At 45.1% G+C, this 534,097-nt stretch overlaps 8 protein-coding genes, 1 long non-coding RNA gene and 2 pseudogenes across 29 annotated transcripts; 6 read left to right on the forward strand and 5 right to left on the reverse strand.

Annotated features, from left to right (window-relative positions):
* The first annotated feature begins 11,366 nt into the window (after positions 1-11,366).
* On the forward strand, positions 11,367-183,716 carry MGA (MAX dimerization protein MGA). Of its 12 annotated transcripts, none has more exons than XM_086710419.1 (24): positions 11,367-11,517; positions 86,781-87,911; positions 109,534-110,482; positions 111,280-111,358; positions 111,476-111,571; positions 123,899-124,030; positions 124,507-124,611; positions 125,529-126,190; positions 127,518-127,866; positions 150,383-150,609; positions 151,707-151,883; positions 152,484-152,556; positions 154,297-154,811; positions 157,250-157,547; positions 158,824-159,453; positions 163,047-163,337; positions 163,524-165,037; positions 168,281-168,411; positions 170,919-170,970; positions 173,480-173,686; positions 175,299-175,410; positions 175,699-175,932; positions 177,045-177,221; positions 178,577-183,716. In XM_086710419.1, exons 2-24 carry the CDS (start codon positions 86,848-86,850, stop codon positions 179,842-179,844), a joined length of 9,342 nt encoding a protein of 3,113 aa, XP_086566545.1. In that variant the 5' UTR covers positions 11,367-11,517; positions 86,781-86,847; the 3' UTR covers positions 179,845-183,716. The 12 variants fall into 12 exon arrangements, with proteins under 12 accessions (XP_086566545.1, XP_086566544.1, XP_086566548.1 ...); XM_086710418.1 differs by lacking the exon at positions 11,367-11,517 and adding an exon at positions 11,636-11,809; XM_086710422.1 differs by lacking the exon at positions 11,367-11,517 and adding an exon at positions 48,878-49,009.
* On the reverse strand, positions 17,669-18,144 carry LOC112855612 (small ribosomal subunit protein uS12 pseudogene; annotated as a pseudogene).
* LOC147580185 (small ribosomal subunit protein uS8 pseudogene) lies at positions 45,168-47,679 on the forward strand (annotated as a pseudogene).
* A 257-nt stretch (positions 183,717-183,973) lies between the features above and the next one.
* Positions 183,974-240,202, forward strand: MAPKBP1 (mitogen-activated protein kinase binding protein 1). 5 transcript variants are annotated; one of them, XM_086710432.1, is made up of 32 exons: positions 183,974-185,992; positions 186,528-186,750; positions 211,445-211,536; positions 222,804-222,866; positions 223,104-223,161; positions 223,914-224,084; positions 224,481-224,618; positions 224,864-225,046; positions 225,281-225,298; positions 225,625-225,785; positions 226,598-226,787; positions 227,367-227,513; positions 227,726-227,901; positions 228,685-228,776; positions 229,047-229,172; positions 229,538-229,608; positions 229,747-229,868; positions 230,164-230,239; positions 230,353-230,464; positions 230,643-230,706; positions 230,966-231,100; positions 231,320-231,456; positions 231,663-231,718; positions 233,625-233,864; positions 234,295-234,461; positions 234,687-234,832; positions 234,936-235,133; positions 235,301-235,385; positions 235,668-235,951; positions 236,174-236,770; positions 237,211-237,296; positions 237,736-240,202. In XM_086710432.1, the coding sequence occupies exons 2-32, from the start codon at positions 186,634-186,636 to the stop codon at positions 237,961-237,963; spliced, it is 4,536 nt and encodes a 1,511-aa protein (XP_086566558.1). In that variant the 5' UTR covers positions 183,974-185,992; positions 186,528-186,633; the 3' UTR covers positions 237,964-240,202. The 5 variants fall into 5 exon arrangements, with proteins under 5 accessions (XP_086566558.1, XP_086566559.1, XP_086566555.1 ...); XM_086710429.1 differs by lacking the exons at positions 183,974-185,992; positions 186,528-186,750 and adding an exon at positions 189,706-190,681; XM_086710431.1 differs by lacking the exons at positions 183,974-185,992; positions 186,528-186,750 and adding an exon at positions 189,706-190,681 and having other exon boundaries at positions 234,981-235,133.
* A 158-nt stretch (positions 240,203-240,360) lies between these two features.
* On the forward strand, positions 240,361-246,743 carry JMJD7 (jumonji domain containing 7). 3 transcript variants are annotated; one of them, XM_086710435.1, is made up of 8 exons: positions 240,361-240,467; positions 240,620-244,197; positions 244,274-244,527; positions 245,137-245,193; positions 245,665-245,760; positions 245,958-246,034; positions 246,259-246,418; positions 246,515-246,743. In XM_086710435.1, exons 2-8 carry the CDS (start codon positions 243,692-243,694, stop codon positions 246,601-246,603), a joined length of 1,239 nt encoding a protein of 412 aa, XP_086566561.1. In that variant the 5' UTR covers positions 240,361-240,467; positions 240,620-243,691; the 3' UTR covers positions 246,604-246,743. The 3 variants fall into 3 exon arrangements, with proteins under 3 accessions (XP_086566561.1, XP_025774363.1, XP_086566562.1); XM_025918578.2 differs by having other exon boundaries at positions 240,362-240,467; positions 244,044-244,197; XM_086710436.1 differs by having other exon boundaries at positions 240,376-240,467; positions 240,751-244,197.
* A 174-nt stretch (positions 246,744-246,917) lies between these two features.
* On the forward strand, positions 246,918-258,149 carry PLA2G4B (phospholipase A2 group IVB). Its single transcript, XM_025918577.2, has 20 exons — positions 246,918-248,072; positions 249,634-249,706; positions 250,007-250,143; positions 250,266-250,397; positions 250,751-250,791; positions 250,981-251,023; positions 251,281-251,335; positions 252,144-252,274; positions 252,520-252,603; positions 252,903-252,940; positions 253,521-253,656; positions 254,305-254,441; positions 254,652-254,874; positions 255,004-255,121; positions 255,417-255,554; positions 255,759-255,863; positions 256,035-256,214; positions 256,564-256,730; positions 257,215-257,401; positions 257,498-258,149. The coding sequence occupies exons 1-20, from the start codon at positions 248,064-248,066 to the stop codon at positions 257,707-257,709; spliced, it is 2,346 nt and encodes a 781-aa protein (XP_025774362.1). The 5' UTR covers positions 246,918-248,063; the 3' UTR covers positions 257,710-258,149.
* Positions 258,150-259,145: 996 nt separating this feature from the next.
* SPTBN5 (spectrin beta, non-erythrocytic 5) lies at positions 259,146-305,473 on the reverse strand. Its single transcript, XM_086710438.1, is given in 67 exon segments — positions 259,146-259,467; positions 259,705-259,798; positions 260,026-260,076; positions 260,851-260,939; positions 261,118-261,356; positions 261,850-261,918; positions 262,096-262,326; positions 262,662-262,766; positions 262,934-263,110; positions 263,331-263,520; positions 263,685-263,902; positions 264,143-264,298; positions 265,372-265,566; positions 265,859-266,063; positions 266,167-266,363; positions 266,848-267,057; positions 267,314-267,500; positions 267,686-267,942; positions 268,022-268,159; positions 269,012-269,158; positions 269,285-269,375; positions 270,377-270,549; positions 271,180-271,257; positions 271,531-271,719; positions 271,938-272,100; positions 272,364-272,485; positions 272,695-272,808; positions 273,604-273,753; positions 273,756-273,923; positions 275,570-275,665; positions 275,891-276,082; positions 276,204-276,353; positions 276,893-277,060; positions 277,458-277,562; positions 277,787-277,936; positions 278,113-278,316; positions 279,028-279,207; positions 279,424-279,534; positions 279,641-279,755; positions 280,533-280,678; positions 280,937-281,072; positions 281,465-281,622; positions 282,735-282,851; positions 283,105-283,305; positions 283,534-283,720; positions 284,111-284,325; positions 284,777-284,941; positions 285,446-285,616; positions 286,364-286,463; positions 286,632-286,771; positions 286,940-287,180; positions 288,174-288,461; positions 288,750-288,989; positions 289,224-289,354; positions 292,653-292,805; positions 293,499-293,699; positions 294,104-294,310; positions 294,388-294,588; positions 294,671-294,824; positions 295,061-295,293; positions 295,394-295,532; positions 296,806-297,443; positions 298,253-298,481; positions 299,016-299,173; positions 301,230-301,346; positions 304,079-304,246; positions 304,486-305,473. Coding segments are annotated over 67 exon segments (11,472 nt in total). The 5' UTR covers positions 304,597-305,473; the 3' UTR covers positions 259,146-259,214.
* A 4,630-nt stretch (positions 305,474-310,103) lies between these two features.
* Positions 310,104-397,651, reverse strand: EHD4 (EH domain containing 4). The gene is made up of 6 exons (XM_025918954.2): positions 397,294-397,651; positions 375,724-375,900; positions 365,734-365,831; positions 331,239-331,651; positions 320,960-321,124; positions 310,104-312,388 (listed from the first exon to the last, which is right to left on the reverse strand). Exons 1-6 carry the CDS (start codon positions 397,527-397,529, stop codon positions 311,852-311,854), a joined length of 1,626 nt encoding a protein of 541 aa, XP_025774739.1. The 5' UTR covers positions 397,530-397,651; the 3' UTR covers positions 310,104-311,851.
* An 8,188-nt stretch (positions 397,652-405,839) lies between these two features.
* PLA2G4E (phospholipase A2 group IVE) lies at positions 405,840-466,577 on the reverse strand. Of its 4 annotated transcripts, none has more exons than XM_086710441.1 (20): positions 466,041-466,577; positions 438,021-438,093; positions 432,576-432,712; positions 430,820-430,951; positions 429,982-430,022; positions 428,097-428,139; positions 427,176-427,239; positions 426,160-426,320; positions 425,973-426,059; positions 425,553-425,590; positions 423,291-423,426; positions 421,907-422,043; positions 419,130-419,352; positions 416,366-416,480; positions 415,709-415,846; positions 415,185-415,292; positions 414,440-414,643; positions 413,401-413,567; positions 411,977-412,160; positions 405,840-406,586 (listed from the first exon to the last, which is right to left on the reverse strand). In XM_086710441.1, exons 1-20 carry the CDS (start codon positions 466,218-466,220, stop codon positions 406,576-406,578), a joined length of 2,379 nt encoding a protein of 792 aa, XP_086566567.1. In that variant the 5' UTR covers positions 466,221-466,577; the 3' UTR covers positions 405,840-406,575. The 4 variants fall into 4 exon arrangements, with proteins under 4 accessions (XP_086566567.1, XP_025775594.1, XP_086566565.1 ...); XM_025919809.2 differs by lacking the exon at positions 405,840-406,586 and adding an exon at positions 409,458-411,517; XM_086710439.1 differs by lacking the exons at positions 405,840-406,586; positions 466,041-466,577 and adding exons at positions 409,458-411,517; positions 444,860-444,991.
* LOC147580186 (uncharacterized) lies at positions 408,690-439,378 on the forward strand. Its single transcript, XR_015252600.1, has 3 exons — positions 408,690-408,837; positions 409,206-409,443; positions 437,961-439,378. It is a non-coding gene; the product is annotated as an uncharacterized LOC147580186 (long non-coding RNA).
* Positions 466,578-475,046: 8,469 nt separating the features above from the next.
* PLA2G4D (phospholipase A2 group IVD) lies at positions 475,047-500,140 on the reverse strand. Its single transcript, XM_025919597.2, has 20 exons — positions 499,994-500,140; positions 495,595-495,667; positions 495,292-495,428; positions 494,573-494,704; positions 493,817-493,857; positions 493,430-493,472; positions 492,038-492,101; positions 491,511-491,638; positions 490,610-490,720; positions 490,445-490,482; positions 490,129-490,264; positions 489,674-489,810; positions 488,265-488,487; positions 481,914-482,031; positions 481,365-481,502; positions 481,016-481,123; positions 480,684-480,875; positions 480,241-480,407; positions 479,182-479,368; positions 475,047-478,080 (listed from the first exon to the last, which is right to left on the reverse strand). Exons 1-20 carry the CDS (start codon positions 500,036-500,038, stop codon positions 477,854-477,856), a joined length of 2,445 nt encoding a protein of 814 aa, XP_025775382.1. The 5' UTR covers positions 500,039-500,140; the 3' UTR covers positions 475,047-477,853.
* Between the last annotated feature and the right edge of the window lie 33,957 nt (positions 500,141-534,097).

Genomic DNA, 534,097 nt, shown 5'->3' on the forward strand with positions numbered 1-534,097 from the left:
CGAGATTGTGACCTGGCTGAAGTCGGACGCTTAACCGACTACGCCACCCAGGCGCCCCTGAAGATATATGTTTTCATTTCTTTTGAGTAAATACCAAGAAGTTGAATTTTGGGTCATAGGATAGGTTTATGTCAAAATTTTTTTATTTTATTTTATTTTATTTTTAAAAAATGTTTATTTTTTATTTTTGAGAGAGAGGGAGTTGGGGAGTGGCAGAGAGAGAGGGATGGATAATCTTAAGAAGCCTCTGCACCGTCAGCACAGAGCCCCACATGGGGCTTGAACTCACAAAGCATGAGATCATGACCTGAGCCGAGATCAAGAGTTGGATGCTTAACCGACTGAGCCACCCAGGCACCTCTTTTTTATTTTATTTTTTAAGTAATCTCTATGTCCAATGTGGGGCTTGATCTGAAGACCTCAAGATCAAGAGTCACTTCATCTACAACTGAGCCAGCCAGGAACCCTAGTATATGTTAAAATTTAAGAAATTGTTGGGGTGGGGGCGCCTGGGTGGCTCAGTCCATTGAGCGTCTGACTTTGGCTCAGGTCATGATCTCGCAGTCTGTGAGTTCAAACCCCAAGTCAGGCTCTGTGCTGACAGCTCAGAGCCTGGAGCCTGCTTCGGATTCTGTGTCTCCCTCTCTCTCTGCCCCTCTCCCGCTTATGCTCTGCCTCTCTCTCTGTCAAAAATAAATAAACATTAAAAAAAATAATAAAAAAAGAAGTTGTCAGGGTGTCTGGATGGCTCTTTCGGTTAAGTGTCTGACTTGGGCTCAGGTCATGATCTCACAGTTCTCGAGTTTGAACCCAGCGTGGGGCTCTATGCTGACAGCTCAGAGCCTGGAGGCTGCTTCATTTTCTGTATCTCCCTCCCTCTCTGCCCTCTGCCCCTCCCCTCTCACACTCTGTCTCTGTCTCTCTCTCAAAAATAAATAAACATTGAAAAAAAGGTTAAAAAAAAGAAATTGTCAAACTACTTTCCAAAGGATTTTACCATTTTATACTCCCAGCAGCAATGTATGAGAGTTCCAGTTGCTGTAAATCTAGCCGACACTAGTTATCAAGTCTTTTTTTTTTTAATTTTTTAAAAGTTCATTTATTTATGTTGAGAGAAACAGAGCACATGAGCAGGGAAGGGACAGGGAGAGAGGGAGAGAGAGAGAATCCCAAGCAGGCTCTGTGCTGTTGGTGCAGAGCTCGAACTCACAAACTGTGAGATCATGACCTGAGCTGAAGTCAGGAGTGGATGCTCAACCAGCTGAGCCACCCAGGCGCCCCCATCAAGTCTTTTAATTTTAGACACTCTAGGAAGTATGAGTGGTATCTCATTGTAGTTTTAATTTGTATTTCCATGACAATAGAATTTTGCATCTTTTTTGTATGCCTATTAGCCATTTGTAGATTTTTTTTGTAAAGTGTCAGTTCAAGGTCCATCTAAAAATATATTATGTTGCTGTCTTATTATTGAGCTATAAGCCTTCTTTATATGTTCCAGATGTTTGTTCTTTGTCAGATGTCTGTATTGTGAACACATATTAATGGATTGGAAGACAATATTATTAAGGTATTTGTTATTCACAATTGATCTATGGAGTCAATGCAGTTCCAATTAAAATACCAGGGGGGTTTTCGGGGCACCTGGGTGGCTCAGTTGGTTGAGTGTCTGAGTTCAGCTCAGGTCATGATTTCAGGGTTTGTGAGTTCGAGCCCAGAATTGGACTCGCTGCTGTCAGTGCAGAGCCCACTTTGGATCCTCTGTCCCCTTCTCTCTCTGTCCCTTCCCTGCTCATGCTCTTTCTCTCAAAAATAAACATTTATGGGGTGCCTGGGTGGCTCAGTCGGTTAAGCAGCCGACTTCGGCTCAGGTCATGATCTCGCGGTCTGTGAGTTCGAGCCCCGTGTCGGGCTCTGTGCTGACAGCTCAGAGCCTGGAGCCTATTTCAGATTCTGTGTCTCCCTCTCTCTGACCCTCCCCTGTTCATGCTCTGTCTCTCCCTGTCTCAAAAATAAATAAAACATTAAAAAAATTTAAAAAAAGAATAGGCAATTAAAAAAAATAAACATTTATAAATAAATAAATAAATAAATAATAAATAAATAAATAAATAAATAAATAAATAAATAAATAAAATATCAGGGGTTTCATAGTAATTGGTAAGCTGGTTGTAAAAATTATGGAAATACAAAGGACCTAGAATAGTCAAAACAGTTTTGAAAGGGGTGCCTGACTGGCTCAGTCAGGAGAGCATCTAACTGTGGATCTTGGGGTTGTGAGTTTGAGCCTTGAGTCAGGTATAGGGATTACTTAAAAGCAAAACAAAACAACACACACACACACACACACACACACACACACACACACAATTTGATCTCAAGACTTACTATAGAGCTACAGAAATCAAGGCAGCATGGCATTAGTATGTGGAAAAATAAACAGGGCAATGAAACAAAATAGAACCTAGAAATAGACCCAAGTGTATGTAGTCAATTGATTTTTTTTAAAGTTTATTTTATTTTGAGAGAAAGAGAGCATGTGCATGGGCAGAAGCAGAGAGGGAGAGAATCCCAGGTAGGCTCTGTACTGTCAGCAGAGCCTGATGACATGGGGCTCAATCTTAGGAACAGTGAGACCATGGCCTGAGCTGAGATGGGGAGTTGTAAGCTTAACAGACTGAGCCACCTACACACCCCTAGTCAATTGCATTTTGAAAAAAAGATGTTGTGGTAGGCAGCCTCTAAGATGGACCCTAATGATTCCTGCCTAACACCCTTATGTGATCTCCCTTTGAGTGTGGGCTGACAGAAGTGATAGGGTGTTACTTCTGGGTTAGCTTTAAAAAAAGACTGGGGCACCTGGGTGGCTCAGTTGGTTAGGCATTTGACTGTGGGCTCAGGTCATGATCTCATGGTTTAGCCTCAAATTGGCCTCTCTGCTGTTAGTGCAGGACCTGCTTGTGATCCTGTGTCCCCTCCTCTCTCTCCCCCTCCCCTGCTCAGGCTCTCTCTCTCTCAAAAATAAACACTTGAAAAAATAATAAAATAAAAATTAAAAAAAAATTAAAAACAGAAAAAAGACTCTGGTTTACATCTTGGGCACACTCTTTCTATCTTGGGTGGCTTGCTATTGGTAAAGAGCTAGCTGACATGTTGTAAGGCAGCCTTGCAGAGAAGCCCATATGGCAAAAAATCAAGGTCTGCCCAGAACCACATGAATGAGCTTGGAAGCAGACTCTGCTCCTTGTGAATCAAATCAAGCCTTTAGATAAGCTGCAGCCCTGGCCAATAGCTTGCCTGCAACCTCATGAGAATCTTTCTTCCAGAGGCACCCAGGTAAACTGTGCCCAGATACCTTAACCATAGGAACACTAAGATAATAAATATTTGCTGTTTTAACCTGCTAATCTTGGGGGTAATTTGTTACACAGCTATAGATAATTAATACAGGGGCCAAAGTAATTCAAAGGGAGAAAAAGTCTTCAATAAATAGTGTTGAATCTGGGGCGCCTGGGTGGCGCAGTCGGTTAAGCGTCCGGCTTCAGCCAGGTCACCATCTCGTGGTCCGTGAGTTCGAGCCCCGCGTCAGGCTCTGGGCTGATGGCTCGGAGCCTGGAGCCTGTTTCCGATTCTGTGTCTCCCTCTCTCTCTGCCCCCCCCCCGCCCCGTTCATGCTCTGTCTCTCTCTGTCCCAAAAATAAATAAAAACGTTGAAAAAAAAATTAAAAAAAAATAGTGTTGAATCAACTTGATATTTTTATGAAAAAAAACAAAAAACAAAGACTCAACCCTACCTCACACCAAACACTAATATTAATTTGAGGTAGATATTAGACCTAAATGTAAGGGGCACCTGGCTGGCTCAGTTGGTAGAACATGTGACTATTTGGGGGTCGTGAGTTCGAGTCCCACAATGAGTGTAGAGATTCCTTAAATATTTTTTAAAACTTCTGCAAAAAACACAGAAAAAAATCTTTACAACTTCGGGTAGGCAAAGATTTCTTAGACAAGATACAAAACTAACCATTAAAGTAAAGGTCAATAAACTGGACTTTATTAATTTTTTTCATAAAGGTTATTTATTTTGAGAGAGAGAGAATGGGGGGGTGGGCAGAGAGAGAGACGGAGAGAATGAATCTAAGTAGGCTCCATGCTCTCAGCACAGAGCTCAGTCAGGGTCTTGAACTCATGACCTGAGCTGAAATCAAGAGTTGCATGCTCAACTGACTGAGCCACCCAGGCACTTTATCAATCATTTATTTATGTATCATTTTTATTTTTATTATTTTCATTATTTTTTAATGTTTATTTGTGAGAGAGAAAGAGCACACACAAGCGGAGAAGGGCGGAGAGAGAGGGAGACACAGAATCTGAAGCAGGATCCAGGCTCCGAGCTGTCAGCACAGGGCCCGATGTGGGGGTTAAACCCAAGAGCTGTTAGATCATAACCTGAGCCAAAGTTGGACGGTTAACCAACTGAACCACCCAGGTGCCCCTTTCAATGGTTTTCAAATTAAGTCATTATACGATGAGATCTGTGCTTCAGAAAAGGAACTTAAATCTGGGAGCAGTGTAGACTGTCTGTCTTTCTGTCTGTCTCTCTCAGACACACAAATGCCCAATACTAGTAATCATTAGAAGTGGTCAAGTCCAGTGAATTAAAATGGTAAATGATTATCAGAAATATCAGTCTTAGCTTATATATTCATTCATTCCTTAATTCTATCAACAAATATCTTCTGACTTTCTTTAAAAAAAAAAAAAAACTGTGGCACCTGGGTGGCGCAGTCGGTTAAGCGTCCGACTTCAGCCAGGTCACGATCTCGCGGTCCGGGAGTTCGAGCCCCGCGTTGGGCTCTGGGCTGATGGCTCAGAGCCTGGAGCCTGTTTCCGATTCTGTGTCTCCCTCTCTCTCTGCCCCTCCCCCGTTCATGCTCTGTCTCTCTCTGTCCCAAAAATAAATAAACGTTGAAAAAAAAAATAAAAAAAAAAAAAAACTGTGTTAAAATATACATAACAAAATTTACCATCCTAACCACTTTTTTTCTATTGTAATAAGCATTTTTAAGTGTACAGTTCAGTAGTGTTAAGTACATTTACATTGCGGTACAACCAGTCTCCATAATTCTTTTCATCTTGGCAAAACTTAAACTCTGAAACCCTTTGTATGAGAACTCCCTGTTAGCCCTTCTCTCCAGCTCCTGGCAACCACCATTCAATTTTCTGTCTCTATGAATTTGACTACGCTAGATACTTTGTTTATTTTTTTTTTATTTTTTTTAAAAATTTTTTTTTTCAACGTTTTTTATTTATTTATGGGACAGACAGAGACAGAGCATGAACGGGGGAGGAGCAGAGACAGAGGGAGACACAGAATCGGAAACAGGCTCCAGGCTCCGAGCCATCAGCCCAGAGCCCGACGCGGGGCTCGAACTCACGGACCGCGAGATCGTGACCTGGCTGAAGTCAGACGCTTAACCGACTGCGCCACCCAGGCGCCCCGATACTTTGTTTAAATGGAAACACTAAGTGTTTGTCTTCTTGTGACTGGTTTATTTCATGAACCACAATATCCTCAAGATTCATCTATGTTATAACATGTGTCAGGTTTCCCCTCCTTTTGAAGGCTGAATAATGTTCAACGGTATGTATATATCACATTTTGCGTATCCATTCATCTGTCCGTGAACATTTAGGTTGTGTCTATCTTTTGGCTATTCTGAAGACTGCTGCTATGAATCTTGGTGTACGAATATCTCTTCAATATCCTTTCAGTTCTTGTAAGTATATATTCAGAAGTGGAATTGCTTGATTGTATGGCAATATATGTTTTTTAATTTTTAAAAATGTTTATTTTTTTTGAGACAGAGCATGAACTGGGGAGGATCAGAGAGAGAGGGAGACACAGAATCTGAAACAGGCTCCAGGCTCTGAGATGTCAGCACAGAGCCTGATGCAGGACTCGAACTCACGGACCGTGAGATCGTGACCTGAGCTGAGGTCCGACGCCCAACAGACTGAGCCACCCAGGCACCCCTGTTTTGCTTTTTAGGAACTGCCATACTGTCTTCCATAGAGGCTGCACTATTTTACACTTCTACCAAAAATGCACAAGGGTTCCAATTTCTCCATATCCTTTTTGTTTTTAATTGGGGTGCCTGGGTGGCTCAGTCCGTTGAGCATGTGACTTCAGCTCAGGTTATGATCTCATGGTTCGTGTGTTTGAGCCCGGCCTTGGGCTCTGTGCTGACGGCTTAGAGCCTGAAGCCTGCTTCAGATTTTGTGCGTGTCTCTCTCTCTGCTCCTCCCCTGCTTGCACTCTGTTTCTCTCTCAAAAATAAGTAAACAATAAAAAAATAAAAGAGACTTTTCTTTAAATTTTTTTTAATAGTAACCATTGTAAGAGGTGTGAAGTGGTATCTCACTGTGTTTTTGATTTGCATAAAAGAACAGTGATTTTGAACATCTTTTCATGTGCGTATTGGCCATTTGTATATCTTCTTTGGAGAGATATCCAAATTCTTTGCCCATTTTATTTATTTATTTAATTTTATTATTTTTAAAAATATGAAATGTATTGTCAAATTGGTTTCCATACAACACCCAGTGCTCATCCCAACAGGTGTCCTCCTTAATGCCCATCACCCACTTTCCCCTCCCTCCCACTCCCCATCAACCCTCAGTTTATTCTCAGTTTTTAAGAGTCTCTTATGGTTTTTGCCCAGTTTTTAATAGTTTTTGTTGCTGAGTTGTAGGAGTTCTTTGTATATTCTGAATATTAAACCTTTATCAGATATATGGTTTGCAGATATTTTCTCACTGGCTATGTTTTATGTACCAGATAATTTTCAAGATGCTGAGAATACACAGGAGGCTTCCATTCTCATGAAGTTTGCATTCTCTTGGGTAGAGATAGAAGGAAAACAATAAAACAAATAGATAAGATACTTTGAGAAAATGAGAAGTACCATAAAGAAAATAAAATGGGGTGAGGCGTGTTTGGCTGGCTCAGTAGGAAGAGCATGCAACTCTTGATCTTGGGGTTGTGAGTTCAAGCCCCACATTGGGTGTAGAGATTATAAATAAACAGACGTTAAAAAAATTAAAAGAAAAAAGAAAAGGGGTGATAAAATAAAGGTGACCAGTGGGTGGAGGCAGTCCACTTTAGATAGGGTAATCAGTTAAGACCTTTCTCTTAGAAAAGATCTCAGTAATATTTTTAAAAGATCACTTTGGCTGGTCTGTGAAGAATGATTATGTGGTGAGGGGAGATGAAAAGCAAGGTTCCAATGACTGTTCTTTCTTCAGGCTCTTCTTATTTATTTATTTATTTATTTATTTATTTATTTATTTATTTGAGAGAGCTCACACATGCATGAGTAGGGGGAGGGGCAGAGAGAGAGGGAGAGAGAATGCCAAGCAGGCTCTGTGCTGTCAGCGCAGAGCCCCGACACAGGACTTGATCTCACAGACTGTGAGATCATGACCTGAGCTGAAATCAAGTCAGATGCTTAACAAACTGAGCCACCCAGGCGCCCACAGGCTCTTCTTTTATACCATAATCAGGCAGTTGTCCCTCCTATTCTCCTGTTTCTAAATTTGTATTACATCGTGGTCATTGGCAATTGCAGTCTAACAAAATGGATTTTGGTCACTTGTAGCAACTCCCTCCATTTCTATGTCATTCAGTGTGTGCTAGATTACATGTGTTAATGGACAATCCCAAATCTCCGTGTCTCAGAACAATACAAGTTATTTCTTGTTCATATTACATGTTCTCTGCTAGCTGGCTGAGGGTATTTGCTCTGTGTCTTCCATTTTATGGGCCCAATGCCGATAGCGTAACCACCAGTTGGAGCATTGCTAGTAGCTGTGGCCAATGGAAAGAGAAAATGGGTAAAGTGCACACTGGTATTTAAAGCTTCTTCATAGAAGTGATACATGTCACTTACACTCACATACAAAAGCAAGCCCTATAGTCACTCTGAACTTCAACAGAGCAAGAAAAAAACAATTATATCATGTTCTAGGAAGTTGGGGGAACCAGAAATATTTGAAAATAATATAATTGTCTATAACACTTCCAAGATCTCTACTAGTACTCCTCAGCACTCAGTAAAATATCTGTCCAAAACTTCCAGACCATATAATTTCCTACAGAATATAATTAGATGTATTTACTCATATTAAAGAAATTTATTTCACTCATTTTTATAAAGAGCATTCACCGTGTAGGACATTGCAAACCTCTTACTGGTCTCTTGTAAAACGGTACAAGTGACACGTTTTGTATTCTGAAATCAACTTTAACTTGCTATTATCATTATAATGAAATATTTATATTTATATTTGTAGCGTCTGATAAAGATAAGGATTGAACTAATATAATGGTGGAAGAAGTGGAAATTAGGGTTTGGACTTAAAAGATGTTTAAGTATTAGAAGTAGAACTTTTTGACCAATTGAATGTGGTAAACAGATGAGAAGGAACAGATAAGGAATTATCCTTATAATTCCATTAGGAGGTTTCCTAGACCGAGAGACTTACTGGAATGGTGGTGTAATTGCCTATGTAAGGGAAGGCAGTAGTAGCTGGTGTGTAAAGTGAAGGGATGGGTAATTAGTTTCACTTAGGAAATATTAAATTTCAGATGTCTGTGGGAAACTCGCTTCAGCTAAACCCTCTTTTTGTTAGAAACGTATGAAGATACTGGAAAAGAAACCATTGGAAGGAGACTGGGAAGGGAACATCTAAAATATTGTGTTATATAAATGAAGAGCAAATTTTGAGGGTGTCTTCACTCTGAGGTATTTAAATGTAAACAATTTTTAACCTACTTGAAACAAAACACTCCTCCACTCTCTAAGTGCCCCCTCCACTCTCTAAGTATCTCTGTATCATCATTATTTTACTTCAGTAATGTCTACAGTTCAGCATTTTAACATTAAGAGAAAAAAAAAACTTGAAACGAAGGCGGGAGATAATGTAACAATATGCACCAACAGATGGGCAACAGTCACCAAAGTCTAAAAAAGATCTGCAGTGTAAGAATTTGTTAGTGTGCCTCTAGCACTGTCTAGGGGAGAAACAGAATAGTGGAGATAAAAGGATTCAAGAGTGTGCTGTTGGACAGAGTACAGGACACTGGTTAGAATACAACCTTTACAATTAACTAGTAGTCACATTTACAGAATGCCTCCAATGCATCAGGGACTGTGACAGGTGTTTTAAAATATTTTTATCTCGGAGTAGCTGGGTGGCTCAGTCAGTTAAGCATCCGATTTCGGCTCAGGTCATGATCTCCGGGTTGTGACTTCGAGCCCCACGTCAGGCTCTGTGCTGACAGCTCAGAGCCAGGAGCCTGCTTCAGATTCTGTCTCCCTCTGTCTCTGCCCCTCCCCTGCTCAAGATTTGTGTGTCTCTCTCAAAAATAAATAAACATTAAAAAATTTAAATATTTCTATCTCAGAATCATCATGACAGTCGAAGAATAGGTGTGATTGCCCCCAACCTGCAGTTAAAGGAACTGAGGCTCAGAAAGTTAAAAAACCTGTTCAAGGTCAACGTACAGTAAAGGAGAGATATGCAGGTTCACCCAGATGGGTCTGACTTCAAGGCCTGGGCTCTTTCAACTATAGCCAACAGACCCCAAACTTGTGCATCAAAATCATTTGGAGAACATATTAAAACACATTTTCCAGTTTCCCACTCAAGATCGTTTCAGGAGATGGTAATATTAGTATAGTACTTTGTTCTCATGGACGTTGTTAGGATTGAATGTAATCAAGTATATTGGAGTGTTTTATAACTTCAAGTTTAACATAGTTTTGCTTATAATTTAATGGTTTTAGGTTTTTAAAGATTTTTTTAAAAAAGTAACCTTGGGGCGCCTGGGTGGCGCAGTCGGTTAAGCATCCGACTTCAGCCAGGTCACGATCTCGCGGTCCGTGAGTTCGAGCCCCGCGTCAGGCTCTGGGCTGATGGCTCAGAGCCTGGAGCCTGTTTCCGATTCTGTGTCTCCCTCTCTCTCTGCCCCTCCCCCGTTCATGCTCTGTCTCTCTCTGTCCCAAAAAATAAATAAACGTTGAAAAAAAAAAAAAAATTAAAAAAGTAACCTTTACACCCAAGGTGGGACTCAAACTTACAACTCCAAGATCAGGAGTCACGTGCTGTATCGACTGAGCCAGGCAGGAGCCCCTTATGGTTTTATTACATGTAATCATCTAATTCCCTTTCTTTTGATTTTATAGTCAGAAAACAATTTTCTTTTCTTTTTTAATGTTTATTTTGAAAGAGGGACAGAGAGTGTGACTAGGGGAGAGACAGAAAGACACACACACACACACACAGGATCCAAAGCAGGCTCCAGGCTCTGAGCCTCTGAGCTGTCAGCATGGAGCCCCACATGGGACTTGAACTCAGGAGCTGCAAGATCATGACCTGAGCCAAAGTCAGACACTTAACTGACTGAGCCACCCAGGTGCCCCAATACTTTTCTGATTAAATAGGATTATTGACTATCTTGTAACAAGAAAAGGGTGCCCCAAACTGTGTTTTGGCTCAGTAACCACATTGTTAATTAATACATTTAATTTCTACTTTGTAAATCAGCACTCTTGTCAGTCTGACCAGTGCTAGTCAAATTCCCCAGGCTTAATCATCCCTTTGTTAACTGAAAAAATAGCTTTGAAATCAGAAGAGCTGAGGACTGGAGTTCATAGCAAAAGAGATATGAATTGTTCTAATTGGGGGCTTTCTGGGAGTAAAATATCAGGGTTTGGCCTGGAGGTCAGCCTGTGAATACTACAAAATTAACTCCTTACGATCTAAGACCACCTTTTTTCAGTATTAGTGGATGGTGTTTTTCTTGGTTCCAATATACCATAGCTAGAACAAGTAGAACCAGAAAATGTAATATGGCCACATCTCTAGCCCCTTTAAAATGCCTCCTGCTCTGTCCACCCCCACTTTCCCCAACAATAGCTGTAAGGTTAGCAAGAAAAGTCTTGTCTTCTATCCTAAGAGAAACTCCAAGCATTATTTCCACTCCTTAGTGGGATTTGCAGTTAAGTTCTACTTAAATTAGCATTACTCTCCACTGACCATAAAAAGCTGGTAGTTTCATTGTAGGCAAGTACTCTCACTGTGTGTTTGTTTTTTGCATTATTCACAAAAGCACTCAGCAGGCACTAAATGCACGCTCCATGAAGAAAGGTTAAGCGGTTTCCCCAAGACCACAGAAAGGGAACAAGTGGGGGAAGGGGACACGGAGAGTGCCTCTTCACATCCAGTCACATTCCCATAATTAACTGAAGTCGCCTCATTCCCAGCCCAAGAACCAGGCTTTCAAGGGGACATGAAAGCAACACCCTGGAGGTGAGAGCCAGGAAATCGGGAGAGGTGCCTTTCCCGGCATGCTCTGCAGCACACTGAGGGGCGCCAGACGTATCCCGGCGTGCATCGGGGAGCGCCCAAGGGCGATGGTTCTCGGCTCCTGGAGAGGCACGCGAAGTTAAACCGGTAGGTGTGAGCTTACTTAGTTTTGAGACCCGGCTTTCTCGTTTCCCCTTTATGAACGTAACTCCAAAGCGGCGAAAAAGGAGGTCCTGTAACTACCCTCCCTTTCCGCGTGCGAATGACTTTCGGCGCCGCTTCGAGCACGGTGCCAGGTGATTAGCGGTTAGGGGTGGGCCTGAGCTAAACACGTGACCAAACCTGGCAGCCAATGACTAGCCGGGTGGTCCGGCAGCGCGAGGATTCCGGGACCCGTGAGCCGAGCGGCGCGTGGGCCCGTTCCGGTCGGCCCTGGCAGGTACGCGCAGGCGCCTTAGTTGCCACGCGCCCCGTTGGTCCCACGCGCCCAGTGGCGTGTACTTGGCGCGAGGTGTTAAGAGTCTGTTTGGGTGTTTTTGTGGGGGGGGTAGGGGAAAATGGGGGGGCAGTGGCGTCACGTGGACGCCACAGCCAATCGCAGGCTGAGGCGCACCCACAGCTTTCCCCGGCGCCCCGGGGTGCGACGTGTTCAATGAGGTTCGGCTCAGTCCTCACGGCGCGAGCGCTCTTTCGAAGCGCGTGTGCAGCCTGTAAAATCTGGCCACGGGTTTTCGTGGCGTCCTGCCCTTCTGTGAGCACGGACGACAAGTTCTCGGCAAAATGGCTGCTGGAAAGAGTCGCCTAGCAGGGGGAGCGTTGGGGCCGCGTGAAGGTCACATGACGAGGTTGGCAGCGCGTGCTGCTGGCGCGGGGAAGGGGGAGGGTGGTAGGGGAGAGGCGTGGCCAGTCACGTGCCTTTGACTGAGCCGACCTGTGGTTTTCTTTAGCGTCTTTGCTGCGGTCTGATCCGTCTGCTTTTGCTCCTCCCACTTCGAAGCGTGGCAAGCGTCGGCGAGAGGCTGTATGGTGTAGTGGAATGAGCTGTGGTCTGGGAATTAGGGGTTCTGGCGTCTAGGCCTTTGGCTTCTTTCGTAATGATCAAGTCCTGTTGCCATTCTCGGCTTCCATTTTCTCATTTGTATTCTGTGTAGGATTTTTTTAAGTCCTCCCTGTGGTATGTGACCTCTGCCTAATCCCACAGTGTTATGCAGATAACAAAAGAATTAACAACGAAATGAGAGGAGCCTGTCTCCCCACAAGAAGAACCCCCCCCCCCACACACACACTATCCCTTCCATTACTGCAGTGATGTAGGAAACCTGGAGGTAATTTCTTGTAATATTTTGGGCATATTTGTCCATGTTTATCAGTTGCATTTATACTCTGTGCCTTCCCACTCAGTCATCTGAAAAGTAGTCTGTCTTTTAGAGGGCTAGTCTCTGTGTTTCCTGGAAAGAAATCAAGAGGTAAGTAGTATTGTTCTTTAACTGTGGAGCTTGGAAACCAGTAGTTAGAAGGGATTTGCTAATGCCCCATAAGACTGACTAGAAGGACCTAGAAGTCGTCTTCTCCACTTGGTTGGCCAATATTTGTAAAATTGTTGAGGCTTCCTTGCCACCAGCCTTTGATGTTTTTCATGGTTTTCGCTCCCAGCTCTTCATTTTACCAAGGGTCAGGGCTTTAATGAAATGAGGCAGACATTAATTATGTATTTTTCATATCACTTCTTATGTTTTGTCCTACCCTTTGATGTATCTTAAAGGGCCTTTGAATTTTGTGGGAGCACAATCTGGAAAACCTTTTTTGAGTAATCTTTATAACAGTAGTTACCATTTTTGAACAATTATGATAATTAACATCTTTTTAGCTTAATACTTTATATATCTTGATTCATTTACTTTTGTTAACAAACCTATATAATGTGGGTACTATTTTCTCCATTTTACCAACAAGGAAAATAGTGACAGAGATTAACTTGAACTAGCTCATATGGCTGGTAATTTCACAGAATTCCAACCGTATTACCTTTTGAAAATTTGACAGAATGATTATAAAGTTCATTTGGAAGAATGAATCTGTAAAGTAAGAATCATTTTGAAAGTAAAGTGTGTGTGTGTGTGGGGGGGGGGGGACTTGTACTAGTGATTATACAAATAAAACTATGATAAAACAGCAGTAGGTCTGGAATAGAGTAGTGAAACAATAATAAATTTAGAAGTATATAAAGCTATTTAGTATTATAAAGATGGCATTTCACATTAGTTGAGAAGGAATTTCAAAATTGTGTTGGAATATTTGGCTGTTTGAAAAGAAAATAAAATGGAATCTTAAAATGTAAATGAAATCCACGAATTAAATATTTAAATATAAAATGTGAAGTCGGGCGTCTGGCTGGCTTTGTTGGTAGAGCATGTGACTCTTGATCTTGTGGTTGTTAAGTTTGAGCCCCATGTTGGGTTTAGAGATTACCTCAAAATAAAACCTTTAATAATTTTTTTTTAAATGTGTGTTTATTTTTGAGAGAGAGCACGCACGCACAAGTGGGAGAGAGGGAGAGAGAGGGAGGCACATAATCTGAAGCAGGCTCCAGGCTCTGAGTTGTCAGCACAGAACCCGAGGTGAAGTTCTAACCCATGAACTGTGAGATCATGACTTGTGAGCCAAGGTCGGACACTTAACCAACTGAGCCACCCAGGCACCCCAAAAATAAAATCTTAAAAAAAAAAAAGTGAAGTCAGAGTATTACTACTTTAAAAAAATGGGTAAACATTTTTCCAATCTTGAAATGGGATGAGCTGTTTTAAGCATGACTGTAAAGGCAGAATCCATAAAATGGTGGATATTGTTTGAATTAACAATCTGTAATTGGTAAAAACATTATGAAGACAAATTTATTCGCTTAGTATTGGTTTAACATATTTATGGAGTGCTTACCATGTGCCAGGCATTTTCTCAGGTGTAGGGGATCCAATGATGAGCAATGCTAGGCAGATGGTGGGGGGGAAATTTTGCATCATGTGTTGGACTTACAAGTATAATCTTAATATATCTAGTAGATGGGCAAAAGACGTGACTAGATCACATACATAGAGAAATGAAAATAATAAAGATAAAAACATTTTTCATATATAAACAAGTAACAGAACAACTTGCTCCACTCTCCCCCACTTAGTCTGGCAGGTTTGCATGTATGTAATAAACTATTAATACTGTATTGGCATAGGAGTGAGGAAATTTGCACACATACGCTACTGTTAGTGCATATTTATCTTTGAATATCCTTTTTGAAGGGCATTTTGGCTATCCCTATTGAAAGCATTAAAAACCTGTGTGCCCTTTGACTCACCAGCTTCTCTTCTTGGTTAATTTGTAAGTTTGTAAAGGTGTTTATTTAAGAGTTGTCTTTGTAGTATTTTTTATAATAGCTAAAATCTGGAAAAACTTAAATAATAGGGGATTGGTTAAGTAAATATGGTACTTTTATAGAGGAAAATACCTTATAGCCAATAGGCATGATCTAATGACTTAAAAGCATATATTTTGTTAAGTAAAAAAAAGTTATGAAATTATATGCAGTATGATCACATTTTTGTAGGATTATGCCTATATGTGTCTACAAGTCTAAAATTTACATAAAAGTCTGAAATGGCATATATCAGGGGTGCCTGAGTGGCTCAGTTGGTTAAGCGTCCGACTTCGGCTCAGGTCATGATCTCACAGTTTGTGAGTTCAAGTCCTGCATCAGGCTCCGTGCTGATAGCTCAGAGCCTGGAGCCTGCTTTGGATTCAGTCTCTTCCTCTCTCTCTGCCCTTACTTAGCTCACACTCTGTCTCTGTCAAAAATAAAAATAATAAACTGGCATACATCAGGGGCGACTGGGTGGCTAAGTCCATTGGTTAAGCATCCGACTTCAGCTCAGGTCATGATCTCACAGTGAGTTTGAGTCCCGCATCAGACTCTGTGCTGACAGCTCAGAGCCTGGAGCCTGCTTCAGATTCTGTTTCCTTCTCTCTTTGCCCCTCTCCTGGTCATGCTCTGTCTGTCTCTCTCAAAAATAAATAAACATTAAAAAAAATTAAAATGGCATACTTCAAATGTAAAGTAATGGTGATTTCATTTGCTTGGTAGGGTTTTTGTATGAATTTAAAAGAATAAACATTTTCTTAGAACAGTTTTAGATTTATAGAAAAACTAAAGACAATGTAGTTTCCATATATCCAACACCCAGTTTTCTATGTTAACGTCTTATGTATGGTATATATGTTATAAAAAATGAACCCCAATGAATATTGATTTATTATTAACTAAAGTTTGCAGTATAAGATGTCATTTTTAAATTTTTTAACGTTCATTTAACTTTAAGAGAGACAGAGTGCAAACTGGGGAGGGGCAGAGAGAGAGAGAGAAAAAAGAGACACAGAATCTGAAGCAGGCTCCATGTGCTGAGCTGTCAGCACAGAGCCTGATATGGGGCTGGAACCTACGAGCTGTGAGATCATGATCTGAGCTAAAGTTGGACACTTAAATGACTGAGCCACGCAGGCGGCACATCTTTAGTTTTTATTTTTTTAAGTTTATTCATTTATTTTGAGAGAGAGTGTGTGTGTGTGCGACCACGGGAGGGGCAGAAGGAAAGTGAGAGAGAAAGAATCCCAAGTTTGATGAACCCAAGTTCAGTGCCGAACTCGAACCCAGAAACTGTTGAGATCATGACCCGAGCTAAAATCAGCTGAGCTCGAACCCAGGAACCATGGAATGGTGACCTGAGCCAAAACCGAGAGTTGGACACTTAACTGACTGAACCACCCAGGTGCCTCAGATTTCTTTAATTTTATCTAATGACGTTTTGTTTTCTTTTGTATTTTTTTAAAGCTTATTTATTTATTTTGAGAGAGACAGAGACAGCATGAGTTGGGGAGGGACAGAGAGAAAGAGACAGAGAATCTCAAGCAGGCTCCATGCTGCCAATGTACAGCTCCATGTGGGGCTGAACTTAAGAAACTGTGAGATCATGACCTGAGCCTAAACCAAGAGTTGGGCTTTTAACTGACTGAGCCACTCAGGTGCCCCTCTAATGTCCTTTTTCTATTCCAGGATACCACACAAAAAAGTTTTTTAATGTACCAATGCTTTTTATTATTTAAATTCCAATTGGTTAACTAACACACAGTGTAATAATAGTTACAATATAATGATTCATCAGTTCCTTACATCACCCCTGTGTTCATCATAATACTTCATCACTTATTTAACTATTCCCATCCCCACCCTCTTCCCTTCTGGTAACCATCAGCTTGTTCTCTGTAGTTTAAGAGTTTATTTCTTGGTTTGCCTGTCTCTTGTTTTTTGTTTTTTCCTTTGCTTATTTGTTCTTGTTTTTTAAATATCTATTTAATTAGTCTCTACATACAGTGTGGAGCTTGAACTCACAACCCCGAGATCAAGAGTTGTATACTCCACTGACTCAGCCAGCCAGATGCCCCTCATTTGTTTTGTTTCTTAAATTCTACATAATGAGTGAAATCATATGGTATTTGTCTTTCTCTGACTGACTTATTTTGCTTAGCATGGTACTCTCTAGCTCCATCCATGTCATCATAAATGGCAAGATTTCATTCTTTTTTTTATGGCCGAGTAATATCCATCATGTGCGTGTGTGTGCGTGTGTGTATGTATGCCACATCTTCTTTTTTTAAATTTTTTTTTTAAGGTTTATTCGTTTTTTAGAGACAGAGACAGAGCATGAGTGGGGGAGGGGTAGAGAGCAAGGGAGACACAGAATCCGAAACAGGCTCCAGGCTCCAAGCTGTCAGCACAGAGCCCTATCTGGGGCTCGAACCCACGAACTGTGAGATCATGACCTGAGCGGAAGTCATACGCTCAACCAACTGAACCACCCCTGTGCCCCTCACATCTTCTTTATCTATTTGTCAATCAGTGGACACTTGGGCAGTTTCCATAATTTGGCTATTGTTGATAATGCTGGTATACTAATTCTTTATTAATGGATGAAATTCCAGGGAAGAAGGTGTGAGAGGGGAAAAGGAAATGAGGTAGGGAAAAAGTGAAAACAAATAAGGAATGTGCTATCAAGATGGCTATAGCTTCACTGCGAACAAAGCTGATTGCTTGATCTTCCAAGGCATCTCCAGAGAGTCCACAGGAAGCTATTGCCTTTTAGCACCATTACACAGCCACAATACTTTGAGTAATTATGTCTCTTTGAGATCCTTTTAGCTATGATAGCTTCTCAGACTGTCTTTTGGCATATGAAAATTTATTGTCATGTTTTTACTATCAAAACTTATCATCTTGATTCTTCCTTCTGCCTTTGTACAAAGCAAAAAGAGAGACGTTGGCCACTTTGACAACCATAACACAAAATCCAGGAATGTCACTGACAGCATGACCTTTGTGACCAAATCCCACAACTGGAACCTCATCATTTTCTTCAATAAAATTCAGACAACCATTGTTGGGTACAGGGCTGTGATTTTTTTTTTTTTTTTTTTTGGTCATTCTTGATCAGCTGGACTCTGACATGCTTCCTGATGGCAGAATTTGGCTGTTTGGCTTCAACCTCTACTTTTTCCAGCACAATTCCCTTTGCATGGGAAGTGCCTCCAAAAGGGTTGGCCTGCAGGGCTGTGCCCAAATGGGCTTGCTTGTACTGTTTACCATGCCACTTCTGATCCCATCTGTGGCTATGGAGCTTCTTGGCAGTATGAAGACCATGACATTTGCCCATTCTGCCAGTGCCATGGGCCTGAGCAAAAGAACTCAGAATTTATTTTTGATAATCTTGACAGTTTTGAGGCATACTGGTCAGTATTTTGTAATGTGTCCCTCATTTGGGGTTTGGTATTTTTCTCATTATTGATTGGGGTTAGAGTACAGACTATCAGCATGACTTATTACTCTTGGTGTTGACCTTCATCACCTGCCTGTGAGTTTTTTTAAAGCATATTTTGAAATACGTTTTTTTAATGTTTATTTTATTTTTGAGAATGAGTGGAGGAGGGGAGAGAGGGAGACAGAGGATCCAAAGCAGGCTCCATCCTGACAGGAGAGAGCTCAATACGGGGCTCAAACTCAGGATCTGTGAGATCATGACTTGAACTGAAGTTGGATACTTAGCTGACTGAGCCACCCAGGCACTCCTGAATTTGTTTTTCAAATGTTTGCTTTTCTGTATTTCTTTTTCTGTACTTTTTCTTAAAAAAAAAACACAAAACAAAACAAAAAACCAACTTGTGTTACTTGCAATGCAAAAAATGTTATAACCTTCTTTATATCTGTCAATATTTATAGCATGTATAATCAGTACATTGAAAATTCTGATAATGTAGAAAGAGGATAATGGAAGTTATAGTCAAAATAACTGAACAAGTTGCTGACAGGGCTAATTATAGAAAGGAATTAAAGGCATTAGTATAGTATGGCTTGTTTGAACAGTCTTTAAACTATTTTATATCTCTGTTCTAGGAAGAAAAGCCTGATAATCGTGAAATAGATCTAAATCCAAAAGTGGGGAAGCAATTAGTTATGCATGACAGGAGAAAAATATAAATAAGATCAGGGGCACCTGGGTGGCTCAGTCGGTAAAGCGCCTCTTTGTTTTAGCTCAGGTTGTGATCTCTTGATTAGTGGGATCAAGTCCTGCATGGAGCTTTGTGCTGATGGTGTGGAGCCTGCTTGGGATTTTCTCTCCCTCTCTCTCTCTCTGCCCCTCCTCTGGTTGCATACTCTTTCTCAGAATAAAAAATAAATTAAAAATCTTAAGATTAGACCAATTAAGTTAATTTGTTCATTCAACAACAAATAATGAGCCCTGTCGTATGCCAATGATTATACTAAGGATTGAACAGTGAATAAGTCCTTTCTCTCATGGAATTTATATTCTAGTTAGACACTAATAAATAATATGATTTCTGATATTATAAAAATGCTGTGAAGAAAATATTATGAGAGAATAGTGAGTGGTGGTGGTGGGTTTGATGGTTCTTTTAGATAGGTTGTCAGGTAATGTTTCTACATTATCTCTGAACGCTTGAGCATAATATGAAGGCTTGAGCATAAAGAGACCTGAATGATAAGGAGTGTGCCATACCACCGTGGATCATTTCAAATGGTGTGAGAGAATACTAATACAGAGACTGAGGTGAGAATCAGTTTGTGATTTTCGAGGAAGTGCGAAAAGGCTAGTGTGCTATAGTTGGGAGATTCTTGCTGGAGTAATAATTGGAAGTGGTGGTGGTGGGATACAGTGGTAGGAAATGATACTGGGTAGTTGGTGGTTTCAAATGGTATAGAGTCTGGTACACCAGAAGGGCTTTGTATTTCATTCTAAGTGTGATGGGATTCATTGGACAGTTTTATAAAGAAAAATGACACAGCCTAATTTATGTTTTAAAAAGGTCACTTTGACTGCTATAGAGATAAGAGGGATAGTAGGAGACCATATAGGAAGTCACTGGAATGGTAAGATGCAGTATGATGGCTTGGATCAGGGAGGCAGTGATGCAGTGAGAAGGGGTCCGATTCAGGGTACATTTTGAAGGTAGAACGAATAGAATTTGCTGATAGGTTAGTTGTGGGAGGTGAGAGAAAGAGGGAGTCAAAGATGATAAATTTTTTAGCTGTAGCAACTGGTGCCATGTACAGAGGTGAAAACTAGAAGGAGTTAGTTTGGGGTTTACTATGAAGAGTTGAATTGGATAGTGTTGAGTTTGAGATATTACTAGATATCTAGTAATAACCACTGAGGAAGCAGTTGACTGTTTAAGTCTGGAGCTTAGAGTTAAAGTCAGGTCTGTGAATATAATATACATTTGGGATGCCATCAGTATATAGTGGGTTTTTTTTTTTTTTAATTTTTTAATGTTTATTTCTTTTTGAGAGAGAGACAGAGACAGAGCATGAGTGGGGAAGGGGCAGAAAGAGAGAGGGAGACATAGAATCCGAAGCAGGCTTCAGGCTCTGAGCTGTCAGCACAGAGCCCGACGCGGGGCTCGAACTCACAAACTGTGAGATCATGACTGAGCTTAAGTCGGACACTTAACCGACTGAGCCACCCAGGTACCCCTGTATATAGTGTTTTAAAAATATGGGTCTCATAAGATCAGGCAGGGAGTAAAGAGGGTCAGTGACTGAGCCCTGAGACTGTTGAAAGCATGGACAGAGGAATAAGTTATACTTAGATTTCTTTTGTATCTTCATCACAATACTCAGCTTTGTCTATATGGTACAGTATTAAATCATGCCTTTAAGATGATTGTAATATGACCTCTTTCTGTTTTATGAACTGATTCTGCAGATTTTTGTCACCTGAAGATTTCCACTTTGTGTCCATTACCTGGGAGCATAAATTCCAACTTGCATAGCTTTCATACCAGACCCATCATTGTCTAACTCTCCCTCTCCCTCCATATCCTGCCATGCCCAGTGTGCTCTGCTTGTGTATAGCCCTGCATTTGCCAGGAGTACTCTTTTCTCCCCTTACTTTTTGCCTCAGACTCCTGCTCAGTCTTCAATGTCCAGCTTAAATTTGGTGGGTAATTTCCGCAGAAGTTGTCTCCTCGCTGCATGGTGCTTCTTCAGCTCTGTCGTTGGTACTTTAATTTATAGCAGATCACAAAATCAGTTGATATTTTGACTGTTTTTTTTTTATTCATTTGTTTTTTTTCAGTGCTTAACCTGTGGTAGATGTTCAATCATAATGCTTTGAAAAAGATTGGAAGTTTTGTTTTGGGAAAAGAGTAAATAATTACAACTAGATCTTATAATGCACAGTAGTATAGATTGTTAGCTGAGATTTTCAGGATTTTTTTTTAATGGTCAGTTTTTGGTTTTAATGATATTGTGATAGAATTTAGCTAGTACAAAGTTTAATGAAATGGTGTCAGAAGTCTTAATTCAGAGACATTTTAGGAATGTTTTAATCTCTAGGGCTGAATAATGCTTATTTCTTTGGAGGCGAGCTTTTATAATAGATTCTTCCTTCACTTGCCTACTTTCCCACCCACCTTCTCAGTAGTCAGGAATTCTATTTTAACATTACACGTGTACTTTGAGCTCTTTGCTAGGAAGAAGCCTAATGTAAAAATCCAGTAGAATCAGCAGCACTCGCCCCAGGAATGTCCATTAAACTGTTGTGTAGAGGGAGGCTTAGTGGTGTAAATTGTAGGTGTGAGGGTTTCAGTCTGTGAGCTCAAAGTAGGGTTAATTATTTTGTCATTCAGTCCTAAGCATGTATTGAACACCTACCATATATGGGCACTGTATGAGGTGTTGTGGGGGACTCACAAAAGAAATAAAAGACATGGTTCTCTGCACATGAATATCTGACAACTTAGTGGAAGAACTGAAACGTAACATTAAAAAATAATCTTAACAAGCGGTGTATCATTAAGTGCAAAGTACTGGGGTATAAATCAAGGAGTTTGCATTTCTTAAGTACATAATTATATTCTCAGGGTTATATGCAGTCGTATCTTGCATCAGTTTTCAACATTTTGATTTTCAAACTCTGCATTTTCTCCTATCCTTTAACATTTTTAGTTTCATTAAGATACTGATTTGGCTCTTTGTTGGATATAACAAAAGCCCTATGTTGAAAGAGATTGTCCTGCCAGTACTTGGATTCAAACATTTTATTTTTTCAAGTCTGCAAAGCAAATATTATACATAATTTGAAAAAGGTAGAATGTCGTTTATCCTTTATAAGTGTGACTGTGGCATACTTTAATAGTTGTTCTATGTGTAGGTTTTCCTAGACGTATTTTTCTATCTAAAGGTGGGGAGAAGATTATAGAACATAGGAAACAAATTTTGTGGGTATGTGAATAGGAGTTTAAAAATACTGATTTTTTGTATTTGGATTACAAAAGCAGTTTTATAATTCAGATTTGAAGAATTAAAAAACCTAGATAAACACAAAGAAAGAAATAAAAAAAGTTTTAAAAATATTTTATTTTTTGCATCCAACGTGGGGCTTCAACTCCCAGCCCTGAGATCAAGAGTTTATGCTCTCCCGACTGAGCCAGCCAGGCACCCCAGGAGATAAAAATTTTTAATATGCTATCACTGTTAACCTTACTGATATGCATCTAGGCTTATTTTGTTTTATGCCTTTTTGTTTTAGTGGAAAGTTTTGTTCTTTTAGTAAATAAAATGAATAACTTAGATACCTTTAAAAGCAAGTGGCTATTGTCTTTCCATAAGGTTTATCTAATCAGATTAGTCTCTACACAAGTTCTTCAGTGACTTCTCAGAATAAACGGAATCAAGTTGAGACAAGTTCAGATTCTTTAGCTTAGTACATGAAGCCTGCTACTGTATAGTTTATGTCATTTGCCATGCTTCTCCCTCATAGCTTTGATTTATCTGTACTACATGTACTACTTTCAGGCCTGTGGACAGGGGTTGGCAAACTTTTTCTCTAAAGGGCAAGATAATATTAAACTTTTTTTTTTTTTTTTAAATTTTTTTTTTCAACGTTTATTTATTTTTGGGACAGAGAGAGACAGAGCATGAACGGGGGAGGAGCAGAGAGAGAGGGAGACACAGAATCGGAAACAGGCTCCAGGCTCTGAGCCATCAGCCCAGAGCCTGACGCGGGGCTCGAACTCACGGACCGCGAGATCATGACCTGGCTGAAGTCGGACGCTTAACCGACTGCGCCACCCAGGCGCCCCAATATTAAACTTTTTTTAATGTTTATTCATTTTTGAGAAAGAGACAGAGACAGAGCATGAGCAGAGGAGGGGCAGAAAAAGAGGGAGACACAGAATCTGAAGCAGGCTCCAGGCTCCAAGCTGTCAGCACAGACAGCTGACGCGGGGCTTGAACTCATGAACTGTGAGATCATGACCTGAGCTGAAGTCAGATGCTCAACCAACTGAGCCACCTGGGTGCCCCTTAAGCTTTGTGGGTCTTATTGTTTCTGTCACAACTATGCAACTCTGCTGTGGTAGCATGAAATCAGCCATAGACAACATGTAAACAAATGATTATGGCTGTGTTCCAGGAAAACTTTATGGGCGCTGAGATTGGAATTTCATTTAATTCTTGCATGTCATAAAATTTTATTTTAACTTTTTTTCAACCATTTAAAATGTAAAAACCATTCTTAGTTTGTGGGCTGTACAAAAACCCATGGGAGAACATGACTTATAGGGCTGCAGTTTGCTGACCCCTGCTCTAGTGTACCAAACTTGCTGTGCCTGTGTCTTACTCAGTACCTCCTACCTTCTGTATTCTAATGTGACTGTTTTGCTCAAAACTACCTTAGATGTCGTAATCTCAGTGAAGTCACAATTTGTTTTAGATCTTTTTCTGGTGATGGAAATATTTTGTTCAAACCTCTGTCATTGTGCTCATATACAGCTGTATTTTTTTTTAAATTGTAGTAAAATATATATAAAATATACCATTGTAACCATTTTTTATTATTTATTTATTTATTTATTTATTTATTTATTTTTTAACGTTTATTTATTTTTGAGACAGAGAGAGACAGAGCATGAACAGGGGAGGGGCAGAGAGAAAGGGAGACACAGAATCTGAAACAGGCTGCAGGTTCTGAGCCATCAGCCCAGAGCCCGATGCGGGGCTCGAACTCACAGACCGTGAGATCATGACCTGAGCCGAAGTCGGACGCTTAACCGACCAAGCCACCCAGGCACCCCAGTAACCATTTTTAAATGTACAGATTTTTTACATTAAGTACATTCACATTGTTGTGCAACCAGTCACCACCATTCGTCTCCAGAATTTTCATCTTTCTAAGCTGAATCTCTGTATTCAGAAAATACTAGCTTACTGTTCTTTCCCTCCAGTCCCTGGAAACCACATTCTACTTCTGTCTCTATGAATTTAACTACTGTAGGTACCTCCCATAAGTGGAATCATGCAAAATATTTGTCCTTTTGGAACTACCTTATTTCGTTTAGCCTAATGTCTTCAGGGTTCATCCGTGTCATAGCATGTGTTAGAATTTCTTTTTAAGGGTGAATAATATTCCACTGTATGTAGATACCACATTTTTTTTGTTTACAGCAGACTCTGAGGCAGGTTCCAGGCTCTGAGCTGTCCACATGGAGCCTGACACGGGGCTCAAACCCACAAGTCGTGAGATCATGACCTGAAGTTGGACACTTAACTGACTGAGCCACCCAGGCCCCCCTCTGTTTTCTTTTTTTTTTTTTTTTTTTTTTTTTTTAATAGGTTATTTTTATTTTAATTTTTTTTTTTTTTCAACGTTTATTTATTTTTGGGACAGAGAGAGACAGAGCATGAACGGGGGAGGGGCAGAGAGAGAGGGAGACACAGAATCGGAAACAGGCTCCAGGCTCTGAGCCATCAGCCCAGAGCCCGACGCGGGGCTCGAACTCACGGACCGCGAGATCGTGACCTGGCTGAAGACGGACGCTTAACCGACTGCGCCACCCAGGCGCCCCTCCCCCTCTGTTTTCAATTGTTATGAGTGTATATCTAGAAGTAGAATTGTTGAATCATATTGCTTAATTTTTTGAGGCACTGCAGTGGTTGAACCATTATTACTGATGTTTTAAAATACTTTTTTGGGAATAATTTTAGATTTATAGAAAGGTTGCCAAGATCATACAGGATTTCTGTATACCCATCACCCAATTTACTCTAATGTTTACATTTTTTTCTTTTAAATGTTTGTTTATTTATTTTGAGAGAGAGAGAGAGAGAAGTGCAAATGGAAAGGAACAGAGAGAGAGATCGAGAGAATCCCAAGCAGGCTTTGTGCTGTAAGTAAAGAGCCTGATATAGGGATCCATTTCATAAACTGCATGATCATGACCTGAGTTGAAATCAAGAGTAGGATGCTCAACAGCTGAGCCGCCCAGGCGCCCCTCCCCTAATGTTAACATCTTACATTACTGTGGTACATTTGTCAAAACCAAGAAACCAATATTGTTATATCACTGTTAGTAAACTCCAGAGTTGACTTGGATTTCATTAGTTTTTCTATTAAAGTCCATATTCTGTTCCAGGATCTAATTGAGGATACTGCATTGCAATTAGTCTGTATGTTGTCTATTATACTTAATGTGGAGAGTGGTACATAACAAAAGGAGAATGTTTCTTGAATAAATTAATCACCTTTTAATTTCTCTCTCTCTCTCTCTCTCTCTCTTTTTTTTTAATGTTTAGTTTTTGAGAGAAAGAGCGCAAGTGGGGCAGGGGCAGAGAGAGGGGACAGAGGATCCAAAGCAGGCTTTTCTCTGACAGCAGCGAGCCCAGTGTTGGGCTGGAACCCACAAATGGCGGGATCATGACCTGACCAAGGTTGGTTGCTCAACTAACTGAGCCACCCATAGGTGCCCCCTCCCTCCCTTTTTTTTTTTTCTTTTTTAAAGTTGATTTATTTTGAGAGAGGGAGTGTGTGTGCAGGGGAGAGGCAGAGAGAGCAGGAGAGAGAGAATCCCTAGCAGGCTCTGCACTGTCAGCACAGAGCCTGATGAGGAGCTCTATCCTACAAAACTGCAAGATCTTGACCTGAGGCAAAACCAAGAGTTGGATGCTTAACTGACTGAGCCCTCCAGGCGTCCTATAATTTTTCTCTCCTTTTTTTGGAATGTTCATTAACCTTCCTTTAGGTTTAGTTAACTGATTTATTTTCCCTTCTTCCTTTCCTCTCCTCTACCACCTGTTTCTAAGGTCCATTCCAATTTTTTTCACTATTTTTGAAGAAAAGTAATCATGGTATATGGGGCAAAGACCATTAACTATGTACTCAAATTTGCTCTCCCTTTTTCGGGGGCACACAGCTAGTCAGAATTCCCCAATCACTATTGTAGTTTGATTAGATCGCATGACTTACTTTCTCTAGTGGAATGTGAATGGTAGTGGGCCTGACCTCCCTCATGTGTTCTTTTGTTTGCCTCCCGTGGCTATATGGGATTTAACATCTGGGACAGCCTCGGAAGCCTTGTATTCAAGATAGAATTGCTGTCAGCCTCAGTCTTGGGATGACTCTGGAAGGGAACTGGCTTAATTAATGATCTGAATATTCACTCACCAGACTGGTAATTGGGGATCTCTTTGTGTAGCCTAGCCTAATAAGTATACTGCGTGCCTACTTTTGATTTGGATTTATATGAACCTTGATTTTTTTTTAAAGTTTATTTATTTTGAGAGAGAGAAAGAGGAGGTGAGAGAGCAGAGAGGGACAGTGAGAGAGGGAAAGAGAATCCCAAGCAGGCTTCATGCTGTCAGTGCAGAGCCAGTCTTGGGGCTCGAGCCCATGAACTGTGAGATCATGACCTGAGCTGAAATCAAGAGTCGAATGCTTAACTGAATGAGCCCCACTAGGGGCCCCTGAACCTTGAGTGTTGATTTAATTAGCATTATATAATTATATTGGGAAGACTAGGGAATGGGAAGTGTGCACGTACATGGAGATGTGAAGAGGAAGGAGCGCTAGATCTCATATGGTGGGAAGTTAATAGTGCCTAAAACTGGAGAAAAGAAGAAAAAAGCATGTAATGATAAGGAGGTGTATACCAAAAGAATCAGCCATGAAAGTTGAAAATTTGACCCTGGGAATTGGGAAATTGTTGTAGTGGAAGATAACTGACTTTTGTAAAAAGCCATTGTATGTATTTACCTCTTTAGTCTCTGTTCATGGATAACTTTGATAAAACGAAACAAACCGAATTGAAGATCCGGGTAAAGAACAAGAACAAAAAACCCCAGTCAGATTCTAAGTCTTCTTTACAAAGCCACAAAAGGCAATCAGTCCCTTTTTGCTAAATATATCTGGTGATAGCTTACCACTTTGTGATGAAACTTGTATTATTATTGTGTGGTTTTAGAGGTCAGGGATTTTTCCTTGTACTGACACGAAATCATCCATCCAGAGACTTCCATTCCAGGACCCTCTAGAGCATATGGAATATTTTATTCCTGCTTCCATGACATCCTTCAAATGACCCTTTTACATTCTCTTCGTAAAAAAAATTATCTTCTCACATCTTAAATTTTCTAGGCAGTGATAATGAAAATCATTTTTGATTTTGAGACCAATTATCATCAAATCCTTGCAAATTCTTGTGGACTGTTCAGTGGCTCATGACTGATTTTTGGGTGTCGATTTGTTGGTTCTGCATAGACTTTCCAGGAATTTGAGGAAGTTCCTCTGGGCTTGGTGGTGCACTCTCACATGCCACAGGATTCTATCCTTACCAATAGCAAGGCAGTGTTCTGAAGAGAGCCCAGGTCTCCTACTCTCACCTCAACACAAATTCTTTTTATACTTGAGGTTTTGCCTGGAGTGATTGGATATGGCTTGTTTCTTTCTTATTTAAGCATGTTAGTCCTAATGTTGTGGGCTGCTACTATCAATTTTTTCATCCTGCTGCAAAACCAACAGCTCATTGCCTATTCTGCCCACATTCCTCTGGAGAAGGAAGTGATGGCCATTCTGGTCCTTTGTTGCACTTACAGCAAAGGCTGGATATAACTAACATGTGTGAAAGAATAGAGGAATAGTTAGTAAGTTGTAGTATTAAAAGTAGAAAAAACAGGGGTGCCCAGGTGGCTCATTTGATAGGGCATCTGACTCTTGATCTCGGGGTTGTGGGTTCAAGCACCACACTGTCTTGAAGCCTCCTTAAAAAAAAAAAAAAAAAGAAAAAGAAAAAATACAAATTAAAAGCTCTGTAGCAACTTGGAAAATATGTTCTCAAATTAATGGTAAATGAAGAGTAGAACCCCAAGTGCCAAGATTATTGCTTTAAATTATGAAAAAATTAAATATATATAAAAAAATATATATGTGCATATGGAAATTCAGAGTTATGGTTAGTGGTAAGATTGTAGGTACCTGAAATTAGTTATTTCTTGTTTTATTTTCTGTGTTCCTCTCTAGAAAGTAAGCTTTAAGAGGGTGAGGGATTTTTGTCCCAGAACAGTTCCTGGCCTATAGTAGTTTTTCAATAAATACTTGTTAATTATTTAATGAATTAATGGCTTTAATGTTTAATGCTCTGGTAATGCTTATTAAAATTAAACAAAAACAAAAAACTAAGAAAATTGTCAATGATTTAAAAAAAAACTTTTTTAATGTTTATTTTTGAGAGACAGAGTGTGAGCAGGGGAGGGGCAGAGAGAGAGGAAGACACAGAACCTGAAGTAGGCTCCAGGCTCTGAGCTGTTAGCACAGACCCTCACCTGTGGCTGGAACTCAGAAACCGTGAGATAGTGACCTGGGTGACCTGAGTGAGTGACCTGATAGTGACCTAAAGTCCCACGTTTAACTGACTGAGCCATTCAAGTGCCCCTCAATGATTTCAGTCTTTGTTTAATACATTGTAGGTTCTGCATATTCTCACCACCTTTACTGACCTCCTTTGGTCCTCTTAAAACATGATGCCCCAAGGGATACCTCAGTGGTTCAGTCAGTTAAGGGTCCAACTTCAGCTCAGGTCATGATCTCACAGTTCGTGGGTTTGAGCCCCGGGTCGCACTGACAGTTCAGATCCTGGAGCCTGCTTCAGATTGTGTCTCCCGCTCTCTCTGCCCCTCCCCCGCTTGTGTGTGTACACACGCACTCGCTCTCTCTCACTCTCAAAAGTAAACATTAAAAGGGGCGCTTGGGTCACTCGGTCGGTTAAGGGTCTGACTTTGGCTCAGGTCATGATCTCATGGTTTGTGGGTTTGAGCCCCACATCGGGCTCTGTGCTGACAGCTCAGAGCCTGGAGCCTGCTTTAGATCCTGTCTCTGTCTTTCTGCCCCTCCTCTGCTCATGCTGTCTCTCTGTCTCTCTCAAATATAAAATAAAACATAAAAAAATAAGATAAACGTTAAAAAAGATGATGCCCCAAACAGTATATTAGTCCAGATTTAGGCAAGCCGGTTTAGCATATAGAGGAATTATTTCCTCTCAGAATCTGGATGCCATACCTCCATTGTAGAGTTTTTTGCAGATGTGTCCCACTGTTGGCTTATATTGAACTTAATTTGTTGGTATTTAAAATTTTAGTTTTGCTAGGAGCATCTGGCTGACTCAGAATATGTGAGTTTTGATCTTGGGACTGTTAGTTTGAACCCCATGTTGAATATAGAGATTACTTGAAAATAAAATCTTTAAGAGAAAAAATTTAGTTTTCCTAATACATTTTATAAGAATTGCTAACTCTTTCCCCAGTGTGTTTACTTGCTGATACACTAGAACTGGCCAGCTTGCCTTTCATGTATTTTTGTCTTCCCTGTTCACTTTCACTAGAAGTGGTAATAAGTAGTAGAACATTTGGAGTGCCTGGCTGGCTCAGTCGGTAGAGCACGTAACTCTTGATCTTGAGGTTGTGAGTTTGAGCCCCATATTGGACATAGAGCTTACTTAAAAAAAAAAAAAAAAAATTCAAAAGATGGGTAGCCAGAGAATAAAAGAAATAAAACCTCTGGAAATTTACACATTTTACAATTATTCTCCAAATAATTTAATGATGACTATATGTTTCCTAGGGGCCTTCTTCAGAATTCCTGAAAAGGCAGGAGGTAAGTACCTGGATAAAAATCAGAAACTGATCTCTTGGGCACTGTCTTCAAGTGACATTGCAAACCTGTTTTTTCCCAGGAAAATGCGAATTATAGTCTTATTCTGATTTCCCAACATTATATTCAAATTCTTGTCAACTCCTATAGGCCCTCCATTTTCCTGGTTGTCATTGATTTTTATATTCATAGACTAGGGGTTGGCAAATTTTTTTTGTAAAGGACCAGATAGTAAATATTTTAGGCGTTATGGGCTAGAGGGTCTTTGCCTCAACATTTCAACTGTTCTCTTGTATCAGAAAAGCACCCATAGGTGATACATAAATGAATGAACATGGCTGTGTTTCAGTAAGACTATTTACAAAAACAAACATTAGACCAACCAACCAACAAACAAACACTAGGCCAAGTAGTTTGATGACCCTGATCATAGACCTTTACCATTCATGAAGATAGAATAATAGAAATCTAGGTTGGAAGTCATTTTCTTTCAGAATTTTTGAAGTTTTTATTTATTAATTTTGAGAGGGGAGGGGCAGAGAGAGAGGGAGAGAGAATCCTTAGCAGGCTCTGTAGACTGTCGTTGCACCCATAGACCTACGAGGGGCTCAATTTCATGACTTTGAGATCATAACCTGAGCCGAAATCAAGAGTTGGATGCTTAATCCACTGAGCCGCCCAGGCTCGCCACCCACCCTGGCCACCCACCCCTTCACTGTGCCCCCCCCCCTCCCCGTCTGAATGCCTCTTAACAGGTTGCTTAAATTCTCATCACTTTCCTTATCAGTACAATAGGGATAATAAAATCTACCTCAGGCCTTTCTGAAGATTAATGAGATTAAGAATGTAAAGTGCTAAAAACAATGCTTGGCATATAGTAAGCACTCACTAAATGGTGATGTAATCATTTTACAAACTGAAATGCCTTTTTTAGTGGTTTTGGCAGGATTCCTATGGTGTAGAGTCTTTTTTTTTTTTTTTTTTTGGTGGAGTTTTGATTTCATAGACAAAGTCCAGGATAGCTTGAAGTGTTTGTTACTAGAAGATTTTAAGGTAAAGGAATGGGAATGGGATAGTCCTATAGCCCTGAGCCCTTTCTCTCTAGGGAAAATAGAGAAAATAAGAGTCTCAAGTTGGTCTCAAGTTGTACTCCCTGAGTTAGAGAGGTCAGAGTACACGTGTACCTTTCTCCCCGCTGGGTGACCTCTTACCAGGATTATTTGTGTTAATGTCAATCATAGTGTTTTCCAAGCTGTTAAGTGTATATACATTTTCAAAATGAAAGCTTTTCAGCACTGGATGTTACTTTTCAGTTGTTTTAAGGTGTTATAACTGCCTTTTTATTTTAAATAGTGCCAGTTCTTGCACCCAGCATTTTATATTGCCTCTGAGAATTTAAGACAATTAGATCAATAGAGGTAACCCATATTGGTGCCATTTGAAATAGCAGATTTTTCCAGATTGAAATATTTTTTATTTTTTTGAACATATTTCATTTATTTACTACTGATAACAATATTTTTAAATAACTCATTTGAGCAGGTTATTTTTCTTGGAGGTAACATTAATGGAATGGAAAACCTCTATGAATTAATATGCATAAAAATTACCAATGCTATGATTAAGTTTGATGTATTTAAAACAATTATGTCAGTGATTAGGTGGCCTAGTCAGAAAGTTATAGCAATATGTAATCCCAAGGAATCTAATAAACTGAGGGAAAACTGAAATACTTCACTGATCAATGATATTAATTTATTGGAGTACTTGGGTGGTTCAGTCGGTTAAGCTGAAATATTTTTATATAGAAGCATACTTTATTTCGTAAAATTCTCCTTAAATTTTTTTTTTTTTTTTATGACATTTGCCTTTAGAGTGGCATGCTGGTAAATGTGGATAAGATCAGACTTCTTCTGCATTGTCTTTATGGGAAATAGGGAATCATAAAAAGCGTCTGTCATTTAAACATTTTTATTCTGGGGGCACCTGGTGGCTCATTTGGTTAAGCATCTGACTCTTGATTTTGGCTTGGGACATCGCCTCATGGTTTGTGAGTTTGAGCCCTGCGTGGGACTCTGTGCTAGTAGCGCGGCGCCTGCTTGGGATTTTGTCTTTGCCTCTCTTGCTAGCTCGTTCGCTCTCTCAAAAAGAAGTAAATAAACTTAAACAAAAGGTTTTAATTTTGATGAGTTTAAGATTATGAGATACATTTGCCTTACACTAAAACGTCAGCAGCTTTAAATTCAGCTGGTTATTTTACTAGTGTTTGGTCCAAAGGTGTGAGAAATTCATCCCCATTCCTGGAAAAATAACCTACTTCTATGCCAGGCATTGTGTTAAGCGCCATTATCTAATTTAATTTCCTAAGTGGTCTCTTCGTCCTGACCTTGGTTTCTTATAGTATAATTTTAAAATAGCAGCTAGACAGCTGCTGTTAAATCAGAGATGACTGTTAAAATGCTGTTAAAGTCAGGTTATGTCCTGCTGAAAACCCTCCAATGGCTTCCTATTTCTAGCAAAATGAAAGCTAAAATCTTTGCAGTGGCCTGTAGGGTTCTATGTTGACCTGGTCCCCTCTTAACTTCTCTGACCTCCATCTTTTACCATTTACCCTCCACTCTGCCCATCTCCTTAGCCTCCTTGTTTTTCCTTGATCATGCCCTTTCATTTCTGATGTCTTCTGTCTGGACCTGCATGGCTTGTTTCCTCAATTCTTCTATGTCTTGATTCAAATCTTGCTTTTTTTCCCTTTTCCTCTTTTCTTTTTGGTTTCTGTAGCATTTATTACTAGATAACATATATATTTATTTTGCTTGTATGATGTTTCCTTTATTAACATTTAAGTACCACAGGGCAGAGATTTTTGTCTGTCTTGTTCACTGCTGTTTCTACATCTCATAGAACAATACTGGCATACAGAGTAAGTGCTCAGGAAATGTTTGCTGAGTGAGTGAATAAATTGCCACAATACTGTGACGTGGGCACTGTTACTGCTTTCTTTCTGCACATGAAGAAACTGACAGCCAGAGAGGTTAAATAATTTGCATAAGGTCACAGCATTCTTACCCTGCCTGCTGAATGGCTTTATCTCCTATTATATCTCACCATGTCTTCCTTACCTAGTCATAGACACTATTTTTGTGTGTGTGATTATCATGTACATATTCAAGCTTCTGTGCCTTTCTTCTTGTTATTTCCTCAGTGGGAATTTTCTTCTTTCTTGCTCCCTACTTAGGTAGAACTTTGCAGAAAAAAATGGTGATTTAGAGAAGAGTCAAGGGTATGAAGTTTGGGGAGGTGGAAGAATGAATGCTGTGAACTAAGGTCATATGGTGGGAAACACATGTAGTGTCAGGGAGCAGTTTGGCTAGAATGAGATTTTGTTTAGGGGTGTGATAGAAGGTACAGTTAGAGAAGGGGAGAGCATTAAGGCACTGTGGGAACTTTGAGCTTCTGACTAAGGAGTGGGTGTTTTTATCTTGTTGCCCTTGGAAGGTTTTTGATCAGAAGAGTGATAATGCGTAACACTGCTTTTATAAAAATCTTTGATTTTGCTGTAGTGATAAGAATGGCTTAGAGTGGGAAGAAGCTAAAATTAGGAAGAAGATTTAGGAGATTATTATAGTGGTATAGTCCTGAAGTGAGGCAGTAAGGGCTGGAATTGAGAAGTGAGAGTGGAGGGGCTCCTGGGTGGCTCATTCGGTTAAGGGTCTGACTCTTGATTTTGGCTCAGGTCATGATCTCATGGTTCGGGAGTTTGAGCCTCAAGTAGGTCTCTTCTCTTACAGTGGGGAACCTTTTGGGATTCTCTGTCTCCCTTTCTCTCTGCTCCTTCCCTGCTCACCATCTCTCTCCTTCTCCTATCTCAAAAATAAATAAACATTAAAAAAAGAACACAAAAACTTAAGATCCACCCCCGCCCCCCAAAGAAGTGAGAGTGGAAATTAAAGCACAGAGATGAGATAGTTAAAATATGGCTTCTAAAATTCAGATTCCTTGTTGTGGTCTACAACATGCTACATGATCTTACCTTTCCCTATCTCTGCAACCTTACCTCCTGCCACCTTTCCTTTCATTCTCTAAGGTGTAGCCACACAAGCTGTTTCTTTTCTTTGAATGGGCTGTTTGTCTTCGCTTCAGTGCCTTTTGGACTTACCTTCTCTTTGCCTTGAGTGTTCTTCTCCAAGTCTGGTTCCTTCCTGTCATTCAGTTCACAATTTAAATCACCTCTCAGGTCTTTCCTGATAACCAGGTTTAAAGCAACCTCCCTTATTGCTTCATTGTTTTTTGCTATCACCATAGTATAAAATCATTACTTGGTTTTAAAGAAAGAGTTTGCCTGGCATATTTTTTTTTTCCTGAGCATATTCTTTTAATTTTTTAAATTATTTTTGGGGTGCCTGGGTAGCTCAGTGCACTGGTTAAGCCTCTGACTTTGGCTCAGGTTGTGATCTCACAGTTCATGAGTTCAAGCTCTGGGTTGGGTCTCTGCTGACAGCTTGGAGCCTGGAGCCTGCTTTAGCTTCTGTGTCTCCCTCTCTCTCTGCCCCTCCCCCTCTCATGCTCTGTCTCTCAAAAATAAATAAACATTAAACAAATCATTAAAAATTTTTAAAATTAGTTTTTCTTAAAAAATTTTTAATGTTTGTTTATTTTGAGAGAGAGAGAGAGAGCACAGAAACGGGAGGGCAGAGAGAGGGGGGACAGAGGATCCGAAGTAGGCTTTGTGCTGACAGCAGAAGGCCTGATAGGGGGCTCAAACTCAAGAACTGTGAGATCATGACCTGAGCCAAAGTCAGACAGTTAACGCAGTGAGCTACCCAGGGCCCAGAGAGACAGAGACAGAGAGAGAGAGAGAGAGAGAGAGAGAGAGAGAGAGAGAAGAGAGAAGAGAGAATCTTAAGCAGGCTCCATGCTGCTGGTGCAGAGCTTGATGCAGGGTTTGAGCTTATTATGAATCTTGAGATCACTGCCTGAGCCGAAATCAAGAGTTGGTTGCTTAACCTACTGAGCAAGATCAGTATAAAGTATGATCGAAGGGGAGTATTTATGGCAGGAAATGATGGGAAATAAAAGATGAAGGGACTTTTTGAGACCACTGTGTGGGTTATCTTGAAAATCAGGATACCTCTCTCACTCAAAATAGATCAACATTATAAAAAAGCATGAGGCAGGGGCGCCTGGGTGGCTCAGCTGCTTGACTGCCTGGCTCTTGATTTCGGCTCGGGTCATGATCTTATGGTTTTTGAGTTTTGGGCTTTGTACTGACAGTGTGGATCCTGCTTGGGATTCTCTCTCTCCCTCTCCTCCTTCTTTCAAAATAAATAAATAAACATATATGTATATATGAAAAGAAAATCAGGACAGTTAATGGACACAGGTTAGATGAAAAGAATTCATTTATTTAACAAACTTTGTATTGAAATAAAATTTCAGAAACATACAGGATCATTCTTTGAGGTGGGTGAGTAAATTTGCAGCAGTATGGTTTATTCATTCTTTACAAAGGTTATTTAACCTTAGCTGATCCTTATACCAGATTCTTTTCAAAGGAGAGGATAAAGTCCTTATCTTCACAATTTTACTAAAATTTTACCTACAGTGCTTCTTTATTTTTGGTGGTAGATAAACATAAAATTTACCAATTTAACCATTTTTAATAGTACATAAAATATTTACATCATTGTGCATCACTACCATCTGTCTCCAGAGCTGTTTTATCTGTCCAAACTGAAACTCTGTGACCATTAAAACCACTAATTTTCCATTCTCTTTTTTTCTAGGTCTTGGCAATTACCATTCTGTTTTCTGTCTCCATGAATTTGACTTTGCTGGGTATCTCATATAAATTGAATCATATAAAATATTTGTCCTTTTTTGCCCAGCTCATTTTACTAAGCATAATGTCTTCAAGATTCATTTCTGTTGTAGCACGTGTTAGAATTTTCTTCCTTTTTAAAGCTGAATATATTCCATTGTATGGATATACCACATTTTGTGTAGGTATTCATCAGTGGACATTTGGGTGGTTTCCACCTTTTGGCTACTGTGAATAATATTGTTATGAACATTGCAGTAGAAGTGTCTGAGTTCCTGCATTCAGTTCTTTTAGGTACATGCTCAGAAATGGAATTGCTGGATAATTTGGTAATTCTTTGTTTAACTTTTTGAGGAATCACCAGTTGTTTTCCACAGTAACTGTACCATCTTATATTCCCATATGCCATGCACAAGGTTCTAGAATTGCTCCACTTCCTTGCCAACACAAGCAAGTTATTTTCTGTTTCTTTGATTATAGTCTTAATGGGTATGAAGTGGTAAATATCTCATTGTGGTTTTGATTACTAGTATTTTGATAGGAATTGCATGAGTCTGTAGATTGCTTTGGATGGTATGGACATTTTAACAGTGTTCTTCCCATCCATGATCATGTGTACTACCACTTTTTTTTTTTAAGTTTATTTATTTTGAGAGGGAGAGAGAGTGCGTGTGAGCTGGGGAAGGGCAGAGAGAGAGGGAAGGAGAGAATCCCAAGCAGGCTCTGTGCTGACAGCAGAGATCCTGATGTGGGGCTCAGACTCGTGATGAACTGTTAGATCATGACCTGAGCCAAAGTCGGACGCTTAACTGACTGAGCTACCCAGGCAACCCTGTACCAGGGTTTTTAAATCTAGTAAATTTTTAAATCTAGTAAATCTAGTAAATCTAGTAAATCTCTCAGTTGTCTTCTGGGTATAAGCAAAGGCTCTTGATAATATATCACTACCACTTAGTTTATCACATGTTGATATAAATAGTGGTAGTAACTACCTTGTTATTAGAAGATTGTCAGTAACTATTAAGATATAATATAGGAAACCACTTAGTTGGGATAATGGGCTCTAATTTTTCATGTAGATTTTTTTTATGATATGATCACCATTATAAATTATCCAAATGTTACATAGTCTCTATCTGGAAGATGAAAATTATCATTGTATTTGTTTTCCTTGTTTTTTTTCCCAGTAGGAGGTATTTTTATTATATTTTCCAGTGTTTTTTTTTTTTTCCAACGTTTATTTATTTTTGGGACAGAGAGAGACAGAGCATGAACGGGGGAGGGGCAGAGAGAGAGGGAGACACAGAATCAGAAACAGGCTCCAGGCTCTGAGCCATCAGCCCAGAGCCCGACGCGGGGCTCGAACTCACGGACGGCGAGATCGTGACCTGGCTGAAGTCGGACGCTTAACCGACTGCGCCACCCAGGCGCCCCTATATTTTCCAGTTTTGACCAGGGGTATGCTTAATAGTGGTCACCTTGCTTTTAACCTCTATTTGCTTTCTCCAGTTCGTTGATGCAGATGGACGTTAATGATACTAATGTAAGCCCTTCACTTGCTCACTTTAGCAGTCCCATAACCTTATGGTCACTCTGAATGGAAATATTTTCTGCTGTGGTTCACCTGATAAAAAGATGAGTCAAGGGGCGCCTGGGTGGCTCAGTCGGTTAAGCATCTGACTTCGGCTCAGGTCATGATCTTATGGTTTGTGGGTTCAAGCCCCGCATCAGGCTCTGTGCTGACAGCTCAGAGCCTGGAGCCTGTTTCAGATTCTGTGTCTCCCTCTCTCTCTGCCCCTTCCCCACTTGCGCTCTGTCTCTCTCTGTCTCAAAAATAAATTAACATTAAAAAAAAAATTAAAAAAAAAGATGAGTGAAGTCAGTTACACTTTTGCATAAGATAGAATATCAAGTTTTAATTTTTCTCTAAAAGAAATACGTCATAGGGGCTCCTTGGTGGCTCAGTCAGTTGAGTATCGTACTCTTGATTTTGAACATTGTACTCTTGATGTTGGCTCCTGTCATGGTCTCGAGGTTTGTGGGATCAGGCCCTATGTTGGGTTCTGCGCTGGCAATGTGGAGCCTGCAAGATTCTCTCTCTCCTCTGTCTCTGCACCTGTCTATCAAATAAATAAATAAACAGAAAAAAAACTCATTCTCTTTAAAAATAGAAAAAGAAATACATGATAAATATCTCTAGAAACATGAAAGCCCAAAGCAGTTAACACTAAAAGCACTGAATAATGTGTTAATAGCTACATTAAAAAAATTGTTTTTAACGTTTATTTATTTTTGAGAGAAACAGAGAGTGGGGAGGGGCAGAGAGAGAGGGAGACACAATTTGAAGCAGGCTCCAGGCTCTGGCTGTCAGCACCAGACCCAATGTGGGGCTTGAACTCAAAGACAGTGAGATCATGATCTGAGCCAAAGTCGGACACTCAACCGACTGAGCCACCCAGGCACCCAATAGTTACATTTTTTAATCTAAGTACGGAGTCATTGTAAGGGTTGCCAAACACATCTGGTTATCTGAGCAATTATAATTGTGTACCTCCAGAGGAAGTGTGCAGTCACATTTGGTATCACTTTTTGGAATTAGCTAGAAAGAGTTGGTGTGCTCAATGCAAAATTTCTTCTGTCTTCCTGACAGTATACATTTAAGTGACAGGCAAAATGTTAGCCTAAGCTTACAAACTTCAGAATGGAAATCTAGATGATGAGGTGAACTCCTTAAAGAACTTTTTCACTTTTTATACTCTATGCATATTACAGAATCTGGCACCTAGTAGGCACTTAGGAAACATTTGTGAAATGAAAGAATGTGAATGGTCAGTTGCTTTCAAACATTTCTTCAATCGGGTAAAATGGCTTGTTCATTTTTGGTACCCCCCTTGCCAGGCATTTAATTTGTCTCTTCCTCTGTTCTGCTAATCACTGGAACATTTTTCTACATTACAAGACTTGTTGACGTCATTTGTTGTGTACTTTAATAATCCTTTGTCTCTTCTTTATCTTTCTTTAGTCTTCATTGTCACCCCCCCCCCCACCTTTTTAAAGTTTATTTATTTTGAGTGAGAGAGAGATAGGGAGAGGGAGAGTGGTAGAGGGAGAGAGAGAATACCAATCTGGCTCTTCATGATCAGTGCAGAGCCCAACACGGGGCTTGAACTCATGTTCAAGATTATGACCTGAGCTGAAACCAATAGTGCATGCCTAACCAGCTGCACCACCCAGGTGCCCCATCTTTTCCCTTTTGAAAATAATTTTGCTGTTGTTTTAGAGGAGATTAGGTGGGCAAAGAGAGAAGCACATCTGACTAGTCCACTGTGTGTTCAGTTTTTATTAACATTCAGTTAACATTTTAAACATTAAAGTTAACTTTTTTAGAGAGAGAGGGGAGGAGCAGATAGAGGGAGAGAGATTCTATCCTAAGCAGGATCTTTGCTGTCATCACAGGGCCCAATGTAGGGCTCAATCCTATGGACCATGAGATCATGACCTGAGCTGAGACCAAGAGTTGGATGCTTAAGTAACTTAGCCACCCAGGTGCCCCTATTCAGTTAACACTTTAATATAAGCATTTTCCAGTTAACCAACATCCTTCTAAATTGAGGAAACATACCTTAAACTTTTACTATTCCCTACTATTGGAAACTTGGGTGTTAATATTACTGTTTTGGTAAACCATAATAAAAATTTTGGTGCCTAGGGGCACCTGGCTGGTTCAGTCAGTAGAGTATGCGACTCTTGATCTTGGGGCTGTGCATTCAAGCCCCACATTGGGTGTGGAGCCTATGTTAAAATAAAGATTAAAAAAAATTAAATTTTTTTTGGTGCGTAAAACTTTAAGTTTCGGGGTGTTTCCTTGGGAGCAGTACTTAGATATAGCTTCTTGGTTGGAGGATATGAACATTTAAAGAACTGTTAAGTAAAACTGTACGTGTTTACTGTTGAACATTTGAAGAATGTAGGAATATTATAAAAAAAATTGAAGTCAGCTTGAATCGCACAATGCTGTAATATAACCACTGCTTTAACATTTTGGTGTATTCCTTTCTAGAGATCTATAGTGTTTATCTTAAACGTTTTTATTTTTGTTAAAGTTTATTTATTTATTTTGAGAGAGAGCTAGCAAGAACACATGAGTGGGGAGGAGAAGAGAGAGAATCCCACGCAGATCCTGAGTCGGGGTTCGATCCCAAGAACCAAACCGTGAAATCATAACCTGAATTGCTACTAAGAGTAGGATGCTTAACCAACTGAGCCATGTAGGTACCCCTTCACATTTTATTTTTTATAAAGATTTTTTTTTTAAGATTATTTATTTATTTTGAGAGAGAGATAGCACAAGTGGAGGAAGGGCAGAGATGAGGGAGACAAAATCCCACACAGGCTCCGCACTGTCAGTACAGAGCCCGACGCGGGGCTTGAACCCACCAACTGTGAGATCATGACCTGAGCTAAGTTGGACACTTAACCAACTGAGCCACCCAGGTGCCCCCAAAAAAATGAAAAAAAAATTTTTTTAATGTTTATTTTTGATAAGGAGAAACAGGGTGTGAGTGGGGAAGGGTCAGAGAGAAAGGGAGAACCAGAATCTGAAGCAGGCTCCAGGCTCTGAGCTGTCAGCACAGAGCCTGACACAGGGCTAGAATTCGTGAGATCATGACCTGAGCTGCAGTTGGATGCTTAACTGACTGAGCCACCCAGGTGTCCCAAGAAATGTGTGTTTAATTAGAGTGAAACTCTTGTGTCTACAGTTAATCTCCTCACATTTTTTCTTAAATTCCGTTAGGCTTTTGTCCCCACTGCTCCTGTAGAGTTCTACTTTGTGACCATTTATCTCTACATTGCTAAATCCATCAGTCATTCCTCATCCACATGGTCTGTTAGCAGCTTTGCCACAGTTAATTACTTTCTTGTTCTTGAACCTAACCATTTTCCCCACTTGCTTTTCCAGGACATCACATTCTCCTAGTTCTACTCTTGTCTCAGGGTCTGTCCTTCTTGCTGTGTGCTAGTTCTTCCTTACCTCCCTCCTTTCAATGTTAGAGTGCTCAGGGCTCACACCTTGATTATCATCTTAAAAAAAAAACAACTTTATTTTGGGGCACCTGGGTGGCTTAGTTGGTTGAATGTCTGACTGTTGGTTTCATCTCAGGTCTTGATCTGAAGTTTGTTATATCGAGCCCTGAGTCAGGTTCTATGCTGACTGCATAGAGCCTGCTTGAGATTCTCTCTCTCCCTCTCTCTCTCTCTGCCCCTTCCCCCTCATGCATGTACGCATGTGTGCTCTCTCTCTGTCTCTAAATAACCTAAAAAGAAATAAATTAAAAAAAAATTATTTATTTCCTACCGAGAATTGATAGGGCATTTGTTATGATGAGCACTGGTATTGTATGTAAGTGATGAATCACTGAATTCTACTCCTGAAACCATTATTGCACGTATGTTAACTAAGTAGAATTTATTTACTTATTATTATTTTTTTATCATTTATTTTTGAGAGAGACAGAGCATGAGCAGGGATGGGGCAGAGAGAGAGGGAGACACAGAATCCAAAGCAGGCCCCAGGCCCTGAGCTGTCAGCACAAAGCTCGATGCGGGGCTTGAACACACAGACCACAAGATCATGACCTGAGCTGAAGTTGGATGCCCAACCGACCGAGCCACCCAGGCATCCCAACTAAGTGGAATTGAAATAAAAATTTGAAAAGAAAAAAAATAAAAAGAGGGGTGCCTGGGTGGCTCAGTCGCTAGTGTCAGACTCAATTTCAGCTCAGGTCACGGTCTCATGGTGAATACATAGAGTCCTGAGTAGGGCTCCACAGGGCTTCCACTGCTTGGAATTCTCTTTCTCTCTCTCTCTCTCTCTCTCTCTCTCTCTCTCTCTCTCCCTCTCCCTCTCCCTCTCCCTCTCCCTCTCCCTCCCTCCTTCCCTCCCTCCCTGTCTCTTTCTCTCTCTCTGCCTACCCTGCTTGTGTGCTTTCTCTCTCTCTAAACAAATAAAAAAAGAAAAGAAAAACTACAGAAAAAATAAATTCAAAATAAGAAAACTTTATTTCCTCAACTTTAGTCTCTTACACAAACGACTTTTGAATTTGTATCTTCAGGTTAGGCCTTTTCTCCTAAATCTGGACTCTTGTATTCAGTTACCTACCCAATATCTCCAGTTGGATGTCTAATAGGATTTTAAATTTGTCCAAAACTGAACTCTGACCTTTTTCTACCTCCAAATCACCCCCTTGGAGCAAGCAGTCACACGGTAGTCAAGCTGTGGTTACCCTGTCTTGACTTAATTTATTAATTGTGTGTGTGAATAGCTTACAGAAATGGCTTAGAATTAGAGGGCAGTTAAGCCTTGTGGTTTAGCATACTCAGAAAATATGTGCAGAGATACTCAGGGCCTATAGTGGACGTTAGGTAATCTGCTTCGTCTTCCCCCCATTACTCCTTTGATCTCACTTTAAAAAATTTTTTTAATTTTTTATTTTTGAAGGAGAGACAGAATGTGAACAGGTGAGGGATAGAAGAGAGGGAGACACAGAATCTATTGCAGGCTGTAGATTCTGAGCCAGCAGCACAGAGCCCTATGAGAGGCTTGAACCCAGGAGCTGTGTGATCTCATTTTCAATTGTTGTTCCTCTCTAACACTGTTCTTTAGCCTTAATGCTTCCTTGTTATCCGTCAAACACTCCGGGAAAGCCTCCATCTGCAGGCCTTTGCCTGGAATATTCTCTGAGATATGGCTTATTCTCTTCTTTATTCAAATGTCACCTTCTCAGTGAGTCCTTAACCACAATGTTTAAACTTATGACCCTTTGCAATGCTGCTAATCTCCTTTTCCTACATCATTTCCATAGCACTTAGTCACCATTTAACATATATATTTTTTATTTAATTTTATTTGTCTCTTCTCCCTATCCCCAGACTGGAATCCTGTATAAACACTGGGCGGGACAGTGACTTTTATCTATTTTGTAGACTCTTGTATCCTCTGGTACCTATAAAAGTGCCTCACATGTGGTAGAGGTGACTCTTGAGTGTTAAGAACATAGCATAATATTATTTAAAAAGTTAATGCAATAATACCTCATGCTCTTCCTTTCTGACGGGGGCTGGCACAATGGCTCCTGCAAGGAATGGTGGTGAGAATAAGAAGGGCCATTCTGCCATCAATGAAGTTGTGACCAGAGAATGCATTATCACCATTAACAAGTGCATTCATGGAGTGGACTTCAAGAAGTATGCCCTTTGGATCTGCAGTGAGCATGGAGTCTGCTTAAGATTCTCTCTGTCCCCCTATCCCTTTCTCCCTTGCTCATGCTCTCTCTAAAAAAAATTAAAAAAAAAAAAATTAAAAAAAAGTGTGCCCTTTGGACCCTGAAAAAGACCCATAAATTTGCCTTGGAAGAGATGGGAACTCCAGATGTGTGCATTGACACCAGGCTCAGCAATGTTTGAGCCAAGGGAATAAGGAATGTTTCTTACCATGAACTGTGTGTGTTTGTCCAGAAAACATAGAATGAAGATTCACCAGACAAGCTCTGTATATTGGTTACCTTTGTTCTTGTGACTACTAAAAAAATCTGCAGATAGTCCATGTAGACGAGATCTATCAGCTTGCTGGTTGTCAAAGTTATAAGACCACACTTGCGTGCGCATGCATGCATATACACAAGCCAAATGCAGTTTTAGAACATGAGTAGAAATGTATCTAGAATAGTACTAATTCTTGATTTGGGGGGTTTCAAAGACAGTTTTAAAATTTTATGAAAGTGGGGCACCTGGGTGGCCCAGTCGGTTGGGCATGGGACTCGATTTTGGCTCAGGTCATGATCTCACAGTTTGTGAGTTTGAGCCCCCATTGGGTTCCGTGCTATCAGCACGATCCTGCTTGGGATTCTCTCTCTTTCCCTCTTTCCTCTGCTCCTCCCCTGCTTGTTCTCTCTCAAATAAACTTAATAAAATTAAAAATAGCTTGCTTGCTTTCTAAACTTCTTTATTTTTCCATTCACTTATAAAGTTATAGATTTATGGATGTATATAATTAGTATATATGTGTATATTTTCTTTATTTTCCATGTTGTTTGTCTTAGTTTACAGAACTTAAAATTTTTAATGCAGTCAAATCTGTATTTTCTTTGTTTCTAAGCTTAGAAAATGGTTCTATCTTTTTCTCCTTCCTGTCCAGAGATTTGATAAATATTCACTTTTGTTTTCTTTTAGCTTTCTCCTCAAAGAATGAAAGGGTGTGTTAAGACCATAGAGTTTAGGAAATCATAGGCTTATAGTTAGAAACTGAGGGCATGGAAGTGGCAGAGATTGTTCAGGGGGAGTTTTTAGCCAAAGAGAAAAGGCTGGGACCATGGGGAGGGCCTCAGAAGAGAACCAACAGGTAGGTACGTAATTTGCAAATGATGTTAAAAAGGAAGTCAGTGGTAGGAAAATGAGAGAGGGACATAGCAAGAGTCCAGGAGTGATGCAAGTTTTAGGAGGGGTAGAGTGATCAGTAGTGTCATTTAGGTTAGGACAAAGATTGAACACCTAAGGATAATAACTGAAAAGCGGTTATTGGATGTGGCCACTAGAAAATCACTGGTGACCTTTAATATTTTAGTGAAGAGATGAAAATGCAGTACAACTCTTAAGGGTTTGGCAGGGAAAGAGATTGGGTCACACCTTACGGGATAGGAAGAGTTGAGGATTTTTTTTTTTTTTTTTAAGGGGAAGAGTTGAACATATGTATAGAATGTGGAGATGTAGTTACAGGATAGGGAGATATTGTGGTTTGGAAAAAGGAGTTCGTTGATCCTGTGAGCAGCTGAGGGTTCTAGGCTTAAGGGTCTGGTAGGGGACTAGTTTTAGAAAGGAGAGATACCTTTTCCTTTCAGATGGATAGGATGGAGATAAGTGGCTGAGGACATAGGACTAGGAGAGAGAAAATTTGGAGGTGATTATGCCTGATTGCCACTTTTTAGCTATGTGATTCATTATAATCAGTGAACAACTTAGTTTTTAGTTTTCTTATTGTAAAAGAATATTAATGCTTGCCTTGACTGTTTTATAGAGAATGTGGGTTAAAAATGAAGAAAATATATGTTAAAATGCTTTAGAAACTTAAAATGCTATACAAAACTATGGCTTATTGTTAGTAAAGTGTTTTGAGAAAGGCATTTGCTTTTTCAAAGTATAGAGTATATAAAGCTTACTAAATCAAAATGTTTGAAATAGCAAGAAGGTGCTGAGGATTCTGGTGTTGTAGGCCCAAAATGTGAGAGTCTTAGGCCTCTCAGTCTTTGTCTTCTATCTGGAAAAGTTTCTTTGCAAGGCAGGAACATGTTTTAATAAGAACTGCTGCTATATTAGCACTTGAAATCATTTAAAATGTTGATGGTGGGAATAATTCGTGGAAAATGTGTGGGAAGAAATCTACCTAGAAACAACACAAAGTGAATTTTTCAATGGTTTAAGTTTGGGATGAAAAGGCAGAAATTCTGAATTTTCATGTGTGTCTTCTGCTTGTTCACTTCTGAAAATGTTTGAAAAAACTTTTGAAAAAACCGGAACTTCAAGTTTTTATGAAGTCTTAAAAGATTTGTTGCCTCAGATTTATTTGTGCTTAGCTTTTTTCCACCATTTTTCTGTGCCACCATAATGATGCACATGAATGTCCTGGCAGATGCTCTTAACAGTGTTAATTAACAATGCTGAAAAGAGAGGCCAACACCAGGTTCTTATTATGTCAGGCTCCAAAGTCATTTGGTTTCTAATGGTGATGCTGAAGCATGGTTACATTAATGAACTTGAAATCATTGATGATCACAGAGCTGGGAAAATTGTTGTGAACCTCACAGGCAGGTTAAACAAGTGTGGAGAGATCAGCCCCAGATTTGATTTACAACTCAAGGATCTAGAAGATGGCAGAATAATCTCCCATTCTGCCAGTTTGGTTTCATTGTACTGACACCCTCAGCTGGCATCATGGACCATGAAGAAGCAAGACAAAAACACACAGGAGGGAAAATCCTGGGATTCTTTTTCTAAATATGTAATACATACGTGCAAATAAAATGCCTCAGTGGGGAAAAAAAACTTTTGAAAAAACTTCAAGTTTTTATGAACTCTTAAGAATCTGGTGCCTTGGGGCGCCTGGGTGGCTCAGTCAGTTAAGCATCCGACTTTGGCTCAGGTTATGATCCCATGGTTGGTGAGTTCGAGCCCCGAGTAGGCCTAGAGCCTAAAACCTGCTTCGGATTCTGTGTCTCCCTCTCTCTCTGCCCCTCCCCTGCTCGCACTCTGTCTCTCTCAAAAATAAATAAACATTAAAAAATTAAAAAAAAAGAATTTGGTGCCTCAGACTGATTTATTCTTAGCTCTTTTCCAGTTTATCTGTGTTCTCATGGCATATAGGTTTGAGAAGTAGGGGAGATGATTCATTTTCAGAAATACCAAATAAAAGCTGTGCTATCTAGTTAACAGTGGGTTTACAACCTATTGGAAATATGTACAAGTCCCGCCCACAATAGAGTCCCAAACCTTAAAACAATTTTTTTAATGTTTACTTATTTTTGAGAGAGAGAGTGAGCACAAGTTGGGGAGGGGAGAGAGAAGGGGACAGAGGATGCAAGGTGGGCTCTGTGCTGACAGCATGATGTGAGGCTCGAATTCACAAACTGTGAGATCATGACCTGAGCTGAAGTCGGATGCTTAACCGACTGAGCCACCCAGGCGCCCCAAGTCCCAAACCTTTAGACACTTCACTTCCTGGTTCTTCTCCCCCTCTCTGTTTCTCAGGCTTATTTTAGTGGGCTTTGCTATGAGCATGCGCCAAAGAACAAATGGAAGAGGGACTGAAAGTCTCTGTGTCACCTCAGGGAATGTACATTTGTTCCAATCAGACTACGTTTTACCTTACATGGGCATAGGTGACGTTTGGGTTAGGCTGTAATCTCTGTAGTACTCAGCCAGTGAGGAACCAGGGGAGGGACTTGCATGCTAGGAAATAAATTGTTGTAACTGCCCTGAGTATGCCTGTCCATCAGACACCAGCTCTTGCAAGAATGTTGATTAAAGCCTCCCTTCACTGTGCTCTGAGTCTTCATGTCCCTCCTTTGATTGGGTCAGTGGGCTTATTTCTAACACAGGTACAGGTATTTTTTTTTTTTTAATGTTTATTTTTGAGAGAGAGCAAGAGTGAGAGAGAGAGGCAGAGAGTAAGGGAGACAGAGAATCTGAAGCAGGCTCCATGCTGTCAGTGCAGAGCATGACGTGGGGCTCAAGCTCATGAACTGAATCATGAGATCATGACCTGAGCTGAAGTCAGACACTTAACCAACTAAGCTGCCCAGGTGCCCCTACAGGTATAGTTTTTATGTGTAGGGAGTCTATCATAAGGTACTTAGTAAAAAAACAATAAAAAACCCAAAAACTTTGCTTTGTGCTTTTCTTAGCAGTCTAAGTTCAGTTACCATTTCCATTCCTTTGCTCTTGCTTATCATCAGTCCTGGGTTTTTGTTTCTGATTTCTGAGTGCTGGGGATGACTGGAGAAAACCATATAATTGAGCTAATTGTTCCATTATTGATAGATGTTGCTTAGTCTGATTTGGCCCTTGATGTTGCAGTTATTTGCCATGAACATTTCATGGGATATTGACTCTTACTCATTCTCTTGACAGAAAAGTTCATGGTATTGTTTCATTTTGTACCCTTATTAATTTATTAAGATATATTTGAGTATGTACCATATGCCAGCCAGTATGCTTATGAGTTGAAAATTTTAAGAGGGAAACAGTAACAGTGCCAAATACAGTACATTGGTATAGAAAAATAGGGGCGCCTTGGTGGCTCAGTTGGTTAAGCATCCAACTTTGGCTCAGGTCATGATCTCTCATGCGTGTGAGTTTGAAACCCGCGTTGGGCTCTATGCTGACAGAGCCTGGAACCTTCAGATTCCGTGTTTTCATCTTTCTCTGCCCCTACCCTGCTCACGCTCGCTCTCTCTTAAAAATAAATAAACATTAAAAACAAATTTAAAAACAAGAGAAAAATAAAGACAGGAAAAATGTTAATTTGACTTGATGATTATGAAGTTGTGGTGACCTGGGGTGCCTGGGTGGCTCAGTTGGTTAAACATCTGACTTCAGCTCAGGTCATGATCTCTCTGTCTGTGAGTTTGAGCCCCTCAGTCAATGAGGAGTTATGACTAAAGGATCAGAAGTTACTAGTGATGAGGAGAGGATATATCTGGAACATGGGGTCCCATGGGGGGACCATAAAGGAGGGGAACATGGGGACCATAAAGGAGGATGATCATGATCTGGAAGCTGCAGTAGAGAGGCAAGTGAGTGCCAATCACTGCTGGCTCTGTGGGGGTATGGACTGCAGTAAAGAGAGAGCTGTGAGAAAATCTTGATGGGAGAGCCAGGTTTAAGTGAAGGTAAATAAGTAGAAGGAACATTGTTCAAAAAGGTTGAGGGAGTCTGGGATTTGGTAACAAGAGAATGATTATTTTCTTGGGCATAATGGAAAAGATTTGGGCAAGTGATATTATGGAAGGAACCAGGGCTGAGGATATTTAGACAAGAAAGATCACGGTGGGGATATTACTGCCTTTGCATGTTGGAAGTTTTTGATTGGGCTCACTTGTCTGAACTTTGACACAAATTATTTTGATACTGAAACTGGTTTAAAATACGTGACTTGATAGCATAGAGGTGATAAAGGCTTTTATAAAGTTAATGGTAAGGGAAACAAAGGCCATATTCTGGGTGAGAGATTTCATATCCTCAACAAAGTTGAAGTCCCTCGTTAGGTAAAGGCTCCCAGGAAGAATGTGGTCAAGGGCTGGTTGTGTCCAAGGATTCCCATGATGCTTGTAGAAGGGTTATAAGCCCATGCTGGGGTGGATGTCATGACAAGTATCATTTTAGAATAGAGTGATTGTCAGTTTAAAATTGAATGGCTTGTGTATGTAAACTGGAAGCAAATGGAAATGCATAACTATGGTTTTAGGATGTTGGGATATGGGTTAATTTTTAAATTTAATTTAGTATATATATTTTTTTTGGTGCTGTGACTTGGATTGATTTAAAAATAATTTTTTTTTTAATGTTTTTGAGAGACAGAGACAGCGTGAGCAGGGGAGGAGCAGAGAGTGAGAGGGAGACACAGAATCTGAAGCAGGCTTCAGCTGTCAGCGTAGAGCCCGACACGGGGCTTGAACTCACAAGCTGTGAGATCATGACCCGAACTGAAGTCAGATGCTTAACCGACTGAGCCACCCAGGTGCCCCTACTTTTTTATTTTAAAATGTGCTAGAATTTTTGAAAAAAATTAAAATTAAAGAGAAATGAATATGGATTTTTGGAGAGTTTTTTAATTAAAAAAATTTTTCAATGTTTATTATTTTTGAGAGGAGAGCACGCGTGTGTGAGTGGGCAAGGGGCAGAGAGAGAGAGGGAGACACAGAATCTGAAGCAGGCTTCAGGTTCTGAGCTGTGAGCACAGAGCCTGACGAGGGGCTTGAACCCACGAACTGTGAGATCATGACCTGAGCCTAAGTCAGATGCTCAACCGACTGAGCCACCCAGGTGCCCCAGGAGAGTTTCTTTATGAATTATGAATCTTGGTTGCAAGTGACCAAAAACCCAAACCAAATTGGCTTAAAAAGAGAATACTTTGTCTTAGGTTACTGAAAAGTCTAGGGAAAGCACTGACTTCAGGTATGGCTTTTGTAGTTTAGATGATGTTGATGTTGTTACCAGGACCTAGTCTCTTTCCTTTTCTGAATTCAGATCTGCTCTCCACTATGTGTTGATTTGATCTTTAGGTTTCATATAGCAGTAGGGTGACTAAAATAGCTCTAGTTGTTGTCTTTCCAGTTCTGGTGTAGTAGAAAGAACTTCTCTTCATCCAATAACTCAAAAGTCCCATGCTTGACTGTCATTGACAAGATGAGCCATGTGTCCATCTTTGATCTAGTTATAGCTAGGGGAATGTGATGCCCTGATTTGCCTGTATCTGGGTGACTAGTATTTGTAGGTTTGGATCAGTATCTCTCCTGCTTTGGACCCCTTTATGTACAGAGGAATAGTCTTCTATGTCTGACTTTTCCTCTAGGTCTAGATTGCTTCTGTTTTAGAATAATCTGGATATCTGAGATTTTGTTAAGTTAGTATTTCTACAACAAATGCAGTCATTACTGAGATTTGTTAAAGACACAGTTGCAGGTACTTTTGGCAGTTCCTTAGATGAATAAACCTAATTTTTGTTTTCAAGAAAGTGACGGGTTATTGGTGTATGTTATGCTTCTTTCCATCACAGGTGACAAAGACATATTTGGATTTCTTTAAGAACTGGATGTTCATTTCACACATCCACATGGTAAAAGGGAGCCTGGAATGCCATAATTAATCCAGGATAAACAGTTTGGATCCACACCTCAGACAGACTGGAATATATGTAGTTAAGGAACTGGAGGAATCCGTTGAAGCTATGGAGAATATATTTTCTTATAGCCTTTTCAGCATGTGAATTTGTCATTTTTCCCCTGCATTAGAGTTTCCTTTCCTCTACTCTCTTCCCTTCCCCTCCCCCTCCTCCCCCTCCCTCTCCTCTCCCCCTTCCTCTCCACTCCTCTCTTCCCTGTCCCCTGTCCCCTCTCCACGCAACATGGGCTTGAACTCAGGACCCTGAGATAGGGAATTGCATGCTCTGCCATCTGAATCAGCCAGGCGCTCCTCTATTGGGTTTTCTTAATGTCTCTTTTGGTCTCTGGTTATACCATTCCTGTTTCATTCATCCCCTGACTTCATCCTTTTCTTTGTATATGCTTTTCCTTACCTTGTGTCATCTCATGTATGCTTTCTGTTAAGTACTTTTCTCTGGAAATGGCTCAGATTCTCTTCTTGATTCCTACCTATGCAAGTCCCTCCTACTGCTTCCCATTCAGTTGAGAGAGAGAGAGAGAGAGAGAGTGCATTTGCATCTAAGAGAATCTGTCTGTCATATCTGTTGGTCTAAGCTCTTAGCAAGCTCTTTCCTCCTAGGCTGATGGCCATTCTGCAGGATTGGTAACCTTTTGGGTCAGGTGCATGCCTGTGTGCCAGGGTTGTGTGGAATTTATATGGAGATTAGGAGATAACAGGAAATAAGAGGCCACAATACAGCTCCTTAACATGCAGGGGGCTGTTGGTGGAGCTTTTACCTTAAGGGGGAGCTGTGATTTTGTTGATCAATCTGGCAAGAACTAGATTATTTAGAAGAAGGCCATTGTTTATGTCAGCAAGGGCATCCAGATAGGCTCCATGAAAACACTAGACTTCTAAGAATGAGAAGATTTCTGTAGGAGGAGATTAGGGAGAATGATGTTGATAGACTATGAAGACAGGGAGAAGATGCTATAGTAGTGGAAATTGTAACTGCAAAACGTTCAGGTATAGGGCATATAAGAAAGAAAGATGAATCCAGAATATTGAGGTCTTGTTTATGTTAAAGCTAAGGGGCGCCTGGGTGGCGCAGTCGGTTAAAGCGTCCGACTTCAGCCAGGTCACGATCTCGCGGTCCGTGAGTTCGAGCCCCGCGTCAGGCTCTGGGCTGATGGCTCAGAGCCTGGAGCCTATTTCCGATTCTGTGTGTCCCTCTCTCTCTGCCCCTCCCCCATTCATGCTCTGTCTCTCTTTGTCCCAAAAATAAATAAATGTTGAAAAAAAAAAATTTAAAGTTAAGGAGTTTAGGTGCAACCTGGAGGTCATTGTTTAATTGTCTTGAAGTTCTCCCTAACCTTAAAATCACTATGAGAATTTACAAATGAATAAAGTTCAGTCTAGAGAAGTGTTGTAATTCATTTCTTGTAGTTAAGATGGTATGACATTTGAATTTGAATTTTGTGACATTAGTATTCTGTTGTTAAATATTTATAAAACTTCTGTGATTTAAAAAAGTTTTGATATAATTCACATACCAAAAAGTTAACCAATTTAAAGTACACAGGCAGTGGTTTTTAAGTGTATTCATAGTTGTGTACCCATTCTCACAGTCAATTTTAGAACATTGTCATAACCTCAAAAAGAAGCCTTATTCCCATTAGCAGTTACTTTCTATTTCCCCCAATGTTCCCAGCCCTGGGCAACTACTATTCTACTTTGTATCTGTATAGGTTCATACAATGTGAGGTCCTTTATGATTGAGTTTCATGTATCATAATGTTTTCATGTTATTACCAAACATATATATGTATGTGTGTGTGTGTATATATATTCAAAATATAACCATATGTATATGTGTATATATATATATATACACACACACATACATATATATATGTTTTGTTTCTATATATATATGTATGTATGTGTGTGTGTGTATATATATATATACACATATACATATGGTTATATTTTGAATTTCATTAATAAAAAATTTGTGGAAATTTGTTTTTTCTCCTGTTATATAAGTACGTACATAATACCCTATTTTGCCTTTTGCTTCACAAAGCCTAAAATATTTATTATCTGGTCCTCTACAGAAGACGTTTGGAGCCCTTGAGTTAAAGCATTATCATTAACTCATAGCTATACAATGTTGGACATCAATGAACTTTTCTAGGTCTTTGTTTCCACATTTATAAAAAAAAGAGGAATTGAAGAAAATCTATATGGTATACCTTCCAAATCTAATATTCCAATATAATAATAGTACCTTCTGTATTCACTTCATATGATAATATTTTGAATGAGAGCTTAGGCCAGTTTATAAAGTATGAAGAAATGTTCTACTACCCAAAATATGAAGAAATACTTTATTAATACTTGATCACAGAAGATGAAGTGATTCTGAGACACCTGGCTATACACATGCAGAGGAATGAAGTTGGACCCCTACCTCATACCATATACAAAAATTAATTTAAAACAGAACAGTGATCTAGGGACACCTGGCTGGCTCAGTCGGTGGAGCATGAGACTCTTGATCTTGGGGTTGTGAGTTTGAGCCCCATGCTGAGTGTAGAGATTACTTAAAATCTTCAAAACATATATAATCTCAGCATAAGCATTAAAATTATAAAACTTTTAGAACAGGGAAAATCTTCATGACCTTCGCTTTTGGACCCTATTAAGATACTGAAAAGACAGCCCACAAAATGGGAGAAGATATCTGCAAGTCATGTATCTCATAGTGGATTAATATCCAGAATATATAAAGAATTCTTACAGCTCAACAACAGCCAAAAAAGCCAATTCAAAAATCGGGAAAGGACTTGAATAGACATTTCACCAAAGCAGATATACAAATGGTCAATAAAAGCAAATGGAAATATGCTCAAAGTCATCAGTGATTAGGGAAGTGCAAATCAAAACCCTAATAAGATACCACTTCACTCACACTAACATGGCCATAACCAAAAAAGACAGCTACTAACAAGTATATATAAGTATTATCATATGGTATTTGTCTATCTGACTGATGAGAGTAATGTGCTGAAGTTTATCCATGTTATTGCAAATAGCAGGATTTCTTTCTTTTTTTTAATGGCTGAATAGTATTCATACACACAAGTATATAGTCTACACACACACACCCAAGTATGTATCACATTTTCTTTATCCATTCATCTGTTGATGAACACTTGGGTTGTTCCCTATCATGTATATTATAAATAATGCTGCAGTGAACATGGGGTGCAGATGCATACCTAGAAATGTATATGTATATGGAAATGGAATTACAGAATCATATGGTAGTTCTGTTTTCAGTTTAAGGAACCTCCATACTGTTATCCCTAGTAGCTGTGTCAATTTGTAGTCCCACTAGTAGTGCACAAGGGTTCCTTTTTCTCCACGTTTTTGGTGGCATTTGTTATCTCTTGTCTTTGTGATGATAATCATTTTAACAGATGTGTGGCATGGGAATGGACATCTTGCATATTATTTTAACTCGACAGCATGGTATATGTATATAGTTTGACATTACTGGTGATTCACATCATGTTAATTTTCATTGAAAGGACTTTGTTGCAGTATAAGTTTTGCAGGTAATCACTTTTGATATTAGGTTGAATTTATTGAGAAACATTATCAAGTCTATAGGAAAAGTTAATTTTTTTAAATGACTTTGAGAAGAGCTGCATTTTTAATTTTTTGTAATGTGTATTTGTTTTTGAAGGAGAGAGAGACAGCATGAGCAGGGGAGGGGTAGAGAGAGGGAGACACAGAATTCAAAACGGGCTCCAGGCTCTGAGCTGTCAGCATAGACCCTGATGCGGGGTTCAAACTCATGAATCATGAGATCATGACCTGAGCCAAAGTTCGATGCTTAACCGATTGAGCCACCCAAGTGCCCCAGGAAAAGTTAATTTTTAAAGCTGTTTTGGTGTTCACTAATAGTAATTAAGGGTAGTTCTCATTCAGAAAAATTTCAGCTAGAAAAAATTGTAGTAAAGCTTTACCACTGCTAAGCCTGCCAACTTCTTAATGGTAAGGCAATTGGGATATTCCTCTTCTACTTCTGACAAAAATTCATGGAATAAAGGACAGTTAAGTCCATGAGAACAAAGTTAACTGTTTTCCTCACCAGCGTTAACTATTGATACTACTGGTTGAGTAACACGTGATAGGTGTTTTCTGCAGACTGTTTTCTGGTGAATATTGCAGTGAATAACTGTAGGGTTTAAACACCCTAAATTTTCATGAGCTTTGTAAATTTGTCCAGTTAAGAATTTTTTCTACCCACATGTATTTTTACCACCATCAGTTGTAATTCATCTTAGCTGATTCTACTTCAGGTTGTACTGAATTAGTGTTGTCCCAGAATCTTTGAAAATATTCTTGCCTCTTGTTCCATGCAGATTTTTCATACAAGCTAATTGTAATTACTTAATTACTTCAATTAGTTACTGTATTAACATCTCAAATAAATGATAATAACTGAGAAGTATTGGTAACTTTTGTTGATTCATCAAGAACCAAGGTAACACTCAAAATCATTTGCCTTGAGATAGTGTGATTACTTATTTATTTATTTATAAATTACTATAAATAAATAATCAATCTCTACACGCAGTGTGGGGCTTGAACTCACAATCCTAAGATCAAGAGTTGGATGCTTTACTGACTGGGTGCCCAGCCAGGTGCCCTGTGTCTTAATCTATAGAATTTTTTTTTACGTTTTTATTTATTTTTGGCAGAGAGTGAGCGAGCGCGAGCTGGGGAGGGGCAGAGAGAGAAGGAGACACAGAATCCGAAGCAGGCTCCAGGCTCCGAGCTGTCAATACAGAGCCCGATGTGGGGCTCAAACCCATGAACCATGAGATCATGACCTGGGCCAAAGTTGGACGCCTCACCGACTGAGCCACCCAGGTGCCCCTAGAGTATATATATATTTTTTTTACTGACACAGCTACCACTGTCTTCAACTCTTAGAGCTATTATTCTTGCCAAAAGGCTTGTAATCTTAAATAAATTTATTTTTATAGATGCATTTCTTTGGCCGCTACAAACATGATTTAATTAACTCACTGTTGATATAAGATGCTTTCCTTGTTTGGCTAACAAATGAGCCACTCAGAAGTTTACTTTGATTGCATCTTCATTTTTATTTTTGTGAAGAAATTCAGCTGTGATGAGATCTACTATTTAAATTTTCTAATTTTTCTGACTGTGTTTTCCTGTGAGTTGGAAATATTGTGCTGAGTGCTTAGTCTGGTAATGTTGATGTAGATAGATTATATTCTCAGCACAGCTGTGGTGGCATTGCATGATAAACATAATGCTTTGCTATCTAATTTGATAATAAAATTATCTGTACTTCATCGTATTATGATATTTGAAGCTCACTTTTTATCTTGTTTTGACATGAAAGGTATGCTCTAGTAATGAAAAAATGGGGGCACCTGGGTGGCTCAGTTGGTTGAGCGTCCTACTCATGATTTCTGCCTGGGTAATGATCTCATGGTTAATGGGTTCAAGCCCAGTGTTGAGCTCTGTGCTGACAGTGTGGAGCCTGCTTGGGATTTCTCTTTCTCCCTCTTTCTCTTTTCCTCCCCCCTGCTCATGCGCATGAGCATGTGCTCTCTCTCTTGAGCGAGCTCTGTCTGTAAATAAACATTAAAAAAAAATGTATGGGGGCGCCTGGGTGCCTCAGTCGGTTGAGCGTCTGACTTCGGCTCAGGTCATGATCTGGGGGTCTGTGAGTTTGAGCCCCGCGTTGGGCTCTCTGCTGACAGCTCAGAGCCTGGAGCCTGCTTCAGATTCTGTGCCTCTCTTTCTCTCTGCCCCTCTCCTGCTCATGCTGTGTGTGTGTGTGTGTGTGTGTGTGTCTCTGTCAAAAATAAATAAACATTAAAAAAAATGTATGGCAGTAAGTATAGTGCTTGGGAAGCTTTCAAGTTATAACTTCACTGTTATTTCTAGTAGTGTTCTGAGCAGCAGCACAAAACCATTAGAATGCCATATATGGTTTTGTAAATACAGAAGTTTGCCCTTGTAAAAGCAGCAAAGACAATATGTAAATAAATAAATGTGGCAATGTTTTAATAAAACTTTATTTATGGGCACTTAAAATTGAATTATGGGGCGCCTAGGTGGGTCAGTTAGTTAAGTGTCTGATTTCTGCTAAGGTCCTGATCTCACAGTTCGTGAGTTCAAACCCCACATTGGGCTCTGTGCTGACAGCTCAGAACCTGGAGCCTGCTTCCGATTATGTGTCTCCCTCTCTCTGCCCCTCCCCTGCTGGACTCTATCTCTCAAAAATAAATAAACATTAAAAATTTTTTTTAAGTAAAAAAAATTGAATTATAACACATTATGAAACATTCTTTTGATTTCTTTACAACCATTTAAAAATGTAAAAACATTCTTAGCTCATAGACTGAACAAAAACAGGCTCTTATTGGCCTGTGGGCTGTAACAGTTTGCCAACTTCTCCCTTAACCCAAAAGAATAAGTTTAATGGGAGGAAAATCATGCTGATGGAGTTAGGTCTCTGAGAGAAATAAATCATTCTTATCTTATTGACAATCCTTAAATCATACCATTTCAACTGGTTTATGTCAGGATTGATATCTCCTTAGAAGAGAAAAAAGAAAAGACAAAAGAGATTAATAAGAGTTTATGTAGTTTAGTTTTTACTTATTTAAGAAAAAACTTGTACAATTTTGTGTTCTTAAATTTTAATTTTTAATTTTATTTTATTATTTTTTTAATGTTTAGTTTTGAGAGAGAGAGAGCGTGCAAGCTGGACAGGGGCAGAGACAGAGGGAGACACAGAATCCAAAGCAGGTTCCAGGCTCTGAGTTGTCAGCAGGGAGCCCAATGCGGGGTTCAAACCCACAAACTGGGAGATCATGACATGAGCCAAAGTCATATACTTAACCCTGTGCCACCCAGGTGCCTCTGTGTTGTTTTTTTTAATGTTTATTAATTTTTTAGAGTGGGGAAGAGAGATAGCAAGTCAGGGAGGGGCAGAGAGAGAGGGAGACAGAGGATCCAAAGCAGGCTCCTCACTGACAGCAGTGAGCCCTATGTGGGGCTGGAACTCACAAACCATGAGATTATGACTTGAACCAAAGTTGGCTTCTTTACTGACTGAGCCACCCCGGGTGCCCCACAATTTTGTGTTTTTTGTTCTCTTCACCTCTTATATTTCTGAGTTTCTAATCGTAGGCTTTTTTATGTGAAAATATTATACAAATAGGAATTTTCTTTCCCCATAAGAAAAATGTTTTAAGATTTTTGACTTACTAGTAAATGTAGAATAAATTTAAAAAATGGGATGTACTTATTTTAGTTTTGTTTGTAATTTTAATTTTGACTGATTTTGCACAAGATAGAAAATGAGTAAGTATTTATATTTGTAACTTTCAGTTTCTACAATTCTTAAATTATGAGGTTGTAGAAACTTCAATAGAGTGGTATGAAATTGTAAGTAGATGGAGTTTATCCCCAGGGACGATTTAGGAAAACTAGGTATACTCTTACAGGTATTCTACAAAATCCTTTATGAGGATTGGGTGAAAACCAAATAATACTTTGTTCCTTCTTATTGTGTACAAGTGTGTGGTAGTGATTGTTCATTCTTTTCAAAAAAATTTTTTTAAATGTTTTTATTTTTGAGAGAGAGAGAGCACGCACGCGCGCTTGAGCATGAGTTGGGGAGGGGCAGAGAGAGAGGGAGACACAGGATTGGAAGCAGGCTCCAGGCACTGAACTGTCAGCACAGAGCCTGATGCAGGGCTCGAACTCCCAAACCATGAGATCATGACCTGAGCTGAAGTCGGACACTCAACCCACTGAACCACCCAGGCACCCTTTTTAAAAAATTCTTTTAATGTTTATTCATTTTTGAGAGACCGAGACAGAGCACGATCAGGGGAGGGGCACAGAGAGAAAGGGAGACACAGGCTCCAGACTCTGAGCTGTCAGCACAGAACGTGATGCAGGGCTCGAACTCAAGAACTGCGAGATCATGACCTGAGCCAAAGCCAGGTGCTTAACCTACTGAGCCACCCAGGTGCCCTGGTTGTTCATTCTTTATTGTTAATTTTTAAAAATGTATTTTTGATAGACTATTACTAGCTTCACTGTTAGAGGTGCGTTAGATTAATCAACGCCTTGGAAAGATAAGAATCAGTACAAATGTGAGTTTACGTTTTGATGAAGTTAGCTGTATAAATGAAAGTGATTTTTGATTATTTTATTGATTTTTTTTGGTAATAAACTTAGCAATTATATGGATTTCCTATTTTCTTGATTTTCTTGAAAGATATTTTATCTAAATTAAAAAACAAATTTTTAATGTTTATTTTTGAGACAGAGAGAGAGCATGAGCTGGGGAGGGGGATAGAGAGGGAGACACAGAATCTGAAGCAGGTTCCAGGCTCTGAGCTGTCAGCACAGAGCCCAATGTGAGGCTCGAACTCATCAACCGCAAAATCATGCCCTGAGCCGAATCGGACCCTCAACTGACTGAGCGACCCAGGTGCCCCTTATCTAAATTTTTAGTATTTTATGTTTTTATTTATTTAGTTCTCTTTATTCATAAAGAATATTTATTGCTGAAAGATGAGGCGCCCTGCTGGTTTGATTGGTGGAGCATATGGCTTGGTCTTGGGGTTGTAAGTTCACACCCTAAATTGGGCATAGAGTTAACTTAAAAAAATAAAATCTTTTTTTTTTTTAAAGAATATTTATTGCTGATAGAACTTTAAGATTATATTTAATTCATGGAAGTTTAGCAACTGAATTATTACAGGGTCCTGGTTTTTCACCAGTTGGAATTACTTTGTAAATAACTATTTCTGAAGAATTTTATATACAGGATGTTTTCTGGATAGTTTATTGTTAATGGCTTTAAACCTTTGTGAATAAAACCTTTTTCCCCCCAATTGTGCCTGTCTATTGTTAATTTTTTTTCATCATGATAAGTGTACTCTGTAATCCCATCTCCTATTTCCCCATACCCCCATCCACCTCCCCTCTGTTTAACCATCCATTTGTTCTCTATAGTTAAGAGTCTCTTTCTTAGTTTGTGTCTCTTTTTTTTTTGCCCTTTGCTTGTTTGCTGTGTTTCTTAAATTTCACATATGAGTGTGTTCATGGGGCATTTGTCTTTCTCTGACTTCTTTTGCTCAGCATTATACTCTCTGTCTCTGTTCATGTTGTTGCCAATGCCAAAGTTTAATTCTATTTTATGGCTGAATAATATTCCATTACTATATATACCACATTTTTATCCACTCCTCCCTTGATAGATGCTTGGGCTCCTTCCATAGTTTGCCCGTTGTAAATAATGCCGCAATAAACATAAGGGTGCCTGTATTCATTTGAATTAGTGTTTGTATATTCTTTGGGTAAATACACCCATTAGTGAGATTACTGGATCATAGGGTAGTTCTCTTTTTAATTTTTTGAGGAAACTCCATATTATTTTCCACAATGGCCACACCAATTTGCATTCCCACCAATAGTGCAATAGTTCCTTTTTCCCCACATTGTCTTCAACACTTGTTGTTTCTTGTGTTTTTTGATTTTAGCCATTCTGACAGGTATGAGGTGATATCTCACTGTAATTTGAATTTGCATTTCCCTGATGATGAGTGATATTGAGCATCTTTTCATGTGTCTGTTAGCAGTCTATATATTAAAAGACTTTTTTGGGGGGAGAGATCAAACCATTTTATTGAGGGGCTTTGGGAAAAGTTTGAAGGAGAGGAGGACAGTGACATTCGATGTCCTCTGCCTGGCTGGCATCTTTCCAGCTATCTATTTAGAGAGTGTGTATAAGTGGAGGAGGGGGAGACAGAGAGAGCGAGAGCAAGAGCGAGAGCGAGCCTGATGCTGGGCTTGATCCCATGACCCTAGGATCATGACCTGAGCCCAAATCAAGAGTCAGACCCAGGAACCCCAAGACATTTTAAGTTTAAGTGGAGAATGGAGAAAACAACTTTAATTTTCAGGATGAATTTAAAAGACTTAAATTTAGGGTTCTGTGACAATTTTTATAAATTGTTATATATAATTGTCTTGGTTATTGTAGAAAAATATTTAAATATACGTACATCATATGATGCAAGTAAAAGACACAGTTGTTGCTCTGTACATCAACTTAGAGTGGTGATTTTTTAAAAAATTTATTTTTTGATAGAATAAGCAGGGGTGGGGCAGAGAGGGGGAGAGAGAATCCCAAGCAGGCTGCACACTGTCAGTACAGAGCCTGATGGGGGGCTCAAACTCAAGAACTGTGAGATCATGACCTGAGCAGAAATCAGGAGTTGGACGCTTAACCTACTGAGCCACCCAGGCTGCCCTGGAGTAGTGAGTTTTGAAGACTCTTAATTTTCTTTTCTTTTTTTTTTAAAATGTTTGTTTATTTTTGAGAGACTACAAGTGGGAAGGGGCAGAGAGAAGGGGACAGAGGATAGGAAGCAGGCTCTGTGCTGACAGTAGCGAGTCCGATGTGGGGCTGGAAGTCACGAACTGTGAGATCATGACCTTAGCCAAAGTCTGATGCTCAACCAACTGAGCCACCCAGGTACCCCTAGAGTGGTGATTTTTGACGAATCTTGACTTTTCGATCTGTTGTGCTAAGTTTTCTAGTGCAAAATCTTTCTTGAGACTAATCCTTTTTTTTTTTTTTTCTATTTATTTTTGTGAGAGTACAATGGGGAGGGGGCAGGGGAGGGGACAGAGGATCTTAAGCCTGCTCTGTGCTGACAGGCTGATAGCAGCGAGACTGATGTGGGGCTTGAACTCACAAACCATGAGATCACCACCTGAGATTCACCCGACTGAGCCATCCAGGTGCCCCTTAGACTGATCTTTTTAAAAGTTTATTTTATGTAGTTGCTTTAAAAATACAGTACGTGACTCGGGGCGCCTGGATGGCTCAGTCGGTTGAGCGTCCGACTTTGGCTCAGGTCACGATCTCGCGGTTCGTGAGTTCGAGCCCCGCGTCGGGCTCTGGGCTGATGGCTCGGAGCCTGGAGCCTGCTTCCGGTTCTGTGTCTCCTTCTCTCTCTGCCCCTACCCCGTTCATGCTCTGTCTCTCTCTGTCCCAAAGGTAAATAAACGTTAAAAAAAATTTTTTTTAAAAATACAGTACGTGACTAATATTTTTAAAGTTATAAGTTAATTTATTAAGAATTAAACAAGGGCACTTGGGTGGCTCAGTCAGTTAAATGTCTGATTTCATTCAGCTCAGGTCATGATCTTGTGGTCTGTGGGTTTGAGCCCCTCATTGGGTTCTGTGCTGACAGCTCGGAGCTTGGAGCCTGCTTCAGATTCTCTCTGACCACCCCCCCCCCCCGACTGTGCTCTGTCTCTCTCAAAAATAAACATTAAAAAAAATTTTGTTTTAAAGAAGTAAACAATGGATGGAGTACCTAGGTGGCACAGTTAAGTGACTGATTCTTGAATTTGGCTTAGGTCATGATCCCAGGATTGTGGGATTGAGCCCATGTGGGGTCCATGCTGAGGGTGCAGCCTGCTTAAGATTCTCTCTCTTAAAAAAAAAAAAAAACAAAAATTAAACAATGGCTAACAGTTATTGGGGACATCTAGCTGGCTTCGTCAGTAGAGTATGCAACTCTTGATTTTGGTTGCCTTGTGTTGGGTATAGAAATTACTAAAAAATAAATAAACTTAAAAAAAGCAACAATGGCTAAGTTATAGAATGAATGTTCTGTGTGGCACAGGTACCTTGCTCTCTGCTTTAAATTGATTTACACTTTATTTAATCCTCTTAATAGGTCTTTGATGTAGGAACTGTTGTGTTATTTCCATTTTAAATATGATAAAACTGGGCACCTGGCTGGCTCAGTGAGAAGAACATGCAACTCTTGATCTCAGGGTTGTAGGTTTGAGCCCCACGTTGGGTATAGAAATTACTTAAAATCCTTAAATAGTTTTTTTTAATGTTTATTTTTTGAGAGAGAGACAGAGACAGAGTGTGAGTGAGGGAGGGGCAGAAAGAGAAGGAGACAGAATCCCAAGCAGGCTCCAGGCTCTGAGCTGTCAGCACAGAGCCTGATGTGGGGCTTGAACTCAAGAACAAGATCATGACCTCAGCTGAAGTTGGATGCCTAACTGACTGAGCCAGCCAGGCACGCCTAAGTAGTTTTTTTTTCAAATGTTTATTTATTTTTGAGAGGATTACTTCCAATCTTTAAAAGAAAATAAAGATGAGAGTTGCGTTGGTGGCTCAATTGGTTGAGTGTCTGATTTTGGCTCAGGTCATGATCACAAGGTTTGTGGGTTCAAACCCCACGTCGGGCTTTGCGCAGACAGCTTCCAGTCTGCTTTGGATTCTGTATCTCCCTCTCTCTGCCCCTCCCCACTTGCACATGCTCCTGCTTTCTCTCTCTCTCTCAAAAATACACATTAAAACAAAAAGATGCAAAACTGAGGCACCAATAAATTAAGGAATTTGCTTAAGTCACACAATCAGGAGTGGTAGAATTGGGATTCACTGGGACTCCAGAATCTTTGTTCTTAACCACTTCATGGAACTGCTTTGGTGTGTCTGCTGTTATCCTTCTTTTTAAAGCTTTAATCCCTTAAAATGTGCATTTCAGAAATCCTACTCAGAGAAATACCGTTACTCTTTGGAGTCTTGGTGTTTCTTCTGTTATTATTGCTCAACCTTATCTGTCTACCCTCCCATCACTTCTCCTCTTTTTCCAGTAGTGAGAATTAGTATAGATCAAGGGTAAATAAAACTAGTGAAATAGGGAAGCCAGGGGTCGTATTAGTTTTGGCTCTTAAGGAAAAAAGTATAAAAAGTTTTACATATATATAATTACTGAAAACATTAACTTAAAGATAAATGTCTAATTATCAGAGACACTTCCAAACAACTAATAAGCAGAAACAAAAGGCCAGGACCCTTAAATAACCTACCTTATATAAACACCAATCTTTTCTCCCCTGTTGTTAGGTGGTGAACATTTTAGCAAGTTAGTGTCATATTGTGTCATTCCAGGTTACTGGAAAATTACTTCAGTAATCTGTGTGTGTACATTGGTTAGGGTTGTATTTTTCACGTTGAATCACAAAAAAGTTTGAGAAATACATATATAGTGTATATAATACCAAATTTATTTTTTAATTTTCAGAGTTCCTTGCAGACTCTCTTCCTGTACACTTTAGTTCTTTAGGTTTGTTAATCTCATTTGATGAGCTTCAGGTAAAAATATGTTGATGTTTTCCAGATTTACTTTTTTGCTAGCCCCTCTTCTCTTTCAGCTCTGGTGGTTCTTAACCGTTTTTGGGGGGAGGTCATACACTCCTTTGAAAATCTTAAAATCTTAATGGACTCGCTCTAGAAGATTGTTACCATACATACATTACACAAAATTCTCACAATTTTGGGAGTTTTTTAAGACATCCTCCCCTAAGATCATTTATGGATTGATTAGAGTGCCACCTCCAGATGAGCTCTCTGAACAATTTAATTTAATATAGTTCTTCCAAAATACATCAATGATTTCCTAGTCTATATCTTCATATGTGTCTCTCCAGAGCACTAGACCCTGATATCCATTTACTTACTGGTAATCTGGATGTCCTCTTGCATACTCTAATTTGTTCATGGGCTATTTTTATTTACTTATTTTTTACTGAAGTTTAGTTGATACACAATGTTACATTAGTTTCAGGTGTACAACTAGTGACTGGACAAGTTTATACATTATGCTCTGCTCACCACAAGTGAGCACCAACTGTAGTCATAGAATTCTATTATAATACCATTGAGCATGTACTGTATGCCATACCTTTTATTCTGGTGACTGATTCCATAACAGTAAGGAACAGTTATTCCATAACTGCAAACCTGTCTTTCTCACTCTGCACTATTCTAGTTTATTTATTTTTATTTGAGAGAGAACATGAGCAGGAGAGAGAAAGAGAAAAATCGTAAGCAGTCTCCAATGGAGGGTTCATTGCCATGAACCTGGGATCATGACTTGAGCCCAAATCAAGAGTCAGACACTCAACTGATTGAGCGACCCAGGCCCCCACTACTTTTTATTTTAATCCACGAAACACTGTGTAGTTCCCTTGAACACATTCTTATTCTTTGAGACATTCTTTCCTCCCTAGCTTCTGTGAGGCTACTCTCACCTATTTTTTTCTTATTTCTGTAACATCTTCTCTTCCTCCTCCCTTGATTCTACTTAAAAAAAATTTTTTTTGTTGTTAATGTTGGGAGCGCCTGGGTGGCTCAGTTGGTTAAGTGTTGGACTTCAGCTCAGGTCGTGATCTCACGGTTTGTGAGTTTGAGCCCCGTGTCGGGCTCTTTGCTGACAGTTCAGAGCCTAGAGCCTGCTTCGGATTCTGTGTCTCCCTGTCTCTGCCCCTGCCCCGCTTGCTTGCTCTCTCTCTCTCTCTCTCTCTCAAAAATAAACATTAAACATAAACATTAAAAGAAAATGTTTATTTATTTTTTATTTATTTATTTTTTAAAATTTTTTTTTTTCAACGTTTATTTGTTTTTGGGACAGAGAGAGACAGAGCATGAACGGGGGAGGGGCAGAGAGGGAGGGAGACACAGAATCGGAAACAGGCTCCAGGCTCTGAGCCATCAGCCCAGAGCCCGATGCGGGGCTCGAACTCACGGACCGCGAGATCGTGACCTGGCTGAAGTCGGACGCTCAACCGACTGCGCCACCCAGGCGCCCCGAAAATGTTTATTTTTGAGAGAGAGAGTGAGCGAGCAGGGGAGGGATAGAGAGAGAGAGTCCAAAGCAGGCTCCATGTCTTGAGCTGTCTGCACAGAGCGGATGCGGGGCTCGAACTCACAAACCTTGAGATCATGACCTGAGCCAAAGTCAGATGGGTAACCGATTAAGCCACCCAGGTGCCCCCTCTTTGATTCTGCTTATACTGCTTATCCTCTAAATGTTTATTTTCCCAGGAATCTAACCTTAACCCTTTGAGCTTTTTTCACTATATACATTTTGGACGAACTTTTCCAAATCCCTGGCTTCACATACTCCCTAAAACTTTGTATATAACTAAAGTTCACACCTTTGCTATCAAATACCTATTAGACATTTCCACTCAGATCAGTGGTTCCTAAGTACTTGGGGGATTACATATCTCTTTAAGAATTGGATTAAAGAGGGGCTTCTGGGTGGCTCATTCAGTTAAGCATCCAACTTCGGCTCAGATCTTGATCTCTCTGTTCCCCAGTCAAGCCCCACGTCAGGCTCTGTGCTGACAGCTCAGAGTTTGGAGCCTGTTTCAGATTCTGTGTCTCCCTCTCTCTCTGCCCCTCCTGACTTATACTCGGTCTCTCTCTCTCTCTCTCTCTAAAATAAATAAACATTAAAAAAAAATTAAAAAGAATTAAAGATAGATCTTTCTCCCCAGAGAAGTACACACGTACCCCAAATTTTGCATACCAGTTTGGTATGTTCATATCCCTCGCCAGAGCTCCTCCTTGGACTCTGTAGATATCTGTGGTCTCCTAATTAATTTTTAGAAATGTTTGTTTATTTTTGAGAGAAAGATGAAGTGCGAGCAGGGGAGGAGCAGAGAGAGGGAGATACAGAATTCAAAACAGGCTTCAAGCTCTGAGTTGTCAGTACAGAGTCGGATGTGGGGCTGGAAATCATGAGCCAGGAGATCATGACCTGAGCTGAAGTTGGGCGCATAACAGACTGAGCCATTCAGGTGCTCCTGTGGTCTTCTAATTAAGTTGTGACCTAAGATGGTCCTAAGCTGCCTTAAATTCAGCATGTCCAACATTGACACAATCATCATTGCCTCTAACTCATTTTATTCTTATCCCTCTCACATATGCCTCTAAATATAATCATTTGGCTTTTAATTATGTACTAATTTATTCATTCTGCAAATATGTGAATGCTTTATATCTAACACAGGGTCTAAGTATATAGTGTTTTTTATTTTTTAATTTTATTTTTTATTTTTAAAAATTCACATCCAAATTAGCATATAGTGCAACAATGATTTCAGGAGTAGATTCCTTAATGCCCTTTACCCATTTAGCCCATTACCCCCCCACAACCCCTCCAGTAACCCTCAGTTTCTTCTCCATATTTATGAGTGTCTTCTGTTTTGTCCCCCTCCCTGTTTTTATATTATTTTTGTTTCCCATCTCTTATGTTCATCTGTTTTGTCTCTTAAAGTCCTCATATGAGTGAAGTCATATGATATTTGTCCTTCTCTGACTGACTCATTTTGCTTAGCATAATACCCTCCAGTTCCATCCACGTAGTTGCAAATGGCAAGATTTCATTCTTTTTGATTGCCGAGTAATACTCCATTGTATATATATACCACATCTTCTTATCCATTCATCCATCAATGGACATTTGGGCTCTTTCCATACTTTGGCTATTGTTGATAGTGCTGCTATCAACATGGGGGTGCATGTGTCCCTTCAAAACAGCACACCTGTATCCCATGGATAAATGCCTAGTAGTACAATTGCTGGGTCATAGGGTAGTTATATTTTTAGTTTTTTTGAGGAACCTCCATACTGTTTTCCAGAGTGGATGCACCAGCTTATGTTCCCCTGAGTATATCGTGTTGAACAAAACAGACATAATCTGTTTTCTCAAAGCTTACTCTATAGCCTAGTGGTTAAAAGCATGAACTTTCGGGGATGCCTGGATGGCTCAGTCGGTTGGGCATACGACTCTTGATTTTGGCTTGGGTTACGATCCCAGGGTCATGGGATCAAGCCCTGAGTTTGGCTCTGTGCTGAGCATGGAACCTGCTTGAGATTCTTTCTCTCTTTCCCTCTGTCCCTCTCCCTTGCCCATATGTTCTTTCTAAATTAAAAAAAATAAAAGCGTGAACTTTGGGTTCAAACTATGACTCCTTAGTGCTTTATGACTAACAGTAAATTATTTAATCTGTCTATACCTCAGTTTTATCTCTGAAATTAGGATAATAGTAGTGCCTGCTTCATTGGTTGTTAGTATTAAATGATTTAATATGTGTAAAATGCACAGTAAATGTTAGCTTTTATTATTTGTGGAGGAGATAGACATTAAATGATCCTAAATATATATATTGATGAAGGTCCTGAAGTAACAGAACAGGGTACTGTGAGAGAGAATTTAGATTTGGGGGTAGGGATACCATTGCTACAAAAGTTGGATTTAGACAGACCTGAAAGATAAATTGATGTTAACTAGGTAAAGATTTGTGGAGATTAGAAGCATTTCAGGTAAAAGAAAAGGTGGTGCGAAGGCCCGAGGTAGTAAAGTGTTTGGAGTATTTGATAAATAGAAGGTTATTGTACGTGAAGTAAGGTAAATTAGGGGGAGAAAGATGTGAATACAGAGATCTGTAGTCCATATTATAGAGTTTGGATTTTACTCTGAATGAAATGAGAAGCTAGTGGAAGCTTATGAATGGCAGAGACAGCACGAACTGATTTATCTTCAGAAAAGGTCACTTGATGCTGTGTGGAGAATGGATTAGAGAAGAGCTAGAATGAATGCCTAGAGATCAAGTTAAGAGTCCATTGGGTGGGGGAAAGAGTCTGTTGCAGTAGTCCAGGTAAAAGCTGTTGACATTTAGGACTAGGGTGGCAGCAATGGAGGTGGAGTGAAACATTTGGATTAGAAAAAATTTTTAAAAAATTTTTCTGTTAAGTTTGTTTATTTATTTAGACATGAGCAGGGGAGGGGCAGAGAGAGGGAGAGAGAGAAAATCCCAAGCAGGCTCTGCACCATCAGCACGGAGCCCAGTGTGGGGTTCGAACCCTGAAACCGTGAGAACATTACCTGAGCTGAAATCAAGAGTTGATTGCTTAACTGACTGAGCCACTCAGGTGCCTTGGTCTACATCATCTTAAGCAGTGGCCACAGGTAATTTTATTAAAACAGATGAGTTTGAGTATGTCCTATATCTTCTTATAATCCTTTGGATGACTCTTTTTTTTTTCCTATAAAATGAAGTTCCCAACTCTTGATTGCTAGGTGTACTGTATAAATAGGCTTCCCTTTGCCTTTTCTAGTCCTTATAGCTTTGCTTCTCTACAGATCATGGGCATTTTTAATTGTAGCCATATTACAGTAATTGTGCTTCCTGAATGTGTTTCCTCTCTAGTTCCTCTGTCTTCACCTAGGCTGCTTTCTGTCTCAAATGCTTTTCTTCTGTACCTACCTTGCGTGTCCTCTTTCATGCCTTACTAATTTCTACTCATTTTTACTTTCTTAGAATTCTTCTCTAACTTCCTCACTCTAATTTAGCTGCCCTGTTTTTGTGTTTTCATCGTACCCTGGGCAGAGAGCCATATTTACTAATAGGATTCTTTGTTTTGCTTTAGTTTTTGTTTATTGATGATTGGTTATAGGAGTATTGGGTTTCTGATAATTAATTGCAAGCTCTTGAGAGTAGGAAAGTCTGTCTTTGTGTTCTAAGATCTATACATGATGAATGCTCAATAAATGTTTGACTTGAGGAATTAGTGAATATTCTGGTCTTTTATATAGCGTGCCTTTGTACAAATTGTTCTCTGTTTAGAATGCCTTTTCCTTTGCTTTGTCACCTTCTGCACATCCTTTAACACTAAGCCTTACTTGATACGTCGGTGACAGTTCCTCCTTCCACCATGCTTCTATTCTATAGTTTTTCTTTTCAGTACCCTGATAAATATTTGACAGGACAGAATAAAGATCAAATGTCCATTGATAGATGAATGAATAAAGAAGATGTGGTGTATGTATGTGTACACACACACACAAACATACACATGGAATATTACTCAGCTATAAAAAGAATCAAATCTTGTCATTTACAATAACATGTCTGGACCTAGAGGTTTAATGCTGAGTAAAGTAAGTCACTTAGAGAAAGACGAATAGAATATGATTTCACTCATATTTGGAATGTAAGAAACAAAACAAATGAGCAAACAGGAAAAAAAAAAGAGCCAAAACCTAGACTTTTTATTAAAAAAAAAAAAAAACACACAGCTTTTGTTTTTGAGAGAGTTCAGGAGGGGTAGAGAGAGAGGAGAGAGACAGAATCCCAAGCAGGGTCTGCATTGCCAGCCTCGAGCCTGAAGTGGGGCTCGAATTCATGAACTGTGAGATTATGACCTGAGCCAAAAATCAAGAGTCAGACATTCAACCGACTGAGCCACCCAGGTGCACCAAAACAGACTCTTTAAAAAAAAAAAAATTTTTTTTTTAATGTTTATTCTTGAGACAGAGACAGAGTGTGAACAGGGGAGGGGCAGAGAGAGAGGGAGACACAGAATCTGAAACAGGCTCCAGGCTCTGAGCTGTCAGCACAGAGCCCGACACGGGGCTCGAACCCACAAACTGTGAGATCATGACCGGAGCCGAAGTCGGATGCTTAACCAACTGAGCCACCCAGGTTCCCCCAAAACAGACTCTTCATACAGAGAACAACCTGGTGGTTGCCAGAGGGAGGTGTGTGGGAGGATGAGTGAAAGAGATAAAGGAGATTAATAGTACATTTATCTTGATGAGCACTGAGAAATGTATATAGAATTGTTGAATCATTATTATTGTTTGCCTGACACTAATATAGCATTACACGTTGATTATACTTGAATAAAAAAAAATGTTTGAGTGAATGTATGTATATCACGAGCATCATGTAGTTGTAGATTGAATAAATATTTCCTAAGTGTCCGATTGCATTTCACAGTGTAGGTTACTGCAACATGGTACTAATCTTACCTGTTGCATTGACTTGTACTTCGGTGTTTTATACAGGCAGTCCTATCTCCAAATTCTGGATAATTTTTACAGTTCTTTATTTGCTGACTGTGTAGATGTTACCTGCCATGCTTCCTTTTCTCTCTCATTAACTTTATTTTTACTTTATGACCCGCCTCAAAAGTCCACTCTTCTTTGTAACCTTCCTAGATTCCCTAGGTTGTGTGTGTTCCTACAGTATTTCTAGAAGGCTTTTTCCAAACTGCTAACAACAGTATTGCAATGTGATCATAGTGTGTCTTTATCTAGAACTTGAGCTTCTTGAAGGGACTTATTTTTATTCATTCCTTTAATCCTTGTTCAGTGCCCAGTTGGTGCTTAACAAATATTTATTAAGCTGATTGTATCCTTATTTATTTTATTTGTGCTTAGATAACCCAGAGAATGTTGGGTAGGACTAAGTCTTGGGAAGAAAAATCTTGTCTCTGTGTAATTTCTATGATTCATGGTCTATATGCAGTAAAACCTTGGTTTGTGACATAATTCATTCTGGAAACGTGCTTGTAATCTAAAGCACTTGTGTATCAAAGTGAATTTCCCCATAAGAAATAACAAAAACTCAGATGATTTGTTTCAGAACCCAAAAATAGTCCTATAAAAATGATTTCGATACTGAAAATACAAAATATAAAGAAAAATAAATTAACCTGCACATACCTTTGAAAACCCTCATGGCTGCTGTGAGGGAGACAAGAGAGAGGAGGGTTACTGTGGAGCATGACTTTAACTATCACTGCTATCTATTGGCTCAATGGAGTCTTTTTTTTTCTTGCAGCTTAAACAAGGAACCTGTCCAGTGACACTTGCTTTTGCCTCATTTTGAGGATTTCATGGAAATGTGACATTGCATTGTCATTAAACAGACACATTGCTTGCACTGCTACAGTCTTACTCAGGTGGTGCTTTTTTATTCAGGTGGTGCTTTTCTACAAAATTTTGTACCATTTCTCACATTTTACACATCTACCTAATCTCATTTGAAGTGAGGGTTTCCTCCGCCTTTTTCTCCTCCTCCTCTGCAGATGAGATTCAGACATAGACTTCTTAAAATCTTGCAATTTCGGCTACTCTCATAATACCTTATTCCTACTTCTTGATGATTTCTTCCTTAAGCTCCATTGTAATCAACTCCTTACCGCCTTTTCAACCTGTTTCTGGCTGGGGGCTATTGTATACGCTTGCACAGATGTTGATTACAGTACAGTGTTAATAAACTCTTGTCATATACTGTATTTAATGTAACTGGCAATAAGACAGCAGAGGAAAGGGTCTCTGTCTGCAGGCAGCCTGACCTAGACTGAAGCAAAGCATTCCCAAGCTTACTCTTGTATGGAAAAGCAAAGGACTGTCCATAGGTGCTTTGAAGCGACAAAAAATACACTAGTGGCATTTGTGAGCACCCCTTCTAATGTCCCGAAAAATCTGAATTCTGTCAAACACTGTGGCGTGAGACTGAGCATCCGAGCATGGGAGATGATCACCCGCAACCCCTCAGAGAGAGAGAGAGAGAGAGAGAGAGAGAGAGAAAGAGAGAACCATTGGTTCAGTTGTGATCATATGACACTTGGTATTGTGTACTACTCGTATTGCAAGTCACTGCTCATTTTTCAAGTTAAAATTTATTAGAAATGTTTGCTCATCTTTCAGAACACTTGCAGAACCAGTTACTTCCAATCCAAGATTTTACTGTATAAGTAATTTGGATAATGTATTCAAGGTGCTTGAATAATCTTTATATTCTCTATTTCAATACAGCTTTCTCCTCTTCTTTAACAGGTGTTCCCTGCCCTCCAGTGGTTATATCATGGTTAACATTTTTTAATAAACATAAAGGTTATAAAATCCTTTTATGGTGTTTATTTTTAAGTCATATTGAAAATCCCATTAGGTTTAATTTTCAGGTAAAACAATGCAACCCCCCCCCCCGCCGTTTTCCCATATTCTGATATGCCTAAAGCCCAACTTAAACTAAGTATAGCTTAACCTGCTTATTCTTTTGCCACGATGAGCCACTATGTGTCTCACAGTTTATTTTTTTATTTTTGAGAGAGCATGGAGAGGAGAGACAGAGAGAGAGGGAGATGCAGAATCCAAAGCAGGCTCCAGGCTTCACACTGTCAGTGCAGAGCCCAACTCCGAGCTTGAACTTACGAACTCCAACATCATGACCTGAGCCGAAGTCGGACATTTAACTGACTGAGCCACCCAGGTGCCCTGGTGTCCCACAGTTTTGAAGTATGTAGTGATTAGTTGGGAAGTTCACTCAGTCTGACCTTGGTTCTTGGTTTCACTACATTGTTCTCGTGTAGCTATGACAATGTTCTAGCATCTTGCTCCCATGCAGAAACTATCATCTTGTTTTCAGAAACAATGTCCCTCCCCCCCCCCCCCCACCGCCTCCCCAGCACACACTCACAGTAGATTGCTAATCGTGTGGCTATTCTTTAGTGTGGATTGCTGTATCTCCTGGCTAACATCCTTTTCTTTTCTGTTACTGATGAGGAGAGGCTGACTCTTAATTTATTGGTCAGGTGACTTATACCCCATCCTATGCCTTTTGTAGGTTATTTTTTCTCAGAAGACCAAATCTTAGCTATCTAGGGACCCTGATGGCCAGCAGTTATTTCTAAATACTTGCTGCATAGTTTTCAATAGTATATCATGAAATAAAGGCAATGTAGTAAATTTTTCATGTATCTAAATTATTAAAAACAAAAGATTTATTATGAGCTGTACTTCCTAGATTTTTGGTCTTAAAATACCCATTATTTTAAGAAAGAATGGTAATAGTAGGTAGGATACTTTGTAGCATAAAAATTTCGGTCACCTTTGATGGTCAACTAAACATTTTTTTTTTAAGTTTATTTATTTTGAGAGAGCACCATGTGTACCTGCACACGTGCTCATGACCGGGGGAGGGGGAGAGACAGGGTAGTGTGGAGCCCCATGGACTGACAGTAGAGAGCCTGATGTGGGGCTCCATATTATGAACTGTGACCTGAGCCAAAACTAAGAGTCTGAAACTTAACTGACTGAGCCACCCAGGCTCCGCAACTAAATCTTTTTTGAGGGGAAATTTACTGATCTGTAATGTCCCAGGAGTCTAGGAACTGCTGTGTTGACCATAGATCACTTCTCTGAAGCATTATGGTCTTTCATGTAAAGTAAGTATGGCTTCTTTTACATGCATTTGCAGACAGTTTTTCAGTGATTTTTTCTGTCATAGTCTTCTTTATTTTTGCCTGATTCCAGCTGTGAAATTTACTTGCTGTCTCTCAGTCCTCTTTGGCCAGTAGTTCTACTTTCTGTTTTTGTAAGTTCTCATGTGTGTTTTAAATCTCCATGCAGCTCTAAGCTTAGGTAAATTTCTTCCTGTTTTTCCTTTTATGCTTTCCTAGATAAGATGTTTCTTTTAAGGGCTTAGTAGTACGTAGACATCTTTTATTGTTTATATTTCTTTTAGATCCATTCTTTTTTATTTTGTAATTCATCTGAAACTAGCTTCTTTTTTTAAAGTTTATTTTGAGAGAGAGAGCATGTGTGTATGCATGTGGGAGTGGGGGAGGGACAGAGAAAGAGAGGGGGAGAGAGAATCTTAAGTAAGCTCTGCACTGTTAGTGCAGGGCCCAGCTCGGAGCTAGAACCCATGGACCCTGAGATCATGATCTGAGCCGAAATCAAAAGTAGAGGCTTAGCTGACTGAGCCATTCAGATGCCCCTGAAACTAGCTTCTTAAACTTCATTTATGTTACCGATTTCTGACATTTTTCTTTTAGGTCTTAGTTAAACAAATTCACTTCTACTAAGGTATCCTTAAAATTTTTTTTTAATGTTTCTTTTTGAGAGAGAGAAAGAGAGCACAAGTAGGGGAGGGGCAGAGAGAGAGAGAGGGAGAGAGGATCTGAAGTGGCCACTGTGCTGATGGCAGAGCCTGATGGGGGGGCCAAACTGCAAGATCTTGGAGGTTAAGACAAGTTTTCTGAGGTGACCTAGCTTAGGCATGAAGGGTGGGTAAATAGCGGTTAGGTTTGAGGCATCTGGGAAGATCTTAGCAGAGGGTGAAGAACATGATTATATGGGCTTAAGATATGAGGCAGCAAGGGGCAATGGCATTTCTTAATGAAACTGAGCTGAAGTCCGACACTTAACTGAATGAGCTACCCAGGTGCCTCACCAAGGTATTCTTTATTTTATTTATTTAATCAAAAAAATTTTTAACATTGTTGAGAGAGAAGAGAGAGAGAGAGAGAGAGAGAGAGAGAGAGAGAGACAGAATATGAGCATGGGAGGGGCAGAGAGAGGGGGAGAAGACAGAGAATCTGAAACAGGTTCCAGGCTCTGAGCTGTCAGCACACAGCCTGATGTGGGGGTCGAACTCACAAACGAGATCATGACCTGAGCTGAAGTCGGATGCTTTAACTGACTGAGCCACCCAGGTGCCCCTCCAAGGTATTCTTTATTTCTGAAGATATTTACTGTTTTTTTCTTTTCTTGTAGATGAGTATATACAGATGGCAGTCTTTGTTACAACTTGTTGCTTTTATTATCAGATGGTAAATTATAGAATCAAAATATTTCTTCCATTGCAAAGAATTTGCCTTTGTTGGTTTTCTGAGTAATAGTCATTTGAACACCGTTCGGGCAAAAAACAGTCAATAAGTAATTAGACTTTCCTAGGAAAATATTCTTATCTCCAAGTATCTGTCAAAAATATCCATTTCTCTAAGGAGAAATAATTTGTGGTGAGAGTCAGTGATACTAGTTTTGTTGTTATTATTTTGGTACTAGTTTTTTCTAATTACAACTGTACCCCTTTGGAAAACATTGGTCAAAGCAGAATGCTTGTTTTCATATATAACATGAGTATGGTTAAATGATATATTATGATCCTGTTTTCCAGACCCTAAATTGTTGGACATTCAGTCAGTATTTGATACTTGCACGGAAAACTGGGACCTGTGGTTTCATATTCATTTATTCAACAGATAATATCTTTTTGCTGTTTCAGGCATTGTTAGGTACTGGAATAGAGTTGATCTAACAGTCTAGTGGGCAAGACATTAATTAATACATAGTTTTAAAAATAGTTAGATTTGTGGTAGGTGCTAAAAGAAATATAAGGTACTGTGAAAGCATGTTACAGGGAGACCACCTCTGATCTTGGAGGTTAAGAAAAGTTTTCTGAGGAGGTGACCTAGCTTAGGCATGAAGGGTGGGTAAATAGCAGTTAGGGTTGAAGCATCTGGGAAGATCTTAGCAGAGGGTGAAGAACATGATTATGTGGGCTTAAGGTATGAGGCAGCAAGGGGAAATGGCATTTCTTAATGAACGCTGATAACATTCTATCACATTTCTATCCTCTTTTACATCCTTTTTTTTTTTTTTTAAACATTTTTATTTTGAGGGACAGAGAGAGACAGAGTGCGAGCAGGGGAGGGGCAGAGAGAGAGAGGGAGACACGCAATCTGAAGCATTGGAGAGCAAGGGAGACTCGAACCCACCAACTGTGAGATCATGACCTGAGGCGAAGTCGGATGGTCAACCAACCGAGCCACCCCGGCGCCCCTATCCTCTTCTACATCCTTAACGTCTCTCATCATTTTTTAAAACGTGCTTTTCATCACATTACTATGCTGGTTAAGAAAGTTTTAAAGCTTTTTATTTAGTACATTGTTAGCTCCTTGAAGGCAGGATTTTTGCCACTTTAAAACAAAATTTTTGTTTTAATGTTTATTTTTGAGAGAGAGAGAGTGAGTGAGTGAGTGGGAGAGGAGCAGAGAGAGAGGGAGACACAGAATCCAAAGCAGGCTCCAGGCTCAGCGCAGGGCTCATACTCATGAACAGTGAGATCATGGCCTGAGCTGAAGTCGGGATGTTTACCCGTTTGAGCCACCTAGGCGCCCCACTTTTTGCCACTTTTAATTCCTTAGTCCAGGTTTCAGATATTGGAGCTAATCATATTTTGCCCCTAGATAGGAGTTGGTTTTAGTTGCAGTGCTAAATGGTAGGCAAGGATGGGGTTGTGTGTAAGCTAGTATGATTCTCTTTTTTTTTCCCTTGTGCCTACTACACAAGTTTATTGCTAGTGAAGGAATTTTTTTGTAAAAAGCCATTTTTGTAAACTAGTCTGTATGTAGCTGGTTTTTATTGTGTTAAGATACTGTAAATAAGACTACAACCCAGGGATTTTGGGGTATGTGTGGGTGATGGTTTGGTCTAAAGATTTAAGATGCTCAAGACTGAAGATTTTAGTCATTTTGAGAGAAGTATGTCACTAGTAGATACTGGAACTGAGTAAGTTGGATCTGAATAGATTGGATAAGGAATATAGTTTGTTATTTTTTAAAGTGGATCCTGTTAAGTTGTGCCGACTCTTCAGAGTTCTGGTTTACACATCTGAACAGTGCATGAAATGCTAGTCTTTCCTCTATCCTCAGCATATACAAGGCATTCAAATACTTGAATAGGAAAAATGTACATGTAAGTGGAATAGGGCCTTTGTGTTTATAGAGCAATCTCGGATCAAATTTGTGTTTATATTCCATGCATTCTCTGTCCCTACCTCCCTTAATATTTAGTAAAATATCTTTGAAAGCTCAACCAAGGGAAACCAAGGGAAAGATTTTTATATTAGGCTGGATGAACAAGGGTGAGCTATGATAACTGAAATGAGAGAATTTCTTTTTTTTAATTAAAAAAAATTATTTTAGGGGTGCCTGGGTGGCTCAGTCGGTTGAGTGTCCCGACTTCGGCTCAGGTCATGATCTCACAGTTTGTGAGTTTGAGCCCACGTCGGGCTCTCTGCTGACAGCTCTGAGCCTGGAGCCTGCTTTGGATTCTGTGTCTCCTCTCTCTGCCCCTCCCCAACTTGTGCTCTCGCTATGTCTCTCAAAAAATAAATAAATTTAAAAAATTAAAAATTAAAAAAAATTATTTTAGAGGGAAAGCACCAGAGCAGGGCGGGGGTGGGGTTGGGGGTGGGGAGTGGGGAGAGAGAGAATCTCAAACAAGCTCCACACTGTAAATGAATAGGCTGACTGGAGGCTGGATCTAATGAACCATGAGATCATGACCTGAACTGAGTTGGATGCTTAACCAAGTGAGCCACCCAGGTGCCTGAAATGAGAGAATTTTCATAGCAAGGTGAAACTCTGGAGTGTCAGCTTTAGCAGTTACTTAGCTTGGCACTCTAAACACTTGGGTTATATAAAAATGCCCTTTAAAGGAAGAAGTTCTTTTTGTTGTTGTTGTTGTATTTTGAGAGACATTGCTCATGTGAGGGAGGGGCAGAGAAAGCAGGAAAGAGTGAATCTCAAGCAGGGTCTTCACTGCCAGTACAGAGCCTGATGTGGGGGCTCATTACCATGAACCATGAGATCATGTGCTGAGCCGAAATCAAGAATTGGACACTTAACCAACTGAGCTGCCCAAGCACCCCAAAAGAAGTTCTTATATATATCTATCTATCCAAAGAATACAACCAAGGACCCAAGTTTGAGAAACACTGCCTTAAAAGTTGAGTTTAGCCGTTTTAAGAAGGTACTTGAAAAAGCAAACCAAGAAGTGGTTACTTGGTACTAGCATGTTAAACCAAAAATGGGCCACTGAAATGGTGTGCAGTATCATTTTTAGACTAAATGAAAACAACATAAGTTCTCAGATTTTTTTTTAATGTTTATTCATCTATTGAGTGAAAAAGTGCATGTGCTCATGAGCAGGGAAGGGGCAGAGAGAGAGGGAGGGGGAGAGAGAATCCCAAGTAGGCTCTTTGCTAAAAGTGAGATCATGACCTGAGCCAAAATCAAGAGTCAGATGGTTAACCGACTGAGCTACTCAGGCACCTGCTCCCGTTTTTTTTTTTTTTTTTTTTTAAGTTTGAGAGAGAGTGTGTGAGCATAAACATGTGCACATGAGCAGGGGAGGGCAGTGAGAGGAAAGAGAAAACTCCAGGCAGGTTCCATGCTCAGTGCAGACCCTGATGTGGGGCTCAATCCTACAACCTTGTGATCATGACCTGCACTGAGGTCAGGAGTCGGTTGCTTAATCAACTGAGCCACCCAGGCACCCCTCAGATTCTTGGTGGTACATCTCTAGACCTTTACAGGTTAGGCAGACCCTACTTTGAAAAAACTATGGGTAGTTTTATCTTTTCCACTAGGAGATCCAGTGCTGAATCTTCAAAATATGCTGGTGGTTTGAAAAGATCTGGCATTTCATAATGTTTGCTTGTTGTAGGGAGGAAGAAAATCTCCACTTTCCCTGTCTCCCAAGATGTTCCTGAGATTCTCCAATGAGTGATACCACTTATGTTAACTTGTCTCTTTTGGGATGTAACTACCACTGCATATAGTTGTTAACCAGTAATCAGTCATTTACATCTTAGAATCAGATGCTTTAATGCTAAGTCAACATATTTTATTTCTGACTTTAATTTTGTATGAGGAAACCTTAGACCCTTGAGAGGAAGGTATTCTTGGAAGAAGTGGGAGATTCTGACAAGGCAGGAAAAGAGGTTTTTGGGGTCAGGGAAGAGGAGTAAGGTGTCAAAGAAACTGGCACTTTTCACTTTTGCCTAGGATCTTGCATATTATTCTTTTGTTGTGCTCATGATGCTGTTGACAATGCCTGAATGGGGATTTCAGAGGATCTTCAGAAGCCTGTAATCTTTAGCCTACACATTTTCCAGTCCATACTAATTCCAGAAGTTTCTTCCTATGGTGCAGCAGAGGGAGTGCCCAATGAAGAGAAAAAAGACCCTTCTTCCTAATATGCCTGGAGTCCAGCTCTGATCAGTCCTGTTGGGATAAGCCTCTTCCTCTTGGCTCCTTTCTTTCAAATCCCTCATTCTTCTTCATAGTGTTTTGTTTTAAGTCATCTAGCAATTAATATGTTCCCAATTCTTGCTAATCTTCTAAGAGTGAAAGAATAGTTTGGAAATACGGACCACAATTTCTACTCTTAACTACGGACTTCTATTTTGCCTCTTCTAAGTTTAAACAACTCTCCCTTTTTACTTGAGTGTTAGCAGCTCAGAAGAAAGAGTGGCTGATAAGGGGTAGGGAAGAAAAAATAATTTTTGAAGTTTGGGAGAAATACTGTTCCTTAATTATTAGTTCAGCAGTGGCCTGGCATAATATTCAGCAGTGTTCCCTTTGCACTTCATAGCTTAAATATCTTGAACAAACAAAAACTGAAAACACAGGATCAAGGCATGAAAGCTTAATCTGTGTTGCAAAATTCTTGTTTCCACCTTTTACTGTTTTATTAGGACAGCTTTCATCTTTAGATCAGGCAAGTTAGTGGCAACTCTTCTTCCTTTCCCATTTGGTAACGGAGTTTTCGGTCTCCTTCCTACTTTCCTAGTGTTCTTCGGTCGTGGATATTGCAGACTCAACCACCCCCGTCTCGGTCTTTTCTTCAAGGTTTCCCGACGGTCTGGCGCTATCCAAACCTACAGCACATTGGGGAGGACGATCACGGATTCTTTTGATGAGCTCGGGAAGCCCCCCGGGGCTGTGGAGTCAGATGTGGGTGGGGCTGGGTGCGGCAGGGGCGGGGCCGCCGAGGAGCCCGAGGGAAACGGTGGAGGGCACTTTTTTGAGAAAGCCCGCGGGCGCAGGTTTCACGGTTTTCACGAAGTCTTCGTGTGTGAGGCTGAGGGAATTGGGGTGCCTTCTTCCTCCCTCGCCTTTCTTGATTCTGGAAGCTTCATTAGGCTTTTATCGGTTTCTGGGACCCGGAAAACCAGCGGCTTCAGCTCCAGGGGCGGGTCCCAAGGGTCTTGTCGCTGCTCCGGGGCCGTTTGGCCTCCTGGTGTTGGGGGAGGGGCGAGGGAGGTGCTGCTCGCGCCTCCTTTTGCGCTTGCGCGGTGGGCTCTTAGTGGGTAGGAGCGCGTGCGCGGTGACGTGGACGTCCGGTGCGCGCGCAGGCTCTTCAGCTGGAGCGGACACACGGTGTGCGAACCGAACAGAATAACCCGCCCCCAGCGGGATGTGAAGGACTACGGGTGAGGCCGGCCACGCCCCGCACGGTAACTCTCGGGCCTGGGTGGAGGGCGTCCTTTTACTACTGGCCCGATTGGAGTTTTTCGAGAGTTTGAAGCGCTTGTGGATTTGAACAGCGTGAGAAGCGTTCCTTGTGCGATCTTCGCACGCCCCAGCCAGGCCCGGCCTTGCGCGGGGCGCCGTTGGCGCGCGCCTGTGGCCCCCTGAGCGAGGCTGCGCATGTCACCTCGCGCGCGTCCCCGGCCTCACTTCCGCGTCGCGCAGCAAACTCACTGGTAACATCGACGCCAGAGAGAGCGGCCACGAGGCGGGCGGGGTGAGAAGCGCCCTTGGCGCGGCCCTGCCCTCGCGTGCGTGGGGTGCCGCACCGCATGGTACGCTCCGCATGGTACGCTCCGCATGATGACTTTCAGCGCGGCGCGGGGCTTTAGGTCGAGAGCTCTGCTTGTGCGCTTTGCATTTTAGAGCTCAGGTCTCGGGGTTCAAAAAACTCTGAGGGAAACGGTGCTGACGTCGCTTTTTAAGGAGCTGTGTGCAGCTTTTTGACACCTGTGTAAACGTCTCTTTAGCTTGTAATTTCCGGGCAAGTTGTTTGAGGCAGGACCGCGCGTGAGTTTAGTAAGGAAGGCGAGGAAGTGAGCCGTACGGGAGTGGGAACTCGGTAAACAAAGACCGGTGGCTAGTAAGTGCAGAAATGAGGGCGGGGAAAACAGGTGGGAAGAGCAGGTGTTATTTTCCTTTTTCCTCCGTGGGCAGCCTTTGGTTAGTTCTCTGTTTATGAGGTTTCCCGTGTTTGTTAAATTGTCAAGTAGGTGTCTGCTCTCAGTGGTAGGTGGGTCTGGGATATAACTAAGTTTATTTGAGCGCTAGTAACCAAAGTTGAGGGACGTGTGTGCGAAGAGTATGGAGAAGTTAGAGATCATTTCATACTGGATTAAGAGTGGAAAATGGTAATGTCTTTGAAGATTTTTGCTTTGCTTTGGGAACCCCGGGGATGCCTCCTTCTGGGGAGGGTGCAAGAAGGGGGGATGAGGGAGGTCTCAAAGGAGGGGGTGACTGATGGCAGAATGCGAGTGACCAAAGTACACCTTCTTCTGAGGGAAGACCACACTCCCAGGGTTCGCCTCGCCGAAGCAGACACGTGGATGAAGAGAACTCTCGCGCCCACCCGCGCGCCACCAGTGGGTGTTGTAAAGCTTCTCAGGCTTCTGCGGTGTAATCCCTGGCAAATACTGCCTGTTCTGCCTCTTCTTTTTGGGCACGACGCCGCGGCTAGGCTGCAGGGAAAGTGCCTGGAGGCGGCGTGACGACTGCTGGGAAGGGGGCTGGCCCGAGAGGGCCGGGTGGCTGGTTCTGTAGTCTCCACGGTAACAGAATGCGACTGGATCCCGCGGAGCGTTCGGCAGGTTCCGGCCGGCGGCACGTGATCTGTCGGGACTCTTCTCCGGAAGAGCTTTCCTTGCGGCATTTTTTCACGTGGTTGTCGGCCAGCTGGCCTCTGCAGTTAAAAAGCGGTGATTGTGGGCCCTTGATAGTCGACGGCGACTGCTCTTCCTGGGGACTGGCAGGAGCCTTTTTCACTTACAAGGGTATGGGGTCAGTGTTGGTGTTTCTTCCAAATGTGGTTATGTTTCCAGCGGTTATGTGGGTAGAGTGGGTTGAGTTCAGCTAACAGAAAACACATGTTTAAGACGAGTAAATTCAGTGCCCTGGGTACTCAAAACAGGGTGGCTGTTTGATACTATCCGTTTCTGCCATAAAAGTTCTTCAAATTCTGCTTATGTAACTGCTGGGACCTGAGAACTTGCTAACCCTTTGTTGTTAAAGGACCATTCTTAGGAATAGAAAATGTTCCTGTAGTTAGTATTAACTAATGGGGAGAGAAGGAAGGGGGCATACTCTTAGGCAAATACAGTTCTTGCCTTAACACCAAAGCATTTCAGGTAGTATTTGCGATTTCCTTTACAGGGCTGTGGTAATGATAAAATGCCCAGGATGTTGTTTGGTCTGGAGTAAGTTCTTACTAATGAGATAACTATTAAAATCAACCTAATGGTGAAGAATTGGTGGTTGGCTATTTTACTGTTTTTGCCACCATTTGCTGTCATTTTTTTTAAAGTAATGGTATTTTGATTGGGTGTTATTTGGGTGGGGGGAGTGGGGTGGGGCAGGGAGCAGTACATGAATCATTGAATTGGGTAACTACCTAATGAACTGTTGTATTTTGTAAGTTGCAGGAGGGTCATGGCTCTTGTAGTTAAACATTTCCCCAAGAGGTCACTGGTGAAAAGACGTTTAGGGTAGGGACTCTGAAATTGTAACAGTTTGTTTATGGCACTTGCCACATTACTTACCTGAAAACAACATTCTCTCTGAAAGCTTGTGTGTGTGTGTGTGTTCTGATGGGACTTATTCAGAATGTGAGTATTTGCCATCCACAACTAAACTTACTTCCTGGGCTCGTTATTATAATTTTATTACGTAGATAAATGCTTGATATTGAAAAGTTGAACTGAGGTTTTGTTTTGTTTTTTTGTAATTGTCTTCCTTAAAGCGTTTAGAGAGCCAGATATAAGGTATTTTAAAAATCTTGCTGGGAATAGATTTATTTCTGCATGAGTAACCTGATCCTTCCTAAAGTACATTTGATTTTTGTAGTTGGTTAAAGCCTTAAAGTGTTATATATATGTCTGAAATAGCTGAATATATTGAATTGACTATCCTTTGATTATAAGATCCTATATAGTATCCCAGAAGAATAGGCATGCTTATATTGGGAGTCTGGTATGGAGGGGCACTTGGGTGGCCCAGCTAGTTAGGTGTCCAGGCTCTTGGTCTGATCTCAGATCTTGATCTTAGGGTCTTGAGTTCAGGCCCCTCATTGGACTCATCCCTGGGCATGAAGCCTACCTAGAAAACAAACAAAAAAAAAAGATTGGTATGGAGTAAGAACTCAATTCCTTTCTCCCATATCAGTAGCAGTGTATAGCAAAATAAATAAATAAATAAATAAATAAATAAATAAATAAATAAATAAATAAACAAATAAACAAACAAACGGAGATTGTTTTGGTCATAAAGTAGGTCTTTGGTTTTTTAATGCATTTTAACTAACTCATGGAATACTTTGATTGGAAGGTTTTTTTCAAAAAACAACTTGGACAAATCACTAAGTCTGAAAATTATTTTTCCTGTTTTCATACACATTTTTACATTAAAAAAATTATATTATCTGTGCACAGAGTTGAAATAGGGCGGGCTGACTTTTCTGTACTTAATTTTTTTTTTTTGTTTAGGCAAAAGGAAAAATCTGAAATGTGTTTATGTGAAGTTAGCATAAAATTTACTTCAATGCATTCTGTAACACTAAATGGGATTTCTGTCAGTTGAATATTTGACATGTCATAGATTTTTAAGAGTGCTTTTTTAAAGCACTAGTTAAAACTTCTTTGCCCTAGTTTTACCTGTAATCTGAAAACCAAGATTTTAATTTTAGTATTATAGACGGGAATGTTTAAGAAATTCTAAACCCTTTTTAATATTCATAGGTTTGGAATATCTACAAAGATGTTTAGGTAGTTCTTTGCCACTAAGTTCTTAGTTGTATTAAGTAAATGTACTTAAGAATGTTTTACATAATTGCTCACAAAAATGGTGGTTTGTAAAAAAAAACAAACTTTGAACATTATCAACTAAGTATAGGAATTTGCAGTTTGCATTATATGCTTTTGTAGAGGTATTAGTTTTTGTGAATTTTCTAAGCCTTATTTTTTAACGTTTATTTTAAGAGTGCATGGGGGGGTTGGGCACAGAGAGATGGAGAGGGAGAGGGGTACGGGGTGGGGGGGGAGGGGGGAGGGGGAGGGAGGGAGGGAGAGAATCGTAAGCAAGCTCCACATTGTCAGCGCCTGGAGTCTGATGTGAGGCTCGAACTCATGAACCGTGAGATCATGACCTGAGCTGAAATAAAGTTGGATGCTTAACCTACTAGGCCACCTAGGCGCCCCTAAGCTTTATTAATTTTATAGTCCCCTTATTTTTTACTTGTAGGTCTGTTTTAATTTTGCTTTATCAATCTCTGATGCTGCCTAAACTTACTAGTTTTAGGAAACCAGTGAACTTAATTGCCTTAAGCCTGAGGCAGCTTTTGAAAAGAATCACCCTAAATTTTCTCTCTTAAAAAAATAAGCTCTAAATGAGAGAAGAAATTGTTTTTTCATCTTTCCTGGGTATTAGTGCTTTAGTGTAAGGAAGTGGGATTCTATTTTTATATTTAGCCATAATAGGAAACGGTAGCCAACCTTTTTGAAGTCTTGACTTTTAAAATATCTATTATCCTTAGGCTAATTGTGAATATTTTAAGTTTTTTGGTCATGTGGCCAGTTCTCTAAAAAGAGGTAAAGTTCAGATCATATGATTTTGCTGCTTGTCAGTAGCTCTGATGAAAGATAAAATTAGACTTTTTAATTAAAGTGAGTAGCATCAATAAAAGGCTGATTTGATTAATTAAAATTACTGACCCACTTACGCAGGAGTAGTGATGTAGCATCTTTTTTGTGTAAATGCTAATTAGAGATAACTTTATATCTTGTAGAATATTTAGGTAATTGAACACATCAGTTGAATTTAACAACCTGACATTTCTGTATAACTTTTTATTGAGATATAAATCATGTAACATAAAATTCACCATTTTAAAGGGTACACTTCACAGATTTTTAGTTCCTGAACATTTCTGTCACCCCCATAGAAACCCCATACCCATTAGCAGTTGTCCCAGTTATCCCTCTCTCCTTCCCCTGGCAACCACTAATCTACTTTTCATCTCTGCAGATTTGCTTGCTTTAGACATTACATATAAATGAAATCATATGTGTGGGATTTTATTTTATTTCATTTCATTTTTTTAATGTTTCTTTGTTTATTCATTTATTTAATAATAATAACAGACAATATGAAGCAGGCTCCCCGCTCTGAACTGTCAGCACAGAGCCTGATACGGGACCCGAACCCACGAACTGTGAGATCATGAACTGACGTCAGATATTTAACTGACTGAGCCACCCAGATGCCCCCTTATATGTGGGATTTTAGTTAAATAAGGATTAATTTTAATTATTTTTCAAATATATTGTATGTTCACAAGGTAAAAAATTTACAGTGTTACAGTATGTTTTTTCCCACCCACCCAGTTTTCCCTTGATATAGCCAACACTAGTTCTTTTCCTATCTGTATAAATTGTATGTATGAAGCAAATACATACTCTATTCTTTCTTTAGCTTTTTGTTTTTAATTTTATCAAGAAGTGTAACATAACCTATAATTCTTTGGAACATTTTGCTCTTAATATATCTTGTAGAGTATGAGTCCATAAAACTTATACATTGTTTATTTTATGTTTATTTGTTTATTTAATGTTTATTTATTTTTGAGAGAGACGGAGGCAGAATGTGAGTGGGTTGGGGCAGAGAGAGAGGGAGACACAGAATCCGAAGCAGGCTCCAGGCTCTGAGCTGTCAGCACAGAGGTCGACATGGGGCTCGAACTCACGAGCTGTGAGATCATGACCTGAGCTGAAGTTGGACGCTCAACTGACTGAGTCACCCAGGCACCCCTGTAGTTTTGATATTTTCATGTTGCCCTGTATCATAGAGATTATGTTGTCTTACAGTCTCAGCATCTGGTTAGATGAGAATGCTGGTTGATTTACACCCTTTCCAACACCTCTACCAAATTGTGACTTTTGCTGGTGTGATGGGGTAAAAAAAAGTGTCAGGGGGCGCCTGGGTGGCGCAGTCGGTTAAGCGTCTGACTTCAGCCAGGTCACGATCTCGCGGTCCGTGAGTTCGAGCCCCGCGTCAGGCTCTGGGCTGATGGCTCGGAGCCTGGAGCCTGTTTCCGATTCTGTGTCTCCCTCTCTCTCTGCCCCTCCCCCGTTCATGCTCTGTCTCTCTCTGTCCCAAAAATAAAAAAAAACAAAAAAAACAAAAAACGTTGAAAAAAAATTAAAAAAAAAAAAAGTGTCAGGATGGTTTTAATTATGTATGTCTCTTATTCTGACATTACGTTTTCACAGGTATTTTCTTTTGTACACTTTTTGATATAATACAGTACTGCAAATATCTTTTCTATCTTTTATGATTAGTTTTTCTCTAGTTTTACTGTAAGAATGCAGTATATAATACATATACAAAATATATTAATCAATTGTTTATATTATGGTAAGCCTTCTGTCAACCATGGTTTATTAGTGATTGAGTTTTTGAGGAGTCAGAAGTTACACACAGGTTTTCTTTTATTATTTTTTTTAACGTTTTTAATTTATTTTTTAGAGAGAGAGAGAGAGAGAGAGAGAGAGAGAGAGAGAGAGAGAGCAAGCGGGGGAGGGGCAAAGTAAGAGGGGGATATAGGATCCGAAGCAGGCTCCACACTGACAGCAGAGAGCCTGATGTGGGGCTTGAACCCACGAACTGTGAAATCATGACCTGAGCCAAAGTTGGATGCTTAACTGACTGAGCCACCTAGGCACCCCCATATAGATTTTCACCTGTGCATGCAGGAACGGGAGGTCGGTGGTCCTAATCCCTGAGTTGTTCCAGGGTCAACTGTAATTACATTAAAATGAATTTTAAAAAGATAATTCAATAATCCAAAGTGAATGTCAGTACATTGATAGAAAGGCAGAACCAAAGTCTTGAAAGAGTTTAGGAATATGTTTTGGGGATAGCATAATTATTCTTGTATTTTTAACTAAATAAACGTTTACTTGATTAAAGTGCTTTTGTTTTGTTTTTTTGTTTTTTTGTTTTGCTTGTTTTGTAGGCTGGGAAGTCTGCTGTGACTATGTGGTGACTACAATTATCTTACTACTGAGTTTCCCACTGGAATCATGGAGGAGAAACAGCAGATTCTATTGGCTAATCAAGATGGTGGTACAGTGGCAGGAGCAGCACCTACCTTCTTTGTCATCCTAAAACAACCAGGAAATGGCAAAACTGATCAAGGAATTTTGGTTACTAATCGGGATGCCTGTGCTTTGGCTAGCAGTGTGTCATCACCAGGAAAGTCTAAAGGGAAGATTTGCCTTCCAGCTGATTGTACTGTGGGAGGAATCACTGTCACCTTGGATAACAATAGTATGTGGAATGAATTCTATCATCGAAGCACAGAGATGATTCTGACCAAGCAGGGAAGACGCATGTTTCCATACTGTCGTTACTGGATAACAGGTTTAGATTCAAATATGAAGTATATTCTTGTCATGGATATATCTCCTGTGGATAATCATCGTTATAAGTGGAATGGTCGCTGGTGGGAACCAAGTGGGAAGGCTGAGCCCCATGTTTTGGGGAGGGTTTTTATTCACCCAGAATCTCCCTCCACAGGTCATTATTGGATGCATCAACCAGTATCTTTCTATAAACTTAAACTTACCAACAACACACTGGACCAAGAAGGGCATATCATCTTGCACTCTATGCATCGCTACCTGCCAAGACTTCATTTGGTGCCTGCAGAAAAGGCTACTGAAGTGATACAATTAAATGGCCCTGGTGTCCATACTTTTACCTTCCCACAGACTGAATTCTTTGCAGTAACAGCTTATCAGAACATTCAGATTACCCAGCTGAAAATAGATTACAATCCATTTGCTAAAGGGTTCCGGGATGATGGGCTGAATAGTAAGCCCCAGAGAGATGGAAAACAAAAGAACAGCTCTGACCAGGAAGGTAATAGTGTTCCCAGTTCTCCTGGTCAGCGGGTCCGTCTTATAGAAGGTGAGGGGTCAGAGGTACAGCTAACAGATTCAGATCCTTTATCAAGGGGTCATGAAACATCAGGCAAGGGTTTGGAGAAGGCTTCTCTTAATATAAAACGGGACTTTCTTGGCTTCATGGATATTGATTCAGCATTGGGTGAAGTTCCTCAATTGAAACAAGAGGTTACTGAAAGGTAGGTTAACAGCTTTTCTATTCTTAGAGATAAAAAGGAATATTTTGGATTAAACATTGGTTGTGTGGACTGCTGACTTGAGATATTGATAAATGCAAGCTACTATAAAATATACCATAGTGTTTACATTTTGTGAAGTGACAGCTTATTTTTTTGTAATGAGTATCAGTTGGTTTCAGGATTTAGAATTATAGGCAAATTAGATGGGATTTCACAACGGGAACATTTTGCTCATTTAGATTTAGAGTTTGAGAATTTTTAGGCTTAGGATTTTTTTTTTAATTTTTTATATTTTATTTTTAATTTATTATTTTTAACATTTACTTTTGAGAGAGAGAGAGAGAAAGCGTGAGCGCGCGAGCAGGGGAGGGGCAGAGAGAGAGGGAGACAAAGAATCCAAAGGAGACTCCAGGCTCTGAGCTGTCAGCACAGAGGCCAATGTGGGGCTTGAACTCACAGACTGCAGGATCATGACCTCAGCTGAAGTCTGACACTCAACCGACTGAGCCACCCAAGCACCCCTGTTTTATGTTTTTTTTAAAAATATTTTATTTTTTAGTAATCTCTACACCCAACATGAGGCCCAGGCGTCCCTAGATTTTGGCAATCCTAATAGGTGTATAGTAGTATCTCATTATCTTAATTTGTAATTCTCTGATGACCTACAGTGTATGTCTTTTTATACACGTAACTTGCCATCTGTATGTCTTCTTTAGTGAGGTGTATGTTAAGGTCTATAGCCCATTTTAACCTTTTTTTTTTTTTTTTTTTTTAAGCATTTGTTCATTTTTTGAGAGACAGAGACAGAGTGTGAACAGGGGAGGGGCAGAGAGAGGGAGACAAAGAATCCAAAGCAGTGTCCAGGCTCTGAGCTGTCAGCACAGAGCCCAATGTGGAGCTTGAACCCATGAACTGTGAGCTCATGACCAGAGCCAAAGTTGGACGCTTAACCGACTGAGCCACCCAGGCGCACTTGTAGTCCATTTTAAAATTAGACATTTTCTTAAGTTTTAGGAGTTTTTTGTATATTTTGGAAAAGCAGTCCTTTATCAAATGTGAGTTTTGCAAATATATTCTCCCATTCTGTGGCTTGTTTTTTTTTTCATTCTCTTGATAATTGTCTTTCACAGAGTAGTTTTTTTATTTTTTAGGAGTTTTCTTATTTTATGAAATTCAGCCTATCAATTATTTCTTTCACTGATCTTGCCTTTGGTGTTGTGTTTAAAATGTCATTATCATACCCAAGGTCCTGTAGGCTTCCTCCAATGATATCTTTCAGAAATCTTACAGTTTTGTGTTTTATATTTCAGTTTATGATCCATTTTAACTTATTTTTTTGTGAATGGTGGAAGGTCTGTGTCTAGATTCAGTTTTTTGCATGTGGATGTCCTGCCATTCCTGTACCATTTGTTGAGAAGGTGATCTTTGCTCTTTTGTGTTGTTTTTTGCTCCTTTACCAAAGATTGGGGACCACACTTATGGGGGTCTATTCTGTTTTATTTATGAAAAAGTTTATTTTCATTTATTTATTGAAGTTTATTTTGAAAGTGAGAGCGTGAGTGAGTGGTGGAGGGGCAGAGAGAAAGAGAGAGGGAGAGAGAGAGTGTGTGAGTGAATCCCAAGCAGGCCCTGTGCTGTCAGTGCTGAGTCCCACATGGGGCCCAGTCCCAGTACCCTGGGATCATGACCTGAACTGAAACCAAGAGTTGGACACTTAACTGACTGAGCCACCCAGGCACCCCAAATTCTTTTTAAGTTCAAATCCACATGTTCATTGCTGGTATATAGGAGAGTGCTCTTTTGTATATTAACCTTGTATTCTGCAACCTTGCTATAATAGCTTAGTAATCCCAGAAGTTTTTTGTTAATCTTTCAGATTTCCTACCTAGATGATCATGTTATTTGTGAACAAAGGTAGTTTTCTTTATTAAAAAAAATTTTTTTTTAATATTTATTTATTTTTGAGAAAGAGAGAGAGAGAGACAGAGTGTGAGCCAGGGAGGGGCAGAGAAAGAGGGAGACAGAATCTGAAGCCAGATCCAGGCTCTGAGTTGTCAGCACAGAGCCCAATGTGGGGTTCAAACCCACAAACTGTGAGATCATGACCTGAGTCGAACTCGGACACTTAACCGATTGAGCCACCCAGGCACACCAAGGCAGTTTTCTTTCTTTCTCCCCAGCCAGTCTATATTACTTTCATTTTCATTTCTTGTTTTATTGTACTAGGTAGGATTTCCAGTATGATGTTGAAGTGTGAGGGGAGATATCCTTGAACTTGGGAAAGGTTCTAGTTTCTCATATTTCATATGATGTTAGCTTTAATTGTTTAATGGATATTCTTAACCAAGTTGAGAAAATTTCCTTCTAATTTTAGTTTACTCAGTTTTTAATCATAAATGGGTGGTGGATTTTGTCAGATGCTTGTTTTCAATTTTACTGATACGGTCATCTGAATTTTCTTTTTAAGTCTGTTGTGATGGATTACATTAATTGATTTTCAAATGTTGAATCAGGCTTGTGTACCTGGGATACATCCCATTTGCTTATGATGTATAATTCTTATATGTTGTTGGATTCATTTTGCTATTTTGTTAAAGATTTTTGCGTCTGTTCATGAGAGATGACAATCTGTCATTTTCTTAGAATGTCTTTGTCTGGTTTTGGTATTAGGGTAATGTTGGCCTCAGAGAACGAGTTAGAATTATTCCCTCTATATATCATCTGGAAGAGCCTTTAGAGAATTGATTTAATTGCTTCCGTAATTGGGAAAATTCACAAGTGAACCCATCTGGGCCTGGTGCTTTCTGTTTTGGAAGGTTATTATTGATTCAGTTTCTTTAATAGAGGCCTATTCCAATTGCCTATTTCTTGTGTGAGTTTTGGCAGATTGTTTTTTTTCAAGGAATTGGTCCATTTTCATCTAGTTTGTCCAATTTGTGGTCAGAGTATCCTTTATTATTTTCTTGATGTCCATGGTATCTGTAGTGATATACTCTTATTATCACATTGTATATTTCTGATTGTAGTAATTTGTTTTCTCTTTTTATTTTTTCTTATTAGTCTGGCTAAGGGCTTACTGATTTTTTTGATCTTTTTAAAGTAGCAGTTTTTGGGTGTTTCTCTTCTCCCAGGTCAGTTAAGCTCTAATAAAAACTTAGTAGGTTAGGCTCTGGTTAACTAGTTTCTCTAGAGGTCAGGCCTCATTGTTAGGAACAGAGTGCTTCCCCCTGCACTGCTGGGTTTTCTTTTCTTCATGAGAGGATATTTACTGTGAGCACCTGGTCTAGCTCCTGGAGGTAAAACTCATAAAAGTGTGAGGGCCCTTCTGTGACTGAGTTCCCCTGGGGTTTTTAACTTTCATATTTGTTCACACTGAGCCTCTAGCAATTTGTTGGTTATAATTCAGGTTTTTCTACTCCAGTGCTGGTTCCCAAAATGGTTTTTACTTGTCAGTCTGTGTTCTAAAGCCCTGACCCCCTGTATTCACCTATCTCAGTAGTTTGCCACTGTGTCTTCACCTCTCTTATGGGTCCAAAAAGAGTTGATTTATTCAGTCTGTTTAGCATTTTACTTGTTTAGGACATAGTGGCAACTTTCAAGCTTCCTAACATGTGGAACTAAAACCCAGAAACTTGCCTGATTTGGAATGTTGGAGCACAATTTTGGCAGAAATAAATCCCAGCTCAGTATTTTTCCTTTACCTTCCCTTTCTCACTGAATACAAATCCTATTAACAATTACTATTCTTTGAGTTTGGAATCCCCATGTTCATGAGTTTCCCTTGACTTGTTTATGGACAAGTCAGTGCTTTGTGTTTTCTAAGAATTGTTGTTGGAGTGAATGCTACTCAATTTACAGTTTTGTTTTTTCTTTTTTAAAAAAAGGTTTTTAAAATGTTCATTCTTGAGAGAGAAAGAGAGCATGAGTGGGGGAGAGGCAGAGAGAGAGAGGGAGACAGAATCTGAAGCAGGCTCCAGGCTCTGAGCTGTCAGCACAGAGCCTGACATGGGGCTTGAACTCACGAATCATGAGATCATGACCTGAGCCAAAATAGGATGCTTAACTGACTGTGCCACCCAGGTGCCCCAGGTCTTGTTTTTTTCTATCAAGGGAAAGTTCTTTTCAGTTTTTGCTTATCACTGTGGTATTTTTATAGTTGTAACTAGTGAATGCTGTCTATAATAACTGATTTTCCAACCATAGTCTAATCATAATCACCCAACACAATTAAAAATGAATTTGAACTTTTGCCCTCAGTTCACCTTTTTTTATTTAAGTAAAAAATTTTTAAAGTTCATTTTTATTTAGTTTGAGAGAGGAGAGAGAGAATCTTAAGTAGTTTCCACTCTCAGCACAGAAACCAGTGTGGGGTTTGATCTCATGAACTGTGAGATCATGACTTCAGCTGAAATCCAGAGTCAAGAGTTGGATGCTTAACCAGCTGAGCCTCCCAGGTGCCCCTGATTATTGTAATTTTTGTGGTATGCTTTGAAATAGAGAGGCATGTTTCCCAACTTGGTTCTTTTTTTTCAAGCTTGTTTTTTTGGCTATTTGAGATCCCTGGAAATGCTGTATGAAATTCAGCTTCTACAAAAAGACCATTGTGTTTTTGATAATTGTTACACTATATCTGTATGTTGCTTTGGGTAGTGTTGTTACCTTAAAAGTGCTATGTTTTCCAGTCCATGGACATGGGATATCTTTCCATTCAGGTTACTTTTAATTTTTTTAATGTTTATTTTTGAGAGGCAGAGGAAGGGCAGAGAGAGAGGGAGACGCAGAATCCAAAGAAGGCTCCAGGCTCTAAGCTGTCAGCGCAGGCCCGAAGTGGGGCTCGAACCCATGAGCCATGAGATCAAGACCTGAGCAGAAAAAGTCTTAGGCTTAACTGACTGAGACACCCAGGCACCCCTCTGTTTAGGTCTTTAATTTCTTTCAGCAATACTGTATACTTTTTTTTTTTAATTTTTTTTAATGTTTTTATTTATTTTTGAGACAGAGAGAGACAGAGCATGAGCGGGGGAGGGGCAGAGAGAGAGGGAGACACAGAATCAGAAGCAGGCTCCAGGCTCTGAGCTGTCAGCACAGAGCCTGACGTGGGGCTCGAACTCACGGACTGTGAGATCATGACCCGAGCTGAAGTGAGATGCCCAACCGACTGAGCCACCCAGGTGCCCCTACTCTATACTTTTTAATGTAAAAAAGTCTTTGCTTCCTTGGTTAAATCTATTCCTACATATTTTACTCTTGCTTTTTTTTTTTTTTAAATGTTTATTTAGTTTTGAGAGAAGAGCACAGGGGATGGGCATAGAGAGAGGGCAACAGAGGATCTGAAGCGCGCTCTGTGCTGACAGCAGAGAGCTCGATGCTGGGCTTGAACTCATGGAACCATGAGATCCTGACCTGGGTCAAAGTTAGAAGCTTAGCCAACTCAGCCACACAGGTGCCCCTGTATTTTATCCTTTTTGATTGTATTGCGAATAGAATGGTTTTCTTAATTTCCTTTTTGAAAAGGAAATTGCTGTGTTTTATATTGTGTATTGCTCAGTATAAAAACGTATTCATTCTTACATGTTGATTTTTGTATTCTTTGCTTTGCTGAATTTATTGATTTTCTTGCTATGTGTGTATTTTTTAGAGTTTTCTATATATAAGATCATGTTATCTATGAATTGACATAGCTTTATTTCTTTTCCAAATTGAATGTATATTATTTCTCTTTCTTGCCTAATTGCTGTAGCTAGAACTTCTAGTACTATATTTAGAAGTGGTGAAAGCTGGAGCATTGGGGTTTTAAATTGCATTTTGCTAAGTTGGTAAAGTTGATCATCTTTTTATATACTTACCAGCCATTGGGATTCCTCAGGTGATCATAGATATGAGAGTTTTTTCTTGGACACCATTTTTCCCCTTTGATTAGTTTGTTTACCCTTTGGCAAAACCCATGTTGTTTTAATTAATATAGCTTCGTAATGGTAGTTGCCTGACTTTTAGATTCCATCTAGGGTCCTACTCTACTCCACCTTTTAAAAAAATTAGTCATTGTTCTTACCTGCTTTGATGTGTTTATTATTTTGTTTCTATTGCAGACATTATTCTTATAAATGTTGGAATGCCTTTCCCTCCAGTTTTGCCCTTATTTGTCAGACTTTTAATTTTTTTTTTTTAATTTTTTTTTTCAACGTTTATTTATTTTTGGGACAGACAGAGACAGAGCATGAACGGGGGAGGGGCAGAGAGAGAGGGAGACACAGAATCAGAAGCAGGCTCCAGGCTCTGAGCCATCAGCCCAGAGCCCGACGCGGGGCTCGAACTCACGGACCGCGAGATCGTGACCTGGCTGAAGTCGGACGCTTAACCGACTGCGCCACCCAGGCGCCCCTGACTTTTAATTTTTTAAAAGTAATTGGATACTGTTACTTCTCAGTTTAACTCTTCAGAGTCTACTGATTGCCTTAAAAGAAAATATTAAGTAAAAATAGTATTATTTTGTTTCAACCCCAACTATTACAGTCTGCAGTTTAGTTCTGACATTAACAACTGAGCTGGTGTTAGTTTCCACAAGTTTGAAGACATGGTCCCCTAGAAGACTGCCCCCTACTTCAGATAGCTGCCTTAAGTGGTGTCTCCAAGTTACTTGGACTTCTTAACATTTGGCTGCAAATTCAGAGGTTCTCATGAACACCCTGGGGCTTACTAATTCCCTAGAATAACTCCATAGAACTCAGGAAAGGACTGTATTTATGATAGCAGTTTATTATAAAGGATGCAGATTAGAATCATTCATATGAAGAGATAGAGAGTGAGGTCAGGAGGGTCTCAAATGTAGAGCCTCCATGCTCTCTCCCCAGGAGACCTGTAGGGTGTGTCACCCTCCTGGCATATGGATGTGTTCACCAACTAGGAAACACCTTTGAGTTTTGGTGTCTGCTTTTGTTAAGGTTTCAAGTAGGTGTGGACTAACTAAGTCACTGGCCAGGTGATTGAACTTAATCTCTCCAGCGCCCTTCCCCTCCCTGCAGGTCAGGTTGCTTTGTAGCCCCAATCCTCTAATCACAGGGTGGGTCCTTCTAGTGACCAGTCCCCATCGTGAAGCTTTATAGGACCTCACTGTTGAGTTACCTCATTAGCGTAGTCTTAAGTGTGATCCAGTGGGCTCATGAATAATACAGACACTTTTATTTATTTATTTTTTTAAGAGAAAGAATAGAGTGCCCACACCCATGCATGGGGAGGGGCAGAGGGAGAGAGGGAGGGAGAAAGAATCTTAAAAAGGCTCCATGCCCAGAGCATCTGATGTGGGATGTGGGCCTCCATCCCTGGACTGTGTGATCATGACCCGAGTGGAAATCAAGTTGAATGCTCGACTGACTGAGCCACATAGGCTCCCCTAGCAAAGACACTTCTATCACTTAGGAATTTCCAAGGGTTTTATAGAAACTCTGTGTTAGGAACACTGGATGAAGACCAGACAAGTTCATTATATGATAAGTATATACACATAATTTAAAAAGCTTAAATAAAACCACATGGTGAAAAAGACACTCTCTTGCTTCATTCCTCTTCACCCCCTACAGTTCTTCCTAAAGGAAATTTGATTTTTCACTTACAGTCATTTCTAGTGATATCTGTCTCTGTCTAAATCATATGCAATGCCAACTAATTATATTTACATGTTATCCAAGTCGTTCGGTTTTTCTTCCCTTGTCAGTACAGTCGTCACAAAAATATCCATTTTTAATGCTGTGATATAAATTTTCTATACTGTTTAGCCAAATAGTATATCATAATCACATTTTCTTGTATAATTTTGTTTTTTAGTAATTGTTACCATATTTTTTCTTTCCCTTAGTTTTCTATATACCTAGTGGTAATTCTTTTCAAATTCTTTTTAAAATTTATTTTTTATTTTTCTAATGTTTTTATTTATTTTTGAGGTAGAGAGAGACAGAGCATGAGCAGGGGAGGGGCTGAGAGAGAGGGAGACACAGAATCCGAAGCAGGCTCCAGGCTCTGAGCTGTCAGCACAGAACCCGATGCGGCCTCGAACTCACGAACCGTGAGATCATGACCTGAGCTGAAGTCGGACGCTCAACCAGCTGAGCCACCCAGGCGCCCCAATTCTTTTCAGATTCTTAAGTTAAACTTGAAGTTTCTCAGTTTACTTAGACACGCACACACTTTTCATCTAATTAACGTAAAATTTTTTTTGTCTCCTGAATACTATCTTGAGTTGCTCTTGTCTGCCTTTGTCAATCTGAACTAGTTGTTCTCTGAGACTGTAAAGGTTTGGGATTTCACTTTGCTGTCATCCTGCTGACTCTGCATTTAACATTGTTTTATATAGGTCCTCCTATTTCCTGTATCTTCAGTTGTCTCTATTGCTTTGTGTTCTCTTTTTTTTGGTCAAGTACATCTTTTTGTTCCCTCAGAAAGAATGTATGGTACGTAGAATTTTGGAATATTTAAATAAAATCACTTCTGATGGAAATAGTAGTGTCCTTTCAACTTGCTTTGCCCTTTTCAACCCTTAGTTTTCTTCTTGCATGGTGAAAAGTAACTTTGTTATATCCTCCTGCTTTATATGTTTGGTTGGGTATAGAGTTCTTTGCTTGAAAACGTGTCCTTGTGTTCCAGTTACCTGTTGAGAATGTTTTTTTTTTTTAATTTTATCTTTTACTTTTTAAAATTTACATCCAAATTAGTTAGCATATAGTGCAACAATGATTTCAGGAGTAGATTCCTTAATGCCCCTTACCCGTTTAGCCCATCCCCCCTCCCACAACCCCTCCAGCAATTCCTCCAGTAACCCTCAGTTTGTTCTCCATATTTATGAGTCTCTTCTGTTGTGTCCCCCTCCCTGTTTTTATATTATTTTTGTTTCCCTTCTCTTATGTTCGTTTTGTCTCTTAAAGTCCTCATATGAGTGAAGTCATATGATTTTTGTCTTTGCCTGACTGACTGATTTCACTTAGCATAATACCCTCCAGTTCCATCCACGTAGTTGCAAATGGCAAGATTTATTTCTTTTTGATTGCCGAGTAATACTCCATTGTATATATATATACACCACATCTTTATCCATTCATCCATCGATGGACATTTGGGCTCTTTCCATACTTTGGCTATTGTTGATAGTGCTGCTGTCAACATGGGGGTGCATGTGTCCCTTCGAAACAGCACACCTGTATCCCGTGGATAAATGCCTAGTAGTACAATTGCTGGGTCATAGGGTAGTTCTATTTTTAGTTTTTTGAGGAACCTCCATACTGTTTTCCAGAGCGGCTGCACCAGCTTGCATTCCCAGAGGTTTTTTTTAGTAAGCTCTGTGCCCAGTGTAGGGCTTGAACTAACAACCCCAAGATCAAAAGTCTCATGCTCTAGGGACTGAGCCTGCCAGTCCCCCCCAACCCCCGCCTTGAGAAGTTTGATGTCCTTTTGATTCCTGGTCCTTTGATGCTCTTAACATCTTTTGTTGATCTCTCATATTATGAAATTTCACATTGATAAGCTTTGGTGTGGTTCTCATTGTTGTGTGCTGTGTTTTTTCAATCAAATTCATGTTCTTTAGTTGTAGGAACATATTTAGTATTATTATTCTGGTAAATTTTCCACTTAAGGTTTTCGGTTGGATGTTCAATCTCCTGGATTACTTTATATGGTCTTTTTTTTTTTTTCCCTGTCATTATCTTTTTGCTCTACTTTACATGAGGTTTTCTTGATTTAATATCTAACTTATTGAAGGCTTTTTTTTTTTTTTACATTTTATTTATTTTTGAGAGAGAGAGAGAGACAGAGAACAAGTAGGGGAGAGGCAGAGAGAGAGGGAGATACAGAATTCGAAGCAGGCTCCACGCTCTCAGCTGTCAGCACAGAGCCCGATGCGGGGCTCCAGCTCACAACTGTGAGATCGTGACCTGATCCGAAGTCCAACGCTTAACCGACTGAGCCACTCAGGGGCCCCACTTACTGAAGTTTTTATTACAGTCATGATTACAACCATGTTATGGTTTCTTCAGTCGGTTGAGCGTCCGACTTCAGCTCAAGTCATGATCTCAACGGTTTGTGAGTTTGAGCCCCATGTCAAGCTCTGTGCTGACAGCTTGGAGCCTGGAGCCTGCTTCAGATTCTGTGCCTCCCTCTCTGTCTGCCCCAACCCACTCACATTCTGTCTCTGTCTATCTCAAAAATAAATAAACATTAAAAAAAAACCAGATTTCTATTATTTTTAAAAATTTTATTATTTAAAAACAATTTTTCTTAAAGTTTATTTTTGAGAAAGAGAGAGAGCATGAGTGGGGGTCGGGGGGAGAGGCACAGAATCCAAAGCAGGCTCCAGACTCTGAGCTGTTAGCACAGAGCTGGACTTGGGGCTCGAACTCATGAACCTTGATATCATGACCTGTGCCAAAGTTGAACGCTTAACTGATTGAGCCACCCAGGAGCCCCTGATTTTTCTTTTTTTAAGCTTATTTATTTATTTTGAGAGAGAGAAAAAATCTCAAGAAGGCTCCCCAGTGTCAGCACCGTGCCTGATGCGGGCTCCAGCTCAAGAACTGTAAGATCATGACCTGAACCGAAATCGAGTCAATTGCTTAATGAGCCACAAGCACCCTAGATTTCAATTTCTTAATTTCTTTCCTTTTTCCTTTCCTTTTCCTTTCCCTTTTCCTTTCCCTTTCCCTTTCCTCAGAAACAGTGTGAGTGGGGGAGAGGCAGAGGAGGAAGGGGGTAGAGAGAGAATCCCAAGCATGCTCTTCACTGCCAGCACAGAGCCTGATGTGGGGCTTGAACCCATTAGATCATGACCTAAGCCAAAACCAAGAGCTGGACGTTTAACCAACTGAGCCACCCAGGCACCCTAACCCAGATTTCAGTTTCTAGGAGCTCTTTGTTTTCTTCTGCATTTTACATTTCCATTTTCCAGTGGATTTCTTTTTTCTGTTAATCTAATAACCAGTTTCATGGAACGCATTATGTTATAGTTTCTTCTAAGGTGCATCAGTAGTTACCTGTACATATGTTTATAATAGCATCTATTAAGTAACATGTTGTCTTCTTGTATGTCTCCTGTACTGGTGTGTAAATTCCTTGAATGTAGTGACTGTGCTTTATTTGTTTTGGCAATAATCCCTGTGCCCAAGAAAATATAATGGCATGTTTTAGGTGCTCAGTAAATGTTGACTGAGTTTTATCTATAGCACTTACAGCTTTTTAAATGTGTTTCAGAGTGATGGCACATATCCTGTTTATTTGTTGCATTGATTATTATCAAAAAAGTAATCCTTTTTTTTAAATTGTACAAATTGTTGGTTTTGCTTATGTTCTTGCTTAAATAATCTTTCACCTAATTTATTTGGATAGAGGCTTCTTAGAAGTATGAAATTTCAGGGTTCTTTGCAAAATCCTCCCGCCAAGACAAATTTTCATGCATTATGCATAAAGTTTTTATTGGAAGATAAGGAGAGATCCTTTCTGAGAACCTTTCTAACTGAACAAGTTTAATTTCCCAGGAAAATGTGAAAGCAATTACTGCAGTAACAGCCAACATCTAGCTTCATGAAGTTCTCTGCTACTGAAAACAAAATTCAGGTGCTGTGACTAAGGGAAAAGAAAATACAGATTTTTTTCTACATCGTGGAAGTTATTATCTTGAAATTGAAGATAATTAGAGAACTTTCATTAAATGTTAATCCTCAATTAATTGATAGAGAATGACATTTTTATATGAATTTATTTAAAAATTGACATAACAGGGAAAGGAAAAAGAGGGCTTGTTTTGCTTATTAGCCTTTTAAAAAAAGATGAAGGAAACTGGATTGCAAAATTATAAATTTGTTAAAAAGCCTTGAGTTGTCACTTAAAACGGGTGGATTTTATTTCTTGTGCTTTTGATTTTAGCCGTTCTGATAGGTGTGAGGTGATAAGTTTATGGCTTTGATATGCATTTCCCTGATGATTTGTGATGTTGAACATTTTTCTTGTGTTGGCCATCTGTAGGTTTTCTTTGGAAAAATGTCAGTTCCTGTTCTCTGCCCACTTTTAATTGGATTATTACTATTTTTTTAGTGTTGACTTGTAAAAGTTCTGTATATATTTTGAGTATTAACCCCTAATTGGGTATATTGTTTGCAAATATCCTCTCCCCTTCTGTAGGTTGTCTTTTTATTTTGTTGATGATTTCCTTTGTTGTGCAAAAGCTCTTTATCTTGGTGTAGTCCCAGTAGTTTAATTTTGCTTTTGTTTCCCTTACCAATGGAGATGTATCTAGAAAAATGTTTCTGAGATGATGTCAAAGAGATAACTGCTTGTGTTTGTTTTCCTCTAGCAATTTTATGGTTTCAGGTCTCACATTTAGGTCTTTGTTTTGAGTTTATTTTTGTGTATGGTGTAAGAAAGTGTTTCAAGAAATTAGTGTTGGTGAGGATACACAGACAAAGGATCCCTTGTGCACTGTTGACGGGAATGTATGCTGGTGCAGCCACTCTGGAACACAGTATGGAGTTTGTAAAAAAAAATTTTTTTAATAGGATTATCACATGATCCCTTAATCCTTTTATTGGAGGATTACCCCCCAAAATTGGATTACCCCTCCAAAAATGAAAATACTAATTTCAACAGATATGTGCTACCCCTATGTTTATTGCAGCATTACTTAACAATAGCTAAGATATGGAAAGAACTCAAGTGTCCATTCAAAGACGAATGGATAAAGATGTAAATACATACAATGGAATATTATTCAGCCATAAAAAGGATGAGATTGTGCCATTTGCAATAACAAGGATGGATCTAGAGTATATAAAGCTAAGTGAAATAAATCAGGGAAAGAAAATATATGATTTCACTGAAAATTTAAGAAAGAGAATTTCAGAAAAGAATGTAGAAGGAAAAAAACCCAAAAAACCAGACTCTTAAATATAGAGAACAAACTGGTGGTTGCCAAGGAGAGGTTAGTGGGGGGATGGGTAAAATAGATGAAGGAAATTTGAAAAAAGGTGTGGATTTTATGTTACATAATTTATAAATAAAGCTGTTAAACAGGTAAAGAAAAAGCCATTTTTCACCACTTAAGTGAAATTTTTGCAAGGGAGAAGTTCAGACAACTTCAGACTTCAGACAGATGTTCAGACAGAGCTTGGCTTGGGATTCTCTCTCTCTCTCTCTCTCTCTCTCTCTCTCTCTCTCTCTCTCTCTGCCCCTCCCCCACCTGCACTGTTTCTGTGTCTCTCAAAAATAAATCTATAAGCTTAAAAAATAAATTGTAAACTGTTGTATTCTCCCAGGTTTGTGCAAGATTATTCATTATGTGTTAGATTTCATCAGGGAATCCATGGAGTTTTCTTTTTTGGCAGGTTTCAAATCACAAATTCAGTTTCTCTTTTCTGTTTCATTGACCCCCCCCCCACTTTTATTTCCTTCTTTTTACTTGCTTTTGGTTTAATTTGCCTGTGTTACGTTAGAATGGGGGTTAGCTAAGACCTCGAGAACCATACCTAGCCTGCCATTTGTTTTATATGGCCTGCAAACTAAGATTTTTATATTTTTAAATAGGGAAAAAGTAAAAGAAGAGTAATATTTTGTCACCTGTGAAAACGAAATAGAATTCAAATTTTGGTGTCTATGATTTGGAATCCAGTTGTGCTTACTTGTTTACATATTGTCTGTGTTTCTTTTATGTTACAGTAGCAGAGTTGAATAGTTGTAACAGATTGTATGGACCTCAAAGCCTAACATTTTTACTATCTAGCACTTCACAAAAAAGTTTATCAACCCCTGACTATTATAATTGATTTAGACCTTTTATTTAAACGTATAAAATTTTCTCTGAGCATTGGTTTAGGTACCTTCTGCAAATTTTGATACGTTGTATTGATACTTAGTATCGATTTATAGCTTGAGTCTCTTGTTAGAGAACATGTAACTTAAAACCTTTGAAATACAAATTTATCATATCTTTGCTTTATTGTCTAGCATATGATTAGTTTTGGTTAATACTAAGTGCACTCTTGGGGCCCCTTGGGTGGCTAAGTTGGTTAAGTGACTTTGGCTGAGGTCATGGTTTTGTGGTTCATGAGTTCTAGTCCCACGTCAGGCTCTGCTGACAGCTCAGAGCCTGGAGCCTGCTTCAGATTCTGTGTCTCCCTCTTCCTGCCACTCCCCTGCTTGCTTGCTCTCTTTCTCCCTCTCTTTCAAAAATAAAACATTAAAAAAATACTAAGTGCACGCTTGAAAATTTATGTATTCTGTAATGTTTGGTAGTTTTCTCAGGTAAGTATGACAGTATTGTTCATTTCTTCTTTCTCCTTAATTGTCTGTTTGTCTGTATGTCCTATCGGTTACTGAGAAAGGTGTGTTAAAATCTCTCACCAAAGTCATGTACTTGTCTGTTTTTCTTTTTAGTACTAAAATTTTTTTGCTTCAAGTATCTTGAAGCTATATGATAAGGTATGTATACTTTAGGATTCTTGTCTTTTGGATGAGTTGAATCCATACAACTTTTACAAGGTTCCTCTTTATCTTTGATGATAATTATTTTTAAAGTCTACTTTGATGTTATTTTTTTTTTTTAACATTTATTTATTTTTGAGACAGAGAGAGACAGAGCATGAACGGGGGGAGGGCCAGAGAGAGAGGGAGACACAGAATCTGAAGCAGGTTCCAGGCTCTGAGCTGTCAGCACAGAGCCTGATGCGGGGCTCGAACTCACGGACTGTGAGATCGTGACCTGAGCGAAGTCGGACGCTCAACCGACTGAGCCACCCAGGCGCCCCTACTTTGATGTTTTTGAGCCACATTGGCTTTCTCATTTTGTTGACGTGACTTATCTTTTCCCTTCTTTCACTTTGAATCTGTCTCTGTCTGTCCTTATATTCAAATTGTGTGTGTGTGTGTTTAAACAGCTTATAGTGGGAACTTTTTGTTCACTGTTAAAATCTTTTGACTTTTATTTAGGATATTTTGTTCATTTACATTTATTTTTATCACTAATATGGCTAGTTTTTAAGTATTACATCTTGACAATTCCATTTTTAGAAGTGGTTTTATTAGTCTGCTCAGGTTGACATAACAAAATAGCATCAACTGTGGCTTAAACAGTGAAAATTAGTTTTCCAGCAGTTCTGGAGAATGGTTTGGAACCAAGAGAATGGTTTGGCAGGGTTCTATTTCTTTTGAAAGCTCTCATCCTGGCTTGTACACCGCTGCCTTCCAGCTTTGTCCTAATGTAGTGTGGGGAGAGAGCTTTCCCTATCTTTATGACATTATTTAACTTTAATTACATCTTAAAGACTATGTACAATCATATTGGGAGTTAGGACTTTAACATAAGAATTTGAGAGGGACACAGTTCAGTGCATTGCAGTGTTTGTAAAGATTATAGTGTGTGTCCTTATTTTATTTTTTTTTAACGTTTATTTATTTTTTTTGGGACAGAGAGAGACAGAGCATGAATGGGGGAGGGGCAGAGAGAGAGGGAGACACAGAATCGGAAACAGGCTCCAGGCTCTGAGCTATCAGCCCAGAGCCTGATGCGGGGCTCGAACTCCCGGACCGCGAGATCGTGACCTGGCTGAAGTCGGACGCTTAACCGACTGCGCCACCCAGGCGCCCCTGTGTGTCCTTATTTTAAAAGTGGAATTCAATTATAACAGGACTTGAAGAGCTAATTATAAGCATAGTTGTTATAATTTGTGTCTTTGTATGTATGTTATAAATTCCTCAAACACTTACTTTATTTGCTTTAAACAGTCAGTAGTCATTTAAATAACAAATGTTTTATATTTACTCACATCTATTTTACATTCATTCTTGGATGCATTTTCACATTGGTTCATTTCCTGTCCATTCAAAGAACTTCCTTTAGTGTATATTTTTAACTTCCTAAAAATTGAGATTAACTCACTGCCATAAAATTCACTCTTATATTTATTTATTTTTTTAATTAAAGAGGGAACTTGAGCTGGGGAGAGGGGCAGGGTGGGGGGGGGAAGAGAGTGAGAGAGAGCATGCGCACGTGTGTGCGAATATTTCAAACAGGCACAGCGTGGAACCTGACGTGGGGCTTGATCATGACTGTCAAAATCAAGAGTTGAACTTGGATGCTTAACCTTACAAGCCACCTGGGTGCCCCAAAATTCACCCTTTTAAAGTGTACAGTTTAGTGGTTTTAGTATACTCAGTAGAATTGTACAGCCATGACCAGATATTTTGGGACATTTTCATCACCCCAAAAAGAAAACTCCTTGCCCTCTGTTAGTCATCACACCCCATTTTTTTTTTTTTTTTTTTTTTTTTTTTGCATCCCCTCCTCAACCCCACCCCATCCACACACAACTGTCCCCATTTTGTCTATATGGATTTGTCTGTTTTGGACATTCATATAAGTAGAATTATATAATATGTGTGGTCTTTTATTTAGCATAACATTTTGAAGGTTCATCCATGTTGGTGTGTGTCTATGCTTCATTTCTTTTATCTCTGAATGATAATCTTGTATGGGTATGGCACATTTTACTTAATTCACTGATCAGTTCATAGACATTAAGGCTATTTCCACTTTTTACTTTATTTTTATTTTTTAGTTTTAAAAATTTTTTATTTTTATTAAAAAATTTTAAGTTTATTTCAAGAGATATGGTGGGGGAGGGGCAGTGAGAGAGGGAGAGAAAATCCCAAGGAGAGGCTCTGTGCTATCCTTGTAGAGCTAAACATGGGACTTGAACTCCCGAACAGTGAGATCATTACTATGAGATCAAGAGTCACATGCTTAACTGAGCCACCCAGGTGCCCCGTACTTTTTAGCTACTATGAATAACATAAGCCCATTCTTTACCCACTGAATTGTTTTGGCACCTTCGGCAGTTGAAAATCACTTAATATAAATGTGCAGTTCATTACTAGACTCTGAATTAAGTTCATTTGAGCTCTGTGTTTAGTCTTATGCCAGTATCGTCACACTGTTATGTTTATTATAGCTTTGATAGTGAGTTTTGAAATTGGGAAATACAAGTTTTAGAGAACTTCATTCATATTTGTCAAGATTTTGGGGGTTATTTTGAGATCCTTGCATTTTCATATCAAATGTAAGATCAGCTTTTGGATTTTTATACAAGTTCCAGGTAGGATTTTGATAGGAATTGTGTTGAATCTGTGGATCGCCTTTTAGGGAGTACTGCTGTTGTACCAATATTAGGTCTTATAGTGCATAAACACAGGGTATTTTTTTTTTTTTATTAAAGTTGTCTTTAATTTTTTCCAAAAGTATTTTTTTAGTTTTCTTTGTACAGGTTTTATACTTTTTGGTTCAGTTTATTTCTAAGTAATTTAACCTTGCTGCTTCTATTGTAAATGTAAATGGAATTTTTTTCTCTTGCATTTGTGATATTTCTCATTTGTAGAAATAATGTCTGTCTGTGTATTAGTTTTGGATCTTGTAGTTTTACTGAACTCATTTATTAGTTCCAGTAGTGTTTTAGCGGTTTTCTTAGTATTTTCTACATACAAGATAATGTCATCTGTGAATAGAGAATTTCACTTTTTCCTTTTCAGTCTGGATATTTTTTATTTCTGTTTCTTTTCTGATCACCCTGGTAGAGGCCTTTAGCACAATTGAGTCTAAGTTGCGAGAGCTAACTAACATCCTTATCTTGTTTCTGACCTTAGGAGGCAGTAGTTCTTGTACAGTCTGACTTGTTTCAGCTGTTAGAAAATGTCTTTATCTTTGAAGTCTTCTTTTGTTGGATACAGAACATTAGGTTGATTCTTTCATTACTTTATGATGGGTATCAGTCTGTTGTTTTCTGACAAATTGTTTTTGGTAAATAGCTCATCTTACTGTTGTTTCTCTACCATAACGTGTCATTTTTCCTCTGATGTTTGTAAGGTTTTTCTCTTGATCTTTAATTTTTGGCAGCCTCTTCTTTATGTGCCTAGGTATGGCTTGCTGAAAGCCATTGTATTTATTCTTCTTGGCATTGGCTGAGCTTCTTGGATCTGTGGGTTAAAACTTTCACTTTTGGAATATTTTTTTTTTATTTAAAATAAATTTTTTTTTTAACGTTTATTTATTTATTTTTTTTAAATTTTTTTTTTCAACGTTTTTATTTATTTTTTTTGGGACAGAGAGAGACAGAGTATGAACAGGGGAGGGGCAGAGAGAGAGGGAGACACAGAATCGGAAACAGGCTCCAGGCTCCGAGCCATCAGCCCAGAGCCCGATGCGGGGCTCGAACTCACGGACCGCGAGATCGTGACCTGGCTGAAGTCGGACGCTTAACCGACTGCGCCACCCAGGCGCCCCATAACGTTTATTTATTTTTGAGACAGAGAGAGACAGAGCATGAACAGGGGAGGAGCAGAGAGAGAGGGAGACACAGAATCTGAAACAGGCTCCAGCTGTCAGCACAGAGCCCGACGCGGGGCTCGAACTCACAGACCGTGAGATCATGACCTGAGCCAAAGTCGACCGTTTAACCAACCAAGCCACCCAGGCGCCCCAACTTTTGGAATATTTTTGTTCTTTTTTCTCTCCAAATGCTTTACTTTCTTAATGCCTGTTAAAAAGTGCAATTACTAGTATGTTAGGTCATTTGATGTTGTCCCTCAGATTTTTGACCCCCCCCTTTTTTGTTATCCTTCTTTTTTTTTTTTTTAATATTTATTTATTTTTGAGACAGCACGAGTGGAGGAGGGCTAGTGAGAGTGAGGGAGACACAGAATCTGGAGCAGGCTCCAGGCCCTGAGCTGTCAGCGCAGAGCCCGATGTGGGGGCTCAAACCCACAAACCACAAGATCATGACCTGAGTCAAAATCAAGAGTCAGATGCTTAGCCCACTGTACCATCCAGGCCCCCTTAGGTGATTTGCTTAATAAATTTCAGCTCATTCATGGATTCAGATGTGTTAAGGAAAGGATTGTGCTCCTCTGTGATAGGAACTTGGAATCTAAGTGCTGGGAGACTGTAGGTTCTCAGTTTTCAGGCCAGCTTCTGCATCACCACTTGTTATTCTGGGGGCGAGGCGGGGTGGGGGGGTGGTAATTGGTAGGAATAAGGACTAGTTTTCTGTTTGGGTTTCTCTAGATTCTAGTCTGCCCATTCTCAGGCATTGAAAGTTTGACTAGTTCCTCTGTGTCAGACTAAAGATCCTTTGTGTATGACTGCTTTTTTTCTCCTTCACTTTTGCTTCAGGCAGTGTAAATGGTACTCAGGGTTGAAAGCAGTAGTAATCTGCGGGTCTCCTAGAGAAGGCTGGTCCCTGTCTAGAATTCAGTTTATTTGCATTTGTGACTGTAGGTCTTCATTGCCTTTGAAGAAGAAGAAAAAGATTTTTTTAAAAAATTTATCTGTTGTTTTCTAATTGTTAAGACACAAGTGATTATCTTTGTAATCTTCTGCATTCTCACTGGAAGTGGAAGTCTTCCACTGAAGGATTTTTGAGTAAGGTCAAACAAGATCTTAGGTTGTGCAAGAAATGAATAACTGTACATTGTTGTTATGGTTGCTTTTGTGTATTTGAGATTAATGAAAAATTTTACCAAGATAAGTGACTCTAATTGGATTAGTGAGTTAGTATTAACATGTCCTCAAGATACATTGGTACAATTTATATGCTTTAATTGCATATAGGAGGGGGAAAGTAAAAAGATGATTTTTTTTTTTTTTGTGATGAATTATAAACACTGAATTTACCTGGGTCGTATGTACTTGACTTCAGCTATGCTAACCTTTTATTTAGGAAGAGTTAATGGTTGATTCATTACATTGAAAGTGAGTTTTTCCGTTTCAAAGTTGAAAATAACCTGGCAACAACCTTGTGAATATACTAAAAAATACTGCTGGCTTGTACATTATTAAATGGTTAAAATATTATGTTTTGTTTTGTCTTTTTAAATTTTAAACATTTATTTATTTTTGACAGAGAGAGAAAGAGAGACAGAGGATGAGCCAGGGAGGGGCAGAGAGAGAGAGGGAGACACAGAATCCGAAGCAGGCTCAAGGTTCTGAGCTGTTAGCACAGAGCCCGACGCAGGACTCGAACCAAGATCATGACCTGAGCCGAAGTCGGATGCTCAACTGACTGAGCCACCCAGGCGCCCCTGTTTTATGTTTTTTTTAAATATTTTATTTTTTAGTAATCTCTACACCCAACATGAGGCTTGAGCTTACAACCCCAAGATGAAGAGTCACATGCTCTACCAGCTGAGCCACCCATGCTCCCTGTTATGTTTTATGTTTTATGAATTTTATCCCAAAACAAATCAAGCAGTTTGAAAGTACTTCCCTGTTGTTTATTGCAATTCTTTTTTTTTTTTTCCTTTTAAGAGAGACAGTGCCAGTGGAGGGGTAGGGGGGAACAGAGGGAGAGGGAGAGAGTGAGGGAATCTTAAGCAGGCTGCACACCCAGCATGGAGCCTGATGTGGGACTTGATCTAACATCCCTGAGATGATGACATGAGCTGAAATCAGGAGTTGGACGATCAAGGGACTGAGCCACCCAGTTGCCCCCATGTCGCAATTCCTTTTTTTTTTTTTTTTTTTTTTTTAAAGTTTATTTATTTTGAGAGGGAGAGCGTGTGCATGGGCACAAGTAGGGTCAGGGCAGAGAGAGGGGAGAGAATCTCAGGCAGGCTCCTCACTGTCAGCACAGAGCCTGATGCTAGGCTTGAACTCAGGAACCATGAGATTGTGACCTTTGCTGAAGTCAGATTCTTAAAGTGACTGAACCACCCCAGGTGCCCCCTATATTGCGATTCTTTTTTTATTTTTAATTTTATTTTTAGTTTTGAGAGAGAGAGAGACTGAGCATGAGTGGGGGAGGGGCAGAGACAGAGGGAGACGCAGAGTCCAAAGCAGGCTCTAGGTTCTGAGGTGTCAGTGCAGATCCCAGTGTGAGGCTTGAACCCACAAAATGTGAGATCGTGACGTGAGCCTAAGTTGGATGCTTAACCAACTGAGCCATCCAGCTGCCCCACATTTCTTTCTTTTTTTTTTTTCAGTGTTTGTATAATTTTGAGAGGGTACCCGTGAACGGGGGAGGGGCAGAGAGAGGTGGGGAGACAGAGGATCCAGAGTGGCCTCTGTGCTGAGAGCACAGGGCCCATCCAGTTGGTGGCTCAAACTCATGATAATGGGGCTTGAAATCACGAACTGTGAAATAATGACCTGAGCCGAAACCAAGAGTTGGACGTTTAACGGACTGAGCCACCCAGGCACCCCCCCCCCCCCATATTGCAGTTCTTAATTGTAGTGGACACTGGTTTGCTCTTTATTGTCAGTGGTTAATTGATGTGTCGATTAGTTCTAGAATTTAATTTTGGGTCAGTGCCAGCTGACTTTCAAAATTGAGTGTATTTGAAAAATAAGTGTTATATCTGAGTTTTGATTTAGTGATACTGTACTCATTTTTATATATTTTTTATGAGAAATTGATGAAAATTGTAAAAGTGTGATGGTGGTAAACTGCTTTTGAGAATCTTGTTAAGTTACACTTTTTTTTTTTTTTTTTTGAAGAATGGCTCATAAAATCTTATGTGTTGCTTGGTTTCCAGTAGTCTTTCTTTTTTACTCCTGAGTCTTACTGATAATTTTGCCCTTTTTAACCTCCCTCCCCTGTCTCTTCAGTCTTGTTGCCAACAATTTTGAAGACGGCTCCCATGTAACATCACCATTAGACCCAGATGGAAACTTCAATGTTGTTATTAAAGAAGAACCTGTAGATGATTATGAGTATGAGCTTGCTGAGTGCCCAGAAGGGGTAACTGTAAAACAAGAAGAGACAGATGAAGAAACAGATGTATACTCAAACAGTGATGATGATCCTATATTAGAGAAACAGCTAAAGAGACACAATAAAGTTGATAACCTAGAAGCTGACCATCCGTCTTCTAATTGGCTACCCAATAGCCCATCAGGTGTTGCTCAAGCTAAAATGTTCAAGTTAGACGCTGGAAAGATGCCGGTAGTCTATCTGGAGCCCTGTGCTGTCACTAAAAGCACAGTGAAGATTTCTGAGCTCCCTGATAACATACTTTCCACATCTCGAAAAGATAAATCTTCTATACTGACAGAATTAGACTATTTGCCTACATACGTTGAAAATTCCAATGAGACTGACTTCTGCTTAGGCAAGGAATCAGAAAATGATCTTAGAAAACATTCACCAGAACTTGGGGTGGTACAGAAGTATCCCTTACTTAAAGAGCCTCAATGGAAATATCCTGAGATATCGGACAGCACTACCACAGAAAGAATACCTGACAGTTTAAAGAATTCTGCTGGAGACTCATTTTTCGGAAAAGAGGACTTGGGCAGAAGGAGAACAACTATGCTTAAGATTTCAACAGTCACCAAGGTTGTGAGTGCTAATCAGAATACCCCTTCAAATGTCTCTGGAAAAAGAGGAAGGCCACGAAAATTGAAACTTTCTAAGGCAGGGAGACCACCTAAAAACGCAGGAAAGTCTTTACCTTCTACAAAGACCACTCCTATAGGTCCTGGGATTACCTTTCCAGATGTGAAGCCTGATCTGGAAGATGTGGATGGTGTTCTCTTTGTTTCCTTTGAATCAAAGGTAAGATCATTTTCAGCTTTCCTTCTAGGGTCAAATAGTGATTCTTGAATTATATACTAGTTGATAAATAACTCAATCTAGTTCTTTCAAATGCAGCTATTAATGTGAGGGTATATGTGTGCGGAGAGGAGTATCTGCAAAATGTTCAGTTTTATTACAAGGCACCACTTAAGATATTTTGTTTGAATGGACTTAAATAATTATGTATACTTAGATCTCAGTTTTTAATTTTTATACTGTGTTTAGCTGGAGTTTAAAAAATCATTGGATCCTTGTGGCATTTACATTATCATGGACTTTAAAAAGCATAAATACATGAAAAGTTGACTAAATGTTTTGGGATACCCCATCCTCTGATACTCATCAATAACAGAGTACCCCCGGAGAACTAAATGTGGTCTTATAAATACTGTTGTCTCACACATGGATAGTTTCTTTATTTTACTCCCAACTCTTCAACTAGATTATTTTTCTTTTAGGTCTTTTTAGGAGACTGGTATTTCAAAACTGGCTTACAGAGATGTTGAATTCTCTTTAGCTGGTCTTTTCCTCTTTCCTTGTTAATTGCTGAGTATGCAATATATATAAACTGTAGGAAATCAGTATGTAAATTGGCATAAACGTCATTTTATGTCAGCTGAGCATATTCAGAGTTTTTGACTTCTTTTTTTCCTTCTGATCATTTAAGTACTGTTAGTATAGAACATTTAGAAAATACCAGAAGTATCAAAAAACATTCCTGGTTTACTTTTAAACTTTTAGAAATGATATGAACTTTTTTCTTATTTTAAATATAGGAAGCTCTTGATATTCATGCAGTTGATGGCACAACTGAAGAACCCTGTAGTCTTCAGGCATCAACCACAAATGATCCAGGTATATATAATAGTATAAAAGGAGAGATACTTCCGATTTGGCTCTAGAAATGAAAGATAAAATGTTAGTTTTTCTTTAATACATAGTAGCTTATGTCATTGTTTGTTTTCTGAGTAGGTTGCAGAGCAAGAATTTCCCAGTTGGAAAAGGAATTGATAGAAGATTTGAAGGCCTTGCGGCACAAGCAGGTGATACATCCTGGTCTTCAAGAAGGTAATATTGTCTAAAAAAATATACAAGCCAATTTTCAATTTTGTTCTCTCCTTTCTCTCTCTTTCCCTTTTCTCCTTCCCCCTTTTCCCTGTTTTTACTCCTCTCCCCCCATCCTTAATTTCATTTCTTTTAGTGCCTCTCTCAGCTTGTGTTTTTCTCTGATTCTTACTCTTAAGAACATGTCAATATGCTTTTTATCCTAACAAAAATCTTTCCAACTCTGAAGATACTGTCTGTGAAGCATATAATATCTTAGGCATGTAAAAAATGTATCATAGTAAGAAAGTGTTTTCTTTTCTCTGTCTTATAACTCCATATTTTCTTCCCTCATTCTCATTTGTAAATTTTAGTTGTTTTTGCTTATGTGTGTTTTCTTTTGAGGGCATGGTTCTACTTATATACTTAGTAATATGTTTAAGTGTGTAAATAGAATACTTTCTCATTGTGTGGCTGTAAACATATTTTGTGTATTTTATGTACTGCTTGGGACTTTAAAATTTTTACTGTTATATTTTATTGTAATAAATTGTCTTTGGCTTTTATTATGTTGCTTAGTCCTGTATTAAAAAAATTTTTTTTTTAATGTTTATTTATTTTTGAGAGAGGGAGAGACAGAGTGCAAGCTGGGGAGGGGCAGAGAGAGAGAGGGAGACACAGAATCCGAAGCAGGCTCCAGGCTCCGAGCTGTCCACACAGAGCCCGACGCGGGGCTCGAACTCATGAACCATTAGATCATGACCTGAGCCGAAGTCAGATGCTCAACCAACTGAGCCACCCAGGCGCCTTTTAATCCTGTATTTTAAGAATGAAATCTACTACAGTAATCCCTCTCGCCCCTCGTATGTGCAGTCTCTCTTTCCATGGTTTCACTTATTAGAAGCAGATGATCCTCCTTCTGATGTATCGTCAGAAGGTCATTAGTAACCTAATGTGGTACAGCACCTACCTTATTCACCTCACTTCATCACAATTTATCATCAAACATCATCACAAGAAGAATGTTGAGCACAGTGTATTTTGAGAAAGACCACATTCACATAACTTTTATTCGAGTTTATTGTTATAATTGTTCTATTTTATTGTTGTTTTCTCTTACTGTCCCTAATTTATAAATTAAACTTTATCATAGATATGTATGTATAGGAAAAAACATTGTGTATGTATGTGTGGGTAGGGTTTAGTACTATCCGTGGTTTCAGGCATCCACTGGGGGTCTTTGAATGCATCTCCTGTGGATTAGGAGGGACTACTGTGTATTTATTACCATCATAGTAACTCTGACTTTCCATTTACCCTGTAAATGAAAGATTGTAAGCCATGCCTCAATTTTTTAGCTTGTTGTGTATCTGATTTTAGGTGTGCTTCTTGGAGTAGTTTATTCAGTTTTTGACTATTAGTTTTTCTTTCAAAGGAGCGTCTAGTTGATTTACATTATATGGCACATCATTTATATGAGAGTCTAAGCATTATATGGTAACAAAATGATTTATGAAATGATCATTCAATTTGTAAATTAGCTTATAATACTTGAAAAACTTCTGCTTTAATATGAGACTCCTTGTGACAGTGTGATCTTAAGGTGTGCAAATCTCAATCCAAGTGATAAGGACTAGGTACAATGGATTTTTAATCGACAGTTACAGTCAAATCATAGTCTTACTGGTAAATAACATTTATTATAATTTATTGTCAGCTTTCATATATTCTTTTATTTTTAAAAAATTTTTTTTTTTTTCAACGTTTATTTATTTTTGGGACAGAGAGAGACAGAGCATGAACGGGGGAGGGGCAGAGAGAGAGGGAGACACAGAATCGGAAACAGGCTCCAGGCTCTGAGCCATCAGCCCAGAGCCTGACGCGGGGCTCGAACTCACGGACCGCGAGATCGTGACCTGGCTGAAGTCGGACGCCTAACCGACTGCGCCACCCAGGCGCCCCTCATATATTCTTTTAAAGTTTATTTACTGATTTTGAGAGAGGCAGAGAATGCAAGCAGGGGAGGGGCAAAGAGAGAGAGGGGGACAGAGGATCTGAAGTGGGGTATATGCTGACAGCAGAGTTGCAGGGCTCAAACCCATGAACTGTGAGATCATGACCTGAGCCAAAGTCTGCTTAACTAACTAAGCTACCCAGGCCATCCCTGTTGTCAGTTTTCATTTCTGCTATTATATTTAATATTCTTAATCTCTGTCAGTTAATTTATCTTGTATCTTTTTTCTTCCTTCTACTTGGATTTTTTTTTTTTATTGTTGTTAGTTATGTACTCTGACAATGTATAAATACCTGTCAACCTTACCTTTGTTTTAGTCTTAGTGCTAGAGGTAAGTATATTCAGTGCTACCTGCTGGTCTTTTTGCTTTGGTTTGTTTGCCTATTAATTCCTGGCTGGTTAAGATTTGAGTTTGTTTTTTTCCTTCCCTAACATGCATTGTAGTCAAATCTAACGTTTTCTTCTTGGTGTTGGGGGTTCAGAGTCCAATGCTCCTCGAAACTAAGCAGGTTACCCAAATGAAAGAAGCCTCATTTTGTGGATGAGGTTGGACTGTGGCAGTCTAGAGCACAGGTGCCTCTTCTATTTTTTTTTTTTAATAATTTTTTAATATTTATTTGTGAGAGAGAGACAGAGTGTGAGCCGGGGGGGGGTTGGTGGTGGTGCGGGGTCGGCCAGAGAGAGGGAGACACAGACTCTGAAGCAGGCTCCAGGCTCTCAGCTGTCAGCACAGCCCAACACGGGGCTCGAACTCACGAACTGTGAGATCATGACCTGAGCGGAAGTCAGATGCTTTAACCGACTGAGTCACCCAGATGCCCCACAGGTGCCTCTTCTAAAGGGGCAGTCCCATCTGTAGATTGTTGTCACATGGGAAGGTTGACCCATTGTTTTCAGAAATTGTCATTGTTCAGTAGACTGAAATCAGCATATTTGTATAGTGATGCTCAATTTCTAAATGATAGAAGCTGATATTAGATTTTTTTTTTTTTTTACTAGTTAAAAACATTTTTAAAGTTTATTTGAGAAAGAGCGCAAGTGCGAGAGAGAGAGAGTGGGGAAGGGGCAGACAGGGAGAGAGGACATCCCAAGTAGTCTCTGCACTGTCCCCACAGAGCCTGATTTGGGCCTCCATCCCACAGACTGTGAAATCATGACTTGAGTTGAAATCAAGGGTGGGACATGTAACCGACTGAGCCACCCAGGCACCCCTCAAGTGTATTCTTAGTTTTATTTTTTTTTAAACCATTAAATCTGTAGTCTATGTGGTACAATTCATAAGGTGTGAGATAGAGCTCTATTTTGGATTTTTTTTCTCGATTTTATTTTGGCAGATATCCCTGATTCCTCATCCTTTGCTTCTTAAGACTTAGAATTTCAGAATAACTTCCGTTGGTTAAGTATTTGTAGTAACTGAGTGATGATGCCAACTCCAGGTCCTTTTAAGGTCCCTTTCTAAAAATTGATGATTCAAATAATTTAAGTTTCAATTAAATAATGTCATATTTCTTTGCTTTTCTAATAACTGTGGAGTTTCATTATTTAAGAATTTATTTATTTTTTGAGAGAAAATGTGCGTATGAACAGAGGAGAGGGAGAGGGAGAAAGAATCTTAAGCAGGCTTCATGCTGAGCATGCAGCCTGATGCCGGCTTGATCTCAGGGCCCTGAGAGCATGACCTGAGCCAAAATCAAGAGTGGATGCTCAACCAACTGATCCATCCAGGGGCCCTTCATTACTTGTTATAACAAAAGGACTTAAAAAATCTTTCTGAGCTGAAAACTTGAAAAACGTGAAAAGACTTTTGAGCTTGCTTTGAAGTTGTGGAAGACATATTAAGCCTGAGAAGGTGTTACCGTTTTTGGTGTTCGTTTTGTTGCTGAAATAAGAGTTTTAATTTTGTTTTCCACAGAACTGTATTTTTTGTCTCTCCTATACTATCTTCACTACATCCAAATTGATTTAATTTTTGTCAAACTGAAATTATCATCAGTTTTTGACCTTTAAAAGTACTTTTTGTAGAAGCATTTCTCATTCATTCTGCTAAGTCAGTTTTATGTCAATTTAATATTTTTAAAATTTTAGGTAAGTTTTATATTTGTAGAAGAATTAGGAACGTAGAAGTTTCCATATACTGTTCATTCAGTTTTCCTTATTATTAACATTTAACATTAGTACAGTGCATTTGTTACAGTTAGTGAAATGGTATTGATATATTAGTATTAACCGAGGTCCATACTTCATATGGATTTCCTTACATTTTTGGTCCAGGATTCCATCTAGGAAATCTCTTTTAGTCCTCATGTCATCTCAGAATCTTGGCTGGGACATTATTCAGATTTTCTTTGTTTTTAATGTCCTTGACAATTTTGAGGAGTACTGGTCAAATATTTTGGAGCATGTCCTTCCATTGAGATTCATCTGAATTTTTTTCATGGTTAGACTGAAGTTATATGTTCATAAGAGGAAGATCACAGAGGTGAAGTGCCATTCTCATCCCATCATATCAAGGGTACATTTTATCAGCATGATTTATCATTGACTTTTCCATTGACCGACCTTTGGAAGGAAGTCACTGGGAAGCCCATATTTAATGAGTGGGGAATGATGTTCCACTTCCTTTTTTTTTTTTTTTAAAGTTTATTTATTTTGAGAGAGCTAGAGAAAGAAGGCAAGTAGGGGGAGGGGCAGAGCATTCCAAGCAGGCTCCATTCTTTCAGTGCAGGGGCAGATGCTGGGTTCAAGCTCAGGAACCATGAGATCATAACCTGAGCTGAAATCAAGAATTGGATGCTTAATCTCTCCTGAGCCACCCAGGCGCCCCATATTCTGCTTTTTGAGGGTGGAGTATGTGGATAAATTATGTGGAATTCCTCTGCCCCAGAGATTTATCTTTTTTCTCCAATTTAAAAAAAGTTATTTCCAATTAACATCCTTTGTTATATTAGTTTCAAGTGTACAACTTTTATTTATTTATTTAAACTTTTTTTTTTTAATTTTTTTTTTCAACGTTTTTTATTTATTTTTGGGACAGAGAGAGAGACAGAGCATGAACGGGGGAGGGGCAGAGAGAGAGGGAGACACAGAATCGGAAACAGGCTCCAGGCTCCGAGCCATCAGCCCAGAGCCCGACGCGGGGCTCGAACTCACAGACCGCGAGATCGTGACCTGGCTCAAGTCGGACGCTTAACCGACTGCACCACCCAGGCGCCCCTATTTAAACTTTTTTAAAGTTTGTTTATTTTGAGAGAGAGAGAGAGCACAAGCTGGAGAGAGAGGGGAGAGAGGATCCCAAGCCAACTCTGTGCTATCAGTGTCAAGTCCGACATGGAGCTTGAACCCACGAACTGTTAGGTAATGACCTGAACCAAATTCAAAATCAGACACTTAACTGACTGAGCCACCCAGGTGCCCCCAAGTGTCCAATTTAGTGATTCTGCAATGCCATACATCATCCAATGCATTGTACAAGTACACACCTTTTTTTTAAAATTTTTTTTTTTTCCAACGTTTTTATTTATTTTTGGGACAGAGAGAGACAGAGCATGAACAGGGGAGGGGCAGAGAGAGAGGGAGACACAGAATCGGAAACAGGCTCCAGGCTCTGAGCCATCAGCCCAGAGCCTGACGCGGGGCTCGAACTCACGGTCCGCGAGATCGTGACCTGGCTGAAGCCGGACGCTTAACCGACTGCGCCACCCAGGCGCCCCGTACAAGTACACACCTTAATCGCTATCACCTATTTAATTCACCCCCTCCTCTCTGGTGACCAGTTCTTTATACTTAAGAGTCTGCTTAAATTCTCTTTCTCTCTCTCTTTTTCCCTTTGCTCAATTGTTTTGTTTCTTAAATTCCACATACGAGTGAAAATATATGGTATTTGTTATTCTCTGACTGACTGACTTTGCTTAGCATTATACTCTAGCTCCATCCATGTTGTTGCAACCTGTTTATCATATCAATATTAATTTTTGCCAGTTACAATGTTAAATTCCTTTATGGCAGTCTTTCTAGAGCTCTATGACTTTCGATTTTAGTTAAAAATACATTCTTAGTGTAGTGTTAATTAATGGTTAATTGGAGTTTTTCTTTTATATATATCTGCCTTTTTTAAAGTTTAGTTTTGAGAGAGACAGAGAGAGGAAGTGTGGGGCAGGGGAGGACAGAGAGAGAGGGAGAGAGCAAATCGCAAGCAGCTGATGGTTTGGAGCCTGATGTGGAACTCAGGAACCATGAGATCATGACTTCAGCTGAAATCAAGAGCTGAATGGTTAACCAACTGAGCTCCCCAGGCTCCCGTATATATCTGCTTTTCTTTTCTGTGTTGTTTAGTTATGTAGGAGTTAATTCCTCTTGAGTGTGTTTTTGTGGGTACTTTATATTTTAGTCGGTTTAGCTGGAGCAGGCTTTTTTTTTTCTTTTTAAACTACAGTTTACCCTAGGTGACTGCCTTTGAACCTAAAGTGTAGCTTGCTTTTTTTCAATTCTGTCTTTATGAGTCTTTTTTTGTAATGGTGTGATAATACCATTTTTAAGAAGTAGCTCCTAATCTGGTGAAAAAGCAAAAACATTTAGGAGTATAATTTAGTTTAAAATGTCATATGTGGAAAGAGTTTTATGCTTTTTTTGAGATATGCTTTCTGTGAATTATTTAGTTATGTTATGCAATGTAATCTTATAGGAAACCAACTAAGTCTATAGGTCTTATGTATGTGTTAATTGGGGAAGGATTTTCTTGCAGGACAAACATTTCAGGATAGTATAGATAAGCTAAATTGGGAATTACTTTGAACATTGTCTCTGTGCCATTGACTTCTACTTTTATGACTAAAAATCGATACGTTTATTATTTATTTATTTATTTTTAATGTTTATTTTTGAGAGAGACAAAGCACGAGTGGGGAAGGGGCAGAGGGAGTGGGAGACACAGAATCCAAAGCAGGCTCCAGGCTCTAGGCTCTGGGCTCGAACTCAGAAACCATGAGATCTTGACCTGAGCTGAAGTTGGACACTTCACCGACTGAGCCACCCAGGTGCCCCTGATACGCATATTTAAAATAGGTGTGCACTTTTTGTGGTTTTTAGGTCTTGCTGTCTCTTTTGGGGGTAGGTGGAAGTTTAAGATACAAGTAAACACAGACAAGAAAAGAGGAAAAACAGTTTCTAAATTTGATTGTGTGGGTCTAGATTTTGCATGTCTACCTACTTGGTTGTGTGGGTACATTTTTTATCAACTTAATTCCTTTCTTTTTACCATCAATGTAGGCAGCTGTTCTGGCTTTTTTTTTTTTTTTTTTTTTTTGCAATAATGAGTATTTTTCTCAAAGCACTGGGGTATCTCATTTCATCCTTTTTTAGGATTCAGTTCTCATTTGAATTTCTGGCAGTATCTTGCTCTTTGGTTCCACTCTGCTGTCCCTTCCCACCTTTCCTAGTTAATTCTACTTATTCTAACCTAAGTGTTAAACCTTGTGTAAAATTTCACTGTATTCCCTTGGGCTTTTCAAATGTCATTTCATTTTACTTACCTCTCTTAGGACTTACTTACCCTATTTTAACTACTAATGAGTCCATTGGGAGAATGACACTTAAAGCTCTTTGAATTTTGGGAAATGTCTTTTATCTCTATTACCATTTGTATTACAGAGTATTTCATAGAAAAGGTGCAGTAAATACTTAAAAGATAAAACCCAGTGTGGTGAATTGATATTTCACTGATGAGGAAGCAAAAGCTAGGAGAAATTTAGCCCAAACACAAGATTAGAAACCAGTTGTTTTGACTCCTATTCTTATTTCTCCCTGATTTGTTAGAAACATGAGGAAAGAATATTTTATTTTTTAATTTTTATTTCTTTTATTTTTTTTTAGAGAGAGAGAGCACTCGAGAGTGAAAGAGAGAAAGAGTGAGAGAGAGGGAGAGAAAGAGATAATCTTAAGGAAGCTCCATGCTCATTGGAGAGCCAGATGTGGGGCATGATTCCCTGACCCCAGGATAATGACCTGAGCTGAAATCGAGAGTTGGATGCTCAACCAACTGATCCACCCAGGGTGCCCCTATTTTAAGTTTTTTTGTTCTTTTTCTTTTTTTAATGTTTGTTTATTTTTGAGAGAGTGCGAGTGAGGGAGGGGCAGAGAGAGAGAGAGAGAGAGAGGGACACACAGAATCCAAAGTAGGCTTTAGGCTCTGAGCTGTCAGCACAGAGCCCGATATGGGACTCAAACCCACTAACTGTGAGATCATGACCTGAACTGAAGTCAGACACTTAACTAATTGAGCCACCCGTGTGCCCCTAAAGATTGTATTTTTAAACATTCTCCCTACCCAGTGGGACTCGAACTCATAAACCTGAGATCAGGTGTTGCACAGTCCACCAACTGAGCCAATCAGGTGCCTCTGGAAAGAATATCTTATTAAAAAAATTTTTTTTAATATTTATTTTAGAGAGAGAGAGGGGGGCAGACAGAGTGCGAGCAGGGGAGGAGCAGAAAAAAAAGAGGGAGACACAGAATCTGAAGCAGGCTCCAGGCTCTGAGCTGTCAGCACAGATGTGGGGCTTGAACTCACTAACCATGAGATCATGACCTGAGCTAAAGTCAGACACTTAACCGACTTGAGCCCCCCAGGGACCCTGGAAAGCATATTTTATTGATGTTAATGTTATCATGTCATGTGATTAACTAAAACAACAACTATTAATTTTAAAGAACTGGACTTAAACTAAAACAGAATCGCGATCTAGCAATCTTCTGTTCAGATAAGTTCTGTGTGGAGGATACCCAAGTTGCCATAAGAATTTGTGGCTCATAACCTATCTAATGCCTTCACCTTTTAGGGGACCAGTAATATGTAAGCCTTTTGGAAACCTGTACCTGTGATTTAAAAAAAATTTTTTAGGGATGCCTGGGTGGCTCAGTCAGCTAAGTGACTGACTTCGGCTCAGATCATGATCTCGGAGTTCGTGAATGTGAGTCCCACATTGGGCTCTGTGCTGACAGCTCAGAGCCTGGAGCTTGCTGAGATTCTGTGTCTCCCTCTCTCTCCTCCTCCCCCACTCACACTGTGTGTCTCTCTCTCAAAAATGAATAAATATTAAAAAAAAAATAAAATTTTTTAAAATTCTGTTTATTTTGAGAGAGAGAGAAAACACTCATGTGTGAGAGGGGAAGGCACACATAGAAAGGGAGAGAGAGAATCCCAAGCAGGTCCTGTGCTGTCAGCGTAGAGCCCAACATAGAGCTTGATCTTAGGAACTGTGATATTGTTCATGATGTGAGTCAAAATCAAGAGTCCGATGCTTAACCTGAGCCACACAGGTGCCCCTGTACCATCATTTTTTTAATGGCTATTACTACAATACAATACTATAATACTTAATACTTTGAACTACTTCAGTTTTGTTAACATTTAAGGTAAACACTTTTCTGCACAATAATATGAAGCCAATAATTCACAAATGAGGAAATCCAAATTAGAAGATTGTCACTAGTAACAGAATACATATTTAAGAATAATAGGATATAGGGGTGCCTGGGTGGCTCAGTTGGTTAAGCGTCCGACTTCACCCGGGTCACGATCTCGCTGTCCGTGAGTTCGAGTCCCGCGTCAGGCTCTGGGCTGATGGCTCAGAGCCTGGAGCCTGCTTCCGATTCTGTGTCTCCCTCTTTCCCTGCCCTTCCACCATTCATGCTCTGTCTCTCTCTGTCTCAAAAATAAATAAACGTTAAAAAAAAATTAAAAAAAAAAAAAGAATAATAGGATATAAATTTAAAGTAAAAGATTGGAACAAGTTTTTTTAAGTCCACTGATATCAAATGTTGTAGAGAAACGATCAGCAAGAGTTCTCATGCACTACTTACTGGAAGGCGTGTAAATTGAAAGTAATTTGGCATTATCTAGTACACAAGTTCCTAACCTAGTGCATTTTGGCACAAGGTTATCTATGATTTATGACAGATAATATGTTCTTGAAATAGTGATCTCAGAATGGCCAGGCATGACCAAGGGTAATTAATAACTATAGAGCTAGTTGCCTCCAGCTACAAGCATCCCAAGGTTTATCCCAGTTTGTATAATTAATCATTTTCTTATGTGCCATTACACCAGAAGGATTCAGAAGAAGTGTATCATTAAACTTCTTAGCAGTAAATATCAGACTCCACTCTACAGATGAAATAGATGAATTTATTAAGAAGTGTCAGATGATTTACAGAATCTTCTGAAAGGCCAGAGAAACAGACCCTAGGACTGTGCAGTCAGGAAAAATGCTCACAGTACATTTGCAGACTGCTCATATAGGCAGACCCACAACAATGGACAATCACCACCATTTCAGTATAGACATGGAACACAGTATACTTATAACTAGGACCTTGGTTACTTTTACCTCTAAAAAATCCTTGGCCAGAGGCACCTGGGTGGCACATTTGGTTAGGCGTCTGACTCTTGATCTCAGCTTGGGTCATGATCTGAAGGTTTGTGAGTTCGAGCCCTGCATCGGGCTCTGCACTGAGGGTGCAGAGCCTGCTTAGGATTCTGTCTCTCTCTCTCTGCTCCTTCCTTTTGGTGCTCTCTCTCTCTCTCTCTCTCTCTTTCAAAAAACAAACTTAAAAATTCTTGGGCAAACACTGTTGCCCTCATTTACACAATTCTGCAGAGTATCTCTTCATGGTGTTCTCTCCTAAATTGAGGTCTTTCGTGGGAACACCTGATTGGCAAAACCTGGGTTACATGACTGCATGCAAACTGCAAGGGAAGTTGTAAAGTGAGTTTTTAAAATACCTGCCTTGAAGAGGTTGGAGTTAATGGGTAAAACTATCTGCTAGAGGAAGGGTATTCAAAATATTTTGGGAAGCCACAAATATGTTGAGCACTCACAACATTCAATACAATTGATAGATAAACAGACCCCATTATATAGCAATTCCATTCCTGGGCACATGCCACAAGGAAAAGCTAAATGCATTAGGGAAGGTCTCACACATGTTCACTTGTACACAATGTATAATTACATTGTAAAGCATTGTTTGTAATTTTTTTTGTTTTTGAGAGAGGGAGAGAGGGTACAAGTGAGGGAGAGTCCGAGAGAGAGGGAGAGAGAGAGAAGCGGGGCCCACCTGTAGTGGGGCCTGAGCTCACCCGATGCCAGACTTGAGCTCATGAATTGTGAGATCATGTACAAAGTCAAGTCAGATGGTTAACTGACTGAGCCATCCAGGTGCCCAGTAATATAATTGTTAGAAGTAGGAAATGAATAGACGAAGGGGTGTGTGAGATACAGGCTTCCAGTTATGGAATGTGTAAGTTATGGGGATGAAAAGTACAGCATAAGAAATACAGTTAGTGGTATTGTAACATTGTCAACTATACTCTAATAAAAAAATAGGAAACAACCTAATTCTCATCTCCAGTAGAGTGATGAATAAATTAGGAGTACTATATATTCATAATTTGGAGTAGTGTACAGCTCTGAAAATAAATGATCTAGAGATAAATCTGTCAACATGGACAAATCTCAGATCTAATATGTTAAGCAGATAAACCCCACAAAATTATAAAAGGATATGCTAAATAAATACTTTCCCAAAAGATTGCCTCTTAAGTAACCACAAATAAGCCATAATATTTATAGGCTCAGTTAACCATTAGTATCATTGATAATAATTAGGGGATTTGCAGCCATAATTCAGGCCAGAAGCTTAGTATGTGGCCAATTTGTGTTAAAGGCCCTAGAAAGTCTCTGGATCACAAAGGGTTAAAGCACAAATGATCTTAATTTTACTATGTTTATGTATTAGTTATCTATTGTTGCTTAACACATTGCCATAAAGTTAGCACACATACTGTCTCAGTTTCTTTGGGTTAGGAGTTTGGCAAGGCTTCACTGGGCCCTTTGCTTTCTGTCTCACAAGGCTTTAATTGAGATGTTAGGTCTGGTTTCTCATCAGAGGCTTGACTGGGGATGGATCTCCTTTGATTTTCTGTCAGGTTGTTGGCAGAATTTATATCATTGCAGTTTTAGTAACATGCACTCATATTATCACATACACCCTATTCACACACATCCTATCCTTTTGGCCACATTGCGCCTATTAGAAATAAACCCCAGGCCCTACCCACACTCAAGGGAAGAGAGGAGAGGATTACACAAATGTGTAATACCAGGAGGTGAGGATCATGGGTCACCTTAAAGCCTGTCTGCCACTTTTTGATTTTATTTCATTTCTGCTCTTCCCTCTCTCCCTTTGTCTCTAGTAATATCCCCTCTCTCCACCCCAAAAGTTAAAAAGAAACAAAACCAAAACCAACCAGTGTGATTTGTGGTTCTTTTTTCTTGTAGTGGGCTTAAAATTGAATTCAGTGGATCCAACAATGAGCATTGATCTTAAATACTTGGGAGTACAGCTACCTTTGGCTCCAGCCACTAGCTTTCCTTTCTGGAACCTTACAGGAACCAACCCTGCTTCTCCTGGTGAGTGTGTAACATTTGTAAAGTCAACATTTGATATAAATAAAAAACTACCTTTGTTTAGAGACATGTAAGATGAAATTCTTTATTATTATTATTATTATTAATGTTTGTTTATTTTGAGAGAGAGAGTGTGTGCACCTCTAGGATGATATTCTAAATCTTTTACCTAGTGGCGTAGTCTTAATGGTTTATACATTTCAGATTAAGTCTTAGTGAATAATTTGGGGCACCTGGGTGGCTCAGTTGGTTAAGCATCCAACTCGATTTCAGCTCAAGTGATATCACTGTTCGTGAGTTCAAGACCCACACTGTGCAGAGCCTGCTTGAGATTCTCTCTCTCCTCTGTCTCTGCCTCTACTGCACTTACACTTTCTCTCTCAAAATAAATTTAAAAATAGCCTTAGTAACTAATTAGATATTAAATATTGGTTGGTTTGAATTTTGGTCATTTTTTTTTTTTACTTTTTCTTTTATAGATGCTGGATTTCCCTTTGTTTCTAGGACAGGGAAGACCAATGACTTCACCAAAATCAAGGGATGGAGAGGAAAGTTCCATAGTGCTTCTGCATCTAGGAATGAAGGTAATCAGCTTTTTAAAGAAATTGCAAATATGTTCTGAAACATGTGGCCAAAGCATTGTGTTAAAAGTTAAGTCATGGTTGTTTTTCGTCCTCTCTTCTTTACATGCTTCAGATAAACTGAAAATAATTGTCTTGCTGATTTCTGTTCCTTCCCATGTTCCATATCCCTAACCATGTCAGGCTTAAATAATCCCTGTACCCTTTTTAAATTGCATTTCCTTTCTGTAACTCCTGCAGTTCTGGTAAGTATCATTCTCAAATATTACTTCATAACTGTGTACTTAAGAGCTGTAGAGTGATTCCTTAAAACATTACATTTCCAAGTAAACTTCTAATCCAAACATTTTGACTATATGCGTATTGATCTTTTTTAGTGCTTTTCCCACTGCTCTTATTTGCAGTTTACATTCTAACCAGATAAATTTACCCTGTGTCCAAAATAGTTTTCTCATCTTTGAATTCTTGTACATTGTTAAAATAATATAATGCTTGTCTGTCTACTACACTTGCAGGTACTACAATCTGTTAATCTGTTAATCTCTTGGTGTTCTCTTGAGGTTTGATTTACATACATTTTTTGCTCTTATGTTTTTACTTAAGTGTGGTTTCTCTCAAGGTTATAAGTTGTCAAAGGTTGTAGACTCTTATCTTTCAGTTAATTATTACTATTGTTAGCACTTCACAAAAATTAATGATAAATATATGTAATGAGGTAATTTTGGGTAACAGATTTTAATGTAATTAATGTATGATTCAATCTCTTCACTTGGTTTTATATTTTTTTCTTCCTTCTAAGGAGGGATAGTTTGGAAGATTCAGTGGCTTGTAACTTAATGCTCTCAGCCTTTTTAAGTGTATTTTCCTAGAGATCTAAAGATTGGCCCTATTTTAAAGTATCTGCATCTCTTTATTTCTAGGTGGAAATTCAGAGGGTCCCCTGAAAAACCGTTCTGCTTTCTGCAGTGATAAGCTTGATGAGTACTTGGAAAATGAAGGCAAGCTGATGGAAACAAGCATGGGTTTCTCTTCTAATGCTCCCACATCTCCTGTGGTATACCAGCTTCCCACCAAGAGTACCAGCTATGTACGAACACTTGACAGTGTACTAAAGAAGCAATCTACCGTTTCCCCTTCTACCTCCTATTCTTTGAAGCCTCATTCTTTGCCCCCTGCCTCTCGAAAGACAAAGTCTCAAAACAAACAGGCAACTTTCAGTGGCCGAACTAAATCATCTTATAAATCCATTTTACCATACCCTGTTTCACCAAAGCAGAAACATGCTCATATGATTCCAGGAGATAAGACTGCCAAGAATTCTTCAAGTACTATCTCAGAAAATCAGGTGAATAACTTTGTTGTGCCAACTTTAGATGAAAATACATTTCCAAAGCAGATTAGTTTGCGGCAGGCACATCAGCAGCAGCAGCAGCAGCAACAGGGAACTCGCCCTGCAGGCTTGTCTAAATCTCAAGTGAAGCTAATGGACCTGGAAGACTGTGCACTTTGGGAAGGAAAACCAAGGACCTATATCACTGAAGAGCGAGCAGATGTATCCTTAACAACTCTACTTACTGCTCAAGTAAGTATCTGTTGTTTCCCAGAAGCGTATTAGTTTATGGTTGGAAAAATTAGGTTAGTGTGGGGCACTGGGGCTGGGCTTTATGGCAGGAGGATCAGCATTTAGTTACCTTAGTGATAAATAAGGAGATTCTGTTGTCTTCCATATTTGTTAATCTTTCTAACTAGACACCCCAGTGTAGATCCCCTCCTGCCAGTAGAGGGAGACAGTACATTTGTGGTTTTGGATGATGTGTCTCTCCTATATAAAGTCATCTGGCCATTCTGAAAGTCTCTAATTTCATATTCTAGCATGTGGGCAAGTACAGTTGCTTATCGTGTTAAAACAGCTTTGAAAGTTCTCCTTAAAACATACTACATTTCAGAAAATTAAAAAATATTATAAACCTATGGAGAAAAAGCTTTTATAAAAGTTTTATAAAATTTTATATTAAGACTTTTTCACTTATTATTGATTCACTTATTTTAGAAGTCTCTGGTGCATGTGAAATGGTACAGTAGCAAGTGACTATTTTTTTTGTCATGAAATTTGTGTACCTTACCTTTCATTTTTAAATTCTGTGACTAAATTCCTGACCTGAAGATCATCAGATGTTGGGATTGAACACACAATGTGCCCTTTATTATTAATCATTTTTAAAGACAGTTGTGCACATACTATTCTATCCATTTTTGATTAGTTACTAAAAAGCACATGTCAGCAAACTATTTCCTTAAAGGGCCAGGGAGTAAATATTTTAGGTTTTGTAGGCCATACACACTCTTTTGCAGTTACTTGACTCTGTGCTGCTGTTATGCTGTAAACATTATGTATTTCAGTGAAACTTTATTTATGAAACAGGCCAGATTTGCCTGTGGGTCTTGTCAACCTCTGCCTTAGAATATTATGTGTAGTTTCTATTGAGAATAAATTCATCATTGTTGATATTTTGGCTCATAATTAATTAAAATATTCTCTTGTCTCTGCTATGCATTAAAATGGGAGATTGTACGCAGTCCGTGAGTTTGAGCCCTGCGTCGGGCTCTGTGCTGACAGCTCAGAGCCTGGAGCCTGTTTCGGATTCTGTGTCTCCCTCTGCCCCTCCCCGTTCATGCTCTATCTGTCTCTGTCTCAAAAATAAATAAACGTTAAAAAAAAATTTTTTTTTAAATGAGAGATTGTTCAGAGTCCTGGTTACATTCATGTTTTGTCCTTTAAATCTGCTAATCTTGTGCCATTAATACTGAGTATTCAGAGTCTGAAAAGACAGACCAATATATGACTTGTAAGCTGTTGGTGGTATGGGAGCATGATTTAATCAGTTTACAATTTTCTGTTTTAACTTTAGGCATCTCTCAAAACTAAACCCATCCACACAATCATAAGGAAACGAGCCCCTCCATGCAACAATGACTTCTGTCGATTGGGTTGCGTGTGTTCCAGTCTAGCTTTGGAGAAGCGCCAGCCTGCTCACTGCCGCCGACCAGACTGCATGTTCGGATGCACTTGTTTGAAAAGAAAAGTTGTACTTGTTAAAGGAGGATCCAAATCTAAACATTTCCAGAGGAAGGCTGCTCATCGTGATCCAGTATTTTATGATGCTTTGGGAGAGGAGCAAAGAGAAGAAAGAGAAGAGGGAGTCAGGGAGGAGGAAGAACAATTAAAAGAGAAAAAGAGGAGAAAGAAGCTGGAATACAGTGAGTATTAATTGAGAATTAAAACACTATAGTTTCATTTTTTAGAAAAGGTTGGTTATTTCAAATGATACTGTTACTTTAACCCTTTAATCTGTGATCTAGTAAGAATTTTGAGAAATTCTCATCCTTAAATGTTCTTTCTTTGTGGCTTATATGATAACATAAACACACATGGACACAGACACACACCTTTCTTAAATATAATTTCTTAAATACAATTTTTCTTTTGTGGATAGGTTTTTTGTGCTAAATTTGAATCATTCTCTCATTTGGACTTCAGAATGCCTTTAAGTTTCACCCATTATTGTGTTTCCCTTCTCTTCCCATGTTCTTTCAATATACAGGTGATCAGTATAATACATAATTTTCTCTCCATTCCCCCCCCACCCCAGCTTTTATTGAGGTATAATTGACAAGTACAATTGCATGTACTTAAAGTGTACAACATGAAAGTTTGCACATGTATACTTTGTGAGATGATTACCACAATGAAGTCAACTAACACATCTCATTATTTTCTAAAAGAAGAAATTTGCAAGAAGGCTCTGGTCCTTGTTGGAGCTATTCACCATGTGATAGGAGTTTTGGGGATAGGAGAAGGGCATAATTGAGTTCTAAGCGTTACATACTGTTTTGAAATGCTGATTTTTCCTTTTTCATAAAATATGTAGACCCACCAAGTTACATATTATACCATCCTTGATTTTTTTTCCTTTCTCCTGTATTTTTTTGTCCAAATATATTGACTATAAGTTTGCCATGTAATCGAAGATTTTTTTGCTTGCTTGCTTGTTTGTTTATTTATTTATTGGAGAGCATGAGTCGGGGAGGGGCAGAGAGGGGGTCAGAGGATCCGAAGTGGGCTCTGTGCTGAAAGGCTGACCCCAGTGAGCCTACTGTGAGGCTTGAACTCTTGAACCACTAGATCATGAGCCAAAGTCAGATGCTCAACCGACTGAGCCACCCAGGTGCCCCAAAGATTTTTTTTGCTTCTTAGATTATTAGGGCACTGACACTCCCCTTTTTGGCAGTGTATATTTACATTTGCTATTGCTTGTCATACCAGTGTAAACGTCAGTCACAGTGGATGTTTAATACTTGAGTGTATGTTCCTCCAGGATTTTCTATTAATACACTTGTGTGCATACATAGGGTCCTATAGAAATGAAACTACTGTGTATGTGGTATTATAACCTTTATAAATTTGCTATCATAAAGTTATGTTCTATTTTCTGTATCAACAAGTATAGATCTATATTAGAATTTTAGCTTTAATAACTTCATATTATAGTCCTTTTGTTTGGGCATTTAGCCTTTTTGTATTTTATTGTAAACAGTACAGTGTTGAACATTCGTGTTCATGGTAGGCTATTGAAAGTGGAATTCCTGGGGCGCCTGGGTGGCTCAGTCGGTTAAGCGTCTGACTTCAGCTCAGGTCACGATCTCGCGGTCCGTGAGTTCGAGCCCCACGTCGGGCTCTGGGCTGATGGCCCAGAGCCTGGAGCCTGCTTCCGATTCTGTGTCTCCCTCTCTCTCTGCCCCCCCCCCCCCGCCCCCCCCCATTCATGCTCTGTCTCTCTCTCAAAAATAAATAAACATTAAAAAAGTTAAAAAAAAAAAAAAGTGGAATTTCTGTGACAGAGAACTTTAAAGATTTATAGATCGTTCTAGGGTTGTACCAAGAACACATTTACCATTAGTTGGATAGTGCCAATTTTTCCATACTCAACACTGGATTTTTCTCTAATGTTTATTTATTTTTTTGAGAGAAAGAGTGCCAGCAAGGGAGGGGCACACAGGGAGAAAAAGAATCCTAAGCAGGCTAGGCTCTGTGCTTGTCATCACAGAACCTGGTGTGGGGCTCGATCTCACGAAACGCGAGATGGGCCTGAACTGATATCAAGAGTGAGACACTTGACTGACTGAGCCACCCAGGTGCCCCTAAGATTGATTTTCTTTTTCTTTTGTTTTAAATGTTTATTTGTTTTAGAGAGAGAGCGCAAGCATGAGCAGGGGAGGGACGGGGCGGTGGGGGGGAGATACAGAATCCAAAGCAGGCACCAGGCTGTCCACACAGAGCCCAGCGTGGGGCTCGAACTCACAAACTGTGATATCATGACCTGAACTGAAGTTGGACGCTTAACTGACTGAGCCACCCAGGCATCCCCCTCAAATTGATTTTAAATCCTTCCTAGGCAAAGTGGTTTCCCTTTAAAAGGGTTCAGGATATCTTCTTTAATCTTTAAAAAGAAAAATTCTTCTTAATGTTTATTTTTGAGAGACAGAGAAAGAGTGTGAGCAGGCAAGGGACAGAGAGAGAGGGAGACAAAGAAATCTGAAGCAAGCTCCAGGCTCTGAACTGTCAGTGCAGAGCCCAACGTGGGGCTCGAACTCAAGAACGGCAAGATCATGACCCTAGCTGAAGTTAGACATTTTAACTTACTGAGCCACCCAGGCACCCCTTCTTTATTCTTTTTTTTTTTTTTTTTTTTAACGTTTATTTATTTTTGAGACAGAGAGAGACAGGGCATGAACGGGGAGGGTCAGAGAGAGGGAGACACAGAATCCGAAACAGGCTCCAGGCTCTGAGCTGTCAGCACAGAGCCCTTCGCGGGGCTGGAACTCACGGACCACGAGATCATCACCCGAGCCGAAGTCGGCCGCCTAACCGACTGAGCCACCCAGGCGCCCCTCACCCCTTCTTTATTCTTAATGGTACAAATGTCAGAAGGATGCGTTTAGATAAAATCTTCTTAAAGTTATTACTGCCTGCTATTCAGTGGAATCTTTTAATCTGAAATTTCATGTCCTTTCGAGATACTTTTTTCCATCATTTGTTTGAGTCTTTGCTTTCTCATTTTCTTCCTCTACAATTCCTCTAAATCATCCGTAGTTTTTTTTTTTTTTTCCTTACCTGTCTTTTTTTCAAAACAGACTGAAAGATTTCTTTGTCTGCTAGTTGTCCTGTATAATTTTGTTTGGCTTTGGTCTCAGTAACATTTCACCTCTAAGAACTCTTCCTTATTTCTATTCCTTTTTCATAACAGTCGTAACAAAAATACCTTCTCTCCTTTCCTCATCTTCCCTAACAGTACAAGAAAACTGATGGCTCCTAGAGCATAGTAAGTCATGTTTCTTAATAATGTTCTATACCAATGGGAAAAACAAAAAATACTATGATAATTGGCTGGCTTTTGGAGTTTAATTAAGGTTAAGGATAAGACACAGGGCAAATGCATTAACCAAGAAATCAAACTAATAAATCCTACAGATAACACAGTTTTCATATTTATGTGGCTTCTGTAACTTACTCGTTATTTTGAAATGGAAAAGGGTTGCCGTAAGTGCAAAATGGGAGAAAACTCATTAAGGAGATACAGATAGAACTAAACTAATAATTCTATATTGTATTTCATTCTAAACCTTTTGAATCTTATTTTTATAAAGATCATTTAGGTATATGGAGGCAGTATCTTATTTAAACACTGAAATAGCAGTTAGAATAGCCTGGCACTGTTTATAAAATAGGCAGCAGAGACTAGAAGAAGACCCAAATGTAAATATTTTTCAGTTTACTAAATTATAGGTGACATTTTAAGCCAGTAGGAAAGGATTTATTGTCAGTAGGTAGTGGTACAACTGGCTAGCCATATGGGGGAGAAACAATTCCCTAGTATAAATCTCCCATCAAATAATTGCAGATCATATTACCTATTTTTAAGTCCATTTATTAATGTATTAGTATTTTTTTAATCTTGAAGATAAAGACATTCTAGCAACACTCTATATGAATGAGATCATATGGTATGTTTTTCTCTGACTTCTTTTGCTTAGCATTATACTCTCTAGCTCCATCTAGGAAATGCCAAGATTTCATTTTTTCTTATGGCTGAATAATATTCCATTGTGTATATATATAGATACCACATCTTTACTCATCAGGAGTAAAGGTATATATAGATACCACATCTTTACTTGAGCTGCTTCCATAATTTGGCTGTTGTAAATAATGTTGCTGTAAATATAGGGGTGCATATGTCCCTTTGTATAGTATTTTTGTATTTTTTGGGTAAATACCAGTAGTATGATTTCTGGATAATAGGGTAGTTCTATTTTTAACTTTTTGAGGAATCTCCATACTATTTTCCAGAGTGGCTGCACTAGTTTGCATCACCAACAGTGCAAGAAGGTTCCTTTTTTCCCCCCACATCATCTTCAATCCTTGTTTCTTGTGTTTTTGACTTTAGCCATTCTGACAGGTGTGAGGTGATATCTCATTGTAGTTTTGATAGCATTTCCCTCATGATGAGTGATGTTGAGCATCTTTTCATGGTCTGTGGGCCATGGTCTGTATGTCTTCTCTGGAGAAATGTCTATTCATGTCTTCTGCCCATTCTTTAATTGGATTATTGGTTTTTGGGTGTTGAGTTGTATCAGTTTTTGGGTGTTGAGTTGTATCAGTTCTTTATATATTTTGGATACTAACCCCTTTATTGGATAGGTCATCTGCAGTTATCTTCTCCCATTCAGTAAATTGCCTTTCAGTTTGCAGTGCAGAAATTTTTTATTGTACTTTTATTTTTACATTTGAAAATTTTTTTTTAATGTTTATTTATTTTTGAGACAGAGACAGAGCATGAACGGGGGAGGGTCAGGGAGAGAGGGAGACACAGAATCTGAAGCAGGCTCCAGGCTCTGAGCTGTCAGCACAGATCCCAACGCGAGGCTCAAACTCAGGGACTGCGAGATCATGACCTGAGCCGAAGTTGGATGCCCAACCGACTGAGTCACCCAGGTGCCCCACTGTATTTTTATTTTTAAAAAATATTTATTTTGAGAGAAAGAGAACGTGAGCAAGAGAGGGGCAGAGAGAGGGAGAGCGAGAATCCCATGCAGGCTCCACACTTAGCAGAGAGATTGCCGTGGGGCTCTATCTTCACGACCACAAGATTATGACCTGAGCCAAAATCATAAGTTGGTTGCTCAACGAACTGAGCCACCCAGATGCCTGCAGAAACTTTTTATTTTGATGTAGTCCCAGTAGTTTACTTTGTGTTATTTCCCTTGCCTCAAGAGACATATATAGAAAAGTTTTGCGACAGCTGATAATTACTGCTTTTATTGTCTTCAAGGATTTTTATGGTTTTAGGTCTTAACATTTAGGTCTTTAATCCATTTTGAGTTTACTTTTGTTTGTGGTGTAGTTAAGGAAAGCGGTCCAGTTTCATTCTTTGACATGTAGCTGTCTATGTGTTTTTATGTCAGCACCATACTGTGTTAATTACTACTGCTTTGTAGTATAACTTGAAATCTGGAATTATGATACATCTAGTTTGTTTTTTTTCTCTTTTTTTTTTAATTAAAATTTTTTTCTTTTCTTTTTTATTTTTTAAAATTTACATCCAAATTAGCATATAGTGCAACAATGATTTCAGGAGTAGATTCCTTAATGCCACTTACCCGTTTAGCCCATCCCCCCTCCCACAACCCCTCCAGTAACCCTCAGTTTGTTCTCCACGTTTATGAGTCTCTTCTGTTTTGTCTCCCTCCCTGTTTTTATATTATTTTTGTTTCCCTTCCCTATGTTCATCTGTTTTGTTTCTTAAAGACCTCATATGAGTGAAGTCATATGATTTTTATCTTTCTCTAATTTCACTTAGCATAATACTCTCCAGTTCCATCCACATAGTTGCAAATGGCAAGATTTCATTCTTTTTGATTGCCGAGTAATACTCCATTGTATATGTATATACCACATCTTCTTTATCTGTTCATCCATCGATGGACATTTGGGCTCTTTCCATACTTTGGCTATTGTTGATAGTGCTGCTGTCAACATGGGGGTGCATGTGTCCCTTTGAAACAGCACACCTGTGTCCTGTGGATAAATGCCTAGTAGTGTAATTGCTGAGTCATAGGGTAGTTCTATTTTTAGTTTTTTGAGGAACCTCCATACTGTTTTCCAGAGTGGCTGCACCAGCTTGCATTCCCACTTAATTAAAAAAATTTTAATGTTTATTTATTTATTTTGAGAGAGTGTGTGGGAACTGGGGGCAGGGGCAGAGAGAGAGAGAGAGAGAGAGAATGAATGAATGAATTCCAAGCAGGCTCTGTGTGCCATTGTAGAGGCCAATGTGGGGCTCTAAGTCAGGAACTGTGAGATCCATGACCTGAGCTGAAATCAAGAGTTAGATGCTTTCACCTCTTTGGTTAAGTTTATTCCTAGATATTGCATTGTTTTTGGTGCAAATGGAAGTGGATTTGTTGTCTTTTTTTTAAAAAATGTTTTATTTATTTCTGAGAGAGCCCAAGTAGGGGAGGGGCTGAGAGAGAGACAGGGACAGAGGATCTGAAGCAGGTTCTGTGCTGACAGCATCGAGCCTGATATGGGGCTCAAACTCACAAACCACGAGATCATGACCTGAGCCAAAATCAGACTTTCAACTGACTGAGCCACCCGGGTGCCCCTGGATTCCTCTTCTTAATTTCACTTTCTGCTGCTTCATTAGTATTATATAGGAATGCAACAGTTTTCTCTACATTGGTTTTGTATTTTGTGACTTGACTAAAATCACTTATTAGTTCTAGTAATTTTTTGATGAAGTCCTTTGGTTTTTTATATATAGTATCATGTCATCTGCATATAGTGAAACTTTTATTTTTTTACCAATTTGACTGCCCTTCCTTCCTTCCTTCCTTCGTTCCTTCGTTCCTTCCTTCCTTCCTTTTTTTAAATTTTTTCTTTATTCTTGAGAGAGAGAGAGGGTGTGAGCAGGGGAGGAGCATAGAGAGAGGGAGACACAGAATTGGAAGCAGTTTCCAGGCTCTGAGCTGTCAGCACAGAGCCTGATGTGGGGCTCAAACTTACAAACTGCGAGATCATGACGTGAGCCGAAGTCGGACACTCAACCGACTGAGCCACCCAGGCGCCCAGACTGCCTTTTCTTTCTTTCTTTCTTTTTTTTTTTTCAACGTTTATTTATTTTTGGGACAGAGAGAGACAGAGCATGAACGGGGGAGGGGCAGAGAGAGAGGGAGACACAGAATCGGAAACAGGCTCCAGGCTCTGAGCCATCAGCCCAGAGCCCAACGCGGGGCTCGAACTCACGGACCGCGAGATCGTGACCTGGCTGAAGTCGGACGCTTAACCGACTGCGCCACCCAGGCGCCCCATTTCTAAAAAAAATTTTTTAATGTTTATTTTTGAGAGAGAGAGAGACCAAGTGTGAGTGGGGAAGAGGCAGAGAGAGAGAGGGAGACACAGAATCTAAGCAGGCTTCATTCAGTATTTGAGCTGTCAGCTCAGAGCCTGATGCAGGGCTTGAACCCATGAACCTGAGATCATGACCCGAGCCAAAGTTGAACGCTTAACCAACTGAGCCACCCAGGTGCCCCAGCGGCCTTTTGTTTCTTTATTTTACTTAATTGCTGTGGCTAAGACTAGGACTTCTAGCACCAAGTTGAATAAAAGTGGTGAGAGTGGACCTCCTTGTCTTGTTCATCACCTAGGGGGAAAAGCTTTCAATTTTCCACCAATGAGTATGATATTGGCTATGGGTTTTTCATATAAGGCCTTTATTATGAGATATGTTCCCCCTAGATGTACTTTGCTGTGAGTTTTTGTCATGAATAGATGTTGTACTTTGTGAAATATTCTTTCTGCATCTTTTGAAATGATCATAATGGTTTTCATCCTTTGTCTTACTGATGTGATGTATCATGTTGATTGGTTTGCAAATATTGAGCCACCTTTACATCCTGGGAATAAATTCCCACGTGACCATGGTTTATGTTTGTTTTCAATATATCATCTGATTCTGTTTGTTAATACTTTGTTGAGGACTTTTGCAACTGTATTCATGAGACAGATTGGCCTGTAGTTCTTTTTTCTGTGGTATCTTTATCTGGTTTTAGTATCAGGGTGGTAATTGACTTCATAGAATGAATTTGGAAGTTTTCCTTTCTCTTATATTTTTTGGAATAGTTTGAAAAGAATTAGCATTAAGTCTTTAAACATTTGGTAGAATTAGCCAGTGAAGCTATCTGGTCCTGAATTTTAGTTTTTTGGGAGTATTTTGATTACTGATTGACTTTCATTGCAGTTAACTGGGCTTTTAAAATTTTCTGTTTCTTTCTGCTTTAGTTTTGGTAGGTTACACGTTTCTAGGAATTTATCCATTTCTTATAAGTTGTCCCATTTGTTGTCAAGTAAGTTTTCATAATATTCTGATACAGTTGTTTGTATTTTTGTGGTGTTGATTGTTATTTATCCCCTTTAATCAGTTTTGCTTATTTGGGTCATTTTTTAATTTTTTTATTTTTTAAATGAGTCTTGCTAGAGGTTTATGAGTTTTGTTGATCTTTTCAAAGAATCAGGTCTTGGCTTCATTGGTCTGTTCTTTTTTTTTTTTTTGAGTTTCTTTGTCATTTATTTTCTGCTCTATTCTTTCTTATTTCCTTCCTTTTGCTAGGTTGGGTTTTATATGTTGTTCTTTTTCTAGCTCCTCTAGGTGTAAAAGTTAGATTGTTTGAGATTTTTCTTCTTGAGGTAGACCCGTGTTCCTATAAACTTCCCTCTTAGAACTGCTTTTGGTATACATTCCAGATTTTGGACCACGCTGTTATACTGGATATTTGAATTATTTTGAAAACCTGATTCGGGTGGGGATCAGGTGAATGTTCAACTTAGAGCTCTCAGCCAACAAAATTATAAGTCAAGTCTGTGCTTAAAGATATTTTATGGGGCGCCTGGGTGGCTCAGTTGGTTGAGTGTCCAACTTTGGCTCAGGTCATGATCTCACCGGTTTGCGAATTCGAGCCCCGCATCGGGCTCTGTGCTGATAGCTCAGAGCCTGGAGCTTGCTTCAGATTCTGTGTCTCCCTTTCTCTTTCTCTGCCCCTCCCCTGCTCGTGCTCTGTCTCTAAGAAGTAATAAATAATGTTAAAAAATAAAAAAAGATATATTAAAACATACAATGATGCGTGAGGTTGGCTTCTTAGAAACTTCTTGGAATTTCTTGAAGTTGTGCTCTGGAAAATGAAAAAGAAATTCAAGAAGCAGGAGATGACCTTTAGTGAAGAATGGACCCCGTCTAAGATGGGAAAAATGATCTTAGGATGACAACTACATAGGAAGACAAGGAAGCAACTAGTCTGATATAAAGTGGAAAATAATAAGATGCTGAGAAAACTATCTTTAAGGAGGTAATTGATTATTTTAAGAAATAACATGGTTAAGGCATGCCTGGGTGTTTCCATTGGTTAACTGTCCAACTCTTGATGTTGGCTCAGGTCAAGATCTCATGATTCAGGAGATTGAGCCCGAAGTTGGGCTCTGTGCTGACAGCATGGAGCCTGATTGGGATTCTCTTTCTCTTTCTCTGTCTCTCTGCCCTGCCCCTGCTTGCACTTCTCTCAAAATAAGAAATAACTTGGATAATTCATTGTTAGGTGAAGGTCATGCAAATGACTTAACATTTGAAAATAAACAGTATAGTTCATCATTACCATAACATACTTAAAAAAAAAAGATATATTATCATTTCAGTAGATATTTTAAGGAAACGCAATTAACACTGGAAGTTAAAGTTTGTATAGGAAAATTATGGTTCCACTATAAATCAGTAATTTTTTTTCTTTTTAAGTTTATTTCTTTTTGAGAGAATGAGAGCATCTGCACACCAGTGGAGAACCATAAGCAGGCTGCACACTCACAGGGCTCTATCTCACAAACCATGAGATCATCACCTAAGTTGAAACCAAGAGTCAGGGGCGCCTGGGTGGCGCAGTCGGTTAAGCGTCCGACTTCAGCCAGGTCACGATCTCACGGTCCGTGAGTTCGAGCCCCGCGTCAGGCTCTGGGCTGATGGCTCGGAGCCTGGAGCCTGTTTCCGATTCTGTGTCTCCCTCTCTCTCTGCCCCTCCCCCATTCATGCTCTGTCTCTGTCCCAAAAAATAAATAAACGTTGAAAAAAAAAAAAAAAAAAAAAAAGAAACCAAGAGTCAGTCACTTAATGGACTGAGCCACTCAGACTCCCCTAAATCAGTATATTTTTTGGTAGAATTTTGAGCAGTCTGGAAGGATAGAGGAAAACGGAATCTGTTCATCTGGATCAGGTGAGCAAATTTAGTAATATAGAAGTACATTTCCTCCGCTAAGGGATCAGTCACATTAGTTGACTCTGCAAGGATGAATCACATAGGTATACTTTTGTAAGCTAATTGATTTTTTTTGTTTGTTTTTAGAATTGATATAAATGAATATCTAAAAGTCTAAATACAGTTTTAGAACAGAAATTAGCAATATAAAGTAAAAGTGTAGCAGACACAAGTTGAGAGTTTTAGGAAGCTAATTTCCTTATCTTTCATCACACTGAGTCTTTAGCTACTGCTAAATCATGAAGTTGAGGACAAAATGTTTAATTTAGGATTACTGAAATAACCACCAAAACGGAACACAAATGTAAAAGTAATCACTTGTAGGGATGTGACACTGGGTATGGTGTAAGACTTGTTTTTCGTTTCCTTTTGTACAGTTTGAGATTTTTCATGTTTATGTATTCATTCTGTAGCTAATGTATAAGTGAAAAGTTAATATTTACAATGCATGAAATTGTGGCATTTAATAATACATTTTTTCCCCTTGTAGTAGACTTAAAGATTTTCTGCTAATATTGGTCCATTAATCCATTGGTGTGAACAGAGGGAAATTACCATTATTAAACAGTCTTTATGCAGAGCACTTGATAGGGTTTATATCTTTTAAATCTTGCAACCTTTTATAAGAAGGTTTTTTCCATTTTACAGATACACTAATTGAGTGCTTAGGGAGTTTATGTAACTCCTTCCCCAAGATCACCTTGGTTTTAAGGGAGTGGTAGAGATTTGAACCCAAGTTTATCTGGCTTAAAAGTCTTCATGTTTTTTTCCTACTGTATGCAGTATGATTTTTGAAATTTGGCCTTCACTTGATTATCATATATTTATGCTTTTGTTTGGTCAAAAAATGCTGATGATGTGAAGGTACTGTGCTTATTAGTTAGCTACTGTGGGTGGTACCAAGAGAAAGGATAAACATGGCATTCCTGCTTTCTTAGCCCACCCAGAGTTTTGTTGGAGATGTGTATCTACAAGTTACCTATGTAAAGGGAAGATCAATAAAATTGCTATCTGTAGCCAGACTGATTAGGAAAAAAGAACACACAAATTACCAGTATCAGAAATGATAAATGATATTACTTACAGACATTCAAAGTTTAATAAAGGAACAATTTTGTGACAGTAAATTAGATGAAATGGACAAGTTTTTTGAATGACACAAAGCTACCATACTCACTTAAGAAATAAGTAACTGCCTGCCCCCATACTTGTGAACTTGTAGGGAAAAAGTCTACAGTAATGACTCTAGGTCCAGATCCGTTCACTGATGAATTGTCAAAACATTCAGGAAGAAGTAATGCCCATCTTATACAAATGCTTTCATAAAATTATCTCATTCCATGAGACCAGCATTACCCTGAAACTAAAACCAGCAAAAGACATTACAAGGAAATGGCAGAGTAATATCTCTCATGAACATATGTAAAGATTATAAATTCAGTTTTAGCACATACAATCCAGGAATGTATTTAAAGGACCGTATATCCTGATCAAGTGGGATTTACCCCAGGCTTGCAAGGTTGATGATCCATTTGAAAATAATCAGTGTTGTTCACCATTACCGTAATAGACTTAAAAAGTGTGTGTGTGGGGGGGGCGGGGGGGGGGCATATTAACATTTCAATAGATATTTTCACAACTTGACATACTCAGTTGACAAATTTCTGGTAAAAATTCTTAAGCACATTAGGAATAGAAGGAAACTTTCATAGTCTGATAAAGAGCAGCTATGAAAACCTGTACAAGCAACATATTAATCATGAAAGAGTGCTTTTTTCCAATGATTAGAAATGATGAAGAATGTCTTCTTTTGTCTTGTCTATTTAATATCATATTGGAGGTCTCAGCCAGTGGTGTAAGGCATGAAATAGAAAATGTATCCAGATTGGAAAGGGAAAAGTAAAATTGGCTTTATTCATAGACAGGAAAATCCTAAGGAATCTACAAAAAACCTATTAGAACTGTGTTAGTTTAGCGAGTTTGTGGCATACAGTAATATCAGTAGACTGTATATTTATATATATGGTAGTAACAACTGGAAATTGAAATAAAAAGTACCATTTAGAATAGCATCCAAACAACTCAAACATTTAAATATGAAGCTGACAAAAGTTGCCTAAGACTTTTTTACTAAAAACTGGAAAACCTTGTTGAGAGCACTTTTAAAAGACCTAAATAAATGGAGGGGTAGACTGTTGTTATACATCCAAAAACTCTTTTGGTAAGATAGACTTTTCCACAAATTAATATTTAAATTTGATGCTATTCCAGTCAAAATCCCAGCAGGCTTTTCTTGTTAGAAATTTGCAACTTGTTTATAAAATTTATATGGAAAAGTAAAGTATTTAGAATAGTCATTTGATAAACAATTTTGATAAAGGCAGACATAGTTGGTAGACTTAGACTATCTGATTTTAAGACTTACTGTAAAGCTGAAAAGTAATTTGGGTAAAAAAAGACATAAGGATCAGTGGAACAGAAGAGAGAATTCAAAAGTTGTTACACAAAAATACAAGACCAGTGAGTTTTTGACACAATTCCGAGTCCTTTTAATGAGGAAATAATGATCTTCCCAACAGGTGGATCTGGAGCAATTAATTGGATAGCTAGAAACAGCCCTTCCCTGCCTCCAAAAATAAAAAGAGAACCTCAATCATAACTTTACATTATAGATAAAAATTAGCTCAAGATCTAAAAGTTAATGTCTTAAATATAAGTGCTTTAAGCTATACAATGTCTAAAAGAAAATAAAGGGAAAAAATCCTTTGTGACCTGTGGCTCATAAAGATGTTTAGAATAGGACATCAAAACCAAAATTGTAAATGTCAAAAAGTGTAATGAAATTGAAAAAACTTGCTCTTCAGAAGGTCTCTTCAATAAAAGAGAAGCCATAAACTAAGAGAAATACTATAAAAAACATGCAGCCAACATAGGACATGTATCTATAATAAAGAATTCTTAAAAAACTCAGTAAGAAGGCAGTCAGCAGAATTTAAAAAATAGAAAATTGAAACACTTAACAGCAGATATATAGACACTAGATCAAGCACGTGAAAAGATGGTTGTCATCAGTCATCATTAGGAAAATGCTTATTAAAACCATAAGGTAGCCCTCCTCCCTGATCAACAGATAGCTACATCTTCTGGTGTTGTGACAGCTGTGTCCCCAAGACAGGATGGGAAAAGTCAGTGTAAACAGGTATCAGAGGGCCTCCTTTCAAGGGCAACCTGGGCTATACTGAGGACCAGATTGTTTTCTGCAACTTTAACCCTCACACCCACTCTTCCACCTTTGATGCTACGCGTAACATTGCCATGATTGACCGCTTTGCCAGACTCATTTCCTGTTACGAGAATAAATTTGGCTACGGTAACTGAGTGGTAGACGTTATGGTCTGCATGGCTTCTAAGGAGTAAGAGCCTCCTGGACCAATAGCTCCAGCAAGATCTAGAAAAGAGAGTTGGAGAATCCTTGCCCCAACTCATCCCCCAAGATGCTGAGAATCTCCCGATGTCTGTACAATTTCCACCTCTGATCCCCCAAAGAAGAGGAGGGGCTTAGGGAATCCCTACCATGTTATATACTGTGTTATATATATTTTTTTTTTTTTAATTTTTTTTTTTTCAACGTTTATTTATTTTTGGGACAGAGAGAGACAAAGCATGAACGGGCGAGGGGCAGAGAGAGAGGGAGACACAGAATCGGAAACAGGCTCCAGGCTCTGAGCCGTCAGCCCAGAGCCTGACGCGGGGCTCGAACTCACGGACCGTGAGATCGTGACCTGGTTGAAGTCGGACGCTTAACCGACTGCGCCACCCAGGCGCCCCATATATATTAAAGCCTATTGTACCCAGCCAGAAAAAAAACCTACAAGGAGATCCTACCATATACCACTAACTGGCTAATGTTACAAAGAGTGACCATCCCAAATGTTGATGAAAACATAAGCCTTTGGAACTCTTGTGCATAACTGGTGGGAATGTAAAATGGTACAGTCACTTTGGAAAACAGTTTGCTAGTTTCTTAGAATGTTAAAAAAAGGTCTGTCAAACAATGGAGTCATTTCATTTGTATGTATTTACTCAACAGAAGTGAAAGTGTATGTCACATGAAGTCTTGTACATAGGTATTCATAACTGCTTTATCTGTAATAGCAAGAACATTGAAAACAACCTAGGTGTTCATCAACAGGTTAATGGATAAAGACATTGGTATAGATAGAAACAATGGAATCTTACTCAGCAATAAGATGAAAAACTATTGATACACACTCAGGAACAAGATCAATCTTAGAATAATTACACTGAATGATAAGCACTTGGCTTCAATCTCACCCCCTAAAGTTAACATTTTTATTCCATCTGTGTAAAAAAGAAATAGAAACTAATACATAGATTAGTGGTTGCCTGGACAATGGTTAGGATGGATGTTGGACTCAGAGGGAAAGATGGAGGGATTACAAAGACGTTACCCAATTACAGTTACAAGGAATTCTTGGAGGTGTGATGGTTGCCTTCACTATCTTCATTGTAGTGATGGTTTCACAGGAGTATATGTATGTCACAGTTCATCATGTTGTATATGTGGTACTAAATTTATCAATAAAACTGTAAAAAAAAATAGGTTTACTTATATAGGAGTATTGAAGGCTGTTGAATACTGAAAAATTGAATTTATTGTACAATCTATGTTAAAGTTTTATATACCTTTACGAATGTACCGTGTTATTTAAAATGATGTAGAATATTTCAAAACACATTAACAACATGAAAGAAATTTTATATCAGGAAATGCTGTAAAGCTGATGAAAATTCAACATCCATTAAAAAAATATATATATTTTTTAAAGTTTATTTATTTTGGGGCACCTGGGTGGCGCAGTCGGTTAAGCGGCCGACTTCAGCCAGGTCACGATCACGCGGTCCGTGGGTTCGAGCCCCGCGTCGGGCTCTGGGCTGATGGCTCAGAGCCTGGAGCCTGTTTCCGATTCTGTGTCTCCCTCTCTCTCTGCCCCTCCCCAGTTCGTGCTCTGTCTCTCTCTGTCCCAAAAATAAACGTTGGAAAAAAAAAAAATTAAAGTTTGTTTATTTTGAGAGAGCGTGCACACATGCAAACAGGGGACAGGCAGATAGAGTGTGGAAGAGAGAGAGAATCCCAAGCAGGCTCCATACTGTCTGTGCAGAGCCTGTCATGGGGCTCCCATCTCACAAACCGTGAGATCATGACTTGAGCCGAGATCAAGAGTTGGACACTCAACTGACTGAGCCACCCAGGCACACCTCTGTTTTTATTTATTTTTATGGTGATAGAATGCACTCAACATAAACTTTACCATCTTAACCAGTTTTATTTATTTATTTATTTTTTTAATTAATTTTTTTTTTTCCAACGTTTATTTATTTTTGGGACAGAGAGAGACAGAGCATGAACGGGGGAGGAGCAGAGAGAGAGGGAGACACAGAATCGGAAACAGGCTCCAGGCTCTGAGCCATCAGCCCAGAGCCTGATGCGGGGCTCGAACCCACGGACCGCGAGATCGTGACCTGGCTGAAGTCGGACGCTTAACCGACTGCGCCACCCAGGCGCCCCTTAACCAGTTTTAAATGCACAGTTCAGTGGTACTACATATGCTCACACTGTTGTGTAACAAGCATTATCACTGTAACTTTACTTATGTTTTGAAGCTGAAACTGAACCCTTTAAAAGAATAATTCCCCATTTCCCTCTTCCCCCAACCCCTGGCAAACACCATTTTACTTTTTGTCTTTATGATATTTGGCTACTTTTAGTACTTAATCTAAGTGTAATCATTCAATATTTGTCTTTTTGTGACTGGAACACTGGACATTTGAATCTAATAATGTGGTAACTCTGGAATCAGATTCTCCTCCTTTCCCAGGGTTTGTTTATTTTGTTACTGCTTTTGTTTTGATTGTTGTAGGTAGTCTGTGCTAATGATCATCTTGAAGTATATGTAAACTTGTGTTTTCAGATCTTCTCTGAGCCTTTTTGTTGGCATGCATAGTCACTATCTAAGTTTTCTTGTATTTGCAGTTGATTTTGAATGTCCTTGTCTTTAATATCTGGCTCTTCAAAGGGGAAAAAGTGAAAATTGATGGGGGTGAAGGGTGCTGGTTCCTTGGAAGTCACTTAAGACAGAAGAGGAAGGGCTTGCAGTATTGCGGGGAGGTGCAACAATAGTGGCTGCCTACCTACCTCTTTGCACCTCTGATCAGAAGCAATCAGTGGTCAGAGCATAGACCCCTGATGGAGGATAGGACTCTCTTTGCCCACTCTGGCTCCCTCGAGCTTTGTGCAGGCTACTTCAGGAACACACGTGCCGCTGCCTGCTAAGTGACTAGACATGAATGAAGAGAGAATGAAGATGGGGAATGGGCAGTTGCTACTGTGCTAAGAACTGAAATTGACCACAGTTAAGGACCATTTACTGTCCTAAGTCTTGCCTCGGAAGTTGCAAGCCTCCAATAGACTCTAGGATTCCAGAATAGTTACATTAGGCAGATTTTGCCTGTGCAGTTGTTTATAAATGGGCAGATTTCCTGGTGCTACCTGTTCTTTCATCTTCCCAGAATCCTCTCAACATCCATTCTTTATTTTATTTTTTTTAATGTTTATTTTTGAGAGAGAGTGAGCGAGATTGTGAGCGGAGGAGGGGCAGAGAGAGAGAGACAGAGACAGAATCTGAAGCAGGCTCCAGGCTCTGAGGTGTTAGCACAGAGCCCAAAGCGGGTCTCGAACTCAGGAAACGTGAGATCATGACATGAGCCAAAGTTGGACGCTTAACCAACTGAGCCACCCAGGCACCCCTTAACATCCATTCTTGATTTTCAGGGGTGGGTAGCAAGTGAAACAATATTATAAAGATGTCACTTCTCATTTTTATTTGTAATTTCATTACAATCTAATCAAAATCTTGACAGAGTTTTTTATGTGAAACTTGAAAAGCCAGTTCTAAAATTTATATGGAAATGCAAAGGACCTAGAGATAGCCAGGGTAAAGCCAGGGTAATCTTGAACAATGACAAGGTGGCAAAGTTTGCTGTATTGGATATCAAAACTTATAAAATGACCACATGTAGTACAGGGTGATGCTGGCTTGAGTATAAAGTAAATAGGTCAGTAGAACAGAATGGAGAGGATACAGTGGATTCAGATATATATATGGACACTTAATTTGGAGGAAATGGCAGAGGAATATGGAAAGGATGATCTTTTAAAACTGTAGTAGCCTCATTGAATATCCACATGGGAAAAAGCCAAAACTTCATTTATTTACTCATTATACATAGAAATAATGTCTGTGAGATTATAGACCTAATTGTGAAAAGCTAAATAATCCAACTCTTGTAATATACAAGAATATATGTATGATCTCACATTAGGAAAAGATTTCAGTATAATAGAAGAAAATAATCATTAAAGATTAATACACTTTATTAGTTAAAAATGAGAAATTCATGTCTTTAGGACGTTAAGCAAGTGAAAATGTATGGTACAGTGAGAGAACAGATATTTGCAATATCTGACTAAGGACCTATGTCCAGAAAATGTAGAGATGTCTGTATATTAAGGAGAGTTAAACAGTCCCATAAAAAATAGTCAAGGGGTGCCTGGGTGGCTCAGTTGGTTGAGCGTCCAACTTCGGCTCAGGTCATGATCTCTCAGCTCGTGAGTTCGAGCCCTGCATTGGGCTCTGTGCTAACAGCTCAGAGCCTGGAGCCTGCTTTGGATTCTGTGTGTCGCTCTCTTTCTGCTCCTAATGTCTCTCTCAAAAATAGACATTAAAAAAACTTTTTTTTTTTTTAAGTAGTCAAGAGTTTTAGAGGTACTTCATAAAAAAGGATGTTGAACATCTCATTCTTGGTCAGAGAAATACAAAACAAATCCACAGCAAGATTCCATGGCATGCCTGCCAGAATAGTTAAAATTAAAATTTTATGATGGAAATGTTAATTGGTATAACCACTTGGGAAAATAGTTTGGCAGTATTTTCTAAAGTTGATGATTCACATGCCCTAGATTTAATTGTTTGCAAAGTAATCAGCAGAAGTACTTTTTTTAGGATTGTTTGTGGTACCATGATTCATAGAAGCTAAAACATGAAAACAACCCCAGATATTTTAATAACATTAGAATGGATAATAGTATGAATAATCAGAGTAGTACATGACAGTAAAAATAATTACATAGGTAGCTGGAACAGCATGGTTGCATTTTACAAATAATATGTTGGGCGAAGAGGAAGTGTAGGCAGAGTAATACATCTCTGTGGTCACATTTATATAACTTTCAAAATCGGGCAAAATGAAGCTGTGATATTTAGGGGTGTGTTATTTGGCTTGAGAAAGGAAAGTGGAGAGGAGGCTATCATGTAAGTGATTCTCTTATGGAAAGGAATTGTGACTGAGAAAGGTCATGCAAGAGCTCCTGGGGTTGTTGGCAGTATTTCATTTCTTGACCTGTATAGTGTTAACACAGGTATATATTTGTTAATATGTTTTAAGTTGTATATACCTTGTTTTTGCACTTAATTGGGTATTACATTTCACAATAAAAAGGTTTAAAACACATACAAAAATGGAGGGAGAGGAATATAGTATGCTGATTACTAGCATAGCAGTTTTCTAGGACTTCTGTATCTAAAACTGTTCATTTATGGCGCAACTGCTATGGTCCCTGCTAAGAGTGACAGGAGGTAAGATACAATTAAAATGAAGTCCCATGTCTAAGAAGTTACTGTCAGTTTGACAAAACAGGTATGTGGTAAATATATAGATATGTATTTACTGTAATTTTAAGTGCCACAGTAACAATTGTGCCATAATGTTTTAAGTGTCATGAAGAAAGGCTTATTGAGAACCTGGAAGACAGTGATAATGCTCGGAGACCTTGGTGAGGTAACATTAGGAGGTATTTGAATAGAAATTAGGGGATACGATACCACTTTTCTTGATAACGGGTTTCTGTTCTTGGCTCTGGATATATGCCATTCTGGTTCTCCCCTTAATTCTGCCTTTGGTAGCTCCTTTTCTCCTGAGTTTCAGGTGAAGGGTAGGAGGATCACTAGTATATTGTGAAGGGGAGCGGAGAAGTACTGTTATCTTGAATTCCAAGCTGTGTAAAGGAAGCAAGTGGACAGTGGGCTGATGAAGTATGAGGAATTGATTTGTTCTCTGTCCATTTTCATGACGTCAGATGTAGTCTCTGCCATTGACAGTTCTGATTTTTTAAAGTTTTTATTTATTCATGTAAGGAATCTCTACACCCAATGTGAGGCACAAACTCACTACCCAGAGATCAAACTCACATGCTCTTGGGACTGAGCCAACCAGGTACCCCAGCATTTCTGATTTTTATTGTGTGCCCTATTTGATGATGTTGCTCGCACTTCAGTCTTTCATGTCCTGAACAGAACTGAACTTTACCCTTCCCAATCAGCTCCTTTTATGAATTCTCTTGTTTATAATAAGCACACCCTTTTCCCCTTTGTCTGCACTTCAAATTTTAGAGTTGTCTTTGATTTCCATGAGGAATTAAGATATCTTAAAATATTTTAAGAAGTTTCTTCTGAACTACTGTGCTACCTATTTTGTAAATGGAACCTTTACTTAGTATAATCCTTACTTACAGAGGCTTTAAAAATCCTTAAAGAGATTGAAAGCTGTCAAAGTCTATAGTGTTTGCTCTGAAGGCACTTTTATTTTTATAATAGAATTAATATGTGTATGAAATAATTAGCAACACTAAACAATAAAGTTGTTATCAAATTAGTGGTATAGCCTTTGTAAATACCCATTTCCATTGTGAAGGCATCCCTGGTTACCCTTTTGAAAAGTGCAGCACTCCTCCCTCAAAATACATAGTCCTACAATAATAATCACTATACATTACCACTTATTTCCTGTCTGCTTTCCCCCCCCCCCCATAAGCACTTACCACAACCCAGCATATTTTCCTTATTAATCTTGTTTATTGCCTGTCTCGCTGTCTTCCCCCAACTTAAATGTAAGCTCCATGAAGCCCAGGATTTTTGTCATTGTTGTTCATTATCGTACCTGCAAAGTCTGATACATAGTAGACATTGAAATACATGAATACTTGGGTGTTAGAAGCCTTTGTGAATTATGTGATAAATGAATGAGGTTATAATAGTTGGATAATAGATGTTACCTGAAACTGGGTTTGCCTCTTGTTGGTTGTCCACCCAAAAGACACAACCAGGCCAAAGAACAGGGAAAGAAAAGGTTTTACTTGTAACAGGTAAGGAGAACAGCAAGAGTATGTTTCCTAAAGTAGTGTCCACTCAAACAACAAAATTGGGTAAGTTTTAAGCTAAGGGCACATGCATATTTGTGGATGGGGCTTGACAAAGGAGAGTTCTGTATAGAATTGGGGTAAAAGTCATCCTTCATGGACAGAATCCAGGTCCTAGTTGATTTAAGCCATGAGGGTCAGCAAGGGTTGGCATCATCAATTCTCTGCTCCAGTTAGTCCGCTTTCAGAGTGCTCAAAGGGGTTTAAATCCTGCAAAAACAACTCAAGAATGTGCGATAGGTCAATGTTTACTTTTGAAACAGCACTGAGAATTTTACCATTGATACAGTTCAGCTGTTTCCTGGTCTGGTAGAGACCAGCTTTTGCATTCACTTTGTTCCCTTAAAATCCTTAACTATGATAGGTTTTTGCGTTTCTTTGTAATTCCAACCCCTAGGAAATTCTGCAAGAAGTGTGCATGGACAAGTAATGCTGATATGGCATAGATCACAAAAATGGGTGGGGCCCTTAACATAATGACTTATGTTAAGAAAGCCATGTCTGTTCTTTTTTCCTCCGGGATCCCTAACCTTATCTACCTACACAGAAACAGCTATAACTAGCTAAATAATTGGGTCAATCACTTTCTAGCTCTGAAGATTTTATTCTGTTTTAATCTCTACATACTCAACATTTTGTGGTTATGCTCTGAATGATGTTAGCCTTAGGAACCCTTTAGATAGTTGTTTTTTAGGGGAGTCTTAATATTCACAACAAATATACTTTATGAAATCAGGTTGCAATTTCGATTTCTGCTTTATTATGAAAGATAAATTGAGCTAAATACTTGATTTAAATTTTTTTTTAATGTTTATTTATTTTTGAGGGGGAGAGGGGCAGAGAGAGAGGAAGACAAAATCTGAAGCATGCTCCAGGCTCTGAGCTGTCAGCACTCAGCCTGATATGGGGCTTGAACTCATAAAACATGAGATCATAACCTGAGCCAAAGTCGGACGTTTAACTGTTGAACCGACTAAGGCACCCAGCCGCCCTGAGCTAAGTATTTGAATTAAATGTGAATGCTACTCAGTCACGTTTTATGTTACTGCAGGCAAAGATTTTGGATTTTAGGTTTGGAACCAGCTACATTCTCTCTGAGGACCGACCATTAAAATGCAAAATACAATTTTGGTTTCTCTACTATCTTTGGGAATGGGAAGTTTGCTTAGAGAATAAAAGCTGGTTGCCTCTTAACCTAGATCCTCCATTTAATTTGAGTAAGTAATGATACATGTTTTACTTTGTGTAGACCTTCTTGACAGTATGATTTCATCTCTGGTTCCATTGCTTTTCCATTGGTCTATTTTTGCTTCTTTGCTGAGATCAGGCTGTCTTTTGAATACGTGTTGTTACCAGAGGGCACAGTAACAAGCTGTGTCTCTGGAGCCAGATTGACTGGGTTTGATCCTGGTTCTGCCCCTTGTTGTTGGACTCCTGAACCTCAGCTTTGGCAAAATGGGAATAATAATGTCTCTGGGGCTATTGTGACAATTAAGTGAGCTAAAACATAATTAAGTGTTTAGAATAGGTGCGGAGTAAGGTTTAATAAATATTTGTTTTATTTATAAAATTAAAGAGTGTAGTATAGAATGATTTTTCCAGGATAACAGAAGGCCTTTTCTGATCATGCTAAATCTAATAGCATCTGTTAACTCTTCATTCCTTACCCTGCTATATTTTTTGGTGTGGTGCTTACCATTACTTGATATTAAATGTTAAATTTGTTTTCTCCTACTGGATTGCACACTCTGTGAGGGCAAGAACTTTGTTTTCCTCATAGCTACCTATGTTCACTCTAGTGCCTAAAACAGTATCTGACTTAAAATAGGTATTCAACAAATATTTGGTTAATAGATGAATAAATTAAGGTGTATAATGGCAACTAAAGATTTTTTTAGGGGGCATCTGTTAGGTTGTTTTCATGAGTTACTGCTTTCTGTGAGGTAGCACATTTTGTTTTGGTGGTGCCTGTGAACTTCTGTTGCCAAAGGCACCTGAAATCTCATTATTCTTTTTGTTAAGCTATATGTGAAACAGAGCCTGAACAGCCTGTTCGACATTACCCGTTATGGGTGAAAGTAGAAGGTGAAGTAGATCCAGAGCCAGTTTATATCCCAACGCCTTCTGTCATTGAGCCGATGAAGCCGTTGTTGTTGCCTCAGCCAGAAGTTTTACCTACTACTGTGAAGGGCAAACTGCTCACTGGAATTAAACCTGCACGGGCATATACTCCCAAACCCAATCCTGTGGTAAGCCCAGAGTTTCATCTTTTATTGCAAGCTACAAAAATTGTTTGTAAAGATAATGGATTTCAACCATATTTTTGGTTTATATTCTGTGAATCATTTTGCTTTCAAGTAATATGTCTGTAAGCCATCGGTCTTTCTGATTTAATCAGCCTAATTGCTGGCACAGAGATGTCATAAAAGTAGAGTGAATGGTAGTAATTCTTAAGGATAGCCAAATCTCTCTTCAAGAAGATCATAAAAAGTTGTGGGTTTTTTGTTTATTTTGTTTTGTTTTTAAACATGACCAGCAAATTTTTAAGGGAGAGGGAGAAAAAAAGCCTTCTGAAGAAACTTCTTATTCCAATAGTGTAGAATAATTAATTCAGATATACTATATATTGTTAGTGGGAAAGCATTAAGAAAAGTTTTAAGAAATAACTCATCTTTTTAAGGCTATTTTTTTAATATACAGGTAACAGTAAAGTTCAAGATTTAAAATAATTGTTGGCATAGGACTATGAAGATTGATAGGTCAAAGAGCTGATGGTTCTGTTAAGAGCTTAAGCATTTGTGATTATTAAATCCATTTGAGTCTTCCCAGTCCATTAAATTGACGAAAGATGCTTTAGTACAATGCTATTCAGTGTGGTCTCTGTGCTGGTCTCAGTGCTGATCCAAAACTATTTGTTATGAGTGTGATGAAATATGTCTAGAAAATGAGAGTAAATATTTAGAAACTTAACAGCAACTTGATAGAGTAATTTTATGTGTATTAAATCTAATACTAAACAACTTGGGCTTGTATTTTGCGTATCTTTTGTTTTTCTAGAAACTTATTTTACAAAAGGATCAGTCTGTGTTGGACTGGTAATTAAGAAATAATCCTTCATTGCAGATAATTGGAGAAGTGCTACTCTAATGGAATGTCACATTTCTTGATAAAGAATCAAATCCTTTCTGACTTTCCAAGATACAGCCCATAATAACTGTACTTCTTAAAATTTGCATTTAAAAATTTCAAATGTTGTAACAGAAAGTTTAAAACATCCTTTTCCTTTTGGAGTCTAGCATTTTTTTTCCTCCAACATATGGAATGTTTTGTTGTATGGAATTTACAGATTCGGGAAGAGGACAAGGATCCAGTCTACTTGTACTTTGAAAGTATGATGACTTGTGCTCGTGTTCGAGTATACGAACGGAAAAAAGAGGAACAGAGACAACCGTCACCATCACCATCCCCATCATTGCAGCAACAGGGCTCATGTCAGTCTAGTCCCGAGAACTGTAGTGTAAAGGTGAATTACTTACTGCATAATTTGTCTTTTTAAGTTCCGTTACCCTGTTGCTGGTATTAGAATTTACCTTGCTATCAGAATAATTTAGAGTAATTCTTGGAGGGCAGAGAAGTCTTACATGATGTGCTTATCAATTTGTTTCTCTGTGTATCTGTTCTAGAGAATAGTCCCTTAAAGTTATTTAAAGTACTAGTCTTTCTGATGCTGAAGTAATTTTTAAAAGTTCAAACATTTGTTTTTTTATTAAATTATTTATCTGTAATTACCTGGATTTATATCTTTCTGCATTAGTGAATTTTCTAAATAACTGAAACTTGTTCCATTAAACATTAAATAGTTTTCCTTCTTTACTGCAATACACTATAAAGTGTGGTGTAAATTTGATGACTCAGTCACTGTCACAGGACATTAGAGAGCAATACTTGTTTTTACTGAGGGTTGTATAATATTGATAGTAATGCAGCTGTACATATAGATGTGAAGCTGTTGCCACTTAAAATCTTTCGCTGTTTCAGGCTTCTTTGAGAAATTTAATGTTTATGTTCTTGTCTCTATTGATAAAATTATGTGTTGAAGTGTTTGTGTTATTCCTTTCTTTAGGAGCCTGATTCTGAACAGCAGCCCTTGAAACCAATCACCTGTGACCTAGAGGATGATTCTGATAAATCGCAAGGTCTGTATGAAAATTAAGTCTCATTTTAGAGTAATTGTGGGTAGGGGGGGACATATACCAGAAGTACCAATCCAGAATATTTTTACCTACCCCTTTTTTTCTATTAAAAATAGATAAGTGTTTTCCTATTGTTTGGTCTGTTTATCACTCCTAAGAAAATTCATTCATGTTGATATGGTGGGTTGTTGCAAGAGACATTTAAGATGAGGTTTTTTAAACCTCTTTCCAAGCCTCAGCAACATTGGCATCATTATTGAAAATTTCCCTCAGGCTCTCAGTAGCTGCTACAGTGGGAGAAAGGAGGGAATATTACTGATTTATCTACCAAAGGCTAGAATTACTGTAATGGGAGGTAGTGGCTATGGCATTACCTACTTGTTTTTAGTTTTGCTTCTTAACACTTCAGACACTAGCAGCAGTACTTCCCAACGATTTTTTTTAAATGGCTTGATATACAAAATGATAATGTTTTTATGCCACATTGAGATATGTGGAAAAGACTGCTGGGGTGGAGAGAACCTGCTTGAGAACACAACCACCTTGAAGTCTGAGGGGATCTATATCCTGACATACTTGTAATGAGCACATTGGTTGGGATGCTCTGCTGTAGAAATCTAGATGTCTAGTAAAACAGACATCCAGTTAACATGTTGCTACGAATATAAGTACCTGAATGATCTGCATACAATGTAGAAATGGTGCAATCATATCTAAGAGGCACAGAAGTAATTCAGAAGTATTTGCAGTAGAAACTATAGGTAGACCACACTTGTTTTTTTTTTTTAAACTACAATATTCTCTCTTATGCTGTTCTTTAAGGTTGACTCTACCCATCACGTGTTATAAAACATCTTGCAAGTATCTTTGCTTTGCTATATGGATAGCAGAACAGTAAACTATAAATATTCTTAACCTTGGTTATGGGTCATGCTTTGTTTGCAAGGTAACACTTTCTTACATAATAGTCATGGCATTTTGAGCACCTGGGAGGCTCAGTTGGTTAAGCTTCTGACTCTTGGTTTTGTCTCAGGTCATGATCTCACAGTTTTAGGAGTTGAACCCTGTGTCAGGGTCTGCGCAGTGAGTTTGAACTCTGTGTTTGTCAGTGCAGAGCCTGCTTGGGATTCTCCCTCTCTCTCTCTGCCCCTTTCCCTGCTTATGCTCCGTTTCTCTCAAAATAAAGACATAAACTTAAAAAAAAAAAAAGTCACAGCTTTCAGAACAGCCTCAATGTGGGACTCCCTTTTTTTTTTTTTTTTTTTTGGAGACCGCAGGGGTCCCTGGGTGGCTCACTTGGTTAAGTGTCTGACTTCAGCTCAGGTCATGGTCTCACGGTTTGTGGGTTCAAGCCCTGCATAGGGCTCTGCACTGGTGGTGCGGAACCTGCTTGGGATTCTCTCTCCCTCTCTCTGTCTGCCCCTTGCCCGCTTGGGCATGCGTGCACTCACTCTTTCTTGCTCGCTCTCTCTCTCAAAGTAAACTTAAAAAAAAATTGTTGGAGACCCCAGACAGCAGAGTATCTTATCATAGTCTGATTCTCTAAAATACTTCTTCTTCTTGGAAAAGTCCCAAATTTGTGAGTGTTAAATTACCACTGAAAGTACGTGGGATTCAGACACTGGGCAACTTGTTCAATTTCTATGCCCTTGGCACTTTTCTGAGAACTCAGGGAAAATAAGAATTTTTCGAAGTTCAGTACAAAATTCTGTGATGCAGAAGTATCTTTCAATTCTTTATCAGAAAGAAGCTGGAAGTCTTCCTGCAATGAAGGAGAGTCCTCTACCTCCTATGTGCATCAGAGGTCACCAGGTGGTCCCACTAAACTGATAGAAATCATCTCAGACTGCAACTGGGAGGAGGATCGGAACAAGATTTTGAGCATCTTATCCCAGCACATCAATAGCAACATGCCACAATCACTTAAGGTGGGCAGCTTCATCATTGAGTTGGCTTCTCAGCGAAAGAGCCGGGGTGAGAAGAACCCTCCTGTTTATTCTTCTCGTGTGAAAATCTCTATGCCATCATGTCAAGACCAAGATGATGTGGCTGAGAAATCTGGATCAGAGACTCCTGATGGTCCATTATCCCCTGGGAAAATGGATGATATCTCTCCTGTGCAGACAGATGCCCTGGATTCAGTAAGGGAGAGATTACATGGAGGCAAAGGTCTGCCTTTTTATGCAGGGCTCTCTCCTGCAGGGAAGCTTGTGGCCTATAAGCGTAAACCCAGTTCAAGCACATCTGGGCTTATCCAGGTGAGAATTATCTTTAATCTGGATGTAGCACATTTTTTTTACTTAGGTAACATCTTGATTTTTCAGAGCCCTTAGTGGGCTTTATATCATTTATCTTTACATTTCCTGGGAACTGGGTGACAAAATCTTCTCTTTTTGTAATAGGCCTAGTTTAGATGCATACCTAGAGTGAATTTTTGGCACATTTACAAATAGAAATGTAGAGCCCTGTTTTAGCTTGTGATTTTAGGTCTAGTCTTAGAAAGTTCCTACTCTTACAACTTTATTCCTTGGGATCTAGTGATACTTTGACAACTAAGCAAGGATAGTAAGGGGTTCAGTCTAGTTTTTTGTTATTATTATTAGCACATAGCTTTCAAAACAAGGTGAAATTGGTATTTAGTAACAGTATATGTTCAGAAACTTGGAAAAGATTTTAATTTTGTAGAGTGTCACTCAAATGTATAAAATTTAAAAAAAAATGAGCCACAGTTTACTTTTTTTCCCTTTATTTGGTCCATAGGATTTTTGCTAATCACTGTGTAATATAAATAGGTCCTTGCTGTTTAGTAATTCAGGCAGGTTATGTTAGTAAAAGTACACTGGCATCTAGAAAATCTTTGCAAAGAGAGGTTTTGAATTAAAATGTAATTATAGTAAAAAGGTTTTCTCCTTGGTCAGTAACATTAAATGCACTTTTATATCAGAGTAGCAAATGTATATGACATTCTTGCTGATAAGGTTACTTGACTTTACTAGCTTGACCACTTCCCTGGGCTAAGGACTATTTCGTTAATAATATGACTGATAGACTTAATTAAAAACCTTTTATTGCAGTTTATTCTTGATGGTGCTACATAACTGCTTCTGTTGGTCTTTCTTAAACTCCTAATAATAAGAACAGTGTTTTCTTCTTCGTTTATTTATTCATTGATAATTTTGAGAACAGAGACTTCCCTGAGCTCATTTCTAGTGAGACTTGACCCACTGAAATAAAGGTATAGAAATTTGTGTTCTCCTCTCCTGTCTAGGACTCAGACAGCCATCATAAAATGTGAACTTTCATAAGCAGTCAGGTCACTGTAATGGAGACTTTGGGAAAGCTGTTGAATAGTCTTCAGAGCAAGTCCCAAAGGAGCAAATAGGGGTATCTGCCCTAGACCTCTAGAAACCCTGAAAAATGATAGTAAAGTTTCCTTTAGTCTGGAAAGATCACCTTCTTTCTGTCAGACTCAAGGCAGAGGTGTTCCTAATCTGTATGGGAATAATCACAGTTCACGTACATAGTGAAGAAACTATTTTGTGTCTTTGAGGAGAGAGTGGCTTGTTTTAGCTATTCGCTGTGCTGATTTCCTATTAATTTAGAGACTAGGAGTTTCTCCACCACACTTCACCCTCTCTCCCTTTTAAATGATGGGAAGGAAGGACAGAAGAGGATGTCTTCTCTAGTCTAGGACTTTGAGAACATGGGTAAGAAACTTGGGAAGTTTATGTTCTTTATTTTTTAAAACAATCTTCCTGCCCCAGATGGGCAGTATCAACTCAGGCAGTAGAGAAAAATCTTTTTTTCTTTTAATTTTTTAAATGTTTGTTTATATTTTGAAGAGAGAAAAAGACAGAGAGAGAGAGAGCGAGCGAGACACAGAATCCAAAGCAGGCTCCAGGCTCTGAGCTGTCAGCACAGAGCCCGACACGGGGCTCGAACTCATGAACTGTGAGATCATGACCTGAGCTGAAGTCAGATTCTTAACTGACTGAGCCACCCAGTTGCTCCATGGAAATGAAAAATCTTTGTTTCAGTTATTGATAACTTTCTTCTGATGGTTCAGTGATTGTTTTTAAAGTTATAAGTGAGTTTCTCCTAGCATGTATCTTGAGCTCAAGTTTTGTTCAAGAGATGACAATATCTTCAAAGTTGAGTTTGAAAACTAAGGGGACCTTGTGGCTTAGGTATTATAACGATGGTTTTCTTATAACTTAAAAGTAGAGTCACTGTTTATTTTGCAAATATGAAGGATGCTTGAAAGGACCCTTGTGAGAGGGCTTCATTATGCCTCCCTGGTTTTTTCAGAGAGATTCTGTGAAACACAGTTACTTAATTTTTGCTGATTGTTAATAATTTAGCCAGAATTGCTTATTTAAGTAAAACAGTTGGATGATTCATTAGATTTAATTGTATCTCTCGCATATGTAAGAGCAGATATGATGAGTTTTTAAGATTCTGTTTCCAAACTACCCAAAATGAAGATGAGATTAGTTCAGAATATCAGATGGCAGCTTTTTTTTTCCACCTTCTAATAACTCAGATTATATGACAAGTGGAAAAAGTCCATTTCTTTTTCCTTTTACATCTGAATAATAGACTTTTAAAACCTTGTAAAAATGAAACCCCTGTCAAGGGAGATAAGTTAGCAAGAGAATTTTATCTTTACAGAATTTCTCTTTGCCACTTGTTTCAGGTTAATGGTAAGAGTTACCCGCAGGCTAAGTTGCTATTGGGACAGATGGGGGCATTGCATCCAGCCAATAGGCTAGCTGCTTATATCACAGGCAGGTTGCGACCCTCAGTCCTGGACCTCTCAACCCTCAGTACTGTCATCTCCAAGGTAGCATCCAATGCCAAGGTGGCTGCATCCAGGAAACCACGTACCCTGTTGCCTTCAACATCCAATTGCAAAACGGCATCCTCCTCCGGCGCTACAACAAATCGCCCTGGGAAGAATCTGAAGGCATTTGTCCCGGCAAAAAGACCAATTGGTAAGTTGGACTGTATGTATGTTTTAGAAAGGCTTGTGACTTGGTGCTTGACCAGTGGATACAGGTATGGAGTTTGTGAAAATGAGAGAAAGGTAGAATTTGGCATTATTCTTATTCTTGATGTCTGTCTTGCCTGAATTTTTTTTCTTTTTGGTAACTTCCCTGGTGACCTATGATACTAGATAAATTGAATTGTGGTTAAAATTATTTCCCAAGTTTTAGACTGGTTGTATAAATATAGAAAAGACTTAGATTTTTAATTTTGTTTTTAAAAAAGCAAAACATATTCTTAACTACTTAACTCAGTGTTTCTTTTATGGGCACTGGTACTTTTGTAACCAATCATATGTATGTTCCTTGAACTTACGAAACCAGGGGGCTAGCAAATCAAAGTGGGTTGAGTTAGTGGTATAGGCTTAGAATAAAAGGTTCTTGTAAAACAGAAGCTTGGAAGTGTTGCTTTAATGTATTCATCCCTGTTCAATGAATGAAAACCTCTTTCGTTCAACATTTCAGTGCTAGAATCTGTTAATAAATTACCTTCTTGAAAGCATTTGTGTTTTCAGTATTTAGAGTATATATAGTCAGTTTATTGAATTCTTCTTTTTGTTGTTTCAATTCTATTTAGGATTATTAAGTAAAAGCTTCCGTTCTGTATTCTTATTCCTCTGACGGGAAATTGAAATCTCTGGCTGAATGCTGGAGTTGTGTGAAGATGGAGGACAAGCATTGTATGCCTTAAAAAGAACCCATTTTATCTTTAAAAAAAAATAGCTTTTACTGGTGATTTTCAGTCCTATCTTGCCCTCTTTTGAAACTGTCTTTATACATTTTAGAAATGTGTAAACTGTAACTGTCTAATAAGAGGATAGCAATAATAAAGAGGTGGAGGTGCTAGGACAGGAGGAAGTGGTGGAAACCTGTTTTAAAATTAGAGTTAGGGCAAAAAATCTTAACTTTCTTCACTGTTTTAGATGGTGAAGTTGTGAGCTGTACATTATCTTTTTAGTGTTCTGGCAATTCGGCTTTATTGCATAGCCAAAAGAATTTTAGCAGGAACACACAATTTTAATCCCTTTCTTAGTATTATAAAGATTTGGTTTGGGTTGAGGGAAGTGTATGATTTTTGTGGGTGGAAATTGGCACGTATATTGCAGTTAGGTAATACCTGTAAGAAATTGACCCAGTGGTGCACAATAAATGTTGATAAACACAATCACTAAGAGGATAAAGTATGAGAACTGAAGATTTTTGACCTGCAAATTTTTATTTGCAGCGGCTCGACCCTCTCCTGGTGGTGTGTTCACACAGTTTGTGATGAGTAAAGTTGGAGCCCTGCAGCAGAAGATACCTGGAGTTAGCACACCCCAACCCCTAACAGGGCCACAGAAGTTCAGTATCAGACCTTCTCCAGTAATGGTCGTCACACCTGTGGTTTCTTCTGAGCCAGTTCAGGTGTGCAGCCCTGTGACTGCTGCTGTCACTACTACCACCCCTCAAGTATTTTTAGAGAATGTTACTGCTGTGACACCTATGACTGCTATTTCTGACGTGGGAACTAAAGAAACTACTTATTCTTCTGGTGCCACCACTGCAGGTGTTGTTGAGGTTTCTGAAACTAATGCCAGCACCCCTGTAACACCTACCCAGTCTACAGCCACTGTGAACCTTATCAAAACGACTGGGATAACTACTACCCCTGTGGCTTCAGTTGCTTTTCCTAAGTCTTTGGTAGCATCTCCTCCAACTATAACTCTTCCTGTTGCTTCCACTGCCTCCACCTCCATAGTCGTGGTGACCACAGCTGCATCTTCCTCCATGGTGACCACACCAACTTCATCTCTGGGCTCTGTTCCCATTATACTCTCGGGAATTGATGGGAGTCCACCAGTGAGCCAGAGACCAGGTAAGGCCTAGATGTTACTAGCTGGTTTACCATACAGCTTTGTATTTAACTTTATGTTTGTTTTTTTTTTTTTTTAAATGTTTGTTTGTTTGTTTGTTTATTTATTTTGAGGTGGGGGAGATAAGAGCTGGGGAGGGGCAGGGAGAGAGAATCCCAAGCATCCTCCATGCTGTCTACACAGAGCCTGACATGGGACTCCATGTCACAAACAGTGAGATCATGACCTGAGCTGAAATCCAGAGTCTGACTCTTAACTGACTGAGCCACCCAGGCACCCCAACTTTATTTTGGAGATAAATTGAACAGCCTTGACATGTGGTTTACTGGGGTTGGAGATTTTCCCAGGAGAATAAAAATACTAAAAAATATTGTAATGGAAATGTTGGCTGAAGGATACTGAAATAATGTATGTGGAAGTTGAGCTCTGAGCCAGTAGAGCAGCCATCAGGTTGGGCACAGGAGGAGGTGCACTGCTGTGTGTTGAGAGCTAGGAGTGCACATCTTTTGAGTAACCCTAATGTAGGTGTTCCTTTTTCGGGGGGTGGTGCTTCTTTGTAATTAAAAAAGCGAGATCAGAGAGCTTCTCCCATGCTTCAGCCAAGCTAAGGGCTTTTTCTCCTTGATTAAGATTAAAATTCTAGGTCCTTTTGCTTAGTAAAAGTCATTTGTGAATCATTCCAACTCTCATATACTACTGATATTATTCTACTACTTATTATTATATATGAACCGATTGAGATTGAAATAAGGCATATTTATTTGTTTAGGAATCTAGATGTTTATCAACTTTTCATTTAAAATTTTTCTTACGTTGGCTTAGGTTAAGTAAATTTGAAATAGGACTATCCTACACTTTCGTAATTATTTCCTAATTGAATCCTAATTCAACCAGCTAAAATAAATGATTCTCTTAGTGGACTCAAAGAGAATTACTATGTAAAAAGAGTGAGAGACTTTATAAGATTTAAGGGGAAATAAATAGCCAGCAGTAAATCTGTCTTGGTTATTGATATTTTTCTTATTAAATACTGCCTTTATTGACATGGTCCAAATTTCTGTTGATAGTTCAGAAATGAAGTGACTTTGGAATTAGTTTATAGAAAGGAGGTCTTTTCAAAGTTTAATTGAATCACAGTATTAGATTTGTTGTCTTCTGCCTTCTCCCCACATGTAAACATATAAAAACTGGTTAGCTTAATAGGTAATTTCGGAAGTGAGATTGTTGTTGATTGAGTTGTTTTAATTTCCTGCTGAATCTCAAGGTTTATATCTTGTCATTTTATCATATTTTCTAAACAGTATGGGTTCTGATCTTTCTTTTTAATTCTGTCATGAAACTATAGTTTAGCTTTTTGTAGTTCATTCTCAGATTTCAGTCACTCAGAATATACATTCATGTATTTTGCTCTGATTTTCATTTGTACTATTACTATTTTTATTTAAATTAACTCCTTTGTTTACTTAAATGTATTTTTAAAAGCAATTTTTCTGTAATTGGAGACTAACATTACTTGTGGTAACATAGGGTTAACTCTATAAATACCCTGGAAACAATAATAATAAAAAGAATTACATTCTAGCTGGCTACCATTTGTTAACATGTGGCTTGCACTCTCTCTGTTAGTGAAGAAAGCTAGAAAATGCTGATGTGATATCAAAGACTGGTGTTTGCTTCTGTATGTTATCAGATTAAAATTGAAAAATTACTTTCTCACAATGTGATATGGTGTTATTCTATATTCATATACCACCTAAAAATACCTTCTCTACTACCAGTTGAGGAAATAATTAATTTTAACAAATTTTCTTATCTGCTCTTTTTTTAAATGGAGTGGACTCAGATAACTGCTACTTCTAAGTGTGTGTAATTTTGTTCTGGGCTCATAAAAAGGATCCCAACTCAGACACTTAGACATCTGTGACTTTTTCATTTAACTTCCCTTCTTTTTCTCTTTTCCCTTCTCACCCTCACCTGCATTTGAATAAACAATCACATACTTAGTGTGTGTATTTTAAAGGCTGCTTTCAGTCTCTGGGCTGGAGTACTTTGGATTTGAATCACTTTCTAAAATGTACCTTGAATAGAAATGGTCAGGAAATTAAGAATGCTTTAACATTCTTCTTACTTCACATGAGATAGATGTTTTTTGTTTAAAAATTTTTTTTTTTTTCAACGTTTATTTATTTTTTTGGGGACAGAGAGAGACAGAGCATGAACGGGGGAGGGGCAGAGAGAGAGGGAGACACAGAATCGGAAACAGGCTCCAGGCTCTGAGCCATCAGTCCAGAGCCTGACGCGGGGCTCGAACTCACGGACCGCGAGATCGTGACCTGGCTGAAGTCGGACGCTTAACCGACTGCGCCACCCAGGCGCCCCTAGATGTTTTTTGTTTAAATTGCACACTTTTTCCGCCATGAACAGTTTGGTCTTTGCATTTTATTTCATTTTCACGAGTAGTTCTGGATCTTCTGTATAATTTGTCCTGTAAATGTTTGGAGCGTAACTTTCTTTTAGAAGTTTGATATGTTTTGTGGGCAGAGCGCCTATCTGATAGAATATCACATGTTAAGGTGATTTGTTTGGTTTGTTGATTTTTCTCATTAGTGATGAACTGAGGAAAATATTTATTAATGTTAAATAAGTTAAACTAATTTCATTGGTGATGTAAAATTGGTTTTATTTATGCTTACTATTACTGTTATTCCTACCTTTTTATCCCCATAGCCAAAAATCTGTCTGTAGATTATCCCTACTATTTTTTTCCATGTCTTAAGTATTTCTAAATAATCTCTTCTAAACATTAAAGTGCATCTTTTGATACTATCAATGGTTTGAACATTTTTTAAGTTCACATCTTCTGCATTAAATTTTTGCTTTTTCTGTTTGTTTTAAAACTATTCCTTTGCCTCTGGAAAAAAAAAATTAAAAAAAAAAAACTATTCCTTTGCCTCTTCCTAACCAGGCTCTATATCCCTGCTTTTTTGACGTCTCTCTTAATTTCATTCCATTTTGGGGGGGTATGTATTTTTTTTTTCCTTTTGAAAAATAATTTACACATATCTTTACACTTTGGTTATTTGTCAGAATTTTAAAAACCAAGGAGTTTTTTTTATACCTCATGACTTTTAGTCCTTGACTTTATCTTACTTGAGTATGACCTAGGAAATGAAGTCATAAGTCCAGTAAGTGTGTTAACAGCCTGAATTTTAAGGTTAAAGAAGAGAATTTTATCTGAATGATCTGTTTAACTTTAATGGGAATCCAGATTTAGAGGCCTGCTGTGCTTTTCGTTAGGCCAGAGACATTATCTCTGTAAATGCACTTCATGACAATTGATGCTTGCTTTTTTTTTTTTTTTTTTTTTTTTAACCATTTTGAATATAAGGCCCTATAATGTCTGGTTGATAATTAGATTTTAAGATGAATTGTTCTCAGCCATGAGATTATTTAATATATGATAGAGGTACAAGATTTCACAACTATATAATTCATATTAGAATTTATTTGTAGGGTGGTCAGATCCCATGTCATAATAATTTTTTGCTACATGTATTAAAGGAAAATTCTGATGTTTTCATTTCTTGTTTTTCAGAAAATGCCCCTCAGATTCCAGTGGCTACTCCCCAGGTCTCTCCTAACACAGTGAAACGTACTGGACCTCGATTATTGCTGATTCCAGTGCAGCAAGGTTCTCCTACTCTTAGACCTGCCCCAAACACACAACTTCAGGGGCATCGGATGGTCTTGCAACCTGTGAGGAGCCCAAGTGGAATGAATCTATTCAGGCATCCTAATGGGCAGATTGTTCAGCTCCTCCCTTTGCATCAACTTCGAGGCTCTAATACTCAACCCAACTTACAGCCTGTCATGTTTCGGAACCCAGGTATAAATTTGGAGATCTTTCTAATGAATTTTTCTTTGGTGGAATCATTTAGCCATATGACTTGTTAATACACTAAGATTTTTTAGTCTCAGAGTTAACCTGTCTGGAAAGAAAAGCACTTGTAAGTCTTGATGTGGGCAGTGGTAATTAAAAAAAAGTTTTTTTTTTTTCTTCCCCTTTTACCAGGCTCCGTGATGGGAATCCGGTTACCCACTCCTTCCAAACCTTCAGAGACTCCACCATCTTCTGCTTCGTCCTCTGCTTTCTCTGTTATGAATCCTGTAATTCAGGCTGTTGGGTCTTCTCCAGCAGTGAATGTTATCACTCAGGCACCATCATTGCTTTCTTCTGGACCTAGTTTTGTGTCTCAGTCTGGTACATTGACCCTGAGGATTTCCCCTCCTGAACCACAGAGCTTTGCAAGTAAAACAGGCTCTGAAACCAAAATAACCTATAGCTCAGGAGGGCAGCCTGTTGGTACAGCCAGTCTTATTCCTCTCCAGTCTGGTAGTTTTGCTTTGTTACAGCTCCCTGGACAAAAGCCTGTTCCCAGTTCCATTCTTCAACATGTTGCTTCTCTTCAGATGAAGAAAGAGTCCCAGAGTGCAGACCAGAAAGATGAAACAAGCTTTTTAAAAAGAGAGCAGGAAACTAAGAAGGCCCTGCAGTCAGAAGGAGAAACTACAGATTCTGAAGCTAATATAATAAAGCAAAACTCAGGAGCTGCTGCCTCAGTAGAAATCCTGAGTGATTCTTTAGGAGATGGGGGTGATAATTTGGATGAAGAACCCCTTACAGAAGAAGGTCCTGTAACTGTTAAACCTTCTGAGCACTCCTATATCACTGGGTCACACATAGGTGAAGACTATAAAGATGGAGATGAAGAGCTTGGGATTCGAAATCATAAGAGTTCCAAAGAAAAACGGACTGTTCTAGAAGTTAAGACCATTTCCAAAAAAGCCAGCAATGTGACAGTCCAAAGTGCAAGTAATGTACAGCTTAAAAAGCTTGGTGATGTGAAAGTGGAACAGCAGAAAGGGTTAGAAAATCCAGAGGAAAACTCAAATGAATTTCCAGTCATCTCTAAGGAAGAAAGTAAGCTCGAATTATCAGGGAGCAAAGTTGGGGAGCAGCAGTCTTTTCCACAGCCAGAGGCCAAGGAGAAGGGATGTGGAGACTCTCTGGAGAAGGACAGTATTAGGGAGAGGTGGAGAAAACACCTGAAGGGCCCTTTGACTCAGAAATGTGTTGGAACTAAGCAAGAATGCAAGAAAGAGGCAGATGAGCAGTTAATTAAAGAAATAAAGACTTGTCAGGAAAATTCAGATGTGTTTCAACAAGAACAAAGCATCTCTGATTTACTTGGAAAAAGTGGAACTACTGAAAATGTCAGAGTTTTAAAAACTGAATGTGATTCTTGGAGTAGGATTTCTAGTCCTACAGCCTTCTCCATTGTTCCAAGGAGAGCTACAAAAGGGAGCAGAGGGGAAGGACGTTTTCAGGGTCACTTACTGCTGTCAGGAGAACAGATAGAACCAAAGCAAGAGAAGAATGGTGGACGAAGCAGTGCCGACTTGACTGTTTTGGATTTGGAAGAGGAGGACGAGGAAGAGGAGAATGAGAAAACCGATGATTCTATTGATGAGATTGTGGATGTTGTTTCTGACTACCAGAGTGAGGAGGTTGATGATGTAGAAAAGGTGGTGAGCCCATTTTTGTTGTGACTGAAACCTCAAGAATTTAAATGATTTATTAGAGACAGTAGCTTTCCCAGAAGATCACTAAGACCTGATACATTGAAATGGATGCCTAGGTTTAGATTATGATTAAATGACTTTATAGTTTTTAGGCTGTGTCAGTCAGGTAACATTTATTGAGCTTATATTGTTCTTTGAGACTTGTCTACTAGTATGGGAAGGCTGGCTTATTCCTTTGGGGGATAGATGCTTGAGAGTCCCTTTCAAGTTAGGTTTTAAAAAAAAGAAATTCTAAAACTACTACTCTCATTTCTTCTCGGTTTTTTTCTACATTTTCCATGTGAAGTGACTATAGCCTATCCGGTAGACATATAAAAAACTGAATGGGTGACCTTAGAACTTACCTACCTGCATTTAGAGAGATGTTTTTCTTTTTGGAGAAAAATGAAAAATACCATGCAATATTTTAATATAACCCTGCCTTCAGTTTTTTAATTATCTCCTAAAATTAGTTTCTAGAATTTATATTCTGAATTTGCATCATCTTCCTTTGTAATATGACCTTTATAATTTCACAAAATTTTTCTGAAGCCATTTTTGTAGGCTTCCTATTTAAGGTTGTAATCCTACCTAAGTGAGAAGCAGTATGATACAGGGCAGGAGTTGGACAAACTTTTTCTGTAAAGGGCTGGATTGTTAACATTTTAGACTTTGCGGGCTGGATGGCTTGCTGTTGGAATTGCTCAGTTGCTGTTATAGCACGAAAGCAGCCATACACAATACTAAGTGAAACAGTGTGGCTGTATTCCAATGAAACTTTCATTTACAAAAAGAGGTGGCAAGCTTTGATTTGCTGATGCCTGACAGTGCGGTTTGATGTAAAACATAAGGATATTATAGCCAGCTGCCTATAGGGTGCCCTCAAATCTAAACTGTGTCCCTCTCTTTAGGAGCAGATAATATGGCCCTCTGTGGTGATTTTCATGCAGTTGGTTGTTTTAGAATCTCACTTCCATGAGATTCAGCCTCTGTATTATCTGGTCTTTCTCTGTTAATGCCTAACTGCCTTAATGCAGATAAAATATAACAAAAAGACTCCTATTTTAAAACTCTAAAATGTTTAACTATTCTAATGTTCCTATGTTGGTTTTTTCTGTACCTCAGTCGTCTCATTTGTAAAATGAGGATCTAGCTCTACAATTAGATGATTGTATATACATTTGCCTTATCTATCTGTAGCCTCATCTTTTTTGAGGACAGGTACCTGTAGGTAGCTGAAGAATCTGAATTCATTGAGTTTAAGAATTATAATTCTGCTTTTTGCAGACTCTCCCGTTGTAAGTCAGCCTGGGTAAGCATCAGACCAAAGACAGTCCAACTTTAAAACCAGTGAAAACTATTGCTATCAGTAAAACTGACTTATAATAGAACTTTTATTGTGTTTTAATCAAGGGTGGCATTGCTTGGATTTCCTAATAGGGAATCTGACATACAAGGTACAGTGACCTTTTTCAAAGTAAGGGCATTATATTAAATGATCTCTAAAATCGAAATTCTACATTGTATTTTTGCACTTGTGTGGCACGTTATGATATCTTTGTGCATGTGATTATTATATTGGAATAGTGTAAGGAAAGTAGTGAGTAGTCTATTTAATTTCAGTCTTCCATTGTGAAGTTTATTGGATATTATTTACAAAGCCTGCAGTTAAAGTCATGCAGTAGGCAGACATTCTTCAGTTTAAACATAAGGCATTTACCTACATTATTATTCAAACTCTTTAGATTCTGTCAGGACACTGTTGATTTAGCTTCCTCAAGTTTTATTTGCATTGTTTAAATTCAGTATACATTGTTGAAATTGTGCTTAAATTGGGAAACATAAATGATGACTTGCATTTAGTGTCTATCAGCTTATGGAACCTATAATTCATGGGGGTAAGTAATTTTCCATCAACTGTAAACAGAATTAATGAGGTTATTGGGATGCTTCGTTTTGAGTTGTGTCTCTCAGGTATACTACAATTGTAGATAACATATTCCTGCTTTAGTTTCTGGCATAGTAAACACTACTTTTAAAGGTGGACTTAAAAATATCTGTAGATCCCAAAATCCGTATGTTCTACTGTTTACATAAAATACACAATAAGCTTCCATGATAGGTGCTCAATAAATGCTTACTGATTGACTCTTTTTTTTTTATTATCAAGTATGACAAGCTTGGGGTTTTTCAGTACCTGAAATTCTTCAAAAGCTATCCTTGTGCGGGATTGAGAGGCTTAGAAGACTGGGCTACATTCTCTATTCATATCTGCATTGAGTCTGTCTTTGTGGGTGATACGGGGTTAGCCATGAGGCACTCTTCTTTTTTATGTTTATTTTTGAGAGAGTGAGAACGAGCGTGAGCAGAGGAGGGGCATAGAGAAGAGGGAGAGACAGAATCTGAAGCAGGCTCCAGGCTCTGAGCTGTCAGCACAGAGTCTGATGTGGGCTTGAACTCATGAACCGTGAGATCGTGATCTGAGCTGAAGTTGGATGCTTAAATGACTGAGCCATCCAGGCACCCCAGTCCTGAAGCACTCTTTTTTTTTTTTTTTTTTTTTTCTGAAGCACTCTTAAAATAGAACCTGAATTTTTCTCGTTTCTCCTTTTCCATTCACCAGATTTTACTTTATTGCTCATTAATCTTAAGATTTATGAAGCTTTAATATTTCTGTAAAATTTCTGAATTTTTCCGCTAGAAATAACACTGAAGCATCAATATAGTCTAATAATGTCTGTCTAGTATGTATCTATGATTTTTTTTTTTTAATTTTTTTTTTCAACGTTTATTTATTTTTGGGACAGAGAGAGACAGAGCATGAACGGGGGAGGGGCAGAGAGAGAGGGAGACACAGAATCGGAAACAGGCTCCAGGCTCCGAGCCATGAGCCCAGAGCCCGACGCGGGGCTCGAACTCACGGACCACGAGATCGTGACCTGGCTGAAGTCGGACGCTTAACCGACTGCGCCACCCAGGCGCCCCTGTATCTATGATTTTTAATGCAGTGCTTGGTTGTTAGTTTTAACATATGTTGTCTTCATAACTTAATTCCTTCTTACGATTAACAAGTTTAGGATCACCTGTATTCATGGTATAAAGTCAATGTTGGGCCCTGGTTGATTTTATAAGGGGAGCATTCAGTTGAAAAGTTTAGGTGTGCTTACTTCCCAATATTTTATTGACTTTTGGAATGCTTTATTTCAGAATAACTGTGTAGAGTACATTGAGGATGATGAGGAGCAGGTGGACATAGAGACTGTGGAAGAGCTCTCTGAGGATATTAATGTTGCTCACATGAAGACCACAGCTGCCCAAACGCAGACTTTTAAACAGCCGTAAGTCTTAATTTCTCTTTGGATTTTTGTTTTTTGTTACTGTTTTTGTGACCGTAAACAAAACTAAATGTTCCGTTTAGGAACTCTGGGTAACTGACCTGGTTCCTTTGTTCCTGTAGCTTTTTTCTGACTAGTAGATGAGGAGGGAGCTGGAATTCAGAGGTAATTAACTTGCCTTGGTTATTGCTACAAGACCATGTGTGAATATGAATAACCTGTGTTTTTGGAGCCTGACACGTTGGTATTAAAATACTAGTTTTGTATGTAGCTATTTAAGCTTGGGCAAGTCGTTAATCTGAATCAGAGTTTTTACTGATTAAATGAGGAAAATGCTCCCAATTTGAAGTGTTCTATAAGAATAATATATGCAGCTGGAGTAACTGACACTAGTGGACTACTCAACAGAGGTTAGTTCCTTTATCTTTTAAGAATAGGAATTAAATTCTAAATTTGGTTACTTTACTAGTTGAACAGGTAAGATACAGTTAGGAAAATTTTTACCTGTTCACATGATGAGACCAAAATACAGTATGATGACTTGCTCAGGAAAGTTTATTCCATTAGTAAGCCTTGTATTGGGGATTGTGGGGTGTGAGAGAATGATGGAAAAGAAGATAGGAGTTCTTATTGTGTGCCAGACATTGTGCTTTTTTCCTGTTATCTCATTCATGATGTAAACTAGCCCTGAGTTGAGAAAGAGTAATTCTTTGTCTCTGGTGATGCTGAGAAGGTGTAAGGATAGAGAAATAGGCCTAGTAATTTTCTTCATTCCAGAGCTATTTGGAGGCTACTTCATTTGCCTACTGGTTAAGATCGAAATAGTTTAAGTCTTGTAAAAATTTAATTAGATTTAAAGTTAGCAGTATTGCTGGAGAGAAGTTCATTATACTAAAATTGATTTTCTGAACATGAGCAACAAACAAATGTTATCCAAAAGATGCCATTTATAATAGCAACAGAAAACCTGTTAGGGAGTATTAACAAAACCTTTGTAAAACTTCTATAAAATGTTACTGCAAGACATTGAAGATGAATTCAATAAATGGAGAGAAAGAATAGTACACAAAGAGCACACACTGTAAAAGAGCGGATTGGTAAACATCTAATTTTCTCTCTGTCGGCACACCATGAAAACAGTGAAAAGACAAATTCAGACTAAGGAAAATATTTGCAGTACATGTTTGACAAAGGATTAGTTATCAAGGACATGCAATAATTATTTAAGTCCTTAAGAAAAAGTTGATGGAGTAGATAAGTACATAATGGATATTACAGGCAGTTCACAGAAGAGGAAACCCGGATAGCCAATAAACACATACAAATTTGTTCAAACTCACAAGTAATTAGAGATATACATGTTAAATCACAGCGGCTTCATTAATTCAGATCCATAAGATTAGCAAGTAATTGCGATTTCTGATAGTACTGTTGTGTCTACTTGTCGAGCAATGGGAACATACTGCAGGTGGAAATGTAAATTGGTGCACTTTGGAGAGTAGTGTGACATGACTAAAGTTGACTTCCACACACTTGTTCCACTCAGCAATTCCACTCCTTGGTATGTATACCCTGGAAAAGTTCACACGTATGTACAAAGGGACATGCATGGGACTGTACATTGCAGTATTGTTTGCCATTGAGTAAATTTGGAAATAACCTAAATAACTATTAGAATTCTGAAAAAGAAATTTCACACTTTGAAAATTCACACTTTGGAATACTGTATAGCAGTTAAAATGATTGAACTAGAACTGTGTGTATCAATATCTTAGATGTAATGTTGAGTGAAATCAAATGAAGAAAGATTCACTATATTGGGGGTGGGGGTGCCTTAGTGGCTCAGTTGGTTAAGCATCTGACTCTTGATTTTGGCTCAGGTCATCATCTCTTGGTTTGTGAGTTTGAGCCCTACATCAGGCTCTGTGTTGACAGGGCAGAGCCTGCTTAGGATTCTCTCTTTCCCTTTCTCTCTGCCCCTCTCCCCTGCATCCCCCCCCCCCACCCCAAATAAAAAAGAAAGATACACTATAGTGTATAATGTTTAAAGTGCTACATAATATTTTTTATTTAGGTATACATTACTAGTAAAACTGCAAAACTATGCATGGTAAAAACTCTTTTTGGGAGTGTTCACCTATGAGAAAGAAGAGAGGAAGGAATGTGATTGGGTGGGCTGCACATAAGATCTCCTGTATTTTTGAGATGCTTTATTCCTCAGGCTGGGTGGTAGTTACCTGGTTGTTCATTATGTATTTTGTTGATATAGTTTTGTATGTATGAAATATTTTATGTTTGAAAAAGTAATTAGCAATTGTAGGGACTGTTTGGCACAGAGAGAAAAAAGCATACTGTTGAATTAAATTATATTGCCACATATATATAGGGCCTTGGCAAAAAGAAGCTGGTTACACTTTAAACAATTTGGGATGGTTTTGTTTAGTGTAGCTGTGAAATAGGTCTTGGGTTACTATTTCAGTAAGACATTGGAAAATATTGTCTTTACCTAGGTGCCGTACCCATATCTCTGCAGATGAAAAAGCTGCTGAAAGGAGTCGAAAGGTATTTACAGTATGTTTAATGACAATTATCTAATAAAATTGATAACATTTGTCATTAGGGTTTAAAATAACATTAGTTATATTAGCTATGACTTTTTTCATGGCAATTTTTTACCAGTGAGTTAATAGAATCTGCTCCTTTTTCTTAATGAAATTATAGTATTAAAATGCTTCCCTCCCCTTTTAATTTTCTACTACTCCCAGATGATAGAATATTCTAGAACAATTAAAATGATTATGGAGTTGATGAAAATTGACGTGCTTACTTGAAAATGAATCCTATACTCTTAATTCTCTGTGTGATGTGAAAAAAAACCTGGCGGTTTTTCTTGTTGAGATTCATGATTTTCAGTATCCTAAAAAATTATTCTCTGAAATGATGGGTAGCAATTCATGGAGCCATTAAATTCGGAACCTCCTTTGATTTTCTTAGACGTCATTATACCATAATTAATCAAGGGTTTTTTTTCTTTATCCGTACTAACATTATGAATGAAACAGAGTTTGATTATTTAAACCATTTTCCAGTTGTTACTCTGCCTTTTTGATTTAAGTGGTAAAAACAATTCTGGAGATTGGGGTTGAGGTGGAAAGTGGTATTTAAGTCTTTTCAGAAACCACTGGGTGATTAGTCTGGGTTTGGGGGGGGGATACATAAATTACATTATTGTAATAATTTTGCATGTATTACTATATTGTATTTTTTCATTCATCCTAAAATATTTTCAGGTGTAAGAATTTTCATTATAGCTTGTATTCACAAGCCATTGTTTATACCCTAATTATTATTACATGTAAATCATTTGTAGTGTTTTGCTATATTTAGACTTGATATTAATTTTCTATCTTGTATCTTTTTATTTTCCCATACTATATAATGCACAAGGAGTTTGACTTTAGAGAGACCATGATTTTATATAAGAGTTTTGGGGTACTATCTGGATTGTGATAAAGGCCAACGGTGTCAAAAAAAAAGGGTAATTAGAGACATCAGAAGGGGAAAAACAAAACCAAGAAACTGTAGAAGACAGGAAATGTCATTATTACTCGCTTTGAGTAGTAGTCACATTGTCTTAATATGGTAGCCACTGTTAATAATTTTTTTCAAACTTCTATAATCTGTGAATAAAGTATGGAAGACTTGCAGTTTTGAAAAAATGTGTAAGTAGAAATGACAAATTGGAAGGTGAAAGAGAGAAGAGAAATAGAGGGAAGAAGACATGGAAGGATATGAGTGCTTGATATCCTTGTTTTACAAAGAGACACTGTTGATGAGAAGTTGAGATAGAATTATACTCAAGTTACAAAGGGATCAAGAGAAGAATTAGAATTAATGATACATCTATATTAGGAAGATGGGATTGTAAGAGGTGGGACAGTGGTGTGAGCTAAATCTTGTGCATAGCAGAGAGTAGATAGATAGCATTGAAAATTAGAAAGTATAAGCTTGGGGCACCTGGGTGGCTCAGTTGGTTAAGCGTCCAACTTTGGCTCAGGTCATGATCTCATGGCTCATGAGTTTGAGCCTCACATCAGGCTCTGTGCTGACAGCTTGGGGCCTGGAGCCTGCTTCAGATTCTGTGTCTGTGTCTCTCTGCTCCTCCCCACTAATGCTCTGTCTCTTTCTCTCTCTCTCTCAAAAATAAATAAACATTAAAAAAAAAAGAATAACCTTATCTTGTTTCTTACATAGAGTATAGATTTAGGAACTAGAAAAAGCCTAAAAGAAACAGAAAGTTGTTGTTTTTAAGGATCCAGATACATGTATAGGGCACAGTTGGTTTTCATTATAAGCTCTTCAGATATTTATATTTAAAACCCTATATGCGTCTGTTCTTTTCAGTGATAAGTAACTTGTAAAAGTGAAGTAGAATAAATAAGAGAAAGAAGTCTAAGGCATACTGAGGGTCAAGAAAGACTTTGCTGAAAAATGTAAAGTTTGACTTTTAAATGTTAAGTTTTGGAGGATAGGGTGGGAGGAATGGGTGCAAGCTACCATCTGTCTGTAATGGCAAAGTGGTGTGAGATTGCATAGTGTGTTTTGGAAACTTCTCGCACTTTGGAATGGTTGGAGAGAAAGGTGATTTAAGAAGAATGATAGTTGATCCGTCACCAAATTGTAAACGATCTTAAAGCTTTTAAGAAAAATATTTTAAACCTGTTTTCCATCAGTTAAGATTCTGTTGAAATCTTTATGTAATTTGTGTCTTGAAAAAAAGTTTTAATAATAAATTACTAAAACATTGCATAAGCTATGTTTTAGATTCCCTCGCCTCACTTTCTTCCTCACTTGAGAACAATTGAAATTTGAGCTGAAAAGTGATTTACACTGTTGAAGTTAGATTTGCAGCAGGATAGACTTATAGTAAGATGACCAGTATTGAAAGGTTGTTAACAATAGTCCAGACAGAAGATGGTGGGTATCTGGTATGGAACAGAGCCATTTAGGATGGAAGAAGAGGGCAGGTACAAATGAAAGATAATCAGGTGGCTATCTTTTGTTTGCATAGGCTCCACCAATTCCTCTAAAACTGAAGCCTGATTACTGGAGTGAAAAACTACAGAAAGAAGCAGAAGCTTTTGCTTATTATCGCCGGACACACACTGCCAATGAGCGTCGCCGGCGTGGTGAAATGAGGGATCTCTTTGAGAAATTGAAGATTACATTGGGATTGCTTCATTCTTCTAAGGTTTCCAAAAGTCTCATTCTCACTAGGGTAAGTGTTCTCTATAAATGACTGACAAATGAGAATTTGACTAAGAGAATCTTCTAGAGCTACTATGAGAAAGAGAATCATCACCCTAAGAGGGAGATTGAAGTAGAGTTTGTATTTAACATTTGAATGTGGACTAGTGAACTCCCAGCAAATCCTGTAAGGGGAAGAACCCTTAAGCTGCTGAGTCAAAGTAGTTTTTTATTGGAAGTCAAGTTCTTAATCGGCAGAACTATCTTTACTTCAGATTAAGTCAGAAACTCTAGTTGACTCTAGAGTTGAATCTCTTTTGGTGTTCTCCATAGTACTAGAACAGTTTACTACAGTGAAGAGCACAATGTAAGTGATATTTTAACATAGTTTTTAACAATTGCCAGCCATTTTAAAAGGAAATCTGAAATATCTAAGGTAATTAAATTGCCTTTGAGTAAAAGTTGGAGGAGTATAAGGCAAACATTCATATTCCTGTAGAACAGTTATTTCAGCCAGACTTTACTTAGACTAGGAGGTGATTTTATTTTTATTTTTTAAGATTTTTGACGTTTGTTTATTTTTGAGAGAGTGAGAGAGAGAGGCAGACTGCAAGCAGGGGAGGGGCAGAGAGAGAGGGAAAGACAGAATCAGAAGCAAGCTACAGGCTCTGAAATGTCAGCACAGAGCCCGATGCGAGGCTTGAACATGAGATCATGACCTGAGCCAAAGTTAGACGCTTAATCGACTGAGCCACCCAGGCACCCATTAAGGTTTTTTTTTTAAAGTTTGTTTTGAGAGAGAGGGAACAGGAGCGGGGTAGGGGGGACAGAGGGAGGGAGGGAGAGAGAGAGAAAAAGAAAGAGAGAGAGAGAGAAAGAAAGAAAAGAAAAGAAAAAAGAAAATCCCAAGCAGGCTCTGCACTGTGCTCCAATGTGGGGCTTGAACTCACGAACCTCAAGATCATGACCTAAGCTGAAATCAAGAGTCAGATGCTTACCTGACTGAGCCACCATGCACATGCCCTGTAGGAGGTGATTTTAAAGTTGATTATTACGGGCGCCTGGGTGCCTCATTTGAGCATCCCACTTTGGCTCAGGTCATGATCTCCTGGTTTGTGGGTTCGAGCCCTGCGTTGGGCTCCTGGAGTCTGCTTTAGATTCTGTGTCTCCCTCTCTCTGCTCCTCCCCTGCTTGATATCTCTCCCTCCCTCCCTCCCTCCCTCCCTCTCTCCCTCCCTCCCCCCCTCCCTTTCTCCCTCCCTCCCCCCTCCTCTCTCTCTCTCTCTCTCTCTCTCTCTCTCTCTCTCTCTGTCTCTCTCGTCTCTCAAAAATAAAATCTTAAAAGGAAAGTAAAGTTGATTAAAATCAAAGCAGTAAAATGTTTTATATCTCCTTGTAGTAGTAGAAATACCTGTGAACCACTCAGTGATGCTCTTTGGAAATAATCATGTTTCTTAGAAGAATAAGCCAGAAAACCTCTTGCAGTTTGATAAGTTTCCGAAGCATCAAGAATTGTTTCAAATGACATTATAAAGTTTTCTAAAATACTCGTCAAACTTTTTTCATTAAAGAAATTGAGTAGGCCTTACCTGTTCTTAGGAAAGAGCGAATCAATTTACATGACATTAATTTCTTGTTTGTAGGCATTCAGCGAAATTCAGGGACTAACAGATCAGGCAGACAAATTGATAGGACAGAAAAATCTCCTGACTCGAAAACGGAATATTTTGATACGGAAAGTATCATCTCTTTCAGGTGAGATATGTGAATGATCTCTGGTAAAGAATATAATATAACGTCTTTAGTGAGGAGTAATCCTTAGTAAACTTTTCAGATATTGCTTAGTTTATGGCTTGGTTCCCAGAGTTAACAGTAGAGTTACCTTTTGATTGGGTGAGGTGTTTCTTCTGGAATATAATCATTCTTGCTTTCCATAATTTTGGGGAATATAGTTAAATCAACTGGATTTCACTTGACCCTATTTCCTATTATGTGGGGTCATATAATGAGCCGTGTGATGGTTTATTCCTTATCAACCTATAGGTAAGACAGAAGAAGTGGTCCTGAAGAAGTTAGAGTATATTTATGCAAAACAACAAGCACTAGAGGCACAAAAAAGAAAAAAGAAGATGGGATCAGATGAGTTTGATGTGTCTGCCAGAACTAGCAAACAGCAGGAAGGATCTTCTGCATCATCTGTAGATGTTGGACAGATGTTTATAAATAACAGGAAGGGGAAACCTTTGATTCTTTCCAGAAAAAGAGACCAGGCCACAGGTAGGAGGGACATGTTTTGCTTTTCTTAATGTAGGTGAACATCAGTTTAATTCAGTGGACTGAGTCTTTTTTTGGCCATAATTTTAGATTTAATTAAATGAATTAAAGATGGGTTGTATAAAAAACATTAACCACATTAGATTTTAGTTTCTAACTTTATACATTCAAGTAAATCCTAAGAAGTTACCAGTTATGGTAACCTGTAAAACCTACTTTTGATAGCAGTCAGGTTATTCTAATGTTTCAGTGAGTATTTTTTTAAGTTGTCATCTTTTCAGACTTTAATACGTAAACTCTTGATTTCCCCGTAATTCTGTTCACAAGTTGAGGAAGTTTGGGTCTTTATTTGTCGTGCTGAAACTAATAAATTGGAATTAAAAAAAAAATCAATTTTGTTGAGTCAGGCTCCATTTTCATCAGATTGCCTATCAATCAGTTGCTGTTAAGGAGCAAAAGTAAATTGGTTTTAAGTTCTTGTTCTCTCCTATCTTGATTTTGGAAATGAGGCTATATTGATTTTATATTACTTGTTTATATTCTTAGAGAATAGTGTATCCTTTTTTACTCTTTGGGTGGCCCATTTTATCAACCAGGATATCTAAGAGAAAAGTAGTGATGGATACTAAAATATGAGTTAGTTTTAACATTGCAGATTCAAATGATGTGATTGCTACGAAAAGATTTTAATGATCATTTTGTCTAGTCCACCTCATTTCATAGATGGAAAAGCTAGAGGTTTGAGAGCTAGAAACTTAAAGTACTTTGTTAGAGGTGTATAAGGAAAGCAAGCCTGGGGATAGGATTTTTGCATGCCTTTATCCTGATTCACTGTCAAGACTATTGGGACCATTCTGTTGAAAAAGTGGTTCCTTAGCTCTTTTCCTCAACATAAGTTCTGTCCCTTAGGAGAATCCGTGGACAGATAACCCATTACACAGTGAAAAGTGGTCAAAAAATAAATTCCCAGTTGAGGCACCCTAACTAAATTTGAAATTTTACCCTTTGCCTTTTAAGTCAATGTGTGGTTTTAGGGATATTGCCTCGGCTTCTAGGCTATATTAGCATTAATTGCAGACCTTTCATCCTTAACAAATTTCTCATTTTCCTTACAGAAAATACCTCACCCTCTAACACTCCACACACCTCTGCCAACATCGTGATGACTCCGCAAGGGCAATTGCTCACCTTAAAAGGTCCTTTATTCTCAGGACCAGTGGTAACTGTTTCTCCTGCTCTCTTAGAAACTGATCTGAAGCCTCAAGCTGCCACCAGTGCTGTGGCTCAATCAGGTATGTTGTAAGTATTGTCCTCTATGGGTAGTAAAAAAGTTATCCCTGATATCTCACTGTGAGAGAGAAAGCCTTTGAATGTGTTCTGTAACGATAAGATCTCTTATGTTTGCATTTGCCTTGGAAAGAGATGACCCTCTTTTTAAATTTTTTTTTTTTTTAGCGTTTATTTATTATTGAGGGACAGAGACAGAGCATGAGCAGGGGAAGGGCAGAGAGAGGAGGAGACACAGAATCCGAAGCAGGCTCCAGGCTCCGAGCTGTCAGCCTAGAGCCCGACGTGGGGCTTGAACCCACAAACTGCTAGATCATGACCTGATCTGAAGTCGGACGCTTAATTGACTGAGCCACCCAGGCGCCCCTGACCCTCTTTTTAGAACATGTTTGGCTCTATTGATTTTTTTTTTTTTTTAAACATGGGATTGGGAACTCCTTTGTGATTTTTAGTTAATTCTGAGTAGGAAAAACACTGAAAATATTTGAAAGTAAAAGGAAGATGAGGAGTCATTGTTTAGTTTTTGGCTTTGACAAATACTTATCAATCTTATGTGGTATTCTGAGATGGTGCACTCCTAGGTTACCAGCCGGATTCAGTTTGAGCATGACTCCCTTTTGGGGATAAGGAGTAGAGTTGGAAAGGAAGTCTCACTTTGATGATTTAGGTTTCAGGCACCTAAATTTCTGTTAAGGCAGAAGGGTATCTTTATCAGTACTAATATTGTTAAACTCATTCTGGAGTGGTCATCTTTTCTTTTACAGTGCTGCCTCTAAGGCTTCGTTTTTCCCTCAGAGTAGCAGTTAATTGGGTGAACAGAATCAAGATGCATGTCTGCCGCAGTATAAAGAATTAACCGGGGAGCTTTCCTATAAAATATTAAATAAAACTTTTAATATCAAAGAATATTAAGCAGTCCTTTGGTTAGTCCTTTTACCTATTTTCTTAGGTTGTTTTTTTTTTCTCCTTTTTTTCCTAATGTTTATTTTTGTGAGTGAGAGAGAGCATGAGTCGGGGAGGGGCAGGGAGAGAAAGAGGGAGACACAGAATCCGAAGGACGCTCCAGGCTCTGAGCTGTCAGCACAGAGCCCGACGCGGGGCTTGAACTCATGAACCACGAGATCATGACCTGAGCCGACGTCAGACGCTTAACCAACTGAGCCACCATGCGCCCCTACCTATTTTCTTGTTAAGCTAGGTCTCCGTAATTTGAAGAACTAATAGTTCCTTTCATCTTTTTGATAAAAGTAAACTGGTGAATTTTGACTACCAACTTTCTGAGAGATCTCAGGTCATTGGGTATGAATGAGAGAGGAATGCTTACTGCTGTAGAACTAAATGAATTTTTTTCCCCCCCCAGAAAATGACGACTTATTTATGATGCCAAGAATTGTTAATGTGACATCATTGGCCACAGAGGGAGGTTTGGTAGATATGGGTGGCAGCAAATATCCTCATGAAGTTTCTGATGGCAAGCCACCTGACCACCTGAAAAGTACTGTCAGGAATGAAGATAACTCCTTTGAAGATTCGGGTAGAATCTCTTCCAGAGGCAGCCATAGAGATGGCAGAGTGGCACTGGGTCCAACACCAGTTTTTCTGGCAAATAAAGATTCTGGTTTTCCACAAATAGTTGATGTTTCCAGTATGCAAGAAGCACAAGAGTTCTTACCCAAAAAGATTGCTGGTGAAATGAGAGGTATTCAATATAAATGGAAAGAGTGTGAATCTAGACGGGAGAAACTGAAGCCAAAGGAGTCCACATTTCATAAATTGAAGATGAAAGATCTCAAAGACTCCAGTATAGAGATGGAACTGAGAAAGGTAGCATCAGCTATAGAGGAAGCAGCGCTGGATCCTGGCGAACTGCTAACTAATATGGAAGATGAGGATGATACTGATGAGACACTGACTTCTCTGCTCAATGAGATTGCCTTTCTTAATCAGCAACTAAACGATGACTCTGTTAGCCTGGCTGAACTGCCCAGCTCTATGGATACGGAGTTCCCAGGGGATGCTCGACGGGCTTTTATCAGTAAACTTCCTCCTGGGAACCGAGCGACTTTCCAGGTTGGCCACTTGGGAACTGGTTTGAAAGAGTTGCCTGATGTACAAGGGGAGAGTGACTCTGTCAGTCCTCTCCTCTTGCACTTGGAAGATGATGACTTTTCTGAGAATGAAAAACAACTTGCAGAACCAGCGTCTGAGCCAGATGTCCTTAAGATTGTTATCGACTCTGAGATAAAGGATTCCCTCCTTTCTCACAGGAAAGCCAGTGATGGAGGGAAGAGTACTTCTGGTGTCCCTGCAGAGCTTGAAAATGTGTCCTCACCTCCCATCCTACACATGAAGGCTGGCCTAGAGAACAACAGCACAGATACTTTGTGGAGGCCTATGCCAAAGTTAGCACCTCTAGGTTTAAAAGTAGCTAATCCTTCTAGTGATACAGATGGTCAGGGTCTCAAGGTGATGCCTTGTTTGGCACCTATAGCTGCCAAAGTTGGACACAAAATGAACTTAACAGGGAATGACCAGGAATGCCGGGAGAGCAAGGTGATGCCTACATTGGCACCTGTTGTGGCCAAATTGGGCAACTCTGGGGCCTCACCAAGTTCTGCAGGGAAATGAACTTTCCTGTCCTCAGGCAGAAGCCAGGCTATGAGGGAAACCCTTTCTCTGTAGGCATCTGTTTATTTGTGTCATGGAACTGTGATCCTTGACTTTGATGCAGTGGATGATGGTAGAGAAAGGGGGGTAGGGTGCTGACCTCGGTATAAGAAATTACTACTATGAAATTCTGATCATGTTAAAATGTGTTACCTCACTTGTGGTGCTGGGTCTCCTCATCCTCTCTAAGAAGATGTGATCCATTACTGAACACGAGGTGCCCCTCTTACCCAAGGAATTCATAACAAGACTCTAGGTCCATAGTGGTTCCTAGTTCTTCCCTCCCAGAGAAAAAGCTGCTTGAGACTTTGCAGTTGTTATGGGCTGAGTTGTAGTGGATAGCTATTGTTTATGTGGCTTAAGTCTGAAATCCAAGGAATGTGATGCACTCGGGCAAAGGGATCCAGAAGAGAGTTTTTAGTTGGTGGTTCGAGTAGGGTGAGAGAGGATGGGTACCATGGAATACCAAAGTGAAATGCTTTGTGTCATTCAGCAAAATATTCTCTTCTGTCATATCCCAAGTAGCTTCCATTTCCTTATCTTTCAATCAGAATTACAAATCCAAGCCTTCTGGTAAAGTAGGAATGCTTTTAACTTTTATTACTGAGGTGATTATTTTCAGATGTTAAAATACTAGCTCTCCCTTACTGTCTGAGTGTTGAAAAGACATTTCACGGTACCAGGGGTTTCTACCTGGAATACATATTTTGGAAGTAGGCATGGAGGGAGCCCTCCCCTTTTCACATATCACATCACTCAAGAGACAGCTAGAATGAAAAGCATTCCCTGCCCAGACCAGAGACCGTGGCCAAAACAAAAAAAATTGTGGGGCTGGATATTTCCCAAATCAAACCAGCCTCCTGGTGCTTGAAGGTTTCATTCACTTTTACCTGCACAGGATGTAAAGGAAAGAAAAGTCACAGTAGGCACTCTTTACCAGGGAAATGAGGCAGTATTTGAATCACAAGATATATTTTTTATTACCTGCTACCATGGATTCAATGATCTGTAGAGCTTTTTCACTCGTAAGCTGTCAGGGTATGAAGGACTGACAGCCTGTAAAGATAAAGATATTTATATTTTTGTATAGTTGTTTTCATAGATTTCTCAAAGGCTGAAGTTTTCAACCTAGAAGATGAGATTTGTATTGAGTATAGAAATGATGTTTCCTATCTAGTTTGTAAATAATCATGGTGCACTTGAGGGGTCTCTTAGAAACTCCTGGGGGCAAGAATCACTATTCTGAAAATGTATAGATTGGGATTTAGCTGCTGCATTTTGCCTTTCTTAAATAATTATATTTTGGAATGTAACCCCTGTTCTGTCTTCATTGACAGGATTTGCTTGTGTTGTGAAACACTAACACAAGAGCTTCCAGTGCCTGGGCTGTGCCTAGGTGATGCTATTTCTTCTACATCCCCCTTGCCTTCTTTATGCCAAATCCCACTCAGCAGATCTTCAGATGTAGGTTGTTGAGGCCAGCTTTGGAATAGTTCTAGCCAGTGAATTAGTACTTCCATGGTTGGTTCCCTTTCTAGTAACTCTGGTAATTAGATTGAAAAGGGTGGAAAAATTTCCTCTGCAATTGCAGTGGGAGCAAATTCTTTGTTGTTATTGTGCTACTTGCCTTTCTAGACCTGCTCATCAGCATTCAACCTTCCCTCCTCTAAAAGTTACTGAAGAAGCTTGAAGTAGGTAATGAGTGCCCCTTAGCTTCTCATTATCCCTCCCACTATTTACCCAGCAGAGTTCATTCAATGCCTTAGCCAAGGAGTCCAGCACCTGTCTCCCCTGCTAATAATTGACCTTGGAGATCCTAGTATTTTAATCCAGGTATAGCAGTTTCCCATTATTAACTTGCTTGTCTCATCCTCACATTTCCTCCTGACTTCCCAAGGCTCTTGTTAATGGCTTTTGAGGGTCAGCCAAGGAGAAGGCAAGTGAGTGAATAATCCTCAGGAAAAGAAGGACCATTCTGCTTCTGAACACTTTTCCCTTTTTAGAAGAAAGTAAAGAGGTAATAATCAGTTCTTCATGCAAAGATATTTGACTCTGTTCATGAGAGATGTACAAAGATGGAAATGAGAGATGATTCCAGGTCTGCAAGAAGGCTGCAGATGTCATTACAAACTCCCAGGATAATGGTGTTTTCAAGACCTCTTAGAACGAGTAAGTTGTGAAGGCTAATTTGAAGGAGGGCTCTATCTTCAGAACAGTCCGGCAGTCTTGACAGAAATCTCAAATCTCCAAAAACTCCTACCCTTTAACCTTACCCCAAGAGAAACTGATCTATGAAAATGACATGTGTGATTGTGAAAGATGTAGTTGAGTGAGAGGAGTTGAGGAACTGGGAGGATAGTGAGCTCTCACCCTAACACTATAAGAAGCATGATCTCAGTAGACCAATAATTCGCCTTTTTATACATCTGTAAATAAATGGAATGTTTTTAAGAATATAATTATGTCAGATTTAGCCTTTTCTTTTATATATTAAATATATATCTTTCCTTTTCTGCTTTTGAAAAATGACTATTTTTTTAGAAACGTAAGAACAGAAGTTTGGTGAGTGGAAGGCAGAATGTATAAACTTGAAATAAATAAATCAGTTATAATAATGAAAGGAGGACTTGGTGTTGGGAGGTTTGTGCTGAGTTGGAGTAGAGAAATCTAATACCCGGAGTCATTTGAGAGAGGTACCACTGAAGTAATTTTATCATAGGAATTCCTTACTGTTTTCAAAGTTTCTGACCTGCCATTTGGAGAGATTTTTGCTAATCCTTGTTAGCGTGTTTTACATGGAGACTTCAAAAATTTCCACAAATTGACAGCAAATGTTCGTCTCAAGAAGTTGTTCAACAGTGAGGAAAGACTAGCCTCCTAATACCAATGTGTGCAAGGTAATATATCTGTTACCTTAGAGAATAACAGGACATAAACACAATCTCAGGGGCTAAGGACAGATGTTTTTAAAGCAAGATACATGTTAACTAGTATCACGATTTATGAAAGATTTTATTTATTAAAGGGGTCCTTTAGACGTTGCACTACTCTAAGATCACATGGTACAGTGTTTTGTGGTTTTTTTTTTTCCTCTTCTAATTCTAATGGTTTTAGATATTAAGAAGGAATGGGATCAGGTGAATTGAGAGGTAAATGCACTTTGCAGACGGGTCTGAAAAATGGTGATAACCCTTGTTCCTCATGCCCACATTAAAAAACAATGCATAGAGTAGGCTGCACATTTTCAGGTACTTCTGTAGAGAATGATGGATAACAAGAATCTGAGTACATTTCTTGCACAAAATGGTTGATTTTGAAGAAAGTGGTTGTAAGGGCATCAGTACTTCATGTTACTGTTGTATTACCTCTAATGAAATTTTACATAAATATGAATGGCTGGAAACAGAGGAGATTAAAGCTGAGGTATACAAGACTCACTGCCATTTGGAGAAAAAAAAGATCAGTCAAAAATGCATTTTTGAAACTAAGAGGGAAATAATTTGATATATACAACTTTTAAGCTGAGGCATAACTGACTGAACTGCTCTGCAGAGATATACAACCATTGAGTAATAGTGTAATGGAGGCGTGTGTGGAGGGTGAGAAGGCTAAACCACAAAATGATTTGGGAATTTTGAGACAAATCTAAGCTCTACTAAATTCTTCTATCAATACAAACTCTGCTATTAGAAGAGATTTTGTTAAATAAGAAAGCAGTCTTGGAAGCATTGTTTTGAGATCCATTCTGTTTCCAACTGCAAGCATCAATCACAGCTGTCCGACAGTGCCTTGCATGTAAAGGTGCTCAATAAATAATTGAATTGATGAGCAAATGTTTACTCCAGCCTGTTAGTTTTCCAGGGTCTTATAATTGCACCTTTTTGCATGTTAAGCCTAGGGTGAATTTTAAAATCTGATCTAATGAGCATAGTGCAAAACAGACAATTGTATACATCCATTCCCAGACAGAATTTTAAAATCTGACAACCATGTATGTTTAGGACATACACAAGCAGAATAAAAAGTGAAATAGTGTATGGATGGTGAAATACTTAATATAAGGGTCAACTGCATTTGGAGGGTGGGTTGGGAATTATTTGGAGAAAAGGGAAGAATGGTTTTATTCACACTGGACTTGGGACTGCTATTTTCTGAGGAATTAAGCATGGGAACAGTCTAGATCCTATTCCCATATTGACTATTCAGAAGCTGCAGGGTACCTAGACAAATGTACTAAATGGTGAAGAATTGATAATATGTGGTTTTGGCCTTGGACCGGGAGTACCCAGATTCTAGACTTAGAATATCTCATTACACTGTTCTCAGTTTTATCACCTCGATCATTTTAGACAACGAAATTAGCTTGGATTTGCCTCTACAACTTGAGCTTCAGATGAGAGTAATTTGGGGAACATTTTCTCTAAGGGGGTAAACCAGGGTACCTTTGGACAGGAAATGACCAATGACACTTTGTAAGCCCATTCACCTGGCCACAAGTGGTAAGTGAGAAAACCAATAGTGGACACAAAAATCTGGAGAGAATTAGGGAGACTCTTGAGTGTGGAGGCAGCAGTTGGTTGGGCATGTAGCACACAAGTAAGGACAGCAGGTGGCACTATTTATTAGTGTTACATTGGCTGCTACCCCCTTGGAGGTAAAAGTAGCAAGGAATTTAAAGAACCAACTCCCATTTAATACTCTTGGTGGCTGACCCTTGCTTCTTCAGATTTGAGAAGTAAATGTGAAAATCCCATTTTGTGTGTAGTGGAAGGGTAGGAAACCTCATGCCATCTAGGTGCCTTTCCTGATTTTTGTTTCAACTTGTGAGCTTTGCAGATCTCATTTTTAAGTACATGGCTACCATACACACAAGCACATACTTCTGCCAAATGGCTATACAAGGAATGGGTTTAGGGGTCCTAATCCTTTTGCTGACATGTCATCTCCCCCAGGGGTTCCAAAGGTTTGGATAGGGTGAGACATATCCGTGTACGGTTTCTCTGGGGCCCAAGTCTTTTGGCTCACATTAACCTTTCCATAGGTAATTTCTTGAAGTAGCAATGAGGCCAAAAGGCTTCTAGGAAATAAACTCAGGTTGAGACACCTATGGAATAATATGAGTGTTTCTGTGCGCGCGCCACTCTGCACCCCCAGGATGAGCTCGAAAAAATATTATCACTAAATATAGTGCCAACAAGCTTGACCGTGACCTCGCCAAAGCAACAGTACTAGGGAAAAGGAGCAAATCTTGACATGAACAAATAAAAGATCTGGAGCAAGAAAGTCTGTTAACTACAGGTGAGAGAGCGTGGTGAGACATTGGAGCCTAAAGGAAACATGTTATTTCACAGGCACATTCACTTGTCTCTCCCTTCCCTCGCACACCTGAAGCTCAGTTCATGGCTGTCATCTCCCGCCCCCTTTTCGATCATGGCCAATCAGGTTGCCCAGTTCAAAACATTTCTTAGCGATCTTAAGAGCTATTCAGGAGTCATTTGCACGCAGGTCTACACGCCGGGAAGGCCGTGAGCAGAAACGATTCTAACCGCTTTAAATCCCAGCACTTGGGGTCGATGGGAGCAGACCCTTAAAGCTGTACCTCAATCTTGTAATTTTGAGCAAGGAGTTGGTTTTGGCTAAGGTCTCTCGGGCCTCTCAAATGCCAACCGCAGCACCATGGGGGCGTGGTTAATGTCTTGTTGGGACTCAGGGAAGTGCAGTTCTCTGGAGGACGAGGCCTGATAATACCATAAAAGGCTGGTTGTCTCACTTCTGAAGGCACGTTCGTTGACCTTCCTTTAGGAGCGATACCCGCGATTGCCCTGTGCGGAACCCTTAGTTCTCGAGTCTTGTCTCTGCTTCCTAGCTTCATTGGCTCCGCCTCCATAAGCCTTACTGGTCCACTCTCAGAACGCCCTCCTGGATACAGACCGCACCCCCTCGCCTCGACTCCGCCTCACCAGCCCGTAGCTTGGCCCAGGCGGTAGTTCGCGTTTTGAGCCGTTCGTGCCACCATAGCTGCTGCTGCTGCTGCCGCCGCGGAGCTGAAATCGCAGAGCGCGATGCCTGAGGGCGCTGTGAGCGGGGTGGCCCCCGCGCCCTGGGGCTGGTGAGGCTGGGCCCGAGCGGGGGCGCTGGCGAGTAGCTGGGGCTGCTGAGGGAAGTGAAAGAGAAGGGTCCAGTCTCCTGCGGAGGGCCAAGGGTCGGGGTGGGGGAGGGAGGCTCCCGTGGCAGAACCGGTTGCCGGGCCACAGCGAGCCCCGCCGCGCCGAGTGTCCCCACGGCCGCCAGCTCAGGTGTCCAAAGCCCCCGGCGGGACTCCTCAGTGGCCTAGGCGGCCTCCTTTTTTAGACACCGCAGTTGCCATGGGAACAGTTGGGCATTAACGGGGACCAGACCAACCACTAGCCCTGCTAGGGCCAATCCCATCCCTCCGGCTAAACGCCTTTGGCAGGCGTGGGCCTGGCATTTCTTTGCAGCTCAGGCTTCCCCCCCGCCCCCCTTTTTTCATGGGTTTGTCCTTCAGATGTAACAAACAGCGCGGTGCTAGAAGGCAGGTATGAGAAAGAGGGAGAGGGTAATACCTAGAGATAATAGCTGCAGACACGACTAGGCAGAAGGTAAGGTGGCCTCTGCCATCTCAGGTCAGTGGGAGGGCATACTGGAAGGACCTGTGGAGTGGGAAGGCAGTGCTGCTTTTGAGACAAGTCCCAAGATTGGGCCAGGAACTGTCCCCTGGGGCTCCTCATCATGATGGCTGTGGAAGGGTCAACCATTACCAGCCGGATCAAGAACCTACTTCGATCCCCATCCATCAAATTACGCAGGAGTAAGGCAGGAAACCGGCGAGAAGACCTCAGCTCCAAGGTGAGTCCTGGTATTGGGAGGCACCCCTTTCCAAGCCTCCCCTCCTCTGCTCCGTGTTCCTCTTTTGCCTTCCTCTTTCTTAGGAAAGAGGAGAACTAGAAGCTCCTGTTGGCTCTAAAGGAGCAAGTGTGCCCATTTCTGCCCCTTAAGAAAACAATGATTGGGTTTTAGGTTAAAGGAAGCAGCAGTGGGCATGGTGAGATTTCTCCATGAAGACGAATAGGAGGAAGGCAAGCTGGATTCAGTTGTGGCCTCACTACAAACCAAGTCTGTGCTTGGGGAAGCCAGTTCATAATTGATGACTCCGTTTCCCTTCTTGGAAGAGGGTAGTGGGACCACATATCCTGTGAAGGGCTGAGTTGTGACTAATGTAGCTGCAGGTGTTAGTGTCACAGCTGAGGTTATGCAAGACAGGAGTAGCAGAATGAACACCTAGTTTGAGGAATTGATTTGGCAAATGTGTTTGCCTGGGGTCAAAACAAATTTATTTGCCTTTTCTAGAAACCTAAATTAATTTAACTGGAGCCTCTTGGCTTCTTAGGAATGATAACATGCAAGGAGCCTGGTATCTACCAGTAAAACAGACCTCCTGGTTTGTCCTTGAACATTGCCTATCTCATTCGCTCTCTGCCAAGAGCCACATCCCACCCTGCCACAGAAGTTCCTCAGAGGCCTAGTCCCTTTCCATCCCCTCACTTGTCTGAGTATTGGCTTTATGCTTTCTTCAACTTTGTTGAGCCTCCACAATTTTGGGAATACAAAAGTAGACTAAATTCATTTAATCCCTAAAAGAATCTGGGACTTTGTTCCCACAGGATCAGATTAGACTTTTGTGTCATATTAGCAGCCTATAAACACAGTAGCCTTGTGTGGTGCAGGATTGCTACAGGGAGAGGCATTTGAGACAGCAGCATTTTACTGCCTTGCCTGTATCTCTTCAGAGATGAATAAAGCCAGTGAGGAATGATTTAGAGTGCTAATGTACAACATGGCAGGATTGTGGGAGGACTTAGTTCAGATCTCTATCCTTTAGCAGAACCTTACTTGGATTTGGTCAGAGGGAGAACAGCTTTCCTGTATGTTTCAGCAGGATGTTTCAATTCAGTTGAAATTGGCTATAAGGTTCCATGGCAGTGGAGATAGTGACCTATATTAGGAGTCTAATAGGAGTTCATTGTTCGTATTCTGCAGAGGTAGGAGTATGTGCCTGGAACTTAGACACTGTCTTAGATTTGACAGTGTTCTCTCACTTACTATGTTGGATCATTCTTAGTGCTGCAAGCGCTCTTATTCTTGGCTGATAACTTGACAGTGACTACCACTATTAGAGCAATCTTCTCATATCTTTTGACCTCTTTTTCTGGCCAAGAGTGGTATAGGTAGTAGAAATGTATGATGGGAGTTTATTCTTCAGTGTTAATACTTACTATAATTTTGGTCTGGAATCCAGAAGGTACTGTCACCATTCTTTAAAACTTCCCGTATCACTCATCACTAATGCATTCAACAAATGCTTATTGTGTGCCTGTTATGTGTGGAATCAGTGATGAGTAAAATATCCTGGCCATCCAAGAGCTTGTGGCTAAGGGCACCTGCGTGGCTCAGTACCTTAAGGGACCCTTGGTCTCAGCTTAGGTCTTGATCTCAGGGTTGTGAGTTCAAGCCTTGTGTTGGGCTCTGCCCTGGGCGGGAAGCCTACTTAAAAAAATAATAATTCTAAGAGCTTGTGGCTAGTCAGACAAACAAATAATTACAACATGGTATGTTGAGTGCTTGTCTTAGAAGTAAGCCTAGAGGTGTTAAGGGCAGCACAGGGGAGGGATCAGCTTAGGGCAATTAGGAAAGACTTCAGAGAGCTTGGGATGCTTGAACTGTGAGTCCTGGAGGCAAGAGAGGAGGAGAAACTCTCTAGGAAGACAGTGAAAAAGAGAATCCTTGTGGCATCACCATTAAACATCCCTGTTTCAAATAGGAATTCAGTGGTTCCGACTGCTTTAAATGGCTTTGTTTGTCCTAGAGCTGTGAATGAGGGGAATACTTAGCTGAAGTTGAATGACTCTTGAATAGTCTGACAGCAAGAGGGCTTATGTCTCTTTTTTAGCACCCAAAAGTATTTGCTGTCTTTGTGTGCCTAGGACCCTACAGATGCCTGACCACCCCCCACTCCTTATTGAAGACTCTACCTAAGATGACTCTAAAAGCCTGCCCTGTAGCAGTCCATCTAGGATCTGATGTATAAAGCTTAGTGAGCTGCTCTAATGTGCGTTGGCTGTGGGTAATCATGGTAGCAGTCAGAAAGCTTGTGATTCACAGATAACTAACTCTGAAATAAAATTTGAAGACCAGAAGACATAGGCCTTTGAGGATGGTTGTAGGGGGCAAAGAAGGTGGTGACAGAGGGCCTTTGTGGAGCTCTTACCTCAGATAGCCTGCTGCTTTGAGTCATATTGTTCCTCCTGTCTAAAGTAGCCTTTTCACCAAATTCTCCACTTACTTTTAGATCCAACTCTATATTTGCTGGAGCCATAGAGCCTTCTCTGAGTAGCCCCGTACCTTGGGACCAATCTCTAATTGTTCTTTTATGTATGTCTTCATTTCTTTCTTTCTTTCTTTCTTTCTTTCTTTCTTTCTTTCTTTCTTTCTTGTGAAATTTTAAAATATTTATTTATTTTTGAGAGAGAGAGAGAAACAGAGCACAAGTGGGGGAGGGGCAGAGGAAGGGAGACACAGAATCTGAAGCAGGCTTCAGACTCTGAGCTGTCAGCACAGAGACCCAAGGCAGGGCTTGAACCCATGAACCATGAGATCAGGACCTGAGCTGAAGTTGGAGGCTTAACCAACTAAGCCACCCAGGCACCCCTGTATGTCTTTCTTTTTACTTTTTACTTTTTTTAATCTTTATTTATTTTTGAGAGAGAGAAAGACAGAGTGTGAGTGCGGGAAGAACAGAGAGAGAGGGAGACACAGAATCCCAAGCAGCCTCCAGACTCTGAACTGTCATCACAGAGCCTGACAGCAGGCCTCAAACTCATGAACTGCGAGCTCATGACGTGAGCCAAAGTCAGATACTTAACCAACTGAGCCACCCAGGTGCCCCTGTGTGTCTTTATTTCTTATGGTCAAGGGCCTTGCTTTTTATTTCTTTCACATCACAATATAGTGTAAGGTATGCAGTAAATACTAAATGAATAAATGAATGAAAAGAATAAATGAATGATGTCAAATATAGTGGGGATAAACGTGGAATTCCAGAAGAATAGGAAATAATTAGGAGCAGATTTGTGACCTCTTTAAAGAGAAATTGAAATTAGGAATAATGTTGAAAAAGAAGTAGAGATGTAGCCTATTTAGGAGTGAAGAGCCCAAGTGAGAAGCGGAAGTACATATATGCAGAAGGTAGTGCTCATGAAAGACTTTTTAATTCAGGAGAGACCTAGTTGAAAATATGGCTTAAATATGGTTAGAAGCTTGAAATGAAAGCCAGTAGAAATGGGGGTTGAGAGTATTGATTGAGAAATGGGTAATTGAGAGCTGGGATTTGTATTAAACTTTGTCTAAGGGAAGGAAGTCTCTGCACTGAGATAGAATTGGAGAAGAGTAATTTGAGGTTTTATGCCAGATCTGCTGAGTCTCGATGAAGTGTAACTCAAAGTTATCAGTTGTAAACACCTTTCAGCTTCAAATCCTGTACAGTTGTCAGTTCTGCCTTTCATCTCAGCTGAGGCTGTGTTTTCCTTCAGCATGTGTGTGCTCCGGGGAGCTAGCCCTCCCCCTCTTTTCTTCAAGCTTCCGGAAGATTTTTATGTGGAAGGAGCTGGGTCATTTTTCTGTTTTAACAAAGGACAGAAATGGAATGAAGCCGAGCAGGCATGATTTCATTGAGGGATACAAAAGGATTGCCTGTGCTGGAGAGCCGTTAGATTTTGAAAAAGTAAGTGAAGAGGTTTTGAAATCCTCCTCCTCCTTAATAGCCATTTATCCAGTCTGGGGTATGTATTATTCCTTTGAAAACAATGGGCAAGATGACTTGGAGCTTTCTTCTAGTTCTCCGTTTTTATGGATACAGCTCTAATGTTTTCTCTGTCTCATTTTTCCCCACAATTTGCTCATGTCCCATTGTATGGTGGAGTCTTTTCATATGTGGCTCTAAGAAGAGTTTGTGTAGGGGATTTTCATGGAAGAGAAAAAACTGGCAATAATCTAATTTTCGCTTTTGCTTAGTGTTTGAGTCCAGGTATTAGTACTGGAACTTTTTTTATTATTAAGTTTATTTATTTATTTTGAGAGAGATAGAGTGTAAGCGTGAGCGCAAGCATAAACGGGGGAGGGGCAGAGAGACAGGGAGGGAGAGAATCCCAAGCAGGCCCTATGCTGTCCATGCAGAGCCCAACGTGGGGCTTGATCTCATGATCCTGAAATCATGACCTGAACCGAAATCAAAAGTCAGACACTTAACTGACTGAGCCACCCAGGTGCCCCAGTCCTGAGACTCTTTAATCTGCCTCCTTGGTGGTGGGGAAGCATATTCATTTTCAAAGCATTCATGGATCAATGGTTCAAGCTTGATGGCTCTCGACTTAGGAGAGGAGTCAGGACAGCAGTGAGATAGGATATTTGTGCAGCATTTCAAAAATGCATATTCCTGGGCCCCATCCTAGCTATATGGAATCAGAAGCTCTGGGAATAGAGTTTAGTGGTTGTGGATATATTAAGCTCCACCAGAAGTTCACTGCTGGGTTACGAACCCCTGGCTTAAGTGTTAGGACCCTGAAGTCTTTTGGCTTCATACCCAAGTCCTCATTGAGGCTTCTTGAGGGTATAGAAAGCTAGTCCATTAAGTATACTCTTTTCCTTGAATAGTTATCTCCACTGTGTCTTTTAGACGGATTGCTCTGTAAACTATTATGTCAGAGATAGATCTGAGAGAACTGCCCTGTTGTAGGGTCAGATATGAGGAACTGATAATTGCCTTACTAAGACAGATGAGCAGGAATTTCCTCTGTGGGCAGGAATAGGAAACTTTATGATAATATCCCTGAGTCCTGGCCAGTTTTTTATGTCACCATTCCACTACCCACTTCCCTTGACACTCATAGGAACCCAGAGTTTTTAGTGTTTAATACACACTCTCTGGGTTCCCCACCTACAATTAGATGACAAAGGATAGAGGGCCCCTGTGGGCAGGAGCCCTGCCGCTCACCAGCCTTTGTGAATGACCTTGGGCAACTTCTTGCTGAGTCTTCTGTCACTGATATATTCCTCAAGTAAGGCTTGTAAAGTGTCTTGAGATCCTCAAAACAGGTGGCGTGCAATGAAAAGTGTGAGGTGTTCTCCTGGTTTTGTTCCTTTGATCTCTGCTTCATTTCTCCTTCCGGTGCCTGCAGCTGCCCTCAGCCTTCAAAGTGATTCTCACTGGAGAGAGAGAGGATTCTTCTCTCACCAGCCCAACTCTTCCTTTGCTGTCTAAAATAGCCCAGGCTGTAAGTTGTCTTGCAAAGCCTTCCCTCATCTACTTGGTCTCACTCATTTCAGAGTCTGACGGCACTGCTGCTTTCCAAGTTTCTTTTCCCCCCTCACTTGTAATTTAAGGCAGGTGTCCCCTGTTGGATCAGTTTGAGTCACTGTCTTATTTCCTGCCCATATTTTGAATGTCTTTGGGGCCATTGGGATTTCTCTGCCTTCACTTCTGTCTTCTCTTTGTCACCTGTGTGTTTTCATTTCTTGACTCGTGAGAAAATGTTGGTAGAAATGAGCCATCAGCCTGACTTCTGTGACCTCTCTGTCAACCCACTGAATCTAAAGTTGGGCTTGTGGCTGTTATCACTGCCCCTTTGTTTGGAAGACAGTCCAGGGCTTGAAATTTGGGACTTTGTTTATTCAAACTAAGCCTCTCTGGGAACGTGGTCTGTTGCATTGTTGTTCTCAGAGTATCTGTTGGTTTTACTCTATGGCTGACTGCAATGTTGGTAAGAAAACAAGCTACAGTGTTTTCAGTAGGATTTGTTGTATTATACATCACATTCCCACTGCTACAAGTTAAGTCTCTCCTCTGGGCTCCGTTGTTTAATGCCGGACAAGGCCAGGTTTTCTGTCAGCTTCCTTTTACAGCCCTTGTCAGTAGAGTTGTGCAGTGAGAACCCACCTGCTTGGATGTTTGCTGAATCAAGTCCACATTGTAGGTTTTACCTTAACTTCTGTTACCTCTTAAAATTAAAAGAAAGCTCCAGTAGGGGAGGGCCAGAAATAAAGTGAGTATGACAGACACATTGGGCACTGTGGATCTTTAGGGTTGGTATTTTTGAGTGTTCACATTTCCCACACCTTGGTTTCCTTCTTCCCAACAGTTATATCAGCAGGTCTACAATGCTTCTTAATTGGCTATATCATTTCCTCTTGTTTTGAAGGCCACTTACAGAAGACTGAGTTCACATCACAGGATGGGTATCTCCTCTTAGACTTCTAGGGAGTAAATTCCACCCCCTCTCATTTTATCACACAGAATGTTTGTAATGCTTTTTGTCTTCTCTGGTCTATAAAACAGTGTTTTTTTTTTTAGACTAGATTTCTAAGTTTATATACTTTAATCTCTTCCTAAAACTGGAATGAAGCTGAAGATGGTTTCCCTTCCCTGCCCCTGCTTTCATAGCTGAGATTTAAATTTACTTAAGATCTTGGAACACTTAGTGAAACCACATGGCTGATTTTTTTTTTTTTTTTCCACTGTGTCACATTCTCTTTTGGAGGAATCCTGAGAAGGGAGTTTCTTAGGTTCTCCTGGATTTGAACATTGCTTCTCATTCATGCTGAGCGCCCTACAATTTCTAACTTCCCATATGTCTCATCAGGCTTTGAGTTTGATATTCCTTTAGTGGTGCCTCTGCTCATTTCCCCATACACTCAGCTGACCCTGTTAAAGGTGCTGGCACTTCAAAAACAAAACACACTTTAAAAAATTATGAAGGGGGCGCCTGGGTGGCTCAGTCAGTTAAGTGTCCGACTTCAGCTCAGGTCATGATCTCACGGTCCGTGAGTTCAAGCCCCGCGTTGGGCTCTGTGCTGACAGCTCAGAGCCCGGAGCCTGTTTCGGATTCTGTATCTCCCTCTCTCTATTCATGCTCTGTCTCTCCCTGTCTCAAAATAAACAAACGTTAAAAAAAAATTTAAAAAAAATTATGAAGTATAGCAGATACAGGAAAGTTTGTGAAGTATTATAATATAATATTGTATGTAATTCTAATATAGTCCCCCACGTAATCACCACCCAGAGTCAAGAAATGGAGCACTACCAAGGTGTTGGCAGTTTCTGAGGATGTGATGCTAACAGTGTCATCAAGGTAGGTAAGGGTGGAGATGAGGTTTATGTGTTATGTGGTTAATATGTTTTTTTTTTTAATTTTTTTAACGTTTATTTTTGAGACAGAGAGAGACAGAGCATGAATGGGGGGGAGGGTCAGAGAGAGAGGGAGACACAGAATCCAAAGCAGGCTCCAGGTTCTGAGCTGTCAGTACAGAGCCTGACACAGGGCTCGAACTCACGGACTGCGAGATCGCGACCTGAGCCAAAGTCAGACGCTTAACCGACTGAGCCACCCAGGCGCCCCTAATATGGTTTTTTAACTTAAATCCCAAGGTCTTGATCTTGACTATGTTTTTGCTTTTCAAGTTTCTTTTTTTTCCCCATCCATTATGAATTTGTGCTATTCAACATTCTCAGTCAGTGTGCTTACTGGAACCACTTTTTCCAACTTCTGTTGTCAGTGCTTCCTTTCCTTATCTTACTCTCCTAAAATCATACTAGAAATAATAATACTTGTAGTGGTAATAATAACTAACATTTATTGGCTTTTGCTATGTATGTACTGTGCTAAGCATTCTACATATATTATCTCATTCATGTTTTACATCACCCTACAATAAACACTGTCACTGTCACCATTTTGTAGGTGAGGAAACTGATGCTGAGAGGTTAGGTGGGTAGCTGGTGGTTACATAGCCAGTAGGTGGCGGGACTAGGATTCAGACCTCGGCTATCTTAACTACAAAGCCTACCTTAATCTTTTTTTTTTTTTTTTTCTAAATTTCTTTCTTTATATATATTTTTTATGTTTTATTATTTTGAGAGAGAGAGAGCACATGTGCATGAGCGGGGGTGGGGTGGAGAGAGAGAGAGAGAGAGAGAGAGAGAGAGAGAGAGAGAGAGAGTCCAAAGCAGACTCCACTCTGCCAGCACCAACCTCGATGTGGGGCTTGATCCTATAACTGTGAGACCATGACCTGAGCCAAAAATCAAGAGTCGGATGCTCAACTGACCAAGCCACCCAGATGCCCAGCCCACACTTAATCTTGATTCTGTGCCTCTCCCAGGGAGTCTTCGTGTGCACAGTGTGACACTGAGCATATAAGTATGCCTAGTATTGCTATAGCCAAGAGTTGCACCCTGCGTTCAGCTTGGAAAAGGGCAGTACCTGAAAAAATACACCTTTCCCCCAACTTTCCCCATAAAAGTTGATATAATGAATTTCTCAGACTGTTGTGGAGTCATCACTTGGTAACCCTCCTTTATATCTCTACATCCTTGCTTTTCTTCTCACCCCAACTCCCGATTTCCACTTCTTGCCTTGTGGTACCATTAGGAACAGTTCAACTTGTGGTTCTGTGGGTACGTGAATGTCAAGTTGACAGGGTGCAGTTTAGTGGCATTAGATGACCTTAAGCTGAAAGTAGTTGCTGCTTCTCTCTGGGGTTGGAGCGAGGTGGGGGAGTGCAGTGGAGACCAACAGATGCCTTGCTTGTTTGGGTGTGTGGGGTTCATGGCCCTTGAACCTGTCTTATCCTTAGTTGGCAGTTGATTGTGTAGCTCACACTCCTGATTACTTGCTAGTTCTGCCTACCCCAGACCTCTCCTTCTTTTTCTCTGTACTCCACCTATTTGTTATTCCTGTGCCTGTCCCTACTCACAACTGACTGTATCTTTGAAGCTGTGGAGAATCGCTGAGTTGAAATGCCTATGTTCTATGGGGAAACAACTGGATCTAAAAATGCCACGTGCCAGAGCCAACCTGGATGATGCCAAATGGAGTTCAGTGAACATGAAAAAGAGCAAAAATGAGGTCATTTGCCCACCTGACTCTGGTTGAAAGGCTCCAAGGTTGCTTAGTTCCTTGAGCAAGTATCTTGCCTCACCTCATCTCAAATTTGTATTATTTTGATTTCTTTTCTCAAATAGGCAGTGATGATAACATCATGGGTAAAAAAGCACGGGATCTTAATACATGCTTTCCTGCAGCTGCCCCAGTTAGTCTGAGGAGAGGAAGCCCCAAGCCAGGTGGATTGGGTGGAGGGCAGCCCACAGGCAGTTTGTGATCATGGGGGAGGAGCTCAGAGCATGCTCAGAAACTCTGACCCTTGCCACCTCTCAACTGCTGCGTTGGAGAAAAGCAAGCAGCTGCTTGTCAGAACTAAGTATGCAACAGGCAGGCTGTGGGCCTCCCTCTGTTAGTTACCCTGATGCTCATTGGTCAGGTTCTGTTTGGGAAAGCACACAACATCTAAGATTGTTTTCATATGACATATAACCTGTTGCGGACTTTTTTAAACACGTCCTTTCTCCTCATGATGTCCTTCCTTCCCCAGGCTTTTTGCAAAGCCCCCACAGCAGCTGTCTTAGACGCTTTCCCTCATAGCAAACCCAGAACTGGCTAGCGAACATGGTTTCTAAGAGTTAATGTGCAGACAGAGGAGTGGGTAGGGGCAAGAGGCAGTGGTCTTGTTAAAATGCAGATTCAGATTCAGGCCTACCCCGGAACTCTGCAATTTTACCAAGCTCCCAAGTGATGCCCGTGCTGCATTTCCTTGAGCCAGCCATATATTGAGTAGTCAGGCGTGTGTGTGCATGTGTGGGGGAGGGAGCTGGCTTCTCTCTCATTTGTAAAATTAGAATACTGATGGCTTCCTCCTTGGGCTGTTGTGAGGATTAAAGGAGATTTAATGAATGTGAAAGCACATTGTAAGGTCTAAATAAGTTTATAGCTGTTAAGGGGTTGCTAATATTATCAGGGTCCATGGATTTCTAGAATATTAAGGAATTTTTTTCTAATTTTCTGGCAAGATTTTATTCCTTCAAGTTTCCGTTTGTGAGAAGTTCTTTTTTGCAGGTTCAGCCTCTTCTGTTCCAGCATTGAATCATCCTCCCTGTGTAGCTTTTTATTGTGACCTATCCTCAGTACCTTTTTCTTGCCAATATTCTAACTTGTATTAACAATCCTGACCAAAAGGAAGGCTTTGCAAATATTTTTTTTTATACAAACGGCTGTGTAATTTATTATTTCAGGGCTATGAATATGAGTTTTGGGAACTAAAAAAGTCAAACCAGTAAACCACGGGTGGATGGGGATGAAAGTCCTAATTTACCTAATTTACTATGTCTGATGAGAAACCACTGGAGTGATGAGCATATTTTTTAAGAGCAATAGCTTCTCTAAAGATAACTTTTTTCTTCTTTGGGAGCCAATTCATTTGTATTGAGAAATAATTCAGGAAATGAATTAGTCCTAGAGCTTCCTTTCAGACTAAGAATTCAAAGGCAGAGTGAAAATGTGTTAATTTTATAACCCATTGTTTTAAGTGTCTAATGTAATAAGAGTGAAATATTCTCTTTAATGTTTACTTAAAGAAGATATCCACAAAGATGTGGGGAAACAAGTGCATTCGTACCCTTACACAGTTGGTGAGAGCGTACACTGATCCAGCCTTCCTAGAGGGAAGTTTGGTAATATCCATTAAGAGAAGAGTTAATAGATTCATATCTTTTGATCTAGCAGTTACAATTCTGGGATCTGTTCTAGGGATCTGTTCTATGCAAACATTCATACCACACAAACGTGTATATAACTGCTTTTTTTTTTTTTTGGTGTTATTTACAATAGTGTAATATTTGAAATAATTCAAGTAACCATCAGTAGGGCATTGGGATACATCATAAAATGAAATACCTTCACCTTCCTGAAAAGAGGTCAGTCTATATGTACTGATGTTACTGATGTGAAAGGGTATTCAAGATATATTAAGTGACAAAAAGCAAATTGTATAACTGTCTTTTATGTTAATGACTATTTATATTTTTGTTAAAACATGTATGTTAGTATATGCATAGAAAAATAAGTGAGGCTATAAATACCAAACTGTTGTTAATATTGGTTACCTCAGGGAGGGTTAGTAGATTATGGTGGACATTCACTGTCTGCATTTCTATATTTCTGTAATGTTGGAAATTTTTACAGTGAGTCTGTATTATTTTTGTAAGTAGAAAAAAAAACCCAATAAAGATAAAATCCTCTAATTGAAACATGTGTATTTCATATTTAAATCTAAAAATTTAAATTTAAAAATCTATGCTCATTCAAGCACAAAATTATGCACAAATGTGAAAAATATATGTGAAATAATAATAAACTCGGGTTTTTTTAAGTAATAACAGGACATAAAAATGTTTTCTCACAAATTCATCATTAACTTGTTGAATTTGAAATAATCCATTGTTTGTATCTTCCAGAAATATTTCCTTGGTTAGCTTTGGTAAACAAAATATTTTTTAATACTTTCTGAAGTGCATGTGCTTTCTGAGAAGATTTTTTACACAAGAAGTATAGAGAAACATAAGGAAGAAAACAAATTCATGATTTCAACATCCAGAACAACTGCTTATAGCTACATCCATTTCTGAGTATAAAGGACAGGTAAAACTCTTTTAAAATAATATTATCACTTTTATTAAAAAGTTATCTCTGATGTTTTTAGACTTAGTCTTTAATTATAATTTAAGTCAGATTTGTGAAGAGCCATGCCGTGCGTGTATTTACTGAAGTCAAGGACAAAACAGTTTTGTTTGTAATCATTTAAAGCACATGGATTATTCCATTCAGTCCTTCCCCAGTCTTTCTGGAAAGGTATCAAAATCTTGCTTCCTGCTCCACCTTCTAGGGCTGGCTGTGAGAGATGGGGAATTCTCTAGGAGTTTAAAGAACTTACGGGGTAAGATGAATCGAAGACTTTTCACAAATATTTTTGAAGTATTAAAAATAGACTCAACAAATACATAGTAAACACTGTGCGCTGTGCTATAAGCATGGAGTTGTAGATACAGCCTCTGCCTCCCAGGAGACTAGTAGGAGAGAGATGACAGATCCATAAAGAACTTCTGTACAAGGTACTAAGTAGCACATACCATCTGAGTGATGCAAATTAAGTGCTTCTGTAAGAGTACCAATGAAGGAGGAATCATCCTGGCCAGGGTGATCATGCAAAGAGTCACAGGGGATGTGATATTTGAGCTGGTCCTTGAAAGGAAGGGTAGGATTTCAGTAGGGGGTGGTGGAAGGGAAGGGCATTCCTGGTAGAATAAGAATGTAAACTAAAGCCCCAAAGCACCTTTCCAGAATAGTGAATAATCCAGATTGACAAATGCACATGATTTATATAGATGAGTAGTAGGAAATAGAAGAAAGGTAGGATCAGTTGACAGAGAGCTGTGGATGCTAGGCTAAGACATTTATAATTTATTTAGTTGGCAGTAGGAGCCATTGAAAGTTTTTGAGCAGGGGAGGGACATGATCGAAGCTCTGCTATAGAAAGATTATTCTGACAGGTTGAGGGAAGGGAGGACAGGGTCTCCAGTAAGGAAATTGATTAGAAAGCCATTGCTATATATAGGAATGTGGTGCTGAAGGCCTAATCCAGGGTGTTGGCGTTTGGATTGGAAAGGAAGTGAGCGTTTTATAGAGAATAACGTGTTGAAGAAACCTTCTTTCTTCCCAGGGGAGTCTCATGGCACAAGTTGGCATGATTACCGGGGTACCAAGAGTTCTCCCCATTCTCCTTTTTGACCCAGATTACGCATTCACTTCACACATTTAGTCCAGATAAGGAACAGTTAGTATTTTCCCTGGTTACAAAGTTTGGAAACCATGAGATTAAGAAAACTCAGGCGTGTAGAGTTGGTGAATGAGGAGGGATCAGACCCTTCTTCAGATGGTCAGATTTTTAGTTCACAAAGCGTTGTTTGTGGTTCTGGTCTTGCTGTAGAGAGGACTGACTCTAGAGAGGAAAAAAACTTTTTTCCCTTGTTCTCGTTGCTTAAATTGAGGTACCTTCTATCCTTGCCTTGCTGATAACTGGAAGAGAGAGAGAAGTGCCTGCTCTGTACCAGGCACTGTGTTGTTAAAGCTGCTCTTTGAACTTGGGTGGATGCTGATGGTTTTATTATAATTGAGTGCTTTAGCTAGAGGCCCTGGTTTCCAGAACTCAGATTTGAGGTCTGATGCTGCCCTCACCTTGTCCGCCATTTGCATACGAAATTGGATTCTCCTGCTTCTGATGTTGTAATGTCCGTTGCCTGGGAAGTGAGTGTCAGTTGTCCATGTTGACTGTAGGTTCTAGTGCTGGCTGGACATGAGCAAGCTGTGACCAGGTGGGATACTCTGACATTGGAAGACCTCTATTTCTTTTTCTCTGCCACCATTCAGTGAGGAGAGGTCATAACCCATTTTTTAGATCAATTTTGGCTACTGATAAAACACGCTAGTTAAAAAAATTTTTTTGATGTTTATTTATTTTTGAGACAGAGCTCAAGCAGGGGAGGGGCAGAGAGAGGGAAACACAGAATCCAAAGTAGGCTCCAGGCTCCTAGCTGTCAGCACAGAGTCTGACACAGGGTTCAAACTCATGAACCATGAGATCATGACCTGAGCTGAAGTCAGACGCTTAACCGACTGAGCCACCAGGCACCCCAAGACCTGCTAATTTATAGGGATGCCTGGCTGACTTAGTCAGTAAAGCATGCAACTCTCAATCTCGGGTTGTGAATTCAAGCCCCACGTTGGGCATGGAGTCTACTTAAAAAAAAAAAAAAAAAAAAAGACTGGCTAGTGTTTTAAAATATGTTAAAGGTAGCAGGAGGCGACCTTATTGCCCTCTGCATCCTGTGCCCTCTGCCTTCTTCCTTGGTTCTCAGACCTGTCCCTGATGCTGCCACAAAGGCATGGTGACTTCTCATTTACTCTTTCACAGATTGCACCATTTTGGTGGTTTTGGAGAAACTGAACTTCCTCCTCAGATCACCAAAGTTTCTGGAACCAGGCAGACAGACCTAGATCTAAATCCTGGTTCTTGCACTCACTACTTAACCTGATTCCTTCATCTATAAAATGGAGATAATACTAGTCCTTTATAAAGTTGTCAAGGGTATGGGGTGGCTGGCTGAAGCATGCAACTCTTGATCTTGGAGTCATGAGTTCAAGCCCCATGTTGGGCATAGAGCTTACTTAAAAGAAAAACAAACAAACAAACAAAAACTTGTCAAGGGTATTCAATGAAATAATCTTGTAAAGTACTTAGCACAGTTCTTCTGCAGAGTACACATTCAGTGAAGGATAGCTCTTACAGCTGTAGATCCTGTCTCTGCATAAGACCATTCACACCCCATGGGTCTGGATATTCTTTTATTTTTATGTTTATTTGTTTACTTTGAGAGGGAGTACATGCGTGTGAGCACAAGTGAACACCAGTGGGGGATGGGCAGAGAGGGAGGGAGAGAGAATCCCAAGCAGCCTCTGTGCTGACAGCGGATTGATCTCACAAACCCGTGAGATCATGTCCTGAGCTGAAATCAAGAGTCAGACACTTAATTGATTGAGCCACCCAAGTGCCTCGAGTCTGGCTATTCTTGTGAAAATACTTGGAACGTTGTTTCCTTCTTAGTCCCAGGAGGGACTGAAATTTGGAAATAAGAAGGCAAAATGCTTTAATTTAAGAGTTCCCTACCTGATTATTAGAGCCCCTTGGAGAACTTGAATATGCAGATTCTCAAACCCAAGTCTATATCTATTGATTGAGAATCTTGTGGAGGCAAGGGATGGAGATAGGGCAGGATTGATATCTGAAAAAAAAACAAACAAACAAAAAACCTGTTAAACCCTATGAGTAATTCTTTTGGTAGGCCAGGGTTGAGAACCTTTGTTCTCTAGTGTTCAGGGGTTTATGGCTAGAGGTCACCTCCTCCCAAGCGGTGGCAGATTTACCTTCCTAGAAGCTGAGGCTATTTTAATCCCAGCACCAGAGAATTGGCTCAGCTCCAACGAATGCTGAACTCTAAGCTTGGGAGCCTGGTTTTTCTGTCATATTGGAAGTTATTTGTTTCTGGGAGCCTTTGTGGTACAGACATTGGAACTACAAATCAGCCAGACAGGATAGAGACCAGGAGCAGAGTGAAGAGGCAAGATCTGTTCTACAGTCTTGGAGTGGCCATCGTGTCCCTTCCTGCCTCTGACCAGATGGCACTTTGGACTCTGAAGGAGCAGAAGTGAGTGAGCTTGGGCATGATACCCGCCTCCCTGCCCCCCCTTCCAGGCTAGTCACTGGGTCTCCGTCCAGCTGGCTAAGTCTCTGCACAAAGCCTGTCGGCCTTGGGCTTCCTCTGTGGCTTTTACATAAGCAGCAATTCTCAGAATCTGGTTGAGAATCTGCTTTGTGAGATTAGAGTGTAGTGTGTGGGCAAGAGACAAGCATAGTTATTCTTAACCTGCGGGAAGGGAGGGAAAGGCGGAGAGTGCTCTGCCATGGACAGGTCTGTGACATGCTTGTTTATAGAAACAGCAAGCCCATGGTTTGGCTGGAATGACTTCTAACTCAGGTATTTATAACTTGTATTAGTGGGATTGAGAAGTGGAGAAAGAGAGAAGGAGGAAAAAAGAAATCGGTGGCAACAAAACATGGCAACAAACACAGAGATCGACTTCCTCCCAGTTGTTGGAGTTTCTTTACCAATTTGAGATCAGCTAAATCCTAGATGACCCTGGTCTTTTGTGGCTCTGGCCTCTTAGTTCTCTTTCTTAAGGGAGCAGCTGCTGACTTGCCATCGAAGGCTCCCTGTAGTGGCCTCTCACACTAAGAAAAGAAGAGCAAATCCAAACCAGTCATTAGTTCATGGGCTCAAACAAGAAGCCCTTCTCTAGCAGTGCCATTGTCTCGGCTCCACAGACTGGATCTTCCATTGACTAGTGCCTCTACTCTAGCTCTTGTGGACTGATCGGATCTAGGGATGAGAGAGAAAGAGAGAGAGCGAGTAGAAAAGCTTAGACGGCCCTGCCCAGGGTTCCTGGGATCATGTGTTTAGAGATTTGGGCCTCTTGGGACTTTGTGCTGTGTGCCACCCGTGTGGCAGATGGCTCTAGAGTCTGGAGAGTCCTTTTTGTGCCTCTTCCTCTTCTTTTTGGCACTTCTATCAACTACCCCTCTTTTCTGGGAGCTCTCCCCTTCCCTGGCTTCCTGGGTCTCCTCCTTTCTCTCTAATTGCCTAGCATCCCTACTCTTAAAGATAGGTGTTCTCCATGGCTCTGTCCTTAGCCTCTCTCTCCCTTCCCATCTTGTCTTGTACTTTCAGTGATGGTTTTCACCTCCATGTGAGTATTTCTGAGATGCCCATTTCTAGCCCTGATCTCTTTCCCAAGCATTTAATTCCATGTTTATGTTGCTAAAGTGAATGTTTGTGATTCCTGCTAAATATCCCTCAAGTGTCTTAGATTTAGCACGTCTAAAATAGACATCCTTGGCTCCCATCCTTCCTCCTTTGTCCAGACCCAGGTCTGCTTTCTGATCCTGGCACCATTTCTTTTCATGTTCCCTATCTCTGAGATTCAGAATTTGAGTCTTCTGTCTTCTTCCTTCACAGTTGTGTGGTGGCCATGCTTGCCAATTCTATTTGCTTTATTACTTTTGAATCCATCATGTCTTTTCTGCTCTCACTATCTTCATGCTAGTCTAGATCCTCATTACTTCTCATCTGAGCTTTGTAACAGCCTTCTAATTGGGCTCCCTGCCTGTATTGTCTCATATACATCATCACCAAAACATAGCTTTGATTGTGTCTCCAGCTTGATACCCTTCAGTGGCTTCCCAGAGCCTACAGATAACCCCACTTAGTTTGGCATTCAAGGCCTTTCCTGGTCTGGTTACAGTCTACCTCTCCTGACTTACTCTCCTAACACAATCTGCTTTCATCATTGCTCACCTGCTCTGTTATTTCCTTCTGCCAAACTTTCGTTCATGCAGCTTCTTCTACTGAGAATTCCTTCTCTCTGTATTTCCACCTGTCAAGATCCTACCCTCACAGCAAGCAAGGCCATGGTCAAATACCATCTCACCCTCCAAGAAAGCTTCCTTGTTTCCCTTCCCTGATCCTGTTCAGAAATCATTTCTTTTCCTCCTGTTTGAGCACTTTATATAAATCTTTCTTATGACCCTTATCACATACCAGATTGTTTTATATTTTCCCTAATGGATTTTGAGAGTAGAGGGTAGAAGCTATGTATTCTTCGTCTTAGGATCTCCCATAACATCCTCGTGATTTTCAAACTTTTTTGAGAATGACCCACATTAAGAAATACTCTTTTTTTTTTCAACTTTTTTTTTTATTTATTTTTTGGGACAGAGAGAGACAGAGCATGAATGGGGGAGGGGCAGAGAGAGGGAGACACAGAATCGGAAACAGGCTTCAGGCTCTGAGCCATCAGCCCAGAGCCTGACGCGGGGCTCGAACTCATGGACCGCGAGATCGTGACCTGGCTGAAGTCGGACGCTTAACCGACTGCGCCACCCAGGCGCCCCTACATTTTTTTTTTAAAGAGAGAGAGAGCGTGTGCACAAGCAGGGGAGAGAAACAGAGGGGAGAGAGAGAATGTTAAGCAGGCTCCATGCTCAACATGGAGGCCGACGGTCATGACCTGGCCAAAATCATGAGTCTGACGCTCAACCGACTGAACTACCCAGGTGCCCCAAGAAATACATTTTATATTGTGACCCAGAACACACACATCCCTAAACAAAAGTTTCATGATCAATACTTGCCCTTACTACATGCCATGGGATCTATTTTGTGTTCTCTTCTGTTTATTCATTACACACTAAATCAGTCAATTTCGAGTCTCATTAACAAGCTGCAATCTGCACATTGGAAAATTTTATTCTATCTAGTATGAGTGACTGCCCTATTGCCTTTGAGCCACCTGTTTTTTCCATCTACTTTAATGAGAGCCAGAAGAGCACTTAAACAGTTGGCTTTAGGCTTTCCTTCTCTCTTGGGAATAGGCTATTATGAAGTTATCCCTTTATCTCATTAAGTTGAGGGATAATTTTGCTTTCCTCTTTTCTCTCAGGAGGATACAATACTGCCCTGCCTAGTACATGCTGGGAGTGGTGGGCATTCAAGCCCTCCTTTGCAGTATATCTCTAGTAATTCTGCCTTCCTGCACCCTCACTTCTGGGGACAGATGACACCCTGTCTCAGGTTGGTGTAGGCTTTCCTCCATCTCAACACTCTCTACCTGCTAAAGCAGAGGCTGGGTCGCATCTTGAGTATTTTCCCTGCTTCTAGGCTATGTTTTGCATGTGGAGGAGATCACTGTAGATTATCACGTGGGTGCTCTCTTCTGAGTTTTTACTTGTGCATGAAGCAATATTCCTAGAACTGTGTGGCTGTGTCAGGGTACCAGCTGCCTGGAGCAGTCGTATCCCAAGTCACTGGACATAATCAGTTACCTGGACTGGTGTGTCTTTTGGGCTGTGTTTCACTGGCATTTGGGCTGTGAGGGTTTATAGCTGAATTTTCTGTTAGAACTTTAGGCCTCACCCCAGACTTTGAGGATAGCTGTTTTCTCATAGGACCTCTTCCTTGCCTCTGTTTCTGAAGTGATGCTGAGGCTGCAACTCTCACACCAGTGAGCTTGCTTCCTTACGTGGAAGAATGCTATAGTGTTCACGAGGGACTAGGTCACTGGTTCTTAAAGTATGGTCTGAGAATCCCTGGCGTCCCCTTTTAGGGGATCTATGGGATTCCCCCCCTTTTCCAGTTACATATTCAAATGAGGCCAGATTTTCTTCATCTTCACCTAGAATAGCATATCACAACAGATTGAATGCAGATGTAGATAGGAGAATCCAGCTGTTTACTATTAAACCAGACATTAAAGAGATTTGCAAAAATGTTAAATAGTGCCACTCTTCTCACTGAATTTTTTTCTTGTTTTGGAAAACTGTTTTTTATTTTTTTTTAACATTCGTTTTTGAGACACAGAGAGAGACAGAGCACAAGTGGGGAAGGGGCAGAGAGAGGGAGACACAGAATCAGAAGCAGGCTCCAGGCTGTGAGCTGTCAGCACAGAGCCCGATGTGGGGCTCAAGCTCATGAACTGTGAGATCGTGATCTGAGCCGAAGTTGGATGCTTAACCAACTGAGCCACCCAGGCGCCCTGAAAATAGTGTTATTTTTTTTTTTTAACGTTTATTAATTTTTGAGACAGAGAGAAACAGAGCATGAACGGGGAAGGGGCAGAGAGAGAGGGAGACATAGAATCGGAAGCAGGCTCCAGGCTCTGAGCCATCTACCCAGAGCCCGATGTGGGGCTCGAACTCACGGACCGCGAGATCGTGACCTGAGCTGAAGTCGGACGCCCAACCGACTGAGCCACCCAGGCGCCCCAATAGTGTTATTTTTAATAAGAATATTAACATGTATGGATTTATTATTTTAAAATGAGTTAACAAATATTTTAAAATATTTTCATTATAATTTCTAATATACTGATACAAACAAAAGCTCTTTGGGGTCCTTGATAATTTCTAAGAGTATAAAGAAACCAAAGAGTGTATGAGACCAAAAAGTATGAAAATTGCCAGGCTATGTCATGCTGTGGTAACAAAATCACCTCAAAAATCTCCCTGACTTAACAGATAGCTCATTTCTTGCTCATGCTCGTATTCAGTGTGTATCAGCACAGGGGCTTTGTTCATTAAAGTTACTCAGGGCCCTAGGCTGAGGGGGCCCTAGCCTATCACCTGCTGCCATGCTTAGCAGTCAGGAGAAGGGATACACACAGTGGTTCTTGAAAGCTTCCCCTGGAAGCGGCATGTCAGAGCATTGTAAAAGTGTGCAGTCTTGGAAGCACTTAAGTGAGAAACCTAAATCAAACAAAAACTCGTATTCTTGAGTTCTTTGTACCCTCTCCCCCAACATTGTTGGGTAAGTGTCAAAACACCATTGCTTAAGGATAAGGAGAAAAGTCAAGGGTGTGAATTATAGAATGATGTTGCTCGTGAGGTACTGAACCCCATGCCACATCCTAGACCCTATCTTTTCTCTCTTTTTAACATTTACTATGTGGGGCACCTGGGTGGCTCAGTTGGCTGAGCGTCCAACTTCGGCTCAGATCATGATCTCGTGGTTCGTAGGTTTCAGCCCTGCGTCAAGCTCTGTGCTGACAGCTCAGAGCCTGGGGTCTGCTTCAGATTCTGTGTCTCCCTCTCTCTCTGCCATGCCCCCCTTCACATTCTAGCTCTCTCTCTCTCTCTCTCTCTCTCTCTTTCTCTCAAACAAACAAACAAAAAAATGAATAAACATAAAAAAAGACTCCTTAAAAAAATTTACTATGCAATATTTAAGACATATAATAAAGACATATGGAATCATAGAATGAACGTGTGTCCACCATCAGCTTAAGAAATGAAATACCTGTACCATTAAGCTCCCTTTGTGCTCACCCTCATCTGCATAGTAAGACAGACGGTAAGTATGTGGACAGAAATATAATCAGTGTTGGGTCTGTACCTGAATCTAAGTGCTATGAAGAAGATAAAACAGGGTAAGTTAGGTATAGAGTGATAACAGTAAAGCTAGTTTGGAAAGTCTTTTCCTACGAGGAGACCTTTGAGCAAAGACCTGCGTGAATTAGCTGTGTGAATAGCCAAGCAAGGGAAGAGCATTTTAATTGAGGGAATAGCATATGCAGAACCTGAAGCTAGAATCTGCTTGAGGTGCTTCAGGCAGCCAGGGTGGCTGAGGTGGAGGAAGAGGGGGAGGGTGAAGGAAACGAAGTCAGACAGGGAGCCAGAGGCCAGATGATTCAGGGTCTTATAAACAGGGTAAAAGTATTTGAATTTGAACTTAAGGATGAGAAGCCCATGGGCTTTGAGCTGAGTAATGACGTGATCTCATATATTTTAAAAGAATCACTGTGGCCTGCCATATTGAGAAAAAGACTCTGGGAGGCAAGGCCTGAAGCGGAGAAAATAAGTGGGAATTATAGCCGTAGCCCAAGTGAGAGATAACAGTGACCTGAACTTCGTGGTGTCTTGTTGAATGTTTATAGCCTCTCTGAGGGGACAAAAAAGAGCCCTGGTTTGTAAATTTGCTGATTTTCATGGTGTAAGTACTCCCGCTGTGTTGATTTCAAGCTGTCAACGTGCTGTCACTGAAAGAGGAGGTGGGAGGGCGCCTGGGTGGCGCAGTCGGTTAAGCGTCCGACTTCAGCCAGGTCACCATCTCGCGGTCCGCGAGTTCGAGCCCCGCGTCGGGCTCTGGGCTGATGGCTCGGAGCCTGGAACCTGTTTCCGATTCTGTGTCTCCCTCTCTCTCTCTGCCCCTCCCCCGTTCATGCTCTGTCTCTCTCTGTCCCAAAAATAAATAAAAAACGTTGAAAAAAAAATTTAAAAAAATCTGCCCCTCCCCCGTTCATGCTCTGTCTCTCTCTGTCCCAAAAATAAATAAAAAACGTTGAAAAAAAAATTTTTAAATAAAAAATAAAAAAATGAAAGAGGAGGTGGGAAAGGAAGTGCACCGTCAGCTGTCGTGAGCCAGTGGAAGCTGGCTTGAACTTGGGTGTGGTTAGCTGGTGGTGTGTTTGCAGGGGGCGCTCAGGTCTGTCTTCATTTGTTATGGTAGAAGGGAGCTGTGCCACCTTTTTGGAAGGAGAGGATATGGAGGTTATGACAGGTAGACAGTCCATTTATAATTTCCGTTGTGCTGGGCCTTTTAAAATAAGCCTAGATGTTGGAGGCCCTGCAGGAGCCTTGGACTCTCTGAAATCCTTTGAAAGTGGAGTTCAGCCCAAAACCTCCCTGCAAACAGGAAGCTGGTTTGAGTTAGAACATAAAATAAAAACCAGCTGATGCCCCTGAATGTTTTTCCCCTGCTCCTCCCACTCCACAGAGCCAAAGGAAACTGCCTTTTTGTTTTTGGATAGTTGTTCAGAAAGTCAGAAAAAGCCAAAAACCATAAATCCTTTGAAAACAAGCCAACTTTTGAGCCCAGGCAAACTCCTGCGCATGGGGTTTCCTAGCCCGGATGTCTATCCCACTGCCAGGAGTCCTAGGAGGAAAGTGCATGAGGAACACAAAGTTGCCAGAGATCAGAGCCTGGAGCCCAGGCCCAGTGGGAAAAGATGGTCTGTAGCAGGTTTCTCCAACTGGAGCTTCCAGCCCACTTGTAGGTCATGAAATCAATAAAGTGGGCCATGACCAGAATAATTTTGTAATGAAATAGAGTGTAATAGAAAATAAAGTATATCACATGCAATAAGAGTAAGTGTTATTTTGTGAAACTTTGATTTCATTTTTATGCACATGCACACATGTACGTGTATCTATATACTGGGCCATAACATAAACTGTCTTTCTTACTGTGGCTTGTGGCCAAAAAATATTTGACCAACACTGGTCTTAAAGGTGTGAGTAACTTACATCTCCTTCCTGCTTTAGCTTGCTGTTGAAAAGTCCAAGCTAGTTTCAGAATGAATCTTCTGTGGAGCTGGATCATCTGCCCACAAAACACCTACCCAAATTCCTGTCAGAGGGAAGGAAAGCTGAGAATCAACAGACTGGTCTGATTCTTTGGGACCAAAGCTGAGGCATAAAGGAGGGATTGATGCAAATTTGGATCCAAAGGACTTGCCTAAAATGATTCACTGGAAGAGAATAGAAGTTGAGCAGCCTTTTAGCTCACTGCGCTTGATTCTGCTGACCTTTTCCATTTTTGTGGGTAATGCTAGCCTTGGGTTCCTCTCTCTCTTCTCTTCTCTCTCTCTTGTAGGCAGTTGGTACAGCAGGGATGTTTCTGAGAACCCCTCCTTCTGGGTTAGCTGGAGGCACAGTGCCAGGATGGGGAGTGGTGCCCTGAACTGAGTGTCCCCTGGACTTCCCCAGGGGTATTTGTGCTCTCCAGTCAGTCTGCCTGCTGCTCAGGCCGTTCAGAAAGGTGACTGGGTGCCAGGGCATCATGAAGCTGAGAAAAAGTGAGGAAGGAGGCATAAGGTAGGGCGAATGACCAAGAACACAGAGAGTAGGGGACAGTTAATTTATCCCACACTAGGTTTAGTGCTTCAGGTAGGCCCATGGTAACTGACAAGTCTGGTGCTTGGCAGGTGGCTGTGGGTTGGTATAGTGCCCTGGGAATAAACTGCCTCTTTCGGTGAGTAGACATGTATTGGAATTGCTGGTCCACATCCCCAGGAAGCACAGAAGACTCTTGGGGACCTTCCTGGGGAATAGGCTTTAACTATAATGTCCTAGGAGATTTATTTTGGTCTTTGGCCACCATAGGGGATTTCTTTCCAACTAATTCAAACTAAAATGGTCCCTGGAGATAAGTACCATCCCTCTAGAAGGATTTTGAATTCTCCAGCTGAGACGATAAGAGAGGAGGAGAGATCCTAAAGCCACCTAATTGATTCTGGGTTTCCCCTCTCTAGAAACTGCCCTGGACTAGGAGTAGACCACCCTGCTACAGACATAAACACCTCTGATGTGTTTCTGGTTCACACCACCTAAGGCCTCCGAGACTCGTAGCAGAGCACAGTCTAGCCTGTTTACATGACCTTTCTGCATTCAGATGCCTATCTCTTTGAGTCAATGGAGAGACCAAGGACATGTCTGGGGAGGGCCAGTGCAGCGAGTCCAGACTGTACTAGAGGGTACTGGACCTGGAGTGACAAGCAAGATGTTCTGTAGCAGAGAGTGAGGTGGGGTGAGAAGAGGCTCCAGGGCAGCCTGAATCTCCCATGGGATCATCTAGCAGAAAGGCCAGTGAACTAATTGAGGTTAGTCCAGTGTGTGCCCCGGGGCTGTAGCCAGTGTAGGGTAACAGTATGGATGGTGAGAGTGATTGTGAATGTCCCATGTGGCCATGTCCTATCAGAATCTCTGAGCACTTTACACATATATCCCTTGCATCTCTGTGGGAGTTGTGGCTTAATAATAATAATTAGAGCACTCTGAACATCTGTGCTTTGTAAAACACAGCATTAAGCCATGTTTCTGTCTCTCAGGCGCATAGTCTGAATGAACTGGCAGATGTTGGTGGGGGGAGGTGCAGTTCTCTGATGGAGGGGAAGAACATGATGGGATGCAAAGATCAGGGATCTTATGAGTCACCTAATTGCTACCTAACATTCCTCTGACTCTTGGTGGATCAGAGTAGCCTTTCTTTCATGCCTGCCAAGGCACAAAGATTAGTAACCTCCTCTGAATCTCATAGACAGAAGAGGCCAGTGTGGGGACCCAAGGCTTTATCTTGTAAATGGAGCCTTCATGGATTGGGGGAGTGCTTGTTCCTCTGTGGCCATGAGCTGAGCTTTTGCACTTCATTTTATTTCCCATGGTCCCCACAGAGTGAGCCCTCTTAAAAGCCTTCAGTACACACTGGCTGTTCCCCATGTGATCAAGGGGCCTGTGCCAGACCAGAACCTGGAGAAGTCAGTGGTCCCATTCTCTTGAAGAAAGCAGTCGGCATTTGCTAGATGGTCGTGGGTACCTTCAGTACCTCCTTCCCAACTTGGCTCTGTCCATGTGTCACTTCTCTGTCTTGCTCTAACAGGTGACCTTGGAGAAGGTGCTTGGAATAACAGTGTCTGGAGGCAGAGGACTTGCCTGCGATCCCCGATCCGGTTTAGTTGCCTACCCAGCTGGGTAAGTAAGTACATTGGAAGAAGTCTTATTGCATGGGAGTTTAAAGCCTTGCTAGTAAACCTGTGAGGGTGGGCAGGGGTTTTTGGTATCTTTTGGGAGACGTGTCCTGGTTACTGTTTTGGTACCACTTTTGTAAAGGAGTTACAGGGCCAGGTAAAGTCTCTCTGTTGAATGTTGTCCTTGTTGCCATCCTGTCGTGCTTTTTGGCCATCCACCCACACATACAGAGTCACACTTTATCTTACACGCAGTTCCCAACACCATTTTTAATATCTACCTTCTGGCCACCTTCGAAAACAGCTTTATTGAGTTGTAATGTACCACACAATTTGCTCATTTAAAGCGTAAAATTCAGTGGTTTTTTTGTTTTGTTTTGTTTTGTTTTTTTTAGCATATCTCCAGAGTTGTGCAACCATCACCACAGTCAATTTTAGAATATTTTCATCACCCCAAAAAGACTACATACTCATTAACAGTCACTTTCCATTTACCCCCAAGACCTGCAGTCCTAAACAACCTCTAATCTACTTTGAGTCTGTATAGATTTACCTGTTCTGGATATTTCATATAAGTGGAATCATTCCATATAAGTAGAATATTTGGCTTTGTGTGACTTTTTTAACTTAGCATAATGTTTTTAATGTTCATACATGTCATGGTAGGTATCAGTACTTTGTCTTTTTATGGCCGAATAACATTCCATTGAATGGATGTCCCACATTTTTTCTGTTCATCAGTTGATGGGCGCTTGGGTTGTTTTGACTTTCTGGCTATTTTATGAAAAGTACTGCTTTGAACATTTGCCCATTCTCATCACTTGGAGAGATGTCAGTGCCATGGGAGAGCTGTAGGGTTTGGCCTCCTGGGTGACTCATTTGGTTAAGCATCCAACTTTGGCTCAGGTCATGATTTCACGGCTCATGAGTTCGAGCCCCACATCGGGCTCTGTGCCTGCTTCAGATCCTCTGCCCCCCTCCTCTCTCTCTCTCTGCCCCTCCCCTGCTTGCACTCTCTCTCAAAAAGAAATAAACATTAAAAAAAAAAAAAAAAAGGAAGAAATAAAGGTGGAGTTTTGGGGCTGGTGTTCTTTCCCTTGCCACCTTTTTACTCCTCTGCTCCTGCAGATGGGAACCCCCAGCCATAGTTTCTTTAGGCTTTTGCAGAAGTGTTTCTTTTGGAGGCTTGGCAACTTTGCTGCTTCTGGGTCTCTCTGTCAACCCCTGTTCCTTCCAGCAAGGCGTGGGAGCACAAAAATGGGAAGGCCACACTGGTCTCCCTTTCTTCTCCCACTGTCAGCTTGGGAGTGCCAAGTTTCCCAGTGTGATTTCCACAGCAACTCTTGTAGTTTTTGTACCAGTATGTGATTTTCTTAGTTTTATCATCTCATCCAAAATCTACTTTTATCAAGAACTTATTCTGGGGGTGCCTGGGGGGCTCAGCCAGTTAAGTGTCCAACTTTGGCTCAGGTCATGATCTCGTGGTTTGTGAGTTCGAGCCTTGTGTCAGGCTCTGCGCTGACAGCACAGAGCCTGGAGGCTGCTTCGGATTCTGTGTCTCCCTTTCTCTCTGCCCCTCTCTAGCTCACACTCTGTCTCTGTCTCTCTCTCATAAATAAATAAACAGTAAAAAAAAAAAAAAAAAAAAAAAAAAAAAAGGAAAAAAATAAAATTTATTCTGTGCCAGGCACTTTGTTAAGCACTTTGCAAGGAATGATTTTATTTAATACTTAGAGCAACCCTGTAAAGTTGATACTGTTATCCCATTTAGAGAAGGAAACTAAGATACAGAGATGTTAAGCGGTTTGCTCAAGGTCACACAGCTAGTGAGTGTCTGGTTGGGATTTCAACCCAAGTAGTCTGACTACAGAGCTCTTAATCTTAAAATGGCATGGGGTGGGGGAAGATCTGACTTTCTGCTTATTTTTAAAGGTTGCTTTTCGTGTAGCCGTCTGCCTGCCATACGAATGAGAAGAGCCCAATTTATGGGCATCTCAATCTGTGCCAGGGAAACTTCTGTCCCTGAGTCCTCGGGCCAGTGTCTCTCCTGAGTGGCCCTTTGGCATTTGATGTATGCAGTGGGGGTGCTGTGGGAGCTACACTGGCTTTACTCTGTAGAGGCTGAGCTGGCCTCCTTCTCCCCGACCAGAAGCAAGTTGATGAATGACCTCTGTTGCTGCCTACCCAGTGCAGCCTGCCTCAGGGGGATTCCACCCATGCCTGCCCCTGCCTGGGAAAGCTGGGCTCCTTCTTGTTGGAGATGGGGTTGGGGCTGGATGTGAGGTAGGCAGGAAAGACCTGGGCTGCTGCTTGGTACGTGCTGAGCCTCGCGTGCCTGCCCTAGGGATTGTGGACGCCTGCTCCCCACCTCTTTCCCCCATGCCCCTGTCTCCAGGCCTGGTGCCTTTAAGGATGTGTGCTTCTGTTTGTGGGCAGGTCCCAGCCTGGCATGTGTGCCTGGCAGTCATTAGCCTTCCAGGTGGTATATGGAAGCTTCCCTTCTGTGACATCTAGTAGGTTCCCTCAGTGTGCTTGGCTTGGGCCAGCCCTGGGCAGTGAGTGCCATGATCTACTCCCTGACCTTCTACATTCCTAGAACTTCAAGTTCTCCTTTTGTAAATGGCGTCTTTTTGAATGTTTTCATTTTGCTGTGGGCTAGAGCTCCCTGTTGCTGCTCTGGGGTGTCTGGGGACCACCAAAGTGTATGTGAGCCGAGCAGTCTCTTTCCCTTCTTCTTTTCCTAGCTGGCGAGCCTAACCCCACCCCCACTTTCTGGTTCCTACTGTGCTTGTTGCTCTAGGAGCTGCTCAGGTATCCTAGAAACAAGAAGAAAAACAAAGCTCAGAAAAGTCTCCCAGAGGCCTAGAGGCAAATATCAAACCAAAACAAAGTTTTCTGAAAGGAAATGAAACAGCTCCAAGAGGGTGGGGTGGAGGGGGATGTGTGTCAGGCAGAGGTGGGTGAAGTCTCTGGGCAGAGACCCCTCAGTTTTAGTGGCTCCTGCATCTCTTCTCCAGAGTCCTCCTCCCTTTGCTGTTCTCTCCACAGAAAGCCTACCCTTCACCTGTCACACTTCGAGCCCCCCTGCTGCAGGAGGCCAAGTGGTCCCTAGATAGCCTCTTTGAGGGATTCAGTTTAGTTGAACATCCGTAGTTGACTTGGGCCCCTTCTGGCCTAGTGGAGGATTTAGGGGCTGTAGAGCCCAGCATAGTCCCCATTGCCACGGTGGGAGCCAGTCAGTTCTGAGAATGGCTTTCCCTTGACTGCCAATGCCAAAGTTCAGGGTCTGGCCTGGGTGACTCTCTGGGCAGGGCAGCTACTGAAGTGGGGGTGTCCTGGAAAGATAACCTGCTCTATCCAGTAGCCCAGAGGAGGACTCTTGGTCGCTTTAACTGGGGAGGAGGAGGGGAAACCTATATTTCCTGAGAAGACCCTCCATTCCCTCAGCCCATATTGGAAGTTATGCTGAGGTCCCCAGCTCCAAAGCATTGGACCAGGTATGAAACCACAAAAATCTCTCCCTGAACTGTGTTCTAGTGGCATATCAGCTGAAGGAGCACAGAAGTACCTTTGTACTGTCTGTGGCAAGCCCTGAATGGGGGTTTGCCAGGGAGTGTGTGGGACTATGGAGAGACCAGGTGGCCACGAGAGAAGATGCTTGGACTTTGTGCCCTGGTGGATGGGAGTCTTGTGTGTGAGGGGCACTCACAAGCATCAGTCTCCTCATTGCCAGTCTTCTGGTTGTTCTGTAAGTCTCACACCTGAAACCGAGGCCCCTTACTTCTTCCTCAAATGGTTTGGTCATAGATACCTTCATTCATTTGTTCAGCACATATTTGTTGAAAACCTGCTCTGGGCCAGGTGGTATTCCAGGTACAAGGTATATAGCCATGAGTAGAACAGGAAGGGTGACTGTTTTGTGGGGTTTAGGTTCAAGAGGGACAGGCAGACAGTATGCATGTAAACAAATAAATGAGCAAGATAATCACAGAGATGGTGTGTTCTGAAGAAAGTAAAGCTGAGTGATGGAAGAGAGTAAGTGAGTGATTAGTGGTTTGTGTGGCAGGGGATGGGGCCGGACAAGGGGCTACTTTAAGACTGGGTGCAGGGGCGCCTGGGTGGCGCAGTCGGTTAAGCGTCCGACTTCAGCCAGGTCACGATCTCGCGCTCCGTGAGTTCGAGCCCCGCGTCGGGCTCTGGGCTGATGGCTCAGAGCCTGGAGCCTGTTTCCGATTCTGTGTCTCCCTCTCTCTCTGCCCCTCCCCCGTTCATGCTCTGTCTCTCTCTGTCCCAAAAATAAATAAACGTTGAAAAAAAAAAAAACTGATTAAGACTGGGTGGATAAAACTCAGTGGGAGGTAAAATGCAGCTGCTGTCTGAATGACAAAGAGGAATGAACACATGAGGATCTGACACCAATGTGGACCAGGTGGAGGAAATCTCTAGTGCAGAGGTTCCAGGGAAAGGAGGAATCGACTCACTTGTTTGAGGAGCTGAGCAGTGGCAGTGGTGGCTAGATCGTAACGAGTGAGGGAAAGGTGGTCAGACACTGCATTTTGACCTGGCTTGTAAGTCTTGCAGCCCACGGAGATTTACCTTTTGTTCCAGAAGGGGATATGTTTAGAGTCCTCTGGGTAGAGAGAAATGCACTGGTAGCTCTACACAGGTAACCATGTTATTCACTGGGTTATTACCATCAAGCCTTTCTCGTGTTTTTGAGGACGGACTTGTAAAATGTCCCAGAAACAGAAATGTCAATGGATCTCATGACCTGGCCTAAGAGGATTACTTATTTGGAAGGTATTGGATTGCAAGTACCTAAAGAGGACCATAACTGAGGATGCCTTCGGAAACACCCTCATTCATTATCTCTTAGAGTAATTAAAGCTATACAATTTTCCACAGGGACAGTTTATAATTCCATTCCTGGCTGAGGACCCTAATGAATCACTAGTGCCCAGCAGGTCGTGTATGGGATGCCATAATTGGGGTTCCTGTTGTAAGTGCTGACCCCCTGGATAGTGCTTTCCTTGTTAGTGGTGTACCAGAGTACCCTTCCAGAAGACGGACAGCAGCACCATGCTGGTAACTCTGTCCGTTGTCTTCTTCAGTTTCCACAGCAATTCCGTGAGGTAGATATTATTCTTTCTGTTTTACAGATGAAACTGAAGGAAACTGAAGTTCAGAGAAGTTAAGGAATATGCCCAGGATCACACAGTATGCTAGTAGATGGGTCTGCCTGACCTCAGTTTTCTTGTTGTTTCCACCATCATACTGCTGCCCTCAAGTGTCAACCCTAAAAGCTTAGGGTAGGGGAGAACCATGCACCTGCCCCAGGTCCCTAGTTCTCAGTTCTGCTAATCAGGAGGTTCCTTGGCTTTGAAATCTGATAGCTACTGACTTAAAGATATATTCACTCTTTCACAAATATTTATTGAGTGCCTATCTTCTAGGCCCTGGGGATGTAAACAAAACAGACAAAAATACCTCCTTCACTGAGCTGGCAATCTAGTGATGCAGATAGATCTCTTCCCTCCCAAAAAGTTAACTTTACAGAATATTACAGGTTGATGTGTGCTTTGGAAAAAGTGTAAGCAGTGAAAGGGAATAGGGAATGGGGGTAGGGTATGAGGTTGTGATGTTCAATAAGGCTAGAGAGTGACATTTGAGTTAGTCTTGAAGAACCTCTTGTCCCTCTGATTTTACCTGGTCTGAAAGAACTTCAAGGCACAGGGTCACTGCTTGAATCTACTGTGTCCTGCTCCCTGTATGTGCTGCTGTGTTCGTTGCTCATCCCACGGTTGTTTCATTTCTGCCTTCTGGAGGATGGTTGGTAGGAGGTGGATCCTGTGGGAATGCCTGGCTTTTCATGATGGCAGCAGGCTTGAACCTGTCCAGAGAAGGGGTGTGTTGAGGGCTTGGCCCTTTCTGGTTCAGAGGAGCTCCTGGGCAGTGGGCCCAGCACCTGGTACTGGTGCTCCACCACGTGACTCCTGGGCTGAGGCCCCAGGGGACTGAGGCCTCACTGTCTCCTTGCACCTGCACCCTGGGGTTCTGCATTACAGGACTCAGGCAGGCGGTTGGGCCAGCCCAACCCTTGTCATGGATTCTAGCCAACAGTGCTGCAAGGGCACACATGAAAATGACTGCCTGTTGTGCTGGGTGAGGTCAAGGGCCCAGGAGGCCGGAGGCAGAGGGCCAAAGACTGATGCAAACTGCACCCCACCCTCTTCTTCCCTGCAGATGGGGAGCTTGCTCAAGGTCAGAGAAGACTGAGGTGGCTCCCACATCAGTGTTGTTGGGAGGCCCTCAGCCAGTGGGGCTAGTGGGAACCTTGGATGTCTTTGCCAAGTTCTGCCGTCATTTCAGCACCTGCGTTATTGTCCCCACAAGTGGAGCTGTGACCATGGGGTTGGTCTCTTTCTTCCTCTATGTTGGGAGGTTTCCATATTTGAATAATTAAAATTTTCAGTTTAGAGGTCTATCTCTTGTCTATCTCTTGCATGTTTCTCTCCTTTGCTTAGCTCCTCAATGACGTACCTGAGATTTTTCTAGGCTAATGGGGTGTGTGTGTGTGTTTGTGTGTGTGTGTGTATGGCAGGGGTAGGGGGTGTTAGAGAAGGGAAGGGTTGCCTCACAGTCAGTAATCTTTCTCTCTACATTGTGTTTTTACACACACATGCTGCTCTCTTTCCTTCCCCCACCACGGAGCTGAACTTGCCAGGAGGAGGAAACAAGATGTCGTGGTCAAGCAAGACTCAGAATTTGTGTTTGGTGACTTGGAAAGCATTTTAAGCAGTCCAATGCACTGCCCTTGGAAAGTCACGATGCAGCTTTAGGATGATGGGTTTAAGGGAAAACTCAAAAGCATATCATAGAGCCCTCATCACCTACCTTTTCTGGATTTGGAGTGTGGTCAGCTGGAATATGTGTCGGGTCAGGTTGAGTCAGATCAGCCCTCAGCTGAAGCCCTTTGCCATGGTTTATGTATAGCTATCAGAAAGCTAGGTAACCTGTAACCAGTCAGACTAGAAGTCCCTGCTAGAGAGATGAGCCTCCAGAGACAGGCCTCCTCAGTAGGTCGGCACAGATAATAAGAAAGTTAGAAAACATCGGTTGGGTGGAAAACTTGCTAGGCTTTTCATGATGGTGGCAGGCCAGGGTGTACATATGAGTGAGTGTGTGTGTGTGTGTGTGTGTGTGTGTGTGTGTGTGTGAATTTTTGCACACTGAATAAAGTATTAAAATCCAAATATCTAAATCTATGAACTCGGAACTATAGTGCTATAGTTTTCATCTGGCCTGTTCTGATTTTAAAAAAATTCTGTAGCCCAAATCCTTTTTCCCCTCAAAGTGCCCCACTCTTCTTTCCCTTTTCTCACAGGCTCCTGTCCAAGCACCGTGCATGTTAGGTCAATGTGTTTCCCCTTCTCTCACCTTCAACTTCACGTTCCTCTTCTTTCCTCCACTCACTTGCAGTCTGCACTCCTTAGAGCACTGCTTCTGGAGTCCTGACTCTCTTCAGCTTTAGCTGAGTGGCCTTGAGCCAGTTACCTCACTGTTCTGATCTCGGTTCTCCATCTGTATAGTGGGGATAATTGTACCAGCATCACAAGGTTGCTGTAAGGATTAGCTAAAACCAGACATCTAGGCTGCTTGGCAGAGTGCCTGCTACTTAGAAAGTGCTTGATAAATGGTAACTCTTATTACTGAGCCCTGCTGCGTGGAGAGCAGAGGACCGGCTACTAAAGGAGTTCATGTTTAAAGTTTATGTTCAGAGTTCACTGAAACTCTTGTGTGGTGCATCTTAACTTAGCCAGGAGATGTCACTTCCATTTTCTTTCCATGCTTCTGTGCTGCTGTCCTAGACACTTGAGGTGATTTCTCTCCATGTTTCCCCCATCCTTTCCTTGCTGCCTTCTAAGCTTGTTATCCCTTAAATGAATGAAGATGCAGATATTTTCTTTCCCCAAGCTTAATCCTGCTCTCCTTTCTTGGCTGCCTTCCCAGAACAAAAAATAAAGCTTTCTTTGAAGTTTTTACCATTACTGAGGTCCTAACAGGACTTACCTCCATTCTTCCAAAGGAAAAACCTGACATAGTCTCTTAGCACCTCTCCCCCCACTGCCAGGAGCCCCCTTTCAGCTTCCTTTCCATGCTTAAGGAATAGTAATATTAGCATTTGCCATTTGCTTGGCTCCTACTCTGTGTCAGAAAAAATCATTTAATCTTCACAGAAGTCTGATAAGCTAGATCTGAGTGTCTCCTTGATTATGGATAAGTAAACAGGAGTGTGCCTTACCCAGGGTCCCAGGGCTGTACATGCCAGAACAAGGGGTAGAACCCTGGTATCTACCTTCAGAGCCCACAGTGCCCCTCTGGCCCCACACTGCCTCTGAGGATCCAGATGTCCTCAGTCCCTCCCTCCATAGAAGACAGGTGGGGTGTGGAGTAGGGAGAGCTGGGCCTACGGATGCCCCAGAAGACCAAGCTAGTGGACCAGGGGAGGCATTCTTCCATTTAATAAGTGGTTTTTGAACAACTGCAATAGGGCAGCCTCTGCTAGGCACAGGAGACAAAGCTGTGAGCAGAACCAGACCCAGTTCTCATTCTCACGAAAAGCACAATCTGGTGGGAGGGTCGTTAAAATAAGTGTAAAGTTGCAGCGGTGATAAATGTTACAAAAGATGGATACACTCTACTTGCTACAAGAGCACTTGCTACTGAGGCCATTTGACCTGAGATCTGAAAGAGGACTAAAGATTAACTAGTTGGAAAAGGGAGAGAAGAATGTTCTAGATAATGGAAACAGTTCTTGCAAAGGAGCACAGCAAGTTAAAGAGAGTGAAGGAGGGGCGCCTGGGTGGCGCAGTCGGTTAGGCGTCCGACTTCAGCCAGGTCACGATCTCGCGGTCCGTGAGTTCGAGCCCCGCGTCGGGCTCTGGGCTGATGGCTCGGAGCCTGGAGCCTGTTTCCGATTCTGTGTCTCCCTCTCTCTCTCTGCCCCTCCCCCGTTCATGCTCTGTCTCTCTCTGTCCCAAAAATAAATAAACGTTGAAAAAAAAAATTAAAAAAAAAAAAAAAAAGAGAGTGAAGGAATGTGGTTGGAACATGGTTCATGGTGAAGCTGAAGGGTGGGCAGGGGTCATACCACCCAGGGCCTTCATGGGCACTTTAAGGAGTTTGGTTTTGGAAGCCCCCCAGGGATGATCGTCCGGGAGTGACATGATCAGATCAGACACTCACGTGTGTTTGATGTAAAGAGCATTGAGAGTCAGGAGACCTGGGAGTCCTGGATCTGCTCTCTATAGGAGTTTTCTGAGCCTAGGTTTCCTCATCTCAAAATCCTGGAGGGTTGGACTCAGTGATGTTTAAAGTCACCTAGCACAGTGCATTTAATTTAAAAAAAAAAAAATTCATGTTTATTTATTTTTGAGAGAGAGAGAGAGAGAGAGAGATAGAGTGTGAGCAGGGTAGGGGCAGAGAGAGACGGAGACACAGAATCTGAAGAAGGCTCCAGGCCCTGGGCTGTTAGCACAGAGCCCAATGTGGGGCTCAAGCTCATGAGCCATGAGATCATGACCTGAGCCAAAGTTGGATGCTTAACTGACTGAGCCACCCAGGTGCTCTGCACAGTGCATTTAATTCCTTCCATCCTTCCTTCCAGCTCTAAGGTTCTATGAGTCTGTTTTGCAGGAATTAGGTTCCCTGTATCCTGGACTGCCCGTAACAGAAGCTAGGCAAGTGTGCATGGATGTGTGTGTGTGTGTGTGTGTGTGTGTGTGTGTGTGTGTGTGTTTGGGAACAGGGGAGAAAGAGTGATGCGGCACAGAGTTTCCAAGGGCCTTTGACTTTTGTCATATATTTCAATCCCTATGATGACATGGCATTGCACAAGGGAAGCAGGAGACTAGAGATTGGTATAAAGAGAGAAAGGAGAAAGGAATGAAGAAAAGGGAACAAGGTAAGATGAGGAGATGGGGAGAGAAGGAGAAAGCAAACAGCGAGGATTGATTTGGGGAAGGGGTCAGAAGAGAAGATGATGTGACTCAGGAATTCCAAGGCTTCGTTGCTCAGCCTGGCAGTTCTGGGCATATCTAGTACCTCAGAGATTCTGGTGACCCCAGAGATTACTTGTAGAATTTGCATATTGAAGTGGTTTATGGAGCCTAACGTGCCAAGCACTCACTAGCAGCCTGTACTTGCCTTTGCTTCAAGTTTTAGCAGGCATTGGAGTTCCTATTAAACAAGGTTGGGTCTGGGGGATGTCACCCTCTGCTCAGTGTCTCCCCGTGTAGCAGGCTTCAGGCTTGCTCCTGTCAGCTACTTACAGTACTCATGAAGTACTAAGGTGGAAGGGGCAGCGGGCCCAGGCTTGCTGACAGTCAAGGAGCCTAAGAGAGAGCACTGCCTGCCTATGGCTTCGGGCTTCCTGCTTTGACTCCTGTCACCTGGCCTCCTCTCTGGAACTGCCTCTGGAAAGTCAGTCTGAACCTGATCCCGTCCAACCTTGCTGCCTGGTCAGAGAGGGTACTCCCACCCTTCTCTGCACAGCAGGCAGGCGGGCGGAGTTCCAGATTGTCTTCTGGCAGTCTGGAGTGCCCTTCTCAGGCTCTTTGCCACAGGGGATTCTCAGGGCTGGGCACAGGAGTTCCGAGGCACTGAACAGGCCTCCCCAGGCCTTCTTGGGCTCTCTCTGCCCCTCCTTCTAGTCTTACTGAGCCTTCCAGCAGCTCTGGCCTCCTGCCTCCCACCTCCTTCCTCATCTGGCACGTAGAGAGTATGGGGCCAGCTCCTGCCGGGTACACATGTGGGCTCACACATGAGAGGCCTTACCCCTCCTTGGAGCACAAACTCTTGTCATACATGTGGCTCTAAGCCTGTAAACTGGCTGCTGCTGTGCTCAAATCGCGTGTACTCTTCCCCCCTGCACCCCTTCCTGGGCTCTGTGTAAGGGTTGTGGGAAGGCCTGTGTCCTTGCTGCCCTTTGTGGGTATGGCCAGAGATGTTACTGGTATTTAGGGACCTGGTGGGATAGGCTTCCAGGGAGCCTTCCCCCTCATGGGGCTGCAGAGATAGGCCCTTGTGAGTGGGGAAGGGAAGCAAGAAGAGGTTGCCAGAAAGCAGTTGCCCTCAGTAGCAAGCAGAGCCCCTCTCAACTTGCACTCCACAGCTCCCTGTGCTGAGTGATGGGAATTCCCAGGTGGCCTGGGTGCCTCCTAGGGGAGCTGTGGCTTGGAGCTAAGCCTGTTGTCTCCCTTATCTCCTCAGGTGTGTGGTCGTGCTGTTCAATCCCCGGAAACACAAACAGCACCACATCCTCAACAGTTCCAGGTAAATGGGGCTGGGCCCTCAAGGAGCACCTCCATTTCCTGGGAGTTGTGAAAAGGGCACTGTCTGGGGTCTTTGAGGGTCTGAGGACTGGGACCTGGTTGGGCCCAGGATCAGATAGCAAAATGCCACTATGTGTGCCATTAGTGTCTGCTCACCTTGCCTCTTGAGGGGACTCTGTGGGAGCCAGGTTTAGGCTAGGCTGTCAGTGCCCCTCTGAGCCTGCCTCATATCCTGCAGGAAAACCATCACTGCCCTGGCCTTCTCTCCTGATGGCAAGTACCTGGTCACTGGAGAGGTGAGTGAGGAACGGGGGCTGTAGTCCTCTGAGGTGGGTGGGTGGCCTGGCCTCAGCAGAGAGCTACAATCCTAGGCCTCGTTAGGGCTGCTGGCACTTTGGCTTCCTGAACAGATGCTAAATCCTAGTCTTTGCTCTGCCTGAAAACAGTGGTTCTTAAACCTTAGTGAGAATCACCTGGTTTGCTTGGTGAAGTACACATTGTCAGGCCTGCCCCCAGGGTTTCTGACTTTATAGGTCTGAGATGGGACCCCAAAATTTACATTTCTAACGAGTTGCCTAGTGCAGATTCTGCTGGTTTGGGAAGCAGGCTTTGAAAAACCACTGCCTTAAAATATTCCTTATCTCCAGAGGCCCCCTGCTGGGCACATGAGGGATGCCTCTGTGTTCTCAGGCTTACAGGGAGGCAGATGAGGCAGAAATAGGCATGAGTGGTAGTGGTTCTCAACCCTGGAGACCCATCAAGAATCACTCAAGGAGTTTTGAACAAATACAGAGGTGCACACCCTGACACAGATATTGAACAAAATCTGGGCTGTTTTCTTCCTGATGATCATTGTCCTGAGATATTTATCATGTTTTTTAAAATACCTTTGCCCCATAATAGCGCTCTCCTCTTGCCTCTTGGCCAGGGGTCATTAGAGAGATTTTATTGAGTAGCTGGGGGGGCGGGGGATGAGAACCCCCACCCTGAAAGGCTTGGGGCGTCTGTATGCCTCTGGCCCTCACTTCCAGTTCTTGCCTCCCTGCAGAGTGGGCACATGCCTGCCGTCCGGGTTTGGGACGTGGCTGAGCATAGCCAGGTGGCGGAGCTGCAGGAGCATAAATATGGCGTGGCTTGTGTGGCCTTCTCCCCTAGCGCCAAGTACATTGTCTCCGTGGGCTACCAGCATGACATGATTGTCAATGTCTGGGCCTGGAAGGTGAGTAGACTGGGTGGGCTGGCCTGACAGCCTCATGGGAGTTCATGGACCAGTCAGGGAGCCAGGAAGCTGCTGATCTGAACCCCTTCACTCCACTCTGCTAATCTCAGTCTCATTCTAGAAAATAGCCTGAAGCAGAAAAGAAAAACTGTGTAGCCAGGTGTGTTGGTAGAAAGGGGCTAGCTTTATGCCTTTGAGGATCTACAGAGGAAATGAATCTCTTCAGCTCCTCTAGAAAGAAATTCTTCTCTCTCCCTTCTTTTTCTGACCAAAAAATCTTGGAAAGGAGCCCTTTTTAAGTACAAATCCTATCTAACCCCTCCTCCTTCCTCTAAACCTCTTTCTTCTTAGCCCCAAGAGGCAGAATTTTGATTCTTCCTTTGGCTTTCCCTCCAGAAAAACATTGTGGTGGCCTCCAATAAGGTGTCTAGTCGGGTGACAGCAGTGTCCTTCTCTGAAGATTGCAGCTACTTTGTCACTGCAGGCAACCGGCACATCAAATTCTGGTACCTCGATGACAGTAAGACCTCAAAGGTGAGCTGCTGAGGCTGGAAGTAGCCCAGAGCCAGGGCCTGCTCAGCCCACCCCAGGAGACCCTGTTCACTTGGTCCCCTCTCTGCTTACCGAGTGGCCATACAGAAGTTCTGGGTGAGCCAGGTGCTGTCCGGGCCAAGGAGTAGTCTCAAAGAATGAGGGGGCCTTGCTGCTTCTCCCCAGGGTCTAGTTTGCAGGGGCAGGCTCTGGGGTGGACAGGTGGCAACTGTGGTGTGTCTCCACAGGTGAACGCCACTGTGCCCCTGCTGGGCCGCTCAGGGCTGCTGGGGGAGCTGCGAAACAACCTGTTCACTGATGTGGCCTGTGGCCGAGGGAAGAAGGCCGACAGCACCTTTTGCATCACGTCCTCAGGGCTGCTGTGCGAGTTCAGCGATCGGAGGCTTTTGGATAAGTGGGTGGAGCTGAGAGTAAGCACCTCTGTCCCAATGGGTAGGGGCTGCCCGTGTGTAAGCTCAGGGGAGATCTGATGCCTCTGGCTCCATACCAGGGTCTAGGCCCTCACGCATGCAGGAGGGGACCCCAGGAGAGAGAAGCTTGTGGGAGCCAGAGCTTGGCCTAGTTCCAGCCCTTGGAGATCTCTATAACTGCCTCCTCTCTGCTTTCTCTTTCCATCTTTCTTTCCTCTGCTTCCCTCTTCTCAGAATACAGACAGCTTCACAGTAAGTGGTACCTAGACCCTCCTGTCTTTCTCATGCTGTTTCTTTCTCTCTGCTGGGCTTTTCCTTCTTTGTCCTCTTTGCCAAAACTTCTCGTGCCTTAGAAGGGTCCCTGACTCCCATCCCCCAACTGCACGTGGCTGTAGGCCCTCTGGCCACCTGCTGCTGGAGGGAGGGGTATCTCTAGATGACAGCTGAGGGGCTCAGGCCAGAGCTGCTGGGGAGCTTTTTCCTCGCCTCTGCCTTGGCTGGTCCTTCCTCTTGGCAGGTGACTCTTGAGGAGGGGTTGGGCAGGTGACCCTTGCTGACCTGAGCCCTTCTGCCTGCAGACTACTGTGGCCCACTGCATCTCTGTGAGCCAAGACTACATCTTCTGTGGCTGTGCTGATGGCACCGTGCGCCTCTTCAACCCCTCTAACCTGCACTTTCTCAGCACGCTGCCCCGGCCCCACGCCCTGGGGACAGACATTGCCAGCGTCACTGAGGCCAGGTGAGCTGTGTGGGCCCCCTGCCTCCATTCAGAGCCTCACCTTGGGCCCAGCCTTCCCTGGCTGTGCTTCAGGAGTCAAACTGAGGAGTGTATCAGTGCCCCCATGATTGCCAGCACCACCTCTGTAGACCAACAGCTTTGGGCTTATTGATACTAGTTGCAACCAAGGAGGCTGCACACCGTGGGAAACCGGCTAGTGTCTTAGGAAGGGGGGAGGGTAGGTAGGGCTTATCGTAAGATTTGGGCTTGTATTAGATCATTTTAGGAATGGTTCAAGGTGTTGAAGTTTTGCTCTGGTTAGATGCTGTCAGGAAGTACAGGCAATTCTACAATTGGACTTCTTAATCATTTTTATCTAAAAGGTGGAAGGGAAGATACGGGGCTAAAGCTGTAACTGGTAAAGAAGTAGCATTCAATCATGATAGATGGGAATGGAAATGTACGGTCATTTTTGTGGTTTATACAGTGACGTGTGTTTATCCGTCCTCAGACACAATTATAGAGGGGTCTTGTTTTTGTTCTGTTCCATCAGGGCCGCAGAGGTACCTTGTCTGACTTTCGTGTTCTCTGACACTGTGTTCATCACGAGAACACCGAGGTCCAACAACTAGTGCCAGGTCAAGGGTCAGCTCCTGGCTGACAGCTGTCAGAGACCTTTTTCTTTCTCAGGCAGCTGCCCCCTGCAGGTGTGGAGAGGGCTCCTCATGCTCCCTCTGCTCCTTCCTTTGTTCTTTGGCTTCTGTTTTCATTCTTTTTAGTCCTCCATTTCATCAGCTCCTCACTCACTGTTTGCCCTGTCCTCTTCCCCACAGTCGCCTCTTCTCTGGAGTGGCCAATGCCAGGTATCCAGACACCATTGCCTTGACTTTTGATCCTACTAATCAGTGGCTGTCTTGTGTATACAACGACCACAGCATTTATGTTTGGGATGTGAGGGACCCCAAGAAAGTGGGCAAGGTGTACTCAGCTCTGTATCATTCCTCCTGCGTCTGGAGTGTGGAGGTATGTGGGCTGGGCTGGCTTGGGACTGACCAGGTTTGCTGGGGTACCATTGTGGGGCAGGAGGTGGGGATCCCTGAAGATGCCTTCATATTCCTGCTGCCTCCTTGTTTCTCCAGCAACATCCCTGTGTATCCGCATATCTTCATGGGTCCTGAGGATTGAGCTTGAATTTTACTGCTTATGTATCTCAGGCTTCTTCCATTGTATCCCTGTCTATCCCTAGCTTTGCCTCATCCTGGGCTGGGTGATCTTGGACAAGTTACTGAAATTGACTGAACCTCAGTTTCCTCAACTGTAAACTGGTGTACCTGATTACTCCAGTTGTCCTAAGGATTAAATGAAATGATATAAGCGGGAGATGTAGAAGAGTGCCTGGAACATAGCGGGAGCTTTGTTAAGGTTTTTGCCCTTAGTGATAACACAGAGTATCTAATAGTTATGGCTTGCTTACTCTGTGACAAACACTGGGCTAAGTCTTGGCCAGCATCCTCTCTTTAATCGCATTCCCTTCCATCTCCTTGGGCAGGTAAAGGACTGCCCCCTACATGGAGATCTGACTTTGTTCCCTCTGCCCCTCAGGTCTACCCTGAAGTGAAGGACAGTAACCAGGCCTGCCTGCCCCCAAGTTCCTTTATCACCTGTTCCTCAGACAATACCATCCGCCTGTGGAACACAGAGAGCTCCGGGGTACACGGCTCCACCCTGCACCGAAACATCCTCAGCAATGTGAGCCCTGAGGCCTTAGGGCATCTATTCCCTACTTAATGCCCCCATCCCCTCAGCCTTCACACCCCCTTCTCAGGAACTGGGTCCCTTCCAGCTCTGGTTTGGCTGGGCTCTTTGAGCCAGGGGTTTATCTTGTCCAGCATTCTTCTCCTTTGCAGCTGTACTGGGTCAGGCCTGCCTAATTCACCTGCTATTCTGACATGCTCCCCTAGGACCTCATTAAGATCATCTATGTGGATGGGAACACTCAGGCCCTGCTGGACACCGAGCTGCCCGGAGGAGACAAAGCTGATGGGTCCCTGATGGATCCCCGTGTGGGCATCCGCTCTGTGTGTATCAGCCCCAACGGACAGCATCTAGCTTCTGGGGACCGTGTAGGCACGCTCAGGTAATGCCAGGCCTGGAGTGGTACTGACTGCCTCCCACGGCACAGGCCGAGGGAGTTAGGTCCTGAAGGACAGAGCTTTAGAAAAATTGGCTCTGAAGGATTGGGGAACAAGATGTCTATATACATGAAAAGATAGTAACTTTACAATGAAGAAACCCAGCAGAAACCATCCTAACCAAGTGAGTGAACTTAACATCCTCACGTCAACCTCATGAAGCCCATAATATGTGCTAAGATGGACATAGCATGGTTTCTGTGGTATTCTTGCCCCAAATGCGTAAACTCAGTTCAATCATGGGAAAACATCAAGCAGACTAAAACTGAGGTATGTAGGACAGAGTAGTCAATACTTTTCTAAAGAGTGTTGAAGAGTGATCAATACTCCTCAAAAGCATCAAGATCATGAATGATAAGGAAAGACTGAAGAACTGTCACCAACTACAGGTGATAAGGAGAAACAACAATTAAATGCAATTTGGACTCTTGATAGGATCTTGGATCCAGAAAAAAGGCTTTGTGGAAAAACTGATGAAATTCAAATAAAATCCTTAATTAATTAATTAATACTACTGTACCAATGTAAATTTCCTGCTTCTGGTATTTGAACTGCCGTTAATATGAAAATTCTCTATGCTCATTGCAATTTTTCTCTAAACCTAAAAGTTCAAAAATAAATAAAAATACAATTTTAAAAACAGGTTAGAGGGAAGGTATAGCAGAGAATGGAGGGTGAGCCTCTCCTCTGGTAGCCTGTCAACACCCTCTTCCCTCTCATCTTTGCAGAGTGCACGAGCTGCAGTCTCTGAGTGAGATGCTAAAGGTGGAGGCCCATGACTCAGAAATTCTATGCCTGGAGTACTCTAAGCCAGACACAGGTAAGAAGGATGCCTGGGAGCTAGCCCAGAATGGCACAGGGCCCCTCCAGTCCTGCTAGTGCCACTTACGTCCATCCTGGCTCTTGGATGCGGGACTGAGCGTCGTTTGAATCACTTGGTATTGCAGGTTTAGAGGAGGACAGCTCCATGCCTGCTGCATGGTTCACTTGGCTCAGAGTTAAGGGGCTCAGTTCCTGTGGTCCTTCTGCCGGGCCCACATAGGAGTTTGCTCTGGGCACTCACGGGCTGATAGAGTTGTTTCAACCCCAGGTCTGAAGCTGTTGGCGTCAGCGAGCCGGGATCGGCTCATCCATGTGCTAGATGCTGGCCGTGAATATAGCCTGCAGCAGACGTTGGACGAGCACTCATCCTCCATCACTGCTGTCAAGTTTGCAGGTGGGGGCAGGGCAGTTGAGACACATCTTGCCACCTACCACCAGTATCCTCCACCCCTACCTCCTGCCTCCATGAGAAGGGTGTGCCAGTCGCAAGGATGTGTGGGACAGCAATTGGGAGGCCTGGAGCTGGATGGGAGGACAGGTGGAATGTCGACTATCAGTCTAGGTGACTGTGAGCCAACCAGGTTGGCTGAGGACAGAGAGAACAAAAAGCTTAGGTTTGGAGGAAGTGTCCTGATTTAATTGGTTGTCCTGGTCATGTGGAATAGTTCAGCAGTGGGGCAGTATGGAGGGAAGGCAGAGGAAGGGCTGGCCCCCTTGTGGTGAGAGCTGTGGTAATAGCTAGGCCCCCCTCCTCCATAGCCAGCGATGGGCAAGTCCGCATGATCAGCTGTGGAGCAGACAAGAGCATCTACTTCCGAACTGCACAGAAGGTGAGGGTATGGGGCTTCCCTGAATAGGGCAGTGGTTGGGGAATCTCAGTCGTTCCCTGAGCTGAGATTGTAAGAGGTGAAGGGAGGCGAAAGCCGGGCTCTCTGGGCCTAGTGAGCCCACATGTTCTACCCCTTCAGTCCGGAGATGGAGTACAGTTTACACGGACGCACCACGTGGTACGGAAGACGACCCTCTATGATATGGATGTGGAGCCCAGCTGGAAGTACACGGCCATCGGCTGCCAGGACCGAAATATTCGGTGGGCGTCCCCTTCTCAAACCATCTAACCACCTTCCTTTGTGACCTCCACCCATGTGACCTGAGGGGTCAGCTTTAAGCAGCTGTCTCCCCATTTCTGTCTTTTTGTCTAGGACTTTGCACCCCTTGAGCCTGTAGAAAGAGCACTTTGCCTTACCCAAGAGGTGGTAGCCTCTTTGGTGTTGGGGAGTGGCTCTCAGAGAGAACAGGGCTGGGACTGAATGCTGGGGTCTCTGTCATCCAGGTGTGCTTGATTGTGGCCTCTTCTTCATGTGAACAAGAGTGTTTCTTTACAGGATCTTCAACATCAGCAGTGGGAAGCAGAAGAAGCTGTTTAAAGGATCACAGGGTGAGGACGGCACTCTCATTAAGGTAAGGGCCCAGCAGGATGGGCTCTGGACCAGAGAAAGGAAGGACAGGGATAGTGGGTGGAAAGGGACTGGTGCTTCCCTTGTCCTCTGCCAGCTGTGTGTCCCACTCCTCAGGTGCAGACAGACCCCTCAGGGATCTATATCGCCACCAGCTGTTCTGACAAGAACCTCTCCATTTTTGACTTCTCCTCAGGCGAGTGTGTGGCCACCATGTTTGGCCACTCAGGTAAGTGTTTCCCCAATAATCTACGGCTGCAACTTTACTCTTTCCTCCTTTAGTTTCTGGGGACCTAGCAGAGCTACTCGCCCCACCCCTCCCACCAACCATTGACCTCTACTGTTGGGACAGAAGCTTGGCGGGGACTTTAGAGTGGCTCATAGGCCGTATTCTTTGTTCCTCACAGAGATTGTCACTGGCATGAAGTTTAGTAATGACTGCAAACATCTCATCTCTGTGTCAGGGGACAGGTGAGCAGAAGCCAGCTTCCCTGAGACACAGATTTTTCCTCTGTGCCACACATATACCCAGCTCCCTCCCCTCTTTTCACATCAGTGATGTCTCTGGGAAGTAGGGCTGAGCAGGGGTCTTTCTTGGCTGGGCCTGATGTGGTGCTAGAGGGTGGCCCTGGTCTTCTTGACAGCCCATGAGGAAGGGGAACTAGTGGTGTGCTACCTACCCCAGGTCCTACCCTACCCCTCCCTCACCCAACTCTGTGGCTCTATCCAGCTGTATATTTGTGTGGCGCTTGAGCTCTGAGATGACCATCAGCATGAGGCAGCGTCTGGCTGAGCTGCGCCAGCGCCAGCGAGGGGGCAAGCCACAAGGACCATCTTCTCCCCAAAGGGCTGCGGGTCCCAACCGGTGAGAACAGAGTATGGTTATGGGCGAGTGGTGGGTGGGCATGTAGACTGCTTGCTGTGATCTCCGTGCTACTCCTTTCTGCTCTGGACTTGACATTCACCTGTACCTCCCAACTCCTGTACCCCCCCAACACACATTTCTTACCTGAAGACCCATAAAGGTTGGCCTCTACCTGCAATGAGTCTCCTCTCTCCATGACCTTCCTTGTCTTGGACTTAGGCATGAGGCCCCATCGATGCTGTCTCCTGGACCAGCTCTGTCATCAGACAGTGACAAGGAGGGAGAAGATGAAGGCACTGAAGAAGAAGAACTGCCAGCTCTGCCTATCCTCGCCAAGGGTACCAAGAAAGAGCCGGGTGTGTGAAAGTCTCATGTAGGGCCAGAGAGGCACCAGTTTGGCACAGTGGCCAGATATGCCCTTTCTTGTACTGTGGGGGTGAGATCAGGGTGAGCTGAGGAAGTCAGAGCATCACTGTGGCCACACAGGTATGGGCTGATGTGGAGCCAGGGCTCTGGGTGGGTGGGCTGGAGATACTCTCTCTGACTGCCTGTCTCTGTCTAGCCTCAGTGCCTGGCCCAGTCCTGCCCCGAAGCCTGTCCCACTGGGAGATGAGTCGGGTGAGTCACCATCGTTATAATGCCCTTCCAAGGTTATAAGAGGCAGAGGAAGGTGAAAGTGGGCTCTCTAGGCCTGCCCACATGCTGCACCCCTTGAGTTTAAGACAGAGCCTTGTGGGAGAGTCTGAGCAGCTTGACTGGTCCCAGGTTACAGATGATGAAGCCTAGGGGTCTCCTTCCTGCAGTCTGGGTGGGGTGGCCTGCAGGGGTGAGTCGCCACTAGAAGAAGTGCTCCACTTGTTCAGCTGTCTGTAGGCCTAGGAGTAAACATGAACAAAGAACAGGTTGAGGTGGGGAGTAGAAAAGGGGTGTCCGAGCCAAACTGTTAGAACTGCAAGAGGGGCTTCTGGGTGGCTCAGTTGGTTAAGCGTCCAACTCTTGATTTCGGCTCAGGTCACGATCTCATGGTTCATGGGTTCGAGCCCTGTGTCGGGCTCTCTGCTGTCACTGTGGATCCTGGTTCGGATCCTTTATCTATCTTTCTTTCTGCCCCCCACCCTCTCAAAAATAAATGAACATTAAAAAAAAAAAAAAGAACTGAAATTCAAGAAAATCAAAGCTGCAAAGAATAGAAATCTGGAGAAACTAGTTTTTTTTAATATACATATATAATTTATTGTCAAATTAGTTTCCATACAACACCCAGTGCTCATCCCAACAAGTGCTTTCGTCAGTGCCCATCACCCGCTTTTCCCTCTTCCCCAGCCCCTATCAACCCTCAGTTTGTTCTCAGTATTTAAGAATATTTTATGGTTTGCCTCCCTCCCTCTCAGTAACTTTCCCCCCCCGCCGCTTCCCCTCTCCATGGTCTTCGGTTAAGTTTCTCAAGATCCACATATGAGTGAAAATATATGGTATCTGTCTTTCTCTGACCACTTTTTTCACTTAGTATGATACTCTCCAGTTGCATCCACATTGCTGCAAATGGCCAGATTTCATTCTTTATTATTGCCAAATAGTATTCCATTGTATATATAAACCACATCTTCCTTATCCATTCATCAGTTGACGGACATTTAGGCTCTTTCCATAATTTGGCTATTGTTGAAAGTGCTGCTATAAACACTGGGGTACATGTGCCCCTATGCATCAGCACTCCTGTATCGCTTGGGTAAATTCCTAGCAGTGCTATTTCTGGGTCATAGGGTAGTTCTGTTTTTCATTTTTTGAGGAACCTCCTCCACACACTGTTTTCCAGAGCATGGAGGAACTAGTTTTAAAGACCCCACGTTAGGAGGTAAGCTCAGAACTTCCAGAGTAGTTATTTGGAGGGAAAGGGCTGCGAGAGGACTGGGCAGCTACTACAGGGCAGCCAGAGGCGGATACAGACTTTCTGGGCAAACCCCACAGCAGCCCAGCCCTCACTTGGGCCACATCAAGACTTCAAGGGGCAGCGCCTTCATTGTTAGCAGGAGCTCCATGGAATAATAGTGGCACGGTGCCTCTGGTGCCTTCTGACCAGGCCAGGGGCTCAAGGCTGGACTATTGGTTTGTCCTTGGTGCTGTGAATGGACTTAGAACTGTCTTCTGAGTAAGGGATTTTGTAGAGATTCCCAGCTCCAAGGTGTCCATGACACTGGGCGAAGGCTGAGACTAGAACATCTAAGACAGGACGTAGAGTAAAGCTAAGAACATGAATTCTGGACCCAGACTACCTGAGCTGTAACCTGCAGGCAGGCCCTTACTGTCTGTGGGACTATACAGGTTACCTAAGTCCCCTGTGTTTCAGTTTTCCCATCTGTAAAAATGCGGAGAATAATACTACTGACTTCATAAGGTGGTTGTGGGGATTAAGTGAGCGAACACATGTAAATAAAATGCCTGGCACACAGTAAGTGATATATGAGTGTTCACTGATACTATTGTATGGTGGTTGTTAACTTCCCCCTCCTCTGCCCCACACCAGGCACAGGAGACGGTGGAGTTCCTGGCCCCAGCTCCTGTGGCCAATCAAGGACCCAGAAGAAGGAGCCGCTGGGCTCAGCCAGGCGTCGAGCTGAGTGTCCGCTCCATGCTGGACCTGCGGCAGCTGGAGACACTGGCCCCAAGCCCTCGAGACCCTAGCCAAGACTTGCTGGCCATGACCCCGTCTTGCCCTGGGAAACATGGTCAGCAGGTCCCTCCTGAGACCTCACATGCTAGCCAGGTGAGCCAGCTTTCTCCCAGCAACCTAGAGATCTCCAAGCAGCCTTAGGCAGCCTTATGCCAACAGCTGGGGCCTGAGCACTGGGCCATCTATGCTTGCTCTGCTCCTGTGGCACGTTGGTAGCCTGGACTGCAAAGGTTCAGGCTGGCTAGGCTGTGTGGTGTGGTGATTGGAGTGGTACCCTTTGCCCTGGGCCAGGTTTCTTCAAGGGCTCATGATATTAAGTGGTGGCTGAAGGTTGACAGCCTGGAGTGTGACAGAATATTGTTATTTCAGAAGCTCAAGAACAGTAGCTGGAGCTATCCTCAGAGTTGGAATATTCAGCTTCCCCCAGAACTTATACACACCAAATCCTTGCCCACCTCCACCTCTTTTCTCAGACCTTTTCTCATGTCAGCATCCTCAGTAATGCCCCTTTGTGTGTTCCCAGAACGAAAAGCCCCCTCGGCATCAGGCTTCCCAACCCTGTTCCTGCCCCCACATTATTCGATTGTTGTCCCAAGAGGAAGGGGTCTTTGCCCAAGATCTGGAGCCTGCACCCATCGAAGATGGTATTGTCTACCCGGAGCCGAGTGACAGTCCCACCCTGGATACCAGGCAAGGGTCCTTCCCTCATCAGACTTCAGAGGCTACGCAGTCTTCCCTTCCTGTGCATTCTTTATATGGGAGGGCTGGCCCAGGATACTCAGGGCTTCCCTGCCACTTTGCCCCTGCCTCATCCCCAGTCCCACTCACAGGTCGGGGAGAAGGAAGCCAGATGTCTGGTGGGGCTGCTCACCCCTGCTAACTTCCTCTTCTTTCCCCTGCTGGCCCTCCTGAAAGTGAGTTCCAGGTGCAGGCTCCAGCCCGAGGGACCCTGGGAAGAGTGTATCCAGGCAGCAGGGCTTCCGAGAAGCACAGCCCTGACAGTGCCTGCTCTGTGGATTATAGTAGCAGCCGCCTTTCCAGCCCTGAGCACCCCAACGAAGGTGAGGCTGCAGCTTTGAGGGAGGTCAGTGGACTGAGGTGGGAGTGGAGGCTCTGGCGACAGGTTGGTGCAGCATGATGCTTCTGTCCCTTCCCCACATCCAGACTCTGAGAGCACGGAGCCCCTGAGTGTGGATGGCATTTCCTCAGACCTTGAAGAGCCAGCCGAGGGTGATGAGGAAGAGGAGGAAGAAGAGGGAGGCACTGGCTCCTATGGGCTACAGGAAGGCAGTCCCCATACTCCAGACCAGGAGCAGTTTCTAAAACAGCACTTTGAGACTCTGGCCAATGGGGCTGCTCCAGGTGTGGTCAGAGGGCCAGTATGTGGTCACTGTAGTCTTCTCTCCTTCCCTCCTTGCCTGGATGAGAGGGAGGGTACAAGGGTAGGCCATGCCCTGGGTTACCTTCTAGGGGAGGCAGAATCTGGCACCAGGGCTTGCTTCACTTCATAATTTCTGTCACCCTGGCAGGGGGCCCAGTCCGGGTACCAGAGAGGACAGAGTCTCGGAGCATCTCTTCACGATTCCTGTTGCAAGTGCAGACCCCCCCACACAGGTACCTCTCCCCACAGCAGCTCTTACTCTCCTACAAGGAGCTCTGGCTCACTTGACCCCCCGGCCCTCCCCAGAGGGCCAGTCCTGGCTCTGGGGCAGCATGCCACCCTCCTCTCTCCAAGGCTGCTATCTTCCCATGCTCAACAGTATTTTGCACTCCCAAGTTTGGGACGACTGGCCTGCTGGCTTTGTGCCGTTCCTTGTCTCCCAGTGCTTCTCCTCATGTTGGCAAAGGGGACTCCTAAGCCTCCTCTGGGCCTTCTTCCACATTTCCTCCCTGTAGGGAACTGTCTCCATCTTCCTCAAGCCTGGCGCTGCCATCGAGACCAGTCCAGATGCTGCAGGCTTCGGGTGAGCAGCTGAGAGGCAGTGGTGCCAGTCCTCCAGGAGCACCCCCAGAGGCAGAGCCCTCCCCTGGAAATGGTGGCCCCCAGCAAGCAGTTCCTGTGCTTTTGCCACGACGCCGTCTCAACCCGGATAGCAGCTGGTCTCCCAAGAGAGTGACTGCAGCCAGCCCCTTGGGTGGACTCCAGAAAGCCCAGTCTGTGCAGAGCCTGGTGCCACAAGGTGAGGAGCCTGGTGGGCTCAACTCCAGGGTGTGGGGAGTGTGGATCGCATGAGCATGCTAGAGGAAGGAGGGCCTGATTTAGCTCTGATGTGTCACTGTGCTTGCCACTGGGTGTCCCTTAGTGGGTATGTGTGGGGCATAGCAACTGTTAGGGAGCTGAGTCTTTGCACCTGGGATGTCTTCCTCACCACCTGACCTGTATATCTCTGTCTTCTCTGCAGATGAGGCCCCTCCACCAGGTCCATTGCTCTTACGGGAGATGGAAGCCCACGCGGGCCTGCGCTCCCTGCCACAGGCTGATGGCCGTCTTTCTCAGCCTCACTCCTACCAGAACCCCACCACCAGTTCCATGGCCAAGATCTCCCGCAGCATCTCTGTTGGGGAGAACTTGGGGCTGGCAGCCGAACCTCAAGCTCCTGCTCCCATTAGAGTCTCACCGCTCAGCAAGCTAGCCCTGCCCAGCCGGGCTCACCTGGTCCTGGACATTCCAAAGCCACTGCCTGATCGTCCTACCCTGGCCACATTCTCACCTGTTACCAAGGGCCGGGCCCCTGGTGAGGTGGACTGGCCTGGCTCCCCAGCAGGCCTGGGAAAGGCTCACAGTACATCTGAGAGGCGGGCCTGTTTGGGGGAGGGTGCCCCTCCCAAGCCTAGGACAGAGTGCCAGGCTCAGCCTGGGCCCAACAGCCCCTGTGGCCAGCAACTGCCGGTCAGCCCCCTCTTCCGAGGCCCTGAGAACTTGCAGTCCCCAACCCCTGAGAAGACTCCCAGCCCCATGGAATGCACCCGGCCGGGGGCAGCCCTGAGCCAGGACTCAGGTGTGCACAGCTCTCCAGCTCTCATCTCCTGCCCCATCCTCTTTCTCCTGTCTCTGCTGTCTCCTCTCTGGCTCCATCCCATTTCTGTACATCCAGCCTCTGGTGTTTTTGTCCTGTCTGCCCCTGTCTCAGTCCATAAGTCACACCCCTGATGGTGAGACATTCCTGCCAGTCTTCACGATCTCCTTGTGACCCATTTGCCCCTTCAATGCTTCTGGCCCCTGGGGCTGGGGCTGGCCCTCCTCTCTGGACCTCGCTTTCTGTGTGGTATTTGGGGGAGGGGTGTTGTTGGGGAGGAAGGAGGCAAGAAAAGGGACAGTGGGCAAGTGGAGGTGGTGTGATCCTACAGGTAGGCCTCTCCTGCAAACAGTGACCTCTGGGTGGGAGGCCTGAAAGGGCAGCTTTGCTGGGCCTTACTGAGTTGTATCTGTCCCTCCCAGAACCAGCAGTGAGCCTGGAGCAGTGTGAACAACTTGTGGCAGAGCTCCAGGGCAATGTACGCCAGGCTGTGCGGCTCTACCACTTGGTACGTGTTGGGCACCTACCGTGGGGGGAGACAGAGTGCTAGCTGTGTATCCAGAACAACCATGCTAAGGCTCTTCCACTGACAGATGGGTGGAGCAATCAAGAACATTCTGGGCAGAGTAGCTGAGGGAGGTAGAGGCCATTAGGCCGGGGCTCTTGAATCGCGGACCTATTGGCCCTAAGAGCCGGAGACTTTCTCAGACTGGGGGGGGGGGTAAGGGTGGAGAGACCATCTGTCCTAGTTTGCTCGGGACCATCCCAGTTTATGTCTGTTGTCCCAGTATAATTATTCATTGTATCCCTTGTCATATGTCAAAAAGACATAGGGGCAGTCCAGCAGGGCCTTCTTTGGAGGCAGGCTAGACCCAGATGGGGCCCCTCCCCTTTATACATCCATTGACAGGATGTTCCTCCAACTCACTTCCTGGGTCCTCCTGCAGGTGGCTGGCTGCAAGACGCCCTCAGCAGAGCAAAGTCGCATCACCCAGCTCCTCAGAAACACCTTCTCTTCAGTGAGGCAGGAGCTAGAGGCCCTGGCTGGCGCAGTGCTGTGCAGCCCGGGTGGGAGCCCTGGGGCTGTGGGGGCTGAGCAAACACAGGCCCTGCTAGAGCAATACTCAGAGCTGCTGCTTCGGGCTGTGGAGCGGCGCATGGAACGCAGACTCTAGTTCCAGAATCCTATTCCAAGTGAATGCTTCCCTTATTCCAAACTGTAGCCCCTGCTCCACTCTCCAAAACCTGTGGGGATGCTTGGAGTGGATCGCAGGGATCAGTGCTCAGAGGGAAAGCAGTTTTCCCAGCTACTCCTCATGGGGCCCCTGTATTTATTAATTTATTTCCCTGACTGTCGCCTCACTTTCTTGGAACCCCTGCCTCCACAGCCCCTTCAGTGGCTCATGCAGGGTAGGTCTTAGATCTTTGTCATCTTGGTGCTGTGAGGAGTAGGAGGGCAGCCTGCCCCATCTGGGGGAAATCGGGAAGGGCTGGCCCTCTCTTCTTAGAAGCCATTTGAAATTACTGCAGGGATCAGCTCCCTGGGGTGGAGCACACACAGGGTATTTGGTGGGGTGGAAGTGAGAGGCCACGTGGCATTCAGTGCCCTTCAGCCAACAGCGGAGCTTCACCTCTACCTCCACTTCCCTTCCCACACCAGCTGTACTCCCCTGGCTGCCAAAGCAGGGGGTTATGTTTTCCCCACTTCCTGGCAGTTGTGTAGGGCAGAGCCCTCTAGTCCTCCAGGGCGTTCCTAGCCATCAGGAGGCTTGAGTTGGTGTCAAGGCCTGAGCCCCCACATTCCACTCCCATCCCCCCTCTAAGAGAGCCCTACCATTATCTCTCTCCCTGTGCCCCCTTTCTCTCCTGGCCAGAACTTGTGGAGACAGCTGTGGGATGTTGCTGCAGGACAGTAAAGCCCTCTGCTGGGCAAACTATAAAGCCCTGGCCTCCTCTTCTTAGCTCCTTGGTCTTCTCTATCCTCCCAACCCTTGTCCCCAGCAGGCTCCTAGACCCAGAGGCCACCTTCTCCTTGCATCCTGAGTGATGCCCAGTCAGAAGCCTGTGTTAGAACTTCTCTCATGGTTTACAGGGCACCAGCCCACCTTCTAAGGACCTTAGCCACAGAACTGTACACACACACACACACACACACACACACACACACACACACACACAAGTTGAGTGTTTATCGCTAAAGTACTTGGCTGGCTGATGTGTGCCTGGTTTCCCTTCATGTACTACTCCTGCTTCACCACCTTGGCTCATATGGAACTATCAAGGAGCACAAGAAGGACTGGAATGTAGTAACCTGAATTCTGGATTCTTGGTGTCCACAACCTAGCTGATGTGAGATGGCTTGTTGGTTCCTGGTTCAGGTGGAAGGAGCCTCCTCAAAGGCAGTGCTGGGCACCCAAGATGCTCTGGATGCTGGAAGTTGAGGGGAGGGGGAGGCACATGGGAGTGCAGAAGGGGCCAAGAGACACATTGGAAAGGTGGTAGGTGGGACAGGTATGTAGTAGAGGGCAGGGGGTAGATTAGAATTAGAAGGGCAGTTGTTAGGGGTGAGGGGAAGGAGATAGGGTACAGTGGGCTAAGGTAGAGTAGGACCAAGTAGTGAAGCAGTGGTTGAGGAATAGGTTGAAGAACACGTGTCTCTGGGCCCTGCTGCTTCCCTCTGCCTCAGGTAAGTCAGTGTAGCTTTCCTGAAGCTCCAGGCCACAACAACCTATTCTCCCATGGACAGGCCCTGGGGCCCTGCTGGTTCAATAGGCAGCAACTTAGAAAGTTGGTTTTTGTAAAGTGCCCTGCTCTTGTTTGCATCAGCCAGAGTGCACCAGAACAGATGAACCTAGTTCACCACCCCCACCCGCCTTCTGTACTACTACCACCTGCATGGCCACACGGCAAAGAAGTCCTGGCCCCAAGAACCCCTGCAGCTGAGGGTGGACCCTGGCAGGGCTGCAGCTGCCCTTGTGAGGGTTAGAAGTCTACTACCACTCCCCCAACCGGCACAACAGCCACAGATCAGCCCCAGGCCTGGCCCTCTGGTCTGGGCTCTTGGAGATCCTCAGCCAACCAGTCCTTCAGAGGAGGGAGCTAACACTATCGCTAAGGTTTGTGAGAAGGTGGCCGCCCTTTCCCTACCTCAGCTGAGCGCTTAGGTGGGAGAGGGGGGTCTTGTGGCCACCGGCGCCCGTCCCCTTCTGCATGTCTGAGGCCACCGGCAACTGCCCCCCCCCCAACAGATTTGCCCTGACCCAGTTTTGAAAACCTCCTTATTTATAACTTTTATACTTTGTTCAGGCCATGGGCGCTTCCCTCCTCCCGAGGTCTCACGGGGCAGGGGCCGTTTTTAACTCGTCCATTTGTATTGATGTATGAACTCATCAATAAACACAATCATTTGTTAAATCTGGGATGCCAGCGAGTGCGGCAGGCTGGAGACGGCACAGCTCCTCTCCCGCCGCTTGGTTAGCAGAATCCGGGTGCGCTGGGGGCGGGGCAGAGGATGGCGCTCCGAGGCCGCGAGGCTCCGCGGCGGGGGGCGGGGCGGGGCGCGGCGGGGCGGGGTCTCAAGGGGAGAGCGCGTGGCCGCAGAGCGGCGGCGGCGTCATGGCGGAGGCGGCTTTGGACGCGGTGCGGAGGGAGTTACGAGAATTCCCGGCTGCCGCCAGGGGTGAGTGGGTTCGCGCAGAGACTGCGACCGTCTTGCGTCCACCGCCGGGCTGCCTCAGGACGTGGGCGGGACCTTGGGCATGTGAGGAAGCAGAGTCCGGAGTCGGGTGCGCCCTGGCCCTCCTGGGCCGCCGACACCACATTTCCCTCTAGTTCGTGTTTTCAAGGAGCGCAGACGCTCGTGCACCTAACTCGTTGCTGGCCCCACTCAGATCACTCGTCTGCCCCAACCTCGCTCCTACCCCCGTGCTGGGGCCTCAGCTCCCCTGTTCCGGTGTTCGCAGGTCCTCGTGGCTTCCTGGTGTGTCTTGATTCTACTCCCAAGGTTTGGGCCAGTCTTCACCCTGGTGTATTTCCCACGGTCAACCCGCCCGGAATAATGGGGCAGCCTTCTGTTGCCTGTTGTGACGTCTTGAGGTGGTCAGGTGTTCCATTTCAGAACCCCAGCTGGAACGCTTTATTCAGGAACAGACTTCTCCAAGGTGGTGCAGAGCTTTGGGAAAATTGTAGGCAGCTGTACAAGTAATCACTGGCTCTTCCCCTGGTTGGTTTTTATTTTGCTCTTTCCCTCTCTTCCGTTTTTTTGTTTTTTTGTTTTTTTGCTTTTTGTTTTGCCATTAATTAACAACACGGGCACAAGGTTTAAAAAGCAACGGATTTATAATGTGAAGTAAGCACCCCTCCCATTCGGGGCCCCAGTTTGAATCCTTCCAGAAATAATGTTTATATCTACACATACACACACGCAGCACTATTTATATTACCCTTCTGTTTACAACTGTTAGTCTGCTAAACACTTTTTTGCACCATTATGTATCTTGAAGACCACCCTATATCCTTCTTCCGCAATCTTTTTCACCTTGTGTACTTGTGGTAATTTACTGAATCAGCCTATTACTGATAGACATTTAGGTCATTTACAGTCTGTCTTTTTGCTAGTGTTGGAACAAATACTAGGAGCACCTCAATACTAAGCACCTCAATGTGTGAGGCTCTGATCAATGTGTTTAGGATACATCAGTGAATAAAATTTCTGCCCTCCCATACCTTACATTCCAAGTGAGGAGACAGATCATTAACCCTAGTCACACTAAATGAGTAATGAGTAAATTATATAGTAGAAGAAATGGTTTAGAAGATAAATGTTGTGGGGGAAAAAAAGCAGAATAAGAGGTCTCAGGCCAGGGGTTGAGTGGAGGATACAGGTTGAAATAAGATGGTCAGGGTAGGTAGGCTGCCTTGATAAAGCCACATTCAAGCACAGGCTTGTAGAAAGGGAGTGAGCTGTACAGACATCTGAGAGAAGAGCATTGCAGGTTGAGGGCACTGGGGCAAATGCCCTGAGGTAGGAGTGTGCCTGGTGTGTTCATGGAACAGTGAACCTGGAACATGCCAGTGTGCCTGGAGCAGTCATTCTGCGCATGTGTGAATATTTTTGATGGTTAAATTTCTAGCAGAAGAATTGTTGGGCCAAAGGAATTGTTTGAATCCCTTTTGAAATTCTCTCACATCAAAGCCTCAGAAGGGAGCAGTAGTCATTATCTGCAGGAAGTCTTTTAATTGGTGAGGCAGTAAAAATTCAGTAAGCAGGAAATACAAACGGTGAAAAGAAAGGCAGTTTCCACGCATTTTAAAAATTCCAGTGGGAAAAAAAAAGAATTCCAGTGAGAATAATAGATTTACTGAGCCCCAAATCACCCTCCCAAGATGACTGCTTTGATGGACTGGCATGACTGGGAAGGCCCTTTGCCAGTTTGCTCTCCCTTGCTCCCTTATCTGCTTGGCAGGTACCATCTTACCTCTCTGGCCAGTGAAGCAAGCACATGTTCCAGCTCTTCCCTTTTCCGTTTTCTTGGGCCTACCAGGGTCTTCCCACCCAGTTCTAATTTTTGAGCTGAAGACATTTACTTTTCAACTGAATGCAAAGCAAAGATGACTGGCATGGAGACCTCAGAGGTGAAAATTAGTGCAGTGGCTGCCCACTGGGGCCAAGACATTCAGGCTAGATCTCAAGGATGAAACAAACAAAGCAAAGCCCTGTGTACCCTTTATAGATGCCAGGAGAAAGGCATTCCCGTTTGTGGGAGAAGTAGGAACAAAGTTTGGCACCACCTGAGTAGAGAGTGTGGTAAGGGGCAGGCACCAGACAGGAGGAAACCAGACTGGAAAAGTAGGTTGGGCCTGATCATGTATCACCTTGAATGCATGCCAAGGCACATTATAATTTGTAAGGAGTAGTGGTAAGCCATCAAAGGATTTTTTTTTTTTTTTTTTTTAACTAGGGGTATGACAAGATGAGATTGTATTTTAGGAAGATGATGGGGGCCAGGGTGAGGGATGCTTTGAGAGGGAGTGGAATGAAACCCCAAGGAAACGAGTTAGTTCACTGCAGCAATCAGCCAGTCAGGAGATGTTGGAGACTTTCTCTCAACCATTAAGCCAGTATTTGTTGAGCACCTGCTGTGTGTTAGGGACTATTCTAGGTCCTGGGGGGTATACCAATGAACAAGATTTGCATCCTTACCCTCATAGAGCTTACATTCTATTCTAGCAAGAGAGATCAATAAACAATTTGGATAAGTGAGATATATAGTATGTTAGGTGGTGATGAATGAAAGAAGGAAAAAAGGAAGAAGTGTAGGATTGTTGGGGACAGGTTACAGTTTAAAAGGATGGCCAGGGAAGGAAACCTCACTGAAGTGACATTTGAGGGCCCAAAGGAGGTTATTTGAATATGGATACCAGCAGAGGAAAGAAGGAGGGGGTGGTTGGTAGAATCAATAGGACTTAGAGACAATCCATAGGGGTGGACAGAAGTGAGGGAGAAGGAAGAGCCAAAAAGAATAGATTTGTGAGAAGTGATACAGGGCCACTATAGACATCTGTGCAGATGGCACACTGCACAACTATAAATGTACATGGTAGCCTTGGATCTCCTGAGGATGGTAATGCTGTTCAGGAAGATCAAAAACACAGTTCAGCCCTTACTTTTCCTCCTATGGTTTCCTGTAGCATCTTGTTTTCACAGTTAGGTTGTAATCTTCTTGAGATGACATTAGGATCATCCCTTGATACTCTGCATTGGCTAAACCAAGTACTGAGTACATTCTAGAGCTTGGTAAGTATCACTGTTGGAGGGTGCTTTCCAGAGCCTGACTCACCCACACCAGCCTGTGGCCTTGGGGCCTCAGCACCACTTATTCTGGAGTTCCATGTACTGCCTCCATGTTTCCCTTTCCTAATGGATGCCATGAGGTTGGACACTGCAGAGTGGGAAAGCTGTGGGGTTCACTGTATAGGGCTGGACATGGTCCCAAGGAGGGTGTGGGTTGTGGGCTGAGCACCATCCCCTGGTCCATCCTGGTGTGTTTGTGGGTGCTTCATGCTTTCTGCCTTAAATGCTCTCCTCAATTTTCAGTTCCTGGTTGTCCAGGGTCCCTTGGTCATCAGTGGGCATTATCCAGGGATAGTAGTGTGTCTTGCCCAGGGAGGGCATCTTCTACACAGGCATTGGGGCAGCAACTGGGTGCTGTTGGGTTCATAACCCCACCCTACCCCCACCCCTTCTTTCTCTCAGAGCTCAGTGTGCCTCTTGCTGTGCCTTACCTGGATGAGCCCCCCACTCCACTCCACTTCTATCGGGACTGGGTCTGCCCCAATAGGCCTTGCATCATCCGCAACGCCCTGCAGCACTGGCCAGCTTTGCAGAAGTGGTCCTTCCCATATCTCAGGTGGGGGCTGCCCCTGGGGGGATGTTGGGTGATACTTTGTGGTATTTGGACATGGGCTGAAAGTCCTTTCCTCCAGAGCCACAGTGGGCTCCATAGAGGTGAGTGTGGCTGTGACCCCTGATGGTTATGCGGATGCTGTACGAGGGGATCGCTTTATGATGCCTGCTGAGTGTCGCCTGCCCCTGAGCTATGTGCTGGATGTGCTAGAGGGCCAGACCCAGCACCCAGGAGTCCTCTACGTGCAGAAGCAGTGCTCCAACCTGCTCACCGAGCTGCCCCAGCTACTGCCTGATCTAGAGTCCCACGTGCCCTGGGCCTCCGAGGCACTGGGTGAGTGGAGGCAGGGGCTGGGCAGGGAAGAAATGGGAAGGACAAGCAGGAGTCAGCCCTGCTTGCTGCTTCTTCCTTTGGTGATGACTTGGCCCATACTCTTGGCCCCTCAGGTTCAGGTGCTATGCACTAAATGCTCAAGTCTCCAGGCCACAACTTTGTTTTTGTTTTTAATTTATTTATTTGTTTTGAGAGAGAGAGAGAGAGACAGCATGAGTGGGGGAGGGGCAGAGAGAGAGAGGAAGAGAGTGAGAATCCCAAGCAGGATCCACAGCCAGTGCAGAGGCCCACACGCGGCTTGAACTCATGAAACTCCAAGATCATGGCCTGAGCCGAAACCAAGAATTGGATACTTAACTGACAGCCACGCAGGCGCACCTCCAGGCCATGACTTTGCATTGAACTACTGGACATTGTCACCCTTCTTCTCCCACAGGGCAGGAGGCTCCTTCTGGAGCTGGCCCTCCTCTGCCCCTTCTCTCTGTTCTCTCCCTGTGAGCTCCCTGGTTCCCCCAAGGTTCTGGTCCAGCATCACTGTATGGTGGTTATTCCCAGCCTGGCCTTCGAGGATGGTCCCTTTTGACTTGATCTCTTACCTCTGACCTGCAGGGAAGATGCCTGATGCTGTAAACTTCTGGCTGGGGGATGTGGCTGCAGTGACATCCTGTAGGTATCAGGGGAATACAGAGGTGGGGGAGGAGGGAAGAGGAGGTCAAGAGTGGAAGGTTGGGTCTGGACGGAAGTTTGACTGTTTTCTAAGATTTATTCTGGGGTTCTGGGGTTTGGGTGTAACAGAGCGCCTCCTGATAGCTCAGATTGGGGAGGGTCCCCCTGGCAGTGGGGCGTGGAGGAGACTGTTTCTTCTAGGTCTCCAGAAAGCTCTCCTGAAGGGCAGCTAGGTCGGGGTGAACTCAGGAAAACTGTTTGCTTGGATTCCCCCCTTGGTAGAGATGAATGTCAAGCAAATGTCAAGTCCCTGATGGAATTCTGCCTGACTCCTTGGCATCCCCTCGAGCCGGCTTTGACTTTGTGTGATCTTCTGTTACACCACCTGTCACATCTGTCTTGTGGTCATTTGTCCCCTCCTGTGTCCTGCCCCTCATAACCTTGCCCACTGGGCCTTCTTTGTATTGGCAGTACATAAGGACCACTATGAGAACCTCTACTGCGTGGTCTCTGGAGAGAAACACTTCCTGCTACATCCACCCAGTGACCGGCCCTTCATCCCCTATGGTAGGGGACTCAGCCCTCAGGGGCTGGGGGACAGGTGGCCCAAAGTAGAGGGAGGGCAGCAAGGGCCCTGGGCAGGCTGGTGTGCCAGGCCGGAGGTGTGGGCACAGTGTTTCCACTGCACTCAGGGAACAAAGGGGAGGAACTGGCAAGCTGCAGGCCACTTGAGTGTCCCTGTACCTTTCTCCTTCTGGTTTCAGAGCTATACACACCAGCAACCTACCACCTCACTGAAGAGGGCTCCTTTAATGTGGTGGATGAAGAGGCCATGGAGAAGGTATCTGCCTTGTTCCTGGGACCTGGGGAGGGAGAAGGGTAGGAACCGTGTCTCTGAGAAGGCACAAAAGAGCTGGAGAGGTGGCACCTTAGTCTGAAAAATCCCTAAGTCTGGGCCTTCCCAGTGCTGAACAGGGCAGAGCTCATGGTGTTTACCTTTGGAAGGGACAGAGCTGGAGGGCTGGGGGCTTTGGGACTGTTCCCTGGCATCCATTGTATCCCCAGGTACCCTGGATCCCACTGGACCCATTGGCTCCAGATCTGGCCCGGTACCCCGGTTACGGTCAGGCCCGGGCCCTTTGCTGCACCGTACAGGCCGGTGAGATGCTCTATCTGCCGGCCCTGTGGTTCCACCACGTCCAGCAGTCCCATGGCTGCATTGCTGGTGAGGAGCTGCCCAGTAGAGCTGCTGGGGGATGGGTTTGGGAGGCAGTAGGTTTGGAGGGGGACCTTCATGCTGAGGTCTCCATTCTCCCCACAGTGAACTACTGGTATGACATGGAGTATGACCTTAAGTACAGTTACTTCCAGCTGCTTGACTCCCTCACTAAGGCCTCAGGCCTCGACTGATGGAACCCTGGTGAACGTTGCCAACGACAAGTGGTGGAAAAGGTCGTGTCCCTCCCAGGCCAAGTCACTTCCAGAGGCAAACTGGAGTCAGAGTCTGCTGACTCCTGGCCCAGCTCAGCTTGGAATCTGCATTGGAGGATTTGGGGAGGTGATCTGGAGGTCCAGGAGGTGCCAGGCAGGTCTGGGTGTGAGCTCCCAGGAAGTTACCACACAGGTGAGGCAGCTGCCTGTACTGGAGGAGGAGTGGGACTTCTGGTGCAGCCTCTTACCAGCACCATGGGCGACTTACCACCTTGGAGCATTGGTGTCCTGTCTGTAAAACAGAGACAATGATGGGTCCTACCCCTTGGGGTGTTGTGAGGCTTGGAGAGAGATCTTTAAGGACCATAAGGGGTTGGCACAGAAGAAGTGTTCAATAAAAGGTGGCTTTGATTCATGTGTGCTGAGACTCCCTCTTGAAGTTGCCTTCTGTGGTCTGGTGAGGGCTGGAAGGTTCAGGTAAACATTTCAAGGTGACCCTGATTGGGGGTGAGGCCTGGGTCCAGGCTTGGGACTGAGGACCTCTGCTGCCAACTCCCATGATAGCCACTGCAGCCCCTCTCAGGGCAAGCGGGTCTCATTTTAACTCTGGTGCAGACCTCCCTGTCTCGGCCTCTAAAGCTGTGCCTAGCTTTGCTCTGGCCTTGTTTGCTCTCCTCCACCTCCAGGGAAGCTGGTGGGGTCTGGTGCCGAGGGTCACCCCTGTTTCTTCCACAACAAGCATAGGTAGGAGGGGACAGAAACCCCTGCCCATCCCCGCCTCAGGGTCTCCACACACTCAGACTCCCTCCCTCCCTGCACCAACTCAGACCTGGAAGAGCCCCTTTCCCGGAGAGCCACTCAGAGGCCTCATCATCCTAGCCACCCAGCGCCGAAGGTGGAGGCAGCCAGGCACGGGGCTTGGGAGGGCTCTTTCGTGAAACAAACCTCGCCCCTGCCGGGCGGTGATGGACCTGGGGCACCCGCTTCACATTAGCCAAGTGCTTCAGTCAGGGCTGGGCATTCCTGTCCTACAGGCACCGGAGGTTGTGAAAGACCCTGTGACAGGGGACAAGGCTTATCCACTTGGTGCTGCCCTGGGTCCACTCCCTGCTTTCCAGATGTCAGTGGCCCTTCTAGGTCCAGGCACAAGAGCAGGGTTGGGTGGGGTAGGTGCTGGTGGTAACGCCTAGAGGGAATGGGTCTTCATGGGTGGTAGGCCCCCATTACAGGGGCCATGTAGGTTTAAGGTTCCTCATTTCCTTGACAGGTGGCTTGTCCTGGAGTGAGTGTGAGGCTTGGGTGGAGCGGAGGCGGTTGGGAGGGACCAGGGAGGAGCTTGGGGCCAACTGGCACATTGTTGGCTCTGCGTTAAAAAGCCGACAGTCTTCGGTCCTGCGCCCACTGCCTGTCATTTGTGGCTCTTGAGGACTGTCTGTCTCATGGCTCTGGTAAGACCTGCTGGGGCCCTGGGCCCCCAGGCTGACCTTTGTTCCCTCTGGGGTCTGGTTAATGCTGATTCTTAAGAGGAGCTGTGGGTTTCCACAGGTGTAGAGAGGGGAGTTTGCCAGACTTGGTCCAGGGTGGTGAGCAGAAGCCAGGGAACGGGCCGGGTCTTGGGATAAGGGTCATCCTGAGTTCTTCCTGCCCTAGAGATGGGCTCCAGGCAGAGTTCTCAGGGCCATGGATTTGGGCTACTGTCCTGGGGTCCCAGAAGGAAGTGGCTGCTCGGGTGCTCTTGACTCAGTTGCTTGGAGGGTGGGGGCCCCAGGGCAGACACTGACAGATGAGCTTCCCCGGCTCTGCCCTTCAACTCCATCCATCAAGACCCTTCTGAGGCAGGGCTGAAGGCCAGGATTAGTTGGCACAGGCTTTCCTGGCACACTTGCCATGGTTTATATCCCTAGACTCATGATTGTGGGTTTGGATGGACCTGCTTGGGGGTCCTCTTTAGCCTGACCTGTAGCACCTGGAGGACTTGAAAACCTGTGTGTGGTCTGAGTTGCTAACTGCTGTTCATAGTCAAGCAGAGAGCCCATTTCCAGAATTGAGTCCTGGCCAGGGGTGGAGAGGCTGAAAACCAACTCTGTGTTCCTCACTTCTACCTCTCCAGATACAGGGTTTGCTTAACCAGAACATGCCTCCGTTTAAGCTGCTCAACCAGGGGAGCAGCCCTACCAAGGGGCCCATGGCCAGGCTGGGTCCTGACATGCCTCTTCCCCTCCCTCTGTAGCCTTATATTCTGCTGTTTCCCCCTCCCCCTTGCCCGCCCCATCATGGGCCTCCTGCCAACTAAGACTGCCTCAAGGCAGCTTAGCAAGGGGTAGCTGGAAATGTGGGGTGGAAAGATTTATCAACGTTTATTTATTTTTGGGACAGAGAGAGACAAAGCATGAACGGGGGAGGGGCAGAGAGAGAGGGAGACACAGAATCGGAAACAGGCTCCAGGCTCTGAGCCATCAGCCCAGAGCCTGACGCGGGGCTCGAACTCACGGACCGCGAGATCGTGACCTGGCTGAAGTCGGACGCTTAACCGACTGCGCCACCCAGGCGCCCCATGATTTAAAAGACACTAAACCGCAGCTAGAAGCAAGCAAGCTGTGGGGTAGAGAGCATGAGTCGAGCCGTCCTGGTGCAGTCTTGGCCCTGGACCTCAGGCCAGTGACTATGTAGGCTTTCTGTCTTTCTGTGCTTCAGTTTCCTTGTGGGATTGGTCATAATTAGTCCCTACACACAGCATAGTTGTGTGATGAAAGAAGTTAATGTACATAAAGCCCTTGGGCCAGCGCCGGCCCAGAGTGTTGTGTAAGTGTTGGCAGGCATCATCAGTAGATACCATAGCCTCCTTTCCATTTAGAGCTCTGATGGGTGGAGGGCAGCCATGTGGCTGGGAAGGGCTGATCCCTTTGGTTCAGAATTAGTCCTGGAGGGGGTACTCTGGCCTCTTCTTTGGCCCTTGTTGGCTTTGGGCCCAGCATCCTGCAGCAAGCCTGACCTGTCCCTCCTCTGCAGGCAAAGGTGCCTGGGACCTGCCTGCTCACCATTCGTGTCTTGCAGGCCTGTGGCCTGCCCTCGAAGGACCTAGGTGAGTGCTGGGCCCAGGGAGGACAGTGGTTCTGGAACTGGATTCAGACTGGGACAGAGTGGGAAGAGATACAAGTAGGGCTGGGCGTGCAAGGGTCCTGGAGAGGGTGCCGAGAGGAGGTGCTGGGTGGAATGTGGGATTGTGCCTCAGCTTCTTGCTCTTCCTGCCTCCCGACTCAGTCCCATTCTGAGGGTCTCCAGGCCTCCCAGGGCTGCCTATAATGGAAGGTCATGGACCCTGGGAAGCTGGGCTGGGTAAGGCTCTTGGCTGTCAGCAGGCACTTGTCCCTTCTTCCTGCAGTAACCCCCTCTGACTGCTATGTGAGTCTGTGGCTGCCCACGGCCTCTAGCCATAGGCTGCAGACACGCACGGTCAAGAACAGCAGAAACCCCATCTGGAATCAGAGCTTTCGCTTTCGAATCCACAGCCAGCTCAAGGTGGGCCAGGTGTCAGCCCCTGCCCTGCCCGTTGTCCCTGCCAGCCCCCTTTCTGCCATGGCCCCACTCACCTTCCTATCCCACTCCTCCTTCCTGCAGCCCCTTACTCTGTTCCCTTCCAGAATGTGGTGCAGCTGCAAGTCTTTGACCAGGACCTTCTGACCAATGATGACCCCGTGTTGTCGGTGCTATTTGACGTGGGGACTTTGCGAGCTGGGGAGTTCCGCAGAGAGAGCTTCTCACTGAGCGCTCAGGCAAGGCTGTGCCCAGGGCAGTGGAAAGCCTCAGCCCAGGGAGGGGAGATCCTTTGCAGGGGAGCTGCGTACATGGCCCTCTTTTCCAGTGAGTGGCCCAGGCTTCCGTGGCATCCAGAGGTTACTGTCAGCCAGGAGTTGCTGTCCACAGGAATAATCCCATCCTTGACCCTCTTTCTTGGCCCCTCAACCAAGGGCAGCTTTTGGGAGCTACCCAGAGAAAGTGGACAGAGCAGGGTGGAGTTGGACATTGGCTCTCACCACCTCTCAGGCCCCAGCAGCCCCACTTGGCATGTGTGTTGAAATCTACACTCACAGTCCTCAACCTCTCTTTGTTTTTTTCCTCTCTCCAGGGTGAGGAGCGGCTAGAAGTTGAATTTCGGCTACAGAGACTGTGAGTCAGGGGCCACTGGGCACTTCTTGGGTGGGAGTGCTTCTTTTGGGGAAGGGCAGAGTCCAGTGCACCCAGAGCGTGCCCAGAACTGACACCCTTCCCTCTGAGACATCCAGTGGTGGTAGAGGAATGCCGTGGCCCTTTGAGGGAGCCTAGACTTGCACTGAGGGTCACTGGTGTCCTTTTCAGGACAGACTGTGCTGAGCAGCTTGTCACCAATGGCATTCTGGTGGTAAGTCGAAGCTCCTCCCTCATGCCATCTGCTATCCCCCTCCCTGAAGCTTGGGCCTCCCTTGGAGATTCATGGGTAGAACTGAGTTGGGGGGGTCCCTGGGATTTTGGTTCCTTAAGAGGATACAACCTCAGGCAAATGGTTGGTGACTCAGGGCCAAGGTAATGAAGTGCTGAGGACCAAAACTAGGGTGCTGGGAGGTGGGGGCCTCTAACAGGGCAGGGGTTCAAGTCTGAGGGGCTTTTTTAATGACTCAGGCCCGGGAGCTCTCTTGCTTGCATGTTCGACTGGAGGAGGCAGGGGACCGGAAGGGTAAGTCTCCCACCTACCAAGATAACCCCCAGCCCTCTGCCCTTGTCTTCCTCTTTCTTTTTTTTCTTTTTAATTTTTTTTTTTAATTTTTTTTTTTCCAACGTTTATTTATTTTTGGGACAGAGAGAGACAGAGCATGAACAGGGGAGGGGCAGAAAGAGAGGGAGACACAGAATCGGAAACAGGCTCCAGGCTCTGAGCCATCAGCCCAGAGCCTGACGCGGGGCTCGAACTCCCGGACCGCAAGATCGTGACCTGGCTGAAGTCGGACGCTTAACCGACTGCGCCACCCAGGCGCCCCTCTTTTTAATTTTTTAATGTTTATTTATATTTGAGAAAGAGACAGTGTGCCAGTGGGGGAGGGGCAGAGGGAGACGGAAACAGAATCTGAAGCAGGCTCCAGGCTCAGAGCTGTTCTCAGAGAGTCTGACTTGGGGCTTGAACTCATGAACTGTGAGATCATGACTGGAGCCGGAGTCGGATGCTTAACCAACTGAGCCACCCAGGTGCCCCTTGTCTTCCTCTCTCTATGGGGATCTTAGAAGGGACCTTACATTAGCTGCCCTAGACTTTCATAGGCAGTGGTAGAGATTAGGGGCAAATCCATGCTGGGGCTCCCCAGGACCTGTGTCCCCTTAGTCCTTGGAGAGGCTGTAATGGGGGCTCCATCTCTGAGCCTTGGCCTGTGCCAGTCCTCCTCCTCGGGGTGGGGGGGAAGTACCCTTCAGGCCCCTTATGCAAGACATTCTTGGGCCTTTGTGGGCCAGGATCTTATTCCCAGCCCCTCTGCTCTGGTTCCTATTTCCAGAGTCCGGGGGAAGAGTTCAGCTCATGGTTCCTGGGTCCTGTGAGGGTCCGCAGGAGGCCGCTGTGGGTGCTGGCTCCTTCTGCTTCCATTGCCCGGCCTGCTGGGAGCAGGAGCTGGATATTCATCTGCAGGTAGTGTGCTGTTGAGGTGGGGCCTGCAGAGTCTTTCTCCCTCTTTCTTCTAGCCGGTCCTTCTGCTCATGCTGAGCCCCTCACCCCCTCACTCCCTGGCAGAATCAGGCACACTGGGAAGAGTATGGGGTCGAGGTTGGCCTCTTGTCCCTCTTCCTGCTGCTGCTTGTCACTCCCTGGGGCAATGGGTGAGATCGCTGCTGGAACAGAAGTGATTCTTAGGTTTTCTTTCATCCTTCCTACAGGATACCCCCCAAGAGCACCTGAAGGTGCCCCTGAGGGCCTTGCCCTCTGGGCAGGTGGTGAGGCTTGTCTTCCCTACGTCCCAGGTACTTGATCACCCGGAGGAAGAATGCCAGAAGCATAGGCAGGGCTGGGCCCCATGCCTTATAGGGGGCCTGCGGTGGTAGGAGCTTCAGTCTTAGAGTCATGCCCTGCACAAGTGCTGAGCCAGGTTCTGAGGAGAGAGGGGTCCTCTGAACAGAGCTGCCTTGAAGCCTCAGACCTTGTCCCTGTGGAGATGGCCGGAGGCCGGAGGGAGCATGGGAGCATCATAGGGTGTGGCTCAGGCCAGGATGAGAGGAACATGGTGGCCAACTTTTGTGACTGAAGTGTTCATGGTTTTTAGGAACCCCTGATGAGGGTGGAGCTGAGAAAAGAAGACGGGTGAGAGCTGGCTAGTCCCGGGGAGAGGGCGTGGGGGAGAGCAGGCAGGCACCTGCACTTGAACTTGAGGCACAGAGAGGGCCAGGAAGCCACAAGAGAGAAATCATGCTCCCTTTGGGTGGTGGCGATTGTGGGTGGACCGTAGCTAATAATCTTCATGAGACAAGAGAAGTCACCTACCCTGGCCCTTCTTCACATGCCTGGAAGACTAGCCACGAAGAGGTGGGAACACTGTTTCTTGTCTCCGCTGGAGTCATTTTTGGGTGGGTAATGGAGAGAAGCTGAGAGGTGGAAGTAGATCTGTGGTGGTGGGTCCCACCCGGGGGCCTTTTTAGGCACCAGCATTTATAGTTGTGGGAATCCATTTTCTTGCATTCCCCAAGTGTCCCCATCTGGGTCTAGGTGCACCTTCTCTCCATCATACCCACACATGTCACGCTTCTGTCCAGACATGGGCAGGAGTGTGGTTTGGGGAGAGGAGAGAGAGATTGAGAAGTGGGCTTCTCAGGTGAGGCAGACCCGGCTTCCTTTTCTGTAATGAGGCCGGGAGCTGCCTGATGGTTCCTTCCTTCCCACCCAGACCCAGGGAGCTGGCTGTGCGGCTAGGCTGCGGGCCCTGTGCCGAGGAGCAGGCCTTTCTGAGCAAGAGGAAGCAGGTGGTGGCCAAGGCCCTGAAGCAGGTCCTGCAACTGGATGAAGACTTACAGGAAGATGAGGTCTGTGGGCTGGGCTGCCTTGGATGGGCATCCTCAGTCTTCCTCGAGCCCAGAGCTGACTGTTTCCTAACCAGACTGGAGCTTGGCCCTGCCTCTTACTTACCTGCCCTGCTGTGCCTCCCTCTCACTTGATGTTCTTGGCAGCCTGATGCCATCAAATGCAGAGCATTGCATGAGGCACCTGGAGCTTATAAGCTGCCCCATTGGGCTAAGTTTCCTTCTCGCTTTTTTTTTTAAGTTTATTCATCCATTTTGAAATGGAGACAGTGTGAGTGGGGGAGGGGCAGAGAGCAAGAATCCCCAGCAGGCTCTGTGTTGTCCTCACAGAGCCCAACAAGGGGCTTGAACCCATGAAACGTGAAATCGTGACTTGAGCTGAAACCAAAAGTCAGACTCTCAACTGACTGAGCCAGCCAGGCACCCCCTTTCTCATTGTTTCTTGATTTTTGGTCTGGTCCAGGTTTTGGGACTTGGGTCCCATCTGACTCATCAGTGAGCCATGTAGCCTGAGGGCAGCCTGCTGGGGTCAGATCAGCTTGGGACAACTTCTAGGGAAATGACTTCTCCTAATAAGATGGAAAGGGGTGGATGTTTGGGAGACTACAGCCCTGATCAGACCTTGACTGACCTGGCTATCCTCTCTTCCAGATCCCCGTGGTAGCTGTTATGGCCACTGGTGGTGGGATCCGGGCGATGGTTTCCCTGTATGGGCATCTGGCTGGCCTGAAGGAGCTGGGTCTCTTGGATTGCATCTCCTACATCACAGGGGCCTCTGGCTCTACCTGGTGAGCTGGCAGCACGTTGAGTGCAGGAGTTTGGGGGTGGCAGTCGTAAGGCTGTTGTGGACCCCATAGGCACCTCCGACCTAACTGGGAGAAAGGATGTGCCAGAGAGGAACGTGCTTGGGGGGACCATTGGAAGGTACCTGCTAGTCTGTTGTTCTAGGATAGAGAGTCCGAGGTATGCGATGACCTCCTGGGCTTTGGCTTTCCCAGGGCTTTGGCCAACCTCTACGAGGACCCAGAATGGTCTCAGAAGGACCTGGCAGGGCCCACCGAGTCACTGAAAACACAGGTGACCAAGAGCAAGTTGGGCGTGCTTGCTCCCAGCCAGCTGCAGCAGTACCGGCAGGAGCTGGCCGAGCGTGCCCGCCTGGGCCACCCGCCCTGCTTCACCAACCTGTGGGCCCTCATTAGTGAGGCCCTGCTGCACGATGAGGTACAGCGGGGGCGGGTGTGTGGCCAGGGCATGGTTCAAAGATGGGGAACCGCCCTGGGCAGCAGAGATGGGAAAGGCCCCACGCACCAGAAAGCACAACTTTAGGTTCAAATCCTCTCCTTCTACCAGCCCCATGACCATACTCTCTCAGACCAGAGAGAGGCCCTGAGTCAAGGCCAGAACCCTCTGCCCATTTACTGTGCCCTTAACACCAAGGAGAAGAACCTGACCACCTTTGAATTTGCTGGTGAGTAGCCCCGAGTGGAGACATGTGATCTCGCAGCTGGCAGGGTGCCTGTGTGTAGGAGATGGGTGTTACACCCTCCCCTTCTGGGCCAGGTCCCATGCCTTCCAGAGATTATTAATCATCCCACCAGAGTCACTCAGGCTTTGGGATTGGGGTGGGCCTTTAGGTCCATGCTCAGGGTGCCTGTAACCAGCCTGAGCCTCTAGGTCCCCAGGCTTCCCTGGTGTGAAGCCTGTGGTGGTTGAGGGTCCTGGAGTTCTGAGCCCCGCAGTGAAGCTGTGTGGTCTCCTCGCAGAGTGGTGTGAGTTCTCCCCCTATGAGGTTGGCTTTCCCAAGTACGGTGCCTTCATCCCCTCCGAGCTCTTTGGCTCTGAGTTCTTCATGGGGTGCCTGACCAAGCGGCTTCCTGAGTCCCGAATCTGCTTCCTGAAAGGTGAGAGGCCTGGGAAGCGGAGATAGAGGGGAGAACGGGCCTGGCGAAGATGGCAGCCCCCCCCCCCGCCCAAACCCACCCTCAGCTCAGTCATGGGGATGCTTCCCAGTCTAGGATGGGCCGTGGGCAAGAGTCAGATTGTGATTGGGTGGGGGCTCTCTCCCCCTCATGTCCTTTCTGTTCCTCTTGTGTCCCCTTTCTCAGGTATCTGGAGCAATCTGTATGCAGCCAGCCTCCAGGACAGCTTATACTGGGCCTCAGAGCCCAGCCAGTTCTGGGACCGCTGGGCACAGGATCAGGCCAATTTGGGTGGGTGCCTGGGCTCCTTGTGAGCAAGTGGAGAGGCCCCCACAGGGGCTGGATCTGGAGGATGGTGGGGGTGGCTCTCAGGCCTTTGGGAGTCTACAGAAGCTGGGGTAAAAGTTTAGGGGTCCCCATTTCCTAAAAGATGCCCTACTTTCCCCCTTCTTAATTGAGCAGACAAGGAGCAGGTTCCTCTCCTGAAGATAGAAGAGCCTCCCACGGGGACCGGCAAGATTGTTGAGTTTTTTACTGACCTTCTGACACGGCGCCCACTGGCCCAGGCCACACATAATTTCCTGCGTGGTCTTCAGTTCCACAAAGACTATTTCCAACAGCCTTACTTCTCCACCTGGAAAGGTATCTCTTCTCTCTCTGGTCCCAGCTTTCTATGGGCTGCCCATGACCACCTGAGCTTTGGGTCCCTGGTCCAGACATCCACAGTCTCCAACCCTTGGGCCCCAAGCTCCTTTGAGCTTAGTTCACTGGGCTGCTTGGATCAGCTACCCTTTTTCCTCTCATTTGTGGATCAGGGCCCATCTGTGGCATCTTGGGAAGTGACAGGCCTACTTTTGGTGGGAGAGAAGAGGGACCAGAGGGCAGAGTCGGATTCTGCCAGTAGCAAGGAACTAGCATTAGGCCAGAGGGATCTGGTGGCCTCAGCACCAATGATAGCTGCTTTTCTACCCCATTCCCTCAACTTTTCCAGCCACCAAACTGGATGGGCACCCCAACCAGCTGACACCTGCAGAGCCCCATCTTTGCCTGCTGGATGTTGGCTACCTTATCAACACCAGTTTCCCACCCCTTCTGCGGCCCACACGGGATGTGGACCTCATCCTGTCACTGGATTACAACCTCCAAGGAGCCTTTCAGGTGAGCCGGGGGCAGACGTGGAAGACCGTGCTGCCTTAGGCCTGGCCTGACATCCTGGCTCCTGCCTCTGGGGATGTCTGCCTTGGAGTCTAGTATGTGGTCCAGCTTCCCTGAGGGGCTGTGACACTCTGTGAACAGTGTCCTATGAACTGTGGATCCTGTGAATTTACCACCAGGGGGACTTATTCTGCTCAGGAAGCCAGATGGAGAAGGAGCTGGTGATGCCCCTTTGTGGCACCTGCCACCTCCTTTCAGTCTAGACCTCTGGATCCCTCTGCTCTGAGTTTTTGTGTTGGTCCGGTGAAGGTTTTTGCAGAACCTGGGAGCAGTTAGCCTCGTGCAGCTGAGGGGTTGGAGCCCCTTCCTCAGTCCGGCCCGGTGCCAGGGGATCTGAGTTGGTGTCCAGGTCCCACGCATCCCAGCTGACCCCCACTGGCCCAGTGTTGGGGCCCAGCCATCTGACACCACTTCTGCTGCCCTGCAGCAACTGCAGCTCCTGGGCCGGCTCTGTCAGGAGCAGGGCATCCCTTTCCCGCCCATCTCCCCCAGCCCAGAGGAGCAGCGCCAGCCTCCGGAGTGCTGCTTGTTTTCTGATCCAGACCGCCCTGATGCCCCAGCGGTGCTGCACTTCCCTCTGGTGGATGCCTCCTTCCGGGAGTACTCGGCCCCTGGTGAGCCCCTCCATCCTGTCTCTCCACAGTGCACCCCCCCCCCCCCACCTCCCCTGTGCATGTCCTGTCCCTGCCCTGCTACCCTGTCTCCACTAGGCATCCAACGGACACCTGAGGAGAAGGGGGCCGGAGAGGTGAACCTGTCTTCATCCAACTCTCCCTACCACTACTCGAAATTGACCTACAGCCCAGAGGACATGGACAAGCTGCTCCACCTGACACATTACAACATCTGCAACAACCAGGAGCAGCTGCTGGAGGCCCTGCGTGGAGCTGTGCAACGGAAGCGCCGGCAGCACCGGCCGTAGTGATGGCGCTGCCCGGCCGGGACTCCCTGCTCCCCTCCCGACACTTTGTCAGACTCACTCCCTGTCCACCTGAGTGAGTCGGGCAGAGACCGTCATGACCAACAGTTCCAGAGCCTCGGCAGCCTGGATGGCCCTGGCCCCCTCGCGCTCTGAGGGGCTTCGCAAAGATATGTGCCTGGCCCTACCCAGATAGGGCCCTGCAGCCACCATCACCCTCTTCACCTACTTGCAGGTAGGTTGAGGGTTTTAAAAGGGCTGAGAGCCCTGTCTCCTCAGGCTGGAGGTGGTTTCCTCTTCAAGGAGAACATTCAGAGGTGGCCAGAGGTAGACCTGGGGGCCGTTACTGACCATATTTGCAAAAGTGTTCAAAGCTATGTGACCCTTTCCCTTGCTACTTTGAATAGTTGTACAGAGTGAAATAGAGCGGTTTATGTATCACAGAGGATCATATAATGTGAGATGTTAATGGGTTATCTGTCATTGCTGCCAAGAAGAGACAGGTCATGCCATGCTCCTGGTTGCACATAGCAAGGACTGGTTTGAACATCTCCCCAGGGGTACCTCACCGAGCTAGACAGCAGGTCGGTCCAAACCTCCCCTGAAGAGAAGGCCATGTCTGCCCTGCTGGAGCCACGCTCTCCAAGCAGGGAGGCGGCCAGTTTGGCCTGGGCAGGGGTGGGGTGGTGGAGGGAGTCTCTGCTACTGGAGCCCTGGCAGTGACACAGCACCCCTGTCCCACGGTGGGGATGGCCACCCCCAGGATCTGAGGAGCCAGAGGCAAGTCCTAATGGCATAACCTCAGCAAGTTGTGACCTTGGTGAAGGCTGCCTCTTAACAAGGAACCGTCTATTCCAGAATTTGGTCCTGAAGGGCCTGGCAGCAGCGTCTCATTCTGTTCCCCTAGAGGCTGTCCTTGTTTGTAACCTCGAGGTTTGGTGCCATCTCAGGGTTTGCTTCAGGGCCCAGACCTGTTGGGAGAACAAAGAAGCAGAGTGAAATTAGGGCCTAGCCTCCCCAGAATCTTTGTCGAGCACTGGTATGCAAGGGCTCTGGCCTCCCTTGGAACTAATGTTGACGTGGATCCTGGAAGCTGACAGGCAGCTGCAGGAGATATGGGAGAGGACTGGGTCTTGTGGCCGAGCTCCCTGTGTCTGCTCTCACCCAGTGATTCTCAGGCCCTGTCCTGAGCATGGGGCTAGAGTCACAGGAGAAGAAATGATTGCCCTGGTAGCCTTAGAAGCCACCATCCAGGATGAAGCCTATTCCTTCAGCAACATGTGCTCTGAAGCCTAAAGTGGACCCCGAGGGCCCTGCGGGACGGGCTTGCAGAACTGCCAGAGACCATACCCGCGGCTGCCCTCCACTGTGCTGTGAGTGCCCCTCAAGCCCAACAGGGTGGGGTCTGTCTCTGCCCACTCTAGGACAGTAAGGCTTTCCTTTCGCATTCGAGCAGGGAAGGGCAGGCAGAGAGCAGGGTACGGCTGTCCTGCAACATGGCTTCTGTCTTAGGAAGAGGAGACCAAGGGGTGAGAGAGGTGGGAGCCCTGGAGGACAGAGCCAGGCAGGCTTTCTAGCATGTGCAAAGGGACCCCTGAGGGGCCTGTACCTTGGGCTTGGCCTGGGCAGGAAAGGCGGTGGGAGCCTTGGACAGGTTCCTGGGCAAGGCCAGCAGCCTGCAGCAACTCCATGGGCTGCAGCTGACCGTCAGCACTCACATGCGGCTCCCTCACTGAGGTGGTCAGGGGCCAGCCTTGGAAGCTGTGGGGAAGAGGAGCCTCAGGGCCTGGACTCTGTTGCCATTACTGAGTAAGCAGAGGTTTACACCAGGTGAGGCGGGTGCTAGGGTTTTCTATTGCTGAGGGTCTCAAATATGGGCGTTACCCCTCACCCTAGCAGTGCAGGTCTAAGTCTCTGGCTCTTGGGCTTGAGAGGGCAGCATCTGTGCCAGTGATGGGGCTCAGGACTCGAATCTGCCCGTATACCCAGCTGTCCTACCTGAGCCAGGCGGCTGTCTTGGGCGCCCTCTCAGCAGTGGGCTCAACAGTGAAGCCCAGAGGTCTGGCTCGGTGCTCCAGGCTCAGACAGTGGGCTGCAGAGCACAGAGAGAACAATGGTGAGCCTGGCCCAGATGCTAGGCCCTCTGCAGACAGCACACTTCCCTGCATGTTTGCATCTCTGTTGAAATCCGAACCCCCAGGTGATGGTATTGGGAGGTGAGTAGGTCATGAGGGTGGAGACCTGACCAAAGAGTAACCTTGCCCCTTCAACCAAGTGAGGACACAGCAAGAACTAGGATACCCACAAGACAACTCTTACCAGACATGCAGTCGGCTGGTGCCTTGCTGTTGGACTTCCCAGCTTCCAGAACTGTGAGAAATAAACGGTTCTTGTCTGTAACCTGCTCAGTCTGGTATTTTTGTGAAAAGCAGCCCACAGACTAAGCTACAACTGCTGCAGGAGGCTCTGTACACACCAGGAGGGGTAGTGCAGGCCCCCCAGTGCACCCCATCTCCTAGAAGGCTGAGCACAGGTGGGCTAAGAAAGGCTCAGCCTGGAGGAGATCCAAGATCCCTTTGGGATTCTGGAAGGACAGGCTCAGAAAGATCCCAGGGGGCCAGAGACTGGGAAGAACAGGAAGGGACTCCCACCTGGGCAGTGACATGACCGGAATACACTGTCCAGGTGGAGCCTGTCAAACCACATGGACCAAGAGATTCCCAGTGCAGGGGTGCTTTCCAGGCATCCCTTGTGATAGAAGTGGGTTAAGATACCCCAAGGGCAGAACATTCAGAGCTATTTGAGGACTGAAAGGTTCGAGAAGGTCCCAGGGTCGCACAACAAGCCTAGGAACACTTGGGTGTCAGAGAGGCACACTCCACAAGGTGGGTGGGAAAGGACCAGGAGGCAGCCAACAGGTCAAACATGGCCCTACTTCTACTACAAATTAGCTGTGTGATCTTGGGCAAGTTGTTTACCCTTTCTGGGCCTTAAATTCCTAGTATCTTTTCTCAAAGTCCCACTTACCTCTCTGGCTGTAGAGAGGATGGTACCTCTATAGCCTGAGAGGATGTAGGAAACCACAGCCTGGGGTCCAGGGAATCCGTGCCCCAAGTCCCACCCCAGGCTTGCCCTGGTGCCTACCTGCCGTGCCACTCAGGGCTCGATGCCAGCTCCAGGCATGCTGTTCTGATGGTGCTGCATATGGGATCTCCACCCCACTGCTCAGCCTGCTGGGCAGAGAGCCATGGCTCAAAACTCTGCCTCCCTTGGGGGGGACCCCCTACCTCGAGCCTCTTGGCTGCTCTTGTGAGGCTGTGCCTGCTGGGTCAGGATGTCTTGGGGCCATTGTCTGTCTCTCCATGTGGCCCTCACCTTATGGAGAAAGCATATTTCCTGCCACTCCAGTACCTCAGCCTCTCACACTGGGCTCCTGTGAGATCAAGGGTGTCCACGGGGGCCACGTTCTGAGAAGAGAGGCGAGAGGGGTCACAATGGCCATGTCCACTCTTCTCCATGGGCCTCTCTGTGTTCTGCCTTGCCTGTATTCCACTGCCCAGTACTTCTGCTGCAGTCTTCTTATCCCAGAAGAGGCTCAGGGAACTGCCCCCCAGGGTCCCACAGCAGCAATCCCAGGGGCTTGAGCTGGGCTGTGGAGAGAAGGGGGTGAGGTGACATCAGCCGAGCGTGGAGGGGAGGCTGCAGCCTGGCCTTATCAAAGCCTGACCGTCTGTCTCCAGAGGCTCCCAAGCAAAGTCCTGGACTGGTCCAAGGTGTCCATGGGGAAGAGGGAGCCAGGGAATGACATGTAGGGAAACCAGGAAGAGGAGGAAGAGGGACTTGCTCCCCACCCGGGGCGGGGGGGGGGGGGTGCCGAAGCTATGAGGTGTGTTAAGAATGAAACTATCTTGGGGCATCTGGCTGGCTCAGTGGGTACAGCATGTGACTCTTGATCTTGGGGTTGTGAGTTCAAGCCCCACATTGGGTGTACAAATTGCTCAATAAAATATATAAAGGAAAAAGAATGAAACGATCTTAAGACTCAGGGGTGTGGGGCCAGGGTGCCAGGCCTTGATGGCCCCTCGAAGCCCAAGTGGTTCTGTGGAGGAAAGCTGCCTGGAGAAGGAATCTCCTGGTACTGACCTGCCTCTCTGCAGGCCATTGCTGCTTGAGCTCCAAAAACCCTTCCATGGTGGGGGCACCCTTTGCATCCTGAAAGTGCAAGAAGGGGCCCAGGAAACATCCAGCAACAGAGGACAGGACCCCTCTGGAAGGTGGGCTAGGAATCTAACCCTTTTTGACCACTTCATTCCTGGGGAATCTCAGTTCCTCTGCCCTGTGTCCCCAGCCCCCAGGGCCTCAGTGCTGGCTGTGGGGTGTGGGCCTTACCCCTACAGCCCCAGCCCCACTGGGCTCCTGCTGCCTGGCTGCACGTTCCAGGAAGAGAGTGGTGGCCAAGGGTGTGTGTGACCCAATGGGGACACCTGGCTGCAGGTCCCTTGTCTCAGCCAGCTGTACTGGCCCCCAGCTTCCGAGAGGCCTATGCTGGAGGGAGGTAAACTGGTGGCCAGCACTCCTGGGTTTCAGCCCTGTCCCCTGCTGCAGCAGCTTCTGTTCCACCTTGGAAAGGGGAGTAAGGTGAGCCAGATCAGCCTCTGCCGCCCCGGATCCCTCCCACCTGGAGAGTCCCTATCTCCTCATTGGGCTTCTCTTCCTGCGTCAGCTCAGGAGACTTCCCTGTCATCCTGGTCCATGGTGGGGCTCTAACCTACCAGGACATGGAGGTGACAGGGCCCTGCAGCTGGCTGGGCAAAGAACAGGTTTTCCTGGGGGGTCAGATATATGGGGTCCGTTCATTGGGGAGGTCCCAACTCTCAGGCTGAGACCAGGATGCTCCCACCCCCAGTCCTCAGGTCCCTAGATCCCAGTGTACGCTCACCCCAGCCTCCACTCACCCCTGTCTCCCTCTGCAGTTGGGCAAACTTCTCTTGCTGGGCTGCCAGTGACTTTTCTAAGTCATGGTGTCCATGGAGCAGCAGCTCCACGTCGGCCACCGAGTGCTGGGGAGAAGTAGGTCAGGGTGAGGCCCGGCTCCAAGGGGCACCAAGAGCCGCACCCTCCCCGTCCACAGCCTGGCGTGGCTGTTCAGGGAGCAGAGGAGGACTAGGACCTGTCCTTGGCCACAGCTGCCATCGCGCAGCCTGTCAACGGTGGGGCCTTGGCTCACCCCGCAGTTGGGGTCCAGCAGCAGGCCCTCTCGGGAGGCCAGCCAGGCCTCGGCCTGGTCCAGCTCTTGCCGCAGCTTCTGCAGGCCCCAGTTCTCCTCGCAGCGCTCCTGGCGTAGGGCGCAGGCCTCCGCCAGTGCCTGCAGCTGCCCTTCCAGCTCCCGCAGACACCCTGTCACCTGGTGGGAAGTGGCGCTGTGGGCCAGACGCTGGAGCAGAAGCCCCGAGGCACGGCGGGGCTGGTGCCCAGCAGACAGGTCCAGGAAAGGCCCAGACCCTCCCCCTCTCTGCCTCCCTTGCCTGCCTTCTCCTCCTGAGGGTTTCCATTCCTGCTAGGGGTTCCTTGGGTTGTTGGGCTCCCTCCCCAGCTCAACCCCTGGCCCACCTTTGTGCTCATACCTCGGGGGACATGAAGTGGCCACTGTCCACCAGCTGCTGTCCTTCCTGCCGTACGTCCTGGGCCCGAAGGCAATATTCCTTGATTTCTTGCCCCAGCTCTTCCTGCTGCACCAAATGCTGCTCGGCCCCCACCAGGTCCCCAGCCAGCTCCTGTGATGAAGCCAGAACCTGCTTCTCCTGAGCCCATGCTCTGGGGGCAGGGAGACAAAGCTGCTGTCAGGGCTGGGAGGGAAGCCTCAGGAAGCAGGGCAGGAGCTGGGCACAGGACAGGGGAGTCCAGCTCCCTGAAGAGCTGGGGTGACCCCCACCCTGCAGGGCAGAGCTGAGCCAACAGCAGGGCGGGGTGCCACTTACAGCAGTTCCCTACAGCGGCCGAGGAAGGCATGGCCCCGGGCGGCCTGCTCCAGCTGCTGACCCTGCTCCTGGGCCTTCACGTCCAGGGTGGCCCAGGCATCTTCCATCTTGGCCAGCTGCTCAGACAGGCCCACCCGAACCACAGGGTGTAGCTGGCCCAGTCTGCAGGCCTCCATCCGCATCCGGGCCACCTCCTTCTCCACAGCTGCCAGTTCCCTCTGCCACCAGAACACATGATCAGGCCTCACCCTGGCAGCCCGATGGATGCTCTTCATTTGGTCCTCTCTGAGGAGTCCTGATCCGCTTCCCGGATTCTCACAGGCCAACTCCACTCTGTTCCACCACCTGGGCAAGCACCTCCCGGCTGGGAGGGCCTTCTCTTCCCCCCTCTGGGGGCTCCCTACCCACCACCTGCAGGGAAGGGCTCTGAGGGGCAGACAACGGGCACGGGCCCTCACCTCCAGGCACCTGTGCTGTTGCTGTAAGGTCTGCACCGATGACAGACTGTGGCCACAGATGTCTCTCGCCATCAGGGTGACCTTCTCCTGCATCCAGCCCTGGAGCTGGGCCACTTCCTGCTCAAAGCCAAGAACTTCACAGGCTGTGGCCAGGCTCTGTGAGAGGAAAGAGGGCTTGCTCTGAGTTGAGCTCATTCCTAGGACCTTTTCTCACTGGAGACATGGCCTTGTGGGCCACGTCCTTTTAAATAAGAAGGATCAGGGCGCCAGGGTCGTTCAGTTGGTTCAGTGTCCAACTCTTGGTTTTGGCTCAGGTCATGATCTCATGGTTCACGGGTTTGAGCCCCATGTTGGGCTCCGTGCTGACATTGCAGAGCCTGCTTGGGACACCATCTCCTTGCTCTCTGCTCCTCTCCTGCTCACACTCGCCCTGTCTCTCTCAAAATAAGTAAATAAATACATGACTAACAAGGACCGTGGGCTTGGTGATTCACTCATGACCACCAGGTACAGAAAACGTCCTCAATGTGGCAGGTGCTCAATGAACGTATGATATTACTGATGACGTGGCAGGGCCTCAGGGGGCATTCTGTGACAAGAGGGTCTTCGGTGTACAAATCACCAGAAAGGCAGAAATGGGGCCTCTGAAGCGGGGGGGGGGGGGGGGGGGGGGGAGGGGATGGGTCCATCCACGGGGGAGGAGGGAGGAGTTTGGTTTTCAGGGAGTGGCTGGCTAGGAGGAGAGGGTCAGCTCAGGAGGCTGCCGAGGCTGTCGGGAGCTTGGGGGGCAGGCTGCTTTCACAGAAGCAGCTGTGGCTGACCCTGGTTGTGGAAACAACAGTGAAGCCATCACACGGGACACGTAGGTTAGGAGAGCGAGGGAGTGTGCGGAAGGAGCCAGCTAAGTGCCAGTGGTTAAGGAGAGATCAACGTGGGATGTATCTTAAAGCCTGAAGCCTGTGTTTAGGGAGGCTTTGAGGGGATCTGAAGCCGGCCACACCCGCGTTCTGTTTCTCCCTGGAGGTATGAACTGCACCAGCAGGAAACCAAACTGGTGGAGAGGGCTGGGGTGCCGTGGAGGTGCAAGATTTTGAGACTTCCCGTCTGCTTAGTGTTGGGATTAGAGGCAACTACCTCCCTCTACACACACACACACACCCCTGGGCGGGTCTGCTTGTCCCTGGCTCAGGCAAAAGGGACAGGAATATCTGTGAACTCGGTGCACTCACCTGTGTGCGGGCTTTCATTGCCCTGTCCAGCCTTTCCCAAGTCGCCTCGATGCGACTCCTCTGGGCTTGAATCTGGGGCTTGTGCCTGCGTGCTGTCCGCTCCAGGGAGCCTGCCAGCTCCCTCAGGGCCTGCACCTTGGCCTGGCCCAGGCTCTGAACTTCCTTTCTGAAAGCATCAAACTTCTCTTCCAGCACCTGTGAGAATACAATGCCAGGGAGGGTCACTCTGGAGGTGGTGTCCAGGAGCACTTGAACCTCATGAAGGGCTGGGCGGTACCTGCCAGGTCCCTCATCAGTACCGACTGAGGCAGTGGCTCAAGTCCCCGGGCTCTGACTCTAGTTCCCTAGGGATCCTCCCAGAGCCCGGAGACTCCCTACTTCCCCTCAGCTTACCCCATCGCCTCCCTCTCACCCAAGTGCACACTTCCTTTGCCCTTGCTCAGCAGTCTCAATCCGCTCTTCCTAGGTTTGCTCATGAGTGACTCGCCTTGGCAGCCTCCAGGTCCTGCCCGTGGTCCTGGGACTCAGCGGTGGCCACCTTGCTGGCCAGCCAGGCGTCGAGGAGCAGGGCCTCCCGTTCCAGCTGGTGGAGCTGTAGCTGCTCCTGCAGACCCTGCCGCCTGCCTTCTGCCCTCTGCAGCAGCCCCGAGTGGGCCTCCCTCGCCGCCCGCATCCGGGCCAGCACCCTGGGGCTGTGGCAACAAGGACAACCCAGCTGGAGCCCTTCTTCCCTCATGTCCCTCTGTAGGGAGCACCCTCCCTGCACCGCCCTAGGTGGGCCTGGCTCCCACCCACCTTTCTGGGTTCTGTCTGCTCTCAAGGAGAGCGGCTGTCTGCTGTAGCCTCTCAATTCGCATGCTGAACCCCTCTAGGTCCCTCGTGGTGGCCTCCAGCTGCCGCAGAAAGGCGCGCGTGGCCTCGGCACTCTGGCCCACATCCTCGATGTCCAGGACACGGCCCTGCTCTTCCAGCCAGGATTCTGCCTCCTGGAGCTGGCGTGGCACAGAGGAGGTGTTCCCTGGGTGCTGGCCTCCAGGGCTCCCAGCGTGGAGCTCATAGCCTCGACATTCAGAGCAGGGGTTCTCACCCTGGCTGCACCCTGGAATTACCTGAGAGCTTTTACACTCTCTGTGCCTGGCTCTCAACCCTAAAGATTTCTGGTTTGGTCTGGAATGGAACCTGAGTATCAACCCGCATTTCTTACAGATTCCAGGTCACTCTGATACAGAGCAATGGCTGAGAGTCATTGGTTTAGAAGAAATGGCACATGCGCTAAAACCGAACCCAGGGAGGGGCCTGTGTTCTGGATAACATGCAGCATCGACAGCTTGGGGGCAGGGGACCACTTAGGGCAGGTAAGTGAAGATGCACAGAGAGCCTGGAGCCCCACGTGGGGGTTACCTTCCAGGCCTGTGTACGCTCTGGGTGTCCTCATGCCCAGGCCCTGCCCTTTTGCATCTCGCATCGGCCCCTCACCTCTGTCAGGAATTGCTGGGCCTCCTGAGCCTGCTGTAGCAGCAGCCGCCTCTGCGTCACCTGTGCCCGTAGGGAGCCCATGGCATTCTCCAGCTGCTGTACCCGGACAGCCACGTCACAGGCCGAGTGCCCAGCCCGCACTAGCTTGTGTCCTGCGTCCACCACGGCCTGAGTCAGGGCCTCGTGGCTGCTGATCTCACTCTCCAGGTTCTGTGGAGGCGGAGGAAAACATGACCAGGATGCTACTGGACGCTCCTCAGGGGGCCCCAGAGTTGTGCTAGAAGCCTCACAGTCCCCCACAGACTCGCCCCCAAAGCGTTCCCTGTCCATATGGCCAACAAAGAACCTAGGGTACCCCCAAAGCCCCGCCAGAGGCACAGAGCTCCAAGCACCACTGGCTGACTGAGTCGTGTGCTCAGTCTGAGGGCAGCCCCTCCCTGCTCTGGGGGGGGGATGGTTCCCATACCTGGTGCTTCTCTTGCAGGTGCCGCACGGCGCTCAGACTCTGCCCGCAGTCCTGGGTGGCGGCCAGAGGCAGCCTCTCCTGCACCCATGCCATCTCTTCTTCAGCATCTCTGAAGAACTGTGAGAGGCGGCTCCGAGCCTCCAGGGCCTCTCTGCGCTCCCGCAGGGGCTCCTGAAGGCTCTCAAACCTGCAGCAGTGAAGGCGGGGCCAGGGCAGGTAGGGGCCACGGTCATCAGTGTCAGTACCAGACTGTGGCCCAGAGCTCACCCACTCCGTGCCCCTCAGTGTGGGGTTGGGGGGAAGCCCGGAGGAGAGCAGCTGGAGGGCAGGGAGGAAGGGAGGGGGGAGGAGGATGCATGTGCCCGGACCTACCTCTGCAGCAGCTTCTGGGCCCGGTCTTCCAGATCTGGGGCGAGGCAGTGGCCTTCCCGCGTCAAGACCTGAGCCTGGCCCAGCAGTAGCTGCACCTGCCCGGCCTGCCTGTCTACTGCCGCCTCCAGCCCGCCCTGAGCCCCCAAGAGCTCGTCCAACCCGGGCTGGTCCCGGCCCGGGATGGGGGCTCTCAGCGTGACCTCCACAGGCTCCAGCCAGCTCTCTAGTTCTTCCACACTCCGCCGGAGACGCAGGGCCTGGGGCAGAGTGCGAGGTGGGCACAAGAGGGAGAGGCCTAGCGCCTCCCCCACGCACACCATGGTTCGCAGGGCCCACCTCGCAAGCTTCCTGAAGTGTGGCCGCCTTCCTCCGGCTGTTGGCCTGCAGCCTGTCCCAGAGCTCTCCCAGCTCCTGCAGCCGTTCCCGGATGGTCTCTGAGGCTGGGTGGCCCTCCTGCAGCAGCCTCTGCCCCTCCTACAGCAACACAGGGCACACCTCATGGACCCAGCACTGCCGGTGCCCTGGGACTTGTGCTGGCTTCCACCGCTACGGGCTGCACGCTAGCTGTGCGATCTTGGGCAAGTTCTGTAACCTCTCTGAGCTCATGGTCCTTATCCATATGATGGGGATGACACTGGTTGTTCTGTTTAAATGTTTTGTTTAAAATATTAAAAATTCTTTTAAAAAAAATTTTTTTTTTCAACGTTTATTTATTTTTGGGACAGAGAGAGACAGAGCATGAACGGGGGGAGGGGCAGAGAGAGAGGGAGACACAGAATCGGAAACAGGCTCCAGGCTCCGAGCCATCAGCCCAGAGCCTGACGGGGGGCTCGAACTCACGGACCGCGAGATCGTGACCTGGCTGAAGTCGGACGCTCAACCGACTGCGCCACCCAGGCGCCCCTAAAATATTAAAAATTCTTAACAGGACGCTTAACATGACAGGGAGCCAGCCTGGGGTCAGGATCTGCTCTCTCTAGGTGGGAGACGGTAAATGGAAAAGGTGCTACACTTTGACTCGTTTACCCACAGGACTGCTAGCTGTGCCTTTCTCTGTCCCCTGATGTCTTTCCCAGAGAGCTTTAAAAACTATCCCATCAAAACGTCATCTTTAAAAATCTTGAAAAGGCACTATTTTTGGAGAGGGTGCCCCAGGAAAGCTTCTGCTTCTCGCTACATTTTGGTGCTTAGCATGGTGGTTGTATACAGACTGCACTCAGTGAAGGTCAGCCATCCATTACTATGGTTCAGAGCCACTGCCGGGGCTCTGTGGGGTCGCCCCGTGCTCTGGCCTGCAAGACCGTCCCATGACCCCCAGGGCCTCACCACCTGCAGCCTTTGTTGGTGGTGGACACTTGCGTCTAGCTCGGCCTGGAGACTCTTCTGCTTCCACAGCTGTGTCTGCAGCAGAGCTGGGTTCCTCCAGCCCTCGTCCAGGGCCACCGAGTCCTTCTCCCTCAGCCACGTGGCCACCTGGACACATAAGGAGGACCAGGCTCGGCTGCCTCAGGCTCTCCCCTTGGCCCAACCCTCTGGGCTTGCCCTCTCCCGGGGGCGGCTCCATCCCCCCCACAACCCACACCCCAACCCCAGGCCAACCTCCAAGGAGTCCTGCAGGAAAGTCTGCAGCTGCCCGAGCTCCTCCAGCTGGCGGCGACGGCTCGCGGCTCGCTCTATGAGTGCCTCTTTCCTGCCAGGAGGAGGGTCTCGTGGGTCCTCAGGTCCCCTCATTGGGGCTGGGGTGTGTGCGTGCCTTTCCAGCCTGTGACAGCCCTTCTTATGTATCAATACACCCTGAGGCCGGGGTCTCCTTTGAAATGGAGAGCCATTCTACTTCCGTATTCACTAGTGTCCGTTAGGGGCTGAACCGCGTCTCCCACATTCTTATGTTCAAGTCCCAATTCCCGGTACTTCACAAACTGACTGCATTTGAAGACAGGGTTTTAAAGAATTAAGTTAAAATGAGATCATTGGCTTTGGGCCAATCTCTCTTGATCTAAAAGTCTGAGAAGCTGGATGAGGTAGAGGAACCAGATGGGCTTTTACGAGGAAAAAAAGGCAGAGCCTGTGTCTCAAACTGTGCCAGCTTCACTTTTTTTTTTTTTTTTTTGAGAGAGAGAGAGACACACACAGAGACAGAGTGTGAGTGGGGGAGGGACAGAGAGAGAGGACAACACCGAATTCGAAGCAGGCTCCAGGCTCTGAGCTGTCCGCACACAGTCTGACATGGGGCTCAAACTCACCAACTGTGAGATCGTGACCGGAGCCGAAGTCGGACGTTTAACCGACTGAGCCACGAGATGTCCTGCCTGCCGCCCAGCTTCATTTAAATGAACACCAGAAATCTGCCAACCTGCCTGAGTGGCAGGTGCTGTGCTCAGGTATCAGGGGTACCTTCTCAGTCCTCACCACAACCCTCAGAGGCAGGTACTGTTACCCCCTCCTTGTAGACCCGGGACTCAGTGAGGAATCTGCCCCAGTCCCACCATGAGTGGGCAACACACAGGAGCTTGGGACTACCCGGCCCTGCAGGGCCAATGCCTAACCACTGTGCTCGGGTCCTGCCATTTCATGTGGCAATTCTCCGGTTTCCCAGTTCACCCTTCTTTGTACAACTCCCTTTTATCTCCCCTGGGTGACCCCATGCTGTGCTGGGGGCTTATCCCACCCACAGCCCGGAGCCAGAGGTACCTCAGGAGCAGGGCCTGGCACTGGCCCAGGGCCCTCTGCGCCTCTGGGTGCCCACCCCGCTGCAGGCTGTGGGCTGCCGCCTCCAGGGCACTGATCTTTTCAGCCTGTGCCTCCAGACCCCGCTCAAGCACCTTGTGCTTCCACAGGAGGGTCTCCACGTTGGCCGAAGGGTCCTGGCGGGGACAGGGAAGTGGATTCTGTCCACAGGGCTGCGCCTCCCATCCCAAGCTCTCTGCTTTCCCACCTACACCAAACACTCACCCACACGGTGAGCACTCTGCCCCGACACACCCCTCCAACTCCCCAAGGCCGGATGTGGCTTTAGGACAGGGATTCTCAGCCAGGGAAGGAACTAGGGATGAGGGCCGCTGTCACAATTTGCCAGGCAGGTGGAGCTTTCTCATGTAACAGGAATGCTCCCTCCTCTGCACTCCCGGTAGGATTGGGTCAGCGCAGGACAAGCTAGCCCCCAGGTTTTCTGAGGTCTCCCCTGAGTCAGGTTCGCCTGCCACAGGGATTGGGAAAGAGGTTGGAAGAGCAAACCCCGGTACAAGGGAGTGAGGAGGGCAGAGGTGAGAAGTGCGGGAAGGAGGCAAGGATGGGTCTAAGGCCAGAGGCTCACCCTCTAAGCTCCCATGACATCCCCGTGGGGCCTAGCCCCAGGCACACAAGAACTGCAAACATGCATGGGGAACAGACTTTTCAGTGACCCCCTCCTTGGCCTGAGGAGCTTAGACAGCACTGGTTGACGTGACCCCTAACGCTGCTTTTGTAAAGCCCCCCTCACTCCTGCCGGCACCTACCCCCGGACCCTCACTAGCTGGGCAGTCCTCCCGGCTGCAGAGCCAACTTTCCACCTGCTCCAGAGAACTCAGAATCAGCTGTTAAGAAAGGAAAAGGCAAAAGGAAGTGAGCAGAGGGTCCGATCACTGCAGGTGGACCTGTTTGTGCCCAGAGGAGACAGACCAGGGACCAAGAACCTGGTTCAACAGAATGAGTCCACGGCAGGCAAGAGCTGCCTGTGCAAGCTGAGCGGTGGCTGCTAGGTGGTGGGAAAAGGCCCCGGTATGGCAGCCTTTCTGGGTTTGGCTTTGACCAGGGGCAATGGGGGTAGCGCCCAGCCCGGGGGTGGGGGCAGGATGGAGGCTGCTTACCTGGAGCTCCAAGGCCTGCTGCAGCTGGTGCTGGTGCCCCTGCCAGGCCCTCTCCAGGGTGTTCAGCTCCTGGTCTAAACCAGCCAGGGCCTGGAGGATGTCGGGGGTGGATGGGTGCCCATCTGCAAGCAGTCGCTGCCCAGTGCTTCGGGCCAGGCTGATGCTGTCTCTCTGGGAGTCCAGCTCGGCCTGTAACAAGACTAGGTTCAGATCCGGGAGGCTGAGGCTCCATGAGTGGGAGGGAGGAGGCCCAGTGGGGAGGGGAGAGGCGGGAAGACAGCAGACTGGGTGGGATGGAAGAGGAGAAAGGCAGAGGCAGGTGAGGGAGAAAGAACCCAAGGGAAAGTTGGGATGAGTATACGGGAAAGGGCGGGGAGGAGGCAAGGTCCCAGGATCCTGACCCTCACCTTGAGCTCCCAGTGCCCCGCTATCATGCGCCGGGCCTCTGCAGGGCTGCGGGGGGGGCTCTGGGCATCCATCTCAGCCCGCAGCCTCCGGGCCCAGACCAGCAAGTGCCGTAGCACAGCTTGCAGTTTCTGGGCTTGGTGCAAGGCATCCAGTGACTCCTTCCTGCCCACAGGGTTCATCCGCTAGTCCTGGGGCCTTGGAGCCCCTCTCCCCCCCACCCCCACATGTGCTTTCCATCCCTGAATCCCCTTAGCCAGAGAAGGGCCCACGGGCTGGGAATGAAAAGAGTGACAATACCAGCGGTTATACGAAATGGATGGAGGAAGGCGCTCAGGGGAAACCAGGGTCGGGGAGAGTAGAGACTGAGATGTTGCAGGGGCTGAGTCTGTGAGGGCAGTGAGACAAAGAGGCCTGGGGGTTTGTACCGCTTCTGGGCCCTGCTCCGGAGCTGCCACCAACTGTCCGTCATCTCCCTCTGCTTGTGGCTGAGGCTACGGGCTGCCCCAGGGCTTCTCTGGCAGAGGCGGCCCACCTCACACTCTAGGGACTGTGGAGGAAGTCAGACTCAGGGGCTGGGGCAGGGAGGCAGGTCACACTCAGGGGAGCCCCGGCTGCAGGAGGGCCCCAGCCAACAGGGGGTGTACCCACTCTGCTGGCTTTCAGGTACCGAAGCCCTCCTGCCCTCTATATGCCCACCCACGGTCCCACAGAGGAGGCACCCCGGGCCTGGGCCCACCTCCATACCCAGATGCACACCTCCACCTGGGCCTGGATGAGGCCCATTTCCTGCTCCAACTCCTTGTGTTTCCGTATCAGCCTCTGCACGCTCTCCGGATCTTTCCCACAGTCCAGGGCCTGGACCAGGGCGGCCTGGGAAGGAAAGCAGCATTATTGGCTTCGCCTTTGCCCCCGCTCCTCCCTCACTGCAGTGGGTCACCGGGGCCGTGGGGTTTCTGTGTGAAAAGCAAGTACCCAGCCTGATTCCCTTCCCAGTGCCCTCAACTGACCAGAGGCCCCTTCCTTCTGTGAAGGAGGAAGATTCCCAGGAGAGACTAGGGGATGGAGTTTCTTCTGATCCAGTAATCTCTGTTTGTGGGGGGAGCCTCCTGTGACTCATATTCCTCTGGGGAGAGCTAGGCATGGGCAGACAGCATGGACAGACAGGACAGGCCTGGTTGGCTAGGGCAGGAACTGCAGGAGTAAGGACAGCAAGGCAAGAGCCCTTTGCAGGCCCAGAACAGGGCACCATCTGTGTCACACGGGACTTCCTGGGAGGCACACAACCTCACTTTCACCTCTGGCAGCATCTAGCCCACGTTTCTCCGTGGTTGCTGACGGGCTCCAGGGCAAACCTCCTGCATGCTTTGCATTTGCTCAGGGACAACAGAAGGAAGGGGGCGTTGGGGGTGGTGGCGCTCTGGCCTCTTGACTCACAACATTTCTGGAAGCCAGGTGGGCCAGCCTCCAAGCCCGCAATGGGGGCTTCTGGGGCCCAAAGTTGACATCCTGAGAGCCCCTGGCACAGCCCCACCCCCACCGTGATGGACCCCTAGCAGTATCTCCCTCCAGTAGCCCAAGCTGAAGAGAGAGAGACCAAAGGCGAGACACATGTAGATTCCCGGTGAGCGTGCCCCCAGGCGGCTGCTGTGGTCTTTCACTACTTACCTTTTCCCCAATCCGCTCAGTGAGGTCATCCATCTTTCCCGACAATGTGTGTGTCTCCAGGGCCCCTTCAAGCTGCTGCTGGTACCGGAGTAGGTTGTCATGGAAACTCTTCCACCTGGCAAGGAGGGTGTAAGGCTGAGTCAGGTGGCCCTCCAGCCCCTGCCTCCCTCTCCTAGCCCCACCGCCTCCCGCTCCAGGACTGGCCTGTTGTTCAGCTGGTGTCGCCGCTGGCAGACGGTCTTGACTTGCTCAGGGCACAGGTTCTGGAGCTTCCGGGACAAGTCATTGATGCTCCTGATGTGGGTGTCCTCCACTGTGTCCTGTGGGGTGAAGGCACTGGCAGCACCCATCCCGAGCCCTGCCTTGGCAATGCAGTCAGCACGTGGAGGGGCTGCCTGGGCCCGAGAGAGGGCGAGGAGCAACATGTCTGGGGAGCGGAGACAGCTGCACCCCATGCCAGGTGCCGTGAGCAAGATGCACTTGGGGCCTGCAGCCCCGGTGTCATCTCTAAGGCTAGAAAATATGTTCCTGGGTCAGAACTGGGCAGGGCGGGTGGGCAGGCACGCGGTGACTAACAGAAGCTTTAAAGTTAAAACACAGCTTCTCAGGATGAGAAAAGCAAAGCAAGGGGTGGAATGAAATGGTGAGCGTGGGCCTCCTGGTGTTGGAGTGTCTCCACCCCTAGGAGTCACCAGGCTGAGGCTGCCACTGCTCCGACACTGAGAGGGGCTTACAGGTCCAGGGGGAGAGGTCCCTGGCAGGGAGAGGGTTGCAGGTGTCCTGCCCCTAGGAAAAGCAGCTTGTAGAGCTTAAATTTCCAAAGCACTTCCCTAGGAAGTGTCTCATGCGAGCTGGGCAGGGAAGGGGGTTCCTCTCCTACAGATGCCAGAGCAGAGCTTAGAGGCTAACGTGGCTCATCTGTGTGGCAGAGCCAGGATTTGAGCCCAGCTCCTTGAGTCTCTCTGGCCCTCTTTCTACCCCAGCGTCTGTCAAGGTGGCTGTGAATTCCACCACCAGAGAAGGGCAGCATGGGTTGGGGCACTGCAGCCTGTCAAATGTCATACACACTTACCTCAAGAGGGAGGAGGTTAGCATGTTTGGTCTCTAACACCTGAGTAGGACTACATTTGCCTAAGTTCTTTCATCTATTCCACATAAGAGAAATAGATTTTTGGGGTGTGTGTGGGGGGGTGCGGTGAGGAGAAGGTGAGGGGCTGAATGAGGGGTCCCAGCAGCTGCAGTTGAAGGATTACCCACTACATGCAGGCACACGCGCATTTTTTTTTTTGAAGTAATTACAGATGCACAGGAAATTGCAAAAGTAGAATGGAAAAGTCCCACGTACTCTTCCCCCATCTACCCCCAAGGGGAACATTTTATATAACTGTGGCATAACATGAAAACCAGGAAATGGACATTATAACTTTTTTTTTTTTTAAGTTTGAGAGAAACAGAGACAGTGCGAGTGGGAGAGGGGCAGAGAGAAAGGGATAGAGAGAGAATCCCAAGCAGGCTCCGTGCTGCCAACCTGGGGCTCGAACCCACAAAACTGCGAGATCATGACCTGAGCAGAAACCAAGAGTTGGACGCTTAACTGACTGAGCCACCCAGGTGTCCCTAGACGTTACAACTATTAACCAGACTACAGGATTTATTCAGAGTTTGTCAGTTTCCACATGCATGTATCTGTGTGTGGAGGGGGGAGGGAGGAACAGTTCTCTGCAGTTTTATCACATGTGTAGATTCGGGTAACCACCACCACACATACATGCTCCCTTTAGGAGGCAGGTGTTATCCCCATTTTAAAGATGAAGAAACTAAGGCTTGGTGAGATAGGGGGCCTGGCTAAGCACATGCAGATAGTAAGCACCGAGCTGGGTAAGACCCACGCGGGGTCACTACTCTGAGCCTTTAAGTGGCCGTTGGGGATGAGTTGGCTGACCTCTGCCCTGCAGGGCCCCCATACCTGGGCCCAGACTCCTCGGAGCTTGCGGAGTTGCTTGCGGAGCTGCAGACAGTGCTCAAGGTCCCGGCCCAGGTCGCCCATGTCCACCATCGCCTCCTGCCGAGGCCAAGGGGTGAGGGTCTGTGGGAGGCGCTCTGAGTCCCAGCCCCACGTGTGCCCAGCCCCTGGGGCAGTATTGGGGCAGGTGGAGATTTGGGGAACTTCCTGCTGGGGCTCCCGCCTGTCGGCAAGCCAGGGAGCTGCAGGCCTGGGGCTCCTCACCCCCACCTCTCAGCCCCTCAGCCCCACCTCCAGCTCTGTCCCTGCCTAGCTGCATCTCACCGTCTCCTGGATCCAGGCATCTGCAAGGTCTGCTTTCTGCAGAAACTCCAGGAAGTTCCGTTTGTTCTCCAGGTCCTGGCCCCGAAGAGCCACTGCCTGCCTTAGCTTCTGCCAGTGTTCCTGCAGGACCCGCAGCCTCTGGGAGACTTCTCCTACCTGAGGGTGGCTCTGTGCCACGAGAGCCTCGCCATCCTGGAAGACAGGACACCCGGAGAGCTTGCCTGTTGCCCCTCCCCATGCTTAAGACCTTTCCCTTGGGCGATCGAGAGTCCACACTTTGGGGTAGGACTGGGGCCACGGGCCTGGCTGTTACCTTGGTAACAGAGATTATCACCTCCTCGTGGGCCTGGACTTCAGCCTCAAAGGCCTGGTGTTTCCGCAGATGTCTCAAGTTATCTTTCAGGTCCCCGGGACGGATTGGCTCTTTCAGCTGCTGGACTCGCTCCTGGATCCAGACCTGAGCCTGGTGGGGGTGGGGACGTGTCCCATAATGCTGATACTGCTTCAGTCCACAGAGATGTCCCACATACCTACTCTCAGCTGTGCCCAGGTAGTTGACTGCTGGCCCCAAGAGCTGAGCTAGGCAGTGCCTGGGAAATGAGATCCAGTGCTTCTAGCCCAGGAAGACACGTACCAGGCCCGGCTGGTCCCCCTCCCCAGGGAAGGGGTGGGCAGGGCCCTTGGGTGGGAACTCATTTTGGATGCGAGGCTGGCTTTTTCTTAGGCCCTAGATACTCGGTTCCCTGCCCCTTCCTCCTTTCTTCTCTTTGCCCTAGCCTTCATGAGCTCAGGAAGCAGTGGGGTCTCTGCTCATAGTGTCTCTTAATCAAATGTCCTGGGTCCCAGCAAGGCCTCTGGGAAAGCCATTTGACCTTCCAAACTTCAGTGTCCTTATCAAAGGTGTGCGGTGAGGCCCGAATGAACCTATGAAGGTGAATGTCATCTGTACGCTGTAAAATGTGGCCCGAGCAAAAGGCACTGGGTTGGAGGTGGCCCTCTGACCTGGGTCACGGCCGTGGTGAAGCCAGTCAGCAGCAGAGAGGTGTGCAAGGCACGTCCCCGGCTCTCCGCCAGGTCCTTCACTCGAGCCCGATGCTCTAGCACTGTGCGGAGCCCATCCTGCACCTTGGGATCCCCAAGGGTCTTCGCCTGCTCACACAGAGCTGCCTCCTGCGGGGCAGGATCGGAGACACAGTCCACTGCTTTCTCACACTGGGAGGCTGAAGCAGGGGCTGGCTCACAGGGAAGCCTTTCCCTCAGCCCGACATGGCCCAGGGCTGGCTGGTCCTCCCAGAAAGCCAGAACCAAGTCCCACAGCTACACAGTGACCAAGTCATGTGGAGCCAGGTATCCCTGCTGTGTGGCCCTCATCCAACTCTGCTCAGTCAGTTCCAACCAGGCACCCCTACTCCTACAGGCTGCCCCCATACATCAACATTACCTGTGGGTATGCACCAATCACTCCGTGTCCCCCATTTACAACTCTTCAAAGTTCCCGGACTCTGCCTCCTTTCCCTCCAGTCACCCCCAATTTCTGACCATGCCAAGTTCTCTTTGAATCTATTACCTGCTCATCTTGGGCAGTCAGAACTTTCTGGAAGGTCTTGTGTTTGCGCACCAACTGCTCTGCCTCTTCCACTGAGCTCCCCAGGGCACTGGTTTTCAGGGAGACCTGGATCAGCCCATGGAAAAGTCAAAGAGGCCCTCAGGGACTGTCCACGCAGCTGGGGCTCCCCACCCCCATTTGCAGCCATCTGTGCTAAGGCAGCATACAGCCTCTGGGCCTCCTATCAGGGAAAAAGCCAGGGTCCCGGGAAGCAAGGAAGCCAGTGGAAGGGAGAGGAAGCAGGAAGGAGGGAGCATGGGGATGTGTGCTACAGGGTGAGGGGGACCTGCCTCTTGGGCTGTGAGGATCTGATCTAGGAGGTTACACTTCCTGAGGAAGATCTGCTCCTGGTACATGGCTTGTAGTTTCTTTTCCTTCTGTTCCCAGGCCTGGAACATCTGTTCCCGCTCATCCTGCAGGCCTTGCAGCATTTCCTGGACCTGGGGATGTGCATGTGGGGAGCCTGCGTTGGGGAGAGCCGCATGGACAAGATCGAAGCAGGTCCTGAGGGAAGGCGCCGAAGGGAGGCTGGTGTGGCACAGTGGGGCAGGGTGTGAGGTGATCAGGCTCAGACTAGGTCAGGGCAAGCTGGGGGGCATCAGAAAAAGGGGCCCACCTCCTTGATGGGTGTCCCTGCAGCCAGAAGCACCTGCTGGCCCAGCTCGGAGGCCCTCTGGTGCAGTTCGTCCCGGGCTTCCAGCTCTGCCCGAAGCTGTTGGTGGGTGACGAGTTTTAGAAGGCCACTGCTGGGCTCCCTGGAGCTCTCCTCTCCCTGCAGCTCCTGCCACACTCTGGCCGCCCAGGAGGTGCATTCCTGCACCTGGGTCCCCAAGAGATGGAGGGGGAGAGTGGGGTGAGATCTGGGCTGGGTGGCAGAGAACCGGGCTCTGAGGCCCAACTACAGTCTGCCCAGATGCACTCATACATCAGAGTAACTGAGCTGTCCCAGGTCAGAGCCTCAGGTGAGGCTCATGGGGCCTTTTGTCACCAGGTTCCTCTGCTGTCGTCCAACCTAATCCTTCCAGGTCCACTAAACATCTACATTTGCCAGACTCATCACCCTTTGCTTTTGGTGCCCCTCCTGCTTAGAAACTCCTTCTCCTCCCTTCTCTTCCAAGCCTCACCTGCTCTTCGAGGGCCAAGGCCTTGTTTGTCTCACGAAGCCTTCCCTGGCACCACGACCTCTTGCCACTCACCTTGTCCTCCGGATTTCTCATTGAATACTTATAAACTGCCTTCTGTTGATGCGTGTACACATCACACAGAGCTAGAGGGGCCTTGGATCTTTGTCCAAACATCTCATTGCGTGGATGAAGAAGGGTCAGTGACACAAAGTACAGAAGTTTTGCAAACTCCAGGTACTCACAAATAGGTATGTTGATGCTCTTCTAACTCATGTCCATACTGGGTTTCCCTCTAGAGCTGGAGGACCTCGTTTATGATGCACATGCACCATTATACATGCGTGCGCGCGCGCGCGCACACACACACACACACACACACACCCCGACCAAGAGTAAGGAGCCCTCACTGATCTGTGGAAACGGGCCAGGAGGCACGCCCGCTCCAGCTGAGTCCGGCGCTGCTCCGTGTGTAGCTTCAGGGCCTCCCAGGCCTTCACCAGAGCCTGCTGCCTCTGCTGCACCGCATGGGCCTGGGGTCCCCGACCCAGCTTCTGTACCCTGCTCGCAGTCTCCAGCAGTTCCTGCAGCTGGGGTCAGGGTGGAGCATACGGAGGGAAGGGTCATGTCCTCCTAGAGGCTGAAGGGCCAGCCGGGCCCGCAGACTCCTCCTTGGGCCATGCCTGGACATGCACGGTAGGCCCAAGTGGAGGCCCCGTGGGAGTGGAGAAAACCCAGGGGAAGAGACGGGCAGGCCTGAGCGGCCTGTAAGGGCCTGAGTGGGAGAGGCCGTCAGGGTGGCTCACCTGCCGCCCAGTGCCCAGGAGCTCATGCTCCAGCTCCTCGTGTCTCCTCAGCTGGGCCTCCAGCCCACGCAGGTCTGAGGCCACATCATTGGGGAGGCTTGTGGTCTTCTCCTGAGGAGAGGAGATGGCCAAGGTCATCAGGAACAGAGGGTGGGGCACCGAGGCTGGGGCAGATCCACTTCTAGAAAGAATTCCCTTCCTCCCTTCAGGCTCATACCTGGACCTGCCTGAGGGCTTCCGACAGATCTCTGTGAACTCTGAGGGTGACCTCGGCATCTTGGAGCCGGTGGCCCTGGGCCTGGGTCAGCTCCCGCAGCTCTGACCAGGAAGCCCTGTCCCCAGGCATGTGGAACAGGAGTAGGAGGTCACCCATTGGCCCGGCATCTCATTCCACCATTAGCTAGTCTGCTCAGCCCTCCTCTTCTCTGGGCTGCACCCAGGACTGGCCCAAAGCTCCCCTTTATAACACCCTTCCCTGCCACGGGGCCTGCCTGCAAACCTGCCTCCCGGAGCCCTTCTAGCTTTACCACGAATTCAGCCCTTCACCGCTGCCATGCTTACTACTTGATTTCTATGCTTTGTGGTACTTCTTCCACCTCGTATATTCCAGTCTCAGTATGTCATTCAAATTATAAATATTTGAGGGCAGAGGCTGCATCTTCTCTCCCTTTTTCATTTACTCAGCCCACTCTCAATGAGCTCTTAAGGCTTCCACCATGGCCAGCGTCCATGTTGGGGGTCATGGACAAATCATGGCGTTGCCTCAAAGCCACAGGCTGCGGGGGGTGGGGCACACGAGCCAGGTGGCAGGTAGGCAGACTGCACAGCCCCTACCCCGAGTCCTGGGAGTCAGTGGTTTGGAAAAGTGTCCCTGGGGGTCTGGGCAGGACTCCCTGACCTGCACACCCAGCCTTGCCTCCCTCCACAGGCCGTGGTCACCCGGGGTTCACTCGGCCTCCCTGGGACCGGCCCCCTCTCCAGATTCCTTGGGGGCAGGCAGAGCCAACATGGCCCCAGAGCATCTTACCCGCTCTTTGCATTCCAGAAACTGCCCACACTGCTCGCTCCCCCCAAACCCGCACCCCTGGCCTAGCCCACTGGCCACTCACTGCAGGTCCTGCTGCCTCTGGTGGGCGTCGGGGGCAGCGCGGTGCCCCAGCTCCAGCAGGCTCTCTACCAGCTGCTGGCAGGTTGCCACCCGCTGGCCACCCAACTCTACTTGGCGCTGAAACTTTGCAAACTTGGTGTGGAGGTGCTGAGGACAAGAAGGGAGTGGGTGACAGAGTGGCCCCCTGCTGGGGAGGCAGCAAGCAGCCCAGGAAGCAGGTGCCTCATGACCGTCGGGCAATGAGGGGTTGGAGAGCCACCGTGCCCGCACACTCTCCTCAGAAGGCCTGTCCTCAGCCAGGGCTCATGACCCCCGTGGCCCCCTTCTCCGCAGCCCCGCCAGGCTGTCCCGTTGCCCTCAGTCTCCCGCCACAGGCTATCCACCGAGCCCTGGCCTTCCTCTCACCAGGACGTGCTCATGGTCTTCTCCGAGGCTCTCCCCTTCCCTGGCCACCTGCTTCTGGCTAGCCAGCCAGCTCCACAGCTCCTCGGCCTCTCCCATGAACTCATGCAGCTTCAGAGTCCCCTCCAGCTCCCGGCCCCTGTAGGGACAGCCGTAGTTCCCACAAGTCAGTTGCATAATTCCCCCGGGGCAGCTGGCCGGGCTGAAGGAGGGAATCTGTAGGAGTTTATTCGTGGTCTCTGCCCAAGCCTGTGGCTCTGGATTCAGGAAGTATCCAGCCTAAGAAGGACAGTGCAGGGCAGCGGAAGGCACACATGTGGGGAAGAACAGAGCGTAGGGAGCTAGGGGCTGAGTTCCACTGGGCCTCACTGAGGACTTGATGGAAGGAGGTGAGTAACACACAACAAGGACTCATCTGAAGCGTCTCCGTGGGCCAGGGGCCATGGGTTCCTTCCAACTCAGGGTCACAGTACAGGAACAGTCAACTGGGGCTAGACTCCCCGTACCCAGAGTGGGTACGGTGCCCCTTACCGTGTGATTGCCAACGCCTGCAGCGCCTGCAGCTGCTCCCGAAGCCTCTCCCGCACCACTTCCAGCTGCTCAGGGGCCCCGGGGCCAGTGAGGGTGTGGGCCCGCTGGTCAAGCTTCTCCATGGAGCTCCAATAAAGAACCAGCTCCTGCTGTAGGGCCTGCCGGTACACATGGACCCGTGCCAGGCTCAGGGTGGCTCTGGGTGGCTCACTCATCTATACATCCATCTACCTACCCATCTGTTCCCCCACTGATCCTCATGCCCAGCCATCTACCCATCTACCCACCCGATGATCTACCCATCCATTCATCCCCAACCCATCTGTCCAGCCATGCGTCCACCATCTACCTACCCGATACTGATGGAGCTCTTACTGTTCCATCAAAGTGAAGACATGATGGTGCCCTCAGAGGGCTCACTATTTAGCAAGGAAGGGTAAATGCTGGGTAATTGGAGGGAAAGGGTAAAATGCTGGCTAAAAGGAAGGGAGGGCACAGGCACAGGAGGCTCTGTACTAGACCCCAACAATACAGTCTACACAAATGGAAAGAGATGAGTGAGCTGCCCAGGATGCCTGGGACACCAAAGCTCCACGAGGTCACAGCTCCAGGCACACCCCATAGGAATGGCTGAGAGTCCTCAGTCACAGGACACGGAAACACTGACCATGAGGGCTATACAGAAAACAATGCCCAGATAAGAGGACGTTTCAGTGCCATCCCGAGCCAGCACTGCTGCAGGGTCTAATGCTGTGTGACCCTGAGAGTCCGATTCCAGGAAGGAGGAGGGTGGTCCAGGCCTCTCTCCCTTTAACTAGACAATGCTTGTGGGGGAAGGTAGGTTTCGGGAGGGCATTTAGTTAACTCAAAGAATGACATTCCAAGTGTGGGAGGGAGAATTCTGCGGAAAACATGGAGAGGGTTAGAACAGGTGACCCCAAGCGAGGACAAAGTACTGGGGCAAGAGAGGAAGAAGAGAAGGCAGAGAAATCCTGAGGCTACAGGGGTATAAACTGGTCAGGGGACTACAGAAGGGGGGCAGGGGTTCTTCAAAGTGTTGCCTCTGAAGAAAGGGAGCACTGGGGAGGAGCAAGGGTCTTGCATGATTTGGGGTTGGGCAGGAAAGGAACTGGCCGTGTTGTCAGGAAGCAAGAGCAGGGCTCTGTGCCTCTTAGTAGTAGATGTGCCTTTTGGGAATGTGACAACCCTCTCCTCGTGGCTCATCGACACCCTAGTGCAGACTGTGTGGAGGATGCCTGGAACATGGTACCTGGTGCTTCCCAATGAGCCTGGCAGTGGCCGCCTTGTCTCCACCATAGTCCTGACTGCTCACCAGTGGCCATTTCTCCTTCACCCAGTCCTCCAGCTCTGATGCAGCCAGAAAATACTGCCAAGAATTAAGCCACTTCACCTTGACGATCTCACATAGGACCCTCCACCACCCCTTGTGGACATGATGCCAGGCTCTCCAGCAGCCAGCACAAAGAGGGTTCTGTGCCTACATGGGGACCACCCAACCTCCTGGGCCAAGGTTCTCACCACTGACCCAGTGCCCCAAGAGTCCCAGTCCTGCACACCTCACTCAGAGTTTGCCTCCCTTCTGCCACTTCCCCTGATCCTGTGAGCTCTCTGCATCTTACCTGCTGGACAGCAACAGCCTGCTGTAGGCACCGGGCCTGCACCTCACATGTCCGTTCCAGCTCTGCCCAGAGGCCTTCCAGCTTCTGGCACTGCTCCATGACGCGCTGGGCTTGGGGGTGCCCCGAGGCTGCGAGGCTCCGTCCGGAACCCAGCACCCATTGCACCTGTCCCTGGTGGGCTTTCACCTCTGCCTGGAGCACCTGCCACAGAACAGCATGAGGAGCTGCCGCCTCTGGGGTTCCCTTTGTCACGGGGTGCCTGGAACGGAGCCGTGGATGCGGCTCCGGGCCCCACCGAGACAACACTCCTGGGCAGGGGATAACTGAGGGCAGAGACTTGGAAATCAGGACACCCTGAGCAGTGACAGAGGGTTTCTAAGGTCTAGGAATGGGATGTCAGGGATCCCGGGAGAAGATGGGGGGCGCTACCTCATGCTTGTGGCAAAGTCTCTGAGCACCATTCAAGCATCCGGTGGAGCTGGTGGAGCTGGCTCTGGGCATGTGCTCAGCCACCCAAGTGAGCTCCAGGTCGCTCAGCTGGTAGAACCGGTATAGCTCAAGTGAGGCCTGCAGCTGTACGTGCCGAGTGGCCAGATGTTCCTGCAGGGACTCGAATCTGGGTGGACACAGAAGAGATGGCGGATGCTGGGAACAGATGGGGACAAGATCCTCGGTGCTTTGTGTAGCCCAGCCAGGGACTCACGAGGAACAAAGTAGGGATGGGGCAAAGCCTCAACTGGTGAGGGGAAAGCGGCTGGAGAGGGCTCAAGGCCCAAGCTTTCACCCAGATGACCTGTATGACTTCCGATTTGGGGTGCTGGGCATGCCTAGCTGGGGTCTCCGGTCTTCCTATCCCAGAAACGACCCCTCTCGTAAGGGACAGAGATTTGGGGAACCTCAGATCCTGCAGATGCCACCGCAGGGCTCCCTGGGTGGAATCAATCCTCACGTTCACATGGTGGGGGTGGCACACAGCGGGATGAAGATGGAACAAGCAGGTGGGTACCTCTGCAGGTACTTCTGGGTCTCTTCCGTGACGGTCTGGGAGGTGAGTCCCCGCTCTGCCTGGGCGATGAGGGCAGCCATCTTGCTGGCCAGCGCCTGGCTCTCGCTTTCCAGTTGGCAGTGCTGTTTCTGTCGCCGCCGGCTTGAGCCCAGGTCCTGCCCTGGTTCTGCACTCTGCAGAGCCCCCTCCAGCTGCTCCATCTTCTCCTTGGCATCCTGAGGAAGGTGCAAGGTGCTGCACTAGCTCTGGAGTACAGGCATGCAAGTTCTTGGACTCTGACACCACACTGCTTGCAGCTTAACAGATTCACCGGGGACTTGCTGACTCTACCGTTGTCCACCTCCCGCCTTCCCCCTGAGCCTCATGACCACTCCTGTCCCCTCATGCTTCTTCCTCCACGGGGATGCAAGTTGCGCTCACCACACACATGGGGTACACAGGAGACGATTCTATATTGGCCTACAGGAGGGCAAAGCCAGGCTCAACTTGCCATAGGCTAGAGGCCTCTTAAGACTGCAGGACTTCCCAGGGCTAATCCAGAGTTAGTAGAATACCCCAGACTTCTGCTCCGCAGCACCCCCCCCCCCTTCCTGTCCTGCCTGCTCCCACCCTGCCTGGCTCAGTGCAGGCTTAGTCTCCTTCCCGTGCCCTGTCCCTCCAGCTGACCTGCAGCAGCCGCAGAAGCTGGGCCTGCTGCCTAGCTTTTTGGAGCTTGTCTCCACGCTCTGCCATCTTGTGCTTCAACTCTTCCCACTTGTTACTCAGGCCCTGGAGGCTGCCCTGCACATCTTCCTGGGCATGGAGCCTACTGCTCAACAGCTGTCTCCCAACCTGGGGTGGATGCAAAGACCAAGGGAGTTTCGTTGAGTTGCTGGTACCATGAGCGGCCACAGCAGGCTGGACCCAGGTGGCAGAGGTGGGGGAAGGGGTAGCTGGCTACAGGCTGCATTCCACAGGCTTCCAGGGCTCAAGAATTTCATGTGGCCCCAGGTCTGGACAGAGGTCAGAGGGCTTTCCTCTGATACCACCAAGTAGAGCAGAGGGAGTGGGGGGAGCAGGCATCAGACTATGGTAGAGAAGGCTTTGTTCAGGTAGACGTAGCAGGCATTGGAGCTGCCCTAGGAGCTGGGGGTGGGCTGAGCTGAGGTTGGTGGGGAAGAGATGATGGATACTTTCTGGGCTGGTTTGGGTGCCAAGACAAAGAGGTACCCAGCCGAGCGGAGGAGGAATCTGGGGGATCCTAAGTCCGAGGTAGCAGTAAAGAATCTGAAGGGGAATTCTGGGCTGGGAGTCTGAGGAGGAGGAGGCCCTGTGCCCTGTGTCCACTGCCCCCACCTGCTGCAGGGCCTCCATGTGCCCGTAGGTGGCCAGCAGCGCTCGCTCAGCTGCTCTGTGCAGCTTGAGTTGCTGCAGAATGTTGCTGGGCTCTTGGGAAGGCCCATGTGCTGCCATCAGCCCCTTCTCCTCTATCCACAGCATCAGCTCTGCCACATCCTGTTTCCATTTCTGCCCAAGAACCAGGAGAAAATAGGTCTTACAACCAGGGATGAGGGGGAGAGGTCTCACAGACTCCCAATGGCCCAGATCCAATCCTAGTGTGCGGGGGGGGGGGAGGGGGGGGGCGCTGGGGTTATTGCTCCCATGTGGAGACAGGGAAGCTGAGATCAGGACGGAAATGTTTCTCCCTCACATTACTCCCTCAGAGTAGGAAGATGCCCGGGGACTGATGGCCTGGGCCCCATGGTGTCCTGTGCCCAGATAAGAGGAGCACTTGAGCAGTCCCTGCTCCCCCAGCTCACATCAAATGATGTGTGATCATTTCTCTCCTAATAGGCTTATGGTAGAGGAGGCCTGTGGACTGGTGCAGCTCTGAGCCCCTATGGGGGCTGAGCAAGTATCCGGCAGAGCCTAGGTCTGCAGCTGGTGCCCGTGGCCCATGCATGAGCCTAGAGTGTGGCCAGAAATGATGGGGAAGGGGCACAGCCAGATGAGGGATGGCAAGGAGGTCTATCAAGACTTCAGGTCCAGTCTTGACTCTGAACAGTGTGGCCTCAGCTTGTTTTCTTCATCAGGAAAAATCCGATCCATAATGCCTGTCTCACAAGAAGCGCTATGAGAGTCAACGACCTAACATGTGGGAAAACGCTTTGGAAACTATCAAGGGCTCTGCAGAGCCCACAACTGTTAGTGCAGTGATAGACTCCTAGGCACTCCTCTTGGGGAGGCCTCGTGCACCTGGGCTGGCCCCCTCACCTGGAGCTGGAGGGAGGCCAGCAGCTGCCTCTTCCTCTGCTCACTCCTCTCCTGGACCCCGGTCCACCGTCCCTGGATGCTCTGCAGCTGCTCTCTGACCCTGGAGGCCGGGTGGAATGGGGGAGGGTCTAGGGAGGGCTCCACTCTAAGGCCCACCGGGGTGCACCCTGCCGCTCCTCCACTCCCCACACTGTCCCCCGGCCTCAGGGCGACAGGCTTTGTAGTCTGAGAAAGGGTGGTAGGCGCTGCCCAGACAGGCCTTGCTCACTTGCGCGCAGCAGGGTGTCGGCTCTGGGCCAGCTTCTCGCCACGTGCCCGCAGAGCCTCTACTCGAGGCCCAAGGATCCCCAGCAGGTGTCCAAACTCTTGGTGCTGCTGCAGCAGGCTCTGGGCTTCCCCCACATCCTCCTGGGGGTGCAGAGACCTGGGGTCATGCTTGGGATGACAGGGGTCAGCACCCTATCGCCCACTGCCATCCCAGGGCCACCAGCACCCCTCCACCCCTGCCTACTGACTTCAAAGCTCCCTCCAATGATGGGGAAGCATCACCGCAGCCCTGTATTCCAGACTTCCTACCCCAAGGTGGCCCTGCCGCAGGAAGGCCTCGTGGCTGGCACAAGTGGCAGTGAAGTCATCTACATCTCTGCCGAATCTATGCAGCTCCAGCCCCTCCTGCAGCTGTTGCCGTCTCTGCTCCCAGGCGGCCTGCAGTCCCCAGCCTCGCTGGCTCAGGAGCCTCAGAACACGGGCCACCTCTTGGGAGTCCGGAGAGTCCGAGGCTGCAATGGGCTGGCCCTGGGCCTCCAGCTGCTGCAGCCTATCCAGGACGACAGGCAGAAGGTCAAACCCCATCTCCTTCTCACCCCCCTTCCTCCCCTCTCACTGGGTCATTCATTTTGGAGCTCTGATAGAAGGGTAGCTGGCAGGAGGTCTGAGGCCGGTTAGACCCCTGGTTCACTTGTTCCATGGGGCAGCTGTGCCCTGGCCCACTAGTGATGCACAGAACATAACAGGCCTAGCACACTGAGGTCTCAATACTTTCCCTGCTCCCGGTTTGTTACACCCTTGCTCCGGGGGACCATCCCAATGCCGATGCAAAGTCAAGTAGAAAAATCACTCAAACCGCATACATGCCTGACTGCAAGGCCACTGCCAGCCCATGAGTATTTAGAAAGGGCCCACAGGCACCCAGCTTGAAGGCTCCACTTCCTCTGAGCTGATGCTGCCCTGAACCATTCGTAGAGTCTTGAGCACAAAGGACGGGATGGATTCAATGACCACTTGGCTACCTATCAGGGTCTCTCGTGCAGGGCACAGCCTGTAGACTGTACCGGGTGACCCTGCCTGTCTGAAGACCTGTAGCATCATCCCCGCAGGAGGAGAGGCCTTGCCATGCTGAGGAGTTGGGTGTCTTAGTCCCATGGGGGGAGGGGGGGGGGAGGGGAGGGGGTCCTGAGCCATCTGACTCCAGGGGTTCCCATTCTGGTTACCCAGAATTGCTTGGGAGACTAGGCTGTCCTGATTTCAAACAATCCATCAAGTTCACCTGGATGGGGTATGGCCAGGCCTACACCTGACAGAACCTTCCAGGAAGTTCAGATTCTGCCCTGCGTCCCTCCCTGAAGCATTCAGGATGCCGGACCAGTTGGTTATGTACCCCTCTTTCAAGCCTGCCCCAAGCACCTGTTGGACACCAGCCTGGACTACAACCCTGAGTGATGCCCTGCTTCCTGCCTCTCCCTCTCTGATGTCCTGTCCCCACAGGCCTTAGCCAGCCTGAGGCACATCCTATCCCGCCTCCCGTCCAGACCTCTCCTGCTGCAGCCGTATCTCCTCCAGAAGGTCTCCGTGCTCCATCAGCAGCCTCTGGGCCGAGGCCACATCCACCGCCTTCTCCTCGCTGTGCAGCCGAGCCCAGACGCCCTCCGCCCACAGCAGCAGTTGCTGGCTGTCCTGTAGGAAGCTCTGCCGTGTCCGTGCCTCGGCCTGGGCCCTGGCCTGTCGGGCCACGTGCTGCTGTACCTGCTCCAGCAGCCCCTGCAGCGTCTCCACCTGTCCTCTCAGGCACTGATTCTCTGTGGGGCCTGCCTCTTCAGCTCTGGGAGATGGGGCCCAAGGCCCAGTCAGTGCCCTGCCCTGGTGTCCGGGCTCGGAGTCCCCAGGCAAAGTGGTGTTGACTCTGCACTCCTGCCTCCCCCTCACCGTGGGACAGCAAGCCTGTGTGGCCTGCCCTTTCCCCATGAGCATTTTCTCACGCCGTGTCCCCACCTGTGCCCCTGCCCTTCAGACAGCACATCCAGCCTGTGCTCCAATTTCTGTCCCATTCCTCATGCCACAACCCTGCTCAGTCCTCCCCTGCCTCCCAGGGCCCGAACCCAGGCTGTACTTGATGGTGATCCTCTGCAAGTGGTACACGCTTCTCTCCAGTGCCGGCATCTTCTGCTGGGCCAGCTGCAGGACGCGGTGGCTGTCCTCTGACTGCCCCAGCTCCAGGGTTTCCAGCCGGAGTATCAGGTCTCGCAGTTGGACCTGTGTGGATCTGCACTTGTGCAGAAAACTGCACACGTCCGTGGTGCGTGCCAGCTGCATTTCCTTCTCTTTCTTCAGGGCTTCCAGCTGCCCCCACCTGAGCAGAGTGAACAGGGATGTCTCTGTCACAGGGACATCTCCACAGCCATACTGGGGCCGTGGCTGGGGGTTCACACAATAGCTGCTGCTGGGCTGCCTGTCCCCATGCCCTCTCCTGTCCCTGACATGTCCGGTGTTTCCTCCTGGCATCTCCAGAGGCACATCAGCAGGCGTGCAGGTCCGGGCAAAGCATCCAGCCTGTCCCCACTGCTCTGTGCTCCCTCCGTCTTACCTCTGGCTCAGTTCCTCCTGCTGTTGCTGAATTCTGGGGGCATCTTCAGGACATCTCTGCTTCAGCTGCTCAGCAGAGCTGCTGACCTCAGTCAAGCAGCCCCTTCCCACAGCCAGGGCAGTGAGGAAGTTCTGGGGAAAAGAAGACCCAGGCCCTGAGTGAGTTTCTTCTCTTCCCACACCGCACTCAATACTACAAATGACTTGATATGCTCTGCTGTGCAGGTGTCTGAGCAGCATCCCTCTGGAAGGACTGGAGTCTCTGTCCTTAAAGGGCTGGGAGGGCCCTTTAAAAATTCAAGGCTAGGTATCCAAATTATAAAGCAAGAAGTAAAACTGTTAATATTTGCAGATGACGTGGTATTATATATAGAAAACCCTAAAGATTCCACCAACGAAGTGTTAGAATAAATGAATTCAGTAAAGTTTCAAGGTACAAAATCAATATAAAGGAATATTTTGCATTTCTATACACTAATAATGAATGAATCACCAGAAAGAGAAATTAAGAAAACAATCTCATTTACAATTGCATTAAAAAAAAAAAAAAAAACCTACGAATAAGTAACCGAAGAGATAAAAGACCTGTACACTGAAAACATCGATGAAAGAAGTTGGGAAACACCCCCCCCCCCCACAAATGGAAATATATTCTGTGCACATGGATTAGAAGAATTAACATTGTTGAAATGTCTAAACCACTCAAAGCAATCTATACATTTACTATAATCCTGATAAAAATTCTAATAGCATTTTTCACAGATATAGAACAATCCTAAAATTTGTACGGAAATGCAAAATCCTAAAATTTGTGTGGAATAGCCAAAACAATCTTGAGAAAAAAAAAAAGTCTTTCTCAAGACATCAGTTAAGGCATCACGCTCCCTGATTTCAAACTGTATAGTTTACTATAGTAAACTGTAGTAATTATTTATAATGATCAAAATAGTGTGGTATTGACATAAAAACAAATAGATCAGTGGAACAGAATAGAGAGCCCAGAAATAAACCCGTGCACATACAGTTGATTAATTTATGACAAAGGAGCCAAGAATGGGGAAGAGATAGTCTCTTCAATAAATGGTGTTGGGAAAACTGGACAGCCATGTGCAAAATATGAAACTGGATCCCTACCTTACACCGTACACAACAATAAATGCAACACCCAAAACAAATAATCTGCTTGCAAAACAGGCAGAGGACCTGAAGAGACATTTCTCCAAAGATGACATACAGGTGGCCAACAGACACAGGAAAAGATGCTCAGCATCACCCTTTATCAGGGAAACAGATCAAAATGACAACAAGATGTCACCTCACACCAGTCAGGATGGCTGTTTTCAAAAAGACTATAAATAGGGGCACCTGGGTGGCTCAGCTGGTTAAGCATCTAGCTTCGGTTCAGGTATGATCTCATGGTTCATGAGTTTGAGCCCCATGTTGGGGTCTCTGCTGTCAGTGTGGAGCCTGCTTCAGAACTTCTCTCTTTCTCTCTGTCCCTCCCCAGCTTGTGCATACTCTCTCTCAAAAATAAATAAAAAATTAAAAAAAAAAGGGTTAGAGGGGCTCCTGGGTGGCTCAGTCGGTTAACCGTCAGACTTCAGTTCAGGTCATAATCCACAGTTTGTGGGCTTGAGCCCTGCATCGGGCTCTGTGCTGACAGCTCAGAGCCTGGAGCCTGCTTCAGATTCTGTGTCTCCCTCTCTCTCTACCCCTCCCCGGCTCACACTCTGTCTCTGTCTCTCTCTCAAAAATAAATGAACGTTAAACAAATTTTTCTTAAAGGTTAAAAAATGGCTAGAATTAAGTGTTGGCAAGAAGGTGGAAAAAAGGAAGCCATTGTGTTGGTAGGAATATAAACTGGTGCAGCAACTATGGAAAATAATACAGAGGTTCCTCAAAAACTGAAAAATAGATCCAGCCTATGATTCAGCAATTTCACGTCTGGGTATTTAATCCAAAGAAAATGAAGACACTAATTCGAAAAGATAGCTACACCCCCATAGTCATAGAGGCATTATTTACAATAGCCAACATATGGAAGCAACCTAGCGTCCAGTGATGGATGGACAAAGAAAATGTGGCAAAGGGGTGCCTGGGCGGCTCAGTTGGTTAAGCTTCCAATTCTTGATTTCAGCTCAGGTCACAATCTCACTGTTTGGTCTGTGAGATTGAGCCCCCAGTCTGGCTGTGTGCTGATATCAGGGAGCCTGCTTGGGATTCTTGCTTTCTCCCTCCCTCTCTGCTCCTACCCTGATTGAGAGCTGGTGGGTGTACACATGCTTTCTTTCAAAATAAATAATAAACCTTAAAAAAAAAAAAAAAAAAGAGGGGCGCCTGGGTGGCTTAGTTGGTTGAGCGTCTGACTTTGTCTCAGGTCATGATCTCATGGTTCGTGAGTTAGAGCCCCACACCAGGCTCACCAGCCCACTTTGGATCCTCTGTCCTCCTCTCTCTCTGCCCCTCCCCTACTCATGCTCTCTCTCTCTCTCTCAAAAGTGAATAAATATTTATTAAAAAACAAAATCAAAACCAAATGTGATATACATATATACCACTGTACTAAAGATGGACCGTGAGGGCATTATGCTAAGTAAGTCAGAGATAGATAAATACTGTATGATCTTACTTGTATGTGGGATCTAAAAAGCGCAAAACAGGGGCGCCTGGGTGGCGCAGTCGGTTAAGCGTCCGACTTCAGCCAGGTCACGATCTCGCGGTCCGTGAGTTTGAGCCCCGCGTCGGGCTCTGGGCTGATGGCTCAGAGCCTGGAGCCTGTTTCCGATTCTGTGTCTCCCTCTCTCTCTGCCCCTCCCCCGTTCATGCTGTCTCTGTCCCAAAAAATAAATAAACGTTGAAAAAAAAAAAATTTAAAAAGCGCAAAACAAGATAGATACAGAGGACATATTGGTGGCTGTCACAAGTGGAGAGGTGGGCGGTGGGTGAAATGGGTAAAGGGGGTCAAAAAGTGCCAATTTCTAGCTATAATGTAAATAAGTCATGGGGATGGAATATATAGTTTGGAGACTATAGTTAATAATCCTGTGTTGCATTTTTGAAAGTTGCTAATAGAGTCCATCTCAAAAGTTCTCATTACAAGAAGACAATTCTGTAACTATGTGTGGGGATGGATGCTAACTAGACTTACTGGGGGGTACATTTCACAATACACACAGACATACCATTATGTTGCATACCTCCAACTACTATCAGGTTGTGTATCAATTATACCTCAATAAAAACAAAATAATTCAAGGCCAGATCCCTTGCTTCTTCTTCCCAGACAGGACTACAGTTAACATGGAGAAGTAGGACACAGGAGTGAATAACGGAGAGGCAGGAGCAGGCGGGGAGGGAGAAGGACAGGAATACGGAAAGGCCGCAGGGCCAAGCAGCCAAGACGCCCACCTTGGCTCCACAGGGGCAGTACCTTATACTTGAGCCGAGTGGCTTCCAAGTCATCCGCCTGGGGCTGCAGCATTTGGAGCAGTGCGGTCTGGTTCTCCAGCCATGACTGCAGCTCTCCACATGAGTCATAGAAGCCAAATAGGGCCACTGCCTCCTCCAACTGAGCTCTGCGGTGCTGAGGAGAGGCCAGCCCAGAGGTTGGGGCAAGGGCCAGTTTCCCCCTAGGGCACTCAGAGCAGGTCCCCATACCCTTCCCCCCAGGGCTAGAGAAGGCCCCTGCCCCACTGCTGGGCCCTGCGCCCTCTGTTGGAGGTCCAGGGGAAGGAGCGGACAAGAGCTTCATATCAGGTCAAGGGCCCTGGTAGAGTGTGCTCTTTTGATCTAGCCCTTGGCTCTTAGGGACAAGCCACACTTCTGTGGGACCTGGCTCTGCCTAGCCCCACCCTTCTCCCCTCCAGGCTCTCCTCCAGCCATCTGCCACTCCCAGCTTCACTTTCAGGCTCCAGGCACTCTGGTCTTTACTCCTCCGGGACCTCCTGCCTGCCTGGCGATAGGTACTGCCCAGGGGATGGTCGCCCCCATCTCTCCTGCCCTCCCCCTGTCTTTGCCTGCTCTCAACCTCTCCTTGTTCCAGTCACAGCCTAAATGGCCTCCCCTCAGAGATGCCCTCCCTGACTCCCAGCCTGACCTGGGCTTCCATCACACCCACCGCCATCTAATGACCTGTTTCTCCTCTTCTCTGCCTGTGTAAACTCCTTGGGGGCAGCGAGCACGTCCAGTCAACTGCTCTGTCTCTGGACTCCCAGTTCAGGGTCCAGTGCAGAGTAGGTGTTCCATGAACATTTCTTGAACAAGAAGTGTTAGTTACCTTTGCCAGGGCCCCCAGGCCCTCATAGTCCTGGTTCAAGCAGTCCTGTATCTGGAGTATGGTGTTAGGGTCAAAGTCAGGGTCAAGCTCAGCGGAGAGGACCATCTTCTGAGTGCTTGGGGGCCCAGAGTGGCAGGAAACCTCACTCCAGGTCCGGAGGTTCCTCGGGCCTTCCTTTGGAGAGCTCAGGGCAGATACCACCTGTGCTGAGAGGACACAGGGCATTGTGTCCAGAGGGGACTCCCCTAAACACGAGGCTTGGCAGGGTGGGGCCAATGGTTGTACCTGGGGTGGTTCCAGGAGGAACCGGATTAGTGCATGGAAACTGGTGGGCAACATGAGCAAAACCAAACTATCCTCGGATGAGTTCTACAAGCATGCAGACAAGATTCCACTAATCGGACTGGGGCAGCCAATAAGAAGTTGCTGAGGAGGGGTGGGGCACCCCCAAGCCTGAAGCTAAGATTCCCAGGTCAGGGGCCACAAAAGCCCTCCCATTTCCACCCTGTGTGTGTGGTCACGGGAGACGGGGCATAGTGCTCAGACCACATGTGCATTTGGTGCTGGAGGCCTGTAGTTCTGGGTCCCTGCCATCCCACACGTACGGTAAGCGACACTTGGGTTGCGGCCGCCCGTGCCTGCTCGTCCAGTCGCCGTAGCTCCGTCCCGAAGGCATGCAGGCTACGCTCCAGTCGCTGGTGGCGCAGCAGCAGGGCCTCTGCGGCCGTCTGGTCCCGCCCGCGGGACGCGCTCTCCAGAGCCGACTGCTGCTCCCGCAGCCACGAGGCCGCGTCAGCCGCATCACTGAAGTACTGCAGGCAGGAGGGCAGGCTGGGCACGGGCCGACCCCACACGCCTGCCCGGCCCCCCGCATCCGCAGCCTAACTACCTCCTGGACGAGCATAGCCGCCTGCAGCCGAGCGCCCCGCCTGGCTGTGGAGGCCCGGAGCCGCTGCCACACGCCCTGCAGTGCCTGGGCCCGCTCCCTGGGGTCTGGCCGCGTGGGGTGCCCGCGGGCTCCCAGGTCGCATCCCCTCCGCACGAGATCAGTGCACATGGCCTGGTGGTGGCGGAGCTCGGCTTCCAGGGCCTGGCAGGGTGCAGAGCTGGGTGAAGGGAAGGAAAGGGAAGGGCCAGGTGGGGACTGGGGCAGGGCCCAGGGTCACACGGACCTTGTGTTTCTGCAGGGCTGCTCTGATCTGGCTAAGGTCCCAGCCCAGGGCTTCATCCTCCACCAGCTGTTCGTGCTCCCTCAACCAGGTTTCCTCCTCCTCGCAGTTGTGCAGGAACTCTGCCTGCTGCAGGGTCTGCTCCAGCAAGGTGCGCCTGAGGGGTGGCAAGGGGCACCAAAGGGACTGGGGAGGGGGCTCCCCACAAGGCTCAGACACTCCCCCTTAGATAGGAGTTTTCTTTTTCCTGATAACTCAACAGGGGAACAGAAGACAGAGGTGAAGGTCAATGTGGAGGAAGTTGCCAAGTCAGCAGTGTTTTAACTAGGGCAGGAGGTAAATTGGGTTCCAGAAAAGTTCTAGAGAAGGTAGGAGAGCTGGGTGAGCTCTTACCGGGCCCTTAGAAGAGATACCAGGCTCCCGTGAAGCTGGGCCAGTGCCTGGGCCTTGGCCTGCAGCACCTCCACAGTAGTACCCAGGGAGGACTCCAGCTGCGAGGTCTGGAGGCCAAGATGGCGCACATGGGCCCCGTGGGCTGAGACCTGGGCCTCCAGCAGGTCATGCTTCTGCAGCAGCTCCACTGTCTCAGCCAGCTGCTGCCCACAGGCTGTGGAGCTGGCCAGCACCTGGCCAGGGATGGACAAGTGATCACTGCTGTCCCAGAGTGCTGGGTCATCACGAGTGTTGGTGCTATGTCACCCAGGGGCCTGCTGGTCCAGGGCCCACCTGTAGCTCCTTGAGCTGGTTGGAGGCAGTCTCCACCTCCTGCAGCAGGCTCAGCACAGCTTGCAGACCTGCCATCTGCTTCTTCTGCCCTTGGAGACGCTGAAGGAGTTGCTCCCAGCGCCCAGTGATCTCCAGTTGCCTGGAGGATGTGAAAATAAGGGGTGGGGTGGGGTCTTCACTGGGCTGGGATAGGGAAGCCACCTTGGGGTCTACACCTGGTGGGGGTGGTTGGCTGTCATGGAGGAGCCTGAGCCCAGTGACTGGGGGCTTGGAGCATCCTAGCCTATGGCTTTCGGGGCACTGTGTTCCTGCTTCTTAAACACAGGCAGAGAAGCTAGATGGAGGGTCTGTGTGGCTCAGGCCAACAGGGCCCCCAAACCTTTTCCAGTCTCCATCTCTGATGATAGCAACTCCATCCTTCTAGGTGCCTGGGCTAAAGGGCTTGATAACTGAATTTCTCACACCCCGCATCTGATCTGTCTGTAAATCCTCTTGGATTCAAAATATATGCAAAATCCCACCATTTCTCATCACCTGCATTGCTTCTCTGGCCTAGATTATTGCAATAGCCGCATAAGTGGTCTCTGCTTCTGTCCTTTCAGTCTGTGCCTGACATGGCATCCAGAACGATCGTTGTCGAACAGGAGTCAGATTGTGCCACTCCTTCATTCCAGCCCTCCCGTGTTGAATTCCCCATCCTTCTGTGAGTAAATCCCATCTTTACTGTGTCCTACAGATCCCAGCATGATCTCTACCCCCACCCTTTGCCCCTGTACCTCCTTGACCTCAACCACTACTTGTTCACTTTGACCAACAGTGGCCTCCATGCTATTTTCCAAACATGGCAGGCATGCGCCTTCCCTATGCCTGGTATAGTGTGTCCCCGTATCTCTACAGCTGGGCCCCTCTTCTGGTCTCTGCTTCTTCCTGGTCTTTGCTCAAAAGTCAGTCTCCTCTGGCCACCTGATCTAACCCCCGCCCCCCATGTTGGCACCTCATAATCCCCTATCTTGTTACCATTTTTTTAAAATCACTATTGCACGTACTATTTATCGATTTTAATTCGTCTGTTTTCCTTAGTAGTGTGTAAGCTCTGTGAGGGGAGGCATTATGGTTTCTCCTCCTCACTACTAAATCTCCAGTGCCTAGAACTGTGCTTGGGACTTGGTAGACAACAAATACTTGTTCAGTGAAGGAGTTGATAAGAAGTATCTAGAAAGGGCAGTGCTTTACTAAAAATGGGGAATTGAGGGCGCTGGAACTTCAGGCATCAGTGGGAGTTAGATCTTTTAAAGAGAACCCTGAACCTATAGATCAGACCTCTATGGCCAGGAATGGGCACAGGTAAACATAAGGATATGATAGGAAGGCCTTAGCCTGTTTTGAGGATGATTTCCGCACTCCAGGCTCACCTGCGGGCCACATCTGCCCAGCCATGGTGCTGCTCCTGCTGAAGGATGTCTGCGATCTCGGCCAGGGCCTGGAAGCGCCCCTCCTGGGGCAGGATGCTGGCCTCCAGCATGCCCAGTCTCTGGGCAGCTGCGTCCACTGTGGCCAGGCTGGCTGGTGGAGTGGCAGCTGTGGCCTGGTCCAACATTTGCTCTGTGTCTGTCAGAAAGTTCTCCCTGAGGGCTGCCTTGCGCTGGAAGCGCCGGGCCAGGGTTTCCAGCCGCTCTAGCTGTAGGATCCTCTGCAGCAGGGCCTGGCTTCTTGAGGCCTCTGCCCGCTCCAGGACTGCCCAGCGCTGGGACAGCTCTGCGGGGCCCAGGCCCTCGTGAGGCAGGAAGAGCCTGCGATTCTGGGCTCGGAGTGCCGTCTGCAGCCGGAAGAGCAGGGCCTCTGTGGCCCCTCGCTGCTGCAGCCGTGGTGGCTTCTCCTGGGTGCGGAAGAAGGCAAAGGCCACCAGTAGCTGGCGCATGGCAGGCAGGGAGTCTGGGAAATCCCGTGCCTCCAGCTGCACCTGCTTCTCCGCAATCCAGCGCAGCAGGTCGGCCACCAGCTGCTCGTACTGGGTCTGCAGCTCCTCTGTCTCCTGGAGCTGAAGCAGGATCTGGGGGAGGCACGGGAAGGCCTCGGGCAGCACCTCGGGGCAGGCCCTGGAATGGAGGTGCTCCCCTTTTGGATGCTCGGTGACTGCCAAGGTTGCCCAGGTGAGTGGAGGCTCTTTCCCCTAGCTGAGGTTGCACTAAAGTGGGGTCCTCCCAGCCCCCAGAGAATCAGGTTTGCCTGCATTGCACACTTAGACCCAGGAGTGTGGGGCATCCGCCCTGTTTTCCTCCATCTTATTTTACCCCATTTGGCCTCACTTCTGGGGAGTACTATTCTTTTTCTGAGCCACCTTTCCCTTTCCTGAGGCCCCCACATCCCTAAAACAGCTCAGAGCCCTTGGCCTGGATCTTCTCCCCCATGCCCAACCGAGACACCAACCCTGAGAACAGCCTCCCCAGGCTTCCGTGCCTGCCGCCGTGCCCAGAGAGTAGGAGAGCCCCGAAAACATGGGCTGCGCCCAGCACAGCTGCTTCTGTGCTTGTCCTTGCAGAGTCTGGCTCTCTGAGCCTTTCAATCTCATTAGGGGCTTAACAGCCTACGAGCAGGGGGAGAGGGGAGGGACTGGAGAGGATGATGCTCACCTGGCTTTCCCTGTTTGCCAGGCACTGTGCTCACACTCCCAAGCACTCATAGCAGCCTTCTGTCACCCCAAGCATTATGGGCTCCAATGGACAGAGGACCCACGGTAAAGTTAGGGGACATGGCCAAGGCCACACAACTAGGAAGTGGCAGACGCAGTCTTTAAACCTAGGTCTGACTCCAGAGCCCATGCTCATCTCTCCTTGAGGCCACCTCTGCTCTTTCACCAACCTTAGCGAGTCTCCTCTGGACAGTCTGCTCGTGGTGCAGGCGGGAGAAATGGTGGTAGTAGACGGAGACGTAGGTCATGATGGAGCGTTCATCGGGCTGGAGAGCAGCCACGTCCTCGGGGTCCAGCAGCTGAGCAATGCCCAGCTCCTGCTCAGCTACGCGGAAAGCCAAGTCGAGGTTGTGTAGTGGGCGCTCGGGACGCAGGGAGCAGTAGTCAAGCAGGTCTGGCCTGGACAGAAAGCAGGCAAAGCTCTTCACCAGAGAAATTTACTGCTTGGGTTTAAGTGGACTTGTTACAAAGGCAAGCAAGCTCCTATTGGCCACCCAGGTATTGGTTTCCCCTGCCGGTAACCTGAGACCCTAATGAAGGAATAGGGCACCTGTAGAGAGAGGAGGGCTAATTTCGCTCAGGGGCCTGGCTTGTGGGTAGGGGGAGAAGCTCAAAAGGGCAGGTACTTGCGAGGGAAAGGACTGAGAATAGAGTCAGCGATGACACAGACATTGGAGAAAGGCAGGGGTCAAGGCAAACCTGGCCAATTCCATGAGATTTCCTAGGAAAGGGCGAGGGCCTTGGCCATCAGCCATCTCTACTCCCAGGCCCAGGGTTCAGGGCCCAGAGGGATGTGGGAGATGAGCAGGTTGAGGACCCAAGCCCATTCTCGGTAGTTGGCTTGGTGGTGAAGGCCTCCAGGAGGGAGGCTGAAGCCAGCCTCAGGCCCGGTCGGGCTGGGAGGGTGCTGGGTCTGCTCTCCCTCACGCGCACCTGTGTGCATGGATAAGGGCACTGAAGCCGAGGCCGTCACTCCAGCTGCGGGAGAAGTCAGTGATGTTGACATTGGCATAGCAGGCCGTCTTCCGCTGGCACCAGACCAACAGAGCTTCCTTGGCAGACAGCAGGGCTGCGCTGGCCCCAAACTCCTCCTGGAAGGGCAGGCAGGATGGTGGGTCAGCATGCGACAGCTGAGAAGGCAGCGGAGCCGGCAGGCCGCGGAGAGGCGGGTCAGGCCTGGTTGTGATCCTTCTCCCCCACTCACCCCCCACCCCACCCCCCGCCCCGCCCCGCCCCGCCCCGCCGCCTGGAGGCAGGTGCAGACTGCCCTCTATTCGGAACACCTGATTTTACTTGATTTCATTTGTGGTGGGCAGGGACTGGGGCTGAGAGAGAAAGCTTGTTCTTCCAAAGAAGTGTGTTTCTCGGCCCTTCTGATGGGTGGGGCATTGTGCTAACTGACCCTGGGTCCCAGGGAACTGAGGCTGGGGTTTGTTAGTCTGGCTCCAGGTCCCCTTGGGCTGCCTTCCAGCCAGGCCCTGGGCCCATGCACAGGGCTCTCCACCACTCGCACGCAGCCCTAGGAAGCCGGCACTATTTCCACTCTAGGGATGACATGAGGAGGTGCAGAGGAGTATTTAGGAAGCTCCCCAGCATCCCTCCACCGACAGGACAGGGACTGGCCTGACCAGGAAAGGCTGGCAGCTCACCCGTCTACCGCCTCGATGCCTCACACGGCTGCTGAGGGCAGAGTCTGTGTTGCTTCTTCACGCTGGGCAAGGACATCTTCGCCGGGTTTCAATCCCCTCCCACCCTTCTTGTTCCTCCTCCTAAGAATTTCCTTTGTTCTGTACTCTCGGGTCCACCTGCCCCCACCCCTGCCCCACCCTCTCTCTTCTCAGTGCTTCTTTCCCACCTCCTTTCTCCCTTCTACTCCCCCCCCAGCCTCCATTCCTGCCTCAGTGGTACTCTCCTCCCCCCACTCCCTCCCTCACACCCCAAAGTTCCTTCCCTTCCCCTCCTCCCCCAACTCATGCTTCCTTTCATTTGCTCCACTTCTCCACCAATTCCTATTTATAAACTCAAAATATCAAAGCAGGGCAGGCTGCATCTCCTCTCTTGCCCTTAGGGCCCCGGAGCTTGGGTGGGCAGCAGTGTAGGGTGAAGTGTCCAGGTCTAGAGCAGATGCCCTAAGCATCTGGACTAGGCTGGCAGACACAAACTAGGAGAGGTTCTAGGGATGGGCATGGGAGGGAACAGAGTCAGCATGGTCCAATTATGTCTGTTTTTCAGGGAGCAGAGCCTGAGTGGTCAGGGAGCAGGGTGACCGGTCAGGAGATGATGCACCTGCTGCCCCCCCAGGGAAAGGGCAGCTGGGGCACCTGGAGCTGGCTTGGGGGACCGAGGAGGAGACGGTAGCTACGTGAAAGGGCTTGAGGCCAGCTAGAAATTCGTCCATCCATTCAGTCATCACATAGGCCCTAGGCTCTGGAGACACAGCCAGACAAATCTCCTGTTCTCCCGGGGCTCACAGTCAGATCATGGGCTTCAGGGGTCCTCCGGGATTTGAGCCAGATCTGTGGCTTTTTTTCATTCGGATTTTATCCTCTAGGTTGGCTTTTCTAACGCATTGGAATTGAGTCTTAGGTGGGGTTTTGGAAACCCCAATTGGAAAAGTTATGAAAATTGATAAATATAAGGACTTTATGTTTTTCCTCTTTCCAATTCAGTCCTGAGAAAACAAAAGGTAGAACAGAGGAGGATAGGGGATGGTGTCTTTGGTCTTCAGGTGACTGGGGATTTGGAAACTTCTGGGATTGGGATGCCCTCCACATGTTTAATTTCTCCCAACAGCATATTAGAGGTGTAATGGAAGTTACAGGGTTTCGGTGCCAAGTAGGGAACAACCAGTCAGGAACTGGCACTGTTGTCACCAGGAAAGGCAGGCACTGGCAGTCACCTCAACCCCCTACTTGTGAATGGCTTGTCCCAGACTGAAGTTTGTGAACCTAGTTGTCACTTCAACATATTACAGTCTCTCTGACATTCTCAATCCTTTGCCCATGGTTGAAGAGTGGGTATTAATTGTGTGAATGCCAGGGTCTGCTGTGGGGACCCTAACAGTCAGGTGGAAAAGCTCTGTCCCCAGGGACCTGAGGGGAGGCTGGGGCTGGGCTGGGTGGCGGGGTGTTGGGGGCTGGGACGTACCCTGTCCAGGCAGATTTGGGAAATCTGGAAACGCAGAATGATGACCCAGATGAGTCCCAGGATGAGTGTCTGGTCTCCATCCACGATGTTCTCTGGCCCAATGAGGGGTATTGGCACCTGTGGGCACAGTTGGCTGGGCTCAGCTGTGAAGCCCGTGTGCCAGAGGAGTCTCAGAGTAACCTAAAGTCCAGGGCACCTGTTGCCAGATGGAAGGGTCCTGGAATCTGTCCTGCCCCAGGACGTCCCCAAGCGAGAAATAGGCAGGGCACAGGTGAGGCAGGTGAAGCTTTTCTAAATGGTTGCAGCTTTGGACTCAAGTCCTCCTGGGAAAGACCCCAGCCTGGTGAACTGGGCTGGACCATTGGGGTGGGGAACTCCCTGTGTGTGGTCTACAGGTAAACACGAGCCAAGATCGGTGGTTCAGCCATGGGGGCTGGAAATGAGGAGTCATAAATAGTCAATAAATGAACTCAATAGACCACAGCAGCTGTCTGCCTCCACCTCCTAGGGCATCTTGGAATCTCCAGGGGGTGCTTGGGTCCTTGGTTCTCACTTCAATCTCAGCCCTCTTCATTAGTGTTCCATCTCCTGTTAAAACGGCAGATTCCCAGGCCCCACCGATTACTCTCTTGGGCCAGGGCCCAGGATTCTGCATTTGGACAAACACCTCGGGTTCTTCCCACGCACTAAAGTTGAAAACCTGCTGCCCTAGATCTTGCCACATGGACAGGGAGGAGGAGCAAATGAGGGGAGAAAGGAACAGAATAAACATCAAAGCTGCACGGGACCTGGGCCCCTTCACCTTCTGGATCCATCTTCCTCTCCTGGATCCCAGGGCTCCGAGGACTGTAGGATTCTTGCAGTTCTTGGGATTGTTAGCACAGGCCTTGGGGCCTTTGTACGGGCTGCCCCTGCTGTCTGAAAATATTCCCCCCAGTAGCCACATGGCTACTTCCCTCTCTTCTTCTAAGTCTTTATCAAACAGCACTTTTTCAATGGTACTTTCAATGGCCACCTTATTAAAAATCACAACCCAAGGACTAATTCCTCCCGCTCAAACACACATGCTTGGCCCCCTCACCCCGATTGGGTGGGGATCTTGGTTTTGTTCCCTGGTGTCTCCCTAGCAGAGCGTCTGGCATATAGTGGGTAACGGATAAGTATGCATTAAATGGAGAAAGAAGAGGAGAGACTCCCATAAGACCTGGCGGGAAGCTGGCTTCGGCCAACCACCTGCCTGGTGGCTGAGGCTGCATCCCTGGGTACTCCCGTGGGTACACTTTGTTGTGTCTGTCTGGTCTCTGAAGGGTCCACCCCATGCTCAGCCTTCTCCTGGCACACCTGAGCCCTTCTGCGCTCACCTCAGCTTGGAGTTGGAGTTGGAGCATCTGGTCAGTGGGGTGCTGGAGTCTGCTCATACCAGCTTGTGAAGGCTGATCTTCCCGCTTGGTGTTTGCTGATACCCGCCGGTAGCTTGGAATCAGCCGTGGTGGGGGTATCAGTGCCACAGAAACCAGCAGGTGCTACAAACGAGGGCTTTTATTCCCTCTGCCCCGAGAGCTGATTGTTAAACATTTACCGGCGCCCGGTGACCTGGGTTAAAATCAGTTGTCTTCCCTGAAACTGCAGACCCCTTGCAGTCGGGTCTGGGCTTTGCTGATTGTGGTCCCCAGAGCCTGGCATGGAGTGTCCAGCAAATGACAAGGTCTCCAGAAATGAGTGCACCCCACATCCTGCTACTCATCAACCCTGTGTTGGGGTAACAGTATGTACAGTGGAGGCAAGCTGTCACCTTCACAGACTATGCATCAGTGACATGCTATGTATCAGAGCTCGGGGGGAGCTGCAGAGCCTCTGATGAGGGCCATGGGGCTCCTACTCTTCCCACGTACCTGGAGGGGAGGGGGCTGGTTTACAGGCTATTGTCCCTGGGGCCAAAAAGAGCATGGCATTCTGTGACTGTCAGCTGTCTGCTCCTCCCTGTGCTTGGGGACCGCAGTGCCCCTGTTATTTTCTTTGGTTTCTTACCTCCCTGGCCTCTCTCCAGCATGCCAGGCTCCCAGGGGCTATGACTTCCAACCAAGGACTTAAGTGACACTCAGGTTCAGCCCAGCCAGTTCGAGCTCAGTGGCTTGCAGCCTCCAGGAACAGCCACCTCATGGGTTCAGTCCCCGAGGCCAGGAGCCCTATGGGCTTCCCAACCTGGTTTTCAGTATAAATGACCCTTGTCCAGCCCCCTGACACTGGCCATGAGGGTCCTTCCATGTCCCTGGAGCTTTTGCCTCCTTTTAGTGACTATTTCTTTGGGCTCTTTCTTTCAGGAGACTCTGCCTCCCTCCTGTTTGCTGTGGTCCCTCGCTGCTAAGTGATCCAGCTTCTCTAAGGAAGACCTGCCCCCTCTGCTGCCTGGCTCAGTTTCCAGGGTTCTTCTCCTGTGTTCTACCCTCAGCCTGCCTCCCCCAACCCCGCATCCAGGATCTGCTGGCCCACTTACCATGGCTCTTGCCTGGTAAATTTCCTTATTTAGGAAAGGAGAAGTTAAAAGTACACGGAATCTGCTTGCTGAGAATTCTCTGATACCCTCGTTTCAGTCAACAGCATATTTCAGTCCCGCCCACGGGGATGAAGGCTGTTTCTGCTCCCACCGGTTTGGGGCCCTCTAAGCTGGGAGTACTGTTCAAGGAAGGGCTTTGCTTTCTGCATCTCTGTATCCTAGCTGCTATTCCCGGATTCAGGCTCCAGATCTTCTGCTCTGCCCTGGCCAGCCCAGGAAAGAAGATCTGGTAGTCCAGCCTGTCCCTGCTGCCCACCCCAGCACCTGGCCCAGAAGCCCTCTCCCCGGTGCCCACCTTGGCCCTGAGGAAAGCCAGAGCTCGGCTGCTGTTCTCCAGGAAGTGTACTCGCATGCGGCCCCGGCTGGGGGGTGGCAGGGCCTCCCCCGAGATGAGCTCCAGCAGCCGCAGTAGGTGGGTGCCATCGGCCAGCTCTGTGTACAGGTTCTGGATCTTGATGCCCACCTGGGAGGGGTGGGGAAGAGGCACAGGGTCAGCCCCCCTCACCTGTCTGGCCTATCCCAGGACCTGGGAGGTACAGCCCAGAGGGTCTTCCTTAAGGAAGGAGCACCGGACTCATCTGTGTTTTGGGGTCTGCGAGACATCTCAGCCAGATGATCTCACAGTGGGCCCCCAGAGGCCACTGACCAGGGAGCTGGGGGGACAGCAGAGGACGGCTGTGGGACACACCCAGCTACACTCACCTGGCTGTGCTGGAAGATGTTGTTGATCCAGTTGGTGAAAGTCTTCTCCTGCATCCGCATGTGCTGTGCCTGGAGCTTTCGAATGTGGCTCATCTCATATGCAGAGTCCATGGTGGGACAGGGCTGGGAGCACTACCGTGGGGCTCTGTGGCTGGTCCCCTGCTTCAGGCACCCTGTAGCCCCAAGGAGCTGCTGGGGACTGTGGGGCTGACCAGCCCTGGGGCCTGCAGCCTTATGGGGACTAGAGGCCACTGGATATTTCTCTGAGCTGGAGATGGTGAGGGGCATGGAGGTTAGAGGAGGAGCGTGAACTGTCCCCACATCTGATGGTGGGGGGGTTGCAGCTTGGGGCCCAGCCAGGTAAGGTTCTGGGGCTCCCAGCTGGTGCCCTGCACTTGAGTGCCTCTGAGCCCTTTGCCCCACCCCACTTTCCAGATTCTTGGGACCACAGGGATGGGCTGCTGCCCCTTGGAATGAAAAGCACAGGTAGAAAGGAAACAGGAAACCGCTCACCTTGGTGCTGTCTGTGCCTGGAAGGAAATCCTACTGGACGGATGGAAATGGAAGATAGCAGGGGCTGTGTGGGGAGGGAGAGAACCACAGGAGAGGCCAAGGCTGGAGCTGGGGCCACGCCATGGCCCTCCTCTTGAGCGAGTGGGGCAGGGGTGACGGCACACAGCCGGCATTGTCCTCCCACCTGCCAGAGGGCATGGCCCAGACTGGGAGGGGGTGGCTCAGGAATGCTCCAGACTGTTGCTCCAGGATCTCCTCCTTCATCCTCCTCCCACCTCAGATGCCCCCAATGTCAGGTGGGGGTCCTGGCTGTCAAGATGCAGAGGCCCATGGGATGGGCCTCAAGTTGGCTCTGGGTGGGAGTGCCGTGGGGGTGTTACAGTCCAGGTAAAAGGCATCCAAATGGCAGAGCCTCTGGTCAGAAGCTTCTGCACCCACAGTCTGGGACTGCCCTTCTGCATCCTTGCAGGGCCTCTTTGTGAGCACCCACAGGGGTGGGATGGGAGGGATGCTGGGCCATAGCCCTCCCATCCTGTCCAGGGGAATGCCACCATAGATGGAGGAGAGTCCTTGGACTCTGGGCTTGGCTTTCCAAGCCCTGACCTGGCCCAGGGCCGAATGGTGGGTGCTCCCTCATGCCCAGGGGCCACTTTCTGAAGTGAGCTCTCCTCTTGGGAAGGAATAACTTGGAGCTGCAAAGGCTGTGGAAATAACAGTCTTCTCCAAAGCCAGAGACACAGTGTTCACTCTTTGGAGCTTCACGGTGAGGCCCCCAGCACCTGTGCTTCCACAGAACTGGCTAAGTCTCATGGCTCATGGCTCAGGGCACGAGCTGTGGAGGCGGGGGGAGCCTGTAGGCAACTCTCTTTCCTTCCCTGAGCAATCTTGAACTGCATGCCAGAGAGTTCTAATTTGAGTGGCTTCACAGAATGTCTGGCTAAACTTGGGGTAATAGTCACTGGTCTGGGGTGGGTGTCTGTAGGTTCATCCAGCAGCCCAGGAGACTCTGAGAAGAGGCTCAGGCCACTGTCCCTGACAGCCAAGGACAATGAGAGGAGCAGCATGGCAGCCTGCCCTTGACAGTTGAGCAGGACAAAGCACCCTGGAACCTCAGGCCCATGGCTGGGAGTGAGAGACATGGTGCTCTTGGGGGGCCCTCCTCTACTGCCCTCCCCCTGTGAGGTCCCTCCTGCCACTGGCTGGCATCCTGATGTTGGCATGAGCCCGGGCTTCTTCCTCGCTCATAGCCCCAGATCCATTCAGTCCTCTGTGGGGGTGCACCATGCTCCCCAAGAGCTCCAGGGTCTACCCTCCTGCCCCGTCCTGCACTGCCCCATCACCGTCCCCTGACTCATCATTCTGCCTGCACATCAGCCTATGCACCGCCCTCCCCCGCCTCCCCCCCCCCCCCACCCCCGTTTACCTCCCAGAACTCAGCCTTGCTCATACCCATGAAGACTCCCCATTGCCCGAACAGGACCAAAGCTTGCCTGCCCACATCTGGGCTTCAGCTGCTCTTTCAGCTTAGAAAGTCCCTTCTGTTTTCATTGTCCACATTCTCCTGTCCTATCAGCCCCAGTTAAAATCCTGTTTCTTCTAGCAGGTTCTCTGCCACCTGCCCCCTCCTTCGCAGCTTGTTTCTCCTTCTATGGAGACCCTTGGCCTGGGGCATCTTGTATGATGTGACCACCAGAGGGCAGGCTGGAGCGCATGATGCTTTGCACACAGAGCTCAATAGAGGTGGTTGTATTCGGTTGTTGAGTGGCGCTGGGGAACTGCGTTTCTTCCTCCTGAGCTCGAATGCGGCTAAGCCACTGTGCGTGCAGCAAGCACTGGCTCCTCTTTTGCTGTAACTGATTGCAGCCCCTGCTGAAATGAGAATCCCTTGTTAGTACATAGTTTTGCATTATTCATGTTGCAAATAACTAAAATCTCAAGTCAAATGTAAACAGTATAAAAGGAATGTATTGGCCTTTTAGGTCTGAAATGTTGACAGGAGGAGGACTTTAGGTGAGGAGTTTATTTTTTATTTTCTTACATTCATTTATTTTGAGAGAGAGAGAGAGAGAGAGTGCAAGAGAGTGCAGGGAGGAGCTGAGAGAAAGGGAGAGAGAGAGAATCCCAAGCAGTTTCCGTGCTGATAGCTCAGGGCCCAGCTCGGGACTCTATCTCATGAACTATGAGATCATGACCTGAGCTGAAATTAACTCTGACACTTAACTGACTAGGACTAGGCACTCTGTCGCCCCAGGTGAGGTTTGATCCCCAGTTCAAATGAGGCCACCACAGGCCTGGACTCCCTCTGCCTTTTTCAAGGCTTCCTTCACCTTCTTGATCCAGAGGGTGGTTGCTGCGAGCCTAACCTCACTCCCCTGTCCCCAGTCTCTGGGAACCCCTCTCAATGCCATTTATATTGTTGTACCAATAGGCTTGCTTCTTTACACTGCCTGGTTCAAAGAGAGAACACCCCCTCAAGAGCTGGAAGGGAAGTCTGAGGGGCTTGGCTCTCATGGGCTTGAATTGAGCCACATGTCCATTCCTGAATTTGTGACCAGAGGATGAAATACTCTAATTGGCTCAAGACAGTCAGGACCCACCTGGAGAGGGGTCTATCTCACCCAAAGCTTGTGGCTCAGACTGAGTGGGGGAGTGCTCTGAGAAGGAAATTCCAGGTCTGGGTCACCACAAGGGTAGATGGGTGACAGTAGGAAAAACCCAGGTGTCTGCTCTGGGGATGTGTATCTGCACCTGTGAGGTGACAAGAGGCAGGAACAGTGCCAGCCAGGGGGCTCCAACCCTAGCACTACTGCAGCTTCAGGAGCAGGGACTTGCCTCCAAACTGGAGAGGACGTCGTGGCAGGTGCTCTCTCCTTTGAGAATGCTCAGTGATGCCCTCCCTAGCCTCGGAAGGGTCTCTCTCCGTGGTTCCTCCAGTCCAGCTTTCCAGTCATCCTCACTTGGGGCTTGGTCCTGGACCTGACCTCTGCTGGGGAGCAGATGGAGTTGCTTTCCGGCTAAAGATGGCCCATTTGGGGAATGTCCTGGCTTAGAGGACACGGGAAGAGTTGGGGGTCACAGGGATGGTGCGCAGCAGGAATGCACCCTCCCCCTAATGCCTTGGATCCCTGCTTTACTGCTGAGACAACTGCCACACAGTCACGGGAAAGCCAGAACCAATGGAGGAAAGCTAGCGTATTTTTCACAAGTTTATTGATCAACAGATTGTGTCTTTTTTATTTGACACCTGGAAACAGGATTACAAAAAAAAAAAAAAAAAAATAGAAGCATTGTGTATTAACTGCATTGGCTAATTGACATGTAACCTGATATACTCTTAAATTAGGCCCACATTCACCTGGATAAACTCAGTGGTTATCTGTCCTAAGAAGGTTATTTCTCTGCTACATTCCACGGAGGAAATACACAGTGCCGCTGTTAAATGCTTCCCTTTTCTTCAAGACAACTCGTCTGGGGTACTGCTCTGGGAGTACCGAAGGCGTGTAATGGTGCAAAGTGGGGAGGTCCCAGTGTTGGCAGTCGGGCCATGACTGGTGGTGAAACCCCACGCTGGACAACGGACTGCGGTACGAGACCTTCCTGGTGTGGTGGAAAGGCGGCTCCCGGGGGGAACCGGCGGAACATGAAAAAGGGCTGTGCTCAGCGGCAGTGGGGCCACGGTTCTGCTGAGGCTTCTCCAGTGGGCCAGAAATGAGCAGGGGTCGAGAGGAGGGCGGGAGGCATTGGCTTCTCCTCATGTGCTCTCTGACCCACCTGGAAACCCAGTCCTGGACACACAAGAATTCAGCTCCTCAAAGGCCTGCCATCCTGCAGGAGGAGTCACGCCTCCAAATCCAAAGATGTGATTGCTGCATAATGACAAGGGCTCCAAGGGGAACCCAGTCCAGCCCTGGAGGGATGGGGGCCAGCTAAATGAACGGCCCTCCCCACTGAAGAGCGACCAGTCCTGGGCCCTGCATAGCGCAGTAAGGAAGGTATCGGTGTACAATGCTGGGCTGGAGCCTGAGGCTGGAGCAGGTTGGGCGTCCCCACGTCGCCACGAAACTGAAGGTTTTTGATAGGTCTTGGTGCAATGTTTCTTTGCAGATAGGTTCAGGAGGGCCTCATTAGTAGGCTTACGACTTGGAAGCTGTCTTCGGGAGGATCAGCCTGAACTTGCTTTTTCTCTTGAACTCAAGGCTGCAGAGGTTTGTGTTATGCAGCATCTTGTGAAAGCAGAGTTTCTGCCTTGGAATTGTGGAGAGCGTGGGGGAGTGTCACAGCGCTAGAGTTTACCTGCCTCCACTACCCCGCCTAGCTGCAGACACTCTGGGGAGGGGGTGCTTTGAAAACTGGGTGGTGTGGGGAGCGCCACGTGCTGGGTCAGTGTGAACAGATTCGGGAGAGCTCTGCCGTCCCCCAGCCCTGCTGCACGAGGAGGGGTTCTGGACACAGACTCCGGGAACTTTGTGCGGGTCCTAGGAAGATACGGGTCCTCAGCCTTAGCAGCCATCCCTAATGTCCTCCAGGGACATTGCTCTTTCCAATCAACTCTTCGTGATGACTGACTTCATGTTGTAAGAGATGTTAAGAAAAGTGGGCATGTGACTTCTTTTTTCTTTCTCAGCAGGGAAAGCATGCAGCTGCCTGATGTTGTCCCACCTGAGCGTATGGGGTAGGGATCCCAACACCACCAAGAGAAGTTTCCTTTCCTATAGAAAGCAGACACCTCAGTCTGCTGTCCTCTAATATAGTTTTCCCGTATGTCTCTGCATAGACGACACTTGGCCATATCTGCATATATGCATGTTGACAAGTGTCAAGAACACATACTCATGTGGTGTATGTGTATGTGTTTATATATGACAACTGAGAAGATTAAAGGAGCAGGATAGTTCTGAGTGGAAAATCAGCTAACCTTGGCACCTCTAAACCTTCGGACCGATGAATTCTCTCTTTTCTGTTTTGCCCTTTGGTGGGCTCCCTTGTGGGTACACCCAGGGGCAGTCCTCACGCGTTCACCAACCCATCTGCTAAAATGAGAGTAGTGACATTATAAACCTCTATAGGTTTCTAATGAGTTTAAAAGTGCTCATTAAGACTAAAAATCATATTATGAATTTATTTCTCTTAAAATGACATTATTTAAAAAGTGAACTAGGGAGTGCGAGGGCTGGCATCTGGATAAATACTTCCCCAAAATAAAAAAAAAAAACTGACTCTTAATTCTGTACTTCTGACCCTGATATCACCGGTAACATCAGGAAAAAAAAAATGTGGTTTTTGGAAGGCTCAGGCGGGACTGTTCTGACTTCATTTCACTTCGGTGCTGGTGGGGCCCCATGCCGTGCAGCCATCACCATTTTGCGCCTCTCTTTTTTTAATTGCGTAAATAATGATGAAATGAATACCCAAACTGCAGCCCACGAAGGAGGGAAGGTGGTAGTGAGCATTAACCACTTCCATCTGACAGGCAGTGGAGTGTGTGGACCAGAGAGGTTTATACCAGGACTCAGACAGAACACTCAGGAACCCACGTGCGGGATGTGCCCCAATCCTGCCTTGTGAGGGGCATGCATGGTTTGAACCTCACAGCCTTTTAAAGAAAAAGGTTTCATATGAAAGATGCCATCCTATTTGTATAAAGGCTTTTCCTGTAAGAAAGAAAAACTGGACATAATAAAGATGCCTATTTCTTTTCTTTCTTTCTTTCTTTCTTTCTTTCTTTCTTTCTTTCTTTCTTTCTTTCTTTCTTTCTTTCTTTCTTCTTTCTTTCTTTTTATAAAAATAGCGTCTAAAGCTAGAGAATGACCTTTTCTACCTGACACCCTGGGGCAAGCTCACCTCTCGTTCCCTTGTGTCCCCAGACCGAGCACGCTGCAGGCACCAAGACATGGTTTTGCTGAATTTAAATCCTGCCATCGTCCAAGGGGCCTTGGGGACCTGTCACCACACTGATGACTACAGAGAACCACCTCATTTCTTTACTATAGTTTGAATATGATAAATAGACTTTGCTACAAATTACTGGACAGACCAGTAAGAAAAACCAACCTTCAGACTCCAGCATGATTTGAATACTAGAAATCTTGCCAAGGGCTAATAAAGGTTCTGATTTCCAAATTCCTAACCAAATGCAATTTTGCTGGGAAGGGCCCAGGTTGGGGGAGCTCTGGGTGGGCTAGTCAGGGGGGTGTCGGGTGTCACAAATGCTCTCTGGGGGCCTGGTTGCCTGTGCTGCTAGAGCCTGCAGGAGGGACGGGGGTGCACACAGGCAAAGGGGACTCTCCTTTCACACCCAGGGGAAGCAGTCTTCTCTTTGGTAGGCGGTCTGGAGAGAGCAGAAACGCTCTGTGCTCTGCTGTTTTCCACTCTCAATACAACAGGAAATGAAATAAATTAAGATCAACTTTGCTCCTTCTGGGTGCCCTCTAAGGGACAGACAGGGGCCATGGCAGGTGCACAATGATGTGGTCCAGTGCAGAAGGCTCCCCCTGCTCCAGAAAAGCCCCCGGCTCACTCCCTGTGGCTGTCTGGCTGTGCACAGCCCGCTTCCACGTCTAGGTCTCTCCAGGCCTCAGAGTACTCTTTGGTCAATTTCTCTTTTTTCTTAACCCTTCAATCTCCTTATCCACACCCTCCTCCCAATATTTTAATAGAAACTCGGGGAATTTTAAAGGTGAAAGAACCTCATCTAGTGTCCAGTGTGTGCCCTCCTCATTCCATAGGTGGGGAAACTGAGGCACAGAGAGGGCAGTGCCTTGGCTAGGGTCAGTGAGTCAGCAGTGGCACGGGCCTCAGGCACAGGTCCCTGATGCCTACCCCCCCGCTGCCTGCCCTGTGAGCGGCCCACCCCTCAGTCGGCCTTCGGCAGGGACTTCCTGTGGGAGGGGGGCACAAGGTGGGGGGGCAGGCTGTTGGGCAGCTCGTAGCCGTCGAGCTTGATCTTGATGAGGTGCTTGGCCAGTGCGAACTCCTCCTCGTCCAGCATGCCGTCACAGTCACAGTCCGCCAGCTTCCAGATCTTGCCTAGGACGCTGTTGGGCAGCTTGGATGTCACCATCTCCTTCTTGGCGTTGACGCCCGATATCTTGCCATTGACAGGCGAAAGGGTATAGAAGAGCTCGTCGTAGACGGGCTTGTCTTTGGCCACCACCCATTCCTCTTCATCGGCGCCCTCCTTGGCACCCTCCCCGTAGCCCTGGTTGAAGGGGCCCTCAGTGGTGCCATCGAAGGCGCCGCCCTGCACGAGCTGCGTGGGCATGCTCATCTCCTCCTGGCTGATGAGGTGCATCAGGGACGAGATCTTGCTGCTCAACATGTTGTCCACTGCCTCGATCAGCTTGGGCTTCAGCGAGTGGAATTTGGTGAAGTCGTAGTTCTCGAGCTGTTCCTGCAAAAGGAAAAACCACAACTTGGTCACATGCCCTTTCTTCAGGAAGCAGATAGGGTCGGCTGTTGTCATGGGGGACGCCAAAACGCCGGGGCAGTCGGGGGGAGTCCCCGCAGACCAAAGAGTTCAGCCAGCTACGGGTCGAGGAGGCTGACGCAGTCATCCGAGCAAATGCCACCAACAAAATAACAGTCGTAGCTGAGCAAATCCAACATTTATAAGAACAAGCCAGGAAGGTACTGGAAGATGCTCGCAGAGATGCTGACTTGCACCATGTAGCTTGTAATATAGTAAAAAAACCTGGCAACATTTATTACCTTTATAAACGGGAGAGTGGTCAGCAGTATTTTTCTATTATTTCTCCAAAGGAGACAAGTTGTCCATATGACCTCCTTGGCACCTGCAAGCTACAGCATGACTTGTCCTGGACTCCGTATGAGGATATTGAGAAGCATGATGCTAAAATCAGCATATTGGCCAGCCAGTGGCCCTGCCTCCAAGCACTGAACCCGCCTTCCAGGGACTGACTGACTGAGAGAGGTCTCTGACAAACAGCTCTCACAGCAAGGACTTATCACTATCACCTCCTTGTTGCCCTGATTTTCTGCCTTGATGGGAGGGGGCATGAGAATTGAGGTCTTGTGGGGGAATCATAAACTTGAAAGGAGACACTGTGTGTACATAAGGGCTGTCGTAATCACTTTCATTTCCGATGGTAATGAATCATATCAGTCTCTTTTGGTATCCTCTGGGTTACTGGTACCCAACCAGTCACTTTCAGAGTATTGGCCAGTAGACTTTCCTTCTCCTTTAACTCCATCTGTTCTCCCGTAAGTCAGAGCATTGGAGACAGAGGGGTGTCTTCTACCCACATAAAGGTTGGCAAGGCTTTTTCCAGAGAGGACTGTTTTTAGTCTTTTTTAGTAAATGGAGGTGTCTGAGATTGGGTTGAGGTTGAACATGGCAGGGGGAGGGGGAAAGAGAGGGAGAGAGGCAAACCATAAAACAGACTTTAACAGTAGAGAACAAACTGAGAGCTGATGGAGGGAGGTGGGTTGGGGATGGGCTAGATGGATAATGGGGATTAAGGAGGGCTCTGGTGATGAGCACTGGGTGTTCTATGTAAGTGATGAATCACTAAATTCTACTCCTGAAACCTATATTACATTATACGTTAACTAGAATTTAAATAAAAACTTGAAACTTAAAAAAAAAAAAGGAAGCAGATAGGGAGTGGGATAGCGGGAGTCAGAATTCTCCTCTAAGTAGACATCCCATTCCTGGGCTGTTCCAGAGCTTTCTCTTTGGTGGGGACCCCACATCTGAATTCACCAGATATAGGAGTGGTTTTCAGAATAAGAAACAAGATGCATGGAATGCAACTTTTTTTTTTTTTTTTTTAATAGTAGCTAATCTTTGGCTAGTGGCCACACAAGTGATAATCCTAGGGCTTTTAGGTAAACTTCCTTCAACCTTGCCTTTTTTTTAATTAAAAAAATTTTTTTTAATGTTTACTTATTTTTGAGGGAGAGACAGAGTATGAGCCCAAGAGTGGCAGACAGAGAAAGGGAGACACAGAATCCAAAGCAGGCTCCAGGCTCTGAACTGTCAGCACGGAGCCCAACATGGGGCTTGAAGCCATGAACTGTGAGATCGTGACCTGAGCCAAAACGAAGAGTTGGATGCTTAACTGACTGAGCCACTCAGGCACCCCTCCTTTTTTTTTTTTTTTAAGTTTTTATTTATTTACTTTTGAGAGAGAGAGAGAGAGACAGAGAGAGGGGGGCAAGAGAGAGGATCTGAAGCAGGCTCTGAGAGGACAGCATAGAGCCCAATGTGGGGCTTGAACCCATGAATCGTGAGATCATGACCTGAGTGGAAGGCAGATTCCAAACTGACTGAGCCCCGCAGGGGCACCTTGCCTTTTTTTTTTTTTTTTTTTAAGTGCTCTAGAGATTTAGCATTTTATCTTTTAAGGTGATCTTATGATACACTTCTGTTGATCTTTACAACAATGCTGGGAGTAAGGAAAGGCAACTTTGAATAACTCTGTTTTACGGACAGCACACAGGGTGGACTAGACCCTATGGCTCCTGCCTCTTGACTAATGCTCTTTGTACTGTAACATAGAGCTTGTCAGAGGGACTGATTTAGGTAAAACAATTACTTAAGGATTTTGTTTTTGGATCAGTTAAAAAAATGTAGTTTAAGGTACAAATAAGTAAAAGTTGAAACTGCTAAGTAGGAGAAGAGTAGAGATGGGGAGGGCAAATGGAAATCCAGCCAATAGAGCTGAGTATCACCAGCCAGCTCAGGGCAGGTCCAGGCTCCACAACCCAGGAGAACAGGCCCATCAGCAGACAGATGTGCAGAAACATGTGCACTGGGGAGGGTCCTAGGACAACAACTGCCTGATTTGGAGGAGAGCTGACTGTAGATGCCACACAAGCCCTGTGGATAGCTCTGTACAAATAGTCCCTCCTACTCTGGTTCTCCTTGGTTACCCACCCATCCATCCATCCATCCATCCATCCATCCATCCATCCACCCATCCATCCATCCTTTCTCCATTGACCCATCCAACATTTACTGGGCATTTGTTATTGCCAGGCCCTGTTTTGGAGCCTGGGGATAATATAACCATGAAGAGCCATAATCTCTGCCCTCAGGGAGCTTATGCTATAAAAGAGGGAGAACGTTCTAGTTTTTTAGTTTTTTTTAGATCCTTCTTTCAAGAAGGACTTGGCTTAGCTTACAGTGAAAATATGGTAACATGAAATAGAAGAAAGTCGTTAGAAATGGAAAAGCTAAGGGACACCTGGGTGGCTCAGTTGGTGAAGCACTGGATGCTTGTTCTTGGTTCTTGAGTTCTGTGTCAGGCTCTGTGCTGACAACAAAGAGCCTACCTGGGATTTTCTCTCTCCCCTTCTCTCTCTCTGCCCTTTCCCAGCTTATGTGCTTTCTCTTTTAAAATAAATAATCTCAAAAAAAAAAAAAAAAGAAATGGAAAAGCTAAGTAATTAAGACAGAGAGGAAAGGGACCATTACATCAGACATCTAAGGTGAGAAAAGTTATTCTCCTCAGCTGCCAGGTTGCTGGGGGGCACACTCCCTCATTGTCTGAGGGAACAAACCACCTGTTTGTTGCAAGAAAACAAACTTTGTCTGAATTGTGAAAGTTACCTGTGGCTTTTTATGATCTTTGAAAAATGTCTTCAACAGCAGTTTTGCCAAATAAATGCAGAAAATTCCAGATATGCAAGTTTTTATATGGACTTTATGTAAAGTATTTCTGTTAGGAAAATTCTAGAAGGCCAGCAAGGGGCCATCCAGGTGTACAATTTTCTGGAGATGAGGCAGGGAGACTCTTGAGTAAAAGGGGTTTCATATACCCCTCAGACCTGACTATTCTGGGGAGAAGTAATGTGATAGGCAGGGAGGGGGAAAAAAAGCAAAACTTTGTGCAATCATAAATATCACACTTTTTTGTTGTAAAAATTTGGGGAAAAACTGATAGACCAAAAATGTAAATCACTTATAACTCTATCACCCAGCAATAACTTCTTAAAAAATTTTTTTTTAATGTTTATTTTTTGAGACAGAGATAGAGACAGAGAGCGAGCGGGAGAGGGGCAGAAAGAGAGGGGGACACAGAATGTGAAGCAGGCTTCAGGCCCTGAGATGTCAGCACAGAGGCTGATGCAGGGCTCGAACCAACGAACCGCGAGATCATAACCTGAGCCAAAGTTGGATGCTTAATTGACTGAGCTACCCAGATGGTCCCCAGCAATAACTTCTGCTAATGTTTTTTGAGCACACATTTCTAGCCATTTTTATAAATATACACATGCACATAAACACACACACACACACACACACACACTTTAACTGAACAAAGACCACACTGCTCGACAACTTGGATTTTTAAGAAAAAATGTATCTCATCTTTCTGTGATAATAACTTTTATACAATCTTATTCTTCATCTTAATAGCTATCTAACATTGAACTGTACAGCTGGGCCATTTTGCCTTTACCCTGTCCCATGTGGTTGGACATTTAGGTTGTTTCCAATGGAGAGTCAAAATTGTGGTCTCTAGAGTATACCAGCAGGGCAGACATCCTGTGCTGTTGTTTAGAAGCAGAGCCTTGAGCTTCACATGGAGGGACAGAGCTGAAAGCCAAACGGCTTGACAGACCTCTAGAGAGGTGCCTCCAACACTCTTCTCAACAAACTCTGGGGCCGTCAGGTCTCAGTGCGGTGTGGGCTTGGTTTCTAGACACATTCTGATTTGTGTGTCGCTATTCTCACTGACAGACCGTGGTCACCTGCAATTCACTCCAAAACCAGCTCTAAACAATGTTACCAACACTTTGGGCTCTTATGGCCAGTATCTCAGTCAGCTGGGGGAACTGGGAAGAGAAAGCCCAGGAGGAGAGAGCAGGCAGCCTACACAAAAATCTGAGTGCTGCTGGGGTAAACAAGTCTGGATTCCCCTGGGTGCACGGACACCTACCCTATTTCCTCATGAATGAGCCTGAGCTCTGAGCGCACACAAAGCTCCTGTGTCTGGCCAAGCAGACGAATGAGGGCGGTGTCTGCCTGAACTTTCCACCCGCCTGCAGGGTTCGCGGATCCAGACTATAAACCTCTGGAAAGCTGGCAAGAAGAAACGGCCACATGTTTGCAGGGGTGGACAGGAAGTAACAGCAAGCAGCCACCCTTGCCCGGAGGGCACATAGGAAATCAACCCTAAACTCTCATCCCTGGGGTACCCCTCACCCCCAAGGCCTGACCAGGGAGTGTGGGGTACAAGTTAAACCACTGCCATCTCTGCCCCTCCACCAAGTTCTCTCCAAAACAGAAATCTTTTTATTGGGATGAATACACACTGGGGAATTTAAAGATTTACCTTTCAACAGTTGTATCCATCAAAGCCACTGAGCCCTGGATCCTGGAACTTCTCCCTCCCAAGCTACAAAGGTCAGTTCCCAGCCCAGTTGTCGCTGGGCTATCTCTTGCCCACTTCCTCCCAGAATTCACTAGAAGCAGTTCTCCAATTTACAGGTGGGCTGAGCAGGTGGGGGACGGCTCTGCTGCCCTCTGCTGTTGAAACGCTGCCACCTCATCAGCTGAGGGGGCCAAATTCTCCGAGGACAAGTGAGTCTGCAATAAAAGTGGCTTTGCTAGCATTCTCCAGTCTGGACCTATCAGTGTGGTAAATCACATTCCCTCGCAAAAGGATGCAGGGCAGACACAGGCTGCTTCACCAGCAGGTCGTGGGCCTCTCCCAGCACTGGGCAAAAGCCTTCATGATACACTCAAGTTTATCGCTACAGCTAAGAGTCACCCCAGCCAGCCTGGTCTGTGAGAGCACAGGGAGAAGAGAGACTTAAAGCTGGCATCGGCGAGCTCTCTGAGTGACCCTGAGATGTGGAAAGATCATCAAAAAGTGATCTCCACACTTAGGTCCCCAGTGTTGTCCCAGATGTAGTCGATGTGAGCTTAAACACCTGTGTTGAAGGGGATGTCAGATGCTCAACAGACTCAGAGATGACAGAGGCCCTGACCCACACCATCAAGCCCCCAAAGCTTCCTGGGTGACAGCAAACTAGCTGGAAGTATCAGGCGATGGTAAGCATGCCCTATGGGCTCCAGGCCTGCCTTGTTCCTTGGGGAGTCCCTGAAGGGACTGGGGTGGTGTGACCAGGGCCTGGCCACTCTCCCATGAAGGAATCCCTTCCAGATTCCAGGGGCTTGCTCTGAAAACTGCTGGTCTATTCATAGGCCCTGTGGCTTTCTGGGTTAGGTCAGGGTCTGAGAAATTCACTACCCTACTGCCTGCTATGATATAAACACACACTAACTTCTCAGTGAGCTCATCTAACACCTGTTCGTTGGGCACCTGCTACATCCCAGGTGCTGGGGGTATGGCAGTGAACGAGACATGGATCATTGAATGCCTCATGGAGCTACAGCCTTATGAGGGAGACGGCCACTGTATAAATAAATCAACTGCTTGGAAGCGCAACAGTGTTAGTGTCGTAACAAAGAGCACATGTCCTAACAGGAGGCTTTGCTGCCAAAACTCCATTGCCAGCCACAGTCATAGTGGCAAATACTGTAATCCAGGGCAGGGATTTTTGTTATTTGTTCACTGATTTATTCCAGGGACCTAGAACAGTGCCTGGCCATGGTAGACTTAATATTTCTTGGTGACTGAGTGAATGAACACAGGTGAATGAGGATACCTGTCAGGTGGCACTCCTTGCATCAAGTCCTAAGGCACTCAGGTGTCTAATGAAGGGGCTAAGGTCTCTCCTGAGATGCTAGAAGAGGGGCACATGGCTTCCTTGTTTTCTTCCTCAGGGACTGCCCTTCTGCTCCAGCTGAGAGGCCTGGGCTTCCTCTGACATGGCCAGGCCCAGGCTAACATGGTCATGAGAAGCTCTCGTAGCAGTTTGCTACCTGCTTTATAGGAGTTCCTCTGGGGACAGGTTGCAGGTCCTGAAAGGAGGCTTACGGTGCCTTCCTGCTGGGCTCAGTGGTGCCTCAGGTCTTTGGAGCAACATGTTCCTGTGGGTGGCAGGCTAGTGAGCCACAGAAGCCCCATTAGGCCAGAGTACACATGATGTATTTATTCATAGCTTTCATTTCAGTCAAGGAACCAATTTCCTTTAAACATATCTGAAGGATGTGGGGCTTAGTTGGTTAAGTGTCCAACTTCGGCTCAGGTCATAATCACACGGCTCATGAGTTTGAGCCCTGTATCAGGCTCTGTGCTGACAGCTCAGAACCTGGAGCCTGCTTCGGATTCTGTGTGTGTCTGTCTCTCTGTCCCTCACCTGCTCATGCTCTCTCTCTCTCTCAAAAATGAATAAACATTAAAAAATTAAAAAAAAAATATCTTAAGGATGCAAGGAAACATGTCCCCTCAGTTTGGTCATGTGGTGTAGGGCATAACCCAAGGGTGTGAAGGTGAACCTGCTCGGGAAGACTGCTCCAGAGGCCCCAGGAGCCCAGCCATCTTGTGATTGGAAAAAAAAAAACCCAATTCTTCCTCTGAGTACAGGGATACCTATTTCATTTCAGGAAGACAAAAAGATATTCTGGATTTATTCTGAAGCAAGCTAAGTCATATCTGACGAGAGCATATATTCCACATGCACTTAGCACCCTGAACCCTGCCATCACAAAAGGATGACCCACTCCTATGTTAACGTGTCCTTTACAGAAAGTTTACATTAAAAAACTCCTCAAGGTCAAAGCTTCCCCTCCTGATGCCTGTTGATCTTTGCCTCCACTCCGTGATCTCTCCTTCTCTTACGCCCTCCTGAGGCAGCCAGGCAGCTCACAGGCCCACCTTCCAGCTGTATATCTCCAACGACTCTTCTCTCAGCCCCGTCTTCCTCTGTGGCTCAAGGCAAAAGATGAGAACTAGAGATCTCCAGGGTATAGCCAGCATTGCAGGGATGCTCTGTTTGGCCTATGGAGTACTTTTTGAAAGTTTGAGCTAAAATTTGAAAACCAGGGGACTTTACGCACAAATCTAGATCTGCAACTTCTCGTGAACCATCCAGGCCTATGTTCCCACAAGGCAGTGGCCATCGGGGCAGGTCAGGCCTTCTCCACCCACTGAAGCAGGGCACAGACATCCCAACCGGCCCCCGTGGTGGGTTCCCATAAGTTCTCATTGTACTTGCAGACTCGTCTTCCTCCTGCGAGAGTCATATTTCTCAGAATCCACATCTCCATCAAATGTGGGAAAATGAGAGGGTCAAAGAGGGCAACGTGGGTTTTCTTTCCCTGGTCTGCTTTCCAGAGAGGACTGTGGTCTCTAGTGCAGACAGGTCCTTGCAGTGGAAAAAAGCTGGTCAGTCTGGCTCTGTGAGGAGCCAGGTGGGTGGCCTCACTTGGGAAGATATGGTCAGCATCGATGTGTATATCTAATACCACGGCAGGGCGCCCTGGTCAGGCCAGGCTGAATGCAGCACCCATTCAGGCTCATCTGGGGCTGCCCAGGCACAACTCAGGGAGACCCTAAAATCAGGCCCAAAGTTGCCCAACGCTGACTCGTAAGCACAATCTTTAGTGAGCACAACTTGCTGTGCCCAGGGAAGGCCAGCCATGCCCCAGGAGCCCTCGGAACTCTGATTAGGGCTCTGAGCCTGCAGAAGCACTGTTGCCTGAGCATGTATTAATTACCACAGTGCCTCACAGCGCAGGCTTGAGGAGGCTGCCCGGGGTGACCTCTGAGGTTAATGGCAGCTCTCGTTACCTTAAGGTTCTGGGATTCCCCAAAACAGGTGTCACTTAATGCCAACACATGGCCTGAGAGGGATGCTCATCTGATTTTTTCATGTGACCTAAATTTACTTCTTGAAATGTGTCCCTTTTTGGTTACTTTTGGGGGCCAGGCAATCTCTGCTTTACTCTCAGAAGCCTGTTCTCATGGATCACCATTAGGAAGATGCATTCATGGCGTTCTCTATCCTAAACCAGGAAACCCTAATGTGGACCCAGCAACCAGCCAGACAAGGTCACATTGATGTTGCAATAGGCTCCCAGTACCTGCATTGCCTTGACCTCTGGGAAGTCCCCGGCAGAAATCTGGTATTCTCGCTGCAGCTGAAGGTAGATTTCTGGCAATCTGCTGATAAGCTCTCTCTTCTTGTTTTCCTTTCCGAATACACTTGGCATTTCCTTCTTCAGGTGGCTGATGATGTAGGCATGTACCTGAAGGGGTATATGTCAGTAAGGATGTGTTACTTAGAACTGTACCAGAAAGACAAACAAGATGGCATCATAATACATAACAGGCTCCCATATTCAGGGCCACAGCCCTCAGGACAGGAGGGTAAGGATCTGGGTGCGGGGGGTGGGGGTGGTGGATGTGGTGAGACACAAAGGACACATTACAAGTCTGTTTTTGGGCATGTAGAATGTGAGGTACATGAGGGACCCCCAGATGGTGCTGTCTAAGAGTGCCTGGAAAGAGGGCCCCAAGCTCCAGATAGAGCTGGTCTGGGTGCTGGATTTGAGAGCTGGAGCAGAGGTGGTGACCAGAGCCACAGGAATGGTTGTGACCACTGAGGGAAAGTGAGCCAAGAACCCCCCCCCCCCCCCCGCCGCCCCAGAAGGACCGGGATAGGGAGGAGCCAGAAAAAGACCTCAGGAAGTGGAATGTGACAGATAAGGGCTGTGGGAGGGGAGAGTCAGGAAGAGATGACACCTAAATTGGGTCCTGAAGACAGGTAGGAGGGCTGTGGCTATCCAGGAGAGGGAGAGCATGGATGGCAGTGTGGCAGTAACACAATAGGGGCCGTATTTGGGGCAGTGCCGTGTATATGGCTGCTACACATCTCAGAGGCGGGGAAGTAGACCACTGCGCATGCCAGGAGCTGTGTAGGATTAGAATGAGCACTGGCTAACCTAACGTGGTGCTGTTGGGCTGATGACGTTTCTGGGAGACCAGAGAGGCCAGAATAATGCCATGAGTGCCCTGCTTCCTAAGTGGGCTGGTGGTGCTTGCCTGGGGATAGGATGGGGCGACAGGCTTGGGGAAGGTCTCTGGCACAGTTCAGTTGTGCCTGAGGGGCTATTCCGTGTCTGCGTCTGTGCAGAGAGTGAGCGGGGTGGGTGGCGCCTGGGCTGAAAGACTGGTGATTAACCACAAGACCTAAAAGAAAGTTTCAGCAGGGCTGGTGCCCAGGAGCACCAGGAAACGAAACTGAAGACTGATGTAAATGTCTGATCTGACGTAAATAGTTAATCTGCATGGAAATCTGTATCCAGTGGACAGTGAGATGAGAGAATTCCTGTAACCTCCCCATGGAGGGTGTGAACTCCGGGATCTGTACAGGTGGCACTGAAGGAGCCTAGCTGGCTCAGCCGGAGGAGCATGCAACTCTTGATCTTGGGGTTGTGAGTTCGAGTCCCATGTTGGGTATAGAGAATACTTAAAAATAAAATCTTAAAAAAAAAAAAAAAAAAGATGGCACTGAACTCTTTTCTGCACAGGACTAGCTGCATAGGACCACCTTCCTCTAGGAGAGGAACCCCTGGGGAAATGAGGCGGAGGCTCCATAAACCCTGATCACCTGGCACTAGCAGGCCCAGGACTGCACCCGAGGGGTGGTGAACCCAGCTTGGATGGCTCTGCTTGGCTGTGTCACCCCCTTCCTGAACATTTCCACTCTTTTTAAATTTTTTTTTCTTTTTTTTAAAGTTTATTTATTTATTTTGAGAGAAGGAGAGATTGCATGAGCGGGGGAGGGATGGAGAGAGGGAATCCCAAGCAGACTTCGTGCTATCAGCATACAGCCCGATGCAGGGCTCCAACTCACAAACCGTGAATCATGACCCGAGCCAAAATCAAGAGTCAGACGCTTAACTGACTGAGCCACCCCGGTGTCCCTTTTTAATTTTTTTTTTTTTTTCAACGTTTATTTATTTTTGGGACAGAGAGAGACAGAGCATGAACGGGGGAGGGGCAGAGAGAGAGAGGGAGACACAGAATCGGAAACAGGCTCCAGGCTCTGAGCCATCAGCCCAGAGCCCGACGCGGGGCTCGAACTCACGGACCGCGAGATCGTGACCTGGCTGAAGTCGGACGCTTAACCGACTGCGCCACCCAGGCGCCCCCCGGTGTCCCTTTTTAAAAAAAGTTTTTTAGATGCTTATTTAATTTTGAGAGAGAGAGAGAGTGCAAGCAGGGGAGGGGCACACAGAATCCGCAGCAGACTCCAGGCTCTGAGCTGTCAGCACAGAGCCCAATGAGGGTCTTGAACTCACGAACTGTGAGATCATGCCCCAAGTGGAAGTTGGGTGCTTAACCGACTGAGCCACCCAGGTCCTCCGAACATTTCCACTCTTCTGCTGATTTCCAACTTTAGGACGTGAAGAAATGTTCATTACAAAACCTCTGTTTGTGTATCAGAATTCTACAGAGTAATTTAGAAGTCAAGAAAATAACTAAAAATAGGAACGGATGAAAAGCAGAACAGTGATTACCAAAAGAAAATGACTATGCAGCTAGGGAAAATCCTATTAAAGAAAACAGACTTCTGTAATCTTGTGGAAGAATGGAAATTGAATAAAGGGGATAAGCAGAGACATCCTCTAGCTCAGCTGAGAGCCTCTGTGTATGGACACACACTGGGCACAGCCAAAAACATTCTGCTACTTAAAATAAGTATGTAATGTAAACGCTGACATGCTCAGACCAGACAATGCTAACTTTCCCATCTATATAAAGGTCATTTAACAGAAACACACAGTGTCCTGCCTGGCTACTGATCACAAGTACAGATGAGAAGAGATGTGTCTGAACCTTTCTGTTACTAGTAAACTTATTTACTTATTTTTTCACATTAAAACAGCTTAAAATTTTTACATGATTCTTTGGGATAGAGAAACCCCAAATTTGGGAATCCTTTATTTAGAGTGTTGGACTTTAGCTGCATTCCTGAGGGTATGATGAATAAGTGGTAAGACTAGTAATTTCCCTGCCTTGGACAATGAATGTCTGGCTCGGTTTGGTGGGGTTGGGGTAAGGCCGTGGCTAACATTGAAGGATTTGGAGGGTCTGCCACACTCCAGTGGAGAACCAGCTGCTCACCAGCCATCCTTGTGTCATTTCCTTGGCCTCGGTCCTACTGGAACCTCTGGACTGGGCCTATGGATACCTCTCTCTTCCATGCGCAGGCCTGCCCCACTCTGGAACCAGCCCCAGCTGAAGCAGGAGGTCCCAAGCGGCATAGTCTACTATCTACCAGGGCTTTTTACTGAACCCCACCCCAGATCCCAGCCCAGGGGCTGTGCCAGACCCCTGCAGGGCTCCCCAAGCTTCCCTCACTACCTCCTAAGGTGAGCCTTTTGAGTTGCCAGGCCTCTGCTCAGGGAAGGCTGACTCCCCACGCAGCCCCCAGCTCCAGTAGGATTGGCACCAGTTTCTAACACTGCTTCACTTGGCCTGACTCTGGGTGATGTGCACCTGCCACAGTTCTCCACCCACAGCCTGGCACCTGCTCTCTCACCTCAGCCCTCATGGTGTTCATTGGCTGATGACCAAGGCTCCCGGATGATGGGCTGCCATTGGACACCAGGCCTCCGGTGCCCTGACAGGAACTGGCCGGTTCTTGCACCAGGCCCCCATTCTTTCCTCCTTCCACTTTGTCTGGCACTGAGTCAGGACCATCAGGTACCTTGTTCATGCTTGCAGTCTGCTCTCAGCCTCAACCTCCACTTCCAGAATGTTCTACTGGCATATTTTGTGAGAGTCTCCTGTTGTGCTGCCTCTGCATGGCCAACCCCTCCTGCCCTTCCATGGACATCCTAAGACAATAACACAGGGTCAGATACTATTGTACGGGCCCTGCCTGTAAGAAGCTTATCAAGTCATAAGGTAAATTATAATCCTTAGAGTCATGGAACATTAAATCTGGAAGGGACCCCCTGTACCTAACTGAACTCCTGGTTCCAGGAAATTCATATGACTTACTCAAGGTCACAGAGCCAGTTAGGAGGTGCAAAGCCGGCACTGGCATTCAACTGTCTCATTCCTGTCCTTACAGACTTAATTGCTTTCTGTGGGTATGAATTAAAAAATGTTACTAAAGGTGTTGGAAATCTGGAATTGAAAATGAACTGTGTCCTATGGGACAACAGTGTGGGAAACTGCGACTTGAGGCTTTTGTTTTGGCTTAAGCTAAAAACTTTGGCTTCTGATTGTCCCTAACTCCCAGGGACACCATGGGAAGGGCATTTAGTCTCCCTCCCCACACGCACACAAATGCATATATTATGGCACACAACACTATGAACACCACATAGGATGTGGGTGAAGACGGCAGTCTTCTGGCAGGATGGCACCTTGTAATTTTCTGAAGACTTTTGGTAAACAGAGGGGACAGCCTGGAGGCTCATTCCTGCCCTTCTGTGTCAAAGAAGTCTTTCCACACAAACACAGGACTGAGGGCCAGACCAGGCGACGGTCCTGGGGAAGGAGGTGGAAACAGTCTGAGATCTTTTCCTCTTTATAATGACAGAAAACTAACTGAGAAGAAGGGGGACAGGAAAGACAAGAGGGAAGAGAAAGAGGAGAAGGAGAGGCATGATGAGACCTGGGGCTGGAAGGCCAGGTTCACGCCCTGCCACCCCTGCCTCTTGTTGAGCAATGCCAGGTGACTCTCGCCCTCCACCTCAGCTTACTCATGCACAGACTGGAAGTTTTAACTCCTACCTCACAGGTTGTTGGTATGAGAATCTAAAGAGATCATGGATTTGGATACAGCAGAAAGAGGAGTAAAAATGTTGCTTGTTATTGCCTAATGGCCAAAGACCAACAGCTGGAGGGTTCGTAATGCAGAGAAGGCTTGTGGTTGTTTAGTTCTTACTGAATAATGAATAAACTCTTACTGAGTTATTAATAGTTACTGAAAAGTTAATAAGTTCTATGCATTTGAATAGTAATAGGATGAATCTGGGTCCCAAGAGCTTCATTCACAAGTCAGTGACATTGAACCCTGGTTGGCTTTTGAACATTCTTATGTATAAAACTGGGAAAGCCCCACTTCATCCAATGGTGATGACTGAGGATAGATCAAGTGGATCACAATGTCAGTTTCTTTATGGGCTATAACTCAACGAGCAAAAAGAGATGTCCTTCCCTTTATTATTTAAAAAAATTTTTTTAAAAAATTTATTCATTTTTGAGGGACAGAGCGAGAAAGTGCATGAATGGGGGAGGAGCAGAGAGAGAGAGGGAGACACAGAACCTGAAGCAGGCTCTGAGCTGTCAATACAGAGCTCCAAGCAGGGCTCGAACTCACAGACCGCGAGATCATGACCTGAGCTGAAGTCAGACGCTTAACCGAATGAGCCACGCAGGTGCCCCGAGATGTCCTTCCCTTTAAATATACATGGATTTATATCTAGTTCACATATATACTCTGCTACAATTGCATTAACTGTGTCCAGTGACAAGTGTTCATATATATCCAAGGTGGAGAAGCATGTACTCAGAGTGATATTGGATATATCCATCCTGGGTGTGGAGGGCAACCCCAGGCAGCGAGTGCTGGAAGCTTCCAGTGCTTATGGTCAGTAGGAGTGGAAATCCTCATGGAATTTGGGGAGCAGTTTGGAGGGGAGGATTCAGGCTGGGAGAACATGGTTCCACACTATGTGTAGGTCATACTATGTGACCTCATCTGTTAGCTAACACAACCTGTTGGAGACCTGCATCTTTGTAGGCCCAGCTTAAAACTTGCATAGAGCATTTAACATCAGGGGATCAGCGTATTTTAAAATTGGGTTTATGGGGATATAGGAAAAAATCAGTTAATGCAGTAGAGACCCAAAAGGTGGACCCATGGGGTAGTAAGACTGTGAGACTGTAAGAGGCAGAAAAAGGCAGCTCTTGGTTCCCATGGAGCAGGGGGTTTGTTAGTCTGTTGCAATCAAAGCTGGCACCCATAGCACCTGATTCTGAACAGCTTAAAGGGGACTCAAGGGGGCCCACCCACTCACTCATTTGAGGTCAGCCTTCAAAGAGACAGGCTTCCCTACATGGACACAAATACTGACACACATACCCACAGCTGACGGAGCTATTTTTAAAAGTCCCTTGGTAGGCTAAGCATTAGTGGGTCGCCATCGGCCACCGTAGAAGGATTTTCACACCTTAGCCTGGGTCCATTTGGCGAATTTCAAAACATCTAACTTCTCTACAGAAGGAATTGGCAGTGTAGACAGATTGGAAAGCTGGGCCCTGGGTTTTACACGTGACTGGAGAACACGCTTTGAAGACAAAACTAAGTGCCACAGAGCTAGGGTGAACCCTGAAAATCACTGACCTCTCCTTTTCTTTCTCACTTTTAGCTGTTCCTTCCTTAAATGTTTTTTTTTTTTGTTGTTGGGTGAAGATCTGTAAAGGGGTGGGAACTTTTCCTACTCTTGGGCAATGTTTATAAAGGGTGGAGTCCTCACTTTTTATTTTTGTTCGTTTATTCCATAAGCATTATTATTTGGGATTTGTTTGCAAGAGTCTAATTTCCCTACTTTGGCTATTTTAATTATAGCTGAATAAAACTGAATTATATTTTTTAAATACTTTTTTGGGCTTTCCCAAAATAGCCCAAAGAATCATGAAATGAGCTTTGATTAGCATTTTAGATTGTAAACAGTCTTCAAAAAAGGATGCATATTGATATCATGAAGATGTGATCTTTGAGGTTAACCAAAAAACCCACTCTAAGGTTTTCTCATTCCTTAAAATAGAGAGTTGTGAAAAAAATATATATATATTAAGAAGAAGCAGGGAAACCATTACATTTCAAAAGATCTTTGGTAAGAGTGCCATTTTTCAATTATTAAAGTGTCCTTTTTAGGACACCTTGAGTTTGATCACTGTGGAACCCAGCAGGACATTAGTGATAACACTTCTTTACTTCTGGATGGGATGTGACTTCTGTTGAATTAAGGTGTTCTATAAATAGATACAGGGCACACCCCAACCCAGATCTGACATCTCTTAGGTGACATCTGAAAACTTATCCTTCGCATGTTTTCAAATTGTCAGCTTGATGAACCTCTAAACTTTGCAGGGTTCCTGTGGATAAACAATTTTATAGAATACACAGAATGGCAGACTAATGCAGAAAGTAAGGACACGATGAGAAATTATAGATGTTGTACACTCTGCATTTCAGGTAAATGGTTTCCAGACCAAGGAGTCAAACTAACTACGGCTTGAATTTATATTTTACAACTTATGGGCTGTAAGGCCTTGGGCAAGTTACTTCACCTTTCTGAGCTACAGTTCCCTTGCATGAGAAACAAAGATAATGCCCAGCTTTGTGCAGTTATTGGAGGGATCAGATGAAATAACACATGCAATACAAATTGTAGAGCTTCTGGAATACTGCAGACCCTCAGTAAGGTTGGCTTACAAAACCGGATCAAGAGAAGTAAAGATCAATATACCAAAATCAAAGAGCGTTTTCCTGAAATACAAACACTGAGAAAAGAAAAACTCAGGCGACTGACTCCTTGTCCATTTAGGCAACAAGTTTACAAATGGCCATAAAATCGCAGATGGTGTAAAGCAGATGACGTTGGTTAGTGGCTAAGGCCACTGTGTTGAGTTCTGCTTCTTATCTGCCTGAGACTGTTTCCTGTCCCCCTTCGCAGGATGGTACCGCCCAGCACACTGGCACTGAGAGGCTCAGCCTGGAAACATCCATACTTCACACATTTTCCTTTATGAAAAGGAACAAGCCAGATACTATTCTTAGGAAGAAAAAAAGACAAGCTTTTTTCCTAGAAGTAAGATCAGCAAGTTGACCGCCCCTGCCCCCCACCCCCTGCATCTACACAAGGCTCTCATTATTCCCAGTGTCAGTACAGAGCAGCATTCTGTGGCCACGCTGATCCATTCAGAGGGCCTGATGCTCAAGGAGGGCAGAGAAGTCCCAAGGCACTTGGCACGCCCAGTGAGCTCTTTGCTCTTTATTTATTTATGTGACCGAATACAGCTGCGTCTTGAGTCACTAGGCCTTCAGCAGTGACTGGTAAAATACAAATGTCCATGGGCATTTATAAATAGTTAAAAAAAAATCTTCAAATCTCCAAAGCTATCACATGATATCTCTGCTTTGGTTATAAAATAATGTTGGGTATTGTGTATCCTGAAGGGTAAGTTCAGCCGTATCAGCTGAAGAAGAGAAGTATCACATGCTAAGGGGTTACCAAATGGGGAAAAAACAGACTTCCTGCCACTAAGCATTAGGCCCAGGACTAGCACACAAGAGAAACCAGCAAAGCTGCAAATAAGTGGATTTACAAACTGGTTAGCACCACTGCCTTGCAGAACTGGAACAAAGTGGCTGGAGCTCCAGAAAGGAAGCAGCCTGGAAGAAAGGATAAAAAATGGTGGCTCGCAGGTACACGGTGACTGGGGATCAGCTGGGTGATCCAGGAGTCTGTGTGAGCATGCACCGGGAGTGATGGCAAGCAGAGAGAAAAAGAGCAGATGGAGGTCCTACATGTGGAGCTGCAGCAACCGGGGAGGCATCTCTTTGGCTATAGAGAGATGCTGCTGGGTGAGCATCCTGGCACGAAGATAGAGGCTGCTGGGCAATGATGAGGAGGCGTTAGAAGGCCGATCGCCTGCCCGCCTGTCACCCTCAGCGAAGGCCTCTTGCCTTTCCAGGCCAAACCCCCTCCTCAGAGCATGGTGTCCACACCTCAATCAGCACACAGCTCACCACTCTGTAATGGGGGGTTTGGGGCCTCCTCTTCTACCAGCCAGGCTCCCCAGTCCCAGCCCAGGGGTGCTGAGCAATACTGACTGAATGAGGCAAGGGGCAGTGGATTCTAGAAGGCTGGCCTGCTGGACCCCAAGGCCAGACCAGAAGTCACTCTCTGTGCAGCAAGAGGATAAGGGAGGGGACATGGTTTCTTTGCCACCAGAAGACAAAGGGGAAGTAAGCTGGAAGTACCCTGACCAGAGTATGAGTGGATTTGGAGAGGCAGGCCTGTGGACTGGTTTCAGCGGACACGACAAAGGCACAGGGCGAGGCTGAGAGCAGGAGGGCTGTCTTTTGGTTCTAGTGTTGTTACTCATGGATTAGGTGACTCTGGAGAAATCGTTTATTCTACCTCATCCTTCTAAACTGCAGGAATGGATAGACCTCTGGCTTCGAAATGTGGCTGATTATCAGAATCACCTGGGGAGCTTTACACACACACACACACACACACGCACACGCACACGCACACGCACACGCACATGCACACACTCACATATACACACACAGACATGCACAGACACACTTGAATCAGAAGCTCCTGGGCAGGGCCTGGGAATTTACATTGCTTAAAGCTCCAGAGTGCTTCTGATGATCATTGAGACTAGACAAACTCTGGGGGCACTTCCAGCAGTAGAGGAACAGGATTTTTTTTTTAAAGCCCCAACATGGGGCTAGAACTCACAGCCATGAGATCAAGACATGAACTGAGATTAAGAGTCGTACACTTAACCAACTGAGCCACTGAGGCATCCCAAAGGAATATGATTTTATGAAATGTGCACACAACTTTTAAAGAACCATCTTTTTTTTCCATACTTTTTCTTAGAGGAGTCATGTGCTGTTCTCTCTTCAGAGACGTGACAGAATCAATGACAGTACTCGAGGGTGGTTACCAGATGACCACTTACCCTGTTGTGTACCCACCCCTGGGGCTGCTGAAAGGTTCAGCTACGAGGCAGAAGAGCCCAGAGGCCTGGCGGGCATGCTTACAGGCTCCCAGCCAGAATGGGGATGGGGTGCCACCCCCAAAGCAGCACACTCCGTGGGCCAGGCTGAATCTGGCTTCCTCCCTGGCTCCAGGCAGTAACATCGGGTTCTGCGCCTTAGACCCAGGGTGACTAATGCTGGCATCTCAGCACCATACTGGTCCCACCAATGCCACCCCTCTGGTTCAGCTGGCTACATTCCCATTGGGCTAAGAAAATAGCAGCTTCCAGGTGGTAAGTGCATGATCCCTCCTGTGTGCTCTGCAAGCCAGGTCACCCTGAATCCTCACAAGCACCCTATGATGTGCTTTTACTGGGTCCATTTTACAGATGAGAAAACAGGTTTGGAAAGGTTGACTCATTTGCCTAAGACCACAGAGTAGGAGCCAGAACCTACACAGACGTACTGATCTTGAGGCTCCCTTCTTAACCTCTTCTGTGCTCCATTCCTGAGGTCCCCTAGAATGGAACCTCTCCCATCCCCACCTTCCCTTAGAGAGGAGAGAATGGGAAGCATCCCCTGCTGCCCACCGTGTCTCCTTGGCTCACCTTGGCCAGCCTCGCTCGCTTGATGAGGTCGTTGAGTTTGCGCACAGCCGCCTTCTGCGGAAGGCTCTGGATGTCTCTGAAGAGGTCCTGGGCCTCGGCCTCGAAGAGCCGGCGGTTATCAGTGTTCTGTAGGGGCTGTGCCCAGAAAGAGCCGATGTAGACTCGAAGGACCTCGGGTGTGTTGATGACCTTGCCCAGGGACCACATGAGGGCCCCGTAGACGCGCATCAGCTGCTGCGTGTCCACTTGGTCGGCCTTGTTCAGTACCACGCGGATCTTGTCATCTTGGCCGCGGAAGGCCTTGATGGCCTCCGAGAACTCGTCTGAGATGTCCAGTTTGTGAGCATCGAACAGCAGGATGATCCTGTCGACTCGCTCTGCAAACCACTGTAGGACCTGGCAGAAGTCATAGCCTAGGTGGAGAGAAGGGCACGTCAGTGTGGCCGACTGCTCAGAAGACGCATTTACTAGCAGAGCTGGGGACTCACTGGTTCTCTGGCAGCTGCCAAGGACAGAGCACTTCTTTCCAAGAAGGCAGTGGAGGCTCCATGGACTGAAAATCACTTCAAATGAGTCCCCTGGGGCTGGATGCATTCAGGAGATAATGCTGAGGACCCTAGGAACCCTTCCCTGGGAAGAAACAGGAACTGAAAAGGTGCTCAAGGGCACTTTGATTGGGCATCGCTTACTTCCTTATCTGTCATTTCACTTAGTCCCCACGAGTCTCTCATTTCACCTGGTACAGTCCTGGGGATGAATGGCAAATTTGATCAATGGCTCTGTAAAACCACAGGCCCTGGGTCAAAAGTTCTCCCTTCTACCAAAGTCTCACTTTTCTGAAAGAAGCAGAAATGGTGAAGGAAGAAAACCCGGGGGGCCACTTGAGGTCTCATGGGGGGTCTAGTAAGCACAACAAAAGAAGAATTATCTTCTCTTATCCTAAGTTTTTAAGAGTGTTAAGGAGGCCAAAGGTTGGCCTGCCCAAAACTTTGACCAGTATTTATCATTTGGACTATTTATATCTTAAGTAAGTTGTAAATATTAAAAAAAAAAAAAAAATCATGTCTCACAGCCATTGTGTGAAATGTCTTTTGCCAATTTCTTTTTAAAAATGGCTAGGCCCACAACAGACTCTGTTTAGTTCGGTTTGGCCATGTGCCAGTATACTCCAAATCGTGCAGCTACATAAACACTCCTCACAGGCCATGGTCAAGGCCTGTTTTGGGCATCTCCCTGGGGAGGCAGAGGCCCATGAAAAGCAAATAAGAGGAGACTAGTGCCACCAGGTTTATTTATTTATTTAAAAAAATTTTTTTTTAATTTAACATTTATTTATTTTTGAGAGACAGAGAGAGACAGAGCATGAGCAAGAGAGGGTCAGAGAGAGAGGGAGACACAAACTCCGAAGCAGTCTCCAGGCTCGGAGCTGTCAGCACAGAGCCTGACACGGGACTTGAACCCACGAACCGGGAGATCATGACCTGAGCCGAAGTCAGACGCTGAACTGACTGAGCCACCCAGGCGTCCCGACCAGGTTTATTTTTAATCTCAGTCTGATTAGCTGTGGACTCAGTCTCAGTGCAGCCCAGTTAAAGCCCAGATGGCAACTTTCCTGACTCCTATTTGGTGCTATCACCCCTTTTAATAGATTTTGAGAACTCCCAAACACACATAAAAGTCTCGAAAACAATATGATGAATGCTGATATACTCAACCCATAACTTTAATAAATTTTGACATTTGGCCTTGTTTGCTTCAGATACTTTAAGGAATTTAAGTCTACTTTATTTGTATTACAAAATACTCATACAGCAGTGAGGATGAATTGGATTTTCACTTGTCAACACAGGCCAATCTCCAAAAGACTGGTGAGTAAAAAATCAGGTTTCAAAAGAATGTGTACAGTAGGATAACATTCACTTAAAATGTTAAAAAAACAAAGCAATACTCAAGAGCCAATGGATACATACTATACAAACATACAAAAATATTAATACCAAATTTGGGATACTGACTGACCCTGAGGGATCTGAGGTAGATAAGAATGTGTCTAGGGAATGATCTATTTTCAAAAATAAAGGGGGCCGATTGACTAAAGTTTCCATAAATTTGAAGAACAGGTGTAAGGGGAGTAGTTGAAGAAAGAAAGGATTCAGACACAATTTTAATAAGGAAAACAAAACATTCAGAAATGCTGAAGCCCCCCGTAGACCCCTCCCCAAGCACATCCCCCAGAGGAAAGCACCGCCCTATATATGGTGTTTATCATCATTACATGTTTGTATATTTCCCGTTTGTGCTTTTCACTTCTCTATTCTGTCTTTCATGGTGGCACTCCCTGATTCCCTGGGGACAAGGAAGGCAAAGGTAATTGTCAGAATGTGGGTCAGAGTTTATTTTGATCACTATCAGTAGTCAGGTTAGAACAGAGGAAGATCAAAGACCTACTGAACGGGGTCACACTGTAGTATGTAAGGAGTCAGAGTCAAGATTTCACTCTGAGCTCTGTCCCTGCAGGGCCAGAACATAAGGCCTCCCAAAGTGGTTCTGTCATTTGAGACAGACTTGGGTGCCAGAGAGCCCCAAACCCCAGGTAGGAGACCCTCAGCAGGTGAGTGATGATGCTATGCCCTGGTAGTCAGGTAAGATGTTTTGGAAGTGACCACTAGAAGGAGCTGCGTGTGGACACTGGAGTGGATGCAAGTTGAGTTTTGCTGAACACCCTTCCTATTGGGAGGGGTGGGGTCCCCCGGCAGACAGTCCCTTGCCCCACTCGTTGGCAGTCTGCGGTACAGGCAGGTGATCTAGAACCAGAGAGTCATCTCCTTCCAGCAGAGGGGCGTGTTAAATCTTGACAGAAGGACGCAAAGCCACAGGGAAAATGAGAATTTATTCATGGCAGAGAAGCTGAGTTGACAGTCCAGTGGTGGTGGTTTCCTAAGCTAGTTTTCGAGACTAGCTCTCCAACGTACCCATTAACTCGGTGAACAACCTGATTTTCTGCAAATTTCCTTTTCTGCCTCAGGTAGCCAGAATTAGCTTCTTTGATTTGCTACCAAAAACCATGGCTGGTGCATAATTTTCTCCACATGTGAGTATTTCTGTTCAGAAATACTCTTACAATCAGTGCCAAGAGAGACTTGCCGCTCCCCTCACTGTCACCACTGGCACATGTGCGAATTCAGCCATGGAGACACGCATCTCTTCCTCCAAGGACCACCCGGATTGAGTGGCTGGCCTTGACATTACCATGGATTTAAACTTCCACTTAAATTTGGGCTCCTATAGTTATTTTAAATGTCTTTTTAAAAGACATCACTCCATGAAATAAGTCAGTCAGAGAAGGACAGATATTATATGTTTTCACTCATATATATGTGGATCTTGAGAAACTGAACAGAAGACCATGGGGGAGGGGCGGGGTGGGGGGGAGTTACAGAGAGGGAGGGAGGCAAACCATAAGAGACTCTTAAATACAAACTGAGAACAAACTGAGGGCTGATGTGGGGAGTGGGGTAGAGGGGAAAGTGGGTGATGAGCAATGAGGAGGGCACTTGTTGGGATGAGCACTGGGTGTTGTATGTAAGCGATGAACCATGGGAATCTACCCCCAAAACCAAGAGCACACTTTACATACTGTATATTAGCCAATTTGGCAATAAATTATATTAAAAAAATATAAAGATAATCTTCATTTCGAAAAAAAGAAGAAGGCAAAAATCACACACACAAAATAAATAAGTCAAAGACATCATTCCAATACTTCATTGAAATAAAAAGTTAGTGGGAATAGAGCTGCCAGGTGTAAGTTTACTGTAAGTGAAGCCATTACTCATCTTTGGAGGAATGGCTGCATGGCCACATTTTCTTGTTTTAAAGTAACAAGGAGAGAGGTGCCTGAGTGGCTCAGTCGGTTAAGTGTCCGACTTCAGCTCAGGTCATGATCTCATGGTTGGTGGGTTCAAGCCCCGCGTCGGGCTCTGTGCTGACATCTCAGAGCCTGGAGCTTGCTTCGGATTCTGTGTCTCCCTGTCCCTCTGCCCCTAGCTTGCTTGCACTCTCTCTCTCAAAAATAAATAAACATTAAAAAAATTAAAGTAATGAGGAAAACTTAAGGTACAGGTAGATAGAAGTGTATTCTATTCGTCATCATGCAGGTGTAAAAGGATTATTTGTTACATATTAGGGAGTATAATCAAAGATGAAGAAATCACTAAGTGTCTCAGGCACTAAGTGTCACTAAGCAAAGAATTACCACAGCTGGGAGAGGTTGGTCAGCTCATTTTTCTTCCATGCACACTTGTTGTTATTATTATTTTACCATTGTAACCATTTTTAAGTGTACAATTTATTGGCATTAAGCACATTCACATTGCTGTGCAATCCCCGTCTCCAGAAGTCTTCATCTTCCCCAAATGAAACTAAGTACCCATTAAACATTAACTTCCCTTTCCTCCCTCCCCCCAGCCCTGGCAGCCACCATTCTATCTTGCTTGTCTTTATGAATTTGACTACTCTAGGTACCTCATATACCTGGAATCGTACGACATTTGTCTTTTTGTGACTGGCTTATTTCATTTAGCACAATGTCCTCAAGGTCCAACCATGTTGTAGAATTTGTCAGAATTTCTCTCCTTTTTAAGGCTGAATAGTTCTTGCTCAATTATTCTTTGTGATTTAAGATAGGCACCAAGTACCTATCTACCAAAAAGTTCCAGCTGATTTTATTTTACTTTTTAAAAGTTTTCTATTATTTATTTTTACACTTATTTATTTTTGAGAGACAGAGAGACAGAGTGTGAGTGGGGGAGGGGCAGAGAGAGAGGGAGACACAAAATCCGAAGCAGACTCCAGGCTCTGAGCTGTCTGCACTGAGCCCGACGCAGGGATCAAATCCATAAACAGTGAGATCATGACCTGAGCCTAAGTCAGATGCTTAACTGACTGAGCCACCCAAAAGCCCCATTCCAGTTGATTTTAAAGAAATGACTTAAAATTAATGATGTCATTTAATCTGCCCGCTGAAGGAAAAGTGACTCAGAAGGATCTATAGATCATTGATTCTCAAGATGTGCTCTTGTATTAGATTCATATAAGGCGCTTGCCAAAGTTTAGACTTGTAGACCCCTCCCTAAAAGCACAGAATCGGAATCCCTGAGACTGGACTTGGTGATGTACGTTGTGCAAACCCTCCAGATGATTGCCATGTTTGGCGGTTTCAGGACTGAGTACCAAGGCATGGGATGGTACAGCTATGTCTACATTATTGTTGGTCAGCAAAACACATTTAAAGTAGTTTCTTTTTCTTCTAAAAAGGTACCAATAGATGGTTAGATGGTGCATCACAGAATTGAGGAAACATGGAATTTAAATCTGCTTATTTGAAGATGGATTTTTAAATTAAAAAAAAAATTTTTTTAAATGTTTTTATTTATTTTTGAGAGACAGAGTGTGAGCGGGGGAGGAGCAGAGAGAAAGACACAGAATCTGAAGAGGCTCCAGGCTCTGAGCCGTCAGCACAGAGCCCGACGTGGGGCTCAAACTCACAAGCCGTGAGATCACGACCTGAGCTGAAGTCAGACACTCAACTGACTGAGCCACCCAGGCGCCCCTAACATGGATTTTTAGATTTAGGAAAGTTATCCTGTCTTTGCTCACACTGGACCTTAGTCCCGGTGAGCCCTTCCCCTCTGGCTTAGGATCTAGAAATCTAGCCTAAATCCTTATCATCCTTCAAATACACCTGGCCAAACCTTGATTCAGTTCCATGTTACTTAACTTCCTTAAGCTCCAATTCTCTCATCTGTAAAATCGAGCTGCTGAGTAATTATATGAGAAAATGCTCTTAATATGCTCAGTATGATGTTGGGACTTTTGTAAACTCTCAGTAAATATAAGCTTTTATTATTGTTTCTGTGCCCTCCCCCCAATCCCAACCCCTGCTTTAGGTGAACTCAATTGCTTCCTCATCTGAGCTCCCTGAACCTCTTGCTTACACTTTATAATCAGATGGATGTATGGGTCTCTCTCATAGCATCATAAATTCTTTAGCTGCAAGGGCCATGTCTTCCTCATGGTCGCACAAGACATGGTTAAGAGTATGGGCTGTGTACTGGCCTTACTCTTTTTCAAAACTTAAAAAAATTGAGATATAATTGACATATAACATCATCTTATATTAGTTTCAGGTGTCCTAAGAAATCTCCTGACAAAGTGCTTCCAATTAAAAACAGTAACAACAACAATAAATCCTGAGTCAAAAGCAGTTCATAGGAAACAAAGGGAAGGCAGTGGTCAGATTTTTTCTTTTACTGTCGTTCACTTAGGATAAAAGATTTTTGAGGCCCTCCTTCCTAACCTGTTCTTATCTTCCAGTGGGGGAAAGATCTAGGCACCAGCAAAGAATACGGAAAGAACCATACAAACAACTGCAGTGAAATTTCCTGATGATAGTATATATATGGATTTCCTCATTCTATAATTTCTAAGAGAATATTATGTGCTTATACGCATGATTTTGTATTACCAAATCATTACTCAGAAACTTAAAAAAATAACCTAGTGCTTTTGTTGACTGAACTTGTGAGAGTACTTTACAAGTTATTTAAGATAGACAAGTCAATACATCATTAATGATAGGAAACTCTATGATCAATTTGTAAAGAGGGCCATGCATATTTCTGCTTTAACCGGAAGTATAAGAGTGATCACAGTTGGAAAGTTATAGACAATAATAATAATAATGGGTAGTGCTAATAATATGCTTACTAAGGCACTGTTCTCATCAGTATACATATATTCATTTACTTAATCTTCACATAAGTCTAGGGTAGGCACTATGACTATATTCATCAAGATTACTGTTTTTGCAAATACATATTTCTATACTATGTAAAGTTAATGCAAATTAAACACAGTTAGAAACAAGGTGGTAACTAGGTGATGGATGTGTTAATTAGCTTAGTTGTAGTAATCGTTTCACTATATATGTACATTAAACCATCATATTGTACATCTTAAATATATACAGTTTTTATTTGTCAATTATGCCTCAACGAAGCTGGAAAAAAAGAAAAAAGTACAGGCTTTGGACTCAGCTGCCTGGGGTCTAATCCTGGCTCCATCACTTACTAGTTTTGTGAGCTTGGGCAAGTTACTTAACCTCTCTGTGCTTCATTTCCTCATCTGTAAAAATGGGGCTAATAATGGCATCCACATACCTCATGGGGCTTTGGAGTTAACATATGAGAGACATTTAGAATCATTCTGACATCTAGAAAGCTCTCCAAAAGCTTTCAAGTTATCTACTGGTTATTTTTTTTTTTAACGTTTATTTACTTTTGAGACAGAGAGGACAGAGCATGAATGGGGGAGGGTCAGAGAGAGAGAGGGAGACACAGAATCCGAAACAGGCTCCAGGTTCTGAGCTGTCAGCACAGAGCCTGATGCGGGGCTCGAACTCACGAACCGTGAGATCATGACCTGAGCCGAAGTCGGACGCTTAACCGACTAAGCCACCCAGGTGCCCCTCTACTGGTTATTTAAAAGACCTTTGTAACAGGTGCATGGTGGGAGCATAATAAATGTTGAAGGATGCCTGGTTGGGACAAAGCATAGTCTTCAGCCATGGAGAAAACGCAATTAATTAGGGGAAAGGTGACAGGGCAATGATGCTTGAGCCAAGTGAAAGAATCAGTGTTCAGAAGACAGCTAATGAAAGACACAACTGAGCACAGAACTGCCCACATTTTGTAGAGCTGCTGGACCCTCAAAGATGCAGAGGCCTTTCTTTTCTTGTTTGTGAAACAGATGGAGTTCTACCAGTTGGTCTTAAAGGCCCTGAGTTGCTCCTAAAATAAAGCTATGATTCTAATCACAGACACTCCCTGGCTTACAAAAGTCCTGTGCATAGCCAGACTGGCCGGGATAACCAGAGCATACACTGGACCCAGTGGGGGGAGAGTAATGAATTTTCGCGAAGATTCTGTTACAGAGGGTGGTCAGGTCGCTATCATCACTAGAGTTCAGCCACACTATGCTAAGGGGGTCTGGGAAAGAGCTACCACTTAAAACAAAGTTGAAAACCAGTGGCCTTGAGACTGAACAAAGCCCTCGGCTCTATTTTGTTTGGCCTACATAGTGTCTTTACTTTTGGAGTTGACTGTTTTTGGTCCAGACACGCACTGTTAGTTTTTACAGATAGCCCATTCCACCTGGCACCCACTTCTGAGTGGAAATACCACAGCTCTGACTCAGACCAACCTTTGCCTCTGAAAAGCCACCCCAGCTCCTGGGCTCCTGAGAGGGTCTTGTAGCTCTCCAGAGAACTGTACCATCTGAGGTCACAGGTGTTTCCCCCACTGGGCTGTGATCACCCAAGGGTCAGGGCCCTTTTACCCTGCTCTCTACAGTACCAAGACAGTGCTCACCAAGACCAGCCCTCAGCAAATGCTTCCTGAAGGACAGTTTTCTGTGGAAAACTGTTCCAAATTCCCCAAACTGGCTTTAAACAACCTTTTGGGACACCGCTCTCTCTGGAACTTAGAAGTGCAATAAACATTTTGAAACTTAACAATACATTTTAAATGAAAAGTCAAAAGTGGATGAACTAATAATGATCAAGTGCCCAGGATGTGCTTGGAATGGTTGCTGAGGGACATATGTCTGTAGAACAAAGGCTGCTAGCTTTATCCATAATAGCCCCAAACTGGAAACAATCCAAATGTCCCTCAGCAGGTGAACGGATAAACTGTACAGTGGAATACCGCCCAGCAATAAAAGGAATGAGCTACTGCCACACAGCCGCTCGGGTGAATCTCAGAAACACCATGCTGAGTGAGAGAAGCCAGACGCTAAAGAATACACACTGATAGGAAATTCTAGAACAGGCAGAGCCAAGCTGCAGTGACTGGGAGCACATCAGTGGTTGCCTCTGGCTGAGGGCAGCTGGGACTGACTGCAAAGCGGCACGGACAAAGAAGAACTTCTGAGGGGGATGGAAAGTTTCTATTCCTTGATGATGGCAGTGGTTACACGGGTGTGCATTGGTCAAAACTCACCAAGCTGTACAATCAAAATGAGTGCATTATTATGTTATACTTCAATCAAACTGACATAAATAAATGCATAAGAAAGGAAGGGAAGGAAGAGAGAACAAATTCAAGGCTGCTAAACTTATTTAAAGATACACATCTCCACAAACTGCTGAATGGACAAGGAAGTTGAAATCTGTTCATCAAGGGGACTGCACAGAGCATCTTGCTGAGCATAGAGTTGAATTTAACTAAAGCAGGAGCCCTATGCTTTGGTTGAAATCAGTCTTCACCAAAGAGGTTATTGTAAAATTTGGCTCATCCACTGGAACTTTGAGAATTGTGTAATTTCACAAGTGTCCTACCTTCTGGCCAAGGTGATAAGAAAGTTTCTCACGGTGACGGGTCAGGGATGAGAATGCTCTGAGTTTATGAGAATCCGTTCCAGCTAGGTAGAATGCAGCAGACCCTGGGATACATTCAAACGTGTGTGTGTGTGTGTGTGTGTGTGTGTGTGTGTGTGTGTGTGTGTGCGCGCGCGCACGCACATGTGGGGGTAGTGCATGTATGTGTGTATTAATGAGTATGTATGGAGGGCACGGGAATCAATATCATAACAGACTTGTCCCATGGTGCTCAATGTATTTTTAACATTTATTCATTCAATTATAGACATTTCAATTCTATAAGACTTTTTTTTTTTAATGTTTATTTATTTTTGAGAGCAAGTGTGGGAGGGGCAGAGAAAGCAGGAGACAGAGTATCTGCAGCAGGCTCCGTGCTGTCAGCACAGAACCCAATGTTTGAGCACAGCTCAAACTCATGAACTGTGAGATCATGACCTGAGTTGAAATCAAGAGTTGGACGCTTAACCAACCGAGCCACCCAGGCGCCCCATCAATTCTATAAGACCTTCTAATGGAACTTTTATTCATCTAGAACAAAACAAGAGATGTCATCAATCCAACTGGTTAAAAATGTAGTTTCTATTTGCAAAGGGACCCACAAGCTATATAGCTAAGAAAGAGAATTTGTCCTGTGGAAGATCCCAGCTTGGCATCCTGGCTCCACGTTCTGGGAACAAAAGGAGGGGGCAGGAAGGAAGGGGCCACTTCTATCCAATCAGGGGCTTCCATCACAGCCCCCATGGAAACCATGGTCTCCATCTGAAGGCACCCACCAGGAAATGACACCTGAGATTAGAACAGTTGCCCCCTGGCTCAGGTAAATATAGGGCGGGGGCCCTGAAAAAACAAATTTGGCAGTCTGTTTTTAATAGAACAGGAAAAAAAAATGCTTAAGTTCCTTCCCAGAGCCAAGTTGCTAATTACATGAGTTTTAAACAAGATGTGTGTCAATAAAAGGACGCAAGATAATGCAGGACAGCCAGAACTGAGGCCAGGTTCCTCCTGCCCATGCCCCTGGCCCCATCCTTGGGGTGGGCAAGGCCACTTGCCCAGTTGGACATGGCCCAAGACTCTGCTCAGACCTCTCCTCTTTGGCGGGGCACTGGCCTGCCCCTTGTAGAACTAGCAGCTCCTGTCAAATGCCAGGTCCCTCATATCCCTACTGCAGCTGTTACTGGGCTGATTTGTTTGTGTAACACTAGCCTCTCTCCCAGAAGTCCCTTAGGTGTCATATCCATCTTTGTGTCCCTCCAGCACTTAGTCGATTGTCCAGCACAGACTGTCCACACAGCCATTGTCAATGTGCCGGTGGTGCCTCTTAACTGTAGTTCTTGTCCCCGGGATCCTTCCTTTCCAATCTCGTCCTCACATGATTCCCACCCCTTCTCAGAACTCAGAGACAATCTCCAAAACTTTGGGTGCCCTGATTCCTTCTAGAGCAAATGTTTACAAATTCTCCATGACTAGTCACCACATTACCCCTCCAGCCTTTTCTCAGAGGCTCTTGCTAAACCTCACCCTCCTCTCCCCATAAACCACACTGGGCTCTTTATTGTTCTCCAAAAGCATTCTGTAGCCCCCTGCCTTTGCACCTTTGCCCAGACTTTCTTTAGCTCCAAATGCCCTGCCCCTTTTCCATCTCCAGCTACCCATCCCTCTGGGTCACTTCCCTCTGGGACACCTCTCACCTGAGTAGAATGGATCCTCTCTCCCCATTTCTTCCTGAGAAGATATGTGTTCTGCCACAGCCCATCCACTACACTAAATTATAAGCATCCTGAGAGCAGGGGCCAAGTCTTAATCATGCTTGGAACCCAAAAGCCCACCACAGGATACTTTGTACTATCTAAATCAGGTTCCCCGCGACGTATTCTTATAGCACCAATGATTTTTCTTTCATAACCCTTATACTTTCCAATGATATATTTATTTGGTGATTATAAGACAGAAAGTCTATGAGGGCAGAGACTCTCTCATTCCATTCACCACTGTATACCCAGTACTCAGTACCTACTATTGAATGTAGTAGGTATTCAAGAAATTTGGTTTATTCCTCAAAAAATGAAAAGCAGAACTACCATATGATCTAGCAATCCCACTTCTGGGGATTCAGAAGAATTAAATTCAAAAGAATTTAAATCAAGATCTCAAAGAGATATTAGCATTCCCATGTTTATTGTGGTACTATTCATAATAGCCAAGATATGGAAACAACCTTAATGTCCTTTGGCAGACGAATAGATAACAAAAATGCGGTTTATACATACAACAGAATATTATGCGGCTTTAAAAAGGGAGATTCTGCAACATGGATGGAGCTGTAAGACATTACACTAAGTGAGATAAGTCACTCACAGAAGGACAGATACTGCATGATTTTGTTTACATCAGGAATCTAAAATAACCAAACTTGGGGCGCCTGGGTGCCTCAACTGGGTAAATGTCCAACCTTGGCTCAGGTCACAACCGCATAGTTTCTGAGTTTGAACCCTGCATTGGGCTCTGTGCTCACAGCTCAGAGCCTAGAGCCTGCTTCAGATTCTGTGTTTCCCTCCCTCGCTCCCTGCTCCTCCACTGCTCGCTCGCTCTCTTTCAAAAATAAATAATAATAATAAAAACATTTAAAATAACCAAACTTGGGGCACCTGGGTGGCTCAGTCGGTTGAGCGTCCAACTTCAGTTCAGGTCATGATCTCACAGTTTGTGAGTTTGAGCCCTGCATTGGTCTCTGGGCTGACAGCTCAGAGCCTGGAGCCTGCTTTGGGTTCTGTGTCTCCCTCTCACTCTGCCCTTCCCCTGCTCATGCTCTGTCTCTCTCTCTCTCTCTCAAAAATAAACACTGAAAAAAATTTTTTTAAATAACCAAACTCATATAATCATAGAGTGGAATGGTGGTTGCCAGGGGCACGGTGCAGGGGAGGGGGAATGGGACGTTCTTAATCAAGGGGCACAAAGTTTCAGTTAAGTAAGAGGAGTAAGTTCAAGAGATCTGCTGTATAAGATGTGCCCAGAGTAGGGGCGCCTGGGTGGCGCAGTCGGTTAAGCGTCCGACTTCAGCCAGGTCATGATCTCGCGGTCCGTGAGTTCGAGCCCCGCGTCAGGCTCTGGGCTGATGGCTCGGAGCTTGGAGCCTGTTTCCGGTTCTGTGTCTCCCTCTCTCTCTGCCCCTCCCCCGTTCATGCTCTGTCTCTCTCTGCCCCGAAAATAAGAAAAAAAAAAAGATGTGCCCAGAGTTAACAATACTGTACTGAACGCTCAAAATTTAAGAGGGTGGATTGCATTTTAACATTATACGTATACACACATACATACATACATAAATAAATAAAATATGAAACAGTAAAATAAATCTGATTAACAAAGTGAATTAACTTGAATGAGAAGTGTAACTGATTTTTAGCACATTAGAGGGTTTAGTTGCTTAAATAGTTCTGTGGGTTTCTAAAAAAAGAGCTGTTACTAATTGTAGGAAGTACAAATCATCTCAAAATAAACATCAGATATCTGGGATTGCTCAGGTATTAAATATATTTTTTCAAAAATAGTCACTGTTAACAATAGCAGCCACTTCAATTAAACATGTGCAAGGAGTCCTTGTATCATTTCCAGGCTGAGTTTACTCTGCAACTGGAAAAGGCTGTTTCTGAAAATGTGATTGGGGGTAGGTACAGAATGATAGCAAAAAATTAAAGACGGCAGTCAATATGACTGAGTTCTCTCAATATTCCTGCACTGCCCCGAGAGCTTTCTATTAGCACACTCTCCATAATCCTCACAATAACCCCATGAAACAGGTGCTATTATTGTCCCCCTTTTACAGGTGAGGATACAGAGAATCAGAGAGGTTAAATAACTTACCCAGAGTCACACAGCTATTTCCTAAGAGCCATGTTTCAAACCCAGGCACTTGCATCCCACAGCCTGTGCTTTTATCCATGAGCCCAACGTGGGGCTCAAACTCATGAACTGCAGGATGGTGATCTGAGCCGAAGTCAGATGCTTCACTGACTGAACCAGTGAGGTTCCCCCTTTGTGATATTTTTATTATTTATTTATTTATTTATTTATTATTATTTTTTTAACATTTTATTTATTTTTGAGACAGGGAGAGACAGAGCATGAACAGGGGAGGGTCAGAGAGAGGGAGACACAGAATCCGAAACAGGCTCCAGGCTCCGAGCCGTCAGCACAGAGCCCGATATGGGGCTCGAACTCACGGACTGCGAGATCATGACCTGAGCCGAAGTTGGCCGCTCAACCGACTGAGCCACCCAGGCGCCCCTTTGTGATATTTTTAAAAGTAGTTTTATAAGTGTTCTACAATAAATATATATTATTTTTATATATTATAATAATATATAATATATATTATATATTATTATATATATTATTATAATATATAATATATATAATATTTATAATATATAATTATATATTATATATTATTTTTATATATTATATCTTATATATATATAAGAATAGGCATACTGTAAAAATTATTCATCCATATGTGACTCGGATAACAATATTACTAAGGAAGGTTTTCCTTTTCTTCTATAATGGCGTTTCTACCTAGGGTCTGGATTTCTAGCCTTTTCCAGCCTATCACCATCTCAAGAAGGCCTGTGGGTGAAGTAGTACCTTTGCCACTACCCATAACCTCCGGGGGAAGAGGCAGTCCTCCATCAGCTGTACTTGCCTGAGCCATGGAAACAAGCTGGTAAGGAGAGGAGTCACAGACACTTTGCTCTTGCTGGCCTCTCTACTTCCTTTCACCCCTAGCCAGCTCTCCCCACAAAGCTGATCAGATGTGCAAGTGGTTTGGGGGTAAATAGGGGTGGGGAAGGGGTCGGCAGTGAGTGGGGGTCCAGGCTCCCGCTGGGGGTGGGGAGGGGCTGATACTAAACCCTGTCCTGGAGAACCAACAAGATAGCCAGAGAAGAGAAACAGACAAACTCCGTGGCCTCCATATCTGCACACACAAGAAGATCCCTGTGGTTACAGAGCTCCCTGTTTCCCTGTGCCTGGCCTGAGGGGGTTTGGCCACTGAACATTCCACAGTTTAAATAAAACCAAGGACCAAATCTGTCCTTGGATGGGCTTGGTGTTGTTTATTTTCTATTTCCTCCCCCAACTCCTTCTTCCTTTGGAATTTAGTCCAAAACTCTGTGAACTAACTTATCAGGGTCTGTTTCCTCCTAAAATAAACAAGCTAACCTCATAGCCTGTCTCTTTTTCCTCTGGGGATGTTGTAAAGATAACGATGGGACAGATGGGGGCCATGTGACCCTGAAGCTCCTTACATCAAGGATCACACCATAGGGCAGACAGGTGGGGAATGGAGGAAGGTTCCATTTGAGTATTGGGCCTGATGAATGCTGTGGCATCTGGTCATGTGACCAAGTCAAAGGGAAAATTGGGTTTCATGTCTTGTTTTCCTTATCAGGCTAAAAGTTACGTTAAGAAGCAGGTCCATTTAAAGAGGAATGAGCCCTGGAAAAAGACAGCAACATTATGAGGCATTTTAGGCTCTCTGCTGCAGAGAGAATTTGCTGAAAATTGACCAAAAAAATCCTACAAGTTCTGGAGCCTGGTTCAGCCATTTCACTTTGCTGGGCCTCAGTTTCTACATATATCAGATGGGTTAGTTGATCAGTAAGAATTCTTTCCAGATCTTAAGTTAACTATACTAGGTATCAGCTAGTTACATTACCAGCATAAGAATGTAAAACCACTCATGTGGCTATAGGAATACTCAGTGACTACATCTAATGATAAAATTATCATTAATTATCAAAATAATCATTAATTAAAAACTTGTTACTTGTTAATTTGGCACCCAACTGCAAACAACTCTAGGCTGGAAGAAATTACCAGAGGAAAAGTCACAGAATTGGAGGCGTTCAAGAATGCTTAAGAGATCATCGGATCCAACCTTCTAATAATACAAGTAAGAGAATCCAGGAATCAAGTGTCACACCCATGGAGACTGCCCATTCCTCATTTTCCAATGGAGGCAAAATGCCAGTAAGACACAGTCTCCACCCACGCGTGATGAGGCTAAATATTTACAAACACAGGTCCTACCTCGACAATACATCTTGTCATTTCGTGGTTCAGAAGGGCAAAAAGACAATATTTCTCCAAGCTACCATTTTCTAAAGAGAAATGTTAAACCAAGAATATGACAACTGGTGGGGTCAACAAACAGTTGCAAGCCACTTCTGACCCTCGAGACCCTGCCCTGCCCTTTTCCTCCTTTTAAACAATTCCAGTGTTGCGTGAGTGTTCTGTGAGCATTTGGACAACAGCCAGTCATGAAGGCCAGTGCCAGCAGCTACGTTATCAGCTAACCTGCTCCTAAAGACAAACTACCCAGAGGTAGTTATTTCTGGGTTTATGTCACAGATAGAAAGACAGATCAAGTCAGTGGGGACCATATTAATCCACACTGGGTTCTTTACTTAAAAAATGGCTCAATTATTTTATTAAATAAAAGTACACGTAGTTACCCATGCTGTTTCAAAATGGTCAAATACCTCCAGAAAGGAAATACCTTGAAAATATTTGTAAATATGCAAAGGTGCTCAACCACACTGATAATAAGAATGAAAATTAGAATTATAATGAGATACCATTTACCTATTAGATAATGCAAAGATAAAGGGAAGATAAGGGGGGGGAATCAGTAATGCCCTGAGTTGGGGAGGGTGTGTGGTGTAAACAGGCACTTTTGTATCATTGGTGGGAATGTGAAGAGGTACATCTTCTAGACAAGGCATTTTGTCAGCAGCTAACACAGTAAAAAGACCACAGTTCCTTTTGACTCAGCAATTTCACTACTAGAAGTGCATCTATTTTTTTTTTCAATTGAAGTATAATTGACATGACATTGAAGTAGAATTGACATTATGTTAGTTTCAGGTATACAACATAGCGATTTGACAATTCCATACAGTACTTTTAACCTCTGTGACTTATTTTATTATTAAAGGTTTATTTATTTTTGAGAGAGAGAGAACATATGTGTATGTGCAGAGGAGGGGCAGAGAGAGAGGGACAGAGGATCTGAAGCGGGCTCTTCGCTGACAGCAGAGAGCCCGATGTGGGACTTAGACTCAAGAACCATGAGATCTTGACCTGAGCCAAAGTCAGATGCTCAAAGGACTGAGCCACCCAGGCGCCCAGTTTTTAGAACTGGAAGTGTGTACCTCTTAATTCCCTTTATCAAGTTCACCCATATCCCACCCACATTCCCTCTGGCAACCAGTTTATTCTCTGTACTTAAGAGTCTGTTTGTTTTTTGTTTGTTTTGTATCATATAGTTCCATTTGCACCCTACTGTGCAAGCTATATATTTGCACTGTGTGAAAAACTATATTCTACAGCACTGTTAGTAACAAACTGCCAATGATCAGAAATGGCCTGGATGCCATCCGTCAAGAGGATACCAGCTGTTAATTTGGGCACATCTACACGATGGACAAAAGAAGCAGCTCTAAGGTCCTGACACAGACGCGCTCCAAGATTTACTGCTAAGTGGAAAATTCTTGGTGCAGAGCAGCGTGCAGGACTCTCCTGCTCTGGGAGGAACCCTGAGACACTGCTGGCAGAGTTTGCTCTGGAAGAGGAACTGGGGGTGTGGCTGGGACACTCTTCACCATCTAACTTCCTGAAACTTGAATTTTTCATCTCAAATATGTACACACACTTGTGCAACATGGCGCTATACTGAAGAAGACTACAGAAAGGTGAAATGCTGAATGATGGTCTGATTTGCACTTTACTTTGTGATTTGGATTTAAGCAGGAGGTGGTTTTGTGAAAGAGGCTAAAATAATCCTGGCGAAGTGGAGGTTTCTAGAGGAAACTATGTCATGGAGCATGTGAGAAATATCCCCAGATACCAGAAAGAAGATTATGAAGAAAAGAATTGGAAAAGTGACAAGAGCCGGGGCCCTTGGCCACAAAAGGACACCTCGTCCAGGTCACTGTCTTCAGCAGGTTTTCCCAGCTCCCTTCCTGGGCTGCCTTCCCCTGGCATTCTTTCCACAGGCCTATTGTCAAGTTCACATATTTCCTTTATCGTTCCCTCTCCGTTTTGGGTTTCCTGGAAAAGCAAGGTCCTTGCCGGACTGAGTCCCAGTACCTGCCACTATCAGCTCTCCCTGGGAAAACGCCGGAGCATGTGGCCGAGCTAACTTGCACGCTCCATCCATCTATTCTGGGACCGCCCAATTAATTCCATGAAGCGAACAAAGCTAAACCACTGCCGAATGGTTAATAGTTGTTATGTCACTTTATCCTCAAACAGCCCTGGGAGGGAGAATTTGGTCCCTTTATAAAAGCATGAACTGAGGATCCCACAGTCAAGTGGGGGTGCCAGGATTTGAACTGAGGTCAGCCTCCGCCAGGGCCCACAGAGAGCTTGCCTGCATCACACCGCCTCCCTCTCTGCTTCCCTGGGAAACAAAAATGCCCCTATTTTCAGCATGCGTCTACATCCACTGGCTCAACAGGCCTAGCCGCCTAGCACCAGTGTGTGAGACCTGACTTCCTGCCACACTCTGGGGCCTCTCGCACAATGCATGCTTCATTACTAAAGTCTGTGGAACACTTAGGTATTTACACCAATTATTCAGACCCTCACAAGATCTAACTCTGTGAAGAAAGTATGTTTCTTCCCATTTTACAGAGGAGGAGACTGAGGCTCACAGAGGTGGAATAACCTGCCCAGGTCACCCAGCTGGTAAGTGGAAGTGCCAAGGGAAGTGGAAAAACGTCACAGGCCAGTGTTGCTCCTCACTATGCAGCTCCACCTTCACCTATAATCCTGCATTTTCTCATTTAAAAATTTTTAAAAAAATATTTATTTTTGAGAGAGAGAGAGAGGGAGAGAGACAGACAGTGTGTGAGCAGAGGAGAGGCAGAGAGAGAGGGAGACACAGAATCCGAGGCAGGCTCCAGGCTCTGAGCACCCCCCGATGCAGGGCTCGAACTCACAAACCATGAGATCATGACTTGAGCCAAAGTCAGATGCTTAACTGACTGAGCCACCCAGGTGCCCCTATTCCTTCATTTTCAATCTATCACTCCCACCCTCCAGTCTGGGGGTCTCCTTTGGTGCACAGTGACTGTGGGGAGAGGGCTTTTCCCACACATAACAATCAGGATGGAGGTTACATAACAAGAATGTCTTCACTGGGCACCTGGGTGGCTCAGTCAGTTAAGCATCCAACTTCAGCTCAGGTCATGGTCTTGTGGTTCATGAGTTCAAGTCCCCATCAGGCTCTGTGTTAACAGCTCAGAGCCTGGAGCCTGCTTTGGATTCTGTGTCTCTGTCTGTCTCTGCCCCTACCCTGCTCATGCTCTGTCTCTCGAAAGTAAATAAACATTAAAAAAATAAAAATAAAAAAAAAGAATGTCCTTATTATAGCAGTAACTTTTGAACATCTGAAAATGTAAATGAGAAATCTCTTCTTTATTTTTCTTTAGAGGTTCCTAAAACTCCTAACTTTCAAAGAAGTCTAGAGATGTTGGGGGTGCTCCTACATGGAGTGAAGGCACTGGCAGAGGACAGCAGTGTCAGGCCAGGACTCCCTGTCAGATGCCCAAGAGGCTAATGCAACAGCAGTCACCGGGTCGCCCAGGGACCACGGTGGGGTGGGCAGTTACTTCCGCTTCCTTTCAAAGCCCTCGCCTGGGAGGATGTTGGTTAGTTACAGAGCCCAGCTGAGTGCTGAGCTGCCCCCACCCCATCCAAGGACCCCACCCCCACCCCATCCTCCATCCTGGCCTCCGAGAGGGCAGCGTTCACACTGAAACACAAATGTGGGGCACAACTCAAGTCCATTTTGGTAGGTTTCCCAACTTTGTAATCATCTCTTCTTTCACTTGGCCTGGGGGCGGCAGAGCACACAGGAAAGGGCAGACTCAGCACCACCGCGGATTCCTAAAGTGGGGATCTGCCTGCAGCAGAACTCCTGGACAGGCTGCTTTCCAAGCTCCACTGCACACTCCCCCATGTTGTTTGTGCTGAGGCCAGAAGTAGCCTGTTAACAAGTTCCCTGGAGCCTGAGTATCCCAGCAGGAGGGCTTCATTGCATCATTCGGACTCATCAGCTCCAGGGCAGAAGGGGGATGGAGAGATAGCAACCTAAGGACGGGTCCCACCGAAGAAGAAATGACCATGACAACCAGGGAAGAGAAAACCAAGCAACCAAACAAACCCAAAGGAGGGGAGTGGCAGACCCAGGGCTGGTTCTGTTACTGCTCAGTACAAGAACTCCCGGACGCTCAGAGCAATAATTCTAGGTAATCAAGAAAAGGTTAAAAAAGTTAATCCCTCAATGGCTTCTGATTTCTTTCAGAATAAAATTCATGTGCTTCCCTCAGGCCAACAGCTCACACCAGTGCCCCCCCCCCCCCCCCTCAATGCCCACCACTTCCTGGCTACTTAACGAGCCTCTAGCCTTCCCTGGACCTGTCAGGTCTTACCTACCCTTGGCCTTTGCCTACAATGCCCTTCCTCCAACTCCCTGCCAGGCTAGTCTTTTTACTCTTTAGGTCTTAGCCTGAATGCCACCTCCTCAGAGACACCTCCCCTGACTCCCCATCTAAAGTAGGATCACCCCTGCTGTGGGACTCAGCAATTACTTTCTTCAAGTCTTTGTTTGAGCTTGCATTTGTTTTGTATTTCTGCTCATCCATCGCCCTCCCTGGTGTAGACTGCAGGAAGGTGTGACAGGGTCTATCTTGTTCTATTAAAAGTGCCTGATACCTGACACATAGTATGTGCTTAAGAAATGGACCAGGAGATGGGGTGGCTCAGTTGGTTGAGCATCCGACTTCAGCTCAGGTCATGATCCCATGACTCGTGAGCTCGAGCCTCGCGTCGGGTTCTGTGCAGACAGCTCGGAGCCTGGAGCCCGGTTTGGATTCTGTGTCTCCCTTTCTCTCTGCCACCTCCCCTGATCATGCTCTGTCTCTCTCTCCTTCAAAAATATACAAATATTAAAAAAAAAAAAAAGAAAAAGGAGAAATGGACCAGGAGGAACCCAGCAGAGTTTGGTGCGTGGCAGACATTCAATATAAGGAAACCTCTTTCCCTTTCTGCTATCCTTTGAATGAGAATGCAGGGCAGTGTGTATGGGGTCTCCCAAAGACTACCATCAAAAATCGCTGAAGGTAAAAAACCTAGGAGGTTTGGTGTTTGTAGGGGGAGTGCATCAATGACAAAAACATGCTCCATCTGGTATCCTTCCCCAGTGCTACCTTCTTGTGCGTGTGTTTGTGTGTATGTGTGAGAGAGAGACAGAGAGAGATTGAGAGAGATGTTCTCCTGGTTTGTATCCTTGTCTCCTGTGGTTAAAAGCACACAGTCTGGAACGAGGCTGTCTGGTTTGAATCCCACTCAGCCACTTACTAGCTGTTTTGATTATTAGTCACCTTAAAACTAAGTGGCGTAGGGGTTGCCTGGGTGGCTCGGTCAGTTAAGCATCTGACTCTTGGTTTCAGCTCAGGTAGTGATCTCACAGTTTCATGAGTTCAGGCCCCGCATCTGGCTCTGTGCTGGCAGTGCAGAGCCTGGTTCGGATTCTCTCTCTCACTTGTGCTGTCTCTATGTCTCTCAAAATAAACTAACTTAAAAAAAACTTAGTGGCTTAAACAACAACTTATTACTTTCTCAGGTCTGAAGGTTGACTGGGCTCAGCTGGGTGGTTCTAGATTGAGGAGTGTCATGAGGTGATAGTCAGATGGTAGTTGGGGCTGGAACCATCTGAAGGCTCACCTGAGCTAGTTGTCCTTGATGGCTTCTTCCCTCACACCTCAGCTAGGCTAGAGGCGGCCTGAGCCTCCTGGCCTCTCCATGTGACTAGTCTGGGCTTCCCTCACAGTATGGTGGTTTTGGGGTGGTTAGACTTTTTAGATGTCAGTTGGCTGCACATAGATCCAGCTGGAACTTTCAGGACTTCTGAGTTAGATGTGGGGTCATGAAGCATCACTTGCTGAATTCCCCTCAAAGAGTGAGTCCAAAGGCCATCTTAGATTCAAGGGGAGGAGACTACATGAGGGCATGAATACGTGGAGGTACAGTTCACGGTGGTGGGGGTGGTGGGAGGATGAGGCTTCTTTTGAGAAAAGCTACCACCCTTCTGGAAAGCCGTTTACCTCTTTGTGCTTCAGTCTTCTCTCCTATGAAATATGATAACAGTTCCTACCTCATAGAGCTTTCGTGAGGAGCAAATGAGTTAATATTATATGGAAAGCAATTTACAATGCACTGTGTAAGTATTAGCTATTATTATTATTATTACTTAAAAGAGTAAGGAGCAAACCTTTTCTCTGATTAACCTCTGTATCCCAATGTCTATGAAAGGTTTGATGATCATGAGTTGCTCTCTACAGGATAGTAAGATAAGTGCCCTTCTCTCCACCAAAAAAAGTTGTTTTTCATTTCAAAGGCTAGGTAGGTTTAAAGTTTTGGTAGAAGCAGTCATTCCTCACGATCCAGTGTGCATTTAAAATATTCATAGGGGCGCCTGGGTGGTGTAGTCGGTTAAGCGTCCGACTTCAGCCAGGTCACGATCTCGCGGTCTGTGAGTTCGAGCCCCGCGTCAGGCTCTGGGCTGATGGCTCGGAGCCTGGAGCCTGTTTCCGATTCTGTGTCTCCCTCTCTCTCTGCCCCTCCCCCGTTCATGCTCTGTCTCTCTCTGTCCCAAAAATAAATAAAAAACGTTGAAAAAAAAATTAAAAAAAAATAAATAAATAAAATATTCATAAAAACTAAAAATAGTTACCAGGGCTTGGTAAATGCCATTCTGAGTCACAGTGATGACGGGCTCCCATTAGGGACAGAAGCAGCAACACTTGTGGTGTGGAATTTCCTGTGGCAGCGGCGGAAAAGGAGCCATGAATGCGTTTGTCAGCAAACTTCCCCGAAACAAAAAGGAACCAGGATTTCCTGTTGGAGGCCCAAGAAACGAGTGATGTCCAAGACCTCACACCCCAACTGGCCTTAGCACTGGCCAGAAAACAGGATCTGCCAACAAATCATCGGTGGTCAGCCCCATTCCCTGGGGATGGACACTTTTTTTTGCTGCCAAATTCAAACAAAGCTCTGAAACAAGTCATTGAGCTCAAGCTCTAAATATAAAAATGGCTTCATGAGGACATAGGTTCTCTTCTACGGAATTCTTTAACATATCACCCCTTTACCTCACACTCCTCAGTGTTTCATGCAGCCTTCAGGACAAAACCCAGTCTCCTGTCACACGTGCCCACTCACCACACGCCCATGTTCCAGCCACATGCACAACTCATGTTCAACCAAAGGACCCTGGCTCACACATCTTCCCCTGTTCTTGCACACACCCTTTCTGCTGCGTGGGAGAGGGTAACAATAGTAAGGAAGGGCAGCCACAGTTACCTTTCTCTTGACTATGAACCAGACAGGTGCTGTGGTAAAAGCTTCACTCCATCATCTCATTGTGTCCATACCCTATCTCATAAGGCCCTGAACTTGCTGGCTGATGAACTCACTGACTTACCTGGAAGCTCTGATCAAGAAGTGCTGTCTCATAAGGTGAGATACATATAGATCAATGAAATAGAATTGAGAGAGCAGAAATAAACCATAGGTCTAGCCAACTGATTTGTCTTTTTTTTTTTTTTTTTAAGAGAGAGAGAGAGTGAGCATGAGCACTAGAGAGAGAAAGAGAATCTGAAGTAAGTTCCATGCCCAGTATAGAACATGACGTGGGGCTCAATCTCATGAGATCATGACCTGAGCCTAAATCAAGAGTCAGATGCTTAACTGACTGAGCCACCCAGGTGCCTTACAACCAACTGATTTTCAACGCGGGTGCCACGACAATTCAATGGGGGAAAGTATTGTCTTTTTAACAAATGGTGCTGGGACAACTGGATACACACATGCAAAATAATCAAGGTGGACCCCAACCTCACACCATAAATAAAAATTAACTTAATATGGACCAATGACCTAATTGTAAGTGCTAGCACTATGAATCTCTTAGAAAAAATATAGGATTAAATTTTCATGAGCTTGGGTTAGGCAAAGTGACAAAAATCAAAACAGATAAATTAGCTTTCATTAAAATGAAAAAATTTTGTGCTTCAGATGATACCATAAAGACAGTGAAAAGACAACCCAGGACATGAGACAAAATATTCTCAAATCAATATCTGACTAGTAGAGAGGATACATAAAGAATATTAAAACTCAACAATAAAAAGACAAACAATCCAATCAAAAATGAGCAAAGAATCTATATACACATTTCTTCAAAGAAGATCTACAAATGGCTAACAAAGCACATGAGAAGATGTTCAACATCATTAGCCATCAGAGAAATGCGAATTGAAACCACAATGAAATACCACTTCATACCTACTGGGATGCTTCTAATCAAAACAACAGTGTTGATGAGGATGGAGAGAAACTGGAATGCTTATATTGTGCTGGTGGGAATGTAAAATGATGCAGCCTTTTTGGAAAACTGAGCCATTCCTCAAAACATTGAGTCACCATATGACCCCAAAATTCTGCTCTTAGGTATATACCCGAGAGAATTGAAAATGTATGTTTTCACAAGAACTCGTACATGAATAATCATAGCTGCATTATTCAAAATGGCCAGAAAAGTGGAAACAACCCAAATGTCCATCAATTGATAAATTCATAAAATGTCACAGAGCCATACAAGGAAATACTACTCGACCATAAAAAAGGAATGAAATACTGATACCCATTACAACATGGATGAACCCTGAACACACTGTGCTAAGTGAAAAAAGCCAGATACAAAGGCTACATATTGTTTGATTCCATTTATATGACATGCCCAGAATAGGCAAATCCATAGAGACAGGAAGTAGATTAGTGGTTGCCAGGGTCTAGGGGGTGGGGGAGAATTGATGGTGATTGCTAATGAGTACAATGAGTTCTTTTTGAGGTGATGGAAACATTCTAAAATTGGTTGTGGGGATGGTTGCACAACTTTTTAAATATATAAAAAAACTATAAAAATATACATAAAAACATATATAAGAAATATTTAAAAATATTTAAATATATAAAAAAACCACTACTTGTTAAAAAAGAGAGAGAAAATGCAAAAGAAAAAAAAACAAAGGAAGAGGGAGAAGAAGTATCCTTTCTCTTAGCAGCTTCACTGACTACCTACCGTCCACTACCCACTGGGGGGGTGGTGGGGTCCCCTACTCATTGAACTTCTTTACCAGAACTCCTGTAACACACAGGATCAGAGTGGTTTCTTTGCAGGTCCATCCACCCCAAATGAGTATGAGCATCCGGGCCAAGGCCTGTGTCTAACTCATTTTGAATCCTGGCATCCAGGACAGTGTTTAGCACCTCGTGTATAATCTGTATAAATGTGTGTTAAATGAATATCTCTAGCATGCCCCTAACATTACCCATCACTTTTTATACCATCACTTCTTCTAAAATAAAAAAAATATCAAAAAGATCACACACACACACACACACACACACACACACACACACACACAAACGTCTGTTATTTTAAAATTTTCTTTCATCAGAGGTGCTTGAGTGGCTCAGTCAGTTAAACATGCAACTCTTGATTTCAACTCCGTTCCTGATCTCACAGTTGGTGAGACTGAGCCCCATGTTGGGCTCCATGCTGACAGCATGGAGCCTGTTTGGGATTCTCTCTCTCTCCCTCTCTCTCTCTCTCTCTCTCTCTGCCTTTTCCCACTCACACATGCGGTCTATCACTCTCTCCAAATAAATAAATAGACTTTAAAAAAATAAAAAAATTCTCTTTCATCTAATATTTTTTAAACTGGATGATCAATTAGAGTGCTATCCCTCTATGGCTAGAGGGACATATGGTTTCAAAATTTAAAAGTTAACCATCAATAAAATAACCAAGGTATGTGGGGAAAAAGGTAGGAACACTTATCTAAAAATAGAATATTCAGTCCCCAAACAGCAAACTCTACATTTCAGATAACTTGACAAAAATTTGTCCTACTCTATGAGACAGAAGACTTCAAGAGGTGAGAAACCAATACAAACCAATATAAAGGCTGATTAAACTCAGCCTTTGAAAACTCCTTGGCCTTCAACAGTAACAACAACAATAATGTAATAATATGATGCAAGTAATAACAGCTAACATGTATTGAGCACTTACTGTGTGCTAGGTGGGGCATCGTTTTCTGCTTTCTATGTATTAACTCAATTACAACAACATGATGCATGAAGTACTGTTACCCTCCTTTTACAGAGAGACTCACAACTTCCCCGAGGCCATGCAAGTGGTGTACATGGCTGAGCCGAACTAGACCCAGGGAGTCCGTTTCGATTGTCCATGCTTCCCGCTATACTACATTCAGGACTTCAGTCCCTTGACTGGACCCAGGAAAGTGATTTGTTTGATTCTGGGTTTACAGACTGGTTGATGTAGGCAACAGAAGAGACCTCAGGGAAAAAAATAAAATAAAATAAAATAAAACAAAACATGAATATTCAGGAACTGAAATCCATGTGTAAATATCTGACAGTTGAATATCTATTATATTATATATTCCTCATATATCAGGTTGGACATATCTGAATAGACAATGTGGTCAGTCCAAACTTGTAAAACCTTGCCCCACCCCACTCGGAAGACTGGTTTCCTCTGAGATTTCAGCCACAGTCAGCTTGGAGAGTAGGGCAGCTCTACCTCAGCCCCTATTGTTGAACTTAGTGTCTCATCTGTTTCCTTCCTGTACCTCATGACTATTCACAATGATTTATTCATTCACCTACCTGCTGATCTTATCAGACCCTCCCATCAGAATTTAAATTCCATAAGGGCAGTGACCATGTCCATTTTTTGTCCTGCTGTTGGTTGAATGGGTAGTAAGTGTATTGAGGTGACAATCTGGTGCATCAGTGACTGGCTGGCTGACCACACTAGGCAGCAGCCACTCCAGGCAGGGGCGTACCTTGTTCACCTTTATGCTCTCAGTTCCTAGCTTGGTTCACGGCACATAAGAGCTTAATACATCTCAGAGGAACTTGTTCCTTAATGAACTGCTGTCAATCTAGTGGGCAGTCTCTATTGGTGTGCCTCAAAGCTTGCTCTTTCTTGAGCCTCTCTGCCCAACTTCTAGATCCAAGGGTGAAGGTCCAAGGACATGCTGATGAAGCCTGGGAATGCCCTGAAGCTGGGAGGAGCCACAATGGACAAGGAGAGGACCTAAGAGAGCATGAACTGTGGTTAGACCCAAACCCCAAGAAACAAAACAAAAAATCAAGAAGCCCTACATCAATCATGGGGTGGGGAGTTGGGGACAGGAATAACACCTATGAGGGCCACATGTCCAGTGAGCTCATGTCACCGCAGTCTCTGGTGTTGCAGAAAAGCTGGGATGCTCCTGAGCTATATCTCATTCTTTTAGGGAAAAGACTCCTTCCTCTTGTGTATGTGTCTGTTGTCCCCCTGGGCCCTGTGGGTCCCTAAGCCTGAGAGGAAGTCATTTTTATCAGGCAGCCCTAAATATTCTCTCTCCTTTCTTGGGCCACCTTCAAAATCTGGCTTTTTGTCTTCCAACTTCCAAAGGCCTGTTAAATAGGAGTGTCTGTACGCTCTTGATTACAGTTTGTTTGCTATTTTTCCTGCACTTTTATTAATTCCAGGTTGGATTTGCACATCCCCTTTCCCTGGGTCTGTTGGTTCTTTTGTGATATTATGTTTTGGGAGCTTTTGCTGAGTTGTCAGACCCTTGAAACTGCTTATTCACATATCCTGTCATATGTCTTCAGATGCCTTTTTTAATCTTGAGGGCCTTCCTTTATGTTGCTAAAATCAAGAGGACGTAAGGGTGTCTGTATGTAAATACTAAAACATCAATCAATGATTTTTGAAGCTAATGTGATTGTTCTGTTATTTGAAGCACAGTTCGATTCCTTCTGTTGAATGTACTACCATAATTTATTGTTTACTAGCAGGACACTTTCTGCCCTTTTATTTTTTCCTATCTACTCAGTTGTATTTGTTGACTTATAATGAGAAAGGCTTATACAGTGAAGGACTTAGACATCAGAAGAAGATACTCTCAGATTTTTCATTGACAGGGTGCTGTTCCTGGAGGACCAAATAGATTTGTTGGAAAATTAAGACCAAGAGTTTTTGTTTTTGTTTTTTTAAAAATTTTTTTTTAACGTTTATTTATTTTTGAGACAGAGAAAGATAGAGCATGAACGGGGGAGGGTCAGAGAGAGAGGGAGACACAGAATCTGAAATAGGCTCCAGGCTCCGAGCTGTCAGCACAGAGCTCGACGCGGGGCTCGAACTCACGGACCGCGAGATCATGACCTGAGCCGAAGTCGGCCGCTTAACCGACTGAGCCACCCAGGCGCCCCAAGAGTTTTTTCTTTAAGAGTTATTTAGATTTTTTTAAAATTTATTTATTTATTTATTTATTTATTTATTTATTTATTTATTTATTTATTCATTCATTCATTCATTCATTCATTCATTTTTGAGAGAGAGAGAGAGGCAGAAAGAGCAGGGGAGGGGCAGAGAGAAAGGGACAGAAAGAATCCCAATCAGGCTCCACACTGTCAGCACAGAACCCGATTCGGGGCTCAAACTCATGGACCATGAGATTATGACCTAAGCTGAAACCAAGAGTCAACGCTTAACCGACTGAGCCACCCTAGGGTCCTCCAGGCACCCCTAGAGTCATGTAAATTGTTAAAAGAGGACAATTGTGTTACTTTTGTTTACCAAAGTGAAGTCTGTTGAAGGCATCACAAAACCTCATGCTTTCAGGAAATCACAGGGGTAATTATTCACTGCCAAAACAGAGCCTCCACATGCTTACATGCTAAATAGATGGGCAAGTACACCAGGTGCTCCATTAGGTTTCTTTCACAGTGTTCTCCTTGTCAGACCGGGACATTATGATGAGAACCAGAACCCAGAGGTTTGTACCAGGAGTTGGGAAAACACTTGTGTTCATGCCACGTCTAGAAATAAGTCCTAGATGATGTTTAGGTTCAGCATGAATAAACAGTATTTTGGAAAGTAAACAGGCCAGGAGCCAGAATAATAAGAGTAGGAATGAAAATAAGGATGTGTGGGTAAGTGTGCTCTCTTTTCTCATCACATAAAGTAAAAAACCTGGATGTTGTCATGAGGGGCAAAAGATGTTTCCTAAAAGTGACCCGACTCACATTTTACTCATACCTTTCAAGCAAATAATTTAGAAAATCTTGAGAATCCAAACATTCTTTTATTGGCTACAAGAAAAGAATCAGGAAAAGCTTGTAGGACTTTTAGGTAGCTATTACTTGATTACCATAAAATTATTATAAATATATCAGAACATTTTTTTCCATGCATGATGGATATTCTTTATGTCAGCCAAGAAAGCTACAGTTTAGTCACGGAACTCAATCCTTTGTTCCTAAAGATTTTCTGCTAACTATAATTAAACCAAGGAACATCTGAAGGATAATGGGTTTCCATATGGAGTATACTAAACATTGTTTCAAAATCAATTATCCTGGTGGGTTTTATTTACAGAGCTTCCAAACAGATTTAGGTAACACTCCCCCCAAATGTTGACTGTGCATTCTTGTTTTACTGTGAAAACCCAGCAGGGAGGCAAGGGGTCCAGTGATCTGATTTCTAGGGCCGGCGTTAAGATTCTGATGAGGACAAGGATGGGCTGAGGCACATTCTAGTTGGTAAAGGTCACCTCTTCCTTCCTTCCTTCCTTCCTTCCTTCCTTCCTTCCTTCCTTCCTTCCCTCCCTTCCTTCCTCTCTTTCTCTCTTTCCCTCCCTTCCTTCCTTTTCTTCCTTCCTTTCTTCCTCCCTTCTTTCCTTCCTTCCTTCCTTCTGTCTTCCCTTCCTCCCTCCCTCTTCCTTTCTCTCTTTCTTTCAATCTTCATTGCCTATTTCACCCGTCCCCCCATTTGGGAACCATTGGTTTGTTCTCTATAATTAAGAATCTATTTTTTGGTTTCTCTCTCTCTCTCTCTTTTTTCTTTTACTCATTTGTTTCTTAAATTCCACATATAAGATATGGTATTTGTCTTTCTCTGACTTATTTCATTTAGCATTATACTCTGTAGCTCTATCCATGTTGTTGTAAATGGCAAAATTTCATACTTTTTTATGGCTGAATAATATTCCATGGTTTATATACACACCACATCTTCTTTACCCATTCATCTATTGATGGGCACTTGGGCCGCTTCCATAGTCTAGCTATTGAAGATAATGCTGCAATAAACATAGGGATGCATGTGTCGCTTTGAATTAGTGTTTTTGTGTTTTTTGTTTTGTGTTTTTTGGGTAAATACCCAGTAATGTGATTACTGGATTGTAGGGTAGTTCTATTTTTATTTTTATTTATTTATTTTTTTTTTTTTAATTTTTTTTTTTTCAACGTTTATTTATTTTTGGGACAGAGAGAGACAGAGCATGAACGGGGGAGGGGCAGAGAGAGAGGGAGACACAGAATCGGAAACAGGCTCCAGGCTCTGAGCCATCAGCCCAGAGCCCGACGCGGGGCTCGAACTCACGGACCGCGAGATCGTGACCTGGCTGAAGTCGGACGCTTAACCGACTGCGCCACCCAGGCGCCCCTCTATTTTTAATTTTTTGAGGAATCTCCAAATTGTTTTCCACAGTGGGTATGCCAGTTTGCCTTCCCACCAATAGCGCACGATGGTTCCTTTTTCCCCACATCCTCGCCAACACTTGTTGTTTGGTAAAAGTTACTTCTGACATAAGAGTGGATCTGCCATGTTTTGCCTCAAACCTGAGACCACGAAATATGAACTGTCATGTAGAAATGTCGAGTGTTTCTTCCCGTCACCTACGACTTTGGCTTAGAGAGGAGCCATGAATGAACACTATGTCCTCCTTCTGATCACAATTCTCCCTCTACTCAGCACCAGATACAAGGGAACCAGAGTTATGTCAGGAGACAGGAATGAGCCAGGAAGAATGGAGCTGCGGGTGAGGTGAGATTATATTACTGAACCCTGTGTTGAGAGTCCCCATTTTTGCTATCACCACTAACACATCAGGATTCCTTCCTAGAGCTGCACCCTCACTGACCATCTGGCCCCTAGAGCTCTGGACGCCTGGGCAACACCGTGGGGGTTCCTGGAGGATGCCAATGATGATGTGGGGCCAGCTTGTCAGTTCTAGTCCCGCCTTCCCATTTGACTCCCAGTAAGGTAGCACAATGCTTCACCACTCCATCTGCCCTCGGCCTTTTCCTATGCTGATGGGGAGATCTCTGGGTGTGGTACAGTCAGCACGTCTTCCTGGGGGTGCTCAGCAGCCACCGGCCCCTCACCGCCTCCCCCGCAGCCGCACCGCCCACCCAGCGTGCTCTCACTCTCAGCCAGGGCTGCAGAGCCCTGCAGCTAGAGGGTGGACCCACAACATCTTCAGCTTTTGGCGACTGCCTGAAGCACCCATCCTCTGAGCCTATTCTCCAGAAGTAGCACCCTGTCAACAATGTTTACTGTTCACTCCCCAGATGTCAAGCTCAGTCACCCACCTGCCTAGCAGCTGGGGAAAGAGTTCTCGTGATCGTTGGAAGGCTCTGCTTTCCCAGGGGAGTGAGGGCACGTGCGGTTTACTTGGCCAGGGCCGAGCTTCTGTCAGTGTGTGAGTATGAGCAGGTTTAACGTAGACAGCAAATCCCCCAGGATTAGCCTGGTGCAGACATACAGCTCAGCACACGGTGGCTGTTCTCGCACTGCTATTACGGATACGCACCTAAAGAGACTTTTTTTTTTCTTTTTAATTTCAGAGAGAGAAAGAGTGCGCGTGAGTGAGGGAGAGGAGTGGAGGGAGAGAAAGAGAATCCCAAGCAGGCTCCATGCTTAGCACAGAGCCTGATGCAGGGCTCGATCATGACCTGACCCGAAATCAAGAGTCAGAGGGTAAGATGACTGAGCCCCTAAAGTGGGACCTGCTTGTTGAGGGTTAACATCAACTGCACCAAGGGACAAGGAGAAGGCACAGCAGCTGCTACCTTTCCTCTTTTGCAGACAAAACACCCGTAAGGAAGTCAAAGCCCTGCTAATAAAGTCAATAGCAGATGTTCCAAATGTCCTGCGGGGTCACAATTTGTATCTGCCACCTCATCCAATGTTGACATAAGCGACCAGTGAAGGTGGTGGTGTGATTTATGAAGCTGGACGGATGGAGGCAGGAGGAGTCTGAATCAGAATGTAGCACTGTCTGCAAAAGTGTCAGCTAAAGCAGCTCTAAAGCAGTATAGACTCTTTGGAGTTAATGTGCTGAAACTGACTCCAGCCACCAACTGTCCCAAACACAGTCTGGTACTCAAGCTTGGGAACTTCAGCCACAGTGCAGAACGCTGTCATTGTTTGCAGCTCTCGGTCCTTCCCCACCAGCTGCTGTATCTGTCAGGGTGGCAGGGTCCGCCTGAACACTGCCCGCTTGGAACCGTATGTGCTATTTCTGTGCACAGGATGTGAGGAAGTACTGGGCCAGGATATGAATCAGATTCCTATAAAGTGTTAAAAAGAACTGGTCTTCAAAGCATCCTGAAAGCATCACCCCACGCTACACTACTATAAAGAATCTGTAGTTTGAAAGACACTTGTAATTGCTCAGCAAAGAAGAAACCCTGAAGAATGTGGGTGATCAGAATTGGCCAAGTGGTAGATGCAGTAAAACATGGATGGCTCAGAAAAGCTGCGGGACACGGGTTTGCTTTATTTTCATTTTAAAACAAAACATTTCATCTGCAGAGCAACTTTTATGGTGCCAAAGGAGTGGTCCTAAAGTGGCTCTTAAAAAAAAATCTATTGGCATTGAGGCACAAAGGTACAAAAATGATGTCTATCTGTGGCACTATTTATAACAGTGAAAGATTATTAGCCATCACAAGATCCACAAATTGGTTAAATACACCATGTTATGTCCCTTTGATGGAAACGAAACAGCTGTTAAGAGGAATAAAGTAATTTGGACATACTGGCATGGAATGATGTTTGTGAAAGACCATTACAGCAAAAAATCAAGTGGTAGAAAATGTGCTTGGAAATCGCATTTCTGTTAAAAATAATATGTTCGTATATGCACAGGAAAAAGTCTCTAAGGAGCTGGAGAACACCAGTAACAATGGTCAATTGTGACAGATTTTGTATGTCCCTATTCATTGCTTGAATCCTTTATAACAAACATTACCTTTATGACAGAAAATATAACTAACAGACATTTATGAGAAAAGAATAGTATTATGCTGGGTTTTTCTATAAGCAAGGTACTTGGAGGCCTCAGGGAGGCCTAATTGCCCACGGAGTCCCTGACCGAATGGGTGAAGGCCCAGCAAAGCGGTCCCGAGCTCTCTGAGAGTCCGTGGAGGCTGCAAAGTCAGCATTCCTGAAATGCCATGAGAAAGGAGGGCTTGCAGACGTTGGGAGCCTTTCTTTACCCATCTTGGGACCTTGCTTTCTAGCTCCTGGGAGTGTCCCCGCAGCCTACGTAGCTGTACTTCTGCTTCATGAGGGCGGGGGGAGTCCACTGCCTGGCCAGAACCCAGGGCCATGACCCCAGACAGGTCACCGCTCAACCCTGGCACTTCTAAACACAGTTTTACTGACTTGCTATTCAAGGAGTTGTGAAGACTTATCAGGGACAAGTGGAAGCAGCAATTCATCTGCTCTGTCTTTTCCCTCCTAGCAAAGCCTTGAAGGACTAGACTTTGTTTCAAGGGCCAGGGGCACCTGACCTGCCTCTGTGACTGCGGGAATCCAACCTAGCACTCTCCCGGCCAGGCATCTCCTCACTGTGAGCAAGCTATGTCCTCGGGGTCGCCCCTGATGGCCCCTTCTCCAGGAGGGCGGGGGAGAGAGCAGGCCCATCTGTTTAACCACAGTGCACAGGGCTAGACAAGGTTAGGGCTCAGCCTTGTTTTCAGGTGGCTGAAGAAGCCCAAATTCACCATCCTTCACAAGCATTTTCTACTCTCTCTTCATCTCTGAACACCTTCTAGTCTCTCCTTCCCCACTGCAGGCCTCCCTTAGGTAGTTCCTACTCACCCTCCAGGTCTTGGCTCAAATGTCGCTTCCATGGGGCATCTTTCCCAACACCCCAAGGCCAGGACAGGTCCCCTTCCACCCTCAACACAAGGCCCTCATCTCAGAGCACTTATCCCAGTTCTCTCTCTCTCTCTCTTTCTTTTTTTTTTTTTTAAGTTTATTTATTTATTTTGAGATAGAGAGAGAGAGTACAAGCAGAGGAGGGGCAAAGAGAGAGGGGGACAAAGGATCTGAAAGGGGATCTACACTAACAGCAGTGAGCCCGGTGAGGGGCTCGAACTCACGAACTGAGAGACCACGACCTGAGCCGAAGTCAGACACTTAACTGACTGAGCCACCCTGGCACCCCTCAGGTCTCATTTTCTGTTTCCCTATGACGACTCGATTTACATCTGTCTTCCTCATTAGAACATTAGCTCCTTGAGGGCAGAAACTAACCGTACCTGTTTTTGCTGCATCCCCAGCACGCAGCACAGTGTCTGGCTCCACAGATACCAATAAGGGCTGACTCATCACAGGGGTGCCACAGAGGCCACGGGCCATGTGCCAACAGGGAAGGGAGGACGAGCAGGGGAAGGGCTTCTCTCCCTGGCCGTGACTACCTACCTCCTTTATTCCCATGTCTAAGGGAATGGTTAGTAGTGATATGCATGTCCCCTCTGAGAAGATTTACACGAGGTAGGCACTAGTGGCAAATGGCAGTGTTTAAAGGAACGAAGAGATTACCAGAAAGTTTTTCAGTTGAAATGAGAACCTTTGATGCCATGCATCCTGGTGGCTTCTCGGAGCCCTACAGCTCTGGACACCTGGGCTTCCCAGGGCTGCTGGAGGCATCCCGGTTGGGCGGGTGGGGTGGGGTGGACAGAATCCGACAGAAACAGAAACCCCCCCCGGCATGATAGCGAGCCTCAGCAGCAGCAGAGGAGGGTTGGGACGGGGTGGGCACTGACCTCGGCTGATGCGCTGCTTCTCCCCAGAAAGGATGCCGGGACTGTCGATGATGCTGATGCTCTTCAGGACCTGATTGGGCAGCTGGGAGCACATGAATCTGGAAGAAAGGGACCAAAGGTGGGATCAGGAACTACATATCTCTGAGCTCTGAAGAGTTCCTTGGCCTCTCAAGGTTACCGACATGGTCTGTACAGCGGGAACTTGCAGGGCATTGACAGCACCTCCCCTGGGGCCATGGGGACGGGATGCCGGACCCTTGGGCAGGTGTAGGAAGGTGCCTTGGTACCTGCTGCCACCAGCCACCAGATCCTTAACTGTTAATTTTGATTTGAGCTGACATTTGCTGAACACTTAGATGTTTACAAACATCGTCTCATTTGTTGCTCACAGGAACCCCTTGAGGAAGAAATTCCTGTTAACATCAGAGAAGGTAAGTAACTTACTCAGCATCACTCAGGGCTGGGCCTTAAGCCTAGGTTAGCTTGACCCAAGCCCGTCAGCCTCGCCTGCCCCTTCTCCAGGCTGCTCCTTGGCCAAACATCCCGGGCTTCTCCTCCCCGGGGAATCTCATGACTCCTCCAGGGTCACTGACCACTGTCCAAGCTCCCTGCCTGGCTGCTGCTCACTCCCTACTGGGACAGTAGAAGTACCAGTGGCCTGGGGGCTCAGCATCCAGGCCGGTGCCCATATGGCTTCAGGCCCAGCACAGGGCAAGCACCTGTGGGCAATACCCCAAATCCTCCAGGTGCTTTGGAAACCAAAGGATACCCTAAGAGTGGACAGAGTGGAAGGGGCGGGGAAGAGTCCTGGCCAAGCGTCTCAAGCCTCTTTCCTTGGCCCTCACTTGCCTGTCACCGTCTCTTCCTTCTCATCCCGATCCTCCTGCTGTCAGCTGCCCTGGTTTCGGCCTCACGGAAGCAGAGGGGAGTGGAAGAAAAATATGGCCTGTGGGTCAGCAGACTGGGTGCAGGCTCAGCTCAGGCTTTGTCAGAAATTTGCTGTGGGATCCTGGACAAGGGCTTCCCAGCTCTGGGCCTGTGTCCTTATGTATAAATGGAGACACTTGGAAGGGACTGGTGAGGTCCTTTTTAGCTGTAATACTGAGTAACTCTAGAGTAGCGGAAGGAAACACTTTGATACTTTTTCACCCAGGCAGCAGGGCTCAAGGTGGCTCTCTGGTAGGCACTGTGTCTGTTCTAAGGCAGACACTGCAGATAGAGTGCCTCCCCTTTTCCTGTATTGTAAATGGCTAACTTCTGGATCTGTGTGGGCAGAAAGCTGGAAAATCCTCTGTGAAAGCTCAATTCTTCCATTCAGGGGAACTGGTGGGATCACTCAGAAAGTAAATATGCTGGGAATGCAGGACAGGGATGCCATGCTGGCCTTCACAGTGCACACGTGGCCGGCACAGCCCCACGGGGAGGGTGGGGGCGCAGCCGCATGGCGAGGGGTGGGCAGTCCTGAGCAAGAGGTACAATTACTGACATTTCAAATCAGCTTGTTTTGAAGGTGCTCAGGACAAGTTTCCTACACATTCTTTCCTACCTTTTCAAGTCAGCCCAGGAAAATGTAGGAAAAGATACTATCATCATTTTGCAGCTGGAAAAGTTGAAGCACAAAGGAGTTATGACATCTTGAGGTCATATCGTTAATGCATGGCTGGCTGGAGACCACAGACTAATATTTCTGATGTCAGCTGAGTAGAACTGAATCCATAAAGTTAAAAAGCTCACAACGTTAAAAATAAAGGGCCAAGTTAATTTAAGAAAAGCCCCTCATTTCTGATTTTCTCCTGCCCATCGCGCATCCTCCAGACCTGTAAGTAAACCCCACTGCCCAACACTGGGAGAGCAGACCCATGAGAATAAAGTACACAGAGATCACAAAGCATTCATTCTTTGTAAGTTCACAAAGAAAAAAAAAAGAAAACCACCGCATGTAATGCTCTAGAATCGAGGTAGGAACAGAGTTCTGAGCACATCCGCGGTAGACCGCGTTTCTTGTCAGTAATGATTCAGTATCTTACCACAGTCCCATCCTTTTTATTAGATGGCTTGAGGTATTTGACAGTGCCGAAGAATCGCACATATGCGAAACTATTTTACGTAAAGTATTCCTGTGAGAGGCTGACCTTTCTCCAAAACCACAAGCTCACACTCAATATCAATTTTTCCAAAACACAAAACCCCTAGATTCTAGTGTGAAGTTAACAGAGGGATTCAAAATTTATAAACTGTCCACTCCCTCTCTGCAAAGTGACAAACTTTCGACAACTCCCCTCCCTCCTGACTCAACAGCAGAGACAAAATCTGTGAGCCACAAACCAAGATGTGGTCAGATGTGGTGACATTACCACACAATAAACAAGACAGCAGGCTGAGTGGCCCACAGGGGTAATTGCAGAAAAAGGGAGGAGGGGGAAGAGGAGGGAGGAAGGAGAGGGGCAGGGGAGAGGGGGGAGAAGATGGGGGGGGAGAGGAGCAGGGAGCTCTCCAGGAGCATCCTGAGAGGGCATGGTTGGGTTATATGTGTAAAAGCAGACTACACTCCATGAAAGAAAGCAAGGAAGCCTCGTGGGGGTGGGGGAGGGGGAGGGGGAAGGACTGGGGTGATGGTGGTGGGGGTGGGGGGCAGGGGTGGGGAGGTAGCGGGGAGCACAGAGCAGAAGTCAGCTTTCAGACCCCCATGTGGGGGCAGGCCTCATACACTGGGGTTGGAACCACACATATTTTCTTAAATAATTGTATTGTAACCAGAAAAAACCCTAATGGAACACTGTTACAACAATCCTGTCTAACTTTTAAGCTTTAAGAAAGCAAGGTAAAAGACAAGGTTATTTACTGGGTGTCTTCTCGTCAGCCCTCGGTCAGGCCTTTCTTGCTTATGTTTGTGTGCTGAAATGTTCCCAATCACAGATTTGCTATCCCAAGACGGATTTCCTACCCTTGCCAGAGTGACTAACATAAATGTACCTGTGCCTTGCTTTCTACATTTCACACAAAAGACGCAGACATGTGCTGGCTAAGCCCAGGAGCCTCACAGAAGCCGTTACGGAGTGTTTCCTCATTCAGGGCTGACCTGATACATCTTGTTCTGATAAGAGGAGGGGAGGATGAGCCCAAACCCTGTGCTTGACCCCCATTCCCTGCCACTCCCACACCCCAAAGGCTCAGGGGTAGCAGAAAGGGGGCTGGATAAAGGAATAGTCTGGGCAGGTCTTGCTACCTAGTAAGACAAGGAAGTGAGAGGATCAGAGATTTTTTAAGGCTAGCATTCCAATTCGATGATCAATATTTTTTTTTTTTTAATTTTTTTTTTCAACGTTTATTTATTTATTTATTTCTGGGACAGAGAGAGACAGAGCATGAACGGGGGAGGGGCAGAGAGAGAGGGAGACACAGAATCGGAAACAGGCTCCAGGCTCTGAGCCATCAGCCCAGAGCCTGACGCGGGGCTCGAACTCACGGACCGCGAGATCGTGACCTGGCTGAAGTCGGACGCTTAACCGACTGCGCCACCCAGGCGCCCCTCGATGATCAATATTTAAAAAGAACCGGGCAGTGCCCTAATGCTGCTTTTGGTTTCCAAGCAATATAGTGATATCTAGCAGTCACAGTAATAATAAAAAGGCACAAACATTTACTGCCCACTCACTATGTATCAGGCAATGCTCTAGATACTTTCTGTAGACATTAACTCACTTAATCCTTGCCACAACCTGAGACGTAGGGGCTGTGCACTGCCATTTACGCAGGAGGAGACTGGGGCACATGCCAAGTCACATGGCTGTAAGGGATGGAACTGGTATCTAACCCACTAGTTTGGACTCAGGCCCAGGTTTTTGACTACTAGGCTGCTACCAGCATTTCATGCATTTGAGCCACTGCTCTGTGCCTTATCATAGAGGGCGACATTCCAAAACAAGGGAGTGATGTGCTGTAGCCCTGGAACTCCCCACCCAAGGCTCCCTTGTGACTTGCTCTGGGCCCACTGCTGGAGGGCCTGGAAGCAGAAGCCCTTGCTTACTCATGTTGTAAGCTCTAGGTGTCTGAGCAATTCTACCAGCCTGACAACTCCCAGGTTGTCATCAGGTTCAAATAAATGGATGCTGACAATGGAGAGAGTATTGTGCAGTTTCAAAGCATCTTCTTCAACCGCAGCTCACTCACTGATTAGAGTAAGGCATAGTAAACAGCACACCAGACACGAAAAGACTTTGACAACCAACCCATGATAATTGTTACATTAAAATATCATAGTTCTTGTTACAAGGTCCTATCACAAACAGCTGATCTAACCTTCCACTGCCCAGGAAGAATTTCACATCCAGACTATAAAAAGCCCACAGTTACCTCTTAGATTGAATCTTACAGAATTACCACTGTTACAGAATTACTTACATCTTTTACAAGTAAAAGATGGTGGAATATTGGCAATTTCATGTGGTCCAATCTAAGGATGGAAACTTTTTTAAACCAAGCCTCTCTTTCCTGACTCCCACAGCAGGGAATGCCAGGTGCAATGCATCAGTGCTGGGAAAGTCTGCCTGAGTCCAGGGACAAAGACTGGTTTTCTGGAATGTCAGGACCAGGCCGTACAGGCAGCTGCCAATGAAGAACTACGGTTAATGACCTGGCAGCTACCACAAATCTTGAGGTTAAAGATTAATGGGAAGTGCTTCAGGGGGATTATTATGGATAAGCATGCCATAAAACAAAGAAGTAAACAAACAAAGCCAGTTAATCACTCAGATTTAAAAAGAAACAACAACAAATTTGCTGGTGATTCTTGGCAAAAGTCTATTTTCCTTAATCTCTGAGGCTAAATTAGCTGACAGAGCCAGCTTGTATCTGGACTGATGCTGTATACTTGAACTACATCTGTTAAAAAAAACTCCCAATGGGACTAAGTGACTATGTAACATTCATATATTTAAAAAACAAAACAAAACAAAACCAAAACCTCCACTGCTAAAGTCTCATTTAATTACAGAGAGGCAAAAAATACAATATAAGTCCAAAATTACACATAAGTATTCTATTATGGCTAAATCATCATGCAAATGTGAGATAGTGGGGTTTTTGTTTTTATCACCACCGTCATCAGGACTGGCTAAATGGATGGGTGCACAGAAGTACCCTTCAGATTCCTTTAGCTCAAAATCCCTAGGGCCACTGATAAAAGTTACTTTTCAAAAGGAAACAGAGGCAATGAGGAAGTAAATGAGATTAAGAATTTCTTCTGTGGATAACTACAATTATTTTTTTAAGTTTATTTATTTTGAGAAAGAGAGAGCATGAGCAGGGAAAAAGCAGAGAGAGAGAGAGAGAGAGACACACACAGAGAGACTTCGAAGCAGGCTCTGTGCTATCAGCACAGAGCCCTATGTGGGGCTTGATCTGGGATCATGACCTGAGCCGAAACCAACAACTGGACACTTAAACTACTGAGCCACCCAGGCGGCCTGTGGATGATTACAATTTATTTAAAAAAAAATTCTTTTTTTCAACGTTTATTTATTTTTGGGACAGAGAGAGACAGAGCATGAACGGGGGAGGGGCAGAGAGAGAGGGAGACACAGAATCGGAAGCAGGCTCCAGGCTCCGAGCCATCAGCCCAGAGCCTGACGCGGGGCTCGAACTCACGGACCGCGAGATCGTGACCTGGCTGAAGTCGGACGCTTAACCGACTGCGCCACCCAGGCGCCCCTGGATGATTACAATTTAAAATTAACACTAAACTAGATCCTAAACGAAAAACAATGTCTGCAGCTATCTGGACTAAAAACAAACAAACAAACAAACAACAAAACAAAAAAAAAACCCAAACCACCCTGTTTAGAAAAGTAGATTAACGGAAAAACATAACATCCAATTCAAAAGCAGACTGGTTGGGGGGAAATGTCAGATGCCAAATGTGACACTTCTAGAACTGACCAAAATACCCTGGAGCCTCCCAGGACTCGTGCCCTCGGGTGGGGCTGGTTGTCCATCTGCTCCTGTGTGAGCTGGAACTGCCTCCTGATAACAGGCTGTGGAGCCATTCCCATGGAGCAGCTCCACGACAGGCCTGACTGTGGAATCCCTCTCGAAAAAGTAAGGTAGCATGGCGGAGTTTCAGAATGTTGCATTGAAGTTGTTTTCAGGGGCGCCTTGGGTGGCTCAGTCGGTTGAACGTCCGACTTGGGCTCAGGTCATGATCTCACAATTCGTGAGTTCGAGCCCCACATCGGGCTCTGTGCTGACAGCTTGGAGCCTGGAGCCTGCTTCGGATACTGTGTCTCCCCTTCTCTCTGCCCCTCCCCTGTTCATGCTCTGTCTCTTTTTTTTTTTTAAGTTGTTTCCATAGAACTCTTGTTGTTCTAGACTCAACTCCTTTTACTGTTTGAGTATGGAATTTCTATAATTTGAAGCTGCCTTCTGGGAATTTGTCTTCTTTTCTCAAAAGTGTACGTAGCCCCTCTGTTGCTTTCTTAGAAACCAGCCTTACATGTTGAAACGCAGGCTGCACTGGCTTGCTCAATGCTTTGAGGCTGGTGTCACCTTGTGAAGTGCTAACTAACCTCTTTTAAAGATGCCCTTGGGGGCAGATCCTCAAGCCAATGCCCCGTAATGAGACCTATCCCGTGGGTGATGGTGGTTGCTTGGTGGGTCCAGGGAAAAAATTCTCCTCTGTGGACAACCAATTCCCATTCCTACTAAGTACAGTTATTTTGACCTCGTTCCCAGAAAGTATGCTGTGTAAAAAAGAAGTTTGCCTGCCTTTACAGCTAGCTTTGCTGGTGTTCCCATAGGGATGCTGTAATTACATACATACATTTGAGCGCCCTGTGCTAATTGATTTTAAAAAATGTTTATTTAGTTTGAGGGAGGGAGGGGGAGGAAGAGAGAGAGAGAGAGAGAGAGAGAGAGAGAGAGAGAGAGAATCCCAAGCAGGCTCTGTGCTAGCAGCACAGAGCCCAGTGTGGGGCTCAATCTCATAAACCCAGAGATCATGACCTGAGTCAAAATCAAGAGTTGGAGGCTTAACAGATTGAGCCACCCAGGTGCCCCAAATTGATTTTGTCTTACATAAGCCTGGGGGAAACAACAGCACTATTGTGTGGCTATGTGTTAGTCATACTGTTTACTCTTAAGTGCGATGAGGTACATCCCTTACATGTGAGCCTCACATATGCCTGGCCACCAGCATGGCTAGAACAGAAACTTCTTTGCCAGGGCTTCATGAGGTGGAGGGTGGTAGGAGCGAAGAGGAAACTGAATTCTAATCTTGCCTCTGCCTTTTCTTGGGTAAGTCATTTTACTTCTTTGCTTTCAGTTTTCTCATTTGTAAAACAGCCATGGTAGCACTGTTTTATTAACGCAGGAAAAGTAGTGTATACGAAATCCATTATCTCTAATTTGGGACATAGTCATCACCTTTATCATTATGGTTAGTGGGTTATATTAGGGACAGCCTTAAAAGTTAGGGAGCAGCAGGCAGTGATTCTCAGTCCAAATGTCATGCCATTCGGCAGTTCGGTGGTCACTAGTTGGGACTCTGGGCCATATGGCCTGAGCTCCAATCCCAGCACTGCTGCATATCAGCTGAGTGACCCCGTGGAAGTTAGATGAACTTCTAGGCATCAATTCTCCCTGTCTACATTGGGGATAACAGCAGCATGCATGTCACAGAGTTATGGTGACGATTTACAGCTAATATACAAGTAAAGTACCATATCTGATACCCAGTAAATGCCATATATTATTTGCTAGTAGTTTTCTATGTATTCTCAATTTAATTAACACTTGATTATATAAGGCATGGATTATTTTCAGCAAGTTTTAAATCTCAGATAATGGACCTTGCCATTCAAAATTTTCTTTAAAAAAAAAAAAAGTTTATTTATTTTGAGAGAGAGAGAGCACAAGTTGGCTGGGGGCAAGAGAAAGGGAGAGAGAGAATCCCAAGGAGGCTCCACACTGTCAGCACAGAGCCTGATGTAGGGCTTGATCTCATGATCCATGAGATCATGACCTGAGCCAAAATCAAAAGTCAGACCCTTAAATGACTGAGCCATCCAGTTATCCCCCCAAATTTTCTTAAGTGCTTCTTTTCCATACTCAGATATCTGCTGTAGGTTTAGGACTTGAAAAAAGATAAATTTGTTGGGAAAGTAAATCATCTGCCAAAAGAAAACAAGCCAACAGCCATTCTTCCAGGGTTTTCCTTTGTGAATATGGACTCCATAAAATAGTAATTTGAAAAAAGTGGCAGCTTATTTCTTTTTTAAGCCTTTGTTGGGCAAAAAGAGAGTAAGACTAAAGGCAGTGGGAATGAAACCACAGGATCCCAGGCAATCTTCCATGGAGAAGGACCTTGTGCCCTGCACTTTCCAGGCCTCTGGAAGCATCTGGGGCCAGTCTTGAGACAGGAGGCCTGGCTGTAGCCTGCTCTCTGACCAGGATGCCCCGGGAGGCCCTGATTGGGGAGCTTCTTGCCCCACCTCCCCTCAATTGTCTCAGGAGACCCTCTGGTGTTCTCCCACCTGGGTTCTAACCCCTACTTCTCCCCCAGGAGAGGCTCTGATGGCAACCAAGGCTGTTCTGGAGATGAGGAGGAAGTCCCTCCCAGAGCATCCTGCAGGTGGAAAAAATCATCTGGACAGTATTCTGTAAACCACTGTCAGCAGTAAGATGGAATTTCTCTGTGAGCCCATCTACATCATCTGTGCATTTCTATTTATCCCACTGCCATGCTCCCTGGCTGCCATTTGGATGCCTCCTTTAATTTGTGATAAGAGCATAAGAAAGCCAGTAGAGCCCAGTTTTTCCCAGAGGCACCTGGGCTGCCCCTGGCAGAGCCACCTGGGCTCTTTGTGCCTGGGCACAAATTTATCCCCTCGTCCTTGTGAATGGTGCCTCCTGGAGCTGGGTGATGGGTGCCTCAGCCTCTGGGAGGATAGCAGTTGGCTAGAAGCCTTTGTTCTTATTTTCTAAACCATCTAAAAAGAAGTATAGTTCAGGACTTTTGTCTGTCAGCTCTTCCTAAAGGGGTTGAGATGACCCCTCCCTGGCTTGGCACCCCCACAAGCCCACTCCCCCAGAGTAACCGGTCTAAGGCAGGAGACTCATAAAAGAGGGGAAGGGAGAGGTGAGGGGTATGGCAGGAGAGAAGAAAGGGAAAAGGTTTAAAAAAAAAAGCTAGGAGTGACAAAGAGAAGGAAGGAGAGGGAGAGAAGAGCAGGTCATGTCCAAGAGCGCACAGCTGCTTCCAGGACACCTGCTTGCCTCCACATCCCTCTGTATCACTGGGAGATTTGGAGAAGGGTACAGGGTGGTATAAATAAAGCTCATCTCCAGTTAAGACAGAATCTGAGGTGTCCCATGACTTCACATCTGTAATATCATGAGCAAGTAACAAAATGAACTTTTCATGTGGTTTTGCCTCTATTTCCCCTGCCCTTGCCTTAACGAGTAAGGAAGCAGCTCAGAGTGAGGGAGTGAGAAGCCTAAGGGGCAGCCAGGCAGTCAAGGTGACCTGTCCTGGAATAATCAACAGGCTGAATGTGGGGGTCAGGCGAAACCCAGGGGTCATCTGGGTTAGGTTCTCTGTGCAGGACGCCCCAGCATACCATGCCTGAGAGGTGGCCATGCAGCAACCGCTTAACATTGTCAGTGATGGGGAGATCACTTCCTCACAAGGCAATTGGATCCATTTCTGTGCAGCTGAAACTATTAGAAATTTATTCCTTATACTGTGCAGCCTTATAATGTCTAATCCTGGGGATTAGCTCTGTCCTCTGAAGCTACCCAGAATGGGTAACAAATGATCATTTTCTATGATAATCTTTCAAATATTTGAATACAATAAGCATATTCTCTATAGCTTCTCTGTTCTAGAACAGACATGCTCCATTCTGTTTTTGAACCTTTATATGTAATCGACAAGAATTCAAAGAAAAGGTTTAAACAAAGGTTGACCAAAGATAGCAGTTTGCTGGTCCTTACCGATTCAGGAAAGCATTTCCAAAGCGACTAAGCTTTCGGAAGGGCTTTTTGGGGTCCACGACTAAAGCGTTGCCTGGGGTGCTGCCCTCAGTCTCCCCATACATCACAGCGATGAAGGAATCGGTGGTGGGCTCTGGGCCAATCCTCATGCCTGGGAAATCTTGCTCCAGTAAGTATCTGGGAGGGAAAAAGAAAAGAAACTTGGCATGTTGTCACAAAGCAAGAGGCCAGGAAGCTTCCTGGGGCTACCAATTTTTAACATAATCATTTAAAGCCCTAGGAATACAGACCCCAAGAAAAGGAGAAGGACTGGCATTTTACTCTTTTACTAATGACAAATTTTCAAAGCTTAAAATCTACAACCTAAGTCTCCCCCCACCCCTATAAGAGGCTTTGTAACAGGTCAGACATCTTGTAGACTTCCAGGAGCTTCTGAAAATGCACCTTTCCTTAGCACAATTCCCGTTTCAGGTTCCATGGGCACCATAGGCACCAGCCCAGGGAAGTGTACCCAGCCAGCTCCCGTTGCATCCTGCTAGAGTCTGCTCAGGACCAACTCCGTTTGGGAAGTGTTCCTGTCCTTCCAGTGTGTTGGGCACACCTCTGTGGGCCCAGGGCACCCTGTGCCTGCAGCCATCATAGTGTTTACCAGGGGCACTGGACTTCACTGTTTGTGGGCCCTTGCAGGCTGGCCCGTGTCTATGGCTAGATGCCTATTCCCAGCGCCCAGCACTGCACCTGCCCACAGAGGGCACTCAGTGTAGTGAATGAAATAATGAACCCTCTCCCTCTTTGTCACTAGCAATCAATGTAGCCGTCACATCCCCCCTTGTGCATTTTACAGCTCCCTTGGGTTCCTGGAGGTCATGGCCATGGAAGATGATCTCCAAAGAATTCAGCAGCAACAGAGGCTGCTATGGGCGATGGGGTTGAAGGAGGCAGGGGGCAGGGGTTCAGATTAAATACTGCCAGGGCCATTACTAGCCTTATGTGCGAATTGGAAAAAGATGCTCCTTCCTCCAGGTAGACCCAGCCCTGCACTAGGATTTACAGCTTGGCAAGCTAGCTGGATTCCACCCCCGCCCCCACATGCCCCTCGGCCCAAGTGCCTTCACATGGCTTAACCTGTACAACTGCACACAGCGGGCCTAGCAAATATCATTGAGGGCTCTTATTTTAGGGGGCTGAGAAGACCAACCCATGTGATACAGGCCAAAGACTGGCTCAGCGATTTGGCTGGGGTTGTGGCAAGGTAGCCAGAAGTAGAGTGGTGGGGACAGTCTGCTTTCTGTGGGAAATGCTTGAGCCCTAACACAGCTCCCCTCCACCACCAGCACTTCATTCAGCTGAAGGCACTCAGAGCCCCTCCCTGCCTCCCTCGCGACCAAGATTTCCTTTCCACGAGGAAGGAACACACTAAAGAGTAGTTAAGGCAGGGAGGTGAGCAAACACTACTTCCTCCTTCCTTTGCAACCAAGAGGAACATGAAGAAAAGAGTATTTTGGAATACACTTCCCTCATTCCCAAGCAACAGGTGGAAATGCAACAGCTTCAGAGAACACTCCACAGTGACTGTCAAAAATTCTGGGGCGGTGGGGGAGTGGTGGAGAAGAATCCCTGTTTGAGGTGCTTAGGGCAGAGCCATGTCCCGGCCCCTCCAGGGAGATGATCCGTCACCCTGCACAACTTTCTCCAGCTCCCCAATCCTGCAGCCAACAATCTATTTGGTCCTAGCCTAGAGTGCCTAGGCATTTAGGCCCCTAGTCCTAGGGGTGCCTGGGTGGCTTAGTCGGTTAACCATCTGACTCTTGGTTTCAGCTCAGGTCACGATCTTATTGTTCATGGGTTTCGAGCCCCTTGTTGGGCTCTGCGCTGACAATGCGAAGCCTGCTTAGGATTCTCTCTCTCTCAGCCCCTCTTCTGCTCATGCTTTCTCTCTGTCTCAAAATAAACAAATGAACTTTAAAAAGTAAAATTAAGAATAAATGTCCTGACTGATCAAATTTTGGCCCAGAACCTGTGATTTTATTTCCAGGGATAGAAGGAACTGCATTACCAACTGTCCAACACAATTTTGCCATCTTTCTAAGAATAAGAAATTAGGCCACCCCTGAGACTTACGTTTTTTTTTTTTTTTTTTTTTTAATTTTTTTTTTTCAACGTTTATTTATTTTTGGGACAGAGAGAGACAGAGCATGAACGGGGGAGGGGCAGAGAGAGAGGGAGACACAGAATCGGAAACAGGCTCCAGGCTCTGAGCCATCAGCCCAGAGCCTGACGCGGGGCTCAAACTCACGGACCGCGAGATCGTGACCTGGCTGAAGTTGGACGCTTAACCGACTGCGCCACCCAGGCGCCCCGAGACTTACGTTTTTTATGTCAACAAAATTGAAATTGCTTAGCGATCTTAGCAAGCTATATTCTAAACATCTAATTGATCTCATTGCTAGTTTCAATGTCATCCAAAGTTTCTATCTTTCTGTGAAGTTGTGGAGCACCAGAATAGATAACATTTAAATATGTCCCCTACATTTTGAGGAAATGTGAAAAAACAATCGGATAATAGCACAGCATTTACCAAATACTCACTATTTATGTAGAGTACAAAGGCCCTCCACACGCACAGTTGTTCAGTTGTTCTGAGTGTTGTGATCCCCATAACACTCTGAGGTGGGCACATTTTACAGTTGGGAAAACTGGGACATCAGAAAGGCTAAGCAACTTGCCTAAAGTCACACAAGTAAGTGTTTCAGTGGAAATGGAATGCAGGCAGGTGGACCCCAGGTCTTGTGCTGTCTCCAGATAATGTTTAATTAAAAAAAAAATTTTTTTTTAACATTTATTTGTTATTGAGAGACAGAGAGACACAGAGCATGAGCAGGGGAGGGGCAGAGAGAGAGGGAGACACAGAATCTGGAGCAGGCTCCAGGCTCTGAGCTGTCAGCACAGAGCCTGATGTGGGGCTCGAACCCACAAATCACAAGATCATGACCTGAGCCGAAGTCAGATACTTAATCAACTGAGCCACCCAGGCGCCTCTTGTTTAAATTTTTTTTAATGTTTGTTTATTTCTGAGAGAGAGAGAAACACAGCATGAGCGGGGGAGGGACAGAGAGAGGGAGAACACAGAATCTGAAGCAGGCTCCAGGCTCTGAGCTGTCAGCACAGAGCCTGATGTGGGGCTCGAACTCAAGAACTGCGAGATCACGACCTGAGCCAAAGTCAGACGCTTAACCGACTGAGCCACCCAGACGCCCCATCTCCAGATAATGTTTAAACCTGGGTTTGAGCTGGTGGTTTGCTCAGAGATGAGGAGCACAAGGGGGGTTCAGGGCCCTCATGCACAGGGTGGCACTGGCCACAGGCAGCACCATCTTGTATCTCCTCAAAAGTGAGAGATAAGAGCTCTCCCAGCTGTCTTCCGGCATGGTCCTGGGGCTGCCCTAACAATGAGGGGCCAGCTCTCCCCATTCTCCCTAGAAAAAAGCTGCACAGAGAAGGAGCTACTTTTCAGAACATGTTCAAATTTAATTTTTAAAAATAATTTCAGAACTTTTTCAGGCACCTAGTAGACTAATAAATAAAAACGCTTAGGAACAGAAATGTTCATGTGTACAAATTCTTGTGAAATTCCTCACAAATCTTAGAAATACTGGTGGAAGTCACCAACAGCATCTCACGTTCTGTGAAACTCCAGCACTTGTACAGTGTACGTAGAGTGTGTGGATTTCACATACACACATGAATGTGGAATTTAGGTTTTACAGCTCCTCTGGGATCTCAAGTCTGAAGTCATTCATCAGCAGAGCTAGAATTCAAGTCCAGAGCACACCCCTCCCAAGTCCACTTAGACTTCAACGTCCCACAGCCTGGATGAAGCTATATGCCAGGAGATCTGAGATCTGTGGGACAGAGGAAGGAGGATGACCAAGGAGAGGGGCCAGGGCTTAGAAGAACAGCAGCCAGTGTCACCAGGCTCCCTGCAGCACACACGGTTCTCACAAAAGGGTTATGTTCAAGTATTGGTTTGAAACTTGACAGGCACTTTCCCATAGAATCAACGTTAACAGCAATGGCTGGCTTGCAAGATAGGCTGCAAAGTTCACACACACCAATAAAATAGACAAAGCAGTCAAGAACTGTAGCACTACCTTTTGGGGGAAAACCCGATGTTGAGTTCCACGTTGGGGGGCTTTCTGCAATCTTGCCCCTTCTCACAGCCTTCCTAGGCATGGGCAGGGGGAGGGCCCTCCAGCTCCAGGACCAGGGAGGAAAGGATGGGGCTCAGGCAGGGGTGGAGGGGCCAAGGGATGCTGTAGTTCAGCTATGGGTCCTCAGTGGGGCAGTAACTCACATGTAAAGGTGTATAAGTCAGGCCATCATCGCCAAGGAGAGTCTTAAACACTTCCTGATGTTTTGTTTATATAGAAGCACAGGAATCCCCACTAACTTTGGAATAACAGGGGTTTCAGTGAAAACCCTAAAGTATGAAACTGTTTAAAGAAAAGTGGGTGTAAAAAAAAAAAGAAAAGCAGGTGTTTCTTTTTTTTTTTTTTAAGTTTATTTATTCTGAGAGAGACAGAGACAGCAGCACAAGTTGGAGAGAGAGAGAGAGAGAGAATCCCAAGCAGATTCTCTGTGCTGGCAGTGCAGAGCCCAATGCAGGGCTCAAACTTGCAAAAACTGTGAGATCATAACCTGAGCTGGAACCAAGAGTCAGAAGCTTAATCTACTGAGCCACCCAGGCGCCCCCTTACTTTCAAGTCATGATGTGATCGGAGCTAGAACTTCCTAAGTAGCAACCCTACCAGACGGAACTTTAATACATTATTTTTCAAGTATACTTAAATATACTTTGGTATATATTTGACAAAGAAATATTTGCCTTCTACAGCAGAGAAGCAGAACTAGGAAGAGGTATTGTATAGCTTGCTTACATTGTTAATTCGCTTAGTGATACTTTCTCCCACAGATAATCAACAGCCAAAATTCAGTGTTTAATTTCATTATGAAAGCAATAGCAATTAAAGACATAATGTATTAACACTGAAAGAGCTCATAATACTCAACACTAGTGAAATAGTGTAGTAAAATAAACACCTTTGTATATAATCAGGTGGTGTAACCTCACTGAAAAGAAATTTGATACTTTGTGTTAAAAGCCTTTAAAATGGGGATAGTTCTACTTTTTGAAATCTATCCTTAGGAAAAATCCTAGATACATGAAAAAGATTTTTGTGTGAAGATATCCACTGCAGCATTATCTGTAATAGCAAAAAAACTTAGAAAAAAAATTGTGTTCTCTTTCCATGGCTCTCCCATAATATAAAGTTCACTTATTGTATTTAAGACTTCATATTCCCTGTGTCCACCTGGTAGAGTTATGCTGCGGGAAAGCAGGGCTTTTAGTCTCTGTTGTTCACTAATGCTTCGCACTTGCTTGGAACAATTTCTGGCACACGGATGAGGTAATGAATGCTTGAGTGTCTGATTCCACTGGCCTTTATACCACCTTTTCAATAGGCCAATGGTATTCCCACCTCAGGATGGCTTGGAGGGCCCTCCCGCAGATATCTGCATGTCACATGGCACTTCCCTACCCTGACAGAGTAGCCTCTCCAGTCTGGTCCCCCTTCCACCTCCCCATTACCTACTCAGAGCACTTATCAGTAGCTGACATTCTGTCGTGTTCTTGTTGGCATGTCACTGTCCCAGGACGTTAGACGGGCCCTCGTTCGTCTGGGTCACCACCATATCCTAGCATTTAACATGGTGCCTGGCACATAGTAGGTGCAGAACCAGTGTCTGGGGACCGACCAGCTTTCTCCTCGCCCTCATCCAGGTGGCCATCTGGCTCTGGCCTCCATCCCTCACTTTTCTGCCTCCTCATCACACCTCGTGTGGACTCTGGCCACTTAGTTCTGCCCAGCTGCCTCCCAGCCTCCCTCTCCCCCATCTGTCCTGCAAGATCAGATTCCTTTTCTAAAGCACCACTTTAAGCCGACAGCCTTCACCAACAACCCAGTCCTTCCTGGATGACTTCCATTCCCCCCACAAGCCACCCCCTTCTGCCTTGCCCTCTGGGTTCTTGCTCCTCAACTACTACAGGCTCTGTTCCCTCCTTGATTAGTCTCTTCCAGGGAAATTTCTGCCCCTCACTTCCCTTATTTCATTCCCTCTGTTTGGCAGGGAATCATGTCTCAGGGTCTCTACTCTCTATCCTACTTACTCTGTCAAGTCACTTTGCAAAACATCTCCTCCTGTGGGCAGTCCTCCCTCCCTGAGCACTCCAGGACCTTTTTTTTTCTGGCCACTCCCCAACTTCCCTTCTCTTGGGAGCACCTGGGATTGGTGTTATTTGTGGGCCTATCTCTTCTTTCCTGATAGGCTGACATTTCCTTCAGGGCGCACGATCCACATACTCAGAACTCTGGAGCCCCAAACTCTCTTAGGAATCATTTGGCTCAACCCTGGGTCTTTATAGATGAAGAACCTGTGGATTAGAGCAGGCAATGACTTGCTGGTCAGACTCGCTCTGTGCAGGGCTTGGAACCTGGGGCTCCTCCCGCCTGGCCTGAGGCTCTTTTGCTTTTACACCAGGCTCAGCCCCATTGCTCTGGGCTTCCACACAGCCCCCATACAACCCTAGGTAGGACCTGTCAGATACATGAGTTAATATATGACACTCTAAGCTGACTTCCCACAGGAATTTTACATTGGAGGGTGGTGACACTCAGATACACTTATGTCACACTGCCGGGCAGGCAGGCACAATCCTATGCAGTGAGGGAACTAAGAACAACCAGAACACAGAATATCTGACACGAACAACGTGAGAAGAAAGCGATGAAGTACAAAACCAGCAACCTTGAAGAGTCTGAGTGGATCCCGAGGTACGATGTACAAAAACAGGTCACCCACAGGCACAAGGCTGACCAACTGTGTTAAACTTTGACATATCAGAGGCTTTCTCAGAGCTATAAGCTCCGGGGACTTGGTGGTGTTATCTGCAAAAACAAGAATTCAAAGGAACAAGAGGCCACAGGAAGACTCTAGAAGAGCATCACCTCACTGTAGTTCAGAGCCAACAAGCCCACTGCACAGGCATCCTGTGCATCAGATGGATTTTTTGTCCCAGGCTCCACCTTGTTCTCCTTTTCCTGTGTTCTCAGAAAGGGCTGCCACTTCCAGTGGTGATTACTCCAGGAGTCTCGAGCCAAGCCGTCAACGTGGAAAAAGACAGACAACTGGGATTCCAAGTAGCTGGGGGGAGGGGTTGGTGGGGAGGATGGGAGATCTGCCATCTCCTCGTCCCTGTTTGTGGAAGATCATGGCATGGCCTCGTCCCAGTGGCTCCTGGGCACACTGGCCCAGCCTAGGTTCAAGGAGCTGATCTCATGCAAGAGCATATGTGGGCAGAGTCTTTTTCCTTCTATTGCTTACGTTAGAAAAAAAAAAAAGATTTTTAATGTCATAGGAAAAAAAATGTCACTTGTGACAAGGGGAAAATAAATCTTCAGGACAATGAAAGTCCCTCAAAGTACTCTTCTCAAAGACGGGCTTAAAAATGGGGTGCCTGGCTGGCTCAGTCAGTAGAGCGCAAAACTCTTAATCTTGGGGTTGTGAGTTAAGGCCAATGTTTGGTATAGAGATTACTTTAAAAAAATAAAACCTTTTGGGGCACCTGGGTGGCTCAGTCGGTTAAGTGCCCAACTTCGGCTCAGGTCGTAATCTCACGGTTTGCGAGTTCGAGCCCCGCGTCGGGCTCTGTGCTGACAGCTCAGAGCCTGGAGCCTGCTTTGGATTCTGTGTCTCCTCCCCTCTCTGCCCCTCCCATGCTCATGCTCTGTCTCTCTCTATCTCTTAATAAGAAATAAACGTTTAAAAAAATTAAAAAAAATAAAACCTTTAAATCTTTTTTTTAAGAACGACTGAAAACAAAGGTGCATTATTCAATGATAGACTTCCAAAACTGTAGCTGCCAATTTTGTCTTCCCTGGGTATTCATCCAGGCATTCTGTCTAGGTTCTGACTTATCCTTAAGATAATAGAAAAGGCATTAATTATTTTAGTAAGACAGTAGTCTCCCCTTACAGAAGGAATACATTCCAAGCCCTTCAGTGCATGTCTGAACCCTATATGCACAATGTTTTTTCCTATTACACACACCTATGATAAAGTTTAATTTATAAATTAGGAACAGTAAGAGATTAACAAAAATACCAAATGATAAAAGAGATCAGTTATAACATTAAACTGTAATAAAATTATGTGACTGTGGTCTTTCTCTTTCCCTCAAAATATCTTACTGTACTATTCTCACCCTTCTTGTGATGACATGAGACGATAAAATGCCCATGTGAGAGGAGGTGAGGTGACCGAACGCAAGCATTGTGACACAGCATTAGTACCATACGTCAAAAGGAGGATCATCTGTTTCTGGACTGCGGTTAAGTGAAACCACAGAAAGTGAAAGAGTGGATAAGGGGTTGGGGGGGGGGCACTCTATACCTAACTTTCGAGGACTTGTTATGTGAAGTCTTTATCTGAAAAGACTATTTTATCCCAAGCACTTTATGGGGTAGGTTCTACTTTTATCTCCATTTGTACAAGGAAAAAATTAAGGCTTGCGTAGGTTAAGTGGCTTTGTAGAACCTAGATTTCTTACTAGTCCTGCAAAAGCACTACCTGCGCGAAATCAGAACTTGAGAGGCTGAGTGAGCCTGCAACAGGTTACAGGAACGAGCTCTGTGAATCATAGCAGATATACAAGTCTAAGACTTTTTAGTAAGTATTCAGTAACCAAGTAAGCATTCTAAAAAGTAATATGCCACATCTATTTGGGGTGTTTAACGAGCATTATTTTTAAATTCTCAAACCAAAATCTAGAGAAATGGCTTGTGTCATGATGAGATTTTTAGGAATGTTTATGCATACATTGGCATCTGTAGATAGTTTAAGAGTTCAGTTCATTGATAAGGACTGGGACTTTTTTTTTTTTAATTTTTGTTTATTTTTGAGAGAGAGAGAAACTGCGAGCAGGGGAGGGGCAGAGAGAGGGAGACAGAGAATCCGAAGCAGGCTCTGTGCTGTCAGTGCAAAGGCTTCAAACCCAGGAAGTGTGAGATCATGACCTGAGCCAAAGTCGGATGTCCAACTGACTGAGTCACCCAGGTGCCTTGGACTGGGACATTTTTAAAAAGAGCATTCAACTAACTGCAACAGTCATTTTTTTCTTTCTTTTGAGTATTAGTTACTAAGGCTTTCAGCCAAATAGGTGTGAAAGAAATATATAAAGCACAGCTTTTCAGTTCAGTGGAGAAGCAGTTGTATTTTCTTATTTTAAAATCCAAGCCTGTGAGCTTAAATACATTTCAGTTTAGAGTAAGTGTTGGAAAGCTTTACATAATGTGTTCTTTATTGATAGTACTCCATCCACCATTTCACTAGGAGAGTAACCGAAAAGAAAGGGTTAGTCCTTCAAGTTTGATTTGTGTTGAATCTAGAAATGATGTTTCTAAAGCAGTTTCCTTTGTTTATCTTCATGCTCAATACCAAGAAATGGAAGAGAGAGAAGAATCAAACGTGTTAGCACAAAAGTCTTATAAAATGGTCAAGAATATATAATGGTTTCCTAGTAAGTTACCACCACCACCACCACTTCTGGACGCCACCAAACAACAGATTATTATGAAACCACACTGTACAGTTTGTTTATAAGGCATTTCACACGTGTTTTATCTCTTCAGCCTCACTGTGGTTGGAGCAGGTGTTTTAGCCCTGCTTAGGACAAGGTAAGCAGCTTGCATGAGACTGCATTAGCACAAGATGATGACTACTTTCAACATTTTGATATATTTCCATCCAGTCATTTTTCTGTGAATGTAATTTTTGTTTATAAAATTGGGATCAAAATGTTTAAATACTTTTGCATCTAGATTTTTCACCATTAGTTTTGCCTTGTGCCATCAGAAATTACTTGAAAACAGGGGCACCTGGGTGGCTCAGTCGGCTAAGCGTCTGACTTCGCCTCAGGTCATGATCTCGTGGTTTGTGGGTTTGAGCCCTATGTCGAGCTCTGTGCTGACAGCTCAGAGCCTGGAGCCTGCTTCAGAGTCTGTGTCTCCCATCTTTCGGCCCCTCTCATGCTCATGTTCTGTTTCTCTGTGTCTCTCAATAATAAATAAACGTTAAAAAATTAAAAAAAAAAGAAATTACTTGAAAACAATTTTTTAATGGCTGCATACTATTCTCAGATGAATTTCCTATATCCTTACTCTTGGGCATTGATATAGCTTCCCATTTCTTGCTATTATAAATCATGCTGAGATAAATATCACAAACATCTCATGTCGTTCAAAATTTTAATCTTTTTGAGTTACTGAAAAACTAAGCCAGGCCAAGCCTCGTTTCCATTTTAAAACTCTATGTCTTCCTTAAGTGTAAAACCTAACTTTTATTTTCATTTTTGTTTTTCCCTTAGTTAAATCATGGACATCTTACGGCCAGGGCTGCTTGTTCAGATGACATCATCTTTGAAACTGCTGTGCCTACGAAGGAATCTACATTAGCCTGTGGGATCAAGAAACTGGAATTTGCTGGATAAAGCTGTTTCACAGTTCTATTTTTCCAGCTATGAATGCTATTTAAACCACGCAGGGCTGAGATGTGCTTAAGGCACACTGCTAACATGTGCCTGTACCCGGAGCTACTCAGGTCTGCCTTCCATGCTATTCTGGAAGGAGGGCAGGAGAAAGAGAAGGAAAGAAAGGGAAGGAGATGAAAGGGAGTGGAGGTTCACTGGAATAAAAGGCAACATGCTTCTCCATTTTTTATAGTCCTCTTAATATTTCCAGTCATTCATTTGCTCACACATGAAGATCTATTAAGTGTCTTCTATGTTTGGTGTTGTAATTTATGAATGTGATGACAGACTTTGTTTAGGTTGATCTGGGAGCACTGGAAAACTACATGAGGAGGCTATAGAACACAGCACTTCCCAAAGTTACTTAACCATAGAACCCTTTTTGAACACCTATTAACAATCTCCCATAATTGCCTTTCATAGAACACAGGGTTAAAGGTAAAAGGAAAAAGCTCAACATCTGTTCTAGTTTTTTCTTTTCAAGTGAAATTCTTTTCAAATTAGTAATAGAAAGATAATTTCTTAATGTGATTAATTTATAAAATATTAAACCAATAACTAACATCCTATCTTAGGGTGAAATAACAAAAGCACTATCATCACAATTAGAAGCTTGATATGGATGTGGCTTCCTAGTACAATAAAAGATGAAACAGAAGAGGAAAAAAAGTAATCATGAATATAATCGATACAGCTGTCTATCTAGAAAACCCAAGAGAATCTACTGAAATTGTCAGAAAAACTGCAATCAAATGAACAGATACAAAACAAAAATGTGTAAAAATCAGTAGCTATCTTGCATACTTGCAGTACCCTTCTAGAAAATACAAAGGAAAAAAATCTGATTCATTAAGAGTGAAGGAATATAAAACACCTAAGAATGCATTAATAAGAGTATACAGAACCTATATGAGTAAATCAAACACCTTTCTGAGAGGTATAAAAGGTCTGAGTAAAAGCCATGCTGAGTTCCTGCTTGGGAAGAGCAAATACCAAGATAAATGCAGTCCCAATACAAATGGATCCCAATGGGATTTTCTGGGAAGAATCTAATAAAGTAGTTTTAAAGTTCTTCTGAAAGAATAACAGGAAATGATGATTTGACAGTATTTAGAAAATAGAGAGAAATGAGATCAGAAGGGTCTGTGTTACCATTTAATTAAAGAATGTTTTAAAATGACAATCCTTAAGACAGTATGGTCTGGGCATAAGAATCTACCAACAGAACAACACAACAGGAGAGAAAGGTTCCAAGAGATCCCAATATAACTCATTGTGTTTCCAAGTGGATTAAAGAGTTAACTATTGGAAAGATTTTTTTAAATTTAAGGATTCTGTAATATTTAAGGATTTTCCAGGGACATCAAAGACATCATCAAAGAGGAAAAAAGTGTTTGAGTTGACCACAAATATTAAATATATCTCCATGTCAAAAATGATCATAAAAAATTAAAAAGGCAAAGCTCAAACCGGAAAAACATAATTATGACAAAAGACTAAGAACCATTATTGAGAAAAACATTTAAATATCTACAAGATAAAGTGTAGTTGGGGTGCCTGGGTGGCTCAGTTGGTTGGGGGTCCAACTTTGGCTCAGGTCATGATCTTGCGGTTTGTGAGTTCGAACCCGGCATCAGGCTCTGTGTGGACAGCTCAGAGCTTGGAGCCTGCTTCGGATTCTGCACCTCCCTCTCTCTCTGCCCCTTCTCTCTCTCTCTCCAAAATAAATAAACATTAAAAAACATTAAAAAAAGATAAAGTCTAGCACTCCAAAGGAAAATTGGACAAAGTTCACAAATAACTCTCAAAGAAATAGAGATGATGGCTACACATTTTAGAAGTTCAACTTCACAGTAAAAAAAAAAAAAAAAGGCAAATTAAGAAAAATTTTTTCCTATCACGTTTATTTGTTTTTAATAATAATGCCTAGTTTTACTGACAGTTTGGTGAAATAATAATCTTCATATTAGACTCTGTGGTGGGAGTCTAATTTGGAATAACTTTTCTGAAAAAGGAACATATGTATATAGACATAGTCAGAATAAAACATGCAATGTTCTATTTCATGTGCAACCTTGGATGGCAAGTAACTTGTTCTGCGAGTGTTCTGCAAGATGAGCAAAGATTTCTAATAATTTTAACTTGATAAACGAGCGATGTCTTGCAACACAAGTAGTATGTGATGCCGAATATGACATGATCACAACTGAACCAATGGTTTTTGAAATTTGCTTTGATATATAAGTGCTTTGGATTACGAGCATGTTTCTGGAAGGAGTTATGCTCGCAAACCAAGGTTTTAGTGTAAAATATGTATTATTTATATGTTATATATATGCATGTGTGTATGTGTGTGTATATATATATATGTATAAAATCAGGAATATATATAAACCTGAAAAATATTTATACCTTTTGTTTTTTTTTTAAATTTTTTTTTTCAACGTTTATTTATTTTTGGGACAGAGAGAGACAGAGCATGAACGGGGGAGGGGCAGAGAGAGAGGGAGACACAGAATCGGAAACAGGCTCCAGGCTCCGAGCCATCAGCCCAGAGCCTGACGCGGGGCTCGAACTCACGGACCGCGAGATCGTGACCTGGCTGAAGTCGGACGCTCAACCGACTGCGCCACCCAGGCGCCCCAATATTTATACCTTTTGATGTAGTAATTCATACTCAGCAGAATAGGCTTTTTTCTAACAGGAAAAAAAAAAAAAAAAAACGAGATACACAAAGATTTACAAGCCAAGAATGTCCACCGCAATATTATAGATAATAGCAGAAAATTAGAAACAATGTTCCAAGCTGTATGATAGACTAGGGTGCAGTCATGAAAGCTATTTCTGAAGATTACTTAAGAAAAAGTTTATCATATCATATTAAGCGAAAAGGGCTGTTTATTAAATTGCATTTTTTGCATAATTACCAGTTTTGTAAGCATGACTTCCATGTCTTCACCTAGGTCATTTGTTAAAAATGTGAACAGATGGAGCTTGGACCACTTGCCATAGAAGGGCCATCAAAGTGAGACTCTCTTCTGGGTTGAGACTGATCTACTTCTCAAGCTTAAATGGTTCAACTATCATGATTCCATTAGTTGAACCTTTGTCTTTCAGTGGTTCCCAAATATTTCCTGCAGGAAACTACCTAAGAATTACTCTGAGAGGTGGTTTATAAAAACCAAAAGCAAACCAAAACAAAAATAGGTTTTTGACCCTCTCCCACAGAGATTCCAATTCAGGGGGTCTGGATTAAGGCCCTAGAATCTGTTTTTGGTCTCCCAGTGATTCTGTCCAGCAGCCAGATCCAGGAACTGTAGCATTCTAGTTCATAATTTTCCAAGGTTTTGAAAAATACTGAATGTCTCCTAGAAGTAAGCTTCTAAATGTGAGTTAAGGAAGAGAATTTCATAATTAAAAAACAAAAACAAAAACAAAATACATTTCCCCTTACATTTCTCCTAATCCTGTGGCATGGCTGCCACTTGTCAGGTAGATGATGTAACAAGTGAACAAGAGGTTAACCTGCAGTGTCTCCCAGATGTGATTACTGCCACCGATACCACATTCACCCTGTCCTGGCACCCCCACTCCCCTGCTCTGAGTCCTGCCCCTTCTTAGGTTTCTGAAATACCAGCTACTCCCTTTCTATAGGCCCCTTCCATCTACTTATAATAGGCTTTCACTGGAATGCCCCAGACCAGGGCACGGCTCCTCCCCTCCAGTACCCAGTTGCTGAGAGTTTTCTATATTTGACACTTTGCCTCCCACTCATTCCTCAACCCACCGCCACCTGGCTTCCATCACCACCACTTACTGGCATGGCTCTTGCCAAGGTCACCCTGGCTCCTGATGGCTAATCCACTAGATCCATTTCAACCCTTTTCCCAGAAGCATCTGACCCTGTTGACCATGCCCCCTCTTTCTGTGGCATTTGTGAGGGCTGCCTGACGTCTCATCTGTTGAGCAAATGCTTTTCTTTTTTGTAGCAGCACCCTGAGGAGCCACCTTTCCCCCCTCTTAGTCCACATGGTTTGGGGGCTGACCACCCCACTGCAGGCATGGGTATTTCATTCCCCTGGCTTGAGGAATTGGTTCATGGATGGATACCAGGGCTAATCAATGAGACTCAAACCTAAGACTGTTGCAGAAACCGTTGGGAAAAAGGTTCCTTTTTTCCCCTTGGGGTTGCTGAGCTGGCAGAACGTGAGTCTGGATTTGGAGATGGCCAAATGCCCACCCCAAACTGCCATGAGAAGGAAGCCAACATGAAGAAGGCAGCAGAGCTGAGAGACAGAGACCAGATGGCGCCACTCAGAGTCCTAGGCCAGGCCTGAAACCAGCACACCCCGGTCTCATCGGTTTCATGAGACAACATACCTTTTTACTCAAGCCTTTTTCAGTTGAGCTTCTGTTAATCACAAGGAAAAGAGCCCTACAATGGCTCCAAATTCCCATCTTTCCCTGGCAGTGACTCCACCTCTCTGGTGCCTTGTCCCCGTGTCTCCACAGTAACTCTTCCTTTTACTCCCAGATCCGTATGTCCAACCCCTCGTGGACTCTACACCTGCGTGTCCGCTTCAACATGGGTTTAAATGTAAACTCAAATGATGCCCCCACTCATCCTCTCCCTGTGTCCACATCTCAGTGAATAGCTCCACTGCCCACCCGATTATCCAAGAAACCTGGGCCTCATCGTTGACAGTTCTTGACCTCATTTCCTGGTCTCGTTTGGGCAGCTAATTCTGGCTCACTCCTCAGCGCTCAGCTGTTAGGCTGTGTCAGCAGGGAGGCCTTTTCCAACCTCCAAGCCTGAATGAAGGGTCCTTCCTATGCCCCCATCCCAGCCTGCACTTCTAGTGTCATAGCTCTTGTCACTCAGAGCCCTAATAGCTTGTGGATTCTTATCCATATTCCCCATGAAACTAAGTTCTGGGATAGCCAGGCCCTTCCTGGAAACCAATAGTATTTGAATAAATGGACACTAGGATATACACGTATGATCTTATATATTATAGATAGTTCATTCTTCTGTAAAAATCAAATATGTCGGCATTTCAGAAAGATCCACAAAGGGCATGGTGTTTGGCAGAGAAGACTATCGCTTCCAGGGGCCCCAGTGCCTAGCTGACAGTAAAACCACTAAACTGGGCTCACGGTGTTTCCTTAACAGGATTTTCTTGGTAAAACTAGGCTGACTCCTAGGGAGTGCCTTCACTTCTCTTTGCTTTAATAACTGAGTCTAGAGCTTATCAAAGGGATGAAGTAGAGCTTTGTTCTTTAATAGAATCTATGCTCCCCTTTTTCTGAAAATGGGGCCATTTGCCTGCTTCAAGTTTTCTGATACTCCTCATATTCTTCATAACTTCTTAAAAAGTACCAAATACAGTTCTTTGAGCACAACTACACGTTCTTCCTAAATGGTCCTGCCATCTGTTCCCCGACCTGGGTATTTACTGGGCCGTGCCTGTGCAGCCCCTGGAGGGTTCCTCGTCCCCTGGGCTTGAATCCCCTCAAACACCACAGGGCTCCCTTTCCTGTCTCTGGATCATTTGTTTTTGAGAGAAAAGGAGAAAAAAGACGAGTTCTGCTTTCTGTGAAAGTTATAGCAAGAGTCCCAAGAAGTGGGTCTATCACTTCCTGATTCTTTTTCTTGTTCTAATCCTACCAAAAAAGGCCTTTTATTGCCCAAGACATTTTTGCCTTCCCAGCCACCAGCTTCTTAATGCTTCAAACTGTCCATAAACTTTGTTTTCACACTTGCATATGCAACTCATGCCCTCTTTCCCCTCTAGGAACACTATATTTAAGTGATATTTAAAGTTTTAAAACACAATTACTTTATCAAGCGTTTTATAGGAAAATATTATACTTTGATTTTACTAACTTGAGTGTTAGGAAGAATGAACATGTTTATACACTGACAAGAATATACAGGGGAAAGAACATATTGTGGGGATCGTGTGATAGCTATTTGTACTCTCAATTCCTTCATGTCTACTTCTCAGTTCCTTTCCTTCGTGTGTTCTTTTTTTTTTTTTTTTAAGTTTATTTCTTTATCTTGGTGAGAGGAGTGGGGTGAGGAGCAGGGAGGGAGAGAGAATCCAAAGCAGGTTCCATGCTGTCAGCACAGAGACCAGCTTGGGCCACAAACCACGAGATTATGACCTGAGCCAAAACCAAGGGTCGACACTTAACCAACAGAGCTACCCAGGCGTCCCAGTTCATGTGTTCTTTTAGCTTATTCCCACTTTTTTTGGCTTGCCTTCTTTCTGGCAACCATTTTTATTTTAAATTATTGTATACAGATGCAGAAATTACCTGACTGGAACTAACTGCAGAATTATGGAAATTAAAGAAATCACAGGATGCTGAACTGTTGGAAGACTGAATTGTTTGCTACTTTTAATGGAGCAAAAGCTTTATATACTACCGTAAAGCTTACCCTTTCATAGTGTACAATTCTGTGGCTTTTAGTATCTTCACAAAGTTGTGCACCTAGTACCACTATCTAATTTCAGAACATTTTCATCACCCCAAGAAGAAACCCTGTTCCCATCAGCCATCACTCTCTATGCCTTTTGCAAAGTGATATCCAATTGTCCACCATCAATCATTTGTTGAAAAGAATGTTCTTTCTCCCATTGAATTGTCTTGGAACCCTTGGAAAAACAAATTTACCAGACATACGGGTTTATTTCTGGACTTTTGATTCTATTCGGTCATTCTATGTCTATCCATATGCTACTATCATACTGTCTTGTTTATTGTAGCTTTGTAGCAAGCTTCTATTTTTTTTATTTATTTATTTTTTATTTATATATGAAATTTATTGTCAAATTGGTTTCCATACAACACCCAGTGCTCATCCCAAAAGGTGCCCTCCTCAATACCCATCACCCACCCTCTCCTCCCTCCCACCCCCCACCAACCCTTAGTTTGTTCTCAGTTCTCAACAGTCTCTTATGCTTTGGCTCTGTCCCCCTCTAACCTCTTTTTTTTTTTTTTCCTTCCCCTCCCCCATGGGTTCCTGTTAAGTTTCTCAGGATCCACATAAGAGTGAAACCATATGGTATCTGTCTTTCTCTGCAGCAAGCTTTTAAATGAGAAAGTAGGAGAACTCCAATTTTGTTCTCTTTCAAGACTGTCTTGTCTATTCTGGATCTCTCATGTTTCCAAATGAATCTTAGAATCAGCTTGTCAATTTCTGTAAAGAAGGCAGTTGGGATTTTGGTAGGGAATGCACGGAGTCATAGATCACTTTGAGCAGTACTGCTCTTCTAAAAATATTAAGTCTTCCAATCCATGAACCTGGATGTCTTTCCTGTGTTTTGTTGTTGTTGTTTTAGGTTTTCTTTAATTTTTTTCAACAAAGTTTTGTAGTTTCCAGTGCATAAGTTTTACACTACTTTTGTTAAATTTATTTCTAAATATTTTATTCTTTTAGATATTATAAATGGGAATTATTTTCTTAATTTCAGATTGTTCATTGCTAGTTCATAGAAATATTACTGATGCTGTATATTGATCTTATATCCTAACACTTTGCTGAATTTCCTTATTTTAAAAGGTTTTTTTTTTTTTTTAGGATTTCCTTAATCCTTAAGATTTTTTATACATATGATCATATCCTCTGTGGAAAGAGATGGTTTTACTTCTTTCCAATCTACATTTCTTCTATTTCTTTCTCTTGTCTAATTGCTTTGGGCTTTACCCTTTTAAGGCATATACAGTTTCTTGAGTGACTTCCCTCTTTTTTCCTCATTAGAATAAATTTTTTTGGGAGGGACAGGATATAGGAGGAAGAGAGAAAATGGAGCTCTTTGAAACCAAAATATGCAACCATGGCTTGATTTCCAGTGAGCCTCACATCTTCTCAGTGGAAATGTCTTCCTTCACAGCAGCTGGGCCCAGGAATTTTCTAGGGGAACCTGTGAAATCTGTTTTCTTCAGATTTTGGATGCAAGTCTGACTGAGCCCAATATCCACCCTTCCTTGGCTGTTATGTAGTCTAAGACAACATGGCCACTTCCCCCCATGCCAGTCTCTTCTCCTTTTTTGGCCAACTCTTTCTTGCTGGTTAGAGGTAGAGTGAGCACCCATGGCTTCTCTCATAGCATTCTCTGTCTTCTGAGAAATAAAATTGTCAGTAGGACAATAGGTTTATCAGCTGCTCTGCTTCTATCCAAGGAGACATTGACAAATAGCTCCATTACATCTGAAGTCTCCTTCTGGGCCAGTTTTGTGACCCATGTTAGGAGGGTCTACCAACTCTCCCTCCATACACATCCAAAAATAAGTGTAGTTTTTAGCACTCAGGCTCTTCATCCACCCCATCTAGAAGAAATTTTTCTTAGAACAAGGCACACATTTAGTTTCCTCACTCCAGACGAAGTTCTGGCTTACCACATTTTAGAGGAGCTCTTACTTCTTCCCAGTCATGGGACAAAAGGAAGGAAGAGCACAGTTTTATTAAAGGTATGTAATGCAAACCAAAAGCCTTGCTGAATGGCTTTAGAATGAGAGAAGTTTCCTTCCTATCAGTGCAGGCTGTGTGTTACCAGTGACCTCTTGGGATATACAGGAAGCCAAGTGGATGAGAATCTTTTACTATGTGGATAAGTTCACCCCACAGCCAAGTATGAACTTCTAGTGTTCAATGGCTAGTAGCAAACAATCCAGCCACTGAGCAGTTTCAGAGAAAAGACAGCCATGGATGCAAGCAGGATCCAGGATGGTCAGCACCCTGGGCCAACCCCTCTGTTTCCCAGTGCCAGGGAAGGCTCTAGAGAGGAGCTGCCCTTTCATTTGGGGATTTCCTCCCAGGAGTTAAATCTCTTCCTCCTAGCTCCACCATGAAACCAAACTCAGGTCTCTGGTGCCTCACCAAGCTTCCTGTCCACCTTGATTTCCTTCTAACCTCACAGGTCCAGTTTATGCCCACTGCCTAAGGACAAAGTCACTTAGGTAAAGGAAGGTCTCAAAAGCAAGTGACTTCTTGGTAAGGTGACTCCTCCTTCACCCTGAGGTTGCACATGGCTCCAGTGCCTGAGAAGTGGTCCATTTGGATGATGTTGCCAGGAGTCAAATCTCAAAATCCTTCTTAAAACTATGCTTAGCTATTCCACAAAGCTCCCTTCAAATGATGAAAAAGAAGAGTGATGCTATGAGAGCAGAGAGATGGCCACATCACATCCAGGTGGGTACAGCACCAACAGGGCTCCCTGATCACACACAGCATAATAAAGCCTCATGGCAGAGACAGACAGGAGGAGCTGCCCAGGGTGCTGTGCATATGTCACTGCTAATGTCTGCAATTATTGTAATTACAATGCTAGCTCCTTATCTTTGACCTGTATATTTCAAAAGGCCCACCTCCCACTCTTGTCAGTCACAATACTTCATTTTCCCATATACTTAAAAACTGGTTATATTACTAAGACCTTAAAGGTATTGTTTGTCATCTTTTAGGGTACCAGTGACTATAACAATTCTATGGTTTGAGTGTCTAGGGTGATATACTGAATATTATTTTCACTTTATTAATAAGCACCAAATAAATCAACTTAAAAATTATTTCCCTCAGTCTTCCTTTACATTCACTTTACTATCTAGAACGATATTTCCATAGAGTATATTTGCTTTGCTCATTTCATTCATAGTGTATCTGTAGGTCTGGATTGAGCATATTTCCTGTAGTGACAAGTACTCTATTTGTAGGAACTATTTAGGTCACTGGAGTGGAGAAAAAGAGGCCGCTATTTAATAGAAATGGCATATATCCAAATATAGATGCAGTTTTCTGAACATCTATTGAACATCAATAATGATGAGATTGTTACAGTTTCCCAAACCCTAGACCCAAACCTTAAATGATTAGTCACTTTGTTTTAACTGACACAGGGTTTAACCCAGGAAAACAAGTTTCCTAACCAAAGAAAGTAAGTCTTAAAAGTATCTTACTTCTGCTTTAGAAGTAACACAGTCTCTTCAAAAGGCAAGTTGTTTCAATGTAAATTATTTCCCAACAAAAATCGCTTCGGAGGAAGCTATATGATTTGAACCCTAGCGCATGCACAGTAACTGCTTTTAGAGACAGAGCGAGCATGACAAATATTTTCAGTTGTCAAGGGAGGAAGGAATGACCCACCTAAGAAATGGAAACTAACGAATAGTAATATGACACTCCCCCTTGGTTCCACTGGGCGCTAGCTGGGGCTTCTACACACAGCTAACTTCCTTTGGTCGGATAAAGGCGAGGCTGTGCAAGAGCTGAATAAAAGCGGCCTCTCTACCCACTGGCCCCAACAATGTGTTGGGGGATGGCAAGCAAGGACCTCAAAAGAAAGGGGCACTGGAAATACACTCTACTGTTGCCATTCATTCATTCGTCATGCGCTGGGGGCTTAATTCTCCAACTATGACTCAAGAGCCCATTCTGATACCCCACACCTCTGTCCCCATTTCTAGCCCTAGGCCTCACTCGCTCATCAAGAAGATGCTTATTATAGCTTCGCTCTTCTCCCTCCCTTCCCCGGGTCCCCAGGCCACGGTGACAGGATAAAGCCAGCCAGAGGAGTGCTTTAACAAGAGCAAGGAAAGAAGTCTCAGAGTACGCAGTGAAGGGGTTCCAGGGACCTTCCTGCCAGCGTGGGGTAGAGCCAGCCCCTTCTGGGGCGGCCGCGCCCCGGGGCGAGGCTGCGGGCACCTGGGCACCGCGCTAGGGGCGGGAACCTGAGGTCACGCCGGAGCTGGAGGGGGAAACAGCAGCGAGGGGATTCCGCACAGGGGAAGTGGGCGCTGCAGGATGTCCGAGGGCGGCGGGACGCTGGTAACAACACGCGCACACGTGCTGAGGACCGCTAGCACCTAGGTGGTGGGAGCAGGGGTCCCGGCGGCATTGAGGAGCCGGCGGGGCGGGTTACCTGATGAAGGTGGTCTTGCCCGTGCTGTACTGGCCCACCAGCAGGATCATGGGCTTGTTATCGAAGTCGGCGTCCTCCAGCGCTGGCGAGTGGAACTCGTGGAAGCGGTACGCCTCCTCCAGCGGCAGCACCTTGCGCAGGTAGAGCGAGCGCAGGCCCCCAGTCACCGTCTGCACTGCGTCCGCGCCGCCCGCGCGCTCGCGCCCGCCAGCCTGCCGCCCCATCCAGCTGAACATCCTGATGCAGCCGGTCCGCCCGTCGCCGGTTCGTTCCCCTCGCCCACCCTCTCACACCCCGCGCTCAGTCCCCGCTCAGGGCTCGACCCACCCCGGCTGGCACTGAGCTGCTCCGGCCCCTCTCGCCGCCGCCCGAGCTGGCCCCGCCTCGCGCAGTCGCAGCCAATCGCTGGCCTCTGCGTCACGACAGCTCGTTTACTATTCAGAAGGCTCTCTCAAGTCCTTCCTCATTGGGCCGCTGCCAGCGCGTCTCAGCCAATGGAGAGGAGGTTCTTAATGAATTATTGATGACGGAGTCAGTCGGCGGACTGGCGGGGGAGAGGGTGTCTCCACAGCCCCGGGGCTCAGACTGGTCTCGGAAGCGCCCCCTTAGGTCGCCGGGGCCCCACCTCTGGCCAGGTGGCGTCGGCTTCCGGGCAAATCTGAGCTGGCAAAAATGAGCCTCCGGAGGCTGCTGAGTCTCCTAGGAAGTTTACTCTTCCCAGGCTTATGATACTGGGGACAAAAGTTCGGAAAGTTGACAGACAGGTTCTTTCTACTCTTTGGAAGGTTATTATTTACATATTTTGTTAGTGAAGAGATCTTGACTCAAGGACATACTGACAATATTTGACTAAGGGGAAGAAGACTCCAATCTGCTTGGGTAGATGTTTCTCCTACTTCACACTGCCTCCACTAAGTTCTGGATGAATTGAAGGCCTCTTGCCCTTAGTTTTCTTTATTTGATTTTCTGTAACATTAAAGATTTAATCATCATCCTCATTATTACCACCTAATTACCACATGTTGACATGTAAAAGAGTTACTGTTACCTCTTAGTTGTCTCTGTTTCCAGATTAAAAGGACGTATCAACATTGAGACTGGGAGAAGCAATCAGCCATCACTTTTGGCGTTCTAGGCAACAGCTTGAGAATATTTCTCAGTTGTTTTAGAGCATTTCTCAAATGTCACCCACGGAGCCACCTGCATATAAGAATAACCTGGGATACTTGTTAAAATGCAGATTTCAGGTCATCACCCCCAGACCCACTGAGTTAAAATATTGAGGAGGGATGGAGCTCAACAAGTGCTCCCAGGTGATTCTGACGTACCCTAAATTTGGGGGAATATGATGCACAATAGTACTTCTCTAACTTGATAGAAATGCAGATGCTGATTCCGGGGTGTGGGGCATGGGTTGAGACACCAGACTGCATTTCTAATAAGCTCCCAGGTGCTTCCAATGCTGCTTGTCCATGGGCTATACTTTGAATGCGAGGGCTGTGGTGAAGAGAGAACAGGACTTGGCATCAAAAGACCTGGGTCTGAATCCTGATTACATATATTAATGGCTATGTGGCTTTAAATGCAACGAGCTACCTCTCTGCCTCAGTTTCCTTGTTTGTAAAAGTGGGAACTCCTTTGGAGTTGCTGTGTGGGTTAAATATTTAGAGGAAGCTGTATGTAACTAGGGAAGTGAAAAGAAAGCCAAAGGAAAATGAACTTAGATATTGTCTCATGTCAAAATAAAACAAAGATTGAAATGTGAAAATAAAGGAAAACCATTGAACTACTAGAAGAAGGTATTTGTGAAGATTTATAAAATTTTGAAAGGGAAAGCTTTTCTGATCAAAACCAAATACAGAAATTATGAAAATAAAGGTTGACAGGTTTGTCAACAAAAAAGTAAAAGCTTTAGTGTATTAAAAAAACAAACAAACAAACCCATATAAACGTACTCTTTACCATATGATCCAGAAATTGCACCCCTTTGTATTTATCCAAATAAGTTGAAAACATGTCTGCACAAAAATTGCACATGGATGTTTATAACCCTTTATTCACAATTGCTAAAACTTAGAAGCAACCAAAATATCCTGTACTAGGTATACTTCACTATGGTACAACCAGATGATGGAATATTATTCAGTGCTAAAAAGAAACACTCTATCAAGCCATGGAAAGACATGGAGAAACCTTAAATCCACATTACTAAGCAAAAGAAGACAATCTGAAAAGGCTACATGTAACAATGTGACATTCTGGAAAAGGCAAAAATATGAGGACAGTAAAAAGATCTGTGATTGCCAGGGGTTCAGAAAGAGGGAAGGGTGAATAGGAAGAACAAGAAGATTTATAGGGTAGTGAAATAATTCTGTACGATAATGTAAAGGTGGACACATGTCATTATACATTTGTCCAAACCCACTGAACATATAACACCAAAAGTGAACCCTAAAGTAAACTATGGATTTTGGGCGATAATGATGTGTCAGTGTAGACTAGGTTCATTGATTATAATGAACTGTGGTGTGGGATATTAGTAGTGGGAGGCTATGTACTGAGGAGGCAGGAGGTGCATGGAAACTCTCTGTACTTTATGGTCAATTTTGCTATGATTCTAAGACTGCTCTAAAAACTTCTATTAAAAATAGTATATATAAAAAATAAATTCATAAACAAAGGTAAAAGGCAAAAGACAAATTGGGAAAAATATTGCCAGACATATATAAGAAATATATTTAATGAAGGATATTAGACCTTTAAAAAGCTACCATAAAATTATTAAGAAAGAAATGAATACTCCATTATAAAATGAGCAGAGGACATTGACAACTAACAAAACAAACATTAAATAATCCTAACCTCCATTAATGATCAAAGAAACATAAATTAAAAATAAATAGGTAACATTAAGAATGGTAGACTTTTGGGGCACCTGGGTGGTTCGGTTGGTTAAGTGTCAGACTCTTGATTTTGGCTCAGGTCATGGTCTCATGATTCGTGAGATCGAGCCCTGAGTCAGGCTCCACACTGACAGCACAGAATCTGCTTGGGATTCTGTCTCTCTGCCCCTCCCCTGCTTGCACTCTCTCTCTCTCTCTCAAAATAAATAAACTTAAAAAAGAAAAAGAATGGCAGACTTTTATTTTTTTTTTTTTTGAATTTTTTTTTTTGAATTTTTTTTTTTTAATGTTTATTTATTTTTGAGACAGAGAGAGACAGAGCATGAACGGGGGAGGGGCAGAGAGAGAGGGAGACACAGAATCGGAAACAGGCTCCAGGCTCTGAGCCATCAGCCCAGAGCCTGACGCGGGGCTCGAACTCACGGACCGCAAGATCGTGACCTGGCTGAAGTCGGACGCTTAACCGACTGCGCCACCCAGGCGCCCCAGACTTTTATTTTTTTTTAAGACAATGCCTAATGTTGCCAAGAGTGTAGAAAAAGGTACCATCTCAGACATTGCTGGATATGATGCAAACTGGCACTTTTCTGGAGTCCATACTTATCAAAAATCTTGAAAATGCACATTCAAGTCTTCTGCAACATCATACTTAATGGTGAAATAACTGAATGTTTTCTAAGATTAGGAACAAAGTAAAGATGTCTACTCTTATTACTCTGATTTAATGTTATACTAGAGGTTCTAACCAGTATCCAGAAAAGCAAAGCGTATTCCAGGTTAAATAAGAAGAGGTAAAATTGTCTTTATTTGCAGAAGATATGACTATTTATGTAGAGAATTCTATGGAACCTACAAAAAAAAAAAAAAGCTACTAGGACTAATAAGTGGGTTTAGGAAGGGTACTGGATAGAAGATACATATACAAAAATCAGCTATGTTTTTGTATACTGGGAGTGAATTGGACAGTGAAATAAAAAAATCAATGTCATTTGTAATAGATTCAAAAATATGAAATACTTAGAGATAAATCAGATAAAAACTGTACAAGGTGTATACACTAAGAACCACAAAGCATTTCTGAGAGAAATAAAAAAGGCCTAAATAAATAGAGATATATACCATATATCATGCCTATGGATCAGAAGATTCAATATTGTTAAAATGTCAATTTTCTCCAAACTAATATATAGATGTAGTGCAATCCCAGTAGGCTTTTATTTTTGTAAGAACCGACAGGCTGATTCTAAAATTTATATGTAAATGCAAAAGACCTAAAGTAGCCAAAATAACTTTGAAAAAATTAACAAAGTTGGAGGACTTACGCTACTTAATTTCAAGACTTATAAAGCTATGTAAATTAAGACAGGTGGTATTGGTAAAATGATAACAAATAGAGTTCATAAATAGACCCACACATATATAGTCATTTGATTTTTGACAAAGCGCAAAAGCAATTCAATGGATAAAGGAAAGTCTTGTAATCCATAATGCTAGAACAACTGGATATCCCATGCAAAACTATAAACTTTGATCCATGCCTTGCACTATATATAAAAATTAACCCCAAATGACTATAGACATAAAGGTAAAACTTAAAATTATGAAACTTCTAGAAGAAAACATAGTAGAAAATCTTTATGACATTATGCAGGGAAAGGTTTCTTTGGTGATACCAAAAGCATGATCCATAAAAGAAAAAAATTAATAAACTGGACTTCATCAAAATTAAATACTTCTGACCTTTGAAGGATACTGTTACCAGAATAAAAAGGCAAGGCAAAGAGTAGGAAAATATATTTTCAAGTCACATATATAGTAAAGGGCTTGTATCTAGAATATAAAAAGACCTTCTTAATTCAACAGTAAGAAAACAATCCAATTTAATGGAAAAAATATTTGAACAGGTACTTCACCAAAGAAGATGTATGGGCAAATAAGCACATAAAAAGATGTTAAACATCACTAGTCATTAGGAAAATGCAAATTAAAACTACAACAAGATACTACTACCTACCTATTAGAATGCCCAAATTAGAAGATTGATCGTATCAATTGTTGGTGACAACGTGGAGCAACTAGAATCGTCACACGCTGATAACGAAGTGTAAAATTATACAATTCCTTTGGAAAACAGTTTGACAATTTTAAAAAGTTGTTTTTAAGTTTATTTATTTTTGAGAGAGAGAGAGAGAGAGAGAGAGAGCGAGCACACATGCATGCACAAGCTGGGAGGGGCAGAGAGAGAGGGAGACACAGAATCTGGAGCAGGCTCCAGGCTCTGAGCTGTCAGCGCAGAGCCCCACGCAGGGCTCAAACTCACAAGCTGTGAGATCATGACCTGAGCCAAAGTCGGATGCTTAACTGACTTAGGTGGGGTGCCACCTAGGCACCCCAGTTTGGCGATTTCTTAAAAAGTAAAGCGTATACCTACCACATGACCCAGGAGCAGAGGAACATAGGGAAGAATTACAAAGGGCATAAGAAAAGTTTTGAGGGTGAAGGATTTGTTCATTACCTTGATTGTGGTGATGATTGACAGTTGTATACACCTGGCCACATTAATCAAATTGTGTTCTTTAAATATGTATGATTTATTGTGTATCAATTATACCTTTATTAGTTGTTAGAAATACTCATACTTCTAGACTCAGGAATTTTATCCTCAGGCAATAATCAATGTAAAGCTTTATCTAAAGAATGCTTATCAGGGGCGCCTGGGTGGCTCAGTCGGTTAAGCGGCCGACTTCGTCTCAGGTCATGATCTCACGGTCCGTGAGTTCGAGCCCTGCGTCCGGCTCTGTGCTGACAGCTCAGAGCCTGGAGCCCGTTTCAGATTCTGTGTCTCCCTCTCTCTCTGACCCTCCCCTGCTCATGCTCTGTCTCTGTCTGTCTCAAAAATAAATAAACGTTAAAAAAAATAAAAAAAAATAAAATAAAGAATGCTTATCAGCATAACACTTGTAAGAGTGAAAAGCTATAATTAGATGTTCCCCCATGGAGGATTAATTAGATAGGTAATGGGTTCCTATGCAGTCTCTGAAAGCTGTGTCAAATAAAAAGAATATTAATAACCTGGGAAAATACTCAGAATATATTTTTAAGTGTAAACAAGGCAGATTACAGAAGTGAATACATTCAATTACTATGGAAAACAATATGGCGATCCCTTGAAAAATTAAAAATAGAACTATATGATCCAGTAATCCTACTTCTAGGTATATATCCGTATATATCCAAACAATTTAAAAGTAGGATCTCCAAGAGATACTTGCACATCCATGTTCATAGAGGCAGTATTCACAATAGCCAGGAGGTGGAAGCAACCTGTTTCCATTGATGGATGAATGGATAAACAAAATGTGCCATATATATAATGAAATATTATTTAGTCCCCAAAAGGAAGGAAATCCTGTCATATGCCACAATCTAGATGAACTTTGAGGACATGATCCTAGGTGAAATAAGCTAGTTACAAAAAGACCAATAGTATATGATTCCACTTATCTGATGTATCTAAAATAGGCAAATTCACAGAAACAAAGTAGAATGGTGGTTACCAGGGGCTGGAGGGAGGAAGAAATGGGGACTTGTTCCTTGGTATAGAGCTGCAGTGTTGCAAAATGAAAAAATTCAGGTGGTCACAACAATGTGGTCATAGTTAACACTACTGGACTGTGCACTTAAAAATGGTTAAGGTGGCAAATTTTACATTATGTATATTTTACCAACAATTAAAAAAATGAATGTATAGCATTTTGTACTATTATAAAAAAATTAAGGCATCTAAGGAAAATTTGGGAAGGATAAACCCCAAAATAATAATGATCTCTGGGTTTTGGAATGATAAATGATCTGAGTTTTCTTCTTGATACACTTCAGCATTTTTATTTTCAGATTTTACACAAGAATCATGTTCTTGTTTTATTTATTTTTAAATGTTTATTTATTTATTTTTAAGGGAGAGAAAGGGGGGGGGGCAGAGAAAAAGGGGAGACAGAATCCCAAGCAGGCTCCATGCTGTCAGCGCAGAGCCCGGATCACCATGAGATCGTGATCTGAGCCGAGGTCAAGAGTCAGACACTTAACTGACTGAGCCACCCAGGCATCCCTCATGTTCTAGTTTTATAATCAGCAATAAATTTGAAGGAAGAAAAAATTATTGCCTTTAATCTTTAAAAACAATAAAAGTTCTGAAAGAGCCTGGCCCAGAGGACACATCATAATGTCTTACTCTTCTTCCTTCTCTGCCTTCATAAAGCTGCAGCCCTGGTTTTTGTGTTCTTGATCTGTCCTCAGTGGTGTGGGAGAGAGACTGGTGCTTCCCAGAATAGTCATTTTGCGTCCATTTGCAAGTTGTGATTCTCTTTCTAGTTATTATATATATATAATATATAGATATTTTAATTTTTTTTAACATTTATTCATTATTGAAAGATAGAGAGAGACAGAGCATGAGCAGGGGAGGGGCAGAGAGAGGGGGAGACACAGAATCCAAAGCAGGCTCCAGGCTCTGAGCTGTCAGCACTGAGCCCAATGAGATCATGACCTGAGATCATGACCTGAGCCGAAGTCGGATGCCCAACCGACTGAGCCACCCAGGCGCCCCTTTATATATTTTTAAGTTTGTTTATTTTGAGAGAGAGAGAGCAGATATGAAGGTAGAGGAGGGGCAGAGAGAGAGGGAGAGAGACAATCCTACTACCAGGCTTGATCTCAAGGGCTGTGATATGACCAGAGCTGAAACCAAGAGTCGGATGCTTAACTGACTGAGCCACCCATGTGCCCCTGGTTTTCTTTCTTCAGACTAAAACAATCCCAATTTCAGTCAACTTTTCAAATGAATCCAATTGTGGTTTTTTTCAGGTTAAATCTTATTTCAGGTAGTTTTACAGGGAGTGACATTAGTTACCTGGGTTTTTGTTGTATTAAATAATTCTTGGGTGCCTGGGCGGCTCAGTTGGATAAGCATCTGACTTTGGCTCAGGTCATGATTCTGTGTCTCCCTCTCTCTCCCTCTGCCCCTCTCCTGCTCATACTGTCTCTCTCTCTCTCTCTCTCTCTGTCTCAAAAATACACATTAAAAAATTAAATAATTCTTAAAATAAATATTTTGATAAGACTCAACAACTCTCTTTGATATATGGAAACTTTATTTCTTTATTTTTATTTAAAAAATTTTAAGGTTTATTTTTATTTTTTTTTTAATTTTTTTTAACGTTTATTTATTTTTGAGACAGAGAGAGACAGAGCATGAACGGGGGAGGGGCAGAGAGAGAGGGAGACACAGAATCGGAAGCAGGCTCCAGGCTCTGTGCCATCAGCCCAGAGCCCGACGCGGGGCTCGAACTCGCGGACCGCGAGATCATGACCTGAGCTGAAGTCAGACGCTTAACCGACTGAGCCACCCAGGTGCCCCTAAGGTTTATTTTTGAGAGAGAGAGATAGCATGAGCAGGGGAGGGGCACAGAGAGAAGGGGGGACAGAGGTAATGAAGCAGGCTCTGTGCTGACAGCAGTGAGCCTATGTGGGACTTGAACCCACAAACTGTGAGATCATGAGCTAAGCCAAAGTCGTACACTTAACCGACTGAGCCACCCAGGGGCCCCATTATATTGAAATTTTAATTGTAATTCTTGTGGAAGCTTTTTTTTTTCCCCTTCGTCTTGTTTTTGGTAATTTGATGTTCACGAGGTTTGCTCTAGATTGTGTTCAGTGATTGGCTCTAAATGCCTACCAAGTCCAGTGTCTTATTCTGATACTTTAAATTCCAGAGTGGTTCAAGGCCTGAGAGACACATGCTGGAGAGATTAGAGGAGGTACTGTGGCCTGGGAAGATTCCTCTTCATTCCCAGACACATCTCTCCTTTCTCTGTGGCCACTTAGCCAGGTCACTGCTGCCACTTGGAGATATAGCTTATAGGACATGCAGGTAGAGATGTCCTGTAGGTACTTGCAGTAAGACTGCCAGCTGCCTCTAAATTGTCCTTCTGTTCAGAAACAGAACTCTCATTTTCAGCGGGACCCATTGCTGCCCAGGTAAGAACAAAATTTTCCAGTCTCTCTGCAATTCGGTATGATCATAAGACCAAGTTCTGGGGGCTGCTATGTTACCTGAAGGATGGGTGGGACTCGCAAGAGGTCTCCTTTAGAAAGAAAAGTGTTCAATCTTGCTCTCCCCTTCTCTCTTGTAGCCTGGGATATAGTTATGATGGCTGGAGCTGCAGAGCTCATCTTGGACCATGAGACCAAGGACTATGTACGGGATGGTAAGTCAGAGCTAGAAGGAGCAGAATCTGGGATGAATCATGGAAGCACCGTGCCAGCCGTGGACTGCCTCCCTTGGGCTTCTTTTACAGACATGTGTTTAAGCCACTATTTGTCAGGTCTCTCCTAATCAGAGATGAAAGTAGTTCCTAATTAACATTGAATTTGTTACTGGAAATGGAGTCTGCAGTAATAGAACCCAAAATGTGACATTCATTTAGTGAAAGAGAGGGAAAGTCAACATTAAGGATTCAATTATTGCAGGCTGGGATTTCAAATATAGCCACATATATTTTTTGACATGCCTCCTATCAAGAGATGGGATGGATCTTTGTCCCCTCCCCTTAAATCTAGGCTGGCTTGTGAAAGCTTCTGCCAATAGAGTTACTGTGAAAGTGAGGGTATGGGACTTCTGACACCAGGTCATAATATGCCATGCACCTGCCACCGTGTGACATCACTCTTGGAGCCCTGAGCTGCCATTTAAGAAGGCTGATTATCTTGAAACCACCATACTAGGGAGGTCACATGAAGGTGCACTACAATCAAATGGAAACTGTCCTTCATCCCTCTCCACCCTCCCCCCTCAGGCACCAGACCTGTGAATGAAGGTACTGTCTCAGAGGCGGATCCTTCAGCTCCAGCTATTCCAGATTTCAGCCATCTGAGTCCTCCCCAGGCAGTCCAAGTCATTTGTGCTGAGGCCCCACACATGTATAAGCGTTGTCCTTGCTGTGCCCTTTCTGAATTCCTGACCCACAGAATCTGTGGGTGTCATAAAATGGTGGTTATTTTAGGCCATGATATTATGGGTTTTTGTTTGCTTTGTTTTTGTTTGTTTGCTAAGCAACAGATAATTGGAACAACTGGTAATTCTCATTATCTTGTTAAGATAAAAGTTTAACTTTCTGTCACAGGAAAGAAATTCAGAGCTAGGCAGACCAGGGCTAGTTTGGTGTGTTCATTGTGGATGGCTGGAGCTCCAGCAGCCATATTGGACCAGAAGGCAAGCTTGAGGATGGCAGAAGAGCTGAAAGGAGCCTGGGTCTCCAATAAGAAAGAGAGGAATAAATTTCTTCTATCTTCTTTAAGTCACTCTAACTTTTGATCTTTTGATTATATAATAAAAAGTAGGGGCACCTGGGTGGTTCAGTGGGTTAAGCATCTGACCCTTGATTTTATTTTTTTTTATTTTTTATTTTTTTAATTTTTTTTAACGTTTTATTTATTTTTGAGACAGGGAGAGACAGAGCATGAACAGGGGAGGGTCAGCGAGAGGGAGACACAGAATCTGAAACAGGCTCCAGGCTCTGAGCTGTCAGCACAGAGCCCAACGCGGGGCTCGAACTCACGGACCGCGAGATCATGACCTGAGCCGAAGTCGGCCGCTTAACCGACTGAGCCACCCAGGCGCCCCTGACCCTTGATTTTAGCTCAGGTCACGATCTCACAGTTCCTGAGATGGGGCCCTGTGTCAGGCTCTGTGATGACAGCGTGGAACCCACATGGGATTCTCTCTCTCTCTCTCTCTGCCCCTCCCCTGCTCATACACACACTTTTTCTCAAAATAAATAATTTAAAAAAAAGTAATGCTAACTGGTATGGAATTTGAATACATGAATCAAGAACTTAGGAAACTGGTTTGGCTAGAGCTAAAGGTTTGAGAATTTTCAAGATGGAAGTGGTAATTGAAGTCCTGGGTGTTGACGCATTTGCCTAAGGAGAGTATGGAGCGAACAGAGAGGAGAGCTGAGGAGAGCACCCCAGGGGATACCAGCAGTTAATGGAGAGCAGGGGAGGTGAGACCAGAGGAAGGGCTGAAACGTGGGAAGAAATCCAAGATGGATGGGTGTCCAGCAAATCTGGCCCTTTCCACCTAGGGGGAGCCTGGCTGGCAACCCTTAATGCGTGCCCCGTGTGTATGCAGCTAATATGGACCTTTCCCTCTGTTTTGCAAAGCGTTGTTTTTATGAAGCCCTCCTACGTGGGACCAGAAGGAAGCTCCTTGAGGTGTGGGGTCAATTGTTAATCGTTTTTATTGTCCCAGGGCCTACAACAGTGACCGGCATGTAGGCATGTAGCGAGAGGGTGATAAATATTTGCAGGCAGGTCTGAATGGAACGGTTGTTGGCAAGGAAGCCGTGGGAAGGGAGGGTTTCAGGAAGGAGGAGTGGTCTGTGATGGCAAATATTGAGAACAATCAAGTAAGATAAGGCCTGTAAAGGGCCGGTGCCATTTGGCTCAGTGTATCTGGTAATTAGGGCATTGGCGACCTTGGGGAGAAGTGTTTTTGTGGGGAAATAGGGACAGAAAACATCCGCCGTGGGCCAGGTTGAGCTGCGTGGCAGTATGGCATCCTGGCCACTCTCATGGGAAGGTAAAGGGGAGACAAGCAGGGACGGACACTGGGGGAGAGAGGACTTTTATTTGATTTTTTTCTATTTAAGTGTATGATGGACAGAGAGCAGAGGGTCTGAGGAGGGAGCCTCCCTGGCCTCCCCACCACTGTACCCTTGCCTCTGTCAGGGTCGATGACGCTTTGTCCTTACCCCTTGTGCGGTCCTGGCTCTTCTCCTGCTCTGTGACGTTGCCGGCATTGTTTCAGAAGTGAAGTCACTATTTAATTTCTCAAATTCATATAAAAATCTTGTCATGTCCCCCCCCCCCGCCCCATCCTGCCCTGCCCCAATTCAAATCTAAGTTCCTGGAAAGCAGAGGCTGTTTAGTGACCGCTGTGCTCCGTAGGTGCTCAGCTGGGGCCGGCTGCCTGTCCTTCTGCTCGCAGTGCTTCCTGAAACCATCCGAACCTCAAAGGGCACCAGGCGGCAAGAGCCGGTGTCCCATTGGTTGCCGACATGGCTTCCTAAAAACAGAAGAAACGGCGGCCTTCTCACGCCGCGGGCTGGCCTTGGTGTGTGAGAAGCCCAGGCGGGGACAAGGGCAGGAGTTAGGCATGTTTTGCGGCACCAGATAATGAATGAAGGTGAGTCAACGGCGTTTACTCACATGGCCATTTTATTCTGTGCTCAAATAATACAATGGTTTTATAAGCCTCACACTTTGATGAATCTAAGGCAGGGCTGCCTTCATCTTATAACACACAGGTCTTGTGGCCTGACCTACTCTGCTAATTTAAGGAGAGCCCGTTTGCTGCAGATGGAAAGAAAAGATGTCAAAGTGGAGGCTGTTGGCTGTTCTGGTGGAGGAGACGGGTGGCGTCCCAGGTCGGCATTATCTGGGTGGGGACCGGTTTTGCAGGTTTGGAAGCCTTGTTTACCAGTGGTTCAGGTGAGCTGATTAATTCCTGCTTTCCCAGCTTATAGGAGAGTATGGCGCGAGTCCACGCCGCTCAAATTTAATATGTGTAGCCATTATGGGGATGAGGGTCTGGGGGAAGGGCAGCAGAGAGGAGGTGAGAATCTCCTTAAAATGCAGACTCTGATTCAGCAGAGCTGGGGTGGGGCCTGAGGTTCTGCATTTCTAACCAGTGGCCCACCAAGGATGTATTTTGGAAGTTGCTTTTTCTAAACTTTCGTTACTTATCGTCACCCATCTCCTAACAACCAAAGGACTGCCTATGGGAGCATAGAGGCCAAGAAAGAGGGCCCTATGTTCCATGTTTGCTGGGACCACGTGCCTTTCTGGGCACACCTTCCATTGGCCTGGACATCTCAATGGCTCAGGTTATACAGTTCTTTAGTCAAGTTCCCAGCCTGATGGGAGACCTGGATACTTTGACTGGGCTTCTGTGTCCTGGGCCTTTCCCCAGTGATTTATCTGCAAACCATCTACAAGGATGGGCTTCTTCCTCAGGGCTAACCGAGTCTTTTAAAGGTTGATCCTTCCTAATTTCATTCTTTTGGGGGTGACTCTCCAAGAGGTGGGACGTGCTGGCCATTGTGTTTACATGATAAATAAGAGGAATCCCATTTAGAAATAAATAATCCCATCTGGAAACCAGAGAGGAAGGTGATAAGAGAATTCAGCGGTGCTCCTGGAGCAGGTTGGTCAGCGAGTGCCAGCCTGATGCCTGAATCCATTTACCTACTCAAACGTCCCTCAGCTGCATCCCAGATCCTTGTTCCGTGAACCTGAGCTGTAGACTGGGGCTTTGCCTGGCATTTCATTGGAGCTGGGGGCCCAGATGGGGCTGCGTGGTTGGGATCTCAGGAATCACCAGTCCTGGGGCTCTGATTGGCTGCAGGGGGGGCTGCTGAAACCCATCAGTCACCTGTTTGGCTTTGTTGTTGAAGAGACCAGGATATCTAGCACTCTGTCTAGATCTTCTAGCATCACGCCATCTATTAATACCCTGATTCATAAAAATGAAAACCACAAAATATCATAGCCTATAAAAATCACAAGAACATAATTGCCTTAAATTTAAAAAGTTGTTTTTCCAGAGAACACAGAGTGTTCCTCAGGTCCTCTTGTGCACTCCTGGAGGCCCTCCGTGCCAGGAGGCAGAGAGCAGTAGAGTCGAGAGGGCTTTGAGCTCCACTGTGCAGGCCGAGTTTCTTAGGAACTAGCCTCTTCTTCAGGCCACTTTGGACATGTGTGGGAGCCTGTGGCTATTGGGCCCTTTTCCCTGCAGGGAAAGGTTTAAAAAAATGCCTTGGGTATAAAATCCCAACACATGTCTGTGTTATCTTCCTTTGTCTCCTTTTCTCTCTCTCTCAACTTTTAAAAATGTTTATTTCTTTGATAGAAAGCCAGGGACAGCCTGCCTGCACCCCTCACCAGAGAGCAGAGCCGGTGTGTGGGCCAGTCAGCCCTGATGGGCTCCGTGCCTCTGACCATGGGAGCAGACACAGGATCGGTGAGGCTCCCTAGGACTTAGGAGGGACACTGGCTCTTCAGGCGTTTCTTCTTCTCCACCGCCAGTCTCAAGGCCTGAAAGAGCTTGTCTTTGTTATTCAGGATGTTGTACTCAGAGAGCTTCACCAGCTTGTCAAAGGCGGCCTCTGTGTATGTCAGCTCCTTGGTAGCATATGGAGTTTTGGGGCCATAAATGTCAACGTGGCCCTGCTCCAGCTCCTCGGGGCTCCTCTCCACACCTGGAGGTGGCAGAAGCACTTGCTATACATGGAAGGTTGTAATGACTTGTTTCTGCATCTCTCCCTATGGCCTGTCTCAGCCCACACGGGCGCACACACCTGCATGAAAACGTGCACACACATGCACACACACGCACACGCACACGCACACGCACACCTCCAAGCTCCTCAGGGGCAGGGATGTGACTTGCACATCTTAGGGCCGCCCAGGCATGACACAGTGCCAGGCACACAGTTGGATGTCAATAAATGCTGAATGACTGAAAGAGTAGAAGACGGCACTGCTGGCTCATGGAGGGGTGGGGGGGCCTTTCTTTCTTCCTAAAGCCACAGTTGACTCAGATTAGAGCTAAGCCAGGCTTTCCTGTTAGTAAAGTCAAAAGACTGCACAAGTCTAAAGATAGGAGCTCCTGGCCCAAGGCTAGCAGGTGGTGGGAGCCAAGCTCAGAGGTGGCTTACCTGGGGCCTTGTACTTCTGGAAGGTGTCATTGATGAGTGGGAAGAAAATCACAATGGGAGCATCAGGTTCTTGGGAGTTCTCTATCAGGTAGCACTCCTTGAGATTTTCGTCCCCCTCTTGCACTTCGTATTTGGGGAAGGGGATATTCTGCACAGAGCAGTACTCACAGGTTTGTTTCATGGGCTGGAATAACACAAGAGGACATGTTTGAGTATTAGGAGTGGTGGGGGTGGGTAAGAAACATGAACTTCTTAGACCCAGCTTCCTGATTTCCCCTGCTAACAACTCAGGTCTCCAACTACTCTGCCTGTTTGTGCTATTTTTAGAACAAAGAGCCTGAGGCAGTAGGTTGGTCTGTGTCCAAGTGAAAGCTCCTTCTGAAGGTGGATGGAGCTCTTTCAATGATGCTTCACCCAAACACAACCTGGGTAGATGGGGGTGGCAGCCTGAGGGTGACTGGAGCCACACCAGGGATAGCCATGTCTGGTCAGGCTCCTGTGCGATGTGCATGGCCCTGGGAACTGACAAAGGGCCGACTCTGAAAAAGCATCTTTATAAACATGATGTCACAGAAAGAGCAAGTGGGCTGAGAGAATCAGAATCCCCTTCATTCTGCCCCCTGTTCTAAGCTCACTAGCTGTGTGATAATAAGCAAGCCACTTCTACTGTCTGTGCCTCAGTTTCCTAAACCTGTAACATGGGAATAATAGCAGTTTTTTCATTGTCTCAAAGAGCTGGTATAAAGATAAGGTGAGAGCGTGTGTAGGAAAGTACATTGTCGCTCATTGACAAACTGAAGTCATCGTCATTGGTGTCATGCTTTATCATTGGTCTATACTTCCCTTTCCTGGGCTTCAGAATAGGACTGTACGAAAGTAGACCAAAAAACAATTTCTTTCCCTTAAAAGGCCAGAACTTTTCAAAGGTAAATAGAGAAAAATAAATAAAAAACCTCTGGTCCTGTTCCTAATATAATTACATGGAGGGTCATATTTTCTAGGGAAAGGGGCAATGTGATTATTTTGAAAATAGGACATCATAAGCTCTCAAAATGGTACAAAACTTTAGAATTGACCGGACTCTATTAAGGTTATTTTTAATTTTTTTTTTTTTTGCAGCTTAAGAATTGCCAAATACAGCAAATGCTCAGATAATAAAATTGCTCAGAAATAAAATTAGAACTCGCTCCGCGAATCTACTTAAACCTCACACTGCATGTGGAGGTCAGCTGGCTGCCCTCCCCTGAGGTTTGGACAGCCAACCTCATATCAGGCATAGAAGCTTGAGTTTCTCCGATGCTAAGTCTTTGGGCCTGTGGGGAATGCGTGTTCTCCCATTTCCCAGCTTCATGGGGCTCGTTCAGTGGCCTGCCTCAGAAGGGGCACAGCGCTCTGCTCATGCAGACTTTCTCTGTTACACTTGCCTTTGTCTGGGACCCAGCACAGTAATTGAGGTGGATGATGAGGTCAACTTTTCTCTCAGGCCTAAGGAGGGGCGGGTAGCTGGAATTGACAAAGAATGCAGTGTCCAACAGGCACAAATGGTTCACGGACCCCGTCAGCTGGTTCGGGAAAGTATCTAGCACCGTGTCTGAAAGCCAAGATATCCAGTTACCATCATGCACTGGCACCATGATCTCAGGATGGTCACAGGCACCTGGTAGGGACCTAATACCCTGCCTGGAGCTCCTTCACCTGGGACTGGCCCTTCCACTCTCCCGCTTGCAGCCAGGATGCCTGGTGAGTCACAGTGCCCTGTTGGGGTGGACTGATGAAGAACGGCATTATCTTGGGGCTGTTGCAAATCTTTTATGGGATACACATAGAAAACCTACTCTGACTCAGCCACGTTGCTTGTGGGGTTGCAGGGGTTTATAGGGTTTACAGGGTTTACACCCTATAAATCAGTACAGACCCTGGGCTCAGAGCTGTCCTTTCTGCCCCAGACAGTGAGAATGAGGATCATCAGGCCAGACCAAATCAGCCATTTGCAGGCTGCAGACAAGTAAAATACAAATGATGGTGGCAAGTCAATCTTTGAGCCTCAGAGGCGCTGGGAGACGCACTGAGTTGAAATTGCACGACCACAGTTTAAGACCTGGCTCTGCTGCTCGCCATGTGGGGGATTCTTGAGCTGGGCCATCCCTGCCCACCTCTAAGGCACCATTCACACTAAAAGGTGCCCCCAGAGCACAACTGAAGAAACTCAGGGCCCACATTTCCCCACCAGGGTCCCAGCTTCTACGTGCTGAAATTGTTGTACAGAGTCAACTAATTAAATAGGAGCACCGCTCCACCTACCGTTCACAGCCTCACCAAACATGGAATACACCATGGGGATAGACTGCCACCCAACCCGATGAGCGTGGTCAGGGGGATTTTGTCATCCTTTCTCCAGGGCAGCCTCAACATGCACTTCCCCTTTATCCAAGCAGAGGCAGGCAAGCAGCCAGGACGGGTTACCTCTCCACATGGAGAACTGGCTGTTCTGGAGGTAGTCGGTGTGCAGCTGCAGCCCCAACAGGAAGTTGTGGAACTCAGACACGAAGGACCTATGGGTGAGGATGCTGCGGAACGTATTGGACAACCAGGACCCTGGGATCACCACCGCGGTGTCCAAGATGTTGGCATCACATTTGGGGATTTCAGGCAGGAGTGGCTCATCTTCTGCAGGGGAGAGGGAGGAGAGAAGGCAGGTCACAAGACCTGGGGTCCCCAGATGGCCCAGGTGAAGCCATGCATTGTTACCTGGCACCCAGAGGTCAGCCACTGTAAGTGCAGCTCATACCTTTCTTGCCTAAGTTTTAAGGCCTTGGCCAGGAGGACCCAGGCGAGAGAACAGGGGAAGCATAATGGAGATGAGGGGTGATGACAGGCAAGGGGGGCGGGGTCCCAGAGAGGATAGGGAATCTGGAAGAGCCACCTTTAACTTTGCTCATAGATCCCTAACCCCTTAGTTCTCCTGGGCCCCGTGCCACTCTGCCAGCCCTTCCCCCACCCCCCATCAGGCCACAGCTGGCCCCTGAAGCTTGTGAATAGGCCTTGATGGCTCTCCCCTCTGGGCAGGGAAGACCTATCCCTAGCTGCCTTCTCATCTCTGCAAACCAGAGGTGATGCTAAAACACATGGCAGGTGGACTGGTCCTCAGTTTGTGATCCTTCCCTCCCCCCATCGCCCAAGCAACAGGGGAAGCCACTTGGTCACCCACCGATGTCGTGCACTTTATCCCTCGTCCACCTGTGGAAAAACTCCTCTGAGGTATGGGACAGATTCCAGGCATCGAGCAAGTTCAGGGAGAAGATGCTGCTCCACAAACCTAGGGACCAAGGCCAGCCGTGAGCAGTTCTATCCCAGAGCCCCCACCCAGACACTGACTGTTTCTACCTTGGCCTTGATGTTCCCTTCCAGTCAGGCTGCTCAGGAGGTGGGATAGACTTTGATTTCCCTCTCCCCCCAGTGCAGCTGGACACACGGGACTGATGAGGGCTTGCTGGCAAATGCAGGAGGGTCACATGCTCAAGGATAACCCAAATCGGCAGCAGCACCCAGGACAAGATCCTGGGGGAACAGAGCAGGCTTCCCTGTCACTCCTCTAATTCAAAGGCGGGGCCTGCCCAGCATGGGGCCTGCGCGGGGGCGGGGGGGGGGGGGGGGGGGGGGGGGGGGGTTTGCCCAGCATGGGGAGGGCGGTGGGAGAGGGCCTGCCCCTGGGCCTTGGATGCCAGGAGTCACCTAGCATGTAGCACATCCTTGACTCTGGGATCCTTTTCATCAGCCGCCCCATGAAGAACTCGGATCCGAAGAGCTCAGTGGGGATGAAGGCGCCGTACTTCTGCAGGCCCACTTCATAGGGGGAGAACTCGCACCACTCTGCACACGAAGCCACAGGGCAGGGTGTCAGTCTCAGGCTTGGACAGCCCCGTCCCCCCTCCTCACCGCTTCTACGGGGTCCTGGACCTCGTGGGGCCTGGGGCAGGGAGGCTGCAGTTCCCTCGCAGGGCACATGTGGGCGCCCGCGACCAGCCTCTGCCGGCAGGGCACGCCTCTACTTTGTAGCCCGCAATGGCTCATTTGCTCCACCAAATTGGATAAAAGGAGACCACAACTGACTTCGAAACAGGGCAGGTCTCTAGAGTCCCTCCTTCTGGTCAGCTTAAGAAATATGTAGAACCTCTTCCCTATCCATCAAACCTCTGCTCCTAGAAAAGCCACAAGACCCCACCAGACTGATCCATCTACACAGAAGGGGTAGTAAAGTCAGTTTCTTCAGTTGTCAGTGCAGTCTTTTGATGTAGAGGTTGGCAAAACTATGGTGGCGGGGTATGTGTGCTGGGTACCTTTGCTTGCTGAGAAGGGACCCCCTTATAAATTTCTAGCCACCAGTGTTACCTCTGAAATCCTGGTTGCTTACATCATCCTTGACATTGATGGTGAGGTAGATGGGCAGGGGGTTCTGGCCCTGGGATAAAGCAGCACGCTGATCTGACAGTTTGCATTCATTTCTCTGTGGGGGGTGGGGGGGGAAGGGGATGAAATGGTTAAGGAGAAGAAGCAAAGCCACCTGGAGGCATTTTAGAATTAAGGGGACAGTTTGGACCTCCAGCAGACCATTTCCTGGCTCCTGAGCCCACCAGACCTCTGTCCAGGTCCCAGCTACACCGGTCAAAGCTGCTCTTAAAATGCACCCGTAGAATGTTCACCCACGCTTGGGCTATTCACCATCCCAGACATATGGACAGGAGTGGGACTGAATCTGCTGTTTAGGGCTGTCCCTGGGAGTCCCAGGGTTCTCCTTGTGTCTCAAGGACCAGAGAATAAAAAGGTAGGGGTGGAAAAGGCCACCATTGTCCCTCTTCATTCCCATAATTTCCACCCCACTTTAACTTGAGCAAGTCCATTTTTCTTATCTACTTGGCATGCCTCTCATAAAATTTGTTTGGGAGGGGAAAAAGAGCTGCTTTAAAAAAAATTAAATGAAAGGCTTGGAAAACTGTGCACTAGATGGGCCACAGTCCCACTTAGTCCCCAGAGATCTGTGTTGCAAAATCAGAGTGGGAACCTGCAGATCAGCCAGGGCCACAGGCCACTTCTCGAATGAATCAGCCAGTATAGACAAGGCCAGTTGAGGTCTTACAGGCCCAGGCTCTGACCCTAGACCCTAAGCAGCTGCCTGCTAGGTGGCCATCCATGGTTACTCAAGTGTGTGAAGGCCATTGAACCTGCGTGAGATGGTAAACATATGTGTGGGACAAATAACACTTGGGCCTCCCTTGAAAGGCAAGCAGGGTGCCCATCATAGTGGCCCAGAGATCTGGGCACGGCAGAGCTGACTGTCCTGGAAGTACAGAAAACTATAGCCTCAGAGAAGAACCCAGTCCCAAAGGAAAGAGCCTCCTGCCTTGGCCAGAGTGGAGGAGCACAGATCTCCCAACATCAACCCTAGACTTGCTTTCCGGGGAAACTGGGCTCCTCCCACACCAAATGCCAGGCAACACTCATACTTCTGTTGTCAAAAGACTTGGTGCTTTTCCTCCTCAGCACATGGGGCACTAAGTAGAGTTAGAATTATTAACTACCACTTGTTGAGATAATTCCCATTTAAGGAACAGCACAGAGCAGGACCAGAATTTAAACCCCATCCTGCCTGAATCCAAAAGCCAGTACCCTCAGCTTCTGCCTGCCTCATAAGGACAGATTAGATGGTGGGTAATCAAGAGGGGGACGGTGAATGGGATCCATCAAAAGCTTTGAGCGCTGGGCACCTGGGTGGCTCAGTTGGTTAAGCATCCAACTCTCCATTTCAGCTCAGGTCATGACCCTAGGCTCATGGATCCTAGGCTGATGGATCCCAACCCGTGTTGGGCTCTGAGCTGAGTGTGGAGCCTGCTTGAGATTCTCTCTCCTCCCTCTGCCCCTCTCCAACTGGCACCTGTGCTCTCTCTCTCTCTCAAAATAAATAAACATTTTTTAAAAAGCTATTGAGTGCCTCAACTCTGAACCCCCTGACATGCAGGAGGCACTTAATTTTGTTGACAGAAAAAAACGAAGGAATGAATGCATTCTGAAGATGAGGTTCAGGTAATCCTTGGTTTCTCAAATTGTTTGGGTTTTCTGGAAGAGGGAGCCTCCTAGAAAATAATTTGCCGTCCTTCTGTCTCCTGGCAAGTTCTATTTTGAATTCAGAACTCCTCAGATACCTTTGGGAGTGGGGCAGAGAACCACAGGTCTGGATAGAAATTAGGTGGAAAGTTCTGCTTTAGGGCCAAGCAGCAGCCAAAGTTGGCTCCTCCCTGGGGCCTGTGCAGCTGGAAGGGTCCGGGTGTTAGCTGAGCTCACCCTGATGTCCAGGAACACAGCACCCCTGGGGATGCCACTGCTCTACCACCACCCACATGGCTCTCACAGCAGGTGAGAGCCCTGACACAGACTGCTTCCCTTCTTGGGCATGTAGTGCTCTGATTGTTAGATCTCAGGGCAGAAGGAACCTCCTTGGGCCCATCTTCCATGTGGTAGCCATGAGAAGGAGCATTGCATATCTTCAACTAAGGACCTCAGCTGCTATGCTCTGAAATCCATGACTGAGTTTGTGCTGGGGTCACACTTCCCACTGGGCTGCTCCCAGCCCCTGACTGACATCAGGGATACTGAGGCAGGCCCATGCATGCCCATGGAGGGCACAAAACTCCTCTGACAGATGACTTGTCCAGAAGACTCTCCAAGAGCCTTGCTGAACCTTCTGGACCAGCAGTCTAGGATGCTTCCACCCAGCTCTTCTTCCCTCTTTCCTCCACTTGGGGTCAGACTTGTATCACAGTCTGATGACTCGCCAGCCTCCTCCAGGTCCCTCCCCATTTTCTCTCCTGGTGTCTTTCGCATGGCTCTCAGAAGACACGCTCTTCTCTGCAGGACTGTACCTACACCATCCCCACCATGAGGGTCTCAGTCATACTCTCACAGGGTATGTGTAAACAATCCCACCGTCTTCTTCCATTGTGCACTTGGGCACCTCATGCTTCCTACGGTCCAAAGATGAATCTACAAGTCTAACCTAACTTCCTTCTGCTGAAATGGAAGTACAGACTCCCCCTCATGAAGAAAGAGAGCTGGACATCAGCCAGGGCAGGTCGGACCCCAGAAGAAGCTGAGTACCTACCTCATCCCCCAGACAGGCCTCAATCAGAAGGCCCCAGAAATCTGTAAAGGTGACCTTGTAGCCTTCCTGACTGCGCTGCCGAAGCTCCTCCTGGAATTTGCAGAGCTGGTCTGGGAATAGGGCAGGCATCTTGTCCTTGACCACATGCCTCCGTGCCTCAAATATGGCCGGCTCCAGGTTTTTGGAGGACCAGTCAGGATCACGGTACAAGGTAGCCATGGTCCTGGAGACAGATAGGCATGGGGAGAGAACTGAGCCAGCTCTGGACCAATCAACACCAGACCCTGGCCAGAGAGAAGGTGGACAGGTCACGGGAGACCCTGACCAACCAGGTCAGAAGCCTGGAGGAAAGGGGTGAACATTATTATTCATAGTCACAATGGCCACCCTTTCCTCACTGCCTACCACATGCCAGGTAGAGCATGCTGCTTAAGAAAGAAGACTCTGGGGACACTTGAGTGGCTCACTTGGCTAAGTATCTGATTCTTGATTTCAGCTCAGATAATGATCTCATGGTCCATGGGATCAAGCCCTGCATTGGGCTCTGCACTGACAGCATGGAGCCTGCTCGGGACTCTCTCTCTCCCTCTCCCTCTGCCTCTCCCCCATGCACTCTCTTTTTTCTCTTTCTCCCTCTCTCAAAATAAAGAAAATAAACATTAAAAAAAAAGCGAGGACTCTGGAACCAGGTCTTCCTGGTTCAAACCCAGACTCTGTCACTCACTAGCTGTGTCATCTTGGGCAAGTTATCTAACTGCACCTCACATTAGTTTCCTCATCTGTGGAATGGAGAGAATTATGATAATTGTACCTAACCTCACAGAGTTAATGTGAAGATTATACAAGTTCATGCAATTTAAAGTGGTTAGAACAGTAGCTGGCACAAAGTAAGGGCTGGGTCGTGGAGTGGTGAGGCCAACATTTGAACCCAGGCGTGGCTGATTCCAAACCCTGGACTCTTTCCACTCTGCCACATTAATTCCCATAATTATGATGCCGGCTAAAGATTTATTTCCCCTTCTTCTTAACTTATATGTGGGCAGTGGTAAAAGAGTGAAACAAACACAGGGATCCCCCCAGCCCTGGGTTTTTGCCTTTTCATGGCCTGGACCCAACCTTTCTGTCTATGTTAGGACAGCACCCAGAAACCCCATATCCTACGGGGGACCTTGTCTGTGGCTTCACTGTTGTCTGAGCAGTGGCCTCTTCCTTCACAGGGCTTGTTTCTGGTCTGGGAAGGTGGGGGTTAGTCAAGAGATTTCAACAACAAAAAGAACCCTACGCTCCATAAGATTCATTCTTACTTTTACGTGTTTAAAAAGCTTTCAAAACCATTATAAATGATTGATTTAAAAATTAAAAATTTTTTTTAATTTTTTGAGAGACAGAGAGAGACAGAGCATGAGCGAGAGAGGGGGGCAGAGAGAGAGACACACACACATAGAATCCTTAGCAGGCTCCAGATTCTGTCTGAGCTGTCAGCACAGAGCCCGACGCAGGGTTTGAACTCATGAACTACAAGGTCATGACCTGAGTTGAAGTTGGACCCTTAACCGACTGAGCCACCCAGGTGCCCCTAACTGTTTTTTAAAAAAAATTTATTTGATTGATTTTAAAGAATACTTTCCAGCGCTTCCTCAGGCCAGGAGACCCTCCCCCCTTCCCCCCTTCCCCTTAAGTTCCTCCTAGTCTTCTGCTTGGCCCAGCAGGGCCAGGAGGATACAGCTTCCCCTCCACCCTGATGGAAGCAGGATTTATCTCTTAATGTACCACCCATGGGCAATGCCAATAAATGTCAGCTATCCTTCTGTCCCATCTGGGCTGAAGCCTCGGAGTTTCTGATGCACCAGCAGCCCTTGGTTTTCCTAGGGCAAGTTCATATCCACTGCTCAAATGAAAGTTACCTAGAGCTCCTCCATGATGAGGGGCCCAGCTTGGGACAATGAGAGCTCAGATGCCCATTAGTCCCTGACAGAAAATGCAGTTGTGGTCACGGGGCCCCTGCTGCCCTGGGCCAGGGCTGTGTTATGGCATCAGTGAGCCTCTTCCACCATAAAGACATTAAAAATTATGTTTTATGACTGCTGTATAAAAACAAATATAATAATGTTATTTATTAAAACATTTCCTTCATCCTAGAAGTTCTTTTTTTTTTTTTCCTGATCTTAAAAGAAAGTAAAACATTTTTGTGGGCTTCTACAAGCATTGTGGGCCCTAGGAACTGTGACTTCCACAGAGAAGTGGATGTCACGCTGGCCTCACCTTGGGGGGCTCGCTCTCCTTGCTCATCAGCAGAGAGCAAGGAGGTAGGAGCCTGAGGAAGCCGCCAGGGCAGAGGGAGGGGCGAGGATGGGGGGTGGGCCGAAGTGTGCGCAGCCAGAGCTGGGCCAGCTCCACCCAGCCTGGGATACTTGGCATGGCTGGAGAGGGCACTGCATCTTCCCGGCAGGATGGGGTCAGTGGCAGCAGTGGTTCACTCACAGCTTGCCACCGTGCTCCAGGGTCCCTGCCACAGCCTCAAGATACCTGGTACTGGGAGAGGCTCTCACAACTACCCCATGGGGTCAGTGCCATTGTCATCCCTACTTTACAGATACAAAAACTGAGACTCAGAGAAGTCGAGCCTCTGCCCAAGGTCACACAGCTCTAAGTGGTAGAGCTGCCCAGTCTTTGTGAGTCCCTCTACCTTGGGGTGGGGAGAGCTTCACCAGAGACCCCAGGCCAGCCCATTTACTGCTTTCTCTGGGCCCCACCAGACAGTGGCACCCGCTTCTTACCAGGTAGCCCCTGACAGGCCAGTGATGTAGCTGGCACAGTTCAGGATGTTCAGCTTCTGCAGCCCCAGCAGGTGGCCGTACATGGCAGTCATGGATCTTGTTCCACCCCCAGTGGCCATGATGGCTATCAATGGTACCTGGGAGCATAGAGAGGCAGACTGCTGAGGCAATGCTGGGTGGGAGATGACATGGAGTGACAGACAAATGCTTAGAAAGAACGATGGAGGAAGCAGAGCTGGCTACGGACAGCCAGAGTGAGGCTTTGGGTGGCCTGAAAACGGCCTTTCAGAGTGATGGGCCACCCGGTAGGTCTAGGATTAGATCTTTGCTCCAAAACCAACAGTTGGTGAGGGTCTGAAGCCTCACACAGTTTGGTCAATCAGAACATCATGGCCAGAAGAGTTCTTAATGCTGTTAGTCTAGTCCTCAGTTAACAGCCGCGGACACTGGGGTCCAGAGGGCCGAGTAACTTGCTTCAGAACCCAGCTAGTGTGCGATTCCCTAATGGTTTCCTCTGGAGAAGCATATGATATTAGGACACCAGGCCCAGACCCGGCACACAATATGTGCTCAGTATATACTATAACTGATAACAGCAGAAATCAATGAATTGTTGATGTGGGAAGGAGCAGGGGTGTCACCTCTGGGTTTATATAGGATTAAGATGCCTTGCAGTTTTTCCCTAAAGATGGGAGGGCAGGGAGGAGGATATTTGCCAAGATGTACTTTGTCTTTGAGTGGGGATTTTAAGATCCTCTGTCGCCTCAAGGCTCATCACAGCCCTCCGCAGGCATGAGGTCTTCATCCTCTCGCCCAGGGTCAGCGTCAGGAGTCCGCACTTGCAGGGTGACCTGCTGCCCAGGGGGATGTGGGCCTTGGTCCATACCAGCAAGGTGACAAAGGCTCTAACAAAGGCACACTGTCTGCCCCATGGGAAGAAGCTGGCCCAGTGAGGGGAAGCTGCTTCTCTGGGGCTTCTGACTGCTGTTCTTTCTGGAGGTCCTGTATCTGTGCATGTTTGCAGGGAGGGAGAATTGAAGAACAAAGCCCAGAGCCTTTTGGGGGGAGGTGTTAGAGCTTCAGATGTTTCCTGGCTGCGAGGGGCCATTTTGTCCCTGTGTAAGGACCTCAGGACCTGTTAGTGCATGGGGAGGGGCCACTGGGGCTCCTTCCTTTCTGTCTCCGCTTTGCCCTCCCTTCCCTTTGCAAACACACAACTGAATAACCTCCAGCACAGCCCTCAGCTGGGCACCCGGGAAAGGCAGTGCCAAGGCCACCCTGGGGCAAAGGAGGGCTTGGGGGGTGGCTGGCAAGGAGCAGTGTTGGAGGACCAGCTCAGTTCAGAGGGGGACTGAGCCGGGCCGGCAGACCTCTGCTTACCCACCTCGTCCGTATGCAGGTCCTCCTCCAGCTGCAACACCTGTTTCAGTGCCTCGGCCACCACCACCTTCCGCTTCTGCAGAAACTCCAGCTCTGCCTGGCATAGGCTGAAGCCCAGCCGCACGTCAAGCGTCTGGGGGCTACGGGGACAGAGGGCCTCGGCTAAGTGGTCCTATAGATTTCACTGCTATGGAGAAGACATGGCTTTGGGGTCAGTTGAACATAGGCTTGAAGCCTGGTTCTGCCCTATACCACCTCTGTGACCTTGGGCCTCTGCCTTCTCATCTGTAAAATGGGGTAACCATGCTTAACTCCCATTCTGTCTTCAGCACTTAGTGAGACTGACAAACGAGCAGCCCCTAAAGCCTTACGTGATGCACTCTCAACAGGTCCTCGACAAAATCAGGGACTCGATGAAACCCTGCCTCCTCAGCACGATTTGGAAACTCTAGAAAGGCTTCCCCGCGGTATCTTGAGGGATACCACCAGGTTACTTGAGGTTACCCCCAGGTAACCTGAGGCCAGATGTGGGTAACAAGGAGCCCTGAGATCCTTGTGGCCAATCCCTGTGGTCCAGGCTCTACAGTAAGGGATTTCCTGTGGAGCTCTCATTCTTCGGTAAGTTCTTCCTGCTCCTGGAGTTAATACTCTTTCTGTGTGTTTGTGAAACTGACAAAAGCCCTTTATAGTCCTGATGTTACCCTATCACCCCTACAGGCCCACAAGGCAGGTGGGGCAGGAGCTGCTTCCACATGTCCAACAGTTGCCTTATTTTTCACATCCCTGCCCTGGACAAGTTCAGGCTCCTGGCCTGGCAGTCAAGACCCTACCTGGTCTGTCCAACCTCACCTTTTACTACTACTTAGAAGAGGTCTATTGACTCTCAGAGCCCAGAAGTAGTCCCAGTTCTGAGCCTTTGTGCAGCCCTTGCCTTCACCAGAAGCTTCTTCCATCTGCCTACTTATATCTCTTGTGTTCTCAGGTTCAGCTCCCCAGGGGCTCTGGGTGAAGGGACCTTGACAATTTCTGACCTGAATCTTACTTAGCAGCCTGACTCACTAACCAGATCACATGTCCTGGAAGGCAGAGCCTGGGAGCTCTGCCGTTGTGTTTCCTCCATGTCAAGCATAGTCCTAGAGACACAACTGTGAGGAAATAACTCCTTCCTTGGCCTCGACAAAAACTAAATAACAAAACAACAGCAGTTGATATTTGCTGAGTGTCCCCCTTGTCAGACAGATCACTGAGTACTTCACATGTGTTCTCTGGACACGTGTTCACTGGATCCTCAGAGCAAGGCAAGAGTGGACAGTATTCTTGGTTTTGCTCCAGTTTACAGATGAGAAAAACTGAGACCTAGAGACGTTAAATAACTTGTCCAAGGGCTAATCAAATTGTAAATGGTCACTTGATATTTGACAAGGGTGCCAAGACAATTTAAAGGGGGAAAGAATAGTCTTCTCAACAAATGGGAGAGGGACAACTGGACATCCACATGCAAAAGGATGAAGCCAGATCCCTATTTCCTGCTGAATGTATACAATAACTCAAAATCGGTCATAGACCTAAGTGTGAGAACTAACAGTATACAACCCCTAGAAGAAAACATGGGAGTAAATCTTCATGACCTTGGATTAGGTAATGGTTTCTGAAATCTGACACCCAAAGCACGGGTGACAAAAGAAAAAATGTAGATACACTGTGGACTTCACAAAGTTAAAAACGTCTTTGCTTCCAAGGACATTATCAAGAATGTAAAAAGACAGGGGTGCCTGGGCGACTCAGTTGGTTAAGCATTCAACTCCTGATTTCAGCTCAGGTCATGATCTCATGGTTGTGAGATCGAGCCCCATTTTGGGCTCTGCACTGGGCATGGAACCTGCTTAAGATTCTGCACATGCATGCTCGCTCTCGCTCACTTGCTCTCTGTCTCTCTCTCTCTCTCTCTCTCCAGATAAACAGGAAGAATGTAAAAAGACAACCTCCAGAATAGGAGAAAATATTTGCACATCATATATCTGATAAGGGACTTATATCCAGAATATAAAAAGAACTCTTACAACTTAACAATAAAAGGTAAATAACCAATTTTTAAAAATGGACAAAGTATTTGGAGAAGAGACATTTCTCCAAAAAAGATATAAAAATGGCCAAAAAGCCCATGAAAAGATGCTCAACCTCCTTAGCCATCATGGACATGCAATTCAAAACCACATTTTACCCCCTAAGATGAATAAGAGGGGCAGACAGAAAGAGGGTACTTTACCAGGGTGTAGACTTCACGTGTAACTCACAGTTCTCACCCTGGGAAGTGAAAGATGAACAGCTTTGCAGAGACAACTTAGAGCCAAGTGGTCCTAACTGACAAAGTGGAGTCTCACCATACTGTCCATCCTGACTTGACTCAGCACAAACATGTGCACACAGATAGGTACATACACACATACATGCACGCACAAGCTCCCCTCATTCCCTCTTCTGGATTCCCTCTGCGATCCTTCTTTCAGCCTCTACACATTCTCTTTGGTTCCCTGCTGCAGCTTACAGCCTCCTACTCCTCCAAAACTCCTCTGTCCCACCTGAGAGACCCCCACGCATCACCGCCCCCCAGGCTCCCCCCATCTGTCTGCCGCAGGAGCTTCGGGCTAAGCTGCTCAGGGGCCCCTTCTCACACCCGGGCCCTTACCACCGGCAGGGTCACCGCCTGGCCGTCAGGAAGGCAATCGAGAGGCTGGCAGACAGGGCTGTTCTTGCGCGCACAGCAGCAGCAGGGCTGGAAGGATAGGCGGGTTCTGTGAGGGGGGTGAGGGGCTCCTCTGGCAGCCCCACCCGCACCGGTGCCCTACGCCACCCCCACTGCCACTGGTCTGTACCCCACAGCTCCACTGGCTCTTGGGCACTTCCACGTGCATCTGGGGCTGGAAGTACTTGGGGTAGTGGAAACAGGCCAGGTTCGGGCAGCAGGGCTCCTGGCAGTGCGAGACGCGCTGGGTGTGCTCGAAGGACTCCTTTACTGTCACCAGGAGGTCCTTCACTGGAAGAGAGGACAACGGGCCTGAGCCCCTAGAAGCCCCTTCCCCCACCCCCAGCCTGGATCAGGAAAATGCCGAGCTGGAGGAACCCAGGACGGGGGTTTTCAAGCATCCAGGGCCCTGGTTAAAATGCCTCAGAGTCTTACTCTGTAGGGCCACGCAGATCCCAGGAATCTGCAATTAACAAGGCTGTGTGTGGTGCTGACAAATGAGGTTCCCAGAAAGCCCTGAGATACTGAGTCCTCTGGACTGGTCCCCCTCCTACTACATTGGAAGCAGGACCTCACCGCACTGCCCATTCGGGCGTGTGGGTCCTTCTCCCCCACCCTTCCCCATGTCTGTGTGCCCAGGCTGCTCTCCTCTCTTGGGACAGGACTGGAAGACTTGAATGGGTGAGATGGGGTGGTGCGGTGAACTGAAGAGTCTTGTAATTGTGGATCTCTTTGGTTCCTGCCAGCCATAAAATTCTAGGACCCTCCATGAATTATAATCTGACCAGAGGAAGGGGTGCAGCTAGAGGGGCCCTAGGTGTTGCCAGTGCCTGCCTGACCCAGGAACCCCTGGTCTGGCAGGAGTGCATTGCAGACCGGTGTGGGCACAGTGGGCAGGGATGTGCCTCTGACGTCAGCCCAGGGCGCTCATCAGGCCTGAGAGGTTCTGAGGGTCATGTGGGCACTTGGAAGAGCATGCTCCTTCCAGAGCAGGGGAGGGGGCGGGGTTCATGGCCCCTGAGGGTGGTGTGATCCCGAGGAGTCCCAGCCAGGCTCAGTCCTGACTGAGCCTAGGGCAGCGGTGGGAAGAAAGACTACCTGTTCCCCCCTCCACCCCGCTGCAGCAGCGGGGGTCAAAGGACTCACTTTTCCTGCTCTTCTTCTGCCTCCTGCATTCTGCATGAACCTCTAGGCAGGAGACTTGTCGAGACTGAAACAAAGGAAGGGAGAGTCCATCTGGTCACAAGCTGCGTCCTCCCTCTGCCAGGCCAAAGGGAGGAGATGAAGGATGAGGGGATAAATTCAGCGCTGGGCTGATTTGGGGCTGACTCCAGGGAACAATGGTGCTGACCACATTTTCTGAACCCAGTCAAGGTTTCTCATCTCCTTAAGAGATGGAGTGTTTGAAAATGAAGCTGTCCTGAAAAATCTAGGAGGTAGGGTCACCGTTTACTAGGGGCCATGTTCTCAGCTACAGGTCAGGGATGGAACCTGAGGGATTTGGTCCAAAATAAAAAGAGGGAACATTCCACTGTGAGCTTTGGAAGTGAGAACTTCCAACAAAACATTCTTCTAAAAGTCAAATTCCTTTACCACGAACTCCCAAAGGCTGATTTGGCGGTGGGGTGGGGGGGGGGGGGGAGATCTTCCTGAATCCTAAGTCTTTAGATGCATTTAACTGAGATGTCTGTACCAAGAGCTGAATTATGAAAATCTTCTAAATACTGAGCTTGTGCTTATAGAGGGATCGGAGCTGGGGGGAAATGGGACAGAGATGGATTCTGGGAGGAGGCTGCTTCCAAGTGGGTGCTTTTACTGGGGAACCTCCCAAGGGGAGGGGTCATCCTTGTGGGACACAGGATGCTGGGCCAGGGTATGGATGCCCCAGCTCCCTCCTCCCCAGAAGCAGGGGCCCAGTCCCTGCCCCACCCATCCAAGCCCCCCATTGGCCTGCTTTAGTTAGTCTGACTCCTGGCGGCCTCCGGGACAGGGGCTCAGCTTCTGTTCCCCTGGGAGCAGCAGCCACATGAGGCCTCTGGAGCTACAGGCACCTGGAAGGACAATTACCACCAGCACGCCGTTGGTGACGAGGGTCTCAGGTGGAAAGGGACTGGAAAACAAAATGGGAACTCCCTGTCAGTTATAGCGTTCTTGCCTGGTTTCTCACAAAGGTGTTGAAAAACCTAAATAGGGTCAATAATGAAAATTTATGAAAAATAGCAGCTTAAGAAACATTCGCTCTGCGGGTTGTCAAGGAAAAAAGTGGCAAACATTTAAAATAGAATAGGAGGGGCGCCTGGGTGGCGCAGTCGGTTGAGCGTCCGACTTCAGCCAGGTCACGATCTCACGGTCTGTGAGTTCGAGCCCCGCGTCAGGCTCTGGGCTGATGGCTCGGAGCCTGGAGCCTGTTTCCGATTCTGTGTCTCCCTCTCTCTCTGCCCCTCCCCCGTTCATGCTCTGTCTCTCTCTGTCCCAAAAAGAAATAAACGTTGAAAAAAAAAATTTTAAAATAGAATAGGAAAAAAATAAATGTATAGGATGGAAGGAAAAGAGTTCCTCTTTTCTTTCTTTCTTCCTTTCTTTCTTTATTTCCTTTCTTTTTTTTTCTTCAGGGATAACGCTTCTTTATGCCCAGCTGTAGGGAACTATGAGGGTAAATTGGTAGCAGCAGGGAGGGGCCTGAGCTCACCAGCTGCAACAGATGCAGTAAATAGTTCTGGTGGCAAAAATGACCCATTCTCCAGTCTGCGCTTTATTTAATTAATGCATTTAACAAACACTTATGACCCAGCTAGAGAGGGGGCTGGTGAATATGAAATGTCTTCATGTTATAAAGTCAGGAACCTAAGCCTCCAAGGTTACAATTAGTCTAGGGGAGTCCACAGCCTCCCTTGCCAAAATTAGGCCCAAGATGACTGTGTCTCCAGATCAACTCTTATTACCAATTGTGACATGTTTCATTTCGCAAGCTGTAAGGAATTTTCCCCCCTAAAAGTCTTGTTAAATCAAGAACTGGAGGAGAGAGCCCAGATTTTCTTCAACGGGAAACAGAGTTGATTTTGATTTGTCAATCAGCTGTTGATGGGAAATGAGGCACCCCAAAGAGTTCCAAGAGCCCCTAGGCAGAGGACTGTTGGAGTGGAGTTTGATAAGCCTTCTTGTTACCCTCCCCCTGCTCCTCTGCAGATCCTAAGATGGCAGGGGTGGCAGTGGGGTGGGGAGGGTGCGGTGCTCAGCTCTACCAAGGCTATGGAGAGGAGTCAGCTGCCCAGTTTGCCCAATCACAAGGCACACTACCATCCTGAGCAGACTTCTCCCCTCCCCTTCCCTTTCCCTTCCCCCCTCCTCTCTTTGTCCTCTTCTCTTTCCTATCTTCCAGCTCTGGGGCCTAATTCTACTTGAGTTCCCAGCATAGTCGTATCTCCGAGACCTGGGTCATTTTCCTAATTGAAAATGTTGGGAAATAACCCCACATGTTGGGCCTGAGCATCCTCTTGATGTGATTCTAGAGTTGGGTGCAGAGGGGGAGAGGCTGCTTCAGGCCAGGGTTTGGGGGAGCTTATTCTAATAATTTGGGGTTGAGGATGAGACACCCTGGTCCTGACCTCTTTCTCAGCCTGGCATCTACGAGGCCCCATCACCATGTGGCAGGAATCCTTCCCAGAGGCCACTCTCAGGAATGCAAGGGAGCTGAGGCAGGCAATTTGGCCAGAATTCTTAATCTTTGAAGCCATATTGATGTCAGTAGAATAGGGTGAGTAGGGGTGGGGCCCGGGCACCTATAGTATTTAGAAGTCCTCAAGCGATTCTGATGCACCCTGTGGGGTGTCAGGGGTAAGCGTGGAAGAGGGGAGGGCAGCAAAAAGGCAGACTAGGCTCTGAAATGCTTGTGCCTGGAGCCACTGAGGAGTGAGGACTTCAGTGGGGTCTTACGGGGCTGGGACCTACTCACCTCTCCTCCAGCAGGAACTCTACCTCCAGCTCTTCCATGCCCTGGCAGAGGGATAAAAGGAAGGCAGCTGTGAGCTGGGGCTGTACCTGTCTTCCCCAGAACATGCCCCTTTAGCTTCTACTCCCCGCTTCCCATTGCTCTCCTGACTTCCCAAGGGGCTCAGCACCTTGGGCAAAAGAGAGCTGAACTATTGTCACCTGTAAGCTCAACTCTGAAGGATAGGGACTCCTTCCTTCATCTATTCCTTCCCACCTCTTGTATAATTTCAGGAAGTTGTGACTTCATTGGACCTTAATTTCCCTGCCAGGATGTAATTCAGGCAAGAGCAAGGATACTCATTCTCTGCTGTGTTCCCAGTGCCTGGAACATAGTAGGAAATAAAGTTCTGTTGAATGACTGAATGGGTAATATCCTGGTCTTTTCCAGCTCTTTCTCTGATTTTCAGCTTTACTCTTCTTTTCCCTCATCTGTCCCCTGTTCCCTGGGCCATCCCAACAGCAGGACTCGGAGGGAAGAAAGGGAACCAATACTTATTACACCTCCATTTTGTACCGGGAACAGTGCTAGGTGCCTTAAACATGTTTTCCCGTTTCAGTGTCACGACGACCCTAAGTGGTAGGTATCATCATTGCCATTGGATAGATGAGGAAACAGAATACAGAGGAATTAAATAAATTCTGCAAGGTTACACAACTAGTAAGAATAGCACTGGGATTGACCCAGCAGTACTATCTTTTCCTCACTTGGTGACAGAGAGAAGCCCATAGAGTGGCATCATAGAAATAACCAGCTGCTCCTCATGAGGCAGGAGGCTGAGGGACTGGACAACTGCACCCACCTCTGGGTTGAGTGGGAACTTCATATGGGTTTTCTTTCGGAAGCAGAGCTTGGTGAGGTCATAGAGGACTGTCAACAGGTGGTCATTTGGTGTCACTGTGTCTTCATCACAGATGCTCAGCTCCAGCACGTTCTAGGGGAAAAGGGAGGGTGCAAGTCTGGTTACTGTGTTTTCATGGACCCATTCCCTAGCAAGGAGGTGGGTTTGAGGTCTGGGGAACAGCATGCAGATCCCTGCCCAGGTATGAGAGACTTTTGTAGGAAAATAAACTCGGCTGGTGGGGGATAGTGTCTATACCCTCCTTTCCAACTCTCCGAAGACTTCCTGACTCTCTGCTCTGATTCTCCTGGATAATTTTGCTCTTTTGCAAGGTTGGGAAGGGCCTGTGAAGTGTGAGGGATGTCATTTCACCTTGGGGAATGATGGAAGTGCAGAACAAGCAAAACCATTCCCAAGTCATAGACTGAGTTCAGCACTGGGACCCCAGTTGCTAAGACAGCCCATTAATTACTAGAAAACCCAGTTCAGGGAAACTAACACTTTAACACTCCAGGGGAGTGATGTGACAGGTTACAGTGATTCTCACACTTGATGGCCTTGGGGTGAGGTATTTGAACTCTATACTTTGGTTTATCAGATCCTAATAAGGTCTTATGAGTGGTCCCAAAGCTATGTTAAGAGTTGAACAGCTGCCCTGTCATCTGGCTGAACACTGAGGTCAGTGGTTTTGGGTGACATGGATTAGCCTCTGAGGTCTCTGGTTCCAAGGATCCTGGGAGATGTGGGTTGGGGCTGGGTTTTCCTCTTTGGTCCCTACAAAGTGGACATAAGGTAGTCTGGAGGTTCCCTACTGAATGAGATTTTCTAGAAACACAGACATGCCCCACAACCAACCCCACATATTCATATGAACAGCTCCATAGCTCTTTAGACAAAGGAAGTTCAAATTCTGCTTTCAAGATGGCAAACTGAGCCCATGCCAAAAACCATATATATGATATGGTTATCAAAACCATATATATGATAGAAGAGATATTTTTATAGTAACAGTATAAAGTCCTTCTTGAAAGTTAAAAGGACTCATCATGAACCAGAAATAAAGAATCATCCTAAAATGTGGAAGCAGTAAGCTGGAGATGTCAAGCCTCAAGTATCCCAAGACTGGGGTCAATACCTCCATGATGAAGCCAAGTTTGTTTTAAGAGCACTCTGCTTGGGATGCTCAAGGGAGAATTCTCCCATAGGAGATGCGAACGCAACTTAGAATCACCATATATCTGAGGAAGGCCAACACCATGAAACAACTCAACAAAGGAAAGAACAGACACTCAAGGAATTAGAAATAATAAAGCCTTCTAAAAAGGATTTAAGATAGGGCAAACCCTCCAGCTGGAATTAGACTGGCCTTAGACCTAGTGAATAGAATGGCCCTTCCCCTCCATTAGTTTCCTACTTGGAGCATGTTCTGGAAGCACACTCAGTTTTGTGGCAGGGAGCACCAAGTTCCAGCAACGATCAGGTAGAAGGACAAGAGAGAAAGGAAAGAAGGTAGAAAGATAAGTAGACTCAGAGGGAAAAACACGAGGCAGGCCTAATAAAGGAGTGGGTGAGCAGAAAGATGGATTGCTAAGAGGAGGAGAAGTAGGTGGGAGGAAAATAGACATAAGAAGGACACATAAGCAACAGAAGGACAAGCAGTCATGGAGGGGAGCAGAAATGTAGGCAGGGCTGACAGGTGTTGTCCTCCAAGTCTCACCTTCACTTGGCTCTGGATCTGGAAGCTGAAGGTTTCATTCCACTCTGGGTTTGGGCAGTTGGAGATGGTCCTAGTCCTCAGCCTTTCACGAGAAGCGGTGGGCAGCCAAAGGCTCACAAAGCAGTCTGTCTGGCTCACTGTCCAAGGAAGACAAGGGTTGGGGGGGAAACTGGGGAATCAACCCGGGGCCAGAGAGGAGAGTGTAGAATCAGAAGGAAACTTCAGGCAAGTCACTTCCAGAGCAAGCCCTTGTCTCAGCTTTAGCCTTTGTCTACCCTCCTGACTCATGGGTCTGGATCTCCAGAGACCTTTGTCCCAGAGGTCTCGAGAAGGCCACAGCCTGCAGGCTAGAAAATTCACAGAGGGGGATTCAGGTCCCACTGGATTCTTCTCATGGACACTGAAGGCTTCTGGCTCTTTTCAGAAGCACCCTAGCTTTTTGAGCAAATGCTTGCTAGATTGGGACAAGGTATGGCCACACAATTTTTCCTCTGCCAAGGGAAGAGCTGAAGAACCAGCCCCATAAGATCCAGTTTAACCCTTGTTTAGCCAAGGTACCAGGGAAACCAAAGTAGGGCTCTACTCTTCCTCTGGGCTGGTGACAAGCAAGGATTAGAAGGAGCACAGTCTGGGGCACCTGGGTGGCTCAGGTGTCAAGCTTTTGACTTTGGCTCAGGTCATGATCTCATGGTTCGTGAGTTTGAGCCCCGAGTCAGACTCTGCACTGACCGTGCCGAGTCTGCTTCAGATTCTGTCTCCCTCTCAGGAGAATCTAGAAGCAAGGACCACAATTTAAATATGACTTAATGTCTCAACTGCAGCTACCAGGCTCTTCATACCTACACGAGTCTCCCAGCATGAGGAAGGTGACCCAAGAAGCCATATCTGAGGCCGTATCCTTTTTTTTTCTTCTTTTTTCTCATTTGAAATGAACAACCCAAGGGTGATATTACTGTATGTGCTCTGGAGAAGGGACAAAGGCTTTATTCTTAAAAGTCTCTCCTAAAGTAGAGGAATGCTTCTCAGGTCTTCTAGTTGGAACAGCAGAAGGCATAGGGCAAAAAAAATAGCAGCCTAGCCTGGTTCCCTCCCTCCATTCTACCTGGGAGGAGGGAGGAAGAGGTGCCATGACTGCCTTGTCACTCTCCCGGCAATCTGCTGGAGAAGTTCCCAGGGCACACACCAGATTTTTAGGAAATGATAAAAGTCAATACAATCTCCAGTGTCAGAGAGTCCTCTACTTGGTGAAGCTAGTATGAAGATAAGAGTTTTGTTCTGATAGGACTGATCCAAACTAGTTCGTAATTATTATTAGTAATGTCCTCCTGGACTGACTGGTCTCATGCTGTCACTACACTGAGAACATTATCAGAGGTAAGAACCACAGTTTATATCATAAGCATCCCTAGCTTCTGATTTCATCTCCAATGTCTGATTAATCTTTGAGGGCTGGCCATTCAGTGAATTGGAATTCATGGCTCTCCTCCTACCCAATAAAGGTAAGATGACACTGCTTTTAGAGGCCATAATCAGATAATCCAGAGGCAAAGAATGACCAAAACCCAGAGGGATGCAGAGAAAATGATGACCCCTCTGTGCCCAGCCTACTCCTCCTCATGTCAACTCAGGTGTCTGGCCCAGACACCAAGTGTTGTCCTTGGCTCTCACATGGCATCAGTTTAACTCATCTGATCTCACCAGACCACCCACTTCTTACTTGTACTGCCACTGCCTTGGTGCAGGCCACCATCACCTCTGCTGCCATTTCCCACCCTTCTGCTGGCTAGCCTCTTCAGATTTCAGGAAGAGCCTCTTCTGGAAGCCTTCTCTGAGCCCCCACCTCTGGGCCAGGTACTCCTCCTAGCTTAGAGCCTCTTCTCCTCTCCTGGCAGGGCTCTGGTTACACCACACTACAATGCAGGTCAGAACATCTGTCTCCACTGCACCTTGAACACCAAGAAGGCCTGGAGTCTGTGTTTTGGCACTTGCCAGACATTTGCTGAATAAATGAATTGAATGGAAAAGCCCAACTTCCTGCTTTAGAGCACAGTACCAAATTCTGGACTGAGGCACCACAGATATAGGCATGTAAGCTGATGTCCAGTTGTCTATAGGGAGACTCCCCAGGATCTCCTGGGACCTCTCTGTTGGCTTTTCCTGGACACTCGTCATTCCTCCTCAGCCTGAAACATTCTCCTCAGGTTTGCCTCCCGTACAGTAGGAACCTGCAGGCAGGGACCCCACCAACTCTATACCTATCTGCTTAGCATGATTTGATTGACCCTGTAAAGGCCCCTTTGCCTCCAAAATCCCTTTCCTATTATCAGTCTATGCTTTTCCAATTAAGCCCATGAAATAAAATCTCAGTATTTTTGGCCTAAGGTTTAAATCTCTAGTTAAGATACAAATACTGGAAGAGACAGGATTGATCAGACACCCACACTTCAAGCACTGATTTGTTTTTCAGTTATTTCCACAAGAATGGGAAGGAGAGTGAAATCCTGGGGAGGGAGAGATGATTTGGTGGAGCAAGGCTGCCAGGGGCCTGGATGATAATCTGGAGCAGGCATCATTATCTGACTATAAGGAGAGTGACCAGCATGTTGGCAATAAAGAATAGTTAAGCAACACTGACCCAATTCTGAGTATTTCAGGTACTGCAGGGGATTTCCTAGGCATTGATAGGTTTTGATCCTTGTTCCTCTTAGAGTGACAGAGGGCTTGGTCATTTGAATGACATGCTTCCTTTCCTGGAATGTGGGTGGCAAAGATGACTCAGTGAGATCTACAGATGTTGAGAACACTGTCTTCCTAATACCTCTGGAGATACCTGCCTCACATCCCTTGGGGCACTGGTTTGAGTTTTAATTTTCTTTTCCCAAGAGGAATAACACCTCTTGGGAGCTAGGAGGTTTCTAGGTCCACTCTATCCAGTCCTGGCTCAGGGCTGGCCAGAGCGCACCTTGACAAGGGAGTCATCACTGAATCTCATCCCTTTCAGGCTCCTTGAAGTCTTAGGAAACTCAGACAGACACTAGAGGGCTGGACCAGAGTGGAGCTCAGTTTTGATCTAAGCTAGAAGGGAAAAGTTTGGGGCAGGAGTAATCTAGGACCCAGAAGATATCAGGATAGTTGCAAACCTCATTAGGCAAGGTGGCAGAAGAGCCCAGCCTAGGTCAACTGTGGAGTCTACAGGAACGTGCCCCAGGCTGGAGCCCCCAGACACCATGTATGCCTCCCACCCTGTTCCTCAGGAGAAATGAGAGAAACATAAACAACAAGGGTTTCCCAAAAGGGGCCTGGAAACCCCCAAAGGCAGCTGTGTGCCAGAGGGGTGTGTGGGGAAGGGGAAGAGGAGGGTGGTGGAGCCAGACCTCAGCCCTCTTGTCCGGCTGCCTGCTCTCCCATCTCCCCACCTCTGGGATATGCAGGGGATGGGTTTGGCAGGAGAAGACAGAAGAAAGGGGCTTGGACAAAGGGAAGGTCTGCACACACAGGTGCAGGCATGCCATGAGAGCGTGCAACCTGTGTGACCCGCAGGGTTGGGACACACACACCCTAGGAGTGGAGGCAGGTGAGTGCAGCTGTGGGCATGTGCAAGCTGTGGGTATCCCGGGGTGGGGCGAGTGGGTGAACTCTGCCCAGGGGTGGGTGAAGTGTCAGTGACCCATGGTGGCATTGGCAAGAAAGGCAAAAGAGGTGGCCAGGCCCCGGACCCAGGAAACCCTTCTCTTCAGATCACTCTCTGGTGGCCTGGGAGGTCCCAAGGAGCCTGACGAGAAGTCTCTGGGCCTCCTGCCAGCCTCTTGGCAGAGCCAGGCCCGACTGGACACTGGCTGCAATTGCCCCCGTTGGCATGGGTTCTGGACACCATGCCCTCCAGGGGGTCCAGCTGGAGTCCTTCGTGACCTCTTAGCTTTCCCTGAGCCCCAGGGCCCTCCCTCCTTTGTTGTACACACAAATGCCTGCATTGCTACAACAGTTTCCCAGCAAATTAGTCAGCCTCTCCCCACCTATGCTTCAGTACAATCTGCATATGACCTCAGGAAATCATGCAATCCCTTCCTCAAGAACTCAGGTGCCCTATCACTTGGATCCCCATCCCTTCTCTGCCTGGCTCTAGCCTCCTTCCCCTGCTCCTCCTCCCTCTACCCCCCAGAGTCCAGACCTGGAATCAAACACTGCTTCCACCATAGGCAATCATTAGACCTCATATGCAGAGTGGGCCTCAGCACTACCCTCAGGTTGTGGGAGAAGCACATCTTGTTTTGAGGCCTGCCCTTCTCCCTCCCCACCCCCACTGGCCACAGGTGTCCTGTGGCTCCTCTACCTCCCTCAGGATTGCCCCTCCTGCAGATGGGGCTCCCAGGACCTCTGGATGCCCACGCCCTGCCCCTCTCAGACCCCAGGCCCTCAGAGCAGCCTTCCTTAGCTACTCCTGGCTTTCAATGTCCTCCTCCAGGTCTAAATTCTACCGTGACAAGGTTAGAATGCCATTTCCTGCTACTAGTCTATAATCACTTTGGGTGTAAAAGTCTTCCCTTGTTAAAATGTATACTTGGTGTCATGGCTGTCGGCATTCTTTGCCCCCCTGAGGCTCTTGAGTCTAGCTGAATCCCAGGGTGAGGGCAGTAGGAGCAAAATGGAGCTTTGGGGAAGCCTGGTGGCTCTTGTGAGTGCAGACACCCCCACAGCCAGGGGGCCTTGACACAGAGCTCTCTCCTCCTTAAGGGCTAAGCCTCTCTCTGGATGGGGTAAGTTGAGGGGAGCACAGGAAGGGGATCTGGGCTCTCCTGCTTTCTTGAAAAGACAAGCATGAGGGGAGCATCTAGCCCACCCAGATGTCTTGATTTCCTATTGAAGCCAGACACTTCCCAGGGCCCCCATAACCTGGAATGCAGGAGGGGCTGGGATGAGGGTGAAGTCAAGGCTGTAAGAAAACACTGCACAAACAGTGCTGGTGAGTCAAACCACATCCATGGGGCTACACTGCAGAGCTGGTGCCATGTGGCCTCCACCATGAACCCCAGAACCCAGTTTGGGATCCATGTGCTGAGCAGGGGCACGGAGACTAGGCTGGCAGAAGGGACTCTCCTTCTTCTTCACCCCTAATAGCTTGTAAACTCATGCAGAAGCAAGAAGTGCCCGGTGTGGGAGAAGCTGCTGGTCCCACAAATGGGTGTTAGGGAGTGGGGAGTGGGGAGGAGAGAGTGAGGCAAACAGTTTTCTCAGACCCAGGAACCCTACAGGGGCTGGTAGTGCCAAGGTTACAGCTAGGAGGGGGGCCTGGAAAAATGATATCAACCCCAAAGTCTGAAATACAACCTGAGTGTAGCAGACACCCTGCCCCCACCCCCCACACAAACACCTCTGATGTTTCTCCAGCCAGGGCAGGACTCCTTCCAGGTCCCATACGCAGAGAAGGAGGGAAGACCGGATACTCACCCATATCAGCCTGCCGGACATTTTTCATCCGGATGACCTTCACTGTCAGCAGGTGGCATGGAGAGACCCCACCCTGTGGGTTGAGAGGACAGAGGACTCATTCTTCAGGTGATGACAACTGATAGAGCAGCTCAAGCTGGACACAGGCTCCCACTGCTCAGACCCAAGATGTCTCCTCACAGTCAGTCCACATTTCTGGGCTCTTGAGGACATTGCTGGTCCCCAAGACTGCTGAGGTGAGGGGCTTACTTCTCGCCTCACTAGGAGCCAGCACACCTTGGAAAGGGATGGCTTCATGCCTGTTCTGTTCATGTTTCTCCTGTTTGAATCTCACGATTTGAAGCCCCTTCCCTGAGAGTTTTAACCAGGCTTAGAGGAATCTGTTTACCATCCACTCCCAGCCTGTGCCCATGGAAGATGCATGGAACCCCTCCATCTGACCAAGTGACCCTATTTAAAGAGGCCTCTGAAGAACTTATCAAACTCAACACCCAAAAAACAAATAATCCAGTGAAGAAATGGGCAAAAGACATGAATAGACACTTCTCCAAAGAAGACATCCAGATGGCCAACTGACACATGAAAAAAATGCTCAACATCACTCATCATCAGGGAAATACAAATCAGAACCACAATGAGACACCACCTCACACCTGTTAGAATAACTAGCATTAGCAACTCAGGCAACAACAGATGTTGGCGAGGATGTGGAGAAAGAGGATCTCTTTTGCATCGTTGGTGGGAATGCAAACTGGTGCAGCCACTCTGGAAAACAGTATGGAGGTTCCTCAAAAAGCTAAAAATAGAACTACCCTACGACCCAGCAATTGCACTACTAGGCATTTATCCATGGGATACAGGTGTGCTGTTTCAAAGGGACACATGCACCCCCATGTTGATAGCAGCACTACTGACAGTAGCCCAAGTATGGAAAGAGCCCAAATGTCCATCGATAGATGAATGGATAAAGAAGACGTGGTATATATATATACAATGGAGTATTACTCAGCAATCAAAAAGAATGAAATCTTGCCATTTGCAACTACATGGATGGAACTGGAGGGTATTATGCTAAGTGAAATTAGTCAGAGAAAGACAAAAATCATATAAATTCAGTCATATGAGGACTTTAAGAGACAAAACAGATGAACATAAGGGAGGGGAAGCAAAAATATAAAAACAGGGAGGGGGACAAAACATAAGAGACTCTTAAATATGGAGAACAAACAGAAGGTTACTGGATGGGGTGTGGGAGGGGGGATGGGCTAAATGGGTAAGGGACATTAAGGAATCTACTCCTGAAATCATTGTTGCACTATATGCTAACTAACTTGGATGTAAATTAAGAAATAAATTAAAAAAAAAGAGGCTTGTGAGTTAGGACCTTTCACACTCCACATAGTTTGCCCTGTTGCCAAAATCATATTACACCTTTTTAAGAATATGCAATTATTCTCTATTTAAAATATTGTTGGGGTTTTGGGAAAAACATAAAAGTATGAAGAAAAAGAAAAGAGTCTCCAGCATCCCACCACTCAGATCACTATTTTCACTTTTTTGTTTTTTGTTTTTAATGTTATAATCACTTTTATTTTCAACTCAGACTATATAAAGATAGTTTATCTGCCTTGGTTATATTATCAGAGATAATAATATTGCAATGACTAACATCTACTGAATATTTACTATTGGTCACTTTTCTTACATTTTTAAAAACAATTTTAATCTTTATTTATTTTTGAGAGAGAGAGAGAGCACAAGCAGGGGAGGAACAGGAAGAGAAGGAGACACAGAATCGGAAGCAGGCTCCAGGCTCCGAGCTGTCAGCACAGAGTCGGACACAGGGCTCAAACCCACAAACCGTGAGATCATGACCTGAGCCGAAGTCAGATGCTTAACCAATTGAGCCACCCAGGCACCCCTTCCTTACATTTTAAAACCTTCATTAAGACCTTGAGGTCCTGCTATCTTGCTATGATTGAGGTATTGCTATCTTTTTAAATTGAGATACAATTGAGATATAACGTATTAGTTTTAAGTATATAGCAAGATGAGTTGATATACATATATACTGCAGTATGATTACCACAACGAGTTTGGTTAACGTCCATCACCACACATAGTTACAATTATTTTTTTTTCTCGTCAGGGGAACTGTCCACGTTTTGATGTCTGTCCTTCCAGCCTCTTCTGGGGCTTATTCTAAACAGCAACAATAGAACGAAGCCTGGGAAGGCTGCTACTTAGAACCTGAGATAGATGTGTAAGTCAGACTTCAGGTCCCTTCCTCCTCAGTTCCCAACAGCTGCCTCTGAATCAGAACAAAAGCCAAACTGACAGTCATATACAGGTCTGAGGAATCCTTTTGTGAGATTAACTCTGAAATATTGGAAATCCTCACAGCCCATAACTTGATCTAACAAGATTCTGTTTTGAGCTGGGTGGCTCGAGGCAAAGGCCACATACACCACTTCTCTCCTGGCTTTGGAAATATGGCTGTGGCTGTTGGCCATACCCACTCTGGGCATGATGGGCTCCTCATTTCTCACTCCCCAGCTGGCGCAGCGGGTGTCCTGGTATGATCTTGTGAGGAAGCAGGAGTCAGTTTTCACTCAGGAGAGCAGTTCTGGCAAAGCCTGTTCCCAGTGGCCCACTTTCTCAGATGGCAACCAGAGTTCAAATGTGGGCCACCAGAGGCCTCAGCTCAGGCAAGGGTCAGTCCTCAGGGACATTCCCTAGTATTGAAGGACTCTCGATCATCACAGCCCTTCTTCTGCCTCCAGGAGGGCTGCCCACAGCCCTGCCTGACCCCCCTGTGTCTTGTCTGGAAGGGAATGAGCACTCACAGCTTCCCGCAGCACCTCACTCGAGGTCTCCCTGCCTCCCAGGGAAAGTCCTCCGCTATCTAACCCTGATGCCTTCTGGTGAGGTTGACCATCTCTTTGCATTCTAACTCAGCAAGGCTAACAACACCAGCTACTATCCCTTGACTATGGCCACATGCTAAGCGTTGTGTGTGTAATCTCTATGTTTCATATTGCTCAATCTTTCCAGCACCCCTCGAAGCAGTTATTATTAGCCTCGCTTTACAGATGGCGAATCTGAGACCAAGTCCTTTGATGGTGGGCACTCAGCTAGAATCAAAGGAGCCTGAGTTTGAATCCAGTTATAATTCTTAAGCCTATTGCTCATAATCATGATCATGCTGTCATCTTACTTGAAAGCAACACTTGGGACACCTGGGTGGCTCAGTTGATTAAGCATCTGACTTTGGCTCAGGTCATGATCTTGCGGTTCATGGGTTCGAGCCCCACATCGGGCTCTGCACTGACAGCTCAGAACCTGGAACCTGCTTCAGATTCTGTGTCTCCCTCACTCTCTGCCCTCCCCTGCTTACACTCTGACACACTCTCTCAAAAATAAACATACAATTTTTTTTTTAAAAAGGAAAGCAACCATTAACTTCCAACGCAGAGACACGTGCTGCTTGGCCCTCACCTCCTCCTCCTTCATCTTTTCCTCTTAGAACCTCTTTTCCTAACAGCTTCTTCTTTTCACTCTGAATTCCCTCAAGGCCCTCCAATAATCCCCAAACTCTGGTAGTCCTTCTACCAGTAATGCTTTTATTGGCTACATTTCTGCCAATATGTTTCATGATCTCTTTCTTTTTTATTTTTTTAAAGTTCATTTATTTTGAGAGAGAGAGAGAGAGAGAGAGAGAGCGAGCACAGGTGGGGGAGGGGCAGAGAGAGAGGGAGACAGAGAATCCCAAGCAGGCTCTACGCTGTCAGCACAGAGCCTGATGTGAAGCTCAAACTCACAAACCATGAGATCATGACCTGAGCTGAAACCAAGAGTCGGATGCTTAACTGAGCCACCCAGGCGCCCCTCTCTCTTTTTTTAAAGAGCCAGTATACACCGAAGTGTAAGGGTTCTTGGAGGAGTTCTGCTTCCCAGTAGCCTAGAGGGCTCCTTCGTGGTCTACCTTGAGTCTCAAATCACAACTTCTAGCTCAAGAATTTGCAGGAGAGACTCAATTCCAAAGGGCTCTACAAACTACTCTGACATCTTTGCCAGCAGAGAGGCAGCACCTGGCAGGGAGTTTGGGAGACGGCCCAGAGGGGCCAGGCTAAGAGGTAGGCAGTGGGAACATGGGATTCAGGTCTTGGGCCCAGATGATTCCAAGAACTAGGTTTGAGAAAAATGACCTTCTTGGATAAAAATGAATGTAAATATTTTGCTCCTGGTATAACCAGCTGAACTGGAGTGGTGCTAGAGATAAGCAAAACTTCATGGCCCCAGAGATAATTGATCCAATTACCAAGATCCAAGAGAACAAAGCACAAAGCAGATGGGAGCCAGAAACCGGCAACATTATGGCAAGTTCATGGGGCAGGTTATAGTATGGTAAGGGTAACCACTTTAGGGACTTGGCTAAGCCTGTCCCTCGGACAAGATACCTTGGCTGGTTATCACGATGAAATCATAGCCACGGCCAGAAACCATACCAGCTGGACCGCAGCCCTGCAGCAGGGATGGACATCAATCCTTCGGTTCATGGGGCCATTGGGGGGTCCTGGGTAAGGAGCAGGGAGTACTCAGGGGGTTTGAGCTCAAGGCAGAAACTATTTGGCAAACAGTGCAGAAGTGTATTCGGACGTGTTAATAACCTACAGGGAGGGCGAGCCTGCTACTTTTCAGGGAAGCCATGTGGGAGAAAGGGCTCTATTACTCAGGCTGTGGTCACACACACGACTCCAGCTCCAGCCTCCTCCCTGGCCTTGGTTCCTGGGGCTGATCCCTTCAGGACCCTACTTCCCCCTTGAGACCTACATAGGACAGGGGGATCTCCTGTGGAAAAGATGTTGCCCTCAGGTCTGGTTATTATGCAATTCAATAGTACCCCTTCCCATGCCCATCTTTATAGGTATGACCTTGGCGGAGGTTGGGGAGCACAACTCACCACCCTCCTCCAGCATGCCAGGCCCTGAGCCTGTGCTGGCTACATCGTGTCTGCTCTCGTTTAGCCCTCCAGCCACACTGTGGGGAAGGTGCTGCCATCCCCACTTTGTAGGGGACAAGACTAGGTTTAGAGACACTGCATCTCACACAGGGACACACAGCCCAGAAACGGCAGGGCCAGGACTCAGGTGCAGATCCACCTGACCACAGGGCAGCACACTTTCCATCCACCTGGAGGCTGGCTCTCACCGAGAATTAACCAAAATGGCTCAAAGCTTGCTCCAGGTCACACACTGGACTACTTAATAGCAGGAGTAGGCCCTTGGCTCTCAATTCAGGGCTTACCCTGCACCCCAGGTCTAGCTGTCACCACAAATTAGTCAGAAGAGTGGTTACAGATGGGATCCCAGGGACAGGCTCCCAGGTGGGGGTGGGAGTTGGGGAGAGGGTCTGACAACCCTGTTTCAGAGGTGGTGGGTGTGATACCCATCCCCGGGCCAGGCACACCCTAACTAAACCAGCCCACGAGGTCTGGGGTGCGGGAGAGGGGAAGACAGCGCGCAGGGAGCCTGTGGGCCATCTGTCCCCAGGGCTTCTCAGGACAGGCGTGGCTGGTGGTGCCGCCTCCTCCTCCCCAGTAAGCTGGGTGTAGCCTGTTCCTTGCAACACCTGTATCAGAGCCCGGAACAGCTTGGTGATCCCTCCCCGGATGCGTGGGACCTCCTTAAGACGACACCATTGGGATGGGGACTTTATGGGACCTCAGAACGTTTCCCAGCTAATCTGAGCAACATCCCAGACCAGGGGGTTCCCGGGAGGAGCTACCATGCTGTTTTCCCTTTTAATCACACAGGCTAGGTTACAGGTCACAGCAAGAAGTCCAGCTCTGAGCCTTGCACCCTCTGGGACCTGAGAGGGACAGGCGCAGTCCTCAGCTGCTTCACTCGCCCTGTCCCTTCTGTGGCAGCTCTCCCCCAGCCCAGGTCCCACAGGCTCAACCAGACTGGGGAGGCAGGAACATGCGCTGACCAGAGGCTCTTCCAGCTCCTTGAGGTGCTGTGGGGGAAAAGTGGCCCATCCCAGGAGGTGATGTCTATCCTGGCCAGGGCAGCGGGGCACCAGGCACCATGGAGCTCAGAGCTCCCCTCCTTGGGCTCATTGGAGGCTGAGTACGGTCTCCATCTCCCACCCCAAAAGGACAAGACACTTTCAGGGCATCACCTGCCTCATTCAGTGATTCATTGTGGGCTGGGGAAGGGAACCCTGAGGAGGGGAATGAGGAAGAAATTGCTGCTGAAAGTCCTGGCCATGGCGTGCCTATGGAAAACTGGAAGCTTGAGGTAAATGGGAAAGCTGAGGTGGAGCTGGTCTGGAGCCCTGGCAACCCGTTCCTTGAACCCAGGGTCTCTCTATGAGGCTATGAGGAATCAGATGGACCCAGGAGTCTTGACCACAGACCCAGCTGGGCTTCGCGGCTAATGTGACAGGTTGGCAATGCCACGGATCCTCATGGGATACTGTAACACACACTCACAAGGCATGGCAATTTAGAATGACCGTAGGGTAAATGTCCACTCACAGCTAGGACAGGCAAGTGTAGATCCACCCCTGGCAGTGCTGAGCACCATCTATCCAGGTGCTGTCTTGGCCCCAGATGGCTCTGGGCCACACCACAGCACAGTGTCGAGCCTGTGGGTAACCCCAGCTGGGCCATCCCCCCAGGAGTTCCAGCTGGGCCAGACCATGTCCCCAGGTGCTAGGTAGGGCTGCTGAGCCTAGGTGCTCCATGTCTCCGGAGTCTACAATGCTCCCAGCCCTCCCTGTGCCTGTCTCCTGCCCTCAGCCTCTGCCCCACCTACCCAGCACTGCTCCCTCACCTCCAAGGCGCAGGGGGATGAAGGCTTGCCATCTTCTGCCTGGTATAGGTCTGGTAGGTAGTGGGAGAGCCAGGCGGGCATCTGCCTCTGGAGCATCGTGTCAGCTCTCCAGCTGGGTGGCAAGATTGGGAATTTATATTCTGACTCAGAGCTCCGCCTTCTGGACACCTCTCTGCTGTGGCTGGGATTGCATGGGGAGGGGTTAGGGCGGGTAGGCAGATGGGGAAGAGGGGGTCTAGATGTGTTTACATCAAGGGACCCTGAAGAGTGCAGATCTTGGAAATGCAGGAACCAGCAGGGAACTCTGGCCCTTGGGGTTAGCAGTCTGCCACCCCCAGAAGCATACCACCTGGCTGTCCAAGGAAACAGGGTGGCAAGAAGAGGATCCTGGACCCTGACAACTTTAGGATTAGCACAGCCATGATCTGGGAAGGCCCTCTTTCTTCAGCTTATCAAGGTCATGGCTCAGAGATGCCCTTCTGGGCATCTGAGGAGATGGGGGGGAAGGTGCCCTCCCTCCTAACTCCACTGAGTCCCATAGCTTGGTGCCCAGGAGCTGTGGGCAGGGACTCCAGGGAGGCAGAGACCATGGTCAGGGCTCCCAATGTTAGGAGGAGAAAAAAAAATAATTGCCTCAATCCTTGGTGAGGAAAGGGTCAAGTACAGGTGTCCCCAGCTCTCCCTCCTGGGAAGCCAGGTGCAGAGAGGGTGTGCCCAGACTGTCTCAGGACAGCTTAGAGGATGCTCCCGCCCCACCCACTCGATCCCTATCTCTGGCCTAGTGGTAGGCTCATTCAGGGGCCCAGTGAGGTGACTTCGCCTGCTCGGTTGCCCAGCTGGGTACACTGGGAGTTTCCTGCCTGCGCTGTTGCCTGAGGCCCCACAACCGGCTTTTCTGGCCCACATATTAAAGTGATTTTGTGAAATTGAGGGTGAGATCTGAACACAGGGCTGACCAGGCCCAAATGCAGGGATGAAACTTGGTTGGTGGTATCTGTGGGACCTCTTTCTATGCCAGGTAGAGGTGAGGTGACTCCCCCAAGGACCCAGCAAGGATGAATTCCTCACCTTCCCTCTTTCAAGATGCCTTCAGTGCCTGTCCCTTCCTTCCCATCCCATCAGTGGCTTCTGTCTCTCAGCCTCCTCTGCCTCTCAGGGATTCACGCCCCCTACACTTGGCTGGCCAGTGAGTTTTGTAACCATCCCTTCAACTGGCCATTCTGCTCCAATGCATCCAATGCTTATCCATTCTTTGTCAACGAATTCTGGATTCCAATACCTTCCACAAAGCAAATAAAGCCCAGAAACAATCCTATGTATATATGGAATTTTAGTGTATGATAAAGGAAGTCTTGCAGATAGGGATGAAAGGATGGACTATTTGTTATTGGAAAACCTAGCTTGCCCTGGAATAAAGTCACTAGATCCCAACTTTAGAACTGTACAAAAACCAAATTCCAGACTAATTAAAAATCTAACCATTAAAATAAAACCATAGAAAAGTTAAAATAAGGTATTAGACAACATTAATATAATATTGGGATGAAGAGAATCTTCCTAAATAAGGTACAAAGCCTAGAAGCCGATAAAGATGTATTATCAGATTTGAATATATAGAAACAAAATTTCAGTAAACAAAATTTTGCTTCAGTAAAGCAAAAATGTCACAAGAAAAGCACTACCTCTAAAATATGTCCCCAATATTTTCCTCTTAATAAATATCCATGGATAATGAACTCACCATTAAAAAATAATGGTAAAGAAGAGAGTCTTGGCCTGCCAGATTCTAAGATAAAGTACAAAGCCACACTTAGACAAACAGTATGTCACTGGCACAAGAACCAGACCAATGGGACAAAGATAGAGGGATCAGAGACATGCCCTGATACTTAATAGAACTTAATCAATGATAAAATTGGCACCACAAATCAAGAGGAAAAGAAAAGCTTTTTAACAGATGACATGGACCTGAGTGGCTCGCTAAGTAGAACAAATTAAACAACATCCCCATTATTGCCATATTTAAAAAATAGGCTGTAAATGGGATCAACACATGAAATGGAAAACCATAAGGCTAGTTGAAGACAATGTGGGAGAATCTATTTATGGGGGTAAGAAGGATTTTTTAAACATTTGGAAACCAGGAACCATAAGGCAAAAAATTTCTAAATCTCTACATAAGGATTAAGGATTTCTGTCAACTAAGAACATGCAGAAAAGATTAAAAGATAGTTGACAGAATGACAGAAGATATTTGCAATGCATCTGCAAATCACCAAAGGATCACTATGTAGCATATACAAAGAATTCTTATGTAATCCACAAAAAAAAGATGGCTGTGCCAACATAAAAATAGACCAAAGATTTGAACCTGCAGTTTATATAGGAAGGCAATCCCACAAAGCTTTTGAGGAGGAGGCGTTTGAGGAGATGCTCAAAATCATCCGTAGTCAGGGAAATGCAGATTAAAACACCAGTGAGATTTCACTGCAGCTATTAAATTGGAAAACACCAAGAAGTTGAATAATGGTTGCCTTTCTGAGGAGAGAATGGAGAAGGGTATGTAGGTACAGGGAAATAAGAACCAATCATGAGGGCAAGTATGGGGCTCACGGGACCAAGGAGGATACACTCCACATCCTCAGAGGAAATTTTTTCTCTCCAGCTTTTCCCCAGCTTCGCTGCCATTGCTCTGGTGAAAGCCTTTGCCTTTACTCATTGCAACAACTGCATTAGCCTACCTGGTCTCCCTGCTTCCTCTCTTGCCTTCCTATAAGCCATTCTCTACAGAAGGGCACAAGTGGTCTCCTAAAAACACCAGCTAGATGATGTTGCATCTGGTTGCTCTCATTTCTTGCCATGCCCTGGAAGGACCCATGTGGTCTGGCTGCTCACATCTGTTCCATTCCTCCCCTCACACGTGAGTTCCAGCTCTACTGGCCCTCCACACCCGGAACATGGCAAGCTCTTTCCCACATCAGGGATTCTGCACTTGCTGTTCCCTCCTGATGTCTTTGACACTGACTCTGTGTGTTACTGCTCTTTTTCATGGTCATGGATCTGCTCAAATGTCCTTTTTCTGCAGCTCTTGCCTGACCACCCTCCGTAACATGTATGCTTCTCGCCCACCTGTGTGTTTCTGAGTCACTCTGCTTATTTGATTTGATTTAATGTATCATATCTTGGATTATCTTGTTCAATTATTCTTTCTGCCTCTTTCCTTTAAAGGTAGACACATTGCTTGTGTTGTTCATCATCTGGAAACACCTAAGCCCACCAATCAAGGAATGGTTTGATTGCTAGGGCACATTCACACACTGGAATATTACGCAGATGTCAACAGAAATGAAGTGGCTCACATTTGCTGGATGTATAAAAAGTGACAAAGTCTATTCTACCTATGAAGTAGATATTATTATTATCTCATTAAAAAAAGAATTGAGGTGCGCCTGGGTGGCTCAGTCAGTTAGGTGACTGACTATGGCTCAGGTCATGATGTTGTGGTTGGTGAGTTTGAGCCCCATGTCAGACTCTGCACTGATAGCTCAGAGCCTGGAGCCCGTTTTGGATTCTGTGTGTGTGTCTCTCTCTGCCCATCCCCTGCTCACATTCTGTCTTTCTTTCCTACAAAAATAAATAAACATTAAAGAAAAAAAAAGAATTGAAACATGGAGAGGATGAGTAAGTTGCTTGGGGTCACCATGATAAGTGACAGGGCTGGGATGCAAGTCAGTCTGACTCCAGAACTTCTGGCTCTAACAATATACACGTTGGGAGATGTGTCTTAATATGTTGAGATGTGTCAGGACTTCTGGCCAACAGGCTAGACGTGGGTCCACTTCATGATGAGGAGATACAAAATGATACAAAATAAGCATAAACAAAACAAGAAATAGGGGCACCTGAGTGGCTCAGTTGTTTAAGCATCTGACTTCAGCTCAGGTCAGGATCTCAAGGTTCATGGGTTCGAGCCCCACATCAGGCTATCTGCTGCCAGCACAGAGCCTGCTTCAGATCCTCTGTCTCCCTCTCTCTGCCCCTCCCCTGTTCTCTATCTCTCTCACAAAAATAAATAAACATATAAAAATATATACATATTTTTAAAAACATTATAAGAAAGAACCTTTATCCCAATGTAGATAATACTTATATCCTTAGTTCTGTCAGTAGGTCTGGCTCACAAGTATTTTCTGTTCTTCTTCTTGGTAACAAAATGTGAAGGTCCAGCTGAGTGCTTTTCATCCTCAAATTACTTTCATCCACAGCTCCACATTTCTCAATCTTGGGAAATTCCTGCTACTAAAAGTTGTGGCCTCTTGTTTCAACTAGATGACAGGTGTTATTTTCCAGCTCCTGACTCTCTCTCACATAACAAAACTGGCTGGAGCCTTTCCTACACTGCATTTACTTTTTGTCACTGGTTTACCTCTGTGAGGATAACACTGACATTGTCTCAAACCTGACTGAACATGGTATAGTTGGTTAAGGGTCTGGGCTTTAAAGTGTCACAACTGCATTTGAACACTGCTTCTACCACATATTAGCTGCATGGACCTGGGTAAATTTATCCTTATAAACTTGAATTTCTCCATCTGTAAAATGGAAAGCATAATGATTTCTACCTCGTGGGGTGGTTATGGAGACTAACTGGGATGAAGGTCTTAGCATGTGGCTGACCCTCAGTTAGCGATGGTTTTGCCACAAGAGGTGTGATACACAGCAATATCAGAGACATCAAGACATCATCCCTGCCCAAGGAGCTACAAACTAATTGGGTGAGACAGGAAGATCACAAAAGTGGTCTCAGGATGATCCTATCATGTATGAGGAACAGAGGTGTGAAGATATGCTGCTCAGAGAGCATGACCACCCAGGGCTGGGAAGGTCAGAAGAGGCTGCGTGGCATAGGAAGAACTTGCACTTGCCTTTGGAGGAAGGCTAGGGACCTGATGAATAAAGCAGGAGAGGGCATTTGTGTCAGGAGAGACAGCATGAGCAAGGCTATGAAGACTCAGAAAGGAGATGAAAGGAGGTGAAAGTAAGTCCTGGATATCAAGTACAAGAATCACGATTGTTTGTTGGCAGTGGTAACTCATGGAAAGTTTCTGAGCAGAGGGTATTTAAGAAATATAGCAAATCCTGCTCCTATGGGTAGAACAGGTGACCATCAGGACCGTGTGGTTTGGGTGAGTTGGAAGGCAGGTGTGCCTCTTTGATCAGCCTAGTGTGGCCCCTCAGGGCAAGCCATGGTCTTCAAAAGGCCCCTGATAAATACCTCTCCCTCTTCACCTGTGAGAAACGCTGCTGGATCTCACCCTACCCAAATGCCCTATGGGCTCCAGTGCCATGCAGACTGCCTCAGATTTTCTAGCTGTTACTCTGGACCTAAGAGGATAGGACTTGGGAAAGAAAAAGACCTGCTTGTCTATGGAGGAGGGGGAGGAATCCAGAGCAGGCTCGTAAGTCTTCTCTTCCTCTCCCTGCACACTTCCCTTTTGCCTTGCTATCCCACAAGCCTCTTCTGCCAAGCCTAGGAAAACCCACAGGGCAGATGTGTGGGGTGGGGAGCTCCTGGCTTCTCCCACAGAGGGATGACAAGTGGCCCTCACTTTTCTTGGTCCCAAGATGGCTGATCAAGCATCCCCCAAACTCTGCCAAGTCTCTTGACATCATCTCCTCCACCAGGGCACGGTGGTGGCAGGGGGATCCCTAGACTCTACAGGGAGAGGATTAGGGGAGGGTTCAACCAAATTCAGCTATGAAGTAATGTGTCAGGGTGAGCTTGGACTGGTGCTGTTGTTTTATAATTTTTTTTATTAAAATTTTTTTAATATTTATATATTTTTGAGAGAGAGAGGTTGAGAGAGAGAAAAAGAGAGAGAGAGAGAGCACAAGCAAGGGAGAGGCAGAGAGAGAGGGAGACAGAGCCTGAAGCAGGCTCCAGGCTCTGAGCTGTCAGCACAGAGCCTGACACGGGGCTCAAACTCACCAACCGTGAGATCATGACCTGAGCCAGAGTCAGACGCTTAATGACTGAGCCACCCAGGCACCCCTGGTGCCATTGTTTTAAGAACTGTATCCAATGGTTCGAGTCTATCCCATTCACTGGTGCTGTCTTTGGACTGAATTTGGTTACAGCCAAGTTCTAGCAGAGGAACATAATTCCCCGCAGATTCCATCTGGGTCAAGCCCCTGAACCAAGGTTCTGCAGTCACTTCCCGAGAGCCGCTCCCCACCACGTCTCAGGGCAGAGGACAAGGGGATGGGCGGTGTTGGCCTGCGAGGGTCTGTGAGCAAGAGGTGTCCTCATACTAATTCCTGGGTTTGACAGGTCCCAGCAGAGCTGAGGAACACCTTCGCTCCCTACTGATTTCAAGGTCAGTGTTCAGGCATGCGCTGTGGGGTGGCGGACAGAGCCCTAGACTGGAAACCAGGAGCTGTGGGCTCCAGTTCCAGCTCTGCAGGATGATACAAAACAAATGGATGCCTCTCTCCGCCCTCACTTTCCTCTTCTGTAAAACGGGAGGTTGGACTAAGTGAGTCTGGAATCCTAGGAGTGGGGCCTGGAGTCGGTATCTTTTCATTATCTCCAGTGAGTCTGAGACATAGCTACGGCAAGACCACAGAACCAGGGAGCCTCAGCGTCCCTTCTGGCTGCTGCCTTCAGGGGTCTGGCCTGCCGTGCTGCCTACTGAGGCTTCACCATGCTTGGGCACCAGTTCAGACTGAGAATAAATGGGGAATTCTCAGGGTCCTTCTGAATAAGCTATGATAGACCCCAAACTGTAAACACAGTGTGTTTGATGCCAGAAATGAGGAACAACCAAGGATATGGTCAGAGAAGTGCTGACAGTGACTAAAAATAGACTGATATTTGGTGAGGGGGATGGGAGACATGAGGAGAACGCTGGGGGTGAGTGAACACAGAGCCTGTGGCCTGTTCTCAGCAGGATCCAGGGCTGGTGACTCCTCTTACCACCCCTTCCCCCAGTTGCAAGTGTGAGGAGTGTGGTGTGTGCCTTTGGGAGGGGATGCACATGTGCTCTCTCTTGCGGGGAGACCCTGAACCCTCACTGGAGAATAAAGTCCTGTCACACCAGCCTGGATTAGTGTCATCCGCCCCTGGGGGTCCTGGAATGTGACCCTAAAGACCCATTTCCAGCTGTCCCCACAGCCTCAGCCCTGCTTGCCCTGCCAGACTCAGGATTCATGTAAGCCTTATAGCTGGTTCAGGCCAAGTACCCTGAGAACTAGGATGATTTTGAGGTAGTGATCAGGGTTTGAGTTAAAGAATTTGCACTGAGGAAGTGGAGAGTGGCTGAGCTGGCTCTCTGACACTGCGGTGACTTCCAGGGCACTCCCACCTGGCTTCTTGCCCTCCACTGCCCTGCCCCGCCCTCTTACAAGCCCTGGCTGGTTGGTGGCTAGTGGGCTCCAGGACCTGGGAGAGCAGAGGGGAGCTGCCAGGAAGATGCACTGGGGCAGAGGGCATTCCTGGAGGTGGAGCTGGGGCTGGCCCCTGGGCCTGACTGCTATAATCTAGGCTGCGCCTGGGGGAGCCTGAAGAAGTGGGTGAGCCAAGCACAGCAGGCAGAAGGGACCCTTGGGTCTGTGAGGAGCAGAGAGGGGTGGGAGCCCTTTCCCTGCCTGGGAGCAGTCTGGAAGAGGCACCTCTCGCTGTTAGCTGGGTCCTCCAGCTCTGTCCACAGTGGGCCCTGGAGGGGGCTGGGCTTAAGCCTCTCTTGTCCCCAGTGCCTGGGAGCCGGCAGCATTGCAGCCATCTCCTGCCATGTGCAGGTGCCACCTCCCCCCTCCCTCTGTGCACATGCGTTTGTAGGGGTCTGGTGAGTGGGAGTAGGGTGTTCCAGTCTTCTTTCTGGTGATGCAGATCCTCAGAGGGAAGGACTCTGGATTCCAAGAGTCCAGACCAGGCCCCTGTTGTACCTGGATTGCCGCCTTCAGCTCCTGTCTGCTATAAACAATAACTAAAGACACACTTAGGGTGACCAACTGACCCAGTTGGCCAAGGAATGAGAGGTTTCCTGGGACAAGGGACTTTTAGTGCTAAAACCTGGGAAAACTAGGATGATTGGCTAGATTATTTTTAACTTTTCTTGAAAATATTTTTTAAAGCAGACACATACCTGGCATGCCAGACCTGCAGTCTGTAATTATTTGTATCTATGAGTGTTTATAAGCACTCCTAGGCTTTAAAATTATTTGAGAGGAAATAATTTGATTGCATTCTGATTTTATTTTGGAGTATATGAACAAAATCTATATGGAACAATTTCACGTATTCAAGCCAATTCTGAGGTTAAGGGGTGATTGCGTCTGTATATGGGATCCTAGTATATGGACATAATGCCCCCTAGAATTCCTTTCCCCATCATCTGATAAAATAACACTGGGGATCTTATGGAGCTGTCAATCATGGGGAATCTTCCTCCTTCCTCAGAAGTGCCTGCCTCTACCACCAGTGTGGCCAGTCAGCATCCCCAACTTCTTAGATTCACTGATTCGTTCAGGAACAATTAGATCTCCCCCCGCCCTTCTTCTTTTTAGGATTATGGGTGGGTGGGGTCGTGGTGGTGGTAGTGGTGGAGATTAGTGAGATGGAGGGAAAGAGAGCTATTACTCTTTTATCTAGATTATGAACTCTAAGGAAGATGTAAACTTTGAGTTACTGTCACCACATGGAAGGATTCAGTATAAGAAACTAAGCTGACATAGGGGCACCTGGGTAGCTCAGTTGGTTGAGTGTCAGACTCTTGATTTAGGTTCAGGTTATGATCCCAGGGTCATGGGACTGAGCCCTGCATAGGGCTCTGCACTGAGCATGAAGCCTGCTTAAGATTCTCTCTCTCTCCCTCTCCCTCTCCCTGACTTATGCTTTCTTTCTTCTAAAAGTTTTTTTAAAAAATTAAAAAAAAAACTAAGCTGACATAGAAAAAGCAAAGTTGAGAGATAGGGAGAAAAAGGGAAAGTTCTGAGAATGTGTTCTGGACTACTAAATTCAGCCATGCCTGAAGCCCTCATATACCTTGGACTTACCAATTACACAAGACAATAAAGGCATCCCCACACCCAACCCATCTTATGCTTATTTGAATCCAGCTTCCATTATTCTGCACTTGTGGCTGAAGGAGTTCTGGCTAATTCACCTGACCACCACCTCTGTGGCAAGTCTCTATTTGGGACTCTCCATTAGGGAGAGGGGAGGGGAGAACTACCCCAGTGTTGTGTCCTCTTCTGTCTCCTGAACTGAGTCCCTTATGCCTTCACATTAGGAAAACCAAATCTCCTCCAGGACACATTGAGGGTGGGAGGTACACGTCTGTGCTTTTGTCTTCAGGGGACTGTTTGGGGGAAAATGGGATGAGAACTCTTCCAAGTTCTTTCTCTCATCTGCCCCAATCCCTCCCCTTGTTCCTAGGATCTACAGAGGTCTCTTGTTGGTCTTTGACTCTGCAAGTCAACCCTATAATACATCTACCTCCCACTCACGTACCTATTGCCTTTGTGACACCCCAGCATAGGTAAAGCCTTTCCTAGTCATGGGAGAAGTGATGATCGCCTTTCAACACCAGGTAAACTGGGATGGAAAAGAGCATTGGTTACTGTTGCTGCCTAGAGCTGGGGTAGAGGAAGCTCACCCCTTCTCCTCGCTAGGGTTCGAAACAGGCAGCCATCCTCAACCTGTGAGTAAGGCTGAGTTGACAGAAGGGAAAAGCAGGCAGGATGGGGCAGGCCCACAAGACAATGCATAAGAAGAAGCAGGTGGCAGAAGGACCACAGGAAATGGAAATAGTATCCTAAGCAGGCTGGGATAAGAATTCACAAATGAGCTCAACATTTGACTTTTGGGATGACCTTTTAACCCAAACATCCAGCTGCAAGAGGATGAAAGGAGGGAGGAAGAAATTGCTTCCCAGTCCAAATAAAACAGCCTCCCACAAAGCACATCTTCCTAGCTTAGCCTATAATTTCAGTTTCTCCTTTTAAAAAAATATTAAGCAATTTTATGACATGCAAAATGTATAGAGAATAATAAAGTAAACATCTATGAATCCACTACTCAGAGTAAAAAATAAAACAGTGGTAACATAGTCATTTCCCCTCTCCTCAGGGGAGAACAACAACCCTGGATTTCTAGCCATCATTCCAAGGCATTTCTTTATTCTTTTTCTTAAAAAAAATTTTTTTTAATGTTTATTTATTTTTGAGAGAGAGAGAGAAAGAGAGTTAGCTGGAGAGAGGTGGACAGGATCCGAAGCAGGCTCTGTGCTGACAGCAGCAAGTCAAAGGTCGGGCTAGAACTCATGAACCATGAGATCATGACCTGAGCCAAAGGTGGACACTCAACTGATTGAGCCACCCAGGCGCCTCTCTTTATTTCTTTTCTAAATATGTCTGTATTTCTATTTGGTATCACTTTACATGTTTTAGACTTTATATAAGTGGTATCACATAAAGGATATGCATTCTACAGTAAACTTGGATTTTTTTCCCCCAACCAGATATTATGTTTACAGGATTTGCCTATATTGGTAAATACAGATCTTGCTCCTTGATTTTTCATGGCTGTAAAGTACACCACAACTTATCTGCATGTTTTGTGTGACGGACATTTAAGTTGTATCTAAGTTTTGCTATTACTGTATTTCATCAATTCTAAGGCATGCGTTTTTCACATTTAAAAATCTCTGAATTAAGAGATACTTATTGAAAACAACAATGGGAAGGTGCATGGGTGGCTCAGTTGGTTAAGCATCTGACTTCAGTTCAGGTCACGATCTCATGGTTGGTAAGTTCGAACCCTGCGTTCGGCTCTGTGCTGATGGCTCAGAGCCTGGAGCCTGCTTCGGACTCTGTGTCTCCCTCTCTCTCTCTGCCCCCTTCCCTCCTTCAAGTTCTCTCTCTCTCTTTCTCTCTCCTTTTCTCTCTCTCTCTCAAAAATAAACATTTGAGAGAGAAAGAGAGAGAAAGACAGACACAGAGACAGAGCATGAGCAGAGTAGGGGTAGAGAGAGACAGAGTCACAGAAGCAGGCTCCAGGCTCTGAGCTGTCAGTACAGAGCCACATGAGGGGCTCAAAGTCATGAGCTGTGAGATCATGACCTGAGCCAAAGTCAAATGCTTAACCGACTGAGCCACCCAGGCTCCCCAACATAAAAAAAAAATCTTTTTAAAAACAACAATGGGTTATACTTTAATTGGCGATATTTTCCCTTAGCGAATGTTATACCTTAGATTCAATGAAGAATAGTGCCAAAAACACTACAGCATTCCTGTATGTGTTGTGTTTCTTTAGTGTATATCCCCCTGGAAGTAGAAATTGCTTAGTTATAAGGTATATTACCACCAATTTTACTAGATATTGCCAAATTGTTCCCCAAAGTATTTTTACTGATTTATACTCCCACCACCATGGAAAAGGGTTCCCATTAGTGTATACCCAGGATTATCAACTGACTTTCTGAGTTTTGTTAATCCAGTGGGTATGAAATGGTATCTCATTGTGGTTTTAATGTGTATTTCCTGATTATTAGTAATCTTGGGCATCTTTTCAAGATCCTTTACTTTCTCTTACCCATATTCTTGGGACTCTCTATTGATTCCCCTGCCTCAGTCCTCCTTCACCATAGTCAAACCAACCACCATCAATATTTATCAGGATACAACAGGAGTTATCAGAAGCTATAAAATTATTTATGCCCAAGTAATTCTACTCTTGGAAACTCACACTGAGAGAAGAAAATGCTACATGCTTAAAAATGTTAATTGTATCTAAATTTTTAATGGTTAAGAGTTGAAAATCATCCCAAAGTTCAATATTGGTAGATATTTTAATAAATAATGGCATATTCCTATGATTAAATTCTATGCAGTCATTAGAAAGAGAACTATAGGGGCTCCTGGGTGGCTCAGTCAGTTAAGCGTCTGATTTTGGCTTAGGTCATGATCTCACTGTTTGGTTCATAGGTTAGAGCCCCACATCGGGCTCCTCACTGACAGTGCTGAGCCTGCTTGGGATTTTCTCTCTCCCCTCTCTCTCTGACCCTCTCCCACTCATGTGTCCTCTCTCTCAAAATAAATAAATAAACTTAAAAGAAAAAGAAAGATAACTATAAAAAGAGTGTATGTATGTGTCTGTTTGAACTTAGGGCATAATAAAGATGGCTGATTAAAAAAATAATCAAAAAATTGTAAATTTTCCTATAAAAATCATAACCACAAGAGAAAATGAGATCCCATGTACAATAGCAACGAAAGCATAATAAGTAAACCTGGGGCAAAATAAATAAGAGATTTACATGTGAAAAAAATGATAGCATTACAAATTAATAGGGGAAAAGATGGATTATTTGATATTATGTTGGAAAATTACTTTCTAAAAAAAAGTAACTATTTTGCCATCTGGAGAAAGAATAAACTGGATCCATACCTTACTCTTTACATTAAAATAAATTAGTTATTGCTTTATCATCATTAGTTAGGAAACAAGACACAAAACTGAGATGCAATGAAGGAAACAAATTGATAATTCTGACTACATACATATTAAATTTCTCTGTGTCAAAACAACCATAAATAATAATAAAAGGCTAATTTGTAAAAATATTTGTCAATTTCATGAAGGGGTAATTTTCCAGTAAAGAAAAAGCTCTTTAAAATAAATATTAAAAAGCAAACAATGCAATAGAAAAATTGATAAAAGATACAAACATCATGGTACTTATGCATATTTCAGTACCTCCCCAACTTTGGTAAACGCTGGAATCACCTGGAGATCATTAAACAAATATTGATGCCTGGCTCCCTGATAGCTGATATAATCGATGTGACATGTGAGTTGGACATTGGGATTTTTTTTTTTATGAAATTTATTGTCAAATTGGTTTCCATACAATACCCAGTGCTCATCCCAAAAGACATTGAGATTTTTAAAAGCTTCCCTGGTGATTCTAATGTTCAACAAAGTTGGGATCACTGGAATATACAATAAGCCTATAAAAGATTACCACTAATAATAAGAATGTAAATTAAAACAACAAAGTGATTCCATTTTTCATTTATCAGATTGGCAGGGGTGAAACGATAAAGCTTCACGTTGGTCAGGGTGTGGGGAAGACTATAAGACTTTGTTGATAGAATGTAAATTGGCATAGACTTTTTGGAGGGCAATTTGGTAATCTTCATTAATATTTAAAACTTGCATGAACTTATATTCTGCAATTCTATTTCTAGGAATTTATTGTACATAAACTCTTACACAAATCCTCAGTGATGTTCGATGTAGCATTATTTCTGTAACTGCTTTTCATTTCTGTTGTTGTTTGTTTATTTAGCCTAACAAGGGCTGTGACTTAGAAGCCATTGATGGACGGAGATAGCAATCATCCCCTCCTTAATATATCCATGGCGTTTGGGCCTCGGACATTGCTGAGTGGAGCTGGGTAGTACTCTCTTCCTTAGGAATCTCATTGCATCCATAAATTTAAGTAGGAGCAAAGAAGTCTCTTGGTGGAAAAAGGTTGGGACCCTAACCTCTTTCCACTGGGTATTGAAATTATTGAAATGTGTATGATGAACTGAGGAGATCTTCAAGAAAACCATTGAGGCCAGATGGCAACGAAGGACAATGGGAGTCCCAGAGAGGAAACGCCCATAAAGATGAGAGGAGGTTGGACCAGTGTCTAGGACTCAGTTTTAGGGCTTAGTTTATTGGAATCTAAGGTACAGGAGTAATGTTGAGACTCCTTTGCTCACCTTGCTACGATGGGTCTATTTGTGGGGGAACAGATTCCCTGTGTGGGGGGGTTGAGAGAACCTTATTACCAGGTGATAGTTGGTAATCTGGTAACTTTGCTGGGGGCGGGGGGGCTCTCTTCATTAATCCTGTCAGGGCAGGTGCATTCCTTAGTCTGGGCAAGTCAGCAGAGATACCTCTGAGGAGAAGTCTAGAGTCAGCAGACAAGTGAGAGGGAAACTGTCTCAGTGACAGGGACACCAGCCTGGGAATTCTGAGCTGCTTGGAGTGGAATCTTGGGGAAATAGTGCTATCTCTCTGCCAAGCTGGCAAAGAGGAGAGAGGAATCATTGTAATTCGGATATTAATGGCATATTTTCTAGGCTTTGAGGTAATACTCATAGCATCAAAAATTGGCAGATATGATCATGCTCGGATGGTGTGATAATTGTAGCCATTTTTTTAATCTTTTTTTTCTAACAGCAAAGGAAAATGATTACCATTTGCTGATAGGTAGGAAAGTTCTTACAATACGAGCTCAATACTGCATGTATACATATATGTATATGTAAATAATACTGATTTCTATGTATGTATGTGCGTAGAAAAAAGAACTCAAAGGAAATATATCAAGGCTTCAAGAAGTTATCTCTGGATGATGAGATTATTGGGAATGTTTATTTTCTTTATTAAACTTAAAATTTTTTCTAATGTCTACACTGAACAAGTGTTACATGCTCTTGGTAGTCAGAAAACCAACTTTTAGAAAAAATAGAATTATTGTATGTTAGGTAAATAGATAAAATGATATATGTTAAATAACATGTTATATGTTTAGGAAAAAAAAGAGACAGGGAAAGAAAACTGCTGTATTTCATGCTATGTGCCAGGTCACCATACTAGATATCTGCATATGTTAACTGTAAAAAGTACATAGGTATATTCTTTTATGCATATTCTCTGAGAGCAACAGAAAGCACTGAGTAAGGACAGAGTCAGGCAGGTCTGTTCGGGGGAGGAATTTTTCTTCAAGTGCTCAGAGGCCCTCTCCTCCTCCTCCCACCTCACCATCTGGATCCTCCTCTTTCCCCCAGCTGGGCCATCCACCAAGGGATAAGGCAGAGAGCAAAGCCATGGCTCATGGAAAACTTAACCGAAGCAGATAGTGGAGCCCAGGACAGCAGGGTCCTGAAACTGCTGAATATGGAAACTGACTCAGGGTATGAAAAGAGCTGTCAATTAGAGAAAAGGATTGCATTGATGTGTCACGCCTGATGGTGGAAATGGGCCTTTGTGGGTGGGTAGACTTGACCTCAGTGTAACTAAGAACTTAGTCATATGGGAAGTATTAAATTTCCATTGCTGGAATTATCCAAGGGGTACTTGCACAGAGGAGATTCCTCTGCTGTGCAGGAAATTGCTCTAGAATCTAGATGGTCTGTTTCAGCTTTGAGATTCTGTTACTCTCTATCCAGCCTTGCCCTAGATCCAGGGGACAGTTTGTTAATCCCTACAGCTACTTGACAAGCCTATGGGAGAGGCCTTCCGACAGTCACGCATATAAGCAACTCCAGTGGTGGGAATTTCACTAGGAAGAGAGGGGAGGGAGGCGCAGGGCCAGCCTGGCCTGGTGGGGGAGATATTAGGGGAAAGTGGACCTTTGGGCCCCCATAGGTCAAGGTCTATGGGTGGCCATCCATTCCACCGTCCTTATACCCAGCCCTGGCACTCACCTTGCAGGGCGACTTTGACAGAAATACAGAACTTTTGTCCTGCACAGCTCTCACCTGCCCACCGACACACCCTCATAAGTAGCAGGTATTAACATAGCACCTGCAATGTAGAAGTGGAAGATACCAGAACCAAACCAAACCAGCCATCAAACAAACAACAACCACCACCACAAAGCAAAGAGGCCACTGACAAAATACAACAGCAACAAAATTTCACAGGCCAGCTAGAGACAACACCAACAGACAAATGTAGAGGAAAGAAGAGTTTTGGAGTCAGAGAGGCTTGAATCTGCATCTTGGCTGTGACACTGACTCGTTGGGTAGCATTAGGCAATTACTTTATCTCTCTGAGACTCATTTTCATGATCTGTAAAGTGACGTTAATAGTACCTATTTCGCAGGATTGTTGTCAAGAAATGCACACGCACGTATGCATACATGGCACACAGAGTCTGGCATGTCATAAACCTCAACAAATTATCGCTATTGCTATTTTTATTGCTTTTGCTATGAAACAAATAAATTGGGAAGAACCAGCTATAAGTGCACTTGGAAGGCAAAGAACCTACAGATCAGTTGGAGCTGGAGAAGTCAAAGAAAGCTTTGTTCATTGATGGCAATGTGCTTTAAGCACCTATTAGTGCTAGGTGCCATGCTGTAGGTTCTGGGTGTCAAAACAGATGCGGCACCCGCTCTTCCGTGATGTACAGTTGCTAGGCAATGAGCAAGGAAGTAGAAAGGAATTTATAGTTATAAATTGTGATAAGTCTGATCAAGGAACAGCACAGGGTGCTATAAAAGACACTAGAAGTGGGGTGCCTGAGTAGCTTAGTCGGTTAGGCATCTGACTCTTTTTTTTTTTAATGTTTATTTTTGAGAGAGAGAGAGAGAGAGTCAGAGTGCAAGTGGGAGAGGGGAGAGAGGGAGACACAGAATCTGAAGCAGGCTCCAGGCTCTGAGCTGTCAGCACAGACCCCGATGCAGGGCTTGGACTCATGAACAGCGAGATCACGACCTGAGCCGAAGTCGGATGCTTAACCAACTGGACCACCCAGGTGCCCCTGTGTCCGACTCTTGATTTCAGCTCAGGTCATGATCTCACGGTTCATGAGTTCGAGCCACACATCAGGGTCTGTGTTGACAATGCAGAGCCTGCTTAGGATTCTCTCTTTCCCTCTTTCTCTACCCCCACTCCAATTGCTCTCTAAGAAACTTAAAAAAAAAAAAAAAAAGACACTAGCAGAGGGTACCTGATTTTGATTGTGGGAAGAATCAGGGATGACCTCTTGGAGGAAGCAGACTTTTTTTTTTTTCTTCACATTTATTCAATTTTGAGACACCGAGAGAGACCGAGAGCACAAGCTAGGGAGGGGCAGAGAGAGAGGGAGACATAGGATCTGAAACAGGCTCCAGGCCCTGAGCTGTCAGCACAGAGCCTGATGCGGGGCTCAAACTCACAAACCGCAAGGTCATGACCTGAGCCGAAGTGGGATGCTTAACTGACTGAGCCACCCAGGCGCCCCACTGGAGGAAACAGTCTTTAAGGTAAACCTAAAGGCAGATCAGAGTTCGTCCCGTGTGGGCTGCAGGCACAGCACGTGCAAGGTGCCGAGAGGTGGTAAAAGCTGGCGCATCTAGGAGCTGAACATGTGTGTCTGGAGCATCGTAAGTAGGGAGTGATTGGGTGAGAAATGTCTGGGAAGGTGGGCAGTTGACTGAATCACATGAGGCCTTGAAAGACTTGGTAAGGATTTGGTATTTTATCCTGAGGGATTGGATGCCACTGACGGATGTTAAGCAGAGAAGTGATGTGAAGGAAATCACTGGCTACCGTGTGGGGAATGGAGGGGACAAGACTAGAGGTGGGAAGGTGAGCTGCGGTGGTTCAGATGGGAAATGGTGCCTTGGGCCAGGGTGAGGGGCAGAGATGGACAGAAGTGGTGAGATGCTAGAGGGATTTCGAGGCAGACCCTTCACGGTAGGAAGATGGATTAGATATGAAGGGCGGAGCAGGGGCGTCCAGTGGGCTTCAGTCACCCGGCCAGGAAAGGTGTAACCATAGAGGTGGTCCTGAAGGGCGATCCACCAAGTAGCAGAGTAGAGGGCAGGTGGGGAGAGACTGGGGAACTGAGCCCTGAGCTGGGCCTGAAAGGAAAGGCAGCAGGAGGATGGAAGGGAGAACATTCCAGGAGGGGAAGCTGCAGAATCCAGGAGAAGAGCTGGGAATGAGCTTGCCTCATGCCAGGTAGGCGGCACCGGGCGGCACCGAGTCAGTGAGCCCTGCCAGGAGAGAAGGGTGGGCACGGGGCCACAGGGCATGTGACAGGAGCAGGGAAGCAGCAGGGGTGGGGCCCGATTTCGCCAGGCCTCTGGAGCCAGGAGGTATCAGCCTTGATGTCAGAGATAACGAGAGCTGTGTGGGCTCCTAGGCCAGCAGCCAGCCAGCTGGCCAGGCAGCGGCCCATTTCTCAATGCTCCAGGTCTATGCCAGACAAGACATGAATACATGGCACAAAATTTTGCTTTTTACTGATAACCTACCCTGATGATAGCATGGGACATTTATAGAGAAAGTGTCTGGGCTCCCAGGACACCACCTCCTCCTTGGCTTCTTCCAGTCTCACTGGCTGCCTGTTCTGTCTGCTCCCCCTTGCCAGCTCTTCTGCCTCCACCAGGCATCCCGAAAGTGGGAAGCAGAGCTCACAAACTCACGCCTCTTCTCTTCCGTCTCTTCATCCCATCCTTTGGAGATCTCATCCAGCTCTGTGGCTTTAAAAATCATCTATACTCTGCTTTATGTATTAAACGGATTATCTTCCTACCCTATCTCCTGAGTACCTGAGGCTGCCCACCTGACATCTCTACTTGGGTAAATAACAGGCATCTCAAATTTATTTACGTATTTATTTTTTTAATGTTTATTCATTTTTTGAGAGACAGAGCACAAGCAGGAGGGGGCAGCGGAGGGGCAGAGAGAGGGAGACACAGAACCCAAAGCAGGCTCCAGGCCCTGAGCTGTCAGCACAGAGCCCGATGCGGACCTCGAACTCATGAATTGCAAGATCGTGACCTGAGCTTAAGCTGGTCGCTTAACCTACTGAGCCACCCAGGTGCCCCAGGCATCTCAAATTTAAAACTTCCAAGGGCTTCCTGGGTATATCAGTCAGTTAAGCGTCCAACTCTTGATCTCTGCTTGGGTCATGATCTCGCAGTTCATGAGATCGAGCCCCGCATCAGGCTCTGTACTGACAGTGCTGAAATCTCTCTGCTTGGGATTCTCTCTCCCTCTCTCCCTCTCTCTGCCCTTCCCCTGTTCACTCTCTGTCTCAAAATAAATAAATAAACATAAAAAAAACAAATGTCCGAGACAGAAACCTCCAGTCCCCTCCACCTCAACCTGTTTCGCACTTTTGTGAGTACGTGTACCTCCCACTTGTTAAGGCAAAAACCTAGGAGACATCACTGATGTCTTATTTAGCATCCAATCTATCAATAAGTCCTGTAAGTTCTGCCTCCTGAAAAATCCAGAATCTGTCCACTTCTGCTGTCCACCGCCACCAATCAATCCTCCACCATTTTCTCCTGGACTGCAGCTAAAACCTCCTCACTTGTCTCCCTGGGTCCCCTCTTGTCTGCCAGGCAGTCCATTCTCCACAGACCAGCCAAAGTGATCCGTGTAAAACACAAATCAAACAAAGTCGAACTTCAGATTAAAACCTTTCAGTGGCTTCCCACTGCTTCAGAATGACATGAGAGCCACCTCCGTAGCATCTGGGCCAGCCTAAGACTCTGACCTCATCTTCTACCACCAACTTCTCCCTCTCTTTCCCTGCTCTCTGCTGCCCCAGACACACTGGTTTTCTCTCTGTTTCCAGAACAGATCAACCTTGTGCCCATCTCAACAGGGCCTTTGCCCTTAGAATTTGCTCTCTCTGGAACATTTTCCCACCATTCTTCTCACTGTTCGGGTCTCAGTTCAAATGTTACCATCCTACTGAGGTCCTCTCCTTGCTGCCAGTCCCTCATTATCACATATTTTGTTCTGCTATCTGTGACATGGAAATAGTCATCTATTTACTTATTGTCTATCTCCCCCATTAGAATGTAAGTTTCAGGAGCGTTGGATCTTGTCTGACCTGCTCAGTGCTCTGTCTCCCACTCTTAGAACAACACTGGGAACACAGTAGGAGCTCAATAAATACTGATTCAACCAATGAATAAGTGCTCCAGATGTGGTTCCTGGTCTTCTCGAGATGAGAGAGGCGTAACAAGCCACAGGAAGAGTTACCTAAGAATCCAGTGCAGGAAGTGGTGACTCTGAAAACTGATTCAAAGCTAGTCTGATAAATTGATTTTTGCTGAAGTATTGCTGGATGACAATGTGCTACCTAGTAATGCTGGCCTCTAATGGGAATCTAGAAAGACAAAGGTCTAATCCATATGGTGGTCCTAGAGGGAAACACTTCAAGGACTAGAACAGGGGGCAGATGAGGAGCTATTTGAAAACTGATGGGTGCTCCCCAAGGACTGAAGGGTTACAGGAATGGTGGGAAGAGTGTGGGGCAGGGAGGTTGAGGGAAGCACTAGGGTGGGAGCCTTGACCACTCTTCACTTGTGACTCTGAGAGGAGTCACTGGCAGGTGTCCTGGTGATTGTATGGGGCAGTCAGCCTGGTCAAGAGGTAGAGTGGTATGCTTGGGAGGACTGGGAGGATTGGTCATCCCCCCAGCAGCCCTCAGTCGCCTTGTGTGGTGGAAGCTGGTTGACAACCACAGCTATGATGTGGGGCCTATCGGGGCCAGGCAAGTGAACCCAGAGTCAAGGCCCACCAAGCTGGGGCCAGAAAGAGGGTGAGGTAGAGACAGAAAGGCCTATAGGAGGCAAAGAGACCAGTGCTCCTTATGAGCGAGGTGCAGGCCCACAGGAGGAAGAGGCTTATGGCTGCAGAAGTCAGCCTGGCACCATTGCCGAGAATGTAGCTGCCAGAAGGATACAGGAACCTTGACTCCTCTCCAGTCACTGAGCCTCTGTAGGAAGCTCACACACTCACCCAGAGTAGAAGCTGGTGGGCAGATCTGGATCCACTGAGAATTACCTACAGACACTGTTCAATTTTTGTAGCCCACTAAATTAAATACCAACGGGACTTACTTATTCAAGGTTTTCTCTTCACTAGCCGATAGGTGGGGCTCCTCAGGAAGGCCAAATCTACACATTCTCCCCAACATTTATGACCCTGCTCTGCCACGGTGCTAATTGTGCGGTTTGAGCACCTACTCTGTGTCAGAGACCCTGCTAGGTCCTTGTCCACTCTCCTCGGGATCGTATTAATAGAAATATCTTCCAGCTCAGGTCTCCCTTGGACTGACGAGGTGTGTGACCTCAATCCCGCTGAGCCTCGGTCGCATCAACAAACAGAAATGCTAATCCCTCCCCAGCAGAGCGTCAGGCACTTGGAATGGAATGCACTCCGTACACAGGTGTAGTTGTTTTAGTTAACAGCTCTGGGGTCAAGGAGGCAGGTGAGGACAGGTGAGGGGGGGTGGGGGTGAAGGGATTCCTCTGGGAAAGAAGGAAATCAACAAAAATACAGCTTCTTAACTCTATGGTGATGCAGGTGATCTTATTCGGAGCCAGCAAAGTCGGGGTAAAATTTAAGGAGCTAGGAACCTTCTAGCCAGGAACGCAGACATACCTGAGAGCCCCCAAGGGCCGTGGGAAGCAGAGGTGGGAGACTGGGAGTTTCCAGGTCCTGTGTGTGCTCAAACTCACTGACATTTCTTTCCGACCTGCTCTCTTCAGCCCCCTGTAGCTCCTGTGGGGCAAACACATCAGTTCCCGGGCCAGGACAGCCTTCCGAGCTCTGGAGAGTCATTAAGGCAGCGTCCCCTTCACTGGGGCTCAGCACAGGCTGTGTGGAGGTGGGGCTAGTCCTTCACGGCGAGGTGTCTGAACATCCTCAGGAAATTTGAAGGGAGTTTTGCAAGAACGTGGAAGCAATGCCATTGGATTCCTCCCGAAGATAAATAAGCCTGATGAATTATTAAGGAGGTGAAAGAAGTCAGGGCTTAGCTAAAAGAATCCCACATTTCTGTGAATATTTCAACCACTCCGGACCTATTTTGGCGAAGAGACTGTTCTTGTGCTGTGTGAAAAGCCTGGAGGGAGCTAGAATTACGCTCACCTAGGGTGGCTCTTGGTTAAGGGAGGCCTGCCTTTCTGAGCTCGGATCCAGGCTCAGAGATAGCTTCTCACAGCTCAGCAGCTATTTTTAACGTTGTGAAACTCAATATGTCAGTGGGGAGGGCAGGAGGAGGCAGGGCTGGAGGCGAAGTGGCTGAGGCTGTCTGGCCCCTGATGGAGGCGAAGTCACTCTCTGGCTCTTGGCTGACACCCCTGCATCTCTTTATTGAGCTGAAAATAGATACCTGGCCTGGTGTTCAGGGCTGACGGAGGGGGGTACAGCCCAGAAGAGAATTTAATAATTTAATCTGTCTCTCGTTTGAGCTCTTTCTTTGATTTAATACAGATGCTGTGTCTGGCAGCTGAAAGAGAATGCATCATAGCTCCGTGGTGAAAATAAAAATACTAAACTAAAAACAAAACCCAAACCCTTGGTATGTTCTGTTTACAAGTGCTTTAAAACGTACATTCAGGGGCTCATTTGGTTAAGTGTCTGACTTCGGCTCAGGTCATGAGTTTGAGCCCTGCATCAGGCTCTGTGCTGACAGCTCAGAGCTTGGAGCCTGCTTCGGGCTGTGTCTCCTCTCTCTCTGCCCCTCCCCCGCTCACACTCTCTCTCTTTCTCTCAAAAATAAACATTAAAGAAAAGAAAAAAAAAAAAAAAGGAAAGAAACCCAGCAGCAGCCAGACCACAGTCCAACTGACTAGAGTCCTGTGTAAAGTGTCACTTTTCTGTCTGTGCTGAAGGGTAGCACAATTTGCACCCACCTCTCCCCACCCCAAATCTGCCACATGGCATGAGGATTATTTCAAGCTGAAAGGCAAGTGAGGAGAAGCAGATACAGGAAAAGCTCTCTGCCCTCCCCTTATTTGCCTAAAAGCAGGACATACATTTACAAAGGTGTCCTTCCTCCCCTGTCCACCAGGGAGGATGGAAGTTAATCAGGGAAGGCAACACCAGATCCTCAGCAGCACATTGTACACCTTTTAATAATAACCTTGAGGGGCGCCTGGGTGGCTCAGTGGGTTAAGCATCTGACTTCAGCTCAGGTCATGATCTCGTGGTCTGTGGGTTCGAGCCCCGCGTGGGGCTCTGTGCTGACAGCTCAGAGCCTGGAGCCTGTTTCAGATTCTATGTCTCCCTCTTCCTCTGACCCTCCCCTGTTCGTGCTCTCTCTCTCCCTGTCTCAAAAATAAACGTTAAAAAAAATAACCTTGAACAACCTAAGTATATATAATTTTTATTTGTCAATCGTATCTCAATAAAACTGGCAAAAAAAAAAAAAAAAAAAGAAACGAGTCAGAAGGTGACTGGGCAGTGTCCCTAGTGTCACAGTAGTTGAAACTGCCAGCCACTATGGTGGCTTATACTTGAGTCCTGGAGCCCCTCCCTGCAGACCCTCTGGGGCATTAGTGCTGGTGGGGCTCCCCCTCCCCACCCTGGTGAGAAGACCAGAGGAGCCCTCACACCTTTCCCAGATCTGTGTCAGGGAGTATCTGAATGTGTTTTTCTTTTAGAAGTGTTTGTAACAGGCACCTACCTGGGTGCCTCAGTCGGGTGAGCGTCCGACATCAGCTCAGGTCACGATCTCACCGTTTGTGAGTTCGAGCCCCCCATCAGGCTCTTTGCTGACAGCGCCGAGCCTGCTTGGGATTCTCTCTCTATCCCTCCTCAACTTGCACTTTCTCTCTCTATACAAAAATAAGTAAATAAATAAAAAGAAATCTTTATAAAGAATGTCTCCAGGCTTCCCTTGTTTAGTCCCCTGCAAAATCCACCTCCTACATGTTACAAATAAAAGGCAAGCAAACGAACTTCAACCTCTGCCAAAACACATGTTCTTGCCCTGGCAGCTTGTGTCCAGAAACCCCTGAGGGCCCCTGGGCCCCCCCCCCCCGCCCCCCACCAGTCCTGCAGAAGGTCCCATTCCCCTGAGCTGCAGCGTGGCCCAGGGTTCCTGGTGATGCTGGCCCAGAATGGCTTAGATCAGCATTGTTCCTAACAGAAAATGTGTTCTAAACTTAAATATATACACAGTTGAATATTTATAACGGCTCCCCGTCCGCACCCATTACAGCTGGTCTTGCTGTGCTCATTTCTGCCTGTGTGGCCTTCTCCCTCATGTAAGGAAGGGAGTGTGTTCAGGCAAAGTGTGCCGCCCAGGACAGGGACTTGATAAATGCTGATGAGAAAGGACACAGCGGGAAAGTGGAAGATGATTCGAAGATGTAACAGCACTTAAGGGCGAGCGGTGACAGAATAAACTGAGGCAGTTACTAGGGACAACACATGTGGCCCCGCTGTGTGGCCTTAACATGCACCTGCTTTACAATGTGGAGGAAGTTTTGACTTCGTTCTGTTAAATATAAGCATCTTAATGAGAAGTATACTAGTGTTGATGAATTTTTTTCTAGAAAATGCTTTATGAGGGGCACCTGGGTCGCTCAGTCTGTTGCGCCTCCGATTCTTGATTTCGGCTCAGGTCATGATCTCACAGTATGTGGGATCTAGCCCCAGTGTGGGGCTATGTGCAGACAGCACAGAGCCTGCTTGGGATTTTCTCTTCCCCTCTCTCTGCCCCTCCCTGGCTCATGCTTGCTCATGCACTACCCCCCCCCCAAATATATAAATAAACACTTTTAAAAAAAGAAAAGAAAATGTTTTATGAAAAAAAGCCTAAAATTGATAATAGGAGTGGGAAATGGAAATCAGAGAAGGGGAGGGGAGGCTTATATCCCTGTCCTGTTCCAGTTGCTTATAATGGGAATGTATTTTTAAATTTATATAACAATACATAAATTTATGTAAATTTAACATTTTAAATAAGAAAGGGAAAAAAGTACTTTTCTGAGCAGATTCAATCAAACCAGTTTAATTTCTTGATCGATTTTTCAATAGAATAATATTGAGCTGGTTTTCTATTTACTTTCATTAGAATCAAGTCTTTTCAGTGGACCATGAACATTTGCCTATTATAGTGGCGGGCAGGACGAGGTTTTCCTCTACTTGTCTTGAGTTCTTGGCTGGAGCTCCAGAACAAATTCAAGGCTACTAGAGGGGAGGTGGGTGGTGTGGGTGATGGCCATTCAGGAGGGCATTTTTCGGGATGAGTACTGGGTGTCATATGTAAGAGATGAGTGAATCACTGGGTTCTACTCCTGAAGCCAAGACTATACTCACTTGAATAAAAAAAAAAAGAAAAAGACAAATTAACAAGAGAAAAACACAAATTGAAATAGGTTAAAACACAAAAAACAAAAAAACACGTACAAGGGAAGAAGAAAAAGGAAGATCTAAAGAAATAGAGCCAAACACTTACAGACTAAGTTGGACAAAGGGTAGTAAATTGTGAAAATGTGGCAAGATAAAGGGGCGTGAGTTAGGGCAGTTAATCGTGGAAAAGTAACTAGAAAGATAAGGTTTTAAAGCATATTTTGTGCAAAGGTTTACAGAGTGATGAGTATGCTCTGTGTACTTTCCAGTTTACGACTTCATGCCTTCTCATGTTTAGTTTTATTTATTTATTTATTTATTTATTTATTTATTTATTTTGTCATCGGGCAACGAAGTCCCCTGGTGGTGGCTGCCTGAACTGTAACCATGCCTCTTAGAAGTTAATTGTCTGCTTTTCAAACCAAGCATTGTATCAAGTGTCACAACCCAGGATGTAATTTTGACTTGAACCAGAGACATTTATACAAATAAAACTGCTCCGTCTTAATCTCACAATCAGGATACAGATCCATGTCGAAAATAATGATAAAACATTAAAAATAACAACTCTCATTTACTGAGTACCTGTGTGTCAAGATATTAGAGCAACTTCATCACATACAGTGTTCTGTGTAATCCTTACAGCAAGGCTATGACGTGGTTATTGTCTCCTTTTAGAGTTGAGAAAACAGACTAACAGAAATTCAATAATCCTCTCAGGACTCCAGAGCTTTCCCACAATCCTGGTCTCTAACGCCTTCTACAATGGGAGGCGCCTCACTGTTCATGGCTCACTCAAGGGTCATTCCCTCTAGACCGGACCCTTCCCTAAGGAGGGCTGGAGCTGGAGAAGAGCCTGTGCTTCCTTCTGTGGCTCTCGGGTGGGAGGCAAATGCTTCTAGCTCTTCTTCCCACATCTCTCTCTGCTGATGAGGGAGGGATAAGCACTCCCGCTTTCTCTTGTCCATTTACACAAGGGGGACACATTTTTCTATCAGTAGAGCCTTAAGACACTTATTGGGTCATGTTGTACTAGTGGATGGGTTAACACACCTAAAGGTCAAGAGTCACGTGGTGTTTTCTCCAGCTCCCTGCATCAGCGCAATGTCACTTCAGCCTGTCCTCTGTCCTGCTTACTGCTCATGACCAGGTGTTAGGATGACAAACCTTTCCTGGTATGCTCGGATTTTCCACATTTTTGCACTGAAGTTCCCAGGTCCCAGGAACTCCCTCAGTCTCAAGCAGGGTGACTTTCCCTTCCAGTCCTGGGCAGTTTGGACCCAAATTGCAACACAGATTCAGCTGTTCTAGAGCCTGTGGGGAGATGGGACATTCTTTAGGCCTCCTGGTTTGTGACATGTCTGCCAATCCAGTAGCTACTAGAGCTCAGCACTGGGAATGAGAATTATGGGGGGCTTGTTCAGCCTCCAAGGATGGGCTTTGGCAGTACACGGGGTGGCCCAGCATGTGGTTTCTGCAGGAGTCCTGGGTTCCAATCCTGGCTCTACCTCTCTTGCTGGCTCTGTAGCCTTGGTCAAGTTATTTCATGGACTCTCTACCCCCCAACCTACACAGTACCTACCTCTCACCCCACAACTTACTTCTCAGAACAGTACCTACCTCATGGGGATAGTGTGAGAATTAAATAAGAAAATGCAAACATTTAGAAATATTAAGCTCATGAGCTTCCAGATCAGGTGTGGAAACACCTTCCTGTTGGCTGCTGTGATGGCATCCCGGATATTGACCCTGGCTCTACTATTTATTTTTATTATGAAATGTTTCATAATACAAAAGAATATATATCATGCACACTCACATATTTGATGTCAAAAGTCATAAAACACATATGCCCAAGTATTCACCACCCCTACCACTCTAGCTGGTGACACAGTATACTGCCAACATTTTTAAAGCTCCTGTGTGTCTCTGTGTAATCATAACTTCCGTGTAAGCATAACAACTAATCCGAATTTGTGTTTGTCATTTTCCCAACTCTTGTTGTATGTTTACTACGGATGTATATATCCCCTAAGTAATATACTGCCAAGTTTTCGATATTTGGGTACTAATCCAAATGCAATCGTACTTTCTTTTTTCACTCTACGTCGCATTTTTGAGATTCATCCATGTCAATGTGCAAAGCCACAGTTCATTACTTTTCCTTGCTGTATATTATTCTACTGTTTGACTTATTTATCCATTCCCCTATTGATGGCCATTTGGATTTAGCTTTTTGGTGATATAAATAGTGCTGCCACAGTCTCATATATGTGTCCTGGGCATGTGTGCACAGGTTACTCTAGGGAATATACCTGATCCTAAAAGTCTTCATTGATTGCCTAGAAGCAAAGGCCTACTTTTTCTCCCACCTCAGGGTTCTGAATCCAACATTCTCCTCTCCATTAAACTCTCTCTTCTTGTATATTAGTTAGGATTCATGACTGTGGGCAACAAAACTCCCCACTCAGGTGAGATTAGGCCAAAAAATGGTGGCTGGGTCGGAGGAGGAATTCATTGGAATGAATGACTGAACAGTCAGGAAGGGGACTGATTTAAACTTGGACTTGACACTGGTGACACAGCACAGTGTCTCTACCGCTGAGCCTGATTCCTATCTTCCCTCCATCCCCAGACAGGCTCTTCCCTCCTCAGGGCCAGATGGTGGCACTCACTTCAGCCTCACATCTGCCCAGGCTCAAGTCCAGTGGGAGAAAGTGCCCACCTCTGTAGCCCTAAAAAAGTTTCTTGGTGTCTCTCTGGCTGGCCACATACTTGCCTCTAAGCCAGTCTCTGTGGCCAGGGGAATGCAGCACGCTGTTCTGAGGGCCAGACCAGGCCACAGGCCCACCATGGCATGAGAGCTGTGGGAGAGAGTCCTAAGCTCGTGGGCTGAGTGGAGGTGAGGGGTGAGCCTCCCAAAGAAATGGGTACCATTCCTAAAAGAAGGGTAATGACCACAAGATAAACAGTAAGTGTCCTGAGCTTGTCACATGACCTTGGACGAGTCACCATCACATCCTCAGGTGTTAGTTCTCTATCTTTGGTAAGAGTGATGAGCTAAAAGGTCTGAGATCTGGTCAGGCCTGTGAACTCTGACTATGTGGGTTCTGGAAGCCTGGTCACTCTCCTCCTTGCTACCTTGTGCCTTTTGAAACCACAGCTGGGCCCGACTTCCTTAGAACTTTGTGGGTCAGCATTTGTTGCTCCCGTCCTCCAGAGCATTTCCTGAGTTTAATGCTCAAAAATGCCAGGCTGTGGTTCTGAGCACATTCCTGTAAGGTAACTCACCACGGGACAGTTTCTCAAACCAAGCCCACCACAAAGCCCAGAAGTCTAAAGCTCCTCATCTTTCTCACCACCCACGGTTCTTTCAGGCTGCAAACTCTTTCAGCATCTTCTTTGGATCTTCACCCCCAGCCCTTATATCTCTGAATCTGATCTGTCACAGAGTTTGGTCATGTTCATTCCCTAGAATGTCCCTCGGGCCCCCTCTGTGGTTCTCCTTGCTTGCTCATATTGATGAAGCCAGCTGCCGTGTTGTGACCTTCCCTGTGGACAGGCCTAGTGACAGAGAACCAGGGGACAGCCTCAGGCCAACAGCCCATGGGGACCTGAGTCTTGCCGGCTTGACCTGTGTCAGCTTGGAGGCAGACCCTTCCCCAGCTGAGCCTTGAGCTGATTGCCAGTGATGGCCTGGCCCACAGCTTGAGTGCAGAGAACCAGTTACGTCATGCCTGGACTCCCAGCCCACAGAAACAGAAATGAGCTCCAGGAAACAGTTATCAAGAAATGGAGTTGACAGGCATCCTGGTCTTCCTGAACTGTATGGAAATGAGTCTAAGATTTCACCATTCAGGATGAGAGGGCAGTTTTTTTCTTTCTAATAGATACTGTATTAGTCAGGGTTATTCAGAGAAACAGAACCGACAGGAGATACATATATAAACACATATATGAGAAAGAGAAGGAGGAAGGGGAAGGGAGAAGGGAAGAGAGAGATTGATTTACTGTAAGGAATTGGCTCACACAATCATGGAGGCTTGGTGAGTCCAAAATCTGCAGGGAAGGTTGGCAGACTGGCGACTCAGGGAAGAGTTGCAAGGGGTCCAAATGCAGTCTGCCAGCAGCTTTCCCTCTTGCTATGGTAGGTCAGTCTCTGTCCTATTAAGGCCTTTAGTTGATTAGATGAGGCTCATCCATGTTGTGGAGAGTAATCTGCTTCACTCAAGTCCACTGATATAAATGTTAATCTCATCCCCAAAACACTTTCACAGAAACATCTAGAATACCGTTTGACTAACTATTGGGGCATTGTGGCCCAGCCAAGCTGACATAGAATTAATCATCACGGATACTCTATATCTGGTTAAGTAAATGCCCTTCCATTCCTAACATATTAAGAGCTTTTCATAAATCTTGCATTTGTGTTGAATTTTATCAAGCAATTACTTTTATACTATTCTCATTTGGTCTATACCTTGTTAAATCAAATTTAACAGGAAAATAAAATATCCTTCAGTTCACTCGTTGCATCCCCACTGCCACAAGCCGTGTTGGTCAGAGAGCAGATTGCCAGCACAGACCCAGGAGCAGCGATGAGGCAGCTTGGAGGGCCTTCCTGTCCCTGAGACAAGCCCTGGGTCTGGGCCTTGCCCAGGAGGGGCCCACAGGCTGCAGGAAGAGCCTTGCACAATCCACATGGAGACTGTGGGTGGGCCTGACAGCTGCCTGAGTTGTAGGCCTCACTTGGATCAGGATGGGGCTGATGAGACCTCAGGTAATCAGGGAGCCTGGGGTAAGAGCAGCAGGTTGGGGGGCGGTGGCAGTGGGAGACAAACCTGCTCACACGCACACATGCACACTCATGCATCAGGGGTGGCCTTGAGCCTCAGTCCAGCCGGCTCTGGGACGCACAGAACTCTGGCTCTCTCTGGCTTTAGAGAAAGCTCCCCAAATGGAATAAGTCTTGCTTTCTTTCTTCTTCTTTTTTTTTTTTTCCTACTTGTGCCCCTGTCAGTCCCCAGAACATAGGTGCCCTGAGTCAGCCAAACCTCAAGGTTGAGGGAACAGTCCTCCAGACTGCCGAGTCTGCCCGGGACTTCTGACCCCACTTGCAAGGGAGTTACCAAACTGCAGCTTGAGGGAACATCCCCTTTACAAGAGAGCCCTCGTGACACCAGCTGGAAGTTCAGGGGTCCCGGGATGACCCTCACTTCAGATCAGCTGGCTACCAATTCCAGGGTCCCCAGCACCTCAGCTTTGATAATTGGCCAGAATGACTCACAGAACTCAGGAAAGATCTCTACTTACAATTACCGTTTATTTGACAGTGAGAGGGTACAGACTGAAGCCAGCCAGAGGGAGAGATGCACACGGCAGAGTCTAGGAGGGGTCTAAACATGGAGCTCCCAGTCATGCCCTCCCCACACGGTCACGGACCCGACGGTGTTGCCCTCATCCACCACAGTGTGTGACAATACCCACAGAATATTACCAACTAGGGAGATTCACCTGAGCCTTTGTGCAGAGTTTTTCCTGGGGCTTGATCACATACTGCCCATGAGGCTGACTTTGGTCTCCACTGGTCTGTCAGGCTCATGGCTTTAGTCCCAGTTCTTCTAGTCCCAGTTCTTAGGCAGCAACTAATACCGACTGTTCCAGAGTCCCCATCACAAATCACACTATAAGGCTGTGCAGCGGCCAGATTCCCAGGCAAACAAAGACACTCCCGTCAGGCAGGCCATTCAAGGGATGAAGAGATCACCGCTCAGTAGCCCAGAGCAAAGGCCTGACCTCTGTTCAGGTATGGTTAATTCTTCATTGTACAGTAGGACATGCCATAAAGTAAGTACCCAAACATGCAGTGTGGTGTGACAGCCTGGCTTGATTTTAAAGCCTCCAGGGACGCCTGGGTGACTCAGTTGGTTAAGTGTCCAACTTCAGCTCAGGTCATGATCTCACGGATCATGGGTTTGAGCCGTGCGTCAGGTTCTGTGCTGACACCTCAGAGCCTGGAGCCTGCTCAGGATTCTGTGTCTCCCTCTCTCTCCTGAAGTATTTCTTCCTCCCCCACTCATTCTCTCTCTTTCTCTCTCTCAGAAATAAGTAAGCATTAAAGAAAGAAAGAAAGAAAGAAAGAAAGAAAGAAAGAAAGAAAAGAAAAGAAAAGGAAAGGAAAGGAAATCTCCAGTTCCAGTGCTGGCTTTGCACTTTTGAGTTTAAGTTACTTAACCCTTATTCATGCCCAACAAAGTTGGAAGGCTCACAATTGCTGATTTCAAAACAGACTACATACTACAGCCATCAAAACAGTGTGGTATAACATCAGGATAGACAAACAGATCAATGAAAGGAGCACAGATAGACACCCTTGCGTTCACAGCTGATTTTTCGGTGAGGGTGTCAAGACAATTCAGTGGGGAAAAAACTGCCTTTTCAACAAATGGTGCTGGAATAACTGGATATCCACATGCAAACAAGTGAAGTTGAACCCCTATTTCACACCATATACAAGAGTTAACTCAAAATGGACCAAAGACCTAAATGTAAGGGCTAACACTATAAAACTATTAGAAGAAAACATAGGTGTAAATCTTCATGACCTTGGATTAGACAATGGTTTTTTTAAATATGCCACCAAAAGCACAAATAGCAAAAGAAAATATAAATGGCACCATCACAATAAAAAACACTTCCCTGCTTCAAAGGATATCATCAAGAAAGTGAAGAGGCAACCCATAGATTGGGAGAAGACCTGCAAATCATATATCAGGGATCAGGGATTTGTATGTAGAAAATATAAAGAACTCTTACAATAATAAAAAGATACATAATCCAGTCAAAACGGGCAAAAAGATCTGAATAGATAAAAGAAGAAATGCAAAAGGCCGACAGTATGTGAAAAGAGCCTTAACATCATTAGCCATTAGGGGAATGCTGATAAGATACGAAGATACCACTTTGCACCCACATGGACAATTAAAATGCAAAAGACAGAAAATAATGAGTAAAACAAGTGTCAGCAAAGATGTGGAGAAACTGGAACCCTCGTGCAATGCTGACAGCAGTGGAAAACGTTGCAGCAGCTTTGGAAAACTAGCTGGCGGTTCCTCAGAAGGCTAAGCAGAAAATTACCATAAGACCCAGCAATTTCACTTCTAGGTATACATGCAAAGCAATGAAAAACACTGTCCACATACAAGTGTGTATATGAATGCTCATAGCAGCATTATTCATAACTGCCAACAAGTGGAAACAACCCAAGGGCCCATTAACCAATGACCATTAGGTGAAGTTGGGCCATCTACACAACGGAATTGCATTCAGCCTTGGAAAGGGGTGAAGCAGAGATACCTGCTACAATGTAGATCAATCTTGAACATATTACGCTAAGTGAAAGAAACCAGACGCAATAGATAGGATTCCATTTATATGAAATAGAATAAGCAAATCTGTAGAGACAGAAAGTAGATTAGTGGTTGCCTAGGGCTGGGGAGGGAGGGTTGACGTTGACAACTAAGGGATGAGGGTCTTCCTCCCGGGGAAGTGAAAATCTTCTCAAAGTGATGACGGTGGAAGCCGCACAAGGAAAAACCACAGAGTCATACGCTATAGATGGATGAATTATGTGGTATGTGGATTATAGCTCACTAAAGTTGCTTACAAAGAGTATAAAAGGAGGATGAGAAAAAGGAGGAGGGGACGAAGAGGGGACTCTCAGGACATACTGTGATTCCTGATGCCTGGAGCCACCTCTCAGTCAGGCCATCCCTTGCCCTGCTTGTCCCCACTCCTAGTCTCAAGCCTCAAGCGTGTACCCCAAATCTGTTCTGTTCAGCATGAAAGTAGTCACACATGCACTTTTGTCCGGTCGGACCACTATTCTACACTCTGGTCTGGTGAGGAACTCACTTTCAGCTCCTCTCAAGCCAGCGATGAACGTGAGGGAGAATTTGGGTCGTGAGACTGGCTGCCGAGGAAGCCCAGGCCTGGGACAGCCCAGAACTCCAGCCCAGTGAGGGCTGGAGGGCTGTGGCTGTAGCCAGCTGTGCTCGGGTTAAGCCCTCAGCCCCTGGAGGGTCTTCAGGGTGCCGGGTCCCTGAGCAGCCTCAATTCTGTGCTGTTGGAGGCCTGGCCCCCAGGGCCCGGTGTTTCACGGCCATCCTCAAGGCCTGCAGAATGGCATCCTGGCTGTTCCGTACATTGTAGTCACTAAGCTGCAGCAGGCGATCAAAATCTTCCTCCTTGTAGGTCATGTTGAATAGGGAATAGGGTGAGGCGGTCCCAGTGAGATCCACCTGGCCAGCTGGGAGCTCTGTGGGGCTGCGTAGGACACCTGTCCAGAGAGGGGAGGGGTTAGGAGTAGGACCCAGAGGCCTCCAGGGGTGGGCAGAATGAAGCCTTGCGACTGGGCACAGGGGGGCGCTGTTCCTCACTGAAGGGGCTCCTTGCTGTCCTCTGCCCTCTATGTCCTTTGCCCAGAAATATAAATGTGGCTAGTATATAAACACACTATTTTGAGATCTGAAGGGTTTGCTGCTCCCCACACTTCCTCATAGCAATGCACTTCCACTATAAAGGGAACCTCACAGTATCTCTCTGTATCACCTTCAGGGGCAAGGTGGAAACAGTGGGACAACAAAGTCAGGTCAGTGAAAGATTCAGCCAAGAGTCTGAAAACCAAAGGGATTTTTGCTTTGTAAGAACCAGTCTTTGTTGAGAGAGAAAGAGAATTCCGCAACGTGGGCTGAGCCTGTTAAGGGTAGAGCTGGAAGGTTTGGAATTAGAATGGGAACCAGCAAGCCAGGAATAACGTACAAAGGTAGAAGTTAAGTTTTCCCACCAGAGGAGTTAAAGGTCTGACCCACTGACAGGAGGTGAGGATTGGAAGGCCTGTGATGAGGGTTTACATTTCAGGGGCCCCAGAGTGGAGTCCCAGCTTCCTGAGAAAAGACGGCAGGCTGGGCTGGGGTGGGAGGGCAGAAGCCAACTGAAATCTCAGGTAGCTTCAGGGGAATCTGAGAGCAAGGGGCCCAGGGCCTCTCTGTCCTGGCTGTCTAGCAGTCCAACAATGTGGGGCCTAAGCACAGGTGGAGATGACTGCAGACGGGGGGACAACGCAGACCTCTGGTACAGGGATTCCCATATACCACCACGGAACAGGACTGCTGAGGAGCCCAGGTGTAGCTAGGGAGGCCGGGGGAGGGGTGCCTGGGGTCATGACAGAGGACAGCATCACAGTGACTGTGCCAACAGAGAGCCCCTGTGAGGATGCAGCACCCACAACAGAAGTCAGCACACTGCCATGTCCCAAACTGGGTGGGACTAGCCTGAAGACCCCCTCCCTTTGCTGGCTACAGGAGTGCTGGGAAGGACCCAGGCCGTGCCTCTGAGGGTCCAGGCTGCCAGGCTGTTAGGAAGGGAGGGGATGCCTTACCAGGGGCTGAGTGGTCCTTAAAGGAGGCATTGACCAGTGGGAAGTGCAGCAGGACAGGGGTATCAGGGTGAGTGGGGTCCGAGAAGAGGTGGCACTCTGTTGGCTGGTGTTGGTCCTGAGGGTTGGGGTCCACTCGAGGGAATGGCAGTCCCCGGGCCCGGCAGTACAGCTCAGTCTGCTGCAGCGTCTGGTTGGGGAGAGGGGGGCCCAGAGAGAACCAGCTACTTCCTGGCCATCCCAGGTCAGTGCTCTTGAAAATGCTAGGATAGCTCTAGCCCAAACTGACTGCTCAGTGTCAAGACAACCTGGTTCTGACCTGCGTGGGGTCTAGTGCCTTGGAGGGAGGCGAAGGATTCCAGTGATCTTCAATGTTGTTTGGTTAAAATCTTTAGGTGAGGTATAGACCTAGCACCCTTGCTCCCACTTGGGATTCAAATCTGGGTTATTCACAGGGCACCTGGGTGGCTCAGTCAGTTGAGTGTCCGACTTTGGCTCAGGTCATGATCTCACGGCTTGTGAGTTCGAGCCCCATGTCGGGCTCTGTGCTGGCAGCTCAGAGCCTGGAGCCTGCTTCGGATTCTGTGTTTCCCTCTCTCTCTGCTCCCCTCCCCCCCCCCCACTCATGCTGTCTCTCTTTCTCTCTCAAGAATAAATAAAAACATTAAAAAAAATTTTTTTTATCTGGGTTATTCAAATCCCAGAGCCTAGAGAGCCTCAGTAGGGGACCCACTTCTGTTCCTAGGTCCCCCCCAGGGGGGCCTGAGGGGATGGATGTGGACAGGCCAGGGTCTCCTCCCAGTTCTGTCTAGCTGTTCTTCTTGGGGTGGGTGTGGTGAGCTACCTCCCATCTGCCTGTCCTGGGAGCCCAGGGCCCCAGTACCTTCATAGCCCTTCTCAACCAAGGACCCTGGCAGGAGTCTGTGGGTTAGAGCCTGTCACCCTTCCTTCCCCTTGGGGACCCAGGAAGTCAGGGCCAGTGGCCCAGTGGCCCTTTGCTTGCCCCTGGAGCATGGCCTGGCTCCAGGCCCCAGAGGGTTCCCATGAGGTGACCAGAAGCACCTTAAAGGGTGAGGATAGGGAGTAGTCGAAGGAGAGTATGAGGTCCAGTCTGCGGCCTGGCCGGAACATGGAGGGACAGCTGGTGTTGAGGAAGTAGCCGCCATCTACCAGGCAGAGCTGTGGCTCCTGAGGCGTAAGCTGACCAGGGGTGGAGTCTAGCTCACAGTCTAATGGGGGAGGCAGTGATAGTCAGAGGCAGCCTCTCCACCACAGATCATCTACCTTTCATACTACATTTCCCTCCATGTCCCCTTCTAACTTCTGGAATCACTCCCTGAAAGCACACACCACCCCAGCCCTTCCCAAGACCTTCCGCAGGCCAACCCTGGAAGGGAATGCTATGACCCCACCTCCCCCCAAGTCCCCCGCCGGTCCTAGCCATGGTCCATTTCCACCTGGGAGCCTAAGCCTGTCACCTGGGGATACACGGCAGGGGCCCTCACCTGCCCAGGTGGAGAAGTCTCTCTGGCTATAGTAGTCCTGGTGCAACTGGAGGCCCCGAAGGAAGTTGAGACTATGCTGGTGGAGCGGCCTGCCTGTCAGGAAGCCCTTAAATGCCTTGGCCAGCATTGTTCCGGGTTGCAGCCAGGAGGCCTCCAGCCGTGAGGAGGTCCTCACGGAGGCAGGAGACTCCTCTGGGTTCAGAGAAAGACATTGGTCCAGTGAAAGGCCTGGAAATGCCTGGCCCTGCCTCCCCTCTGATAGTGCCCTCCCCCAAGCACCTGAAGAGGAAGTAGACTCATTTCAGGCTCCTCGCACTGTCCCCCCTTCTCACCCAGGTTCTTAATTTTGTCCTTGACATGCTGCTTCCAGGTGTCATCAGAGCTGATGAGGTCATACCAGGCATCCAGCAAGTTCAGGGACAAAACGTTGCTCCAGATACCTGAAGGTCAAACCCCCACCGAAGTCACCCTCAAGCCTCAGCACCCTGCCTCCCATCACCTGGAGGGTGGGGACGGAAGAGGGGAGTCAGGTGGGCTGCCCCTGCAATGGCTTTTCCCCACAGCCCAACTCCAGTTTCCCCCACCTCCAGGGGCTCTGCCAGACCCGAGTATGGGAATCATGTCTGGGCAATGAGGCCTGGCCCAGGACTGGCTAGAATCTTCCGAGTGACCATCACTCACCTTCCAGAAAGCAGATCCGGGACTCAGGGAGCTTCCTCATCAGCCGCCCCATGAAGAACTCAGAGCCAAAGAGATCAGAAGGGACAAAGGCTCCATACTTCAGGAACCCCACCTCATAGGGTGAAAACTCTACCCACTCTGTAGGAATAGGAGCAAAAGGCAGGAATGAGAGGAGAGTGGGTTGAGGAGAGCCCCAGCTCTGACAGGGGCCAAAGACACTGCCCCCCCACACAGGCCTTAGCCTCCTCTCTGCCTGGCTGACTCCTGGGCTCACCACTCCTCCACCCAGCCCCTTGACCACATCCCCACTACCCCACAACCAGGAGAGTGGGCTCTGCTCCCTGGCTCATTAGCCCATCAGAACCTCCTCCCTTCCAGAAGGCTGGGCACTCTGTGTACGAGTTTCCTGTTTGAATCCTCTGAAGGCCTGCTGGGTGCACAGGAGGTATGCACGTACGTGTGTGTATGAGTGTGTGTGTGTGTGTGTGTGTGTGTGTGTGTGTGTGTGTGTGTGTTGGAGGGTAGTGTGGACAGGACTAAAGACTGTACCCTTGAAGTCCAGGGTCTCCAGATGGTTCTCTTTGACGTTGAGGCTCAAGTAGAGGGGCAGAGGGTTCTGGCCCCGCTCCAGTGCAGCTCTCTGTTCCGACAGCTTCTGATCCATCACCTGGGGTGGGAGGCATGAGGGCTTAAGTGAGGTAGGGAGCATCCTGGAGGCACAGGCTGAGGGGGAGGAGGCAGCTCCCCGCTGGAATTTGGGTGGCATGGGTGGGTGCACCCATCCAGTTTACACTCCCACCCCCATATTCTGACCAGATTCAGGGTCACCATGGGGGACTATGGAGGTTGTGCACTGCACATGTCTCAAAAGAATGCCATTCACAAGGACTACTGTGTCAACAGCAATACCCTACCTCTGCTCCTATGATTCCGTTGGCCCCATCCTTATGGGTTCAAGGGTGGAGTGGATGTGGGCCCTGACACATGGACACAAAGGCACACACACACATACATTGCTTTCCAGAAAGGACACAGGAATCCCCTTTCAGTACACATTGTAAGCTCTGTCAGGGGATGGGCTGTCCCTTCTAGATTCACATGGATGCAGTTCAAGTTTCAGCCCTTCCAAAATGCTTTCCGGTCATCCTTGCCTCTCCCTCTTCACCCTCTTCTTTCCTGCTTTGCACAGTTGAAGTTGTACCCCGTTGATTAGTCTTGCCTCTGTTTCCAATTTTCTCTTCAATAAAACTCCAAGTTCTGCCTTGATGGCAAGGACTGTGGCTCGCCTTATCGAGGAGCCTCCACAGAACCTCACGGAGTTCTAGGAGCACAGAAAGGTCTCCCTCTATCCCGGACCAAGGATGCAAATAGGGTTCATTTCCAGCATCAGCAAGGTTAATGGCGGTGGCTGGCTGGAGCCCCACCTGGGGAACGAGGCTTCCACAGGTTCTGGCTGCTTCTGCCAGACACAGACACACCGTCCCTCTCTTAGGCCCTCTGAACTGGAAGGCACCGCACTCAGTAGCCAGACCTAGGGGTTTCCCAAACTGCCCTATCAGCCCTTATGATCTGATTTACTTGGAGAATGTGCTAAATTAAACATACAGATTACTGGGTTTCCTCCTGAGAATCAGCAAAAACCACTTAGGAATTTGCTTTTTCTTTGGTCTCGCCAGGTGATTCTGATGATCAGCAGATGTACGTCCCAGGATGCTAGCCCTACCTTTCCAGTGAGGAGACCCCTCCCACACGCCCGGTGTACCCCATCTTCCCCCTGCAGCCTCTGTCACTGATGCATCATCTTTTCCCCTAGTTCTGCACTAGTGCCCAATAGGACTTGAGTTCTAGGGAAACCACAGGAAGAATCCCCAAATATAGCTTAAGCCCCTGGCACTATTTGTCATACGTACAAGTCAGTCCCTCAGGTGTGAAGTGTGTATGTAGTGAAGAGAGGAGGATCTTGATCAATACCTGCAATTTCCCTTCTCAAAGGGTAATAATTCTCCAATTCTCTTCTTTTTATTTAGGCATCCTGTTTGTCTGCTCTTTTGTCTTGTACGATGAGGGAAAATGTGTCCTTTATTTACTCCAGATGAACCATTTCTGACCTGGGGGAGAGGGTCAGCACACTCCACCATCTCCTGAAATAATACCCAGCCTTCTTCTTCCTTTTTTTTTTTTTTTTTTTTGAGAGAGAGAGAGAGAGAGAGAGAGAGAGAGAGAGAGAGGAACAGAGAGACTGGAAGAGAGAGAACAAAGCAAGAGGGGGAGAGAGAATCCCAAGCAGGCTCCACACCCAGCATGGAGCCCCATGCAGGACTCAATCTCACCATTGTAAGATTATGACCTGAGTGGAAATCAAGAGTAGGATGCTTAACTGACAGCCACCCAGGCGCCCCTCTTTTTCTTTCTAATAGCTCACCAGGAAGTGGTGGCAAGCCTCTGGATCTCCAGACCCCCAGTTTCCAAATGAGCATCCCCAACCCTTCAGAGCACCAGTCTGATGACTCAGGAGTCTCCCTGAGGTGTGGAAGCTGAGTGCAGTGTTGGCCATGGGTTCATGTGGTCTAGGCACTGCATTGGGGTTGGGGGGTGGAGGGGGCGGAACTAAAGGCAAAGCCTTTCTGTCTAGAATTGAAGAAAAACACGTAAGACCTTCTTAACTCAGGAAAACATGAGAAAAACCGAGTTTCTTCCTGAGGAATGGTGAGTAGATTCTAAGCAGTTCAGTGCTTGCCAGCAAAAGATAAAAGAAAAATGTGTGAGAGACATAGTTTGAAAAGCACTGATTATAACTGGTGTATTTTCAAGCAGGTTTTTACAAAACCACGACAATATTATAGAAGTGTGTAGACTAATAACGTCGTTCTGTGTAAAGTTCAGGTTATACTATTTCTCTAATAATACTTAATATTAATGAAACTGTGATTTGTTATGGAGTTCTATTTTCTGACATGTAAAATGACTTTTGGAGCCATGGATTGGTATAGCAGGGAGATAATAAATGCTTCTACCCAGCAACTTAAATTTGAAATACATACTACATTTTTTCTGATTAAATAATTATTTTAAAAAGCATGCAGTGGGGGTACCTGGGTGGCTCAGTTGGTTAAGTGTCCGGCTTCGGCTCAGGTCATGATCTCATGGTTTGTGAGTTTGAGCCCACATCGAACTGTCTGCTCTCAGCACAGAGCCCACCTCGGATCCTCTGTCTCCTTCTCCCTCTGCCTCTCTCCTGCTTGCACTCCCTCTCTCTCTCTCTCTCTCTCAAAAATACATAAACATTAAAAAGTTTTTAAAAAGCATACAGCGAATGTTAGCTTTAAGAGATAAGGCAGATAACTAAGAAAAAAAGACTATTTGAAAAGCTTTAATATTGAAATAAAAATTTTAAAACCACACCAGTGCTCATTTTTAAGGACACATTGTTTGTTCAACAAGATCATAAGATTTTTTTCCTGGTGAACCAAAAAAAAAAAAAAAAAAAAAAAAAAACCACAAAAAAACCAAAAACCCCAAAACCTTATTAAGTTTGTCTTTTAAAAAAAGACTATAAACCTTGTACATAAAACCATGCATGAAGTCATTACTGGAGAATCAAAGGGTAATTAAATAAGAGTGTTCTTTATAGCCTCAGATCAAACTGCATTTTATAGCACATCATAAATAAACTTAAAAGAAGCTTCTCCCAACTCTATAGTAACCATACCTCCACCAGACGGGAAAGCCACTAATAAAACACTGTATCCTCACACCAGAACATGAACTTAAATAATAGACCTAAACAACACACAGGATATATTAATAAAATAAAAATATTTCAAGTAATTACATTGGTTTTATAAATTTAATGCCATTTCAATAAAAATTCCAAAAATTTTCCCATGAAACTTGACTGGCTGATTGCATTACACGTATAGAAGAGCTAAGGCCCAAAAGGAGCCAAGACAATTCTGAGAAAAACCAAGGTGGCAGGTGGGGGTAAGTCAGCCCTGTCAAATACCGGCACGTACTACAAATGTGGAGTCACTAAGCCAGGGTAGTGTTGGCACAGGGAATCGGCCCCATTCGAATGGAAGAGAGCTCAGGAAGGGTCCCGTGAGTGTGTGAGAGCTGACAAGTGAGACAAGTAGCAATGCAGACTTGTAGAGAAAGAAGAATCAACAAGTGGCATTAGGAAGGTTTGCTATCCATATAGGAAAAAAAAAATGGATTCAAGTCCACATAATACTTGAAGATATATTCTGAGTAGATTAAAGTTCTAATTGTGGAAAACAAATCTTTAACACTTTAATAAGGGTATATAGGAAGAGATTTTAGGGGCGCCTGGGTGGCGCAGTCGGTTAAGCGTCCGACTTCAGCCAGGTCACGATCTCGCGGTCCGTGAGTTCGAGCCCCGCGTCAGGCTCTGGGCTGATGGCTCGGAGCCTGGAGCCTGCTTCCGATTCTGTGTCTCCCTCTCTCTCTGCCCCTCCCCTGTTCATGCTCTGTCTCTCTCTGTCCCAAAAATAAATAAAAAAAGTTGAAAAAAAAAATGTTAAAAAAAAAAAAAAAAGAGATTTTATAACTTGAGGAGGGAGAAAGATTTCTCTAGCAAGACCCTAAAAGCACAAACCATAAATAACATAATGAGACACTGGATTATATTAAAACTATGTATCAAAATCTAATAGAACTGATAAAGGATTAATATCCAGAAATGGATAATAATATATTAATATTAATTATTATTTTAATTATTTTTAAATATTATATTTATTATTTTTATATTTAAATTATATTTAGATATTTTAATTATTATTTATTAATTATTAAGTTTATTAAACATTTATTAAATATTAAATTATATATTTATATTTATATATTATATATTTTATATATTCTATTCTATACTTAGATATTATAAATTAAATATTAAATTAAATATTTATTGAATTTTAAATATTCTTAATTATTAATATTAATTGCTATTAATTAATAAATATATCAATATCAAGGAAATGGAAAGCTATAACAAAATTTTGTATAGCACCCATAAAATGATCAAAAAATTAAAATTTTAAAGAGCACGTAAGAAAAAGAAACCATGATACATTGATGGTAGGGGTGTGAATTAATGAAGCCTTTCTGGACAACAATTTGGAGAACAATTTGGCAATAGGTAGGAAAGCAAACGATACATGTGCCCAATGGCCTGATAAGTCCACTGCTGGGTGTGTATCTTCAAGACTCAGAGAATCTCTAACATTTGTGCACAAGGGGACTTGTACAAAACCATTTCTACAAGTAACATTATATTTTTCTTAAGGATGTATAATAAAAGGTGTATAATAAGATAAACAATAAAAGTAAAGTATGTTATGTACTTATGTTTTGTATTATACAATACAATAACGTGTAAGACCGAAGATATGAGTGTGATGATAAAACCAAATTCAGGATGGTGGTTCCCTCTGGGGTGGGAGGGAAATGGGACTGGGGAGTGAGCCACAGGGGGCTTCAACTCTTTCTGTAACATTATATTTCTGAGGCTGGTTGGCGAGATTGTGCATATTCATTACGTTATTCTTTCTGCTTTATGCATTTTCTTATCAGGATTTTTATATCTTGATAATCTGAAGATTATCATAATATTTAAATAAGAAATACTGATTTTTATAATAAATGTTTTTAAACTAATAAATACAAAACAAGAATGGTTGGTAATTTCCAAATACCATTGTGCTTGCCAGCAAGAATAACATTTAAAGAAAAATTCAAAACAAAGCCATTTTGGGCACTCATTCATTTATAAAAAATCTTTCCTGGTCAAACTCCTGATTCCCAAAAATAAGAAAGACAAGAATCCTTTCTCTGCTAATATATTTGATAGTTTACTTTTAATTATGAATGCTGACCTTTTGTGTTTTAGTTGTTCCACATACTTTAAAAGAAACATTTGCATAATTATATGTGGTAAAACAATAGTGGGAAAATAGTGCTTCTTCCTTAAAGAAGCAATGTAAAGGGGTGACTGGGTGGCTCAGTCAGTTGAGCAACTGACTTCAGCTCAGGTCATGATCTCACGGTTTGTGAGTTCGAGCCCCGCGTCGGGCTCTGTGCTGACAGCTCAGAGCCTGGAGCCTGCTTTGGATTCTGTGTCTCCCTCTCTCTCTGCCCTCCCCCGCTCATGCTCTGTCTCTCTCTGTCTCAGAAATAAACATTAAAAAAAAATTAAAAAAAAAGAAGCAATGTAAAAAAAAAATGCATACCCTCAGTTTTGTCTTAATGGTGTTACAATAACAGTAAAGAAATATAATACCTAATACTTAATGCTTACTCTATCCCAAAGCACTACAGAATGCTCACAACAATGCCTTGAGGTGAGAGCTGTTCTCACTAAATCTCCCCTCTCTCTCATCCCCCCTGAACAAATGAGAAAACTGAGGCACAGAGAGGTTAAGTAACTTGCATAAGAACATATAGCTAGTAAGAGGTACTGAGATTAAACCCAGGGAATCTGGCTCCAGAGTCTGTGCTTTTAACACTGCCATGAAGATAGAGAAGAAGAATACATTCCATATTGCAGTATTGATAAAATAAAAATTGCTCAAGCAATCTCTCTGACACCCAAACATAATGTGAGACTTTCATTTCACTGCCGAACTGACTTTGGCATTGACTGGTCCCTAAGCTCTTGAGAGATCCATAAATTTCTATTTTGTGGCAATGAACTGAAGAATAGCCTGATTCAAAAAGGCAGCATCCCAAAGTAGGGCAGACACTGAGACACTGTGGTTCCTACTTCCTCTAACCACAGATCCCCGTCTCCCTCAACCTGTGGGAAATGCACACACAACTGCAAGGTTGCCCTGGTCCCGCAGGTGCACATATGCCCTGCCTGGCAAGCAGGTGCCCTACCTGGCCATGCAGCATGGACTCCAGCACGAGAGCCCACAGGTCCACAAAGGTCTTGGGGTGGCCCTGCTTAGCCCGCAGCTCCAGCTCCCGGCAGTAGCTTGCTAGGCGCTCTGGGGAGAAGGCCTCCAGTTTGCTCTTGGCCAGGTGCTCTCTAGCACATTTGATGGGCCCTTCGAGGTCCCCCTGTGACCACTCCGGGTCCCCGTAGAGGTGGGCCATTGTCCTGGGAGAATAAAGGGACAATATGGAGGGAGACGGAGGTCCAGCTTGGGTCACTGCAACACTTCCCTCCCACTTCTCCCAACATGGCACTCCTGCAGCTAAGGCCCTGCCCATCTAGAGAATGTGTCTCAGGGCTTTCTCTCAGATCAGCGCTGTCCAATATAATGTGAGTCACATAAGTAATCTGAAATTTCCTAGTAAGTACATTTTGAAAAAGAGAAGGCTAGTAAAAATTAATTTTAATAATGTTTTAATTCAATATATCTAAAATTTGTAATTTCAACATGTAATCAACATAAAAAATTGACATAAATTTATATTTTTCAAACTAAGTCTTCAAAATCCTTGTGTATTTTATAACGCATCTCAGTTTGGACTTGCCACATTTCACGTGGTTGCTATCCACAGGTGACTAGCAGCTACCGCATTGTATGGAACAGATCTAGACCCTACGCCCATCTTCATGGGCCTGTCCTCAAGCCCTTTAAGATGCTGCATGTCAACAGCTATCACCTAAACTCCTCAGAGTTTACTCTTCTTTTACTCCTTAAAGTCACATTTCAGTAAGACTCAAAGGAGTGAATCTCTAACAGTGAAAAGCCCCACCTCTTCATAGGCAGAGTCAGATACAGGGAGGCAGTGGTGTCTTCAGGCAAGATAGTATCTCTCCATCTAAATTTCTTCATCTATGCGTTAGGGGCAGTAAGAGAAACTACCCTAGGGAGTGTTATAAGGATTTAATGAGGTAACAACAATTAAAGAGAAGAGAGCTACCAATTTGGAGTTCCTGGTACTTATCATACATGTTAAGTGTTTTACTTGGGCTGTCCCATTACAGTCCTATGAACTATGTACTACTATTACCCCCACTTTGGAGGTGAGTCAACTGAGAATCAGAGGAAATAAGTTGCCCAGGAAGTGGTGTTGCAGAGACTCAAACCCAGCTCCTTCTGAATCAGCTGCCTTATACCTCTTCGGTAGCATGGAATGATGTCCTACAATGCCTCTCCCATGGCAGGACCTCTGTAACATCTACTTCCTCCCTTTTGAGAAAGTCACTTTTGGCACCTGTCAGACCGGACTGCTCACACCCATGTGGATTCCTCACAGAGAAGGTTCCCCTGGTGTCTATTCCACTCCCCTCTGGGACCTGATCATCTATGTCTTCCAGTCCCCAGGGCCCTCACCATGTGGAGCCTGAGATGCCACTGAAGTAGGTCACACAGTCCAGGAGGCCCAGCTTCTGTAGGGCCAACAGGTGGCCGTAGAGAGACGTCATGGCCCGGGCACCTCCTCCTGTGGCCATTATGCCCACAACAGGGACCTGGACCACACACAAAAATAGGCTGGCTTAGCAAGGACTCAGGATGAAACTACTTCCTGGCTCCAGGGAAGGGACCTCATGGCCAGGGCCTGATTGGAGTCGGGATTAGAGCTAGTACCCAGCCCCTCCCCAGGAAGTGACAGATCTCAGCCCCGGACAGATCCCCAAAGAGAATGAGAACCCCAGAGCTTACCCCCTTCACCACCACCCCCTACCCCGCTCCATGTCCACTCCCATGTCTGCTGACTAGAGTGTCTAGGGAGGGCATAGGAATCGGGTACTTCCTTAAGGTCATTCCAAGGTATTGCACCCCCAAACCTCATCCTCCTGTAGGTCTCTGTCCAGCTGCAAGACCTGCTTGAGAGCCTTGGCCACCACCTGCTTCCTCCTGCTCAGGAAAGCTTTCTCCTCTGCACACAGATCAAAGCCCAGGTGCATAGCCAGCTCCTTAGGGCTGGGCAGTAGAAGATCCAAGAGTTAGGGGACACCGCATAGCTCAGCCACTGGTTGGCCAAGCCCACAACAGATGCCAAATAACCTCCCTTCTCCCATCCCCAAAGGCCAGCCTTTGCACAGCTCTCCCCTGCCCCATGATCATCCCTCACTGTCTCCCACAGATATGAATGTCCCTTACCAGCCCTCAGTCTTGAGCTGCAGCCTCACTTCTGGGGCCTGAAATCAAAGCAAGAGACTGAACTAGGATGTCTTAGACCCTGGAGGGAAAGTGGGTAGACTCTGGGGGCCTGGGCTCCCCATCTTTATTCTCACTGGCACTTCCCATCCAGTTGAAGCCACTTACGTTTGTAGCAGGAACGTTAATGGTCACCTCCTTTCCCATGGCCAAGGACCTTAGAGGCACAGTGAGGTGCTCAGCTGACTTGTCTGAAGTCCAGGCATTCCTTTCCAACCTCTGGAGGGAAATATTCATTCATTCAGCCAATCCTTACTGAGTATCTAGAGAGTGATCCAGACACAGTCCCTCTCTGATAATATGAAAATAATCACAATATTTATAATTATTATAATTATGGTAATTAAAATTACTAATTATAAAAATTCCTGCTAATATTTATGGTTCTAACTGAATTATGGTATGAATTTATAATGAATTAGGTAATGAACAGATGTTAGTAAGTGTTGTAAAGGAAAAAAAATGTTGTAAAGGAAATAAGCAGTGTGATATGATACAATAACCAAAGGTGGGGTGTGTGGGGTCTATTTAAGATGGGGAGTCAAGGAAGGCCTCTCTGAAGAGGTGCTATTTGAGCTGAGATCTAAAAGAAGAAAGAGGAAGTAGAGGATCAGGCAGCCTTGAAAGGAGTCAGAGGTAGAAGAGAGAAAGCACTTGGCATGTTAGAAAAGCAAGAAGAGACAAGTATGGCTAGAGCATCATAAAGAGGGGGAGTGTGGACCAAGACGAGGCAACAGAGGTGGGCAAGGGCCAGGCCTTGTGGGCACAGATATGGGATTTTAATCTAAAAGCATCATTGCAGGAGCCATTGAAAAGGTCAGACAGTCTGACAAGGCATAACAGCCCCCATGCCCACTTGAGGCTCCTGGTGATTTCCCTGTCTTGCCAAGGGCTTAGTGTCTAACTGGGGGAGGCTGGCAAGGCCACAGGAGCCTGGTGTTGGCCTGAGAGGGGCCCACAACAGCTGGAGCTGGCCCAAGGCTGGGAGAGCTCCAAAGCAAAGACCTACCTTCAGATGCCCACTCAGTTCTGCCTCTTGGGCTGCCATGTAATGGAAGCGGAAGGATGCTGTGCGTAGTGCAGAGGTCTGTGTGTCTTCATATGAGCCCTTCAGCACCAACTCCAGCTCATCCTGATCTAGGGAGAAAATGGGCAGATTAGCACAAGTGGAACAAGAGCCAGGAATCCCGGCAGGGTCCCAGGGAAATCGGCAGTGCTGCTTGAACTTGGCCAAGGCCTGGGAGCCCGGGCCGGTAGACAGGATTCTGGAAAGAGCCCTCCCCAGTCTTCTGGGCCCCACAACCCCCATGGGACTCCTACCTCCTGCTACATAGCCTCCTCCAGGTCAGGGGACCCTCCTGCCTAGAGGAGACTTGTTGCCCTTGTCCAGTGCGGGCAAGAAGAAAGAGGCAAGCTCTGCTCGGCTGCTCACCTCCCACTCTGTACAGGTTTCCAGTCACCCCATCTAGCAGAGACCAGACCTGGTTCTGAGCCACCCTCAGGCAGAAGCCAGACCTGGTTCTGAGCAGGCCTCACCTGTGACCGTGGCTGTGCTCCCAATGCTGACCAGATGGACATCCAGGCATGACAGCTCTCGGGCCTGGGGCAGACCATATCATGGGCAGGGGGCTCTGGAGGGAAAGCTGAGGTCTCCTTGGCTTTGCTCTCAGAACCCCTCTCTCCCAAATCCACCACACACAGAACGGGAAGTGAGGGCCAGAGTGGGACTGGAGGCAGAACCCCTGACTCGAGACACCTCTAATCTGCTGCAACTGCCAAGTCAGGTGTTCTGGAGCAGCCAGGAGAGTCCAATCTCCACCCTGCACACCCCACCCCCAAGCTTTCCTAGATTTGCCAAACATCGGGGATCCTTGAAGGCCACCCAAGCCTCAGACACCGTTCTTTCTTCTCTGTGTTTCTCTGGACTCAATCTGGAGAGTGTGTTCTACCATAACTGCCCCCAAACAGTAGCGTGCAAACCACTGGTCTATGATTGGAGAAGCCTTTACAATGTTAACAATGAAGGTACCTCCCGGCTGTCCTCCTGTTGACCTGCTGGCCAAATGAGCCCGCAGAATTCTCTGTAATGCCTGTCAGCTGACACCCACAGTCCACCCGGGTCTTGTTACCGATGCTCTCCTGTAGATCTGCTGACTTTATCAACCCACCACTGGTCTCCATCACTCAGATAAAAAGCAGCTGCCTAGGTATGATGATTTTAACGTGCATTTGTAAAAGTGATACTAGCCCATCAAACAGGCACTTGCACAACCCTGAGGGTAAATGCTTTCTTCAGTTTGAGACTCTATGTGCCTTACCTTACCTTAGGCCCAGCCCTGCTCCCAGGTCATGGCTGTGTTGCTCACCTGTGAGCTTTGAGTAGAAAGTGCATTGGTTACCACTGCAGCTATGTGAGCTTGCTCTGTTTTAGAAGAGCTGACCAGGACTGTCCAGTGTCTCAAGGAGGAGCTGACTGACCCCCTGACGCTATCCCAGAGCCCCCAGATTGGAAGCAACCACACTGGAAACTCCCTCTGAGCCTCTGCTATTTCAGTACTAACACCCCAGCCCGGCCTGGCCTTCATGACTCGCTCACCACCTTCCAAGGCTGAGAACTTAAGTCCATCACAGGTGACAACACTGTCAGGAACACCTAAAATTCCCCCAACACTCCCTCAGCCATCCAGCCTTGGGCTACAACCTCCTCTCTGCAGAGCCTCAAACTCTCTCTCTCCATATTCCCTGAAGGCCCTGGCCCCTCCAAGCCCCAGCCCCTGATCACAGCCCCGGTAACCACCTATCTGGGAGGCCAGGGGTGGTAGTACCACAAGCCTCTGTCCCTGCCTGTCCCTTCCGCACCTCCTACCTCAGTTTCAGCTCTGGGGCCCCTCCCTCAGATGCCCTTACAAGCCTGAGGAGAGTGGTTACCACAAGGACGTTGTTGGTGATGAGGTTTTCTGGGCGTTCTGACCTGGAAAAATCAAGACATCAGGAGCTCAGCCTGGCAAAGGTGAATACTCCCTGCACTGGGCTGTCCCCTCACAGGCCAGCCTCCAGCCTCCCTGGGGCCTCCCCAGGGAGATGCTGAGGGACCATAAGTCCTGGGTACCATTCATGAGGGGGGTGCTTCTGAAAAGTGCAAGGTGAGGAAAGAGAGGGACAGTGGGGCCAAGGAAGCAGTGACTTTCCTCTAAGACCCCCCCACCCAGACTGGCAGGGGTGGGGACTGAGGGATGGTGAATCTGGGTCAAAGACATTTCCCTAAATAAATCCTGGGTCCTGAGACACTCCCCAGACTGTGTGATTGTTACTCACGTTTTTTCCATCAGGAACTCCACGTCCAGCTCCTCCTGTCCCTGAAATCAAAGATAAACAAGTCATCAACATTTACACATATCTTTGGAGTTGACACAGTTCTTTGACAACGCACTGTCTTGTCTCGAGCAGTGTCTCAGGGATGCACAGTATAACAATTCTTCCCACTTTACAGATGAGGAAATTGAGGCTTAGGGAAAGATGGTCTACCTGCCCAAGTTACCTACAGCTGATAAGTCTGCAGAGAGCAGTTCTCTCTTCTTGGCAGGGCTGAAGAGAGGGATGAGCACAAGCCTAAAGAGGCTTAAGGACACCCAGGGCCCATCTCCTGTTCCTCTTGTGGGGAACCTGACCCCAGAACCCTGCCTTCCCACTCCTTACCTGCTGGAGAAAGAGCAGAGGCCTTCATAAAGCAGGCCTTGGGTACCACGGGAGATCAGAGGCAGTGAGCAGGAGTGATGGATCCCACAACTGCCCCAAGAGTTAGTTACCCTGAGCTGTGTTTTGATGGACATTAGGAAGTTGTTCACCACTGAAACCTTCCTCCCATAGATGACTAAAATCCCTCCACGGAGTGATTCAGTCTGTAACAGTCTAGTTAAGCCTTTTCCTTTCCTATTAATGTGTCAATCTCTGGGCGGGGTTGCCATCTTTCCAGAACGAATTCAACCCAGCAGCATCCCAATAGATAGGCAAAACTGTAACTTCCTCAGCCTGGAGCTGAGAGAGGTGGGGCCCAAGGGGATCCCCACCCACCTGGGGACGCAGGGAGAAGGTCTTCTGGAGCAGCTGGCCAGGGAGGACTTCTGAGACGTCATAGAGAATCTTGAAGCAGGCATCATCCTCCGTGACGGGGTCCTCATCATAGATGTTTAGCTCCAGAATATTCTAGGGACCCGAGAACAGCAACTTGACACATTATTTACTCATTACTGTACTTCACACCTGTTGAAGCTTTACTTGATGTCCAGAGTCAGGAAAGATTATTATGCCTCCATACTTTGTACTTCAAAATAAAAAGGATAGTAAAGCTTCAAAGCAGTAAAAGGAAATCCAGCAAAGTTCCTAATCTCCCCCACCCTTTGTTTTTTATAAAAAATAAAATCCTTTCAGTGTTTCCTCACCTCCAATCTCCCCCCACCCCCTGCCGCCCCCGCCGCCACCCCAGCTTGCTGGTCCCCCAGGGCACCATATGTACCAGGAGCTTCCATGCATTTATCTCATTTAACCTCACAACAACCCCATCAGGAAGGGATTCTTCCTGTCTCCCTTCCACACACGGCCTTAGAGAGGACCAGCAACTTGCCAGAGGTCAGACTCACAGCCAGCTGCTGGGTCACACATTCTCTCCCACACAGCCCTATCCAGGCTGGGAACAAAGACACCTCCCCAGTGTCTCCGACTGAGCCCTGGAGGGAAATGTGTTCCAAAAGAAGGATATAGTCTGTCCTTAGGAGGGTGGCCCTGGCCTTTACCTTGACCCGACTCTGGATCAGGAAACTGAAGGTCTCATTCCATACAGGATGACTGGAGTTGGTGATTGTTTTGGTTTTAAACTTTGTCCCAGGTGCAGTGGGCAGCTGTAGGGTCACATAGGGGTCTGCCTCACTCACTGCCAACATCAAGAGAACAGCGTCAGAGAGAATTCCTTACACTCCTCTCCAGGGGACTCACCAAGTTCCTGCCACAACCAGCCCAGCCCCCAGGTTCTCGCCTGGGCCTTTCCCATAGGGTCTGGTCATCTCTGCACCCCTGGAGCCCAGGAAACCATTACTCACACAGGTCAGCCCAGCCCAGGTTCCTGGCCTCCAGGACCTTCACAGTAAGCCGCCAGCAAGCAGAGGCCTCCACCTGGAGAGAAATAACAGACTATTCAGTCCTTCCCGCCTAAACTCAAGCCCACCAGTCTGTGCTGAGGTTTCTCCTAAGATGCTCCATGATGCTGCATGGCATTCTGGGGCCAAATAGCCTGTGCCCACCACTATCCTCGGGGCTGTGGTTCCAGGCTGTAGCAGTCAAGGCATGGCAGGCCACCCAGGGGGTGGAATTTGTGGGATCCCCTCCCCTTCAGGGACAGGATTGCACAGTGCGGTGGTGAAAGCAGGGAAATGAGGGCCAAGGAATGGCCACCACACTGGACATGTCACTTTGGGGTTGCCCCCCACCCAGGGCCCCCAGAGAGGGCAGCCCTTTGGTGAAGCATGTGAGTCTGCTGTTCAGCACCCCTCAACCCTCTGGACAGGACATGGGACTCGACACCAGGGAGGCTGGACCCTGGGAAGCCCAGTCATCTGTGACAGCCATGGGCACTCACCCTCTCTTGAGTGTGAAATAGGAAACTCCAAGAGCATCAGGCCATTACCGTGAGCAAGAGGCCATTGTGAACTAAGGCACTGGGGAGGCCACATTAGCCCACAGACAAAAAGCCCAGTGAGGAGGAAGAAGGAACTGAGTGGGCACAAGTGCACAGGGGCAAAAGGAGCAGAGGTGGTGAAGGACAAGCAGTAGGCAAGTAGGATGCACCAAGTCCTGCTGGGGACAGGGCACCCGGGGGCTATCCTCACATCCCTACTGCTGAGGGCCTTGCCACTGCCTAGATCCCGGGTGCCTAGGGTTTCTGTTCTTCTTGAGGCCTGGCTATGGAGCTGCTACTGGGCACCCTGCGCAAGGTTCTTAACAGCAAGTCCCTGCGGGCTGAGGTAGAGGTGACACTGTGCTTGCACGATAGACATTCGGCCTCATGTGGTGGGGAGATAGTGCTGCGATGACACCAAGGAGCTTTCTTGCTTTGTGCCCTCCCACCATCAGTCCTTTCTGTGCCCGTGATCCAGAAGTCTCCTTCCAGGGCCCATCTCAGCTTTGCACAGACGCTGCCTGCTGGGGGCTGCCTCAGTGTCCACAGACCAGCTCTCTATTCCCACAGAGAAACTTAAAGGACAATGGGCCACAGCAGGGTCGCTCAGGACCAGTGCCCTGTGGGTCCCCACATCACTGTCCTGCATCTTCATGCTGAGTATCTTTGTCATTTCTGTCAGCTTTCTGGCAGAGCATACGTGATACCCAACACCCCCCCCACCCCGAACCCCCTATAAGGCCTACTTGTTTCTCCCTTCTTGGGGCTTAACTCCAGTGACACTAGCAACACTTTGACCCTACACGCCCTAAGCCAGAGCTTATAAATGGTAGATATTTCATGGCTTTTTAGACACCTGGTTCCATGTCCTCCCTGCACCCAGATTCTATCACTGCCTGGACAGAGGAAGTGCTGGCTGGGGTCCTGGGGCGCAGGAGGGAGCTGTGCTTCCATGCCCCACTCCAGGACAGGGCAAGGACAGAGGCAGCCCCTGCTCCCCCTCATTCTCGAGGCCACAGCCTGTGGGCTGCTCTAGAGCCACATGGGGCTTCTAAGTGTCCCCAGTTGCTCCTTTCCGGCCAGTCACCGTGCCCAATTTGAGCATTGTTGCCCATTTCTCTCTCTGGTCACCAAAAGCCTCTCGATCGCAGAAAGCCCACTGTTCCCTGGCGGGATATTTTTCCAGGGTGAAACCCTATTTCTTGTCACACCTAAAACCATCAATGTTGCAGAGCACCAGAGGATGGGCTGTGACAGTAATTACAGTGACTAGTTACTACTGAGGGAGGTGGAGTGGGGTGGTCAAGGCAGGCTCCCAGCCACAATAGCTGGATCTAAACCCTGGTCCTCTGCTTACTTGCTGTGTGACCCTGGACAAGTCACTAAACCTCCCAGTGCCTCCAATTCCTCATATGTAGTGGAATTAGTAGAGGCTAAATGTGTTAACACCTGTAGAATGCTTAGCAAAAAAGTAAAGTTTCCAGATGATTGCTCTTATTACTGTTTAGTAAGTGCTTGTCATATTTCTAGGTGCTGTACTAAGCATGTTATGTATTCCAACTTGATTTATCCTCCTGACAACCTCCTAAGATAGTACAAGATAGTATTCTGCTTTCCTCCCATTTTACAGATGAGAGAACTGAGGCTCAGAAAGGTCAACTTGCCGTAGGTCACAGAGTTAGTAGGTGACATAGTCAGGATTCAAACCCAGATCTTTAAGGCCAGAGCTCATATCTCCTGTGCTGTTCTACCTTCCCAGGACTTCGCTTCTTTGTAAAAGCATGCAACTTTCCCCCACTGCCCTGGGGATATATAGACAGCAGAATTTCATAGATTTGTTTTAGACCAATATGAATATTGAACTAACTAATAGGATTCTCCTGAGGGCACTGCGGCTTCCCCTTCCCTTTTGAAATGTCCTCCCATCTGAAATCATCCCATCAATCCTTAATTGATGACTGACCCTGGATGCTTATGGAGAGCTTCTCCAGCAAGGACCCCAGCCCAGCTTCCCGGAAGATCCTGGGAGTACCTCCCTGCTGAGAGTGTCAGCCACTGTTTCTCCCAGGGCCTCCTCCAGCCTCCTCCCTATGGAGAGACTCAGTGCTGACCCTGGCTCAAGACAGGAGATATGACCCAAGGAAGTTTAAGGGGGCTAGAGTCCCCATATAGGGGTCTGGAGTATCTGTGACCATGGGGTCTTCATCAGGAGGAGAAAAATGAGCAGGCTGCCTTTCCCCCTGTTGGCACCGAGGGACCTGTGTGGTAGAGGAGGTTGGAGAGAGGGAGGTTGGAAACTTCAGGAACAGCCTCAGGCCCCGTGTCTCCTGAGTCATGCTGAGCTGATGCTCCCAGATCTCACAGCAGGCACGTTCCAGAGCAAGTCCTGGATGCTTCACCTGTCCTGCCAGCTCAGCTCCTGCTGCCAGGGCAGGCTCCAGTTCCCTCTTCCAGCAGGAAAGACGCTGGGTGAGGCCACTACTGAGGCTGCCCCAGGAGCCGACTTGAAGGCTGAGGGTAAAGGGTCTGGTCTTGGGGACTCAGTCAGTCCCAACAACATCAGCTACAGGAAAGGTGTTTTCCAGGCATGTGGGCCGACTCAAGCTCCCAGAGCCACTTCACCTTGAGCTTCAGTTTTGCCCCTGGGCTGGGCCTAGAGCAGGCAGAGGGTAGCAGGAAAAGATGCCCGGCCTTCCCCAGGGAGACGAGGATGAAGACAGATACTTCAGAAACTTCCACAGCTGAAGGCTGTAGGCTCAGGGGCTCAGGCTCCTGACGGGAGGAACAGATTGAGCCCGGGCTGTCCAAACCCTCCACCACCATCTCCTGCAGCCTTGGGTTCTTCCCAGCCCCCCATCAAGGCGTTTACACTAATGTCCACCTTGGAGGGGGTGGTCTTCTAGACCTCAGGTTGACACGGGCTGGGGCAGTAGGTGTCATCCTTCAATGGAGGGGTGTCTCTCTATCCTTCCCCAGATTGCCTGGTCCCTGGCCTGAGTCAGGCAAGTCTTCTGCAGAAACACCAGTCTGGAACTGCTGGACTGGATCTGACTCAGGCCTGGGTCTCAGGGTCAAGGTTCCAGAGACCTGGCAACGTCTGAAGAATGAGGCAAATGCCTCAGGACAGTGTGCTTAGCACACTTAGCCCCTGTCATGGCCACTGCCTGGGGCACCAGGGGAGACCTGAGGAGCCAGTCCCTCTGGCCTTGGTCCACAGCAGAGGAAGACAAATCTGGGCTAAGGGGAAGCACATGGAAGGAGTGGGGCTAGTCGTTTATAGACCTCTTTGGCCTGGTTGCAGCCTCATCTCTTGGGCCCGGGAAGTAACTGGCAGCGAGTGGGGAGTTGGCCTGGCAGACCTCCTGAGACACACAGGGTGGTCCCTTGGCCCCAACCATTTCCAAGAAGTTCACTACCTGCAGTGGTGAACTATGGGCCTGGTGGGGTATCCTTTGGTGACACGTAGCCACTGTGTTCTCTGATGCAGCCTGTGAGCTTTTGTGGGAAGGAGGGTAAGAGCCTCTAAGGGGGCTACTGGCTGATCACTCACAGTGGAGAGGGAAAGCTCTGGTCTCCCAGGCCCTCTACTTTTATGAGAGCTGATCATCTATCCACCCCACCCACTCCCCATCCCCAAACACAGAACCCCTTACCTTCTACTTCCCACCCTTGGCCTCTGCCTAGGCTGAGACCCCAGCTCTGGGACCCAGGCCTTTGCCAGAGGTCAGAATTACCTCGGTGTTAGCTATGTCAGGCTTCTCAGAATGCACCCTGGCCCCAGGCCCTGCCCTGAGCGATGCCCAAGGGCTTGGCAACACTGTTACCTGGTGAGGATGGCCAGGTGGTCCCCTAGTTGTCAGTCTTTCCATACTGACACTCCCAGGCTCCAGCTCCTCCCAAGATGCCAGGTCCCTCGCTGGCTGGCAGCAACTATTCCAAGGGAATGGGACTGTGAATCTGCCAGGCTCCGAGGAGCCATGATCCTATAAACAGGTTGGGGCTCCACCCCCCCAAGTCACTCCTTTAGCCTAGCACCTTCTCCTCTTCCCCAAGAGGCTGGGCCAACCAGCATCTCCAGAAACCTCTGGCAGGGCTCCAGGGCCCGCAGGTGGAGCACCCCTTTCAGACACGGAGCATCAGAATTGCAGATGCAGCAAGGAGGGGAGACAAGTCCTAGGAGCAGTGGCAGGGAGCTGGTTCTCCTGAGGCTGAAGGTCTGGGCCAGGGTAGGGGCAGAATTGTGGCAACTGCAGCCCAGCCCCAGCCTGAGCCAGATGAGCCTCTCAGGGAGGAGGGGAGAGGAGGGCTGAGTATATGAGAGGAGATAAGAGGCCAGACCTCCTCAGCAGCTCTCTGCCGCCAGGATCCTGGGGATGCTGGGGTGGCCGGCCCTGTGCAGAACCTGAAGAGCTACAGGGGGCTCTGGACTCTGGTTCTAAGCCCCTCACCCTCAACTGTACCCTCACTCCTTTCCTTTGGCTAATCCTAGGAATTTAGAGGATTTTCATTAGACTCAAATGGCAAACCTACCACATAAAGGTAACAGAGACAAAACAGGAAACTCTTAGACTATGGATACCACAGAAGAAGACTTTGTGAAGTCACCTGTTTAAACTTTTCAGTGTACACAGTGGCACGAAGTGTTCTCCTAAAAGGACGTGAATTCGGTGTTTTCACTGTCAGTTCACTATGTAATTTAACAATATGATTTGTTTTTCAAGGCAAGTGAAACTGAATTAATGTTAACTTAGCACAAATGGATCTAAAAGGTATTATTACAGAATTGGCAAAAAAGAAAAAAGAAAAAGAAAATTAATAAGTCTCAAAAAAGTGAAAAATAATTGAATGGGAAATATTTCTAATTTGTATGAGCCAGCTATAAAATCTAATGGAAAAGTCAATGTAAAACATAGACAGCTATGAATGAAGAACAACTTATTCCAAAGTGAGTCATACATGAAGCAATGCACAAAGACCCACAGCTGGTGAGTGGCAGAGCCCAGGATTATGCTCTCTGGACTAGAAGTCTGTGTCCCCTTCACCAGGCTGGGCGTAGCCTAGCGTGGAGCCCACCTACCCTCCATGACCAGGGCCAGTCTCAGAGCCATCCCTGAAAAACACATCTCGCTGAGTGAATAAACATCTCCCTGAACTGATGTGGGCCTCATCTGGAACCACCAGATTGGCAGGGGAAGCTACAGAGGCAGAGCTGAAGCGTCACCTACCATGAGGTAACCCCCAGTGCCAGCCATCCACACATGCATGGCAGGGCCAGGCACCCCCACCTCCCCAGAGGACAGGGTCCCTGGGCTCAGCTCTTTGGACTAAGAGGAGAGTTTTGTGCTCAGTTTACTTCACCTGTGCAGTATGGTGTGGTTGATGCTGAGCCTGGTAAAAACCATGGCATTCCTGACTCAGAGATTCTCAGCTTGAGCTAGGGCCCATGGATGGAACTTGGGGCACTCTGAATAGTTTCTGAGATTAGGTGCAGAATTACGTGGGTATGCGTGCATGAGAAAGCTTCTGGAAAAAAGGCCTAGAGCAGCACTGTCTAATAGGAAAGTCATGCAAGCCACATATGTCTTACTAAACTTTCTAGTGGTCACATTTTAAGAAGTAAAAAGATATAGGAGAAATTAATTTCAATAATGCATTTATTTAACCCAATAATTCAAGGTATTATCAATTCAACTATAATCAACATATGGAATTGTTAAGGAGATATTTTACATTTCTTTCATACTAAGTTTTCAAAATCCACTGCGTGTTTTACAGTTTATAGCTTATCTTTTTGTTCACATTTCCTAGGCTGTATTTTTCATCCCTCTGACTTACTTATTTTATAACTGGAAGTCTGTACCTCTTAATCTTCTTCACCTATTTTGCTCATCCTCCCAACACCCCCCCCCACCCCAACCACCAGTTTGCTCTCTGTATTTATGATTTTTGTTTCTGCTTTCATTTGTTCATTCATTCTGTTTGTTAGATTCCACATATAAGTGAAATCACATGGTATCGGTCTTTCTCCGTCTTGACTTATTTTGCTTAGCATAATACCTTCTAGGTCCATCTCTGTTTTTCCAAATGATAAATGATAAGATTTCATTCTTTTTTCTTGCTGAATAATATTCATATGTATATTCATGTATATATATACCACATATATTCGCATGTATATTCATACACACACACACACCCCACATTTTCTTTACCTATTTGTCTGTTGATGGACACTTAGATTGATTTCGTATCTTGGCCATTGTAAATGATGCTGTAAAAAACATAAGTAGGCATGTATCTTTTTTAATTAGTGTTTTCATTTTCTTCAGTTAAATACCCTAAAGTGGAATTACTAGATTGTATGGTAACTCTATTTTTAATTTTTGGGGGAACCTCTGTACTGTTTCCTATAGTGGCTGCACCAATGTGCATTCCAACCAACAGTGCACAAGGGTTCCTTTTTCTCCATATCCTCTCCCACACTTGCTGTTTTCTGTGTTCTTAATATTAGCCATTCTGAAAGGTCTGAGGTGATATCTCATTGTGGTTTTGATTTGCATTTCCCTGATGATGAGTGATGTTGAGCATAGTTTCATGTGTCTGTTGGCCTTGTGAACGTCTTTTTTGGAGAAATGCCTATTCAGGTCTTCTGCCCATTTTCTAATTGTTTGTGTTTTTGGTGTTGAGTTGCATGTGTTCTTTATATATTTTGGATATTAGCCCCTTATCACATATGCCATTTGCAAATGTCTTCTCTTATTCAGTTTTTTTGATGGTCTCCTTCACTGTGAAAAAGGTTTTTAGTTCAATGTAGTCCCAATAGTTTAGCTTTGCTTTTATTGCCCTTGCCCGAGGAGACAGACACCAAAAAATATTGCTAAGACTGATATCCAAGAGTTCTCTGCCTGTGTTTTCTTTGAGGAGTTATATGGTTTCAGGTCTCACATTCAGATTTTTAATCCATTCTGCGTTTCTTTTTATGTGTGGTGTAAGAAAGTGGTCCAGATTCATTCTTTTGCATGTAGCTATCCAGTTTTCACAGAACTTACAGCATGTCTTAGTTCAGACTAGCTACCTTTGAAGTGTAATAGAGTGGCCACACATAGCTAGTGACTACCTTGTTGGAGCAGGTCTATAGAGGGGCCACAGAGTTCAGAGTGGACAAGAGAAAATGAATTATGTGCCAAGATTTAACATTTTACTTAGTTCCTTTTCAAAGTGGGAAGAGGGAGGGACCAAGAACCAGGAAGCAAATTTGTTGGCACAAGTCCTGCTGATCTCCCCACACCAGACCTCCCTGCAAAGGTTGTGATTAAGGAGCAGGGACAGGGAGAGGTGGACCAAGAGGAACAAAGGCCAAGGTGAGAGGACAGGAGACAGGCAGAGGACACTTGGGGCCAGTCAGTCTGAAGCAGGGCCAGCAGGCGCAGCAGGGTTTGGCTAAGGCCACATGGTGCTCACCCAGGCCAGTGGGGATCCTCGGAGGATGGACATGCCTGTTTAGTCTATCAGGGCCTTACCCAAGCTGCCAAGCTGGAGAGGACCTTGGACACCTCCATTTTCCATTCTGTCATCCCTTCTCCTTTGCTGGCCTTCCCCTTTCCTTCCACTCTCTCTTCTCAGAGTTTGCTCTACATTCACAGGAAATGGACATCTTTTTTCTTATTCAGCATGCACAGACCCTTTAATTTTCCCAAACTGCCTCTGTGAAAGCAGCCCCTTCCCTACCCTCAACCCCCACCGTGTGGGGAGTATTCTTCCACCTTTAGCTGCAAGAATGCAACATGAGGTGTACAATTCGTTGGACTCATGACTCAAGTGGGTACAAACGAAATCCTGGTACATGAAGTACTGAAAGAGGCGCTTTGTCTTTCCTGCTTCACAAGAACTTGGCAGGATATGAATCTGGAGCTACTGATGGTAGACATCCTGCCACCACAAGGGTAGGACTTTCAGAAAATGGAGCCAACAATAATAGTTAATGCTTAAGCAGTTCTTACTATATGTAGGCAGAGGGGGGTTTACTGTGAAGCTAATGTTGCTTACACTGGGCCTCCTCTTGCACATGCCCATCCAGGGCTCTGAGAGGACCCCAGCACTAGGTCTTTGTGTTAACTCATAGGTATTAGTAAAATTTGCAAAAGTAAGCTTTCTAAACTACAACTGGATGAGATCTCTGGTTTCCCATTCTTTCATCTCTCCTGTTCACGTTGATGTGACTATGTATTTTTAGGATCTGGCTAAGGAGAAGGTGAGTTAGAGATAAAATTAATTTTGAGTTACTGGGACATAGTTATGTGGGTTGTAGTCAGTTTCATGTATACTGAAGTTACTGTTCACCTTTGTGGTTTAGGAATAGCTTCCAAAAATACTCCCACCTCCCACTGTGCGGACTCATCTGGCATTGTGACACAGAGGTACAAGACTGGAGGTTGTTCTGAGGTATAAGAAGAATAGGGTAGAGGAAGAGAAACAAGATGTGAAATACACAAAGCCAGACACTAGTCTGTGGAAAATTCGTCCAGTCAAGACATATAAAATCCTAAGTGAAAGATTTAGTTTCCATTGACACCTGATGAAAACAGAGCCTCTCCTAACAGAGATGTTTTTAGTGTCTGGAATGTCTTTTTTCCTTTATCTGATAGAAATCTCAAGAAATGGAAGTTACCATATTCCTATTCTAATGAGCACATCTACAATAGCTCAGGTATAAGAGACGCTTGAAAGATGCAGCAGATTTGATTTTTTTTTTTTCTGAAGATGGTTGCAACAATATCTCCCATCCTCCATGCTCTTCTAGATAGAACCTTGATACTCCCTCAGCAAGAGATGGGGGCAAATTCCCCTCCTCTTGAATCTTGGACTGCAGACTCTCTAAATAATAGGAGATAAGGAACTTGATACTGCTCAACTCTGAGGTTAGGTCATAAAATGTGAGGCAGCTTCTTCCGCTGAGAGCCATATGAGATGCCCAAGTCCTCCTGAAGTTGCCCTGCAGGGAGGAAGCCAACCACTGTGGAGAGGCCATGAGTGGGGACTGGACTCAACAATCCTGTCTCCAAATCCCCCAGCCCAGGTCCAGGTCTGGGGATGAATGAGCCTTCAAATGGTTCCAACCCAACTGTAGAGTCACCACCAGCCTGTGCCCCTTCTGAATTTTTCTTTTTAAATGTTTGTTTGTTTGTTTGTTTGTTTGGAGAGAGAGAGAGACAGAGAGAGAGAGAGAGGGAGAGAGAGAGAGAGAGAGAGAGAGAGAGAGAGAGAGGGAGGGAGGGAGAGAGAGAGAGAGAGAGAGAGAGAGAGAGAGAATCTCAAGCAGGCTCCACACTGATAGCACAGACCCTGACATGGGGGCTCAATCTCATGAACCATGGGATCATGACTTGAGCAGAGATCAAGAATTGGACATTTAACTGGCTGACCCATGCAGGAGCCCCACTTTCTGAATCTCTAACACACAGAATCTATGACCCTAATAAAGCGGTTGCTGTTTTATACCATTAGGTTTAGGGGGTTGTTACAGAGCTATAGTGACTAAATCAGAGGTTTTCCCAAATTTGCAAACAATCCTAAGTTTTATAAGACTACCAATGAAGAGAAGTGAAGCAGAAAGAAACTACTGATAATTAACTATATGACCAACAATTTTTAAGTTTACTTATTTTGAGAGAGAGAGAGAGAGAGCAAGCAGAAGAGGGGCAGAGAGAGAAAGAGAGAGAGAGAGAGAGAGAGAGAGAGAGAGAGAGAGAGAACCCCAAGCAGACTCCACACTGTCAGCAAAGAGCCAGCCAGACACAGGGCTTGATCCCATGAACCATGAGATCATGACTTGACCGGAAATCAAGAGTCCAACGCTTAACCAGCTGAGCCACCCAGACACCCCAGATCAACAATTTTTTTAAGTTTTTATTTAAATTCCTGTTAGTTGATATATAGTGTGATATTATTTTCAGGTGTACAATATAGCCATTCCACACTTCGACAAAACACCTGGTGCTCATCACAACAAGTGTACTACTCCTTAATCCCCATCACTTATTTTAACCCATCCCACTACCCTATGACTAACAATTTTTAAAAATCCTCAACCAGGCTAGAGGGAAGATTGCTTTCTATTTGCTACGAAGAAAATGATATTACAAAATTGGTGTTGAATAAAGAAGAATCAAAGAGTGTGCAACCAAACAGCAAAGGGAAAGGTATAGAGGTTAATCGCAGTTTTTAGAATAAATAGTATGTTATTTTTAAGATTTTGTGCTGTTTTGGCATTTATCAGCCTTTTAAAATTTTTATTTTTGTGTGATCTCTTTTATCATTCTAAATAAATACTTTTGCACCTAATTTTGTATCAAACTTCAGGCTCCTTGGAACATGGATCTAGGTCACATATCACATTGTTCAAAGCACTTTATAAATATATATATATATATAATATATATATATTATATGTATATATATACATACATATATTATTATATATATTATATAATATTATATATTATTATATATTATATACATAATATATATTATATATATACATATATACTATATACATAATATATATTATATATATAATATATATTATATATATATACACATATATATAAATATATATATGTAACATATTTATTCATTCCCCCCCAAACCCTATAAGGCAGGTGTTATTATTATCCTCACTTTACAAATGAGGGAACTAAGGCAGGAATTGGTTGAGGGACTACCTCCAGATCACCCTGGGGATCTCGTCCAGAGGCAGTATTCTTAACCACCATTTATGATATGGTCTCTCTCCAGCAGAAGTGCAGGCAAGGAGGAGCATAAGAGAGTCCCTGGATTAAGCCTTGCCTGAGGGAGTAGATCTAGTTCTGGGTTTTTCATTTGGGTCTCAGCTCCTCCATTACCTACTTTAACTCCAGGGAAGAAGGGTTCAGTCACTCCCCTCCCTTTCCCTTCCCCTAGAAAAGCACTCAGTGACAGTGTCATAGAGGAGAGGATGCACCTGACAGGGGTGGAGGTGGAGACAGAGCTAATGCTCGGCTGAGTCTCAATTCCAGACAAAAGTCCTGAAGCAGGTGGTGGGACAGGTGGCAAGATATATCGTGTAAGGCGGGGATGACACGTTTCAGCATTCAGCACTAACCACCATGTCAAGAGCAAGGCACAGTCAGGTCTGCTCTCTTGCCTCACGAGGAAGTGGTTATTCACTCTGTTGACAAAAGAGAAAGGACCATTTCCTGTCCAGGACTGCTCAAAACCAAACAGGGAAGAAGCACTGGTCGTTCTCTCCATTCTAAGGCTATTGGATTGGATAAGCCTCTCTCTAAGCAAAGGACAGGATACTACCCAGCCCATCCATTCATTCATCCAACAAATATTTATTGAGTGCCTACGATGTCCCACTGATCCCCACCTGAGGAAGCTTCTGTCAGGCATAAATCTGTCCTCCACTCCATGTCTCTCAGCCAATGGAACACATCGGTGTCTCAGAACTTGGGACATTACACTGCAGGTTCTGGAGTGGTAGGGCAGGTATCTGACCTAGAATACAGCCTCTGGAATTTCAAAATAAAGAGCCATGGAAGAGCTATAAACAAACATTATTCAGCTAATAACTTTGTCTGGAGGCAGTGGTAGCAGGTACATGAGCTTCAGGGTAAAGTTAACCAATAAGAACATTTCTCAAGAACTACTGATGTACCTGGACCAACCTCCCTTCAGGACTCCTCTGCCTCCCCCACCTGGCTTCCTCCATATTGGTCTTCTCTTCCTGGATTCCTCTTTTCATAAACCTTCCACACACTGGAGATATGTGTGAGCATTTTCAGTTTATCATATTTGTAACTTTTACATTTTAGCTCATAATTTTATTTTCTTTTTTAAAATTGAAATTCAAGTTAGTTAACATACAGTGTTGTCATGGCTTCAGGAGTAGAACCCAGTGGTTCATCTCTTACATATGACACCCAGTGCTCATCCCAACAAGTGCCCTTCTTAATGCCCATCGCCCATTTGGCCCATCCCCCCACCTACTTCCCCTCCAGCAACCCTCAGTTTGTTCTCTGTATTTAAGAGTCTCTTAAGGTTTGCCTCCCTTTCTGTTTTTATCTTATGTTTGCTTCCCTTCCCTTATATTCATCTGTTGTTTCTCAAATTCCACATATGAGTGAAATCCTATGATATCTGTCTCTCTGACTGATTCGTTTCACTTAGCATAATACCCTCCAGCTCCATCCACGTTGTTGCAAATGGCAAAAATTTTTTAAAAAGATAAGTCTTTTATACATTCCAAAACACAAGTCAAAACTAAACTGTTGTAAGCATGAATAAACCCTCTAATGATTTTTATTTCTCTGGGTTAGTTTATCTCAGTAGAAGAAAAACCTTTCTCTAAACTTCATTGGTTTAGAGAATACCCCCTGACCACCACTGGATTTCGTGTGAGAACCCTACCCAGAGCCCATATCCAGAGTTGCAGTTGTCCTGCTCTGCTACCAGGAGTTCCTATGAAATTTACTCCTCTCTCTCCACCCAGCACTGACTCATCTGAAATGTGATAGTTTTCCTGCAAACACCCAGCAAACCAACGACACCAAGGTGGAGGGCCCTGAGACAATGATTAACTTGCCTGGGTTCAGGAGGGGTATATGGTATACCATGCCATCTGCAAGGCCTGGAGCCCCAGCCAACTTGACCCCTTCCTGCCACTGAGTAGGGCAGCCCCTGAGACTTCTGTCTCGTGCCAAGAACACTTCCCTCCCTCAGGCTCCAAGGGAGCTGCAGTGAGTAACTTGGGATGGAACTGAGCACTGGGGGTCAAGCCTGGGCCCTCATCATGCTCCTCAGCCACAGCTACAGTTGATATCTTTTCTCATGTAACAGGATTTTAAATATATATGTAAACGTGCTTTTAATGTTTTGACCCTTCCTCCTGCTCATCTTCCCCCTCTTTGGCCAATGGCCAAATCTGGGATTAATCTTTGGGATAAAAAACATAGCTAGATATTAAAATATTATGATCTATATAAAATGATAATTAACAAGTTTCAGTAAGATGGCCTCAAAGTTATCAAATAAGAGCTGGCCTTATTTGAGGGACTCAGAGGAAACCTAGAAGTTTGGAAGTTTAATGTTTGAAAGGTTTTTTTTTTTTTTTTAATTGAACAGTCAATTAACATTGACTTATATAGATTCCAAAAGAGCTTCTCCAGCACTGGGATTATTGGCTCTTGACTCCAAGATAATTACTTTGACATTCTGAGTTTCTTAAGAACATACTTCTAAAAAATATCAAATAATATTAGGTCTCTGTCAACTTTCTATTATTAAATATTTACCTTTTATATAGTATTTCTTATTTTAAATATTTTTATTTAGTTCATATGCTGACCACATATATTTAATGTTAGTATTTATGTAAATGGAGGGCAAGGAGCAGTGGGGGCAGGGAAGCCAGTCATGCAGCAGGCTGACTACAGGCAGCTCAGCAGTGAGGGGCACACCAGTGTGGAGGGATGATACTGCTAAGTCAGAATGAGTCTCCTTTTCACCAGCCTAAAATCTGCTGACCCTGGAAAAGCTCTCAGTATTTGTTGTATCAAAGTGGCTTGGGGGAATGAGAAACAGAGACAGAGAAACAGACTTGCTCAGGTCAAAGGATGCATCCATGACAGAGCCAGGAATCTGGACTAGGATCTCTCATGCATGTACACATACATACTCTTTTTACACACATCATTTAGCTTCCAGAACAATGAGCCTATGTTTGCATGGGGTGGCAGCTGTACAACTGGCCCAGGTTCAAAGAGCCGACTGTGGATAATTAGGGAGGAAACTGTGCACACCCATCAACAGGAGCCATGCCAGCATGGGTCCATCACCCCATAGCCTTCAGGAGGCTGAGCAGAGAAGGTTCTGGGTTGTAAGAAGGGATGGGAGGGGCTGGAGAGCCAAGAGAAGGAGACAAAAGGATGGTGAATCAGAAGACAAGACCAGCAACTGAAAACAAAGTACCAGTATAGACATAATAGTGAGTAAAAGAAGACAGACACAGACGACTATATACTACCAGGATCTATGATTACCAGGATCTGGAACAGGCAAAATTAATCTCTGGTGATGGAAGTTAAAGTGTGGTTACTTTTGCTTGGGATTATTTTCTGAGAGGAGGCACAAGGGAATCTTCAGATGTGGTGAAAATGTTCTTTTTAAGAATTTTTTTTCTTTAATGTTTATTTGTTTTGAGAGAGAGAGAGAGAGAGAGAGAGAGAGAGAGAGAACACATGCATGAGTCAAGGAGGGGCAGAGAGAAGGAGAGAAAGAATCCCAAGTAGGCTCCATGCAGCATGGAACCCAGTGAGGGGCTCGAACCCACAAATTATGAGATCATGATTGACTGAGCAACAAATATTGAGAACCAGAGAGGCTCCAGATTAAAAGTATTCATTGAATACATGGAATAATAATCAACAACAACAACAAAGACCCTCAACAAAGCACATTATCATAAAATTTCAGAAACCTGGATATAAAAGTAAATAAAAAACACAAAAAGGTCTTGAAGAGGGCATCTTTTGGGATGAGCACTGGGTGTTGTATGGAAACTAATTTGACAATAAATTTCATATAAAAAATACAATGAAAAATACTATTAAAATATTCAATATAAAAACACACAAAAAGGTCACACACAAAAAACCTGGAAATTATAATGTAATTAAACTTAACAGCAACACTGGAGGTTAGAAGACAATGGGAAATACCTTGAAAATTCAGACAGAAAGTGACTTCCAATTTAGAATTTTATTCCCACACTATCAGTTAAAAGTGAAAGTGGAATATAGGTATATACAAAAATACAAGTTCCCAAATTATTTTTACCTTTCTTATGAGCTATCAGAGTGCTTTCTAAGCCTTAAAGTACACATGGATCAGCTGGGGAACTTGTTATAATGTAGATTCTGATTCAGTAGATCAGGGGTGGGGTCTGAGATTTATCATTTCTAACAAGTTCTTGGGGTGATGCCAAAGCTGCTGGTCTATAGCTGGTGTCCCACCAAAATGAGAGAATAAACCACGAAAGAGGAAGGAAGTGGATCCAACATAAAAGCAAGTCAAAGGGAATATCCAGAAGCATGCTGAAGGGAAATTCCAGGATATTACCTCTAAGGCAACCAGTAAATTGGGACATCAAAGAAGTATTAAAAGGAGGAGGAGGTTAAAGAGGATAAAATAATGAAATTGATGAATCACCTGACATATTGAGAGATTTATACTTCTGGTGGAGAGTTTGAGGACAAATTCTGGATAGTAACATAGAAAACTAAGCAAATGAAAAAGAAAGGCAAGTATTAACTCCAAGAAAAACTAAAAGTTAAGACTAAAAGAAATATAATCATATACTACATAGTCAAATTAATATAAACAATATATATTAACCAAAAATTATAACAATATTGAGGGAGGGTAGGATAACAGAACTAAACTCTTATCTTCCATAGTAAAAAGACAATAAAAATCAAGAAGTAACAGTATGAGCATTGTTGTTTAGAAATAAGGCAGTAAATACCAAAAAAAAAAAAAAAAAAAAAAAAAAGCTAAAAGAATTCTAAGCAGCTGCTGCTAGGTGGGTTAGGGTAGGACAGGAAATTAATTTTTTTTCATCAAAAGCTTTGTAAAACTATTTGATATTTTAAATACTAAGTACATGAATAATTTTATTCAAAGTAAAAATAAAGAAAATATTTGAATGTTTTGTCATTAATGATTTGTCATTAATAATAAACCACTTACAATACACATCACAATATATTGCCAGCCCCCAGGGGCAGGAAATATTTGAGGATACATCAATAATGAGTTCCAGAGATGTCTCTAAAACTTTCTGACATCCAGGGGGACATGCCTACTTTTTCCAAAGGAGAAACTTCCCTCCTGTGTTCCCTATTTCAGTAAGCAGTGATGTCCACCCAGTTGCCCAATGGATTAGGCTTTTTTCAGTTGCAAATACCAGAAACCAAACTCCAGGGGCACCTGAGTGGCTCAGTTGTTAAGCTTCTGACTCTTGACTTTGGCTCAGGTCATGATTTCATGGTTCGTTAGAAAGAGCACTGCGTTGGGCTCTGTGCTGACAGTGCAAAGCCTACTTGGCATTGTCTCTCTCTCTGCCCCTCCCCCTGCTCTCTCTCTCTCTCCCTCTCTCTCTCTCAAAATAAATAAATAAAAATTAAAAAAAAAAAAACGAACTCCAAATGACTTAAGCAAAAAAGCAATTCATGATCCCATGAAGCCCATGGGAAACCCTGGGAGAACCCCAGTTTCCAATCCTACCTTCAACATTAACCATTATGTAACTTGGACAAGATACTTAAATCACCTATAAAATGGGGGTGATAATAGTACTGTTGTGAATATGAAATGAGTTCACATTTTAAAGTACTTTGAATAGTGCCTGGTACACAGCTAACAATCAATAGATGTTAGCTATTATTATTATTATAAGCTATTATCCAGGAATCACTACAAATCTGGAGGACAAATAAAAATATTCATCCTGGACACATTGTAGTGGTAACTTCAGAATATCAAAGATACAAGAAAAAAGTGTTAAAAGCTTTCAGGAAGAAGAGATAAGTTACCTACAAAAAAATATGGACAATTAGGCTGAAGTGGGCTTCTCAAAAGCAGTAATAGAAGCCAGAAGAATGTAAAATATCTTCAGAAGGCTAAAAGGGAAAAACTACCAAATTAGGACTTTAACACAGCAAACTATTTCTCAGGATGGAGTATTACGTGAAGAAGAACTTACCAGATCAACAACAAAAATCTACCAAAAACAACCCTCACCAAGCATGTCTGAAGAATTACTCCAGGAAGAAGGAACTAGAACAAAGGATGACACATAAAAAGTACATATGGGAAAATAAGTTAGGAAGTACATGGTAAATCAAAATATTGACTCTACAAATAATTATTATGATGATGACTAATATGGGGAATTTAAAAAAAGGTGGTAAAACAAAACAAAGTGATGACAAGTGAAATATAAGAACATACAAAGTATTATTAAGAATATAGAAGATTTGGGGTGCCTGGTGGCTCAGTCAGTCGGGTGTCTGACTTCAGGTCAGGTCATGATCTCACAGTCCTTGGTCCTGGGGTTTGAGCCCCACGTTGGGCTCTGTGCTGACAGCTCAGAGCCTGGAGTCTGCTTCGGATTCTGTGTCTGCCTGCCCCTCCCTTGCTCACACACTGTCTCTCTCTCAAAATAATAAATAAACATTAAAAAAAAATTTTAATTAAAAAAAGAATATAGAAGATTTGAATAAAACAATTAACAAGTTTATCTACTGGACATGGATATATCACCTACAGCCACAAAATTTAGAGAATACACCTTCTCAAGCACAATGGAAAAAAATTTTTTTGAGAATTATTTATTTATTTAATTTTTTTTTCATTTTTTTAAACGTTTATTTTTGAGACAGAGAGAGACAGAGCATGAACGGGGGAGGGGCAGAGAGAGAGGGAGACACAGAACCAGAAGCAGGCTCCAGGCTCTGAGCCATCAGCCCAGAGCCCAATGCGGGGCTCGAACTCACGGACTGCGAGATCGTGACCTGAGCTGAAGTCGGACGCTTAACCGACTGAGCCACCCAGGCGCCCCAAGAATTTTTTATTTTTGCAAGAGAGAGACAAAGCACAAGCAGGGGAGGAGCAGAGAGAGAGGGAAACACAGAATCCATAGCAGGCTCCAGGCTCCAAGCTGTCGGCACAGAGCCCGATACAGGTTTCGAACTCACAGACTACAAGATTATGACCCAAGCTGAAGCTGGACGCTTAACAGACTGAGTCACTCAGGCACCCCACAATGGAATATTTAAACATTGATCATGAACAAAGCTTTATGGTAAGTCTCAAAAATCTTAGAGATAGCATACAGATAACATCCTTTCACCAAGATGCAAAAATAATTAGAAATCAATTACAAAAATATGTTTTTTAAAAATCTATGATTTAAAAAATATGAAACACACTTCCAAAAGGAAACATAGAATAGACTTACTTTTTTTAAAAAAATGAACTTCATTTTTTAGAACAGAAAAGTTGGGAAGATAGTACAGAGTGCTCATATACCTTGTGCCCAGTTTCCCTGTTATCAACATCTTATGTGACATTTGTTACAATTAATTAACCAATATTCCTCCATTATTATTAACAAAATCCATACTTTATTCAGATTTCCTTGATTTTTACTGAATGTCTTTTTTCTGTTCCAAGATTCCATCCAGGATGTGACATTACATTTCGTAAATTATGTCTCCTTAGCCTCCTCTAGTCTATGATAGTTTCTCTGACTTTTCCTTGGTTTTGATGACCCTGACAGTTTTAAGGAATACTGGTCATGTATTTTGTAGAATGTCCCTTGATTAAAGCCTGTCTGATGTTTTTCTCATGATTAAGGATATGGCTTTTGGGGAGGAAGACCACAGAGGTAAATGCCATTTTCCTCACATCAAATCAAGGGTACATAGTATCAACATGTCTTTCCATTGTTGCTCTTGGCCTTGATCACCTGGCTGAGGTAACATTTGTCAATTTTCTCTATCGTGACTTATTTTATTCCCCCTTTTCATACTGTACTCTTTGATCACTAAGTGTAGCCCATGCTTAAGGGATGGGGAATTATGTTCCATCTCCTTTGGCAAGGATTATCTATATAAATCATTTGGAATTCTTCTGCATAGGAAATAGATTTGTCTCTTCTCTCCCATTGATATATTTATTCAATCATTTATTTGTATCAGTATGACTTTATGAGTACTTATTTTATGCTTTGGATTATAAATACGGTATTATTTTGTTACTCAAATTTATGTGTGTGTAATATGTTATATATTTAATACATTATATGTACAAGTATATATAAACCTCTGTATATGATATATATCAAGCCATGTATATACTCATATCTATAATTACTTCTATATCTTTCTATCAATATCTATATCAAGCTAAACATGAGTTTTTACTCGAGTCTCTAGCTCTTATCCAATACTGTGTGTTTCCCTAGTCATCAATGTCTTTTTTAAGCAATAAACTAAAAATTAAAAATCTAACAAAAGAGGGATGCCTGGGTGGCTCAGTCCATTAAGCATCTGGCTCTTGACTTCGGTTCAGGTCATGATCTCACGGTTCATGAGTTTGAGCCCTATGTCGGGCTTTGTGCTGACAGTGCAAAACCTGCTTGGGATTCTGTCTCCCTCCCTCTCTGTTGCTCGCTCGCGCGCACCCTCTCTCTCTTTCTCTCCCTCTCTCCCTCAAAAATAAGTAAATAAACTTAAAAATAAAAGAAACATCTTATTAAAAAAAAAAGAAATCTGACAAAAGAGAAACTCAAGGCCCAGATTGTTTTATGGCAGGTCTTACCAAGCATTCAAGGAATGGACACAATTTTAACTGTGTATTTGAAAGGCATTAGCAAAGACCTAAAAATTGGAAAAAAAAAATGCTATGTTTCTTCATAGAAAGACTCCATATCTACAGATGTCAATTATTTCAAAAAATAATCTATGCATTTTTTAATTTTAATTTTTAATTTTAAAAATATACACTTGGGGCACCTGGGTGGCTCAGTCAGTTAAGCATCCGACTTCAGCTCAGGTCATGATCTCGTGGTTTGTGAGTTTGAGCCCCGAGCTGGACTCTGTGCTGACAGCTTGGAGATTGGAGCCTGCTTTGGATTCTGTGTCTCCCTTTCTCTCTCTGCCCCTCCTGCTCGTGCTCTGTATCTCTCTCCTTCAAAAATAAATAAACATTACAAAAACATTTTTAAAATAATCTATACATTTAATTTCATTCCAAATGAAGCCCCAGAGGATTTTTCAATGAAACTTGACAAGCTAAATCTAAAATTTATATAGAAGGACCAAAAAACAATAATAGCCAAGAGAATTTTTTGAGACTGATGCGCTGTCCACTGTGCTAAGAAAGCAATTAGCCAACAAAATTTTAAAGAAGAACAGGAAGGAGAGTTGCCTCACTAGAAATTAATTAGAGGCCTTTGATTTTAAAAACAAAGAGTTAGAGGGGCTTTTGGGTAGCTCCATCAGTTAAGTGACCAGCTCTTGACTTCGGCTCAGATCATGATCTCATGGTTTGTGAGTTTGAGCCTGCATTAGGCTCTGCACACTGGCAGTGCAGAGCCTGCTTGGGATTCTCTCTCTCTCCCTCTCTGCCCCTCTCGCACTCGTGTGTGTGTGTGTGTGTGTGTGTGTGTGTGTGTGCGCGCGCGCGCTCTCTTTCTTTCTCTCTCTCTCAAAAGAAATAATAACATAAACTTTAAAAACAAAGCGTTAGAGGGGCACCTGGGTGGCTCAGTCGGTTAAGCATTCAACTTCGGCTCAGGTCATGATCTCACAGCTGGTGAATTCAAGCCTCATGTCAGGCTCTGTGCTGACAGCTCAGAGCCTGGAGCCTGCTTCAGATTCTGTGTCTCCCTCTCTCTGCCCCTCACCCTGCTCATGCTCCGTCTCTCTGTCTCTCTCAAAAATAAGTAAACATTAAAAAATTTATAAATAAATAAAAAGAGTTAGATATTTACAGCATCAGGATAAGGAGGGATTTCTTAAACAAGAAACATAGGCCATTAAGGAAAACAATTATACACTCGATTACATTAGAAGATAAAACTTTTTAATAAAAGAGAATTTCTAAAGTTGAGAAAACAAGCCACAGACCGAGGGAAAATATTTGCAACACATTTAGCCAAAATGTATTAGATCAAAATACATATATATGTATATAAGTCAGTCAGAAAAAGACAAAGAACTGAATAGAAAAATAGAGTATATAACCAGGCATATCACAGAAGAGTAAAGCAGAATACCAAAAACACACAAAATATATTTAAACTCACTAGTATTTAGAGAAATGCAAATTAAGTCCACAGAGAGATACTATTTCATACACACCACATTTACAAAACTTCAAAAACCTTACAAGATTTTAAAATGGTACACAGTAAATTCAGTATCTTCCCTTTGGAAATCATCCAAAAGCAATGGAAGAAAATAACAGAAACACAAACCCTCCTGATGAAACTAAAAGACATTTGAATCCCAACCTGTAAAATATCTGGAAAGACTGCCCAAAGCAATGAAAATCAAGTAGGAGTTCAGATAGAGGAGCAGGGACGTGGGTGAGGGCGGAACTCAGAGACAGCTGCAGACTGGGCATACCAAGGTACAGAGCATGCCCTGACTTGCAAAACCAAAGTAAGTAATGGGTGCATGGGCTTGGGGAAAGAACTTCCTTGGGATCGGCTTAATTATGAGAAATATAGGAGGTAGAGCTGATTGATAAATCCTGGAAACAAGCTCCTTGAACAAGAAGGTGAGTATTCCAAAAGCTGCCTCTCCTTTTGCTGAGTTAATGATGTCCAAATACTAGGATGGATGAGGACACGGGCTGATGGCCAACTGGATGGGCCACCCTACTCATTTGTCTGGACAGTCTTTCTTTTACAACTGATAGGCACTGTCATTGGTGCACAGATGCTCTCCCTTTGAGCCCACTCCCCTAAGTCTGTCCACTTCTCCATCCATCCATCCATACATCCATCCATCCATCCTCCTCTCCCTTAGACATGGCTGTTTCCAATATACCTTCTCCCCAGTCTTTGTTGTTCTTTTCCACTACCCTGCACAAAGGCACCCAGCTGTGGGAGGAGTGGAGGCCAATCTACAGCTCTTGCTATAGTCATCAAGTTGGTGCCCTGGCATGGGGCTGGGTCGGAATTAAACAAGGGGCATGTTTAGTATTTTATCCACCCAGAAGAGATGTTTCTACAATTTGCTGGCTCAGAAAAGGAATGGCTTTGTACTTTGCTTGTCCACAGGGAGTGTTTTATGCAATTCCTCTCAAAGGCACTATGAGCTCATTTGATAGGGGACCAAACGAGAAGGTCTCATCATATCCTATAAACACTTTCTCATTTTAATCAAAAAAGCAAAATCCTGGTTAACCAGAAACAGAAAGTAGGTCCAATCAAGAGTAGTTCATTATAATATAAAGAATTATTAGCTGTGGTAAAGGAGTAACTTAAGATGTAAAGAAACTTTGTATGGTCCCCTAACACTGTTGGAGAAGGCGGGTTCAGCCCACCCAATGGCAGACAAGGTTGCTGGTTCAGCCAGGCCAGAGTGGGTCTGAGGTTGCCCAGCAAGCAGTAGGTGCTGCTCCAGAGTTTAAAATGGGGAGCAGGTGACCAGCAACTGGTGATGTGGGTGTGAGGCAGGGGCTGGGCACCAGTGCGGGCAGGAGACCTCTGCATGCTCAGAGGTTCTGATTTCCTCACTAAGAAGGTTGTGGAAAGATTATGGCCAGGCTGAGGCTATGAGTTTGGAGATGGCTGTCATCTGGGCCTGTGGCCTGGACAGGCCCCTTGGGTGCTCTTACCCCCACGCCTGGTCCCCAGCCTCAAAAACAGCAGGAGAGTCTCTCCCATGCCCTCTACTCAGGAGCTTAACATCGTGCGGGCCCTAAAGGAGAGATGCTTAGGGGAATCCTGTTGTCAATCACAGGGCATAGAAAGTTAGGGGGCACCATTTGGAACCCTAAGAGACAGTAAGTTGATAACTGACAAATCATCCAGAACTTTCCAGCACCAGGTCTCCCCTCAACACCATCACTCCTTTAGTGTTAGGCCCACCTTGAGAACCATGTTGTGATTTTCCTCTCCTTTTAGTCTCTGATGTGTCACAAATTCCCATATTCCTGTCGTTCTAGAAGGACTCTGAGACCTGTGTTCTCTCCACGCTGTCTCCCTCTGAACTCTCCCCCTTTACAAGGCTTTCAAAGACGCTTCCTTGTCTCCACTCTCCATCTTCTGAACCCCTGCCTTATTTCCTATCCCTGTCACACAGACATGCGCCCTCAATGGAGAACGTGCAGGAGTTCTGACTTGTGGATCTTATTGAGTCCAAACCCTTCTGCCTCTGACTCACAGGCATTCTACCTCCTGGCCCTTCCTGTTCTCTGCACCTCCTTTCCTCACATTCCCTGAGGATGACCTCTTCCCTACCTACTGCTCCCTCACCCTGATGTTTCCTTTCCCCTCCTCTGACGGCCCTCTGTGACCCAATTGGGCCCCTTCCTTCAGGAAGTCTTCTTGTGTGGGGCATTCTGGAAGCTCAGTTGGTTGAGCATCTGACTTCAGCTCAGGTCATGATCTCATGGTTTGTAAGTTCAAGCCCTGTATTGGATCCTCTGTCCTCATTCTCTCTCTGCCCCTCCCCAACACATGTTCTCTCTTTCTCTCTCTCAGAAATAAATAAACATTAAAAAAAATTTTTAGAAAAAGAAATATTCTTGTGCATAACACACCCACCCCTTCCTTTTCTTCTCTTCACATGTGTAGCCAGCACTAGGCTGTTCACCCCTCAGGGACTAGCTCTGTTCTTAGCCCTGAGTGAGTGTCTTCCTACAAAAACTGTTGAATGATTTCTCAATTTTTTCACAGGCTAAGTTCTGAGGTCCTATCCCTGGAATTTGGCCATGGGGCTGGCCCCAAAGCCGATACCTGTTTGAGGGAGGATTCTCAGCTGTGCTGCAGATTGGACAGAAACAGCCTGTGCTGGTGACTAACAGCCTGCTGGACCTTGCTGCCCCAGGACTGAGCAGGGTTTCTCCCAGCTGGCTCTGGGCCTAGCCTAGGGTGGGCCCATGGGCTACAGGAAGTACCTTATGTAATTCTCAGGGGAGCCTGTGGGTGGGAGCCTGACAGCTGTCTAAGTCACAGTCCTCACCCAGGTGAGGGTGGGGCTGAGGGGCACAGAAGAGGCTGGGACCTGGGTATAACATCAGTCAGTCAGTGTGAGATACTCACATACCTGCACCCCCCACCCCAACATATTATCCCTGAGGCTCAGCCCAACCCACTATGGGGCTGAAGGGTGTGCTCCTTAAAAGATTTGCCTATATTGTCACTAATCTCTCTTCTCCCATTTTTCTTGAGCCGTCAGGTTTCTCTCCTACCACTCTACAAAACTGCTGGTCGAGGGCCCCAATGAACCCACATTGCTAGTGTGATGGGGGGTCCACAGTCCTTCCTTACCAGGCCTCTCAGCTTTATTGAAAGTTCCCCAGGTGCAAAGTCTTTTTCTTTTCTTTTCTTTTCTTTTTTCTTTTCTTTTCTTTTCTTTTCTTTTCTTTTCTTTTCTTTTCTTTTCTTTTCTTTTCTTTTCATTAACTTGCACCTCTCCTAATGTTCTCCACATCCACAGCCAAAATAGAGTTGGTAAAAAGTAAGTGCTCAAAAATGTACAGTGGTATGGTGATTAATTGCTGGGGTGTAGGAATAAAAACTAAGCCCTGAGTTCAAGACCTGGTTACTTGTGACCTTAGTGTTCTTGGGTAAGTAACTTGTCTGAGCCTCCTTTTCCACATCTGTAAAACAGGAATAATAATATTACCTCCCTCATAGAATTGTTGTGAAGATAAAAGAAAACATATGTAAGATGTGTAGCACAAAATAAGCATTCACTAGAGGATATATAAATATATTATTATTAAAAATAAGAGTTTGTGATAAAAAGAGGGGAGCTTTCCCTTCGGTAACTGGAGGTCAGTCACCTATCTCCTAAGGCCAACCACCCACTTGTCTACTAGGTTCCATTTTCTCTCACCTACTCAAGGACACTCATTCAGAAAATTTCCATTCTCTCTCCCACAACACCAATTTTTCTTCTGTTGGATCATACCCATCAGTGACTAAACATACAGTAATCCTTCAAGTGTCAAAACCCAAATTCTTGCTCCCCACATAGCATCTCCCTTTAGCTACATCCCCACTTCTTTGTTCTTCTTTACAGCTTAGCTCCTCAAAAGATTTACCTATATTGTCACCAATCTCTCTCCTCCCATTTTTTCTTGACCCAGTCAGGTTTCTCTCCTACTGCTCTGCCAAACTGCTGGTCGAGGCACCCAGTGAACCCACATTGCTAGTTCAAAGATGGGTCCTCTGTCCTTCCCTACTGAGCTTCTCAGCTGCGTGTGATGCTGTCAGGGATGCTCCCCTCCTTCAAGTGCATTCTCCTCCTGGCTTTCTGCACACTGCACTAACCTGGTATCTCTCCTACCTCACCAGTTGCTCTCCTTCAGTTACCATGGCTGCTTCTCACCACTTTCCTGACATCTGCAGGTTGGAGTCCCCACAACTCAGTTCTTAAACTTCTTGTTTTCTTCCTTTTTTTCCCTCTGTCTATATTCATTCACTTAACAGTCTCTTCCAGTCCCTTGGCTTTAAGTAACATGGATACACTGGTGATTTCCAAATTTATATCTTCAGACCATAGAAGGCATGTCTACCTGCTAATGGACCATGCTCTTTGGGAAACATCAGAACCTCAGGCTGATGCAGGCTGTGGTGGCAAGCCCCTGACCATACTGTCCCTCAATGAAAGGGGTCTCTCACCCTGGGACTCCAAACTGCCTCTCATTCTTGATTCCCTAGGGTCAGCCTGACCCCACAGCAAGCCTTCTCTGGGAGTTCCAACCAGAAGCTAGATCCCAGGTCAGGCCTAGATACCAGGATCAGGGCTCCAGAAGCCAGGTACAGTCTGGGAATGGGACAAGAAACCTCAGGATAGTGGCCCTGGTCACAGGTAGACCATCATATGGGACACCAGGAGACCCAAGAAGGCAGCCTGCCTGCAGTAGTTCTTGTTCAGAGGAAGGCACAGATCAGGAGAGGGGTCCACCAGGGCTTCTACTGAGCATGAAACTCTGTAGGTGCACCTGCCAGCCTGGTGAGGCCAGCAAAGGAGGCCTGTGTGAAGGCTATCGCCTCAGCTATCAATCCTAACTCAAGAATGTGATGCCTGAGGAAGGCTAGGTGGTCCCTTGGGCCCATAATTCCAATTCCTTTCATCTAAGACACTATTTGGTACCTTCACTGATTGGGCACACGAGGGTCAATGTCTGCAGGGAGCTCGAGGAGAATGGTTGAGCGGGCTCCAAACACCCAGGCTCTGCCAGCCACCTAGAGTGCTGAGGAGCCCCATGTCTCCCATTCAGGAATATCAGAAAACAGCAGCCCAGAAGTGGGGAAGCCCTGCCCTTGGCTACTGGCTCATCTTTTCAGCCCTCCTGCCCTGGCTCCGGCTCCACTCCAAGCCCATCTCTTGACCAAGATACCTGCTCCCTAGGTGGCGGCAGTGATATGGCCAGCTCAGCAAGGCAGGGATTTGTGAGACTGGAACCTCCACCCTCTGGGTGGCTCCCATCCAAGGGCCTTTCCCTCACGTCTTGGAGGTCGGCCAGCACCACCAAGGCCTCTGGTGCAGCTAATACAAGGAGAAAGCACATACATGTGCACACAGGGACACACGAAGGTGGAACACCTTCTCCCAGGCCAGGAAGAGGGAGGAAATGAGGCAGGTCCATGGGGCAAGGATGAGGAGCAAGTCCAGTGAAACATCCCTAAAGACCAAGTCCTTCCCCTGGCCCAGGAAGGGTTGGGACCAGAAGTTTGGTCACTGTGCCCAGCATAACCAGCCCCCTCCACCCCAGCAGTGTGGCAGCAACAAGTCCAAGTCTGAGCCAGGCTGCTCATATGCACCTGGCAGTGTGTACAGAGCGGTGAGGACCAAATCATTTACGAACAGCCAAGAGGCCACCTTCAGCAGCTCAGAGCACTCAGTACCAGTGTAAAAGAGTAACACGCACGTACTGAGGACAGACAGTGTGCCAGGCACAGTCTCAGCACGTCACACACTGGGTTTCATTCCACCCACACAGAACATTTCAAGCGGCCTCTGTGAGCTCTAGTGAGGCCGGCAGCTCTCAGACCAAGAGGCTCCTTACCCTTGAATGTGTCCGATCCAATTTGTCCTGCGGAAGATAGGACATTAGTTCAGACTGATGGTGCATTTGGGGACTGAAAAATACATGGTGGTCAGAAAAACTCAGCTATTGTTAATAGAATAAAATGTTGCATAATAATAATGGCTAAAATTTCTTTGTTATTTAGGATGTGCAATAGTTAATTTAAATTGTTTCTTTAAAAGACAACTTCATAAAATGTACTGGGTAATTAAAAATCATCAAATTTTATGTTTTTAAATTTTTTAATGTCTACTTTTGAGAGAGAGCATGAGTGGGGGAGGAGCAGAGGGAAAGGGAGACACAGAATCCGAAGCGGGCTCTAGGCTCTGAGTTGTCAGCACAGAGACCAACGCAGGTCTCAAACTTACAAGCCCTGAGATCATGACCTGAGCCAAAGTTGATATTTAACCGACTCAGCCACCCAGGTGCCCCTAAACTTTTTTTTAATGTTTTTTAATCTTAGCCTGTCCTTCCTCTTTCTTCTTGAAATTGGAAATTCTCCTTTGTAATATTTTCCTTACCACCAGCACCAAACTCATCAGAATAACAACGGAAAAGATAAAACAGATTAATAAATTCAGAATCCATGATTCAAAACAAGAAAGGGAGCTGTTTAAGGATCAGAAACTCTGAGGAAACCTTAAATAAGAAGTCAAATCGGAGCCTGAGAGGTATGGTGGTGCCAGCCTTGCCTTGGCTGTAAGATCATAGGGGATGAAGCATCTCTTCAAGGCTCTCACTCCCAGGGCCACTGCACTGCTTCCATCTCCTCCCCTGACCCCGCACTGCCACCTAGAGGCCACCATTGCCAACTGCATGGCCAATGACAACCAGGAGCCATCACAACCTAGAGCATTTATAGAATAGAACCCTCTGAGATGAGATTACAACCAAGAATTACCAAATATATAAAGAAGGCAACATCTACGAAGTAGGGGAAACAGAGAACTTACCGCAGGTAGATATTTCACAGGACAATCAGGAAAATGTTTAAAAATCCATATGTTAGGGGCGCCTGGGTGGCTCAGTCGGTTAAGCGTCCGACTTCGGCTCAGGGCATGATCTCGCGGTCCGTGAGTTCGAGCCCCACGTCAGGCTCTGTTGCTGACAGCTCAGAGCCTGGAGCCTGCTTCAGATTCTGTGTCTCCCTCTCTCTCTCTGACCCTCCCCCGTTCATGCTCTGTCTCTGTCTCAAAAATAAATAAACATTAAAAAAAATCCATATGTTAGCGCCATCTGAGTTAAAGGAGCACCATTCACATCAATGCAGTGAAAACAGGTAGTTTTGAAGATCCTATTGGAGAATTTAAATTGAAAAATGTAATAGCCAAAAGTTAAACAAGTCTCCAACAGATGTATAAGGAGCTGACTGGATACAGAGAAATATTATATTTGTGAACCAGAAAGCATGCAAAGAAAATGCCCCCAAGAACACAGCACAAATGAAAAGACAGAATGTGTAAAAGGCAAGTTTAGTGATATAGAGATTCAATTCAGATACTTCTATATTCATTTGAAGGGAATTCCAGAAAGAGATAATGAAGAAGAGTAGCATTTTGATAAAATTGGTAGACAATTTCTTAGAGCATCAAAAAGACACAAATCCAGAAATTGAGAGAGCTCACTGATAATTCTTTTTAAGCTCATACTTTAGAAAAATCATAATGTTTTTGAAAGTCAAAGACAAAGAGGAAGCCCTAAGAGTTCAAGACAAATTACCTACAATGGGATGAGAATTCAACCAACATCAGATTGCCTATCAGCGATATCAAATCAAGAAGGCATTAAAATCTGAGTAAATGTAAGTTTGAGTCAAGAGTTTTATATTCAGGGGCACCTGGGTGGTCAGTCAGTTAAGCATCTGACTCTTGATTGTGGTTCAGTTCATGATCTCACAGTTCGTGGGATTAAGCCCCATATCAGGTTCTGTGCTGACAGCACTGAGCCTGTTTGGGATTCTCTCTCTGCCTCTCTCTCTGCCCCTCCCCTCTTCATGCATACACACACACACACACACACACACACACACACACACACACTCACACACTCTATCTCTCTCAAAATAAATAAATAAACTTAAAAAAAGAGTTTTATATTCAACCAGACTATTATTTGTAAATCAGGGCAACCAAAGAAAATTCCAGACATTAAAGAACTCAGAAAGTTTACCCCCAATAGACCCTCCATTAAATATCTATTCAGTTTTGAAATCTAACAGAAATAAAAATAAAGGAAGAAAGGAGTTATAAGAAGATATTATGGGCAAATAAATAAGTAAAACATATTGTAAAGTTGAAATAAATATTTCTATTTTGAAGTTTTTAATACATTGGAAATAAAATTCAAGTAAGAGCCCAAGGTAGTTTGTACAAAGTTTGGGTGGGTGGGGAGCCAGATGTAGGGAAGAAACATAGAAAATGTGCTAGCATGCTCAGGTTCTTGTCTTATTTGGAGAGAAAAAATGGAGACTGACTGGCTTTTTAAAAGTGCTCTTTAGGGGCGCCTGGGTGGCGCAGTCGGTTAAGCTTCCGACTTCAGCCAGGTCACGATCTCGCGGTCTGTGAGTTCGAGCCCCGCGTCAGGCTCTGGGCTGATGGCTTGGAGCCTGGAGGCTGTTTCCGATTCTGTGTCTCCCTCTCTCTCTGCCCCTCCCCCGTTCATGCTCTGTCTCTCTCTGTCCCCAAAATAAATAAACGTTGAAAAAAAATTAAAAAAAAAAAAGTGCTCTTTAAAAATAAAAGTTGAGGGGCACCTAGGTGGCTCAGTCACCTAGGTAACCATCTGACTTTGGCTCAGATCATGATCTCGTGGTTTGTGGGTTCAAACCCCACATTGGGCTCTGTGAGTATACAAGAATTGAGTTCATACCATGCATACTTTTAGACCACAATGCTATGAAGCTTGAAATCAACCATAAGAAAACGTCTGGAAAACCTCCAAAAGCATGGAGGTTAGAGAACACCCTACTAAAGAATGAATAGGTCAACCAGGCAATTAGAGAAGAAATTTAAAAATATATGGAAACAAATGAAAATGAAAATACAACAATCCAAACGCTTTGGGATGCAGCGAAGGCAGTCCTGAGAGGAAAATACATTGCAATCCAGGCCTATCTCAAGAAACAAGAAAAATCTCAAATACAAAATCTAACAGCACACCTAAAGGAAATAGAAGCAGAACAGCAAAGACACCCCAAACCCAGCAGAAGAAGAGAAATAATAAAGATCAGAGCAGAAATAAACAATATAAAATCTAAAAAAAACTGTAGAGCAGATCAACGAAACCAAGAGTTGGTTTTTTGAAAAAATAAACAAAATTGATAAACCTCTAGCCAGGCTTCTCAAAAAGAAAAGGGAGATGACCCAAATAGATAAAATCATGAATGAAAATGGAATTGTTACAACCAATCCCTCAGAAATACAAGCAATTATCAGGGAATACTATGAAAAATTATATGCCAACAAACTGGACAACCTGGAAGAAATGGACAAATTCCTAAACACCCGCACACTTCCAAAACTCAAACAGGAAGAAATAGAAAGCTTGAACAGACACATAACCAGCGAAGAAATTGAATTAGTTATCAAAAATCTCCCAACAAACAAGAGTCCAGGACCAGATGGCTTCCCAGGGGAATTCTACCAGACATTTAAAGCAGAGATAATACCTATCCTTCTCAAGCTATTCCAAAAAATAGAAAGGCAAGGAAAACTTCCAGACTCATTCTATGAAGCCAGTATTACTTTGATTCCTAAACCAGAACAGACACCCAGTAAAAAAAGAGAACTACAGGCCAATATCCCTGATGAATATGGATGCAAAAATTCTCAATAAGATACTAGCAAATCGAATTCAACAGCATATAAAAAGAATTATTCACCATGATCAAGTGGGATTCATTCCTGGGATGCAGGGCTGGTTCAACATTCGCAAATCAATCAATGTGATACATCACATTAATAAAAGAAAAGAACATATGATCCTGTCAATCGATGCAGAAAAGGCCTTTGACAAAATTCAGCAACCTTTCTTAATAAAAACCCTTGAGAAAGTCAGGATAGAAGGAACATTCTTAAAGATCATAAAGCCATTTATGAAAAGCCTACAGCTAATATCATCCTCAATGGGGAAAAACTGAGAGCTTTTTCCCTGAGATCAGGGACACGACAGGGATGTCCACTCTCACCGCTGTTGTTTAACATAGTGTTGGAAGTGCTAGCATCAGCAATCAGACAACAAAAGGAAATCAAAGGCATCAAAATTGGCAAAGATGAAGTTAAGCTTTCACTTTTCGCAGATGACATGATATTATACATGGAAAATCCGATAGACTCCACCAAGAGTCTGCCAGAACTGGTACATGAATTCAGCAAAGTCGCAGGATACAAAATCAATGTACAGAAATCAGTTGCATTCTTATACACTAATAATAAAGCAACAGAAAGACAAATAAAGAAACTGATCCCATTCATAATTGCACCAAGAAGCATAAAATACCTAGGAATAAACGTAACCAAAGATGTAAAAGATCTGTATGCTGAAAACTATAGAAAGCTTATGAAGGAAATTGAAGAAGACATAAAAAAATGGAAAAACATTCCGTGCTCATGTTGGAAGAATAAATATTATCAAAATGTTAATCTACCCAAAGCTATCTACACATTCAATGCAATCCCAATCAAAATTGCACCAGCATTCTTCTCAAAACTAGAGCAAGCAATCCTAAAATTTGTATGGAACCACAAAAGGCCCTGAATAGCCAAAGTAATTTTGAAGAAGAAGACCAAAGCAGGAGGCATCACAATCCCAGACTTTAGCCTCTACTACAAAGCTGTCATCATCAAGACAGCATGGTATTGGCACAAAAACAGACACATGGACCAATGGAATAGAATAGAAACCCCAGAACTAGACCCACAAAAGTATGGCCAACTCATCTTTGACAAAGCAGGAAAGAATATCCAATGGAAAAAAGACAGTCTCTTTAACAAATGGTGCTGGGAGAACTGGACAGTAACATGCAGATGATTGAAACTAGACCACTTTCTCACACCATTCACAAAAATAAACTCAAAATGGATAAAGGATCTGAATGTCAGACAGGAAACCATCAAAACCCTAGAGGAGAAAGCAGGAAAAGACCTCTCTGACCTCAGCCGTAGCAATCTCTTCCTCGACACATCCCCAAAGGCAAGGGAATTAAAAGCAAAAATGAATTACTAGGACCTTATGAAGATAAAAAGCTTCTGCACAGCAAAGGAAACAACCAACAAAACTAAAAGGCAACCAACGGAATGGGAAAAGATATTTGCACATGACATATCGGACAAAGGGCTAGGATCCAAAATCTATAAAGAGCTCACCAAACTCCACACCAGAAAAACAAATAACCCAGTGAAGAAATGGGCAGAAAACATGAATAGACACCTCTAAAGAAGACATCCAGATGGCCAACAGGCACATGAAAAGATGCTCAAGGTCGCTCCTCATCAGGGAAATAGAAATCAAAACCACACTCAGATACCACCTCACGCCAGTCAGAGTGGCCAAAATGAACAAATCAAGAGACTATAGATGCTGGAGAGGATGTGGAGAAATGGGAACCGTCTTGCACTGTTGGTGGGAATGCAAACTGGTGCAGCCGCTCTGGAAAACAGTGTGGAGGTTCCTCACAAAATTAAAAATAGATCTACCCTATGACCCAGCAATAGTACTGCTAGGAATTTACTGAAGGGATACAGGAGTGCTGATGCATAGGGGCACTTGTACCCCAATGTTTATAGCAGCACTCTCAACAATAGCCAAATTATGGAGATAGCCTAAATGTCCATCAACTGATGAATGGATAAAGAAATTGTGGTTTATATACACAATGGAATACTATGTGGCAATGAGAAAGAATGAAATAAGGCCTTTTGTAGCAACGTAGATGGAACTGGAGAGTGTTATGCTAAGTGAAATAAGTCATACAGAGAAAGACAGATACCATATGTTTTCACTCTTATGTGGATCTTGAGAAACTTAACAGAAGTCTGTGGGGGAGGGGAAGAAGAAAAAAAAAATAAGAGGTTAGAGAGGGAGAGAGCCAAAGCATAAGAGACTCCTTTTTTTTTTTTTTTTTTAAGAGACTCTTAAAAACTGAGAACAAACTGAGGGTTGATGGGGGGTGGGAGGGAGGGAAGGGTGAGTGATGGGTATTGAGGAGGGCACCTTTGGGGATGAGCACTGGGTGTTGTATGGAAACCAATTTGACAATAAATTTCATATTAAAAACTAAATAAATAAAAGTGCTCTTTAAAAATAAAAGTTGAGGGGCACCTGGGTGGCTCAGTCACCCAGGTAAGCATCTGACTTTGGCTCAGGTCATGATCTCGTGGTTTGTGGGTTCAAACCCCACATTGGGCTCTGCGTTGATAGCTCAGAGCCTGCAGCTTGCTTCAAATTCTGTGTCTCCCTCTCTCTCTGCCTCTCCCCAGCTCATGCTCTGTCTCTCTCAAAAATAAACATTAAAAAATATTTAAAATAAAATAAAAATAAAAGTTTAAGTATTAAAAGCTTAATGAGAGCCCCAAACTGGAAATAATCCAACTTTCCATCAGCAGGTGAATGGATAAACAAACTGTGGTATGTCCACAAAATTCCTATTTAGCAATAAAAAGAAATGAACCACTGATACACACAACAGTGTGGATGAATATCAAAAGCACTATGTTGAGTGGAAGAAGCCAGACACAAAAAAGTACACACTAGATAATCCCATTTATACAAAACTCTGGAAAGGACAAAGCTGGTCTGTAATGCCAAGAAGCAGATCAGTGGGCACTGGGAGCAAGGGCGGGAGATTGGTTGGGATGGAACCCAAGAGAACATTTTGGGGTGATGGAAATGTTCCATATCTTTTTTTAAAGTTTATTTATTTATTTTTTAGAGAGAGAGACACTGCTGGGGAGGGGTAGAGAGAAAGAGGGAGAGGGAGAGAAGCAGGCTCTGTGCTGTCAACATGGAAGTCTGATGTGGGGCTCGAACTCACAAACCTGAACCAAGAGTGGGTTTGCTTAACTGACTGAGCCACGCAGGTGCTCCTGGAAATGTTCCATATCTTGTTTGTGGCGATGGTTACATGTGCCTGTAAATTTGTTAAAATTCATTGAACTATACACTTAATCTTGTATATTTACTGTACATTTAGAATGGGTGCGTTATATTATTTATAAATTATAGTTTAATAAAATTTACAAGGGAAACCATCAGCATTCTAGCAACAGAAAGTAGAACTTTCATACTAGCGGAAGGGGATAGTGGAGGAAAGGAAAATGAATGAGAAAGCAAAAAACAGGAGGCTTAGGTGATACCTGCCTGAACCAGAGATACAGGGGTACCTGGGCCCTATTGTGGAGCCTTCAGCCTGAGTCCAGACGACTGAGTGGAAGTGGGTAGAACAGACCTCCAGTCTGCTAGACCAGAGCAGGCCCAGCTTACACAACTGTACTGTTTAAACTCCCCAAGTGATTCTACTGTGTGACATTTTGGGACCCACTCTGAGGTCAAAGGCTAAAGAGCAACGGAAGACTCACAAACACCAGCTAAGCAGCCAGAGACTGTCTCAAAAGCAATTGCCCACCTCCTTTCCACAGCCTACTCACCCCTCCCCACCTGACTGCCCCTCTGCCTTACTCATATTTTCCTCCCTCAATCTTTCTCTGACTTTCCCCCAAACCTTGCCTCCTTTTATCACTTACTTTGCCGAAGTTCAACAATTAGACTTTTAAACCGTCTAGGGGCACCTGAGTGGCTCATTTGGTTGAGCATCTGACTCTTGATTTATTTCAACTCAGGTCATGATCCCAGTGTCCTGGGATCAAGCCCCGTGTCAGGTTCCATGCTGAGCATGGGGCCTGCTTGAGATTTTCTCTCCCTCTCCCTCTGCCCCTCCCCAGCTCAAGCATGCAGGCACAAGCTCGATAGATAGATAGATAGATAGATAGATAAAATGAAAAATCTAATTAAATGGCCTTCTATATTTTTTTCAAAGCCAAATTCTGACTAAAGTCAAAGGTTTTTAATATGTGTGGGCTCTTAATATTCCCTGTGCCTCAGTTGTCCTAATGGAAAAAAATGAATCCCCAACCCTGAACTCTGGTGATCAATCTCACTGAGTTGCAGGACAGCCCCAGGAGAAGAGTCCTGGACTCTCTGCCCTGTTCCATGTTCCCCCACCATAGAGGGAGTGTCGAGGGGGAAATGGACACACGCAGAGTAATGCAAGTAATCCTCCTTTCCTCCTCTCCAAAAATGACTCCATCTGAAATGAGGGAGCTTCCATTTAAACTCTCAGCCAAAGAATGGAGTAGCAGTGAGGCAATAAGCTGCAGGGCCTGAGCTCTGGAGAAGGTGGGGGTACACCCATGCCAACCAGCCACCTACCAATACCTGAGGTCCACCTCCCAGTGTTGTGCCAGCCAATGATTGAAGAAAATACTTCTCCAGGCACCTGGGTGGGTCAGTCAGTTAAACATTCAACTCTTGATTTCGGCTCAGGTCATGATCTCACGGTACATGGGTTCGAGCCCCTCATTGGGCTCCATCCTGACAGCGCGGAACTTGCTTGGGATTCTCTCTCTCTGCCCTTCCCCACTTGTGCACAAGCTCTCTCGCTCTCTCTCAAAATAAATAAATAAACTTAAAAAAAAAAGAAAAATTATTTTCATTCTTCTCTTTGTCTCTCCTTTCCTTCCTTTCTTCCTTCTTTCTTTCCCTACCCCTCCACCCTACCCCGCACCTCTTCCCTTTCTCTGCAGGAGACTCTTGTGAATGTCTGGAGATATATCTGAAGAAGCAAGGGGGCCTAATATTTGAACCAGCCTCGTTTCTCACATTCATTCAGCTAAGACTATGGGCCCAGGGCTGCCCTATGGTAGAACCCCACGGGGAAAATTCATATCATCACTTCATATGAATGGCACCCCCTGGAGTTGGGCAGTATATAGCTTGTACAGCCATACATGGCAACCTTGGTGGCCACCCTTTTCTTCTTTTGCATGGTGAGAGAGTTTGACAAGCTGAGGAATGATGTTCCTGCTCCTGTGTTTCTGCCCAGCTTCAGAATGAATCGGGCTCATAGCTGTGGTCTTATGGCGAAATCCCTCCAAACTGGCCACCCTCAGGACCTTGAAATGTGTTTCTGGCCATCTTGGGCCAGGGTTGGAGATGGGATAGGAATGCAGTAGAAATAGACTCAGATCCCTCCTTACCTAGGATCAGGAGCCAAACTGGAGTCAGGAGTCAAGGAGTCAGGAGTCAAGGAATGGCCCTTAACTCCTCAGTCTGGTTGGCTCCCAGATTCAATCCTGGTGATGGTTCCTCATTCCCTGGCTGAGGTTACCCCTGCATCTGCTGACCAATTTCTTGACTAGAGAACCAGACCAGCCTCCGCATTCTTGCCCTCCCATCCTTGTCTCATTATGTCTTCCCAAACCCAATCTAAGCCAAGGTGGCATTGCCTACATTTCTGTGTGAATCGAGTTACCTACCAACTCTGCACAAGCCCTGCATGTGCCTGCTTCCTTCATAAAACCTGCTGGCCTGGGACAGCAGACACCAGCCACCACAAGGTGACAAGGTGATCACACAGTGAAGCAGAGAACTTGTTGTGTACAACTTTGCATATGTAAGTGCGTTTTTCTTGGGAGACAGTCCATGGCTTCCATCAGTTTTCCAGAAAGGTCCAAATGGGTTAAGAACCATTAGAGTACAGTGTTGCACACCTTTTCACGGTTAGTAGGTAATGATCTGTCTCTTTAGAATGTAAGATCCCATTCACTTACTTGTCAAATATTTATTGTACATCTACTATCTGCCAGTCACTGCTTTAAACACCGGAGATAGAGCAGCAAACAAAACAGACAAAAATCTCTACCCTCCAAGGCCTTACTTTTCAGGAGCCAGAGACAGACCCTGGCTATATGAGGCATGAAAGACAGACTGAAGATTCTAAGTTTTGAGCTCCATGAAGATCGAAGAACTCAGAACTCTCTGAGTTTGAAGTTCTAAGAACTCTACAAAGTTGTAAGTTATGAACTCTGTGGAGGTCTTAATAAGTACTGATGATGCCAGCACAGGGGTGGTGATGACAGGTGGCCATAGTAGGAGCTCAGGGGCCAGCCTGGGGCTACCCCAAAGGAAACCTCTCATTGCTGAGCCCAGAGACAGTAGTGGTGGTCTATGACAGGAAGCAATGGTTGGGAAGTAGGGGAGAACCAAATTGCTCCCTACCCATGCCAGCCAAAACACTGGCCCTTCTGAGGTCCAGCTTCTTCAGCCCTCCCTGCTCACGTCCAGCTGGAGGCCTGGGGATCCCAGGCCAGGCCAGGTTGGGGGCACAGGCTGGGACCACTTTTCTCCCAGCAAGGAGCCAGAACGAGGGCTTTCTTCCCAGAGTCAGGATGGGTGAGCCTTCCTCACATAGGTGTCCCTGACCGAAAAAAGGAATTGTGACTTCGGTCCTGGAGAGGGTGGAGAGGGAAGGCTGCAGCCCAAGAAAGCACTCCTGGAGGAGAGGGTAGGAGGAGCAAGTGTCCAAGTGAGTATGGGATCAGGGCCACTGAAGGGTCCCAGGCAGCTCAGCACTGGGCAGGGAGGACATGGGGACAACAAGGCTGCAGAGGCCAATAGCCAGAAGGCCCCCACATCATGCCTAGTCAGGGTGGACCCCCTGTCTACAGACCTGAAATCTGCCCATGGTGAAGAGATTCCAGCTATCAGAAGGTCCCAGGTGCGTCAACAGAGATGAAAAACAGGGAGAGAGAGGGGCAGTTTGCCCAGATCATAGCACATGTCTGTGAAAGAGGCAGGAATCCAGGCCTCTGAGTTCCCAGCCAGGCCCCTCTACTGTGCCCATCCCTGCCCCACAGACAGGTGCTCGCCAGCCCCACCCTCACTAGCAACACGCACACCCACGCAGCCACACACTCACTCTGCTCCCTGGTAAACAAATGCATGCTCTAGACATACCCATTGAGCTTCTGGGAATGGCGAGACTATTTGCA

The sequence above is a fragment of the Puma concolor genome, chromosome B3 (genome assembly GCF_028749965.1).
Source record: "Puma concolor isolate L17-30 chromosome B3, mPumCon1.1.hap2, whole genome shotgun sequence".
NCBI lineage: Eukaryota > Metazoa > Chordata > Mammalia > Carnivora > Felidae > Puma > Puma concolor.

Bases quoted from the DNA above. Each gene is read 5' to 3' on its own strand.
- PLA2G4D (XM_025919597.2), bottom strand. From the start codon at position 500,038: ATGGAAAGACTGACAACTAGGGGACCACCTGGCCATCCTCACCAG. The intron at 495,429-495,594 runs GTGAGTAATGGT...TGATGTTGGCAG, and splicing joins CCTGGGCTGGGCTGACCTGT to TGAGTGAGGCAGACCCCTAT. The intron at 479,369-480,240 runs GTGCTTCTGGTC...CTCCCCAACCAG, and splicing joins CCCTATCCTCACCCTTTAAG to ACGCTGCAGCAGACTGAGCT.
- PLA2G4E (XM_025919809.2), bottom strand. From the start codon at position 466,220: ATGACTCTCCAGAGCTCGGAAGGCTGTCCTGGCCCGGGAACTGATGTG. The intron at 438,094-466,040 runs GTATGTCTGCGT...CTCAACCCACAG, and splicing joins CGGCCCTTGGGGGCTCTCAG to GGTGGGGTCTCTCCATGCCA. The intron at 419,353-421,906 runs GTAAGAAGCGGG...ATCTGTCTCCAG, and splicing joins GGCCTGTCAGGGGCTACCTG to GACCATGGCTACCTTGTACC.
- PLA2G4B (XM_025918577.2), top strand. The intron at 252,604-252,902 runs GTACTTGATCAC...CATGGTTTTTAG, and splicing joins TTGTCTTCCCTACGTCCCAG to GAACCCCTGATGAGGGTGGA. The intron at 253,657-254,304 runs GTCTGTGGGCTG...CCTCTCTTCCAG, and splicing joins AAGACTTACAGGAAGATGAG to ATCCCCGTGGTAGCTGTTAT.
- EHD4 (XM_025918954.2), bottom strand. From the start codon at position 397,529: ATGTTCAGCTGGATGGGGCGGCAGGCTGGCGGGCGCGAGCGCGCGGGC. The intron at 321,125-331,238 runs GTGAGCCAAGGA...ATACCCCTTCAG, and splicing joins AGCGAGCGAGGCTGGCCAAG to GTACATGCCTACATCATCAG. The intron at 312,389-320,959 runs GTACTGGGAGCC...TTCCTTTTGCAG, and splicing joins CAGAGGTCAAGGCAATGCAG to GAACAGCTCGAGAACTACGA.
- JMJD7 (XM_086710435.1), top strand. From the start codon at position 243,692: ATGTTTCCCTTTCCTAATGGATGCCATGAGGTTGGACACTGCAGAGTG. The intron at 244,528-245,136 runs GTGAGTGGAGGC...TCTGACCTGCAG, and splicing joins CTGGGCCTCCGAGGCACTGG to GGAAGATGCCTGATGCTGTA. The intron at 246,035-246,258 runs GTATCTGCCTTG...TTGTATCCCCAG, and splicing joins ATGAAGAGGCCATGGAGAAG to GTACCCTGGATCCCACTGGA.
- MGA (XM_086710419.1), top strand. From the start codon at position 86,848: ATGGAGGAGAAACAGCAGATTCTATTGGCTAATCAAGATGGTGGTACA. The intron at 126,191-127,517 runs GTAAGTATCTGT...TTTTAACTTTAG, and splicing joins CAACTCTACTTACTGCTCAA to GCATCTCTCAAAACTAAACC. The intron at 175,411-175,698 runs GTGAGATATGTG...ATCAACCTATAG, and splicing joins GAAAGTATCATCTCTTTCAG to GTAAGACAGAAGAAGTGGTC.
- MAPKBP1 (XM_086710429.1), top strand. From the start codon at position 190,385: ATGAAGTGTAACTCAAAGTTATCAGTTGTAAACACCTTTCAGCTTCAA. The intron at 222,867-223,103 runs GTAAATGGGGCT...CATATCCTGCAG, and splicing joins CACATCCTCAACAGTTCCAG to GAAAACCATCACTGCCCTGG. The intron at 228,777-229,046 runs GTAAGAAGGATG...TTTCAACCCCAG, and splicing joins GTACTCTAAGCCAGACACAG to GTCTGAAGCTGTTGGCGTCA.